This window comes from Clarias gariepinus, chromosome 15 (assembly GCF_024256425.1).
Source record: "Clarias gariepinus isolate MV-2021 ecotype Netherlands chromosome 15, CGAR_prim_01v2, whole genome shotgun sequence".
Taxonomy (NCBI): domain Eukaryota; kingdom Metazoa; phylum Chordata; class Actinopteri; order Siluriformes; family Clariidae; genus Clarias; species Clarias gariepinus.
In genome coordinates this window covers 11,828,064-12,382,508 of record NC_071114.1, presented here as the reverse complement: position 1 = coordinate 12,382,508, position 554,445 = coordinate 11,828,064, and the positions used below count along the sequence as shown (strand labels likewise).

Below are 554,445 nucleotides of genomic sequence, written 5' to 3'. Positions count from 1 at the left end.
CTCCAGTGCTGATGCAGAGTGTGAAGGCTGAGGCATGTCTACCCATTTTTACTGTCTGTGATCTGCCAGTTAGGAAATTGGAGATTAGTGTTAAATGCTGAACTGGAGTGGACAAAAGCCATTTTAACATAATTCCCCCTTCTAATGTCCAGGTGAGTGAGTGAGGGGTGAAGGAGGTGTAATATGGCATCATCTGTTGAACAGTTTGGACAGTAAGCAAACTGTAGTGTGTCGTATAGTGAAGAAATGATGAAGTCTCTGACCTGCCGCTCAAAGTGCTTCATTCAGTTCAATTTTATTTGTATAGCGCTTTTAACAATTGTCATTGTTGCAAAGCAGCTTTACACAATCATTTTTGGTGAAACAGAAAGCAGGAATTTATCTGCATTTATACAGTGTGTTAGGTGGCAGGCAGTTCAGCTATAACAGTTGATGTTAATTGATGTAAATATGGAGTCCAGGTAGTTATTGGAGACAATTGCAATCTTGAACTATCAAGCAACCGCAGCCAAGTCAAGTCCTCAGAGAAATGTATATTCAGTGCAGAGTGCAAGCAGAGACTCCGGCAGGACTAACTATAACAGCATAACTAGAAGGGGAGAGCTGGAAGGAAACACAGACATAAGGGCTCCCTAAGATAAAGCAAACAATCACCTCACTGTCAACAAACCTGAGTGATCAATGAGAGTGGGGAAGACAGCATCTAAACATACCAGTTCACTATAATACTCTAAGTCCATGAGTCCCCTAGATTGGCCCAAATCTATTTATGAAAATGGTTGATTAAATAAATACGTTTTTAGCCTGGACTTAAACACTGAGACTGTGTCTGACTCCCGAACATTATTTGGAAGACTATTCCATAATTTTGGGACTTTGTAAGAAAAAGCTCTGCCCCCAGCTGTAGTTTTCATAATACGCGGTACTGATGAGCAGCCTGCATCCTTTGATTGAAGTAGGATCGGAAGACACTAGCAGTTCGCTCAGATACTGTGGCGCGAGACCATTTAATGCTTTATATGTCAAGAGTAGTATTTTAAAATCAATGTGATTTGATAACCAATGAAGTAAAGATAAGGTAGGTGTGATGTGCTCGTATCTTCTGGTTCTAGTGAGAACTCTGCATTTGCTGCTGCATTCTGGACTAGCTGAAGCTTGTTTATGCATCTAGTTGAACAACCAGACAGTAAGTGATTACAATAGTCCAACCTAGAGGTGATAAAAGCATGAACTAGTTTTTCTGCATCGTTTAGCGACAGTATATTTCTTATCTTGGTGAAAGAATGCTATCCTGGTAATATTATCTACATGTGCTTCAAATGAAAGGCTGGAATCTATAATCACACCGAGGTCTTTAACTGTTGCACTCGATGGAACAGAAAGGCCATCTAAAGTTACAGTGTGATCTAAAATCTTACTTCTAGCTGAATGCGGTCCTATGACTAGAACTTCTGTCTTATCAGGATTAAGCCCTAGGAAGTTAATCTCCTATGTCCTGCACACATTGCTCAATTTGAGTAAGCTGGTTTATCTCATCAGGTTTTGCTGAGACATAACTGTGTGTCGTCAGCATAACAATAAAAACTATCCAAAAAAATACCATGTTTACGGATTATGTTGCCTAGAGGAAGCATGTATAGGGAAAAAAAGCAGTTGGCCTAAAACTGAACCTTGTGGAACACCAAACTCCACTAGAGAGCATGCAAAATAATCACCATTTAAGTCTACATACTGATACCGATCGGTCAAATAGGATCTGAGCCAGGAGAGGGCTGTACCCTTAATTCCTACTACATTTTCTAATCTGTGAAGAAGAATCCCATGATCAATGGTGTCAAACGCTGTACTGAGTTTGAGTAACACAAGCATAGTTACACAACCCTGATCAGAGGCCAATAGAAGGTCATTTACTTCTTTAACGGGTGCTGTTTCTGTGCTGTGATGAGGCCTTAATCCTGACTGATACAGTTCATGTATGCTATTTCTATGTAGATATGAGCATAACTGCTCCGCTACTATCTTTTCGAGAATCTTAGAGATGAACGGGAGGTTTGATATTGGCCTGTAATTGGAAAGCTGACAGGGGTCGAGGTCAGGTTTCTTAATAATCGGTTTAATAACTGCTAATTCAAAAGATTTTGGAACATACCCAATGCTAAGTGAGGAATTAATTATTCTTACCAGGGGTTTTGTTATTGCTTAAAAAAATCTGTTTAAAAAAATGTGTCGGTATAGAATCTAATATACAAGTTGATGAATTTGCAGAAGAGATGAGTAAAATTAGTTCATTCTCTTCAAGGGGAGTAAAGTATTTTAGGTTCTGATCTGACAGTTAGTTTAATATCTGCATCAATTGCATTGTCCGGTTTCAAAGCCTCAACTTTATGCCTGATATTTACAGTTTTATTAATAAAAAAGTTCATAAAGTCCTCACTATTGTACAATGTTGTTATTGAGATTTCTGCAGTGGTCTTATTTCTAGTTAATTTCGCTACAGTATTAAATAAAAATCTAGGATTATTTTTGTTATTTTCTATAAAAGTGGAGAGATATGTTGATCTAGCTACACTAAGCTTTTCTATAGTTCAGGATGCTCTCCTTCCATACTATTTGAAATACTAACAATTTAGTTTGACGCCATTTAAGTTCTAATTCCGAGCTGTCTGTTTTCAAGTACGTGTTTGGTCGTTATACCAGGGAGCGAGTTTCTTATCTCTAATATTTTTACTTTTAACTGGAGCTACATTATCTAAGGTATAACAGAACGTCGACTCTAAATATTCAGTCGCCCGATCGAGTTCTGTGGGGCCAGACGGTAATCTAATTAAAGTTGTTAACTCTGGGAGATGACTGATAAAACTCTGTGTGGTAGTTGATGTGAATATACGTTTAGTACGGTAGCGTGGTGCTGCGCATACATCATCACTATAACACACTTTAATTGAGACAAGATAGTGATCTGATATAACTTCAGACAGTGGAGTTGTAAATAAATTTCTTATGCTTAATCTGAAAAATATTATAAAATCTAAAGTGTGACCCGCTTTATGAGTGGGTTCTACTACACACTGAGTCCAGAATGGACATAAATGCTCTACGCAGAGGGTCTTCTGGATTCTCAAAATGAATATTAAAATCTCCAGCAATTACCGATTGGTCTACAAAAACGACTAGGTTTGAGAGGAAATCTGCAAATTCACACAGAAACTCAGAATACGGCCCTGGAGGTCTGTAAATGATGATTATCGGGGTCGACTGAGCTGACTTCATATTTGTAGCTACACTTGTTATGTTACTATAGAGAACTTCAAATGAGTTTAATTTGTGTCTGTGTTTTTGTACGATAGTCAGATTATCATTGTGACTAATTGCGACGCCTCCTCCTTTACCAGTTAATCGAGACTGGTGTATGTAGCTATATCCAGGAGGACTAGTTTCATTTAAAGCTACATACTCGTCCTGTTTAATCCAGGTTTCAGTTAAACAGAGAATATCAAATTCCTGATCCGTGATAATTTAATCACTACTGAAGTCATGGCTACAGGACGATAGGGATGCAGGATGTGGTTTCTTGGGACAGGAACAATGATGGACACTTTAAAGCATGTGGGCATGCTAGGCTTTGAGGACTCAACTTGAGATGCAGTCTGGTCCTGCTGGTCAATTCTTTATGCTAGCTAATTGGACCATTTTTTCTGATTAGCCTCACTGATTAATTCAAGATGACCACATTTCTTCCTCAAGATGATGGTTCACCACTTCCAGGTTTTAATACAGTAGTTTCAGCAATCTCCTTGGTTGTTTTCTTTACCTGAGGACAGCAATTTGACCTTTCCCCGTTCACAGGATATGTCTTCTGACATGGTTGTTTACGAAATGAAAAGTTACTCACTGCATCAGTTAGGTTTATGGGTTAATGCCATGGCCCATATCAATCACTTTAATTTTTATTCAACGTAAGCCTCTAACCTACCGTATTTGCTTTGTTAAATTCACATGGTGACTTTTTTTGGCAGTGTACTTACTTCTCAAGCATTTTGAAGCAAGGGTGCCCTTTAACTGTAAAATTAATTAAACCGACACCTTCAGTTTAAATTTATTCCATAAACATTGCATACCTTTTTTAAAAAATAATATATTCTGCCTTTAGAGCTTTCCATTTTTGAGTTTTCCACATTAGGTCTGAGTTGACTTTGATGCTTGGCCCCTTAAACATAATTTTGAGAGTGTGGGTTGTAATTTCAACCACTGATAGAATAGAAAATAATAGTCCCCCTGGCTAAGCTTCACAGAACCAATAGTTATAGGCTACTTCGATTCATTAAGAAGCTCTTTTAGAATTAGGATTCCCTTAGGGCTCTGTGTATAACATCCCTCTCTGATGGGTAAGCCCACTGTTTTAGCAATCCAATAGAACCATTAACCTTTAAGTAATTCCCAGAGAGACAAACTAAAAAACTCTAGAGGTTTACACATTTATTTCTTTTGCTCCTAAAATGCTAGCCATATTCCCTTTACCCACCCAGTGTCTCATCAAGGACTACACTTAGATTTAATAGCAGCTTTAGGTAGATGGACAGGGTGACTTGGGCTTGAGAGGAAGCAATCTGAGTAGCAGTTGACAGAGAGCTGCATTTAAGTCCATTATCAGGTTAATTATGATAGTGTTTTTCTTATTGATCGGGCTTTTCATTTCCCTCTTCAAAGCATTATGCATAATTTTTTAGAATTCTCCATAGCTTTGCTTGGCACAATGCTTCCATCTCTCAAAGAGTTCGACACTGAATAGTTTCTTAGATAATGTCTTTGTGTCAAAGCCCAGAGGCAAAGGAACACCAAGGAATACCAAGCAAAAAAAAGAAAAAATCATGAAGGCCAAGTCTTTCATTATTTTTCCTCTCCTAAACTTCAAAGTGAATAAAAAGCCCAGTTGGACCGGCATGACTGCTGCACACTTAGGTCTTTATTCTTTACACTGTTGATAGCAAACAGTATCCAGGGAAGAAAAAGCCAGAGGTCTATAACTTCTAGAAGTTTTTGGATCACAAACTGCACCTATGCTTGACCTTACAAAGAACAGGATTATCGAGTTGTTGCCTGCCCTGAGGTAACCCCATAACAGTTACAAAAACAAATGCAAGCAGTATAGACTAGGCTACAGTAGGTCTTTCTGAATGCCAATATAGGGGAAGAGGGCTTCCTGGTCACAAATTACTCCCTGCTCAGTAAGTACACAGATATTTATATATTTAAACTGTGCTCTTAATGGTACATCAACCCTTCCTGGGAGAGTTTATATGCTGTTCAGGTATTTTTATGACTTAATGCCAGGAGATAGATGTTCTCCTGAAAAGCCAACCACAGGAAATTTATGGATGGCTACTCTTTGCTTTGGCACCAGTTTGAGGATGGTTCTTACACAAATGGGATATTGGTTGTCAAGAATATATAAGTTTACTGCAGATAGTGAATTTCTATAATCAGAAAGCAGAAGGATTGCGACATGATCTTCACCTATTGACCCACCTTCGGTACATGTGTACCCCAAAAGGGATTCTCAGCGCTTCACCTTTTCCACATTTTGCTATGTTGCAGCCTTATTTCAAAATGCATTAAATTCATTATTTTCCTTAGAATTTTGCAAACAATACCATATAATGACAACATGAAAGAAGTTTGTTTGAAATCTTTGCAAATATATACACTCAACAAAAATATAAACGCAACACCTTTGTTTTTGCTTGGATTTTTCATGAGATGGACTTAAAGATCTAAAATTCATTCCAGATACACAATATTACCATTTCTCTTAAACATTGTTCACAACTCAGTCTAAATGTGTGATAGTAAGCACTTCTGCTTTGCTGAGATAATCCATCCCACCTCACAGGTGTGCCACATCAAGATGCTGATCTGAGGGTGACCTTTTAATGTGGGCAGTATAAGGTACACCTGTGCACTACTCATGATGTCAGATCTTGATGTGGCACACCTGTGAGGTGGGATGGATTATCTCAGCAAAGCAGAAGTGCTCTCTATCACACATTTAGACTGATTTGTGAACAATGTTTGAGAGAAATGGTAATATTGTGTATCTGGAATGAATTTTAGATCTTTAAGTCCATCTCATGAAAAATCGGAGCAGAAACAAAGGTGCTGCGTTTATATTTTTGTTGAGTGTATATATATATATATATATATATATATATATAATTTCATGTACATAAGTATTTGCAGCCTGTGCCGTGATACTAAAAATTTAACTCAGATGCATCCTCTTTTCATTGATCATCCTTGAGATGTTTCTACAACTTGACTGGAGTCCATTTGTGGTAAATTTAGTTGATTGGAAATTATTTGGGAAGACTCATCTGTCAGGTCCCACAGTTAACAGTGCATATCAGAGCACAAACAAGCCATAAAGTCCAAGGAATTCTCTGTAGACCGCTCAGACAGGATGGTATCGAAGCATAGGTCTGGGGAAGTGTACAGAAAAATCTCTGCAGAATTAAGGGTCGAGATGAGCACAGTGGCCTCCATCATCCATACTGTAAACAGAAGAAGTTTGGAACCACCAGGACTCTTCCTAGAGCCAGCCGTCTAGCCAAAGTGAGCAACTGGAGGATAAGAGCCTTAGTCAGGGAGGTGACTAAGAACCCGATGGTCACTCTGTAAGAGCTCCAGTGTTTCTCTGTGGAGAGAGGAGAACCTTCCAGTAGAAGAACCATCTCTGCAGCACTCCACCAATCAGGCCTGCATGGTAGAATGGCCAGACGGAAGCCACCCCTCAGTAAAAGGTCTTGTCTCGGAGGTCTACAAACAATTCCTTGGACTTTATGTCTTGGTTTGTGCTCTGACATGCACTGTTAACTGTGGGACCTTATATAGACAGGTGTGTTTCTTTTGAAATAATGTCTAATTAACTGAATTTACCACAGGTGGACTCCAATCGAGTTGTAGAAACATCTCAAGGATGATCAGTGGAAACAGAATGCACCTGAGGTCAATTTTGAATGTAATGGGAAAGCTGTGAATACTATGTAACATAGCATAATGTGAAAAAAAGTGAAGCACTGAAAAATACTTTCTGGATGCACTGTATGTTTAGTGCAATTTCAATTCTCAAATGTTTTTTAAATAAAAATTTGAATCTCAAAATACTTTTTTTATATAGATGAGTAAGAAGATGGATTGCTTGTTTTAGGGGTGGTGTGTGTGTGTGTGTGTGTGTGTGTGTGTGCGCGTGCTCATTCGAATTCTGAGGCGTTCTTTCCACAAAAGCACATTAATGAAATCATTATTGATGATAAAACCCGATAGAAGGCGAAGGCCTGCCATTGATGAGCTCGCTGTACGGTCATTTATCTGAAAGAAGTAATAATAGGGGTTGACTGAAAGATGCAGCGAAGACTTGTCTTAAGATGGGCTGTAAGATAAAATCTGTTTGAAGGAATGCCCTCAATTACAGGATGTACTGTTGATCTTTTGTCCCTTCCTGTTGTCTCAGCCATTCACTGCCTTACTACAGATACTACTCAATAATTGGTCTGTGGGAAAAAAAAAAGCTTGAGGTCAGCTAAAATCTTCTAAAAAGGAATGGTTTTGTGCTGCTGGTGATTTTATTTTATTTATTTTTTCGCCCTGAGAGCTCTGTCAGCACAAGCCTCATTAAGGCTCCCAATCAACGTGATTGTTTTCTCCATGACTATTAAGTGTTATTCAAAATAAGTTCTTAGACAAGCATGACCTCTCTCTACTGAGTTCCTTTTAGAGCTCCTCACTATCACTGGGAGCTAACACATTCATACCTGGTACGTACGTTTAATGATGTTCACTGATGCAATATTAATCCTCAGCTCGTTTCCTAAATTTCTCCGCTAGCTAATTAAGACCAGTGACACCTTTGTGCGGCTGACATTGCCGACATATGCGGTTTGATACCGTTCAGTTCGAACGCCCCCCCGTACTGTATGCCTCCTACCACCTCCTTCTACTCCTTCAAACACACAGAGATACTCTTCCAGCTCAGAACTCGGATCTCCCCTCTTTTGTTTAAAGGAATCATTATAAAGTATAATTACCATGAGCCTCGCTAGGTTGGCATTTCTGAGACTAAAATTGGTTGTCATGTGCACACAGGCTCAATGGCTGGTAGATGGGAAGGGGGAAATGATCTGTAATTTGTTCTTCCATTATGCAAGACAAATGCATTATTCTTAGAATCATACATAGTAGGAAAGCTTTGATTTGAAAGATAACTCTTCATGGCATGCTCAGATTGCAGGGAAGTGGGCCATTGGCTACTTTTGGGGGTGCATCACTAAAAACAACAGTAAGAACACTAAGAATTTCTGTGGCTGTTTTGGATAGTGACATAATTTAATTGGTTTTGCTGTCTAATTCATGTACTGTGTGATTTGTAGAGTGTCATCAACTTGCGGTGTTAAGCTAGATTGGCAGCATGTTGCATAAAGGTAATGTTTTTAGAGCAACATGACACCTGGATAAGCCTTTTATGACAACAAACAAAAACATTTATACATACTATAATTTGTTCTGTCATGAAAACTCTGATGCTTTTGACTCCCGAGTCACTCATATACATATTTGTTGCCAGGTTTGTTATAGTACTTTTCACTCACATACAGTATGAGGAAACAGTCTTGTTTACAAAAAAATGAATTGCAAGGGTCTTTTACCAATTGCGTGTAGTAATTTTTTTTTTTAGTTCAAGCCAATCTTCAAGTTCAAACCCCCTTTAATGAATATACGTTGGGAAGGTAGTAGTGATGCTGTTAATACATTGTATAGCAGTGGCTTGTAAAGGTTATACAATGGGAAACCCCATTTATTGGGGAGGCAGAAAGCCAGTACACTCACTCTTGTTGCATCAGGATGGGCATCTAAAAACCCAAATCAGTATCCAGAACTGCTACGGTGTTGCCAATTGGGGCAGCTAAAATAATATAATTATAAATTACAAGATAGATGTTCAAATTCAAATTTAAATTTTGTCACATACACAGTCATACACAGAACGATATGCAGTGAAATGCTTGTACGACTGCCAGTGACCTTAAAAAGAAAATAACAACTAAATATAAGGAATAAATATTAATAAAAAGAAATACGAAAGAAAATAAATTTAACTAGTCAAATAAACTGTACAAATAAGGGCATTGTTAAGATCATTTGAATTAGTAAGAAGTCTAACTGAGAGTGCAACTTCTGCAATAAGAACACAGTAAATCCATAGAATATTCCTTGTATTATTTTTAAGACTATTTTGAAGATTACTTTAATTTATTTATAATTTAGCAGTATTTCATGAGAGGGAGTGCTGCTGTACTCAAAATAACAGTCTTGCTGATATTCAGTACAGCAGCATGACCTCAAGCGTGATATTGATTTTATACTGTACAACAGTTTTACAAACAACTTTTATTATTGAATTTTATTAAATTTAACAGACTATCTAGTTATGATAATAATAAAATATATTAATAAGGCTATAAACCACTGGAGTGTGTAAGAGACTGTTTCTGGAATCCCAAAGATGTGTTAAAGCTACGTATTGCTTCATATTTAAAAGGGTTTGATATTTTCAAGGGTTTTACTTTGTCATTCTCAGGAGTAACTACATGTTTGGATTGACGTCTTTAATTAACTGAGAATTTATTCAATTCGGTTTTCATACGAATAAGTTAACAGATATAACATTTATAGATTACCATTAGTGACTCTGAAGCCAATCTAGCACAGACTGTTTTATATCTCTTAACTTACCAAGTACTGAAGTGCCGCTACTCCTTAACTGTTAAATACTTTTTTCTCAAACTTACTCTGGACGTTCACAGGGCCGTGTGTGCTGGGGTGAAACAGGACACTGTTGCTGGGAAAAAGTCAGAGCAAAAGTCGGGGGTGGGGGGGGGATGAGTATGTAGACTTAGGGCACAAGGTGGGTTACACCCTGGATGGGGTGCCAATTCATCGCGGGGCATACATACACATATACTTACATGCTCATTAACCACTATGGGCAATTTCGGAACGCTTAATAAAACCACCGAGCACATGAAGAACATGCACACAGACACGAGGTGGGAATCGAACCCTGACCATGGAGTTGCCACTAAACACTGCACTGCCTATTATGATAGAATAATCTTATGGAATTTAAATCTCATTAACAATTGAGTCAAAGTTTAAAAAAAAAAGAATTTTTTTTTCGCCCCGCTAGCACATTATATTCTAATGAACTTGCTTCATACTGATTTAATTTAACTGATTTAATGATTTAAAATTGTACACCACTGTAATAATTTTTACATTGCACCTTTTATGTCAAACAGTGCAAATGGCCAGTGGAACATGGCCTGACTTTTCATCAGCTTTTGGTTTACAGACCTGCCAATGCTGTAAATCGAAATGTGTTATTTCAATTGTTACACACAAAGCACTGCTCGGCACCGAGACCCACAGAGACCTTGTCTTGTTATTTTTGAAGTGCTTCAAAGATCTGCTGACTTTATACAAGGAGCTAGACTGTCTGCTTATCACAGTTCTGTTATCATTGAATGGAAAACCGGCTCAATGCCAGTCACTTCAATGTCAATAATAATCCTGACCGATTCACGGAGGCATATATCTTCTTTGTATAGTTGTAGCGTTTTTAGAAAAAGAGTAGCTAAACATATTTGGCGTATGAAATATTTGATATGAGTATTTCTTATTGTTAAAGTGTCAGAGCCGTAGAATATGATTATTAGAGAGAGAGATGGGATGCTATAGCTTCAAGTATGCCTTTATGCTGCACCTGATACATTGAAACCCTTTCTGTCAGCTCTCGCCTTCTCAATACTTTTTACCTGGATAGCATCAAATTTCTTATTTTCCTCCAGTGCGAAACTTCCAGTTTCACAACACTCTGAAGTTATTTTGAAACACGCCATACACCATGTTTGCATTCAGTGGTCTGATTGTGGGGCAAGCTGAGATCAGACATGCTTAGATCCTGCTGTGGGTTTGTATGCGCATACTCCAGTGACATGTTTTTTGTGTGATTCTGTTTTCAGGTGCTTCTCTGTTCCCTCACCACAGGAGTATTGTGTGTGTGTGTGTGTCTGCCACACTTGATCAGAAGAACTTCTCTACCTTCACACTTCTGGAGAAACATAGCAGGAAGGATGTTTACCAGTGTGTTCTCCAGGGGTTTGAGTAAACTTGCCCTCTCTTAAGATCAACACTCAAACACGTTCCTTGTTTAGTCATTAGGTGTCCAAACTGCAGTGATAGCTGCCTATTAGGGACATCCCTGAGTACGAATACATTATTCAGGTCAAGCGGATACTATTCTGAACCAATGTAGATAGAAATATGAGATGCACAATTATTTTTATTTTGAAAGCATGCCGAAAAAGCTGTAGATGTGTTCATCAAGGCTGGAATCCCGCAGGATGAAACCAAAAAAAAAAAGTGCCAAAAAAAAGAAGGTTTTACTTTCATGTGGCTCTTGAAAAGGTGCACGTTTGAAGCACATGGCCTAGTTGCCAGATTTTTGAAAATAAATAAATAAAGAACGAAATCTACCACAACTACCATTGAAGAACCACACAAAGAACTTAAAATTACCCAAAAGGTTTTTCACTGCCAGCAGCCACATCACAGTTTCAGAGCTGATACAGATAGCACACCCAGTGAAATTTTCAGCACTTTATGGAATGCAATAAATCCCAAAATTGTTCTTGTTGTTGTTCTTTTAGCTGCTCCCCTAAGGTGTTGCCACAGTGGGTTATCCGATATACACATTTAATTTTGGCAAGGTTTTTATGCCTGAGGCTGTACCTGATGCAACTCTCCTCATTTTTTCCCTGGCCTTGAGAATGGCAATAATGGTGCCCTGTCATGCCAGTGCCATGGATGTGAACCTGGACCTTCTGCATGGCAGGTGAGAAACCTACTACTGACTCATCCACACTCTGAATTACTATACTGTATGAGCTCTTGATGTCCATTAAACTACTGTGTAATAACAGTTTTTTAAAAGATCTTGATTAATCCGTCAAGGTTCTATATTTAATTAGATAGAAGAGAGAAAGTTTGTTGTTAATTGTAGTTTGTTGTTACAATATGTAATTTGTTAAAGATTAGTTTCATCATTTTCCAGCAGCTCCTACACCTGTTTCCAGCATAGTAAAAGGACTTTAAACCCAAAGCTAGTCCAACCATTCATTTTAATCTATTAATCTAATCTATTAATTTATTAATTTATTAATTAATTGTAAAAAATCTTTAAAAACATACAGTATTGCTATGCTTGAAGGCCAACAGTGATAGTAGATATGACCTGTTAAGCCGTTTAATCGTTCTTTGCATATACTGTAAGTCCTTGACACATTAACAAGATCTGGACAGATGGTGGATGAATTTAAAATGCTTTATTAGTTATTTAATTGTCTCTATAATGGATTCTGATTGTCAGATTTGGTCATTCATTAACTTGTCTGAGTGGAGAGCCCCCTGTGTCATTAAATAAACATTATACCATTGATGATATTAATGCTGTGCTCTTTTGAAAAAACAAACAAACAAACAAAACAATGAAACGAGCTACAGTGTACATTCTACACTTTTAATACTGTTAGCGCTGTCCTCCGAGTGTGTTACGCCGCCCCCAACGGTGCGTGAGCGAGCAGTTTGAAAAGATGTGGTCGGCTGGCGTCACGTGGTTCGGAGGAAACATGTGATAGTCTTCGGTAGTCTATAGATGATGAGTGAGTGAGTTAGTTCGTACATACGGGTTATGAATTTTTAAAGATTTTTCAAGCGTTTGCACATACTGTATTCAAATGTGGAAGTTAGATCACATGTCTGGCATACATATATATGCAGCTTGTATCCAAGAATGTCTGGAAGCAAGCATAAAAGCAGCAGCGATAAAGCTGGTACTGTTAGGTAGAGCCAAGCAATAATGATGAAGACAAAAGTGAAAATAATTGAGAGAATGGAGCCAGGTGAAAAGATGGCAGACATTGCTTGCTCTTTTAGCATGAATCATTCAACCATCGGCACGATTCTAAAGAACAAGGGGACAAGGTCATGTTAGTTTTATACTGTGTATAGCCAATTGTGTTAGTCTAGTACCTAGACAATGTTTGTTGGAACGGAACTCATTTGTATGTTGGGGGGGCTGAAGCCTATCTCAGGAGACTTAGGGCACAAGGTGGGGTTCTCTCTCGAAGGGGTGCCGATCCATCGCAGGGCACACACAGATCCACACTCAAACGCTTGTTCACTTACTATGAGCAATGAGCCTAATCTGTATGTCTTTGAACTTGGGGAGGAAAACCAGAGCACACTGAGGAAACCCACCATGCAAACTCCATGCACACAGACCAGAGGTGGGAATCGAACCCGAATCCTAGAGGTGCAAGGTGACAGTGTTAACCATTAAGCCACTGTGAAGTCTTTTAAAACATATTTTGAAATTACAGATTTAATTTTATGGGTTTTTATTATTATTATTATTATTTTTTTTTTTTTTATTGTTTGGAATTAAAAAAAAGTTTTTAATTTCAAAAACTAAAAAAAAAGGTGAAGCATTCTGGATTGTGATTAACACTTTAAGAGTAGAAAAACTTTATATTCTGCTTACATAAAACAGCAATTGTATAATTCTAGCATATGTAGCATACTCTAGACTAAGCTAGAATAAACCTCCTGGCTATCATTAGCAGGTAACAGCAAACATGAGATGTTTAATAAGAATCTATTTCCGCATAACGAAAATAGCTTTAGCATCATCTCGCTACTCATGACATCTTTTAATTTAACTATTTCACATTTACATATACACTTCATGAACGTGAGCATAACAAACGACTGTGATTGGCTAAACACTGAGTTTGGCCATTGTACAGTGTATATAATTCAAGTATACAAAATTCATTTAAGCTTTACGTACTTAACTTTAAAGTGACACACAATAGCATTGAAAATGTACACCGACACCCAAAGTGCAAAAACAAGAGAGACAGTTTTAAGTTTTATAGCTTTAAGACGGAAATAGAATAAAGGCAAACAGGTTAATTGCTCCACACCCAAGTAGTCAAAGAGGGGTTATTCTTTTAAACCTAATCTCCAGGTCACACAGGCTTCATATATTGCGTTGATATCCCTGCTAAAATTCGGCACATCTATTCTGCCTTCATGCATTATACATGTAAACCGGGATTATAATGACTGTTTATCAGTTACATAAACGCCACGGGTATAATTAATCTCTACAACATGCCAATACTGTACAATGCAAATGGGTTCCCCCTTCTGGCCACTCGATACGCGCCATTAATTTATTCTGCATCGGAAAGAATAGGCTCGCTTACTGCTGATCGCGAATAGGGCTGAGACCTGTCACTGACTGCCAGCATCTAATTGCCTTTAGGCACAGTTCATCCTACACGAAGAAGATTAAGGATTAAGATGCATATAGGCAAAAAGTGGGTATAATAGGCTTCACTTACCAGAGTGCTAGGATGTCAGAAAGATTAATTTTCGGTCTATGAATTAACAATGATTCGAAGGCATGTATTGTGCTCAGTAGAGCTAACGTTATTAGCATTGGTAAATTGCTGTGATATCAAAAGAATTTGGAGCATAATGTTATTGCAAAATAGCCAACTTCTTGTCATCTATACCGCTCAATCCTGTATGCACTGTTGCGTGGCCTGTAGCCTATGCCAGGAGACTTTGGGTATGAAGCAGGGTACACCCTGGACTGGGTGGCAATCCATTGCAGGGAACACATACACACACGCACTCACATGCTAGGAGCAATTTGGGAATGCTAATTAGCCAAATCTGGATTTTGTTAGACAGTGGGAAGAAACCGGAGTATCCGGAGGAAACCCATCACGCACAGGAAGAGCATGGAAACTCCATGCACACAGAACTGAAGTGGGAATCAAACCCAGACCCTGCAAGACAACAGTGTTAACCTCTAAACCACTGTGACGCCCCATAACCAACTTGTATTGTTTCTAATTTTCCAATATCAAAATATCCTATATAGCCTCCATATAATGCAAAACTAATACATATTACTATGCAATGTTGTTCTGTTTAGCCTTCCTTAGAGCAATCCACAGCAACAAGTGTAACACTCTTATCTCAATCAATGCATTACTATTTTATTTAAACAGGCGGCTATAAACTATCCATTTTCACTCATATCTATATGATCCTTTGATAGACAGTTAAAGTGCTCCACAAAGTTTATTTAAGATGATATAGGAATGCGCCTGCGGATGAAATGTGCATGCAGAAGATGCTGGCATGATAAGGTCGAACATGCTTTCTGTTTCATAAGCTATCGCAATTGCTTCGTGTCCTCTAGAGAGCCGAGCTGGAGACAGTGTCTAACTCGTAAACAAGGGGAGGTTAAAAAAGGAGACCTTAAATCAGAGAGAGAACCAAGCTGCAGAGTCTATTTATTTCTGTCAGTACGGAGTAATGGGGAGTGGAGAACACTCCCTCTAAAGATGAGCGACTGGGTCTCAAGCTGCTTGTGGCTGTATGTGAGGCGCAGGTAGTTCTCACTTGGCCTGTTGCCTAGAGCATGCCGTTTTTGGGAAACGGCTGGAAATGTTGAATTAACCTCTTAGAGCTTGGAGAAAGCCTTCTGTTTCAGAGGATCAGTTTCCTTCAGCACCTGACTCCTGCAGGTTTCTGAGCCTGACTCTTCAAGTAAGAGTTCTCCCACTGATAGATCAAGTCCTCAATCAGTCCCACCTATAGCACAATACAAACAAAACTGCAGGATCTGAACTGCACAAAGCAGGCAAGCTATCAAGATCAACTGCATTTTTTCCCTCATCCCCTTAGAGGCTTAATTACCTCCTGAAGAAGGTAGAATGGGGCTGTGCTTTCTCCCATTCTCCTTCGTTCTGGAGGAGATAGTCAAGCATGGGAATTTTTTTTTTTGTCTGTGCTTTGAGTAAAGAACAGAAGGCGGAGTGAAACATGAAAGTGAATACACAATGAGAAAATGAATGAAAAAGCCTATACAGAGACAGGAGATACTGTGGAAAAAGAAAAGCTTCGAAATTGAAGGGGGCCAGAGAAAAAGAGAACAATGAACAGAGGCAGAGAGAGATAGAGAGAGGGAGAGAGATGAGGAGGAAAAGCTAATGCAGCAGAAAGAGAGTGTGAGTGAGGTTAGACGGCCTGTTTACCAATGCAGCCAGGATTCAGCCTGAGTGACTGTTTTGAGAGCTTCTTTCCCCTGGACACTGACATAAATTTGACACAAGAGTGGACTCAACAGTCAATTCACCTCCTAAATGCACTCCTTCTCCCTCTTCTGAGAGTGGTCTAACACACACACACACACACACACCCACACCCACACACACTGGCTCCAGACTTTAAGGGAACAACCATTAGGTCTTCTATTAATGTGCAGCTCGCATCTCTGCTGTGTGTGTGTGTGTGTGTGTGTGTGTGTTTGAGGGAGCTTGACAGAGAAAAGGGGAAAAGAAAAAGCACCACCAGTAGGGGGCGGGGCTTCACAATGCTCCATCCAAACCTTTTCAGAGCTGGCCCGGAGGCCACATCTCTGATTTGAGAGTTGTCGAAATGCCAATCAAAGCCACCAGCGTCTGTCAGAGCCGGAGCCAAAACACAAGGTCTCTACAGCTCAAGAACACACGCTGTAACAGCTACAAACATAATGCATTATTCACACCTGCTGATGGGACGCCTGCTCTCCAAAACGTCCATCTCGTTTTTTTTTTTTTTTGGAAAGATTTTCTGCATACTCAACTGCTTTGCTTTGGTAGCTCTCTTTTTTTTTTGTGAAGCCTTGATTATTTTTAACTCTGGACTCTATGGGCAGTGCTGCATGAAAGCGCCAACCATGCATCACTTTCACTCTTTTAAGAGACAAGACAGAAAAAAAAATGAAGGTGGCTCATCCCAAGAGTGTGTTACTTTTACACAGTTATTTCTACTGCTCATGAATGCTCAGGGCTAGAGTGTATTTATTTCAGGCTGGGGAACCAGGATCCAATGGCTCACCAAAGCAAACAGACAATTAGATGTAGGCCACAGTATATCAAAACTCCACCTTTGTGTTTGTCAGTTAAAGACCTTTTGATTTAGGTACTCACAAATACAGACCTGGATGAGGAGAAATCAAGCCTCACTCCCGTTTTATTTCTGGCAGGGCAGTGTTTCTAAGCTTCATAAATTTCCCATGCGCTTGGCCTACTGTTCCATAAAGTAGGGGTGGCCACTACTAGGAAAGTATATGAAGCGGTTTGATCGCTGATTAGAAATTTCTATGATGTAGAGATAAATTAATTCATGATCTTTCATGATCCATGAACTTTATGAGGTGGATTGGGCTTTAGCTTTCAAAGGCTCTTTGCTATAGAAAGGTCAAGCTCATAAGAAAGTAGAAGTACGTCAGAGATGATATGCATAAGCTTAGAGCCATGAATTTTGAAATTAAAGGGATTCTCCAGCAAGTTTCAATTAAACTTCTATTCACTATGCCTGTAGCATATATGTGATTACAATAGGCTACAAACTCAGAACAATTTTCTTAAACCAAAAAATGTTTTTCCTAATTAACAATGATGAAAAAAAAAAGAGTTAAGGGGCACTTGCTTGGGTGTTTAATAAGTAGTGTATTTTTGTAAGTTAAGTCTCAAAACTGTATACTGAATAAGGTTTTGTTAAAGTGTTAAGGCAATCAATTTTCACTTTCCATTTTGATACATAATTTTGTTTAGGAACACTAAGTAATTTGGAATTTTTGAAAAACATTGTCATTTTTATTTCATCGTAAGACCTTTATCATGGAAGTGTAATGGTAGTAGTTTTAATTCGCATTGATATTGTCCCGAAGATGTGATGTGCATGGATTAGTATGCAAAATGCTAAAGCGTTCCTATAAAGCTGAAATGATGCAATTGGTTAATGTATGTCATATTTGTAGAAGGAGTCTCCAGTGTCAGCATAATGTGCAGTTTGTTTCTCCTTACACCCCTATTTTCAGGATAAGCCACAATTTGTAATCTTGGACAAGCTGCTGTGATATAAGGAAAATGAAGCACTTTAGGAAATGGTGTTATTTAAAGAAAAAAAAAAACAACTTAGCTTAACTCTTCTTCTTGTTAGACCACATTACACCACCCAGCATTAATTATTTCATATAAGGGGATTTCCTGCAGTGTTTTATTGCTTACATAACTTGTAGCACCTACTTAAAAATAAGCAATAAGTAATTAACTTAGGAAAGAGTCAAAGAAGACCTTTTAGATTCCTCACTTGCTAAATAAGCTGTGTTAAAAAAAATACTGCATTACACTGATTTTGGTTCCATGTTTCGTAAAAGGACTAAAAAAAAAGGAAAGTACATATACAGCATTTAAATGTGGCCTTTTGTGTTGATCTGTTTTTTGCTGTAATGTCAGAAATCCTTATTGTGCACCAAGAAAACCTGTTCATGCCATTGAGTAACAATCATGCAGAGAGAGAGAGAGAAAGAGAGAGAGAGAATGGTTGTGAGCTGAATAGTAAAAAAGACACAGCCCTTTTTCCTAAAATGTGATCACTACCTGCTCATGTGTCCAGTCCCACAATGGTCTTTTCAGTATTTAAACCATGGCTGATCTCTGGTCAGATTTGTCCCTGCCCTTTTAGCTCTTGTAATGCATGATGTATGGGATGTACCTGTAGTAAATGTGCCCTGTATGTAGAAGAGTGTGTGTCTGTATGTGAGTGTGTTGGAGCCTGATGAGGTGATTAATAAAAGCCATCACTAATTCAAGGCTGTGGCTAGGAGCAACTGGCCCAGGGATGCACTGGCTTTGAGTGTGCATGTCTGCCCGCCAGGCACAGCATTATTCATCACCATCATGACCCAGACACCGCAGGGCCCCTGAGAGCCCAGACCTAAGCCGGCATACCCCATCAGCTCTGTACTCTGTCGCAGACCCTAAATGCTGACCACACACTAAATTGTCCGAATCTGTTGGTTCCTGAGCAGATCTTAATTGCTAGGTTGTCAAAACTAATAGTGTCTCACAGCTCTTGTCTGGACCTCCTAACTGCTCCCATAAAACCAATCAGGATTTCATGCTAAACGTAATCACCCCTGTCACAGCATCCTCAAAACCTGCAAACTGCTTCCACATCAATGCTCAACACTTGCACTAAAGACAAACACTAAAGATTAGCACATTTTTACCTCCTCGCTGCTAATCAGCAGTCCCTGACACACCAAGTTGGCTGTCGGACATCAGACTCAGTCGCGAATCAGTGGCTGATTGCCGGCTGTAGATTTTGTGTTAGCACTGTATGAGAATGCTGAAACAGAGTCCTGCGCTGGCAGAAGATGAATCTTTCTGTTCAGCCAAGCAAATCAGTGGTGAGATGGAGATGCTCCAGCAAAATTCCAACTGAAAAGCAGTTTCAGAGACAGGCAGCAATTTTGGTTGTTTGTGAAAATTGCTCCTGGTAAAAAGCAGACGTCCATATTGTGACCAAATTTAAGGGTTGCATCACATGTAACCTTCTCATACATGCAAATCTTATAACTCTGTTTAAAAGACCTCATTCATGCAGTCATCCAATCATAAAATCTTGGAGATATTATTCATGTTGTTCTCAGTGACATTGGCCACGGCATAGCAGAGTCTTTTAAAAACTGCTGAGTTTATACAGAATGGTGCAAAAAAAGGGGGGGGGGGGAGCAACAGTTTTGCAGAAGGAAATGTCTTGTAGATGAGAGAATGGCAAAGCGGATTTAAGCCTAAATAGAAACCCTTAACATAGGTGTTGAGCAGAAAAGCATATCAAAAATACAACACATCAAATGTTGATGCAGATGGATGACAAAAGCAATGAACCCCCTCAGCTTTGTCAGTAAATAACAAGAATCAAAGGCAAAGGTTATAAGCAAAGAGAAAGTCTCTTGATCTTTTTTTTTCTTCCCAATCTCCAGTTGTGCAGTTTTACTGAGTCTGTGCTCACTGTAGCATCAGATTCCTGTTCTCGCCTGACAGGGGTGCAACCCAATGTGGTCTTCTGCAGTGGAAAGGGATAGGCTCAGGATGACATAGTCATATCCTGGTCAGTGCCATAGTGTGACACTGACCAGGATAAAGCAGTTCCCAAATGTACAAATAATTTGTGTTTATAGAATGTAAGAAGCTGCTGTATGGTGAACTTTTAATACAGTATTTCACTATTAAAATAAACAATTATTAAGTTAAATAATTACATGTTAAAATAGCATTCTTCTCTTCTTGCGAGGCCTTAGGGGGGATGGGTAATTTTATTTAGAAAAAACAGGGAGGAAAAAGGGTTAAAGGAGAGGGTAAGGGAAAAAATGCTCAGGATTTTTAACGCAGAGAAAGTCTGAGATCCGTTAACATTAATTATCACCAGCTGGCTTGACCGGGCGGCCTTGTCCCTTCGCTCACCTGCAAAAAGAGGGGGGCGCCTATGTGGTAGTGATGGCAAGTTTGAATAATTTTAGTGACCCGGTTCTTTGAATCTCATTCATCAAAATGAACGAATCTTTTTTTGAGTCATTCAGTTCATTTCGTTTTTTTGATCAGAAATAAAATAAAATGTTGCATTATTAATAAAAAGACCGCCAATACGTCTACATACACAAATTTTGGCTATAGTTCCAGTAATCAAAATATTACAATGCAGCTAAGGACATATTGTAATAAACAGAATGATTAGCTCACCTCTCATATCTTCCAGTCTGAGTCATTCATTCTTTTGAATCTATTGCACCACAAAGCGTCTATGGGAGTCACGTGACAAAAGAACGAACGACTCGGAGTAGAAGAGTCATTAAGAAAGAATCGCTCAATTCTGTTTCCTGTACATAACTCACTCATAACTCATGATTTGGGCATGCGCGCCCTGTAGAAAATGTACGAATCACTCTCCGAGACAACTCGTTTTTCTGAGTCACCCTAAAGATTCGTTCAAAAAGAACGAATCGTTCATTAACGACCCTAACGACGACTACGGAGTGAGCGAGGAGCGACAACAGGATGAGGCGCAGATGTTTTCAAAGTAACTTAAAAGTAAGGTATTTAGTAATCTGATTTCTTTTTATGTAATAAACACTTAAGTAATGTATTGTGATTATTTTGTGTGACAATTCTCCAAAATTTCCAAAATCTATTTTAATAACTTAATTTTCATTTCTGTATATTTGCATTTGCGATAAGGTGATTAGCTCTGTGGCTTCATACCTCTAGGATCGAGCATTTGAGTCCTGCCACGGGTTTGTGTGCATAAACTTGCATGTTCTCTTTTTGATTCGTGGGTTTTCTCTGGGTATGTGCTTGTTTCCTCCCACAGTCCAAAGACATACAGATTAGGCTGATAGACATTTCCAAATTGCCCATATTGTGTGAGCGAGTGTGTAAATGTGTGCATGCTTTTATCCTGCAGTATAACGATTGGCCGGTGTTTATCCTGTGTTTATCCTGTTTAGTGCCCAGAGACCTCTGAAATAGGGACCCAGGACTCCCACGTGCCTGTACAGGATAAGTGAATGAGTGCGAACGAATGTGCATTTGAGGTGTTAAAATGTTGCCATTCCTCTATAATCCAGCAGGTGGCACACTTTATACTTTTCATACATTAGCAAACAGCACAGCATCCTGTGCGGTAGAAGCAAATAATTTCCCAATTTGTTTAAAATTGTATCTAAATCTAAAAAAAAATATTGTATCGAGTGTTTATTGGTGATTCCCATCCCCAATAATTACCATTTTGATATTGTGTATGTGTTTGTACTTCGCTTAATGTTTTTTATAATGCACAACACCGCCACAGGTATAAATAGTTATAAAATTTCATCCAGGCATATGTAGCTGTGGTCTTTACGTTAATTCTTCAACATCAACTTATCTGAGTCACAGATAAACAAATGGCTTTCATAAATTTGCATACTGCATGCAGGACATAAAAGTTAAACTACGAATAAAGAACTCTTCTCCTTAACTTAATTTTAAAATCCAGACAGTATTCCTGGCATGTCAAACATAGTTCTATATCAAAGAAAAAAAAAATTATTTACTCCCGTTCATGCATTTTAAAACAAGCTCCTTCCATCACAACTGATACAATCCATCTTTATCTGATTTTAGCACTCAATATTCTTTAGTAGTCTCTCACTTGAGCTGTAGGGTCAGTGGAAAGCAACCAGGCGTGCTAGCCCAAAAAAAGTAGTTGATTTCCATTCTTTCTAGCAGACAGTTTGAAAGCAATGATGAACAGGAGTTTGTTTTCTTGCTGGGAGGAAATGTTTTATTTCCTGCTCTAAATATCGAGTTCAAATGCCAGAGCTACGTTAATAAGCAGGAGAAAATAATTTGGGCAGAACAAAAATATTAAACAGCCTACAGCTTTATCTGACAGGCCTGCCAGTTAAAGGTTCAGAAGCTTGTTGCAGTTATAACAGGGGTGACAGTCATGCTGAAAGTATCTCCCACCAACACCTCTTCCCCCCACACACCTACAATTTGGCCAAATATGTAAAAAAAAAAAAAAAAGTATGTTTGAGGGCATTCATGGCATTAACACACTTGATGTCATTAAAAAAAAAAAAATCAAATTTTTGCTTTTGTTTACTTTTTCCATTGCATTCCGCACACGTTCCTGATCAGTCCGTTTGCCTTCAAGGGTGTCCGTGGTGTCTGCCATTAGCGCCTCCAGCTGTGGGCCGGAGATAAAGCCTATCAGAGCGCAATTCACACGCCTGCCATAACTTCTCTAAACACAGCGCCTTAAAGGCTAATTAAAAAATCATTTGTCGGCAGCTGATTTTTATAACTCATTCCTCATACATTGAGCACTGCCATGTCGATCCCTTCAGTTGCTGCCAGGGCAGCGGCAGAGAGATGACGGGGAGGGCATTTTTTTCTCACAAGGTTTGAGGGCCAGACAACACGGACAAATTGACAAACACCGCTCGTCCATCACGACGCGCGGGAGGAAGTCATATACATGAGGCCTGCTGAGCTCCATTTGTCTGCCGCGACGGGATGGACAGATTGCAGAGGGAGAGTTAGCGAGGAATGGTGAATAACAGGAAGAGGAAGTTGCTCCTCGGGGCTCAGTTTTTTATTTCGGCTTGCCCTGTGCCACAGTAGATGAAGAAAACCAGCTTCTCTAGCGGCACTCAAAACAAATGCCCTCCGTTCTGAATTATTAAGACTCCAGAGAGGAAAAGGGAGAACATTAAGCTGCTTATTTTGGATTTCAGCTGGTCAGCTATAGATATCCAGAGCGAGCACAGGGTGCTCTGTGTGTCTCTAGCAAGGCTATAAAAGCTAAAAAAAAAATCAGCCCCTGTGTTATTATACTCCGTGTCAGAGTTATTTTCCTTCAGAGTAAAGTGTTTATGGATAATAGGCAACAATATGGCTGTGATTGTATACGCCAAATCTCACTCTGCTCTGTTTAAATGGAGTCTTTTCTAATTTACCAGTACAATTCTTTTGTGTGCTTTGTTCTGTTGAGCCCATATGAGGATCCTAGTAATTGGATGCCCCCATGGCTCCCTATTCATGGCAGATTTAGTTGCAATATCACATACATCACATTGCATTGATCTGGGCTAATCTCACCACGATGTGACACTAATCTAGTAAAGAGGCAATTATAGCACGTCAGCACCGCATACCACAACCAGCTTTATGCCACCTCTGCCTCCTCCTCATTTCTTTCTCTCTCTCTCTCTCTCTCTCTCTCTCTCTCTCTTTTTCCCTGACTCTCATCTTGTCTGTGCAAAACAAAAATATATACCCCTCCATGACTCAGTGAGACGATATCAGTCTGCCTGGTGCGTTGTTGAGGTTCTCCATTCAAAACAATGCCCGGCTTATTGGCATACATAATTTAAAACTTCATTAGAGCTTTAGTGTATGCTAACAGCGAGCGTCTGTTAGACTTGCTCGTCCAGCTCTGTAACAACAGTTACCATTTAATACCAGTCCCTTAGTTAAGGGTGGGAAAGATGAGACTGGAGGCTCTCTGGCCTGATTCCGGACAAGCTTTATAGGGACGACCATATCCTACAATGTACTGTATACGCTATATTGTCAAGTCAAACTGACCCATATATTATTATTTTTTTCATTCTAAAACATGCTATGTCAATTTACTCAAATGACAATTATTAAAAAAAAAACAGGTTTATGTTATTTCAACTCTACTTAACAAGGTACAATTTTACCACTGTCTGGTATTTATACAATTTTAGTGACAGACTACTCAGAGTGATGACCCAAATACAGTACATCTCAATGACCCATCACGTCAAAATGACTCATATACTTTCAGTAGGCCAATGCCTCATTCACTCACTCATCGTCTTTACCCCTTTATCCTGTTATCAGGGTGATCAGGATCGCGGGGGGCCTGAAACATATCTTGAGAGACTTAGGTCACAAGGCGGTGTACACCGTGGATGAGGTGAAGACCCTAAAAGATTCTTTACTACAAATCTAAAATAATCACTGTGGGTTTAAACAAGAACTTTCAGTATATTAGTGAGGGTTAGGGTTACTGTTCCAATCAACTTGGCTATGTAATATAATATAATACAGTGTTTTTAACATTTATACTGTGTTTATAACAAATTGATTATATATGTAGATTTTACACACATCTCATACAGTACACATACATTTCTGTCCCTGTATCCGTATGTGTATGTCAACACTTGCATGCAATTCTACTTGATTTTAAGGTGTTGATTAATTATCTATAATAGCACCGCATACTGGATGTCATATCAAAACACTTATTTCACCTATAACAATTTACACAGCGATTTTGAGGTCAATGCTTCATATAAATAAATAAAATATTGTGTGCAATCATTAATGTGGTAAAACTTTTTCTAATTTTAGACATGAAAATATCTTCAGGGCAAAGGGCTTTATGGTAATCGAACCCGGACCCTGGCGGTGCAAGGTGACAGTGCTGCCCTAAAATTTAATAATATTGCATTGCAAATTATCACAATGTTTGTAAAAAAACAAGCATTTAAAAAAAATAGAGAATGAAGAATTTCTAATAACAGGAATAAAAAAAGAATATGCCGTCTTCCTTAATTACGAAAAATGATAGCATAGACAAACCGCTGTGGTATATAAAGAATAAAACATTCAGAGAAGTACTGTTCTAGGAAAATAATTAGCTTCAGGGTTGTAAGTCCCCTTCATGTCATACTGCATCACACCACCCGTGTGTGTTTTATTCCTTACATAAATTACACCTTGTCATCTTGTTTTATCATCAAAATGATAAAAAGGTATCTTCTGGTTCTTTTCATATACACTACAGCCTAAGTAATACTTTATTATATTTCAAATGATTCTTATGACCAAATGTAAAAATACAGCAGTGCTCCTGACAGAAACTATATGCAAAGATCAGCCATACCAGTAACACTGTTTATCAATTACATACAGTATCAGAGAACTGGTGAAAAGATCATGAGCACCAAAGGCTCATTTCTTCCCATGGGGAGCAACGGTTAGCCTGTCTCGTCTAATCCCACTGAAAAAGATCTCATTATTCATTCATTCATCTTATATAAAGCTTCTTCTACAGGGTCGCGGTGGCCCGAAGCATATCCCAGGAGACTTTGGGCATGAGGCAGGTACACCCTAGACAGGGGGCCAATCCATCGCAGGACACACACACATACGTAGGTGGCTTAGTGGTTAGCAATTGCACCTCCAGGTCCTGGATTCGATTCATGCGTTAGGTCTGTGTGCATAAAGTTTACATGTTCCCCAGATTAGGCTATTATATATATACATACATACATACATATATACACACACAGATGGGCAAAAAAGTATTTAGAGTATTTAGTCATCCACCAACTGTGCAAGTTCTCCCACTTAAAAAGATGAGAGAGAGGCCTGTAATTTTCATCTATCTATCTATCTATACTTATTTTCCATCTATACTCATTGTTCACCATAATTTGCAAATAAATTCTTTAAAAATCCTACAATGTGATTTTCTGGAATTTATTTTTCATTTTGTTTCTCATAGTTAAGATATACCTATGATTATGAAAATTACAGGCCTCTCTCATCTTTTTAAGTGGGGGAACTTGCACAATTTTTGTCTGACTAAATACTTTTTTGCCCCACTGTGTGTGTATGTATGTATGTATGTATGTATATATGTACAGTATGTATGTATGTATGTGTGTGTGTGTGTGTGTGTGTGTGTGTATGTGTGTGTATATATATCTATATATCTATATATATATATATATATATATATATATATACATGTCTGTAAAGTTATAGTTAAAATTATTTATGAAAATGCATTAGACATTATAACTATATTTATTATACATTATTAATGGTTAGCGTGATGCTTTGTAAGTAGTGTTCAGTAATGCATTATACTGTATCATCAATACCAAAGAAACTGTGCTGCACTTTGAATTGTGCAGTTTCATCATGGTACTTGATGGGTTTTGCAAATGCATTTGACAATACTGTTCTTGCAAGAACTGTTCCAGAATGGCTGACCTTCATGTCTTAAAATAACAACTGACTCTTGTTGTTACTTTAATAGATAATGGCATACAGTATAGTTAGGAATTTTTCAGTACTGTTTCAGATTATAGAAAAATAAATCCTAACTTTTGATTAGTATTGTATATACTCTGGGGAATATAGTATAGTAATATAATATAGTATTCCTGGGAAGCAGTAAGGGGGTATTTTAATATTGTTCTTTTTAGCTTACTACTCGTTCATTCACTCACTTATCGTCAATACCGCCTAATTCTGTATACAGAGTGACCAGAGGCCTATCCCAGGAGGCACAAGGTGGGGTACACCCTGGACAGAGTGCCAATATATATGCCAATCCATTGCACAAACATACACACACTCACACACTTATTTACACTCGATGGGTAATTTGGGAACACCAGTTAGCCTAATCTGCATGTTTTTGGACAGTGTGAGGAAACCGGAGCACCCAGAGAAAACCCATCAAGCACGGAGAGAACATGCAAACTCCAGGCCAGGCACACAGAGGTGGGAATCAAACCTAGCCAGAATTCAAACAAAGAACAGTGCTAACCACTAAGCCACTGTGACACTCTTTTTGGCTTTATTTTTGTTAAATAAACAATACCACAGTAAAAAAGTTATATGTTGTTTTTCTGACGATGTATTTGTCTAAGATCAAGACCCACTATGAAAAAAAAAAGGTTGCTGGTCCCAAAGACTCAATGAGAAAGAAAAAAAACATTGACAAATATGTTTACAGGAGGAAAAAAATAATAATAATATATAACTGCAGTGTACTGTGCAAGTCTTGAGGCTCCCCTCATTTTCTTAAATGTTGCAGATTAAATTAAGGAAATGGATTTTATTTTTTACTCTGGCAGGCTGCAAAGAGCCTAAAGAAACAATATTAAAAAAATGGTTGTTTCTGTAACAACCTCAGAAGCAACCTCATTTCCCCTCTCGTCTGTTCTAACTACTCAGCACCACCAATATACTAATAACTGGCCTGATCATCTGTCATCATCTGTATCTGTTTCTCACTGGCTCATGCTTTAAATAAGATAGATTTAAGCTTGAATAAGTCATACAGTAGCTCACTGTGTGGCTTAACAAACAAAAAACATACCTCTGAAACTCCTTGAGGTACAGGGACCGGCATGAAAATGAGATCCAAAAAAGACCTTCAGGAAGCCCGGAGAACTATTTCTCAAGACTACATTAAAAATACAAGAAAGTCTGGCTCTTTGGAAGCAAAATATGAAGAAATTAGTGATGGCTCAAGGCTTTTACACATTACTGTATTTTTAGGGATGGATAAAAAGTAAAACACTAAAACTTGCTGTACTGTACATCATTTTTGCCCCTCCATGCACACTTGGAAGTTATTACATTTAGAATATAATATCATGCATTGTACAACAATAGTAATGACATAATGTGTTTTAAAAAGAGTTTCTAAATGTATTCTAACATTTCCTATATCACTGTATATATATATATATATATATATATATATATATATATATATATATATATATATATATATATATATATAATGAAGTTTTAAAGTAATACATGTATTCTTTAGTCATTGTACCGTTACCCAATGATACCTATTGTTTTATAAAACTGTGTAAAACTACTCTCACTGGACAGTTTATTAGGAACATATTAATAGAAACAGTATTAGGATACTAATACTGCGTACTGCCTCCCTTTTCTCTCAAAACAGTCTCAGTTATTCCTCGCATGGATTTCAGCAAAATTCCTTTGAGATTCTGGTTGATGTTAGCATGATTGCATAATGCAGTTTCTGCAGATTTTTCAAGTGCACTTTCATGCTGTGAGTCTTCTTCTTAACCACATCCCAAAGGTGCTCTTCTGAATTCAGATATGGTAACTGGGAAAACCACTGAAGAACACCGAAGTCATAGAAATGCCCATGAAACCAGTTGCGATGCCTTTTGCTTTGAGACATGGTGCATTACTATGCTGGAAGCAAGGCTGTATTAACCTATTGGGCAACTTGGGCTGTAGCCCAGGGCTCCGACTGCAAGGGGGCCTAGGGAGGAGCAGGCAGGTACAGTGCAGTTTTGCATAAGATTTTTGCTCCTGTTACCAACCTGTGCAAGTTCACTGCTTCAAATGCCAGTAAGATGAGTTTCTCTGTGTGCATGTGTTTGTGTGTGTGTATATGAAATATATATATCTATATAGGTATATATAAAAGATTTATTAAGTGTATGCAAATAATTAGAACAACAACCCAACTATTAAATGGACTTGGTTATTAATGCTAGTCTCATGAGTTCATTAGGGATCTTGATAGCGGAGCTAAAAAGGGAAAACAGCAGCAACAAAAATGAGGTAAATGAATAAAAAAACTTTCTTTACAACTTAAAAAAAAAAAAAGATGAACCGGAGGGTATTTTTCACAATGTGCATAATCCAGTGTTTAAAAACAGACTAAACTCTTTGACTATAATGACTATCAAACATGGTCTCCAGTGCCAAATGGATTTCAGTAATCTAATTCAGGATTTAACCTTCAAGAGAAATTTGAAATGGGCAGTATAGGTAAGTAACATTTATTTTATTTGTATCCTGGAGTAAAAGTAGTTTTAAATTCTTGCAAGTACTATGTAGTGAAAATGTGAGGAGAGTAAACCATAGAGGCGATGGGCAGTCCTGTAAATCTAGTAAATTTTCCTTTTTTGCTTCACGTATTATGCTTTAAAATAGCCGCGACTAACTAGCTGTTTTTTCTTTTTTGGTTGGGGGTGGGGGTGAGAGGGTTGAATCTCAAATAGCATCAAATGCAAAGCTAGTGCTCTAGTGTAACACAGTCTGTTTATTGAAAATGTAACATTTCATTTTATTTCTGATCAAAAGAACGAAATTAACTAAATGACTCAATAAAAGATTTGTTCATTTCAATGAACGAGATTCTAAGAACCTTGTCACTAAAACGATCCAAACTTCCCATCACTACACAGTACCCTACCAGGCCAGCCTACTTTTACCCATGTTTATATCTCCTGTGGCTCATTGGTGTTAGTGATTGAACAATTAGTGTGATGTTTTATTGTTCTGAGGATAGCCATGTGCCAGATTTTAGTGCAGGCTATTTGTTTAATTTGTTATCCTGGCATCATCTAACAAAATTCACACTTGTTTGAACATGAATGTATGATTTGAGAGCACTATCAATGTTCTGCATCTTTTATTGCGTGTGTTAAATTTGTGTTGGCTTTATTGTTGTTGTAGCTCTCTGGTCACATTGGTGGTTTGGTTAAATATCATGGTCCTGGGAGGCATGTTAGCTCAGGGACCTGGGAAAACTCACAGCAAACCTGTTGACCTCTCTCTTCAACGGGGTGTTTCCGTCCAACTGCTGCTCGGTGGATGTTTCTCCTTTATTGCACCATTCAGAGTAAACAGTAGGCATGACTGTGCATGAAAATCGCAGGAGATCAGCAGTTATAGAAATCCTCAAACCAGCCAGAATGGCACCAGCAATCATATCCTGGTCAAAATCACTGCAATCCAATTTTGCCACTGTCTGACGGCTGCATGAAGAAATAGATGTACAGGTGTTCCTTAACAAGTGCTTACGTGCTGAGTGTATATTACATCATCGTCATTAGTATAACCATGACCAAAGTTGCAACCATAGCTCTTAATCAACCAAAAGTATAATGTGACTTATAAGTTGACTATTTATTCTTTTTTTGCTAATTTTAGAGCTGAATGCATGAGATGGCATGGGTCAGCATTGAACAGAACTGACAATCATTCACATACTGAACTCAACATGTTGCATCATCTGGGAGGAAGTCTGTTTTTGTTTTTAATATCTGAGTAAAAGGATTTTTTTCTCTTCACTCAGCTAGAGAATGACTGACTAGCGTAAATTTAGTTCAAGCACCATGTCCCTAAATGAATTAAAGCTGATACTGTGAGCCGTGAACCCGTTCAGTAGTTATGTAAGAGCTGAGAAACCTATGCATGGTGTGACTGTATGACTCACAAGGCTGGTGTCAGATGGGCTGATTTCCTGTAGATAGGGTGCTAATGCTATCAGCACGTACAAGTGCTGGTTTGGTCCATGCTGGTGCGTGCTCCTGCTTTAACCTCAGCTGATACAGGCAAATCTGTACATTGAAGCTTCTCAACCAGCCCTGAGCCTGTCTAACACACACACATATGAACATATAAAGGAAATATTCATGCATATTCTTTTTATATTTATAAAAGAACTAAAAACTACATAAACCTGTACTAACAGTATAGTCACGATTTTCAGCTAATACACCACAGGGCTGTGGAATTCCCAGATCTCAACCTTAAGGTCATGCATACATACATAAATACATACATTTATTTACAGCACTTGGCAGATGCCTTTATCAAAGAAGAATCCCCTGCTCTAAGACCATCATGAGGGAGCTTTCTCTGGTCAAATGGAACCAAACCTAATTTTGTTGGCTGTAATTTATTGAGAGAAAAAGGTGTGGGTTTTAATTTAAAGAACTCAATTCCAGCTGTGAATAAAGCCTCATGTTGTGGGGGGTGTTTGCTAGAAAAAAGACTGGTGCAGAATAATACAAAATAGATGGGACCATGAGGAAACCAGTAAAGTAACACCTCTAGCCAACAACACTCATGATGATCATGGCATAACTTTTGTGAACTTTTGGCACTCTGGTGCACAGTAAGTAGCTGACAGCTCTTTGGCACTGCAGTGGCCCTTGGAGCCAATTCAGCTGACTTGCTAACATGCTGGAAATGCAGCTCTATAGTCGCAATCTGTTCTTCATGTGAAGTCTGTCTTAGCACTTCCTGCTGCATGATTTCTAATAATAATGGACCTCATCCCAGTAAATGCTTAAAATCATGTTGAAATATTGCAATTCACTGTTACCATTCTTGCTTTTTTTTGGTACTTGACCCGCACCTCTTTTATTTCTCGGTATGGGTATTTTTTGTTTATTTATTTTTTGCGTCTGGTGAAGTTAGTTATCTAAACGGCGCTCTGCTTTTGCTCCTGTTTAGTGTGAGCTTGGCCTGCTATTATCCCTGCTGTCATTCATCCTCTTTATGGCCATTTTTATTACGGATACATATCCTCCAGCATGCTTCATTTTCCCCACTGCTGTCTCAGACCTTGGAGCAGGCCAGGTTTATTTATTTATTTATTTATTTATTGCTGTGTGCCTGACATTCTGCATGCTTTACTTTCATAATCCAGGGAGAGAGAGAAGAAAGAGAAAGTTCTACTCTTTTTATTTGTATTTTTTATTTTATTTTATGAATGATCTTTTTTCTTCCATGCAGAATATTTCGTGGGATGTTTTTTTTTTTCTCTCCCTGCCAGAGCTTTGAGATGATGCAGCACTGGGAGGGCTGGAGAGTGGATGATCAGGACTCATAATTGTTTCATAATTGCCACATTATCATTAAGTAAGCATGCCTCAATAAAAAGATAAATCGTTTATGTTTCTTTCCCTCTTTTCTGTCAGCAGATGTTCTCTGTAGCCGGACCATGATGGAATGGAACATACTGAGTTTGCAAATCTCATGAGCTTGCATGGGAATGAACATTTTCTTCCTGTGGTGATCATTTATTCATTGCCATCGACTACTTCAATATTGATATATTTTGGATCATTTGTAATTTTGTGTAATTCAATACTTAACAAAGAACAGGACTGGCTGGAATGAGAAATTTGAGAGCTTGAGCATCTCGGTTGATTTCGGCGAGGCGCATTATTCACGCAATGAATGCGTTGCTCACAATTCAGATAAAATCGATTCTGTTTTTAATAGTGAGGTAATGGAATTTCCTTAGCCTGGCTCTGCCTGAGAATGAGTGACTAATGCAATAAGCATCATGTCTCTGTGGTGCTCATACAGCTTCTGTCACAACGCTAATTCAATCACAACCTTCTAGAATAAACGCCTGGAGAGTTCAGCCAAATGAAATGCAAACTTGATGTATGCAAGTGTTTAGATTCACAGCCTTGTGGAATCTGCATATGGTATTTCTTTCTGATTAGTGGGTTAAACTATAGGGAAATGTTCTTGTAGAAGAACTATAGTGTAAGTGTCTGGATCAGATGGAATCTTATTACAGAATAAACGTCTTACTCCATAAGGAACACAGGTGAAGGGAAACATTAACTCCCACTTTGTCTGTGAAGGGAATATGTTGGAGCTCTATTTGAAACATTCTTGAAATACTTCCTGGAATCCCAGGGAAATCTCCCAAGCTGACTAATATTCTACCTTAGTGTTTTTCCTCTACTACATATGTTCATGGTCTGAGAAGTGAGAAGACTTACAATTCTCCCTGGCTCATGTGTTCCAGAGCCAGGATTGAATAAAAAAATAAAAAAAGCAACAGTATACTCACAAAGAGCTTGGTGCATTTGATAAAATCGAGCACAGGTAGAATCTTCATTCCTAAAGTCTCACACAAAACCCATGAAGGTCCTCATATGTCGGTGGTTTAAAGGGAGATTGTGGCCCTTAAAAAAGCACAAGAACTTTGTTACTATTCTTTGGATTTATGATTTACAAAATTAATTACTCAAGAATATGCATTTTACTGATTACATTTTTATTTAGACCTTCCAAGTACTTGCAAATTTCAAGAATGATGACTCAATTTTTTTTCTTTCTCTTTTACAAGACTACCAAAACAATCAATTGCTGGGAATGTTAAGTTTATTTATACCACATGAATTCTTGTCTCTGATTGATTAGAAGATGTTAATAATTTATATATAACAGCAGCTCTGACTCAAATTTTTGCACCACCGGTTTATATCTTATTGCTATGCGATTACACAAATGCATTGATTTTCCCGAGCACAAGCTCAGCTACAGCCAGAGCTATGCTGATCCCTTCAACCCCATTCGGGTTCATTAAGAATTTTTTAAACGTAATTTTAGTCAATATATTAAAGGGAACCCTGTGATCTCTGGATGGTTGCATGGGAAAGAAAATCTCTGGGTCAGGTTCGGGCGTGTTTTAAGGTAGTGCTTTGATTTTGAGTTATGTGATGACTTGCGTTTAATCAAACAGTTTGTACAGTAATATATATATTTTGTACAGTAATATAAATAAAAGGTATTTTTAGGTTAGTTAAGTATACATTTAAGTCTTTATTTGTCATATATTCCACCATAGCTGTGGTCAGGGTGCAGGGTCGGCCATGATACGTCGCCCCTGGAGCAGATATGATTAAGGGCCTTGCTCAAGCTCAAGCTGGGGCTTGAAACATTGACCCTATGGCATGCACATGGATGCTATACTTCAGCATTATTGGCACCACACAATAATTAGACACACATTCAACAGCACAGCAAAAATAACTGATTTATTATTTTTTTGCCAAAAATGTCTTAAAATTTATTTTTTGATGGTTTCTACATAACATTTTTGTTGAATTGTTAAATCTGTTGTTCAAAATTTACCATTTTCTTGGGGTATGAAATTGCACATGAAATCCTCTTGTTGCCAATTACAAAGACAGAAAGAAAGTCTATAAAATAAACTGAACGCAATAAAAGATACATAAAAGACATATAGTTATTGAATTACACAAATCAGACAATGAGTTGAAATACATTCAATAATTAAATTAAAAAACAATTAACATTCTCACATCCATGATAAAGGTTTCCAGTAAAGTATTTACCAGCAATAATACATTGATTTAATTTGCAGCCTTACAGAAATCCATATATAGCATTTAAATTAAAACCTTTAATTTATCTCCGAAAAGCAAGGACTACTGTTCCCTAATAGAACTTTGGAATTGTAGAGTTTGGCTGATTGTGGCTGAGTCAACGAATAAAAGCCCCTGTCATAACAAACAATAATGACTGTCACAGTTCCTGGGCATCCCTGAAACCCATGGTCTGATTTGAAAAATGTCAAACTTCACATACCCAAAAATAGATTCCACAAATCAAACTGGGGATTTTGATGGAATGTCTCATAAATTAAGGCATTAAACCAATTGACATTTACAGAAGTCTTCAAGAACATTACGCATTACGGTGATAAGACTCTTCGTTGCAGTAAAAACATTTTAATGGTGCAAAAGTTTTAAATAAGTCTGTGAATGATGATCCCAGCTGAGGTGGCTCAGGGCCCATTGCAATCATTTCCATCACAATTTAACAAGTAGAATGCCTTATTATTAAAAATTTATATAATTTTGTTTGGGGCATTAAAGGAGCTCCTGGGAGGCCAGCATTTCAGATGTAAAGCAGGATTGCGTCGGTGTACTTAGAAAACATCCTACTTTGATGGTATCAAAGCACTAGTAAATTGCTGGGATGAATGCATTAGTGAAGCAGAGGTTTATGTAGAGAAATAAAGGTAGTTTTTATTCTCATAACTGTGTTCTGTTTCTGCACACTCATAAGTCCCTGGTTTGACTTGAATGCCTCTTGTACATTGGTTTAACATTGGGGAGTAGGATGTGTATGTATTTTAAAATACCAATATACAATGTCCCTGAATATCTAAGCTCAAAGTTTCATTTATTACATATTTTACCTATTATTATTATTATTATTATTATTATTATTATTATTATTATTATTATTATTATTATTAATTTATGCCAGTTTGAATGAAGGGTGCCAACAATTCTGTAGGGCACTGAGTCTATCCAGAACATGTTGTTCACTGAAACTGAATTTGTATTACACATTCAGGACCTGCAGCGCAAGCACATTCTGCCATATTCTGTAACAGAGGCTGAAACTGTTGACAGAGTTCCTTAATAAATTATTCCTCACAGTGTGATGTCAAAGATGTGCAGTGCACTTGCAGAACTTGCACTTTTAAATGAAACTAGTGAGAGTACGGTCAATCCAACCTGTGAACGTGGGACAGCACCTGTTGAGACATTTGTATAAGATGTTTCCATCCTGTTTCCTGTTGAATCCTGTTGAGTCACGATGATTAAGCCATATCCTAAAAGAGAGAGTGCTGCTATGCTGAATATCAGCACTGCTCTGATTACATCCTTATTGATATTCAACACAACAGTTTGACCTCATGTATGATACTGCTTTTGTACAGTTCAACAAACACCATTTATTAAGAATAGAATATGATTTGTTTTACAGAGCTGGCGACCAGTAGTTACTGAGTGACAGTTAGTGTAACTAAGGTTTAAATTCTTACCGATACTATGCAGCCAAAAGGTGATAATAATAAACCATGGAGGTGATGGATAGCACTGTTAATCTCATAGATTTTTCTTTATAATTCCATTTATTCTGCTTTAGAATATAAGTAGCATTAACTTCCAGGTTCTGGGGGTTGAATCCCAAATAAAGTTCAATGGAAAGTTAGTGCGCTAGGATGTACAATCTCTTGTTCAACCCACTAAGTACTTACCTTAATTGGCAGTTAAAGAGGGATTTGGGATTCTGACTGTTTTAAAAGCTCCACTATATCGACGAAAGTATTTGGCCAAACCTGCAATGACATTGTATCCTAATATGCACACGTCACAATATGAAGTTGATTCCCCTTTTACAGCTATAACAGCTTCTGCTCTTCTTTGAAGGCTGTCCATAATATTTTAGAGTGTTCTGAAGGGAATTCGTGCCTGTTTATTCTGTAGAGCATGTATGAGGCCGGGTATTGATGTTGGACAAGAAGACCATGCTCACAATCTCCATTCAAGTGAGTAAAAGCCAAAGGTGCTGGATGGGGTTGAGGTCAGGGCTCTGCACAGGCCAGTCAGGTTCTTCCACACCAAACTCATCAAGCCATATATTTACAATATAGTCCTTGCTTTGTGTACTGGGGCACAGGATACCCTATTAGCATTGTCCAAGATATCTTGGTACACTGAAGCATTACGATTGTCCTTCATTGGGGAAAAAGGGCATGATTGAAACACGTGAATTTATTAATCAACAGGTTTGGCTGGTCACCTTGAATAGGTAGCTTCACGGCTTACTTTAGGTGTAAATAAACAACACAGATGGTTCACAGGCAATTTGGAACAACTTAGAAGCAATTACTTAGGAGACAAAGTGTTGTTTAAGATGACATCATGTTATCAAATGTGTTTTTCTGCCGTAAATGCTTTTGTAAATGGTTTTGAATGTAGGTTTTGGCAGGCAACTGCTCTTCCCTCTTTCCAGAACTGTGGACCGTGCCAACCTACTTTCACCCATGTGGGCGACCAGCCATTACTGGAATTAACCATTGTTTGAGCACCTGGGACATGAAGTGATACATACAGTATTATTTTAGAGCCAATGCTCTTACTGTCTATTATACCATTAGTGGAACACCTTTCGTCCAATCAAATCACTCGGCTGGAACTAACTTTATAATTAGCTTTAATTTGTGTGTTACCAGTCAAGGTGTTCTCTGTCAAGGTTAAAATAAACAAATTTAAGCTAAAAACGAATAAAAAAATAGTTATTTAGTCTGCTTCGTTGGCATAGCAACAATATCGATCTGTGGTTACTTTTTGTTCTTGAACCAAAATTACACACTATTTAGCCATATTCTGACTAAACTGTCAAGTACTCAAGTTTAAATTCTTTTAAGTTTTAAAAACTATTGTATAAAACCCCATGCTTTTGTAATGTCAGCACAGCTTAATTTAAATGTGGCATCATGACTATGACCAAATCACAGCACTTTTACTCCTAACATATTGATTATTTATGATTTTTTTTTTTTTTTTACATAATAAGAGAATTGTTTTTGTAGGGCCTGGAAAACACTACTAGGGACACCAAGGACATCTTTTCAGACACTGCGAGAATGTTTCAGAAGTACTTTATCTTCATTATATTTTTAAACATGTATAATAAATCTACAGCCCTTAATTTTGTATGATCTCTCAATGTCATCCTTTTTTTTTTTTTTTTTTTTTACAAACTAATCCAGGAGACCCAGTTTAGATGTCCATTTAAATTATAGGGATGACCTTTGTTTACTAGTAAAATGCTACCAGGATAAGGCAGTTAATAATGATTAATAACTGACTACTGTACATGCTTCATATGGCACTATGCAAGCATTCAACATGCTCCCATTCTGTAGCATTTTTTGTTCTGTGAGCTTCCCATGTGTCTGCCCACTTCCTCCTACCTGAAAGTAAAAAATGCCCACATCCACCGCTTTTTTTGTTGTTATTGTTGAGTCCCACAGGATTTTCATGCAGATGCACACCTCTAGTTTACAAAATGCAATATTTTACAGTACAGTAGGATTAGCACTTGCATTGATACACCACATCTTATATAACGAGATATTTGTGGTTAATTTGAACATGTGCATCCTTCAAAAATATTGTTGGAAATGTTAAAGGAGCAAAGCTTGAAAAATATGTTTTGGACCCACATTTCCTTAAGATACTTAAACAACACGCTGAACAGCTTTCACACTGCATCTTTGGGGCTCATTAGGGAGCAAATTTTTCCCTTTTGTTTGTATTTGTTGGAGGCATTTTTCTCTTCCAAGTAAACAGAATTAAGTGACCAAGGGTTCTAGAAGCTATAAGATGAAACCAGACTTCACAGGCAGACAAGGTAGACAGCACACACATGTACAGTATTACATTCCATCCAAACCAAGCTTACCTGTGTAGTAAGAAAATGACATGCAAGTAAATTGGCATGAGGGAAAGTACAGCTTGTATGTAGAGTGCTGAAATAAACATACTGTATGTTCAGCATGGTTGGAAATGTACCCCATATTTGGGATGTTACTGGGTATGGGTATTTTTTTTCTCACACTGAGCAGGCGCTTTAGATAATGTGCTAAAGAAGAGAAAGCAGATAGAAGACACTGTCTCTCCAGGGAACAAGACCGCTGACATGGCAGCCAGTGGGGGAATAGATGCATCCTCCGGGGAGCTTCACTCGCTGAAGTGGATGGAGCAAAAGGGGATATGTGTCATTCCTTTTGGGAAGAAATAATAAGCTACATAAAATGTAGAGGTTTTTTTTATGGTGGCTGAAATTCCATTAATTAAGAAAAATAGTAAAAAAAAATAAACTTTTTTAAAAGCCATTTTGGCTTTTAAAATTAAGCTTTTTTCCCACTCATGTCACAATGATTTGGAAGATCTACTTTAGTCCAATTTAAATACCGCACCAACTCCTGAGGTTCATTCTGCGAAAATGCTTCCTGCTTTGCCAGGAGAGTACTACTCCATGCCTTTCAATAGTTTAATGTCTTTTCAATATATACAATGGTTTCAAAAATCCATTCCCAGACAATATGAACAGTATCCCTGAGTTGCATGTTGGATGCTTTGATCCTAATGCACCAAAGCACAATGTTTGCAAAATGCTGCTTTCTTCAAAATACTAGTACACTGTTTTGTAAGATTAAAAAGTAGCACCATATGCCCATGGCAGCCAATTTTCTTATACTTGTTTACATCCTTTTTTTTAATGAAAAGTGAAAGAGAATAGTGTGAGACTGGTAAATTTGCAAGGAATAAAAGCTTAGCTACATTCTTGTGAGTTTATCACCTGCATATAACATGCATATGGCGGAACAGTCGTCATTTAAGCTCAGTTAAACAATTAGTTAACATGCAGCAACTCCAACCCGCAGCTACCCACAAAGACAAACATGACATGTAGATTGCAGAAGCTTGGCTAATTTGAAAGCAGTCATGCTTAAGGTTAGAGTGGAGGGTTGGAGTGAGGGGGTGGCTGATCTGTGCCGGATTTTAAATTAAAGATTTTTTTTTTTTATGATAGAAAAATGGATGGGTGAAAATGGAGCTAGCTAATTGAAGGAAAAGTGCTTGGTTGAGAGAGCGTTAATTCTTATTACTGCTTGTGCACCAGCCATGCTTTCACTCACAACCTGTTGCTGGGGCAACACCTAAATTGGGATCTAAATCAACAGCATGACGTGCCATCTACTGTTGGTATTTGGGTTGAGATGAGGCAAAAATATGAGGTTATAAAAAGAGGATGTTTTTTTAAATGCTTTCCATGCCAGTTAAGTTATAAGCAATCAAGGTTGGGTGCTTCATCATGAAGGTATGCTCAGCATTTTAAATTACATTTCAGGTGAGGTTTCCCAGAACATAGGGTGTACAAGAAGGAAAAATCCTTTTCTGTGTGAATAGCATCTTCCAAGGGGAAAAGAGATGGAAACAGAGTGTAGATAGATAGAAAGTGGTGAATCCCTAGTCTTAACAAGCTCATTTGATTTCCAAATGATTAAAATCCTAAAATAGTCATGAACGAGCATAATGCATGATGCGATTATATAAGATGTGATTTTATGGCTTGTCTATCCTACTGTGTATTTAATGTGCCAAGCTTTAAGAGTTCACTTAAATTGCTCTGGCAGCAACCACAGAACCATCATTGTGGTGTGAGCCTTTTTTAAGGAAAGAATAGCTTTCTTCTCGGTGCTAAAATAGCACTGATTACATCATGGTGACTGGCATCAGGAAGTGTTCAGAGTCTAATCTGTCTCCTTCTTCCATTCTAATTCACTTGAAGTGAAGAGGGAACACATTATTATGTTTAAGTATTGCCTTAGCCCTGAAATCTCCATAGACTCTTCTATGTCTAGGCACCAAAACACACAGACCATATAAATGAATCAAACACTTCATGTGATAAAGTTTCCTGAGATACTTGATTCATTATGCTTAACATTTCTGTTAACTGAGCAACAGTGTTGTACGCTTAAATATGAAAGGCATTTCTTTCTTAGAAGTCGCACAAAATTTCTCCTTCTAAATGTAAGACATATGACCGAGACTCCACACATGACCTCTGTAGAAAGATCTTCTTTACTGTCATTGATTGAGGCATTGCTCAGACAATACTCATCATGGGAGATTAAAAATGACAGTCAGTCTCTTAAGTTTTGGCAGGCGGACATTTTCATCAACAGATGTTGCAAAGCTCACAGATAGACATGCAAAATTTGATAAAAAATAATAGTAATAATAATAAAATAAAAGATCTGGAACAGGAGTTACTTGCAGCTGTTCGGCACAGTCTGGCTCAAAATGGATATGCATTATGAAAAGGTATTGAATGTCCCAAAAGCCTTAAAGCAACAATTGTACACCACTTTCAGGAGATATAAAATGCTTTCTGACAGCAGCAAGATACTTCGTGTCTTTCTGTTGCACTGGCTGTAAAGGTTCCTTAAGGTTGAAGAGCTTGAAGTTTCGCTATAATTGTTTCGTTAAATGCGTCTACAGACTGATTCACAGGTGGGAGACTACAGTACATGATGGAAAAAGTGTCCTAAACAACAATTTTGTTAATCAGATTGGTTAGAGTCTGTTAATTAATTTTCTCTAACATCATAGCTCTGTGGCTTTGCATTTTTCTTTAAGTAACTGCAAGTGATTTTAAAAAGCAAAAGCTGTTGAGGTAATAAAAGTTTATAGTTTTTAATTGTATGGGACTGTTCCACTACATTAAACTGAACTTTAATGTGTCAAAAGCACAAAGTCTTTGGCAAGTCGCTCTCATATAAGAGGAATAAAGAACTCTGGGACATGCTGTTGTAGGAAATAACTTAATAGTGTTAACAGCAATTCAATTTTCTACAACACCAATCCCCATCAGGTTTCCTTCCTTACTTGAAATTTTTTCCTGTTTTTCTTTGAAAGTATTTTAGAAATAAAGCTAATATTACCCTCTCTATATAAATTCCTTACGGGCTCATCATATACCGTACCTAGCTTCTTATTCAGGCACTAGCGGAACTAAAATTGAACAGGACTGATTCCCAAAAGCTTCACAAAGTTAAGATTGTCTTGCGTTCAATGTAATGCTCTTTTAACGTTGAATACTGATTTTTGTACTGCAGTGCTTTTGGGAAACCCAAAATTACCCAGAAAAGTTTTGTAGTTACAAGAGTTGCAAGTTTACTCAGCAATAGTTCCCGGGAGGATTAAATCTTCTCGTATTCCTGCTTGGTTTATATAGAGAAGTAATAATAGTCATGTTTACTTTGTTTGATTCATAGCTTGAACGTGAGCATGGATGACCTGACCTTGAGTCAGACCAGAGCTTGTAGGCAGCCATAGCATTGGAAAGCATTACTCATTCTTTATTTTTACATTCGCTCTAACCTGCTTGGAGAGGAAGCTATTTATTTATTTATTTGTTTGTTTGCTTATTTATTTATTTAGGCAAAGTACTGAGTATTAAATCTTAGAGGATATGACAGAGGTTGTTGAGGAGGTAGGTCGTACAGGTTGTTAGAGATTAAAAAAAATCACATTAATGAAGGAAAATGCAGTGTCTTGAATGATATATATATATATTTTTTAATATTGCAATCTTACCACTTTTGGCCTTTTTGTGTCCCTGCAGACGTCAATAAATAATAATAGCATGTGATATCTAAAACAAAGATGAAACATCTTTGCACTGTTTTTGATAAGTTGAAATATCTTTCTGTCATCCAAGGTATATTTCAATCTTCTATCCAACCTTTGCCAAATACACCCCTAATTACTATAAAGTGGATGCTAAATAAAGTCGAGCAATTTCTTTATTTTGTCCCACAAATACTGTAGGTAAATGTTTGTGCTCGGCTGTACACATGTTAATGCTATTTAGTGTTTGTCAATAATGTTTGTTTTGAGAATATAATCTTGTGTATTGTAATTACTATGCTATGGTATTGAGTGGTTAAGGATTTGGGATACTCGTCCAAAAATTATATTTTCAAATCTCAGAAAACACCAAGCTGCCTTGAGCACTCTCTCAGTCCTCCAGCTGTTCAGTTTTGTCATGTATAATTTCTAAATCACTTTATATGAAAACGTCAGTCAAATGAATAAATGTAAATAAGAGCATGAGTCATAAGTGGTCTTCGCTTGCTTGTCCAAAAAGCCAAAATCAGAATCATCGTGTGCAGCCTTATGTCTGCCAACTCCAAGAGCACAGTGTTTAGCTTGTGCTCACTGAATTGAATCTATGACTAACAACACTGTCTGAGCCAGTCCATTTCATGTAAGTGGCACTCTCCATGTTATTGTTGATGCACTTGTGTGATGTGTTTATGCCTTATTCTGTTGTTAGAGATGTGCAGCCTGGAATCTTTTGGCTGTGAATGCTTCACCGCTTGTCCTATCCTGTCAAGGGTGATAATATTGTGGATTTGAAAGAGGACAAAATGTTGGCTTTGGCTGCTTTTGCTCTTTTGATGGGTGGAATCTGACCAACTGTGACCTTGTGTATATTGAAGAAGGCAATTATCATCTTATTCAAGAGCATACAACTGCTGTATGATATAATAAGGAAAGCTGAAGTGCTTTCTCTTGTCTTGGATTAGCCTTTACAACCCCCACAGTGAATAGTATGAAACTGTATTACTAAGGGCTGCCCGTTCTGAGACGGTTACGTCCAACGACCCATGTCGCTGTGTGTGAATTAGTAATCAGAATCATTAGAAAACATAGGTTAAGACTCATTAACTTAACTTTAACTAAACAACTTATATATTTTTTAAATATGCATTTGCCTTTTCATTAAATCCAAGTTATGCATATTTATTATGATACATTATAAACTTAAAAGAAAATAAATTACAAAAATAAATAGAAATGTAAAATGTGATAGGGACACGTTTTTTTTGGGGTTTAAGACATTTTTTATTTCACTCCCTCACTCATCATCTATACTGCTTAATCCTGTATACAGAGTCAACAAGTCAAAGAATATGAATGTCACGCAAAATCAAAATTCTGCGAAAAAATCAGATGTATGTAGAACATACAGTGCATTATTATTAGAATAAAACCAGGAAGCAGTGTTAGAATTGTACATACAGTTTCACAAAAATATGTACACCACACCAAATATTTGTCCAAATGTCTTGTGGTAAGTTTCATTATAGCATGCTTTTGCTAGCAATTAACAAGCTGAATTCGGGTTGATATTTGACCACTCGTCTTGGCAGAATGAGTAGTTTAATTAAATTTGGTACTGGTGAGGTTCCAAAAGCTTAACATTAACATGCTTTATCCATTCTACAGCCAGCTTTCATTTCTATTTGGGGTCAGTGTCCTGTAAAAAAACACTGTTTTCTTTACACAATAACCAACTGTTTAGCTGATGATTTGAGGTTATGTTGAATAAACCTCGATTATTCGATTCACCAATTCCACTGGGAGCAGAAACTCATGGAATTATGGAAATACCACAATGTTTAAAAGTTGCTACAATGGTCTTGGTTTGAGTGCATCACCTTTGCTACTATAAGCATATCTCAAAATCTTCAAAAATGTTCTGCCAGAAGGCTTTTGCTTTGCCTGTGTGGTCAGCTGCATATTTTGCTTGAGCTTGAAGATATTGATTTGGGAGCAGGTGAAGGTGACAGTTTGGGTTTTCTTTTAAACATTAATAAAGTGGCTCTACCACCCAATAACCCGGAGTTATGTATAGTTGTTTGAACTGACTTTGGAATCTGCAATTGTTTAGAAGCAGCTCAAGGAGGTATTCCTGACTTTTGTAAATCTACAATCCTCTTTCTCAGATATGCACGGAGTTCCTTGGACTTTCTCATCTAACTGTGCTTTAAAACAGACCTGGTTTATGTTGGCACTGAGAAAAGGTTGAGAGGCTTTGGGCTTAGCAAATAAAAAGACATTTTGGGGTAATTTTTTTTTCTTTGTGCTCAAAATTCTTGGGGATTTCTTTCTATTAAAGAGGGATTGTGCAATCTGACCCAAAAAAAACCCCAGATCGTTAAAAGTCCAATAATGCCACAACATTTACATTCATGATAAGAGTATGTAAACTGTGTTTTTTTTTATATATTTGTTTTTAATTTTAGTTTTAGATTTGGTCGAGTTTGTGTCATAAGTCTTCCCGTTACTACTGAAACAATAATGTATTAGAATGAATCCATTTCTATAAACCTATACTTTAAATCACAGCCAGCACTGCTATTAGAGTTGCCATTATAGAACACGAACCAGGCATGTCTAATCATTCAGATTTAAAAGTCCTGAAATTGGGGGGAAAAAATCTAACACACCTTTTTGGCCAAAACACAATTCAAAATGCATCTGAAGCAACATGTGATGGGTTTTTCCAGACCATCACATTAATGATAAATATTAGGGTCAACCCTGATATTCATTTAATAGATTAAAGAATAATATGTGCTATTAATATATAATTTTTTTATTCTGTAAAGCTGACTATTGTTGCCATTTTATTCTATAAAATGACTATTGTTGAAAGCGCAATATAAATAAAACTGATTTAAGAAATGGACTTAAATGCTGATTATGGTGAAAGCTCAGAATTTACCCTATTCACTGTTACCATGTCCAGAAGAAAGAAAAGTCTCTTAGGCATTAATATTGGTGAGGGCAGTATGGCTCTGTCCCACAGTAATAGTATGAGTGGTGGTAAATGAGCTATTGTACAGCAGGCCTTTCGGGCGATGAAAAATGAAAAGAAAGGGGACATGGAAGGGTTGGGGAGATGAAAAATGCTGCTCCTTATTGAAGGCCATCAGGACAAACACACGTAGATGAAATGAATTCCATGTGAGATGGAAATTAATTTTAAAAATAATAAAAAGGAAAAGTGTTTGATGTACACTGAAAGCTAAGCCGCCCTCATCTTCCTTTAAGTGAATGCAAAATTGTGGCTTGGCTGCAACCTACCCCCTTAGTGGTGTGAGCAAACCTTTCAAAACATTTTAAACCCCCTGGAATTTTGAAATGAAAGAGACAATTTTGAGTAAGTAAATTCTTATTTGCATGCACATTACAAGGGACTACCTAGAAGCTATATTTTGTCCCAGTGCACTGAATAGCAATGGCAGTCCTGGGGACCTCATCTACTGGATTTTTAAAAATATATTTATTTATTTTTGTTGTTTTCCCCCCGTTTGAATGCACCTTATTCAGTTCATGAAAAGTCTGAAAGCTTAGTGGATGAGTTGAATCAGGGTGCATTAGATGAGGGAAAAAAAACGAGATTGGGTTTGGGTGCCGGTGAGTTAGTGCACTATTGCAACGTGCATCATTTTATATTTAAAAGGGTCAGTTTAGGTTGTGTAAAAGGAATAGTGAGAGAGCTAGGCAGGTGTACTAGAAAAAGGTTTAGATAAATAAAAAGCCATGTACTTAAGGAAAGTGGGTAAAAATAAAAGGGGGGCCTAGAATAGTAGTGAAATAGATATCAATATAAATTGATCTTTTTATAATGTGAAAAAGCACAAGATGTTGTATAGAGGATGGTTAACAACATGAAAATGTTATGTTAATCATGAAAATATGAGCGCCGCTGAACACAAGTCAAACTGAACCATTTGATTTGGCAGAATAACAGAACACAGGTAAGAGAGTAAAAACTACCTTTATTTTTCCTACAGTATATAATCCCTGCTACACTAATGCACTTATCCCAGTGTTGGATATGACAATTAACGCCCAGCAGAGTTTCTGTACTGTGTTCCTGTAAAGTGGTCCTGGTGAATGATTGTGTGTACAGTTCCCACAGACAAATGAACTAAAGAAACTAAAGAAATGATGACATTAAAGACTGTAAGATGATTTACTTAAAATTAATTTCTTTAGTTAATAATTTACTTCAAAGTGCCATTTCCATAATATAATTGAAAATGAAGAAAGTAGAATGAGAACAACTTAATTGTACTCTTTGCATTGTCTTTGTATTTTTTTTTTAAGTTGGATTGATGTAATGATGGATCTGTCGACCATGTGACTTAATAAATAAATCTTGTGGAATATTCCAAATATTTTAAAGCGGTAAATGTCTTCAGTTAAGGTTGAATGAATTTTGTGGAAGATTAAAATCTAAATGTTTCATAACTTATAAAGAATGACACATGAAAAATAATGTTTCGCACTTGAGATGTTAAATCTGTTCACACCTGAATGCAAAAATAATGTAATCCTCGAAGCATTCTAATGATTGGTGACACTTTAAGGAACGTATATAAGGGGAAAACACCAATGAGCCAAACAGCACAAAATGTTATGCCCAGTATTATGGATATTTCACCTTGTACCACCTGGACAGCTCTGGGCCTTTGAGCATGACTCCACACGACCTCTGGTGGTGTGCTGTGGTGTCTGGCACCAGGATGTTTACAGCAGATCCTTTGGGTGCGGACTGGTTTGACCAGTGTATCTCGTGGGTGCTTTATTAGATTAGGATCTGGGGAGTTTGAGGCCTGGTCAGTAGCCTTGGGTTCTTTGCCTGGTGAGACCCATGCGTGATAAGTTGTGGTGCACTGGGTGATTTGATGTTCTATCATGACCAGCATTGACTTTTTAGTGATTTGTGCTGCACTGGCTTTTCTGTGGGATCAGACCAGACAGCTGCATTTTGGTCCCCGCAGGCATGGTACAGTAGGAGCCTTGGGTAGCCATGATCCCGACAGGATTTACTGGTACTGTATATAATTAATAATCAAGGTTAATATGTTAATGTTATGTGGTGTTAATATTGTGGATGATTAAGTAGACATCTGTGTTGTAAAAAAAAATAATAATTGCATTATTATCTGTAATTATATTCAATAAACTATATTTTATAAAACCTTGATTACATAAACTATTGAGCATTATTGAATAAATGTTAGAACTGTACATTTTAGATCACATTAAGTAACTGCAGCATTTTATTCCAAAACATTTATAATTCAGTCGTTCATGACTAATACTTAAAATTCAACAATGGTCATTGTCTCAAAGCAGCTTTAAAGATTTAAGAATCAGCTATAGAACAGAATCGGTTTGTCCATGAAGAGCAAGCCAGGGTGACAATGGCCAAGAAAAACTCCCTGAGATGGCAAAAGGAAGAAACTTTAAGAGAAACCAGACTCAACAGGGAACTTATTCTCATTTGGGTAATATCAGATAGTATGGCCATAAATCAGTACCTGGTCCTTTATGTCTTTGGGTGTTTTAGGGTGTTTAAGGTACTATATGTCCACTTTTGTTCCTGGAGATGTTGCTGGTAGTAAAGCAAAATCCTACATCAATGAGTTCCCCTGTTATATAAGATAAACCTATTCACAGAAGGCTTGGCTAAATAAATATGTTTTCAGCTTAGACTTGAACACAGCTACTGTGTCTGGGCCCCGAACATTAACTGGAAGGCTGTTTGGAACATTAATATGGAGCATGTGTTGAATTATTTTGTGAGTTATTCAGGTTTTATTAGCTTATAAAGCAATAAACTGGAATCATGAGAAGTCACTTAGAATCTAAATGTTTAACCTTGAAGTTCAGTTGTTGTTAGTTTTTTTTTTTGCACAATAGTTTGGCTATTTAGATTTTAATAAATAGTTTATTGCACATTATCTGATTTTCAGCTAACATACATTTAGTTATTTAACAGTCCACATCTTTATGAATAAAGATTAACAGATTGTGAATTGTCATTTTAAAGGTGTCCAATTTGTGCAAATAATACAAGAAATTTATTAACGTCTTACTGAAGTGATTATATTTTAATGTAAAGTGTAGTTAGAGTAAATCCGGTTGGGTTAGAGTAATAGTACTGTAGATTTTTTTTAATGAATGTTTTATGCTTTTTATATGAAACATGCCAATGTTCTTATGAAGGACATTTTACTTTTGTTAAAAATGCTTATTACCATTAATTACATAAATATTTATAAATGTAATTTCAGTATAATGTGTAAATGTAAATGTCACCCCAATCATGGAATGACACATCTTGATTTCCAAAAAAACTGCACTCATAAAATAGTATAATCGTCAGAGCACCCGTTACTGTCAGATATATATTACTTTTCTTCAAAGCGTCTCTATAGCATCGGTATATTGTTGCATTAACATTAAGAAGTACATTAAATCCCCAGCTGTAGCATTATAAAACAGGCGACCTCTCTACCTTGTTGTTATAAACTATAAAGTCTTTACTGCTATGCAGGCTTTCTGACTGATTGATATGCACAGAGCAATGTCAGTAGCCAGTCTTTTAAGCAATAATCATTCATTGGGCTTGTGATTGGGTGCAGGGGCTGTGCATGTGTCTGGAGGCCTATCTGTCCTCACCTGCCAATACAGTTTGATGAGCTTGCTTATAGTCTGCTAGCCGTCTCCAGATAGCCAGTACACATAGTCAGCAATCATGGCACTCCTAATGACAAGGACAAAGACACGCAAACAGTATCAGACAACTTTCAATCAAGATGTTACACTTCAGTGAAGGAAGAGGCACAAGAGAGCAGGCACATATTCAATAGGTGGTGAGGGGGAGGAAAGAGGCATATACAATATACTGTACACATGCAACATCCAGGCCTGTTCTACTTGTGCACCCTCGGGAACATTTTTGTGATCATGCCGTAATGGGAATACATTTAATCCTGGCGGTCGGCAGTACTCGATGTTGTATTATACACAATTTAACAACACATCCGCAAGGTAATAGACATGCTGAAGCTTCAGTTAAAATGCATTATTGTAATGTATAAAAAATGTTACATTTTCAATTTTGATTACATTACATTATATTCTGTAATTATATGCAAGGAACTGTATTTTATAAAACTATTGATTACATAAACTATTGGCATGTATTTATGAATAAATGTTAGAACTGTAGGTTTTACATCACTTTGAGTAATTGCAGCATTTTATTCCAAAACATTAATATTTCAGTCTTTAATGACTAATACTTAAAATTCAACTTTTAACAATGTTCATTGCCTCAAAGCAGCTTTGAAGATTAAGAAATCGGCTATAGAACAACACATCAGCAAGGTAATAGACATGCTGGAGCTTCAGTTAAAATGCATTATTGAAATGTATAAAAAATGTTAAATTCTCATTTTAAATCGTCAACACAGTTTTTTTTTTTATTAATGTGCTCTTTTTAGTGCGTTACTCTTTTTATAGTAACGGTTCATTTACAGACATTTGATCAGTAGAAGTTTATTTCTTATGTTTGGAAGGAGCCTCCAGTGTCAGCACTTATAACAATTAGAGCAAAAGCTGATCCCTTCAATTTTCCGACACAAGAGACTCATGAACATGATAGCTTATCGGGATAAACTGTGCCCTGTGATGGACCGGCACCCCTTCAGGCCTTCTGCAACCCTGTACAGGATAAGCGTGTGGAGAATAAGTACAATGTGGTATAAGAGGAATAAAACACTTTGAGGCATTCTATTATAATATATATATATATATATATATATAAGGGTATAAGGGTTAAAAACTGCATCACACCAACATGTTAATTATTTTTCTAGGACAGAACATCACATAGTGTTTTATTCCTTATACAGCAAGCTACAGGGTTTTCTACTCTATCACTATGCTCTCCGGTTCCCAGGTTACAGAACTTTTTTTTTTCATCAAAAGTACAAAAATATAAAAACTGACCCATTTTTAAGTCTGTGCACTGGGTAATATACACCTGCTTTTTGCCTCTTTTTTATTGCAGACTAGAGTAAAGCTCAGCATGGCTTTAGCTCTCCCACCTCCAGCAGCTCAATCTGTGGCTAGCAATGTGTAGCGCCAGCTGCATGCTGTGTGGAGACCACTTGAAGATAATCTCCATAATTAGTCCAGATTTTGTTCTCAGACTCGGTAATGATGGCTGACTGAGGCAGCCAATCGCTCAATAGGTGCTGATTGCTGGGTAACTTGGCCAAGTCATCACCTTTAGATCAATGCCCATCATTGTGAACAAACGAAAATGGCCGGCCCCATGAGTGCAGCTATTGTTTCTGCCAAGGGGACTGTCTAATGACCTTGTCGACGCGACTCAGGGGGTGTGTCACGCAGTCACTTGATGTCAAATCTCTTTCGCAGAAGGAGCTTTGCTTGCAAAAGTAAGCAAATGGGACAGCTTAGGTCTCATCCAGCTCGGGAAGAAAAACAATGCCATCGCGATCTGTTCGAGTGTTCTGCTCAGCTGCGACGTCGGGAGGCCTCGTTCAACGGCTCGCCTGATTAATCCTTGATGAGAATGCGCGAGTGTCCTGCTGAGGTTAACTGTGCAATCCTTGCGGGTGTAAATGCCAATTAAATGTTTACAAATAATTAAGCACGCTACCTACTTTTCCTGTCAGGGATTGAAATGTTGTCAGTAAACATGACATTTACGCAGTGGGAGGTGGATCACCTGGTTAAGTGCATACAAGGACTGATTTAGCTTTGCATTTTGCCTTTGCTTTTCCATTAAGGGAAAGGTGCTCTGGCTCATTCTATCAATATTTAAGATCTTTTGGCCTTGTACTCCTATCTTTACCCTGTTTCTTACTCAACCTTCAAATTACATTTTAATTGCATTAAAAATGAGAGACGGTGAATGTGTTTAAACATGGTTTTGGCCATACGCTCCCCAAATGTGTGTGTTGCATACTATATCCACCGCTTATCTTCCTCAAGCACAGAATACGTCTAAAACCCTTTTAATTCTATTTAACAAAACAGTCACACCATCCGTGAACCTTACTAGAGCTGCACTACAAAAAGCGCTTGCCAATAATGTAAATTGAGCACTTAATCCCCTTTCCATGGTGCCCAAGGTAACATGGGTGATAACAGTCAATAATTCTGTTTCAACACACAGAGTCTCTTTTCTAATGAGTGACGATGGTGCCCGTGTGACAGATTTCTTAAAAATGGTAAAGAGAAAACACATCCCATTGGCTACAGTTCTCAATTTTTTCTTTTCATTAAAGAAAAGAAATTCATCACCAGCTTTTCTGTCATAAATCACTCTCATGCCCATTCACTTTTGAGGTCAGTTCTGCCCTGTGCCCAAGCTGGGAATTGACTTCATTTCAAAGTTCTTGTTCTTTCCCTCGCACTGGCCACATGGCGCACACCTACAATAAAATGTATCTCAGTGGAATGCAAAAAGCAGCAGTACAGGAGTGAAACATAATTGAGCAGGACTGCGCTCTGGTGAAAGATATCAGAACAGGGAACATCAGACTGAGATAATAATGAATCTGACAGTTCAGGCCTTTTGTGGCCACTGCAGCAAAAATTGTGCCATTAGGGATGGCGTGTGGAGACCAGCGAGTGTGAGAGACTATTATGCCTCAGAAAACAAGAAGTGTTTGCACTATGTGTGTGGTGTGTATGTGTGTGAGAGAGAGAAAAGAAACAGCAAAAGTCATGGCTTACTGTACAGTATGTGGCAGCTAGTCCATGCTGCTGCCCCAAACACGTGGTCTTGTATCATTTAAAGTGTCTTCACAGGCACTCCGAGCTTGTGAAAGGCAACATTTTAGCTGGAAGAAGGTGCTAACTTATGCAGAAGAACAATGCCTATGAATAACAAAGCATCTCCTTAATTCAGCGTGGTAAAAAGAGTGAGATTGGCATCTGCTGCTTTGCATTGTTTTCCTCTGGCATCAGCAGTTTGTACATTCTTGGCTCCACAGTCACTGGCACATTTCTTCTACCTTTATATAATAAGAAAAAAACTACAGAAAACATCAGCATAGGTGCAAACCTTGCAAATCAGACATCTGCACTACAATTGACATGAATTTATAATATTATCATATTTAAATTGACAAAAAACTATTTTATTTGATATACAGTATTTCTCCATTTTTTTCTACTGGAATTTCCTACAAGTCTACCGGAGTCTCCAATAACTACCTGGACTTCATATTAACATCAATTAACATCAACTGTTATAGCTGAACTGGCTAACACACCTAACACACAGTATAAATGCAGATCAACTCCTGCTCTCTGTTTCACCCAGATGAGGATGGGTTCCCTGTTGAGTCTGGTTTCTCTCAAGGTTTCTTCCCATTACCATCTCAGGGAGTTTTTCCTTGCCACTGTCGCCCTCGGCTTGCTCACCAGGGACTATCTGACCATTTTGATTCATACACATTTACATTCCATACAAACTTAAATAATTCTTTTGATTGTGTAAAACTGCTTTGCAACAATGACAATTGATAAAAGCGCTATACAAATAAAATTGAATTAAAGTGAATTTTCATAGTGCCGTTATGTAATGCCTGTGTAATGACCCATGGTTTGGGAAATAAACATTAAATAAACATTCAATTTAAATGTCTTTTTATGTCCAGGATTAAATCAAGCTTTGTATTGTGCCTCTTCGTGCATACAGTATTCACCCAAAGTCGCTGTGTTTTAGAACTGAAAACCCTTTGCAATAACCACAACAATTGGTGTGGAAAAACAATATCATGAGTATTGACTTTTTAGAACTCAATTTGCCTAGGTCTTGTAATGAGTGTTTCTTTTAATTGCTGTAAACATGACTGTATGCTCATCCTGCCTGCTTGGTCATTTCAGTTCTCCATCCAATCAGCTGCATTGATCAAAAACAATGGTTTAATAGTTATATCCTACATGTCAGTCGACTGTACTGTAGAAAATGCCTGCCTTAATAACCAAGAGCTGATTCTACCAAATATGGCTGACAAAAGCTGTCACAGCTATTAGATGTACTTTTTCAGACTTTTAAGGTAATAACTTGCTTGCTTTGCTGCAGCTGTACTGTAGATTGACAGGAAATGCACTTGCTGTAAAAACACAGCGCGAGGTTCGATAAGGGCAAAGCCTCCGTTTACAGCAAAATGGAAATTAGGACTCTCTGGCATTTTACACAGCAAACTGTGTGACTCCACCATGGGAACAAATTAACCCTTTAAACTCAAGCAGCACAGATCCATACCGGCAACACAGCACTGGTCAAAACTAAAACTGCTTACGGTATATAGATGTCCCGCCAGTGTGTATTGACAGGGCGAGGCTTCAGACATCAAACTGTGCATTTGGGTCTTTAGAAATGTGAGAACCAAAGTCATCAAAGTTAATGGAAAAATTTTACCTTTAACACTAAACTCACCAAATGCTCATATTATTATTTTTGGTCATAGAAACAAACCGAAGTCAAGCATAAAAATACATGTATCTGTACAGTATATATGTATCTAAGTGATTTCTTGGCCTCTGTGTCCCATTTTTATCTTTTTGCTCAGTCTTGCTTGTATAGTAAAAAAAAATCAATAAAAATTGCTTCCTATGTGCTAAAAAAATATACACATATAGAATGTAATATAATAAATGTGAAATAAAAATAATAAAAAAGGCCAAATGTCTTCATATCTACAATGAGATAATAAACTTATTATAAACTTTAAGTAATTAAAAAACAAAACGAAACAAAAAAAGTCATAGGATTTTGTTGTACTCTTATCAAGATGACAGTCCTTCTTCACTTCTCCATTCAAACTGAATTCTGATGAAATCTTAGGTGCCTCTTTTAAGTGTTAAATGAATGAATGATTATTATTTTTTATGCTATTTACGAATAGAAGCCGATGTTCTACTGATTCGGTCATCTTCTTGTTGTGTAAGCGTGGCGCAGCATGCTCCCATTAACTCCACAGAAATATTATTGCATCTCATGGTAAGAAATGGAAACGCATACTTGCTATATTTTTCAAAAAGGAGGAGCACCAGACATGATGGTTAAGGACTGATGGCAAGGTCAAGGTTATAATGCCAAACTGGGCAAATACAAAAGGACTCTGCAACCACTAAGCTCTTAGCTCTTAGAATTAAATCTAATAAATACCCTTTAACACAAGCAATGTCTAAATGCACACTGGGGATCTGTGATGTTAAGGAACTATTTCTAATTAAAGAGATGCTGTTAGTGATTGGGGAAGAGAAAGGTGTCTTATGTAGTGGGTAATCCTCCAAATCACAAGTATGTCAGCAAACAATGTCTTTTTATTTTCTAATGTGGGATTTCTTTTTTGATTGATTCCCTAACTGCAGTTAAGCTGGAAATTATGTTAAATGTTATTTGTTCGTCTGCTTTATTTAATACAGTTAAAGAAAGCTACTTTTAAAACCACTCAAATGATGACTGTACTGTATGTTGTCGACTCTCAGCTGCTTATTATGGGGATACTTTAAAAATTCACTAGATAGTAGCTGCTGGCATAAGTCAAGTGTGATAGCCACTCAATTTTGTTTGAGGCTATGTCGTTTATTAATGTCATCCTGCCCCTCCAAAATTTATGGTAAGGAGCCTCTGCTGCAGCTAACCATGTCATGATGTAAGTTCAACCTGAGTTTGAGTAGCTAGGAACACTCTTTTTTATCCATCCCTTTTTCCATAAACCTTTATCTTTATATTTTCTCTCTATCCTTTAACTATTTTATTTCTCTTTCTCTAGACACTAAAATTAAATCCATCCCTGTGTAAGCTGACACATGCTTAAGAGAAAATGCTTTGTCTTAACAATTTAATTGACAGAAGGATAATAAGTGGAGTTTGTGTGACATCTGATCGTTTTACAAGACGAAAGATCCATCACACGATTCAAACTCTCAGTTTATCATCTGAATCGACTTCAATTTGATTTCTGCAAAATCTGCTGAATGGAGCTTACAAACTGGTACTGCTGTCTTACAAGGTAGATCATGAAAATGAATAAATAAATGACAAACTATTATTATTTATAACAATTAGAATCAGAGTCATAACCATACCCAATGACAAGTGTAGAATGTGTTGAGCACAACAGAAGAGACAGTCAGATATGTGTACTGTATAATATCCAGCTGTTCCATACTACCAGTAAATATTACATGAAATGACATAAGGAGATAACAAACCACATCAGTGAATGATTTGCAAGAAACTTGGTGTTGTACATGCATGTACAGTACTGTGCAAAAGTCTGGAGCAACCTTTAATTTATTTAAATGAAATGAAATGAAAAAAAAAAAAATGAAAACAACAAGCTGCAAAGTGCTCAAAGATACAGTAAAAAAATTGGCCATATAACAAACTCAGCAGCAACCTCATTTCCCCTCTCGTCTGTTCTAACCACTCAGCATTCAGCATCATCAGTATACTAATTACTGCCTGATCACCTGTAATCATCTGCCCCTGTTTCTCAATGTCGAGAAACATGTATTAAGCTAGAAGGTATTTATGTTTGCATGTTTCATAGGTCACTGTGTGGCATAACAATCATGACCTAAAACTGGTCGGGTACAGAGACTGGACTGAAAATGGGAGCCAGAACTTTGCCCAAAATGAGAGCCTGTAGAACCTCAAATTTGAGTTTTGAGTATTCCTCAAGCTTGAACAAGAAAGTCCGGATCATTGGAAGCAAAATATTAAGAAATGAGGGGAGACTTTTGCAGTACTGTACCTCAACCTGTAAGAACACTTAAAAGTTTTATCATTGAGTAGGACCAGGGCATGTACTGTATGTGGACATAATTATCAGGGCAAACCACCCTGATATTATTGTGTAAAGAACACTACGCTACTCATTGACATCACATTCACAAACTGTAAAATAAAAAAATAAGCACAGAGGACAAGAGCCTGGGACTTGACAACAGCAGATTCTGGAAAGCCAAAATCAAAATAGTGCCAGAAAGGGTAGGTGCACTGCAATCGATTACCGTAAGAAGGGATCTGGAGCAGATCCAAGGGAGAGCAAACGTGTTTGAAGCATGGAAGATCACACTGTGTGGGACTGAACTGATCTAGATTTCTAGATTTTAGAGGACCGCCTGAAGATTAAGTAACAGGGATGTTGAGAATGTATAAATGATAATAATAATAATAATAATAATAATAATAATAATAATAATAATTGACACATAAAGAATCATCTCATTTGTAAATGATGCACAGCTTTTAAACTTGCAGTCAAATGTTGATTGTAATTGAAATTAGAGAAATCTACTTTTTTTTAATAAAATTATAAAAAAAATTGTTATGCTTGTTTTCATATTTTCTGTTTCTGAAATTGTTGTACATTTCTATAATACTTTTCTAAAAACATACTAAATACTAGGAGTGCTTTTAATTTTTTTTTGTATTATTTCACATAAAACAATCCCCCAGTGTAGAGGCCATATTTTTATCTACACATCTGGTGCCAGCCATGTAGGGTAATACAGTGTTCAGTGTAGTGCTTATAGTCTGGGGTCAGTCTCTGTCAGCATATATCAAGTGATATTGCTTTCCTGAATAATTCTCACTTTTTGAGTTCAATATTTGATGTGTCACTCACTCTGGGATGATATGAGCATGTGAGTCGGTCTACACTAGGCACAGTTATTATGTCAATGCCACTGAAGTGAAGTAAAAGCGACTTGTTTAGAGAAATTGCATTTTTGCTATGGAACTCATTTGCTGAGTACTTCCAAATTAAGGATTTGCTAAATTAATATTGGATAATTAATGACAATAAGAATGTAGACTCCTTGCACTTTGGGTAAAGATGTTACAGACCTGTCCAAGTTGCACAAATGTATTTATTTCAATTAATGTTATTTACATTCGTAACATTCCTGGTAATTTTTTTAGCATGACAATTTATCTTATTGCGGTTGGAGCCAGCTACCTCTTCTGATTTATATCTGTCCTCCTCTGAAGTTTATTGTATTCATGGACAAAAAAATATTGCACATATAAATTAAATGTATTTCTGTCAAAGAAATAAGAAAGTTTGATTTCATGCAAAAATCTCTGTGTGCATCAGCAATCAGGAATTTAAAACATCCAGCTCCAGAGATCATGGAAATTTTGAGGTTGACAGCATAAAGTTGGCGTGTTCAACATTATGTTTATAAAGTCAATACCAAGCAAAGACCAAATGAGCCTTTGTTATTCACATACAGTAGTTCGAATTACAGGGAGCTAAGGGGAATGTGGCTGCCATAAAAGGGATACAAGCTCTCATGAAAGCCTCCCAAGGGAGTTCTAAAAAAATGTCCACGTTTATGTTTAGGTTATATTTTATTTTTTGTGAGTTGATGGAATAAAATATATATTTTTTATATAACCAAATACGTTATGGTTTTCAGTGCACTCACCCATTTTATTTTATTTTCTAAAATTCTTAAATCCGTCTCCACTAATTAACACAATCCTGTGTTTATTCCTGTTGTGGCCATCCATGCGTGGTGGCCACAGCAGAAACTACACCAATTTACTTGATTTACTAGCTACCTGAACTCCTCATCAGTGAGTGGACATGGTATTTAAACAGACTTTAAGTCAGTAATGAAAAAAATTAACCACGCTTTTATATAGTTCCTAGTTGGTTTATGGATAGTTGGTATCTCAAATGGAAACAACGCTGTTCAGACAATGACGATTGATAAATGGGTGTGTATGAGAAGGAGAAATATGCTTCCTGTGCTTCTTTGCTTTGTGATTTATTTATTTTTTATTTTATATAGCTCTTTTAACAGTGGTCAATATGGTCTACCACAAATTAGATTAACCAAAAAAAATGGAGAAAATATACATCAATTATAATTATCTTATTATCAAACTGGGGGTTATGGTGACAAAACTCCCTGAGATCACAATGAAACTGCCTGCAACAGTAATAGTAGGAAGTTTGTCGCAGTGACCTTGTTATTGACTGTGCTGCTGTGCACGTGTGTACAGTATGTACACAATGTGTATTTACAGTACATGCATGTGATTTGGGAGGTCAGAGTGCTCACAAGAAAATAGGGCTCCCTGAAGGCCACTGTGTCATTTGAACCCTGGTCATTGATCATATCTAATGCAGGCAGCATCGTACAATTTCTTAAACAATACCATTGTCATTCTTGGCCTTCCAGACCTAGGGTGATCAGCAGTGGAACCAGTTGTTTGGAATCTGTTCCATAGCCGGGAAATGTTACTCTTGGTAATGCCAAATCATCTGGCGATGTCTGCTTGTGATTTACCATGTTGAAGCATTCTGCTGTCCCACTCTCTGCTAGCATGGTCTAAACTGGTCATGATAGTGTGAAAACCTAGTGCACAATCAGAATGTGTCCTTACTATTGGGACCAAGCCATGTTAGCTGGATCTAACTAGTGCAAGTTTCCGTCATTAAAGATTGTGTTAGGTTATACAAATTAAAATAATGCTCTACTGATCATCAAATTCAAATTCAAATTTTATTTGTCATATACACAGTCATACGCAGTACGATATGCAGTGAAATGCATACACGACTGCCAGTGACCTTAAAAAAATAAAAGCTTGTGCCTCCGAGTAGCGCAGTGGTAAAGTGCTCGCCCTATCATCCGGAGATCGCACCCTGGGTGATGCTGTTTTCCTCTTACAGCCGGAGGCACAGAGAGAGCTGATTGGCCGAGCTCTCTCAGGGGGGGAGGGATGAGAGGTACTTGCGCTCCCACATTAATCACGGTTTTAAAGCCAATCAGGGGCGTCTGTAAGCTCGCGCACGCGGAAGAAGCGGCTAGCGCTTTCCTCCGAGTGTATTACTCCGCCCCTAATGGTGCGTGAGCGAGCAGTTCGAAAAGATGCGGTCGGCTGACATCACGCGGTTCGGAGGAAACAAGTGATAATCTTTGGCCCTCCCAGCTGAGTGGTAGTAGTAGCCTTAATGTGGTAGCCCCCCTAGTGACGGGGAGGAATTGGCCACGAATAAATTAGGGGAGAAAATTGGAAAAATCCCAAAAAATAATAATAGAAAAAAATAAAATAAAAGCTTATACATAAGAAAATTTATATGAATAAAAAAAATACGTTAAGAACAAAATTTAACTAGTAAAATATGCTGTACAAAAAAATATACTGTAATAAAAGAAAAATGTTAGAAAATAAGATTAACTAGTGAAATGAAAACAAAATATCAATATAACATATATAGAAATATAAAAATAGAAATTTGTCAAAATAGAAATTTAGAAGTATAGAAGTTTGAAATGGCTCTGGTGTGCAAATATGCATAAAAAGTGACTTTGTAAGTGTCTTATTTAAAGTGATTTGTATAAATATGATAAATATGAAAATATAAATATGATAAATATGATACATTTCTGCAGTGGTCTATAGATGAAAATATGAAAATATAAAATATGAAAATATAAATACGAAAATATGAATGAAAATATATATGAAAATATAAATATTTATCATGACAGGTATAGTTTTAATTTACCTGTCATGATAAATGTTATAATAAATGTTTCATTTATATTTTCGTATTTATATTTTCACATTTTATATTTTCATATTTTCATCTATGGACCACTGCACAAATTTATCATATTTATCATATGTTGCATAAAAGTTTAGGCTAATTAGTGTTCTTTAATTTGCCCATAATGTGTGAATTATCATGTTAGAGTGTGTATGTGTGTGCCCCTGTGATGGATTGGCACCCCATCCAGTGTGCACTCCACCTTGCACTTTAAAACTCATAGGATAGTGTCGTAGGACCCTCATAATCCTGTATACAGGTATAGACGATAAGTAAGCGCAAATGAGTGAAAACGAATTCGCTATGTAGAGTGACCAATCACTTGTTCCACACATCAAGTAGTTAAGTTAAAAAAAAAAAGGATAGTTCAGAGGCAATTCGGAACACTGTAAAAAAATTAAGGATTGATATTACTGAGCAATCAGAATCAAGTCAACTCAATTAAGTATAAGGGTGAGTCAAAAATTATCCGCACCTTGACTGTACAATTTATTTTAATTAACTTTAAGAAAAGTTCTTGTTCTTGTTTTCAAGTTCACTTTGTCCATCTGTTAATGAGATTTTGTAGTGCCCCTCATTAAATGCACTGCTGTCCTTACGTTTTTATTACAAGTGAATCTGTGTTTTCATAGGGCTGTTTTCAGGGAACCAAACAGGTGATAGCCCTACTGCATGGAGCAAGATCGGGACTACAGGGAGGATTCTTTACCACCCCAAAAGTTTTGAAGAGTCCCTTGACATTCTGTTCATTCATACACACTTCTTTACAACAAAACACTTTGTCCATACTGCGCAAAAGGTCTTTCCTAACAAGTGCACCAGGTACACCATCAGACAACAAAAAATTAATCACTGCTGCTGCTCTTCATTTAAAATCTTTATAATATTAATAATTTCTGACTGATCCTTATACAATTTTTTTTTGTCTGGATAAGATGGATGTACCTATATGAACATGTATCATGAATAAAAGTTTATGGAAACCCTTATAGTGATTGTATTTGCATATATACACAATTTGAATATGAATACATATAAGTTTATGTCATGCCTGAAAATGATGGGAAGTACATAAAGGTTTAGGACTAAATCAGGGTGCCAGGCTTTGATGAACAAGATTTTATTGTCTTCTTTGTCAGCAAAAGTTGTTCCGTTTCTTCAAACTTGAACAATTTTAGTGGAGACAAACATGCTGATTGGTCACTTTGGAATGATCATGATGAAATGCAGCTATATATAGCTAGGAGGAATAGACAAGTGACATCTGCACAGCTACTGTAGGCTGTACTGAAATTAAGGGAATCACAGTTGGCTGGTGTGATATACCAAGTACATCTTGTAAATGCACTTATGCAATGTTCCGGCAAATCAGCTCTTTTCCCACTGGGATAGTAATGCTAAATTTGTACGTTGGGAGGCAGAGACGATCTATTTCTGCCTGCAGAAGTTCAAACAGGAATCGCGGGCATGGGTCCGGATTAAAATACTGAAAGCAAATCAGAGATGCAGAGGTTTACATTCAGCTGATACCTGTCCTAATACCTATTCCAGCAGGGTTAAAGTGGCTCAGCAATGACCAAAAAATAATACGGTTTCCTGAAAATAAGTGGTACCCATGCACACTCATTTACTTCAGCATTCAATAATTAATGACATAAAGTGATGGAGGTGTGCATACAGACAATCGATAATCACATAGTTAGAATGCAAAGGGCAGCTTGATAGGACTGACAATGCAGCAAAAGCCTACTTGGTTATGACAGAGATAGAGATGAATGCAGTTCTATTCTAATTTGCTTTTCCACCCCATTTAGAATCCACTGAGCTGTTCGTATTTATGTATTTCCACAAACATATTTTCCCAGAACAGCCTGACAGAATACAGGGAGGTCGGACAACCCACCAAGCGGACACGTGTTCTGTTGGTAAACGACTGGAAGCTTTTCGCCGCAGTGAATCTATCTTCATCTTCACCGGGGAGAGAGAAGTTCCCCGCCCCCTGTTCCCCACCAGCCTCCCATTAATACTAATTCTTACCTCGCTGCCCCGCAGGGGTTGCCCAGCAATCGATACACTATTGCCTGTTGGAGATGGCTCCGGAAATGGATGGGGTTTAGGTGGATGCTCCTGTGAATTAAGACGGATACTTATAAATGTGTTTCCAGGAATCAGCTTTAATCAAAGTTAAAACCGAGCTGCTATATTATTCCATTATAGCAATTAGAGCTCAAATGGAATTAGAAATAAAAGGAAAAACAAATCCTCAGGGTTTATACTGTACCACAACACAGTGGATTCTTTTCCTATAACACCACAACATGAAGTGTGCTATTCCTCTCAAACAATTACACAGCAGTTTGCCAATTAGATTTTTTTTTATGAAGAAATACATTAAAATGTTTATAGTTACAGTTGATGCTGTGAATGCATTTATAATTACAATTATAATTTTTTTCTCACTTTTGATAGAAATAAAGCTTAAACTCCACCTTGTCAGGTAACAGATAAACCAGAAACTGCAAACTGTTCTGCTCTGATGCAAAAGAAAAAAAAATGCTTACTGTTAAAAAATTAACATTTAAAAATGTGAAATTCATGTTCCCATAAATGAAGCTTCAGCACATCATCCTTCCGTCAACGAATCTGTTATGTATATACCCCTTATCTTGTGTAGGGTTGTGTGGTAAGCTGGAGCGTAAAGTCTATCCCAGAGACAAGCCAAGCTACCAACGTTGAACCAACTTACCACAGGGCATAAACAAGCACTGGCAAACCCACTATACACTGGAGGAACACCAATCAGACTACGCCGCATGTCTTTGGACTGTAAGAGGAAACCAGAGCGCCCGGAAATCCACCAAGCAGAAGGAGAACATGCAAACTAACAAGAAAACAAACAAACAAGAAAACAAACCTTGGTTGGAGATGCCATGAAGATACTGTAGAGTAGGTGGTATTGTCTTAACTAATAATGTATTGCAGGTGACTAGGATCTTTTCCATCCTTGTCAAGGGCGCACTAACAACACTTAGCACATTAGCTTAACTTTTTCTTTGTTAAATACTAAGACATTTTTTAAAATTGAAATGTTTATTTAAAGCCCAGAGTTACAACCCACCTTACAAGTTCCTCTGAATGAATTGTTACTATAGAAACAATTACTTTATGTTTTAGAATGAGTGCTTTAATATAACCCTGCCGTTTGATTTACAGCCCAAACCGCTGAAAAATTAATCAACAGCTTCAGGATTTAGCAGCTCTCTGATATAAAAAAAACCCACAACAAACCCTGAACGCAGCGAAGTTATTTCTTTTAATCAATTAAAAGTTCTGAGACATCTGAGACATGAAAGCGGGTGATGGGAAAGAAAATATGTGATGATGAGCAATGATTCATCTCCTGTGCAACTGACCAGATTGGTGCTGAATTTATCTCAGTCTGATCAGCAGTATGATAGAACTCGAGGAGGAAAAAACAGATTTCTCCTTGATCAGGAGTATGAAAGAGAAAAGAGAGTTCTCTTTTTTCACTCATTACTGAGATTTGCCACTGACAGGAACTGCTGGGACTGCCAAAGTAACAGACCATGAGACAGATCATGAAACAAGCAGTGAGACAGGATGGTAAGATGAGCAGTGACAGGGAGAGTGAGACTTGCAAGTTAAACAAACAGTGAGACAGGGAGGTCTTCTGCTCTAGCATCGCGCGCTGCTTTTTCTTCACTCAATCAACACTCGCTAACAGCTTGCCAGCTATCATAGTCTACACGGAGGCTTTGTCGCTAGTTGTTCCACTGTCTTGTGTCTCCGCCGTCTTGTGTTCAAACACACGGGCCACTTTAGCAAGAGAAGCCTCACACACACACACACGCACACACAAAACCTATTAACGCTTGGCTAAATTAACGCTGTGTTTCCACTACTGTGCATATGCTAGTTGTAGAGCATAATTGAATGGCTGACACCTCGCTTTGATGAGCTCGATGAATCACCCCGGTCTTCCAGGTGTTTTAGACAGTGTGTGAAAAACCAGTACGTTTCTCTCGCAAGTTTCACCTTACGATCCTTCTTTCTCCTTACTGCTGCTCTGAATTATTCACAGCTATGAGGAATGAGTGATATTAAAGCAGAGCAACATTATTCTCTTAAAGCATTCATCATGTCTGTGGCATGTGCCAGTCCAAGTATGGCAGAGCTTTTCTCTTTGAGACTGTGTGTGTGTGCACGGTGAGCAGGTGAAATGCCTGCAGGTTGAACTCACTCTATTCTTATGCTAAACCATAAGAGTTAAAGGCTACATGAAATTTAGAGCAGAAAGGAAAAAAAAATCCTTATTTTTTATTTAGTGACCTTTTGCCCTTGAGGGAAAAAAACGACATAAAATACATCTTAAACAACAGCAAAGGTCTCCAGTGGTACAGATTGGTTGCCACGACTTCCTAGCTATATTATTTATATGCTGATCCATATCTCAGCCTAAAAGCCTCTTTATTCTTCTTAGACCTCAACAAGGAAAAAAAAAAGACATGTCATTAATTTACAACTGGGCACCTGAACAACTGAATTTAACCTGCAGAGAATAATGGATGAAGCAATAACTCACTCTCGAGTCGAACAATCAAAGAGCCTGAGTCATGATAGTGTATTAGCCGGAGCTCTACTGTCTTGAACCTCTAACTTAATTGCATCTTCGATGTGCCTGATCATGACTGACAGGCCTGCATATATTGCTATAGCTGACAAAGGAATAGGTCTCTGACTCGCTCAGGCATGCACGTTCGCACACACCTCTGCACACACGCACACACACACACACACACACTGCAGCAGCTCTGAAACCAATATGCTACTCACTCCACCGTATGATGGCACTGTAATTAATTGTGGACTCTAATTTTAATTTAAATCGCAACAATTATCCTTGAGGGGCTGATTATTTAAGTTGATAATTGAATTCATTAATCAGGATTATTGGCTAATAAATAAACCACATAAGTTAGGGATCTAACAAGACCAAGACCATGTAGTGCAAATTTTAGCACAGGCTTTTCTCTACACTTTTATACTTTTATAAAATGATGGCCGTGAAGCAAAATTAGTCTTGACTAGCAATATTTGGTGAATCCTTTATTTCTCCATACAGTTTTTCCCTGTTTGTTTCATCCCCTTCCTTAAAAAAATACCTTCTTGCAGTTTGACAAAGTCATATTTTGTCAGCGTGACAGGCGATAAAACAGCCTTGTTAGAAAACGCCAACAGAAAGACATGACAGAGAAACAGAACAACAGTGAAAGGGAGATACAAAAACAAAACATAGATGAGCATTCAAAAAGAGCGTGTCATTTAAAAAAAAAAAAAACCCTTAAAAGACTCATGCCACTGCAGAATTTCTATCCAAATCGTTTTGCTCAAGGCCGCAGTTTACGAAGCCAATACATACAAAATCGGTTTGATGGGAATCGACAAAGCCGCCTTTGATGAGATGCAACCCCGCTCAAAGCACGTTCCATGTGAGCAGGCCAAAGAGAAGGAACACACACAAGCTTAACAAGCAACTTACTCTGTACTGGGCACCAACTGCCAGCCCGAGAAACGGACAGGCTAAGGAATGTTGCCATGAGAGAGTTTAGGAGTCTGTGAGCATGCGCTTTTTTAGCCGAGGCACCTGAGAAAATGTACAGCTTCACGCTATTCTTTCCACCAAAGCATGAGTCATCTGAGATGGCGACAACCAGAGGAACTATGAATAAGCGAAAGTGCTAGACACGTCAAGAGTGAAAACTCTGCAGCATGTCACATGTGGCTAAGAAGAGAATAAAGCAAGGACTACTAATGAAAAGAAAAAGTAATTCCCTGCTGTGACAATAGCAGAGCTATATATGCTTCTATATTTTTGTACTGCAATTAATATTTTCACACACATATGGATTAATAGCATAGTCCTGTTTAGAGGATCATGGGTAGCTCAGTGGTTAATGCGCTGGACTATTGATAGTAAGGCCCCAGGTTCAGGCCCCAGCAACACCAAACTGCCACTGTGGGTGCTTAAGCAAGGCCCTTAATCCTCAATGGTTCAAATGTAAAGAATGAGATAAAAGTCACTCACTCATCTTCTATACTGCTTTATCCTGTATTCAGGGTCGCAGAGACATGGAGTCTATCCCAGGAGGCTTAGGGCACAAGGCAGGGTACACTCTGGATAGGGTGCCAATTTATCACAGGGCACACACGCTCAACGGACAATTTGGGAACACCCATTAGCCTAACCTGCATATCTTTGGACTGTGGGAGGAAACCGGAGTACGCAGAGAAAACCCACCAAGCACGGGGAGAACATGCAAACTCTGCACACAGAGATGGGAATCGAGCCTGGCCGGGAAACGACCCCGGACCCTGGAGGTGCAAGGCGACAGTGCTAACCACTATACCACCTTGACAGTGCTAACCATTACGCCACCGTCTCTGAGATAAAACTATACAGTAAATTGCTTTGGAAGAGGGCAACTACCAAATGCTCAAATGTAAATGCTGTTGAGAGCTCAGTTCTCATTGTCTGGTTTTACATTTCGGCCACTGAAATTTCAAGTGAAATTTTAAATTAATTACCCTTGACGCATGAATTTCTGATATCGTCTTTTATTTTAACATTACAGGCATGACAATGCGCTGAATTTTCTTTTTAACTTTACACTTTGTACATACATGCTTTTTAAAATAAAACTTTTGAACATGTCCGAAGGAACATGTGAACATGTCCAATGGAAATCATATTAAGTCCTACTTCTCAAAGTCAGACTACCACACCTGGATCCAAGCAAATTCTGCACATACAGTATAACTCAATTGACTTTGACCCTGAAGTCGCACAAAATGTGGAACAGAGAGAAGAAGCCGCTAGTTAATTTTGGACAACACCCTAACCACAAGGGATAGCAGGAATCCTTTTAGTACAAAAAATAAAACGTACAGCATGTAAGAAATGTATAGAGCTGTAAAATGATCCACGTGCTCTCTGCTTGACCTTCTACCCGCTGCTAGCTAACTTGTCTGGCAAGTGTCTGGTGTGTGACATAATAAGACAACTGTGAAAAGGTCCAGTACTAACAATGTGAAAGGGGGCATATCGCCAACTATCGTAGTGGAGTAAGATGTACTTCAGCCAATTAATCGAATCCCTTGCTGTGCTGTTATAATGGGACAAGTACAGTAGTCCAATTAAATGGCCTACTGGAGGTATACAATAAGATAGCTTAAATTAACTTAGTTAAAAGGTACGGCCATCTTGTAACTTAGGAAAATGGGTGACGGTCGCAAAAACAAAATTAGTGCTAAAAAGAAAAGAATGTATGGATGGAAATGCTGACAAGGTAAGATTTATTTTCAAGTTTATTTATGTTGGTTTTGTGTAACTCTTTGTGCATGTTGTTACACTGGGCTTTATTCATTGTGCTCAGAATCAGGTTATGCAGCACTTAAGTTATTAAAAATAAATGTAATAATATTTATTAAATGGAAGCGTCAAAGATGGAAATTTTAATACATTAAATGATTGATATACATTTGAATAGTAGAATAAAACAGTAATATAATGACACTGTATATCAATTAAAGGTACTGTTGAGCAAAGGAAAATTTGGTTTCTTTTAACAACATGGCTTCCACCTCCATTATTCAGCAGCTGAAAATATAGCACTTAATTAATATAATGTTTATATATAATGTTTTTTTACAAAATGCTAGTGTTTTTTTCAGTGAACTGTCCTGTAAATGAAACATGACTGTGCTGAAAATTTAGCAAATATAAAAAATATATAATTTAATTGATACATAATAAAAAAAATACTAATTTAAGTTCCTAAGATGAGCTATATCTCTGATTGAGATGCTGCCTCTACTCATTCCTAAACTTGATTTTTATTATGTTGGTTTTAAGTGTATTTAAAGCACAAATAATACATTTCAGTGTGGTTATATGAAAACTGGGGCAAACTCTGTGCAAGTGTCTAAAGTCTGTAGTTATGTCTGCGGATTGATTTCTGACTTTCATTATTTGTGTGTAACTCAACAGTGAATATGAAGCATGGTGCTTAAAACTAATTTTCAGCCAATCCTTCTTTCTGTTCATGTTCAGAATATCATGAAAACAACAATGGCAGCTGTGTGACAGTGATGAAATTAAAGGACCAGGCCTTTTGCATCATCACACTCTTCTTGACTGACTTTCAGCTTGTTCCTAAGAGTAAGATTCGCAATAGAACTGAATTGAATTTGAGAACACCCATTTGAGCTGGATCCACTGAGTTATGCATAACAAAGCAATATTTTCTTCGAATCGCATCTGCTTCGTTTGAACACAGACTGATAATTACGGCATTTCTTCTGCTTACAAAAGAGCAAAATTACTATCCAAGCTAAATATTGTTTGCAAAGCTTTATATGGGTTCCTTTTTTTTTTATGAGTTCATTCTAAGGCTGATTTAGGTGTCAATTTGGTTCTCAAAAAAACAGATATGAACATTGCATAAATTATGTTCTATGTGATGCATTTTGATGACATTAAATAACAGGGACAGAGTGCGATGTACTGTAGCACTGCCAGTTAATGCATAGACTTTCACAGCCTACATATATAACACATACGTTCTGAGCAAATATACAAAAATGTCTATTGAAACTCTGCAACTAATTACTCTTCCCCCTCAACACTGAGGTCCAGGCAAAGCTATCCTCTCCTTGCAACAGATTTAAAAAATCCTCTTGTTTTTTGCTGTGTAGCCAAGCTAATACATTTTATTCCTTAAATTAAGCAGGTCACTAGATGACAGGATATAGGTCAATATAGCTTGACCATAGGTTTGCCTCTCAGTCCATCATGGCAATGCAATCATGGAGAACCACAGAGAGGTTTGCTTTTTAGTTCTACAGCAGAGGGAACTTTTCAAGGTAGGACACAGTCAAGATGAGTTATAGTTCGAGGGGAAGGTGAACTCTCTAGCTCTCTTTCTCTGTAATGGAGGTGCAGGAGAGATGGGTTCAGGGCCATGACTAACCGGCAGAGCAGGTGCAGATAAGTGAGGTCAGGCGGTGGATATCAGTGGGCACGAATTACTTTGTTTCTCTCCAAGCATGGCCTCCTTATGAAGCCTTAACTGCAATGTTGCCCTTAATAATATAGCACCTGATCACATAATTGCTAGCAAAATGTATTATTTAACACTACAGACCTAAAGAAGTATATTCAGTCCAGAGGCTATTGTGTTTGATGGAACTAAATAGTCTATTTATAATTTTTTTTCTTCCTGGGAATAATACTGTAGTAGACCAAAATTGTACTTGGCATCTGGTGTTTTGTCTTTAGCATGTGTTAGATCTCATCCTTACCTGTGGGAATCTTGCAATGCCAAGCAACGCATCTGCATTCTCATGTAGCAGGCAAAAAGCCTGGACTCAATGAAGCCAACAACCTTGGAAATGTCTTCATCATCAGCACCAAAAGGTTTCTCAAGCGCAGCACCTTTCAGCAGTCCTGAGAGAAAGACAGCAAGCGAGAGAGAGAGAGAGAGAGAGAGAGAGAGAGAGACTTGGATGAGAGTCTACAGTATGTCTAGTATAAGTTGATGTAATTGCTTGCAATAGAAAGCAGACTTGATAGATAAGATTAGCTCAGTCTGAACGGTTATACACACCACTGTATTGAACTTTACACATCACTACAAAATGAAAGTACAAAAATGTATTTCTTCATTTGTAAAGGAAAAAAATAACACATTGTAATACAGTACTTGGTGGATCGTCTTTAGCTTTGATGACAGCATGCGTTCACCATGGCATTGTTTCAAAAAACCTTATACAACGTCTTAACAGTTATATTAGTCCAGTGCCGTATTAATTTTTGCCAAGATCCTATATTAATAACAAGGAGGTCAAACCACTCTATAGTCCTCTCCAGCTCATCCTAAACACTTTTAGTGGAGTAATGGTCAAAAATTTAAGCTGGGAAATGTACAGTATATAAAGAAATGATACAGTACCTCATGGTTCCAGAACCACCCCTACTCAATTTAAGGCTGGTGAATCTTCGCATTGTCATCTTGGAATAGTCCCAAATCATTAGGAAATAACCATCATATTAAAAATATATTTTGTTGCCACATAACATTGCTGAGCCTTGTTCTGACTGTAGAAACCCCAGATTACAACACTGCTTCCAGAGGTTGCTACAGAGGGCACTATGCATGTTGGATGTCCAGAGTTTTTATACTCCCTAGCAAATCAATTATTTTTTCTATTGCCACACAGCTGTTTAATTCAGTCCTGAGCTTTCTTGTTGCATTGTGTGTGTAGAAATGCGCTAACTTTTAGTATTAAAAAGATTTTATTACAGTAGATCTCTGATCTGGGTCGTGATTTAGTTTTTTTTTTTTTTTTTTCGGACCACATTCTCTGAGTAATTAATAGTTCAGCAGTGTCCTGCCAGGTTTTAATAATATGTTGGGTTTGAAAAACATATTAAACACTATTGAGTAATGATTAAATCAAAGGCTCTTAACTATTTGCTTATTCTTTTGACCTCAATAGTTCAATTATTATTGAATGATTAAGTCAAAATGTTTAGAAGGTCTTCTCTCACACTAACTAACTTCATGTCCTCTCTCACCGCATCCATAAATCTCCTCTTTGGTCTTTCTCTAGACCTCCTGTCTGGCAGTTCCAACCTCAGCATCCTTCTACCAATATACTCACAATCTCTCCTCTGAACATGTCCAAACCACCTCAATCTGGCCTCTCTGACTTTATCTCCAAAACATCTAATGTGGGTTTTCCCTCTGATGAACTCATTCTTGATCCTATCCATCCTTGTCACTCCCAAAGAGAACCTCAACATCTTCAGCTCTGCTACCTCCAACTCTGCCTCCTGTCTTTTCTTCAGCGCCACTGTCTCTAAGCCGTAGACCATCGCTGGTCTCACCACTGTCCTGTACACCTTTCCTTTCATTCTCGCTGATACTCTTTTATCGCACAACACACCTGACACTTTTGCACACCTGAAACTTTTGCCTTATATGGAGTCCTGGCTAGAATTTCAGTCACAGGATGGTATTAATGCACTTGCTATCCTTTTTATTTCTGTAATAACAGCTATTACTTTAAGAAATTTTATTTTAAAGCTTGCTTTTTCTTAAACAAAAAAAAAACAGAGAAACTTTATAAACATATTCAGAAGTTTTCTAGACTAATGTTTTCTGAAGACTGAAGTTTTTTCTAGACTGAAGTTTTCTAATTTTTTTTTTTTACATTTTGAGAAAGCTCTGTGGTGTCAGGATATTTTATCCATCCAGGTAAACTTGTACTACTGTTTTGTTAAGTTTGTAGGACATGAGGATGTGGTTTCTTAAAATTAAGATAATTCAGGGAATGTTTATACTGTTATAGCTGCTATAACAAAAGTGAGAACATGGACTACCTTGTTTCATCTATCTTACATAACATAGAATAGCAAAAAAGTTAAATAAATCATTGACAATTTGCTGTCGTGTAAGGTGGGTTATTAACAGTTAGACATCACCAATAGGAACACATCAAGTCCTTTAAACCTAATGTATGATTACCCTGGCAGACAGAGCAACACTAGCCAGTCATTCGTGTATATGGAAGATAGTACGTTTCATTTCCCCATGATGCAGCAGGAGCAGTGAGCTTGATTTATGTGTCCCAGAAGAAGCACATGTTAGGCTTTACTCTCGTTGATTAGTACTATAATAGAGAAATTGACTTGTGGGTAGGGAATCATCAAGACCAGAAGACAGCAAGCAACTCAGGGATTGTTGTCCTGAATATTTTAACAATTAAAATCACAGTTTTATATCTGATCATGACAAAGCACTAGCATTAGAGACTTCTTAAATTATGTGGTGTGTCTTAGATTATATCCATGTTTCTGTGACTGATCAAGCTTAAAGCTCTTTGCAGGAGAAAGCTCTTTGCTGTTAAACTCACACTCCCAACAACCAGTAATGCTGTAATGTGAAATTAATATTGGTGGCCGTTATGAGTCAGGTTGGGAGCATTGTTGCTTGTAAAAGTGTCTCTTTGCCTTTTTCAGTCGCTAACTGTGGCATGTATCCATAGTGTTTTACCCAGAAGGTGGTGCGATTAAAATCAATAAACAATAGTGCTATTTATAAGGGCCAGGGCTCATTGAGATGTAAATATAGTGTGAGGTAAGTACCTGTAGGGCAGCAGTGAAACGACAGCAGCGTATTTCTTTAGCCTGTAGTACCTGTTGGCATCCTGTAAAGCAGCATTGAGTCATTTGTCAATCGAAGGCAGAGAGGCGAGATTAGGTCCACCCGGACGGCCTGCTGTTTTACTGCTGTGACACATTAATTGGGAATAGGTGGTGGCTGGGGACTAGTGGGTAATGGTTTTGTTCGTCACCTACACTAACTCCATCTCAACATCCACCAGGTTTTGTACAGAGATGAACAGGGGATGCTGTTCATTATGCACACAGACAACCTCCTTTACCCATCCGTCTCTTCTTCCAGCAGCAGGTGTCTTTCTCCCCTTTGGCCTGTCACCGTGTCTCTTTTCTCTCCGCGTTGATGTGTGGGACACAGCTGATGTTAGATCCTCGGCGTGCTTTGTGTTTAGGTTGAGACGAGCTGCGTGTGCTTCCCAAGAGCTCTGCGCTTCCATTAGAACTTGCCATAGCAAACCTGAAAGAGATTTCTGATTTGAAGTGGATGATGTGCTTTTTGCAAAACAGCCTTTAAAGGTAATGCAGAAGCCCTTTATGATTCAGAACAAGTCGCCGACAGAAACACAAAGACACAAACAACTTTGGCCTGTTTTTTTTTTCTTTTTTATCTGGTAATGCATTTAACCCTGTGTAGATATTAAAGTTATAATAACATTTTCAGCTATAAAACATGTTAACAATAGACAAATATATAAAACTGCAGACACATCTCGTCAAAAGTATACTTTACATTTTCATAATTTCATTTAAAAACCCACTTTGAACAATTCATACAGAAATTGTGATCAGCACTGAGACATGCCAGAAGGAAAGTGTTCCCTCAAAAGTGTTAAATAATGCAAAGGGAGATGAGGGTGCAGTCTCATTACAGCGTTGAAGATGGTTTGCTGAAAGGTCACTGTGAACTACACCCCATCTATGTGATGATCGTAACAGCATAAGAAAAAATCCACTAAACTGGGCAGACCAATAATCTGATAATTAAAAAAGGTAAGCTGGAATCTTTTTTATGCAATGAAATAAAACACTATAACCCATGCTTTTATAGAACAATAATCAACAAATTGTGTGATGCCAAAATTTTTTTTTTTATCACAGCAAATCTTCATTTCTTTTTCCTTTTAAACAACAGTGGTTTAATATTATTATTTGTTATACATTTTGATGATGACATTTTTTATTCACTTTTACCATTTAAAGGAAGCTCTGTGTAACAGGTCAGTTCCTGTTATTCCATACTGTACAGTATGTTATAGCAACTACTGTATGCACAGGTGGAGCCTCAGGACTGCTGTTACAGAAAATCGATCCACAACTCAGGTCAGTTCCTAAATTTTTAACTTTACAGCATAGGTAGTAGCTCCCTACTGAGGAGTGTTACTGCATGTTTGTCGGTTGGTCATTCTACTATGTATTTCCTCCTACAAATGCAACTCATACATAAGGACTTGCAAAATTGATGCTCAATATTATCTAAGACTAATACCAGGGTCAGTCAAAAATTATCAGCATTCCAGTTATAGTAAAACTTCTTATCAAGTCTACTGTCTTCCCAGTCACATCAGTTAATTTGTAAATGTGGTGCAAGTAAAAATCTATTGTTGTCATGGCCCACTTGTGATTTGCATGAAAGAAGAGCAACGTGCAGTGATTCATTATTTAGATTTTTATTTAGGTCTGCTATTCAGGGGTGTGATGATATTGCATGACAATACACATCCGCTCGTTTCTGCCCATAATTTCGACACTCTGCAAAAACTTTGTGTTGATGTGTTAAAGCAGCATCCTGCCTATAGTCTTGATCTTGCTCCATTGGAATTTTCCGTGTTTGGTCTCCTGAAAGCAGCGCTACAAGAAGAAAGATTCACTTCTGATGAAGAAGTGATGACAGCAGAGTAGTCGAGGCTCGCAATTCAATCTAAAATATTTTTTTATGTGGGATCTAAAAGCTTGTTAACAGATGGACAAGGCAAGGAGATAATATTGAAAAGTTATGAATTTGTATTTTCTAAAAGTTAATTTAAATTAATTCTACAGCTAGGAAATTATTATTATTATTATTATTATTATTATTATTATTTTAATAGTAATGATATCTCTAAAAACTGTTTTACAATAATCTACAAATACTTTAAACCCATTTTAATGTCAATGCTTGTTGAAATATAGTGTAATAAAACTTTGTTCATATTTCTTTAAAAAAATTTGCCTGCAGATGGAACAATTCTCACTCAGTTACAGACTTGAAATACGCAGATATTAGGCCTTACCTATGAACTGCTTATAGTATAGTTAAAAGGCATCAGCATTGCATTCAAACAATTGAATAATAGTTCTAATAATGGTTCTTTGTTTGCTATTCTTAGGTTTTAATATACATTTTGGAAGCAGAACACTTCCATGTTATAGTATTGCAAATTATAAATATATACAGTACATTTAGCAAGTGAAGCTGGTTCTATATATAGCAAAATGTATAAAATATTTTTATTATGAGATAAGTATTTAAGGGAATGTAAGTTAAAATAATTAGAGAAAATGTTGTAAAAAATTTTGAATAAGACAACGAAGCTCAATATAATAAGACAATAAAACAATTTTATTTTTTATGGGGTAAAAAAAAAAAACTTGCAACAATGTTTTATATGGTCTGTGCTTTCTAATGAGTTTTAATTAATTCAAATCATATTTCAATTCCATTCTTCCTTGCTTCCTTGTCTTTGACTCACACACACACTTGGCTTTTGGAAGCTATTCTGGTCATGATTTGTGGAGATCTGCATCCAAACCGTAATTGAAGCAAAATGAACAAGCACTAGCTGAATTATAGCTATTGATGGCATTGTAACTATTCTTAGGCTGCTACTGCATCTGTGTGACACTAAAATCCCTTAGACCCAGTTAAATTATGAAAATGTGTCAATGTCTTAGGATTGCCTGAAGTGCTCTCTCTCTCTCTCTCTCTCTCTCTCTCTCTCTCTCTCTCTCTCTCTCTCTCTGTCTCTCTTGCAGATTTGGAAAAATAAACCACAACTGCACCACATGTGCACACAGATGTGTCAATTATTTCTTTATTTTAACAAACAATTAAGCACAGATTCATTATCAGATCATGTTGCAGCCTGAGGGGAGAAACAATATGCACTACAAGTAGGTAAGGGATAAGACATTAAGTAATGGTTATATTTAGTTTCTTGATAGACCTTTTGCTCATGAAATTCACCTTGGAAACTGTTGAAACCTCAAGCATGCGAATCTCTAAGGATTGATTGTTGTTTACTCCTGCCAACAGAACACATTAACTGGAGGCTTTTTTCTTCATGTTTGTTAAAACAAGAACTTAAATGTTCAGATTGTAATACAGCACTATTTAAAATTTCATGGAATACCATGGGTTGTCTTTGTTGTATTGGCTGGTGTGTTGGACTGCTGGATTACAGTAAAAAAGAAAAAACCCACATAGGGAAAATACACAAACTCCACGCATTTAGAGTCAAATATGGGACTCAAACCACTGATCCTGGAGGTGTGAAGCCACAGTGCTAACCATTACGCGACTATTGCATCACATTGCCTTGATATTTTAAGGTTTCTCAACTTTTTTTTCCCACAGTGTTATCTAGATCAGGGTGATGGTGAATCCAGAGACATCCCTGAAACACTGGGCACAAGAAAGAAATATACCCCAGGTGACATGCCAATGAATCACTGGGCAATATAAACACACTTCAGGCTTTAGAAGTTGCCAAATGCTGTGAACCCAGTGCCAAAGATTGCTTAAATACTCAGAGCAGCCAGTTGGCTGAGACTCATCTATCTATCTATCTATCTATCTATCTATCTATCTATCTATCTATCTATCTATCTATCTATCTATCTATCTATCTATCTGTCTGTCTGTCTGTCTGTCTGTCTGTCTGTCTGTCTGTCTGTCTGTCCATCTATCTATCTCTTTTTTCACTCAGTGGAGTGCTCAGCTTTTGATCATAAGGTTACAAGTCTGAGCCTCAGCCTGGGCACCAGGTAACAACCTTGGGCAAGTTGTTAACACACAGTTGCCTCTGTCACCAAGGAGTATAATTTGGTACCGACTCAAGGCTGTATTATCAGATACAGCGCGTGATAAACTAGCCCCGTGTTCACAACCTTGTGGAGTAAACCAGTGTCTGGCTGAGACCCATTTAAACAGAGATCTGCGCTGCCCTGTGGCCAGGAAAGGCCTATTTTTAATTTTTAATAGTGTTATCCATATTTTTTTTGCCTTATTTTGTCTTTACTAACAGCAAATTCATAAAAGCTTTCATCATTTGCAATCTTCATAAAAGATATTTCTTATATGAAATATCTAGCTGCAACTTTGCCTTTTGGGTAGTGAGTTTTTCTTTTATTATTTCTTTGCACTTAATATAGAATCAAGGACTTGAACAACTTGTTCAGCTCAAGTACTGGTAGTCCATTTACATTCAAAGCACCATTCTTACACAACTTCAGTTAATTATGAGGTCTATGTACCAGACAAATTCATGTCCTCAAACTAAAGTGGTGATCAAATCTAGATTTATCACATCGTTTTTCACCACCATCACAGTGTACCCTCAACAACATGCTCAAAGGGTTATTCTTTAAGTCATTTAAACTATGAAATGACACATGGAGTTATGCAGTAAGCAGAAAAAGTGTAAACAAAGCTTTATGTTTTATATTGTAGATTCTTCAAACAAGCCATTTTCTGCTTTCATGACAGCTTTGTACACACTCTGCATTCTCTCAACCAGCTTTACGAGGTTGGCATCAGAAACTATTTTCCAACAGTCTTGAAGGAATTCACATACTGTATATCAGTGGCCCCCTACACTGATCCTGGAGGACCCCTTGCCCTGCACATTTTATTGTTTTCCCTACTCTGTCACACTCACTTCTATTTAGAAAACCCTGTAAGTTAGTACGACTAGTTAAATCAGGTAGGTTCATAGCAGTAAAAACACTAAAATGTGCAGGGGTCCTCCAGGACCAAGGTTGGGAACCACTGCCATAAACATTGTGCACTTGTTGGCTGTCATCAGTGTCAAAGGGGTGAAGACTTTAAAGCATCTAATATATAACCCATACTGTATATGATTAGCTAAAGCAGTATTGGAGGAGGCTAATGAGGACAATACTGATAAAATGTTCTATACTCAACATTTTTGTTTATCATTTTTTAAATGTTTCTCCTGAACAGTTCTTAATTAATATTGTAGCGTTTTTACCCGGAAAAGCCCGGAAGAATGCTGGAGAGACAAGTGAGCTTATTTGCTGCCCAATGCAATGGCTGGGAGTACTTTATTAGGCACACAGCAGGTATGGCATGAGCAGCACCTTCACTCAGGAGCCTACATCCAATTCAGCATCAGCCTGAACTGGAGCACATTTCACACGTCACACACCTCAACACACACAAACAGGGCCGAAGTCACTAACCCAAACACCTTTCCCCATCATGGTGAACACACTGACATCCCCGCAAGGCATGCTGGTCGTCAGCCGCCGCCCCGCCCACGCCACACTGCCCCCACCCGCGCTGTGACCGTCCCCGGTCACCACGACGAACTTTGTTTCGGAGGCGTGGGGGCGGTCGGCGCTGGCGGTGGGAACGCCGGCGTCCTTTGGCAGGTGAGGGATAAACGCGAACATAGTCCTGAGGCGGTCCAGCCTCCACAGAGTTCGATGGTTTATCGGCGTGTGGCTGGTAAGGCGCAAGACGGGCCCGGTGGAGCAAAACTCGTACGCGCCCCGCCAACCGCACCCGGCAGATGACATCGGAGAGCCGAGCTATTACCGCACAGGGGCCCACCCAGTGAGACACATGCCCGGCCGAGAGCCCCCTCCTCCTCCTTCCGGAGGAACACACCCACACCTGCTCGCCAGCAGCAAAATCTCGCCCCTGGCTGTGAGTGTCCACGCCCATTCGCCCCATAGGTGCCCCCACCCGAAAGTCTTGCAGCGGTGCCCTCGAGCGCTGGGTGGGGCCCTTCTGCCTGGCGATGAGCGGTTCACGGTTCAGCTGTGAGACTGGCGAGACCGGCGGAGCGACTGCGGGTGACGCTCTGGGAGATGCGATAAGACGGCTGCACGCTGCGACACGCCCGTACATTGACGCAGCCCCCAGCAACGGTGCAAATGCTGAAGGCAGGATCAGGCCGTAGGCGAACACGCTTGCTTTGCCCCAGTACTCCAGAGCGCAGCAGCGAAACAGTGGAGCCGGTGTCCACGAGCGCCCGCAGTAAGACGCCATCCAGCACACAGTCAATGTAAAGCCCAGCGCGGCTTACCAAGCGTCCTCCCGGCGATAGTTTAGCGGCTGCTGGTGTACGCTGTCCCTCAGGCCTGAAAACGTTGCAGCGGTAGTCCGGCGGTCCCTGGCCTCGGCGGCGTCGCGAAATCTCGGAAGCGGTGTCGAGGCCTAGCCGCGACGGGTAGCCCTGTCCCCGGCTAGGTTCAACTACCGAGCGCCACTGAGCTGCGGGCGGTCGCTCGGCTCTTTCGCCGTGATGTGCCGCCATTATGGGCTCAGCGCGCTTGGCCTCGCGCAGCGCCTCCTTACGGTCCCCCGCGCCGTCGCCTCGCCGGCTGACGGTGCACGGAGCTGTAGCTGGCGCTTGCGCAGCGCCAGCCTCCGCCCCGAGATCCAGCGCCGGGATTTTCTTCTTCCCGCTCCGCGTTGGTTGACGTGGTGTGCTCGCGCTAGCACAATATTGATTAAGTATTTTTTTTTTTTTTGTGTGTGTGTGTGTGTGTACATGATATGGTCAAATGTTCTGTTTATTTTTGCTCCACTAGCAGAACTACATCCTGAAGAAGCCACATTCATGTTAACGTACATTAGCTAACTGGCTAGCTAGCTCACATTGATTTGTACCCTTGCCTTAAAGGTGCTTTGGGTAAAATTGGTTTAACTTCTATTTTTTTTTCAATTTAAAAAATAATCTTTTATTCATATTTTAAGTCAAAAATATACTCCTGAAATGTAATGTTTGCTAATTATATCACTGACTGTACTCTAGAAACTGTTTGTTGTAAAACTAGGATAAGGAATTTTATGTGGCAAATGAGTGGCCCTATACACAAAGTTATCAAATATATGTTTTGTATTATATAGAGTATATAGTACTGTGCAAGTCTTAGGCATGTGCAATGAAATGTTGTGAAAAAATAATAAACCAAATTAGGTTAATTTTTGGTGTGAAAACTGTCTCAGTTACCGTTTTTGCGGTGGCATAAGGAAATTGGTTGGTAAGTTTTAATGAGCATTTTGGAGAATCTGTCACAGTTCTTTCGAAAGACTGTTGAACTTGTTTTTTTTTTCCCCACATGCAAAACCCAGCAGCCTTCATCATGCTTTTTTTTTTTTTTTTTTTCTTTTCGTGTTTGCAATAGAGGTCTTTTATGTTTTTTTTTTTTTACAGACATACAAACATTTTTTCCATAACAATTAAATTTTTCTAGGGAAAGTAATATTTTTTATGAATAAGTTGTTTTTCCCATGAAGTAAATAATTTTTAATTAAATTGAAATGCCTGCCAAAATATTAGTAACTTTTTTAGTGCTTTATAAAACCGTACATCTATTCTAAAGCAATGCTAGGGATCAATTTATGAGGCAACATTAGGTGTTAGATGTTTATGGATGCTGTCACTAAATGTTATATATATAAAAATTTTATTTAGTGACAGTGTCCATAAACATAACGTTTTTCTAAGAATAGATGTACAGTAGTTAATAGTTATTAATGTGTTAAAAAGCCCTAAAAAGTTACTAATATTTCGACATGAAAACTGTGAGAGATTGCTCGCTTGGAAGCAATTGTGATGCATTGTCATCCATCATAGAGCACTCCCCCAACACACACACACACATACACACGCACACACACAAGGCAGTACCCTTCAGTTTTTTGTTTACTCATGCAACTTGGCCCTGATTTGCTTTTGCGCTGCTGACGAACAGCGCCTGTGCGAGTGGACCCGGACAATTCCGGCAGAACAGCAAACACAGCTATTCTGTGTTGCATATTGTTTCCTTCTGATGCATACAAATAGCTGTTTATTTTACCTTTCACTTATCACTCCTTTTGCTGCCAGATACTGCTGTCATTCTGCACTATTGACAAAGTGAAATCTACAAAGACCAAGACCCCGAGTCTGCTATTACAGCCTACTTTCACTCTAAACACTTTTAAGATCACTACTATTAGATATATTCATGTGAAATACTCTCACTGCTGGATTAATCCCTCTCTATCTTCATGTTTGTCTCCATGCACTGCATGCTTATGCGTTTCTTGGGAAAGCTGCTAAGAACTAAGTTTTAAACTAACATATATCATGCTTTAAAGAAGTGCATGGTTGTGCTTTTTTTCCTTATAAGCCTGCCTTAATGTCTCCGTCTATCTTTTGGTGTTAATGAGACAGCTCATCCATATTCGTCCCAATTAAGCAGGACCTTGAGAGTCTGTTTACTCTCGGCCAGTTCAAAGTGAAAACGGAATAAGCAATAGACCTGATGCAAAAATATGAATAAACATCTACCATGCTTTGCTGTGTGTTCAATTTTTAGTAGAAAAAAGGCTCTGAGGAAATTATCAGCACATTCATGTACTTTATATATATATATATATATATATATATATATATATATATATATATATATATATATATACTTTTTTATTATTTATTATTATAAAATTTAGTTGTACAGTGGCAGTTGTGGCTCAGACAAAGGATTCTTTGGGTTTCTGGTTAAAGGGTTTGGGGTTCAAGCCCTGCCACAAAGGGGGCACTACTTGGCCCTTAGGCTAGGCCCTTAGCCAGATGAAATGGGTAAGTGGTGACAGGAAGAGCATCCAGCATATAAACTGTGCCAATAACCTTAATGAAATCATCCAATGTGGCAACTCTGAGAAAGGGGGAAATATATATATTTCCAGTGACCCTGAAGCAGTAATGAGTCTTTTTGTGTAATGTTTTCACTTTCTTTTCACTCTATTTGCTGTATCCGAATTTAGGATTATTAATAATAAAATTCTAGCAAATATTTAGATTGGTAGGATCGGAATATCCCAAATGGTTTGGGTTCAGTAGCTAGTGTGTAGGCATTTAAACTAGACATCTTTCCAATGACTGGTGTGTGCCAGATCAACGACACTACTTTCAGGTTTTTCATTAATAGATATCTACTGGTATCTTGTTTATTAATATACTAAACTCTATACTTTAAATATGGGTGTTTAGGTTTTAGTCCTCCACCATGCTTGATTGTTAAAAAAGAGAGTTTTCCTGTCCAAAATATTCCACATACAGTACTAATTTAAAGTTTGGACACAAGTTTGGATTTATTTTCTACATTCCATAACAATACCAAATCTTTAAAAAATATTAAATAACATATTCTGAATTAGGTAATTAAGTAATTACAACAGTCAGTTGTTATTTCAAGACATGAAGGTCAGCTGTTTTGGAACCGTTCTTGCAAGAACATTATTGTGAATTGCATTTGCCCATTACCCATCAAGCACCATGATGAAACTGGCGCTCATGAAGACCATCCAAAGAAAGCAAGACCAAAACTTACCTCTGCTGCAGAGAAGAAGTTCTTTTAGAGTCACCAGCCTCAGAAATCACCAATTAACAAACAGCACCTCATATTAAAGCCGTTATGAAGACTTTACAGAGCAGAAGTAGCAGACATATCTCAAAATCATCTGTTTGAAGAAGATTATTGCATATTTTGGGTGCCTTCATAACTGATTTACAAGTAAAAAATGTGAACAGATCATGGAATTAGGAGGTGTGTCTAAACTTTTTTTTGTGGCTACTTTTTTCTTTATATCATGACATTTGGCTTGTTTTAATATTGGTCCCAATTTATTTTATATTGGTCCCTTATCATATTAGCCTAATTCTTTTCCACTGAGCTCAATTTCTTGAATAAGGTTAGATATGATATCCAATCATATGAAAATCTCAAATGATATGTAGTCAATAGTAGCTATTAACTTTTTTTTTTTTTTTTTTAAAGGAGCCTACGTTGTTAGTGCTTTGTGATAGTCTGAGGTAATGGAGTAACTTCTATGTTTTCCAACATGAGATTTCAGAATAGAGGAATTTTTTTAAATAAGAGCATGATAAAGGACTGACTGTTTATTGCTGTTATACATATAACAGGATAAGAGGAACTAGCTCTTTTCACTGATGCTCCATGGCATTAACATAACTGTAAATTGGGTAAACGAATGAGATAATAAGTAACCCTTCAATACTGTAAGAATTTTTTTGTGCTTACTTGTGTGATATAAGATGTATATATATAATATGATATGCTGTTATTCCCCAAAATTAAATTAAATACTATGTTTTTGAATTTGTGAAACATATTTCCAGGAATTGACTTAATTTTAAACAACAGCCTCTACAGTATTTAACAAAAACTATTTAGGCTGATCATGAATCAGACATACAGTAAGGGAGCTATTGTGCAATAGTGTTCTTTTTTACCCTTGAGTCTCTCCTACCTCCGTGTCTTGTTCTTCATCCTTCCCGTCTGTGACGTCTCTCTATCAGCTCCGGTACCATACCAGATAAGACTCTCCTTATCCACATCTCAATATCAATAAAAGCCACCGTTCGGGTTTTCTGCATCTTTGTCTGTGGAGTCTGGTATTCTGTGACAGTAATCAGGTTTTGTTTTATTTTTTTCATTGAGGCTGAGGTTGACAGATGTTGTAGTTTCTAACTCACCTCAGTCTCTGCTCTATACACTTTGCCTGCCAACCCTTTCCTTCCTGCTGTGTCCCGTCATTGCATTCCGACTCTCCTAAATGAATAAAGAGGAGCAGAAACAGAACAGAGAGAAAGAAATTGAGGATTTTTCCTTAACGCTTCTGTTCATCCCAGACTAAAGAAATGCATGCATATTGCAGATTATATAGGATACACTACATGACCTGATCAAAATGTAAATATGAAATGGCCTATCACTGCAAAGACACTTTCCCTCTTTGCCATTGCTCTGTGATCCTCATATCTGAGAGTCTGTCTGCAGAAGTTGTCTTTTAGGGAAAAAAATGCTCATCTTTTTTCCTTGTTCCCTACTCATAATAAAAAGATATGATAGGCTGTGTATACTAACTTACTTGCAAACATATACTGTAGCTTGCATACACACAGATATACTGTACATACATACATTTATACAGTACATACATACATACATACATACTGAACATACGTACAATGAAATGTTGGACAATGAAACTGAAACGTCTGGTTTTAGACTACAATAATTTATTAGTATGATGTAGGGCCTCCTTTTGCAGCCAATACAGCATCAATTTGTCCTGGGAATGACAGATAGAAGTCCTGCACAGTGGCCACAGGGATTTTGAGCCATTCTTTTTGCAGAATAGTGGCCAGGTCACTACTTGATGCTGGTGGAGGAAAATGTTTCCTGACTCGCTCCTCCAAAGTGGCTCAATAATATTTAGACCTGATGACTGTGCTGGCCATGGAAGATGTTCAACTTCATTTTCATGTACATCAAACCACTCTGTCACCAGTCTTGCTGTGTGTATTGGTGCATTATCATCCTGATACACGGCACCACCTTCAGGATACAATGTTTGCACCACTGCGTGCACATGGTCCTCCAGAATAGTTCGGTAGTCCTTGGCAGTGACCCGCCCACCTAGCACAAGTATTGGGCCTGGGAAATGCCATGATATTGCAGCCCAAACCATCACTAATCCACCCCCATAGTTTACTATAGGCATGCAACAGTCTATAGTAAACAGTTACTACAGGTAGTTTGTCCTTCTTGGTGGTATGCTGGCATTACCCTGGATACTGTGGCTCTTGATACATCTCAAAGACTTTTTGTCTTGGTCACAGATGTGCCAGGGAGACGTGCACCGACAATTTGTCTAATTATCAATAATGCTGTGTGCATTGCAATATTTTAAGCCAAACTGTGCTATTACTCTGGTAATTAAACCTTCACACTCTGGTCCTACTGTTGGAATGTGCAATCAATGAAGAAGTACTGTGGAAAAGTTCTGAGCCCCCCAATTTGAAATTGGAACAAATGTTTTATTGCAGCCTGCAATGTGCCTAAAGATACAATAAAAAAAGGTTGTTTATGTAACAACCTCAGCAGCAACCTCATTTCCCCCCCTCATCTATTCCAACCACTCAACATTCGGCATCACCAGTAAACTACCCCCGGCTTGATCATTTGTCATCATCTACACCTGTTTCTCACTTGTTCATGCCTTAGGTTTAGATGTTATTTATGCTTGAATGATTCCCTGTGTGGCTTTACGAAAAAGACTGCTGCATACGTAGGCTAGACTGAAAACGAGAGCCAAAAACTCCTTCAGGATGCCTGGAGGACTATTCCTCAAGACTACAGAAAAAAATACAAAAAGGTCTATCAAAATAAGAAAAAAATAGGGGTGCCTTAAGATTTTTGCAATATACAGTACTATACATGCATACATAACTGGTAAACACTGTGACATGGATACCAGTACAGGAACTAAAGTTTGCCAAGATCTGCAAACTTTTTTTCAGCTCCCCTGGAGGTACACTCAAAGGTTGTGATAAATGAATATTATTGAACATGCAATAGCCAGCAAATATTTTTATGTTAGGGCTGTTTGTGCTATACGTTGTTCCATAAAACACACAGCAAACCCGCTGATAGTATTTTCTTTCATAGACTTACACATACACTTGGATGCACAAAAAAATATGTCCTTGCCTCTTGTTCGTTTTCCGCTGCTGCTATATCGCCTCCACCAGCCAAGTGTAATAATACCCAAGAGGACAGTACATGTGAGAGGGCTGTTTCATAAGCATGGTGCCTTGGTTGATGGATGTCTGTTTATTGGGAGGGTCCCCCATGTCCCCCTGACAATTGTACCACTGTGTCCTAGAAAGCTGGATATACAATAAGATTCTTTGGTTCACCATGCAGGGACCCCTTTTAAGATTCTATGTGGAATGCTACAATAGAGTTTCACCACCAGAAACCAATACAAGTGGAAGTCACAAACATTTAACTATCTAAAAAGGCCCTTGATGAATTTTTTGCTAAGGGAGTAACACACCTCTGAAGTTCCCTCTTCACCTCCGATGTTTCTAGGAAAGTGTTCCATTTTGGTCATGCCATTCTTTGATTAATAGGCTTTGCTTAATCCACCTCAGGAAAAAAAAAAAATAGTGGCAACAAGATGCGGCACAAAGAAATACACCACTAGTATTTGCATTAATTAAGGCTACAAAGGTAGTAAGGCCTATGTTATGCTAAAAAGAGATAAATAGAAAGACAGGGTGAGAAAGATAAAAAGAGATGTGTGCACAGTTGCATCCGTTGCTGCGTCTGATTTTAAGCGTTAATAAAAGAAATGCCAACCCTCACAGAAGCACATATAGTCACAAACATGAAGGCATATTGAAACTAAAGAAAGACTTTTATCTAAGAAACTATGGTGTCAGAACAGGGTATATAAATTATTATATAAATTCATGTAGCTGGATTGATGTTTTTCCTTTTACAATACACAATGGCCTTGTACAAAGGTGGCCCCGATGTAGGCTACTTGCATTAACAAAGATCAAAGATTATGTTGAAGTTTTCTATTGATGCATGCACAGCTCTAGGGAAATGGAGGCTAAATGAATCCAGGCGTAGGCAGAATTAAATTAATTAAAATCATCAGGCCATGGCTGATTAACAATACAAACAAGTCACTCTGGGTATGACATTCAGACTTTATAAGAAAATGCATAGCAAAAGAGACATGCAATTGCTATTCCTCTTGAAATTAATCCAGGAAGAGCTCTATCCAGATCCATGCAATCATGCCATGATCCTCTGTCCACAACCTCATCACATGACCTCAAGTCAAGCACCTATCCTTAATTACGTCTAATGGAACTCAATCGTTTCTAATCATACTGTTCATTACTATTAAATAACATGGACTATTTAATGTTACTTGGCAAACTGCCGCTCCAGCATTGTGTTAGCACTTCATAGGTAATTGTTCTCAACAAGTGGCCAGGAGTACTCAGTGTCAAGGCCAGGTCAAGGGTGATTTAGAGATCTTAGGGGTTCAAGGAGACCAGAGATTGCAGAGCTACACGGGGACGTTGCACAAGCCGACTAAAAAGCAGTTGAAATTGGAAATATTAGGTGTTGGTAAGTGATATACATATGGGCTGCAAATTAGGCTTCTTGGAGAGCGGTGATGGTTATTTATTCATTTGTCTTCTTCAAGCAGTTTATCCTGTCACGGTTGCAGTACACGCCACACATTTCAGGAATCACACAAGCCATTCAGCATTTCAGAATAGCTTTCTACTAGATGGAGGAAAATGTTCTATGAGAACATTTGATGCTCCACACAGACAGTATAGTAAATTCAGATTAGAACTCTCGAGCTGAGAAACGAACACCACCTGCTGCTGCACTATGTCTTCCTATTTGAGAGAAGCAACATGAACTTTCATTACTGAATCCATGCTTATTTCCCTAAATCACCAATTTAAAGAAAAAAAACAACAACAACATCCTAAACTGCCAAGACAGTTATCATGTGTCTTGATGTATATTTTGCAAGTCTCTGGAACTTTACAGAAGATATGAACACCATTCTTCTAAAACATATTCTCTCCATTGGTGTTTTGATAATGGTGGTGTAAAATGAGTTTGCGATGAGATCTGGTGACTTTGAAAGCCATATTCCTGTATATGATTTACATTCCTTTCACTCTCAGCAAAAACATTCAGTGAATCTTAATGCCCTGTTAATGGTGATGTTGTCATCCTGGAACAGACTACCCTTATCAGGACAGAAACGTTTCATTACAGGTTAAAGGGATCAGTCAGAAGAACTGTGTATCGATTTCCAGTTAGCATTCCCTCTAAGGGGACAAGTGGACCCAAACCAAGCCAGAAAAATGTGTCCCTCAGCACAACAGAGCTTCTAGTTTTCCCTCTTTAATTTGCCTTCTCTGGGTGAGATGAGGTAGAAGCTGAAATATTTTGAGACACTTTTTACATTTGGCCTCTAATCATAAATTCAGATGATTTGGACTGGGTGTTACATCACTGGCCTGTCATTACATCTCCCGAGGCCTGGCTCAAATAATAAACCTTAACTATAAACCTTACATCGTGCCCATGCTTAATCCAATCCATATGTCAGCTCATTTATATGGGGATAAATCAGCATGAGGATAAGTATTTACTTCTTAGATGAATAGACCTTGGTGGGGAATAAAAGTTGATTAGAAAATGCTTTAAAGCCTACAGTTTTCCCTACTATTTATTTTCTCAAGCAATGACCCAGTTAAACATTGAAGAGAAAGTAAGGAAAATACCCCACACTTTGGATGGCTCTTACTTCTGTTTGATACTGTATATCTAACCGAGGATGTAATGAGTGAATAAATTAATCCTTATTACCGACTTGTGATTTATGCTTAATAAATAATGAATATTTTGGTGATGATTTTTATAACTGTGTAAATTTATGTTGTGGCGCTTTTACAGGAGTTGTTTTTTGTTGACACTTGTGAACAGATGAGTCCTGGTCTGTCAGTTCACGCAGGATGTATGCAGGGATTATAACCCTCCAGATGACTGAATTAACATTACAGACCAATTAATATGCAAATACACTTGGAAAACTTTTGCACAACCTCACAGGACTGGGAGTAAACAGACTTTGAGGTACAGATGGACATCAAACTCAGATGTCATGGATGACAGATGGAGGACGTTTTTTTTTTTTTCCAGCAGGGAAATGGACAGCACTGTCATTATTTTGGACTAGGGGTGTAACGGTAATGAACTAATATCTGTTTCTCTATTAATATTTTGTTGTGCTCTAAATATCTAGATACATATCTGCATTTTGAAAATGTACCTGGAAGGCTTGCTTTTTCTGTTTTCCGTCTTTCGTTCTTTCTTACCATCACACTGAGCCACATTCCCACTGGGTCCTGGAAAAATTGGGTGAAAACAGTAAGAACTTGTACAATTTGGCAGAAATGCACTAAAACCTGCTAAGGAGAGCAATGTTGTCTCCCTTGATGTGGAGCTGCCATGTCATGTGACATTTCTTGGACATGTTCACCTAAACCCTGCCAAAGATTTGGTAGAGGCAAAATGTAGGAAGAACTTTATAAGGAGGTAGTAACAATGGCATTGAACAATGAACAGCATAACTACCACTTCTTAGGGACATCAATGACGTATGATGACCGTGGCAAAGAGGGAAATGATTAAATGGTGTTCTGACTGAGTTTTCATTGAAACGTCAGTGCTTTGTTGCTACAGTACGTCAATGCGCTCTCACAATGACCTCTTTAGGCTTGTGCTATGAACATGGTAGTTCCATTGTAGGAGAGCGCATTAGGTTCATATTATGTTCCCACTAGTGCCCATCACATTCAAGACTGCATGCAGGAGGTTATCTATCAGCCTATTTGTCTTGTTCAGATAATTTAGTATTGAATACTGGATCTAATTCTTTGTGATAAAAAGCACTACCCATGTTGCAATATTGATATCTATCCATCGGATGTAATGACAATGTAGTAAGCAGGTGATAAGCCCCTGTTAAGAGTGTGGTGCAATCTGATTGCGGATCTGGTGAGTGTGTGATCAGGTGCAAGATATGAAATTAGTAACAACATGATAGATGCAGACAGTATCATGGCTAGGAAGCAGTATAAAAGCACATGTTTTCATTTTGAACCCATTCTTGTTGGGTTTGTCAATATTCTTAGGAACCAGTGGGAACATCGTGATCTTCATTAGAGTATGACAAGGCCCTTATTATTATTATTATTGTTATTAATCTTACCATTGTTTCCCTGGAAACACTTGACAAAACCCCAGCAGCATCTGCAGAGTCTTGAAATTGGAATTGGAGGTGTAATAGATTCTCAACCTCAACTACATCAATCAAATTTATAATTTATCCAACAAGAGATGGACTGTCTTTTTAATTCTGCTTGCAAAGTCATTACTTTTGTTTGTACATGCTCGTGCACTGGAAGCACCAGCCTTGCACTTTTTATTGTTTTCTCAGCTCCCAGCATACCTGTTTTACCTAATAAGCTAATTAACAGGCTTCTCTGAAATAAAGTAGGTGTGATAGAGCAGGGAACACAGTGAAATGTAAAGGCACAGGGGTTCCAGAGAAACAGAGTTAAAAACTACTGAGTTAAACAGACTGATTTAAACTTGATCCTGACCAGGCCGTAAGTAAATATACTATGTATACTGTAAATGTAGAATGCAGCATCACACGTTCATGTTAAAGAGGATGCTCAGTGTTAGTTCTGCTAACTTTGTACTGTATCTGACCTCTTGCTCTTGCCCACATGAAAGTGAAAACCTCCCACAACCTTTTGTTGCATTTCACAGAATCCCATTCCCAATACACTTTCAGTTTCAGCTAGACTGTTCTGTGAAGCTTCTGACAAAAGCCAGAAAAAAAAAAACCAAAAATGATATTAAATAATGCACCCTGTATTTTCATCTGTATTTGGATCTCTATAAAGCAGCTCTGGCTTTTATGGCTTTCTGAACACAAAATGTTTTTTTGCTGACGTTTTTTTCAGACCTTGGTCCCATTCACATGTGGTCCTAGATTGTCTACATATCTGAAACACGGTCATGTGACCTGAATAAGAATGGGCATATTGGAATTCATCGGACTTCTCGCCTCTGCGTATGCATGGGGTATTTGCCGACGTCAGCCAGCACTGGCACCGTGGGGATTTCATAGCAGTGCTAGCAGAAGCTGCTAAACCAGCTAAAGCAAGGCATCTGGGTTTTATCCTTTTTCTGGACCTCAACAAATACGATCAACAAACTGTGCTTGAGCAAGATCCCAAGCTTATTTTTGCTTCAATCCCATCCATTGTTTGAATGAGTCGTTGCACAAACTCCTGATAAGGTTTGACTAAGGTTGTCAATATTAAAGTGTTAATGCATGTAATCAATCTAGAAATTTTAACGCATTATGATTTTTTTTTTAAACACAAATAAATAACATGACCAAGTTTGACAACATGACATTGTTTTGCTTCCCATAACAATGTGTAATAATACTTAATAATGGCACATTTAACCTGGATTCCTAGTTTTCCAGAACTATTACTCCAGAACACATGAGAAAAGATGTATCGATGTGCCCATGCCTGCTGTTTTAAGGGACTGACGTGTCCACTGTGGAGTCAGATAATTTTCAATGTAAACAGTCATGACATGTAAATCCAATTTGAATTAAAAAAATCTGAATTGATCAATGTGGATTGTAACGTAAATATATTAGTAGTATACTTGCTGTTATGTCAGGAGATTTCAAATTTGATTTTGCAGCAAGATGTCAAGTCAGCAAAATTATCCATGCTCTCTTGTTGGCATACCCTCTGTCCACCGTCTAACATAGCAGCAATCCGCTAGTCATCTTTAAACCCATTTATGCAAAAGAGGGCAGAAAGTGCTTTCCTACGGTACCTGTATTTCACGGTACACTGTGATTCAGCATCACCAATAGTTTAAAAAAATAATGTGCAGGCTAGCTTCAAGTATCTCAGAGGATGCACATATTAACCTCGCAGTGGCTAAGGGTGGGAAGAAAATTGGGAAAATCTTCTTAGTTCTTTGTATTTACATTCCAGTATTTATTTAGGAATGATCTGTGTTATTAGAGATACAAAGTAGAGAAATCAATAATGTAAGTTGTACCTGTGAGAATATTAAAGTTCCAGCTGAATAAATGAGGGGATATTCAAGCATGCAAACATCCAAGCCTGGTTTCTTACTCAACCATCAAATTAAATGCTAATTGCATGTATCTCCATGTGATGTAGTGCTATACTGAAGTGTGGCTAAACGAGATTGGGCTCTGAGTGTGAATTTGTGTGTGTGTGTGTTTTCCTTTTTATATACACTGTAATAAGAATATTGAGCATGTGCCAAGACCATGAGCCATGCCTTCAGTGGTGTTCTTTTCCACAGTGAATGGCATACTTAAAAAAAAAAAAGTGTGCGTATTTCCCAGCATGAGGTTGGCTACACTATGCCAACTGTGCTGCATCCATCTTCGAAAGGTCATGATGGGTGGAATTGATTTATATAAGCTGGAGCAAATGCTTTTTTTCACTCTGCAAAATTACACAATGGCTAGACGTCATGTTGAATTTGAACGATAACACATCCCAATAAATGCATGTTCATTTAAACTGATTGTTTCTAGTTTTCCAATCAGTTTGCGGACATTTGAAACAGTGTGTGCTTAAAAAAAGAACCCACCATGGTAGAGTGATAAACAACAGAGTAAATTCAAGTGGTCCATCATGGGCAGTGGAAGTAGGAAGGAGCAACAGAATGACAGAAATGCAATCAGTAAGAGAAAGAGAAGGAGAGATGAGTGCAGAGAGAGTGAGAGATGAGCAAATTTATAGCATAAAAGTAGAAAGAAAGAGAGATGGGCAGTCAAAAGGGGGGAAAGGAAGAGAGTGCAAAGTGTGTTGGGATTGTTGTGTCAGAGCAGGGAGTGCATTTATCATCCTCTCTGTGGATTTCAAAGGGTGACTCTGAAGGAGTGACAGCGTGGAGAGTTCTGTCAGGGTTATGGATCGCTCAGAGGGCCAGGGAGCACCATTCTAGAATGTGAGCACAGCTCCTATTAGGTCCCAGGAGAGACGGTAATTACTGCCATGTTAAATGACTTCATAGCCTAGATTCATGGGCTCTACAGAGACCTGTGGGAATGTGTTACTGAAGTGTTTTAAATATGCCTGCTCTACATCCGCCCTATTGTCAGGAAGTTTCAAACTTAACGATATGCCATAGCCATCGGTGGCTGGAAAGAGAGCAAAATTGACCCTACTCTCTGGGGGGGTTGGATGGCCTTGTCTCTCCCCGTCAATCACAATGATACTAGACGGACTGACCAGCAGCTCAGAAAGATGCAAAGGAAGGAGGGAAGGTTGTGTTTGCCTTCACCCACCTGCTTAGTAGCTCTAATACTGTATAATAGGGGATAGTCTACTAGTGGGTGGGAAATGGTTAAACCAAACTGGTAAAAAAATAAAGTGTGTATGTGTTGAGGGCAGGGGGATAATATGCCTGGATATAGACAATGTAGTGATCTGTTTGTAATAGGTGAGTCATTCAACATCAAACATCACGGCTTTAACCTTTCAAGGGTTGTTCAAGGGTTGTTCAGATAGTTAATGGTTTACAGCAGGGCTGTGCAGAGACCTTTAGAGGGACAGGTGAAGTTAAAAAGGGGCACATGGAATAAGATTTTAAAACCATTTACTGCATAACCTGCTGAATTAAAGCAGCCCACAACAGAAGGTAACCTTTTTGCTCCCCTCTCTGTCTCCTGGGTTGCTGTTCCCTGTCTCTGTACTGTCCCTGTTTCACTCAAACCCCTGTCTCCATCTCCTCCTCTGGACTAACACTTTCCGCAACATCTAGAAATGAGGCGCCATTTTCTTTTCTAATTTATTATTGTTGTTATTATTATTATTATTATTATTATTATTATTATTATTATTATTATTACTTATAATAATTAGTTCTCTTGCACCTAATTAGTAATAAACTCAACCTGGGTAAGGTTGGAAAATGTTAACGATTTAATATATTGCAATAAAGTGTGTGTTTTAGCTACTGTCCATAACAAAAAAGAAGACATGTAAACACCTGGTACTGTACATGCTAAGTATTGTGCACGTTCTAATTCACCTGGTCAGGTCAGCAAATTCACAGATCCTGTTTTTTTGTGTTCCCCATGCTTTATTTTCTTCAATTAGTATATTAATCATTTCTTTCAGGAATATCATAATTAATAAAAGAGTACACATGAAACAATAGAAGATATACCCAGTTAAAACCGTGTAAACTTTCACCATGATCTATTAATGACACATGACCCAAGAAAGAGAAAAAAGATACCTATTAACTTCTATTAATGTGTTTAAAGTATAAAAGCACTTAAAATACACCAAACAATGCGCTTATAATATGCTGCATACCACAATTATAGCCAGCGAATGTTCCTGCATATTATATTTTCAGAGAATTAATATGGGAAATGTTCTCTTGCTGAGCATCTGCCTGAGTCTCATCAACTACAACTCTGTTAGACAGGGCATGTCACAAAAAGCTTAAAGGTGATGTTAACTGGCTGAAGGTGGCCAGGTGATTAAATTATTTTTAGCCATTTTGAAAAAAGGAAAAAAAAAAAACACTTATGACAAAAGGACATTTTTGACATCAAGGGCCAAGTGGGCCAGGTGCTTGAGCTCCCTTAGCACCCCCTCTGCATACAGTATGCATGATTTACGCTTCTTAAAAGGCTTTTACTTGACTAGACTTTTGTAGAGACGCCAACACTGCTAACAAGGAATCCCAGCAGTCTAAAAGCAAAACTTTGCCACAAATGTCCTAGTCCAGTGCTTCTCACGCATAGTCCTGAAGGACCTCTTGCCCTAAACATTTTTTGTGTTTTTCCTGCTCTGCCACATCCTCTTCTATTTAGGAAAGATTCTTAAATAGCTAATTAGTTAAATCAGGTGTGCTGGGAGCCGCGAAACTGCTAAATTGTGCAGTGCAATGGTTCCCCCAGGAACACGGTTCGGGAAGCACTGTCCTAAGGCATGTTGATAATTCTAGTCGATAACTCCATGCAAATAATAAACAGCACCAACAATAAACAGCACAATCTACTCTGCACTTTTTCCAACTAGAAATCATTCTCCCATGGGTTCCCAGAGCTGTTTTTACTTGCTCACCAAATGAGTATTTTTCACATTTCATGTCTCTTCTCGTTTAGCTAATTAGCTTCTGCAAATGTTATTTTTTGTTTAGTCTGACCATTGCTTTTCCATTGTGTGGGAAAACATAACCCATAATTTCACCATAGTGAGGGATCATCATCATTAGTGCTACAGTGTAGGTTTTTTTTATTTTAAAGTAAAAAAGTAAAACAAAATAGACCAATAGTGTTGTAGCATTAATAATTAATAAAATTGCAAAAATACTTAAAATTATAATCACATTTTTTATTAGTTCTTTTTTCCTAATTTAATCAAGCCCCATAGAACCCATTCACATTACAATTCTGACAGCAATTTCCTTTTTGATGAGTAATTACTTTCATTTTACACCAAACCGGGGCGCATAGCGAGGATGAAGGCCAAAGTATTTAAAATACTCATTTCACCAAAAAGTTTATTTTTAAAATCTTCTGTGAAAGGTGCTGCTGGATCATTTACTCACTTTTAGTAACTGCTTTATCCTGGTCAGGATCATGATGGATATGGAGCCTATCCAAGGAAGACTGGGAGTGATACACTGCTGCTAGGCAAAAAAGTGACATATGAAAAAAGTGGTAGGAAAAAACTGTCCCTGTCGGAACTGAGGAGCTATATTACCTGTTCTATTTTTTTTTAAACCACAGCCTATGGAAGACGCCCCATATAGACCCAGTGCTAAAATCAGGACGCATGGTCAACTTTAAGGGCTACAGAAACAATGCATTTATTTTTAATTAATTAATATATATATATATATATATATATATATATATATATATATATATATATATATATATATTAATTATTATTAATTATATTTCATTGTTTCTGATCTAAATCATTTCTACTCATATCTGGACAAAGTCTTCCATTGCTCTTTAACTTCTCTATTCCCTTTATATTTTACTGCCTGTTTAACTGGTCAACAAACCCACACTTGGTGCCCTTTTGGTTTCTGGGATCATGGACTTTCATCATACTATCAGGTTAATATGTGTGAGGCTCCACTATGATTTTGATGGTTATGATGAGGAACACCCCACCTCCCAACTACCCAAGGAACTGTCCTTTCTTTTTCATAATCTATATCAACATTTACTATCTCTGACAAAAAAGACTGATTACTTCTACACTCTAGGGTGCATTCACAGTTGAGATGATTAAGAGAAGTGCTGTCTTGTGATCATGGGAAAATTATCCACTCCTTAGCGTCATTTAGTCAAAGGATCTCTAGGTGGCTCTGAGACCAGTCACTGTTCAGTCAATCAGGGGGTGTAAGAAAATGTAGTGTTTACATCAGGTTACTGGAGTATAAGAATAAGCTGATTAGGATCATCAACTTCATCACTGGAGGTTACTGGATTCTACACGAGAGTGAATAAAGAATGCCGGCAACATCTTAAACAAATCAGTATCCAGGAACTACAGAAACAAATAACAAATGAATCTCAAAGGTCTCTTCTTATCAGCTACTTCTACAGTTTCTTCATTATACTTTACAGTAGTATACAGGACAGCGAGCATGATTTATAAAGCAATTGTAACTATATTTAATTTTAACATACTTAAAAGTTATAGATATCATAGGTAAAATATTACTTTAGTAAAAGTACAAGTCATCCATTTACATTTGTAGTTGATAAAAAGTCCAAAATACTTACCTTTAAATTGACCTAAGTATCAAAAGTACATACTAAGCATGTGTTAGCTCATAGTAGCATTTAAATCATAGTACAGCCCTTTCTCTCTATTAGAAGGTAGAAAGTGCAAATATTTGTTGTAGCATGTAGTGAAGATAAAGTTAAAAAATATATATCTTGCAATAGAACCACTCAAGTAAAGTGCAGGCATATGAAAACTGTCCTTAGGTACAGTGATAAGGTAAATGTGTTCAGTTACCTTGCGATGCTGTGTATGGCAGTAAATGTTGGCATGAAGTCATTGGTCATTGCAGTCAACCACTTTTCAGCAGTAAATGAATGAATAAAACATTTAATCAATGAATTAATTATTTTACTAATATGTAATGTTTATTATGTTTTTTTAATCATTGTTAATAAATGCTCTATGATTATGCTCCGGTGATTAGTATTTATAAAGATTCCGCAGTAAACAACATGGTATAGCATTGAACAGTAACACTGACATAACTACATGATTAGAATTTATAAAATAATTATTTATGGCAAATTATTAGAGTCCTTGAGTATTTATTATTTTAATGTTACCACATTTTTTCCTCAAAATACAGTATTTTAGATAGATGATGATTTAATTAATTACACATTCAATATCAAAAGCTGCATTTTTATCCACACATAATGTCTGAACAGAACCTCCTTTTATTGATATTTATTGGATTAGACAGAAGCTCATTAGCTCATTTAGACCCTATTAAAAGAGATAATTATCACAGAAATCAAATGATTTTCCTGCATTCTAAACGGTGTTCTTGTTAATATTACAGTCAGAGTATAAATATGCTAGATAATGCTATTGAATTTTTGTACATTATGTAGTGTACAAGAACTGGCTGGTTACATTAATAGATTATTGAATAAATTTAGCTCTAAAACTGCTGGTCAATGATATGCTGTCTAGCGCAAGGGTTGCTTTGATTTACCCCCTTAAAATCTTCTGGTAATGAAACCTGGCATCATGGTAGGAGAGAATAATAACAGAGGAACAGGTTAGGGTGCAATACAATGTCACTATCTGCATCACTTGATAGCTGTATCAAGTGGATGTTGCTGAAACTGAATGTTTTCAAAATTAAACATGAGCTCTTTAACTATAAAGAAATACAAAAAAAAAAAAAAAAACTCAGCTATATCACTCAGATGATAATTGGTATCATGAAGAAATATGTGATAAGTGGAGTCATTATCTTTGCCTGATTGATATTTTCTAACAAATTATGTCATTTAAAATATAAACTAAACAAACCTGTTGCCTAATTTCGACCAGGCAGTTGTTAAGGAGGTATAAATGGAAACCATACTGTAAATGCATTGCAGGATATTTCTTTGCCGAACAAGCTTCATGTCTGAGCCTTGTACACATCTACATGACAGTAACAACCATTCAGTCATTTTGCACACCTACTGTCTTAACCTGATACTCTGTAAGTGTTTCTGATAAACTAACACCAGAATGTTATTCTATTTGTTTCTGTATTTGCACCTGTTTAGAACATATTGTCTATTCAATACAGATGATGTACTCATGATCAGTTATGTTAGTAATAGTAATAGGACTATTGATTGTGCAGAATAACAGAGTGCAGGTATTAGAGTAAAACTACTTTTATTTTTCTATATAATCCCTTCTACACCAATGCACTTATCCCAGTGTTTCACTAGCGCTTAGATACCATCAAGGTAGAAAGTTTCTCGGTATGCTGGAGCCATACTTAAACTGCCTGCTTCACCGCTGGAATGCTGGCCTTCAAGGAACTCCAAACATGTGGATATGGCTTGGAGTGCGGTCAGGACTATACAGGGGATGTGGCACTCCCAGCTGAGTTTCTGTAATGTGCAAGTGGTGTTTGTGATTGATGGTCCCATAGACAGGTGTGTCTCTTGCACAAGTTGGCGACAAGTTATTAATCGATTCTTACAGCGTTCCACTCATTGAATGTTCATGGGAAGGACTGCAGTAGGCTCTGTGCCACCTTGAATGAAGTCATCATTTATGGATGTATGACCTTCTTTAAAATGTTTGCACCATTCTGATGATTTACTGCAGCTAAGAGTCTTATGACCATACTCTACCTGAAGTCTTCTGTAAATGTCAATCGGTTTTACACCTTTATTCAGGAGAAATCTAATCACAAATCCTGCTTTTACCTAAAGGCCCCTGTATAATGTACACTATATTTCCGAAAGTTTTCAGTCACCTGATCATACCACTCATACTGTATGTGCTTTATGAACAGCTTTGTTTAGTCCCCGTTTAGGAGGGAGACTGTAAGTATGTTTGTTCAGCCACATGGCCAGACACTGATGCTGGGAGAGAAGATCCGGGGTGCAGTTGATGTTCCAGTTCATGTCAAAGATGTTCAGTGGGGTTGAGGACTCTGTGGACTGCCAGAACGCTCAAGATCTTCCACTGCAACATTGGCAAACCGCTCATGGAGCCTTATTTGTGCATAGGGAAATTGCCATACATCATACTGGAACATGGTTAGGCCTCTTATAATGCTGCAATATAAAGGTACTATTGTGTACTTCTAATTTTGAGTCGGGAGTCTCCTTACTTTTAGCCATATACACACATAAACATTTATATATATGTATATATATAGTAGTTACAGTATGCAGATTTTCTCTGGCGATAAATATCAGTATCCATCACTCAATCTATATGCCACTAGTAGCTAGTACACAGTTTGAGATGCAACTCTGATGATGTCTTATGCTCGGCTTTCATCTTAATGAATATTTCACAGCTGTGCCACCTTTTCTGTGCAGCCACAAGCATGGGGCTGTCATATTTCACTCTGACTCTGAGCACCTTGTTTGTTCACATTTCACTTATTTTCCACTGCTTTACACCAGCCATGAGCATATGCATAAATTGCCACACGCTGTGGTTATAAATACCAATAACAATAACTGTTGCTGTAAAAATGAAAAACAATCATAATCTGACAGAACATTCACTTGGAAAACCGAATTGTGCCTGTAAAAAAGTCAGTGATTTTGATTTAATTATGGCATAAATGTAAAGTAATCTAAGTCCAAGTGTCCAAGGGCCCTGTTCTGGAAATCTGTATCAAGAATGTGATGATATTTATGTGATCTGATATTTTATCCATTTTATGTGATCTGATATTTTATCCAACCATGACAGATTTGGTGGGGAAAAAACAACAGTTTTTTTCTCTCTCATGTCAGCTGAAATGCTTAGAAAATCATTTTCTTTGAGTAGAATGTCCTTAGATAAGGATACCGCTCACTCAGGTCATACAATCTACAGCTGGGAGTCGAGTTCAAGTCCCAGTTGTGCAGTGTTGAATCTTCTTGAAGTTCAAAAATGAGACAAAGCATAGAGCCTGTCTCACTCACTATGTGACATAACAGCCAGTTGGCGTCTACATGGTGGGATGGCAGGGTCAAGCACTCAGTGTTCCTCTCCAACTGCAATGACGGGTTTGACAATGATGCATGACAAGTGTTTCAAAAAGATGCATGTTGGGGGCTTCAGAATCCCAACTGTTATTCCTGCAGGGAGATAGTTGTGACTGAAGAGGCATCCTTTACTGTACAGGGAATAACAAAGCATGTTATTTCTGCCTGATTAAGCTGTTTCTTTACTCAGCATGTTATTCTTCCTCACTTTCGCGAGTTCTTCAGGAGGAGAAAAGTTCCCTGCTGCTACTTTCAGGCAGCCATATAAGATTAGAATATTTGGACTCCATGGCTGATTGATTCCCCAGCATCCTTTCTCTGGCATGTATAAAGCCAGAGAGAAAGATTGGAAGAGCTCTCCACCCTGAGGCTCTCTGGGCAAAATTGTGGTTTTCTGCACACAGCAATACCTTTATACTATGTTACAGTAGAACCCTTTTTTATTTAAATGTAAATAGAGAGCTTCCATCCATGGTGCTTTCCTGCTGATACTCAGCATTAGGGATTTAGCTTGTCCCTGATAAGGATATGAGAATGAATGGATGAATGAATGAATGAATGAATGAATGAATGAACAAAAACAGTTTTTTTTTAATGATTTAAAAAGTTGAACTCTTGCACCTTAAATTCGATGGTTCATTCCTCATTCTAAGGACAGTTAAACATTATTATTGGCTCTAATAATATTCATTAATAATAAGAATAATATTTTAATAATAATTTAAGTTTAGGGGGCTTCTACCACTCACAAGATATTGAGACCTGCTTTTTCTACCTAAAATCATACTGATGATTTTCATTACAGGATCATATTAAGTAAAGCCTTATGTTTCTCAACAGCAAAATAACTGATATGGTCATACATTATTATCACTGTTAAGTTGTACTTTAGAGGCAACTTCTTGTGACTTTAGCCGCAGATTCATGCACAAAAATGTTTACTAAACTGTACCTCTGCTTGATACTGGAAGAGGACCTCTAAGTAAACATTTACCTGTATATGCATAAAGTATTCAATTGTGTAAAGGCTCCCAAAGCAGGGTCCCTGAAGCATAGTCAGGGGGCCCAGGATTTTTGTTGTTATTGTACTGGAAATATATTAATTATTAAAGTCATGTGTATTTTAAACTTTTTATACATACAGTATTAACCTTTTGAAATGGTAACTTGAATTAAGTTGGTTTGCTCAAAACCTCTGTAACTCACAAATACTTTAGGTCTGTTAATTAATGTCTAAGCACAGTTTAACATTATTATTGTTGTTACTAATAATGGTCATTAATAATGAGAATAATATTTTTATAATATTTTAAGAAGGAGGGAGTCTTTTTTACAGTTTAATGGGCTTCAAGCTGCAAAAAGTTTAAGATCCATGCTAAAGACCCCTTTAAAGGTTTACTATATTAATGTTTCCTAGAGGAAGATATTAAAGACACAAAAAATGTAGACTTGTAAGTACCACCTCAAAATCATGGAAATCCAAATGTACTGTTACTGTATAGTTTTATTTTATACGAGTTTTTCCTTTTTAACTCTCTTCTTTCATGCACTTTTTCTGCACAGGGTCATGGGAAGCCTGCATTCTTCCCCAGGGGACTCAGGGAAATAGAGCTGGGGCACCAATCCATTTCTAGGCACACAATCACACACACTCATACACTCACTTAAACACTATGGAGAATTTGGAAACGGCAGTTAGACTGAAAACATGTAGAACATGCAAAAAAGCTAAGTAAGACTGTGTGCCCTTTATCACAATCCACCATAGGGCATGCAATCACACACTCACACCCTATGGGTAAATTGGAAACACCAATAGGCTGGTTTGCATATCTTTCACTGTGGGACTGTGGGAGGAAGAGTAACTGCAGGAACCTACCAAGCATGGGGAGAACATGCAAACTACACACGCGCGCAGACCTGAGACAGAAATCAGACCATGGAGGTGCAAATGCACAGTGCTAACACGCCACCATGCTTCTTCTTTCCTTTTTCACCTGATCCATATTTTTGGAGGCCTCCACAAAGGCTCACTTCATCTGAATTTTTGACATGCCATAAGGAAACATAGCTGCTAGCCACTAGTTCACCAGAAAAGTTTTTGATATTATGGAATTAGCATGATTTAAATCATGTAAGATAATAACTATCATACATTTTACCCCAAAATGCATCAAATGGAAAAATTACAAGATTTTTGGTTATTTTTCTTTTTTTCTTTTATAATGTATTCAATGTTTAAAAGGCATCTAAATAAAAGTTGCAAATACTGTATATAAGCATATTTGTCCATATCCTTTACAGATATTTGTAATTGAATAAAGCAGTTTCAAGCTGTCCCAAATGACCAAACATGCTTCCTCATGGTACAGGTTAATCAAGACAGTCTTACAATATAGTGGAAAGAGGAAGCTGAGGGAATATAATGGATGTATGAGAGAATGCATTAAGCAACCAATTATGCATTGATGGTTAAATGATACACTGATGGATTATACGTGCATTATATTATGTTTGTAAAAGACATCTTGAAAAGCACAAGAATACATTAAAAAAGTAGAACATTACTTAAGCCAAATACTTAATATCCAAACTTTTTAGTGTAATGTGTGCATATAATGTAGAGCATCATATGTTTTTACATTCTTTTTAAGGCTTTTTTTCACCCTATTGGTGGAAGTTGGTGTGCATCCCAACAGTGCCAGCCATTCATAGCTGGGAGTAATAGAGAAAAAAAGCCATGCTCTTAATAGTGCTCATGAGTTTATTCAGAGTGACAGTACACAATTGTTGGTGTTCGTGTGTGCAGAAGAGGGCAGATATTTTTCCTCTACTGTATGTGTCTAATGCTGTCCTGTAGCACAGCAAAAACAGGAGTTAAAAAGACTTGGTTGGCCGTCTTCATGTGTCTCAGAGGAAACACATGCTTACCTTTACCCTTCCCTGGCTGGTAGCTGTGGTGTGACGGAGAGAGCTGGCTGGTTCTGTAGGTGTGTATTGGGAGAATAAATGGTAAGAAAATGTGGTAGAAAATGTAAAAAGATGAATTAGGCTATAAAGCGCTGATCATGCCAACATGTTAGCACAGCATAAAGTATGTATGTATTATATTTTTATCTGTTTGTACAAGACTGTAAAAAAGTATTTGTATTTTTTCTTTTTTAAAATATTTGTCACATTTATCACACTAAAATAATTACAAGTAAATACAAAATGCAGTTTTATTTATTAAGAGGAAAAACTGTTCAAACCTACCTGACCCTATGTGAAAAAGTAATTCCCCCTTTCCCCTTTCTAAATCATGAATGAACTGTGATTAAGCACATTTTTTGGAACACTCAATTTCAATTAAAGTTCAATTTCACTTGCCACGCCCAGGCCTGAGATGGTAATAGTGATGAGAGCCATTACTCCCAGAGCACGACGACGACTCATTAAGGAGCACATAAAAGAACCCAGAACAACATCCAAAGAGCTGCAGGCCTCACTTGCTTCAGTTAAGGTCTGTTCTCATAATTCAACAATAAGAAAGAGACTGGGACATCAAAATGACATCAATGCAAGAGTTCCAAGGCAAAAGCCACTGCTGACCAAAAAGAACACAAAGGCTCATCTCACATTTGCCAAAAAACATCTTGATTGTCTCCAGACTTTTGGGCAAATATTCTGTGGGCTGATAAAATAAAAGTTAAACTTTTTGGAAGGTATGCACCCAGTGACATCTGGTGTAAAATGAACACAACCATAAAAAGTACATCATATCAATATTTAAACATGGTGGTCATAGTGTAGTGGTCTGGGGCTGCTTTGCAGCTTCAGAACCTGGACAGTTTACCATAACTGATGGAACCATGTATTCTGCACTCTACCAGAAAAACGATAAGGACGATGACCACCCATCAGTTCAGAATCTCAACCTTAAGCACACTTAGGGTATGCAGCAGGATAATGATCCAAAACACACCAGCTAGTCCTCCTCTGAATATCTCAAATAAATAAAGAAATTAATAGACAAAATATTTTTGGAATAGCCAAGTCAAAGACTTCCGAAATCTAATTGAGATGCTGTGGCATGACCTTAAACCGGTCATTCATGCTCCTATTGAAATAAAATGATTCTGCAAAAATTCCTTCACAGCGATGTGAAAGACTCATTGGCAGTTCTAGAAGATGCTTCATTGCAGTTGTTGCCACCAATGGCAGAGTAAATACAAAATGTAGTTTTTAAATTTTTTCATGTATTATGGGAAAACAAACTGTGCAAACATACCTGCCCGTATGTGAAAAGTAATTGCTAAATTATGAATGAACTGTGTAAAACCATTTTCACTTGCCATATCCATCCTGATTACTGCCAGACCTGTTGAATCAAGTAATCATTTAATACATGTCTAAAAAAGTAAAGCATGCTAAAATATCTAAAAGGCAACATATAATGTCATGATTTAAGAACAGATGAAAAACAAAGTAATTGACATAATAAAATAAATAATACAGTATTACAGAAGTTTTAAGTCAAATACCTAAATCAATCGAGTGAGACATGCTGTCCTTAATGTTTTTTCATCACTTTACTATGGTGTAAGCCATGCTTTTTTAGAATATTGTATTAATCTATTCTAATTCCTGTTTAATTTTTTTTGTAATACCCAGTATGCACATTTTAAAAATTAGTTAGATTAAGGCGGCATGGTGGCTGTGTACATGGAGTCTTCGTGTTTTCTAGGTGGGTTTCCTCCTAGGCCCCCAGCAACCCTGTGTTGTGTGATGAGTGTGTTGATGACTACTTTCAAGAAATCTCAGACAATTGTTTAGCTAAACCCCAAATTAAAACCTACTATTCTTTATTGCAGGAAGTGGAGCTGCGTGCGCTGTGCAGTGTAACACTACTATTTGTTCACAGATCTACACTTAAAGGCAGCGGATACTGAATCCGAGTTAAAGCGGAGGAGCAGAGAGTCAGTCCCACAGCCAAGCCTCCAACAGCGCTGCTAAGTTTGGCACGTGCACTGAGCCGCAACACGGCTGCCTCTTCCAAAGCGCCGTCTGCGTCACTGTTGCGCGCGCGCGCGGAGCTCCCTCACCAGTCTCGCGCCACTTTGGAGCTCGAGCGTGACTGTAACGTCGGGAGGCAGGAGGGGGGGAAACGAGCCGCCGTGTTTCCTTATACAGTAAACTTCCCCGGCCGCGCGCGCGCGCTGATCAAAAGGCACACGTCTTCCTCCAGCTGTTCCTCTTCGGGTTTTTACCCTGGAGTCTGACTCCGACTGGACGTCGAAGCTGCGCCTGGACATTTCCAATCTCACACCGGTCCAGCAAAGTGCTCTGATTTAAATGGAACTGGATTTTGCAAGGGTAATTGTGTGTGTGTGTGTGTGTGTGTGTGTGCACCAGCGTGTCGTGCATAAGACCATGTAGACTCTGATGCTGCTCCTGCTGCTGCTTTTCGGGGATCTGTAGGCTTAAAAGCTCCATCACTTCTCTCCTCTGAGTCACCGCAACACACTACACGAGTGCACAAAATAAGCAAGATCATACGCCTTAAATGTACTCTGGGCGATTCCTTTTTTTTTTTTTTTATATATAATATTTATATTTTTTGGAATTTTGATGTACCGTTTTAACATAGTTCCACCACACTGAGGATTTTGAGTCTGATTCTCGACGAGAAAAAGGTAGGTGGCAATAATTGATCGCAGCTTTAAAAGGGTTTCCAATGCATTGTTGGTTTGCATAGGGAACTCACTCAAATGTGTTTTTTAAAATTATTATTATTTAATTATTGTTTGATATTTTTGGAGTCACTTAATTACAGCTATAAAAAAGGAACTTAAAATGAGAAATGTTTAAATTTTTAACAAAATTTACATACAGTGTGAATGTGTGTGTGTGTGTGAGCTCATTTTATCTTGGTCATGTCTTAGTTTAAAGAAAGTGGCATTTCTGAGTGCTCCATTGAACAATGCTTATGCATGCATAAATGACAATATAGATTGTTTCATTTGTTTTAAATTCTCTTTAGGATAATAGGATGCAATGTGTGTAATGCTTTGTGTGTGTGTATGTGTGCGTGCGTTTGTGTGTGCGTGCGTGTGTGTGAGAGAGAGAGAGAGAGAGAGAGAGAGAGAGAGAGAGAATCTTGCGATGGTCCCCAGCAGCAGAAACTGTGCAGCTGTCCGTGGTGCTGATTTAATTGCTCTTTATCAACTTGTCAAGAAGTCAGCAGGCCTGCATTTGATTTTAGCTCATGGTCATTTTAGCTACAGCAATTACTGCAATGGCTGCCAACTTTTCTCTTGAAGATCTACATTCCTATCGCGTTCACCGCAAAGTCATACCACATATGTAAAGCCTAAAAGACTGATTAGTTCAAAGATGTCCATAAATACTTGCTTCTTCGGTTATTTTTCATCAAATCAGAAGTGACCGAATGTGTGAGTGTACAGTATAAGTCTGGGTAAAAAGTTTTGAACTGTTATATTAGCCTACTGTCAACACTGTAGCTCTCCTTTACACTGCAACCATTTAAAAAAGTGAATATCTTCTTGAACCCTGAATGTTCTTATACAGTGTAAGGACATGCAAATAGCTACCATCTACACTAGAAACATAAATCCTTGTCCAATGCTCATATGAGGACTGTGAATATAATTCTTTTACCAAACTTCATCCTGTTTCGAGATATTGATTAAGTTCATAGTTATAGGTACTAGTAAATATAAAAGTACTGTACACATCAGCAGAGTCAGCTAAGACAACTTTAGCTAAAAATGTAAAGATTCCTACCAAGATCCAAAGGAAAAAAAAAAAAATGTGCTGCATGCATGAACAGCTTACAATAGAATGCATTTTATTTTAGTGACAGTTTCAATCCCTTATTTGGGCACCAACCTCTTGAACTTTTCCTGTAGATGGCAGTGTACCTCTAATGTTTACATCCAATTTCATTACTCCTCATGATAAGTTGCTGCCAGGTCCCTTGTAAGTGCAGCATCATTGCAAAGTAATAGGGTATTACTCATTTTGGCATGGTGACGTCTGCAATCATGTAATTGTCCTCTCTAATAGCAAATAGAGCCAAGGAGCATTTTAGGACATTCATGATTAAATTAATGAAGATGTCTTTTTCCTCCATTCGCTTCCACAAGTAACTTACCCCAATATTTGTGCATATTATATGTTTTTCTAAATTAGATTTTAATAGATAATTAAGAGTAAATCATCCTTCTTGCATGTAAAATTTTGTGTTATGTCTCCCTCTGGACATCATCCAGGAAGTAAGATGTTGCATCTGCTTTAGCTTTTTTTTCCCTCCCAGATGTTGCCTTTACCAACGTCACTGCGCAATGCATGAGTATCCTGACACAGTAAATTTATTGTTCTAAGGCTTTGCTAATGTAACCATTTACATGACCTTTTTGCCCCTATCTCTTAAAGTTTATTCAGAGTAATATGATCTGTCATATGAATTATTCCCCAGTGAACACTTGTGGTAGCTGAATATATTTTACCACCAGACACTGGGTCAAATATCCTGGCCACAAATGTGTCCACAAACTGTCGAGTTCTTTTAAAATGTCAACTACATTCTAATTTACTACTATATTTACAGGAAACAACTTACAATATCGAAATTAAATTAAATGGCTTTAAATTTAATATGCTTGCTGATAACATGGTATGTATAGTAGATCATAGATCTCGCTGAAAAGGTTTTTAAATGAAAGTCAATGAATGGATCCTGATTTCTTTATATTATTCCACATAAATATAAATAAAATGAATATATTAAATTGAAAAAATTAAAGGCTAGTTGCAGGTAACATAATGGAAACACAACAATAACCAAATTGAACTGAAAATGTTTAGCTCACTACAGGTGGCGAATAAAAATACTTTAGTTGCCTGCAATTATTTTCATTATTGAGGAAGACACATACTTATAACTAGTAACTTGCCTTAGGTACAGAGTGTTATGTTGTTTGTCTCTGGAAAGGGTCAATGCGTCACGTTGCCACTTAACAGCAATCATGGTTTTAGCCCACTGCACAATAAGTTAATTAAAACACAGCTGTCTCTAATATAGACATGCTCACTCGCTTGATTAATGAAGTGTCTTTCATTTTGATGGAACGTCTCGGGCTATATGGAGACAGGACTTGTATAAGGGACATGCTGGAAGCTGTTTAGTTTTGCATTGGATCACAGCGAGACCTCTTTTCACTGCCCTGTCTCTCTGGATGACTAGCACAGGACCCCTGCCGCTCAATTATCACGGCTGTGCTCAGTCACCAGCGCGATTAATAATGCCTCATAACCCACTGGTTGTCGCTCACCCACCTTGCACATTGCTAGGACCTCATTTTAGTGCTCACCGTGTTTAACACTATCCAAAATGGAAACAAACAACAGGGGCCGATGACGATTATTAGCCCTCATTAGAATGCAGCATGATGTGCTCTGTTTTGGTGCTGTCACTCAGGAGCTGGAGTTATGCACTTCTCGGTCTGATTCAATAAGCTCAATGCTATTGAGCAGTGTCATTGCTGCTGACTTTCATTGCCTGGTGTAGCATTAGTTGAGCTTAGCATGGGGTCCAATCACCGGAGTCTCATGAGTAGGCTATTAGTGGGACCTGTTCCCTGACATTTTAATAAATGTTAATGGTGGATTCCCTCTTTATACTCCTGACTATCTATCAGAATAAAGATATGGAAACTTTTAATCAGCTGTTATGTGCATCATGCTGAGTATCTTTATTTCCTCCACTACACCCACCCAAAATAAGTTATTCTGTATCACAAGAAAACATATCTACATGGTGTGTCAGTGTTGAGTGAGTATTATTAATATCGAACAGACGTTGGATATTACCTAACACTTTTTTTTGCTAAGGATGGACAGCCATGTAATTTCCCAACATTGATCCCTTGTCTCTCAGAGGGGGGTCTGGGGACCTATAGAGGTCTTTAAAGCATTACCAGGGGGTCTGTAATACTTTAAATTTAGCTGCAGTTGTGAAAATCACAACCCGTTATTATCAAAGGTATTCATTTTGTTTTAAGTTTTTATAGCTGTAAGCCTATTTCACTGGTTCCTTTATAGTGAATGGGGTTTAATTCAAACTTCAATAAATCAAAACCCAGTCAGCCTATAAATAAAATCAACCTGGACTTAATGTGTTTTGTTGGTGGAATGTTTAGGAATTAAAAGCTCTAGCGCTCTAAAAAATAAAGAAGATGCTATTTCTGATTTTGTTCACGAAATTCTTGATAACCCCTGTCTAAGCCTATATTTGTATGTATGAATATTTGGAATTTTTTTTATTTTTGGGGGGGCATTTTATAGAAGCCTTGAAAAGAAAGATAACTCAACTTTGTAGTATGTAATTATTGTTTTATGTGGATGCTAATAAAGTTGCTGTCATTGCATTGTACAGTATTCATACAGTATAATGTTTTGAATGGTGATATATTAACTACTGATTAAATATAAACTATAGTCTACAGTCTAGATATAGTTTAATATTAAAATTAATTTAATAATAGTTAATTTAAATAGGTAAATACTTGATAAATATGTAATACAATTTACTTCTTATGTTATTATTAATGGTAATTGTCATGATAACCTACATTATACATTTATATTAAAAACAAATGAAAGTTGCAAATGTTTTATTACGTTTGTTGTGATATATACTTCAGTTTAAAAGACAACTCATCTAACTGACTGGAAGATATCTGTTATCTCATATACTAAGAAACATGTTTTTAAATTATTGTTTTCACGACATTGAGCATAATAATTAAGCTGAACTGAGTAAAGACTTTGGTAAGGTCTACTGTATAGTCATGCAAAACTACAGTGCACTAAATAAAGCTTTAATTAAATGCGTGGCGTAGTGTTTGGGTTAGGAGGTTAGCTAAATGAAAGGGCTGCTATTTTAGTTGTTATGAGAAACGAAAACATACAAAATGTCTCTTCTTTAAATTATAACTCTGGTGTAATTAAGAAATATCACACTTGAGTTCGAGTAGATTGTTGATGGTGTTTGCGGAACTGTTGTATAAAAGGGATATCACACTGACGGTTGTGCTGTTGTGCTGGATATCAGCGCGGTGGTGATATCTTCAGCTGCGTCAAAACCATGCTGATATCCAGCACAACAGCACAACCGTCAGTGTGATATCTCTTTTATACAAAAGTTCCACAAAGAACATTAACAGATAAACAGAATTTGCAAACGCAATTAACAGATTATGGTTCGTTATGAACCTGTTGTTTTGCTTATCCAACACATATCCTTTAACAAATGATAGGATTAACTAACCGTGACTGGTGAAAATGTAATTAACAGGCGTGAAAAAAGTAGTTTTAGATTCTTACTGGTACCATGTAGGTGCGGATAATGTACCATGGAGATAGTGGACAGTTCTGTAAATCTTGCACATTTTCAAAACCAGTTGCACTTTCAGGAAGCAAACACATCTTATAACGTTATATCATCTTAAACAGTACTTTGTCTCTTTAGTAAATAAGTCATTCGAAATTGGCTCTTGTTTTGTTTATGGCTAAGACAAGCTTTAAAGCTCACTAGGCTGAAACCCAAATCCCTTTCTAACCCCTGTTTTAGGGCACTATTTGGTGGGATTGTACACCCTTGATAGCACACTAGCTTTCCCTTTTTACGCTATATGGGATCCAACCCCAGAAACACTGAAGTTAGCTAATATTTTAAAATGGAATAAAAGGAAATACAGAGAGAAACGTCTTAGATTTACAGTATTTTCCTTGCTGCGTAGGTCCATTAGGAATTTTAAATTACTTTCAACCTTATTAATTACACTAACAGTTGGTTGCCAACTTCACCAGTCGCAGTTAGTAACAAACAAGCTATAATCTGTTGATAATAAATGGTGTTGTAGAACTGTTTTATAAATGCAATTACACTCAAGGTTATGGTATCAAATATCAGCACTCATGGCTATGACTGCCTCAAAGCCTTTCTGATATTCAGTACAAAAGTACGCTTCCCATGTATATACTGTATATATAGTATGTACATCATTAGATACACTTCGCTAGTCCTGGGTTGGACCCCATTTTGTCATCAAAACTTCCTTATTTCTTTGTGGAGTTTTTAACAAGGAAAAATTCTTTAGAGATTTTGGTCCATATTGACATGGTAGCATCACGCAGTTAGCATCCATAATGCGAATCCCCTGTTCCACCACATCTCACAAGTGCTTTACTGGATTGAGATCTGGTGACTGTGAAGGTCATTTAAATACAGTAAGCTCATTGTTATGTTCAAGAAACCAGTCTGAGATCATTTTTAGATGATTTTTGACATGGCATGTTGTCTTGTGGTCATGAGGACATGGTAATCAACAGTACTTTGATGGGTGGGGTGTTTAAATCATTTAAATGATGCTTAATTGGTAGTAAAGGGGCCACAAAGTGTGTCAAGTGTACCAAGAAAATATACACACTGTTACATAACCATCAGACCGAACTATTGATACAAGGTAGGATGTCTTATTTCTTCTGTGTTGTTTACACCAAATTCTGACTCCATGTTAAACCAGGCAAAGGTACAATTTGCTATTGTCTATTGGTGAGCCAATGCGACCTGTAGGCTGAATTTCCTGTTCTTAGCTGACAGGAATGGCACCAAGTGGGGACTTCTAATTGGTATATGTAGTAAGTTATTTCATGAAATGTTACTAGTCTTCAGTTTTTTATCATGTGGCAGTTGGTCCATCATATTAAGATGGTGGGTAATATCATCCCCAGTGGGTAATGTTCAGCAATACTCGCTTCATGTCACTTTCTTTTGAAATAAAAGGTATTTACATTTCTGGCAAACAGAATGAAAAAAAGCAAGCAAAAAAAAAAAAAGCAGGAAAGAGGAAGCAGGACTATGGTAAGTGGAGATAATTTAATGCTGTAACAATTAAAGATGACAACTGTAGGCTAAGCCGTAAGTAAGGAATAACACATATTACAAAAATAACACACGCCGGAGGGTGTTATGTGGCATGAGGTGTATAACAGCATAACGGTGCAGTTTGGAGTGTGTTGTTCCACTAATACCGTAGCGATTTGCAAATGATTATGTTTAATTTATTAACAGATGACAAGTCTGCATTTTAATGGTTTGTAGTTAGACTTAATGATGCGGCACGTCTGAGAGACAAGTTAGTTCTTTTTTTCACCTGCATTACAGCTGTCATTCCTTCAATAAGTTTCCTTCCTAAACTGTCATTCCTTCACTAGTTTCTCTCTTTCTCTCTCTCTCTATCACATACACACACACACACACACACACACACACACATGGGCACAACCTGTCATTTCACCCTGAAAATATAGAAAATGAAAAGCATAACTCGAGACTGACAGTGCTTACAAACGAGACTCCTTCCATAAATGTTAAATATATCTCTTCTAAAAAAAAAAAAAAAAAACTTCACCACATCAACAATAATAAGAATGACTTGGTTGAACAACGACCAGTTTAAAATCGATCTATTTTTAGTGTTTGATTATTTGAAGCATCTGCCATATAAGTCCCTGTGTGCATGTTGTTGCTATAGTAACAATATCATACCAGAGTGAGTGCATTGGTATTACATTTTTCTTTTACATTACAGCCAGAACCTCCTGTTCTTATATACTGTATAATAAATTCGTCCACACCTCCAGACCAATCAGATGTGAGCATTTAACCACATCGTGCTCTATAGTAATATAAGACAAGCACAGCATCATTTTTCAGCCTGAGACTCTGACATCCTTAGAGTTTTCTTTGAGCTTAGGAAATACAGTAAGCCACATATGGTACACATGATTTTATTAGGTTTGAGGTTGTAAAGTATAAACACTAATCTTAACCTATGAAGGACGTTCACGTTGAAATAGGACTTGTGATGAAATTTCAATGTTTAACATTTGAATGGTGCAAATGGCAGAGTTGGCCTAGAGCCCACTGCAGTTCAGTGAGTGTAACGCCTGATCCTTGAAAATCGACAGCTAACTTGTCGCCAACTTGCAGAAAAGATGCATCTGTCTGTGGGAACTTTACACACAATCATCCACACACACCACTTGCACATTAAAAGAATTCGGCTGGGAGGTATTGCCACATCTCCCCATACAGTCATGACCTCACTCCATGAGATTTCCACATGTTTGCACCATCAGAAGTGTTCCTGGAAGGCTAGAGATTCAGAAGTGAAGCAGACAGTCTTGAGAAAAGTTTCTACCTTGATGGTATTAAAGCACTAGTGAAACACTGGGAGATGTGCATTAGCGTAGCTGGGGATTATATTTAGAGAAATAAATGAAGTTTTTTTTTTAACATACATCTTTTCATACAACGTTAGCTGAGTAAGTTGTAATGAATTATCCAATGTATGTATCTCATGCTGATCTTTTATTAAGAACTGGGAATCTAAGGATGTACAGTACTGTAAGCTACCATAGTTAATTTAAACAACGCCACGGAGTTAGTAATCAACAACTTTCTAAGACACTGTGCTTACATGATTGCCAGACACTTGGCTAAAGTGCTTGAGAATCATTACTAAGAGAAAGACATGCCTGTCATATTGATTTGCACCACCAGTGCTGACATCACACATTTGTCTAGAAACTGACGTGTTTTGAACAAGCTTTTTTTTAATTCAGGAGAATTTTCTCACTTCAACATTTGCTGACTCTAGACAGCTTGGACGCAAATAATGCTGTCAACTCTAATTTTGCATTTGGCTGGATGTGGATCAGCAAAAAAAAAAAAAAAAGGGAAATGGGGTTCATGCCAATTGATGGAAATGCTGATTATTTAGGATGTATAATTGCAGCCAATGTTTATGTTACAATATATTGCAACGATAAAAAAGAATATATGCAATATTCAATGTTTCACAGTCATGAAAATGTTGGATTAATTGATTTCATATTATGTTCAAGAAACATGTTTGTTTTGATTCGTGAACAACATCGGTTGCCTATGCAATTTTTAAGACCGAAATTAAAAGCTGAAGAATGTCAAGTGGAATTTAATGCCCTGGAAAGTCCTTTTCATGATTAGCATAACGGAATTAATCAAGATCATTTTAACATCAACAAACAATAACGTTTCTCGTGTGAATATAACAGGTCATATTCGGGATATGAATACGCGACTGGAATAGTTATGTGAATTTCCTGTCCGCGGAGACATGATTCTGCTTGTATATGTAACAAATGTTATGGTCTGAATGTTATTTAAGCCAGATTGCATTGATTTGTGTGTGTGGAGAGACACGGCAGTGTGATTCCTCATATTGGACAATGAGAAACGTGACCCTTCTGCCTCGAATCTTTACGTTCCATTATGGCTGACTGGCTTTTAAAGGCATCCTCGGCCACTCCAGTAGATTAAAGGCATGGCCGGAGGAGTAATATGCCACCATGTGCTTGTCCATGGGTCGTAGATCTTTTCACGGGTCCGTCGCCAAGGTTACTCATATTGACGTTCCACGTCCCCGTTGATGATGCACCACTGCAGACTTCTCGTCCACTGTGCTCTGTCTTCTGGCTGCACAGTGATGAGGAACTTCTCTGCTGAGCAATACCTGCAGAGTCCAATATACTGAGTACATTTAAGTGTGTGCCAAAGCTGACCGGGGTACATAAGTTGCCATGTTTTAGATCATTATCAAAATTGACATTGTTTATAATGTTGAAAAATCCTTTTGTGGATTTTATTCTTATTTATCCTTATTTGTTTTTGTTTAAAAGGTAAGATTAATTGAAGAATTATTTGTGGTGGGGTATAATTTGTGCTTAAGAAGTGAAGAAGCTGAGTTTTCCTTTGATCCCCTGGTAACATGGACATGCTGTTGGCCCTCTTCAGCATACATGAGCCTACAGATTCCCATGATTGGTTACAGTAGTGTCTCTGTTCACCCCAGAGAGCATCGCTGATTCTGCTGTCTTGACTGACTTTGGCACAGTCAGCATTCATACTGTGGCTGGCTTTAAATCAGTATTCTCCTGGTTATACAGTACTGTCTTGTTGTCTCTCATTGTAAGTTAATGGAACTAAATGGAACCTCTTACAGGTATTAAATGGGTAATAAATACAACACCATGCACCTTAGCTACTTATCCTTTTCTAATAAGTGACCACTAATAAGCTTACTCAGAGAGCTTAGAGCAATCTAGTTAAGAAATGAGCACAGATCGGGAAATGTAATTATTCTAATTGTTTACTTGCTCTCATCCTGTACTAAGCAAAAACCCAAGGCAGTACACATTAATCTGTTGCCTGTATGCCAACCTCTCTTTAACTCTCTCCTTTGTTTTGCAAGATGGGCCAGACTCCAGTGTACAGATGTTGCTTATGGGGCCCTATTTTGTCTGCTTAAGGCACTCGAAACAGAGTTTGTTTATACTAGTTCCATTGTGTTTATGAAAAATATGTCTAACACTGATGGGATTCTAAAGTACAGTGGCGGCACGGTGGCTTAGGAGTTAGCACTGTTGCTGGGTTCGATTCCTGTCTGTGTGCCTGGAGTTTGCATGTTCTCCTTATGTTTGATGGGTTTCCCTCTGAGTATTTCAGTTTTCTCCCACAGTCTAAAGACATGTAGTGTCTTTGACGTTCCCAAATTACCCGTTTGGTAAATGGCCGTGAGAGTGTGGGTGCACTGAGATGGATTGGCTCTCCGTCCAGGGTGTACCTTGCCTCATGCCCCAGGTCTTCTGCTGGTCCTGAGATCATGTTCTTCATTTCCTGGATTTCTGTCTTATGTACAGTAACTTTCAGCATGGTTAAAGTCAGTAGTGGCCAGGAATACTTAGGGAATTCAAATATTTTATAATTTAACATATTAAGAATCCATTACATAAAAAACCCTTAAGAGAAAAAGAGAAAAATATTTTTCTAAATTCACAAATCACTGGATCTAACAAACCAAAGCCTACAATTAAAGGATTTATATATAAAGAGTTCTGGAAATGCAGGATTTATACAAGTTACTCTCCTGAAACTACCTTGACACAACCCTTAGTCCCACAAAAAAATACAGACAGACATCAAATTTCATTCGGCTAAAATTTTGTGGACAGAATTTTACTATTGCGGTTAATGCATAATCAAAAATGCTGAATTTTGAATATTAACCATCACTATCATTTCAGCTGCTCACTGTTAATAAAGGTGGAATTACGGATTTTAAATCAGAGCATTACATGTCATATATGATTGATACTGTACCATCTGCAGCACTTGACTGTTTATCATCTGTCTCTAAGGATGTGTAGACCCTCGCAGTGCATCGCCAAGCTATTTTTAAGTAATCTTCATTATCTGTGGCCTTACCATAACAAATTATCAGCTTTTCCATGCATTTCACCTAGTGCCAGTATATTTTGCCTAAGCTTTGCCTTTAGCACTTTGTTGCTAAGCCGTAGCTAATGACGTCAGAGCGTGTAGGAGCCACAGCGAGCTGCAAATTTTGAAACCGTAGCGATTCACAGTGAAAATCATGAAAAGGTGAACGGTGCTTAAATGAGAAACATTTTGAATCTTATAAAAAACAGTTTACGGTAAAGAATTCTGTGTTTTCACTTGAAGGCCTTAAGTCAATTATTTCTCAAAATAAATCTCAAGCACTGTGCAGTCATATACTTTTGAATGTACAACATTCATGTACTGTTAAATGTGATAGTAGTTTCGACTGTTAAGAACAATTATATCCAATAACACTGTACTACGTATAGCTATACAGTAAGCAGCTCTTTAAGCTTTTCGTGCTTGGTTTGCTTTACTGATTTTGCACAGAGTACCAGCAAAGCACCACTAACAATAAATATCCAATTCCATGCCCTGAACCCTAACTCAACCCTAAACCTTTTTGTGCAAACTTAATTAAAGGGTTGGAATAAATGTGATGTGCCATTAAATAAAAACACAAAGAGTGGGGCCAGAGGGCTTGATAGTTAATTACAGGCCATACATAGCAAAATGACTATTTCCCTTGGATTTTTTTTACTGTTCTCTCCTAAAACATCCTGCCTTAATTCACTCTGCTTTTTTTATGAAGAAAATTGCTGCTTTCTTTAGTGAAACGATAAAAAAAAAGTCGTCTGATTATATGTGTTCGACTTTTATAGTCAGTCATTACTTGTGCTGTGTTATTCATTAATTTCCTGTTTCCCAGGCAGTGGTAAAAGCGTCAAAAGCGTGCTGGTTATTTAAGAGGAAACGTTTATTTTTCAGCTCTCCTCATTTTTGCCTCACAGCCAAACAACCCAGAAATGTTTGACTTTATGACCTGTTCATAACTGTTAGTATGCAGCACTGTCCTGTTGGGATATTAGAACCAGTGAGCCCATAGATTTAGATAAGAACAGTATTTATGGATCCTTTTTCCTTTCGTTTTTTTTTTTCTTTCTGTACTTTAAATGTCAAGAGCAGAAACACTCTTAAAAATGGCTAAAGGAACCCTTGAGAATGCTGGAAGTTGCCCGACTAGACGACTGCGAGTTTGCTTTATGGGTGCATTAGTATTCGGGGCATGCAGTGAGGGCTCATGCTTGCAGGAATATCGTCTTGGATGCTCTGTCTAGTGCTGCCCCATAGTTTACTTGTCCTTATGAAAATTACCCTGGAGTTAGGCCAAATGCACTGAGAACATGGCCGTGCGGTGCCAGGCCTTGATCCATGCCTACAGGAGCACTGCTTCAATTTGCTGACAAGACTTCTTAGGCAGCTGGCCCTGTCGAATATTGGATTAGGGAACACAAAGATGGCTTGTCAAACAGGTAGCCCATTCTTGTCAGATCTGACAATAGGACTGGCCTTTCACCTGAGATAGCTAGCTAACTGCAGTAGCTGCATTACTCTGTAAGATTTGCTTCTGTCCTGGTTTTCAGCATGGCTGGTTAATCATCTGCTACAAGCAAGACTGCTTATATACCCTTCTTTTTTGCACTTCTTCCCTAACGACTCGAAAGGTTTTTATGGAATCAGACTTTTGTATTGATCAACCTTAACTTTCTTTGAGTGTATTAGTAAAATCAATTAGGACAATCGATTTTCATTCATTCATTTTCTATACCGCTTATCCTGGTCGTAGGAAGCCTAGAGACTCTGGGCACAAGGCAGGGTACATCCTGGACAGGGTGCCATTTCATTGCAAGACACTCACACACCCACACACTCATTCACACACTATGAGCAATTTGAGTCAATTTGCCTAATCTGCATGCCTGTGGGAGAAAACCAGATCATTTTCCTATTGTCCAATCAGCCAATCATGTGGAAGCAATGCAGTGAATAGAATCATGCAGATACAGGAGCTTCAATTATGGTACATACAGTATCAAACAACAAAAAGACAAAAAATGTAATCTCAGTGATCACACAACATGACCGTTGTTTGCATACAACTAAAACTTGCTTTGTGTTTCCAAAACTGGGATTTTCACTCACAAAAGTCTGTGGAATTTAGAGAGATTAAATCCAAACATCCAGCAAGCAGCAGTTCTATAGGCAGAAATGCTTTGTTGATGAAGGAAAAGTTAAGTTTGCTTTTCAATGCCTTTTCAATGCCTCATAGCTCCTGTTCAATCCTGAGCTCTGGTTCCTGCCTTTGCGTCCCTGTGTGAGCATTGGTTTCCTCTGGGTGCTCCGGTTTCCTCCCACCATCCAAAACTGCGTAGATAAAACTGCCTAGGTTGGCTGTGTTAAATTCTCTTGCTTTGCTCCCAGTACTTGTGGGATTGGCTCTGGATTCACACTAAACCTGACCAGAATAAAGCAATTACTGAAGATGAATGCATGATGAAAGTTTGCTTTCTAATTTATTTTGAGCGCACTTTGGTAACTGGAAGAGGAAGGACTAGGAGCGGCAAATGCTGAGCAAAGAATTTGCGGTACTGGAAAGTCACATTAAGGCACTAACTTCGGGAGAGAAAAACTTCGATAATTGCCTAGAAACAGCCCTAAATGTAATCAGATTTGAAAAAGAAAAATAACAGATTTAAAAATTGAGATTGGTTTCAGGCATAATCATCATGTCAGGCGGTTTTTTTCTGTTTAAAGAGAAGGACCTTATAGCACATAGCACAGCTTTTGCATTGAACTCTCTGGGAACAACCGCAAGGTTTATACTCATGACTGAGACATGTAAGAAAGATTTGCTTTTTAATTACAGAGAAAAAAATTAAGTGTAATTTTCTTTATTATTTAGAACTGCGCATATTTTAATGATAGTCTCAAAGCAGCTTTAAAGTCTTTAGTGACCTAACCTCCAGTGAGCAAGTAAAGGGAAATCCCTCTAGGATAAAGCTAAGGAAGAAGAAATCTTGGGAGTGAACCAATTCCCACCAGAGGATAGACTAATCCTCAGGCCCCGTATAGTCTAGCACCCAAGTTGCCAAGGCGTACTGATTTTATTAGAGAACTTGAAAAACTTATTAAACCATGTATGACTTGAAAGTGGAGTGATAAACAGGCTCACCGGCCAGTAATGGAACCAGTGTATATTACCTCCTTGTTCCTGCTCCGGGTTTGTAACTGTAAAGTTTTTATTTTTAGTCACATATCAGCATTCTCTGCCAGTTTTATATTTTCTCAACATACCCATATTATTGATAAGGGATTTAAGATTTATTTAAAGTAAGGCAACCTTTAAAAAGAAGTCACATTCAGAAACTATGACAATATAAAAACTATATGTTCACATAGTTCTCAAGCAGCACTGTGGCATAGTTGTTAACACGGTGGCCTCGTACCTGCAGGTCGGGGGTTGGTGGGTTTCCTCCCACATTCCAAATACATGAAGATTAGGTTAATTGGTGTTCTCAAATTGCCTGTAGTGTGTGTGTGTGTGTGTGTGTGTGCACCTTGTCCAGAGTGTACCCTGCCTCATTCCCAATATTCTCCTGAGGAACAAGTGACGAATGAATTAATGAAAAATCACATATTCCATAATATCATGAAACTTAAAGATTATACCATATGTCATATGCAAAAATCTGGGTTTGCTCAATAACAAACCTGCTGGAAACATTCTTGTTTTGCCTTAATTCATAGCCATCTGGTTAAAAGTTCTTTGTCACAGGGGAGACATGCAAATATTTCATTACAGACTCACACTGAGAAACTACTACTGCTTGAATAAAGCTTCTGTCTATAAATTACAAAACTACAACTGTTAAACTAAAGCTAAAATGGTTTAAAGGAAAACAAAATCTAACGCAATATCATCGTCATCTATACACCCTGTACTGTATGGGGTGTCAATCCATCACATGGCACACACTCAATCTGGGGAAAGCCAGTTAGTCTAAACTGCATGTCAAACTACAGGCACACATACTGTAGGTGAAAATTAAATAGGTTAAATAAGTCTATTAAAAAAATCTCCTGTTGGGCCGGGGATTCACTATATCACAATTCCAGTGGGTCAGAAGTTTACAAGTACTCCCTTTACTGTACCTTTAAACAGCTTGAATGTAATGTTATGGTTTTAGAAGCTTCTAATCGGCTCATCGACATCACTCAAGTCAACAGGGGGGTTGTACAGTACATGTGGATGTTTTTTAGGCTTAAATGGCCTTAATGGGAAAATCAAAAGCTTATCTGCCAAGATCTTAGAAAAAAAAGATGTGGAACTCCACAAGTCTTCAATATTTAATATTGAGAACAATTTCCAAATTGTTAAAGGTAATGCATTCATCTGTACAAACAATATTATGCAAGTGTAAACACCATCGGACCATGCAAGCATCATATCACTTAGGAAGGTGACAAGTACATTGGTACAAATCACATGCATAACGTATAAGTACAAATCAAACTCAGAACAGCATCGAAGGCACTCTTGAAGACTCAGAACCCTGTAAAGACACCTGAGGAAACAGAAGGTACAGGTACAGAAGCATTTATATGTTGTCTGGTCTGATGGAACACTAATTGAACTGTTTGGTCGTAATGCTCATTGGTATCTGAAGCAAAAAGGGGTGAGGTTTGCAAGCTTAAGATCGCGATTCCAACTGTAAAACATGGGACTGGTGGCATCATGTTGGGTGAATTGCTACAAAAGGGACTGGTGCATTTAACACAATAGATGGCATCATGAAGGAAGGAAGATTATTTGGATATATTATAACAAAAGATCTCAAAAACATCAGCCAGGGAGTTAAAGCTTGGTTGCAAAAGTACCTTTCAAATGGAAAATGAGTTGCAGCTAAATGCTGTACACAGCATAAAGCCGAGGTATTGGAGCATTCTTGACCTGAAGCCAATAGAAAATTTGTGGGCAGAACTAAAAAGGGTGTGCGAGCAAAGAGGCCCACAAACCTGACGCAGTTATGCCAGGTCTGTTTGACTCACAGAATTAAACGCGAATATTACCGAATACTAATTAAGTGTAGGCAAACTTCTTACCCTATAGGAATTTGTTTACATAGAAAATATACAGTATATTATTATTCTATTATTCTGACATTTCACATTTCATCTTAATATAGACTAGTGATCCTAACTGACCTAAGGGAATGCTAACCAGGATTAAATGTCAGTTATTGTGAACTAACTATACAGTACGTGCTCCTAAATGTTTTTATTTATTTTTTGCTTATACTTTCCCCTTTTATATGTTTTATATTTTAATTAAATAGACACCCTTCATTATTTTTTACTGTACATATACTCGTTTTCCTTACAATGGTTTCTTTTCTTACACACACTAATCTCTGCCTTTTTTTATGAATTAAAGGGGCTACAGAATTGACTCTGAATGCTTGCTATTCCTAAGGAGTTCCTAAGGCGTTGTGCATTCAGGGAGAAAATATATCCTCGTAAAGCTACTTTTATCTGGCATACAATACTGTTTCTCAAACAAAAGGAAGTCTGCACTATTGATATCTAACTTGAATCCAGGCACGATTCGCTCTGCAATAAAAGCAGCCAAAAAACGGCAACGCTATTACTGGATGACGGAAGAGCAAATTGTGAGATATTTTTCCTAAGAAATATATATACACAATAGATTATCTTATCTCAGGTCAGAAATCTTTTCTCAAACAGAAATCTCTCCTCAAAAGAAAATATATGCATGAGGTATGGCAAAAAGCGTTTGCACAATTATTCTGCAACAGTATAACAATATGTGCCTTCTGAGAATAGCAGTTTATAGCAGGATATTGGAGTGTATTTGTGTCTTTGTGCTAGCTGTCTGTCTGATTCTCTTAGCAATAGTCTTGGAGCAGATATGGCACCTCTTAAATACTTACTCACCGCCGTGAGAACTGAACCCTCCATCGTTCCCCAGCTATTTTCTTCAGGGCTGCTGATGTTTGTTTGCTCTCCTCATGTCCAGCAAGACCGAGTGGGTGCTGCTAAAGCCCCAAGGGTATGTAATGATTCACACTCAGTTTTCTGCTGTGCCCAGACTTCACAGTTCTCTGTCCATGGCCAGTTGAATACCAATATCCACTGCCTCTCATATACTGTAGTGCTTCATACAGTTACAAAGCATTGCTTCTCCTGTCTCATGCCTCACTGTAGTTAAAACTCAGTGAGACATTAATTTTGCTGCTGTTAGATAATTAGTATATCTATAAAAACTGGGTTTTGCTGTTGAGTACATTCATACTTGTCAATTTAGAAAAGCATGTATTTTGAAAGAGTGACTCACTTTGGTGTCACTGAAAACTTGAGACAGTGAGAAATAAAATAATAATAATAAAAACGTTGGAATATTTCTTTTGTTCTAGCACTAGTTCTTTTAGTTACTATTTGAAGGACAAATCCATGCAGCTGTTTAGTGTTTAGTGCCAGTATTCAATGTAAGGTATGAATTTTTAAGCATAAAAATAGAAACAATTTAGGACCGAGAAAGTAAACAGTTTGATGAAGCTATAGAAATGATAGCAATTAAACATACTGTATATTTACTCTATATAAGACTTTATTGTTCTACAATCTACAACAATACTGAAGATTTCAAACCAGTGAAATAAAACATATGTAATTAGATAATTAAGTAACAACAACAACAACATTCAGTTGTTATTTTAGGATACAAAGGTTAGCTGTTTTGAAATAGATCTTGCAAGAACATTATTGTCAAGTACATTTGCAAAACCAATCAAGCACCATTATGAGACTGGCTGTCCTGACGACCAGCCTCAAACATTAATACTATTCAAAACCTCAGATTGGAGCCATTATGAAGGCTACAGTATGTAGCAGACACATCTCAATGATTAAGATTATTGCATATTTTGGATGCCTTCGGCATTTGTTTTACAATGCAGAAATAAATAAAAATTAGGAAAGACCATGGAATTACAGGTTTATCTACAGGTGTATATTTACAGTCATGTTCGAAGGTAACTACCCCCTCTTTTAATTATATGATTTCTTTGTTTAAAATCATAATAAAAATCATCTGATCATACCGAACGCCAGTATTAGGCAAATACAACCTCAGATATTTATTATTTAACATAAATGAAGGCAAAAAAACTACGACCATGGTTGAAATACTACAATAACTTAAAGTAATAGTTTCCTGTATAACTTTATCAATCTTTCACATTGTTGTGAGGGAATTCTGGGCCATTTATCTGTACAGCATTTCTTTTTTAATTCATGAAGGTTTTTAGTTATTCTTTGTGCACAGCTCTCTTAAGGACCTGACACAGCATTTCAATTGGATTATGTTCTGACTTTGACTAATTGTTCTGGCATGGACTTTAACATTTAATATGCTCAGAGATGCCTGTAGGCTCTTTGCTGTAGCTTTTTGTTGTTGTTTTTCATGACTCTTAGCACGGACTGACCTAAGGGTCAATGTGCTGAGACGCTCACTCCAAGGGAGATTGGCAACTGTCTTATACGCTTTCCACACTAATCTTTCTCAGTGTAAAATGTTGAACTCCAAATTGTTTGGAAATGGTTGCATTAGACTTTGCAGATTGATGTGCAGCAACCCTTTTACACTTTTGTGGAAGCAATAAGAGGTACTTAGTCTTGTGACATTTTCTTTCTTTTTTTGCTAATTTTTTTTCTTAAATAAATAATGAGATGGTTACAAAAAATGCTGTTGTTTGACTGAGGATGTATTTGTAAGGCCCACTTTGATCAGTGTTTTTACGCAAACTTTTGAACATGACTATATACACACACTAACACATTCTTTATATACATACTTTAAATTGAAAAAGACACACGCTTTTTGTTCTCTGCACTTTGCCACTGCACAGCATCAAAGCATCATTCTTACAGAATCACTTCCATACCAAAACATAATCTCATTACCCATGCATATGAATTACTTTCCTTTTGTCACCCTTTGTGCATAGACGTGAGAGGGTTTATTATTTTTTTCTCTCTGCTTCTTTCTGATCATTTACAAGGTAGGTTACTTCAAAAGTGGTGTATATACACAACAGCACAATTATTTTGTGCTGCTTATAGACTCCTGTTTCACGCAAAGTTCAGACATATTGTAACAGGTTTCATCATTTGTACACAAGGGTTTTAGCAGATGATAGCAGCAGAAGGATTTAAATTATTAAGCATCGTCCTGGATTGGCAGGTCACTTGTGTAAGTAGACACACATTTGGTAAGCAAATAAAAAAGAAAAGTAAGTTTTTTTTTTTTTTATCTTTTAATCAAAACAGATTAGCAGAGCCTCAGCAGTTTTATTTGAATTTGGTTTTGACTACCAAAGGTATGGACACATTGTCCGTTCAGTGATCTGCTGAGCTAAACAATGGCAGGCATTCCAGTGCTGTTATGGGTAAATAATTACTAACTGGGTGATGCAATGTAGCCTGGCAAAAGGCCTTTATCACCCTTCAGTTTATAATTTTCCCATAACAGCAACTCTGTTTATTTCTCTATTTAAATTAATAAGTAAATGCCTTTGATGTGACTGACAAACTAATCGACCAATATATTGCCAGACATTCTTTAAGTCCGGTAATTTGCAAGGTACAGTAGGGCCCCCATGAATCAGGCAGTAAAATGAATAAAGTACAGCACATGCCATAGATTTTGGATCTGGGTAATTTTAAAATTAAATTAAGTATTAATTATATATTAAGTATACTTGAACATCTTTTCATGTTTCTTGAACCATAAACAATTTTGCAGTGCGGCAGGACAAAGTCTCCTGCTGAAAGTAGCCCCTGCCATTAGGGGATACCATAATGCCGTAAAGAGGTATATTTCGCATACTTGGTCCGCAGCTCTCCTCTGCGGGATTGGACCAGACAGGCTAGGCTTCGCACATCATATGTTTCACTGAGTTGTGGATATGGCCTTGTCACCAGGTCACTGGTTACCCTTCCTTAAACCACTTTTGGTAAGTTCTAACCACTGCATACCAGAAACAACCCCCAAAGACATTTTGGAGATGCTCTGACCCAGTCATCAAGCCATCACAATTTGGCTAATTTCAAAGTTGATCAGGTCCTTACACTTGCCCATGTTCCCCTATTTCAAAAATATCGACTACAAGAATAAGACTGTTTACTTGCTGCATATCCCACTACTTGACAAGTGTCATTTTGTTGAAACTAAAAAAATCAATCTTAGTGTGATTTTTACAAACGTTAGTTAAACGTTAATATCAAAATGTTGCCCATTATCGTTAATTAGGGTAAGGCATCATTTGTTAGAATGTAGTCCTGAAGAGCATCAGTGGTGCAAAGATTTTAGTGTTTTCACTCTGTTTTTTTACATACTTGATTTAAATAATTAGTGACAGTAATTATCATGTTCAATCAGCAAGATAATGTAAAGTATTCTTCTAATGATTGAGACTGATTGCTGAAATGTATAGCCATTAAACGCAAAACATAAAGGACTGCAGGGTTTGCATTATGAAGTGTTTAATATGAGAAGCACAGATAATTTGTTATTACGGTGTTAGCAAAAAGACCTATTGTTTTGATTAACTAATGTATGTAGTGTGACAAATGCATTGGTATGAACTTCAGTACACAGCTAACTGGTACTTCCCTGATGTTTCCCTTGTTGTTAAATGGTTTTCATCCAATTTTACTGTATGAAATGTTAAATGCAAGCTTGGTGTGGTGATTATGTACACATACAGAGTTTCTGGTAAATTAACTTTCTGGTTAATTTAATATTTTATTTAGATTTCAATGTATAAAATATACTCTCCCTCTCTCTCTCTCTCTCTCTCTCTCTCTCTCTATATATATATATATATATATATATATATATATATATATATATATATATATATATAAAATAACGGAGCAAATTTTATTCATGAGTTCAACCGATTTAATTTGCACAAGGTTACGAAAAACAGTTCTATAATTTATTTGTCTTCAACAAAACTTCAGGTTGTCTCACAAACAGACAAACAGAAATATAAACTATCTGAACAAAGACAGCCATCATTATTGAAATTTACTGTATTAGTTCAAACCTGGTGTGTGTTGTGTATGTAATTAATTTCAAACTACCTAACAAAAAACATTAAATATGACTTATGCAAATAAAAATAGAATAATAATGATAAGAACTAACGTACTGTACGCACTGATGCAACTTCCAGGCGTAAGTTTAAACTAAAAGCAAAGAATAGCGGAGACAATCCAAAAACAGAGAACGTGCCCGGCTCTAGTTTCTGATTGGCTGGTATTTTTCTATAAGATATAATATAATTATTTTGAAGTATGTTTAAAGATTAATCCCAAAATTGGTAACAGCATGATATTAGTATACTTTTTATATATTAACTGATGGTACACTTTTTTGTCATTATTTGTGCACTGTCCTATAGAAGATTGAAATATATTTGTAATACATGAAAGTGTACTTTTTTTTTTTTTACTAAGGGGAAGTAACAAAAGACTGTCAGAAAGCTGCTTTACAGAAAACCAAAAGTAGATTTAGTTCACTGATAAGCAAGTAAGAGACGTGACTGGCAGAGAAACACTTCTTAACATTAAGAAGAAATCTTGAGAGGCTTTAAAAGAAGCCTATCCTGTTTTCCTGTTAGTGGGATTATAAATCAATCATTTCCTCTGAGCTGTATTTGCATAACCCAGTGAGATATTGTAATAAACTCTGATACAAGGAAATGCGTATTGATATTCATCTCTACCTCCAACAGGACCTAGATGATAGCTGATAGCTGCATGCTCTAACACATTGTCAATTGTTTGTAGTATTTACACACAAGACTTACTAATGGTAAGATAGTGGCAGTCAAACTGCAATAGAATTTTTTTAGTAATGGTAATAAAAAAAGGCTTTTAACGCCTAGAAGAAAAAAATATCATCCTTTAAGGAAAAATGCCTCAGGACTATTGAGTAGTTTTGGGTCTGAAAGTAGTTTTCAATTGTTGCTGGTACCATGTAGCTAAAAGTTGAGCAGAATAAATCATGGAGGTGGTCAAGATTTGTGTAAGTTTCTCTTTATGTCTACGCTTTAGAATAGCCTCAGCTAACTAACTGTTCCAAGGATTTTATCCCAAATAGCATAAAATAGAAATTTAGTGCACCATGTAGGATGTAGTATTCTTATTAGAGTCCTTATTTATGGCTTAAAGATGAATTTGCAGTTCAACTTTGTGTTAGAAGCGACTTACTGTAGCTTAAATTAGCCTTGACAAAATGGTGAGGAAACTCATGCTCATGTTAACTTGTATACTAAAAGATCAAAAACACAACATGAGCTCTTCAGATGCAATTTTGAACATCTTAAAAGTTGTTAATAAGTAAGGAAAAGTATTGTTTAAAATAATAATGTTAGAAAATGCTAACATTTGCTAACAGTTGCTACAATGACTGTTTTTAAATGTGGATTTTGGCAGGCAGCTGCTCTTCCCTCTTTCCAGTACTGTGTACCACCATTGAATCTTTAAGTACGGGACCACACCAGTATACTTTCATCCAACATCATCTGATAATACTACCTTTATTTTTTAAGTTACTAGAAATGAAACTTTTGGAATTAGATTTGAATGTTGTGTAATTATGGACTGAATACATAATGCAATGTCAATACATAATGACATCATTTGACTTTAGGAATTTTGTTAGACACCTGAACATTGCAGAAGCACAGAAAGATCTGAACAAGGAAACCTAAGCATTTGCCACTCTCCACAGATAGAAAATATACAGTAGCTTGATACATGCACTTTAAAAATCCTCACAATAAATTATTGGGCAGTTGTTTCTTTACAGTTCTCAGTTTGGTTTGGTTCCTTCCAGTTTACCTAGAAATATCAAGTAAATCATCCATTTCTTTAACCTTCCCCTAAATATAGCGACTGCTGTTGTTATCTTCTTGTTGTTTCGCTGTGCTGTTGACACTGGATGATGGCGATGACTGTGATATGCACATACTTGTTGGGGAAAGCTACATGAATTCCAATCTAACTCTAAATCAGATAGAGAACCGTATGATATAGAAAGTGACTCAGGTCTGAATCCAGGATCAGATGTTTGTGTCTCCACAGTTCTAAAAAAAAAAAAAAAAAAAAAAAAAGGAAGAAGAAAAACAGATTTGTATCACATAGGGCAAAAAAAATATATATATGTTTATGTCACAACAACCTTGTAATATGAGCGCAGGCTTAGACTCAGGTCTATTTTAGACTAATAAATGTTATAAATCTAGTCATTTATGAGCTTTCTAAATGCAGCGTTGCTGTAGTCAATAAGTGTATGTGTAGAATATATAAACTTTGGCAGAGACAGCTCTCATTTCTCCCCTAGTATTTCTACTGCTACAAGGCTTCTGATTAAAAAGCCTAGCTTCATGTTTTACCATTAAACATAAACACCATGTTTGCTGCTCAAAGATACACTAAGGATTTTATTAGCTACATCTCCCGTTTCCGTGATTACTCAGTCGGTAACTGCACCACAGAGAATGCTACATGCTTCAGGGTTGAGAGTGTACAGTTCAGCCAGAGGAAATATACTTATTTATTTAAGAAGTGTCAAGTTCATTTCTTTCTTTGCCAACATCTCACATTATCTATAAGAATGGCAGAGGGTAATGGAACTCTGGTCTTACACAAAGATGTGTTGTTATTTGCATTTGATTGTATGCCAGCCATTAGGAAACTCTTACCAAATTAAAAATACTGAAATATTTGTCTGAAATATCTGAAATATAGTCGACATTTCAATAATATCATGGAAGGATTTGTGATTTTTTGATTATATTTAATTTGAATCATTTGCACATAAAATACATTGTGTTTTAAGTAAAATTATACGCTTTGCTTGATGTCCTGGCATGGCAGACTCAAGAGCCATGCTGAATATGATATCATATTTTAGAAATAGCTAAAAGGATTTTTAAATGGTATGTTTTTTTTAACAATACAATACCATTTTAGCATATTTTAGCATATTTGAGCAGTATTTCGGCAGAACCCTATATGTGTGTGGGTATATGGAGATGTGGAAGGTGTGTGAGCATTTATTTATTTATTTTTATACATCCACAAGCCACATATCTTTGAGTTACATCTGCACAACTGCTCAGTCATAAGATGGTATGCGGAGGTCAGCTGTGGAGCTTGTGGGACAAAAGAAGGAAACAGTCTATAACATGAATGTGAATGATGCAATTACAGTGTTTATTCATTTATTCTTGTCAGGGTCATGGTAGTAATCGGTAGTAGAAGTTATGCTTCCAGTTTGTTTACATTTCGGATAATAGAATCAACTGAATTTCTTTGAAAATATAAAATATAGAATAGAAAGTATCACAGGCATTAAAATAACAGCATGAGCATCTTTCTGAGGCCACATCCATTTCGTCTTAAATCTGAAAACAGGTACACATACAGATACTGTATTTGGACACTAAATAGATACAGATTGTGGTAATTCACTACACCCCACAAGTTTGTGTGTGTGTGTGATTGTGTCCATGGCAGACAAGCAAGCTTTATTTGCTGCAGCCACAACAGCCATAATACCATCAAACTAATACTCATATCACAATAGCGTGGGAGTTAAATAAATAACTGAAGTGAACCTAATGACTAGGGTGCACAGTGAAAATAATGGCCAACACCAAAACGTATTCTGCTCCCAGGATAGACAAGTTAGATTTCTTTCGCTCTGCATGGGTGCAGAAAAAGAAATAAATATATTTATAGAAACTGAATTTGTATGCCACGGATATGGTTTTGCAGCATTCGTAAGGATTGCTTAAGCATTACTCACAACAGCTTTTTAAAGGCAGCTGTTTAGGTATGACACAGAGGGAAAGAATGCTTATTGATCCGAAGTATTTCATAAGCATTCAAAAATCTTTCGCGGACTTGTTGGTAATGAACATGAGTCATCAGAATATCGGGAAAAACTAAAGTAAGAATTGAACTTTTTTTTCCCACACAAAGACTTTTCTACATAGATACAGGCGTTCAATACCAATCACATTGTAAAGAGCTGTGGATGAGCATGAAAACATTTCGGTGTGATGATCTCTAGGACTTCTTTGCAATTACTTTTGTTAGAGATTACATACTATGTGGAAGGAGTTAAGACATTGTTTTAAATCCATATATGCTGATAGACAGATATAGATTGCTCATATTTTACAGAAAGTATAGGGCATTGCTGCCTCAGGACTCAAGGGTTCATGGTTCATGGTTCGATCATAATCTTGGATGGCTGCCTCGCAGGCTTGTAAGCTACTGATACCAATAAAAGATAAGAGTGTGTATACAAAAAGAAGGGCGAAAAAAGAAAGGGTTTTAAAGAAAAAGAAGAAAAAAAAAAAAAAAAAACACAAATAACAAAATTTGATTTAGATCAAGAATTTATATCAGACCACTTTCAACAGATGGAGAGAGTTAAGAGAGAAGAGGAATTTCCAAATGGATGCCAATTTGGCATTATTTCTGCTTGACTGGTAAGTTGTAAATTTAATCTTGACAGAATGTTCACTTGCACTCTAAGTATAAGCGTTTGGTTATGAAGTCTCCATCTCCAAACTCTCATTATGTAAACTTCAATAGATGAATGAAATTGTAATTCATTACTCTTCTACTTCAGGGTTTCCACAGGTATCAGTAAATCTAATTCAATGCTTTTTAATGCTTTTTAATATACTTTTTATCATTTTTAATGCCATACATGACTAACTACAGATACTATACTGTATATACATTATATTGCCGAGTATTCGCTCGCCTGCCTTCACATGCATATGAATTTGAGTAACATCCAATACTTAATCCATAGGGGTTATTATGATGTTGGCCCACCCTTTGCAGCTATAACAGCTTCAGCTCTTTTTTAGGAGTGTAGAATTCTGTTTTTTGTTTCGTTTTTACCAATCTTCCAGAATTTTCAATACACTTTTGCTAGAGGTTTGTGACTTTAAAAAAGTACTTTCTCTGCTTTAATTTTAACTCCTGTACACTGTACAAACATCCAGCATTATGTTAATTTCTAAGTTATTAATTGTATATGCTGCTTAAACAATTATGGTAATATGGTTAAACTTGAATACCACTTGTATGTGTTTGTGTATGGTTCAAGTCAAACCAGGATTAAGTGTTTTAAACAGTATATATACTCAAAATAAACTTGTAATATTATTTTTTTCTTCAAAATTATCCAAAACTTTTGAATGTAATTTTTTTCATGTATTTTTTCTATTAAGTACTTTTTAATGCCCTGCACGTACCTGCTAAATATGAAAAGGACTGCCCATTTAGTATCCTTACAGAGCGCCTTCATCTTACCATTTAATGTGAACTGCATATACAATATTGCACTAAATGTAACAGCTACAGTACATCATAATGTACACTGCTTCCAGACAGAAGAAGAAAGCAGGAATGTTACATCATGTGTAAGGGTTCACGAGCTAGGAGAATCCCTGGGTAGAGCTTAGAGGAAGAAGGGCTGGGCGGAGTAAAGTCCATTGATTTTTGGCTCAAGCTTGATTTTTAAAACTTGCAAATTGTAGCTTAAAGGACTATTTTGGAAGATTTGTACTTATTTAAAGCATTATTACATTTAAATATTTGTTCTTTAAAATAAGTCTTTTCCTTCCATTTTGGAAGATTTGTACTTTACTAAAGCATTATTAAAATAAATATTTATTCTCTAAAACAAGTTCATTTCTTCCATTTTGAAAGATTTGTACTTTACTAAACCATTATAAAATGTAAATACTTGTTCTCTAAAATAGGTTAATTTCTTTCGTTTTTAGTGTGATTTTGATTTTTTTGTTGGAGTTTGTTGACTGATTCATAAAGAATAAAAGAATATAAAAGAATTTAAATTGAATTTTAAACGTACTATAGCTAAATGGGTTTTCCATTTCAGCTGGTTACATTTTTTTTTACATCAGTTTTTACAAGTTTTACACGTTTTTTATTTTTTTTTACTTCAATGTGCCTATTTATTTAAAGTTGGTTATTAAATATTAAACAAGCCTTTTCATAATTTAAAATAAATACTTTTTATACTTAAATTCAGTATAAACTTTAACACTTTCATTTGAGTACATTTTTTTTTTTACCTTTTTTTTTTACCCTCGAATAAAATTAATGGAATTTGCTTGTTATGGGTTATGCTTTTATAAATGTTAGCTTTTAGTAATGTCCTGGCTCTAGAATAACGTGCTACCACATTTTTTGGTACTAGTTAAACAAATTATTTGTATAAAGAGTGGACAGGTGATGTAGTGTAGTTATGTGGATGTTTTTGGAGTTATAGCAGTACATTAATTTTACAACTATTCCAAAATGTTAAATAGACATAAAAAACTAGGAATGGTAACATTTAAATTTAAATAGAGACAAAGAAAGTGCAACACCAAATACAAACAAATTTTCATATGAGTTTGCAGTTTTGTGGACTTACACCACATAGTGTCTAAAAGCTTAAATAACTTAGGCATTCAAACCACTTTACTTTGTTGCCAACAAGGATTTTGTTAAAGGAGGCAGAAGACCAGTAATGCAGGCTGTGTGGGTCTGAGGTGGGTCTCAGAGTGCACTTTGAGGATTATAACTGAGTAATGAGAGCATGACTCAATCCCAACGCATTAATAGCGGGTAATACTTTTTCAATTGTCGGCACTATGGACAACAAATTGCTGACCGAAAAAAAGCTTCCAATCTCATTTAAACAAGAGTGTTGACACTGCCATTGATCAATATTCCCCAATCAAGGACTGAGCTCTGTCTGAGCCGAGTTCATCTAGACTGCAGGTAGGCAATGGATGGTACAAATAAAGCGAACGTACCAAGCTCTTGATGACATATTCAGTCTCAAAATGTGGCACCAACTTAAAAAGTAGAACTTTATTAGCAGTTGTTTTGGAAGTGCCACCTGCCTGACCTGGAAATGGATAATGTGTTGCTTCAGGAGCGGGGATTCTAATAAAATGTGGAGGTGTTCACAGGGAGGAGCAGAATGAAAAAGGCAGGCAGAGGCAGGATCTGGTTCACTGCTCATTGGCACCTTGAGATTTATTTGAAGTGAATCTCAAGAGGTTAGAGGTGGATGCTGAGTTTCTTCAGAAGGAAGCAGGAAAGAATTCTTAAGTCTCGATGCTGATTCTGTTTCATGAAGAAACATGCAGGGAGGAAGTATACCCAAAGGATATGAGCTGGACATGTCTGAGGTTGCCTGCAGACCTCATCATTTGGGCACCAGGTGCTTTTCTTCTTCTTATTTAAGTTGTAATATAAAACAAGTAGGAGTGTGTTGGAAAGAGGCTTGGTATATATTTCTTCGACCCCTTCCTAGCAGTGACTGGGGCTGATTTCTGTTCTGTTGGGTCGGAGGATTTATGTTACGCTCCCACCCAAGTTGGAATGGTGCTGGTTTTTATGTGATGTCCTGCCTCTTTGCTCCCTTCTGAGCAGTCCAGGCTTCCTTGTCGCTAATGGAGCCACAGCACTCAGACATCAAGTAGAACTGGCGAGCAAACGGCATGAATAAATCATGCATCCCACGCCACAAAGCTCCTGTTAAAAATGCATGCTTCAGAATATGGACTTCTCTGGCCACACACAGAGAGAATGAGGGGTTGCGTTGAGTAAAAGGAAAATAGAGGGGTTGCTCTCTTTCTAACCAGTGTCATTGCTGTGGTTGATGAATTAATGTCTTGTCATGCTGAAGTAGTGGCTTAAAAGGCTGCTGGGGTGCATAAATAGCACTGATGTTGTCATTCATTCCCACTCTGACAGTAATTGATGCCTCACCATATCAGCAGTGTGTTATTATGCTTCATGCCTGAACAGTTTGAGTCATTTCGACTTTTGCTTTTTCCAACAAGTGCAGCTACAGTCCCTCCGTCAACCATTATGAGCCCTGCACAACAATTGCAAATGGCAGCAGAGCACAAGATTGGGGGTGTGAAGTTGGATCCATGGCCAGAAGTCACTATCGATTTTGTCTTTGCTGATGGTAAAACAGTCAGACACCGATCAAGCAGTAATGTTGAGAGACACAGAAAGGGGAGTTCTCTCAGATAGAGGTCGCCTCAGTATATTAATTTCTTCAAACAGCACGTCACGCTGCAGTATAGCAGAATTGACCTTAGTAACTATTAACCCAATAAGATGTCTCTCCATTATATAAAAAGAAAAACCTGTCTACAATCCTGCCCTGTGATTAACCCACAGCCATTTAGGTATGAGGCGCCGTATAGGGCTTAAATCAAACTTTACTCATGCACACACATATGAAACACTTGCATACACATATATGAAACACTCACACATACATATATACTACTAACTGCTCAAACAACTACATATGAAATGCGCGCGCACATACATACATACTTTCCGCACACACACATACATACTTTCCGCGCACATACATACATACTTTCCGCGCACATACATACATACTTTTCGCGCACATACATACATACTTTCCGCGCACACGCACGCACACACACACACACATACTTTCTGTGCACGCGCACAAAGCCAACTGTAGCGGTGTAGGGAACGAGTGAACAACGGATCTTTAGTTTAGCGGAAAAGGGAATGGATAATTTCCTATAAGTCATTACATATCGCTGGAGTGTGAAAAAATTTTACTCGAAAAATAATTTATATTTTTATTATAATTATTATTGAGGCGAGGACATCATATAAATAGGACACAATAATTTACATTTTGATTTAATAAAGAAACCATTCGTATTATATAGGCTAGTAATCTGTAAAAATAAATAAATAAATAATACGTTCTATATTTTTTTATGGTATCAGTTTTTGTTTCAATAAATAATCTATATTTAATGTCCGTAGCGTGAAATTTCCACAGCAGCAGCGACAGGTATCCGAGGTGCTTGTGTTACCATGGTAACGCAAGGAGGAAGTGACGTTGCATGGTGTTCTGAATGGTGGAATTTTGTAGAGTGAAGTTCCCTTTTCAGACATTTCCTGCGCAGGGAGTAGGGTGTAGGGTGTAGGGAGTAGTCATTTCAATGTATATGAACTTCATTCTCCCTGATTAGTAGTACGTTTCTTAAATAGACCGTTAATGGACAGTTTAGAAGACAATGAGTGATTTATTTATCACCACAAAAGTGGGTGATATGGGGGGTCGGAACAATGTTTGTCCCGTGGGATTCCGATGAGTTATTGTTCATATTAGCGAAGGCGAGGAAACACATTTCACAAAACAGTACTTCTTTTTGTTGTAGGATCCGACATATTAGCCACAGATTCCGTGCTTCAATTTTCTTTTTGCAAATCATCACCTGCGTTTTCTGCCGCTGAAATATTCAGACATTATGTGGATAGTTCTGAATACGCCATGTGATTGAGCAGTGATGATACAAACCAGTACTACCATTCAGGGAGAATGAAGCGACAAGTCCGTCTACACTGAAATGCCTTCCGGTTACACTGAAATGCCTTCCGGTTACACTGAAATGCCTTCCGGTTACACTGAAATGCCTTCCTTTTACACTGAAATGCCTTCCGGTTACACTAAAATGCCTTCCGGTTACACTGAAATGCCTTCCTTTTACACTAAAATGCCTTCCGGTTACACTGAAATGCCTTCCGGTTACACTGAAATGCCTTCCGGTTACACTGAGAATCTCATAGGTGAATGTGCGAGAAGAGTTTGTATGTATGTGCGCGGAAAGTATGTATGTATGTGCGCGGAAAGTATGTATGTGTGTGCGCGGAAAGTATGTATGTATGTGCGCGGAAAGTATGTATGTATGTGCGCGAAAAGTATGTATGTATGTGCGCGGAAAGTATGTATGTGTGTGCGCGGAAAGTATGTATGTATGTGCGCGGAAAGTATGTATGTGTGTTTGCGGAAAGTATGTATGTATGTGCGCGCGCATTTCATATGTAGTTGTTTGAGCAGTTAGTAGTATATATGTATGTGTGAGTGTTTCATATATGTGTATGCAAGTGTTTCATATGTGTGTGCATGAGTAAAGTTTGATTTAAGCCCTATACGGCGCCTCATATTTAGGGCCAGTGCCTTTGGTTGGTTTTGTTAGGGAACAAACCAACTCCCAGTGCTCATTTTAACAGCAAATTTGGATTTAGCTTTAGTCAAAGTATTTTTGTCCGAAATGCAGAATAATTTATTTAAAGCATATTCAAGTCTTAAATTATTTACAAAAATTCTAAGTAACTAGTTATTGCAGCAATAATACAACCTAATTTCGAAAGCTTAGACTCATTTTTTGTCCTATACCCCAAGTAACAAATATTTAAGTTTTCATAAATGTAAATAAAAAATTAATTAAATTACATTTAAATCATTTTATATGAAATGTCAGTTCGCTTCATAAATGCTCATTGCATTTATGGGATGACCAAGCAAAGTCTTTACCTGGTGGACCATGGTTTGGCTGCAGACTCAGCAAAATATTTAGATTGTAGTACATAAGATACATTTGTTTAAAAAGAAAAAAAAAAGCTCTATTTAAATGACCAATGTTTTCATTTTGTAACAGATCCTCTTGTTGTGGCCAGTCACATGCATTTATGTAAATGCTTAGGTTTAGCTAACGGTAGCTCACTCAGAAAGGAAAACAGTTTTATAGAGTATCATCAACATTTTTATTTTTCATTCACCCTCTCTTGTCAGATCCGTGTAGTAATAGCATGCCTCACTAAAATAAAGTCCATGATAAAGACCATATGAGAGACAAGTAGGCTTTTACTGTTGCTTCACATTTGAGTTTGTTAAGAGTCCGTGGGGTAGTGGTTGTAGTCAAAGTTTGTACCATAGGATTCCAATCTTAAAACATTTACCAATCGAGTTGAAAAGTTGGAATCCCGAAAATGCTACAGCTGCCCTTTTTTTTAAACCATAACAGTCAAACTTATTGTGTTCTCTGGGTGGAAAGTTGGCACAGTTTCTGTTCCGTGCCAGTCACAGCGACACTGGCCTGATAATGCTTTCCTCTAAGTGTGTGATACAACATAAGCAAAAAGATTTATTTCTTTAGTTCTTGTTGGCTAGTTTCATATTTCTTGAAGAAAGCACATTCTATCCTCGATCCTCTCTGGTTAGTAGCTGTCGTAGGATGTGAGACGAGGTGGCTGGTGGGTGGGCGTAACATTACTCTAGTGCATTTATGTATAAAGTAGGTCTTCACCAGTGTTGAGGGACGTTACTTTTTAAAGTAACTAATAATATTACAAAATTACTGTCTTCAAAAAGTAATCAGTTACATTACGGCATTACTTTCTCATAAAAGTCATTAATTAGAGTACTTTTCCATTGCAGAAAATGAAAACTCCTTTGTGATTCCTCATGCACGTTGTTTTAGTCAAGACCTTCATAACCATTCTACCATCATCACTCAATCTGTTAACTATTATACTAATCTCACCTATGCGGTTTCGTGTGGTACATCATGATTCACAGTTAGTTTTGGCGCTGTGATTAGGTTTCCATCTTTCCGCATGTCGGTCCTTGCATAGTCAAACGGCATAGGTGATATAGGGGTATAACAGCAGGAATAATAGAGGGGGGCGGGTCATCGGGGGCGTGGCTTGTAGGACGACTTTCACACACACAAACACGCACACACACACTAAGGATTGGAAAGGCCTGCTGTCTGGCTCACGGATTACATAAATTGTCTGAATAACGGATTACATTTAAAAAAAAAAAAAAACTAAATAACTGTGTACTTAAATGGCGGCCCTAATGCGTTAGATTACTTGTTACATCAAAAAAGTAATCCAAGTACTCTAACGCATTACACCCAACACTGGTCTTCACTTACTTTCAGTAATTTGGTGGGATGTTATCAGATGTGTTCCAGCTAGTTTATTTTATTTAAACTTCGACTTGATATAGCTTTTTCTAAAAAAAAAAACACAAAAAAACAGTGATCACAACCCAATTTAAATGCAGCCCACAGTACGTTTTGGTTATCCATTCTGCAACACCGTGGACAGCATCAGTAACATTTTCCTTTAAAATTTCAGTGCTAAGAATTTAGGTGAACAATCTGACCTAATTCTAGTGCCTTTTGTTTGTGGTTCATGATATGGAAGAAGATAGAGGTATAAAAGGGGAAAAAGTGCGAAGATAAAAGTAAGAAACAGTAAATAGTCTCTCTAAGCTTCTTTTGTTGCCTGCGCATAATTGGATCTAAGCTCAGCTGGACTGAAAACAAAGTATTGGCAGATACTATTTTGCTGCTATGAACCAAGTCTCAATGGAGCAATTGCTGTTTGTTTGTTCCTTTCAAATGAAAAGACTGGAATTTGCTATATCAATACAATTTTTTGGGGTAAAATAGTTTTTCAATCCTATTGACAAATCGACGGAGGCAAAAGGAAAGTACTCTGGAATTAGTTAAATTAAGGCAAAGGATTTCAATTTGTTGCCTCTGCAGCCAGCACATGTACTGTATGTTGGCACAGTATGCACAATTTATACCACAATGACCTTGTTTGCATGACATTTTTTAATTGATCTGCTACTTTAAGCCAACCTATAGTGTAATGTGTGATTTTAAGCCATCAGTGTTGCGAGACCGCATCGTCCTTCAGTTGATTTATTTAATTTCCACACTCTAACTATAATTATCATAGTGTACTTTTGACCCTCTTTTACCTAGGCAGCATGACTATCTAAATGAATAAATATATGGCAAAACTTAAAGCAGGTTATGCTTTATATATAAATAGAATTTTAAGATCATGTCTTAACATTTACAGTATTTGATTTGTGTAGGGCTGTAGCTATCGAATACTTTATTAATCGAGTATCCTACCAAAAATTTAATTGATTAATCGGGTAATCGGATAAAATGTACTTTTGCTTAATTAAACAGCAATGAAAAATATATAAGAGAAACAAAGATTAATTGGTTTTCTTTTTAGAAAAATCTACTTTTATTTTTTTGAAAATTTTAATAAACATTAAGTTGTATATTTTTAAAACCTAACATTTTATCAAAAATAAACATTGTCAATATTCACAATACAAGGGATAGCTTAAACTTAACTGAGATGAATTAAGTGCATTACAGTGCCATACATTCTTATTTTAAAGCCTTTTCTCAGATGCAAAAACTATAAAAAAAAAAAAAAAAAGGATTTTAAATGACTTTAAGTATCAAAAAAACTAAGGCACACATTAGAATAAATAATTATACAAAAACACTAAGTTGTGCAACTTAACTTTCAGAACTTAAAGTTTCAAAATCTACAGTTCAGGCATAACATAAGCCTTTACTGAGGCTTTCTTCATCTCTTGGCTCGCTCCCTTCCATTTTACAGCCCGCAACAGAACGCTCCCTCAAATCAATACACAGCTAACTGTTTGCGGCTCCTTCCGTTTTGTGGGTGACGTACTGTAAGCGCTTATTCGTCTGCGTTTAGTGGCGGCTTGTATCCGAAGCGCGCTGTGTCATGCTAAACAAATAATTGCGCAAAAACATAATGCTAGCTTTTAAAAATTAATTAAAAGAACTTTCGAGGCGGAATATTTTGCCTCGATCATTTTTTGTAATCGAATTACTTGAGTTACTCGAGGAATCATTTTAGCCCTAAATTTGTGCCAAACCAAGGTTAACAACCAAGCTTCATCAGATGTACCTGTAGTTGAGATGAAAATCTTCACATAGTGTTGTATTATCATTTATATGAGGGGTGTTCAAGTCAAACTGGGACACATGAAGCCATAAAAATGATTGACATTTCTAGAAGATTTCACTCACAGTAGGGTGATGAGATTCTAAACCGCAGTAAAACATTTAAACGGTGAAAGATAATCTTGGCCCGAGGTGGCTCAGTGCCCACTTCAGTTGTTTCTGTGAACATTCAGCAAATGGAATCCCGATCCTTGAAAATTGAAGGATAACATGTCGCCAACTTGTAGAAAAGACAGATCTGCCTGTGGAAACTGTTTACACGATCACAATAATCACTTGCACACTACAGGAACTCAACTCTGAGTTATTGCCACATCTTCGTACAGTGCTGAATTTACTCCAGGCGATTTTCACATATTTGGGCCATTACAGGAGTTCCTGGGAGGCTAGTGTTTCAGATGTGACCAGGCTAAGTTAAAGAGACTTAGCCTGGACTAAGTTAAAGTCTTCAACATAGTGCAATATTAAGAACAGTGCCATTGTCTGACAGTTGGAAGTCATACTAAAATTAATGTTTTGAGTTCAATCAAAAACCTATAATGCTATTTGAGGTCAATATTAAATACATAAAATGACGTTGTTAATAGAATCATCCTATTCAAATGGATGAAAGTGGTTCTTGATCTTGCTGCATCTTAAAGAGAGACATTGCTTATTTTAAGGATCGAATGAGGAAGCTTCTTTTTCAAGCTTCTCATTCTGTCAGCATGTGTTAGTTATAGAAGAGTAAATCAAATTAACTTAATGTTTTCAAGCTGAAAAGCAAGTGCTTGTGTTTTAAGGCAGTGGTGCGGATGCTATTTAAAATCAGGGGAAACCTAGAAACTTTAGAGGGATTATTTTAATAGTGTATACAGAAAATTAAGTTAAGTACATCAGTAACCTGCCTTCAAACAGGTTTCTCATGTAAATATTGATGTAAAATGTGGACATAAGTGCCAACTATGAATATAGTCTGTAGTCCTGATGTTGGATGCCTTTTGCAAGCATGTGCAAAACAGAAAAATATTATTGAGCAATGATTGGATTTACAGTTTCAGCCAATTCGTGAACAATGTGTATTACATTTGTGTATTACATTAAGTGTCATAAAATAAAAACTAAATGTTATTATTTATAACTTTTATCTATCTATCTATCTATCTATCTATCTATCTATCTATCTATCTATCTATCTATCTATCCATCCATCCATCCATCCATCCATCCATCCATCTCAATGCATCATTGTAACCAAGGGTGAGCTGAAGTGACCTTTGACATACTAGCAGCTATTTCTGTAAAGGAAGATATACTTTGCGGGAGGACCCCAACCTTCTCCTGAGGCTTGTACAGTGAGCACTATTTATGAATGGAGCATCGTTTCACTCATTTACCTTTTTAGCTTGATGCACCATCGTTCTGGAATAGGGCCAGTTTGAACCCATCAGACCACATGCCAATTTTCAGGTGCTCCAAAGTTCAATACATTGCTCCAAATGTCTCACTAACAAATGATTTTCTTATAGTCTCACAGCTGTTTAGTCCCAATCCCGTAAGTTCATGTGATAGTGTACTTAATTTCACTATTAAACATAAAGTAGCTGTGATTTCTACTATTGACTTGTTTATTATGCAACTTGACCAAGTATTTAAGTGATCTCCATTCATCACTTTTTGTGACCACATTTCTTCTGCAAAGTTGATGGTTCAGCACCATTCTTTAAGGTTTCAATAATGTGCAACCCAAATGCAGTCATTTAAAATCTCCATAATTGTTTTCTTTGTTTAATGTATGCCAGTAATTTGAAGCAAAAACTTTTTTCAACCAGTGTAGATTAGGTAGGAGATAAAGAGATACTACTTATTACTTCACAGTGGTGTGGCTGCTTTTCTTCGTAAGCGCTACGTACGTCTGGCTAATATTGAATAAAAAAAAAATGCTAAGATACATCCTGCTCTCAGGACATTTAAATTCTAATCCTTTTAACAGAGATATGCATTATTTAGTAGAGAAGGGTTATTTAATAAGGGTGTGTTTTTCTTCAGGTTCTACTGGCTGACATAGAAAAATATCTCACAGAGCTGTGAAGTGCATGACGCAGAGCAAGTCACTGGGAGTCAAAAGAAAAAAAACTGCATCTAAAATCTTTCACAGGATAGAGGTGGCTTTGAATAGAATATTTTTAATCTTTTAAAAAATAGAAGAAAATGTAATAAATGTCAGAAAGTTGAAAGGTGATAGTCATTTTTGAGCAAACAGCTTGAAACAGCTTTTCATCATGAGGTTTGAAGCATTTTGAGAAAGCAAATACTTTTGGTTGTTTAAATGGAAGCATATCCCAAAATCAGTCAGAATTCTTTCTTACATGGAAATCAAAGCCACAAATAAAGAGGTAAATTAATAATAAGAAAATTTCCTATGCTTAATGAGAAGTGTCTTGGTTGTCAAAAATATAACTACGTTTTTAATTATAGTTCCTTTGTTGATGCTTTTCAGCTGCTGAGCAGTAAAGAGAATTGAAAAAGAATGTATGATTTATTGTGTGTAACTGTGGTTTCTGAATAGCTTCGATTTGTTCCGTGTCTTTGTGGCTTTCTGGCACTCCTATTGCAGTTAAATGACTTTAGGGTAATTGCAATTTACTGTGGTCATCATTCTGTTGCACAGCATGGTGTATATAATTTGGGTGTTTTATTTTGGTTATTTATTTAGTAGATTTTAAGTCAGGACTTTACCTTTTAGATATTTTCCATTTTTACAGCATCACTGACACCTGAGCTACTGCTGCTTATACACTCTGGGCACTTTATTAGGTACAACCTGCTAGTAATGGGTTGGACCCTCTTTTGCCTTCAGAATCGACAGGGTGCTGGAAACATTCCCTACATCATAACATCAAGGAGGTGCTACAGATTTTTCGCTGAACATCCATGATGCGAATCTCCACATCCCAACCATGCTCTATTAGATTGAGATTTGGAGACTGAGTACAGTAAACAAAAACCAGTTTAAGACTATTTTAGCTTTGCAACATGGGGCGTTATCCTGAGGTCATAATTAGATGGACATGTTTAACAGTACTCAGGTAGGCTGAGGCTCATTTAAATGACCCTCAATTGATACTAGGGGGCCCAAAGTGTGCCAGGAAAATATCCCCCACACCATTAAATCACCTCCACCTCCATGAGCCTGAAACATTGATACAAGGCAGAATGGGTTCATGTTTCCATGTTGTTTCATGCCAAATTCTCACTCTAGCATCTAAATGTCACAGCAGAAATTGAGACTACTTATCAGACCAGGCAGCATTTTTTCAATCTTCTATTGTCCAATTTTGGTAAAGCTCATGCAAATTGTAGCCTTAGTTTCATGTTCTTAGTTGACAGGCGTGGCACCCAGTGTGGTCTTCTCCTGCTGTAGCCCATCTGCTTCAAGGGTCAACGTGCTGTGCATTCAGAGATGCTCATCTGCATACCTCATAGTTGCTGCTCACTGGATATTTTCTCTTTTTTAGACCAAGTAAACCATACTGGTTTTTCTGTAAACCATAGAGATGGTTTTATATGAAATATAATAATTCAGAAATATTCAGACCATTCTTTAAATCACCTCACATTCTCATGCTCAGTTTGAAGTTCAGCAGCTGGTCTTGACCATGTCTACATGCCTAAATGCACTGAGTTACTGCAATGAAATTGGGTAATTAGATTTGTGTTAAAGACCAGTTGAACAGGTGTATCTAATGAAGTGGCTAGTAAGTGTACTTCACTGAGATGCACTATGTTTATTAAGCATGGGATCATCAATCAAATGTGAGTGCAAATAATGCAAGGAAGTTTCACATACTGTATACTATCTGTGCAGTAAAATGCATATATATGCATATATATGTATACTGTACGTACAAAGCCATTGCTGTCATACAGTGGTTGACTTTCTTTCCATAATACAAAAGTTAAAAAGGAACTTAGAGGTTAAGGAACTTAATAATAATAATAATAATAATAATAATAATAAATAATAAATAATAATGTGACCCTTAATAATCATAAAAAGAAACAAACAAGCAAAAAAATAAATAAACTAAATAAATTCTAATATATACAATGCATTCAGTAGCCACTTTAATAGGAACACATGTACTGTACTGTACCATGTGTCGCAAATCGCGAGCCAATCATGTGGCAGCAGTGCATAAAATGTATGCAGGTACAGGTCAAGAGTTTTAGTAAATTTTCACATCAAGCACCAGAATGTGGAAAAATGTCATCTCAGTGACTCTAAGCTTGGCATGGTTGGGGGAGCCAGATGGGCTGGCTTGAGTGTTTCAGAAACTGCTGATCCGCTGGGACACAGAACAGTCTCTAGAGTTTACACAGAATGAAGCAACAAAAAAAACTAAGTGAAAAACAGTTCTGCAGGCAAAATGCCTCGTTGATGTTAGAGGTCAGTGGAGAATAACCAGACTGGCACTAGTTGACAAGAAGTCTACTACAGGCAAAACTCATATACCCACTTTTTACAGCCGTGTTGATCAGAAAAGGATTTTCAACACTAGTAGGCATCATCAGATTCCACTCCTTTCAGCCAAGATCAGGAATCCAAACTATAGAGGGGACAGGCTCACTTAATCTCAACAGATAACATAACCAGGCCATTTCCTCAAGATTTGACGTGTTGAGTGTTCGGAAAGGCTTTTCTGCTTACCGCAGTGGTTAGGAGTGGCTCCTTTCCTGTCAGCAAGAGAAAAAAAAACACCCAGAAGCACTCAACAAATGATAACTTTTATAAGCTATTACTATAAAAAGCCTCTTCTGAGTGATTAGTGATATAATAATCCTTTAGCTCCACTGCTTTTTAATTATTTATTATTGTGAACTGCAACAGGCAACATGTTAGAGGACCACTGGGGTACGGATAACGCTGCCCCATACGAACTCAGTGAACATTTTTCATAAAGGTGAAGCAGCACATACACAAGATCTAAAAACAGGGTTGAGGTATTTTACACCACTGGTCTAAAAAGACCTGGCTGCCTCCAAATTCTTGTTTTATAGCAAATCAACTGAATTCAATTGAATTGATTTTTTTTTCAAACGAAGTGCAGGCATCATCCACAGGGGGATTGTGGATTATGGACAACAAAATTTGTATTTAATGTGCACTTCAATTTGGCAAAACTGTATTTGGCTCATTAGATTTTGGTCTAGTTACCTTATGGACAAGCTTAATAAGCCTTCCATACTCATAAAGGATTATTTATTAACAAACCAAATACTTCATCTCATTTTACAGCAATTTGGATTATTTGATTTTATTGTTGTGTTTTGCTCTGGGACTGGAGTTCTGCCCAAATGAAAAAAATTACTGAAGCCTCACTCACAGGCAAATGGCCTGATCAGATTTCTGCAAAAGCAATGAAAAAAAAAAAAGTGGCAGCTCGGATTTTGGCTAAAACAATAAAATGAAATAAATGAATAAATAAATCACTAGCTTTATATTTTACTAACTTCACTTCACTAATGACCATAACTTTATATATTGATATTATTTCCCGCAGTATTATCAGTGGAACAGATATCATTTTATAGATCAGAATGTCTAGACTAAGAAATCTAATAAAAAAAAAATGCAAAACTGCACTAAAAATATAAAAGGATGTGAGCTTTTGATCAACGTCAGGGATTCTTAAACTATGGGGATATTCGGGATTAGGAATGTTTCTCTTCTCCAAGCTTAAACCATCCTACATTTCTAGTCTACTATAGCTTTACAATTTATAACTTTTAACAACTGAACATTAACTCATATGTTAATAACAAACAGTGCAGGAGTATTGAGCCATCACCCTGCCTTAGCCATCTTTGTATGTAAAATACGAATTGTATATTTATTAGCATTTTTTTATTGTGGTTTTGACGAATAGTTCTTTAGGCTTCCTGAAGGAATTCTTTTGGTCCTCATTTTTCTCCAGTCCCTGTGCCTTATAAGATGTAGATGTTTTCTTTCTTTTTTTTTTTTTAAGTTACACACTGGCCTATAAATTATACAAGCAAAAATGTAATTTAAGGTATGAACCAGTGAGAAACAGGTCCAGATGATGATAGATGATCAGGCCTGTGATTAGTATACTGGTGATGCTGAATGCTGAGTGGTTGGAACAGACAAGAGGGAAAATGAGGTTGCTGATAAGATTGTTACATAAACAACCAATTTTTAAATGATATCTTTAGGCACTTTGCAGTCTGTCAAAATAAACCTATAAATTTGTTATATTTTTTTTTTATCTACATCATTTAATTTAATTTCATATAAGGGAATGAAAGATAATTCAAAACATTTGCACAATACTGTATGTTAAACAACAAAAACAACAAATATATTTATAGTAGACACTGAGTATACTAAAATCACTTACACTAAATCCATCTAGGAACCTCTGTAGTCCATCCAGGGACCATGGAGACCAGTGGTGACAACTGTATTTATTCCCATTTGTATGACCGTGGTAGGACCTCCAGTCAATTCACACCCTACGGGCAATCTGGAAATGCCAGTAAGCCTAATCTGCATGTCTTTGGACTGTGGGAAGAAAGCAGAGATCCCGGAGAAAAGCCACCAAGCAAAAAGGTGCTAACCACTAAGTCACAGTTATATATTATCAATATTATGCACATATAAACTTAATAAAGGGATCATCATCTTCGATGTGCATTTAGCTACTCTAATTTTACACTGAACCAAAACTCTACATGGTATTTACAATTATGCTTGTTAATTTATATTTAAAAAATATTTGGTGTATTTTTGTATCTTTGTTGATGTCTGATGTTCCACTCAGTCAGAGTCCTTTATTAACTTTAAGGAACTTAAGAACGGTGAAATGCACACATTTTGTACACTCCTAGCACTGCCTGTCTGAACATAACATTTTAAAATAGTAACACATATATTCTGTTTTCAAAGTATTACCAATATTTAAAAATATTAATTTTAAAATAACTGAAAAAAAGAGTAAAAACCCCACTTATAAGTCAATTCCCAGGTTTATGAACCCCTGATCCAGGTGATCAGACCCTAGTCCTTTTCCCCACAGTTCCTTTCCATTCCCTGTTAATTGCCTGTGGGTTTGCAGCAAGAAATAGCTGCAGTGTCCTATCAGAATTTTCACTCCCCCTCACACATGGCAGCTACCAGGACATTCAACAAATCCTTTCACACCACATGCACGACAAATGTTGTATTCAGACGTCATTATTAGAACTGTGACTTTTCCGTGAAACTGAAAAGCATGATTCATGGCTTTTCTGGACATGTTACTGATCAGTCTGCATACATTTAAAAGCATATAGTGTGTCGGAACAACAATAGATTTACTTCATCACTCAAATATATTCATTACCTGAAAACTCTATAGCAGTTTGTCTCATTATGTTCAGTCTTTTTCTTTTTTTTTTTTCTTTCATGCTTCTGTATATTTAAATCTTTCACTCTGTGGATGAAGGGATTGGTTCTCCACAGGCAGCAAAATGGTCTTGTATGAATAATGCCACCATTTTCAAAAAGGTTCTAATGAAACCTAGTGAAATGAAAAGGAAGTGAAGTGAGACCTCAACGAAGCTAAAGCGTGCTAACAGTCACTTCATTGTTTAAAATGTTTTCCCCAGCTCTTGGCTTGCTTTTAAAGTGAATTCCAAGTGTTATACAGGCGCCTGTCTAATAAGTCCTAAAATTGGCAAAATGGAGCACCATGCAAAGTAGATTACTAATAATTTACTGTGGCATAATCAAGGCTGATTACAGTGTGCCGGGGTGCCATGATGTTTTGTTTTGGTCCCTTCTCAATCCAGTTATTATTTTGCATGTTCTCGCCATGTCCAGATGGGTTCTCCGAATCTCTCCCCAAAAACATGGCAGTGGACCTGCTACTCCAAACATCCCTGCATGTACCACAATCAGCGGCAGCTTGTCCGTAGGGGCAGCTGGAAAAGAAATGAGCCGTTCAACGAAAGATAATCTTCATAATGTCTTCATTCACAGTCCCTTTCTTTAAAAAAGATATTGCTATTTGACAGATGGAAGCTGATGCTCCATCGATTTTGCTCACCCTTGTAGACATTGTGCAAATGTACGGTAACATGTTCACTGCTCAATTTGTTGCCATATTACCGCTCCTGGTAGTCAAAAACTACAAGATGTGCTAACAAGAAGCCAGTTTAGACGCCTGCTAGAGGGGGCAGCTTAAGCTGAGTAGGTTAAGGATCTGGGTTACTGATCGGAAGGTCAACGATTCAAGCCCCAGCTCCGCCAGGCTGTGACAAATGTGGTCAAATAAAGGTTTAGCTTAACTAAGTAGAGGCCCACTAGATGAAGCCGTGTTATGTGCTGAGGAGTGACGGAGATCAATTATATCGACAGGATCTGTTACACCCCCCCTCCTGTGGTTCCCCAAAGCTTTTACATCAGGCATCATTAAACTGTAGTCTAATAGACGTTAATGTGAAACGCTATGCTAAAGCAAATGACTTATTTAAACGTCATTTGAAACCATCAATTAATCAAAGATGCATCAAGATCAGTAATCAATATCTATATCAATGGTTTAAACCTCTCTAAGGCATATGTTAGAAGCTTCTCAAAAGAAGCTGTTAGCCTTTCAAATCCAGTGCTGGAGAGCCTGACTCAAGTACAGTTTGCTGATTTTTTAACTAATCAGTTTATTGCCAGTGTTGGTGGGTGTGTTTAAGTGTTGGTGAATTACAAGTTGGCCCCTTCATACCAACCCCGCACTAAATGGGTAACTCTAGCTTGAAGTAACGTTTTAAAAATGTAATACATTACATATATGACAGTATACAGCACAACACCTACCTCTGATAGTCGTTTACCTTCTCTGGCATTGCTAGGTAATTTATGGCACTTTAGCTGACATTTCTTTATACATTTTCTATCATTCTTTAATTTTCCGGCTTCCACCAGGGTTGTGCTGCTGCAGTGTATTTTACAGTACCATGTTGCATTTAGACATATAATCAACGCACATACTGGGTCTTTAATGAAGGCCGTCTGGGAGTGAGTTTATATTAATTACCTTTAGAATTGAATGCATTCAGTTCTTCCTCCTTGAGTTCCTGATTTAATCAGTGGGTAGACCTATGGGTACTGCTTATGTATATTTATGCAGAGGCTGCAAAAGCAATAAAAAAAGAAAAGAAGAAAAGAAAATAAGGAAGCAATATGTATTATATACCAGTATAATAATAGCCAGTGGAGGAAATACATGTATGTGTACATACTGTGTATATATATATATATATATATATATATATATATATATATATATATACTGTATATATATATATATATATATATATATATATATATATATAGTTTTTCTTTCTATCTTTTTGCTTTTGTTTTGATGGAAACCAAATTAGAAGTAACAGAAAAGTAAACTTTAGTATGCCCCTTCTTTGCAGGTTCCCTTTCTTTTATTACTATCCCTCTCCTAAATCTGATTCTTTTTCTTTACTCCATTGATTTCCTTCTGATTTGACCTGTCACAGGGGGTTGGGACAACGTGTCGCATCAGCAGCATTCTCCAAACAGAAAAAAAGGCCTTGGAGTATCTATGGCAACGGTCGACCGAACGCTTCGTAACAGGGGAACAATTTTCATAGTCGTACTTTCACCCGCGGCTGTCTCCTTTTCCTCTCGCGTCCCGTATAATAATGTCTGTGCTTTGTCAGGCAGCTCTGTTGTTGCCATCTCTCACTGCCAAATGATTCACGGCTTTGTGCTACTTAATGGGCTCATTACATGGCAGACTGCTTGTTGCACTGGAAGACTGAGATCTACCACTATCATTAAGATCAATGCCCAGCATTTACGGAGGTAAAAAAGATTCTTTGAAGAGAAAGACAGCCCCACTCTTCTCTGCATCGCCTGGACATGATGTAAGGTAGGCTGGTGGCTAAAGCCTAATTGGTCTGTAAGTGAAGGTAGAGAGTCCATAAAATGCAGTAATAAGATCTTGCTGTCCTCTAGAGAGATGGACAGGATGAGCCAAGATCAAGCCTTTGACAATCCACGTGTACCTCTTCCCGATTATGGGCAAATTTTATAAGATACCCTTCCATTACAGGCCCAAGTTTACCTCTAAATTACACAACAGGAAAGGGCCAAGGCTCTTATGCATTTTAGCAGCTGCACATTTTTCCTTTTTAGTAACCAGTTACATCAATATAAAGTTTGGAAATCTAATTGAGAAACATGCTGCACTTGTTCTTCCTGGCTCCTTACCTCATTATAACAAATGGAGGATGTTAGATCTTTATCAGATTTCCAAACAGAGCAAAGGATCTTTCACTAAAAGGCATCGTTCTCAAGGCAAAATCCATTTAGATCTCATGTACTCAGGTTATTATATGTGTGCCATTTGGATTTTTCACCGGCTTTAGTCTGCTACACGAGGGGTGCTCGTAGCAAAAAGGGGCTTAACAAATCCAACCAAGCTTTTCTCCGCGTTTCACAAAGTTGCTGACTGGGCAATTTTTCCACTCTCTTGTCAAAACATAGTAAGCGATTCTTTCTTTTCACACATCACAAAAGATATAAAGCTCCCAGCCTTATAACTCTGGTAGATCAAAGCTGGGGTGTTTAGGAATACAGATTAGCGGCTACACTGTGAAAAGACGTTACAGCTCCGGACTGCAAGGACACTTCATGTGATTTCAATGTCGTTGACTTCGTTTTTTTTTTTTCTTTGCGGAAAGAGGGCCTGTTTAGAATTCAAAAGTGCCTGCATATGCTTGACCTTGCATCAACTGAGAATAACAGCAGCATGCTTCCTGTCCCACATTTTGTCCCACACTTTATTTATCCACTAACTTGCTCAACCTGCTAGGTATTTACCCTCGCCATGGCCTCATATTAAACCAGCCTGATCAGGGACCTCTCCTACTATCGCAAACACACCACACACATCATTCAGTCATAAGACAAGGTCAGGGAGTTAATATGCTTCCACTTTGTCCCCGACGCAAATATTGCTGTGTCACTAAAAACCCACGTTTATTTATATTGTTTATAAATAACACAGCAGGGATCTGGTTTATATCACAAAGGTCATGAAGGCTTCATAACAATGATGACAATACACAAGAGCACCCGCTGTCATAGACAGTAGCTGCTGGTTTGCATCAAATTTGTGAGAAACATGGTAAATACTTCTCTGGAGCACAGAAAGATGTTTGTGAATTGGAACACTGAGCTGAAAGCATTTGGGCAGATTTGGATGAACTCAAGTCATGCAAATACTTTGCATTGGAGACAGCTTGTGATTGGAAGCAACTTTAATTCAGTTTGAATGTCATCTCACCTTAAAAAAAAAACTAAGTAGAAAGACATCGATGTGACTCTTAAACTCTGATTCATCTTCACTATCTGCTTTACCCTCTTAAGGGTCTCAGTGGATCCCATGGGTGCTGGGTGGGAATACAGTCTGGATGGAGTGCTAGTTTATTACAAGACACCAAGCATACAAACAGGCACAGCCAGGTTCACCTAGGTTCATTTACTGCTACCGACATGTTATTGGAAGGTGAATAAGAAACTGAAGAACCTGGAGGAAACCCATATGAAATCATATATGGTGGAATTTATGGATTTTTTTAATTGTCATTTAACAGAAAAAATAACATATGTTTCTAAAGAGAAAATGCCAATTGCCATGTGGACCCTTGATCATTTTGGAAGATTATTATTCTCTCACACAAGGTTGCCTATAACAAAGCATTTTATTTGAAAACAGCTATAAAACCTTATTTGAGGAGCTTTTTACATTTTGAGCACAGCAGGACACATATACACCTGACTTGACATGATCAATGCTCAGTTAAGCAAAAATACGTCCTTAATGGTTTGAATGTGTTTAAAAGGTTTTTGGAGAATGTTTAAGCCAAGAAGATGCCGCTTACACACTTTTTTAAGTTAAGTAAAACTCCTGCCACATGTTTGTTCCATCCATTAAATAAACCAGCTTATTAATTAGCACAAATCTTCAGACAGATAGGCTGGAACTAATTAATGAAATCACCTTCTGTGCACAGGGTAAACTATAATTCATGGAATATATAATACTTTTGGACATCACTGTAAGTGTAAGATAATGAAAAGTTCATGAGAAACCATGCCAATATACATTAAGAAGCCAAAGTCTTTGTTCCATGTACCTTGGCAGTTTTTATACATACAGTAAATAACCTATTAAATAATTTGCTGAACACTTAATTATAGGGCAAAAGTGGATCTAAGGTGGATTCTCACATGACATGATAGAGGATAGAAGATACATTGTGCAGGAACACCTGGTACAGTCTGTACAGTGGTGGGCAAAAGTATTTAAACATACTGTATTCCATATTCCATACCATCTCTTTGTGCATAAAGCAGGTGATTTCACTAATTAGTTCGAGCCTATCTGGCTGAAGAGTGTTGCTAATTAGAAAGCTGATTTAATTAATGGATGGAACAAGCATGTGGCAGGACTTTTATTTCTGAAGGATAAGGTGCATGTTATATACTCAACATGGTGATGCTGTTTCTTACTGCCAAGATGTCTACCCACCAGTATGTTTTTGCAAGGTAGAATAAAACCAGAGAACCTACTGAACATTCATGTGGACATACTGACAACATGCCAAACCAGTAATCTAAGTTCAGCATTGAAACTTGGACCCTGAGGCATCACCACTACTAATCGTGCTACCATGCGACCTACGGTATATTTAATATCACCAGAATATCTTATTTATACTTGCTATTTACTCCTGCAACACTGAAGCTGCTTTACCAGTCTGAGTCATACAGTAGGTATACAGTTACTATACTGGTATTTTCAGACCTTGGAATTATATGGTTCTGAATTTTTATTTTGGTATAATAAAATTGCACTGGAGCGAAATCCTATTATGTACTGTGGAGTCAAAAGCTTGTGAAAACCTGACCATCACACCCATACGTAGGCCCTTTTTAAACTTTCGCCATGAATTTGGAAGCACAAAATTGTCCAGAATGTCTTTCTATTCTGTAGCATGAATATTTCCACTCACTGGAACTAAGAAGCCCAAACTTATTCCACCATGACTACTACAGTTTGTCATGGTTTATGTGGAGGAATTTACATGTCTTGCTCAGAGCCCTGACCTCAACCCCACTGAACACCTTTGGGATGAAGTGAAACACTGACTGTGCCCTAGGCCATCTTGTCCAACATCAGTGCCTAACTTCTCTTGTGGCTGAATGAACACAAATCCCTCCAGCCATGCTCGGAAATGCTGGCAAGAACCTTCCCAGAATAGTGGAGGTTATTATAAAAGCAAAGAGGGACTAAATCTAGACTATGTTCATATGTTGTGATAATGCATACTGTAGGACTTGATTTGCTTATCATATAAAGCTTATCTGCCTTAAATTAGCAGAAAGGGTTTGCAACAACTTAACAACGAGCTAATAGATTATCTTATATTTGAGATGTAAATTCCTTTATTGCTTTGTATGATCAAACCAATATAGGTTTATTATTATTATATTATAATAATAAAAAAGTAAAACAAACAAACAAACAAAAAAGCATGTTAATAATATACCAGAAACTTATGTGCATATTGTTTAACTAGTGATTGTCATTGACCAAAAAGAGTTGATTACTTTTTAAACAACAGCTCTGCTAGAAAAAACATCTGGAAGATAACTGCAGGTTTATTACACCATCTGGTCAAAAGTATGTGGACACCTGGGCATCAAACCCCAAATGCTGGTACTATGTTGAAATTACACAATTGCATTTTCAATCATCAGGGCTACCTGTGCCTTATTTAGGCTAAATAACGTTAAGAAATCAGTATTTGGTAAATGAAGCATACGCACAGGCTTCAACTAAGGCGTTTCAGAACCATGGTGACGTTTAGCGAACTTTTCATTTATCGCAGAGCTAGCGTTAAGCATATTTTGCCTTCATCCATCTTGGCTAGTGTGTAGCACAAGAACCTCCCTTTAGGTTTGCGCGATGTTTCAGATGGTATGGCAAGTGTAAACACTTGAATCGGATATGGGTCAAATAAATCAGATAGAGGCAACAAAATTGGGCATCAAGACCTGAAGTGTAAACATAGCTAAAGTGAACTCCATGAAGCCCTGGTTTGCCAAGGTTGCAGTGGACGATGTCAAGTGTCCTACAAAAACTTCCTGATCTCAACTTCACTTAACATCTTTGGGATAAACTGGAGGGTTGACTGCACCCTGGTCCATGTCTCCTTGCCCACCATCAATGCCTGACTAATTGTAGTTTTGAGCCTGAATAAGTGTTCCTTAATGAAATTCCCCGTAGCCATGTACCGAAAATCTAAACCTGAACTAGGATGTTTAACCAGCACAAGGGTGTAATGGTAAAGTGTTACCAAAACCATATAGTGCATTTACACGCTTGCTTTAATATTGTAGCGTTTTTACGCCGAGAAGAATGCTGGAGAGACGAGTGAGCTTATTTGCTACCCAATGCAATGGCTGGGAGTACTTTATTTAGCACACAGCCGGTAATGGCATGAGCAGCACCTTCACTCAGGAGCCTACCTCTAATTCAGCGTCAGCCTGAACTAGAGCACATTTCACACGTCACACACCTCAACACACACACAACAGGGCCGAAGTCACTAACCCAAACACCTTTCCCCATCATGGTGAACACACCGACATTCCCGCAAAGCATGCTGGTCGTCAGCCGCCGCCCCGCCCACGCCACACTGCCCCCACCCGAGCTGTGACCGTCCCTGGTCACCATGAAGAACTTTGTTTCGGAAGCGTGGAGGCGGTCGGCGCTGGCGGTGGGAACGCCGGCGTCCTTTGGCAGGTGAGGGATGAACGCAAACGTAGTCCTGAGGCAGTCCGGCCTCCACAGAGTTCAATGTTTCCCCGGCGTGCGGCTGGCAAGGCGCAAGACGGTCCCGGTGGAGCAAAACTCGTGCCCGCCCCGCCAACCGCACCCGGTAGATGACATCGGAGAGCCGAGCTATTACCGTACAGGGGCCCACCCAGTGAGACACACGCCCGGCTGAGAGCCCCCTCCTTCTCCTTCCGAAGGAACACACCCACACCTGCTCGCCAGCAGCAAAATCTCGCCCCTGGCTGTGAGTGTCCACACCCATTCGCTCCATGGGCGCTGGGTGGGGCCCTTCTGCCTGGCGATGAGCGGTTCACAGTTCAGCTGTGAGACCGGCGGAGCGACTGCGGGTGACGCTGTAAGACGGCTGCATGCTGGCTCGGACGGCTGATCACCGCTGGAGAGCCTGGAGGACTGCACGGGGGAAATGTTCGGCGTCGAGGGTTCTACGTCGTCACGGCGCTCCACTCGCTCGCAGCACCGAGGGTTTCCCGCTCGGTCTGCTACCGGAAGTTCCGCCCCCCGGGTGTGTGCTGCTAACCTGTCCGACTGTGGCTTGGGTCCGAGCAACCTGGCTACCCCGAAGTTACCACGCAGAGTCCCGCCAGACAAGTTCAGCACCGCACCCCATCTCTCTAAAATGTCCAACCCTAAAACGCAGTCCTCCTCGACATTCCCCACTAAGAACTGGTGTGTAAAAGTTCGACCACCCACCTGGACTCGCGCTGTGCGACACGCCCGTACCTTGACGCAGCCCCCAGCAACGGTGCGGATGGTGAAGGCAGGATCAGGCCTCGGCGAACACGCTTGCTTTGCCCCAGTACTCCAGAGCGCAGCAGCGAAACAGTGGAGCCGGTGTCCACGAGCGCCCGCAGTAAGACGCCATCCAGCACACAGTCAATGTAGAGCCCAGCGCGGCTTACCACGCGTCCTCCCGGCGCTAGTCTAGCGGCTGCTGGTGTACGCTGTCCCGTGCCTCGGCCTCGCCGCGAAACGTCGAAGCGCTGCTCGTTGCCTAGCCGCGACGGGTAGCCCTGTCCCCGGCTAGGTTCACGAACCGAGCGCCACTGAGCTGCGGGCGGTCGCTCGGCTCTTCCGCCGTGATGTACCGCCGATATGGGCTCAGCGCAATCGGCCTCGCGCAGCGGCAGGACGCTTTGCCGGCTAACAGCGCACGGAGCTGTAGCTTGCTCCGGCGCTTGTGCCGCGCCAGCCTCCGCCCCGAGATCTAGCGCCGGGATTTTATTCTTCCCGCTCCGCGTTGGCTGACGTGGTGTGCTCGCGCTAGCTCCGTCAGGAAAGCGCTTCTTCCGTGCGAGTAGTCGCTCCGCTACTCGGCGGCCCGCTTGGATTTTCTGAAGGTCCTCCGTTGTGCGCTCAAACCCGTGACTCTCCATCCCACTTCTGACACCAATGTAGCGTTTTTACGCCGAGAAGAATGCTGGAGAGACGAGTTATATGTTATCTTTTTATAGTAACAGCTGATTGTATGGTGGATGCTCCAAACGAATGACACAAAAATGTGTTATTCCCAAAAAGCAAAACATATGGCATGTGTTTTATGGAAGGAGTCTCAAGTGTCAGTGCTTTGTAACTGATTTTGTCTTACTAACTCCAACACTTAATGTACAGGATTAAAATAACTATATATTATATTATAACTATAAATGAGTAGGAAATGGTTGGTATAAGGAAGAATAAACCAGAATAACTATGACAGCACAGCTAGCAGAGTTTTATTTCTTTCTAAATGAATGTGCAGGTTTTTTATTTTGTGTTTTGACTCTTTAGTTTTTGAGGAAGGATTTATTTTATTGCCATACAATTTTTGTATTACCTACCTGGGAAAGATGATGACTGTTGGAAACACCCCAATAAAATTAACTCACACTTGAATTCACACACCACTGTGGGGTAGACAGGCTTCATAGCAATGTTTCAAACTGCAGTTTAGCTCCATTCAGAGCAATGAACAGCTCCCCTGTGCTGCGTCTTTGCCACTGGTGAGTTTCTACCACTGCTGTCACAGCTGTTGACCCCATGGCAGGGTATAAACAAGATTTACTGAGAGGTCAATATGTGCTGGGAAGCCTCAGCCATTTTGCTGGCTTGATGTAATTGGAAAAGGCTGAGCATTAGTAGAATATCCAGGCAGTAGTCACTATTAAGGTCTTGTGACTCTTGTGACTCTTTTTTGGCCAATACTAAATAAGGATATCGATGAATTGTTTGTGTCAAAGTTTCCATCATCATCATAATCCGCTCAGAATAAAAATTAGAGGGAGGAAAAGTCTATAAAACTTCGATCCTGTGTGCTTTAGTTAGTTAGTTTTTGTTAATTTATGTTGTAATTTATGTTAGATCTCTCTGTCCTGTCTCTGCTAGCCAGTTAACTAGGCCTCTTGGTTAGCTAGTTTAGTGTCTCTGTTAATTTATGTTGTAAGTTTATGTTGCATGTAGCACCTTGGTCCTGGAGGAACGTTGTTTCGTTTCACTGTGTACTAACTGTATATGGTTGTAATGACAATAAAGCCTACTTGAACTTGAACTTGAACTTTGATATATTGGGCCTATTGCATTAATATGTGTGCATTGCTTCGATGTGAATATTGCTTCCCTTCGTATTGCTTTTACCCAACGGGTTTCAGGTTTAAGAGTGAGGTGCTGTGAGTTTTCCAAATATCCCCCATGCATTTGTCACCAATTTAGGATCAGAGTTTAGCCCCGGGGCAGTAGGGTGGGGACGGGGATCTGCTATATGCTGCTGGAGGAGGCTTTTAATTTCAGCTGCAGCTCTTTCCTCTCGCAGATTCATTACAGTTTGATGATATCAAATGATTGCCCCTCGTTGAGGAAACAATGGGCTGCTGCCTCTCCTGGCATCTTATCTGAATTTGACGTCTTACTCCTCAAGACATCAGTATGAGTCACTTTGCCAGAACAAGTCTGCCTCTAACCATATTCTTTATGGAAGGCAGCGAGGCATTGCTCCCTGAATGAAAAATGAACATGAAGGGAACTGGTTGGAAAGTTCACTGCAGTTGCATCCAAGCTGCATAAAGGTTTGAGTTGGTGGAAAAAGTACATGTTGATTGGATTTATCTTCACTTTTTTTTATACTTGACATCCTACAAGCAATCCAAAATCTCATGTATATAAACATTAATGATTTAGTGCTATTATGCATATTATTCCCTTGCTGCTGATGAAGATGAAGGTGACTATTATTATTATTAGTAGTAGTAGTAGGAGTAGTAGTAGTAATGTTATTAACAACAACAAAAGTAATAATAATAATTATAATAATAAGACAAATGAAAGAACATAACATAAGAATCCTAAAATAACATTGTATATGATCGGTTCAGTATATTGACCCCTAAGTGAGATGTATCACCCTGACATTAGCCATATCTCCTAGGAACAAAATGCAGAAAAAGAAAAATAGTTTTTTTTTTTTTACTTTTTGTTTACTTTTTGTAAACTTTTAAGTACCAAATTCTCTAAAATTTACTTTTGAGTGTATGGGCAGCAAGTGCATTAATGCCATCTATAAGACATAAGTGTGGAGGACGTTACAGCAGAATTTCAATGCATACTCTTACTGTAGTTTTTAAAATAACATCAAATTTAGCTGTATAAGACAAATCAGAAAATAAACGTTAGTGCTGTTGAATTCAAAATCACAATGCCAAAAAGCTGAATGGAATTGACAGCTTTAGTTGTTTTTTTTTCTTTTCTTTCCAAAAAAAGACAGCTGTTTTTTTTTATAGGAAATTTCGAGAAATAAAAATTCCTAAGAGCTCTGCCTTTTCAGTTCCAATTTTATCTCAGTAAAATAGCTATCCATAGCAGTGAAGTTGTCTTCTTAGCTAAAACACTTACTGTACAGACTTACAGAATTGTAGCTTGCTAGCTGACATGGGTCATTTTTTTCATCAACCTCCATAGACTCCCTACTACCTACATCATAATTATTTAGCTAACTATACATAACTAGGTCATATTATTACTGAGAAGTTGCTTTAAATGGGCATGTTTTGCTAGCTTAGTTTGCTAAACTGCTAAATATGTTTATGGCATCTGGCTAGGCAGCACCTCCGGTTTTAGTGTCCTGTATGTTTTAATTGTTTAACATTTAGAAGTATCAGTTGACTTTTATGAACTATATGACACTTTCTTTATAAATTCCCTTTTAAATAGATTTACTTAAAATATTATCCAGCTCAATAGCAACTCCTGACAAATCTTTCAGGGGGCAACTGTTGCATGAACACCAAGATGGCCCATTCATTGACAAGACATTGTCACTTTGCATTGAGTGATATACTATATAATACAACCAGAGTAACCCTAGTACAAGATTGAAAACTTAAATAAAAATCTCTCACAGTATTTGTACAGGTATACTATATAATCTAAACTGTTATTTTTTGGTTATTTTATGTAAGTAAAAATATCCTACTATTCAACAATAAAATATTGCAATTATTGAGACGTGATAAAAGTCGGAATCCTTTGACATTTCATTAAGCACAGAAGTTTACTCACTTCTGTTATATACACAACGGTTCCTGCTCACCTCCATCCTTGTGACAGCACACATCTAGCCTGTAGCGCTCAATCAACTGTGTGGCAATGTTGATCTGCCCAAAAGCTAAAAGTTAACGGCAACTGTCTATCTTAAAAGTTTCACATTTTTTTACCTTCACCAAAAGATGATGCTTGTCAGTGATACCTTTAGTTGTCTATGTGGTGTCCATCCCAATGCCTACATCAGGATAGAACACAACGCAGGGGTAACAAAATAAAGCATTAGCGATTATACTTCATAGCTTCACTGTAAACCCAAATGCTCAAAGTAATTAAACATATTGAGTACCGTTAACTTAAATAATTACAATTAGTTCAAATTAATAGACCTTTATGAGTATTTAGAACTTGTTGGTATTTATGTGTTTGTAGAAATGACACTTTTCAAGTAAGCTGAACAAGTTTGATATTTTTAGTATCCGTACTGTACAGTAAGTACTTAAGTGACAGTAACTGTCACCTTAAAGTTCCACCAACTTAAAATCTTTCAGACTAGTGATTTTGTGTCTGATGTCATCAGAGCAATAGGGCACTAGTGGCTCAGTGCTAGGTGTTTCGCCTGCCATACGAAAGGCCAGGGTTCGATTCCCAACAACTGGATGAAGTACCTGTCCCAAGTGCAGGTAAAATGGGAGGGATGTGTCAGGAAGGGCATCTGGTGTAAAAACCTGTGCCAAGCTTGTGTGCAGGACGGATTGTCTGCTGTGGCGACCCATTGCCAGGAGCAGCCGAAAGACCAACAATTTATGTGATTTGCAACTAAAAGAAATGAGTTAGGCTACTCAATAATGCAAGTAAAAAGGAATTAATATGAATGAGTACAACAAACTCAAAAACTTTTTGAGTTTTGTTAACTTATTTGGGTTTACAGTGCTGCTAGCCACATTTTCCGCTAATACCAGCTCTGTAAACATATTGATTATATGATTTCCCCCTTTGTAGATAGTTGTTTTATACTTAAATTTGGGTGGTTCCACTGTAATTCTTCAGTTGCCAATTTATCTTAATAACTATGATGACTGAAAGCTTTTTCTTGTAAAGAAATGATCAAGTTGCTCTAAGATAAGGTACTGTTATCATGTTGACTCTGCTCGATTCTTACTCCAGTGAATTATAGCACCATGTTAGTATGATGAAAACAAGCTAGTGCAAGCCCTCATGGAACCCTTGCAGAATGCATTGCATCTGATATGACATTCTGTCAGAACTGTCTGGGAGATTTTTAACCAGACTGAAATGGCCACAAAAGGTGCAGGTGCAGTACTCCATGGAACAAAACTTGACGCTGATTGGACCATATTCAGAGGCAGGTAGGAGTAACTGCATAAAGAAGTGACAGCTAATGTGATTTAAATGTTAATGTGATTTAAAACCACTTTTTAACTGTTTGGTGGTGCATCGCCCAAATGACCTAAAGAACAAGTCGCCCACAAGCCAGTCATTGCAAGTTAGACTATTAAATAGTATTGTTTATAAACAGGATGATTCAGATCATAAAGATAGACAATTAGAAAATTGTTTGTTTATTTATTTATTTGATGGGACTTTTGCTAGTCTGAATTTTAAACTAGTGATACAGTAGTTGATTATTGTTATTTAAGTTATTTCTTTTTCGGATTACAGCCAAGAAGAAGTTGCTAGGATGCTCAGGTCTCTTTTGCAACCAGGTTACACACACACACACACACACACACACACACACATTCTCTTTTTTCTTACAAACACTATAGGGGGCTATAGCAGACAGTTATATAGAGCAAAGAGATGCACATAAAAATGCAGTCCCTGAGTCACCATAGAAACCAAGCATAAAAATCATACTTTGGGTTTTGATGGAATTTACATTTAAACAATGGCGTTTACATTTAGACACAGGCATATTAATACATATTGTTTTATAATGCCACTTGTCCAATTAAAATACAACTAAGACAAATAATAAATATATTTCATTTAACTTTCCTGGAATAGTCCATGAAATAAAACTCTTATCCGTACATTTTGTAAAAACTATACAATTGTTAGTTAAAGTAAAGTCCTGTGTCTCATGGTGTGACAGATACTGAATACTCTGTGATATTTTTTTTCTACTGAATGTATGTATAGTGATTTTGCATATAACGAAGAGTGTTTACAGTGTTTAATTTCATCACTTTGAAAATGCATGCTCAGTCAAGGACTAAGGAATACAAGCAAACAAAAAAAGCGCAACAACAGGCCTGTCTGTTTAATGTTAATGTTAATATTACATGTTACATAGAATAGAGTACATAGTATAATGTATTAATAGATCATTATAGATATAAGATGACTTTATTTAGCTTTAGAGTAGTTTTTTATCAGTAGCATAAAGCTAACATGACTTGTACCTAATAAATCAGCACCAACATACCTTTTCATTTGTCAAACCTTTCAGTCTTAACCAAAAGCTATTTAGGAATCTAGACATCTGTTTCTGACTTTTAATGAATTTGCCATGTGAACAGGTCTCATGTTTATGGAAGTGTAATTAGTTGTGATAAAGCGCTGATTTCAAAACGATAACGCTCCTCTTCTGGCTCACCTGAGCTTTCCAGAGCCCTCCTAACAAATGAGGCCAGCTAAGAGTAGCTCTGTGTGCTGGAGGCGAGTGTAATCACAAATGGAGGCATTTTCATTTTGATTAATGCAGTTATGGATTATAAGCTGACCCATTTACTAATCACCCTGGCTGTGCGTTTGCAGTGTCTTTGCCCCAGGGTTGCTTTCTACGGCAGCTATTATCTAGCATCATGTTTCTCCGTGATGGGCTCAAACTTGATGTTTTATATATACAGTATATATACACTATATATTCACACAGTGACCTATCATTCTATCAGGAAGGAAATAGCTTACTTTAAGCATGAACTAGTAAAAAAAACAGGTGCAGATAAGAGCAGATCATTATTAATATTCTGGTGATGCTGAATGCTGAAAGGTTGGAACCGATGAGATGGGAAATGAGGTTGCTGCTAAGGTTATTACATAAATAACAAGTTTTTAAATTGTATCTTTAGGCACTTTGCAGCCTGTCACAGTAAAACATTTGTTCCCATTTTTAAATAGAATCTATCTAATTAAATTAAATCAATTGTAAATTAATATAAAGAAATTAGGGGTGGCTCGAGACATTTGGAGATTAACTAAGGGGATTGCTGAAATCTGGAATTACTGGAAATAGGTTAATAAGTGTGTATTGCATTATAAAATCTGGAAGGATAGTGCTGAACTTCGTGAAAGACATGTGATGATCAGAGATCACCTTAAAAAGGTGAAAAAATCAACAGTACAAACTTGATGTGTTAAACAGTGAAAGTATATATATATATATGCTGGTGAAAACTTCACAGAATAATTCTTCTGTCACCAATTCAAGATAAATGTTGCGAAGTTGCATAAAGTTGTCGAAACAATGCCATGGTTAATGCACACCGTAATTAATGTTAAAAGCATTCCAGGAAAATATTAGAGTGTGCATCTTTTTTTTGTTGGCTGGCCAGTGTATTTAACAATGAGGCTCATTTATCAACCTTTTAGTAAAGTTGTGAGTAAGCCAACTGAGATAAAATATTCCACTGGGTTTAAAAACCTTTGGTAAGGTTTTTTTTTTAATACTCATGCACATCATTTTTTTCGAAAGTAACATGCACAGTTCATTATCATGTATTGACCTCCATAAACCTGTATAAAAGTTCCTGTGCACAAACATTTTGAGCAGGAAATTAATGACGGGGGTAAAAAGTGTAATTGTTTTGACTCAATACAATGCTGTTACTTTTAAAAAATAGACAGAGAAATAGACAGAGAACGAATTAGTGTTAATATAAATCAATAAATGACTAAATAAATCAATAAAAATTAAGGTGGATTAACATTAAGGTGCATTACCGAGGTAAAACTTTGTAAAAATGTAAAGAATATACTGTTCCTATGTACTGTACAGTACATGTACAGTATATGATGATTGTACATCCAGGTGGGAATTTAAGTGACTACAAAAATGCACCAGAAAATTTTATTATTAATAAAAAGAGAGAATAAACAAACATTATCATATCAGTGCAATCAGATGGAAAACAGAATGTATAACAATATTTATAGTAATGTTAGAAAAGGAGATCCCTCCCCTGACACAGATCATAGTTACTGCATAGTCTATTTGCAGTCTGCAGGAAAGACTTCCTGTAGCATTCTTTATCACAACAGAGCTAAAGGATTCTCTTTGCTGAAAGTGCTTCACTATTTATCCAGGAGGTTGTGGAGGGGATGTGAGGTGTTCTCCATGATGGTTAACAGTTTGTGTTGCAAGCTACTCTCCACCACCAAATCCAAGCACTTCAGTGGAGTCCCAATTATTGTGCTAGCCTTCTTGGCGAGCTTTGTTATTTTTCTGATGCCACAGCTTCTGATGCTGATGCTATAGTAGATAGGAGCATAGAATATTGCACTTGCAACAACATGATAAAACACTGATAAAAGATCTGCAACATTTTTCTATAGACATTAAAGGACCTCAGTTTCCTTTAGAAGTACTGTAGAACCTGTAGACAGACTCTGTGTGTGCTTTTTCAGTCCAATCTGTTGTCAATGTGAATTTCACCACCTACACATCTTCACTCAGCATGTAGACAGTGTTTGGTGTAGTCCTGATCCTCCTGAGGTCCAGAACCATCTCCTTGGTCATGGCCATATTCAGGCCAAAATGGTTTCACTTGCAGCAAACCACAAAACTGTCCACTAGGCTTCTGTACTCTGCTTCCTGACCACCATTATCTGAAATTATCAGAAAATTTAAACCCCTTTATATTTTTTGAATCAACAGGATTTTCAAGAATACCAAGTTTTTTTTTGTGTAAACATTCCAACAAATGACTTATATCAAGCTTCATAACTGATGCCCAGTGTTTGTATTGGTTTTGATACTCTTATATTGGCCACTGTAAGATCATACTATTCTTAGATTATAGGTGTTATTTAAAGGTGAAAAGGAATGCCTAGTTATGTTATATTGTGATAATTTCTGAATTTATTATTAGGAAATCCCTTCCTGTCGTCACTTCTTTAAGCTACAAATGTCCTTATTTCTAAATAACGTATAATTATTTTTATAAGCTAGTCTGTAACAGTGACAGAGGGGGAAAACAGAAAGCCAGTGAGTTTTTTGGAGAAATTATTTGGTTATATATTTGATTTCTAGTGAAAAATGATTGGTGTTGCTACAAGATATTCATTCTCATTTCTCCAGTGATGGTATGAAATTTTTTTACACAATAAACCATGTTAGGAAGTTAACCAACACTAAAAAATGGCATTATATGACACAGGATACTGGGCACCCAAACCTTATTTTTATCTATGGGGACTGTCTGGTCTGATCACAAAGAAATGCCACGAACACCCAATGTACCACAGCAGATAAAGAGCCAAGGGCCACTGACCTGCCTCCAAACCTCCCAGATTCCAATCCAATCGAGAATCCATGGGATGCGAGCGACGAACAAGCCCGAGCCACTGGGACCCCAACTTGCAACACCCCCGCCCTGCCATGGGCTTTTGATTGCTATCCTACTTTAAGTAGCAAAAAATATGTTAAAGGATGTTTTTTTTTTTTTTTTGTCTCTGTGGTTTGCAGCAGATGAAGATGATTTGAATGCAAAGTGTGAGGTTTAATATTTGTAGATGATAGTATAGTATTTAAAGAAGAATACACGAGCAGTGATTGAGGAGGTAGAGTAAAAAGTGAGGGGAATGGAGAAGAAAGAGAAAGACGATTAAGAAGGGAGCTGTGACCCCTGGGAAGCCAGCACGAGGATCCTAAGAGCCTGCTGGAGGGCGAAGCGCTTATTACACCAGCGCCTTTGGCGTGCCGCTTTCAGCTTGAGGCCATGGCGGCATGTGTTGTAGCCTTTCATCCAAAGCCTCTGTGCGGATCCCCAAACATCTGGCTGTGTGTTTGCCCTACATTGCGCCTGGAAAAATGAACAATTTGCGTAATGGCACAACGCCTATGAGTGACAGCAGAGGCAACATATGGGAGACTGGCTGGCAAGGCAACAGGTTCTCAGATGCTTCCCTTCAGTGCTTGCAATTACACACAATTGCCCTTTTGGGCTCTCAGCTGGTGTTTCAAAGCAATGATCATGGTCAATAAAGTGTGTAGAGAGGTGTGGATTGAAGGCATACATCTCTCAAAGAAGAGTGAATAAGTGATGTAATTGACATTGTTTGTAGCTCTTAACAGATATTACAGGCCTCAGCGTTTGGCTGAATGTTTGGCTTTCATCTGCAGATCAATTGACAAAATACAGCTTTAAAATTCAGTAGGAGGAATGAATCAAAGGCAAGGTCAGTGCTGCGTTTCACTCTTAATGACTAAAGTGCATTAGTGTGAAAGGTGCATTAAAAACTTTCGACAGCTCATCCTGCAACATCCACAAAGAGACAAAATAGAGCATGTACTGTAACAGTAAGTGTCAGTTAAACTGCCTAACATGTAGGGAATCAAATACGTATAGTAACACATAATACTTCCTAAAAATGATATAACGACGGTATAAAGTAATAGAGAGATTGACAGGCTGTAACATGATGGTGTGATAGACTAGTGTCGAATCTAGGGTGTATCTCATTCTCAATTTTTATTCTAGGAGGATCACTGAAAGTTAGAAAAAAAATAATAAAAGTGGTTATTAAAAGTTGTGAGTGTGTAATAGGAGACTTTAGTGTTACCTTGTTGTAACAGCAAAGTTCCCCACCATGGCAAAGTCTTAATAACTTTACTTACTCATTTTCCATGGAACCTGGAGGCAATGCCAGGGAACTTAAGGCACGAGCAAGGGATTACAGTACGCCCCACTCACCAACTCCCTCACCCATTTAAACACTATTTGCAAGTCTGCACTACATGTTATGGGATCGTTGGGCAGAGACTAGAGTACTCAGAGGAAATCCACCAAACTACTTTTTTTCTTTAAAAGAAAATTCACAAATCTTTTTGTAGCATCATTAGGGCATACTCAATTGTGCTATTGTTAATAGACATTGTGCATGTTATTGTGAAATCGAACCAAATGTAATTATAAGAAATATAATTTATTTTTAAAAAAGTACATGATTTCTGTGTGTTTTGACCAATATCTCATGATGGTATGTTCTCCCTTTATCTTTTTTTTCTATACTCGATATTTGAAGCCTTGAGCAAAGCCACACAACATACAGAATTATTCATGGAACTGTGATTTCTGAACAGCATAGCCTAAAAAAAATCACTCAGATGATACTGTCAAAAGAACCAGACAGCCACACACTTAATGTTGTTGGTCTTTCGGCTGGTCCCGGCAAGGGGTCCCCACAGCGGAATATCCAGCCTGCACAACAACTTGCCACAGGTTTTATGCTGGATGCCCTTCCTGACACAACCCTCCTATTTTATCCAGGCTTGGGACCGGGTTTTGGGCACTGGCTGGGATTTAAACCCGGGCCTTCCGCATGGCGAAACACCTATCACTGAGCCATAACAATTCAGGGTAGAAAATATAGTATATACAATGAGACCCTGAACATTTTTATTTGTGCATATAAGCATACCTTCATATGCAGAGCATGATTCTCCATCACAGTTACGATTAATATTTTGAGCTAATGGTCAGGTCTGGTGCACCAGCAGGAAATTCATTAACTGTTCTATGTTGGGTGATGGGGAATCACAAAGGTAATTAATGATTGGGTTTCACTAGGTATTGTATATGTAATGGTATGACATCACAGCTTGTTGCCCCAGGAAGCGGTTTAACTCCATTTTGTTTACACTGGTATCAACCACTGGTTTCTCACTCTAGCCAGATGTTCTGTTTGTCCTAAATAGAAGCTTTTATCCTGTATAAAAATCAGACCCTCTAAACCAGTTAAAGTTTTCAATAATGTAGATCAAGGACATCAAATATGCTCCCAGTTTTAGAATTCTGTAACACAGTGGGTAGTTTTGCCACCTCAGTGCTTTAAGATCCCTTGTTCAATACTGACCTTGACTTACCGTCTGTCTGGAGTATGTCCACATGGGTTTCTCCTGTGTTCTCCGGGTTCCACTCCATTCAAATGCTGGTGGGTGGATTTGCTTCATTTAATAATCCATATCAGCAAGAAGCATGTGGGAAATCACCTGAAATTTCAGAGAATAACTCTTAAGAAAACTAGGAATGCCATGGAGAGGAGTTAAACAGTATTGTCAAAAATTTATCAAAAAAAAAAAAAAAAACACCAAAAAGTTGGGATGATTTCCAGGAAAGGGGCAAATCCTGAAGAAATGCAAAAAAAAAAAAAAAAAGTATGACTATACTATATTTCTGTATTAGTACTCTTGTGGAATACTTTTGTATAATCTTTAATGATACCTACTGTACTGTAGATTTGTACTTAGTCCTTTTAGAGAGTTTGTGGTTGTGTCATCAGCATGACTGTATGTTTGATGTGCATAAATGATTCTGACATTTTCTTAGTATAGGTAAATATGTTCCTTGTCAGTGGAAACTATAAAGCAGGAAATTATAGCAATTTCTAAGCACACTTTGCTAAGCCTTATAGAAAGCACTGCCTTAAGATTGTTTAAGATAACTGCGAAGCTAACTTGAGCCTTTATTTTATTTTTATTACACCTAGTTGTTAAAGGTTTAAGATTTGCTCCATTTAACATTTAAATGATAGTCCATTTGTTAGTGTTAAAACTAACATATTGACAGTTTATACACACACAATGACTCCTCTATTGACTTTACCAGTGTGATCTATTCTGAAGTGATTACAGTTATGTAAATAAATTCAAAGTGGGAACACCCATAACAGTCATCTGTCACAGTGAATTGATTTAAAAATGTTTATCCTAGGCGGCACAGGGGTGTAGTGGTTAGCACTGTCGCCTTGCACCTCCAGGGTCTGGGTTTGATTCTCTGTGTGCATGGAGTTTGCATGTTCTCCCTGTGCTTGGTTGGTTTCCTCCGGGTACTCTGGTTTCCTCCCACAGTTCAAAGATATTCAGGTTAGGCTTATTCCTGTTCCCGTTTTGTCCGTGGTCGCAGGGTGTACCCTGCCTCGTGCCCTAAGTCTCCTGGGATAGGCTCCAGGCCCCTGCAACCTTAAATACAGTATACAGTATAGCGCTATAAAAGATGAGATTAGATATTTATCCTAAGTCACAGGGCCGATCCAAACACTTATCTTCAAGATAATAACTGATTGTCATTAACAACAATTATTGTATAAACACCTGGCAACCAAAAACCTGGTGCCAAATAAGATCTCTGTTTTATATCTATGGATTAGTTACTTGCGGCTTTGCCCGCATGCAGATCCTGACCCCAGTTGGTGTCGATGCTGCCTACTGTTGTGCTCGTTTGTGACATATCTTATGGCTTATCGATGGCAGGTGTCATTACCACCTCACAGCTTTAGGTTGTGATCCGGGTTGCTATCAGTGTGGAGTCTCGCAAGCCGTTTGCACCTTCGTGTGGAGTTCCTCAGGGTTCCTGCCACCTCAAACATGCCAATTGGCTGTCTTTGCGAAAATGCTCATGATGTGAATGTGTGTGAATGCGTATGAGTGATGCCTGATGATAAACCATCCAGGGTGTGTCCTGTTTTCTGCCTCATCCTCTGTGGTCTGGGGATAGGCACCAGAGCCACCTCAGGCCGGACAAGAATATAAAGTGTGTTACTGAAGATGAACGAATAAATGAATGAACGAATGAACGAATGAAAAACCCATAAAGCCACTAAATATAGCTGGATCAGATTGCCTTAGGCTGCAGAGGAGCTAAATTTTGCAGGAAGGTAGCTATCCAAGAGAAGATCCGTCATGTAAATTGCAACTCGAGCTCGGTGTCTCTTTAAAAGCGTCTCTGCTGTAGTTCCTCTCAGCACCACTAGGCGAATCTTTGCTCCATTTTCTCTCTAAAAGCTCTCACGAGCTGCTTCATCCTTTGCCTTGCTGGGGACAAATCGGCGTGTTATCAAAGCTGTGCACTCTGAAAACGCAAGGAGAGGATTATAAAAAGGGGGGGAAACCTCAGAATATAAACCGGTTCGGTTTGTTAGCTTAGTTTAGCATCACTGCAGGGAGAAATTCAGACTAGGGACGTAAAAAGAGAAAGAGGGAGAGAGAGAGAGTGAGAGAGAGAGAAGGAGAGAGAGAGGCGCTTCTGCATCCCGCTGGTGTAGAAATGAGGAGATTCGCTGTGGATTAAAACGCACACGGGAAAATAATTTTTTACTCTGTGAAATAAATTGGACGGAATAATGCTGCCCGTCTGAGTGAAGTCTGTTTTGTAGCTTTTTTCCCTCCTCCTTTTTATCTTGGCTGGATTTTGCTCCATTCGGATTCTTTTCTTTTTTTTTTAATATAACAGAAGAAGAAACTGGAAAAGGCGAAGAGGAAAACTGTCAGAGGTGATTATGTGATAAAACGAACAAACATTTATTTGTATTTAATACACCATGTGGTCTTTGACTTGGGAAAGAGGCTGTCGTGTCTTAACGTTACTCCTAATCTCAGGGTACAATTGAAGGGAAAGTAAGCAGAGCCGAGCACTAACATTGGTAACTTAAATGTTATATAAATGTTATATATATATATATATATATATATATATATATATATATATATATAAAGCGGCATTGGTGAAAAATTTAACGCACACTTGAGATTTAATATTTTGTTTTATTCTCTTAGAGCATTTTTTTTCCTTTACGAAGCCCCCAAACTGTAAACTCGCATCGAGTCTGTTTTATTGTGGTAAAGGTGGTCAGTTTGCTACTTCGCTTGTGATGTGCGTTAATTTGTTTCCTTTCAGACGATGGATAAAAACACCTGCAGTCACTCACATGCTCTCTCTCTCTCTCTCACACACACCGACAGACAAACAGCTAAGTGTATTTAAAACGTAGGCAAATTGTATTAGGATAGTCCGTCCTCGTTTGATTAAAGTGAATCCCGTTTTAGCAGCCTTAATTGGAATTAATGTGACAAATTACTTGAGCTAATGTTCTCTAACTGATAATGAAGCCTCGCGACTCGCGCGCGCCTCAGATTGCGCTGCGCTTTTCTCTCTCTCTCTCGCGCTCTCTCTCTCTCTCTCGTTTAATAAATGGGGCGCGAGCATAACGAAAATCAGTAAATGTTTAGGGAAATTGGTGAGCAGAATGCAGAAAGAGTAAATATTTAAAAGTAATCTTCATTACCACCCATGCAGGCACAAAGTTGACTAATACTGGCTTGTTATAGTCTACAGACTTGTAGCTTCATGGTAGTGACTGTATTGTGTGTCACACAAACCATTTTGGAATGATGCTAATGAATTCTAGTTTTGAATATTATTAAATTATTATATTATTATTTTAAATATTGTGTTGTTTTAATGTAGTTCAGTGTTTAACTCGGGCATCCAACTCCTACAGTAAAAATGGCCCAGGAACAGTAAGTTTGACAGAATGGTTCACTATCTTACTCAGGCCTCATGGTGGTGTTTCGTCCAGAGATTGTTTTTCTACAGTATTTGTTAAATGTTGTGTAAAACAGTGCACGAGCACTGTTATGCAGACATGCAAAATAATAACAGAGCTTAATGGTCCAATTCGCATTAATATTAGCAATTTACTGGAAATCTTTTATTGTTTATCCCTGTTTCATAAACTTGAGCGGTTCTCAAAGTCGTGTCCATGACGCATAGCCAAGGAGTCAGTGGTCGGTGTAACTTACCACCATTATTAGAGTTGTTTTATTGATTGAGTTTTTATAGTTATAAGCCTATTCGGCTGGTCAGTTAAATTGACATCAGTTGTTCAAAAGCAATTACTAACATTAAATTGTAACTAATAACTTTTTTTTTTTGTAAAAAAAAAAAAAAAGCTATATGTTTTCTTACTGTACACATTTGAATATCTGGCCTTATATTGACATATGGGGTAGATTGGGAGTGTTTCAGTGGAATTTATTTTACAGGTAGCAGGGGTAATATAAGAACTCCTGATCACGAAGATTTGCCACGAGATAAATAGAATGTGACCACTACAGGGCACTATAAACTATAAATGTCTAAATAACTAGATAATGTGAGATAGCATCCCTGTAAATGTCTCCAGCCTCAATCAGATGACTCAAATGAAATTAGACATGCCTTTCTAGAACACAAGCCTGAACAGATCCAAAAATACCAGCTGGACTGATCAACACACATGCCTGTCAACAGCCAATCAAATTTCACCAGCCAGGAATGACCCTGGTGAAGGGTCTAGCATGATGATATTTGCAGTGTAGATACTGAGGGAATTATTACGTACCTGTCCAACATAGGTGGAATGTTTACTCATTGACATTTCTCAACATATCATGAGTCAACATCTGGGCTAGGTGTCAGATCAGTCATTAAACATGGTTATCAAAAAAAAAAGGCAAACATTAAGATTTTGTTAATTGCATGTATCTGCATGGAGCTGTTTATTGGCTATGCTATGTTTAATTTAATTTACTCATTATACATGAACACACTTTTCTTTTGAGGTAGGCTTTATATTTTGAGGTACGTTTATAATTTAATTTAACATTTTTTATTACAAATGTTGAATTGAATATTGAACATTAAGTCTTTTTCACAGTAGTGTTCTCAGGGGACAAAGTCACAATTTACTGTGTTTTAAGACGAAGAGCCTACAATATTTAAAGGTTTATATGGTCCAGCTACTGAGTCTGTACAGGGGAGGGAGCTAGTTCATAAGTAATGGGCTTGACTGCATTGGTTTACCCTGGTCATACACCTACATTTTCCTCCTCCAATTCTCCTGTTTGACATCATGCAATAGGTTTTTCTGAGCCAGTGTTTTTTAATCTAATGCCCGAAGCTCATGGAAAAAACAGGGATAAACCATTTCAAATATATTTGTCATTCTTTTCTAAATACCAAATGCTAGGTCATGCGCTTAATCTGTGTCCACCATATTCTTGTGTCTCCATCATGTATTCCCGGGTCTGCTGCTTTTTCTGTGTAAAAAAAAAAAATCCTCTTTTATTATTCATCTTCAAATCTCACCTGAGGGACATGTCTGTTGAGCGATGATTAATTCCACTCTCTCAGCACTCAAACAGGATAAAGTATGAGTCCTGTGTGCCATGTCATAAAATGTAAAGCAAACATGATTAGAAATTGAAGGAATGGGTCTCCTGAGTGGTAAAACAGAAAAGCGATCCTTTATTCCAGAAATTGCGCGTTAAAATCTTGATCATGCCAAGACCAGCAGTGGCCAGGGGTCCGAAAGAGCATTAAACTTGCTATCAGGCGGGGGGGTGGGGGGCTGGGGTAGCATATTCAGTTTAATTATAGATATGCCAGTCAAGTATGGACATTAGTGAGGCATCAGGTGGAAGTGGGAGGATAACACTTTTCTGAGTGTGTCTCCATTGACTGATTGGGAGAGCTGTTTGAGCTGTTTTGATGTCCTGTCATCCTGTCTGTCTAGAGCCTTTATTGACTAGAGATGTGTGATTTAATAGATTTTGCAATTTAATCAATCGCTTCATTTAATTGAACGATGGGACAGTTTGTGACTTAGAATCAATTTAAATGATTTTAGTGAAATGGTCTAAAATTGACAAAACCCTTAAATTTTGGTTGCCTTTTTCACAAAGATGTGAGATATTTTTTTGCATTTACCAGCGGCTTGCGCAATACTGCTACATACTCGACTGGAGTTAGCCAGGAAAAAAGGTAATCATTGGATAAGAACATCATATTTAAAATCACTGTCTGGATGCTTTTTTTAAAGAAAGAACGCAAGTTGTACAACATTTCAAGTAATTATTAAATTGATTTGGTTGTTTTTAATACTTTGAAACCAGTAAGAAATATAGCTGCCTGAGACAAATCAGCCTGTAAACTTAAGTGCTATTGAATTGAACTGAATTGAAAATCACAATGAAAAAAAATTTGACGGTCTACTCATGACTCAACTTTATTATAAACACATTCCTTAGCATGTCTTTTGATATTTTTAACTGCAAGGCGACAGGAGACCTGTATGACAGTTTTCAACAGTTTCAACCTTCTTTCTTTTATCAGTCTTTTCAAAATCCATGCACATTCATCAGTCAGACTGTCAGACATACACTCGCTGGTCATTTTCTAAGAAATGCTAGTACACTATTGCCTTGAATTCTTCTTCTTGGCTAAAGAAGGACTTTGACGTAACATCTGTTATAACATCTGACATTTTCTGTGTTCTGAGATGCCTTTCTGCTCACCATGGTCTTAAAAAGGGGCTACTTGAGATTCTTGGTCTTCCTGCTAGCTTAAACCAGTCTGGCCATTCACCTTTGACTGTCCTCATGAGCAAGCAGTTTTTGCACTCAGAAATGACACTGTTTAGATGCTTTTCACTTTTCACACTACAACATTTGTACTGGTGTGCATGAAAATCCCAGCAGTTCAGCAATTCCTAAAATACCCTAACTAGCCCCTCTGGCATCTATAACCATGCTATGATCAATGTCGCAGAGGTCACAATTTCCCCCCCATTTCATTGTTTGATGTAAATTAAAGCAGTTCCCTGCATCCGCTTGGATTTATGCATTGTGCTGGTAAAACATGATTGGCTGTCTGGATATGTACATTAAAGAACATTTGTTCCTTATAAAATGGCTGGTCAATGCGTATATCAAATGAAACTTTTGTTTTTCTAAAGTCAGTCGGAAGTAAATTTTGTTCCCCCATCTCTTGGGTTAATGGAGAATAGAAAAATGTTGCTGGTGAGCACTATATCAGCAGCCCATTGAACCTACTTATCCGCCGGGCAACTAGGAATATAAAAGTAATAGCCTGGACATGGAATGTGCCTGGGCTACTGATTTGTCCTACCCTGTTTTCATATCATGTGACCTGCTTTACAATTATGTTGTAGTTCAGGCCAGCCGTTTCAGCATGTCCTGAAGATATCAGCTCAGTATGTTTCCAGGATATCGATTGCAATCTCTACCTGCGTGTTATTTTGCTTGCTGATTTGTGGCTTTAAAAGATCCTCACATGGTTTCAAACAAGAATAGTAAGGGATCATGTATGAGCTTGTTGTAACAGTCTGCCAGCATTTTCCATCTGGTAGGAACCCATTGGGTTCATCCAAAATGCTTTAAGTACATGATGCCTAACGACCTTCTTGTATATGCATCCAACTTCAAGCACCCTACAAATCATCATTATGATGCTCCATGTTTGTTTCTGCTAGTGTTAAAATGCTGCTGTTGATTCTTCATAATTGTGATTTTTTTTTGGGGGGGCGTAAATTTCCTGCTTTTTAGGTGTGCTGTGGAGATCCATGGCCGGCGTCCTTTAGTGCAGGCTCTACAAATCCAGTCCTGGAGGCCAGTGTCTAGAACAGTTTTGTGTTTCTTCTTCTTAAACACTGCTGCTTTTAATTAACAGGTTCAGTGGGTGTGTTTAGTTGTTGGTGAAATACAAACTGTGCTGGACACTTGCCCTCTAGGACTGGACTTGTAGAACCCTGCCTTAGTGCTTCAGTTTAACACAATGCATTGCTTCTTTCTGTACATGGGGCTTAGTGATAGAACAGTATAAAAATATGGCATGTTAAATGTACATTTGTTAAATGTACAGTTGCAAATTTTCAGATCATAATGTCACTCCATAAGCGTATGCTATCATAAATGACCTCCAGCATTGCAGCAACCAAATAACACTACCGTTGAGTCATCAGGCTAAATAATTGAGATTATTTGGTCACCAGCCAATTCCCATCCACCAGTCAGGTGTCCTCCTACAGTATATGACAGCTACCAAGAGAGAAAGATGAAAGCTAACACATGTCTACTGTACTGTACTTTGAGAACATGCTGGAAGTAGAAGTGATATTTGCCCTCTTTTGCATACACGAGTCACTGGAGCCTATGATTTGCAAGTGCTGCTATTATTGACTAGGAGAAATAGTATTGCCATTCCTTTCCATTCTGAGAGCAATTCTGTTTCCAATTTTATTCAGGGTTGAAGGTGCTCTGCAACCCAAGTGACTGACTAGGCCTTCCACATCAAAGACTAGAAACCTACAACTCAGCCACCTATTCCCCAAAATACTAATAGTAATATCCATATCATTGTACTACATATATATTAATTCATAGCTTTATGCACAGGGTGTCCCAAAATGCCTAGCCTTATACTTCAATGGCCTAATGGAACATAGGGATAAGGTATCTTTACATTTATTTACATATTTGCAACTTTAATTTAAACTACATCTGTGGTGACCTTCATGAGATAGAGTAAACACTTCAGAATCCATGATGTTCTAGATAGACGTTTAGATACTGCGCTGCTTACTCATGTGCGTAAATTCATAGCTTTATGCACAGGGTGTCCCAAAATGGGAAGTAAACACTTGTGACAGCTTTCCTATCCAGCCATAAGAATAATTCCAATATGTTCTTCCCTTGTGGGAGGTATTCTCTAAGGTTATTGTGGGGTGGGAGTGGAGAATTTATATTATGATTCAAGTGTGAAAAATTTCTGAAAACATTTACCTAAATCCTGCTTATTTTCTCTCTATATGGAGACGTCTGGAACACCTTGTACATCACGTCATTACTGAATAACTCAAATCAGTACTGATTTCTTGTAGCTTTCATCTTTACGCATTTTTCCTCCACACCTTCCCTTCCAAGCTAAATTAAATCAGCTTCCGAACAGTTAACTCATCCGCACTGATTCTCTGTAGATCGCCCAGCATCTAATGCTGGATGAATCTAAAACAGGCATTTCATCTTTTTGCATAAGAATGTGACCTTCAGAGAGCTGAAATTGCATTTGCTAAGCAAAAAAAAAAAAAAAAAAAAAAAAACACTGGAAACTAGCCTTATACTTCAATGGCCTAATGGAACATAGGGATAAGGTATCTTTACATTTATTTACATATTTGCAACTTCAATTTAAACTACATCTGTGGTGACCTTCATGAGATAGAGTAAACACTTCAGAATCCATGATGTTCTAGATAGACGTTTAGATACTGCGCTGCTTACTCATGTGCGTCTAATATGCTAAATCTATACTGCTTTTTACCGCCTCTTCAATTTACTTGAAGTAACTCATAATGTACATCCCTGAAAGACTTGCCAGGCGAAGGAATCGATAAGGTGACAAGGTTTCCCAGATAAGGAATATTCTTATGCTGTCGTCATGTGTCTGAGTAATTTGTATCAGCAAGTATTACTGTTTGTTATGTAGACTAAATAAGTTTTGAACTGTTCAGGCGGTTTGGTGTCTTTTCAAGCTATTGCATACAGAAACCATGTTGGGAACGCTGTGGCTTAGTGGTTAGCGTGGTTGCCTCAAAGCCCCAAGGTTGGGGGTTTAAATCTCACTTCTGGTCTGTGTGCACGGAGTTTGCGTGTTCTGCCTGTGATTCTTGTGTTTGTGTTCTGCAGTGGTTTGGTGTCCCATTCTGGGTATCACCTCTCACACCTAACAGGTGTCCCTACACAGAATAAGCAGTTTGGAAAATAAATAAGTACCTAAAAGAAAATGTTGTCAAACCTGTAGGCATTGATGATGCCTACTGACTTTTGCAGATATTTTTTTTCCAGTCTGATCTAATGCAACAGCACTATGCAGCAATGTATACCAGCATATTGTGTCAAATATACACAATCTATTTGCCAAAAAGGTCAGCATTTCAGAAGTGCCAAAGTATTGGGCTGCATTAAGCAAAGTAAACCATTAAGGAAATTTGAAATTACTGGAACTGTGTTAGAACCCTTCAACACATTATTAAAACCTGGAAGGACAGTGCTGAACCAACAATTTGGGGGGGAAAAAATTGACTGGGGTGGGAGCGGGGGGATATTAATTAAGAAAATAACATTAAAACCATAGCTATGTATAATAGTAAAAGTTGGGCATTTCTACTGTATATGCAGACAGTGTGATGAGATCCCACAGGATTGGGACTAAACAGTTGTGTGTTCATAAAAAAGTCACTTGTTATTAAGACTAATCAGAAAATTCTAGGGAGCATAAAGATTGGACTTTAGAGCAAAAGAAGAGCTCATGTGGTCTAATGAGTTCAGACTGATCCTTTTCCAAAGTAATGTTTGTGTCAGAGTAAGAAGGGAAGCACATGAAGCAATGCGACGTGGCCACTGTATAAACCTCGGGATGGCAGATGTTATGATTGGGGGTTGCTTCAGTTGTTCAGGTCTAGGCTCGGCAACATTATGGGGCAATGTATAAATATTTATTATTATTATTATTACTATTATTATTATTATTATGTATAACCTTACCACAATTGCTCCAGAAAAATAAAATAAAATATGAGAGTTTGCATGTAGTGCTTGTGTGTTCATTCTGGCTCTGTCAGATCCCCAACCTCAGATACATCCTGCGTGTTTGTAATTGGTCTCAACTAATTTGCTGTGCAAGATTTTTTTTTTCTTTCAGAATGTTATTGTTTTGTTTCTGCTTGCCCACAATATTTTCTAACAACTGTAATTGCTTCTGTTTCTCGACAGAAAAAAATGTAGCCTATTTTAAATCACTACAACACTGACCTGGCAGTTAGTAAGGATGTTAGAAATTCATTGTACAGCCCTGTATGTTCATATCTGATGACTCATACACCTATATCCAGGCTCTAAAAGTAACTTTTTGACTCACTAGCAAAATTGGCGGACAGAAGAATAAAGCCACTGGCGAAATGTTTTTTTCCCCCACCAGCCAAAATAATAAGCTAAATTGCATTTTTGTGTCACATACACATTCCTTTCAGTATGTTTTATTGGTATAATAAGGTATTATATTGAATTCAAACTGAAAAGCAAAATTTGAAGCAGAATTTGTTTTATTGATCAATTAGAGCTGCCACAAAAAGGGAGAGGCTCTGACTGAGCCCAGGACACAGACACACAGGCGGTCTGGCACTCGCTGTGTGCATGGTCACGAATGCTCTCCAGCTTTAGAGTTTTATTTCTGACGGCAAATGAGTTGTTTCTTTTTTTTGTCTCTGGCATACTGGCGACACATGGAACAGCTCGTCACCACCGCCTAAGCATCATACTGCAGTCGGCCTCTTGAGACACCGTCCTCTCCATATTGCCATTTCCCACAAAACTTTCCTTTGGTTGACTCCATGTTAATATCTCCACATACTAGGTATCTGGTTAGTTACCCTGAGAATGGCTAGGTGACTTCTCCGTAGAGCAAGCAGTAGTGGCGTAGTGGTTGGAGTGTGCTTGTGTCAGTGCTTGTGTGTTGGACCGTCCCTGCGATCCACTGAGATTGATAGTCTGACTTTGTAAAGTGTTGTATGGATCACCATGATGGCTTAGTGGTTAGCAGTGTCACCTTACACCTAAAGGGGTTGGGGGGCTTAAATCTCACTGTTTGTGTGAGTGTGTGCATGTGTGGTTTGTGGTGGGGTTCCTCTGGGTACTCCAGTTTCTTTCTACAGTCCATAGTGTTTCCCTGTGATAGGTTGACACCTAATCCAGTATGTGCCTTTCCTTGTGCCCAAAGTTTCCAGGGATAATGCCCAATCCCTCATGACCCTCCAGAGATCAAGTGGTATAGATAATTAATGCATAGCTAAAGAAAGAAATTAATGAATGAATAAATACATAAAATTGTGTTCACAGGATGTCTGTATTAGTAACGTCATTTGGGCTTTCTCATTTGATCCTCTTTGCAAGTTTAGGGTGCAAGGTGGAAGATTCACAATTTGTCACACGAAACATATACAGTAGAATTGACATATTTGCCCTTTTTGGAACTCTCTCAGCATGGCGATGTTTTACTCGCTGACTCGACAGGTTCTTCGTTCACTGAGCAGACAAGAAACTCTCTTTAAACTCCTCCTGCACAGTTCGTCTTTTTCTCACCAAAAAAAAAAAAAAGTGATTATTTTGTTATAATCGTTTGCGCGTAGTTGACGTGGATGTGCATAGCCGGCTGAGGAAGAAGAGCAGCAGTTCCTTCGAAAAATTCCCCGTTACTTATGTCTGTCGTGCTTAAGCGTCTCTGCGCACACTTGGCTGGAGGGCTAAGTAGGTACTCTACCTGTTGCCCCGTTTATTGCGCACCTGTCCTTTAGGGCTTTTAAACAGTCCTATTGCAGCATAAACATTAAAGCGTAGAGTGGTCTCATCAAATGGACTGTAATGTGTATGGGATTAGCTTAATAAATGGAGCAGGAGAAATGATTCGAAAGGACAGATCTTAGATCCGACTTGGCCTTGGCAGATGAGTGGAGGTAATGGTGCGGAAGGGAAGGAAAATGAAGTAGGGGCATGCCATCGAAGCACTGCATTTAGTAAAATATGAGGCCAGCTGTTATAACGAAGAGTAAGATGTCATGCTCACATGTCCTGCAGTAACTTTACTAGTCGTAAAAAAATAGATCGGCTTTAGTCCAACAGCTCCTCGTGGAACTCTGTTTTGTGTGTTTTTTTTTGTTGCTAAATTGATTACGTCTAATCTCAGACAAGCTTTTATCATAAATGGAAAAATAGTCCATGCGAACTGACTGCGGATTTCTCTGAACTGACCATGGTTGTCCCTCCTACTAACATTCAACAGTACTTTTTATTTTAACATGTTATTTTCTTACCTTTCAAGGCAAAAAAAAACAAAACAAAAAAACAACAGCATTGGACACAAGTTGTCCTGGGGTCTGAGAATGCCAAGCAAAGCTAAACTCACTAAATAGACAAGCTTTTTTTTTTTTTGTTCCTCTCGCCATGGTCAGCACAGTCAGAATCCCACTTTCCACCTCTCAATCGGTGTGAGCGTGTAGGGGCTGGATGGATCGATGGCCATCCTGCAGCTTGTTAAAGTGAGAGAGGCTGAAGTGTTTCCTCGACTCACTTTATCTCTTCTTTTATATTAACAGTACTTGTTTCACCTGCTACCTGTCCACCCTCAAACCTGGTACTTAAAAATGCTTTTAATTAGGTTTTTCTTTTTTTTTTCCTGCTGTACATCTACGCTGGCACTGTGTGTATCCCCAGATTTAAATCTTAAGTGTGTGTGGCTTAAAACTGAAAAGTTTTTTTTTTATTTCCTTCCTTCATTTCATTTTTAAATATTGTATGTATGGATGTGGGTCTGGTTGCCACGCTAGAAAAGGCAGAGACAGATATTCTGGCATGGACAATTGATCAAACTCAGCTACACATCACTTAAAGTCTCAACTAAGGATTAATTGGAAGGTTTCAAATAATGTGGCAGAAATTCTGCAGTATTAACCTAAAACTAAGGGGGAATGAACAAAATGCTCTAAATGCAGTCAGAGGACTTGTTAAGCCTGGTCAAGCCTCATACCTGCCACATATTTTTCTTATAAAACAAATACAAACAAAGCATTTAGTTCTTGTCCCCTCCAAAAAAACACAAAAAAATGAATGCGGTTTATAAGCATATGTGTAGATTGTGAATATCATTTGTCACATTTTATTATTTAAGGAATCATGTCATATAAGGTAGGATGCAGGCAAGGCATATTGGCAGGTGTTAAGACTTTACTGAAAGTTAAACAAACAAAATCGAAACAGGAACTAGACCAGGGTGCTGAATTAAAATGTAAGAAGGTCTGGTCAATAAAATATTCTTTAAGCCAAGGTCCGAATTTCATATTAATGTTAGGATTCAGATCGCAGATACGCAGTTATAAACATAAGCAGTTTAAAATTTCCATAGCATTTAAATCATATTTGTCAATTTTCAGTAACCCTGTTAAAACATTTGGATAGTTTGAACTTTGATGGGCTTTTATATTTCCTTGTTTTTGTATGGAATTCAAGCAATCTTGAATCAATCTTTAGTGAATCTTTATTTGCACCCTACTGGGCAAATAAATGCAAAAGGTTGCTTTGTCGTACTGGGCTCTCAGTTTGGTTATTATCCAGACTGCTGCATACAGTATATGCCCAAATGAGCCGTTTCTCTCTCTCTCTTTCTCTCTCTCTCTCTCTCGTAGTGGCACTTAACATCATTGCTTTTTATTATCACCATGCTCTTAGAACATATGACGCAAACTGTTTTTAAACTTCCAGCAAGAAGAATAAACATAAATTGGTCTTTTTATTTATCTTTGAAATTTTGGTTTTCATAGTTTGCTTTCCTTTTTTTCTGGTGTGGGCCATGCTGTGTCACTCTTACATTTGTTTCATCTGCATAGTGCGTTGATACAACTTTCACGTTCATTAGCTTTGTTGAATGACGTGTATTGGCACGCCCACCATGAGGGGAAAAAGCACTAGACTACTGGTTAATTAGTAGTAGCCAGGGGTAGCTCAGTGGTTAAGGCATTGAACTACGGTTCAGAAGATCCCAGGTTCAAACCTCACAACGACCAAGTTGCCACTGTTGGGCCCTTGAGCAAGGCCCTTAACCCTCAACTGCTCGGAGGTGTATAGAGAAAAAAATGTAAGTTGCTCTGGATAAGAGTGTCTGCTAAATGTAAATTATTCTCATTTATCAGAAAAATTGTGTGTGTGTGTGTATCGGGGGGTTGCGGTTTCTATGGTTGAAAGCACGCATTATCATGATGTGTTTTTTAAGACCCTCCCAATGCTTGTACTCTATGCTCCAAATAAAGAACTATAACAATAATGTACTCGTTTCTCTCTTCCCTAGGTTACATTTCTAACCCCGTAGGCCATTTAAAGCATTCCGGGAACTCGCTAATTAAGACTTTGATGTCAAATAATTTAATTGGCCCTCATGGCTACTTAACTGGCTGATGTTGATGGCTTGAGAGGAGACATTAGTATGCTGAATCAAACTTTCGGAGAGTTCCATCCGCTGACTGCGGCTTGTAGAAATACTTAAAACAAAAGTGCTAAAAGTCTAATCGTGCAGCTTACTGTTTTCTGGACACATGATAATGACGTTCCCACGCACGGTCGGACTTAAAACTCCACAGAGAGTGAGTGGGAAGCTCAGTTCTCTCTCAGGTACCTTCTATTGGTCGAGAGCGCCGATTGTCGGTTTCCACGCCAACATGGTGCTTCGTCGATGACCTAATGGAGCAGATGTCGCAAGATGGCAGCCAGGTGGGAAAAAAAAAGAAAAACAAAACGTGTGACGTCCCACACGTACAAACAAGTTGCTCTTACTTACTACATGCACACCCTACAGGGCCTTAGGGGTGGTCAGCGATGAGTGTGTAAGAGGGAGTGTAGGAGAGAGAGTGCGCGTGTGTTTGAGAGCGAGAAGGATGGTGAGAGTGAGAGAAAGTACTTTTACACTAACAAAGTGGTAGCACAGAGTCTGCGTGGGCTGCCTGCTAGCTGTCATTTGAGATGGAGCGGAGCTGCAGATAGATGCTGAGCTGCAAGATCGTGTTTGCTTCACCATGTTACTGCAGGCAGACACTAAATCAGCAGCTCTGAATTAACTTATAGATCTTTTTCACATTTGTGTGTGCAGAGCTTCGAGGGAGAGTTTTTAGATCACATGCCCATTAGGATCCTGGGAGTTTTATCTTTTATTTTTATCATATCCTGTAAAATTTCACATACAAAAGTGAAGTATAGTTTGTAAAACATTTTTATTTTTAAACATGTATGTTGTGTAATTAACACATTCAAGGAGACATTGGAGTTCTTCCATTTTTAACAGTCAAAGCAAACTATTGCATACGACCAGCTTTATCAGTAAAGTTCGATGTTGTACCCAGGTGCTTACTAAAGACTGTAGCTCTTGTCCGTAGAGCGCATGGGTCACTAGTGGGTCTGTACTTCCTCAGACACAGAGCACATCCGATCTGACAAATTTTAGAACCGCTTCAAACCGAAGTCAAAGAAGTGCAGACTTGTTTAAAATCCCAGAACCGCTTCAATCTAATAGACCCTGATTCTAGATTCGTTCCTACAGCTGTTTTGTGCATCACGTTTTTCTTGAATTTGTCCAGTCAGATGCATCTAAGGAAGTTTGAAGGCTTTGAATTTATTTGGGTTAAATAATTTTAACACTTTAAGAATTTTAAATTAATCACAAATGTTAGCCCATTAATGCTAATAGCCATAGTTTGTAGACTGTTTACTGTACGGTTGCCCTTCTCATTGGTGCTTTTTGTCACCCAGCATGACCAAGAACTGCCTAGAAAGAAAGAAATCCCCCCAAAAAACAGAAAAGTGCAGACCAAGGGCAACCTCCAAATAAGCACAACTTGCAGTTCCATAAATGACCACTAGGTTATTGGCTCCAAAAGTATATATATATATATATATATATATAAATATAATTATGCAGTCTATGGTGCAGAAAAAGGAATCAAACACCTTTCCCAATCATCCATCAGGACGACATTTAAGGGTATCTCATAATCGATACCTGGTTATGAAAACAAGATGCTAATCTTTAAAATGGCAGGGTTTGGAAATTTTCTTTCAGGAGCCGGCTCATATGTGGAAACATAGACAAACAAACAATTTTTTTTAGGATTCTAAAGCTTATCGTCAGAAAGTCTGTGCAGAATATGCAGATAGACACAAGGTGGATTTGCAAATTGTGTACTTCAAGTACAAAGTAATCTACAGTATATCGCAGGTATACATCATTAAGTGAACAGTGAGCATAGACACAAAGTAGTTACCAGCTGTTTCACTGATATCAATGTTCTCACTTGTCCTCCAGGTCGTTGTTCCAGCTAATGGAGTTGCGTATATATCAGTCAAATAACACACTGTGTGCAGCACCGAGCTGGAGAAACATTTCCACCTATCATGTTTATGATGCATTCCCATGCTTTCCGTTATGGTGTAGGTGCGTTTCACACTTGCCCTATAAGAATAACTCCCCCAAGTAACTCACTTTTTTTATTTTTTCTATTTAAAAATCCATCATCCAGTGTCATCATGTCTCATTACCCCGTCCCCCAAAGATCAAGTGACAGCTTTTACAAAGAACTGACAATACGCTGAATATATATCAGACTATAGTGTGGGTTTTTATTGAGGCTGTGGGAGGAAGCTTTCTGAAACCACAAAACGTGGTCCTTAAGCTCCCACCACTGAGAAAAATATTCCATTCCTCCTCCAGTGGCGGCTGGGCAGTCCTGCAAGCTAAGCACATCAGTGAAAATAGGCATATAAGCCACTGCCTATAAATTTCCCCAAAGCCTGATTGGAGGTGGAATGAGATCATTAAGGTCAGCGTGAGGCTTGCATGGACCTAAAGCACATGGTGGTGGACTGTTCGGGCTGTTGACTGACTGCGGCAATAAGTCGCCTTTTGCACCCTACGTCCCGCGCTTCTGACAGCTCGCGCTAAAATAATAGGTCATTTGTTTTCCACGCTGCACTAGCATCTAATCAAAACCCATCTTCCAGCTCTTGCGGAGCGAATATTCAGAACTTCATTAAAAGTTCTTTGATTTGAATTCTCACCTCGACAATGCTCCCTACTTCAGTGCTTAGGCTCCAGGCGAATTTAGTATGCTGCAGATTTTATTTATTTATTTATATATTTAAGTGTGGTTCATGTTCTTTTGTGCTAGTGTCCAAAATGCACTCCTGTTCCGGTAATCACCAACAAAAAAGTCCTTGTAATGTGCTAAAATAGCACAGAGAAGAGGAAAAGTGAGAAATGTTTGTGTTCTTTTGAATTCGCTTTGAAATTTATGGGGCTAAAAGGGTCAGAAATGCAGACAGACTGCTGGGGGGAAAAAGGCTTCCTGTGAAATTACTGTACCTACAAAGAAGTGATTTTGGGCACATTTTCAGGAGGCTACCTGGCTGTTATATTCTTTAGAAAACTTTTGAAACTTAATCTGCTGAGATTTAAAAAGAGAAGCTTCACAGTATGTTCTCAGAGGATCAATTCAGAGCACTGTCACATATAGAATGTAGTATTCAGAGGCTGCATTCACACTATGGTTTTTGGTCAGACTGGATTTGCATGTCATGATGGTTTACTGTATATTCATAATTACAAGCGACTCTAATGTGCATCCGTCTGTTCTCTGAAACGGCATGCATGCGTGCAGACACACATCTTTCCTCATCTTATCTGTGTTTAAAACAATAGATGTGATTTTAGCTAAAACTATACTTGGGATTTTGCTCTGAAGGATGGCAAGCGGTTATCCAATTGTATTTGTTGAAGTCCAGAAAAAAAAACAGATGCCTTGCTTTAGCGGTTTTAGCACTTCATGCTAGCACTGCTATAAAATCCCTGTGCTGACTGACTAACATAGATAAGTGCCCTAAAGTATGTACGCAAAGAGAAAAAAAGTCACATGATTTCTGATCTGAAATACACATACAAAACCGACTCAGAGCTGATCTGAAAAACATAAGGTTTGTGCATTTAGACAGTCCAAAAAAAAAAAAAAAAAAAATCTCTGTCACAGGAGGGTAAAATAAAAAAAAATTAAAAATCTGATTTGAGTTACTTCAGGCTGGTAATATAAACATTATCAAAGCCTTGTGTTTTTTCCTGAGGTTTTTTAATAATCCTGCTAGACCCAAAAGTGTCTGGGTGACATGGTTTGGTTCCATTTCATGTGAACTTTGATTGCAGGGAGAACATGATTTCGACCCTGAGGGTAATTTCACACTAGAGACAATTGGCTGGTTTTGTGGTAATCCTCCCTCACCCCTCTTCCCTGCTATACTGAACACACTTACTGTACTTACACTTACTCCAAGTTTTCAACATACTGTAGAAGGTGGCAGTATGGACTTTGTTGGTTTGCAATCCACCAATAAATACAAAGATAAGAGTACAAGGAATTTAACCTTTACACCATGCTAATTAGAATTGAGTGAAAAGCACGACCCTCTCACCCGCCCCCCTTACTTTATCGGCTATGGCCTTGCAGTTTGGTGGATACGACCGCCACGCGCTGCTAGCATACGCAGCTTTTAGGAGAGACAAACTGCATTGTTGACATAGCATTCTAAACACTACCGTATTTAGGTGCAGTTGGCTTCCTGATTCAAACCGTGCCCGAGTATACGGGGACCTTGTCGTGGAAAAGGTGGCCTCAAGTGCAGCATGCACAGTATGATTCCTGCCCAGGCCTGGGGTGTTCACATTAAATTAAAATTTACATACAGTAAACAACTTTACACAGTATGGTATGCAGTGAAATGCTTATACTAATGTCTGTGACCTAAATAAATAATAATAATAATAATAATAATAAAACTAGGTTGGAATATACAAATTTACAATAGAAATATTGTGTATATACAAATATATAAATTACACAGGATTTATGGAACATGCTAAATGTAATTGTAAACTGAGGGATATATAAAGTATAGAAGGATAAAAATATGGTGCGTTGGTATGACAGCAGCAGTATGATTTAAACGTTATGAAGTATGAAATAAAATGATGTGTGTGTCAGCAGCAGTGTGACTGAACTGAACCAAACAACAGTGCTGCTATGTGCTTAGCCAAAGGACAAAGACTTAGCAGTGCACAAATGAACTTGGATATTTGGAATGATAAATAAAACTAAAAAATTAATGCTGAATTTTTCACACACAGTACTTCAAACTGATTATTATTTTAATTAATAATTAGTTTATTTATCATTGGCTCTCTAATCAGGTCAATGTACTAGTGTAGTGGTGTAATGTCAAGCCAAACCAAATATCTATCTATCTATCTATCTATCTATCTATCTATCTATCTATCTATCTATCTATCTATCTATCTATCTATCTATCTATCTATTTATCTCGAAAGCATATATCGAAAGGACTGTACAGTATATATGTTCTTGAACCCTCTTGATTCTTCTAAAAATAGTCATGTTGAAAAATGTGCCATTATTAGTCTTCAGTGTCCATGTTTCATAGAACAAGGTTAAATGAGTTGATTGCTTTTTGCTTTCTTATTCCGCTCCCATTTATTCCACTGTACATGAAGCAGAGCGGAACAGAGAGGACGGAAAACCACTTTCCGCATGTGCTTTTTCAGTTAAAAGGTACTCGCGTAATGCAAGCTCAACTCTCTCTCTGTCGTACTCCAAACCACCTCTATATCATTTCTGACACACTCTTTCTCATTACACAGACAGTGTTTTATCGTTTACCAGCCAAACCATGTGTCTGGCTTTCCATTTCTCCCTCCATAATCTAAATATTTGGCTCTCCTTCGCCCCGGCTTACAGCGAAGCCCTGGCTGCAGTTTTTCATCCTGCCCCATTGTAGAAAAGCTCACAGCATTTTTATTGTCTCATTAACAACACAGCACCCAATCAATGCAGCGGATTTTTCATTTCAGGCTTCTTGTTTATTCGTGCGCCTAATTATTTCAGCACGCCGTGTGCATTTGTAGGGATGCACAGAATTTGTCTGCCGCTGCCAATAAATAGCAGTTTGTTTTGAAATATGGCGAGCAAAAGGACAGAAATGAGGACTAGGCCAAGATAAGACAGAGAGAAAGATAAATAAAAGAACAACATATAAATCAGGTGTTAATTTCGAAAGTGCCTTCACTAATTACCTGACAGCTCAGTAAGACAAAGAGAGCGCGCTTTCTACGGATAAATGATTATGCCATAAAGTGATGTTACATGTTTTGCATTTGCTGGTCAATAATCATTTGAACTTAAGCAGAACTACGATTGTACAATATGATGCATCCAATAGCAATAATAATACCTTTGCCTCATTATTAAAAAAAAAAGGAAAAAAAAAAAAGATTACAAAACAAGCATGGTTCTTCAATGTAAGATGATGTATGATGTATGTTGTCCTGTTTCCCCCAGTCCAAGCTAAATATTAACTGCAGGTCATTTTGCAATAGTAATAGAGAGAGGGAAATTGATTTTGTTATCAGTAGTCTTTGTCATACATCACCGAAATCATTTACAGCCAAAAAATGTATACATACTTCTGGAAAAGGAAAAAAAATAGTCTGATGTAAATTATATTAATATAATATTAATAATATATTCTTATAATATTATCATGTAAATATCAATATATAATGTATAGCAATACATTTAGTATTCAAATACTTGACTGTATTTTTTTTGACTGTATATATTCGCATGCATGTGAGGTGGTGAAATGCCGCTAAACTGCTACAGGTGGTGTATACACACATTGGCAAGCAACACAGCATCATGTGTGGTAGGAGATAACAACTACGGTGGGTGACACCAGAAATATGGGCTGTGCTTTGTTAAGTTTAAACAAGCATATGGAGAAACATCGTAATTTAAATATTAAAAGTGGATATAAACCATGCTGCATGCAAACGTCGGCTAGTCCAAGTTAAGTACGGTGTTACATGACCAATCTCTGGAGTTTAACAAGCTTCCTAGCAATTTAGATAAAGCAAAGCTTTAATTTAAATAAAGCTTTCATGTGTATAAAGCTTTAGGGGGTACAACTCAAGTTTTGTCCACATTATTCATGGTTTTAAAATTGCAATATCTGATTAAGAAGTTTATAAAATCACAATACTTGTATAATTACAATTCAGATCAAATCGTCACATAAGCATCATGATATCGTACCTGGTGTTCCATAACACAGCCAAAGCAAAATGATGTAAATGTGAAACTTGCTAGCTCAATACCAAGTTGTTTGGATCAGATTCCTTATTTTCTGGGGAAAAATAAACCAACAACAACAAAAAAGAAGACATTGTTTGACCATGAGTCTGACCATCAGTTTGAACGTGCCTTGGCATTTGGCTGTATCATGATAGCACAATTTAGATCAAACCTTTGAAAGGTCTTTACAGTTTTGAGGGCAGAGAGCAGGTCACTCTAAATTGGTTCTCATTCAGCCTTTCTGTTCGGACATAGCCTCTGCTTTAGTTCGCTCCGGAAATTCTGAATCCTTCATGTCGGCGACTGAATGATCTGCTTGTTAGAAAGCTCGGAGCAGAGCGGTCTCCGATCTGTGTGTGGCTCTACAGTAATGTTCAGCACAAGTGTCCTGTTGTCTGTGAACATAAACCCTATTTTGTTGCTGTGGGAGTAGCGGCGGCCCGTCCGTTTAGCGTACTAAATGAAGGGCAGATCCGAGCACGGCTGTCCCTGTGTCTGCTGAAGCGGTTATAAATGTACTTGTCTTGCTCATTAAGGCAAGTTTCCTGTGAAGGATCTAAAAATAGTTTTTATATGTATGCAAGGCTGAAATATGTCCTTGTACTTGAGTAAGAAGTTAAAATGTACTGGGAGTTTATTTATCTTTGACTACTTTAGATGTTGTTTGTCTATGGTCTCATCCTAATTAACGTCAGCCTCTGTAGACCGCGTTTGTCTTTGGCCTTGTATCAGCTGAGCCCACATTAATCTTCTGTGAAGCCTTTATTTACAGTTCTCCATGATGCTTCTATTTTAATACCTTAAACCATGCCACAGTTATATAGCCCTATTATAGCGTCTCTCCTCCAATTGACCCTCTTCTGAAGCTGCATTAGTGTCAGTGAGTTCAGAGCTTCTCTTAAACTAACCGGGTCTCAGCGGTCAGCGTGATAGATGCAGCGTCATATAGCTGAGCTCTGATTCTGGAACATTCCGCTTGATTGCAACCGTGCAGGACCGTAACGCTCAATAAAGCTGCACTCCCCATCTGCCTCTATCCAGGCACTAATGAATTCTTTTTTATTTCCTGCAGGATATAGAGACCTGGGGCCTCAGCAGGTTTGATTTATCTGTCCACGACCCTTCGTGAACGGCTAGCATGGAGAGTGGCCGCGTGGATAGGACGTGACCTGACGGAGAGTGTGCGGTGGAGATGTTGTCTTGCCACGCATAGCGCTTGAGGAGGGGAACCCTTGCCATGCAAAGAACCGCTGGACGTTTGGAGAGTCCTACGTTTCGAAAGTGCGACCCTTTGGCTTCGACTGAGAACTGTCAAAGGATATAGCGGATATAAAACCAGCGTTGGAGTTTGCATCACTGTGGGGAGGGAAGGGGAATTGGTGAACTATGCTCGGCCAGCTCGGTCGGCCCTGGAGTGCCATTCGGTCACGGCTGGATATGGGTGCCGGCTTGGAGCTGCACTGCCTGCTGTGGGTACTGGCGTTGGCACTTCAGACTTGGGTGGGTGCCGCGGAGAAGCTGGACGAGCTAGACCCTGTGGTGACCACGGCATATGGCAAGCTCAGGGGTTTCAAGAAAGAACTGAACAACGAGATCCTGGGGCCTGTAATCCAGTTCCTGGGCGTGCCCTACGCAGCACCTCCTACAGGGGAGCGGCGGTTTCAGCCTCCCGAGCCGCCTACACCCTGGCACGACATCCGCAACGCCACACACTTTGCGCCTGTGTGCCCACAGAGTGTTGTGGAGGGCAGGCTGCCTGATGTCATGTTGCCGGTATGGTTCACCAACGGCCTGGAGGTGGTTTCGACCTATGTGCAGGAGCAGAGCGAAGACTGCCTTTTCTTAAACATTTACGTGCCCACAGAGGATGGTGAGTGTGTACTTGTGCCGCGGTGTGGATCAGCGAATCTGTTTGTCTCGTCTCTGTCTCTCCTTTGTGCGAGTGAACCTAGAAAAGCATGACCGCTGCATGTCAACATGCATGCCACTGCTTTTATGTGTCTCCTTGTGTGTGTGAGTGCGCGCGTGTTTGTGTGTGTGTGTGTGTGAGAGCGAGTGCCTGTAAATAAGTAAGTAAGTGTGGATGACGTGCGAGAGTGAGGAAGAGTGGCTGTACATGTCTCCTAACCTCCCTCACCATCCCTTCACGCAAACGCGCCCCCCTGTGCCGTAGCACGTCCATTTTTTTAGGTGAAGCTGGTTCCTTCTCAACTCCTGCCTCTCTCACTCTCACTTTTTCTGCCAGCAGTTCATAATGTGTCCATTGTGTGTGCTGGCACAATGAGCTAGGTTCATAGAGTGAGAAGCTCATTTAGAGTAATAATGATCATCATGATGATGAAGATGATGATGATGATGATGGATTGGAAGACAGTGAGAGCAGCTCTCCATGTTAACCTCTTTTCCCTCCTCGTCTCAGTGCTGTTTGCATGCTCCTGCTGTCTGTAACGGAGCTCCATGTTATTCTTTAGTCTTTTATTCATTTTTGCAGTAAAAAGAATATCCAAGGAATGTGCCAGGAAACCGGGCAAGAAAATATGTAGAAAAGGAGGTATGTATGCACTGACATGATAAATAAAAATAAAAAAATAAATAAAAAAGACAAGACAAAAGATCTCCCCTCCATCCCACAGTACGTCTAGGAAACAAAAGTAAGCTTTAAGATCTTGGCTCATTGATTGGCTCACTGACGATTCCATCTATGAGGAGTTAAACAGGACCATGCCGACTCTTAAATTGGATGAGCGTACGTTGAACTCGCAAAATGTAATCTCAATTAAAAGAGACGTTATCTGAATTCCATTGGCTTACACTAGCTAAATCGATAATGGCTTCATCAAGATAATGCCCGACACACACTCCATTCCCTCTATCCCCTCCCACACGGCATGGCCTGCGCCGTGTCTACTGACCTCCCTCTTGATATAGCCTCTGTGATTAATGCAGTCATTTACGATTCTACTTTGACCTTTTTTAGCAGTGGCATGCCAAAAAAAAAAAGAAATTAGAAAGGGAAAAAAAAAGAACATGGCTGAGACTCCGACATGTAAACGGAGATGGCAGATGGAGCGGAGATGGCTGTGGCCCAACTTCCTGTTCTGTCTGTTTTCTCTTAACCTCTTACCCTTCGTCCAATCCCCCCCTGCCACCAAGGTTAACATTTCCTTCTTGTCTTTTGACCTATTCTGTCCTTTGGCTTCTCTAATCCACACTAATCAAATATTTTCTCCTTCAACACACTCAGCAGTCATTACAACACAAGCCTTTTAAAATCCACCGCCTTCTTTCACCCATTAAAACACTGCGTGTTTATCAGAGCTATCTGTTTGCAGTGCTGTGGCAGCTGGCAAAATTAGCCCGTGAGCCACAAAGGATTAACATTTCACATAATCAGATCATTTGAAATGAAAAATAGAAATGAAAGAACGAGAGCGGAGACCGATGGGGAAAATAACGGGGAGGATTGTCTTGTTTGTGTCCAGCGTGTTTTGCATACACTGTGAAAATGCTGTGATGTATCATTTGTAATGTGACTAAAGTTATGCGTAAAATGTTTGCAGTGCTTCAGCTGTGCTTCATTTCAGCCGTACAGCAAGCCATTCACGGATCACTGCGTCATCGTTATCGCAAATCAGACCTGAACTCGGGTCAGAAATCTGAAGCACATGAATATAATGAATTTATTAGTATTTATAGTTTTTGTTTTGCATTTTGTAAATGTTTTGCCAGCTGTCTGTTTTCCCTGCTGTACTAACAGGTTTTTATTCCATTCATTTGAAAATATCCTGAAAAAATCACATAGACTTGATGTAATGTTTAAACGAGTGTAAATGTGATTAGTGCTAATTGGTAGTGGTTGATGTTAAATCTAGCCCCTAGGCATCCAAAGAAGCACACGCTGATGATTTTAAACACGTTAGATTCCAGGAAATTGTTTTAAAAGTCAGGTTTAGAATTTTTTTACCTTTCTTTCATTTTTTTTTTTTTTTTACAAGTTGAAGAGGAGTGAATTTATTTTGTGACAATACTCAGGGCTTTTTCCTCTTCTTGGTTTAATCACATACAGTGAATTATAGGAATTATTTTCCCTACATTGAAAATAAATAAGTAAGTGCAGCCTTCATGTAGTCTAAATAATGACGCATGTGCTAATCATCCTTCGGAGGAGAAACTCTACATAACAAGGTTAATAGCACAGCTTGGGAAGAGCTTTACATGACTACGTTTATAAGGTAACGTTCTGCCAGTTTAACATTCCGAAATGCCCGAAGGTGAAACGAGAGAAGTTTTTATTTAAAGATTTAATTCCAATTGCATTGAAAGTCACACAAGCTTACCTCTACATTCATATTTTGTAATTTTATAATGAAAAGGAAAACAACAATAAGACATTATAAGGAGCCCTCATTTGGATTATAAACAGCATCAACATCACTCTGAACTTTATAACCTGACCTGAAAGTCACAGGATGCACTTAAAAATGTCGCCATTGTCACTTCTACTATCTCAGTCCAGCCTAACATACAGTATTTCCTTCTGCTCTGTTGGCTAAATTTATTATTAATATCTGTTAATAGTTCATTTGAATTTGCCATATTTCGCTTATTTCGTTTAAGTTATCACAGACCTTAAAGTGACCCCAAAACTGTTAATGCTTCAGCTGGAATACCCCTTAGATAATGCATTTTATAATGCAGAAAAAAAACATTTGTGTATTTTGCTCCTCTTCTGCTAAACAATGCCTCTCTGGATATATATATATATATATATATATATATATATATATATATATATATATATATATATATATATATATAATAAGCTTGTTTCTCATATGTGCTGTTATCTGGAGAGGCATGGTTGTTTTTTAACGACCCGAGAATAAAATTACACTGAGATAACGTTGAATGACCCGAACACAGGGTTTAAATGCAACCTTAAAACAAAATTTCAATCTTTATTTAAAGCATTGATCCCTTAAGTTTCTAACATGGTACAGAATTTCAATTGTCTGAGATTAAGACGGACGCAATAGCTTCTCGCACACAGCGCATGCATCTCGTGTCGGGCATCTCTTAGCATTGTAGTGCTACAGTACCTCTCTGTTTCATTTTCTTTGCTAAATACTGTAGTACTGTGAGGTGCATCTTAGCTGCCAAATTACTGTGCTGTAATATAGTGTTTGTACTGTGTCCAAACTGTAACACATCTGGTTATACAGAACAGATCTCAGACACTAAGCAGGTTTTTATGCATTTCTGGCTACTTTTCAACTTAATATTGCTAAATTGCTGTTGTGTGGTATTTTTCTGGTTCTTGTTGTTACGTATACACATTGAATTTACTACCTTTGAAATCATGTTCCCTCATGGTCCAGCTGTAGGCACACAGCATCACCAAACAAAAGCATCACCTGTCAACATTTATACAAATTACGGCATTTAAAAAAAAAAGTTTATTATTTTACTTATATTATTTGGAGTATACAAGTTCCTGTGTACGTGCTGTTACTATAAAAACAACAACATCCAGGACCACACTACTTGTATAGAGCAGGAACATGAAAATAATGAGATTATTTTCAGGGAGATCAGAGATGTAATTAAATAAATATTCATATATGATTTTTCTCAGACCAAATTTACAAAAGGTATACCGCTTTTAAGCACTGTTCTCTGTTTATATCCACTCTTAAAGAATAAAGCTCATCTGTGGGTCTACCTTTTGTACATTTGATCATATATGAATATTTATTTATTTTTTAATCGGTAGTGTTTGTATGTTCCTAAACACAAACAAAGCATTAGCAATACATCAGCAGTTTTGACACAGCTAGTGTACAGTAGTTTGAGGGTATAAATGTTCAGAATTTCACAAAAAGGCCAGAAGGGGACAACATAGGGACATTGTCTGGCTGAGCTAATGAGGCTTGCGCCTGATTTATTTTCTAATATTGGTAACATGTGATCAAATTTGACAGTATGTACTGAGTGATATGTACTGTGTTCTATAAGTAGTCTCTCTCTCTCTCTCTCTCTCTCTCTCACACACACCTCTCTCTCTCTCACACACACAAACACACACACCTCTTTCTCTCTCTCTCTCTCTCTCTCTCTCACACACACACACACACACCTCTTCCTCTCTCTGTGTGTCACACTCTTCTCTGTCCTAGTTTTGCGATGGTTGACAGGAGTCCTGTGGGAGGTGGGCTGTGATGTAGGCTTCCAACTGAGAACTGAGGCAGAAGTGGGTTCTTACAGCCACATTCTCTCCACGTTTCCCCCTCTCTCAGTCCTCCTGCACCTGTTTCCTTCTTTTTCTATTGTTAGTCCTTCTCAATCACCTTGTCCTAAGCCCCATCTTATTTTTGTCTTGGGGCAGCTCAAATACAAAGGTTACAATAATGTTTACACAGAAAATGTTAAGAGAAGGTTTTTTATTTGTTCAGATCATTTAGATCGCCTACATGTAGTTCATGACCACGAGGTTGCCAGATCTTTTTCGTCAAATCGTATAAGGTGAGATTTTTCAACAGTGTCTAGAATATGGCCTTTAAATACAAGCAGTTGTCTTCCAGCATAATAAAAATGCCCCCTAAAGCAGTGTGCCAACTCATCACAGGGCAGGAGTGCACTCATGCACATGCCTGGTTTTTAATTATTACATTAATACCCCTAAATCTAATTTAATTTGGCAGTATTTCTTCCCCCTTATTATTCTGTAGCTTGTTCTACACTTAATCCAGCACATTTTACTATTCTTTGTGGATTATTATTTTTGTAATATTTTGGCAGTACTGTGTAAGTGTCTTAAGCCATCCGGCATATTTTCATAATATTTTGCTTCCAAAAAGCCAGACATTCTTGAGCAATAGTTCTTCAGGCTTTTTGACAAACTTTTTTGGCTCTCCTTTTTTGCCATATGTTTTTTAAAGCATGAACCAGTGAGAAACAGGTGCAGATGTGACAGATGATCAGGCCGGTGATTTGTATCTGACTGGTGATGCTGAATACTGAGTGGTTAAAAACAGAAGAAAAGATGAATGTGGTTGCCCCCGAGGTTGTTACATAAACAGTGCATCTTTAAAGTACATCTTTGTGCCCTTTTCAGTCTTTAATATGAAGAAATAATGAGTGGCTCAAGACTTTTGCACAGTACTCTTTATTGTAGAGTGACAATCACTCATGCACACAACTTGATAAAGCCACACAATACTAAATCAGGATCACACATTGTAACACGGTTTATCAAAAGATTTTTGCTTAGCTGACATCAGTTGTCAAGCAAAGTGCTGAGTGTAGGATAGCTGACCTACCGCTCATCTGCTCCACTTACAGCTCATTTAGAAATTTCTCTATAAAAAATTCACTCTGATAAAGATGCTGTCTCATACAACATTCTTCATGCAGTGCAGAAAAAAAACCTTTTGTAGACTTCAAAGCAGGATGTCCAAACTTTTCTTTAAAAGGAAGCCAGATTAAATCTCATCCAAATACCTGAGGGCCGGCCATTGATACTCTATAAATAATGAATGCGAGTTCAAAATGCAAACTTTCAGCATTAATTTAAGGGGACATCTTAATCAGATGAAGGTTATGAAAGTAACAGCACTTTTTATGTTATTCTCTTTATTCAGAGACCAAAATGAAACTCTTCGTTTATAAACTCTTAGTACCAATTATTTTTTTTTAATAATTCAAGAAATTTCCTTTAAAAGGATTTTCTACGCTACCCCATCCCCAGCTCACTCCTTCTTCCTGTTAACTTTGCTCTTGTTGTCTGTAGCCATGATTGAATATTATTCTATAAATTAGTTCATAGGTGGGGTCAGATACAGTAGAGAAAGAGCGGGGGAGAAAACACTTATGAAGTTTGGCTAACCGTTATAACACGGTCTGCTACCATGTAATTATATCATTGTAACACAAAAGCCACAGGAAGTGGACTTTGGTTATCCCTGTTTTAAAGAGAAAGTATAAATAATTAATAAAGTTGTATTTATGAGGGGCATTTAAGTCAAACTGGAACTTTTAATTGTGCAGAATAACAGAACACAGTTAGGAGAGTAAAAGCTAACTTTATTTCTCTATATAATAAAGGGACTCCTCCACCCAGGGACTCCTTTAATGGCCCAAACATGTGGAAATGACATGGAGTGAGGTCAGGACTGAACGGTGAATGTGGTGATAACTTCAAGCTGAGTTGCTGTAATGTACAAGTGTCATTGATGAAAGATTGTTTGTACAATTCCCACCAATGTCTCTTCCTTAAGTTGCAGACAAGTTATCCATAAATTTTAAAGGATTAGGCATTCCACTCTAAGTCACCCCAAACAGGATGTATATAATCTTCTTTAAAACATTTGTACCATTCAGGTGTTTTACATCACTGTAATGTGCATTTCGGTAAATGTCAATCGAGTTTACACCTTCATTCACAAAATATTTATCAAGTCCTGGTTTAACTTGAACATCCTTTTTAGGTATTGAATGCATTTACAGCCCAACACATGACTTTGCTGCTATGTAAGACTCTGAACATAAGACACTTGTGAGTCACCTGCAACTGAGATATGCCTCTGTTTCACTCAAACTCTGCCACGTACAGTATGCATAAATCTTACATAACTTTTAACATCTAAATAGCACTTTAGTGCTGAGTTACATCTGTCTTCTGAGTCCTGGTGTGCACAATTTCTGCAAATCCTTACTGTGTTCGGTTAACTCATCTCGAAATACAACTTTTAGCCTGCACCTCAGTCTGCCTATTGAGGTATAAAGAGGCCATTATGATAGTATATGTGAGTTTATTGTTTAGGAGGCATCCAGCAGGTAGGTGAATGTGGGTGGAGACAGAACAGAATATTGAAAGTGCAGCATGATGCTGTTTGTCTCTTCGTGCTACTCTGCTGTCTGACTCACCCAGAAAATCAAACATGAATTATTCCTGGAGCGATCAAAATGACCCGTTTCCCTAAGTCGATTTGACTTACATTATAAATCCCTGCGGAGGATGCAGCATTGTGAAAGGATGTCTCACCAAACCATCTGTCTAAGTTATGAATCGGCAATCTAAGGAATCGCTATTACGGTATTTATTTCTGAAATACAGGTGGATAAGTTAAGGGAAGAAAGGGAAAAACAAGCTGAATTATGATTAATATGAAAGTAGGATATACAGCAGGATCTGAATAAATGTAGCTAATGCAACATGCATGCTTTTTTGCAGATAAACCGCACAAAATGTTCCGAGCTTTGTACTCGTTTTTTGGTAATAAAAATAAGAAAATAACATTGAGGTTAAGCGTAAGATGGAAAGTCGTGGCTTCTGGCTGATTTCTTTTAGAAATGATTAGAAAGAAAGGAATTAGTTCCTTTTTTCTTCAGTCTTTATTCTTGCTTTTTTATATTCTTTAAGGTTTGTTTTGCATTTATCAGCTAGCACTTTTTTAGAAATCTTTACTAGTCTTTCGCAGATGCTTGCGGATTCTGTTGAGGATTCCTCAACACTGAGCTAAAAGACGCAATCGTGAGATTTAATTCGAGTAGAATACAAATTGTAGTTCTCACTCTTGTGAGCAGTTTTGACAAATCGAATGGAATTTTTAGACGATACTAAAAGTAGTTTTGCTGATAATAATGGCAGGCATTTAAATAAGCAATTATTTTTTGCCCCTCGTTTGAGATTTGAAATACTCGCTATTCTAAACACTCGTTTGCCACTTAATTAAGTAATGCCAAAGAAAGAAGAGTTTTGCATGGTTCCACTTCAATATTGCTACTTTTCAAATCTCAGATAAGAACTCCAATATGTACCACAGCTGCAAGTTTTTTGAAAGATAATCCTCCTGGATTAGTTTGGCAGTTGCTTAAAAAAAAAATACATTAGCAAAGCAGAGCAGGACTGAAGTTCAGCAAGAGGAAAGAGAATATCTGACTAAACATATACTCCGTCTTGAAGTTTAAGCACATTTTAAGTTTCATTGTTGAGGGGAGAAAAGCAGATCTAAAGTTTACTTTGTGTTTTGCTAACATAAGCAGAATGCACAGATTTGTTTAGAAGTGATGTGGTTAGATTAGACTATGGCACTCTTCTTTATATTATTGTGAAACTGCGTTCCAGATGCTTAAACAGTTATAAGATGCTTTATGTCACCTCATGCTTAAAACCACTTGTTCTTCAGACATAAAATAAAACAATTGGTTTATCCTAAACAATATTAGAAGAGTAAGTTAAATTCAGCTTAATTTAGTTCTTTTTTTAAAGGTAGTGCAGCACCTTTGGATGGTTACATGCTTAAATGAATATTCATTTACCATCGCTTTACATAAACTGTAATTATTATTATTGAAAATGTAGTCTACTAATTGTCTTTTTAGGACATCATTACTTTTTAGGCTTTTTGTGTTAGAGCAGCTACTGGAAGTGCTAATGAACAACTGCAAAGAATACACTGACCTACAATTTAAAAATTGTAATTAAAATTATATTTGTCACATACACAATCATACACAGTGTGATATGCAGTGAAATGCTAATGCAACGGTCCGTGAACTTAAATGTTCAATAAAAAGAAATTACAATAGAATCTACAATTAATCTTTAATTGTATTTAATAAAATATAAAATAAAAACATTCGGCTAAATATAAATATATAATTAAAAAATTAAATCGTAATTAATTCAAACATTTCTGGTAGATTTTTGCCCTGCTGATAGTTAAATTACATTTTATTTGTATAACATTTGGATATTAGCACTAAGCAGAGTTATAGAAATATCCCAGCTGGACCTCTAGGAACTTTTACATTGGATGACTTTGTCCTGTATTGCCATGTAGTTGTAATGACGACATGACATTATTTATCCAAAACACAACATTTGGAAAGTGTTGCTTTTGGAAAGTTAGAATGATTTTGTTAATATCATGTTTAGATAAGGTGTGTTAATGACCCCAAACCAATTTTACAAATATAACTTTAAAACAACAGCAATTCAACCTCTAGTTATATAATTAATTCTATTTAACATTCATTTGCATAATGTTCAACCCCATCCATGGTCCCATAAGTTTCTAACAGACTTTATAAAGAAATTCAGAGAGATTGGCACAGACACAACAACTTCCCACACACAGTGTGTGTAGCTAATGTCTTACATTTCTTAAAGTATGTGGTGCAATGTTGTCTCTTGGTTCAATTTCCTTTTAGAAAAATTATAAAGAAGCTCATCATACTGTAGCTCCCAAATAATTGTACATAAATATGGTGTTTTTACTGAATCCAAACAGCACCATGTCACATTTTACATAACAGATCTCATAAACAGTATACAGTGCATCCGGAAAGTATTCACAGTGCATCACTTTTTCCACATTTTGTTATGTCACAGCCTTATTCTAAAATGGATTAAATTCATTTTTTCCTCAAACTTCTACACACAACACCCATAATGCCAACATGAAAAAGTTTACTTGAGATTTTTGCAAATTTATAAAAAAAATAATTGAGAAAGCACATGTACATAAGTATTCACAGCCTTTGCAAAATTGAGCTCAGGCGCACCTGTTTCCCCTGATCATCCTTGAGATGTTTCTGCAGCTTAACTGGAGTCCACCTGTGATAAATTCAGTTGATTGGACATGATTTGGAAAGGCACACACCTGTCTATATAAGGTCCCACAGTTGACAGTTCATGTCAGAGCACAAACCAAGCATAAAGTCAAAGGCATTGTCTGGGGAAAGTTAAAAAATAAATTCTGCCGCTTTGGAGGTCCCAATGAGCACAGTGGCCTCCATCATCCGTAAGTGGAAGAAGTTCGAAATCACCAGGACTCTTCCTAGAGCTGGCCGGCCATCTAAACTAAGCGATCGGGTAAGAAGTGCTTTAGTCAGGGAGGTGACCAAGAACCTGATGGTCACTCTGTCAGAGGTCCAAAGGTCCTAATAAATTTGCGAAAAACTCAAGTATTTTCATGTTGTCATTATGGGGTGTTGTGTGTAGAATTCTGAGATTTTTATTTTTTTTAATCCATTTTAGAATAAGGCTATGACATAACAATGTGAAAAAAGTGATGCACTGTATATATATCTGTATCTACTAGCATCACTATCAGACTTCTTCATGTAGCATTGGTTAGCGTTTAGCACTTGTGCCATTGAGACTGGGGCTAGCATCCTAATTACTGCATCGTCCTGCTTCCGAAAAGAAAGACAAAATTAATAATAACTGCACTCTGTTTAACCCTGGTTTCAGTAGCATCCAAAAACTTATCTGGATATATCCTGCACCACAGATCAAAATCCAACCCAGGTAAGTAACGTAAGATAAACCTGTTGCTCAGCATAGGATGGCCAAAATGGAAGTCACTTCACTGCACTGCAAAAGGTCTTAATTACATTTATTTATCTTTAAAATAACTTTTAGGCTTTTAATTAAAGCTTTAGATTAAAGTTCAGAGCTTTTAATTAAATTGTAATGAGTTTGGACCCTTTTCTAATAACAGCTTTCAAGACAACAAAAATAACTGCAAGAGGAATTCCTCTGGGAGTGTGCAAAAGTGGGATGAAAAAAACTTGCATTATATTCACCTTTCTGTGACATACGTAAATAGGACTCACTTTAACTAGTCTGAAATATATTCAGAAAAACTAAGCACTTTATTCTGTTTTCTTTACCATCCGCCTCCATTTGTTTACCATCTGTCTGACTACCCGACTACTTATTTCTATTATCTATTTACATTTACAGTATTCGTCTCCCAGAGCAATGACTAGCGAATGTATTATTCGACGAGTCAATTTAACTGCTCGTTTGTACAAGCTGAACAAAAGCTAGTGTAAGGCTGCTTTGACACTAAGCATGATTGCTTTGTACCATGCTCAGGTTCGATTGCTCTCCCTCCTCTCTCCTCCACTGGCCAGCTTTCACATTAGTAAAGTTTTTTTTGTAGCAAGGCACATTTGCATTTTCCAGCTGCACAATAAGTGCAGTAAGTAGCGGTCTACTACTAGATGTTTTGCGAGGTGCTTATACGCACAAATAAGAGTAGGAAGGAAGTCAACCCATGTGCTATTTTTTCTTGGCCCTTTTCCCTTTTATCCTAGGGGTTGCCACATTGTATAATTTGCTCTGCAAGATCTGGCACAGGTTTTATGCTGATGCCTTTCCTGTCACAACCCTTTCATTTTTTTCTCTAACCAGGCAGGGAACTAGCACTGCATGCAGTGGCTGGGTTGTATGGTGCGTATGGTTAAGCCTTACAATCACCCAACAGCGGAGACCTCGTGGTAGCAAGAATTGATCCCAACCCTCCAAACAGCCACCCAGAGCCTTAACTGCCTGAGCCACCACTGTCCTATGCACTATTTCTAATATTATTGACATTTCGTTATAAATATCAAGCATAGCTCTCTTGTTTGCCTTCGTAGTAGATCGGAAGAAAGTGTGGATTTTGTTTTGTTATAAATATCTGTCCACTTTTATGTTTATGTACCATTGGCTTTCATATTTGCACCATGCCCATGTAATTTTAACAATACATAAATGTACTCAAGTGTACTCGGATCCGTGCTTGAAGGTCTGTTCTACATGAAATGCCATGTACAAGGCTACTTTCCAGGTCAGAGTAGATGCTTGGTTTTTTAGATCGGTTTTGGATGGACAGGTACAGTTTAAGCTTATATAGTGTAATTTAAACCAACACACATCTAAAGCACATTTACTCCATATACATGTAACACCAATATGTCGTCGTAAGAAGATAAGTTCAGGAGGTAATTCTATACTAAATGTATTATGCTTTGATCGTGTGAAAGGTGCTGAATACAACAGAGAGACGGTATAGATGAGATAATGCACTCACTAGTTTCATGGCAGTGATAAATTCAGACAGCCTGTTGCCCAACTCTAAGGAGAAAGAACAGACAGTCTGCATTCCCAGACTGCTAGTGCACTGCACAAAAGAACAAATGACCTTTTATTGCATTTCTAAATGAGAAGATGCTCTTCTATTGCAACAGAACACAAGCAATAGGGCGAGTATTAGTACTGGTAAGAATAAAGGACTAACGATTGAAGCTTTGTGGTATTAATTCTGCATCGAGTTGCTGTTCTTCTGAGCAGACTTGTGTAATTGTGCTGTCAGTCCGACACAAGAGCGCTGAATTTCGAAGTGGCTATTGGAGCGCTTCTGTCAACAACCTTCCATTCATTCAACTGAACTATAGGAAACGGGTGCTAACGACAGCGCCAAGTCACCTTAATTACAGTTTAAGCTAAAATGGAGAGCGTCGGAAGACACAGACGGGCATGCTGCACTTGGCCCTGTTCCCGGCTGAGCTCCAAGCGATTTCTCATAAAGCAAATGACAACTATTGAACCTGGAGGAGAGAGAGAAAAGGGAAAGGAATTGAAGCGACAAGCTGTTGCAGATGGTGAGCGTGCAGTGGAGTCTAACTAAATGCGTAGTTCACCTTGAGCTGGCAGTGAAAGGACAGCAATTGACCCAGTGCCTGCTTCAGGTTGGCCGTGTTCACTTTACACACACCCACATCCACAAGGCAACAGAATGATGAAGTATTAGAGCCCAGAATCTGATACGTCTACTATATCATATGTGGACACAATAGCTTTTAAATAGGAAATTTAACAGACTTTAATGCACCATATATTCACATAATGGGATGCACTGTAAATAAGTACATAATAAAACACAACAGGGCATACTCCTTTGCAAAAATGATTAAAAGATGATTAAAAATTATAAAATACCAGCACATCACAAAATGTTTTCCCCTTTGTACCAAAGCAATTTGCCAGTGTTTATTTTTATTTTTTAAACAAGGACATATAATACTTTTTGTTCGCTATTATGTTTAATATTTTTGGAACATTCAAACAAGATAGCTTCGTACACTGATAACATCAAAACCACCTGCCTAATATTGTGTAGGACTCCCTTGTGCTGTCAAAACAGACCTGACCCATTGAGACATGGTTCCACACGACCACTGTATGTGTGTATTGTGGTATCTGGCACCAAGATGTTAGCAGCAGATCAATTAACTTCTGTTTAGGTTTTAAGGTGAGGCCTAATTGGATCTGATTTATTTGTCCAACACAATTGAGGACATTATCCAGCTGAAAGAAGCCAACGTCATCAGGGACTATCACAAAAAGGTGTGCTTGGTCTGCAACACTTTTTAGGTAGGTGATACTGTACATGTTAAAGTGACATGCATACAGTATGAATGCCAAGTTTTCCAGCATAACATCCCCAAAGCATCACACTGCCTCTCCCAGCTCACTTTCTTCCCATAGTCCATCCTGGTTTTATCTTTTCTCTTAAGTCATGTGGACACAATCTTTATAATGTTTTAAAAAAATAAAAACTGGCCATCATCTTTCATTGCTCATTGATCCAGTTCTCGTACTCACATGAGCACTGTGTCACCTTTTGAAGTGGACACAGGACAACAGTCTGTGCGCTACCAAACCTCATACACAGCAAGCTGCAGTGCACTGTGTGTTCTGACACCTTTCTATCAAAAAAGCAATTGCATTTTCCAGCTTTTTGTTCTACAGTGGCTCTTGTAGGATTGGCACAGATAGTTCAGTTCAGTCTTTCCATCCCCACTCGCATCACTGATGCTTGGGTGCTCTGTCGCCGGTTCTGCGGTTGTCCTTCCTTGGACGCCTTTTGATAGGTAATAACCACTGCATCCCAGGAACACCCCGCAAGACCCGTCAATTTGGAGATGCTCCGACTTAGTCATCTAGTATTACTATTTGTCCCTTTTAAAAGTCGTTCAGATCGTAATGCTTGTTCAACATCGAGAACTGACTGTTCCCCTGCTGCCTGATATATCCCACCTCTTAGATCTGCCATTGTACAAAGATAATCAGTGTTGTTAACTTCACCTGTCAGTGGTTTTAATCTTATGCTTAATCATTGTATACCTGTTGTAAAAATAAGGGTTCCTTTACTAAACGGAGACCAGCAAAAAATGTTAAACATCCTCTTAAGAAACTTTTCAATAACATATCATCAATAATATATATCATCTTTTGAGTTGCACATTTGTGTAGAGAGTCTGAACTGCTCTAATGGAAAATGGATAATCACCTTCTAAACAATTGAAATCAAGATTTCAGCAGCACTAAAACAACACATTTTACTGTAAGAAACTCTGTCCTTCTTAGCAGTTGTGGTTAAAAGTTAAAATTGTTTCAGTTTGGTTTACTTTTAACCCAAATACAGCTGGGGTTTACTACTTACTGCCTTAAAAAAGCTTATTAACAGGTAGAACAGTTTTTGTCTCGACTTAAGGACAAAGTAATAAGTGCAACTGCAACAGTGAACACTGATTTAAGAATAGGTTTTTGGAGCTGACTCAAAAGCCTAAATGAGGCATTCTTGTCTACCTTTGTGTTTTTACTTTTATTCTTTTTTATGTTTTTCTTCTTTTTATCCTGGGTGCTCTGACAACCAGAATAAAACAGCCAAAACCTTCCCCAAGTGAGCATAGCAATATAATAAGGATGAAAATAAAGTGAATGCAGTTCCTCAAATCTTCAAACAAGATAGGGAAGTAACCAATGCAAACAACTACTGAAGTATGGTACAGTACTTTAATTCTTTACAAGGTTTGGTGCTTTTATGAATTTGGATATTATTTGTCCAACATGTTGCATGCTATCTGCTAATACAGATAAAACAAGCAGGAAGCAACATCATCATTAAACATCATTAATTCATTGAGAATCCCCCAGCCATGAGTTAAACCCCCCTCCCCCCCAACCCGAGTTAAAAATGTCAAAAATAAAATGTAACGCAATAGTAAAAAAAATTTCCCCTTTAGCTCCAAGCACAGGTTAAAACTGTGAAAAATACTACAATTATCATGTGTTCCACTTGTCTCCACTTCTTGCTCTCTGTCTTTTATGGAGGTCTATGAAGGTGTATACTGTACTTGTTGAGAGTTCATCTTTTAATTAGTTTTTACTTTATTTATATACCTTCATGTTTCTTTAAGTTGTCACAAACTCTCACTCATTACATTTGTCATCCTAAATCAATCATGAACCTCTACATCACATTCCCTTGTTCTAATTTTACCTAATTCTTTTCCTGGGATCATTATTCCTGGAGCCACATCCCATAATCACTTCATCAGGTACAGTATATTTCAGCACCACAAAACTAATTAGCTTCTTTAGGCCAACCATTCACCAAAAACTGCATCATTAATAGTTCGTATTGCCAAATAAACAATAGTAGTATATCCCATTTTTCATATGGCAGATTTCCAGCCAAGCTTCGAGCCTACTTATATATTTTTAGTTCGTAGTGGATTTGTCCTCTCTGGTAGTGTATTTGACTATAAAGAAATACATAAATCAATTACAATTTTTACTCATTATGAATCATGCCAAAACATTTGGAGTTAACTACCTTTAAATCTGCACCAGAGAGACCATACTAAGAGCAGTGCTTACCATGGAAAGGCTGATCTAGCCCTTTGCATTCCAGTGCAACCAAAATAAATGATATCGGATACTAAAATGCATCAACAGAGAATCAGTGTTCATTTATAGTGGATGAAATGTGAAGAAGGATTGCAGAACGAAAAGCAAAACGAGTGAGAAAAGTGATCCAGGATGGGTTGGTGAAAGGGAAGCGTGTGGGAGAGCAATAGAGAGCTGTGAGAGTTGTGATCATGTGGGCAGGGTCGGCGTAAGACTCGGAGGGACTTCACCTTGAATATTAATGGCAGTAGGATGCTATCAATCCTCAAGGGAGGCAGTGTTTGGAGAGCTCAGAATGCTGCAGTTGCTCGATTCAGAGAGCTTTGCAATTATTTTAACGTGACAAGGAGGCAGGTTGTTTACTGCAGAATCAGAGAACATCGATACAAAAAGTATTAAGAGTAAAAAGACCACTGATCTGATTAAGAACACTCAGTTTCCAAAGGCTGATTGTGGTGTCCGGGGTACAGCACTTCAGTAATTTAATAATCCTACCAATGATTTGCTGTTTTTTGTTTTGTTTGGGTTTTTAAAAAAAAAAAAAAAAACACACAAAGTAGAGGACACTAATGCATGTGGTATAGGAGTGTATCTGTATCAGCAACTGCTCCAAATATTCACATCTGTATCTCTATTTGTATTTAAACCTAAAGTGGATAAACATACACACTGTATGTATGTATGTATGTATATAAATGTCATGTATGTGTTGCATTGCATAGGACCTCAATTACGCTTTGGTTAAAGATACAACTTTTTTTGCCACAAAAAAAAAAATTAAAGAATAAAATATCTATTCAGCCAAATTATTATTGCTTAACTACCAGGCCAATAAAAAAAAAACCCATTTAAAACCGCTGCATCAATCAAAACAACTAAAATATGCTAGAATTACTGGAATTGGTTTGAGGACCATCTAACTCATTAAGTCATTTAGCAATAGTGCTGAATTGTCAACTTTACAAAAGAAATTTACTTAGAAAATAAATAATGAATAAAAAATTGCAATAAGGGTCATGTGCAAAAAGGTCATGTGGTCTGATAAGTTTAGATTGACCCTATTCCAGAGGGCTGGGTGTGTCAGGCGATGGAACATAAGGCAATGCGCCCCATCAGGCATAATGCCGACTGTGCAAGCCTCTGGATGCCAGTGTTATGATCTGGCGGGTGCTTCAGTTGGTCACGTCTGGGCTCAGCAATGTTATGATATCAAACTCTGCAAAAAGTGGTTTTGGGAGCATGAGGAACCCTTTTCTCACATGAATTGATCACCACATTACCCAGTATAACCAAATCTAAAGGCAGGCAGACAAAATATTAGAGGGGGGATGCAATATATGAAATTCATACCTGCCTGTAATGCCTGCGTTGCTAAAGTGCCTTTGTAAATGCAGCAGTTGTGAATTATATAGAGATTAATTCAGATTCTAAGTGAAGGGTCAAGATCAAAATTACGGGATAGTATGTCATGTTGTGAGAAAAGTGATAGCATCTTGTCATACTGTTACGGACGCATAATTAGCCGAAAATGAGAGGAGTACATCCTGCCAGGAAATATAATATACTCGTTGTGTGAAATTTCCTTCAAATTACTGATAATAACCATACAGTCGATGCATACTCAGCTAATCTAACAAAGTAGAGACTTTAGCAAGTGCCTAATGAAATTGGAAATACTATTGATCCCATTATGCTGCTCGGAGTGAATACAAGAAACCCAATAAGTAAAAGCAGCCAGGGTATTGCAAATTGAAGACATGTTTCTGCTGTGAGTGTTAAGTTGTATGAGATGCATTACATTTTAATGAACTTTTTTTTCACAAGTAAAATCTTTTAAAATTCATACAACATTGGTAACAAATCCCTGAATGCCTGAGATGAATGTGTGCCGCTTGTGCATACATTTCTACCAGTGCTGTGTTTCTTTAGACAGAAGGCTTTGGGTTTTTGAGTGTTCTTGGTAGAAGTAAATTTTCATAGTGATGATAATAAGGCAGATGGCTCTTATTTTGTCCCACTAGCATGGTGCAGTATAATTCATTTATTGAGCTTAATATCTGAATCTTAAGCAGTGTTATGTTGTGCTCCCTTGATATATATTTTTTTTCCTCTAGAAATTTGCAACGTTTCACTTCATTTTTCTCAGTAGATTCAGTCTGGCATTAGACAAATAGGGAACAGTTTCTTCATCCATGTTTTTTAGCTGCACCAATTAGTGTATTTTGAGCCGAGGGGTTCCTCTGTTAGTTGTGATATTCAAAGGAATCAGGCGGAAGTTAAGGAAAAAGCCAAAAGAATGTGCAAATCTCTTAGGATTTGCAGAATGAGAAGACATAACTGAATAAAATAAAAATCTGAGGTAAACGCTTTTCTTAATACAGATGGCTTTGCTTCGCTCCCCCCCAAAGTTTCACAAGCACTTGATTTATCAGCTTCATTGGTGACATGTGAATGCACTAAAGTTCACTCCTTCATCAATTTCAGAGCAAGGCTTAGAAGCGGAATGAAAGCAAACCTCATGAGATTCAGGATGCCATTTTTTTTTTTTCAGGCTTCGTGTCTCATATTGAATTTGTGAAATGATAATGAGTCAGATATGAGTGCCTTGCTGCAGGAAGCACAGCACAAATGAGGACAAAAACTGAAGGAGCGAGCCAAGAGGAGAATACAGAGCTGCATTCGTGTCCCCTCTGTCCCGAGAGTCACGCATGACAAACTCTGTGTGGCCTACGCACTCTCAGGGAGCATCAAAATGTCCCATGTGAAGTGTCTTATAGTTCCAGGTCCTGTCATTTAACTGTTAGTGTGCGAGAACAGGGTGCAGTTACTGTATAAGAGTTTAAAAGACACACTGACGTTCTTAATTTTTCTTGTATCTGTGGGGAGGAGAAACCACTGGCTGCTTGAATGTCAATGTAACACTGTGATCATTTGACCAGAGAAAGCATTAACACCAGTCCTAGTTTGACTGGAGAAAAAGTTGCCTGCGTAGTAAATTAATGATCAGTGTATGGTAGGAAATCAGTTCTTTTCACTGCACTCCCCAGAGCTCTGACTTTTGGAATTTACTAGAAAGCTTTGTGGGCTGCTTGGCCTTTTCAAATCATTTTTATTTCCCACCGCACTCCTGAATGCACTTTTTCATGTTCTGTGCTTGTCAGCTGGTTGAGAGAAAGCAGAGATGCCTGTGAATATTATAGAAAGCCAGTTGTTCCATAGGCCTTGTACAGACTGCCAGCTCAGACCTGATTTTGGCATATCCAGATTGGAATCCGTTTGGAATCAGATTATTTTTTTATGTAGTCACACATTTAATCTGATTATTACAACTCCGATTTGAACAACATCCAGAGGTGGTTTGAAATCAGATTCAAATTGGATTCATAAAGATGTTTCTCAGTCTGGATGCTCTACCCGCTCAAATCGGATTTCAAAATGTCAACTGCATCACTTGGAAGCTCAAGTCTAATTAGTTCACGTGGCATGGACATGGATCCATGCTTGAAAAATGAGTGGGAGAACATGGGAAGAAATACAGCAGTTTTGAAATTAAGTTAAATTTTTCCGCACAGAAAATTCAAGGCTGTGATTTTTACATACTTAATGGTAACGGGGCCCTTCACAACCTCCTAAAGCTTAGAAACTTAACTTTCTACAAACCAGCTGGTTTAAGTGCAGTATGGAAAAGGAGAACAATCGTCCCTGAACTGCTGACATAGTGAAATGTCTGCGAGCACTTTGGGGGATACATCAGTACAGGCAAAGCTAGAGGGAATGAACAGGAACATGGTGATATATAAGGAAATAGCATGCTGCATGCGAGGCATTGTTGTCATTACCACAGCAATTGAAGCAGATGGGTCAACAATGTGTCAGATTTGGACTGGCAGTCTGAACAATCAGAGTCCAATCTGATCTGATCATTTTCAAATAACAGTGGTGGGAGTCAGCCCTAAAGATTAGATTTGTGAAACAAATAAGATGTGCCTGCAGTCTGAAGAAAGCCACGGTAACCTCAAATAAGTCCTCCTATTATTGTTGTACTTTTTGGCCCAAAGGCTTTAACAATGAATGTGGGAATGGCTTACTTGAAAGTTTCCCCCAAATTCTTGTTTTTATAATTTGTACTAGATGGACAAATCTCCCTTAACTTTGCATGCACCCCCATGAAACTATAAGGAATAGTTCAGTACCATGGTTCTTTATATTTTTCTGCTCTGTACACCAACGCTTGTTCTGGTTTTCTATATAGGTTAAAGGGAAAAGAGTTTAATTTGTACAAAATAAACTGAAACCTTGAAAGATACCAACTTGATTTTGCTCAGTGGGAGAGCAGAAGCTTTACATGAGTCTCAGCTTTGGAATGCATTTTTGCACAGAACGAGGGTTGTGGAATTTTTGCCAGTTACTTATATTGTAACTATTTTCTGAGTGATAAACTTTACTGTCGGTGTGCAGAACAAGAAAGCTTATATCAACCAAGACCTACTGTATGTACTTAGACGCATCTCAATTTTTATTTGAGACAAACTTAAAAAATCTCCCAGGTCGCCTAAGCACTATGAAAAAGATTTGGCCTTGGAAGAAAATGCACAGTTTTTTTTTTTTTTTTTAAGTTTGTCTGGTACCTGCACCAAACCCCTTTGCTCCAGCAGACCTAGCTTGCTTGTTTTTGGCCGAATTGGAAAGTGAGACACATTATGTCTAACAGCCTAAAAATCTCATAAATAAGGTCTCCCCATCAAAACCAATCCCATACTCCTTCCTGAATATGAATAGGGATTCAGAGACAGTCTAAAAAAAAAAACATCTCTACTTCTAAACTGCTGATTCACACTCCATTTCGTATAAACTCTCACAAAACAAAGATCCAGTCAGGTCTCCTCTCTTAAACAACCCTAAACGCAATGCACGATAGCTCCAGCAGTTCCAGATATACTTTATCCATCTGAGAAACAGAGGACTTGTTCAGGTAAATGCTAGAGATCATGTTACATTGTCTGTGTGTGAGTGAGCCGTGCAGAGAGCCCTGTTGTGATAGCAACAAGTCTAAGCCATCTTTTGGTACAGCACGTAGCCGGCTGTACTTGTACTGTACGTGTGCAAAACATCCGATTTACCAGAGAAACATGGTTTGAAAATATTTGAAAGATGTGCTTGGTTAACTTTTCTGTGAGAAGTCTCCAGTGTCAGGACTTTGTAAAACATAAATGAATGCATTTTGTATTTAGCATGTCAAGTAGCATATGGTACTGTATATTACACCATTAAAGTGTTCCATCTGTGGATTTCTGGTTGAAGTCTTAATATTTTGTTATATGTAGTTTAAAAAAATAGCCTCTGGATGTAACAATAATTGGATTAGTAAGGTGTGCACAGATGTTATTTATATTTTAACTACATCACTTGTAGAATTAGAATTCTCTAATCTGATTAGACAGAAGGGGTTGAGTAGTTTTCAAGAGCAGCAGCTTTGACAGTGAGCAAATCACAGGTTTATATCAGTGTTAGATATAATCAATTAAACAGGTATGGAAGGAGTTTAATGTGTCAGAACTTTGTGTGGGTCAGAAAATTTTTGCCAGTAAAGAAAGTCTTGAGGATAGAGGACTTGGGTTCTCTGTGTGTGGGTACGTCTACTATAATGGTAACAACAGAGGGGAATCTTTCTCTACAACATGAATTTCAATCAAAAACATATAAAATGTATGGCGTCATTATTTCATAAAATTAATTTTTCCTCGGTTGCTGTGGTATATGAAGATTTATCAAAATAATCAAATTTAAAGGTTGTTACAGGCACCATTAATCTATCCTGTTGTTGACTGTTTCCACAGTTGACTTTTATTCCTTACTAATTATTAGATAAACTGACACGTCTCAATAACCTCAGTGTCTCATTAAGGTAGCTGGGCCAAGCTATAGGTTCCCTTTTCCTTCACAGGTCCAGGTGCACATTGGGTAATTTGACTGCTTTGGGCAGTGTAGTGTGATTTATTTGAGGGAACACACCTGATCCCTTGTCAGTAGGGCACAGCTCCTGTCTTCAGAACAGCACGGTTGGGATGATCAGCGGAGCTCTGTATGTCCCGTAGTGTCTTTCCAGAGAAGAATTACAGCACGGGAATGATGGTCAGTCCACTCAAATGTGATTCTGTTGTGGTTGTCAATGGAGCTTTGAATGTTAACTGGAAATTTGGAGCGTGAAATGAATAAATAGCATTCTCAGGTCTATCTCAGAACAAAATGGGCATATCGGAGAAAAAAAAACACGCTTCTTGTATTGAAATAAAGAACAGTTAGTTCCTTCACAAATTTACCAACGCATGTATTATTCATACATAATTCTCTTCATTTTCTGTATTTTATTAAAAGAAGACAATATTGTGACTATGTTTATTTCCAAAGGATTTGTGCTTGGGTGATGTAAAGCAGCATTTGGCATTAGATTAGCTTGGTGTCATTTCCCCACTTAAGCTGTCAGCTCGTTTAACTGCTAGGCTCTGATTAACCAGGGTGCTGGCATTTAGGAAGCCTCATACCAAGCTTGGCTGCTTCTTCAGTTCCTTTCTTGTTTAATGCCTTTGAAACCCAACGTCATTTTCGCCCTTGGTTCGGTTTTGCAACACAATCGTGTAATTGTGTACAGTGTCTGGAGATGTCGACTGGCCTACAATTGCGTATATGCACACTTTATCTGGCGAAAGTCACAGAGGTGGACGTGTAATTGCCCTGCATACGTTTTGTTTTGAATTTTGCGAGAAGTGGCTTTATGCAGAAAAGGTCAGTTAATTGGTCGTCGTGCTGATAAACCGAAGGCCTTAAAGAGCTCAGACAGAGGCTGACTGCGACTCTTTATAGTGTGCATGGAGTCTGGGAGAAGCTCACATCCAGGGAGAAGTTTCTTAATGACAGTTCTGTCACATTAGCCCTTTGTTATTGTCCCAACCTCTGTAGTAGTATTGATTTTTGGCTAAGTGGAAATTGTCAGGTTTGCCAACCACAAAAGTGCTTCACCTCTCTCACATCAGTCAGGATAAATGTGATACAAGGCTGTGGTGGGCGAACAGTTCTAGACTCCCCACATCAATTGATGTCTGACTCAAGACATTATTTAGCCAACCGAACATCATCTTATAGCTTGTGCAAACATGACAAGCTTGGTATATGATGTTCTGTTTATTAGGTGACATATTTTCATGTTGTCATTAGGTTTCACATGTGTCACAATGTGTTATTCTTTAGCCGTAAATGTAATTCATGGCACTTCATAAACATCACATTTCCCACAATGCTGGATATCAAGGCAAATGAACCCGAGAGTGGCTTGTTATAACCATTGCAAGCCATGTGAAGGGCATGCCATGAGAATGAAAGGTGCTTCGATAAATCAACTAAAATACATTTGAAAATTGCTAATATTTATTGTTCAATATGAATCCATTCGAAACTCGGGAGAAAACAAGATTTCAATTTCCTGAGGTAAATACACAGTGCTCGTATGGTGCTGGAAGAAATTAGGACGATGAAATAAATGAAGGAAAAAGGGAAAATATGCGGAGAAAAAAAAAAAGCATGGATGGAAAGAGGGAGGAAAAAGGAAACAGCCGCATGATGTTACAGTATCCCAATCAGACTGCTCCAATCACAACTGTTTAAAGCCCCTATAAAAGAGCTGTGTAGGAGTGTCATAAGCTGATCAAAATATTTCAAAAAGAAAGCAAAACTAGAGGGAGAATGAGAGCATTTTGTTTGCCGCGGGGGGAGTAAAATGTAAAAAAAAAATCTGCCGTACGTACCCCCGAGGAGTATGAAACACGGGGGTACGAAGTGTTAATAAAATGATGGATTGCTGCTTATGATTAAGAATCTAAAAAAACGATTGTGTACACTCAAATAATTTAGTATAAGTACATAAAATGTATATATAAATATATTTATTTTAATGTGTGTGCAATAGATGATGCCCACAACTGAATGAATGAATGCAGCTTGTTACTGTCAGCTGTGTCACTGTTTCAAAGCTGCATCTTCACTGTTACTATTTTTTCGTCCAAACGTATCTTTTATGTGTTTTCTCAGAGTTATCTCAGGGTTACTAAAATGCACGCATCTATGCCTGAACGCTTACTACTCCTAACCAGTTAGGGCACCTCCAGAGCTTTCCTACATATTGGTGGAGATGGAGGGAGTGATCTATTTTAGGAATCTTGATAAATAGCTCCTATTCCTGCTCCTAAAAGTACAGTAAGATCAAAATGGCCTCATTTTGAGAATTTTTGGCCACTTAGGAGCGATATCCTACTTTGAGACGCTTAGTAAACATGGGCCCTGAGCTTTCTTAACTATAGTTCTTTCTTCTTTCTTTACCCTCAATATTAATGATTTAACAATGAGCTAATCAGCTGGATAAGGTGTGCATATGGGGGGAAGAGAATCACCAGGATTTGAGATACGAATCCATGTGACAATTTCCATCAACGGACATAAATTGGAAAAATATAAATGTTGGAGACTGTATAATGCTAATAAAAATGCTGGAGAAAATGTTATCCGCCCCTTACAATCATGACGTTACAGATGACTATGATTGGCTAATGTTTATGATTTGAGAGGGGGTGTGTTTCTTCCTCCCCTTCGAAAGAGCGCAGACAATCTGCTGTCTAGTGTCCCAGCTGTGAATGGCTGTAATCATATATTATATGTATACCAATATTTTAACTTAAATATTTTAAAAAGTTAAAACTTGATTAAAACCAAAATTCTGTAACTGAATCAGTTTAAATAATTTAAATGGAGTGGGTGATTTAAAAAAATTGAACCAGAATTCATTCTCAACAGTGTTATAATAATAATAATAATAATAATAATAATAAAAGACTGTAATAAAAAAAACTAAGAGAAATTTAATATATTACAATCTCACTTAATTACTTGTATAATATCTGCTATAGACAAGCCATTGGCTGGTAGATTGGCCCATTGGCCTTCCTCTCGGCTCCTCATGCCAGCCCTTTTTCTGGAACTCTGCTTGGCACAGCAACATATCACTCTGAAACCTAATGATGTTTTGACAGACTTAATAACGGACGAGGGCGGCCCTGTGCCATTAAGAGGAAATATGTTTTTGACACAATGAAAGATGGTCTAATCAATCATTTGCATTTGCCTAATTACAGGGTGAGGATGAGTAATAAGCATCAGACATCTTTTGAAGGACAAGATGGTTGGGGGGAGGGACGAGAGAAGAGAAATGAAGAGATGGAGAGATAGATATTTATTTATTATGAATGGAGTTTTTATTTTCCAGGGGTAGTGTGTACTTGATACTGTAGCTACCACAAATACTTGGTGTACCCCCGAAGACCTGCATAGACCCTGCTCTGGTTCAGAAACATTGTTGTATTTTGCTGCCTGCGTAGTTAAATGAATAGATTCAGTAATAGGTTTGCTTTAGTCTCATAAAATGTATTCAGTGTATTTTCTCTGCGTTTTAACAGTTTGTATAATTTTGGCGATGGATGTTATAGACATTATAGACCAAATAGACAGGACTTAAAGCATGCAGTTTTAAAATAAACTACTTTTCCATTATGCAATGAAGGATTTCGACAAGCTAAAAGCTTGTATAACCATATCTTCTCTTTTTAAGAAACCCTTTTAAATCTGTGTTCCTTTCAGTCTGAGAAGCTGAGGATTTTTTAGCAATGATTTCTGAAGTTTTCTTCTCTCCTTATCAACAACATCTTCGCTGACCTGGACGTTAACCTTAAACCATTATAAGGTGAACTTCAGAGCTGATCTCCAGCCAGTACAGAGGGCAGTTTCTCCCACTGCTGACCTGGCGAGAGAGTAGCAAAGCGTAACAGCACTCTCTGGCCATGTCTGGTATTTAAGAGTGGAGAGGAGTATAAAGGGAGATTGATGTTTTGATGGATAGTCATTGACTTTCTAACCTTTCCCCCGCGTTCCAGTGTGGCAAGCCGTTGTGAAATGGCAGAGGGAATTTGCAAAGCTATTACCAGAGTGTCTTTCTAAATCATATGCCTCCGAGTGGAGATGACTCCTATAATACCTGCCATTTACTGGCCAAATTATCTATTATATTCTCGCCTGGTGTGTGGATGTAGTCACTTTTGCAGGGGAGGGAGTGGGGTGGTCGGGTATGTGGGGGAGATGGTGGGGATTTGGGGGTATAAGAAGATGGGTCTGTGCAGTGAGCAACTGGAAAGAGGCCATACATTTATTATCATCACATCATCATTCATTATCTTTAATAGTAGATACTACTACTACTACTAATAATAATAATGTTAATAATAATAATTAATGGTTTAGTCTGGTACTTTAAAAACATTTTTTGAACTTATCCTCTATTTCAGGCATCACTAAATGTCGGACAGCGGTCCGGATCTGGACTGGGGGAAAGTTTTATCTGGACCCTGATATTTTTTAAATAAATAAAAATAATAAATATATTAATAATACATTAATTCTATCAAAGAAACGTTAGGTAGACGATGAAAACTGAGCCTTCAAAGGTGATGTAAACCTTTGACGCTAATAAAAAAAACACAACACAGGTCACTAGAAAAAAAACATATCGACAGTGGTCCAAAGTGAGGGCACATAAATACCGGAACTGAGACCCAGCAGCATGCAAATGAAGATTCGGCAAAGATTGATTAAAGATTGTCTGCATCTTACTCATCGTCTATACCGCTTTATCCTGTATACAGGGTCGTGCGCGGCCAGGAGCCTATCCCTATCCATCGCAGGGCACACACAAATGCGCCAACTATAGGCAGTTCGAAAAACGGCAGTTAGCCGAACCTGCATGTCTTTGAAATTTGTAAGGAAACCCACCAAGCATGGGGAGAACATGCAAACTCCATGCACATAGCCCCCTGAGGCAACAATCAAACCCCTGGAGGTCCAAGGTGACAGTGCTAACCACCAAGCCACAGTGCCGCCTAAGATTGTTGTTTGTATACCATAAAATTGCGAACAAATATACAAGGCCATCAAAGTTCAAGTTGTCCACATGTTTAACGTAGTTACTGGAAATTGACAGCAAATATTATTAATATGCGATGGAAAGTTTAAATTGCTTTTTTTATAGACTGCGAATATAGTGATCTGAATGCTAGCTCAAACATGAAATTCTGACCTCTGTTTAAAGAAAATTTTATTGACTGGACCTTCTTAAATTTTAATTCATGACCCCTGCTCTAGGGGAAACTTTAAAAGGTCTTTTATATACCATTATGCTTCAATGGTTTGGAGCCAAGGGTTTTGTCTACAGTGGTAAATGTTAGACTTCTTTTGAAAAACAGAACCAATATCCAAAGAGCGCTTGAAGCAAAATGTATAGCTCTAAAAGAGTTTTTTTTGTTTCCCTCTTAAATGCTGTATGTAAAACCAAGTAGAACCTAAGACACTGAGAGGTTTTAATTTTGTAATTTGCCCCAGATGTTTGGTGTATAATTAGACAGGCCAGGATACTTTAACACCACACATCTGTCTTTTGGTCCTTGTTGGTAGGTTATGCAAGTTTTAATGGATTATCAATATGCATACATTAAAAGATCATTAGCTGATCTCCAGTGATCATTTCAGTCAAGAGCTGATTAGAGGAGTGTTTTGTTAATGCAACAAAGATTTCAGTGTAAGCTCAAAAGTGTTGACACTTATTAATTACCACAGTCTGATAACTAAACATCATGGGGTAAGTCAGCAGATGTGCATGCTGTCGCTAATACCCATGCACAAATGTGACTCCCAACCTCAAGGTAATCTTGTGCATCAGGCACAGAGGGCATGTCTGATACATCCACACTCACTCACATTGAAGATAAATTAATTCCCTCACATGTTCAACAGAATCAAGTGTTCATGTAATAATAATAATAATAATAATTACTCAAAAAATGAGGTGCTTACATGTACTGCTGTTACAAAACTGAACCTTTTAGCTCCAGGATCAGTTTTAAAACCAATATAATGGAAACAAATTAAACTGATATCTGACGATGTATAGGCTAAGCTTGGTAATCAGTTCAGTGAAAGTTTTGCGCCTGAATTGTAGATGTTTTATTTCCTTTTTAAACCTTTTGTGGAAGAACACACATGGGCTTCTACCAGAAAATGAGAAGTTATAATTATATGATTGTACTTTGTGTAAGCAACATTTACTACGTTTATCATATATTTTTTGTGTTGGTTAGGCATGCTTTACTACTTACTACTGTAAACCATTCTGTGTTACCACATGTAAAGGAAGTTTATTCTTGACAAGACACATGACAGGACAAATTATTCTGAAGGAACCAAGTTGTTTCTATTCAGCAACATTTAGAAAAAAATCCATTAAAGCTTCACAACTTGACAAAGGCTATAATTGGTTCTCTAAAATGATTGTAAAATTCTTAGTTATTTAAAAATTAGGATGACTTTTTATGTTTTTGCTCTTTGGTAGAGGGTGTGACATGAATGTAAAAAAAAAGAAAATAATAAAACAAAATGACAGGATAAAGCGGTATAGAAGTGAGTGAGTAAGTGAGTGAGTGACTGAGTGGGTAAAACAAAACAGGGTGTGCTGTCTAAGGCAAGCAATCAATGACTTAACTGATTACTTTCCTGGTAAAGCATAACCTAAAGTATTTTTCCCTGTTACAAATTTTTTTTCTATTGTTATAATTTTTTATGCATTAATAAAAAATCAGACTTTTATTTTTTTATAGTTAAGTTTTTACATACCACCCATTACAAAGACTGGACTTTATTTTTATAAATATGAAAAAAGACAAAGAAAAGCATTGACAAAGAAAACGTTTTATATAAAGTTTCCCTATTACTCGGTTCTCACTATGTGTAATGTACGGTGGCCCTGGGGTCCGTTCTTCGTACATCGCTAACTCCGTTAGCTGGATTTGATTATTGTGGATTTGTCCTGATCTTGGATTGTTTCGTTCTTCGATGCGCTTCTAGCATTTGTTGTCATAGCAACATATCCGTAAGCTTGAACCTGCTCTGGAGCAGGTTTATTTCATGTAAACAGGATTTGGCCTGCGCTCCTGGCGGGTTATGATTGGTTGAAATGGCGAGGTCACATCTGATTGGTTAAAGAGCATGACCGACTCACGTGGAAAAAGAAAAGTATATGCCCCCTGCCATGGACTCCCCCACCCACACACACACACACATAATCGCTATCAAATATTATATATGAACATAAATTCATAGGTTTATTATTATCAAATATGATATTACTATTATAATAAACCCTAGGCACGAGACAGCCGTCAAGACCATTAATACAAATTCTTGTATAATGTTTATTTTGTAACATTTATTTTTCAGGGGTTTGTCATAAAAATATGCGAATAAATATTTATATATATATTAAAAATTAATATTTTATAATGATAAATTGGACGAAACTAATTTTATTATAAAATAAACAATATAAAACTATACATAATATTTCTATTTTTTCATATACAACATATTTATTTTCATATTGCTTATTTTATTTTATTGTCTCATGTAATTTGTAATTTGTAAACCATTAACCTATAAATTTATGTTCTAATATAATATTTGATAGCGATTATGTGGGGGGGCAATCCATGGCAGGGGGGCATTTCAGCGCATAACACGTGTTACAAAAAAAAGTTGAGCCGGTCTTTTTCCATTTCGTCAACCAATCGGAGGGCTTGTGATCAGTGTTTCTACTGTCGATGCATATCGCCTTTTAAACCAACGCACGAGCGCGCAATAATCCTAGACAACTCAATCCAGCTACACTAATCATCAACAACAGGTGAGCTCGAAGAACCAACTTAGCCGGATCGTAATTAGCACGATGATCTCATCTTAGATGTGTCAATTCATCTCGGATGTGTCAAGCGACGTACGAAGAACGGACCTCTGAAGTGCAAAACAAATTAACAAAACTGAAAACAAAATAACAAAACCCAAAACAAAATAACAAATTCGAAACCAAATTAACAAAACGGAAAACAAAATAACTAATATCTGACTGGCTGAGAAGTGCAATACAAATTAACAAAACAGAAAACAAATTAAAAACTAAATAACAAAACCCAAAAAAATTTTTTTGAAGGAGGGGAGTTTTGTTGTTTTGTTTTTGTTTTTGTTATTTTGTTTTGGGATTTGTTAATTTGTATTGCACTTCTCGGCCAGTCAGATACAAACCGGAAAAGGTAGGTATAGTTAGCGAATGAAATGCTTACCGCTGATTGGACAAGACATCTGTCACTCAAGATATACAGGAAGTACTGTAGTAGCGTTAGATTTGTGTGTGTATGAATGTGCAAACATTATTGTGGTTTTAAATATGGCGTTCTTACGGTGGCCCTGAAGTCAGTTTTGTTAATTTTTTTTGCACTTCACAGCCATCATAGTTTAAAGTGAAGCAAAACACACAAGAAACAAAGATAAAGAAACAAGTTCCTACTTCCTGTATATCTTGAGTGACAGATGTCTCGTCCAATCAGCGGTAAGCATTTTATTCGCTAACTATACCTACCTTTTCCGGTTTGTATCGGCCTGGCCGAGAAGTGCAATACAAATTAACAAAACGGAAAACAAATTAACAAATTCAAAACCAAATTAACAAATCCGAAAACAAAATAACAAAAACAAAACAACAAAACTCCCCCCCTCCCAAAAAAAAAATAGTTTGGGTTTTGTTATTTGGTTTTTAATTTGTTTTCCGTTATGTTAATTTGTATTGCACTTCTCAGCCAGTCAGATATTAGTTATTTTGTTTTCCGTTTTGTTAATTTGGTTTTAAATTTGTTATTTTGTTTTCAGTTTTGTTAACTTGTTTTGCACTTCACGGCCACCGTAGTAATGTCTATGCAGCTGTTGCTAATAAAACAGGAATGTTCATTACACATTTTCAAACCACCTTTTATTAGTATAATGTCATGTTTTATCAAAACTACAGAAAAGTAGTCAGCACCTTCTGACCAATCAGATTCAAAAATTTAAAGCCCTGTCGAATAACTGTAAATAAAAAACTCTGCTCCAGTCTTACCAATCAAATGACTGCCATAGCTATTTCGTCAACATTTACTCAATCGTTTTGTCTCGTTCAAGACATTATATAACAAATAAAAATTGTCTAGTCTCATTGGCACAGGTGCTGTTGCGACTCTGCATCATGCTGATGGAAATTTCCTGTTGGTACGCTTCAATAATGAAATGTGGAAGATGCCACTGAAGGCAATATGTGGAGTACAAAATTTATTTTTGATTAGTTCTTATTGTGTGAGTTCACTGCTTTAGAAGTGGTTCTCAATAGAAAAAGAAATACAAATAAAACGAGGGAAAAAAGGTGTTAAAAGCATTGCACCTGCCATTTCTAATTGAATAAGAGTGAGCTGGACTTCTATAGCCATACGTCTACTAACAGTATACTATATACTGTACAGTATTAAATGTGTCCTAGTCATACTAGTATAAATCAGTCATATGAACAGAATAAATTTTTGCAAAGAAAAAGGTTTGTTGGACAGTTTTAGCTTCTGAGAAACAGTACTAGACACCATATATTCTAATATCCTGAAACAAAAACTCTACGTTCTAATGACAGGAGGCACAAGTGTCAGGAGCAGAATGGTGTATTCATGACAGGAGTGTGAGACAAGTTGAACCGTGAGACACTGAGCCTCTTCATTCCCACCTCCTGTGTCCACCACTTCAACTCCCCTGAAACCTGTCTTCAGAAAGCAGATCTCTTACACCTTGCCGTGCTCAGGGAAGGGGAAAATGGGAGCAAATGGGAGGCTCAGCATGGAAACGATAGGGATTCAATCCAAAGCCTGGCCATTTATTCCATATGGACGGCCACATCTGACCAGAAGGGGCGGTGTACGTCTCTCTGCCAGACACTAATGCAACATCCTCGCCCTTGCATGCAATAAATCGAGTGAAAACACCCTGAAGAGGTTGGCTGCTAAATAGAAGTTTGCGAGACAATCTGACCATGGCACTTTGTGCCAAATGAGAATGGCCCCTTGTTTTATTGCGAGTATGCGCGTGTGTCCGTGTGGGAGAAAACAGCATATGAAAGTTTCTGCCTTATGTGCACTGCTCTACCTGGTCCATTGGTGTGTTTTTTTATGACTGTGTTGATTTCTGTAATACTTAAATAACTGATACCCCTAAATTTACTTGACCTCATTCCAACCCAAAATACTTAACAAAACAAACACAAAACAATTTATTTTTACCATAGAACAGGTAATATGATGCCATCTTCTATTTATCAGATATTATTAGCCATTTTCTGGTTTCAAGGTATCAAGTGTAATTTCATAGTTCGTAATTCGTAGTTTGTAATTAATAAATAACCTAGAGTCCGCACTAATACTGCAAAGCAATGAGTTTGCCTTGGACATCTTTAAGCACTGAATAAACATCTTTAGGGGAATTAATATAAATCAGTTCTTTGGGAGCAAGCCTAATAGGTATAAATTTAAGACCTTTGTACCTTTGGGTAGCAAGCGTGATATACAGATGGGCAACTAATTCAAGGTTGTTATGTTGGTGGAGGCATTTTGCTGGCGTGCTTTGGATCTCCATTACTACAAATCAATGCAAAGGTATCCTAAGGGATCGTCTTTATCCTATGAAGTAACTTTCCTATCCAGAGGGGAGTGGTCTCTTGCAGGATGATCCTGCCTCATCCAATGGGCATAAAGAAACACTTAATGAGTTCAATGAGGAGGAAAATGATGCCGATCATAAGATCTTCCGTCTTCACAGTCTCCAGATCTTAGCCTGATGAGAAATTTTGGGGCCATATGTTAGATAGTGCTCTTTATCACAAACATCAAAATCCTAATTGAGGGAGGAATGGGATTCATCTGTCTAATACAGATTTAGTGACATGTAGAATACTATATTGCTGAATGCTTTATTGAAGCTAATAGACTATCTTGGATTTTCCTCCAATTTGTCGTTCTGTGTTATATTAAAGGGATTGATGCATCCTCAGTTTAATTTTGCAGTGCATACTTTTGAGTGCATACAGTGTTGGCCAAAAGTATTAAGACAACGTATGCCATTATTGGTGCCAGTATTCACTCAAAACAGGTGATTTCACTAAATATTTCTAACATTTCTGGCGAGTAAAAAGTTGTGGCAATTAGAATTCGAAGTTTAGATAGTTAATCGAACAGCTATATGAAAGGACTTTTACTTTCTGAAGCCAGGGTCATGTCCAGACCTAACCACAGAGGTGGTGGTTAGGATTGTTACATTCAAGATACCATTTTCTTTTTACAAAATCTACCATGTTTTAGAAAAATAAAGGACTCATAGTAAATATCGATTTTTGTATAACATTTTTCCATAAAATAACAAATTATACTTCTTGCCATAATCATATTGTCATTTTCAATTGCTTGAACCAAAACTCACTTTTTCGTCCAGACTTCTAAATATTCAAAGACAATTTTAGCCTTTTTTTAGCCTGCTGCCATTAGCCAAAGTTTAATTAAAGATGCTTTCACCAATTTATAATCATCCCTCTAGAATGGATTGTATAAACATGCTGGGTTTCTTTTTAACCCTTAGACAATTTCTTTTAGGCCATTTGTAACCTCCTCCCCATTCAAACCAAAGGAGTTTATTACCATTAAGCCAGCAAACAAATTTAGCCCCTCGATCTCCCATTTAGCGACAGATCCCGAGTCATGCCTGGGTACTCGGGTAGATGTCATTAGTGGAGCGTATTGAACTTCACACAAAACCTACTGTTTAAATTTAGAACCTGTTTTTATCTCCTCTGTCTAATTAGGTGCGGTGGTGACTAATTGTTAATGGCGTAGCTGTTATTGCTCTGGGTTTCTTTGTTCTAAATGGACCAGGCTGCTTTTGTGAGACATAATTAGGGTTTATAGCTCAAACTCAAACCCGGCCCTTTCTGTGGCATCACTTCGTAGTTTTTAAGGCTGCAGCTTCAAAAAAGCAATTATCACTCCACTGAAATTTACTTCTCGAATCACAGAGTGAGTTCCTCTTCCCTATTAGTTGCAATTATAAGCCTTTTGTAGTTCCGCACTTATCTCAGATGAATGGAAGTAACTGGAATCAGATTTGTTCAGACACTTTTAAGTGTTAAGTTGCTAAGTGATCAAGGATTACTATATTACTTAGTTAATCAGTTTTTTACCTAAACCTTGTTCAGATTAGGATTAGGTTCTTCCTTTTTTTTTTTAACTGAAAGCTTATAGTGTATTATTACAAAAACATTATTCGTTTCTTGAGCCATTTAAATTATTCATCTGCCAGAGGCTCAGTTTTCTCCATTTATTTCACTCTGTTCTCTTTCCAACATATTAACACCCCCACCACAAGAACTCAGTGTTTTTGCTTTGGGGTTTTTTTTTTTTTTTGGTTGTTGGGTGTAGTGAGAGAATCTCACAACTGAACCGGAAACACGCCTCTGCACTGTGCACTGTGTCAGTAGAATAGTTTATCAGCTTGTGCGAATGTGACAAACTCATTAGGGCTTAGATAAGGCTTATCACTTTAACCAGGGCATCAGTTAAGCACGTAATTATTTCTAAGTCAGAAAAATACAGCATAGGCTAAAGGCTATGCAATATTTCAGAATGTTTCTTGAGGACGTTTTTCTGAAATTTGCCCTTTGCAGTGGCGCCTATTAAAATTACATTGTATACAATCCCTAACTAAATTAAAGTACACCTCCCCTTGGAAACTGAATAAAGAAAAAACAAAAAAACGCCATATTTGTTTTGGCACCCAGGTACCCCGCAACCCTGGACAAGATGAGCAGTAGAAAGGATGAATGTGTCTTATTTATTGACATAGTAATCAATAATAGTCAAACCTTTATAGACATTTATTCTCTTGCTAGCTGTTTATTCAGGCTCATCTTACCTTTAATTCACTCACTCACTCAATCACAGTCTATATCGCTTTATCCTGCTTACAGGGTCACAGGAGGCCTGGAGTCTATGATACACCTTGGACCGGGTGCCAATCTATCGCAGGGCATACCCATGCACACATTTACATATTCATTCACACAATATGGGCAATTTGGAAACGCCAGTTAGCCTGCATAACCTGCATGTCATTGGGCTGTGGAAGGAAACTGGAGTACCCAGAGGAAACCCACCAAGCACAAGAACATCAAGGTGACAGTGCTAACCCGTGCTGCCCATCGTTAATTCAGTCTTTACAAATTTAAGGTGAAAAGCACTGGTGTAGACAAGATTTTGCGGTATTATTAGGGTAGGCTGAGGGTAGCTGAAACAACAGGATTTCATGCCATGAATTACAACCACTACTGTGGCCATACACAAACATGGAACCATCACAAGCAGCTGCATAAAACCGCCACAATTTCTTACTTCCCAGGTTTCTTTTGATTTATTCTGAGGGATATATCTGCATGTCAAAATAGACTTTGATGTCCTAATACTCAAAGTTCCCACTTGTCATTTTTTTCTTTTCAAAAGAAGCTAGAATACATTTACATACAGCACACTTTTACAGGCAGAGAAAGCCCACATAGTTTACAGTGTAACATTTGCCTTCTGGGATTATTTATGTGTTGTAAAATACTAATATGTTTTTTTAAAAAAATGCTTTGCCAAAAAAAAAAAGTCATGCACAATAGTATTATTTAGGATAGTTGTTATCTTTCATTATTGCACACATTCCCCATGTCATTGTTTCAAGAACCTTATAAAACATTTAAGGTGTTTTTTCTGATTCTGATTGGATAATAATGGCCACGCAGCTTTTTAGATTCAGTCCTGTTCTTGTCACATTATATGTGTGTCGAAATGATCTTACTTTCGCTGTTAATCATAGCTGTGATTTCTGCTGCCAACCTTTTACAATGCAACTGTACTGTACCAAGTCTTTAAGCGATCTCCAGAAATGTTCATGATTTTTTTCCAATCACATTTCTGTTTGTGAGTTAAGTTGTCAGGTCAGCACTATTCTCCCAGGTTTCAGTAACGCACTGGAAAGTTCTTGACCCAATCATAGTAATTTAAGCAATATCCCTTGTTGTTTTCCTCGCTTGACAGAGTCAAATAATTTGACTTAGCTGAAACACAGCAACATCTTTTTTTCAGGACATTAAAAAAAAAGCTGCTCACTGCATCAGACAGGGTTAAAAATGGCACCTGAAACCTATTGATCACTGCGATAATTGTCCAGTCAGTTTTTTTCACGTCTTTGCTTTTTTTTTTCCTTAAAATCCAAATGGCAACTATTTTTTGAATAAAAAGGGAGCAATATAATTGTCGAGATCTAGACCTGTTTGGAGGAGGCACTGTGTGTCATCTGGCAGAGGTAGAACAGATATGTCAAGAAAATTGGACAAAGATTGGCCAAGCAATCTGGCGGTGTTAGAATAGACATGTCAGAGCAATGTGAGGGATGGTGGGTTATGGGGGGCTAATATTAAAGCCAAGCGGATCTTACATCTACTCAGATGATAAAAGATTTGAGGTTAGCTATGAGACAATATGATAGGAAATGCTAGCGTCATTTTTAAATAACCATATACTTGATAATAAATGAAATGTAAAACCTGCTGTAATACACTAAAGGTCTTTCAATTAAATTTAAATACAATTAAGAGTCTCTTAAATACATTCAAAGTCTGTACCATTTTTTTTTAAAACAATGCCATGATCTTATGTTAAACCTACTATTTGTAAGGAATAACTTTGATTAGGTTTGTCTGTAAAACATACACAATGACATGACGCTCATGCATTTAAAGACTGATGTAGACAAAATATTGTTTAACCAAATATGACATTTTGTCCTTGAGTTATCTGAAGATGTGTTTCGTTCATTCAATGCATTACCGATATTCCTAAGTTAAATTGATCACATATTAATCATTCTAACCCTCCACCTACCTCGGGATGAAGTCTCTTCATCATCATTTTTCGCATATTAGTCTTTTTAATTGGCGTAATTAATTTACTTATTGATAGACTTCCTTGCCTTGAGGGTTTCGAAGCAAACATTTCAGTTGTTTTAATGAAGTAATTGTGGGGATGATTGTTTATACTTGGCGAGTAGTTTGTGTGAAACTAATGGCTTTTTGCCCTAATTAACTGATTGTACGTAACCTACTTGAATAAGCGAGCTTTTAATTAAATGTGACAAGGGAAACGAGTTTCTCTCAGGGGCAGTTTACAGTAGAAGCAAATCACTTAAATGAGTAACAGACTTTGTCAGATAGAAAGGAAAATGCTCTTTTCAAAACGGACCTGTGCAAATATTCATCAGCTTGTTAGAGTTTTCATTTCGCTCAGTGCTTGAATAACGGACTCTTGATTGTGGAATAGAGGTGTTCTAAAATCCCAGGATCTTAATCTGTTGGGTGCTCTAAATATTCATATCTGTATTGGTATTGGGGCAAAGCATAAATGAGAAGGGTTTATTTATTTATAAAATAATAACACTAGAAATTCTAGCTTTTTTTTTTTTTTACCTTTAATCCTGTTGCTTTTTTTATATATATACCCAAAACAAACATGCATTATTTTTTTTTTTTTGCATTCTACAAAATCCCAGTCCCAGTGTATACTCTCAGGGCTAACCAAATGCTGAACTCCTATTTTAGATTAGAAGGTTTTTAATAATGTATTAAAATTTGCTATTATGTGAAGTGATCATCACTGTACAGTACAGTACTGTGGTTAAAATGAATGGAGTACTTCATATAGGCTACATTTTGCTTCCAGAATCTACTGTCCATAAAGATCTTAGTCTGTAGAAATGTCTAAATTAAGTTATATACAGTATAAGTAAGATTGCGATATTTCATGCATTAAAACAAATGAGGGAAAGTATTTCAATGGCGAGTTTGAAAGTCCTTGGCTGCTAATGGACGGACTCATGCTGTGATCTTTGTCAAGTTTGATTATAACACTAAGTTTCAAATCAAAGCCTTAAGTGAAAGTGAGAATATATATTAGCGAAACCATGGCTCCTTGCAAGCCATGGTTACAGTTAAAGCAAAAAGATTGAAGCCCAGTTACCCTTGCCAAAGCATTCAACTGGTGAGTGGGCTTAGGATTGACGTGAGCATTGTACAGATGCTAGAAGTTAGCACACCGATCTACTGGATTTGAATAAAAAGTCGAACTTTTCGTTTTAGTTTATTCCCCCCCCATTTCAAAGCTTAAACATTCGTTGTCTGTGTTTGTTCATTTTGTATGTCAGCATTTTAATTGTGTTAAGCTTCGAAGAAATGAGTTCACTCGAGAAGTTTAAAAAAATCTTGCAAGTTTACTTTGTAATTCTAATTGTTGCTTTGGGCCATAGTATTAAAGCATCATCAAAGCTATTACTGCTCATGATGCTCTATGCATCAGTGAATCCAAAGATCCCCTAGTGTTTGAATATGATATTTTTGACCATGCTGGTATTTAATTTGTGTTGCTGTGGCTATGACCCAACTCAGGGAAATGATTCAGCCGATGTACAAAGCTGAGTGGGAGCAATGTGTTAAAGCTCAGCATGGTCATTAAACTGGGTTTGCTAATGCTTAGATAAATCATAACATTAGCATTGAATATTTATGCTGCCAAAGATAGCTGATTACTTCATTTCGATTAAGTTTTAAATTTATGCTGAATGATGAGTAACAAGAAGGCGGTATTCCCACGGCACCAACCTGAACTTCAGTGATATTCATTAAGAGCAAAGGATTCTAAAAAAGGTTGCATTGAAAGTGATGATGTAAGGGCCGAGAAAAGAAACATCTACTCAGTGGTGGAAATGGAACCTTTGCGAGAATTTTTTACTTCATTGCCAGAGAGTGAAGTATCAAAAAGTCTGAAATCCTGTAAAAGCTCTCCTTTCATAGCATACACTCTAGGACTAGGAAAGCTTGCCAAAATGGGCAGCTGGTAGAGACTTGAGGTTTTGCTTAGGGACTGAGATCCTGTAGATGCAAAAAAAGGAAGGGATGCAATGATACAGTATAATGTGGAAAATATGACCAACTACATTTGCTAAAATAAAAAAAAAAATGAAAAAAAGTCTTATACAATTATTTGCTTTGTTAAATCCAAGTGGTAGCTTGTATATCCTACAATAACTACTATATTGGATAGTAGCATAAGTCACCAACTGGATTTAACTAAACAAATAGGAAAGAGCCTTCCATTAGATCATTATTACATGGCTCAGCTGCCAACAAGTTATTTAAACCTACCTTGGGTTAGGGTTAGAAATATGGTAAAAAAAAAAAAAAAAAGATCCAGAATGAGTGTGTTGCAAGATCACTAAAGGACTTGGTGAAATTAGATAATAAAAAACAAAACTAAGATTCATATGTTTAATGCCTATGTTTAATAGTGAAAGTAAGAGCATTTCCACAATCGCAATGTGAAGAGAACTCAAAACGATTGGCACTAAACTGTTGTGTAGGAAACCTTAAGAAACCTTAAGCTTGAGACAATCTCAAAAGACCTAAATTTGCTGGGGAGCATAAAGAAAGACCTGTGAAGCATTGGAAAACCATAGTGTGGTCTGATAAGTCCAGATTCACCCTGTACCAGAGTGATGGGTGCATCGGGGTGAGAAGAGAGGTGGATGAAGTGATGCACCCATTATTCCTAGCCTGTTGGGGACTGTGTTGTGATCTGGGGTTACTTCTATTGGTCAGGTCTAGGTTCAGCAATGTTATGTGCCCCAAAAATGAGAGCTGGCTACCTGAATATAGTGAATGACCAGGTTTTTCCATCATTTCCATCAATAGATTTTTTTTCTTCCCTGATGGCACGGTTATATTCCAAGCTGATTATGCCAGGATTCATCAGGCTCAAATGGCGAAAGAGTGGTTCCGGGAGCATGGGACATCATTTTCACACATGGATTGGCCACTACAGAGTCCAGACCTTAACCCCTTTGAGAATCTTTGGGATGTGATGGTGAAGGCTTTATGCAGCTGTCTGAATCTCTCATCATCAAATAATGCAATTCTGGATGAAAATAAATGTTGTGACATTGCATAAGCTTAGTGAAACTATGCCAGGGATATAAAGAATATGTGGCTTTTTTGGCGGTTTAGTGTGTGTGTGTGTGTGTGTGTGTGTGTGTGACTGAAATTAAGTATTGTAGGTAAATTCAAGGCTGAGTGCTGGGATTTTTACATGTAATAGGGTTAATATTTTATAAGAAATTAAAAAGTCTTCTGGTTTAGGCCACACCAACCAGACCATACAGATTCTTCTGAAGGGTTAAGACCAAATTTGTTACCCAGACTTCAGACAGGCATGAGGCATTCCTAACATCTAACTAACGACCCCATTTTACATACTCAACCATTATTCTCAACCACCATTCTGTCCCTGCAGCTTATCAAAGTCAGAGGCCTAGATTGCTACTTTGATTCGATGCACACAAGGGCAGTGAGCCTTGTGTCTCATAAATAAGCGCAAGCAAATAGTTGGGTTTCTCGGTTCAGTCGGCTTACCGTATTGCATTTCACCTCAAATTTTCATGGGCTTAGAGTTTATTTCACTGGTAGCCCTGAGCTCTGCCAGTGCCATATGTAAATCCCATTTCGATTGACATGACAGGATTTTGGAAATATCGTCACGGCAGTCTTGTGTGAAATGCTTAAACGGCACTCCAAATTAAATGAAGGCCAATATATTTAAATCAATAATATGACAGTTTTACTATTTTACACTATACAAGTCAAGTACAGTATATTGCATTCGTTTAGAACTACGTTATAAATAGCGTTTTTTAAAATGCACTGTGATGCCATTCACATCCGTGGGTCACGACCTCAAGGTCGATAACCTATGCAATAAAATCTTTATTAGACTTTATTATGAAGTATTACAAATTCTTATGCAGTGGACGTCACTCTAACTCTATAAAACTTACTGAGTGTCCAGGACAAAGTGTTGCCTGCAAGCCTAAACATGTCTACACATAACTGGCTTTATAAATTTACTTATTTATTTTCTGTATTGTTTTCTTCACATATCTGAAAAATCCCTATTTCCCATATTAAGGCTGGTTAGCAGTATTGCATTTCAGTGATTGTCTGATTAAATGACATATTAGCATAATGCCTCTTTGGAATATTAGTAACACTTGTAATAATAAGTAAAAATTAAACAGAAAAATCAACAGTCTTATAGTCACTCAAAATGAAAGAAAGGGCTAAAAACACAACATCACAACAAAACGTGACAAATTTCATTCCCTTTATTTGTAATAAGTGTGTGGAATTGTGCCGTGGATTCATTTAATAATTCCATGGTAGTAATTCCAAGGCTGCTGGTGTTTTATTCAGTCAGTTGTCTAAATTTGTCGTATCTGATTTAACACGGATTTAACTAACATCCAGAATGTGTGGAAATTGTTTTATGGTTCTAAAATACAAGACACTTTTTCTTTTTGTGTGCTTTGCTTTTTGTTTTGAAAGTATGTTAAAGCCAAAGTGTCTGTTTCATACATACAGTATCAGGCCTTGCTTTAACTGTTTCATCCAAAACCACAACATTAATCCACATTATCCTGGAGTTACCCTAAAAGTCCCAGAGAATAAATAGTAATCATCTCTTTTTAAAACCTCAGCCTGTACTATTTCACGTTTTTTTTTTTTTTTTTTTTTTTGTGTACTTGGCTTAATATTGGTGTCTGTTAAATTGGTGTCTTGCTTGAGTGTGTTGTCTAGATAGTGTCTGAGAGCTTTCAGTTTTTCAAGGAAATACTAAAAAGTCAAGATTGCTGTGGTCACCCTTGGTCATTCTCTCGCCCTTGCTTTCTTGCCAAGCCATTGACGTGTAAGGTTTTATATGGATGCAGTAAATGGCCTCACTGGTCCCGGTGTCAGACAGCACCTCTCTGTCTTAGATTATGATAATTTTTTTTTCTTCTTCTATTTTCTGGACCTGTGGTTAGAAGATGTAGGAAGGGTGGGGGTAGTGGACATGCAACCCTCATTTTCATGCGCTGCACGTCCTGCTTCAGTGGCACGACGCCTTAGCCTGATCTCTGTTGCTATGGTAGCAATGGTTCGGGTCAGGCTTTGGGCCCTCATTATGAAGTTTGAAGTGTGCTCGCGGCTCCCCAGAGTGACAATGGAACACCTAATAGGAGAGAGAGCATAGGAGCCTTCATGGACAAATCTCTCCAACTCTCCTTTCATCGCTTCATCACCAGTTCTTGATAGTTTCCCCACTCTCTTTGAGATACAGTAGTGCTCAGGCACATCCTTTTCTCAAGTTGCCTCAAAATATACGATCAAAGGATTTTGTTAATGTTTTCATCAACTTGTCCATCCAGTGATGTCCTTGCCAATGGGAGAGCAAGTCCAAATAGGAGCTTTCTGATTATCATCTATCTGGTTCCCAAACTGCAAAGTTCCTTTACAGTACATCAGTTATAGCAACTGTTGTACATTGGGATTGTTTTGGAATTGCCTTAACCGTGTTACAATTTTCATAATTTGTTTTATTGGCCACTTTTAATTCTGCTGTGTGAGACACAAAGGGAATGGCATTAGGCAGTCACTTATAATGTTTAATAGTGTAGGTGAGGAGGTAATATACTTCTTATTAAACTCTGAATTGCTCTTGGTGTGTGCTGCAATTTATTCTTAGAGCAAGTCTTGCCTTCTTCAGAGTCGTGGAGCTGTGAGGTGCACAGGCTGGAAGAGATTAACATTTAATAGGAGTCTCAGGCTCGTTTTAAGCTGATATCTCTTGTCTTCCGTCCTGCTCGTGAGGGGATTGCATTAATCAGGAACTGCGGCAGAAAAGGTGATGGAAATCTTCAGATTTGGATGCAGAAACGGGAAATGTGCACTCTTGTATTCTGTTTTATTCTCTGCTTCTTTTCTGCGTTTATCCACGCTTAATCAGGAGTCATGTAATTGCCATTTCCAGAGACTTTTGGTAGCGGGCTTCATGTTTTGCTGAGCGGCCCTGATATTCTTTGATGGTGACACCAGCGTTTATTGAGGAAGAAAGCAACAGATGGTGACAGATTGATCATTTTCCTTTCAATTCTACAATTTCTTTAAGGAAATGGCAGTGTTTAGCAATTCATTGCTTCAAGAACAAGGCTTGTGTCTGGTGCAGCAGAAATAAGTAGGTATTCTTCTCTTGAGCTTGCGATAGTAGCCCTTGACTCAGCACTCTGGGCCAGCAGGAGGCTTCTCATAAGAAGCCTGGGGGAATGCAGATAGTAGCACGTTTAACATTGCCCTTCAAGTCCAATGGGATGCAGCATAAATTTCGTTATGCAAGATTTTTAGACAGTTCAACCCAAGGCTAGGTCATGCAACAGGATCAAGCTGGGCCTCCAGTGAATCCTTTTCTCCAACTTGACTTGGAATTGGGAAATTTATAAAAAAAAAAAAAAACTTATCTTTTCTTTTTTTTTCTTCTCCATTTTAAAAAAACATTCTGGAGGGAATGAGAAAAGCGTACTGTTGTTTTTGCACCAGAGCATGGGAGGTTCATATACTGTACAGAGTTGCTTGTGTGTTGCATGAACATTCCTTGTGCTTATGCTTGATGGAAAATGAGGTAAACTAATCATATAAATTATTTCATATGGTTCCACAAACTTGGACTGACCCATCAATTCTGTTGCACAGTCCATGAGCCCACGTCTATCCTGTCCGTTAAGGAAAAGTTGTGGTCATTGGACTACTTAAAAGAACCGTCACTATAACATATTCAGAAGTGATACTGACAAGGTAGTGGGAAGGTAGTAGGTGTAACACATGTATGAATGTGTTAGGCACAGCGGTGTTGCTGGCTGCTGGCTTGAGAATCAGACGACAACTAAAAATATCCAGCCACTAGCAGTTCTGTGATAAACTGACACTGCTGAATTTGTAGGAGAGCTCTGGCATAAAAACGTACACTTACAAGACGGAGCAACAAGGTACTGTAGGTGTGCCAGGGAGGCCCATAAGCGTACACTACTACTTGTACTAGTATATCACTATTGATCCACCACTCGTATAATACATGGTCATTTGCTGTAGCTCCTTTGGTGGCCACAATCAATGAATTTGGGATACACCTTTAATATAGCAAAAAGAAGGACTACAATCAGTAACCGAATACTTACAGACGGAGTCTTTATGGTACATATGGTCTTTATGGTACCTGATAAAATTGTGAATGAGAAACTTTATTGGTTGGATGTTCCTGATAAACCAGCTGATATGACAACCAGCTTGTATGTTATATATAGAAATGTAGCAGTATACACCGGATGGTCAAAAGTGTGTAGACCTGAATGTTACCCCCATTTTAACATCCTGTTCCATATTTAGTTTCCTTCTGAATATATTAATCTCCGCTCTTTTAGAAAGGATTTTCACTAAAAATTGAAATATGTCTATGATCATTCAGCCCCAAGCCTCAAGTCAGGCACTGACATTGGGTAAGGGGGCCCAGGGTGCAGTCGGCATTGCAGTTTAGTGAGCTCCTTGGGCTCTTCCATACCATCCTTGGATAATCTTGGCATCATGGACCTTGATGCAAAGGCTGGGACAGGGTTGGACACTGTAGTTCTACTGAAATGAAAATGCAATGCTACAGCATACAATGACATTTAATGGACATCTAATAGTAGCATCTAATTGTGTCTATGGTAACAGTTTGGGGATGGCCCAAAAATATGTAAGCTGGTCAGTGTCCATATACTGTATGTGAAGAAGCTTGCAGTTCTGTAATATTGTTGCATTGAGTCTGTTCTCAGCTTGCTTTTGGTCATGCTGCTTGAGTGCTCTGTTAGGCCAAGTGGGAGCTGTACCTCGGGATGTAGAGAGATACTGACCGCCTCAGGCCTTGCGGTTCCACCGCACACCTTTCATCTAGCATACACACACAATTTTCATACTTTTTTAGCTAATTGTATGAGCAATGTCTAAGATTAAGTAAAGGGTTTATAATGAGAATTAGACAACTAGTAAAAAAAAAAAAGTGAAAATAAACATAAGTAACCAAAATTGTAGATTTTTTTTTTTTTTTTTTTGCTTGATTTTCAGTCGACAGTTTTAAGGTCAGCTTTTTTTGTTTTTGTTGTTATTTGGTTTGGGTTTTGTTTCACACTGAACACCATGAAATAAAGGGAACCTTCCCAAAACAATTGCAGGTTAAGGTTTATGTTGGGCAAAAACCACATCATAAACCCTTTCATTCATTCATTCATTCATTCATTCATTCATACAAATCTTTCATAAGAAAGAAAGAAAGAAAGAAAGAAAGAAACCTGCAAAAATTTTGATATCTTTCCCTTATCTGAGCTGATCTATTTACAGAAGCTATGTAGAGCCAAATACAATTGACAAAAACATAATAAGGCAACCAATAGCGTAAAATAGTGCCTTCAGGGCAGGCATCACTAAATGGCAGACCACGATCTGGATCCGGACCAAGTGACAGTTCTATCCGGACTCCGATGATTTTCTGATGAACGAGACTAATTAATATACCAGTAATCAGCTATTTTTCCTTGAGGCCCAACAGAGACAATCAATGCGATAGTTTACCATGCAGGAACAGAGTGTAAGGAAGGAACATAAGTGAAAGCGAGACACAACAGGGCTTACTCCAAGAAAAGGAATTTAGACTATGAAAACCGAATCTTCGAAGATGAATGGACAAATATGTTTATTCTTCCTGCGGAAAGATTAAAACCAGTTGGTCACTAAAAATCAGTAACATTAAGCACCACTAAGAACCGAGTCGTTTGTGCAAACGGATCCCCAGCAGTCCGAGGTAAGGGAGAGTAAAATACCCGAGCTGAGAGCCAAGTATGACAGAGCAGTCCTTTCAGATTCATTTACATACCAGCAGTGGGCAAGGAATATTCAGTGAGGACTGATTAAAGATTGTTGTGTGTTGCTAAAAACTGGCAATAAATATTATTGATATGCTATTGAAATTTGAATAAGCTCATTTTTATAGACTTATAATAATTGCATTGTACAATATATACAGTACGTAAAGATCTGAATTCTAGCAAAAACATGTTTTGGACATTTGGACCGACTTGAAGAAAATTTTTATTAAAGAGAACCTAAATTAAAATTTTAATTCAGGACTCCTGCTCTATGGTATTATCCTTGATTTTATGTGTAGCAAACAATTTTTTTTTTTTTTTCATGTTTTAAATTCCAGAAAAGCACAAATTAAAACAGCAGGAAAGGCATGAGGGTGAAGAGCATGGACGGAGGGGAAGGGGGTTCTTACTTTAGCTTCACACACATACACAAAATGGTTCAATAAAGTATTACAGGGTGATGCAAATATTTAAACCAACTTTTTGTGTGTACAATTAGGGTTTTTTTAGTCAGTTTGTGTTCTTATTCACACAAACACATTCAGGTTCGATATATGTATATTAAAGCACAGTTAAAATTTTCAGGATTTGTTTTATTGTAAATATTTGAATAGTGAAATATAATCCTGATTACCGGCAGTGAATAAAACTTTTGCAGAAGGGATACTTCCCTATCTGTCTTACTGCTTCTCAGCTCTTCCCTGCCCCCCCCCCCCACTCTTAATTTGTCGTCCCTTTACCTCTCCTTTTTCCGCTGCTTAAGTCTGTTTCCACTTCCTGCCTGTTTTGACACAATCAAGTGCATTTGCATAAAGATGCCTTGAGTTTGTCTAACAGAGTTGGATGGTTGCACAGGCTACTGTGATTTTGTATGTGTGCACGCATGCACACACGCATGCACACACACACACAAACACACACACACACAGTTACACAATTTATATGCCCTGATTTTAGAAAAAAAAGGCAAAAGAGTTGGATTGAGTGGGCCAATGCAGTACGCTGCCATGGCAACTCGGCACTCACCTACTCCTCTGCCGGTGCTGTGTAAAGTAATAAGTGTTTAATATCTGTTGAGGATGGAATATGTCTGTCAGCCTGGCAGCGGACATCTCATCTTTTCCACCACCTCTTTGTCTCACTTTCCAACCCTGCCACTCCGAATAGGTTGAGATGAGTCAAACTTCATCAAGAGTCCCTAGTATCTACCAATCATGTGTGGATAAGCAGAAACACTGTGAGTCACCACGGCATATGCTGTGCTACACGTTTATTTACTCAGGTTAGCTTGCTAATGCTAGCCCACAGCAACATTTATGACTCAGCTTTACCGGTGAGTTGTGTGCTCCATAAATAACCCTGCGAGCTGGCTTTCAGCGTTGATTGACAAGTTCTGATGGTCTAAAAAGTTCTTAGTCATCTACATGTAGCTGCAGGAGGCACGTATAGTATTGAGTAGATTCACTTGATTATGACTTTTTTTTTTTACATGATTACTCATTGATTTTGGAAACACGACACATTTTTTTAACAGGTGATTCTCATGAACTTTAAAAAATGCAACTAACAACAAAAACAACAAAAAAGTTAAATGCCACAGCCTCAGCCTGGCTGAGAGTGAGTTTTAGGCTTTAAGTGAGGTACGAACTAAAGTAAATGCATTGACTGGATTTATAACACATAAAAGAACAACTGTACAAAACAGAGCGTGCAATAATTATTTAATTCCCATTATCTTGTTTTTATAATCATTGAAATCCTGAATCTTAATTGAAATTGAAGTGTGATTTATTCCTCAGCCTTACTATTTAGGATTGCAACTTTTAACTGTCTAATAAACTACTTTAAAATAGGTTTTAAAAAAAGTTTCACTGTATTAACCATTTAGGCTAACAAAAACAAAAAAAAGACAAAATGTTAATTTCAATGAAAAAAAGGTAGTGATTTAAGTCCTTTGCAGACAAGACTCTTTGGACTTTCTTAAATACAGTTGAACCTTGGATTATGAGGATTATTCATTCAGGAAGCAAGCTCATATTTAAAACACTTGTAAACCAAATCAAATTTTCCCATAAGAAATAATGGAAACTTAAATTATTCGTTCCACAGCTCACAAAATGAATACATAAAAATAATTAATACAAAATATAAAGTAAAAATATAACAAATTAATCTACACTTTATATTTTAAAAAAGAAAAAATCCTGACAGATAGGTGTTTCCGTTTGTGCGCGCTGGCACTGTGTATGTGTGTGAAGCTAAAGTAAGAACCCCCTTCCCCTCCTCCTTTTCTCATCTTACACAGTTACCCTTCCTTCACTCTTTTCACACACATGCGCGCACACAACAGAAACATTTTTTTGTTGTTTTTATTGGAAAAATAAACAAGAAATCTCTCTAATGACTCGATTAAGCGAGACACTAACGGAATCACTGCTGTAAAGTAAAAATAAAACAAATTAATCTGCACAAAAAGAACAAAAAAATCGCGACAGAGCAGTGTTTCTGTGTAGAGTAGAGAGAAAGAGTGTGTGTGTCTGTGAAGGTGAAAGTAGAAAGTGTCTTTGTGTGTGTACTGTATGTGTGTGGGGGTGGGGGATGAATGGGTCACGGTGTCCAATGACGCGCACTCACAGACACAAAAAGCAGGCTGATACAGAGAGAGAAATTTTTAACCTTTCTAATGAGACTTGCTTTTGCTTTACACACGCGTGCACAAAATTTTTTTTAAATCTTTGCTTGTCTTGCGGAGCACTCGCTAACCTATATACACACACACACATATAATCTAGTCTAAAAGGCTCCAGGTCTTGGAACTTTGACTTTCAATATTCAATCTTTCTATTTGTTTTTTGGGTTTGGAATTTTCATACTTAAGTTATCTTCATCCCTTTATTGTACGTTTTTAACCAATCTTTATTTTGGTTTTGCTTTTTCATAATTGCTCAGTTCTTATGTTCATGTTAAACTCATCAGTTCTTGCTTCTAAGGATCCACAACCACACCTTTTTTTAACTAATAGCCACAACAGAGCTTTGAGTATTACCCAATGCCCTCTGGCATACTGACAACCCCTTTGCCAACCGATTCATTTGTTAAGCAAACACCTGTTCCTAGTTTATGCCAAGGCATACTACAGCGATGTTGTATTGTATACTGGAATTTGATTAGTCTAGAAAAAAATTTTTTTTATTAAGTATCCTGTTTGGGTTTGTTTAAATCTTTTTATTTAAACTGCAATCCCACGAGTAGAGCAAATACTTGTGGATTTATTCGTATGGTGATGTTTACCGTAAGTAGATGTTTATTTTTATGATCAGAAAACATGTTAATCTGAGCATTTCAATGCAGAACCCCTAATACTGATAGCGCATCAGGTCATTACATCCCTCCTTGCTTTTGATCAATTCACACAGCTGACTTAGGTACAAAATATATAGTTCCATCTCTAATTAAATTATAATGATGGCATTGAAACTTCAATGCAACAGCAATATGCAAATGCTGCATCTATAATATGCTTTTTATTAGCTCTCTTGTGCATGGCTGCATAATACAACAGCACAACTGGCCAAGAAGCAGCATGTAGGAACCAATATACCTTCATATCCAACTTCCTAGACATAAAAAAAAAAATGGCAAAAAAAAAAAAACAGAATGTTAATGGGCATGGTGGTTGTGTTGCTTGATATGGAGCTCTTTGGTGTTTGTTAGGTGAATGAGCTGAGGAAAGTAATGCGTAATTCACACCGGGTCATTGTGGATAGGTACTTTTACAGCCTCCGGGTGCTCTATTGTAGCTTGAGAAGCGGCGCAGCAGCCGCAAACGCGGCGAGAAGTGATGATCAATTGGTCGAGGTCCTCCACAAAATCTATAAGTGACCGTATGCTTAACGATTTCCTGCCAGCTTTTTAATGTATCTATAGGCCAGATCGATTCCTCTGTGGGAAGAATTCTATATTTTTGCGTGATGAACTACTTAATCATCCTCATCGGCCACTTGTGCGAGAAAATCCATATCCATTTTCCTTTTGTCTTTTATTGGTCTGTACTTTTAAGTCATCAGAAAGAAATGGGTAAGTTGAACAGATAAATGGGTAGACTTTGGTTTAGCATACTATGATACTAATTAAAGCTTTCTGAGACTAATTTACTCCTTCATTACGTTTCCCTTGGCTAGCAGTATGTGCGGTTTGTCCAAGCCAAAACAGGCCACAGTGCCTGCAAACGGATGGCTGTTGCAGACCTTGTTGCAGACCTGGCATTCTCTGTATTTTTATTCTTTTTGTTTTTGTTAGTTACTACCCTCTACCCTGTGCCATGTTCTTTGTTTTCTGTATTTATTTATTTCGGTAGACATTTTGTTTTGGTTACATCATCTTTTTTTCTTTTAGTACTTTTAGCAGCTCTCCAACATAAGGTGCCCCTCCAGTTTACTTCAATACCTTTTTTTTTTATTATTATTCATTAATATTTTTTCCCTTTGTCTGGCTCTGTGTGTACTTTTATTTCTGGCACACAGTAATTTTTTTTTCACTGTAGGCACTGCCCTAGTGCATGTTTGACGCAAACACCACATGGCTTTAAAATGAATTTGGACCCGGTGGACAAGGTTGACGCCATTACGATGTCAGTGCCAATTTTGAGTGTGCGTGTGTAATGACTACAGTATCGGATAAGACTGAAACACTGTGTCTGCTAGAACTGTGTGATTTAGGCGATTATGCAAGTTAATCAATGTTTTGTTGTTTATTTAGTTACATTTTTAACTATTTAGGTAAATTTTTAATTGTTAAATGGGCTTACTTTTTTTTATGAATAAAAACATGTTCATCTTTAAAGTATTGTTGCTTCTTCCACTGTTTTTAAAATTGTTGTTACTTTGCGCACACAGCTGGACAACGTTGTTTTATTTATCGATTGTCCATCAGATATTCTGATGCCAGTTTTGGCATGATCCAGCTTACTTGTAATTTCTGTCACCTTGCATGTTAACAGTGTCAGCAAATGAGCAGAGCTGTCCAGTGTGTGCAGCTTACAGAGCTTCTCATTAACGCAGCAAAAAAGGAAAGATCAATTAGCAAGGCTTGCGTGCTGATTTAATTGAATGATTTGAAGACATGCTTATTGATCTTTTTTTTCTTATTATTTTCTTTCTTGCTTACAGGGGCTGTAGTCAATGTATTTTTGTTGAACCGTGTAAAGTCTATAGGTGATAAAAATGTGTAGTGTTCATTTTGGTTTAATGTTCCTGAACCAAAATAGCCACGTGAGCTGATGAGTGGATGGAATAGCATTTAAAATGTTATACAGTATGTTGAAGCATGGGTGTATGCAAACGCAGGGTATAAACGGTGTGATATGATTTCAAATGCAGAATTTGGATTTTAATCAAACATAGAAGGTCAGAACTATTGATAATACCTAGGGTAGATGTAGTTCATTATTAGTTCTGGCTGGAAAAAAGGGTTTGAGTCAGAGAAAGATTTAAAAAGCCCTGAAGTTGAATGTTCTAAAAAAAAAAAATGGCAAGTGCTATCTTGTTATTTTAATGTAATTGTAAGTTGCCATTTCTGGATATTATGACATTATTAACTTAGGGCAAATGTATTTAATAATACTTTATAGGAATTCTAACTCCATGTTCAGTTTTTTTCTAAAAAGCAAGTACACCAGACAAGTATGGAAATGTTAATAGTCAAATTTCCTGCTGAAAGAGTCTTAAATGGATATATATATTTTTTTTACTTTATTTTAAATCAAAATTTAGGTGCATGACCATAGCTTTCAGTTGTTATAAAGTCTTCTGCTTTGCACACCGACTGTGAAGTTTGTAATGTTAGTACAGTGTACATAAGGGGCCCGATTACACAACCCGCAAGTCCATTCCAAAGTTGGGCTGAGACTTGTATGAAGCTTCTGCAGTCCCGTATGGCATCCATGAAAAGTGTTAAATATGTACTAAAAACAAAAGAAAAAAATTAGGAAAAAAAAAAACCTTAACTATCTCTTAGAGTTAAAATCACATACTATAGCAAAGTATGTTAAGCTGAAATGAATGACAGTAGCACCTCAGTGCACAATTCACAGCTAAGAATACTGTACAGGGCTTTCAAAAACAACATAAAATAAAATAAAAAATGTTTTATTTATTTAATTGGAATGGTTTCTTTACACTGTAAATCCTTAGAACCAGAAGAGATTTAAATAGAACACACCATACAGTAGATGTTTTTGCATTAGTATGATAATGCATTTGTTTATTTGGCATAAAGAGGGAAAAAAAACTCACTTTTAACCTTAGCTCTTTTTTTTTATCCTGGCTTCCTAGAAAATGTGCCTCTCTTTAAAGTTTAGACAGGGGCATTAAAAGATTTTTTTTTTTTTTAAGAAAAAAAAAAAAGCATAGACCGGGACAAAACCAAATGCAAACACATATACAATGGTCTTCCTATGATAATGTAATAATTACATTAGTAATTGATATTTCCACTGGACCTAGCGAGTGTAGACTTTAAAATTCTTGGTTGTTCCTGTAAAGCAAACAAATACTGTAGGTGGATTTACTTATGAGATCAAAACATGTAGTGTTTTCCCAGTAAACATAGCTAGTGACTGAACCTTTCCTTGTGCAATGAAAACAGCTGCAAAGCTTGAAAGATCAGATGAAATATTAAGGCATGAAATATTGATTAAAAAACAAAATGTAGTAGTTTGTTGCACCATATCAAAGGCATTCCAGGGTTTACACATGAGGGAAAATCAGGCAGGGTTTGAAATTGTTTTATGGTGAGAAGCAGCATATTTTGCCTACGAGTGGCCCAAGTTTAAAGGATGTCTGTTGATGATGGGGATCGGCACTGACGCCCCTCCTTTCTTTTCTTCCACCCCTTTCATCCCTGCGGTTTGGTAATGCAGACCACTTTGAAATTGAAATGATGAGGAAATATAATATGGTGGCAAATTAGAGTTGTTGCCATCCTGCTGGTCCTAGAGTCGTTTTGAACGCATCTCTTTTCCTCCTCCACCCAGGAAGCCATGTTAGAAGCTCAGCACAAACTGGATCCAAGCGTCTGCATAAATCAAATATGGTTTTAATTAGTAGATCCTGGATTTTACCCTTGGCCTGGAGGCTCTGATAAGCATAGAGGTCTTAAATATGGGTCAGTGGTATGTCCAGATTAATTATAAAGGTGGCACCCAAATGTGATGTGTACAGTATTTACAGTAGGTAATGCCTGTTAAAATTCGACTTTCACACTGATTAGGTTACATAACAATGTTAATATCCTACTTTTAATTTTCTGTCATAACTCACATCGTACGCAATTTCCATTTTGTTACAAAACAATTAATTAATGACAGAGTAGCATAATACAGTATATAAAAAAAGACTCTTAAATAAAATAAGTATATATAAAGTTTACAGTAAATGACTGGTACCACTAGAAATTCTTAGAATGTTCCCTTTCACGTTGTTCATTTGAAAAACTTCATTCATTTAGAAAAAAAAAAAGCAAAAACCTGACTTCTTGCTTTGCCGGAGTGTAACTATAAAGTGAGACAGAAATCATATGCCCCAAGTTATTCATCAAAATGAAAATGAAAGAATATGCAAATGAAATGAGACAACAATGGTTTGAAATGTATAAACCATCGACACCTTCACACCTTTAAGGCCTTCAGTGAGGCATTATATTTCTCAAAAAAAAAATCCGATATTATTTACAAACAGTACAGTTCCTACAAACCTTTTACTCGTGCATAGTCTGTGTTTTGCCACCCAGGGGAGCGAGGGGATTTTTTCTCTGCTGTTGTTACAGTATGTGGTCACTTAACACTAGAGGCTTTCTCTGAGGCATCCTGAATTTAAACCTATAGTATGAAGGCACGATTTTAGATTTATTAACTGAATACTTTTTCCTTAATAGAAAAAAACAATGCGAGGATTCATTCACAAGATCGGTATGTCACTATGTGTCAAAAATAGACTTTTTTTTAAATTTATTTAAAATAAGATTATTAAGCCCCTTAACTTAGTTTAAATGATATTGCAGTGACAACAAGGATGTTTTGTTATTGGTAAGCTGACACTTTTTTTCTTAAATAGTTTGCTAGTTGAGGATGATTAGAAGAGGAAAATCTGTGAATCCCAAATTCCCAAAGATCAGCAATTTGTAAATAAAATGGCATGCTGTCGGATTTATTAAAACCAAAGATCACCTTTACTCAAATGAAAGAAAAGGATGCATTTTGTTTTTAAATAAACATTGTGAGGACATTACAGTATATTTAAAGTGTTGTTGATTGTTTAATTAAACTTGTGTCTAACTGTTCTGCCATTGGGCTCTGTGAGGTGCGCTGTCATGGTTTAGTACAGTAGGTCATGTTTTGCTTGTCCTCTAAATCTGAGCGTTTTTGCCTTTTCGTTCTTGTATTCTTTTAAGTAAATTATTTTGCTGTATGTTAAAGTGGCAGAGGCGACCTACAGTATGCCAGGCACGTGTGTGTGTGCACATACACAGTTATCTTAGGACTCGTAACACCTACCCTGTTTTTTAATTGCTGTTACCTTTTTAGCGGTTCCAAAAAGCAAACGATAGTTTTTCTGTTTTCTTTTTTTTTTTATTAGTTAATGTTATATAGGAACACAGCTTGTTCTCCGTGCTGCTAAGAAGTAAGCAGTAACTTTAAGGTGGAAAATTTTGTTGCCACTTGATGGTGTGACTCAACCAACACCTGACATTCTTCTACACCAGCTTAGACTATTCTCTTTGTTGTTGTTGTTGTTGTTGTTGTTTTTGCGCAGAGAGTTGTCCTGCATGACATTCAAGTACAGACATTGTTTTTCTCACTTGGTGAAAATAAGGGGTCATTTCAGTGTGCTCGGAAAGCACTACACCAACGAGTATAATGCTTATTCGAGAATAATATATAGGCGACACAGAGGCGTAGTGGTTAGCACTGTGGACCTGCACCTTCAAGGTTGGGGTTTAATTCCCGCATGGAGGTTTCATGTTCTTCCTGTGCTTGGTGGGTTTCCTCTAAGTACTCCAGTTTCCTCCCACAGTCCAAAGACATGCAGATAAGGCTGACTAGTGTTTCCAAATTGCCCGAATTGTGTGAGGTGTGCGTTTTGTGCCACCGTCCAAGGTGTACCCTGCTTCATGCCCCGAATCCAAGACAAACGGGTTCTAATGGACACAATCTATAGGAAGTATTAACATATATCATAATATAATTACCAATTACTATATAATTCAGGGGGTGCAACAAGGGGGATGTTTTATGGACATATGGCATAGAACAAAGAGAGATGTGAGAAATAAGGGCATCCTAAAGTTACACAATATTAAAAATCCTTACAATTTCTGACCACAAAGTTGGTCAAAACTGGAATAAAGGTAATACAGCCAACCAAACTGGCATCTCCCTGGTGTTGTACCTCTAAATTAGGCTTTCAGTGCCACAAAAATAGACCTCTCTCTCTCTTATCTCTTTGTACTCTATTTCTTTCCCATTCTATCCCATTCTGTCTCGATCTTTTTCATGCTATTTCTCTATCAGCTTTATGCTGCTTGCTTTGAGGCCAGTATCAGCCCCTGCAGAGCTGGGCTACAGCCAGTCACTGTGAAGATACTCCGTCAGGAAGAGAAGAGAAGAGTGGGCGTGAAAATTCCAGTAGGAAAGGAAATCACAAGATGACCATCTCTGATACCGCTGTCACATACTAATATTAGCTTACATCGTTGGGTTAACACGTAAAAAAAGGTGCCTTGTTTAATCTGTATAGCTATCACATGCCAGAAAAGCAGTTCTGCAGTACCGGCACTTGCAGGCAATCTTTTTATGAGATTACTATGCAAGCTACGTTTCCTGACTGTAGGATTGTTTCTCGGGCATGTTTTTTTTTGTTTTTTTTGTCAACATTAATGTCAGCAGAGCCTCAAAAGCCATCCATTATGGATCATGCTGATCGCTAACAGTGGGACAATGTGGCCTTTTACAATGACGTTTCACATAACAACCCATAATTTGTCTACAAAGACTACGATAATCACTGGAAAGTCAAAGCTGTTCCTGAGAGCCAAATTTGATACAGGGCTTTAAAAAAGCGGGTCGCATGTGAAAATCTGTCCTTCCACATAGCGATCACAGAATTAAAATTAAGCACAGGTTTTGTGTCTTTCACAGCAGCATAAAGGAAGAGCCTTTGTGTGCATTTTAATTAAAATTTCGAGTTAGTATCAAGAGCCCGTGTTGGAAGGCTAAGAACCTGACTAGCGTATGTATGATTCATTTTTATCAGTTTTCATAGGTCATATAATTAGAATTAATGGCAGTGACGTAATTTAAATTGCAACCAAAAGGACAACAGTTCCATGTAGGTATGGATGATATTCTGCTTTCTAATTCTGCCTCATCCACATCCATAACAATGGATAAAGAAGAAAACCTCCTGTCTAAAGCGTTTTTCAAAAATATCTCGTTCCTTACATACTGTAACCACTCAAGCACTACTCGGAAGCAGTACAGTCCGCATCATATTCTGACACCTCCATGAGGATAAAAAATAAATAAATAAATAAATAAATAAATAAATAAAAATAAAAAATGAAATTAGATTGCACACTTTATAAAATACATACTGTACCGGATTACAAAGCATCATCGTACAAACCTAGTTAGCGACTGTTAAAAAATGCAATCTTAGCACATTTATAACACACACACACAGGTCTTGTAGGAAAATGTTCAATATAGGAAGAATATGCGTTGCTATTTGATCTTGTTTTAGTAAAGCTTGAGAAACCGATTGACTCAGGGTCTGGAAATAAAATGATTACATAAGAGTTCCTGTTCAGTTGAGACAAATTAATATCTAGAACACAAGGAAGATGAAAGTCTATAAAGATGAGGCGTTGAGTGATTCTTTCATGTCACCTCCAGACTTTCGTTCTCCTGTCTTTTTTTTTTTCCCTCCCCCTGAAAGCACACTCATTATGAGCTTTGTCATCTCTCCATGTCGGTGGTTATGTGGTTATAGCTGACAGCTCTTAATGAAATCCCCCCTCCTTCTCAAATCTTACCTGACTTTAAGCCCTGTCACACTCTCCCTCTAATGAGCAGTGCACAATCTGAAGCTGCCGTGACATTTTGGTCACTGCGCTTTTCCATTCCGTTCTCCGCAGGGGCTCTTCAGGAAAATAACCTGATGCTGGTGGCTCCAGCTATTGATACTTCAAACAGCGGGTTTAGATCTTACATTGCCGGCTCTGGCTACCCTTTTCTTCCCATCGCTGCTGAATGTCAGCCATTTGGGGGAGGATCAAATATTTATGAGGGGTTGATCCACAGGCCTTACTTGCCTTCCACGTCTCTAGAGCGTGATTCTTTCCTGGACCGTTTGCAGACGATCTCCGGGGCTTGGCGAAACCTTGATTCCGCTAGAGGAAGGAGCAACCTTTTTATGGCGGATTTCCACCAGATGCAGAAGTGAAAAGATTGTCAACATGATTTTGTCATGTAAAACATTCGTGTTTGGAAAACACAGCTGATGCCTTCTCGACACGGCTGCCTCAAAGCTGAGCGTTTTGAGGGCTTTTTTTTCTTTTTTCCCTTTTTTTTTTTTTTTGCCTGCAGGAAATAACGTTTAATTCCTCAAGGAGGATCCAATTTCTTTACCAATGACTGATTCAACGGAGGCTGTCAAAATGAATGGTAGAAAAAAGTGAAGAACAAAAACATTACATAGTAAATGCTGCATTCATATTGGAAATACAACCACACACACTGCCTGATCTCCTTCTCTTTCTCTCTCTCACTCTCTCTCTGCATTTGCGCTGCCACTTGTATATCTCCCTCACGGCATCACATACACAGCATCACAGCTCCACCCTATTTGCGTGCTTGCCTAGGGCTCTTTTTGCACTGCGTGTGTAAGAATATGTGCAAAGACTCAGCCCAGGCAGGAATCGGAGAACACGCCATCCGTATGTTCATGCACTCATTTAGACGTGTGGCTCGAGGGAGGCTCTGTCCTCTTTCTGCTCCTCCTCTGCATTTTTTAAAGAAAGTGGATGGATGGTAACTTCACGGCTGTCCATGTGTACGGATGATTATTTAGCATGCATCTGAGCAGGGGAGTCTCTTTCTAAGCTTGAATTCGACTCTGTAGCAACTAAACCATAAGAAGCAAACCAACAACGCAGTGTATTTCGGGCTGTGGGTAATATTTTATTTTTAGGCGCAAACTGGCAAACTGGCCCGCGAGGCTCGAACTGAGACAAATGGCAGAGATGTAGTACTGCAGAAATGTGATGCATGAGTGTGATATTTAGAACAATGAACAAAAGGAGAAAATACAGATGGCTGTGGCATCATAGTCATTCAAATTTACGGTTTCTTGATATTGCACCACAGAATGTTTTTAAGTAGTTATTTATAAAAAAAAAAAAAAGTGTGTGTGTGTGTGTGTGTACATGTCGTTATGTGCAAAAGTCCTGTGTTCATTTAACACAAACTATTTTTTAGTGCAAGACTCTTTGATTGAGTTAGTACAGAAATGTTTCATATTTTCAAAACATCAGTATTAAAAGTTCAAGAAGGCAGAAAAAAAAGTATGACATTATATAAGCGACCATGCTTCGGACAGAAAAACAAAATGGAAGCTGCTGGGTTTTGCATGCAAAAAAGAAGCAGGTGCAAATCCTTAAACGAACTTTGGGTGGTCCTGCAGGCTGCTGAGTAAAACTCAGTAGCTAATTCTCTCATACTATCAAAATGCTGACGTTTATGTACTGTATACGCAATACTGACTTATAAGCAATATAAACTGTTAATCTGCACTGTAAAAATCGACCAAACCAAACAGCAAAATAGCTACATGTCAGTGTTGGGAGACGTTACTCTTAAAGTAAGTAATTACATTACAAAATTACTATCTTTAAAAAGTAATCAGTTACATTAAAGCATTTCTTTCTGATAAAATTAACTAGTTAGAGTACTTTTCCATTGCAGAAAATGAAAACTCCTTTTGAATCCTCATGCATGTTGTTTTAGTCAAGTCCTTTATAATAAATCTACCATCATCATTTAGCGAAGTTTGTCCCATAGTCTGTTAACTACTAATACCCCTTAATTACGGTTTGTAATGATTCATGATAAATGTACATATTTTGCTTTAGCTTGCTTTATCAAAACAGATTGAGAGCTGTGAATATCCTTAAATCCTTAAATTTGTTGCAACAAGGAAAAAAATCCACCTTTCTTAATACCATATCTGTGCGTCTGCTTACACTCATTAAGGAGCTGTGTTTTTTTTTTTTTTCCCGGGAAGCTCGTCATTGGTTAAAACTGATGAGTCACAGCTTTCTCCAGAAAGCTTCCTCTTGCTCTGCGCGCTCATTAGACTCCATCGAAGCTGCAGCAGGACCATAATGGCATCGCCTGTGTGCAATGTTGTGTGCTTGAAGAAATATTGACTCTCGTCCAGGTGTTACCTGCTGTTTCGAAGATGGACTGCTCTTTTGTGCAATAGATTAGCTCATGGATTTTAGCGTGTTGTGAGGAAAACACATATATTGTGTCTGAGCTCAGGTCGGGTACCTGATTGGTGTTTATTGAACTCCGTGTTTAAGCTGATTAAGCCAACAAGGAGCGCACAAAGACTACCATCCCATGCTTATCTTATTGCTTGGCAAACTTCATCCATCATTCATCTATTTACAGTCTATTAATCGTGGTCATAAGGGTTGCAGTGGTTGTTGAGCTACGCTTGAATAGCAGGTGCACCTAAGAACATTTTTTTTGCTAATAGTTGAAAATCCTGAGACAGTAACCTGAGGTCATCATTCATCCCCAAATGTCATTAATAGCTACAGTAAATGTGCTAATTTGCATTAAGTCCCCTTCCTTAAGATACTACTCATTACCTCAAATTTGTTGCTACTCTTTCCCAGCATTTCACACTGTGATTTGCTCTGCTGATGTTCAGCATGCTGGAACTTGAGCTCTCTGATGAATGGCCAGGGATGTCAATAGGCTCTATCTGAAATCGATCTGCCTCGAAACATTAATTGCCCCATCTGGCTTTGGCTGCAGGTTTCACGCAGGTGCAGCGCAGCGGACTTCACCTGCATGCTGCATTAAAGACGCATCAGGCATGAAGTAGCCATTTATCAGCCAGAGGTAAATTCCGATCGATGGTGGCACAAGGAGGAATATTCCAGTGCCACTGAGGAGCACAAATGATAAATCAATCTGGCGCTCTGTGACACCTCAAAAGAGATGAGGTGTATAGTGCTGTCTTTCTGTGACTTTAAAATAAAGTGTGTGGTGCGTCTGGATAAAGCAAGAGTTGGTGAACCCAATCTCTGAGGTCATGGAGGACTAAGCCTAGGGGGCGTTAATGATGTGGTGGAAAGAGAAAGTGGACAGGTGGCTAGGTAGTGTCCCTTTCCTCTGGGATTAATGCCCTTCACATTCCTTAACCCCTGGGCCACTTGGACAGGGTGATGGAGGGCTCTTCTCTAGTGACTGCCACCTAGACTCATCCATCTGATCTGTTTGAAATGAGGCACTTGTCTCTGACTCTTTAATACACTGGCCATGATGCAGTAACCTGCTTATATTGAGGAACAGCAGACCAGGGTGAGTAGTAACTCTGAGGCAGGGATTAATCCACAAGATAAAATTGGGCTTAAATTTTTTTTTTATTACTGGTGATATAAAACATTATTTTGGATAGAGATTGACTTAGTTTAATAATAGAGTTGAATGCAGAAATTTGTACACCCTTAACAATTACTAATCAACCTGTGGGTAAGTAAACATGTCTGTGCTTCACTTAGTCCCATGTTTTAGTTGCCTGGTAACTTACTTTGGCAAATGTGACTAATGTAATGAAATAAGTTGAGTTAATGTATAATAATACAGATTATGGAATGAAAAAGTTCTCTGATGCGGTTCATCCTAAATAAAAGTCGTCAGTGTCATGATCTGCCTTTGCATTGCTTGGCTTGTAAAAGATATTGTCCCAGCCAGGCTTTGCATTTTTATGTAATCATAAAAGTATATTCAGAGTCAATTCTTATACCTTAAATCCAGCATAACTGGACTCGGTTCCAGATCGACAATGACCATGACCAGAATAAAAAGCTGTTAGGAAAGATGAATCTTGATGAATTTCCCAACCCTAGTCCACTGTCTTAAAATGGACCAGTGTTCCTTGCAAGGCCTGTTCCAGCCTTATGCCCAGTTATCCCGGGAATGACGAATGAAGATGCTTTCTTTAATTGAATGTACACACATTTGACTTTATTTCATATTGTATTGTCAAAAATTGCCACATTTTTGTTGCAAAAACCTGCCAGATAACATATTAGCTGCACCTGCTCATTACTTACAGTACAGACAGTTGGAATTTCACACAATGCTGTCTGAAGAATTTTCACACACTACTGTGAGTTACACTTGGTAAAAGCAGCATGCAATTAGAGGTCAGAAGAAAGAATAGTTTGACACAGTGGCTTCAACAAATTGTGTAACAGCTCTTTGGAACAGTGTTGTGCACGAATGTACAGGTACTGTAGGTGCTGAACCTTAAAGCAGCTTATTCTATAAGCAAAAGGAGACTTAACTGAGTTTTTCTTTTTTTCCAGAAGTACGAGGACTATACAGTATGTGTTTGTGCATCAAAAGCAGGTGGCTTTCACTTGCAAAACATGACTTTGTTTGACCAACCCCAACATTGTAGGTCACAATTTGTCATAATCAGTGTAAATCCTCATAAAAATCCCGTGTAAATGCTCATGATGGTAATATACAGTAATGGAGTGAACATTGGGCCTCCTTATTATCCAATCTTTGTCCATATCATACAGTACATATGAGGGGTTGCTGAACAAATGACTTTATCTTAATGAACGGAATAAAACATTGGGCTGAGAAAATTACATAGATGATATTTGCTTGTGATGACCTTGAGGACTTTAGACACACATTCATGATTCTCTCATTCTACTCTCATTATGGTCTTGACAAACATGTCTGATAATAAACACAACCGAAAGAGAAGCTACTGTAGCAATAGCTGATTTCAGCCCTCCCCCAGTTTTGTCTTATCCTCCCCTTTAAATCAACTGGCATGAATAAGGCCTTGGCATGATTTCTGAACCCAAGATAATGAAGCCAGCTCTCAAACCAATTAGGCACAGATAAAAATCTTTTTTTTGTCCTATGCTACAGAGCCGTGGAGGTTAGCAAGCAGGAATATTGAGGTCATTTTCATTACAATTGATGGTATTGTCTGGGCTTCCTTATTCTCCTCCTACCTGTTTTATCAGAGTGATCTTGGGAAGATTTGCTATTTATTTAAATTGTCCACGTTCCGGCTTCTATTCTCAGCTACATTAGGGGAAGGAAACTTCTGTCTTAATGCATTATGGCTGACAGAGATAATTGATGAATATGCCCTGATCTGTTTAATTCCAATGTAGGGAGCCAAGCTAGTATAGCCACAACTGTGATGGACCTGAACACTAATCATGTGTGAAACTTAGATACAGTTTGCATTGTATTTATGAATTGCCTTTTGGAACATGGGTTGCACAGCAGAGGATAGAGGGTATCTAACACCTTCAGAGTCCCAGTTGGATCCCAGTTCGGCTTGCTTTCACAGTGTACCGGTTTCCGCTCACGTACCAAAACATGCCTGTAAGAGAATCGAATATGTTAAACCACTCCTATGTCTGAATGTATGTGACATCACATCCGTCTTACAACCAGTGTTCCTGAGATAGGCTTGAGCTTAACATGGAACCTGAGAAGAATAATAATAAGGGTGAAAAAAAATAACGATACCGTTTCAAGTAGATGCTCATTAGAAATTTAGAACAGTTGAATACCCAGAGAGTCCTTGGGAAACCCTTGGAACGTGTATACAACCAGTTTTAATTCTCTTGTTAAATCTACAACACATAACTATAGTCATTTTTTCTCTATGTACATTCCCAACACGGAGACACTTTTACAACAATAGATGAACAGCAAACACTTGTGCAACCTAGGTTTAATGTTTCATCTAACATTAAGCCTGTAATGTAATGTTAATTCCAACTAAATACATTTTAAAGAAACGGGATGTGTATAAATAACAGCCCAGGCCATTTGTACAACAGTAGCAGTCACGACATTAAGGCGGGCAGATTTAAAATCTGAAATGAAAACCAGACCTTCGTTTTATTTGGCAGGCATATAATTTAACATCTAACCTTTATGTTACAGATTGTCAAAAAGTGGAGGTTGAGGGTTTAAGGGTTAATGGGTATAAATCACAACATAGCATATTATGGTACATAATTTTAACACTAACCTACTGTAATCTGCATAGTTCTGGGAAAAAAGTACAGATCAAAAAAAAAAAGAGTGAGATGAACTAAATGAGAAGAATATTAATTGACTGTCTACATAAACCTGATACATTCAATATCTAAAAATGGTTAATCTATTCTGCGACTATGGCATTTTCTTCTTCGAGACCCAGGATGATTACGGTTACCTGACCATTTTGCAGTAATAATAGTTCATGTCGGGTATTGCACAGTCTTTAGCCAGTGAAGTGCTCTAGCTTCGGCAACCTTACCAAAATTTATATATTTCATAACCTTATTTAGCAGCTGCACTAACTTATAACAGAATAAGGCCATTATGTAGTAGGAATTTTTTTTTCTTTGACTAAGTGGTAGAGTAAAATCAATGTGATAAAATAATAAAATTGCTATAAAAAGCAGCCCCCTGTGTTAGTCAGAGAAGTAATGACATGGTAAATGCATGTTAAAAGGAAGCCTCTACTGTTCTGTTCTTTTCTTTACTTATAAATGTTTGTTCACATTATAGGCATTTTTGAATGCATTCAAAAATCTGGGATATTTATTAATAAAAAAAATAATAATTTAACTGTCCCAATCATGAGGGACATCTGGACATTATTGGTGCAAGGTCTAACCATACAGTACAATTCCCTAGGACCCTGCAAGTGTTTTCTTACTAGAAAAGAATTATAGTTGCAGGACGAAGACATGCAGAAACCCACATGTAGACTGATTGATGCAATATCGATGCTTTTGTCAGAGTACATTTTTTGTACGTCATCTAAAACAGCCTGAGCTCACACGTTCATGCTTATACTTTTATGTTTCAGGGTGATGTGTTTACCAGGCTGTGGAAGACCAGACTTATGTCATTAACATTGATTTTCTCCTTCTTCATAACACCTTCTGTTTCTCCACAGTCTCGAGAAGGTACAGAGGCTTAGTCTACTGAAAAGAATAAAAATAAAATGAAGGCATCTGAGAGACTGTGCTTCATCCAGAAAATGGGCGTAAACGGTGCATGGCACTGTTGTTTCCCTCTCGTCCTCTTGTCTATAAGAGCGTATGGATCCTCAGCGCTGCTTCTGCGTAATAAACACGTTATCATTTCCTTAAGCTTCATTCTTTACCATGTCACATGAACAGCTGCTTGCATGTCCTTAGCCCATGCATGATTTTTTTGTTTTTGTTTAATTTGTTGTTCCACATGTCTCGGAAGTGTTCTTGAAGGCGCTTAAGCATGCCCGTGTGTGTGTGTGTGTGTGTGTGTATGTGTGTGAGTAGAGCTGTCATGATGGCAGGTGTGTAAATCATAAACTGAAGTCCTGAGCAATGAATGTTAGCGTGCCTTTGAAAGCTCATCGTGTGACCGTGTCGCAGAAAAGTGAATGCTGAGTCCATTCTCAGTTCTGACTGTTTCCTAAGCTGTTTAAGGCACTTTGATGAAATTGAAACCTTTTTAAAAATATTACAGGCTTCTCTTGTTTACAAATAATGAAGTAAAAATAATGCAAGCTAATATTAAATAACGTCATCCATAAGATCAATCCAGTACCGACTAACTAATTAATTCACTTAATATATTTTTCCCCTCAGCTTTTGCTTTTCTGAGAAAAGTAATCATAGGGGTATTATTACTACCCTATTGCTATCTCATGTTGCAAGTGTATTTATGATTTTTTTTTTTTTAGATAAAAACAATGTTTATTTGTTTCCTATGACAGTATTTTTGTACCTAAAATCCAAAGTAAAAAGAAATGAAATGACTAACTAATCTATAAAGACACATGTTTTTGAAACTTTTTGCATTGGATTCTCAGAACCGATAGTTTTCCTTTTGAAAATTATTTACTTTATTGACTGTTTGACTCTTTTCTGCAGAAATGTTTGAACATTTGCTTAGATCTTCAATACAATTTTTTCTTGCTCAGTAATGTATCAGACATATCAATGCAAGCTCGTTGTATCTCTGAGAAGCCTTTTTAAGGCTTGTGTTGTTCTTGTATTCTCTGTTTCCTCCAACTTCTTCATTTTTGATCCTAGGTCCTCTTACAAAGAAACAGAATGATGATTTAGGTGATAATGACGGTGCAGAGGATGAAGGTATTTTTTTCGAAGCCAAACTGATATGCATGACAAGGATACCCTCCAATTTTTTCTTCTTTTTCCTTAAATTTCTTGTCCTTTTTTCACGAGTGGAGATTTTTTTTTTTTTTACTTCCTAGTGTTTTTGCTGGATGTGTTTTGTCTTTTTTGCTTGATGTTCTCCGCGTATGTCACATGTCTTTCGTCATTCCAGACATGTAATTGTTAACCTTTCATAGGTTTTGCCTTGAATTTCCTTTTTTTCTTTAATTTTCTTTAATTTTTTTCCATGTTGCATCCCACTGAAAGAAAAAAAAAAGAAAACTAATAATCATACTGCAAAATCTTGATTCTTTTTTTGCATGAATTTTTTTAACCTTCTTGTGTTTTGAGATCCAATCAACCGTTAGTAAATACAGCATCAATGGAGTTGCTGAAAACTCTTTACTTTTCCTATGCAACATGTTCCTGGATTTATAATCAGACCGAATTAACAGACATTTAAAGCATACAGTAATAGAGCTTTTGTCTAGTATAAACCACTACTTTTAGTTTATATGTATATAAACAGCATTTTAAAATTTGTACAGTTTTGTGCCATAAAAAAAAATCTATTATAGGATGTCGTGATACACAAAAATCCTGAATCATGTTTTATTCCTTTTATAGTACAGCAGTTTGCATCCAATGACAATTATTTCATAAAGATCATAGATATTCATTGTTTTTAATAAAATCAGTTTTTTTAACTCAGTCATTAAACAGTCATTACCTCACCAACAACCAGAAAGCATAAACTCCCCTGTTTCATGGGACACATACTGACCAATACAAATCCTTGAAACTCAAGACATTTATAAGGATGTTACATAAACATCTTCTTTCAAAAAATCAATTATCGTAAGCGTTTCCAAATTAAACGACACAACATTTTCAAAAGTACACCTAATTAGATTTAGATTATGAAGCACGGCTGGTATACAAGTCCATATAAGTAAGCTGGAGCTATTGTCAGATCTACAGTTTAAACAACTCTATGTGATTTAAAAAATTTTGTGAGTTGTGCTATGAAAAAGTCCTTGTTAATGCTGGAACGCAAAGTTAACCAAGGCCATATTTTGTAAAATCAAGTGAAATAAGCACCAATTAGCACTAACCAAAACCAGGGAAGTGCTGTCTTTGATCCACACATCATAAGATTAGAGTTGCACAAATACACAGCGAGAATCCCGCCAAGCACCTTCTATTAACTCCATCAAAAATTCCAAGCTTACAAAATAATCCTCTTAAGTCTGGTAGACAATATGCTGGGCCAAGTGCAGTTACAGGATACATTTACAATACGTCTCCTGGGCCTGCGGTTGAAAACAACAAAGGCTACACTCTCTACAATTACTCTGCTCTCTGGTTTCTCATCTTCTGTAAAGGCAGAAGAGTAGATCTGATATCAGGCATCATCTGCTGAACTTGACTAGACTTGTTCGCGAGTGTGAATAATATAAATTCGCTTTTTTTTTTACACCCCTCTGTGGAACACTTCCTCCTCCTGAACCTTTCTAACCCGGCGTCCTAAAGGCAGCAACGTTCTGAGAGAATTGGGATGGCCTAAATCACTCACTTAAAGGAATTATACTGAAGTGAAAGCAAGCTTTTGATCATAATGCATCACTTCCAAATTAAGTCACTTTTAATAGGCAAAGCAAAAACATCAAATGATCCTTTTAATATTAAAGCACTGTGTATTAATGTCATAGGGAGCAACTGCCATAGTTATAGTACAAAGAAGGAGCATTCCCCATGGTCAGTGGAGTAATGTTACACTTTGAAGTGGGGATTCTTGTCTTCAGTACTTTGTGGGGATTCTTTCGCACACACACACACACACACACACACACACACACACACACACACACACACACACACACAAACCCCATAAATTCTCCTTTTATTATTGCTGTAAAATCCAGGCAGAAGATATGAAAAACTATTATTTTATTGTTTTTATTATCACAATATTTCCCTCTATGTAAATTAAAAAAATGAAAAGTAAAAGAAGATTGTCACTGACTAACAAAAAGCCTATAAATTGTTCTTTTATCTAGCTTTAGATATGACCTAAGAGTTTTCAACAATTATTATATTCATTTCGATTCAAATTTATTTACAGTATATAGCACTTTTAATAATATATAGCACCAATGTAATAATGGACAATTTCACAAAGCACCTTGCAGAAATAAAAAAAAAATGGATTGAAAAATGCACACATTTATACTGTAGCTTTAAAAACATTCTCTAATAAGCAATCTGAACATGACCGTAGAAAGAAAAAGTCCCTGAGATGAGGCAAGATAAAGAAAGCTTGAGAAAACCCAGATGTTAAAAGGGAACCCGTCCTTATTTGGGTGATACCAGAAAGCAGAAACATGAATAAACCTCTTCTATGACTGTATGCCATAAGAACAAATGTGAAGTTGTATAATAGGAAGCTTTAACATTAAGTCAATTTAGTTGAGGTTACCAACTGTTCACTTATGGAGATTTGGGTACAAAAATGTTTTTGTCCTAAAAGAACACACTACTGTATAGACATGGTAAGAAGTGGGAAAAAACCTTTCAAGTACCCCACACTGTAAAGTAACTGAACCAACTCTTCCTACATGGGCATTGAACTTCCAAATAGCTCTATCTGCCAGAATGTTGGTTCTGCAACAAGGAACATCTTAATATATATAGTGTAAAACAATTTGTGTTATAATTGCAGCAGAACACCTTTGCTTTAATGCCCTAGTGAGCAGCAGAAAGGCCATTCCTCAAGATTTATTGATTTTGTGATTAAAAATGACCAAAAGCTTACATATTATACTCAATTTGAAATAAGTTCGTTTAAGTCTTAGAGGTCTACAAAATGTGTCGATTAATTACCAGCTGCAATACAACTCAGATCATCCATATCAGTCTCTTTTTAAATTTTATATCGCTAAACAGGTTAAAAATCATCACAAAAGAACTTGCTTGTATCCAAACACAATTAAAGGGAAATTGGCTTAAAAAGTTTCACACCAATTTTCTGGTACATATTAGTTTTGCCTCACAATTACCATCCTGAAGTTTTGTCTTGCTTTAAAATGCAATACAAACTACCGATAGCATCATTAACCTCACACTGTGCCTAAATTTAACAAACTAGATTTAACAGACAGAAACTTTAAAACAGTAACACTTACAGCTCGAGGATCTGAAGCTGAGCTGTAGTCGTCTCACACAGCCAGCTCAGAATTGTCCCTGGTTGATTATGTTGATGTAATACAAAACACATACTGTATCACTGCTGTCTCTTTTGTGTCTCTTTTGAGCAAATAAAATGATTACTTCCTGGGTGGAGCTGAACCCCAACCCAAAGGAGGGTCTTGTTACCTTTTTTTCCCTCCCATAAGAATATTGTAAATGTCTCAAATAACAGAATGCAAAAGGCATGTTTATAAAGAAAAAAAAAGCAAATTTACAGAAGATAAAAGCGAGAGGATGTGATTTTCAAATTCAATTCAATTTTATTTATATGGCACTTTTAACAATAGTCATCGTCACAAAAGAGCTTTAAAGGAAATTTATTTTTTTATTATTATTATTTATCTATTTATTTATTGGCATGTTAAATAGATGTCTGCTTTGAATTGACCCTGCAATGTGCATTACATCATCAGAGACAACTGCAGGTTTTACAAAAAAAAGGTCTTTTTTCTGTTCTATTTAATTTCTGATATCATTTATAGATTAATTAAGAAGAAAAAGAAACAAGTTGTTACTATTTTCAATAGAATCATAATAGAATGTGGATTTTAAACCAATAATTAAAGAACCATTTCTATGTGTGTTTGTGTGTGTGGGGACATACACCACCGATCAAAAGTTTGGGGTCACTTTCTAACTCCATGATCGTTCCTGATTTTTATTTCTTTCTACATTGTAAAGGAATGCTGAAGGCATTCAAAAAATGCATTAATCTTTGAACAGTTAATATTGAGATGTGTCTGCTACTTATGCTTTGTAAAGACTTCATAATGCCTCTAATCTGAGGCGCTGTTAATTGGTCATTTTTCAGGCTGATAACCCTAAATGAACTTCTCGTCTGCGGCAGAGGTAGGTTTTGGTCTCGCCCTCCTGGGAAGGTCTTCATGAGAGCAAGTTTCATTATGGTGCTTGACAATACTGTTCTTGCAAGAACTACACTATTACAGAAAGGCTGACCTTTGTGTCTTAAAATAACAACAAATTGTTGTTTTTGTTGTTGTTATGTAATTACCTAATTCCATATGTGTTATTTTATAGTTTTGAAATCCCCAGTATTGTTGTAGAATGTAGAAAATAAATCACTAAACAAAACCAAAGAAATTTGCAAGTGACCCCAAACTTTTAAACAGTAGTGTGTGTGTGTGTGTGTGCATCAAGTATAGAATGACTATGAAAAATACACAATCCTTTCTAGATGTTGTGTTCAAAGCTGTACATTTAAAATTGAAAATAGGAAAACAAAAACATTTATTATTATTATTATTATTATTATTATTATTATCATTATTATTATTATTATTATTGTTGTTGTTGTTGTAGTTGTTTTTTGGCACAAGCTAAAACTAGAAATTAATATGTTTTTCCCTTGATTATTATTCTTAAAAAAAAAAAATCATATTCTCCTTACCTGTCGCCCTCTTGCTATTTTAAAAAAAGCAGAGTGATTCATATTAGCAGGACATTAGGCACTATCTGACATCCGTGATCTACTTTCTTCTTGCTACGAGCTACCCAGTAATTGCTGCTTCACATCCAGGCCATTCAGGATCCTTTATTAACTTTAGCCCAAAAATGAATCGGAAATGAGGAAGCCAAAAATCAAAGCCGCAATTCAGGAGCTTTTTGTAATATGTAGTGTTTTAAAGACAAGAACTGTTTGCAGACAGGTTTGTTTTTCATCAAAAAATGTAAAAAAAAAAAAAATTATGTCCACAACACTGTTGTATGTTTTTTTGTTTTTTTTTTTAGACCAATTTTATAGCTTGTATCTTTTTCACAAAAGCCCATTTTAGCAAGAAAACACTCTAATTGGTGCAATTTGAAGTAAGCATAAGGATTTTTTAAACATTTTTTTTTATTTTGACACATCACTATCTCCCATAATTTCTGATTCAGCTCTTGTGAACTTGCTTTACTTTTCTTTATTTACTTCTCTGGATCCAACTACTTTGAGTGATTCAATTAATTTATCAAAGTAAGTAGGACATGCGAGGACACATATATTGGGCAAAAAAGGCACCAAAATTTGTCAGGGAGCTTAGTCATAAAATGTATGTACTGTAGCTGCTATTGCATTTGTTAAAAAAAAAAATAAATAAATATACACTCAACATAATTACATCAAGTGCTACAAATATAACTCCTATATACAGTATATTGTATATATAATACTATATATATAAATAAATATGAAGAAAAGAAAAAGAAAGGAAAATGAGAAATATCCGACTGAAAGAAAGAAAATTGTGAACTGGGACTACCTGAAAGCCCCTTGTCTCTCTAGGCCTAGAGAAAACATTTTTGGGGAAAATAATTGCTTTTTTCATTTGTTCTCGACTTTGTTATGGGACCTCCCGGAGAAGCATCCCTGAACGCCCAACTTCAATCAATTATTAGAGATTTATGTGGATACATTGCGCCGGTGGTGTAATAGCTGTCTCTTCCTTACAGGATGAAAGCTATTGCAAACATTGTTCTCATTTTGTAATTACTTCCCACGTGGATGGAAACCATTCACCTAAAGCAGATCACTGGGCACAAGCACCAAGCGATGCGTAATAATTAAATAAAAACAAAAGGTGGGAAAAAAGCAACAAAATGGATAAAAGTAGGTTGAACAACGTTAGAAATTTAGTATAGAGCAAGGCTTTATTTTATATGATTCAGGAATGTGTCTCATATCAGCAGTCACTCATTGAACTCAATCCTTTAATTAAAATGATTTTTTTTAAGGTAGTAGAGTTACAGAAGTGGTTCCTTATTAAAGAAATTATAGCAAGTAAGGGTCAAAATACCCCCAAAAAATCTATCGTTTTCTCCTTATTATTATTTTCTTTTTTTGCGAAAGACATGACATGTTGCTTAGGAAATGAAGATTCTAATATATAAAACTGAATATATCATAGGACATCAAATAGTAAGGCAAATTTGACTTAAAGACAAGGCAGCCTTAATTTTGATTGCATCTTTTAAAAAATTGAATTTGACATTGACTTTTTTCCTCCTTCGCTCTTCTTCTAGACATCCGCGAGAGTGGAAGTCCAAAGCCGGTGATGGTTTTCATCCATGGCGGATCGTACATGGAAGGCACAGGAAATATGTTCGATGGCAGCATCTTGGCCAGTTATGGCAATGTCATTGTCATAACCCTGAACTACCGGCTTGGTGTGCTAGGTAAGTCTTTTAACCCTTTAATCTTTGCTATGTCCCTGAAAAACACAAACTTAAAGTCCTTTCGCGAAATGATTTTGTCTTTTTTTTAACACCAGTGTATCGCATTCTCTCATGAAAGCAAATTCAGCCTCCTGTAGGAAGTAGTGCACTCTCTAGCATAAAATCATCTATTCGACAGCACACATGAACAGCAGGATGCATCTGTAAATTCAACTCAGGGAGCAGTTATACAAATGAAACTGATAGTCATAATGAACAGTGCTTTATGAGCGCTACTTCAGGCTAGGCCATAAACTGTCTAATGCAAGAGAGCTCTACCTGGATAGTTTGGTCATTAACGGTGGAGGGAAAACAGAACAGCCTCGAGCAAATCATGTTCATTTATGAGGCTTGGGTCGGCTCCCAATAAAACAGAAACACCGATGCTGATCTAGAAACGTGCTAGGATTCTACACCTCCTAAAACAAGTTGTGAGGTTGCCAGGTAAGTATACCTTATACACAATATTCTGCTGCCTTATTTCCATTTAAAAGAGCTAGTAGGTAGGTAAATTTTTTAAAAAGTTAGGTAGGTAAAAAATTCAGATTTTTTCCTCCTCATAGTTCTGGATGTAATCTCAGATTTTTTTATTTACAAGATACAAGTTAGAATTCTGAGGAAAAAAGTTTCTATTTTGGTTATTATTACTATTATTATTATAATTATTATTGTTGTTGTTGTTATTTTCAGTCTTTTTTATGCTGGCTCTTCCATACTTCTTTTGCATTTTCCAAATTTTATTATCTGATTAACCGAAAACGTAAAAATAAACACTAGATAAAAGACTTTATCACCTTTATCAACTTATTGAGAAACAATATTTAAATTGAGCCGTTTAGTTACAGTACCAGACTCGTTCACCTCAGTATCTTCCGGGATAACTCGCTCGCGGCATTTAAACACGATGCATGCCAGGTAAATTACCCTAAGCCAATTCAATCAGTTCCTTTCCAATGGCTTAATTTCTTCTTATAAATGTCTTTCATTAGGTCATATGAACATTTGAATGCTGAGTGTTTAGGTGCTCTTCTTTGTTTGGCTGGTGATGTTACAGCTCCCGAGCATTGCTGACATTTTAACAGCCAGAGACTGATTACAAACGGAATTGAACGAGTTGATGTCTGTTTCACTTTGGGAAGAAACTAAACAACTTGATTACATTTTTACATCCGCCCTATGAGGTAATCACACTTAGCTAGCAAGGTTAACTTTGCTAGCAAAGCAAACTGAAGGTTTTTTAACGGTTACATTTGATAAGCTGGCTCCTTTACACAACATGATCTTTGAGAAAACTGAGGCAAGGTTAGAAATAGATAAAATATTCATTTTACAAAAAATATTTGCTAAAATGATGGCAAAGTATATTACTGGCCAAAAAATAATCCACTGATATACAGCCCTTACAGTATACTGTATGTGTATGTGAAGTGCTATGATTTATTAATAGAACCCTTAACATACTGTAGCACAGTGTGTACAGTACAATTTTCTGTATTGTTTTGATTTGTAGAGCAAATCACTGTCATGCCATTCTATACAAACTTTATTCCTTTTTTAGGCATTAGCTCTGCTTGGACTCCCTTTTTTAGTGAAATTGATTATCCATATTCTTTTAGTCACATATCTTCCTGACACAATCTTTAAATCAAAGTGCTTTGATTTAGAGGCTGGACGATGAACACAGCAATGCTCAGCCCTGGAGAACAGAATTTTTTATGCAGAATTACTGATCCTTTTGGACCAGTGTCCAAGATTAGCCTTATATTAGTGTGAAAAATATACATGCTGGAACAGCTGCTCTTGAGACTTTCATAACACTTCATGGTAGTAGATAGAGAACAATAGCTTTTTGTGCAAAGAAGACAAATGTGGTTATAGGCAAGGTGCTAACACTACGTAAACAGTGGCAGTTTGACTGCTTACATTTAGCAAAGGACCATGTGCCCCGTCAGTGCGTCAGCATGAGTCCTACATTGTAAATGTAGCCAAAGTGGCTTTAATTGTGTCTACAGTGTGTTTACTTGCAGGCACGGTAGCCCCTTTGTTTACTGGCTTTTCAAATCTTCACCAGTGGCTTTTGTTCTCTCAGAAGTAATTGGTTTCAGTGTTTTCATTCTTTGAAATGCCCTGCATTATGAATTATTTTCATGCTTATTAATTTCTTCTTCATCAAAACAAATACACCGGATACTTGGTTTCATTAGTCTTGTTTTCCTGTTCTATTTTTCTCTTTCAGGCTCTATACACACACATTTTTCTTAAATTAAGTTTGGGCTTCCTCTCAAGTCTTAAAAGAACTATACTAACTGTCTGGCTGCAACACGTGGTATTTATTAGAAACAATTGCAAAATCATAGTAAATCCTTATAGGAAAGGTCAAAGCACAGGTAAAAAAAAGTCTATCAAGTAAACAACAACAAAAATGTGAAACAATGGGATGTTACTAGACAGATTAATTAAGCACTGAACACAGAAAAGATGTCGGGAGAGGGTATCTTCTTACTGGTCTCAATAGGTGAAAAAAAATAATTGGCTTGTTTGAGACCCAGCCAATACAAAGGAATAATAAAAAAAAGGGAATATGGACAATAAGCATAAAATTTTTTTTTTTTTTTTTCTCCTGAAGGTTTTTTTTTAGGACAAGCTTTTGAATCTGAATGGTTAAAATGATAAAAAGAGAATTTTGCACAATACATCCCCTTTAAGACACAGTCACACTGGTGGACATGTTGCATGTTAGGAGTTCAAATTCATGAACTTGACATTCTGAGGTTATTGTTTTTGGGAGATGCTTTGTTTGTGTGTTTTTTTTATCTTTTGACTCCATCTCAGACATCCTAATTTTCTTTGTGTTGGATGTTTCAAGGTTACATATCTTATAATAGTCAAATAACATTGCATGGATGACAAGCTGTGCTTTGTTGATAAGATTTGCGGATGTAATGTAAACTGTGTCCTTACTATTACTGCTTCCCAGAATGCTTTAATTGCCTGTATATAGCACCCTAGATAAGGCGTGGCTGACTTTATCTGAAATGGCATTTTGATGTCATGTCTACTGGCCCTTTTTGGTAGAGGGCAAAAGAGACGAGCTCTGGAGACAAGGCCATGTGCCTGCAGAGAGCCAGTGTCTTGTGTGTCCATCTGGGCCTACAATTCCTTTTCTTCAGCACTTACTCTCTATTAAAAATCTTATCAATCTGGATGTCGCTCCTTTAGATTGTTACAAATACTCCTTTATGGCCAAGATCAGGCAGCATACGTTGATTTCAAGCTTGCCATGAGGAGGTAAACCTGGCAGGCAAGTCGAAGTGTCTGAGTAAGCACCTTTTAAACATCAAGCATGAACATTGGCATCTCAAGGACTTGCTCATCTCTGAGGAGTCAGACGATCATGGCCGTCTTTCCATGACATTATTTAGAAGATGTGGTTTTATTTACTATAGCAGGACCCTGGCTGGGAAATTGCAGCCAAAGCTGTGTTTCACATGTAGCTTTTGTAATTTACAGCCCAAAGCCTGCAGGAGTTATCTCAGAGCTTGGGGCTTCCTGTCACGCTGGCCACCCTTATTCCTGGCCCCAAAGCTGCATCCATTTTGCTTGCTGACAGCAGCTGCTGTGAGGGGACAGGTAGGGGGTATCAACAGATGGATGAAGCCACATTGAGGCATTTGTCTCTGCCGTGAATTTCGGCATTAGTCCTGCCCCTCTCCTGGGCAACTCAGTGGTGACCAACAGCCATTGTGGACAATCTAGGTGCTTACCAGGATTCACACGGCGATGTTGCTTCTGCCTAGAGAAAACAGATGGATATGTTTAACGGTTAAGAGATGAGATTGATCACCAGAGTTCCAAGTAAGTGTGGGGCAAGAGGAACTTGTTGGAAAAGGTGTGAGGAGCATCTCTACAACTATATCTTGATTTTTATTGACGGCAAATCCCATGAAATTTGAACCAGCTGTATTTCTTGACTGGAATCGTTTAACATGAGCCCTGAATATGAGAATTTCCTTTGATGTGAATGAAATGAGCAGATGTTTTTGAAACCGATAGAAATACAGGTATGAATTAATACCTCACAAGGCTTCAGGCTAGGACTCCATCAGGGGATGTTTCCATTTCCGTTTGGGCCTGAACGAGTCCAGTATACATCAGAGATAAAGCTTGTGGGATGAGAAAATACCTTGTTTAATTACTGTACATATGTTGCATTGTAACCAGTTATGAACTTGGGTGATATTGGTAAGTTTGAGGAACTGTGCTGTACAATACTATTTAAAAAAACATAATAATAAATAAATTAATTAATTTAAAAAAAGCCTACCTCCTTTAGACATGCGCATTTTAGCTTTAAATCTAAATATTAATACAAATGAGGTACACCCCTAACAGATGTTGCAAATCCAAAATTATTGTCATCTCCTGTGGCCCGACGCACAGCAGTTGCCCTTACTGACGTATCACTGCATGCCAGTATGTTGTTCCTTTAATTCCTGCAACATTTTAGAGGTCAAAGACACCTCCCACTGGGAACAAGATGCTCACTGCCATGGTCGGTCAGCACTTTTAGCCCCATGCCCTCTTTTGGCAGATGGCAATGTGGATGAAGGAGCTATGACATTTAATTTGCTGTAATCACACCCTGATATTCTCATCATACGAAATGGACATAGGCAGAGATATTGCTCTGGTAGCATGAGGTCGAAAGCATAAGCCTTAAACAAGGTTCCTCGGGCTTGTGTCATTTCGTATCCTGTTCTCTCTGTGGGAAAAATCTAACTAAAATTAACATTTGTTACAGCGAGGGGATTACACTTTGTTTAGAGTCCATGGTTTTGTGCCTATAGCTAGAACATATCTCCTCTCATTATAATGAACTATAGATAGAAAGATCAGACTGTAGTGGGAGTAACTCTCCTGAAGTTTAAAGCTTTAGCCCTACCAAGAATCATAAGAGTTGATGATCAGTTGCTTAGACTACCAGTCTCAAAATTTGTAACTTTCTGACAAGTAAATTAAGGTAGGTTTAGAAAAAGCAACTTACTTGAGGCCATTACTGTATTGCATCTATCTTTTTGTTTCTATATAGATTATCTTATGAAAAAGAATCTATATAAAATATAGTCTAACTTAACAATATTTTTTTAACCAGTGGTGAAAGAAGCAAGAACAGGCAAAATTGTCCCTAGTAAAGTAAGACTACGCCACTGATCTTTTTGATTTAATTTAAAGTACTTGCTTTTAAAGTATAAAAGTATAAAATACTTGCCGCCCTGGTGCATCAGCATTAATATATATATATATATGTATTAAATATTAAAGAAATGCAGGTTGCATCATTTTAGTTTAGAATGATGAAGATTATGTTGCTGATATCACAAGCAAACCATCTTATCGGATTGTATCATCACATTGGATCAGTTTTTTTTATTATTATTATTGTTTTCAGCATCAGCAAAAAAGGTAGACAAATGCCTTTGCTTTAAATGTAATATTTTGTGGAACTTAAAAACACTTTGCTCACAATAATATTATTTGGCTTGCATTGGATGCGTTTGATTATCTGGCAATGCTATCACACAAAAGAGAGTTTGGGAATGCCTAAAAGTCCAGGCTTATAATTTAGTTATTAATATTACCACTTATGATTTAAAGATTACTATGTGTTATTGAAAATAATAAGACAGTCTTATCAGATATTAAATTACCAGTGTGAAAAGCCTCTCAGTCTAAAAGTCAACTAAGTTCAGTGTGGATAAAAACAAAAACTAAAATACAGAGAACACATCTAGTGAACCTTGTGATTGAATATTAATGCAGATTTACAATGCCAAGATTTACCAATGTAAACATTTGGTGTTTTTTATTTACTTTTTTATTAATATTGTATGCTCATGCTTATTGAGATATACACCCATTCAGCCACTTTTACAGACCCTCCTGTACCCCTGCTCATTCATGCAGCTGCAGGTTCATAACGTCAGTTAATGTTCACGTCAAACATCAGAATGAGGAAAAACATGTGATCTTAGTGGCATCTTTTTTGGTGCCAGACTGGCTGGTTTGGAAGGAATTTAAGCCAGCAGTCGGCACAGGTTCATTAAAAGTGGACAATTGAAGATTGGGAAAAAAAAACTAAACATTTATCTCATCTTTTTCCAATTTTCAAATGTCCAGTGTTGAATGCAACCTCAGACTTCTGTTCTTGGCTGACGGGAGAGGAACCTGATGTGATGTTCTCTTGTTTGGCATGCTGTGTTTTCTGAGATGCTTTTCTGCTCATCCTAGCTGAAAATATGGGGCCAGGGGTAGCTCAGTGGTTAAGGCATTGGACTACGGTTCGGAAGATCCCAGGTTCAAACCCCACAACCACCAAGTTGCCACTGTTGGGCCCTCGAGTAAGGCCCTTAACCCTCAATTGCTCAGATGTATAATGAGATAAAAATGTAAGTCGCTCTGGATAAGAGCGTCTGCCAAATGCCTAAATGTAAATGTAAAATAGTTATTCAAGTTATTTAACATAGCCTTTCTGCCATCCCAAACCAGTCTGGCCATTATCATTTTCCTGACTTCTCTCATCAAGGCATTGATTTCTGTTTGTTGGTTTGTTTAAAAGAGACAGTTACTCTTCATTGTAGAGTATTGTACCAGCCGTTCGGACAGTGTCGACGTATGTTTGAGTGCCATGCCGTGAATGTGCTGCGGAGGACACAGGTTAATTTGCATCTTGAAATTACAACCCTATCATATTGCATCCCAGTGAATTCAATTACATGAATCATCATTAATAGGAACATTTAATCATTGATATTAATCACTCCAATTATAAATAATTTTCTCTCTCTCAAATGGCATGGTGAAGTGCCGCTATGGAGGAGGGATATCATCGTCTGTCATCATTCTTTATTTCCTATTTCTTTTCTCCTCCTCCTACTTCCTTTCTCTATCTGTCAGTCACAGAGACTCCTGGACCATGGTAAAGTTTTTTTTTTTTTTTTAATTTAATAAAATTACTTTGAAACGATAATTGTTGGTTGCGTCTGTCCATGCAACACAATGGCAACCGATTTGCGTCCCGCAGTGATGGGTGGCATATACTGTACAACCACCATTATGGCAGCTTTAGTTTACCAAATGAGAAGCTGGAAAGATTTACAGCCTTTTTAGTGTAGGTCAGACAGTATTCCGTTCATAATGCTGAATATACTGTACAGTACATCCTTGACATCAACATGGCAAGGACTGTTACCGAAGAATATCAGGATCTCTCATCTTGTGCACTGATATGTGTAGGGTCTGTCTGGGGAATGAAAGGGATGCATGGTGTGTTTTGAATAAAATGGTAGCGTGGGGTTTTGAATAAAATGCTAGCATGATGAAGATGTTTCTTTGTAGAACTGCAATAGGCAGGCTCCTACACTTGGTCATGAGATGAGGATTTCAAACTTAATAATAAAGCAAAAGTTTCTTGAAAAAAAACAATCACATACTGTAGGAATATATCTAGACCACACCATCAGGTATGATATCAGGAACATCGTCAGTGTTGCTTATGGATTGCAGTATATCTGATCTTTATTTTCACTTATTTAAATTTCACCACCATATATTCACCAGGTAAGGAACAAGACAAGAGTATGTTTTATTTTGTAGGAAAATATTCGAAAGGATGGAGCTTCAGATGGAGCAGGGTTACAGCTACTGTTCTGAAGTTCATTATTTTTCTGTGACTGGACATCCTGAAATTGGTCTATAAATACATTTAATGTTTTTGGAATGGCTGTGCTACAAGTTAGTCCCTGTTATCACTTTCTAGCTGTAAAAAGTCTTACTCTCAATATCCTCTCTCCTTTTTTTTCTCTCAATGTTAATAAATCATAAGCTACAGCTTGCCATATTACCGAGGAACCAAAAAGCACAAGCTGCTACAGGGGGAAAATGAACAGATCTCTTTCCAAAACGTTAAGTAGAAGTCGTTGTACAAAACTCCTCCATTTCCTCAGTTATTTATTCATTTTATTGTACTGTGAAATGTATATTTCGTAAAGAGTTTGCAGGTAAAATAATAATAATAATAATAATAATAATAATAATAATAATAAATATGAGTATGATGCTTCAGTTTTGCCATGATGGACAGATTGTCTGGAGTGCCATTTGGTGGAAGTGTCACTGCTCATTCTAGTATCGATGCCATAATGAGATGCCTTTCCAAACAGACCTCTTAGCAGAAGGTAAAGTAGTCTAAGGTTTAAAAAGGAGGACAGTCTGTTAGGAGAATATCACAACTAAGAGCTTGGAGACCATGCTGTCCTGATGCAATGGTCTGTGGCAGAAATGAGTGAAGGGGCACAGAAGCTCTTGGCTGGGACGACATCATCCCCCGCCAGTGGACAGATGTTAAGATCCTCTGCAGATTTCCATAAAATCCTCTTCGGCATGCGTCCAACGCTCATTGGACAAGGTGGCTGATCTGCTTCCACCCCACAACCCTGGAAATTGAAGCTCTACACAGAAGAAAGACTGTCTTTTTTATGGTTTACTGGTTTGCTTTGCCAGTCTTTTATAAACGCTTAATTGCACCAGATGAAAAGCATTAACTCAGAGAATGTTGTTTGTGTTTTGCAAGGTTGAACTGCATAAAGAGATTAATGGAACGGATTGAGCGTTAAGAATTGGAAATCAGGCCTTGAGATGTGAGGCGCTGGTTGAAGGTCTGGGTTTATGGTGTCATAAAATTGCTGAAATGGGTTGTTATTGGGAACACAAGCTTGCTTTATTTCCGGGTTCTTGGAAGTGCTGCAGCTGGCCGCTTTATTGTAGGATATTGTTTAAAATTGTGTTAGGTAATATTAATTTACTTTCCTTTACTCACTTTCTCATTAATCATCCATGGGATGATTTTCAAAAAGGCTTAGGAGGATTTAATAGATTCGGATTTGTATGGAGTGTTTTTTAAGGTGTCACGTCCCGTCATAACATGATTTGCTTGGACAAAAAGCTCAAACTATGGATGTTCATTATAATTCTGTACAAGGGAATGGTCTCTGCTTCTTTTCACCGTTTTACTCTGCTTACTTAATGCACATTGTTCTTTATCTAACATCCTCTTAATGCATGTCACAGCCACAGTACAGTGATGGAAATTCATTAATAAATTTGCTTTTAGTTACTGTTTTATCCTAATGGGGTAATAAGAGCTTATGCAGACAGTGAGCTGAGAATAAACCATAGGCTGGACACAAGTCTCCACCCTCATCCACGCCTAGAGGCACTATTTTAGCTAAATATCTATATCTGTATTCTAATATGCATCAGATTTTCCTTCTTTTTCTTTTTTTCCCCTTCCTCATCCTTTTTTCACCATTTATCTTCTCTCTCTCTCCTACTTATTTGCATTCTTCCCTTTTAACTTCTTTCTATCTTCCATTTGTTCCTCTTCTTCCTATCTATCCGTCCACCCATCCGTCCATCCTCTTTCCATAGTGGGAATTCTGGCAGAAATTTAATTGGTTCTGTTCCCCAATATATTATGTGTGTGCATGTGTTTGCAGTCATACCGTTCAGTACAGGACATTTTGTTCAGTGCACACAGTCTTTCTTTAACTAGTGCTGATGATTTTATCCAGTAATTTGATTAATTTGAATTAATGGAACAAGCAGCACGATGCTGAGGACCCTGAGGATAAGCAAACTACTCAAATAGCACTTAAGAAATATCGAATACAGTATATACGTGTTCAAAAAGTCATATGAACAAATTTATTTCAAAGGTAATTTATATATTTAAAATATAGTTAGGTTATAATTTGGTGGTCATATTTCTATGATTTATGACTTTTAAAAGGAAATGTTCGGTGGAAAAAGGTGGAAAACTAATGCAACTGATGCAAGAAATGTTTAAAAATATCCTTTTAATAGCCCTTATTTGTAAGACCTAGTGTTCTTTAGATAGTGCTGTTACTCTTCATAAATAGTAACATAAAGATGAATGCATCAGAATCATGGTAATCAACGGTGTTTGCTTTTGTTGCATTCTGTGGGATCGTACTACTCTAATCTCAGGCTCTAAACCTTTCAGGGGCAAACGGGGGTTAGTTAATCCCCTATTCATATCCATATTTATTTCTTTTTAGAACACACACAGGTACATCATTAATATACTAGATTAACCTCAGCTGGAGTTCAAACAGGGCACCCTGGAGCTGTGACTCATCAATGCTACCTGCTGCCTTTTCAATATGATGAATTCGTATCGCATGTTTGTACTAACAATACAGTTCAACTACTCAGTTCGATCAGCTGATATATGTGGAAATCGCAGCAGTACAATCTAGTAAAAATTATCTCGCTGTCCGAACCTGCAAACATTGAGATCGCATTTAATGCCTTTTTACAGTTCCATCACCTGATACATCATTATGCATATTGATCGAAACGATTCTGACACTGTTTGCCATATATTTTATGTCAGTTTTTATTATGCAGTTGCTCCAAATGGCTACATTTTGTTCCATTTCTCCACATGCTCAAACAGCACAGGAAATAATGGTTGTCACCCACATTGTCCATTTAGTCATTGAGAAATGAGTTGTATTGAAAAACCTGACTCATTTTATAGAGCACTGGCACTAAATGTGCACTCAATGTGAACTCTGTCCCTGCCCCCTGGAGTGGTGGAGTGGAAAAGTGTGGCATCCATGATTGATACGTTTTATACATTCCAATCGGTTTTAATCACAGTAATTCTATTACGTGCAGTTTTACAATACTGTAGGTGTACGCTTAATGTCATGAGAATTCACCACTGAAAATGCTGGCCAATAAATTGGCTTTCATCTGGATATGGCTTGGTAATGACATGATTTAGTCACCAGATTGACTCCACTCATCTGTATGTTTCAGTGCACCATGCTGTCTGTCAGGTTAAGTCTTCCTTTCAGTAGGAAATAAAATTGACAGGCTAGATGGGAGCTCTTTAATGGCTACCACTGGCGCGGTTCTATTTTCAGAGACCACACTTTTCACGGTGTGAAAATGGTGACAGGGACAGCTGTCCGAACATAGAGCTAGCTAGCTCACACCTGCTTGGCATGTCAAGCGTGCAGGGCATCTCAAAGATGAACAGCCATTTCATATATACACTATATGGTCAAAAGCTCGTAGACACATGACCCCCGCACCCATATGTGCTTTTCGAGCATCACATTCGAGATTTTGTTCTCCATTTGCTGTTGTAACAATCTCTCCTCTTCTGGGAGGACTTAGACTGTGGATCATGGTTGTGGGAATTGGTGCTCATTTAGCCACAAGAATTATCGCCCACTGGTGGATGACTGGATGGACGACTGGGAGGAAGTCAGCATTCCAGCTCATCCCAAAGGTGTTCAGTGGGGTTGAAGTCAGAGGTCTGTGTAGGCCACAAGGGTTCCTCAAAATTACCCTTGGCACACGATGTCTGAATGGACTTTGTGCGCTTGGGGCACTGGAACAGGGTTGGCCTCATAGTTGGGCTTTTTAATAAGGGGAAATTGTAAAGCAACAATATAAAAATACATTGTTGTATTTTATACAATTATGCGCTTTCAATTTTGTCGCAACAGTTTGTGACACATATGGGTGTCCATGGATAAATGTTAACCATATTTAAAATACTTACAGTGTATACTTGGGCAATAATGACCATGCACTTTTAATTGTTTTTTGAATACTACAGGTAAAAGATACAAAACACATTTACTGCCACTGTCGATTGAAGAACCAGAACTTGTAATACAGTTTTATTTTGGTGACTTTGTAATGTAAAGGTGCCATCCTTTCCCAGCTTAAATATATCTCAAGGACTGATCATGTAATTAACAAACCCATTGACTTTAGAAATATTGAAGCTTTACTGTAATTCATTGTCATTAGGTTAATTCATCAGAGAGAAAGCAAGCAGAACGCAGCGAGACGACTTTCTATTGTTCATTTCTTTTTTTTTTCAATGAGCAGAAATCATACTTCCAGATGAAGAGGCAGTGTGGTATCAGTCAGGGAACGTGGTGTAGCCGTGCAATCATCGTCCTCCTCCCATTTCATCAGTCAGCCTCTCTTGGTTTATGTGTTTTTTTATGTAATTTTCCCTATTCAGATTTAACACTGAAAAATTGTTTTCATTAGGATGTGACAATAACAGGGATATTTAAACAGATGACTGGGTTTAAATTTCATCTCCTTGTCACAGAATGAGCATTTTAGGCCTGTGCCTAAGAGAGGAGCAGCGTGATGAAGAATGCATTGCTTTTTCTTTGGAGATTTATGGGAAAGCCAGAGCATTGCTAGTGCTTATAATGGGAATAAGGATTATTTTGTTCTGTATATAGTATAACCATCCTGATTGCTTTATTATGTAAAATAACATATACATTTCTGTGTATTTTCAAAAAAATTTAAAGTCAACAAAATATGTTTTTAATGCAAGCTGTTGCAATATAATACTGTAGAATTTTATTGTGGAAAGTTTGAACGAAACCCATGTTGCTACAACATTGCCTACAACTGAAAAGAATTAGCAACCAGGCAACAAAGTAATGTGACCAGTAAACTAATTATTTTCAGTTGTAATTGTAATAATTATTTGTATTTATTAGTGTGTAAAAGAAATCAGCTTTTTAAACCAAAACAGCTTAACAGTATGATTTGCCACATTTACCTCATCATTATTTACTTTGTAAAAATTCTGAACAAAGTTGGCCACATATCGAATATAGGCTACTCAAGTAAATATTATTGTAGCAGATGCAGTGGTTATGTTAAATTATGTCTTGGCAGTTAGCACTGTCGCCTTGCATCTTCAGGGTCAAGGTTCGATTCACGCCTTGAATCTGCACACTTATACACTTATAGCATGCATGAATCTGGATTTTTGTCTAGAAAGAAATCAGTCCTTCATACTATTGTGTAAAAAAACTACTATACAGTAGGTGCTATTGCACGTTATTTCCAAGAGGCAACCTCTGGTTCTGAAAAATAAATCCAACACACAAGTGCCACTATGTGTAGTTCCTAAAATGACCACTAGGAGCTCACTCCAAACTTGAGTGAAATCACATAGAACCCCATGTTAAAATGTCTAACTTTATGACAGAAATAAACATGCTAACAGCCTGGTACAATAACAGTTTGGTCTCTATAGCTTTTCCATTAATTAATCTGTACAGGGGTAATTTTTTTTTTTTTATGTACCTCATGAGTTAAAATTACCTAAAGCCATAAAATTATCCTTAATTAGTGCCATGGCTGATTTGCGTGACAGACTGCTAGCAGTCTGCTAACAATTTTGCTAACCAGCTAATTGGAATCGTTGTAGTTTAACTTGCCACAAGAATTGTAGAAAAGAAAATAGGACTCCATGTACAGTGTTACTGACTGAGTAAAATTTCATTTAAAGTAGTGATAGAAGATAAATTAATGTTAGCCACCTCAGCATTTTAGCTAAGCCAAAGCTAAGCTAGCTAGATTAACCAACTTTAATGAAATGTAAAGTAATGATACTGTAGAATATAAATTAACGTTAGCCACCTTAGCATTTTGGCTAAGCTTAAGCTAGTCTAGTTAGCTTCTGGAAACTGAGCAACAGGCAGGCTCTATTCTTTTGCCCATATGCTCATTTATGGATTAACGGGGGTTTAGGCAGTTATGTCCTTCCAAGATGTCCACCAGAGTTGCCACAGTTGAGCGTCAGAAAACCTACAGTATGGGTGACATCATGGAGGATTTGTCTAGTCCCTATACAGTCAATGTTTCTATAACAAAACTCTTAAACAATGCATCCTAAATTGGACTCTTATGCAAATTTCACTTTTTACTTATTTTTCAGACATTTTAATTAGTTTTTTTTGTGTGTATGTGTGCAACCAAAAAAAATTCTTAAAGGTATAAAAATCTATTTACCTGAGGTGTATTACAGTTATAGCATTAACACACACAAATACACTTTGGGGGAGCTCTGAGATCTGTGTTAACTTGTTTAAAAAACAAGTTAAGTTATTTGTTGAAAGAAAATAGTCTGATGTGGTTGGCCAAAATAAAACATAGTCTGATTCTACTATCCCCTACATCACATGTCAATAGGTATTCGTATTGGGACACATACTCATACTACGTTGCATTGTGTTTTATTTCCAGTGGTGTGAATGTGTTTGTTTGCCCTGATAAGAGAATCGAAAGGAAACAGCAGCAGCGGACTGTCACATACAGACGAGATGTGGCAAGTGTCTTAATCAGCTCCCTAAATCTAATGTGATTGTTGATCACATTAAGCATGGAGGATGAGGAAATGATGAATGAACAGTGAATTAGAGGCATGGCCTCACTGTCATACTGCAGAGAAGCTAATCAGTACCATTCTCTTTCTGCCCTCCTCATTCGAACTGTAAGAAAGCAATCTGAGGATAGCTGTGCCTCAATTATATCCAAATAGATCACATTTCACACCCATTCATTTGTGGGCAACATGGTGCATGATAAACATTGTATTTCCTCATTAATAACCAGACGTCACCCTCATTAGTCCCCTTTTGTGCATGACTAACGCAAGGGATCATTAGTCAAAACCAATATTAACAGGTACATCCAATTTTCATACCTCCCACTATATTAACAGAATGCCAACACCAAGTGGTCATTTATCACGAGTTGGTGAGTCACACACACACAAAAGCACACGCACACACATAAATACTAGCACATTTCCTGTTAAAGAAAAATTCCAATCTAAAACACATTAAATATTTGTGATGTTCTTAGCGACTCTGGTGCTAATTTGTCTCTGGTAATGTATTTTCGTAATTCCTGTTAGACGTTAGCAATTGTCTCCCACGCTGATGTCACAGTGGGACATTACTAGCGTAATTACAATGGTCAGGTTTCACTGTTAGCTCACTATTCAGTGTCATATTAATGAGGAATCCAATATACAATTCAGCAACTATTGGACTTAAACCACCTAAATGGAATGCGGCTCTTTGATGTAGTTGTGGTGAAAGCCCTGTAGCAATGTACAAAACAGCAAGGTGAATCTTATTAGTAGTGGTATTAGTATGAAAGCTGAAGAGTTTGAAGCTGATTTATTTAAGCAGAGTTTACAGATGAATACAGAATTAGGAACTAGACAGATTTATGGAGTAAACCACCAGTGCATCAGTCTCGTTATGAAGATATAAAGCAAGAGCAGCTAAATCCAGCTCCCTTTGCTAGGAGCATGTAGTCGAATTGCAGTGTGGGTAATGTAGGAGACCAATAACAATTGTGACAAAAGACAAAGTGTCTCATTACACGATAGATATTGGACACCACTGAAACTATAGAAACATAAAGACTAAAATGTACCGTATTAAGCAACAGTAAAAACATAAAAAATTCCTTTGATCTCATGGTCCTGAGGAGAGTGCTAGTTATTCCCGTCTCACCATCAGCAGCATTTTAGTCGGCCAAAGTGAGGGGCTGGATGAGTGACAGGTGAGCAGCTTGGCTTAATTCCGGAGGAATATCTCCAAAGCCTGGGCAAACAGAGTGCTGTATTAGATCCCCCAGTGGGTGGGAGCCACCGAGACAGTGCCACCCATAATCTCCTCCAAGTACAGCTCGTGGCACACTTTTAATTTAGTTTTTGCCCTAGCAGCTAAGCTGTCTGCCTGCACCAAGTGGACCCTTATATTTACAGGCGGGATGCAGTGGCCTCTTTCCCGGGTGCTGAGGTTTATTTGACCTCTCTCTATTTTTGTATTGCTCAGTAGACAGGGGTGTGGGGTGTGTGTGTGTGGGGGGGTTGGGCGTGGGGGAGGGGTGACACATTCACCACACATACTGTACAGTGTGCGTGTGTTTGTATATATAAAGTGTGTGTGTCTGTTTATATATATATATATATATATATATATATATATATATATATATATATATAGTGGCCAGTAATATATGACATAAGATGTGGTTCACTGGATGTTTTAGAGGCTTGTTATTGTGGCCAGTAATATATAATAGGAGATGTGATGCACTAGATGATTTACAGGCTTTCGGTTGTGGCCAGTACTTACTTTTATCGATGAATTGGGTTGCATTGGCTATTCTGTAGGATGGCCTTGGATTCTTTTGATCCTGTCACCAGTTTGTTGGTGTATAGTTTTTGGTAATCAGTGGTGTTCACTTCACATGGTGCTTGGCATTAAGGCCAATTAAATTGGTCACATTGTTCCAGGATCCTTTTGGTTTGTTCAGATGCAGTTTTGTAAACCTTAGACATGCGTCCAAGTTCTTTTTAGACAGAAGCAACACAATACTTCCACACGAACTGTACTTGTTGAGTCTTCTAGTAATTGTACTGTAATGGACTTTAGCATTTAACATGCTACATGAAGCCTGTGGGATCTGCAATGTAGCTCTTGTTTTCTTGTTCTTTACTTTAGACTGTTAATTCCAAATTATTAAGGTTTCATAACCCTTTCCATATACTGTATAAACATGCAGCAATATAGCAGTTGAACCACAAGCCTGGCTCATGTGATCACAATCAGACAGATCTCATTGGCTTCATCTCATTACTTGGGAATAGTAATAGTGTAATGCAATTCGAGTCAACCATTTGATTATTTAAAATGCAATTTCAATCTAAGCTTTTCTATGAGCAACAGATTACGTTCTCAGATGTTTTTGTCCACACTTTTTTTTTCTTTACCATGACTAGCCTGTCTTTACATTAAGAGTGACAAGCCTTGTTTAATATTAGCTCTTAACTTCGAGTAGGACCTTGGGATATTCTGATTGAACAGATACTAAAATAGATTCCAGTAAGAGGCTGCCTGTAATTTTTTTCCCCCTCCGCTTTGAAAGCTTGCCAAAGAGGTTCACGGGCATGTCGTTGATACTAGAGGTGTGCATCCGGGCCGGGAAGCAACAAAACATTTTACACGACTATGTTAACATCTTTGTGAAATGTGAATACAGATACAGATCCAAAACATTTGGAGTACTAAACGGATGCAGATCCCACAGTGCCTTTCCTGTACTTGATGAACTCATACAAATGTAACAGTCCCAGATTGTTAGCACAAAACTGGTGCTGCAAGTCTGCTGCACTTTTCAAAATCTGATTTTAGCTGAGCAAAATCTGGAGCGTAGATCATTCTCGTCAGAAAGAGCACAACGTCCTTGTCATCTCCACGAATGGGCATTTCCAATTTGTCACGGAATGTTTTATGAGGAAACAGATGGTTGTCACAGGCAAATAAAAACCCTTGGCTTCGCCAGCTTTCTGTGGGTTTAAAAGATGAGTTATCGCTTTGGAAAAAGCTTTGAAATTTCCTAATGAGATTGGTCAGTAGATTGGTAAACAAGCATACTTTTTTGGCACCTTTCTGTGCATGTTGATTGATAGGTATGTTTATAAATAAATGAGCAGTTATTACCGTTTATATATTAAGCATTTGTCACAATTAATGTCTAGTTGATAGGGTTCTTTTGACAATTGACATTGTCTCTCTACTTTATAATTTAACTAGCCTTGTTTTTAGATCTGAACTTACTGTAAGTACCAAATTAGCTGATAATGTCCAAACACCTCTCACCTCAAATCACGGCTTTTGTCCTGTATTAGCAGTAATTATTCATCCTAAATTAGCTTTTTTTTTTTTTTTCATTTTACTGTTAAATTCCCAAAACTAAACAGACGGTGTTGATTCATTTTCTGTAGCAGCATGGCTTGAGTAGTGGCAGAGAGATATCTTATGGTAATACATCAATAAGCTCATTCTTACAGTATGTCTTATCATTTCTATATTAAATTATAACGACAGTGAATTGTGCAGTACACACTTCACACGAGGTAAAAAAAAAAGACTTCATCAGCTCATGAGTTTACTGCTAACTGTTTTCTGGCACTTCAGTCACTCGCTTTAATATTGATGTAAGTGTTGTGGGATACAGAGTCTGTCCCTCTGAGATCAGCACAGCAAGTGAGCTGTTTCCATGCATATTGATATGCATAGTGCTTTAATAGTTCCTGCTCACTTTTCAGGTAATGTAGTGTTCAGGTGAAAAGATCTGCTTTCCTTATGATATCATCACTCACACATTTACATTTTTACAGGTTCACTGGAGGTGATGGTATATTTTGTAGTCAAACATGTGAACATAGTGATGCTGAGGTCAGGAATAGATAAAGTGCATCAATGAGGATAAGGCTTGTTCATTTCCGTTATAAGCAAAAAACATAGATAATTTAAAAAAAAACAAAAAAAATTAATCCTGAATCCAAAGAATGGGCTGATCAATTGACGTTTAAAGTGCAGTGTGAGCAGTTAGGCCCTTCCGATACAATATCATTACTATACATAGGTGATAATATGATTCGGATTGCAATTCTTTAAGTATTACTATTTTGTCAATGTCTTAATTCCATGAATCCCCCCCCCAGATTTTGTTAAAATTCTAAACAAACAGCAAATAATTTGCTCCTTCCACATATGATGCTTTGCTGAGTGAATAGCTGGCCATGCACTGTGGAATGATATGGGAATGGCAATGGTTTTCCACTTCAAATGCAAACTTGTAGACATTTAAAAAAAAACAGTGTCTAGTATGCTGGGTCTTGGTGTCTAATTAATCCCCTAAATAACCAGTGACCTGGCTGATCAGATTAATTTTAAGCATTTTAGAATAAGAATAAACTGTGGAGAGCAGCGAGAGCAGGTCTGATGTCTGTTTCCCCCCAATTCCGCATGAAGTCACATCAACACACAACAGTACCTGTGCACATACTGTACGCCCAATTTACAGCGGAAAACAGACAGACCATGCTTCCTGTGTCAGTAATTTTTAGGTCTATAATTGGTTTTGCCGTTTATTTTTTATTTTTTTCAAACAACTTAAAATTCCTACAGTAACTCTGCTTTTCTGGGTTTTTTTGGACACAAAGAATTGCCTTTGAGGCTTGTTTATTGGAACTGTCAGTGAGCAATCTGACTTGGGGGAACTGTTTAAACATACAGTATAAGCACTTTGTGATCTGGTATCTACTGTAGTATGAATTTTTCTACTGTGAAAAAGGGTTTCCGTCTAAAGACTTAAAGACTTTCAGATTCAGGGTCAGTGCAGGCAGCTGAGGCTCTTTTTATCACTATATCACTTTTTATCACTGGGTTGCTCAGGGGTTTAGAGACCCACTTCCACTTTTTTTGTTACTTTTGGGTCCTTGGGAAAGAGCCTTAGTCCTACACCCCATACAACCTTTCCATTGCCTTAGATGCAGTGCTGGTACCAAGGTCGAAAACGGAAGGGGCGCAACAATAAGTGTATCCGCCGTAAAACTTATCCAGATCTTGCGGACGAAATGAGCGGATGTAGCAACCCAATACAATAGGATACAATACCTAAGAAAAAAAAGAATATACCGATTTTCCCAATAAAGGATTCTAAATATCTTTTGTTTCCCTGCACAGAAATCAAAGCCATATATTTTAATCCGTAATATAGTGTCATGAGAAGAGCAATGAGCTGACTATTACTAATCTTAGATAAGAGGAAAGGACAGGGCTTCAAGTGGTGTCAGCTAATTTTAAAAATTTTGCACTTGTCAATTATTCAAGCATACAAGTTCTGGAATTAAAACAGGAACCTGTTTATGATTACAGCAGCAGCTCTAAGGAAGACGTCTACCTTTTTTTCGGGTGAGATTACGTTGCTTGTTAATTCAGAGCCAGCACGCTAGCAGAAGGCTTTAATCAAATGCCACAAAAGATTAGCTATATTTTACATTTTGTTCCTTAGCTGTTGAGCGTATGAGCAAAATGCTTGCCAGATGTTAAACGATTTCTTTGTACGTCTCCAGCAGCATTGTCATGGTTCTTACTGGAAAATTCGGCACATAGCAGGTTATATTAGAAGTCTGAGCTGCATTGTTAGTAGTCACAGTGTTCGCACCACCCTGTTGAGACCTCTATTTTCAGATTCTTTATGGAACATATGTGAGCATTCAGACAAAGGAGTGATTTATTAGAATTTCCGAACGCACAGGCCCATAGAATACAAATGGGGCTTGATGGCTGCACCAAGTGCTGACCTTAGCATTCATGTCTCATGCCTGCATTCCCGCCATCCGCAAATGAACCACATTACATATGGGATTTAGGGGACGGAAGAGTAGCCACCTCAGCTTATTCATTAGATGGTTCTGGGAGGTTCTTTTAGTTACCCTTTCAGCTACAGGTCTGCTCAAAAGCACATAAGACTTAATTGTTTATTTGTTTAGCATGCACAGCCCAACCCTTACTCTCTACATAGACGACATGATGCTAAAAACCCCATTACGTTGCCTTTAAGCTAACTTTAAGTGCAAGGGTTATTCCCACACAATGCCTTCTACCAAGACCAAGCACTAAATAAACCAGTGCTGGGGAAAAAGAAAGCCTTAGTTAGATTTAGATATTTTGCCCTAAAGCAGCTGGTTGCAGCATTTAAAAGATCTACGTGGGAGTCTGTTGCTCTCAAATGCAGCACTTTTCCCCTGTGTGTTTCCATTTGTTTACAATATAGACAGCGTATGATGTTTTTCTTGGCAGAGAGTGCATAGTCAGCTGTAGAGGTCAGTGGCAGGAGTCAAGGCAGGGTTCCCAGACTGATGCGTGTGTGGTGTTGTGGGCGGCAAGTGAACATGTTTTGCCAAATGGTTGAGGAGTTTAAGCACCCACACAGAACATTTCATGACTCGGCGACTAAATGGCTTGTACCATGTACTGTATGTTGCAGCTTATAAACAGAATTCCATGTCCCCCTGCTCGGTTGGGTAACAATGATCTGGTAATAGACTATATAATGAGCTATGGTGATGCCCATGCTCACATATGAGCTTGTAAATGAACAAACAATCAGTATAATGATAATAGCATCATTAGACGCATGCAGGTACATATTATACAGAAGTGGAATTCAGTAATCTGAGAAATGATGTTGCACTGGTTGCTCTTCCACTGAACTATCTCTGCTTGTATGAGCTACAAGGTGTTTGCGTAGGATGTTCATTTTAATTCGAGTCTCCTCGCATCATATTCTACACTGTGGCTATATTCTGTATACCTCAACATTTACGGTGGCATAATACTTTTAAATAGTTTAATTGATTATTGATATTCTTGCAAACATATATTTTTTTTATTGTTGTTGCACTGAATTGTTTTTATGCATTGCTGACGTCATGGATTATGCCTATTGTCTACAATATAAATGTTTTATTATTAAGGCCAAAAAAGTCAGCTACAGTACATATTGTTCTGAAATTTAAAGCCCTAAACATCAAATGCTTAAACTCAACATATACTGTAAATGCCGTGTCATTTTAGGGTCGATAAAACTGTCGACACATTTTGAAAGTCTCATTGTTTTATAAATATATTTAAACTAGCTTTTAATGCTCTGATATAACATTATTAAGCATAGCACTCTTTTATTAAGTTTTATCCATATTTATTATAAGAGAAAATATTATAATTATATGAATTAAATTAAATTTAACCTTTGAATATTAGAATTAAATAGTTTTACTGTGAAAACAAAGAAAAGTTGCAAAACAATATATGTTTATAACACTACAATATACGCATCTTATAAACAGTGGTGCCCAAAAATTAGTAAAACAACATATGTTATGTTTGTTCCTTCGCAAACCTGATAAAAAAAAGGTATGGTAAAAATAGGAGGTATGAAAAAAAAGGGAAAAAAAGAGGTATGAAAACCTAACTGTGACAATTGGCCCCCATGCATAAAGGCCTAATATCCACTATTTTTGGTGAATTAATGGGTTTAAATCACACCACTTGAACTATTAAGAACTATTAAGCCAGATCCACCATTTTTTTTTTGAAGAATAAAGCACTTCATAATAAATACTCAATTATTCGTATCATTTTGATTGTCATTATTTTAAAAAATTGAGAACAACATTATATACAGCCTCAAAAAATTCACTTTAGATATTATTTTAAACCTAAACAATTATGCATATAACTAAAAAAATATATATTTTTTTCTGACCTGATTTTTTTTTTCTTATGTTAACAAGTACGGCTTAGGGAGAAACATACGTGGCATTACATACCTGACATACAGTACATGGTAATGCTATCTGAATTCTGTTGGGGGAAATAAGCTTCCCAGAAATATTTAATGTGATGTGCTCTTCCTAAATGGGGCATAATTAAAGCCTTAAGACAGAGGAGAATGTAAAGACTAAACAAACAAAACACTGAATTAAACATTGCTGTTGAGATTTAACATTTTATATTAGCACAATTAGAGAAGAACTGCAATTAATAGAAACTTGGGAAAAAAAAGAAGTAAAAACCTGACCAGTTGTGTTTTCTGCTGTTACTGACATTAAAACAGGAATCTGTAGAGGACATATGCTCAGTAACAAGAACATTGCAATAACCAGCAAAGGGTTTAAAGTCCTATATCGGGTGGTTGGAAGGAGCAGTAAATACTAAGACTGTTATTGTGTCCTTCATTGCACTTGTCTTCCTTTCATATGCTTTTGCCTGTGCATCTTTTGCCTGAGGAGGAAAATCTATAAAAAAGTGACCATCATTCATTGTTTTCCACCTGCTTGCCCTTCGCAAGTTTGGGATTTGTTACTGTACATCTTCACCCATATCAGTTAACAGGTGGAGCAGTAAAAATGAAGGGGAAACGATATTCATTTCCTTTACGATTTTTTGCCATAGGGAAGCCTCCTTACTAGTTTAGCACAGGTGGGAGAGAGAGAAGCAGATTGGGGCTGCTTTAACAGCTCCAGTGGTCCTGCAATGGAAGACATTGACTGCAATGCGCCTGGAGGTCAATCGAAATTCACGAGCCGAGACGATATTTATGACAATCTATAAAAACACAGGCCTTAAAAGTACAGTGGAGCTCGTGAGCTCCTGGAATTTGGTGTCAGATTGATTGCCTCTGTTTGCAGGCAATGCTTTTTTTCATCTTCTTACAGCTTCCATTTGTTTTATTTCTGTTTATTTACTTCCTTTTTCATCAGTCTCCCCTTTCCTTTTTGAGATTGACCTGCGAACCTGTGCACTTTACCCCAAAAGGACATCAAACAGAGTTCAGGAACTGGATTAACCCTGTTCTGCTTTACTTAAAGATCAGACTTATTGAATTTTTCTGGCTTCTTTACACAAGTGTTAGATGTATAGGATTCATAAGGCAAGGTTACCGAGGTCAGGATAACAGAATTTTTTTTTCATTTAGTTCAGTTTATATAGTGTTTACAGAATTGTAGTTACAGAGTTTAAAAAAAGCTCTTAATGAGGCAGTATATCTCATTCACTCTATTATCTCCCACCCTTACTGGACCAGTACTGCTGCACAAGTCTTTTAAGATAGAGGCTGCATGTGTAATTAAAGATATACCGACTGTTAATGGTGATCTTTATACAAATGCTTAGTTTTCTGAAATACATAGTAATAAAGAGCAACAGATAAGTTTGATTGCAGTTTAGCATCTGGGTTATGCTTTAAACATGTCGAGTGGATGTAAATTAATGGTCATTGTTCAATAAAGTGAGGCGAAATATTCCACACATGGACATAAAGACCGAGAGAAAGGGGGACTGGGGAATGGTTAGTTCTACCAGCATATTTGTGCCTGCGGCCTTATCGCAAATGATGAACTCCAGAAAGACATTGATGAGTGCAGTTTCTCCAGTGTGTTCAGTGGGCTTGAAAATAAAAAGACCAAAGCTGTCACAGTGAGCATGTCAAGGTGATTACGAGTGGTAATTCACAGTATTGGCTTTCTCTCTCTCTCTCTCTTTTTGGGGATGAGTATGAAGACATATCTGACTCCCATGTAATCCCCAATCACTTGGCTCATTTGAAACCCCCAGCGTACTGAATGAGATGAAAGTGCTTCCTCTTTAGCGCTGGAGGCTGGACTGAGGGGCCAAAGGCTGCTCTTGTATAATAAACCAGCTCTTGGCTCATGAGATGTCTGCAGCGACCAGGAGCTCTACACCTGATGCCATCAAATCACCTCCAGCCTGCTAAGACACGCAGCCATTAACTGTGACCGAGTTCATACGTCTCAAACAATGTGCTTGTGTATGCATAATGAGGGAGACTGAGCAGGTTGAGTAAATGATTATTTGGTCTCATTTATCCCCATGGCTCAGCAGCTCACCCTCCCCTTTCTGTTCTTCTCCTTCTTTTCCCTTTTGGCAAAGTCATGGCTATGTTCTGACTGTGGTCCCTGTAGGCAGCCAGTCTAGGAGAAATCAGCAATAAGATCATATAGCTGTGTGTTTTTAGGAGTGATTGTCTAGATGTATGCCATGAAGCCACTGTGGGTCTGACCCTTAACTGCATATTCTTACCCAGCTGCAATGGACACGTACTAAAAATACTGTTTCTCCCTTCTAGGCTTACAGAGCAAACTTTGTAGAATTGGCTCACTCTGAGCTGGACGTTCTTTATCAAGCACCATTCTGTCATGCAGCAAGACATTCAGAAGGTATAGAGACAAAATTATTTCCGCCCCTTTACAACACCTTCGCCGTAATAAGGGCCTGCTTGGTGTACTAAGGTGAAATTGAAGGACCTCTATTAATGAACAATCGAGGTCAAAGGTTGGACAAAGAGCAATTCTAATGACCTCTTTGCAAGATCTGGATTAGAGTTACCACCAACCATCCCCCAGACCTGGGGGAGGTGTTCGCAGGCTAGCATCTAGTCATCATGTCAACAACCTAACCTGTTTGGTCTTATCTTGTACAACCTGGAGGGTGAGGATCAGATGCAATGCCGACTCAGGCAGCAGGCATACAATGGACCGTCTAGACTAGCTTTTCTATCCTCTGCTGAGATTGTCGCACTGCAGTCCCTTTTTGACAAAACTATTTGTATCTGATTGTAAGGTCTAAGTAGGAGTGCACTGTCCATGTTCCGCTAAGATCAATACCTACACTATTTTGCTTTCCTGTCATGTAACCTCTTGTGCCTGACACATTGACATCAATTCTCTGTGACAGATGACAAAATTCTGCTATGCACCATCCATCTCTCACCAAAGCCCCGAGAAGGGACCTTTCAGGGTAATAGGCACTAATAGTCTCTTTTCTTGAACGGTGAATTTCTCTTGCCAAAGACACTCCAGCAAAGGTGTCTTCTGCTAGTAGTCACCAGGGGACGATTTGTATAGAAGCTCAGCAAGGCAGCATGAGGAATAGCTACAGAGGCTTCAGCAGTATCTGTCTGCAGCTTTGGCAACAAATCCCGCATCTTCTGGTGGCATAAAAGGAGGAATTATTTTCCGCCATGCAACTTAGCCAGGCATTGTAAGAGAAAGTTATTATCATGTGTACAGAATATGGATGCCGTGACATTTTCCTTTTTTTTTCCGACCGTGAAGAGGGCAGCCTTTTTTTTTTTATCCAGACGAGACACGTCATTATATTCAGACTCTGGAAGTGCAGCAAAATCCGTGAGAAATGCTGCTGGAGACTTTATTCCTCTTACCAGCACCCGCATGTAATATAAAGTGTTGAATCAGATATGGTAGGCACAGAAAGGCTGTAGCGATAGAGTTCATTTTATGTCTGGATTATGATATTAGGCCATGCTCTAAAATGTTCCTTACTTCCTTCAGTGTGACTAGCTTGCCTGTTGATGTCAAGATGCTCTTTAGGCAGAAATGGTACTGTACCATGTATCAAACCACATCTCTTTGTTGGAGTTGTTTTATGGTCTCAGAGGTTATATCTAATAATTATGTGACTTGTGGTGTTCAATTAAGTTCAGTGGGATTAATGCATATCATACAGTGCATCCAGAAAGTATTCACAGTGCATCACATTTTTAAAAAATTTATGTCACGGCCTTATTCTAAAATGGATTGCTAATTTGCAAATAAAAAAAATTAGGAACGCACATGTACATAAGTATTAACAGCCTTTGCCATGAAGCTCAAAATTGAGCTCAGATGCATCCTGGTTCCACTGATCATCTTTGAGATGTTTCCGCAGCTTAATTAAAGTCCACCTGTGGTCAATTCAGTTGATTGGACATGATTTGGAAAGGCACACACCTGTCTATATAAGGTCCCACAGTTGACAGGTCATGTCAGAGCACAAACCAAGCATGAAGTCAAAGGAATTGTCTGTAGACCTCTAAGACAGGATTGTCTCGAGGCACAAAACTGGGGAAAGTTACAGAAAAATTTCTGCTGCTTTGAAGGTCCCAATGAGCACAGTGGCCTCCATCATCCATAAGTGGAAAAAAACACCAGGACTCTTTCTAGAGCTGGCCGGCCATCTAAACTGAGCGATTGGTGGAGAAGGGCCTTAGTCAGGGAGGTGACCAAGAACCTGATGGTCACTCTGTCAGAGCTCCAGAGGTCCTCTGTGGAGAGAGGAAAACCTTTCAGAAGGACAACCATCTCTGCAGGCCTATATGGTAGAGTGGCCAGAGAGTCTCATCAGACCTGAGAATTTTGTTTCTTATGGTCTGAGAGTCCTTCAGGTGCCTTTTGGCAAACTCTAGACGGGCTGCCAAGTGCCTTTTACTAAGGATTGGCTTCCGTCTGGCCACTCTACCCATTTTACTGTAACCTTCCCCAGATTTGTGCCTGGAGTCTCGGAGGGCTACAGACAATTCCTTTAAGTTGATTTATGGTCTCAGAGGTTATATCTGATAATTATGTGATTTGTAGTTCAATTAGTTCAGTGGGATTAATGCATATTATACTGTATGTCATACAGATACCTTAAAAAAAAAAGTAGTTAACTAGTTGTCAGTTAACCTGTGTCCAAAGCCAGGTCAAATTTATTTGTCTTTTCATGCTTGACAGAAGTGAAACCTGATGCGTTCTTTGGGTGATGTAGCTCATTTGGCTCAGGGGTTTCACATGTTCTGTTACTGTTCACCATGATTGTAGGAAGTTGCTTTTGAAAATACTATAGATACTCTGTCAGCTTAAACCAGTCTGGCCAGTCTCCTTTGACATCTGTTAGGGATGTTCTCCCACCTACTTACAGTACATTCTGCATGGTTTATGCACTTTGCTGCTGCAACATGATTGGCTATACTTTATATAGATCACTTTATCAATCGTGTAGGGAAATTCACAAAAATATATGCATCTTGCCTAACTTTTTATGTCCAATTATCCTGAACAAAGTGCTTTTCCGAAAACCTTTATTTTCTTCCCTGTTAACAAACACCGTTTCCTGTTTCATGGCCATTTTACTGTGACATATTTACAGCCGCAAATTTCTGTACAGAACTAATAAAAAAAAAGAAATCCCTTTCCGAGGTATTGTTTCAATTATTCATCCCTGCTTTGTAAAATGATGTTAATGGCTTCTTTATTAGTGCTCGCTAACACATTAGTACAGCACAGCATTTCAAATCAATAATAATTACAGGATGAAAGTTATTTCCTTTTTTTTTTTTTTTAAACGATTCCTTTGTGAATAGTTTCATTAAAGAGCTGCCATTGTCAGGAGGGCTTTTGTAAGGAGGCTTTATGTGTGAATTGTCTTCGAAGCAAGTGGAGTTTAGATTTTTATCTGATTTTGGTCATTATTGAAGACGGGAGCTGAATGTTGTTAGACCTTACACATGGTAATGATGTTATTGAACATTTTTAACGCTGTAATATATTTACAGTAGGGTCAAGAAGTCTGAGAGCACTATGAATTTTGGTTAGATTTTGCTTTATTCTCTGATTTTATACAACACTTTTAATTATTGGCAGCAACTGGCAGCATTGAGTAAAAAAAAGTAGAATCTTTAAAATACTCAAACTGTTTTTTTTTGTACGACAAATGTAATAATTTTTCGACTGCATGACTTCACAATTTTGAGCAATACAGCAATCCATTTTAGATCAAATCCATCAGTGTCATCTGAGCAGGTGCTTCAGTAAAAATTGGTCAACATTACAGACTTACAGTACTTACATGTACACAAGGACCTAAAAAGGTGCAAAATCTTAATATATATGAGCTTACTTTACATATGAACTCATAGTTCTGGCTTGAACTTCTTTTGGAAAGAAAAAAGAAGATCTCAGTGCATTAGGAAAGGTATCACTCCATTCAGCTGAGAGGGTGATTTCATTTTTTTTTCTTGAGTGAGGAACCTGAGTGCCACTTAACTGTCATCTCCTGAGCACCACGTAAAGCACAGTTAGCATGTTTTCGATTCCCTCGCAGACCGATCCACTCAGAGTCCTCAGCAGCCTTCCGAACGCTTTGAGTAAGGTGTAAGACGAGTGTGGGCGCTAACGCTAACTGACAGCGCGGGAGATTATATATTTAGTCAAGGCCCGTTTTTCTCTGCCTCATCTGTTTGCACACAAGAGCTTGATGATAGTTTAGAGATGTCAATATTAGAGATTTGTTTAAGAATGATATTGAAATGATACAGGAGTGAAGTATTTATTGCTCCTGCATCCACTTTAAGTGCATATGAAAAAAATTATACTTCCGGGAAAATATTGATTATGTGTTAAAATGTTGAAGTAAAAACTACAGTATTCAGGTAAAAAAAAATTACATTTACTAACTCGGGTATCAAAACTACTAGCTGATAGAGAACCAACTGATAAAATTCAGTTAATATCATGTTTTATGTCTGGTATGCATGCTAAAATGTTAAAACATTTAAAAAAACATTGAAACATCTTTAAAGGCTATTACTTTGCGGGTGATATGCACGACCAATGATACATCAGTCATGTTAATAACCAGTTTTTTACCACAGTATCAAATTCAACGTACTACTGGTGTCAGTGCTTGTCTTTTTTACAAAATTAACAAAAGTTACAAATTAAATCCTACCAATTTGTTTCCACAAATTAACAACCCTTATCTCAAGATGTTTTTTCAAATTAGAAAGGAGATGCATCATGTTATAAGTCTTTACTTACTAAAATATACGAGACCTTTCAAAAAGGTTTAAATTTCAAAAAGACTCAAGTAAATAATAAAGCGGCAAACTATCGCTCGACAAAGAACAATTACTCCAGCTCTGTGTATATACCATAATTACAAGACATGCAAAGGTCCAAACAGCATTTTTTTTAAGCATAATTGGAAATCAATATCATGCCTGTTGTTGATGTTTTCATGAAAGCGCTTCCTCTATCCCTTTGTGCTCGCTGCTGTTCATATTGATTTCATTGTTGGCCTAGCCATGTAACATCGTTATCTTCTGCTTGTCACTTTATCTTTGTCTTTATCCATTGATTATGGCTTTATGAAGAAGGTTTTACAGTGTGTGAAAACATATTTGCTTACCTTCTATTCCCTTTTAAGCAAACTGTCTCATCTCAAGCGAAAAGGAAAAAGAAAGAAAGAAAGAAAAAACTCAGTTAAAGCAAGTACTGCAGTTAAGATTGTGCCTTATACTTAGACAAGCAGTGAAATTCATGTCTGTAAGCCTCCCTCAGCAATCACCGAGGAGTACAAGGGCTTCTGCAGAAACATTGTGTTTTCAGGCCCTTGCTTCTAATCAACCAGACATCTCTGAGCAATTGTAATTATCTCCTGTAAGCCTGCATTTGCCCTTCATTGCTTCCTGGCTGTAGTTTGGGTATTTAATTAAAAGGCAGAGTTTTTTTTTTTTTTTTTTTTAATGCCAAGTACACTTCAACTTAATCAGTCCAAATTTTACAAAGGCTTTTCCACCAGGTATGCAAATTGCCCTTCTGTGGTCGATGTCCTGGTGGGAAATTTAACCCCAGAGAATTGAGCCACCATCTGGCTCAAGGATAGATCACTAGCTGTATACTTCAGTCGACTGGGATTGATCCAGACCTTAATTGTATACGTTAACTCCTAAGGTATATTATTATTACGGATTAGTCATTCCATAGCATATTAGAGCACTGGACTTCATGTACAGTAGGTTGAGGTCGATGCTGGCTCTCCGTTCTTGTCAACTACTTCATTGCAGTTTGCTCATATCTGGCCAGTGGCCAACGGAAATCAAGCAAACCCTGGCAATGCAAACCCTGAGTCTGCATCTGAAGCATGCACATTTATGAAAAATATGTACTAATTACCTACATTTAATGAGCTTTTGCTTTACATGTTTGTATATTTTTTTTTGCTTACATCTGCGTCTTTTTTGTCTCATTGGTGCTGCCTATTAGGGTTATTAACAGCCAGAAGTAAAGCAGTATGCACAAATACTGGAAGTTATGCTAAATGTAAAGTTATTGTGGGAGTAAAATATACACACCTGCTTATTTTATTTACGTATTAGGACAAAAAGCTATTAACCTTAGTTTTGCACTTTTTACAAAGTTTTTTTTTTTTAAATATTTAAATATATAAAATATTTAAATTTAGTCGTTAATTCAGTAAATTTCCTGGCACTCACTTTTCACTTTGTTAAACATACTGTACCTCCTGCTCCTTGGGCTTAACCTGAAATATCATATTAATCTCGAAATTTACTTAATGCATTTTTCCCGCCATATTTGTCATAAGGGTGCAAAAGACAAAAAAATATCAGCAACTCCATATGGTTTTTCCAAGGCAGAAAAACAAACTTGAGCTGTTTACGGTTTCCAGGCTTGAACTTTCTGCTAGAGAAACAGAACCGAATACCTTCCCTGCCCATTACTGTAGTTCCAGAGAAACTTTCTTATTTTTTTACACACACACACACACACACACACGCACGCTTACTCTCACGCCAAATGCCCTGCAATGTGATCATTTTGCCTGGAGCTTCTCTCGTATTATTTCGTGGCAGAAAAGCAGAACAAGGGGAACCACTGAAAGAGGAAAGCAACAGATTCACGGTTTACGACCTGCTGCCTGTTTCACCGACACACATGATGGTTCTTTAGCAGCAATTATTGTTATCATCTGTTTCGCAAACTCGCACTGAATGCAACATTAAATAAGATTAATTTTGAGTAACTGCCTGAGGAAAGAAAGCTGCGGGGAAAAAAAAATCTAATCTCAACTGTGAAATATTAATATTGTTGAGGATTTAGATCTGATAATGTGCTTCAGTTGCTTTAAATTTAGTATAATTTATTGAAAAAAATAAAGCGTTGCTATTAAATATAATTAAACAGGTTTATTAATTAATTTCTAAAGCAGCTGTGTAAAATAATCTTAAAAGCAAGTGATATAAATTAATTACAGAACTTATTCGAACTCGCTACTGAATATTGCTTTTTTCGCCTCTACTAACATACTAATTAAAGCCTCAGTTTGAGGGGTTTTATGTATTTATTAAAGCTTGCATACGTTAATTACCTCACTTAACCCTAATGTAAAGTTTTGCTTAAAAAAAAGAAGAAAAATTACCCTGCAATTTTGCAGCTTCTCACAAGACACCCAGGCAATCCCAAAAAAAAAAAAAAAAAACCCTCATTTTTTTATTTGAAGCTGTGTAATTACAGCGGTTACAGCGGTATTTGGAGATTATTACCTGTCATGAGCATGAGACGATTCCAATAGGAATTTCTATAACAGGTTGTGCGATATCCTATTCCCCGTCTTAAATTGCATGATTGTAAGATCCTCTAAAAATAGAGCCTTGATTAAACGATGACATTCTGCTTACATCATTAATCAGCATGATCTGGATCTGAATGTAGAAAATGGACTTGGTCTAATAGTGGCAATTAGAGCTGGGAATCAAAGGTAGACAGTCAATTCAAATAGATTTTTGTGCATTTTTTTTATTCAATAACTCATATTAATTTTCTAATTTGTCTCAGGCAGGTACATTTCTTAAAGGTTTTAAAGTGTAAAAAAATACTATAAGTTTTTCTCTTTTCTTTTTATAAACAGTGAAATGCTGTATAATTTGGGTTGTTGGTTGTTTTAATGTCATGTCTTATACGTACAAAGCAATAATCTTTTTTTCACACAGTCCAGCCTTTGCGCCTGCACCAACCACCTATAAACTGAAAAGAAAAAAAAAAAAAGGACAATAATTTTTCAGTATTAATACTAATTAAAAACAACTGAAAATGTTGGGACCCTTAACCTAATATTTTGCTGCATACTTTTTTGAGAAATCCCAGCAATCAAGCGATTTCCGTAGCTTTCTCAGACTTCTGCACCCCTCAGCAAGTAGTTTGAAACGTTTGTTGTGAGCAGACTGCTCTCTCTGTCTCAGGTTTGCAGGTTACTTTCTCTAGACTGCATGTTTCCACAGATGTTCAATAGGATTTCGATCAAGGCTCATAAAAGACCTCTTCAGAATAGTCCAATGTTTTGTTCTTAGCTATTCTTGGTTGTTTTTAGCCATGAATTTTGGTCCAATTTATGCTGTTGGAGCACCCATGACCTGAGACTGAGAGCGAGCTTTTTGAAGTTTTGCTCCAGAATGCCATGATAGTCTTGAGATTTCTTTGAACCCGGCACAGTTTGGGGACACCCTGTGACAGACAGAGCCAGACAGCCTCAGAGCATACCCCAGCCTCCTCCATGTTTTACAGTAGGTACATGGTTGTTTTCTTTAAAAATGTAATTTTGCATCAGCGAACATACAGCTCGCAACAACGTTTGTCTCATTTTGTCTCTTCTTTAACAAAGAACATTCGTGCAGAAGCATCGTGGCTTGTCAATATGCATTTTGGCAAATTCCAGTTAGGCTTTTTATGATTTGACAGATGGTCCGATCTGACCCTGATATACAGTACCTCAACCATGAAAGTCATCTTAAATCTCTTTGGTTACCATTAGTATTCTCCTTCTTTTCAAATTGTCCTTCTTTTCAATTTTCAAAATGTCAAATTTGCTTTTGCAGTGGCATCCAGCGACATTGGCTACAGCCCCATTGACCCTAAATTTCCTAATAATATTTGCAACTGTAGTCACAAGAATATTAAGCTGCTTGGAGGTGTTTTTATAGCCTTCGTCGTTAATGTGCGGTGGGCTGCACACCATGATACCAAACAGCAGAATGACTACTTTTCACCCTTTAAATAGGCTGAGTAACTGATTGCAAAATTGAAGGTAATACTAATTACAGGACACACTTTAGTGTACGGTAATATGTCACTATAGACAACTTGCCATCCGAGACAGATTAACACATAGTGGACAGTTTCCTCTGGCGCTGTGGCTCCTGTATCTGTTTATTCTGCTACCACGAGTTCGGTGTACTGAGCGCCAGTAAATGTAGTGGATGCCAACTGCCATAAAAAGAATAAAAACAGCGTACTGACGGTCACACATGCTGTGCAGAGAAAAACAGTTGTGATCAGGCTCTTCTAATAAAAATCCCAGGAGGGTTAAACCTTAAAGCAGCCACTCAGAACTGGAAAAAACACTCAGAAAGTTTTACCAGTGTGTGTAGACAACATATTATGATTTGGGTTTTTGGATATGTCTTGTAGAACTAAAATTATCGCTTCCCTTTAAAACATGCAAATTGTACTCATGCAAAATTCACAACTCACAAAATGCACATATTATTATTATTATTATTATTATTATTATTTGGTCATAAAAAAAAAAAACTAAAACAACCACAAAAGCATGTTATCTTATGCATCTGTTCTTTCCTTGCCTGTGTGTTTCTACTGTATGTGCCGGCCTGTTCGTCTGCTAACACCGCAAGTATATTTCAGACCCATTGGAAAATACTATCAATCAGTCAATTCCATTTTTTTTATCATTCAAATCACAATTCAATAACAATCTTTGATTTTCATTAGTCCATGCTCAGTAAATTATTAATTATTATGGTTTTTGGTCAGTTTCATGTTCTTTAAGTAACCAGTGTGGGTTTTTTCTTTATTTAATGAAAGGATACAAACGCATTCATTGACGTGTTATTTTGGACTGTAATAAAAAAAAAAAATCGGCCTGGAAATCTTGAAATGTACAGCCAGCTTCAAAGAAGAAAAAAAATAATAAAGAGAGGAATAGAATTTTTAAAAATATCCTTCTACAGAGCGTGCACTCACAGATCCACAGCAGGACCTCCTCCGCCGTCTCTCTCTCTCTCTCTCTCTCTCTCCTTCAGCTCCCTGTTCATTCCCACTCTTGCTCTCTGACGCCTTTCCTGTCTCTTTTTCTTTCTCGCATCTCCTTGCTCATAAGTGAATATTTATGCGATGACTAACCCTTAGATACTCGCTCCGCTATAAAGAAATCCTTTCTAAAAATTGGGATTCAGGCAAGGAGAAAGTTTAAGGATGTAACTAGTGAGATTGGCATGTCATCTCATTGTGTCACTGGCGTCATTAGACCAACAGACCAAAGGTTGAATTGACTAAGAATTAAACAGAGAGGAGCAGGAGGAGCTCCTCTCAGCGGATTGAATCTCATCAGGCATATCTACTGAGAGAGAGAAAGATGGTAGTGTGATGTGTTTGTGGGTGTGTGTGTGTGTGTGTGTGTGTGTATGTGTATAAACATTTCCCTCCCCGAGGCAAAGTGGGAGAGAACAGGCATAAAAACATGCGGGCTCGCTATCAGTGGTGGCTCACTAGGGGTGTGTAAGCAGGAGTGCAATGAGCCCTGTAATTCAGTGGGCACGGTTCAGGCCCTGCAGACTCGGATTTAGTGTGTTGGAATGGGCAGAAATAGAGGACAGGACAACTGGCAAGTCTTTTACCTATGGAGAAGCAGACTTGACCCTGTAGAGTGCTGCAGACAGTCCGCTATGGCATACTGCTGGTGAAGTGGACGTAGGAGGGGTTAAGGCAGAATATCCAGCGTCTCCGATGTATATAAGAGGAGGTGTGCATTGTAAGACATGCCACATAATCTCTATAAAATGATCTATTTCATATCCAAAGGTAGTGTTAGCACAGACCTAGAAAAAAATTTATATTAAGAGTATAAATCAATTTAAATGTGTGCATCTGTATCCATACAGTAGAACGTCAAATATTGTTTTGTATGTCCCCGCCTACAATAAATCCGACTGCCCACTTTAAAGCACCATGACCCAGGCAGTAACTAAGGGTGAAGGAACACTGATGACTGTGCAGTATACTTCTAAGCTACAGTACAGATTATAAGAAAATAGCTGAACTATCAATAGCGTCTTTGACCGGGAAAGAGTTTGTAGAAATAGTTATAAGCTGATCAGCTTTAATGCGATCAGTGATATTATTATTTCAGGTTGAAACCCATATACATGTCTGCAACAACGATGAACCCCTTAATGTTTTTTAACTGTAATTTTAACCAAATATTGTTTGGTGTGACATTATATTCTATTGGTTCCCACTGGATTGGTGGCTATATCAGTGTCACATATTTATTCTTTTTTTTTTTTTTTGTCATTGGCTGGTGAGTGGGTCACAATTAAAAACAGGAAGTAATATATTCTCTATGAGGCACGGTAATGTAGTGGATAGCACTGTAGACTCCCACCTCCAGGATCAAGGGTTCAAGTCCCACATTTGCACCTTTGTGCATGGAGTTGGCATGTTCTCCTGTGCTTGGAGTTTCCTTTGGGCACTCTGGTTACATCCCACAGTGCAAAGACATAGTCACCTGTGATAAGCTCCAGGCCTCAGTCACGCCTGTACAGGAAAGGCAGTATAGAGATTGAGTGAATGACTGATGTTTGGATGATCAACAGCATGGAATGTAATAATAAATGGATGAAAATGTGTGTCATTCTATAAGAAATAAATATACAAAATAAAACACTTCAGGATGTACAGTACAGAAAGTAATTAACTTTGCATCGTTGCATCATAGTTTCATAAGATGAGATAAGATATACCTTTATTCGTCTCACAGTGGGGAAATTTATATGTTGCAGCAGCAGAGAAAAATGTGCAAATCAAAAAGTTATCCTGAACTGTTTTATTCCTTAAGCGTTAGCATCACAACCAATAACAGCTCCTGAATGTTTTAGTCCCAACCATTCAGTTTTCAGGTTTGAGAAATATTGCATAGAATATGTAGTCCATATTTTGTGTGTGTTTTATTTATTTATTTATTTTTTATTGTTGAAGATATATTTTACGAATGATTACACACATGATGACTGAAGAACCTTTGGTCTAATAATTGTTAGCTTTTTTCAATCCTAATGACTGCAGCGCTCTTACAGCCGTGACGTGGATTGCAAGCGTGAATTTGAATGTTTTACAGGAACATAAATAATCCCTACATAAACAAGCTCCGGGTACAGTTGCATCTGCTACAGCACTTAATACATATAAAAATGGATCCACTTACACTTTTAACTCTGTGACACCTGTTTATAGCTAGATAAACTGTATAAAGCCATCCTATTGAATATACACCATCGGTGGTTGACATTTAAGTTGGCTACGCAGGTTTCGCATAAAGATATGTGTTTCGTGAAACAGCTCCAGATGGCCATATGGTTCGAACCCTTTGCACCAGTGCCATTTTGGCTCCACATCATTTGACAGAAATGAGGATGAGGAAAGTGGCCAAGCTGAGGGAACATTAGTTTATCAGTAACAGCATAGCAGCACCTCAGTCATGTTTAACAAGCCATTAAGTATAAAGCCACAGAACAGGTGTCTCCTTTTTTTTTCTACTTCTTTTTTTAACTGCAGTTAATTTTCTTGCTTAATAAAATGGCAACTGAATATAAATTCTAAAAATAAAAGGAAAAACATGTCTTTGTCTTTGTAGAAGTACGTAAACCCCCTTAAAACCCAGAGCATTTTAGCAGTTTTTTTAAAAGCAATGATTACTTTTTTTTTAATGTTTTGTTTCTGGCATGGATGTGCACCACCCAAGACTTAAGGGTTAAATAATCTGGCTTATGAAGTGTACTTCATTTTCTCAGAAGTAAATAAGAAACAGCTGAAAAAAAAAAAACATGCAAAGGAGCCTAATATTTGTCTCCTACAGGCTAATTTATCATAACCCTGTTGCCAGGGCAACCCCGGTTCCGCCATGTGATTGTTGGCCATTTTATGCTGAGTTGTTTGTCAGCGACTTATAAAAAGACAGGATTTAAAATATAGGGCTCCTACGGGGAAAGGAGCGTCTCCTAATCGCAGGCCGATGAGACCCAGCTGTGGAGGCGAACAAAACTATGCACTCGCTCTAGGGATCATTATGAAATTCACACGAATCACTTATGCTTCTTCTTAATTGTGCTTATCAAAAGTGGCTTGTGTCTTGCGTGTGTTTGCGTGAGCACGTGTGCTTTTGCCTGTCGGCTGCGGATGAATTTAAATGGCGCTGAAGCGAGCTGTGCCGCCGAGTAACACTTTCTCTTTGTGACAGGCTGGCTGGCTGCCGTGCAAATGCTCGGGGGTGGATGGAAGGGTTAGCAAAAGCACACACACACACACATACATACTCATATATATACACACACTGTGCCACAGAGCTGTCATCTTGAGTTCATTTGATACAAACTCATAGGGTTTACATAAGTGAATGATTCCAGATTGGCACATCAGTGATAGGAGACCGGGTCTTATAGAAGATGCATAGCTACACGTCTGTCTTAGTCTGACCCACCCATACAGTATGTCTGTCTGTGCGTCTTCGTACCTGTACTGTATGTCCCTGATCACGATTGTAAACGTAATCCGTATGGATATTGAACTTTCTCGTATTTCTTGCACTTGTGAGTCATGGTGGCTGTGTTTGGGACCAAGTTTTAGGAGAAAAGGCATGGTCTGTGGAGGACAAGTCATGTTTTTCTCAAAGTATCTAAAAAAAAACTTCCTTGTGAGTTTACAAAAAAAAAAAAAAAAAACTTTTCCCAAGTGGCATTACGCAACAAATTTCATAGCACACTTGTAAAAGAAATGCAGAGGGGCAACAAGGAGGCTTTAAAGAGAATTTTTTATTTCTGTTTGTATACCAACTCAGACCAAAACAGGAATGGTGCACAAGCCTTGGGTGAAGGCAATGCAAATACCCGGTTCAGTTTCGGTATAATAAGTGGGTGCTCATGTTAAGGTGAGGGATCGTGCAGTAATTCACCAATTTTGTGAAATGCAATACATTAGGGTACAGTCCAAGATGCAGATACCACAGACAAATCTGATTAAAACAAAAGCCATAGCCTAAGAGTTAAACTAACCTGTATCAAGCGAAGAAAACATTAAAATGACTATCATTTGGTGAAGAACTGTCGAACACATTAATACAACCAGGAAGGATCGTGCTGAACCATCGACTTTGCAGAAGAAATGTGGTTGGGAGAAAAAAAAAAAAAAATGCACCTGTGATCACTGATCTAAACACTTTGTGAAGTTGCCTCATCTACTGTATATCAATAAATATATGATTTACAGTACATGATATACATATCTTTACATTTCATACATTGAAGGACCCAGAACCAGTCTCAGAACTTTCTGTCTGTATGCCTGTATGTATATGATGTATACTACTACTCAAAAGTTTGGGATCACTTACAGATTTCTTTGTTTTTGTTTAGTGATTTTTTTTTATTATTCTGCAAAAATACTGTGGATTTCAAAACTTTGAAATAACACATATGGAATTATTTAATTATGTAAGAACAACAAGGAGTGATTTGTTAGTTTTTTTTTATAATTTTTTTTGCACGGATGTCAGCCTTTCTGTAATAGTTCCTGCAAGAACATTATTGTCAAGTGCATTTGCAAAACCCATCAAGCGCCACGATGAAGCTGGCTCTCATGAAGACCTTTCTGGGAAGGCAAGACCATAAATTACCTCTGCTGCAGAGGAGAAGTTCATTTAGAGTTACCAGCAGCAGATATCACCAATTAACAAACAGCACCTCGGATCAGAGCCGTTATAAAGGGTTTACAGATCACAAGTAGCAGATACATCTTAACTTTAACTGTTCAAAGGAGATTATGGCATATTTTGGACGCCTTCGGCATTGCTTTACAATGAAGAAAGAAATAAAAATCAGGAAGGACTATAACGTAAGAAAGTCTAGCCATCATACAAGGTACTTGGATATTCGCCTGAAGTTTATCCTGCATCATAAATAAAATCAAAATTTCAAGTAGAAGTGACGTTATAGGCAGTTACGGTATACTGTATGTCAGATTTTGTCACAACATCAGGCAAAACTGGCCAGACAGAAAGTAATGAAACTTTTGCACTACTTAGATAGCTGCCCGAAGTTTAACCTGCACCGTAAGTGACATTAAATTAAGTAAAAGCAATTTTTTAAACAGTTATCTATGTGCCAGATTTAATAATCTACTTTACAATAAGCTACTTGCTTAATGTCAACAGACACCAGCACCAATAGATTTTAATTAGAAAAGATAAACTGAATACAGTTAATATTGACACCATTGAAATAACAGCACTGAAGTGGTATAAAAAAAATGTAATAAGATGAAACTGTTTTAAGACAAAACTTAATATTTATTCGATCAACTTTCTTGATTTCTCATCTGTAATTCACTCTCCAATTACTGTACAGAACGTGTATTCGGCTGACGACGTGTATTTTGTATTAATATGTTAGACAGAGAGTTTTGCTGTACAGAAAGACAAAAAGACATGTACATGAAATAATAATATCACTAATTCCATTAAAGCTGATCAGCCAATTTTTCACTTTACCTTTATAACTCTTTCTAAAAACTTTATGTATGTTGAATAATAAGAAAGAAAATAATAAAAAGGATTTCCACACCGAATTGGAACTAAACTGCTGTGTGGCCATAAGAAAACCAATTTACTATAAAGCATAAAGATTGGACTTTGGAGCAATGGGAAAAGGTCATGTGGTCTCATGAGTCCAGATTGACCCTATTAGAGAGCGGTAGATGTGTCAGGGTAAGAAGGGAAACGCGTGAATGACTGCCCCCATCATGCATAGTGCCCATTGTAGAAGCCACTGGAGGCAGTGTTATAATCTGGGGTTGCTTCAGTTGGTCAGGTTTAGGCTCAGCAACATTATGTGGCAATAAAATAAAGTCAGTTGATAACCTGAATGTATAGAGTATACCATCTATATGGAGTTTTTCTTCCCTGAAGGCATGGGCATAGTGCAAGACTCAAGTTGTGCAAGATTGGTTTGGGGAACATGAGGAATCATCCTCACAATTGAATTGGTCGTCACATTGTGTAAAGCGCAAGTAAAGCTGTAGGTAATCAAGGGAAAAAAAAAAAAAAAATATATATATATATATATATATATATATATATATATATATATAGAGAGAGAGAGAGAGAGAGAGAGAGAGTACATCAGGTTGCCTGCAGTATTAATGTTTACCAGTATTTGAAAAACATTTTTTTATCGTTACACCAAAAACTAATTTAAAACCATAATTCAAGATTATTTAAGGATGTACCACTTCTTAAACCATGGCCAAACTGAAACCGCGCAGCATGGAAACTCATGTCTGTCAACTGAGCTGGTCTAATTGCTCAATGAGGCGCATTTCTTACATGGAGGATGCTGTGACTACAGCAGCATCTGGGAGATGCCTTTTTTTTTTTCTTTTTCGGCTGGATAATGACTCAGGAGTTGAACATAGCTCAGTTAGGTCTGTAAGCAAGTCTGAGTGGGATTGAATAATGATGTAGAACCTGCATTCAGACCTGGTCTCAACAGAATTCACAATGCTAAGGATTTGTATTATTATTTTTTGGAAATACATTGCTGTATTTAACTTAAAATGACAAACAATAAGGACTAAAGATGTCCTTAACATATATAAAATCAAAAGAAAAAGACTTACGCTTATATATTGTGCAGCTGACTGTAGAACTGACTTTTCCTAGTCAGAATAGTTTCCAGACTATCAAAGTACATATAGCCTGTTTAATCTGTTTTCTTTACTGCCTGCTTCCACTGACTGTGTGTTTGATGCTTCCCCACAGTTTCGAGCCGGCTAGTACATACAACCCCTAGGTTTGCTGCCGTTGCTCTCCTTCAGAGCAGGATGTAATAGGATCTTTTAATTGGGTTATGCTGTGTGACAGGCATTCTAGGATGAAAGTGTAATCTGGGGTTACTCTGTGCTAACATAAATCAGTTTTGCATGGATATCCTTGAAGACACTGCTTGTATGCGCCTCTCAACATGGTGTCACCCTGGTTAGCATTGATCTGAATTTAAGCGTGTGACGACACACACACTTATAGAAAAAAAGGTGCCCGTACTTTTTCTTGTGCATCATTTCTGGTGCATCATTTGTACAATTATTGGACATTCGATTCTTTAAAGCTAAAGAAGCACCACATTTAACTTCCTTGGAAAATAAGGCATTTCAAAGGTACAGATGATGTCTTTAGTGAAAAAAAAAAAAAAAAAAAAAAAATATATATATATATATATATATATATATAGCTTATTACCTTATTTTTCATGTCAGAATCAAACAAAACTGCTAATAAAAGAGATATGGGTGAAGAAAAAAAAAGCTGCATTTCATTGAATTTTCAATTAGCAAAACCTTCATGAAGCAGCTTTCTGCTGCACAATAAATGGAGCTGGTGAAGTGTTTTTGACAAGGTTGCACATTTCCCGTTTCTGGCTCATTCATCACCTTTCAAGACCTTTTAGCTTGCAAAAAACACTTAGTGATGGCTGTAGACATTTAGAGGTGCTGTGATGCTCATTGGTGGCATTGCAAGCTAAAAGCTTTGCCACTTTTGCCATTTGAGTGACAGAGCTTTATCGGTTGTGGAGCTGAATTAGGAAATTGGTTGAGTACATCCCTGCTGTAGCTCTAGTATTGTTGACCTTTGAGCAGCATGTCCCATTTATCATCACATGGTATAAAGGAAATCACTGTTTTACTAAGTTTAAGGCCCACCTGCTTTATCAAGAAGCCTAATTAGAAGGCAGTGGGTGGTCTGTGTGTAGACGGCACCACAAGCTTGTGACATTTCAATTCAGCTTGGTGAAATGAAGGAAGAAGAAAAAAAATTCCAACGAGACAGAAATTAAAAATGAATTCGTTCATCACACACTCTTATCAAAGACACACCAAATATCAGGCATGATAAATTGGTTCCTCAGTATCTTTGTGCATGTGATTGACAGAAGGAATAATCATATTAAATGGAAATGAGGTCCAGAAGAGATCGCATTCGATGCTTTCCCCAGTCCTGCCAGTAACAACATGCTAGAAAGAAATCTGTTTGCAAATAAAGCTTAATACCTAAACTATATTAAGCTTGAATCTGGTTTGGTTGAATTGAGTCACTTGGGCTCAGGGTTGATTCTTTTTACTTTGGCTTAATTAAAAGCAAGAAAAGGTTGTGAAAGGAACTTGGCACTTTAGGGTAAAGAAAGTTGAACAAGATGAAGGCTGATATATAGCCTCTTCAATTTCATGCAACACAAATAGCTTTGGGGGAGCCATAATCATTTTTGGTTGTGTCCATTAAGATTTCAGATGAAGTACTAATATGATGCTATTATGCAGAAAGAATGAGAAATGCTTCCTTTCCTCAAAAAAAAAAAGAAGGAAAAATCTGATCAGAGTGCAGGAGCATCCCACGGGTCTTCATCCTTGGATGGAACTCAGGTGTGTGCCGCAAAACAAAATTAATTGGAGTAATATGTTGTGTATCGCAAAATAAGTTACACAGATCTGATAGTGACCTCCCCAGACTTAAAGCCACGTTGAATCAATACAGACGAAGGAGTGCAATTTTCATTTTCATTAAGCAGCACTTTTGGAGGCACTGAGCCAACTGCCATGGGAATAGACAGCGCATTTCTGGAATAGTGGCAATAATGAAGCTACCTCGTATGCCCCCACTTACTCATTCAGACTAACGGGTTTGGAGATTCATGTTCAGTCCACTTACTCTGAGTTCCGTTTATAAATGAATGCAGTTCGTTTATAAAGATTTGTTTGTTTGATTGTCACAATATGTTTTCTGTTCATCAAATAATACTAAGTACTATTGCAATGTCTACATAACAACTTCACATATATTCATAGCCACCTAGCAAGAAGATTTCTTTAGACAGCAGCTTTAGGCCTGACTCTCCAGGATCCCAATCAGGTGGCTTCTAGCCAAGGATCCTAATCGAGTTGGTGGTGGACCTGGAGCCGTTTCTGTGAGATCTGGGCATTAACTGTGACTGCATCATGGACGGAAAAACAGTCTGTTGCATGACACATATTCACACGAAGGGGCAGTTTAACTTAGCTAGCTGGGAATCCAGAAAACGTGTAGGAAATCCATACAGATTAAGCAACAACATGGAAAATTCGGGATTGAACTGAGAATCCTGGAGAGGTACAAAGGCAATGCTACTTCTTAAGCCATCATCCCACCATGTCACCACACCTTTAACCTCAAACAAAATTACAACTACGAAAAGTCTTGCAATAACATGTGCACAAGGAGTACCAAGGGTGGACTGGCTATCCATCTGCCAACTGCTTATCAAGCGTAATTAACTTTATCTTGGATTCGCTCGTATCCATTTGCCTAACTCAATGCCAGTTGTTTATTTCGTACTATAGTCAACCATTTTCACATCATGCAACGTGTAGTGAAAAGGGGTATGGTGACATTAAAAGCACCTCACAACCGAAATACCAATTACCGAGACCTCGGGTGGTACTACTAAAATTGGGAATCACTGCTGTCAAAGGATCCTGGAAAGACACTTTGAAAGGATTCACATTAGTGGAATGACAAGAACTGGCGAGCTAGACATGTAAGTGGAGCAGAATCTCCAAAGAAGGCATTTCCATCTCTTCTGAAGAATAGCGTTAGATTGTGGAACTCTAATGCTCATGTACTGGTCTTACTGGATAGCGAAGAACTCTTTGGTATTACATAGATACAAGATCAATCTTGCTATTAATTCTACTATACTTCACTATACCATACTATACTATACTGTTTATTTTTAACCAGTTAACAGATAATACGAAATGGGTCATCTGTATCTTTTATACACTGATAACTCTGTGCCTAAAGAAAATTGTCCTACTACTTGTAAAGTTAATACCTAATAGGTAAGGAATAGAACATGATTTGGTGTGCTAAAAAAAAGCATTGTAGCAGTAATTGGGACATGTTGTACTCAGTTCCATTGTAGCTTTAAGTTGCAGCTCAAGTTGCAGTCTTCAATGAAGACTTTCATTCCACTGTCTAAAATAACAAGATGTCCATGATGCTTTTGGTGGTATTACCTTGAAGGTTAAAGCTATCGAACTTGGTCTGTTTAAGGAAGCGTGCAATTGTATTTTTTGTAAGTAATGTAGGCATCCATTAACCGAAGTGAAACAACAAATATACTTATTAAAGGAATGCTTAAATGTTTAAAAGTATCAAAACGTCAGAATAATGAAACAAAAACCTTTCTTAAAGGAAATAAATTGGAAAGACTGTGTTTATGTGGAGGCTCGGCCTGTTCAGGAGATTTTTTCTCTTTCCTTCTCTTCTCCGTTCTCTGCTTGTTGTTAATATATAGCAGTGGACAGATAGCAGAGTGATGAATTAAAACACAAGGAGTGGTGCATCCATCAACATGAAGGATCCGGTGGCCATAACAAACGATCGTCATGGTCGTGATCAACCGCACACTGACAAGGGGTCCTATTCAGCAATATCAGCCACAGTGAGTCAGGCAACGCCGTGCATATATGCTAATGATGAGCCTTCTCTGTCTGTATCTCTCCAAGGTGGATGAGTATTGACAGAATGCTTTGCTGCGGGGAGAATGAGATCGACCATCATAATTATTCTGCACGCCCTTTGCAGAGTCTGACTGCAAAAGAGACTGAATTATCGGAATATGCATTTTTATGATGGACGTAATAGACAATCTCATTTTTGTTTAGAAGATGACATATAAAATGGCTAGCACATTGACCCAGGTTTGCCATGAACATCAAGAACAACCAACAAACAAGAGCGGAGCTCAATGGAGTGTATTGGAAAAATGCTAACTTTGTGTTTGGCTCTATCAAGACCATAGTGTTTTTTTTTTTGTTTGTTTTTTTTTGCTTCAGGGGAAAGTCTTATTACTTTCTTTAAGGGCAGTAATAATAAGGTGTTCCAGTTGTCATATCAGATTTTTCCCCCACCTTCATACAATTTCATTTTTCCCCTCCAATACAGTATATTATAAAAGGTCACATTCAAATGAGAGATTCCCAAGTTAAAGATTTTCTACTTTTGTTTTTAATGATCTAAGAGAAAGAGTACATTGGATTTATTTTTTTAAATAGTCTGCTGTGATTTGACATTGGCGGTCCTTTTCTTAGTCAAAGGTCTTAATTTTATTAACCTCTTCTCATGCTTTCAAATTTGGGCGCACAGGTTAATATGAATAAACTATCAAATTTAAATGATATTACACACTGGTTAGGGCTATGAGGTTTTTTTTTATGTGTGTGCCTGTCTGTGAATAGACTGATTATGCTTTGTAGGATGTTAAAGAATTTAAATCAGCAAACGAGGAAGACTACACTAACTCAAATATCCAGTCTTTAGAATCCAGAGCTGAAAGCATCTTAGGATACACACCATTGCAGCTGTTCATGTGGCCTATAACAAGAGAAGACCACATTAGATCTACTCCTGTATATTATATATACTGTATACCTAAATAGCCCATCCAAAGCACCATTGTTTGACTTGAAGGAATCCAGTGCTTTAAAGAGGAATCTGGTGGCTGCTTTCAGCTCACTGCTCTCAACTGACATTAAAAGTAAAAAGTTTGATTTTCATCCCAAATTCACACATCCATCATGATACATCTCGCCGAAGAAACCCAAGAAAAAATTAGCAGGTATTTTCAAAAAGGAGCCTAAAGATATAGTTAGCTAGTAAATGAAATGTGCTATAGTACAGTATATGCTGAATCCAAATAGACACATGAACATATTATCCGAACTGTTTCTGGTTTAATTCTGGTCAGTGGTGGGCCAAAGTACACAATAAAAGTAAAGATATCCCAGGTCAAATATTATTTAAATAAAAGTCCATCATTTATATGTCAACTTGAGTAAACGTACAGAAATACTCACATGCATTTTTACTCAAGGCTCAAATGTACTGAGAAAGTATTTGATCACAGTAGTGTTTTTTTTTTTCAAAATAATTCTCTCTTTCTCTCCCTTTCGCTCCTGCTCTCTCTCTTTTCCCTGACATTTGTAGCTGTATGCAACCATCTCCGTTCCTGATTTTAAACACCTTTAACGTTATCAAGTGTCACAAAGGATTACACTACCTGTGCAAGCATACGACTCCTACACATCTCAAGCTCCAAGAAACCATCTAGAAAGCTTGTCTTAAGCAATATAGTTGAGCGTTATGGCTTTATTTTGAAGATGTTCCCCCATATACAGTACAATTGGTCCAAATATCACTTCCGCTTCAAATACTACACACAGATGTTTCAGTATGTAACCAAATACCATACAGAAATGTAAAAGTAAGATACTGTTTTTAGTATGTATTGGAGTAAAAGTGAAAATAACCTGCTAATAAAACCACTCAAGTAAAGCAGAGAACCATGAAATTTGTATTGATGTACAGAAACTGAGTAAATTTATTTAGTTACCTTCCACCTCTATTTCTCTGGCAAAGACAGAGCAGACACCAAAATAGATAAGATTTAATTTAGATGAAGATCAACCCTTAATTTCAATCTGTTATCAGTTGTCACTTTTACGAATATTCATACGACTGAATATCAGTTAATTCTTTTATATCTTGGATGAGTTTAATATTTTTTCCTTGTCCAAAGGCTTAGAAATTGGCATCTTTTTTGGGAGCAATTGGAAGCAATAGAGCTGCATACAGACTTTGTGTTGGCAACCCATTTAAAGAAATGTTGGGTTTCAGGGCCAGCATCCAGTGGCCCATAGCATAAGGGTTATCCATATTTTTATAAAGACCTTGTTTTCTGCATACATCTTGTGAGCCAACGAGCAAAAAAAATAAATGACACCACAGATAAATATGCCCATTTATTTAAACCGACTTTTCATTTCCATGTGTGGGGCAACAACCATCACCTGAGTGCTGATGATCAGCAATAGCCATGCCCAGTTCATCCTCCAATCTGCGACCTACAAAATGGAGGGCAGAACCTAAGAGATTTTGTTCCTCTCTCCTTGTCCAGTTGGGGTGGTGTGAAATGATGAATGCAGTGATACCTCTCTCAGAGGAATTCCATTCTTACTGAAACTGTCAAGCTGCTGTTTGGTGCCTTTGTTAATGCTGCAACATGAGTTTAACCCCACAGCATCTGACCGCCATACCTCCTGACCCTAAAAGAACAATCTGGAGATGTAGCATAATTCTCTATTTTCCTCATTTTTCTCGGCCAGTTTCCAGCCTACTGTATAAAACCATATCCTGTGCAAGCATAAGACTCCTACACATCTCAAGGTCCTAGAAACCCTCTAGAAAACTAGTCTTAAGTAATATAGTTAAACATTATAGCTTTATTTTGAGGACATTTCCTCATATACAATTGGTCCAAATATCACTTTTCTTACCTCACGTCAAGGCACAGATTCATGTTGTCGGCCTACAAGAGATGAAGCTGATGTCGAGTCTACTGCTGTTGTACTCCATTCACTTCAAAAGTGGTTATTTGGTTACTAAATTTTATGGTTATATTGTTTGGTCCTTTCCAGCCCATTGAACAATGATGACCATGCCATGTCAAACATGCTGTTTGATGTTTAATTTGAGCATTTCCTGAAACTTTTTACTTGTATTGTGCTGCCAGATAATTGGCTGATTGAATAATCACATTTTTCTGTCTTATGTATTGCTTAATTAAGAGCATTGCCACCTTACAGCTCCTAAGCGTGGGTTACTATGTGTTCTCTGATTCCTCCCATGTCCTAAGGAGCCTCTGGGTGTTAACGAGTGTATGCATAAGGCCCTGCAATAGACTAGTGCCACATCACATCACAAGTCCATCCATGGAGGTCCCACCCTAGAACCCACAGCACCCAATGGATCCAGTGTCAACCCTTTGGTGCCAGACACCACAGCACACCCCAGGGGTCCCACGGAGCCAAGACTCAAGACTCAAGGGTCTTAGCTACCCTGGCAGCACAAGTGGAACCCAAACCCTAGGGGTTTTTAATGTTAATAGTTTTAAAATAATGGCTGATTAGAAATGTACTAATACAGACAGACAGCAGATACTTTCTGAGTATACTGACGTGTTCACCAGTGGTTCTTTTGTCGCTCAGTTCTTTAGTTGCTTGAAGTAGACAGCCACTATCACTCTCTTACACACACACACCGTGCTCCTTGTCCTTCTGTACAAGCTCATCTTAATCATTCTCTTTTGTTTGAGAGGCATTTCTAATGCTGTAACCTTGGTTTAACCCAGGGCCGTTCATCTCTTTTTAAGTAGTGAGCCATATTACGTCTAGTCCAATTTCAAGTTAGCCGGACTAAAAAAATCTGATCAGTGTCAAGTATTACCTCACAAATTCTGTGTATTTAACTATTGCTATATAAAATGAGCATTTTGAATGTACAGTATATCGGTACATGACCTAATAAACAGATAAAAAGACTGCAGTTCATTACCAAATTATTTATTCCTTTGCATAAGTATTCACCCCCTTGATTTTTTTTTATTTTACATCTCATACAGTAGCCTTACATGAAAAACATGAAAACATTTGTTTCTATGTTCAGTTCCTCTGTTTGGTGGGTCAGATTATAATGTTTATGATGCTGGTCCTCACCCATGAGCTTTTTAACCCCTTGGATTAGACCGCCACAAGTCCTCGATCATCTCATACAGTACGTGCAGGAATTGTCAAACAGTGTCTGCAAGGGTTAATTTGCAGGACAGTCCTGTTTCTTTATCCATCTCATCTGATAATAAAGGCTTGATTAAAGTCATTTGTTCTGTTCCTGATTTGAAAAACACATTTACTCTTCTGCATAATGCCTCAACCTAAAACACGACAGATGTTGTTTTCTTTCTTTTTTTCCTTTTTTTTTCTTTCGACCTTTTCAATTTCCTTTCAATCACTTTCACCTGCCATTTACGCTGACCTAAATCTAAAACATTGCACACATTTTCTCAGAATGGATTTATTGCCATGGAGATATGATGGTCGAGTTGACGGAAACATCAGGAGCTTTCGATGTAACTATAAGATGGGCAGACTCAAGTGCGTGATAGGGACAAAGTGTGTTGTGTGTGAAGTTCAACTCACATTTTATGGCTTCCAAGCGCTGAGGATTGACTGAGGAGACTGAGGAGGGTTTGTGTGTGAGAGTGTGTTTGAGTGGATGATGGCAGCTGGAGCGGTTGAGCTGCGCCAGGAGAATGGACCTCTGTTTGTGTGTTTGGCTACTCGGGAGGGCCAGCAGTATAATGGCAGGCATCTGCAGGGCTTCCATTACCGCGGCCTCTCGCTTGGTCCCGATCCGCCTATTTTCAAAGCAAATTAGCCGCCGGCTCCACACACCACCGATTGCCCTTACCGCCCACCAGCACAGCCTTAAATGTCAGCGTGTTTAAAAGATTGGCAATAAGCTTTGTCTGTTTAGCCTGCCAGTCAAAAGGATTCTCATGTTGTTTGAGTAAATATGGCAAGCACCAGTTCAAGTGCTTATATACAGTACGTACTAGCTTATATAACACCACCGCATTCACCGTCATAATTCATACTGAGGCTTTTCTTTAATCGCTCATCATTGTCCAAGGCTGAGTTTGCATATAAATGCAAGGTTGTGTGTAAAAACCAGTGTGTGTGGGTGTCTATGGCGATCATGCTGTCAGTTCATGTGCATGGCCAGCAGAGGGAGTGAAACTCAGACAGTGAAGCCTTCAACAACTTCAGGCTCAGCTCAAACACTCCTAACTACAGATCACACACTGATATTGTGGATGAAAAGTATGTCAGGCCTGCATTAAGCAATCTATTATTAAACCACAGCACAACCTCTGTTTTATTCTTGAATCTGATTGGTCAGAGGGGGTTTAACTGTTTGCTGTTCTAGCAGAGAATGAGCCTTATATACCTACACATTATCATTTCTAATAGCAGCTGATTCACAAGGATTTGTATAATAGATGACTGATATGATAAGCCATGAATAGTAATAATGATAAAAACAGAGAGGATAAAGAGTTTTAGTTTCTGTGTTCTCTGAAACTTGATCTCAAGGGTGAAAAAAGAGTAGCTTATGGAGGAATGCTGTTCTTATGATATTAAATGTAATTATAAATGGGTTAAAGTGCAATGTGTCATTCGTGAATAAATAAAAAAATATAGAAAATTGTTGGCAGATCACTTTAGCACAAGAGAAATAAACCTTCTGTACCATCTTCTCTATAGGCAAATAATCGGCTTCGCCATGGTAACAGTGTACTTGTACTTGGACCAACGCCATTATGAATTAACTCCTTACTTAACACAACCGTATTAACAGTTTCCTCTGTGCAGTCAGTGATCAACATTTGCATGTTTTGAAAAAAATGTGGAGGAATCCATAGGGAGATTTTTTTTTTATGGTGCAATTATTATTGCTTTGAAGTGCATGCATAATTCATATAATTTTTTTTCTTCTCTGCGAAACCTTTGTGATCAGGGTGTGAGAGGGGATAACTAAGAATGGCTGCTCTTATATTAGAACTGCACACTTCCTCAGTTCAACACATTAGAGCTTTCAGAAATAATGCAGTTACTTAGCTCTAATGCTCCTATCTTTAGCCTGAGCTGCCCAGAATCGCATAGTTTAACTGATTTCTTTGATTGAAATGGACAGGGGGAAAAAAAGTGACTCCATCGTAGAGCTGTGTGGTTTTTTTTCCCTATCGCTTTTATCTAAAAAGCCTGCAAACATCTCCTAACCGAGTGTCATCATTTATGTAATCCTTTCATAGCTGTGAGGTTTGAGATTGCGAAAGCAGTTTGGTGATGGAGGCTGAGTGAAGTTTTGAGAAAGCAGAAGAAAGAAAAGATCAGGAGACACACTGCATAAAGAAGAAGTCAGGTTTTGTTTTTCTTGTCCTAAGCGTTTATGTGTAGCTTTTGTTTTCTTTATTCATTTTTTAAGGAATAAACCTTGACCAGATATGCTGTTGCAGAAAGACAGTCAACTACATGGTGGTGTGATCCTAAACTTATACATATATTTATATTGGATTATAGTTACAGTTACAGGTTAGTTATCATTTATGTTGAGATTTTTTAATAAGAATTTCATCCTAAAGACTTTTAACCCAATCGCAGAAAATGTACTGTTTCTGATTTATATCTGACTGACCCAAAGCACAGAAAGTAAAGACTCTTTTTTATAAACATTAATAAAAAACATCTCCATGCAGAATGTTTCCTAAATGCAGCTATTATTAGCCTTACTAGGCCACTTGAATCCGGCACTGTTAGAGAATAAATAAATGAATATACAGTACATCGATGAGCCATAACATTAACCCCACAAACCATTAACACATTAATTATACAGCAATATCTAGTGACTGGATCATGGGCACCCAGGGCTAACCCATGCCCACAGGGACCAAGGACAGCTGTCTGGTCTGATCCAAGAAAAAAGTCAATGCAACACAAATCACTGAAAAAAGTTTATGCTGGCCGAGATGTACAGAAAAAAGTTTGGAGTCATTTCTATATCTAAAGACATAGTTTTTGTTTTTTTTTCAAATCTATGAAATAGCACATATGGCATTAGGTAATTAGGTAAGTAACAACAACAGTCTGTCCTTATTTTAAGATACGAAGATAAGATATTTTGGATTAGTTCTTGTAAGAACAGTATTGTCAAGTGCATTTGCAAAACCAATCAAGCATCATGATGAAACTGACTCTCATCAAGATCTTCCCAGTACAGAAAGACCACAACTTACCTCATTTAGAGTTACCAGTCACCAGCGTTACCACTCACCAGTCACCACCCACCAGTCACCACCCACCAGTCAAAGAATCTGCTGCCAATCATTGTGAATGAATGTGTCAGTCAAACATTCCCAAAGGAGTCAGATCAGATCCAGCAGCACAAGGGGAACCTATGTAATACTGGGCAAAACATTTCGCTTTGTAATGCCAATGCATGATCTGTGTATAATTTATAATTAATAACTGAGCTGGGTTGTGAGGACGTTTAGCACACTACCATCAGAGCGGTCGGTGCTGGTGTAGAATTCAGACAAGTCCGAACATCAAAAGTCATTCAGAAGTGCTGTGATATAAATGGACAGGAGATGATGATCCAATCTGGTTTCGCAGTCAAACTATTAAACAAAAAAAGAGCAAAGCGCCTAATTCTGTGTTCGTTATTTGATTCACTGGAAATCGTTTTGATGGAAAATCCCAGAAGGATGCTGGTGCAGCTGGAGTTTTTAGTTTTTTCTTTTTGAATTCTGCTTATGTTCCACATCTCTCTCTCTTTCTCTCTCTCTCTCTCTATCTCTCTCTTTTTCATTTCCTTCCTCCCCCTTTCCTGCACTCCGCTCCAGTTCTACAGCAACATGTCAGCTTAATTATTTGTAGTTTTGGCTGGCTAATAGAATCCCGTGCCCAATTTCTGAGGAAGCAATGAGGCTGAACTAATCTGGATTTGATCAAATATGTGGCTGTGCAGTCCACTCGAGTGACACAGTTTACATATCTGAAGCCTTACTCTTTTCCAGCCGTCTCCAGTCAAGGTAGAAGGGAAGAGAGCCATCGTCTAGTGCGGAGCAGCCCGGCTTTCAGCGCAGCTATTTCTTTGTGGCTACTTTTATTAACCTATATAATATATATACGTAATTTGCAAGATGTTTAGAGATGTTTTATATTTTTAATCAATAGCCAGGTTTAATTACTTCCATACCTAATTGCGTCTCATTTAGAGGAGCAGGCCTTTCAGTATGTACGGTTCATTATCTCGCTCACTTCAAGAGCAGGAACTTTTTGGAAATGGAGAGCCTTTAGAGAAAAAGCATGGTTTTATTTGTTACATTTCTGAAGCTGAATGGGATGGGCAAAGGAGCTTGATAGGTTTTTTTTTTTCCTTCTTTCATTCTCACTTGTAGAAAGGATGCTAAAAAGCGTCACGTCTCTATAGGGACTGATTGCTAGCTTTTATTTAAGCTCTTCTTTGTATAAGTGACTCTTGTGCTGATTTTCTACACCACGGATTAGAGTACTTTTCCAACGAATATAAAGTGATGGGTTTAGGGATGTGGCTTTTTAAAGGATGTGGCTTTTATTTATTTATTTATTTGGAATTGTTTTAATGTATTTTTTATTTTATTTTGTACAATACCACTTGGATTCCTTATTGTTACCACATATTGTGTTAGCTTCCTGACGGAACACAAAGCTTTTTGTGTGAGATTAAGATCGAGTAGACTGGTGGCGTAGGGTGGGTCATGTTATCGAATATCATGTTGAAAGATTTATGTGGTTCTACATGATCTGGCACTACCGCTATACGAAGTGACCTTTTTCCTATTATATTCTATTATAAAACAGTTAGTTCTGGTTTACTACTTTGATTGGTTGAATGCTTCTATTTCCCATAACTGCGGTGGAATATTTCACACTGCGCATCACTCCACTTGTTTGTGTTTGCCAAATTCCACTTTTTGAAATTGAAATGATTAATACAGTAGTGTTAGTGCCATCATTAGCAGATGAGGGATACTCAATTACGACTTGACAGAAGCTGGTCAGATGAAGATAAAGAATGAAGCCGTCCTATGTTAACAGGAATCATCTTTAACAGGAACATACAGATTAATGTGAGCTGGCTAACAAGATAGAGTTGTGTCTAAACTACTGTATCAGTTACAGTACTCAAAATAAATTTAATGCCAGAGTAAAAGTCCAGTGTACTGTAACACCACCAAACATTAACACATTAACATTGTTTATCAATTATACTCTAGTAAACTGCCATTATGATATTGGGGACCAAAGGCCAGCCCGGCTAGCCCGATCCCACTCAAAAGCCAACTATACAACTTCTTTGAAAAATGGAATGGTTGGCCATGATAAAAAAGCACCAGATCACTCAGTGCACCACAGCCTGATGCACACAGGGCACAACAGGCAAAAAAAAAAAAAAAAAACATTTTAACCCACTTCATCACCTTCATCTCATCTTCTATATCGCTTTGTCCTGTATTCAGGGCCATGGGGACCTGGAGCCTATCCCAGGAGGCTTAGAGCATGAGGAGGGGTACACCCTGGACAAGGTGCCTATCCATCGCAGGGCACATGCACACACTATGGGCAATTTCTTTTTTGGGGGGAACGCCAATTAGCCTAATCTGCATGTCTTTGGACTGTGGGAGGAAACCGGAGTACCCAGAGGAAACCCACCAAGCACAGGGAGAACATGCAAACTCCATGCACACAGAGTTGGAAATCGATCCTGGCCGGGAATCGAACCCAGACCCTCGAAGTGCAAGGCGACAGTGCTAACTACTACACCACCGTGGCGGCTATTTTAACTCACTTGGCCACCTAATTCCACAGATATTAATCTGATCAAACACTCATCAAACAAACAAGTTCGATACACAGAGGCCCCAATCTGCAGCCCACAGCACCCAAAGCATCGGGTGCACGGCCGCTCTATAAAATAACTAGTATAAGTACTATGTACTATTTTTTGCCAAACCATGGTAAGCCTATCCCCTTGTACGTTTTAAAAGCATGTTTTTTTTTTATCACACTACACAGAAATAGTGCCAAATGCTTAAAAATGAAGGAAAAAAAACTGAAAGGAAAATGCTGAACATTGTGTAATAGACAACATGTCATCCTCCAATCTGTCATATTTTTATTCATTCATTTATTTACTATTCAGTTTTACATTCAAATCAAATAAATAAGTTCAAGCACTTAATCTGAATGAGGTGACGTGCAAACCTGTAACAATCAAGCACATGCTGGCCTTCACGCTTTCCAGTTGGTAGCTGTCGTATGATGGAATGAGAAGGCTAGTAAAGAAGACATTGGAAGGTCACCATATTGAAAAGAAAAATATGAAAGACAGAAAACAAACAGATGAAAAACAAGATCTTCCACAGGATTGCCGGCTTTACTGCTTGTAACACCGACGCGGTTATGTCCGAGTCGTATACATGCAAGCTAATGACACGGAAAGCAGAACTCCATTGCTTTAGGTTTTATTTTTGCTGTGTTATTTTTTTAATCTGTTCTGGATGATTAAATCGTTTTAATGGTAAATCACTATCAGGGAAAATCGAAACCGCACAGACAGTGCCCAGTGTACCCAGTCAGTAGGTTGTAGTTATGTCACTAAAACCTTATACAGTAGCATGCGGTCTCACCGTAAGAATGCAAATGTACTGGGAAAAATACTACATCGGCACGATCCACACACACTGAAAAGCAGAGGGGGAACTGCATTTAGATTTCTTATTTTATTTTAAGTCAAGTGTCCTCTAAATAATCAAGTAATATAAGCAGAAAACAGTCCATTCTTAGCTACATTTGTTAGACTGCTTTTTCAGTCAGACGGCGAAACAGAAAAATTACAGTGCATTCGTCTGTTTACATAATTTCTACTCTAATGCGTGCTTACTATTGAGAAAAATGGATGGGTGTGTAAGTAATACGCTGCGTTCATCGGCGAGCTTCCACAACATTGCTGATCTTGAATTGTATGTCACGTGTTCCTGAACACTGCTAATGGTGTGTTGTGGATATGTCAGAAGAAGAAGGCAAAAAGGCTTTAAAATCTTGGAGAGATTTTATCCCATACTGTATAATTATTTACACAAATCTTGGTAAATCTAAATTCTTAGGTCGGAAGAATCAGCACAGAATAATACAGTCAAACGTGTTCACTACACATGATATTGTGTCATTTTCCTCTGCCCATTAGTAGCGCCATTATTCTTGGATCTACAAAGTAATAATCATTTCCACAGCATTTGTTCAAAAGCAGATAAGCCAATGTGCATGCCAGTTATCCTATTAATCCTGTTTGGGCTCCTTTTTCCATGATAGAGATGGCCACGTTAATCCATTTACACTATGTAGCCGTGTGAAATAATCCATTTTTAATCTCCTAGTCATGTGAGCTGATGGAGAAGGCCACTGAGTGTATAGGTCAGTAAGCAGAAGGCTTCTCCGAAAGAGGATAATCCAAAACAAGTACCCTTAATAACCCAATTAGTCAGAGACTGAATCATTGACCGGTGAACAGCTTAGGGGGCAGACCATTAAAACTAAACTATAAACTGAAACCAAGTCACATGGAGCGAATATACAGTAACGTTCGACACTTTGGGAAACATGCCAGACACAGAGGGGGGGATTTGTGACATGCGTATTGTCATGCCAAGTCTCATTTGGTTCCTTGTGCTTTCAGATCTGTGTCTTTGTCAATAGCATTGATGCTTTTCTAGGGAATGAAATCATTGTTGATTCTCACAGTTGAACTATTGTGGGTTGAGTGCTGTCTTTTCATGGTCCACAGTATGACATAATGCCAGCCTAAATCAATATGCCAAACTTTACCGGTAATTTAAACTCAAGAAGGGTTTACACTCCAGAGGTAGTTGCTAAGAAACCCTCGGAATGAGCTTTTCTTCTCCTTTCCTTTCAATATTTAGCTTTTTTTTTTATGATTTTTTACAATATATTAGTCTTATTTTAAGCTGAGCGTGTGTATGGGGGAGCAGGGTGTCTTTGGAGGATGGTTAGTGGGTGGTTGCCCGGTTTACAGGGATTTACAAAAATCTATGTTTATATTTGCGACTTGTATTTTTAATGTGAAAAACAACAGTAAAAAAAAAAAATCATAAATTACTAGCTATTCCATCAGGCAAATATGTGCTATCCAGTCCCATTATTCGCTCACCTGGAAATGTAAATCAATCCGTTGACTAAAATGTAATAGCCAACAATCCAATAACATAACAGGCTGTTTGCTAAATTAAGTGCATTAATACAGACTGAGGGAAATGAAGAAGACGTCCATTATCCTGTTCTAATATTTTAAAGAAGCAAAACTCAGCAAGTCGATGAGACGCGGTGTTCCGTCCACATTGCACATAAAAAAATTAAAAAAAACATTGCGTTGGCTTCCTGCCTTTATTTTCTCTCAATATGTTTAAAACTTAGTTGAATGCTTGTAAAAAGCTGGAGAGTTATACGGCTGTTTTCTCTGCAATTAAGTTCGGTTGGGTTTATCTGCCATCTGAGCAAACTAATTAATCTGCCCAGATCATGTCTCGTTCAATATGTGTAGAGCATCGGGTGGTGGGATTCAGAATGCATGTGCCGTAATTACAGCGCTGACGTGAGTTTCATCACAGCGAAGTGCATTTTAGGTTAAAAATAGCGACATACTAAGTGATTTTTTTTCCTGATTACTGAAAAAAAAAATAAAAAAACATACCACCACCCAGACAAAATCTGTTTGCTACACTTGAAAAGTCCCAGCATGTTATATAGTTATTCATCTTGTGTTTAGTGTATTATTTAATAAGCATAAAGAATTATTATAACCACATGGTTATGAGTGTGAGGAATCTGTACCTTCTGGGAGTTTTATGGCTTTATATGCGGGCCTCATTTATCAGGCTGGGTATGAATGGGTACAATCATAAATCGTTTGTAGGAGCATTTACACAAGAAATTTGGTATTCATGACATCCCATCATTTTTTTAGGGAAAAAAAAAAATTTTTGTCTCCTACTTGTGTTGCTGCTGGTGTGTAATTGGTTTAATTCTGTAAAGCTGCTTCTGCGACAATGACCATTGTTAAATGTGCTATACAAATAAAATTTATGAATTCGATTGAATCTATTTCCAAAAGACTAACTAAGATAAACCTCTATTATTCAAATTTAAATAATAAGTAATGCATGGATGACAAGTTTATATCCAGAATAATCTGTCAAGTTCGAATGACTTGCGAATGGCCTTATGCAGAGATGTGTACTGTAGACTCTGTTAAAAATCCATCCTCGAAGAATGCACTCAAGAAAATGTTGTGAAATGTAGTCTTTTAGCTTGTAGGGCGTTGCTAGCTCAGCGGTAGGCTTCTTGTCTGACATGCAGGAATGCCTGGGTTTGATGCCCAAACCTAGCCACTGGCCGCAGGGAGGGTTGCATCATGAAAAGCATCCAGCCAAGTCGTATGTGGATCGGATGGTCTGCTGTGGTGACCCCTTGATGGAAGCAGCTGAAAGAACAACAGTGATAATAATAGTATCACAGTTTTGTGCACTTTATAGATGTGATCAGCATAGACGGATAGGAGGATAATCAGCATTACTGAAACGTTGTAAATCTGTCAGTTTCAATTTGGAATATCTGGGCCACCAGATATTCATCATGGTGATTTAAATGTCATAAGCATTGTTTGTTCAATACAGAAAAAGTGCAGAAATTAGTCAGATAGATAGAGAGAGAGTATGTATAGTGGGTGGCAGTTCTTTTTTGCTTGCAGTCAGAGCAAGAAGAATAAACAGTCAGGACACAGCAAGCTTCCTTATAGCACCAGAGTGTCACAGTTAGAGTTGGAGTTTACTGCGCCGAATGAGGCCGTCAGCCCAGGAGGAGTGTGTGCCGATGAAATGAAGGTCTGTCGCCTGGCGTTCTTTTTCTCCTCTCCATGTCAGTCTCAATCTTGCCTGAGAGTAAAGCAGGTCAGGCTGAAATCACCTCATGATTTGTCTCGAGAAGTCACGCTGCTCCTTTTGCAGTTATTTGGGTCATATTGTGTGTGTTCATGGGAGGAATTGATTGATTAGTTTTCACAGCGAATTGTTGCACAGGCTATTTTCATAGAGCATTGTGTGTGATAAAGAGACAGAGTGACTTGATTAGATGTTTTTGAGCTACACCTGTCTAGCTCCGTGTCTTGTGCTTCTAAAATTACCCAGACTGACATTTGGAATAGGGCACACTTCGAAACCTCGAACAATAGAAACGGTCAAATCGACAGACTGCAGGGAGCCGCGAGTGAACACAGTACTGCTCTGGCAGCCCATTAGATGGGTGTGTGTCCCGGTTTGGGTGGTAAGTTTGTGAGTGCAACTGTCTGGATGTTAAACTGAATTATGGGTTTGTAGTTTAAAGTAGTTTGTCCTCAAAATGTTATCATGAAGAGGGTGGATTCATCACTGTGAAAGTGTTTTCATGATTGCTTGCATTGAGCACCACCATCTTTGTGAAAAATTGCTACAGTTCTAATAATTTAGGGTTCTTTGAACTTATCACATCTTTAGTGACCAATGTGTGAGCAACATATGAGTAACATTATGAAGCCAACCCTATTGTAACATATGTTATTAAAATGTTGCCAGAATGTTACACTTGCAACATTCATTTCATCCTAACATCTGCAGGAATGTTCTAATAAAGTTCTGATGTGAGCAGTCATAAGATGAGAAATGAGGTGATGAGGTGTTTGTACATTGCTAAACAACATTTTTACATCCTTCGTCTGTTGTAAATTATTCATTAAGTAATTTACCTTTAAAGACTGATTCATCCTGGTCAGGGTCACCATGGGTCAAGTTACTATGCAAGTCTATACTGAACTCTATATGTTCACATCTACTCCAGAATTGATAAGAAATTGCTGGATAATATCCGTATTAATTTCCTAATAATGTTGCATTAGTTACAGTGAATGGTTGAGTGAAAATATACGCAGCTGTTTAGTCCCAATCCCGTGAGTTCTCATCACATTTAGGAAAATGAAGAAGTACACTGAGAGGGTGTTCAAAAACATTTTTTTCCCCTTTTTGCTCAGTTCCCTTGGTTCCAAATAAAGCATAAAATGGTATAGTACATTAGTTTTGGTTCTCAAGTATAAAGTCCTGGTTCACTTATCATACAAGCTGGCATTTTCAACATTGGACTAAAAGAACCAACAGAAGGCATGTGGATTATATATGGTAATAAATAACTTATTAAAAGTTTACAAAATGTATTGTTATACGCCAGATATCAAGAATGAAACACGCCAATGCGCCCAAACTTCTTAGTTTGCGACTAGCTTTTATCCAATTATGGTCATCCCCAACATAGGATTTTTTTATTCATTCACTGGCTGTTCAATCCCTGCCTCTACATCTGATGTCACATGGATGCAAAATCGAACAGTGAATGCTCACACATAAAGTCATTATCAGATAATGCTAGCAAAGCATTGGTTTATTTACATACTCTCGATCCATGGAGCGTTCACATTTCAATCAAACCGCATCAGAGTTCGTTTGGAAGTGGGCCAAGACAAAACTTTTCAAGCAGTCTCAGTTTACTGGCTTGGCACGCACCGAGGTTCGAATGGTACTGTAGCGGTCACATTCATTCAAGGGAACCGAACTAACAGAGCAACTGCACCAATCAAACCAAACAAGTCAAGTGTGAACACAGCCCTGAGTATATGTGGGAAGTCAAGCTTGTCTACAGAAGGCAAAGTTTGTAAACCAAATCTAGGATGGCGTTAAACTCTTCATTGCAATGTAATTATATATCCAAATATAATCCCATGTAGAAGCGGTTGCCATACTGTAGGTTTCAGTCATGCCACCAACATGCAGAACGACTTACTGTATAATAATGCATTGATACATGGGATCATAGCAGACAGCATCCTGTCTCCATTGGTGAAAAAACAGATTTGCTTTTTGCACATCTGGAATGAGGGTGAGAGAAGAGGAGGGTAGAGGAGGTGGCTTGGTTGGATAGAGGAAGGCATGTTTACGTAGCAAGCAATTTGATTAATCCTCCTCGAAGCCAGCGAGCCCAAATATGTGTATTGGTGTCACTGCGATTTAAAATGGAAATTACAGAAACAACTTCCAGCTGTTAAACTGTGAAATGGGTTTATCTAGTAACTTATTCATGCACATTTGCATTTCCTCTCCTCCAAATTAATTTATTGCAGCAAATAAGGGCAATTAAAATAAGTGCAAAAATATTTCAATGCTTTTTTTTTAATACCCTATCAGCAAGTGCATCCAAGTCAAACAGTTCTTTTTCTTTCCCCTCGCTTGCCAAGGTGCATAAAAAAAATGTGGTGTATAATTTTTATTCTTTTACCTCGAGGCTGTGCTGCAGTAGCACACATGCGACATGGTCAAACACACGCATATACACCCAGGCGCAGAGTGATTTGTGGTGCGTGGGCTCGGCTGCAGGAGTGTGCCGAGGGCCAGGCTAGCTGATTCAACACGGTGTCACTTCCTGTGAATGATGTGGCCCGGTGGCAGATGTCTGGCTCGGCAGAAGTGTGTGAGCACACTGTCGTTAACACGTGCCGTGCTAAAATTTCATCATCAAAATGGCATTTTATATGGGGAAGAAATTCTCCGGAGTATCTGCGCGGCATCTTAAGCAGAAAAGTGAACTCCTGGGAATAATTATAGCTCTGTTTTAATCCTACATCCATATACCGTGAGAGAGGGAGATATCAACATCGAGATTTGTTTGTGTTTTCAGCAGGAACATGTCAAGGCTACGAGTAATGTTTGTTCGATTACTTGTCTACTTTTTTTTTCTTCTTTTTTTTTTATAAAATCGATGTTTACAGTTGTAGCACTATGTGGAGCAGCCTTCTACATTTCCATGTACCTCATACTGCATTCCATAACAGTGTCTTTTTTTCTTTAACATCTCCAGCTTTTTCAATGATAATATTTTTTCCCCTATTTATTTAATTTTTGTCTGCATGATCTTCAAATAACTTAAAATCTTCACTCGTCCTTATGTTCTTCCACACCCGTTCTGTCTCTCTCAAGGACCTGCAGCTCCACTTCCCCTCCTTGTTTCCAAGGGAACTGTTTCTAAGGTTACAAGTTTACATATTTTCTTCTTCCTTCTTTCAGAAGTTGAAGGTGATCCCACTGCCAGCAAAATAAAAAAAAAGGGGGGGAGATTTACACCGGCATGTCCTGTATACACAGAGAAAGGTCTTTTGATATTTTTGGCTTTATTTTGGTTGAAGGGCCTTAGAGGACACTTGAGCATCATCTTTTAATATCAACACTGTGCAAAGGATCCTACAAATAGCATCATTCATGTGCTTAATAAAATCTCTCCAGACGAAAAACAATAATATTCTGCCTCGTCCCAAACTTTTTGGTCATTTTAGGTTTCTTTTTAAAAATATGTTTTTTAATATCTTTCTACCTAATTTGATCAGCTGTAACACTAACACTGAAAATCAATTATACACCAGTAATCTTTTGACAGGCTCATGGGCACCCAAGACTCACCCACGACCACAGGGACCAAAGGCTAGTCTATCTGCTCGGATCCCATTTAAAAAAGTCAGTGCTGGCCTGGGGCTTATCACCCAAAGACCCAAGGCCGCTAACCCGGCCTAAATACTCCCTAGATCCCAGTCCAATGGTGCACCCAGGTGATGCACCAGTCCACAGCACCCAAAGCATCTGCTAACAATGTCCTGGTGCCGGACACCACAGCACACGCCTAGAGGTCTTGTGGAGTCATGTCTCAACTGGCCAAATCTGCCCCAGTGGCACAGTGGTTTTATATTGTAATGCTCTAGCTGATCTTGTATTGCTGATCACCCAGTGTGCTTTTTCTATTTCTGGATTGACCTACTCAGCAGCACGAGCTGTTCATACCATTACGCTATAAAAAATAGAACCTCTCCAAGGATGTTGTACAAATAACCCCTCTTTTTTTTTCCCTTTTTTTTTTATTCATGACTAAGTGATCAGGGCCTTAACCGAAGCACCTCACGCAAGCAGATTTGTCATTGATTGGATTTTGCCTTGCTTTTTAAAGAGTGTGGTGAACTGTAAACAAAGGGAAAGGGAAAACGCTTGTCCTGGAGGTTGATTAATTGCACATGGAGTTAATTTCAGTCTCCTGTCAGCTCAGACAAATGGTTTGCTTGTGCATCCTCAAAGTATGGAAGTATGCACCCTGTAAATATTTACCCACATAGACATAGGTAAAAAAAAAAGAAGTTAATGAATAAAAGAAAAATAAAAAAAATGTTTTTTTAGACAAAAATATTTTAAAAAAAGTTTTTTTTAAGGTTTTACCTGAGACATCAGTCCAAATGTCCGTGAGCACTATTAAAAATGCTTCTCTTTTCTAAATGAATACAACACGTTTTATTACAAATTATTAGTACAGAAACTTAAGTGGAAAATAGCATGTTTAAAATATGGAGATGAATTTCAGTGTTTTGTTGTATTTGGTATTTGCTTTGACAACAACGTGCACTCGAGCTGGCCTGCACTCCACAGGTTCGTGCAAAACCTTATAATTCGTTTTAGTCTGGATCCATCAGCGTGTCATCTGAACAGCAGAGATTCCTCATGAGCAAATAATCAGCTTTTGTACAAAGTAGTTATCCGTTCTTTGTACGAAGCATGATTACTTTTCTTGTTTTAAAATTTTCAACATTTTAAAATATTCTTTCAATGAGAGTGTTCAAATCAAAACAGGACTTTGTAATGAAATTCCTTGCTATTAAAGCTGTAAAACTGATTGACATTTGCAGAAGATTTCAAGCACAGTACGATGATGAGTCACTTTTAGCCTCAGTAAAACATGTGAATGGTGCAAACATTTAAAAGAAGGCCATCTGTGAATAAAGATCCTGGCTGAGGTGGCTTGGAGTCCACTGCAGTTACTATCCAGACGCCATCATTCTCCTTCTTGGACAAGTACAGGTAGCTCTTGCATAACCTAGAGGTGTGTTTAGGGTTAAACATCTTGTTGGAACAAATGATTGACTCAAAGTACAAACCAGTTGGGATGGCAACTACAAAATGCTATGGTAGATATGCTAGTTAAGTATTCCTTCAATTTTGACTAAGTCACCAACAGTGTCTTCAGCAAAGCACCCGCAACCCATCACACTTCCTGCTAAATGCTTTGCAGTGGGAACCACACAATCAGGAAGCAGACATTCACCCAGGCGTGGCAGTTAGCCCCAAATATCTCAAGTTTTGGACCGATCTATCCATTCCTTGTTTTTCTTAGCCCAAGCAAGTCTCTTCTTCTTCTTTTTCTTGTTCTAAAGTACAGTAATGTTTTCTTTGCTGCAGTGCAACCAGAAAAACCTGACTCTTCTCTGAACAGTGGATGTTAAAATATGTCTGCCCCTTGAACTCTAAAGAGCATTTATGTGGTCTCTAATCTGTTTGGTAAATCAGAACTTAAAAAATCTGACAAAAGAGGTCAAATTTCTGATGCATTCAGATTTAGCCTATTCCAGAGTAAGAGGAAGACCAAAGAGGAGATTTATGGATGCAGTGAGAGAGGACATGAAGTTAGTTGGTGTGAGAGAAGAGGATGCAGAGGATAGAGTTAGATGGAGGCAGATGATTCGCTGTGGCGACCCCTGAAAGGGAACAGCCGAAAGACAAAGAAGAAGGTGCATCAGAGCAGGAAGTGAGGGAAATGTAGTGATGCACCCCTCATGGATAGTGTTTCTGGAGGCAGTGATCTGGGCTTGCTTCACCAGCTTCTGGGTATGTAACACCACATAGCATAAACACTTTAACTCTGATTATTTATTATGTACCAGTAAACTGGTGACAGGATCATGCCACCCAAGGCTCGCCCATGCCTGCGGGGACCAAAGGCCAGCTCATATAAGTACAAATTGTAGATCTTTTCTGACCACTCTGTCTCAGGAATCATAATCAAGTATTTAGTGTTGACCTGTAGTACATGAGCTTCCCTGGAAATCGTTCTGTCATGCTGTTCTCTCTAATGCTGGTTTCTATTACCTTGGAAAAATGATCGGAGCTTCAAAAAAACCATCCTTTTGTTAACGCTTGGCTCTCGCACATTTTTTCCCCTTTTATAACCATGGCCAGTTTTTATTACACATCAGGAATGTAATTGAGGGGTCTTTTCATGCTCAAATGGTTGTTTGCGGAGCTGTCCTCGCTTTGGAAAATGAAGATTTTCATTTGTAATTGTTGAGCTTTTCATAGTCAAAAGGAACCACTATTCCAGCCATTGCTGCAGAAAGCCATTGCTCCTCTCTTTATCCATGCATACATTTGTATTTAAGAGACAAAAGAACACTGCAAAAGTAAAACTTGATAATTTGACAAGCGAGAGTAGAAGAAAAAAGTTTTTTTTTTTTTTTTTTTTTTATCAAAGGATATGGTGCCCACCTTTAGAAATTCAAGGAATGGTGCCTTTGTTACCCCTTGCTAAGTTTTTTTTCTTTTTACAGTTAAAAAAAAAAAACGCCTATTAAACTTTGATGAGATTAGAGTTTGCTTTAACGTTTCAGACATCTTATACCATCTCTTTCTCTTTCTCTCTCTCTCTCTCTCTCTCTCTTTTATCAATAGTAATATAGCAGGTGGTAATTCAGATTTAGCTTTTTTACACTGCAACATTGGATTGGACATGGTTTGGGGCTTCTACTGACCTTTTAGAAACTTAAGTAGATAACTTTATAACTCACTATAGAACAGATTTTTTGTTATGTTTTACTTTTTTACTGCATCCGATAGCGGTCACTAATGCTCCAAGGAGTCCATTTCATCTCCAACCAACATATCAGACAGGACGTGTTAATGAAGCCTGCTGCACTTTTTTTTATTAACTGTGAAAAGACACTGGGAACAACACAAAATCATGATATTTTACTGTGCGCAAGGTCATAGATTATGCATCGTCAGTGTTGCAGGGTGAGATTTTGTTGTTTAGGTTTTGTTGACCCCAATTTACACTTTTTTTTTTTTTTTCGAGTCAATACAGACTGCTGTATTCTTCTTATCTTGTTGTGACCATTTTATTTTAGAACAGAATGGCTGGCAGTGCCGTCCTAATCATATTTTCCCTCGCATGTGTCATGTTTAGACAGCTTCTTTGACTGGCCACACCACTTCAAAATACTCTGCCGCCAGACCAATTTTTATTTATCCATTCCCAAAGTCAACATTTGCGTTTTTCTATCTCATCCAGATTTGTAAAGGGTTTTGCAATTTGGCAGCCAGATCCATTTTGAGGGTGCGCAAAATACTAACTTTAATGGTTCCACCACTTTTACATGTCTGTCAGTGTGATCGGGTACAATGGATTTCCTCTAATCGTAGTCACTCACTGCCATCTCTTCTTCATGTCTGTTTTTTTCTCAGCCTTGCTGCAAGCTCAAGCTAGGCGAACTTCAAACGAAAAACAAAAGAGGTCCATACACACCATGTATAATGGCTCTGTCTAATGTGAAAATTCCTTTCTTTTTTGTTCTCTGTTCATTTGAATTAACTGGTGTTGCCAGAAATTCTATTAGGCCTTAGAAGAAGAAAAAGTCTATTGAAAGACACGCAGTGGACTGGGGGATCTGCGGATTCTCAGATCGGATCTGTAGAAGACTAATTTCATTAACATTGTCAGTGCATGATGATTCTGTGGCTGGATAGAGTGCAGAGACAGACGTCTTCTGCTAATCAGGCTTTGAAATAATAAGCAGGTGATGAGGGCAATTGGACAAGATGACAAGGATTTAAAAATGGCCTCAAGCCGAAGGACACTAAACGTCTTTACTTATACGACATCTATTCAATCAGATCCAACTTAACTGTTTACATGAAAGCTTATCTGATAAAATGTGCATTTACACGCTGAAAGCATTTAATCAGAATATACCTTTTTAGAGAAAGAGGTGTTTTTCTTCAGGTTTAAAGTTAGGTGTAGGTTAGACTTACTATCTTACCTGACAAATCCCACCTTCTGTTTTATGATTGGTTGCACGCATTCTGTCTCATCTCTGATTGGTTACATACATGGGTTTTCCCTCTGATGAACTAATTCTTCATCCTATCTATCCTTTTTACTCCCAAAGAGAACCTCAACATCTTCATCGCTGCTACCTCAACAACTTTGCCTCCTGTCTTTTCCTCAGTGCCACTGTCTTTAAGTCTCACCACCATCCTGTACTGTACACCTTTCCTTTCATTCTCGCTGATACTTTTTTGTCACATACAGTAACACACCTGACCCTCCACCCATTCCAACCTCCCTGTACCTGCCTCTTCACCTCCTTTTCACACTCTTCGTTGCTATGGACTGTTGACCCTACAGTAAGTACTTAAAGAACTGCAGTACACTTAGAAACTGGTCAAGCCACCTAATAATAATCCCCATTGCCGGCAAACATGCAAAGTAGAATATGTTGATTTCAAAAAGAGAGAAACGATCAGATCAAGTGTTAACATGGCTACTATGTACTCCTTAAATGGATTATCGGAGGTTAACAAAACTCCGCTCATCCCAGCTGAAACTTCATTCCAATCAGGTTGGGTCAGACTGTTCTGATTAAAGTGTCCACACGATGCAGTTGTATTACGATTGGGCTATTATTCCGAACACAAGTGCCATATTATGGTCCGTCTAAATGCACCAAGTGTCTCATAGAGTCACCCGGACACGAACACGTGTATTTCTACTTCTGATATCGCTCAAAAGCTTGTTTTTCGTGCTTTTCAGTTTTCAGCCGTTAGTGATTGCTGCCCGGCTGTGTCTGGATTATGTCGTGTCTCTAGCTCTGAAAAAAGAGAGCGAATGAAATAAAGGCTTGAGTGATGGTGGGAAAATGAAATGAAAGGAGCAGAGTGGATCAGCACTGGCTGAATTGCATTCTCACCTCTCTCGTCTCTCAAGGTGCCATTAACTAACTCACCAATTACTTCTAATAATTATGTAATCAACCATGCTTGACGTGCAAGAGGCAATAATTAAGTTATTAATTAGTTCAATAATGCATTTTTTTTCCTCTGGTACAGATGCCTAAGTCACCCTTTCAACTAACAAAATGGAGGTGTAATTAGGCTGTTAGCTGGGGAGCTGCTTTTTATGGGCCAGTGAAAGAGATCAGATGCTGCTGTTCTGAAGCCATGACAGGTTGAAACGCAGTGTGTTAGGGTACAGTGAAATCTAGTTTAAAAATGATATCTGGAGATAGTTTCAAATCTTTAGAGTATACTATATTACAGTATAATACGATATCACTGGTTGTTGTTGATCATCAGCATCATGAGCATTTATTTTCATCACCTGCGGAAAAAACCTCGCCTTACGGCTTTTAAACTCTCTGTCTCTCGCTTGACAGATTTCTGTTTCACACTAACATTGATGGCTAAATAATAACTGTTTATTCATTCAGTTCTTAAAAGCATTTCATAAGGTCAGTAAACATTTCAATTTGAGTATAAAACATTCACGTTTGTATATTTACGGTTTGTTTAGAAATGGACTGATTATATGTCTGTTGATTCTCTTTAGATTTTTTTATTGTCAAAGTATATAAAGTCAAAATTGTTAATTTTCCCATAATTTATGGCTGTTTTCTGAAAGTAAGTGACATCCAACAGATTTTGACATATGGATCAAATGGTTCGGTGTGGCGGCCTATTGACAAGGACGGCCGAAAGACCAACAACAATAACAACAACACTGAACATTTATTGATGGATATCATTGTTTTATACAAGAAGCAATTTACTGAGAAATACAGAGTCCCAATATCCCGAAAGATGTCTCGTTTAATCTTGCTCACACAAGTTATTTATCTTGTGCACTCAAGTTATTATCTTGTGTGTGCACAGCTCATCTTCTAACTACAAAGCAAAATTGAGTGTTCAAGTAAAGCACTGAAGGCCTTCATGGTTAAAAATCAGTAAAATGTCAACGTAATTGCTAATAACCCAGCTGTTTTTATGTATGAGCCTAGCATACCTTTAAAAATATACTGTAAAAACTATAATATATACTATAATACTATATACTATAATATAATACTATAAATAACTCAGTCACACAAAAATAACTTGTGTACACAGGACAATAACTTGTTCCTCTGAGATAACCTATTCGGACGTGATAATAACTTGTTTCGACTTAATAATAATATGTTTGTGCCACTTAATAACTTGAGTACACAAGATATTTCGGGTACCCAATATTATTATTTGGTCATACAAAATAACCTGCATGCCCAAGATAAAAGTGTGTTCCTCTTCCCCCAAGACAAGAACATATTCCACAAGATGATAACTAGTTTTCCTAAGATACTAACTAGTTCCCCCAAGATACTAACTAGGTCCCCCAAGATACTAACTAGTTCCCCCAAGATACTAACTAGTTCCTACAGGATAATAACTACTTTCCACAAGATAACAAATTGTTCATACCAGATAATTATTTTTGATATTCGATATGCAACTTGATCTCACAAAATATTAAATCTTGTACATATAATACAAAACAAAAAGTATGCCTTTTGAGTCTTTAGGGTCTTTAATGATAATTAGAAAATGTTATAATTTGAAGAAATTTTTGAACACTACACAATAAAAAATTATGTTTAATTATTATTATTATTTTTTTTACAGGGTTCTTGTTGAATATCTTTCAAAAAAACAAGCTAAATATCATTGTAACATTGCCAGTTAATCAGATTCCCTATAGAAGGAAATTACATAAGCATAGGGCGGGATGGTGGTGTAGTGGTTAGCACTGTCACCTTGCACCTCCAGGGTCCGGGTTCGACTCCCGTCTCTGTGTGCATGGAGTTTGCATGTTCTCCCCGTGCTTGGTGGGTTTCCTACAGTGGCCGAGAAGTACAAAACTGAAAACAATATAGCAAGTCAGAAAACACACAACGACAATTCAGTCAAACCGGAAAAGGTAGGTATAGTTTTGCGAATGAAATTCTCATCGCTGATTGGATGAGACATCTGTCATTTAAGACATGCAAGAAGTACTAACAAGTGGAGTCAGAATAATTTTTAAAGCACATTTAACACAACTTAGTTGACCAAAGTAATATATAATCCTAAAATACTGAAATGAATCCTTAAATGAAAATACATCTAAATGTCCATGTGACTGCAGTACTTCCTGTGTATTTTGAGTAAGTGAATGTCTTGTCCAATCAGCGGTAAGAATCAACAGGTTTATTCTTATTGCTGATCTTAAGTGACAGATGTCTTGTCCAATCAGCAATAAGGATGTAATTTAAAAACCACACCTATCTTTTTTGGCTTGTTGATTTTTACCGCTGATTGGACGAGACATCTGTCACTCAAAATATTGTTGCGTTAAATGTGCTTTAAAAGTGATTTTGACTTCACATAATAGTACTTCTTGTACTGTAGGTCCTGATTGACAGATGTCTAATCCAATCAGCGATAAGAATTTCATTTGCGAACTATACCTACCTTTTCCAGTTTAAGTGAATTGTTGTTTTGCTTTTCCATTTGGTATTTTGCTTCTGAATGTGTCATTGAGTTTTCCGATTTGTTATAATGTATTCGGTTTTGTTAGTTTGTTTTTGGTTTTGTTGTTTTGTTTTCATTTTGTTCGTTTGTTTTTGAATTTGTTATTTGGTTTTCAGTTTTTGTTGTTTTGTTTTTTCGAATTTGTATTTTGTTTTTGTTTTTGTACTTTATTTATAATTTTTTGTAGTACTTTTTTGATTCCTATAGTTAAAGGTAAAGTTAGTTTACCCATCAATTTCCACTTAGCCATTCAAATGCATATTTTTCAACCCTCTTTTGCGTACATAAGCTCACAGATGCCCACAATGGCAAGCGACAGTGTCTCATTGTACAAGGTTTCTTTGCTGATGATTGCTGCACTCTTGTCTACTGTCTACTCTTAATTAATTAATAGGATAAAAAGTAGGAATAGTTTTAAGCACTGAATTAGTGAATAAATAGATGTTGTTAACTATCATCCTTCTTAACTGCACGAATGTTCCAATAATTCATCAAATATCATTTAAATCATTGAATCATACAGCTCGTTTTCAGTGCACTTTCGGCTAATAAAGGAGGATAATAATAATCAGGCTTATTTGCTCATCCTGTTTTTGCCATTTAAATATCTGTTTTAGAATGTCGGTGTTAAAATATTGCATGTGGTCGGGGAACACATTGAAATGACCCGTGTTTCCACAGGCAAATGGCTTCATGCCGAGCATGTATTTTGGTCTGTGGCACCGGCTGTGTCCGGCGTGTCATTAAGGAGAGGTAATGAAGCTGAGAGTATGACTTTAAAGGTCAAACTACAGATTGCAAAGCACAGAAGGTCAGGTGAAGCAGGCTTAGAGAGTCATTATAGTTCCCAGACTTGCCTCATTTGACAGATTTCTTTTTATGTATCTAAGTGCAATCAGTAGGTAGGCTGCATTGCTGTATTTTAGCCATTTTTCTCATCTATTTGTCTGCAATCGTTGAAATTACATCTAAGTTTTTTTTTTTCCCAACATTATTGTCGTTAAGTGTGGAGGTACCACTGTGCGATCCGCTAAACTCTGCATGAAAGAAATCCACATTGCATATTTACACAGGGACAAACAGCACCGATTAATCTCGTTTCGGCTTTATTAGCGCCACTCTGTGTCAACGAGTGGATGATCATTTGCATTTTCTAGACCAAACTAAACATTTTGTAAGCTCCTGGGCTCTTGGCAGGGATTGGCTTTATTGTGCTTGGGCTCAGTAGTGAGGATTTCACTAGGCTCTTTAACAATAGGGTTCCTGTCAGACTGTTTGAGCTTGGTTGCAGCGACAGTGCCATGTTGTGGGCTTTGGTTTGGAGGCAGACTTATGAAGTCTGTGTTTACGTAGCAAGAGCCACTTTTGGCCCTCGATGCTTAGTTTCAAGACCCAGAGGGCCGTGGGAAATGGGCTGTGCTTAGTGTCTGTATACTTCTGGAGTTCTTTTACAATTATTACCAAATCTAAAGCAGTTGATTGTCTAAGTATCATGTAAATGTACTGTAACATTTGAAAATGTATAATCTAGTTTACATGTTAAAACAGAAGTATAAGCATTTCTGTACATTTTTATGTTGATTCTTTTGGATCCATTGTGTCAGGCAAAGTATTATTTATGACAGGATAAATATATGATTTTTAAGATGATTTTATGTTCAGAATTGCAGCTGACTACAGTATGCCTGTGCTGTGCTTTATTACCAGCACTAAATTCCTCCATGTGATTATTGTTATATTATTATTATTATTATTATTATTATTATTATTATTATTATTATTATGTAAAACAATAGACATCATAATTCATCTCACTAATTGATTGCTGATTGCTATTACCATGAAAATACCATGTATAAAATCTAACTTCCAACAATAGTTAATATGTTGATAAATTACTCTGTAATACATTTTTAATTGGGAGTGGAAATGATCTTGCATGACAAATTTTTAGATTTTAAATGTAAAAGGAGATATTTTAAAGAAAATGTTTTTTAAAAGAAAATACAGATGAATATATTTACACTATATATATTATTTACATGAATATATTTAGTTGATTTTGTATGACTTTAATTGAAAATGCAACTAAATAAATGTTACAGGATACCGTTTGTATGGTTGTAAAAGAAACATGTTACACAAAATGCCACTTTTTAGACAAAAATCTTTTTAAAGACGAAGTCCCTGGAAGAAAACTTACCGGATCATTTCCTTTAAACATTGCACAGAGTGTAAATGCGCGTACTGATGCATTTATAAACAGCAGCATATTATTACATTTAATATTGACTATTCTTAATTGTATAATGTCTATTACCTTAAATAGTGGTTTTTGTACTCACAACTGTTTTTTTAATTTTTTATTTATAAGGTTTAGCCTTTTTAGCATTTCATTACACTTTACTTTTGCACGGTACTATAAATTGTGAAACAAGTTTCACTGCTCTTAGTACTTGTATCTGGTGGCCTTAGCGTATGCCTTCTTTAATGTTGTCAAGTTTTAGATAATTTGGTGGCTGCAAGTGGATGAAATAAACATTTGGATAAATACAAACACAAACTAGCATTTTTTTATGTTGTATCTTCAGTGGTTTGTCTTCTATGCTGAATTCCCCTTCTTTAAACTTCTTCATCCATCTGCGTGCATTGATCTTGTCAGTGGTGTTATCTCTGTAAACATTCTGTAGCACAGTAGGAGACCAGCAACTGCGACAAAGAGGATTTTCAAAGATGATTTGAGAGCTGGGTTCGACAATGGTGCGAGCGCATCACTTGCATGATGGAGACGATGTTGAGTAAAAGTGTTGTAGAGAGGAAGACATTACATTACAGTATTACATCCATCACAAATCTGAAAATTTCAAACGCCAGCACTTTGCAGTTAAACCTCTGCGTACTGATGCAGGCCATGTTTCCTCTCCAGACCCAGATCCCAGCATGCCTTGCTCTGCTACAGGAGAGGCTAATGTGATGGTAGCTCTTGTGGCTCAGAGAGCATGTGCTGATGTTCAAGATGCCGAGACCAGAGCTGTGCAGGGAGTAAACTTGAAGATTATGGGCGAAACAAGATTAGGAACCGCTTTCACTACACTTATAAATATATTTTCGCAGTCGTGTGGTTGGTCACTGAGCTGAAGCCCTACCTGTAGAGGTGAATCACCATGGACCACTGCCCGCTGTCAGGCAAGACGAGCTTAACACTGGATTACACAGCTGTTTTTGAAGCTTTTGCTGCTACTGTTTTATTAGTGATGTGCTTGTAGGTTAAAGATTTTGCATTAGAGGCCCTCTTTAAACGTTGAAAAAAAAAACATAGAAAATATGAAATAAGCCTAAGCAATTTAGTTTGTAACATGATCCCACCTGTCACACTGTCTGCGGCACCGTTGCAAGCAAACGTTCCAGTGCATGAAATCATGCAATTTTCAGAACTTTCAGAGAATTTTCAGAGTGTATTATATCATTTTTTATTTATCTTACCATTAATTATCAGGAATGTTCTGATACGTTTAGATGTATTGTTGCAATATTGCTTTAATACATTTAGGCATTTGGTTCAATAATATTTATATTAATATAAATATAAGGTAATAATAATAGTTCAAGCAAGCATAAAATGTAAAACTAATCACACTCACCCATCTTCTATACTGTCTTATCCTGTATTCAGGGTCGCAGGGACCTGGAGCCTATCCCAGGAGGGTTAGGGCACGAGGCGGGGTACACCCTGGACAGGGTGCCAATCCATCACAGGGCACACACACACACTTACTCACACACGCACTACGGGCAATTTGGGAACACCAATTAGCCTAATCTGCATGTATTTGGACTGTGGGAGGAACACAGAGGAAACCCACAAAACACGAGGAGAACGTGAGACGGGAATCGAACCCGGACCAAAGTGAAAAACAATAAAAGTTTTACATTTGCAGTGATGATTATCAGGACAGCAGCAATGGCATGATTGTGAATAGAAATCCGAGATGATGTTAGTTTGGAAGTTATTTCTTTTTTTCCTCCTTATTTCTACTTACAGATCAGGTGTTGCGTGAGAAACCTTATTCTTAATATAGAATTGTAATCTATTAACACAAGAGTGGGGTGATTATACAGCCTCTGCTTCTTCCTTCAGACAGATGGTTGGAGGCTTCTTTTTTTTTTTCCTGTTGTCTTACTTGATGGCAGGCGAGAGCACAAATGCAGAGCCAGAGACAGGTAATTGCAGAGCTTCCTACTGTTTGAAAATTGTGTGGTAGCGAAGTGGAAGTGATGTACTGTCCTGAAAACTGAAAGGTGGGGTATGCACTTGGCTACAGAGGACATCACAAGAGCACCCTCTGTCTTCCATCAGAGAGAGAAGGAGAGTGAGTGAGAGAGAGAGAGAGAGAGAGTAAAGCCATCCAAGCAATCGAGTTTGTAGTATAAATAAATGGAGATCATGATCAAATTGTTTTCTTTTAAAATAGGAACGGATGTGGAGAAAACTTTATTCCGTCCATTCAGGCTTTTCGCACTCAGGCTGTGGTTTTTACGTCATTTTCCGTTTCCTGAATCTTCCTATTTATCAGAGAGGAAGTAATGCCATTTGTCTGAAAGCATTTCATGACGGTAAGGCCTTGTTATACCACAGGACCATCCATTTTGCACCACGTGTGCTGTGCAGTCTAAGCCAATCTTCTGCATTATTTATGCATTGGCATTTCTAAGATGCAGCACTTTGTCTGTGATTCATTATCCCAAGATAGGCGGAATATTGACACAGTTTGTGTCATGCTAGCGAGGTAATAAAAAATATCATATCCCCTTCCAAATGGATTTCCATATTCATCCCTCTCCAAATTCAATAGCAAAGAGCTTCTGTTATTGAGATGAAGCATCTGTTTCAGTGAATATGATGTGCACAGCCAGGTCTTCCTCCGTGATGGATGGCTGCATGGTCACGGAGTGCTGGTGAATTATATTGTGATCTTTAAACACATTGCCTTCACATCAAGGGGAAGAAAAGAGGAAAATGAGATTTACCATTTACCTGGAGCAGTAATGAAGCTTTTCCTGTGTTTTAGGAACAGGAGAGAGATGTAAAGGAGGCACACGGGCACTGGTTTCATGGAATTTTAGTGCATGCGAGTTCTAGCCGTAGTCGCTTTTTCGCTTTAGTTTTTATAGTGGCAGCTAATTCAGATGAAGTCTTATAGCTGATGTAATCAAAGACGGATAATAAGATTTTATTATGATGATATGATTATATTAGATGGATTTAAAAACGTGAATATTCGATTTAACATTTTTGATAACATACTGGAACAAAAATGTTAAAGGAGCTAAAGACATATTCTTCAACGGGTCGTTCTCATGATAGATGACTTTGTGATTTCCAGTTTCTTCGTAGAATGACAAACATTTATTATTATAATAATAATCATTATTATTATTTCCAGGTGATGCCTCTTCTCACAGATGCTGTTCACAAAATAACTGTAACTGGCTAAAAAGTGTAACTTGTCATTTACTATAAATTTTTATTTTTTTTTGCAAATTGCTGAGGTTTTAAAAGAATACGCCATTTAAGTATGTGCTGGTATTAAAATTAATCAACTACAGGTTGAAATATTACCTTTGCTTGCAAGTTCGACCACATTACAACACCATGTCTTTAATTATTAAACCTTTAACAGCATGTTTTTTTTAACCTTTTTTGATAGATTAAAGAAACGTCATTAATAAACCGCTACCTTGCAGTACATAGAATATTAGTGCACAATTCTGTAAACTAGACTTATCGACGGAATGGGAATTGCAAATTTTGGACTAATTTAATGATTACGTTAAGAGCATCAGGCATTAAAAATGTTCTACTGCCTGGAGAGTTTTATCATATAATATAAATGCTCTTTTTAAATACCACAAATTAGATTATTAAGTTGTGTATGCATCAGTAGTTTTCAGATCTCTCAAATCTCCCAGCAATAATCCTCAACAAAATGACACTGGAATCGCAAATTAATAAAGAATAATAATAATCATTTATGATTATGATTATGATTATTATGATTATTATTATTATTATTATAAATATTATAAATATTATTATTATTACTGTTATTATTATTATTATTATTATTATGAATATGATTATTATTATTGTTATTAATATGATTATTATTATTATTATTGTTGTTGTATAGACCCGTCCTGAGCTTAATCAGTGCCCAGTGAACCAGCCCACAGGGACAGATTTATGTCAGTCGATCAGTGTGTGTGGTGCACTTGCTCTTGCCCTCTGTATTAAAGTGTATGCCTCAGCAAACAGCTCTCCCAAACACATGCATGTAAAAGTTCCCATCCCCGCAGGGAAGTGGCGTTAAATGCCAGAGTGCCCTTGCATCAGAGAGCGGGAGAGTGAGAGCTCCTGAACATTTACAGCTGTCCTGCAAATCTCATTGCTCTGGCCCCATTGCTGTGCTATGATTTTATTGTGTCCCTCGCCAGCGTGGAGATGGAGGTGATAACCCCATCTCTCCAGCCCAGGAGCTGAGCTGCGAATGTTCTGATTCCCGCTATAAATTGCATTTGGAACCCGTGTGTGAGAGAGCTCAGGAGGGGACCTGGAGGAAACACAGAGAGTTTCTAGCTCTTTTGCCTTAGACAGATGAGCCCAGAATCATGTTTGGTTACGTTGTGTAATGATCAGCTTTCCATGCAATCCAAGTGGTAAATCCATTGCATGCAGCCTGTGTATGTTTTTTTTTCTTTCTTTTTTTATGTTTTTGTTTGTGTCTGATCAATGGACATTAAAGAAAGAATGCTTTGCCAACTCTTTTCAGAGAAAGGTAGTTTATGCATAATGTGAAAGTCAGTAGAAGTCGCCAGATCGTAGACAAATTTCTATGTAATCATTTGCATATCAAAACGTTCTACAAGAGGAAGTTTTATTGTAATTGGAAATAATAGATTCTAACATATTTCTTAAGAAAGAAGACATCTTTGTTTGTTTCAACACAAAATGCCTGTATTTTTGCATAATACAATACTTGTATCAACAATGCAAAGAAAATGAAGAAGTGGTATTGAGTCCTCGGGATGTACACTACACTTGTAATTGTATTGTAAATTTCCTAAAAAGTAAAACCAGGAACAAAGAGGAATTGTGCAGATGGTGACACTGATTGGCAAGGGAAAATAGTGAGAACAGTGATCTGTCATTTAGACAAACTGGTGAGATTTGTGTAATTGTTGATTGGGAACAAAGGTGAGAACAGTGCTCGAACGCCTAATCAATGGTTTTCCCATTGTTCTCATTTTTCCACAAACCAATCTATGATGGCGAGTTTGGGATTGGTCACTGGGAACAATGGTAATCACTGATCCTACAGTACCAATGTTCCCGATTACCAATCAGTAATCTCACCATTGGTTTCAATGTTCAATCACTGACCTCAAACTCACCATTATTTGTGATTGGGCATTTGGGAATAAAACGTAATAGTGGTGGTATTCGTCATTTGTCCATTGGAAACCAAGGAGAGTTCACAAAAACAATGATCTGTGGAAATTATAGTGTGATCAGAAGATCAGTTGTCATTGGGAACAATAGTGAGATTAGTGGGAACAGTGGTAAGATCTGTGAACAAGTGCTTAAAGAGTTCTGAAAAGCTGCCAAGTCTAGTGACAAAGTCATTACCTTGAAAGCACTGATGTGGAAACACTCGTCACGTGCAAACTAAGCAATTTTCGATTCTGCAAACCCAGGAATTTGTCTTTGTCCAGGCAATATAGGTTTTTGTTTTACAATATACTGTAGGTGCGCTTCACCTTTGCTAATGCCCCAACCTGAATCTGCAGCTTCTAAACTGATTGTTTACTTCTTTACTGAAACAGCTCATCTCGTCTCTTCTCTTACCCAGACATACTCACTTTGTTTCTAAGACAGACAGAGGGAGTCCAATCCATTACAGCTTACATTAGGTAATTGATATAATTGTAACTGAATGCCAAGTACTATCACGGAACACTAAACGGACAATCCGATAATTATGATTTATACATATCTCATCACACTTTCAACAATCATTTGAACTCATTTCTGTACTTGAAATTAAATGAATTGAATGGAAGTGTTACATGTGATTAAGTATCAAAAGAAGATTTTACAGTGTGATAGCTATCACTACAGTAGATGGACTGTGTTTACTTAGTTTTTCTATTATCACTTTATACTGTATATTAATAATACAAAATGTTGTTATTAATTTAGGGTTCCACTGAACGGATGGTTTATGGCATTTGCCTTCACTTTTTACTTGTTCAGGAATAACAAATAGTACTTATCCTTGTGTGCACTAGTTCACATGTAGATCAAGGATTATTAATTTAAAAGTAAGATACCTTGATAATGTATGTACTAAAATGTATTAAGTGCTTAACAATCTGTTTTTACAATGCCAGATATATAAAGAGATTTAATCATAAAAAAAATTAAAATGAGCCAAAACATTTGACATGCATGCTTTATTCCTTTTAAGAGAAGTATCTGATAATAGGAAGTTATAGAGGGACGCTTCCTAGTTTCTGGTGGGATCTTTTTTTAACCTGAAAAACTGTGTAGCATTAAAATGTATGTGATATAAATGATGATGAAAAAGATTATTGAATCTACAATTAAACAGACAGCACATTTAAAACAGATTTAATCCTTGATCCACATTTGAGAGGTAACAAAAAAAAAAACTTCTTTTAATGCATTGTGGTGTAAGGGACAATTAAACATCGGTGCTTTTATGGTACTTAAATACAAAATCACTGTCTTGTGGCTTGTAGAATAGCTGGAAAGTTCATGTGGAAGGCACTTTAAAATGAAGCCAAAAGACAATTAAAATTTTAAAAACGTTCCACCTAGGAAAGGGTGACCATATGGATTAGCACGTCGGTAGAAGGCAGGTAAGCCTTTCCAACAGTTTGTTAGTGTTTAGGCACAAGAAAGCAGTTTGCTTGCCAATTACATTTTGTCCTTCCATGCCTTTTTAGCTGGTTGCCACCTGCCACCTCTCTGTCACCTTCTGCTGTTTTGGGCTGGTTAAAGTGGGATATAATAGCCTTAGCTGGAGCAGGAGGCTTGTATCCACTTCCCAGTTAGTGCTGTCCCTTGGCCGCTCTCTTTACCGCTGCCTCCCAGCGCAGGTATGGGTTTGGGACAGATTGCATTTTTTTTTTTCAGGACCGTCTCCAGGGTCCTGCTTTTCATCTGTATTCCAGGAAGCCATGCTGAGATCATGCTCTGAATTTCTGCTGGTTTCCTTTTCATGCTGGCCGCTTTATGGCTGCTAATTAGGCTTGGCTTGCAATGGCACGCTGTGTGTGTTTCTCTAGAATCGCTGCACCTCACCTTCATAGTGTAGGTTCCAGTAATAGAGCAGTACAGGATCTCTAAAATATGATGATGCTTCTGAACAGGGAAGAAACTATAGCTTTTTTTTCTTTTTCTTTGGCAGGGTTGTCAGGGCAGCTCTCTATGGACATATAATTTAACTAGGCATGACTTTTGCATGAAGTATCCAGTTTCCTTCATCATATTGAAAAAACAAAACAAGCTGCATTCCATTCCCAAGACCCTAAACTGTATGGATCTGTTTTGGCTGATCTGATTAAAAGATTACTGTGAATATAAGGTAAATACTAGACATTATTCAAACTGTGGAAACGTCCTAAGGAAAGGGATGGATTTCTGACCTGGAGATGAAAAAAAGAGCATAAATATAAAAACACACTAATTGGGTCAATTAAATTCTGATAAAAAAAGGGAAGCCTGAAAACGTTCGGTTTTCTCCAGTCGGTTTCGATCAGAAGTTAGTTTAAAAACTGGCTGAAGAACAATCACATACGATTACTGCTGGCAGCTGAGTAAGTGCTTGTTAAGAGGCTGGACTTTGACAGTTTATCTCCTTCGAATGATCAAATTCAATTTGACTTTTTTGTCTCTAACTAATTAAATTATTTTAATTTTCTTATTCTGCACCGACATATAAACGTAAGGTGTTTTTTTTTTTCAGTGATATGCAATTTTGGAGTATTTATTATGAAAATAAAAAGTTTTTAAACAGTAAAAAAATAAAACAGTTTTGCTTTCTGGAGTGCAAAAACTTTGAAGCTCAATATCTCAAAACCACTCAGAATGCAGATCTAACTTTATAAGGGGGTGGATTTGGTGGATGTGATTGTGACTAGATAAGCAAAAAAGACAGTATATGGCTAAATGAGACAATAGTAAGGTGCAGAAAATATTAATATCGTTCATAAAGTGTAAAAAAAAGAAAAAAGGAATTGCTTATGGGAAATAACTCCTGAACTGCAGTCTCATGCTAATATAGCATTTACTAGACATCAGAAAAGAGAGAGAGAAAACTTTCTGTTTAGCTGCATTAGAGTCTCCCATATCCCCCAATCCCCCCCACCCCCCACCCCCCACTCTTATTAGGCTGTTGAGAATTCCTGACGTTGATCCGTTAATTGCTTAATCCTCCAGCATATTTTCCTGCTGCTAAATTGTGTTGCACAGAGTATGCAGAAAACAGTATGAGTGTTAGTCCCATGCTGACAGCAGGTCTGTTTTGTATTCCCCAGCCCACCACTAGCTTAAGCTTAAGCCAATGCTTGGAGGAGCAGTCACATAGAGGCTATGCTTTACGCCACCGACGCCTCGGTGGAGCTCAAACCCCCAGCACAGTCAGAGCCAAGCCAAGGAAAATCAGTAGCTAGTACATTTGCTCAGGTCTGTGGAGATCATGTTGGGAACAAGGTCAGAGATGTTATCGTAGCAGGGAGTAAGAGTGCAGTGGATTTGACAAACTGTCTCGGTTCCAGTACAAAAATAAATGTAGCTTATAGAATATACTGCTTTCGGGTATAGATACACTATAAAGGTACTTTAATATATTTGGATATACTCTTAGTATAGTTCAAATTTCATGGATGATTTTTCCTACAGAATGTTTGAACATACAGAATGAAAAATACTGCATTTATTAAACAAGAGAACCCCAGGGTGCAGTATTTGCACTGCTACTGTACCTCAAAACACTATCCTTTTGCATTTTTTGCATCATGTTTGGTGTTCCTTCATGTTCTCCCACCTCCCAAAAACATGTTCATGTGTGGTCCATGGTAATGTACTGGACTCCCATCCCGGGTGTATTCCCACCTCTGTCTTAGTATGACTGATACAGGCGTTGAATGCCGTGCAGCCCAGACCAGGATAGCACTGCTTACTGCAAGAACAACTGAATGGATAAATTCCTAGCCAGTGGCTTGGCGTGTGTATATTTATTTTCTTCCAAGAGCTGAGTTTTCCAAGTGATTTGGTAAATCCTGCCCTAATCCAGTGATTTTATTTGCACAAGTCTCTCATGGTACATTGAAACAGATTTCACAAACAGGTTTTGGAGTAGAAGGTGCTCATCTGAATCACATTACACACCCCCAGTGCCCCCTGACAGCTTTGTTTTGCCACCGAGGTTGCTCCGGAAACCACCATTACTTTGGATATCTTCCCCATCTGGATAAAATCCAAACAATACTTTAAAATTCCCTTCTATTGTATTGCAGAAAAATGTGTTGTGCAAATCTAAGGCCAGGGTGCATGGCTGAGAAAGACAAGAACGATTTTGCACAAGTGCTGCTGATGGTTATTGCTGGGAAGAGAATGCCCTTCTTCATTACAGGTCTGTTAGCAATCAGTAAGGTCCATTGGCACTTCATGGGCTTAGCCTTCACTAGACCCTGACTTGCTGCTCCTGAAAAGTCCAACACACACACACACACACACACACACGCACGCACTGAATGGCATCAATGCAATGAAATTGGCGAGGCGAAGTTTTAAAATTTTTAAGAGTGTAGTTAAAATTACATGCTGACATGCAATTATTGCTCTTCATCACTTTGTCAGTACTTAGATGGTAGTGGAGTGTTTTTTTTTCGTTTTTTTTTGGGACCAAGTTCTTCCCATATTAGAGATGTATATATGCTGTCATATCTGACCTTTTCCGAGAAGGATGACGCATAAATTGTAGTAATCCGTGCAGTCTATTCCTTGCAGGTGCCTGATTAAAATTCATTACAATTTTATTTACCAGTTTTTATTGTCACGAAGCAGCACAGCCCACATTATCCAGATGATCATATTTATTTTTAAGATCTTAAAGTTTATTTGGCTGGTTGTTTGTATGGAATGGGTTTAACCCTATAAACTTCAGTAAGCAGAATTTACTAATTAAATGATGGGTGGAAAAATCAGGAATGCAAAGCTCTGTATAATGAAGAATATTAAAGTACACAATTATATAATTGGACTAAAAAAGATAACCTGCCTTAAGACTTTTACTGCAGCGGTATCCTGTCAGCAAAGCTTCTGGGTAGAACCATTTTTTTTTAACACTAAGAAGCCCTAATTGACTAATTAAGTCTTGAAGAAGCCTCGAAGGACCATGGTGCTGCAAAATAACTTTTTTTTCGAAAGCCAGATCTCCACCCTGCTTGATGATATTTTTCAAACGTACAAAGCCTTACCTCTGCCCAGTGCCCAGTGCGGCTCGTCGCTATGGCTCGGCAGTGATATGACAGCTTGATGAAAGTGCCGATGTGTTGCTTTGCGCTGAACCGGTCTCAAGCCTAATCAGTTGATTGGGACATATGCTTGTGGAGGGCAGCGCCAGCATGCTGAAAGCTGTTAGGATAGAGGAGCCCTTGGTTAATAGACAGAGAATATCATGAGTGAATGGTAAAAGTGGAGTCTGATCCTACAACAGATAGAAAATCAATAGTCTATTAGAGTCGACAGGGCAAGGAAAGCAGAGAAAGGGGAAGAGGAGGAATGCCGCTCGGGGCAGACCCAGCCAAACTCTCTCACTTTTTAGCATTTTCTCTGTCTTTTTCACCCCTTATTCTCCTTACACTCGTGAAATAGCTGCCTGGAGAGCAGTGCAGTCTGCAGAACTAGACAGATATAATAAGAAAAAGATAGGGAGTAAAAGTGAAGGCCAGCCATGCATGATGCAGCCACACCACAGGGCATACTGACATACAATTATGAGCCTTTATCATGGCATGACCCGCTCAAGATCAAGTGGAAGGAAAACTGAAAGAAACTACGAAATTGGAAGTATTACATAACACTTTCTTTTATTATTTGTTTTGTCTACTGCATATTTGTTGGCACCACCTGGATGGAGCTGCAGATGTGCTATTCAGTAGAAATGTCTTCTCAAGGCAAAATACGAGCACAGTATTATGTATGAAGATGTTGTGTATGGATCGGGGACTGCTACGATGGCTGCCTTGGGGCAGAGTTGTGAGAATTTATTAGCTGATATGCATTTAGAATCTTTTAGCTTCCACACATTTGGGAGCCAGGGAGGTATTAGCTCAGACTACAAGACTCTAATGATAGAACATCTGCCATGTGTTCAGGCTGAAATGTTGTCACTCAGTGGGAGACGTGTTGAAATCAGAGAGGTTATGCAGTCCGTATTATTCGGGACCATCTGGGAGACATAAGGACCTTGGCCCTAAGGAATACAAATAAAGGAAGAAGCAGTGTTGGAGTATTTGGCTTGGGGAAATCGATTCCACAGATTTACTCAGTCTTTTGGTGGCTGATTCGATTCATTGAATTCATGGGGTAAGTTTTAAATTCCGAATTCATTTAGACCTTTAAGGATTTTATGTAAATTTGCAAATATTAAACAACCTAAATGGACTATTTTCTAAAAATAAGCTTTTGTGGAAATGGCATAAAGATAGATAGATAGATAGATAGATAGATAGATAGATAGATAGATAGAAAAGCATATAATCCACAAGCAATTTAAAAAAAGGGAAAAAAGCAAAACAGGCATAAATGAATAATACTAATAAGTAAAATGCAGTGCAATCTTCATGTGCAATTTATTGTATAAATTTTGTATTGTATAAATTGTATTTATGACAAGTTGGCAACAGTAAAAAGATAATAATTGTGCAAATAACAGCCTAAAAGTGATGTCATGGCATCATACTGTATTAATCCTGAGAGTAGTGAGCATACCCCTGAAGCTAAGATTTACAGGCAATAAAGATTATCACATTGTATTAGACATGGCATTAAAAAAACAAATTATCCAGTTAAGTATTTTATTATAATTATCCCAATAAATATTACAGCGATATCTCTATTGAATTGCTTAAAAATATCACAATCGCCAACAATGTAATCAAATCAACAGCCTGGTTCATCAACTAATGAGCATTATGTTTTTTGCCATATTACAGGAGTGCAAAAAGCACTAATAATTCCACAATAATGTCAATCTGGAATAAATAACGGTTGCATTACGAGGCAATACTGAACTCTTTGATATTGGCTTGTCCTGGAAGCTCCACCCCTCCCTGCACTGTAATGATGTAGCCAGTGCTCTTACCTTAACAGGATTTTTCTACGTGAAAATAAATAAAAAGTGATTTTAAAACGGGGTTGTTTCATTCACATTCCAGTAGTTTAACGAGTGAAACAGAAGGAACCATTATGCAGTTTGTATAAAATACATAAGACAAAAGGACTAGTCCAATTCTCTTAAAAATGTCTTTTTTTAAATAAATATCTTTCTTTCTTTTTTTTTTTTAATAAACTGAAACAATCATCACAGTTGCTGGCCTCTTATATCACTCTGTCGAAGCCTTATAAATCATCTTAAAAGGCTTGACCAGCCCATATGTATGAATCTATATTGGACACATTTTTGTCAGTGCTGGTCCCTGTGACTGTGTTGCTTTCAAAAGAATTTTTCTCTGTGCAAAAACAATGGCAACTCAATCTCATTTAGATTCTGTTGAAAGCCTGCACTGCTCCTGCTTCTGCATCCACACACACACACACACACACACACACACACACACACACGATCATAGACTTTAAAGCTACGTGCTTTAGTTGGCTTTTTACTTTGTCTGGTGTCCAACATTGTAAATGGACCTCAGGCAGTGTAATCACAGTTGATCATTAAGAATCTCTGAAGAAGAAAAAAAAAAAAGAATTATGCAACACATGACGCTACAGTCAGTCAGGAGTTTAACATGTGATAAAAAAATAAAAAATAAATAAAATAAATATATATATAAGCTTTTGACCTAATGTAAAATCTAGTAAATTTTTTACAGTCATGGCTGTTAATGGTACACAAAAGCATTTGTGACTCACAAGTGTCTGCGTTATGCAACCGTGGCTTTCAGGGCTCAACGTAAGCTCTTCATTATGTGGTAAGGGAAAAATGCCACACACTTACTTAATAATTGAACCATAAACAGTAGATGCAATTTGTCCATGTTTAATAAAATGTTGTGTTAAAACTCTAAATTAAAAATAGGAAATGTAAAGATTTTTTAATATAAAATAAAAGATGAATAAATAAATAAATAAATAAATAAAGTTAAAAAACAAAATGGTATGTAAATAAATATTTGGTGTGACCTTTATTGCCTTTGAGAAACATATGGAAAACTTCTGTACATTTCTATCAGGATCATAGAGAACTCTGGCCATTTCATCAGCAGAAAAAGAGTAATACCCCTAAATATAATACCAGATCGATTTAGAAAATAATATAAACATAGTTGACATTCTAATGATGAGGGTTTGATTTGGTACAGGTTTTACACTGTAAGCCCTTCCTGTTGCAACCCTCACATTTATCCAGGCATGGATCCAGCACTGTGATTGCACTAACTTGTGCACCCCTGGTGGCTTCTTGTGTGGTGCATTGGCCAGGACCCAAACCTCATATGTAGCAAGCAAAGAGACCACTACTGAACTGCCAATGCCTCGAAAAGCCTCCAAAAATCCTCTGTAGCAAATATATTTTTTTAGGGGAGAAATAATTCCTTCTCAACACGCCGAATAAAACACCAGGAGCACAGTACTGTGTTTGATCTGGGCTGCAGAAGATCAGTGTACGGTACAGGTACTGTTTATGGCAAGTACATTGCATATACTGGAGATACATTAAATGCAAAATGAAGTATAATTGCGACTTAAAGCCTGTAAAAGCTAGATCAGCTTATTTTTCTAAATATTTGTTTGAATGAATTTATCTTGCGCCTGGTCTTTGAAATGCCATGCATGCATGCTTGTTTGTCCTTTCTTTCAAACATCCAGGAACTGTCCCTGACCTTGATGATAAATTGGTTATAAAGCAACCGTGCATTTTTAAATGCTTCTCTCTCACGATCCTCTCGAGTCTGCAGCCAGTCTAAAGACAGGTTGATATTTGCAATATGAATGCTTTCTGTTCCCAGGAGAGAGGCCTCATTTTTAACAAATACCAGGAGCTGCAAAAGGTGACATTTATGCTATGAAATGCATGTCAGTTTTCCCTAGGTGGTGTCCCTCTCTTAATACATGTTTAATAGCTGCGGTAAAAGCTCATAGCAGTCTGCCCACTCTCCATCCACCATCATTATTAAATGAGGACATATTCAGACTATTCTTTATTCTTTTTTTTTTTATCTGAGAAGACTCCTCTCTCTGTCTCTATCTCTCTCATGCTCTCAGTCTCTGCATATTTTCAATGCCTGTGTCTGGCTTGAACGTGGCTGTGTCGAGCTTCATTTTGTGTGTGTGTGTGTGTGTGTGTGTGTGTGTGAGAAAGAGAGAAAGAGAGAGAAAGCTCTTCTGGCAATGCCGCCAACACCTGCTCCTCTACCTGTCAGGCCAGCACACTAAGGCTCATGTTGAAATATTTAAAGCTGCCCCCTGGCTCCAGCAAGTGTCTCTGGATTTCTTTCTGAGGCAAGGCTGTGCAAATATTTGAGACAGCGATACACAGCATGCCGTTCCGAACAGAATCGCGATCGATCAAACAAGTGACAGACTGAAGTGAAAGTGAATCATGTTTAATCACACTTGCATGATGTGAAACTAAATTGGTACTCACTTTGGCTAGCATGGTTAATTTTACATCTCATTTTACTAAAGTTATATATTTTTTTCTCAGCTACTCTCTTAGAGCCTTGAACTAGGAGAGTAATACAGGCTGTATCTCTATTTATTTAGTGCTCTAGATGTCTATATCGGATCAAATACTGGGGTGGGCGTGGCCTAAACTGGACTTTTATATTTTTTATTTTGTCGCATATCTATGGCAATCAAAGAAAAAAAAAAGGTCTGTACATTGACCATCACTTTCAAAATCGTCACGTTTCATACAGAAACCATGCAGTCTCAGAAATAATTCTGTCTTTACATTATGTCAGTATATCTGTCCAGCCGATTTGTTTCCTTGAGGTGGGTGTGGCCATATGCATCACTCAGCAGAGCCAATCAACATGATAGGTTACCGTGTATACACAGAGTACATAAAGACACAGAAACGACAGCAATGTTCAAACTTGCACAATCCTCACGCAACACAAACGTGACACAGCGTGGCTTACTCCAAAAAATGGGACGTACACTATGAAAAAAAAATAAATAAATGAATTAATTAAATAAAATCAAATAAATTGAATAAATTAAATATAAATCAATTAAATCAAAATATTGAGTGGAAGGAACGTTATGAGCAGTTATTTGTCAGGTGTTGATCAGCTTATTTTTAGCGTTAACTTTTTAACTATTTCTGAAAACCCCTATTTCACCTATGTGGTTTGACTCGCGGTGAGACATGGTGCTAGCCACCGCAAGCTTCTGCAAAACCACCCAAAATGATAAAAAAAAAAAAAAAATTCTATGGAAAGATTGGAACTGTATTCACTACGACAAAACTTGCGGTTAAACGCGATCGGCCCCTTACGGCCGCCGCGAAACACGATGACCCTCGTAGGTGAGATAGAGGTGCTATGAATGAAAAGAAAATATCTTTAATTATCTAATATATGAGAAAGGTTTGTAATTGTTCTCAATTCTTGATTCATTATTGACTTTGATTAATTACTGCACTTTTTTTTATTTAGCTTTATTAAAGCCTACCTGTATTATTGTATTCTGTGTTTTTTGTACTTGCACCTGTTTTTAACTCATTAAAGTAACAAATTCCTATTTAGTTACATCACTTCCAAAATCTTATATCAGGATATTTAAGTAGATCAGAGCTGGAATTGTGCTCATTTTCCCAGAGAAAAAAATTATCACTGCACCTCATTGAGCATCACTGTTTTATACAGTAAAAGCAGGTTTGTTCTTCATCCCGATGACACATTGATGTTCAGATGACTGACTTTTAGGTCAAGTAGACACTGATCACTCACCTACTGTATTAGTCCCAGATGCAGCTAACAATCTAATCTAATTTTCTCCTTTTATCTATGACGTAGGGTTAGCTGTTTTTCCCTTCATTACACAGCAGAAAGAAAAAAAAAAACTCAAAATGGGGGGAGGCTGCTCTGTTTATAGTCAATTTTGCAGTCTGTTAGATCAGCCTTATTGGGTTCAAACACACCATACTTGCTGTTTTCTCCCCCCTAGGCTAGTAAACATGGCATGGACCATCACTTGGCAGCAGTATGAAGCCCATCTCACAAAGCGAAAAACTCATTTTAGCCTAAAAACTGTGCTTAACATTTTAACAGTAAGGGTCAAAAATAATCTAAAGGTCTGTTAGAGTGCAGTATATCACTTTAAACAATACATAATGTTTATGTGAGTTGTATAATACAGTATTGTATAACTGTTGTATAATAAACTGTAATACATCTTGTATAGTTCATGGGACATACTGTAGGTCTAACAGAAGATAGCATATAGAGTAGAGATTCTATAAGCCTTACTTTAGGAAGGAATCAGCCAAAGCTAATGCCTGTGTCACAGTCCAAGATGTATTCAATCCTAACAGATGTTAAAAATGTGAAAGATCTAATCTCTGAGATATTGTGACAAATCTCACAGATTTTCCTCTCTTGAATCTTTAGTCTGTAAGATAAACAGTTTAAGATCTTTCCAGTTTCCTCATATGTAGGCTGGGAAAAGCGAATAAATTAATGAATAGTGAATTTTCCATAATAAGGCATTATGTAGTTTGTACGTATTCAGTGTAAATTTCAGCCTAAATTATAATGGTTATATCAATGTTTCGGACAGTACTTACAGTACTGTAACACATATGGATTTCCCAGCAAGAACCTTAATGTTTGATGACCGTTGTAATGAATGATAATGAGATGTACCAATGTTGTCCCAACATCCATAACGATGCCAAATAAACATCACCACAAAACTACAACAGCTCAACGTAAATGTCTCTATTTTTATGCACTAATTGTATTTTCACCAGTGATATCTGATAAGAGGGGTTAAGATAGAATTGTCACACTTCACATCATGATACTGTATACTGTAATCTGTGCTATGATAGAGAAGCGTAAAATCAGGACGCCTTTCAATTATGTCACGTTTTACTAAAACCCTTTCAGTACCATACTACACATCGCAGAGGCAAAAAACAAACAAACAGGAAAAACAGATGTGATCAAAGAAAATGCACGTTTGTTTTTCGACTCATCGTGCCTTTAACGAAATCTCACAAGACTGCCTGAGCCTTAGTGAAGGAAATGTCATTTGGATTATTAATTCAACACGCATCTTGTTCAAAGAACCGTAGCTTTTAGAGAAAAACAGAAAATAAAGCCTTTGAGCACTGAATTCCTGGCAACACTTGATTTAAAGAATGCAGAGATAAGAGGAGAAAAATGTGAAGGGAAAAGAAGTGGCTTATGTGGTGTCTGCACCTTTTTATGCTCGCTCTCTTTCCAAAAAAAAATAAAAAAGCAGTGTAACGACCACTTGTTTGTTGCTCTCTTTTAAATCCTTGTTGCTTGACTGCTGTTGCTTCGTGCTTTGAGAAGACGTACATGCTGAGCTCCAACAGATAAAAATAAGGAATTTGTTGTTTTTACTTAAACAGCCCCAAGTAGCTTCTAGTTTTAAAGTAGTTTAGTTGCTTCTCCTGGTGTTTATTATTTATTTATATATTTATTTCCTTTTTTTTTTTTTGCCTGAGTACTTATCAGTTTGTTTCAGATCAATACGTACAGCCGCGTGTCATTGCTTTTGTATGTATTCGTCATCGTGCTTTGCAAATCAGATGTAATACAATACTGCTGTGTTCCTGTGTTCTGTTAATGCTGCTTGAGTTGATAACTGCAATACGCATGGATTCTGACAGTCAATCAGTTTTGGTTGTTGTTTTTTTCTCCAGCTACATAGCACACATCACCATTTTCATTGTTGAATTAACACCCCAGTGTTAAATTAAAACTATAGAGTGTTTGTATTGGTCCAGCCATCCATCCAGCCATCCATCTAGGAACCTCTGTAGTCCAGCTAGGGACCATACTGTAGATGCCAATGGCGGCTTGTATTGTATTTATTCCCATTTTTTGCAACTATGGTAGGACCTCATGGTCAACATTCACATATACAAAAGCCAGTTAGCCTAATCTGCATGTCTTTGGACTGTGGGAGGAAACCAGAGTACCTAGAGGAAACCCATCAAGGAGGACATGCACAGACCTGAGGCGGGAATCGAACCCGCATCCTGCAGGTACAAGGCTACAGTGCTAACCACTAAGCCATCATGCTGCCTTTATATGAGTCCAGTTGGACTTAAATATACACTGAATGTGTTAAATCAGCAGTGGAGATTTTACTGTGCATACAATTAAAAAAAAAAGACGGGAGGGCAGGACTTCACTCGCTCCAATTCACATAGGATATTTTCTGACCTTAATCCATTGATATAGTTTTAAAAGCTCCTGCTAAGAGGTATCTCAAATGTTGCAGAGTGAAAGTGAATATTGTTAAAAGATTGGGAGATCTAATTTGGACATAACTGTTGGACATAAAGGCCAATAATTAGGATAGCATCTTTCTCTACATACTTAATTATTGTGTAGAAAAGATAAAAAAAAATGGGGTAAAACCACTTTAAAAACTCCTGCTTGGAGATACTTATTGTCTAGATGGCTTTGTTCTGTATACAGGGTCGGGGGGGCATAGAGCCTATCCTAGGGCAGGGTACATCCTGGACAGGGTGCCAATCCATTGTAGGACGCATATACAGTACACAGACTCACATACTCATTCTCGCACTACGGGGAAATATGGGAACGCCCGTTAGTGTAATCTGCATGTTTTTGGGGCTGTGGAAGGAAACCGGATTACCCAGAAGAAAGCCTGCAAGCATGGGGAAAAGATGCAAACTCCATTCACACAGACCGAAGGCAGGATTCGAACCTGGACCCTGGATGTGCAAGGCCACAGCTAAGCACTACGCCTGCTTAGAGATACATCTTTGGCTAAATAGGAGCAGGGACATCTAGTGTTGGGTTAACAAACAAGTTTTGACTTTTTTTGATTGAGTTCTGGAACACCAAAAATATTCCCTCGTAAAATCGTATTAAATATTTAAAATCTTATTAGAATCCAATAGCCATCAAATGAGGTTGAAATCTGGTGACTGATCATTTCATCCCTTGTGTATGGTGGCTTGGGACAGGGTCGTTGTGCAAGAGATTTCATTAGTATAGAAATGTTTTATCACAAAGGTTATAATAACATAACAACCCCATACCATTATAGAGCATCCAGTTCTCCTTTAATCTGTCATTCATTTGTACATTTAGGTTCAGTCACAGTAAAGCCTATGCTGTATATTTTTTGTCTCTGATTTGCCACCATTATTCAACTTCACTCTAACCATCCCACTTACAGCCAGGCTGTTATAAATGCAGTTTGTACTTTTTCCTCTTAATTTTTAATAAAGATTTGCTCCTACTCTGTCCTCTGGTCTACATCACAGTGATTAGAGGAGAAGAAAAGTCATTAAAACGAGAGCGAGAGCGGAAAGAAAGGGAGGTCTGTACGGTCATGATGTGAAGCTGTTAAAATGGAGTCTGGTAGACCCATAGCTTGTGTGTGTGCGTATGTGTGTGTGCTTGAGCAGTTGCCTGGGAAAGCTAGGTTTGAATCCGTGGCTGGTGCCAGTGCAGCACTGCGGAGACGAAATTGCATTGGCCTTTCTGGATTCTGAGTTAATTGGCTGATTGTGGAGATCTCCCTTTGCCCATAATTTATAACTCGCCCTGCATGCAAGTTGGACGGAGAAGCTGCACTTGACCTTCCAGACTAAAAGGCGGCTGATGTTTGGTTGGGTGGAGGTGGAAGCTGGAATGGGAGGGGCTTGTTTTCCTGCTGTGGGGAGAGTAGAATCGAATTGAAGGGTAGAAAAAGTTCTGGATGATAAAGTTGCCAAGTTTCATTGGCTCATACAAATCCACTTCTAACTAATCTTCAATTGTTTAAACATTTTTTTTGAATTATTATTTATTTATTCTTAATGATTCAGTTCTGAGATGATCTCTCAGATCTCTCATTTATATTAACACTGGTCTATTTTTGTACATTACTCGGGAATGCTGATGCCAGTGGCGCCATTGGGAATTCATCTCTAGCTAAAAAGAAAAATGTTTCGATCTTTTAGTCCTCTGATCAAACAGTGATGGACAGGGAAGGCTTTGACTTTCATGCTAATATCGCTGTCAATACTATCATCAACATTTAAAATTACCATAAAACACATTTGTTTAATTAGTTAATCATTGTTGAGTGAGTCCTCAATAGGATTTTTAAAAACCGTGAACTCAATATAAGGCCAACCAATGATACTTTGGCAGCAAAAAAAAGAAAGATCACAGGTGCTTGTCATATCTGTTTAATGCCTATAAGTCTGTCAATGTGGTCATTATTTTGATACATCTAAAAGGACATGCTAATTCTAAAGGGAATGCAAATGCTGCACACTGCTCATGAGTGAGGGGAAAAGAAGACTGAGGATGTATTGTAGTACAAGCGGAAGCCAACCAGACAGAGGCATGAGATGAAATATGAGCCATGATAGTGGACCGTGTCCATGCTGTCCAAATTAATGCCACTCACAGTTCACAGGAATACTGGTGGAAGCGATTTCACTGTGGCTCATAAATGAAGCCGTAAGAATCATGGCGAACTCTGTTTCTGACATGTGAATGCGTATTAATTTGCAGCCACGGCACCATGTTGTCCTGTTTGTTCCAAAACCAGCATCTTCCCTTCCTCCTGCAGTGGAGATGCAGTCCTTCACAGTTTGCCAGGCCTAATCACAGCACTCAGGGATGGAGATCAGACATCACTGGCCCCCGAGCAGCTGCCAGCACTTCTCCCCTGCTTTGCCATTCTTTCCCCTCCTCTCCATCTCACACACACACACACCCACCCCTCCCTTCTTCAACCGTACCATGTATTTTCCCCATCTCTTTCTCAGATGGAATGTATTCTGGAAAAAAAAAATAATGGTTTGTTTTTCTCTCCTGGTCTTTTTCTTTCTTCCCCCACACCATCCTGATGTCTTAGGGCTCCGTTCGAAAACGACACAAATGTCACTTCTATTTGAAATCATCCGTAATGCGTGAGTCACAGCGACTCTTCCCTTTCCAATTAACCTTTCCGAGAAGGAAATATCAAGATTGCAGTGAATCTGGCAAAGATTAGTTACTAATTTGTTAGCATTCTCTGCCAAAATCATTTATAAGGACGAGATGACCATTACAATTTTTTTCATGGGTCTGTGTGTGTGTGGGTTTGTTTTGGGTTGTCAGATTTTATTATGAAATTAATTATGATAAATTATGATGATTTTCAGGGTCATTAGTGTTTTATGAGAAATAAATATACATAAGTGTGCTTTCCTCTGTTGCTGGGCTGCTCATGTAAGTGTAGTATGTAAATTTTATTTGTAGCTTTAATTGGCTTTTAGATTAAACTTTAGAGTAAGGTCCTTAAGGCCCTACAATGTACGTTAAATTATTTGTAAAAGTAAACTGCTTTCCCTTTCTGCGCATGAATATTTTTTCCAGCAGAAAAATCAGTGCTCTGATTTGTTTTGAAAAAAAAAAAAAATGTTGATTTTTTCCCCCCTTGTAAATCCCTTAATTACTTTTGTCCATGTTGTTTCTGTTCCTTGCTGCGAAGTCTTACCGTGCATTCATGTCACCAAGTCCAAACCTTGTTTCCATAGTGCCTTTTTTTTTTTACTCTTGCTCATCTTTAGAAGTGTGATGATGGATCGTCATCCATTCCCCAAATCAAATGTACACCTGCATCTTGCCTTTACTTAATGCACAACTAAATCACAGCTATAGTCCCATTTGCACATTAAGGATACATACTGTACAGTACAAATGATATAACTTTTATAGTACAAGGTCACAAGAGAGTAGAGTCTGGAACCTTTATCTGTCAGTGTATGGTAAAATAAAAAATGCTTCATATAGCCTTAAACAGGAAAGTCTTATTTACTCAAGGGCTTAAAGCTGCTATAAGCAACATAAGCTGACTAAGTCAGTAAAAGAGTCTGTGCTGTCCCCCCGCCTCTTTTTTTTAAAGTTATTATTTCTAGCTTTTGGCAAGTATAATAAGTGTGTACATGCCAGTTTAAAACATCATAGCTAAGATTAGTATGCTGTGTATGTAACACAATTGTACAGTAGCAAAACTTATTGTTTTAAATCACATAATTGGCTCTAAAACATAAACAAAGGTATTCTTGTAGTAGTTTCCAAGCCTTACAGCTCTATCATGCTTAAAAGGGCTTCCTGGTTTCGTTTTTTTTTTTTTTTTTTTTTTTTAGACTGCCATGTTGTGTAATTTGTCATTTTTAATAGTAAAGATTGAACTTTAAGTCAAATGGCAGCCTTCCTTATCACTGCTTTGATAAGCTACATCAACTCTGCTGTAATAATTGCCTTATTTCATACTTCTTTCAAGGTCATGCTATTCCATTTCAGCAAATTCAAGGTCTACCCTGGCCAAGACTGCCCATGTACGTTTGAAAATAATTGATGAAAAGAAAAGACCTCTTCCTCGGTGGGAAGTTTTAAAAATTGCATTATTCCCTAGCACCATAATGACTGTTTTAGTTTCTATTTTAGACACTGAGACGCCTACATACTGATTTTTTTATTCTATGCTTAAAGCATATCAAGATTAGTTGGTGTTCTAGAAAAAGTATGCTTACCACATCTTTAATCTGAGTGCTTAAGCCCACAAAGCAGCAGTGCAGTGGGTTAAAATACAGCATAAACAAAGTATCGCAGAATGGTTTTTAATAAATTGTCACAATGAGCCTTTCCAGAACACCCCTGTTCCCCTGTCATCTAATTTTATCGCTCATAATTATTATATAATTTAGAAGTTGATACTGTAGGTGGGCAGTGGTGACAAAGTGGTAAAGATATTGGAACGGAAGGCTGTGAGTTCAAATCCCAGCACTACCAAGCTGTCATTGCTGGGCCTATGGGCAACGCTCTTAACACTTAACTTCAACTTCTCCGTTGTATAAATGAAAAAAGGGCATCTGACAAATGTCATGAATGTAAAAAAAAAAAAGAATGTAGAACATACAGTACACAAAAACAACAACCTGAAAAGCTGAACAAACCCATGGTATCTTGTTTTGGGCTTGGGTGGGATGGAGGCCAAGGAAACTGGGGAAGACATTCTGAATGGGATCTCAATTGATCACAGGCAGTCTGAAAAAAAGGAAAGAGAAAGCGTTGTACAGCAATCATGCTAGCAGCCAGTGATACGTACTTTTTAAAATTATAATACATACTATATATTTTTTTTACTATATACATTTTCTCCTATTTCCTAAAAAAAATTAACAAACTTTTCCTGTTTCATGTATGCTTTTTTTTCCCCAGAAAGTAAGTAGCTGATGCGCGGTGTCGATTGGTTGTCGGAGTGTTTGAGTTGCTGGCGTTCTGACTTCATTTCTGTTATTGCTTTGTTGTTTGTCTCAGTAGACAAAGCTCTCGCGTTTGCATGGCAAAAAACCCTGTTTAAACAGTTGGGGCCCCCTAGCTGAGAATATCCCCAGAGCATGCTGAGGAGCCAAAACTTCCTGTTCAAACTTGCAGCAATAGCAAACCCTGTCTTGTTGCCAATAAATGCAAATTTATGGAGAACATTGCAAGGTAGGACTCCAGCATTTTCGGCTGTGCCATGAGAAAGACTGAGGCCAAGGGAGGAGCTGAGTATAGAGAGCACTTATCTCTTGCCAACACGCTTGCTACCCTTGTTAAAGCCGAGTGCTTTGTTGCTTGCTTCCCTATCACTGATGCCCAGCACTGATTTCACAAGTTTTTAAATGTTGTGATTATTTGTTGAGCTTGGAATCCTTTCTATAAAAAGTATTTATCTAACCTATCACGTATAAGTGCAACAAGGTTAGTGTTAAGTCTAGTCACGCATGCATAAGTGGCATGCCACTTCCATCAGCCAAGCCTTGTTCGAACCTGACTCGCTCATATCATAAGAGCCCTGAGAGTCAATCAGGTATAATGGCGATAGCAGTCCTGACTCAGCATGTCTCTTGGCATGCTTTATGTCTCTGTTTTGTTTATTGCGATTGAAGGGAAGGGACCAGATAGACTCGCCATAGACAAAAGCTGACTGCTCCACACACGAGGCCTGAGAATAGATTGTCTTGCAGCCAGCGATATGGCTTTCCAGGGAATGATGCTAATATGCTAATGCTACCTGAGCTGGGGAAATTGCTTAATTCAAATGCAATGCAAACTGTGCAGGCAGAGATTTTATGTCTTTAAATGATGGCACGCCAGATTAAGGTTTTCTTTTCATGGCCATCATTCTTTTCAGCCTGTGCATAATGTACAGTGTACTTTTTTCTTCTTTTTTTTTTTTGGTCCTCTGCAGTAAAATATTTATATTCAATTACTATTGTATCCAGGTCAGGGTTGCATTTAAGCTTTACAGTCAGAGAATTTATGATTTTATATCACTTCGAAGGAATACCAAATATTATAGCCCATACAAAACAGTGCGATTTCTAGACATAATTGTAGAACTGGTACACTGGTGGCACTTTGTCCAAATTGAGTCATGTTCAGATTGAGTGCTGATCCTCACATCCTTACGAATGCTCAGCAGGACACTGACAAGAGCTGCTTTCTGCATTGTTAAATGTGGACATGTTAGAAGATTGAAAACACATGGATGAAAAAGTGCCTTAGCATAGAGGGTGGGATGTAGGCTCATACTGGGCTGCCTTGACAGCTTATATCCTGATGTGAAAGTAAAGACTTTGTGCCAAAGGATTATTAAGACGAGGGATGCATCGATGGGTGTTTCTAAATGGAACCCACTTCAGGAAACTAGAAATCTTTTCAGAACCCTAAAGTAAGTCTTTTGTCTTATTTCTCCAGGACTTTATAAAATACAGGCTATATTGAGTCATGTTAGGGCATTAAATCAGTAATGTAAATTTGCTAATGACTAGCTGCAAATTATATTCAGGGTTCTAAGTAGGCTTGTAATCTTGGCAAATCTACTTTTTTTTTTTTTTGCATTTTATGATGAGGCCACTTGTTGGACATAGTGCTCCAACTTTCATGTTTAATAAAGACGTGCTGTCACAGACACCACGGAGACCATGAACGCTCTCAAAAGACCAGCTCGTTCTGTAATTATCCTTACAGTTTCCATCTCGTATTTTAAAACCTCTGTACAGGAACGTCATTTAACCTTGACAATCCCGCAGATAATGAAATGAAAATATTCTCTTGATTCGTTTTTAAATTCTCACAATCATTAACAATCCATTGCTACCAAGAGGATTAAAGGCGGAACTCCTGTAGCCAAACATCATCATTTAATTTTTTATTTTCATTTTATTTTTCTCAACAATGCCGTGACAATGCCATAGAGAGTCTGTTAAGGAGGGAGTTTATCTTGGCACTGTTTCTTACAGAGTACCGCTGGTTTACTGTTAAAGGAAGCTATTCTCTATAGTTCGGTCAGGGTGATAATTGGAGGTTGTTCGGGTTTCTTCCCAGGCAAGCATAGTTACCCACTGCAGGGGGCACACTTGGCCTGTTCCCTGGCTGGCTTGAACCCAGCGTCTGTTCTTACTGGGAATATCAACAGCCCAGAAAGTGTCAGCTTGTGTCAGTTTGTTCCCAGCATCCCCAGATTGAGAAAGAGACTGGCTTATCCAACTGCTTTTGTGGCTGCGGGGAATTATTGCTCAGTCGGTTCTTCATAGATCACTGTTCAACCAGAGAAGGCCAAGTTAGGGCTCAGATCTGTTGGCTCTGTAGCGTCCTGTCCATGCTCATTGGCATGCTGTTTACTTTCTGTGTGAGAACATTAAGCAGTCGTTGTCTGTGAGCCATTTTGGAGGAAACAGCCATGAGGACAATGCACCTCCTGTGCAGCAAGTCATTTGGGTGTTTGTTAGGTGGTGGTGGATGAGGGCTGGGGTATATGTAAGGGGTATCCCTCATGTCTTGCTTTGTGCTTGTTCTCTGGTCTGACATTGATCTTGAAATTTCAGCAGCCTGGACTGTGCAATCATTATGATATAGGCGCATGGCCAAAGAGGATTCTCCAGTGATAGGGTGGTGAAGAGCCTCCCATGAGCACTTGAATCAAGTGCACTGGTGAAAAATGCCAGGCCGTGAGCCACACACGCTGGATTGGCATGCTGTGTCTCCATGCTCATGCTCAGTGAAAGCCATGAGGTGTGAAAGCCAATGGGTCCCTCATGAGTTTCCCAAGCTCTTTCCACACACACACACACACACACACGCACACACACACAGTTTTCCTATCCATTTGAGGACCTTTCTTTGGCATAAAGATTACTGGAGTTCATTGGTTCTTAAATTGAGGTCCCGAAGGGTCCCTGAAGCATATCCTGGAAGTCTGTGTTTCTTGTTTTAATTATTTATAGCACTAAAAATCATACTTAGTAGTCTGTTTAACTGAATTCAATGGTTTCTTAGACATTATTATCAATTCAGGTAACCACAGTCTAATATTCGCAGGAGACTAAACTTTAAATATATTTCTGTACGTTTTGGGGATATTTTGTACTTTCACAGAGAAACATATAAGCGCAAAAAATATCTAAAGGCTGTATTTTTGATATCCAGCTCAACTCTGTTAGCTCTATTAGGGTTCAAAAGAATCTATGAGGAACCAAAAGTCAAAACCGACCTCCCCCACATCCTGAACTGCACCAGAAACACCCCTGTCCCCTGGCCTGTATATCTATTCTACAAATCTAAAAGATCGTAAAGCACTGTGACTAATGCTGAGCAATTTTCTTGATTCATTTTTGTACATGTTCATATATATGAATATTTATTTTTGCTGTTTAAACCAAGACAAAGATAAACACAGCATTTTACATGAATAAACATCACCTCCTGTCCATACTTCCCACAACCGCTTCACCCTTAATTTAAAAACGATGGCAAGATAAACAAACTGCATGTTGCTAAGGGCAGTTTTGTTATTGTTGTTGGTCTTTTCCCGTTGAGGGGATGCCACAGCGGACCATTCGATCCACACAACAACTTGGCACAAGTTTTATGCCGGATACCCTTCCTGAGGCAACCCCTTCCGTTTTATCCCGGCTTGGGACCGGTGCTTTATCTAGTGGCTGGGGTTTGGGCACTGGCTGGGAATCGAACATGGGCCTTTTGCATTGCAGGCGAGAGATCTACTACTGAGCCACCAATGCACTTTGCTGAGGGCAATGCTCATAGCAAAATGTTTACATATATCTTTAGAGATTTGTCAGATGACCATGTTAGAAAATGTCAGATGACCATGCTTACTTAAAATATAATCCCAAGCCATGCTGGTCAGGATTTATGTCATGTTTATGTTTATTTTATTTTATTTTATTTTTTTTTATGCTTGAAAGTAAACTAGTTGGGTACAGGGACTGGACTTAAAGCGAGTAACCAAGAAAAATCCTTCAGGGACCGTGGAGAAATGATGGTTTTCTATCAGTTCTCTTCTTCTTTTTTTTCTTTTAATTCTCAGTTGTCAGATATTATCCTACCCTTATTAACATTATTAACACTAATAGCATTGTTACTAACAATAATAAATAATATACAATTATTATTATTATTATTATTATTATTATTAATAATAATAATAATAATAATAATAATAATAATAATAACAATAAATAAAATAATAATAATAATTATTATTATTATTATAATAACTTACAGCATCCAGCCTTAGCTTATGGTAATTTTCTTATAGAAATCAACATGTTCTTCCTCTTCCCTACAGTTCTCCTCTGGTTTCCTGCCACGTCTCATAAAACATATCTGTAACATGTCTTTCAGATCCACTACAGCCCTGATGGACCCGGTTCAAATATTTGCTAAATATGAAGGAATGATGAGTGAATAATGTTACCTGGTCATATCTTTTAAGCCGGACCTGATAATGTCATGACATAAAATTTAGTTTTTTATATATCAGACATCTAAGCGCTGAAAATGTCAGAAGTCAAGATTATACCTGACATATAATTCAGAAGCTGTAAAGCAGCCTTAAAAGCATTCTGTTTGGATTTCGACACCCTCAAAGAGAAGTATGTGAAGTGAAAATATCGTCCTCCGACTTAAGTCTTTTTTTTTCTTTTCTTTTTCGGTAGAGACAGTAAATTCTGTGTGTGCATATTTACTTCAAGAAGAGTAATAAAGCAGGGGCCTGCTGTTCTCTGGCTTTGAGAGCCAAGTCTCCACCATGTGCCGCAGTACTGGCTGTTTGTGCATATCATATATTAAGACAGGTTTGACAGCAAGTCCCAAAAGAAGGTCTCCGTCTCTGTTTAAATTTTCAACAGCCTGTTAGATGTGAGCGTTTCCAAGCTTACCTCGAGTCTTTCAGATAGGCTCTTTGATGGAGCAAAATCTATCAGGATTTTTCGCAATACTAATACTGTCAAACAGGACCGGCTGACTTATGAGTCATTCATAATGCAAGAGCACCACAAATATGAATAAATGATACACTCCTAAAAGGCAAGCAAGAAGAAACATGCCTAATTAATTTGAGTTTACAATGCCGGGTTATTCTTTCAGATGTGAGTTTGTTAAATGTTTGATCGGAAACGCATTTGATGTACCTTCAAAACAACCGTCTCTGGTGACCTCGATCTTTTGCAACGCTCGTCCACTGACTTGTCACATTTCTCTTAGTAAAACGCGATAATGCAAACTTTAAGAAGGCGACTACTTAGACATTTCAGTATGGAATCATCTGTAGGACCTTAAAGCACCGATGCCAGACTGTGAATTAGTCTGTTTCTGTTTTTATAGTTAATACATTTACATTTAGTTTTTTTTTATTGCATTTGGCAGATGTCCTTATCCAGAAAAGTGCTTTGTCATCTCTATCAAAACCCCATCTTCATGCTAGTACACATAGTTTATGGGTTATGCATACTAACACCACTTAAATGTCGCTACGGTGGTGTTAGGGCTATAACTCAAGAGTTTTGCTGTTTTAGTGTGCATGTAAATGCTTGCTTGCCCTGCGATGGATTGGATGGATGTATCCAGGGTGTACCCCGCCTCAAGCCCCAAGTCTACTGGGATAAGCTCCATGCTACCTGCGACCAAGTACACTGAGTGAGCAGTATAGGAAATTAATGAATGATTGGTGAAGAACTACAGTAGGTCATTTATCCCATCACCTGAATGCTAGGTGGGTCTTTGGGGAGATGGTGAGAGGTTGAGCACCCTTACGCAAATCAAATATAATTCTCTATATATTAACTGTCAATATATTAAATGATTTAGTGTTCTGATCTAATGGTAAATTTACTACACTAACTGATACTAACTAATAATTAAAAAAAATAAAATAAAATAAAATAAAAAAAAAAAAAAAAATATATATATATATATATATATTCAAAAATATATTCCCAATATACAGAATAGTATTCTGTATATTTGTATTAAAGGGGTCATACGGTCCTACATGCACACGGCCATTGTTTTTCAATGCTGGAGCAAAATGTCGCCTAAGCGAGTGTGGTGTACAGTTGTTGGGTGTAATAGCGAACACACATCTGATCGCACGTGCATCTGATCGCACGTCTAATCGCACGTTTATAATAAACAATGCATTAAGGTGATTGTCTAGTTGCAAACTGTACGTAGTCGGAAAACTATATTATGCTTACCTTTGTAACGCTAGATGGGTTATAACGGTGTCTGTCAATGATTAAGAAGTCATGTAAACACATCGCGTTCGTATCTCTCTCAGTAAGCTTCTCCGCTTTTTTTTTTGTTGCTTGCGGCAGCGTAACAGCCCGTTAATTCATGCCCATGCAGTGATGAGAAAGACAAACGGGTTGATGCATGTCCATTCTTTTAATTTCTGCGTTGTCAGGTGATATTACAAACTTCCGAGTGGGTTCCGTACGTAAATTAAACCAAAAACTACTTAAGAAAACAGGCTCAGGCTCTGTATTCCATCTTATCTCACATTTTCATGTTTTCGCACTTTGGACTGCATTACCCAGAAAGCATTGCCCGCACTGGACTTCACTCCCGTGGCTATACCCCACGTGTGTTGTGAAGACACGCCCCACAGAACTGGGGGGCGGGCTCAGCAGAGATCATAAGAATTTAAAGGAGCATGTACTGAAATAGGTTGCTGAGAACAGAGCTAGTTTTTACCAGTTAAAAGTAGTGTTTTTTTTACACAACCATTGAGAATTTTTAATTAAAGTATATTACAAACTTTTCATTAGATATAAGAATCATATTAACATTTAATGAAAAATGGGACTGGATGACCCCTTTAATATATTACAATATATATATAAAAAATTCTGCTTTTCATATATTAAGAAATATATAAAAATATATTCAAATGTATATCTTAATGTATGTCATTTTATATTTACTAATTAACTTCATAATATATTATGTAGACATATATATATATATATATATATAGTATAATGTTTATTTATATTTTCTTATTTATTTATTTTAAATTATGGTAGAATGTTAGTTTACAGTAATTCGAACTAAATGGACTTTATAGGCATTATTTAGAACACACCGACAAAATAAAAGTTTGTGTATAATTCTTAAACATGCATATAGTTTTAAGAATGTATAAATACAATGTTTTTTTTTGTCTTCATTGCGCTATTTATATCCATACATGGTCCATTTATATATATTGCAATATATTACTAAATATAAGCACTACTGTATTTTCCCATATTTGGAAAATATGTAATATTTAATATATTGCATTATATTTTACAAAATATTGCCTTTTTCCGTAAGGGCACTAGTCCTAAATCCTTTTTCAGACATGGTCAATAAAAATACAACACAATAGATTATGTAAGCATCAAATAGGATAACTGCTTGGTAACTGCACTACAATAACCTCCACAAAAGAGGAATTACAAATCATCATGTCTAACCACCCAAAATGGCAAATAAGCATGTTTTTTTATGTTGTTTTATCACAATTTATCTCATTAGTGAGTCACTAATTAGAAACTGTATTAACCCCCTTTTCCCCCTATTTGGTAAGATGTAAGCCTAGTTTATGCTGTCATTTTGCCATGTTTAATTTGAGTCATTTTCAGTGGAACGGTCAATGTATGTTATTTCCTACACCTATCAATGTTATTAATATGACAAGATTGGTTGATGGTAGTTCATGTTTCTAAAACTGGAATTTACCCAAAATCCATGAGTATATCTCTCCTATCCCAATTAAAATTTTACAGATCAGACAGAGATTTTATTTATTTTAATGCCTGAACCCATGGCCCCATTATATTTAACAAGAGCTTTTTTTGTTAAAAATAGTATGGATTTTTTTTCGTAAACACGACTGATCCCTTTTAAACAGTATTTTAAATGAATACAACTGGGCTTTTTTTTAAACAAGATGGTCATTGTTGACTTGAGCTGTAATTTTAAATACCCAGCAATCTTTAAATGTTTCATTTACAGATTAGTTTTGCAAAATATAAAATGGACATTGATTTTCTGCTCGTACGCCCAGGTGAGAAGCAGCACAGATGTATACACAGACCCCTGTAAAACATACTACTGCGAGTCTCAGAATGCCCCAGGCATAGAGGCACTGAATAATGGTGATAATTATGAGCTAGCCTTAGGACTGTGAGAATGGATCGATGGCCGTGTCTAACCCCTGCACCAGGGCAGGGGACTGGTGTGAGCAACCCGTGACATTTCATTTGGGTGGCTGTCAGAGTGGACTAACAGGGAATCTTTGGCGCTTCATCGACTGCCGGTTTGAAACCCGGTGCTCCATTGGGCACAAGCAGCTCTAGTGACGGCTGCTGCAACCGTGGCTGTCAAACACGTTTAACCACCTCGACCCCAGAGATACCATTCAGTACTGTTCCATCAGCATCCTCCATGCCTTGCATCATGTTTCATCTCTTGTTTTTCCACTAAATACCTCGCACTTCTTTCTCACTTCGGTAATTTCTTTTGCAGATAACCAAAACACAATTTTTTTTTGCAACGCTTAGACTATATTATATTGCTAATCTACATTCACAGCTCTTTCTAAGGTATATTAAAGCAAGCAGCTTTCATTAAAGCATCAGTCAAAAGTGATATCCTTCCTACATAACCTTCCTATGAAGTCTTATTGGCTTGATAAATTGCCTGAATTTCATATTGAAACTCACTGGAGAGAAAAAAAGACCTTGGTTGTAGCTGGTCTGGCGGCAGATCAGCGGGACTTGTGACTTGTGGAGATGAGGACAGACGGTTCCCTCTTTCCTTGTCTCGACTGTCCTGTTGTCACCATCAGTCTGGCAGCAGCTGGAGATAAAAAAGCATTGCATAAGTTTGGCAAAAAAAAAGGGGGCTAAGGAAAAACATTTATTGTCTAATAGCAGAGAAGATGTACATACAAATGCACAATTTCGACTGAACCTCGTAATGTGTTTTAAACAGATTATTTAGTTTTTTTTTGTTATTGTTTTAAAGGTATGCATCAGGGGGAAAAGCAGCAATCGTGTATACATGGAGGAGCAGACCGGCAGTCAGATTGCAGGCTTACAGATTCTAAAGCTTGTGATCAGAAAAGTGTATAACAGATATGAGGTGCTCTGTGGCTCATGATCAGAGCGTCTGAGGCTGACTTTAGTAGACCACCTGCTGTTATTTTGTAGCATTTTTGAATTGCTAAAATGCTTCAGAAGGGATTAATCTAGTTCTAAAAACAAAACAAAAAAAACCTACAAATGCAGATCAGCCCCCTGGAATGCACAAGCAGAAGAACACAGCATTCACCTCACATTTTGGGGAGCTGTTGTATGAGGTGGAGAGCTGCCTAGTGGGTGGCAATTGGCAGGTGACCAAATTAGGGTTGAAAAGGGAGTCACTGTCATGTACTGGATGTTTGAGGTTTTGTCCTGCCTACTCTAAGTCTGTTTTGTTACTGGAGGGAGAGCAGCCGACGGGGTCTCGTCTCACCATTCCTTGTTTTGTCTGGGCCTATTAATGACACCTTCCCTACAGGTTCCTTGCAGGTTTCTGGAGTCATTTTAGCCTGGTGCTAAGGGAAGGCCTGAGCACTTCTTGTTCCCTGGATAGGCCTTGGATCATTATCAGCACCATGTCTGTAATATGTGGGTGTCCTCCATTAGCTGAGGTTAGTTTTTCAGGTCAGTGTTCCTGCGGCTTTCGGGCCAACGGGAACGACACACTGCAGTCTCTCCCTCTCTCTCTCTCTCTCTCTCTCTCTCTCTCCCGTATGCACCATGAAGATGGGGGGACTATTTTTAGACATTCACTTCTTATGAAATGTGTTTTCTCCTCCAGAATTTTTCTTTTCCTGTATATTCCTTTTACCTTGTTGCTCGGTGCTTCTTTTATTAGCTGCGTTAGGATGGCTTAAGTATATATGTACATATAATGTTTGTGTTGTTATATAATTTATTGTATGTGTAAGAGAACGAGAGAATGTATTCAGTAAAAACAGTATCTATGCAAATGGAGCTTTTTTTTCTAAGGATAGTGAGCTAGTTAACCATTCAGAGCCGGTTTTCAAAGCAGTGTAGCTACAAAGGATTTTACCTTGAAAAGAGCAGCTGCACAGTTTCAGTTAAATATACGGTTCAAGCTGTTCTTCTAAGAAGAATCATGTTGTCAGTGCTTGACACTATAGCCATTTTCCAATTTTACCCTACACACTGACTTATTTTAATATTTTTACACACAAAATCGTTTTTTTTGTAACTTGTCAAACTAGCTGTAGAATGCTGCCTGGAGTTGATCTGTGTACCAGTGCAATTTTTGTATCATTCCAAAGCTGTCTTAAAAATCTGTTGATTACACCTATGTTTAATCCACTGTTTTTTTTCCCATAGTAATATTTTGACCTAAATAAACTGGTTATGATCTAATTAGATAATTGAGTGAATTCTGACATGTAACACCACCTCATGACGTGTAATGCTGTTAGAACTAGTTTACGCCTGCGGCCTCTCCATGGGCTGACTAGAGGACCTCTGTTTCTTGTCGTGTCATTAGATACAGTGCATCAATTAAGCTAACGCACCCAAGCGGAAGAAATGCTGCGCAAGTGTTTGCATTAGCCTTCATTAATCCCCTTGGTGTAGTTCAGCTGGGGGCAAAGGGTAATTAACGCCTTACCATTTTGCAGACCTCAACTCAAGAAAGCGAACATACTCCTCAGCTAGAACATAAACATGCATGCTGTAGGTTTTTGACCAAAAGAATTAATAAATAAAATAGACACTGAAAATATCAACATGGTATTTCCAAAATATTTAGTTGATAATATTTATTTCGCATAATGTTTTATTATTATTATTATTATTATTATTATTATTATAAAGCCAGCCAAGACAGTGTGGGGTCATGTGATTGTATATTTTGGATTTTTGTCAGTTTATGTTTTACCTTATATTTTCAAAGAGCACTTTAAAACCCTAGGTAATACTGAAAAGATGTTTGCTGCTTTTTCTTCGGTATGAAGACACTCCAGGAAGCATTCATTCTTTTATTTTGTCTATCAAAAAAATGCAGAACAAAAATAGACACGGTGTTTAAAAGGATTTGTCAGAGAAGTGACACTTCTGGGGGTTTTAGATGAGTAACTGAGTTCCTAGAACATGTACAGCCTACATACAAGTTATGGGCATGCAACCCACTAATGATCAACCCAAAGTGCCTAGCTGGATGCCCTACAACAAGAGGTTATTGTAAAGGTCTGAAACATGTAGCGTATGCAGTTGTTAGTGAAATAACATGAGCACACTTCCAGACTACCACATATCCTCTGCGAGTCAATCATAAATTGGAAAATTACATAACGGACATATGTTCGAAAAGTACTTTCAACAAAAAAAAAAAGGATCTGGAAGATTTATCAGAGTTAGCAAATTGTAGGCATAACAGGAAATGCAATGAGCAATGAGAACGGTTTTAGCGAGATATGCATCTGACAAGGCTAATATATGCAAAATGTTGCAGCATTCTGACTGTTATGATCTGTTTCATCACTGACATGTACGTTGAGCTTTCATCAGCCGTATTTACCTAGGGAAAGATAACGCTTTTAGTATATGCATTTGTTACTCTAACATTATGAGGTCTGTTTATATTGCTGTTTATTTTCCCCAAGGTTTCATTGGTGTTTGACCTGTTCCATGGTCTGTTTAGGGAAATCAAGCATTTCATTTAGGTTCATTTATGGCAACGTGTGGTGTTGTTTTAATGAAGTCTACTTTGGAGGGTAGAAGTAGAACAGAGAGATGGTTGTGAAAAAAATTATGTATATTTTGCCCAAGGCGATACAGTATGTTTCAGGTTCAGATTTCTGCACTATTTAAATGATAAAAAAAAATGTAAGTCTGGTTCGCAAAAGGCTTACATTTTCAACTTCTACCAACCACAATCTATCCAGAAAAGATGCTCAGCTCTAAATCCCTAGGATCTTTTCACCTTGATCCACCCCATTGCAGCATTATTTTCCTTCAGAAGCATCTGTATTATGTCACCAGACTAACTGGTGGGAACAGATGCTTCCTGCCTCACTCATGAGGTCTGTGGGGATGGATGATGCTTGTGTGATGGCAGTGGGGGAAAAAAAAAAAAAAACATATGAAGGTGTTGCCACACTAAATATTTTTGGGGGCACAAAACACAGCTAGTTCTATTTGCTTCTCCCAGTGTACGAGAACAGGAAAAATGAACAAATAAAGCCCTACCACAGTGACGGCTGCTGCGCCGGGCTTTGTGAAGTGAGAAGTGGCAAGCATTACAATAGAACGACTCATCTGGCTTCTAGTGCTCTGTTCTGTCTGCTAACCTTGAAAAGAAGAGAGAATAATACTTCTCACATTACGTTAAGCGGGATCCCAATTAGATTTTCTGCTATGTTGCTCCATTTTTCTCTCAATGTCCCTCTCCTCCTTCAGCTGAAATGGGTGGTAATTCAACATGTCAGACGTATTGGCACTCTGCAGGAAAATGATTAAAGAACATGACTCATGGAGCCAAATCCCATCCGAAATGTATTTTAGTTTCATTGTATGTTGCAGGCATTGACTCACAGATGTCTATTGAACTACTTTAGTCATGTCCTTGTGGATATTATTATATTGGAATTTAAAGATTCTTTGAGTGTTTATGATGACCAAAAATTATGCTATAGAAGATCCTTGAGATCATGTAAAGATAATAATAAATAGATTAAACAAAAAGGCGGCACAGTGGCTCAGTGGATCGCCTCGCACCTTCAGGATCCGGGTTCGATTCCCAGGTTTGATTTCCGCCTCCCATACCTGGAGTTTAGGGGTTTCCTCTGAGTACTCTGGTCTTTTCCCACATGCAGATTACAGTAGGCTAATTGTTGTATCCAAGAGAGCAATATATAGAGTTAGCAAGGAAAATAATATATAATTATGGTTTTATTAGGGAACAGTTACATAGTATTTATGGAAGGAATCCCAAATGTCAGTGATGAGTACCAGTCATGGTGCTTTGTAAAGCACGCCATTCCAGCCGCGATTTTAAAACTAATCATTAGCAAACTGACATGGTAAAGGAACGTTTAAGTTATATGAAAATGGCAATATTTGGCGGTTTGCCCTGGGCAAACATGACTCTCAAGGACGCGATGTAGTGCATTACACAGCAAACAGAATTTAACAGTTCTTCTTATGAGTCTTCTACTCTTTTTATGAGTCTTCTTTTAAATCTATTGCACTGCATATCATCTGCATAGAGTCACGTGACAAAAGAATGAACGACTTGGTCTAGGAGACTCATGAGAAGAACCACTCAGTTCTGTTTCCTGTGTAAAGCATTGCACAGCGTCGATGGGAGTCATGTGACAAAAGAACGAATGATTCGGACTAGAAGACTCAAAGGTAACTACTCATTTCTGTTTACTGTACATAACCTATAGAGGTTTTGTGATGCTTTGTGTATGCGCGCCCAATTGAAAATTAACAAATCACGCTCCAAGGTTATTCGTTCTTCTGAGTCATGTTAAAGACTCGTTCAAAAGGAAGGAATCGTTCATAAACAATCCATCACTAGTGGAGATGACTCAGAATTATGGGATAGGAAGAGATCCTAGACCACGCAAACAACCAGATAAAACCAATGTGCTCTTTAGTGATCAGATGTTGTTAATTTTTTTTCTAGTTAAAAAGGAAGCGCATGAAGTGATGCACCATTATGCATAGTGCGCTCTGGGAGTAGTGTTATGATTTAGGTGTTAAAGTCAGCTCAGTACCTAAATGTACAAAATGAGCAAGGTACTGTATCACACCAATGGGGTTTTTCTTCTCTGATAGCACAGGTATACTCCAGAACTCAAATTGTGAAAGAGAGGTTCTGGGAGCATGAGGAATCATTTTCACACATGAAGTGGCCACTAAATTGTGTGCTATAATCAAAGCTGAAGGTGATTTAATGAAAACTTTGAGTGTGCTCTTTTTTTTTTTTTTTTTTTTTGGCCAGGCAGTGTATTTTTGCAAGTAGTCAGCGTTTTTTAATAAAGGTAAAGCTACAAGTTACATTACAGAAAGGTTGCAGGTTCTTAGTTACTGTACATGACAGGGTGCATGTTTCTGTATTCTTACCATATAAAGAGAGAGATAGAGAAAAGGAAGGCTGGTAAAGAAAAGACTATTTCTAGCTGCTATACGTAAGTGAAAGAAACAAGCCCATGTGTCATGGATGCTCTACCCTAATAAACACTGCTTCAAGTTATCTAAAAAGAACATTTTACTGTGGTATAGGAGGGATAAAAGCATTTCAGTATGTGCTGTTTTTTGGAAAATCCTCACACTCCGCAGTCACTGAGTACTTTCCTATAATCAAAGCCCTTGCCGAATGCTCTGATCCTGTGCAAATAATTCTCAGAATGATTTTAGTGCCAGACTTATTAGTACACTGTGTTGTATCAGATCTCACCTGCTCAACCCTTCAGTTGGATTGTCGGGAATGAGAATACTTTCCAGCTGAAACTCTCTCCTGATGAAATGAGCCAGGAAAAATTTATATATATACACAAGCCCAACTATACACCATCCAAATATTACCATGGCAACAGTATTTTGTGCGCTTACTATCAGGCGCATTTTGAGAGTCACTCTGAATGTGGCGTTTGTGAATTCGAAAAACGCTGTTCTGTGACTGTGCTCTAGTGTAACGTTCTTGGCTATTTCAAATGTTCTTTCAGATGGCATCAGCAGCTAACAACATGCCTGCTTGCCAGCTAATCATTTTCAAGCCCGCGGCTGGCCCTCTTGATTTGTGCTACAGGCGGCTTTGGCTAAATGGAATCAATTAAACGCATGATTGTAGATGACGGACGCTTCCAGGACATCAGCCCTTTGATGTAGCAACAAAACTAGATTAATTGAATTGAATAGAGGACTTGATTTAAAATACGCTCCGGATCTCGAATAACCAATGCTCTAAAAGGAAATCTCTCTTTCTTTCTCTCTCTCTCTCTTTCTGTGCGTACATATCCAGCTTCTATTATCTTCATTTTATGCCTTTATTGTTTTCCAGAATCCCCGTATCCCTTTAACAGCATTGCTTTATTGCTTTTAAATTAGTGCACCTGTTAAGATTAGCTCTAAAGCATTTATTCCTGCTCTTGGTTGAAAGAGGGTATTTAAGCATAGACAGGTTAAGTGGAAGTGGAAACGTGATTTTGCGCAATATTAGGGTCAAGAATACAACATCATTTAACTTTAATGATTTGCGAACTGGTAATAAATGCAATCCATGGTTTTCTGTTTTCTAACATTGATTTCCTTGTAAATAGTGCTACTTCTCTTACCCCTATTTGCACTACCGATCGTGAACATGTATTGACAATGTCAGTTATATTAGGGATGATATTTGATTCCTGTTACTCATGTCTATGTGTATATTCTCACCTATGTTATGTTTTTTTAAAGACGTTCATGCAAATGGTAAAATGTTTTGTTGTAAAAGTGTAAAGCGCTCTCTCAGCACTTTACACTGTAGTGTTTTTGAAGTGTTGAATGTTAATATTTATATATAGTGGATGATTTATATAATCTAAAACTAAAGACACTTGAGACGTATGTAGCAAAGACAACTGTGTAAAAGTTTAGATGTAAATGGCCATAGAAAAATTTACAAGAGAGAAAACTTTTAAATTCACAATAGATTAGGATGCTTTTTAGTTATTAATGTTAAAACAATGTTAAAACTTTAATTAAACATTCTAGCTGCCGTAGTGTAAGTGATAACATGAAGTCGCACAGTTACATTATTCTATTAACATTAATTGTTACTATAAATATTTAAAATTCATTTTAATTCCATGTTACATTAAAATATAATACATGCTACAGTACATTAAACTGAACAGTCATGGACAGATGTGCGTGAAAATATGTTTCAGGAAGTGGAAAATAACTTTTCGCTAGGTTGTATCTCAATTCAAGTCAAGTCAAGTGGGCTTTTATTGTCATTTTAACCATATACTGTACAGTTCAGTATACAGTGAAAAGAAACGGCATTCCTCCTGGACCAAGGTGCTACATACATGTAACATAAATTAAAAGAAACTTACTAGCTAGCTAGGACACCTAATTAGCTAACTATCTAAGACCATCTAAAACCAAATTTACACCATAAAAGATCAAAAACTATTCTAAAGTACTATGCAAAAGACATTATTATACAAGACAACATAATATGCACATGCAAATGTGCAAACAGGGGGAGCAACACGACAACATGACACAAAACAACATACTGTAATACTGTATACTGTACTACAGTATAATAGTGGGTTGAGGTAGTGCAAATTAATGGCATGATACAGTGGATAAAAAACAGTACAAATTTCGTAGCAGCAGAGACGAGAAAGAGTCCTTACGCAAATAGCAGCTAATAATATTAATACAAAAAAACTATTTCAAGTATTTGAAAAGGAAATATATATGTATTTCCTTTTTTTTTCCAGAGCATGGGCCAGTTGTACAGTTATCCAGTTAATTCAAAACTTAATTCAAATGGTGTATTATTAAATAAAAATCTATTGGATACTTTTGGTCTTCAATTCAAATGCCTGATATGCCGATATAATCATGCAGATTAACGATTTTAGTAACATCAGTTTTATCCTAATGATAGTCCTATATATTGTACAAAAAGAACTACAGGCATCTTTACACTGAATTATTTCCAAACAGAAGTTGTTGACCTTTTCAGCTATCATGAGGGCTTACTTTCATAATCCTAGGGATATTAGCATAGCCCTTCCTATGGTCTAGGGTATCTAAGTTTATAGCAGAAATCTGCTATTTAAAAATTTCTATGCTCGCCACAGCTTAAGGCCTGTTTAGTGCTGCTTTTCATGTTTAAAGAATATTTAAACAGTCTGACACAACCTGTCCTTTCACACAAGAAAAAAAAGGTTTTATGGGCTGATGATTGCATTGCAATTGTACTTTACTTAAACCTTTCTTTCATCTTTTTCTCTTCACTATCACAACATTTTAAAAGAAATATCTCAATGTTCTTTTTTTTTAGCTATGCCAACAAAATTCCTAACATCCAAATTTAAAGCATAATCCAAACTTAACATGTGATAGAAAGAATAAAACCTAATGTATACACACTGTACTTTATAGGCAGTGTGTTTTAATAGTAGAGAGTTATTATCATAGATTTAAATGGGACACCCACCCACCCACATTTTCTCTCACACACAAATTATTCTCATACAATATACAACAAGTCCAGCATAAACAAACCCATCTCCTGGTTAATAACGGTTAATGATCTATTTTTTTTCTGTCAGGGGAGGTCAGGCAATCATGAGCTCTATGAAATAAACAACCATTAAGAGATAGTTACTTAAGCTCTCCAGAGGTGGCCAACTGTCATAACAACAATTAATGGATGTTAAGACGGGGCAAGGCCGCGTCTCATCATCTCGCTTTCCTACACAAGCCCAAACAGTGTAGTGCAAAAAGGCAGAAGGATGAATACCAGAATCTTTTAACTTCCCTCTGATGTTGTTAGCACCTGGGTTATTTGCATTAAAGCTTTAAATTTGTGTTACATAAACATTAAACCATACTGTTTGTTTCTTTGCTCTCTTCTTGTTTAACAGGTTTTCTAAGCACAGGAGACCAGGCAGCCAAAGGCAACTACGGCCTCTTAGATTTAATCCAGGCCTTGCGCTGGACTAGTGAAAACATCGCCTCCTTTGGTGGTGACCCTTTACGCATTACAGTTTTTGGATCTGGGGCCGGGGCATCCTGTGTGAACCTCCTCACACTGTCCCATTATTCTGAAGGTAACCGCTGGAGCAATTCGACCAAAGGTACAATGCAGAGGTTGCAACTTTTGTCCCTTTTTGGTGTTTGCATGCTGTGTTTGTTGCCCCTATTTACAAGCCTGAGATTTACATGTGCTTTCTGCATGGATGCTTGTGCCTTTTTCCTTTTCTTTTTTTTTGCACTAACACAACTCATTCGCATGTGCATACACTTTGAAGCCTCCCAAAGCAAATCCCCACAGGGCATTTCATTCGTCTCGCCCTTTTTGTCCAAATAACCTGCTGGGTAGAGACGGGTTTTAATTCGGTTGCAGAATCCACTACAGTCCTTAATGACTATGTCTGGCAACAGCACCCATCCATACTTTCTGTTGTTTTGTATCCAGCAGCAGCACTGCATATTGAGGCATATGTTTGTGTGTGTGTGTGTGTGTGTGTGTCTTTTTACCCTGCACAGTGCATATATGCTTTTGCTGTTTCTACAGTAATACATCCATTCATCATCTGCCACTACTACTTTAATAACAAAATACTTACAGCTTATGCAGTCCGGAATTATTTGCACCCTCTACAAAGTAATGCTCAGGATTTGGAGTTTGCAAATAAAGATATACTGTAGGGATATGATTTTAAAATCATTTGTATTATTTTCATTTTCAAGCTGTTTATCTTTTCTTGCAAAACCCTTTTTTTACTTCCACATTAATACATATCTAATGAACCATATCATGTTCATGGTCACAAAGTTACATTTCAGTCATTTTATAAGAATCTAGCTGTATTTCCAACTTTTTTTTAACAGTTTCAGGCATATTTTGACCTACTGTATTTTTAAACCTTTTTTTAAATACATTCTCTGACTTGTCTATGTCAGCATTCATTTTAACCCCAGGCAATTGATTGTTAAAGGAACGTCAAACATCTTTCCCTGTTCTATGAATTGGTGCCAATGAATGTGGATTTGACTCTGTAGATAGTTCTTGTACTGCCCGATGGATCCAAAATTGTCAAGCTTTCAAGGTCATAGCCTCCTTGATGCCGCTGCATTAAATCAGATTATTCATCATTTCTCTTTCTCCTGGCACGCTTTAAATCTGTCTGACCTAAAAGCAGTTACTTATAAAAAATGTATGTACATCTTCATTCAAAGGACTCAAAAGCGGCCATCATAATTTTTACAATTTCTGCTCTAGGATTTATCTGGAGAATAAACCAATTGACCTGAAAAAGTCTCTTCCTCACATTCTCCTGAGCTCAGCATTACACTACACTAAGCTACTCAGCGCTGGATATTCCTCTATTTTTCTTTGTCACCTTAATTATACATTATTATCTGTCAATTAGCCATAACATTATGACGAATATTGAGTGGGTCCTTCTTTTGCCACCAAAGCAGCAATGCGCTATGGGATCCAGAATTAACCATTTCAGGGATTAAAGCTACAATAAATCTCCTACAGTATTCAATAGGACTAGACAGGCCAGCCTTCACTCCCCATGTGCATCCATGAGCCTTGGCTGCCCAAGACCCTGTTGCCGGTTCACCAGGTTTCCTCCTTGGGCTCATTTTGATTTGAGGTTCTGACCACTGCAGACCGGGATCATCCCACAAGAGCTGCAGTTTTGAAGTTGCTCTGACCCAGTCATCTAGACATCCCAATTTGTCCCTTCTCACAAAATAACTACAGTTACAATATCTCATTACATTGGCACCTGGAAGTGGGTGGGATATATTAGGCAGCAAGTGGACATTTTGTCTCTGAAGTTGATGTGTTGGAAGCAGAAAAAAATAGCAACTGTAATGATGATCAACTTGGAAAAAGCCAAAATTGTGATAAAAAAAAAAAAAAAATTGAATGTACTGTATATATTTCCTTGGCCCACCTTTTCCTTTAATTATGGCCATGACATTGTTTCCATAAGCTTATCAAGTGTTACAACATTTATTTCGGTTCAGAGTCACACTCATTTTCTTCCAAGATCGTGTGTTGATGATACTGTAGTACAGTCAGACTACTGTTTAAAGCCTTTTCCAGCACATTCAAAATAGTCTCAATGGGGTTAAGGGTCTGTAGAATCTATGGTGTCCAATCCATGTGTGTAAATTATGTATTGGACGACTTTTTCACAATTTGAGCCTGATGAATTCTGGGATTATTATCTCGGAATACGCCCAGGCCATCAGGGATTTTTTACACCCATTGATGAAAAAACCTTCGGTATATTCATTCAGTATATTCAAGTTGTCAGGTGACGCCTGATAAACTATCCCATCTCAACAGGCTTATAGGGTAGGCACTGGTCAGGATAGGCACATCTTCCTCGAACATGTTGGGTCACCACTATCCTTCCAGGGTTTTATAATGCATTTAACAGTGCTTAACCTCATTTTAATAGTTTTAGCAACCTCCTTACTTGTTTCTTTTCTGGATGCATGCTGATACTTTGACCTTTCTGAAACAGCTGAACCATCTCACCTTGTGAAGTCATGCCTCAAGGGGTTAGAACTGTTTTGGTGGCACAACGGGAACCCACACAATAATGTTTTACGGTTTTGATATGATGACTAAGGGATGTCTATATATTCCCCCATCCTAATGTCTTGACCAGCCCCACCTACTGTACCAGCCAGCTCTCCCTTGACATTCATCAATTTAAAAGATGCACTGGCGTTCTTGTGTCATTCAGATTTACACACACAGAACCCAATGAGTGTTAAAAGACCCTATATAAATTGAATGCATTAACATATTTAGTTTTATTTAAACTTAAATCATATCTTGTCCTATCACTTTTTCCTTTTTTTATTTTTGGTGTGCTAGTATAGCAGCCATGAGTCTTAAAAATATTATAAGGATTGTTTTGTGGCCATGGGAAGGTTCGCATAGAATGGAAAACCTTACAGTAGATGTATATAAGAAGAGCGTACCAGTATACATATCATTATGATAAATTATTTACTTCATATTGTTATATAAGAGCATTCTGCCCTTTGATACTTAATGCATGAGAAATACTACCCAAAAGCTCCTGCTTCTATGCCCCTCCTTATAAAACATGAAACACAGTCATCAAATATAGACATTCAGTGTTTGAGAGCTAAATCACAGGAGCTGAAAAATGGGCATGGGAAAAAAAAATGGGTTTGGAGAAACCAGGTTTAAACTCGGGAAAATGTGTGTTCAAATATGCACACTCTAATTGTAATGTCATGCCATGCATAATTGGTGATATTTTACATTTTTTCACTTAATTATTTGCCAAAAGTGCCTGGCAGATGCCAACCAAGTAACTTACTATGTAGCACACACACACACACACACACACACACTCACACACACACACACACACTCTCACGCACGCACGCACACGCGCACACACACACACACACACACACACTAGAAATTAATCGATTTGCATGAAGTTGCCATGACAGCCACTGATTATGTTTATGCCTCTTCATTTGTACTAAAAGCTATAATTTACATTAACACAGTCATAACAAAAATGATGTGTTCACAATTATTTACAATTATATTGCATGGAATGTGCTTGATTAGGAGTTCTGTTTAAGCTCTGTCTGTCTGTGTAACATTCTCTGTTTGTTATCGGTGGCATCAATGGTATTAATTTTAAGTCATTTTCTACCAGGCTTGTTTCAGAGAGCCATTGCTCAGAGTGGCACAGCTCTGTCCAGCTGGGCAGTGAGTTTCCAACCAGCTAAATATGCACGTATGCTGGCCAGAAAGGTAGGATGCGACTATCAAGACACAGTAGAACTGGTGGAGTGCCTGCAGAGGAAGGACTACAAGGAGCTGGTGGAGCAGGACATTCAGCCAGCACGCTATCACATTGCTTTCGGCCCGGTCATCGATGGTGACGTGATCCCAGACGACCCGCAGATTTTAATGGAGCAGGGCGAGTTCCTCAACTATGACATTATGCTTGGTGTAAACCAAGGTGAGGGTCTCAAGTTTGTTGAACTGGTGGTGGATGGAGATAGTGGTGTGCAGGCCAATGATTTTGACTACGCAGTATCCAGCTTTGTGGACGACCTATACGGCTACCCAGAGGGCAAGGATGTGTTGCGTGAGACCATCAAGTTCATGTACACAGACTGGGCTGACCGGCACAACCCAGAGACCCGAAGAAAAACGTTGCTGGCGCTCTTCACTGACCACCAATGGGTAGCACCTGCTGTGGCTACAGCTGACCTGCACTCTAGCTTTGGCTCGCCCACTTACTTTTACGCTTTCTACCACCACTGCCAGACGGAGCAGGTGCCAGCGTGGGCAGATGCAGCTCACGGAGACGAGATCCCTTATGTCTTCGGCCTGCCTATGATCGGCCCCACCGAGCTCTTTCCCTGCAACTTCTCCAAGAACGACGTGATGCTCAGTGCTGTGGTCATGACATACTGGACCAACTTTGCTAAGACTGGGTAAATAAGAAGTTGTTTAAAAAGTTGATTCTTTAAATGGTACTTCGAAGCAGACTATTAGGCTACATTTACACTGCAGGTCTCGATGCCCAATTCTGATTTGTTGCTTATATCTGATTTTTTTTGATCGTCTGTTTACACGTTCTTTCAACTGTGACTCATATCTGATACTCGTGTTTACACTTGCCATGCCATCTGAAACATCGCGCATACTTTAAGGAAGGTTCTTGCGCTACACACTAGCCGAGATAGAGGAAGGTGAAGTATGCTTGACGCTCTGCGATATATGCAAAGTTCGCGCAACGTCACCATGGTTTTAAAAAGGAGAAGAAAAAAAACGGCATAATTTCAGCCTGCGCATATACTTCATTCACCAAATACTGATTTCTTAATTTTATTTAGCCCTAATAAGCATTAAAAAGGGGGGTGGGGCGCTGGGTGCTTTTCCTTTTTAATGTCACCTGCAATGTTATAACTCCACACGCGCTTCCACCGGAAAGTAACATTACTCATTAAACCGCGAAGAAGTCGCAGTTTTAATGACGTACAGAACGCAATGCCTCAGGAAATCCGATCTGTCTGTTTATACGACAATCACATTAGCACATATCTGATTTATATCTGATTTATTTCAACATATGAAGGAGGCCTGAAACCGATCGGAATGCATGCGTTTTTTTCCTGTTTACACGGACATAGAACATATCCGATATGTGTCACATATGAGCAAAAAATTGGAATTGGGTCACATTTACCTGACAGTGTAAACGTAATTTACTTATACTCCAGACTTATAATTAGCCTTATTTACTCATAATTAAATACAGTATCAAATGAAAGAGAGTTTCAACTTTTATATAATAATGTTAAAGTAAGACAAAATGAACTTAGCATTTGTTTGACTTAATAGTACAAGCTGTCATCACAAGTGAGGGTTAAAAAAATGTGCTGTTGGCAAGTATACAATTTCTGTTCTTTACCTCCTTCCTGTTAATTAAAACACAGGGGGAGATGTCAGGAGACACTCTTCCTTATTGCCGTGAAGCATGCCTCCATGTCACTGAGTATTTCTTCAAACAATAAAGGGGTGGAATAGCCTTTTCCCAGCCAGACCGCACAAGCCCATGGGGAGTATATGACCGCTGATGGCTTTCATATAGAACAGAACACTGCACTGTCATGTCGCAATAAATTAGTGTCATATTTCCTAGTGCAGGCAGTTGACAGTGTGCCTTGACTTGCTCCGTATGTCTTTTTCAGGGTTAGTTAAAATGATATTTAATCTAATGTGCTGTATGTAATTGTTAAGCCTTACTTACTTATGGTTCATGGTCTCTCACTTTGCAGTGACCCCAACCAACCAGTGCCACAGGACACCAAGTTCATCCACACCAAACCCAACCGCTTTGAGGAGGTGGCGTGGACGAGGTACAACCAGAAGGAACAGCTGTATCTGCACATTGGCCTAAAACCACGTGTCAAGGAGCACTACCGGGCCAACAAGGTCAACCTGTGGCTCGAGCTGGTCCCGCATTTACACACTCTTAATGAGGCCACACAGGTCGTCTCATCCACCAGCACTACCACCAAGGTGCCTGCTCCAGATGAGACACCACGGACTCCCAAGAAGATGCCAGCTAACACCAAAAGGCCCTTTCCCACCCCTTTCCCCACTGACACACAGGATGGAAACCAAAATCAGAATCATAACCAGCCGTTCCTGGTAGAACAACGCGACTACTCTACCGAGCTGAGTGTCACCATTGCTGTTGGAGCTTCTTTGCTATTTCTTAACATCTTGGCTTTCGCTGCTCTGTACTATAAGAAGGACAAGCGGCGACATGATGGGCATCGTCGTGGAAGCCCTCAACGCGCGAACGCCACCAGTCAACTGGCTCCCGTACCAGACGAGGAGCTCATGTCGCTGCAGATGAAGCGTGGTGAGCTGGAGCGTGAGTGCCCGCTTGTCTTGAGGAGTGGCTGTCCTCCTGACTACACCTTAGCCATGCGTCGCTCACCTGACGACGTACCGCTTATGAGCGCCAACACCATCACTGTCTTGCCCAGCACCATGCCCAGCGCCCTCGGACCATTGCATCCGTTTAACAGCTACGCAGGAGTGCAGCACAACAACACACTGCCCCACCCACATCCCCATTCGCACTCCACAACCAGAGTATAGCCACACACGTGCACATATATACTCAAAGGATTTGGGATTTGGTGAAGCATATCTCTGCTACCACTGTTTTGCAGAACATGGAATATCCTATGGGGTTTCTTTTGTCTCCCTTGGAGGAAAACTACCATTTTATATGAAAAATGCAAAATGAGGAGAAAATTGCAAAACAATTTCAGATTTAATAATAAATAACAAACAGAGATGGATTTTTTTTATCCTGGTTTGACAGACAAAGCCAGACCTATTTCCTGACATAGAAATATCACTACAAGTTGGCTTGAAAGAATGGCTTGATTCAGTTACCGAGTTACAGAGGCTGTGGCTGAGAGGGCGCGTGGGAGGCCCTGTGTAAATGAAAGAAAATATATTGTTTTCCAGAGGCACTCAATTGTTGAGTACTCTCTCTGGAGCAGACAGGAGATGCTGCTTACGTAATTTAGGCATGTTTTCTCCTTTAGAGGGGGCATTGTAACATACGGAATATAACTTTACTGGAAAAAGGGGGTAGTCAAGAACTTCTTAAGAATATGCACAATGTTTTTTTTTTTTTTTTGGTCAATTTATTTTTGCGAACAATTTTATTGTATAGAATCTATTTACATATCTAGATATGTACGCAAAGCTGTTTAAGCTCTGACTTTGGGGCGTCAGTACTGGAGAATCTGCCAGCAGTTCATATAGGGGTGGGAACGTCATTGGTTTTCTGGCAGATATAGCTTCATCACACAAGTGCTGTCTGTATGGAGAACCCGGAGGACAAAAAAGGGAAGCTGGATATTTTTTAGCACGAAGCGCATGACAATTTATCTGCTTGGTGGCTGTTCTGCTGATTAAGTCTTAATTAAAAAGAAAAATATTCCCCATTGGATCCGTTTTGAGGAAACACTGCTCCGATTGGCAACCAAAATTCTACCAAAATGAGAATATGTTGGCGCGGACAAAGGCAACATTTCCCAAAAGGAGGTGGGAAACTGGTAATGGGGTGGGGAGGGGTGTCAGGGACATGCTACATAGAGTGCATTCACAAATAGCTTGAGTGAACGTGGTTCTAAGGACTAGTTTTGTACAATGTGTCTTGGTAAAACTTTTTAATAGTGGTGAGTCACTTGCTGTGTGAGATCCCATTTGTGGGATAATCATGTTTCTTTTTTTCTTTCTTTTTAATTTGCTTGTTCGGGCTTGCTGTATTACATTCATTTGTTTTTACCCTGTTTTACTTTTGTTATTTACTTACTTTCTTTGCCATATTTATCAGAATGTCCCCTGAATAACAGAGGTCCCAAGAAGTGAAGTGTCCGGGAACCATTCTGCATAACCTTAGTTCTTGGGAATGTGTTTGGTTGCATTGATTTTCTTTGCTTGTGTCCCTTTATTGAGTCCCCCACTGTACCCCTACTTAAAGATGAATGCTTATAAATTTTTTCCTGATGCAGCGAAGCTCTGCTGACAGTGTAGATTTGAAGGCCCTCTTATCTTCTTTTTGCCGGCGTCTGATCACAGCAGGTGCTGGGTTGGCGGTGGAAAAAAAAAATGCAAATAAAAATATATATATATTAACTGGGTTGTACTAGTAGATAATTGGTTTCCATGGTATATTACGCAATCACTGGAAACATATTTTAAATCATTTCCCATGTTGATCAGCATGTCTATCACATTCCTTTTGGCCCTAATTCAGCCATCGCTGTTGTTCTTAAATAGGCATTCATTAATTTTTCCTTTTTTTCCCCCCACAATACCACCTGTTCTTCGCTGAATGTAATTCTGTCTACACAGGCAAGTTTATCCCTTATTCAGCTTCTCCACTTGAACATGTTATTGCATTGGGTGACGTAACCTGTCAAATACAGATAAAATTTGGCTTTGCTAGCGTCTCTTTTGTCTCTCTAAAACTCCTCCATGCGTGTGTATGAGTAAAAAAGGCTGCTGCAGAACCGGTTGACTCTTTGCATCCTTCCTACTTCTCGTTTGCTAATAGTGAGCGATATGACAGCTGATCCCATAAATCAACTGTAGTTCTAATGAAAATACATATGTGGAGCCCTTGTACAAATCAACACATTGTATTAACTATCATTCACAATGGCTAGCAACAAGGCAACAAGCAACAGTTCATTCTATATAAGTGTTGTGACCAGGTGTTAAAGATTTGGCAAATTACATTTGCATTAAAATTTTCTGAAATGCTCTCTAATTATAAACAATGTGGTAAAGTGACTTACCTCTCCTGGACCAAGCCTATGGCACAGGTGGTCTCTCAAATCTACAGTTATCTTCTCACAACTTTAGTCCCTACCACCAATTAGCCTCTATTTACAGCTTGACCCTCAAATAATGGAAGAAAAAACTTCCACGGGGTAACTGTGAATATATGTTTGAAATATATAACCTCTCATATATCGAGAGAGAGATTATAGAGAAGAAATTTGTTTCTTGTAGCAAAGATCATATATTTATTGCACAAAACTAAGATGAAGCCTGACGTTGGTTATTTAGTGATCAAATTCTTCATATGTTGTAGCAACTAAAGCACTGTTAAATTGTTTTCATATTGATAAAAAAATCTAATAACTATACAGTCTTGCACGATGGTTGCACCAAAGGTTAATGGCAGTAAGATTGTTAGATTAAATAACACTTTTATAATTTTAACAGGCTTCAATAAAATATTTTATTTTAAGATTGATACCAGTTGTGTTTTAAGTGGCTGTTGTGCCTTTTGTAAGCATCTCAAAATCTTACCAAATGTAACCAATAACAATGAAGCATTTATTCAGATTTTTAAACAAATGTCAAATTCAACATCAAATTCGATTTAAAGGCCAGAACCCATAAGAAATTTTAAAGGTATTTTTGTAGGTATTTTTGACACTACCATGGTACTTCTTTGATGATATAGTACTACCAGTCTATAACACGTAGTACAACAGTACATGTACTATAGTATGGTACTATGGAACACATACCAGGATACAGTCAAAAATATTTTCTACATTATTATGTACAATAATTATAATATTCATATAGTATGCTAATAATTTTTTTCTTAATACCATAGTGTATGTTTTGAAATTCTTAATATTAAAGACAATAATACAGAACTGCCTGTAGTATACCATACCAGTAGTACAGTATGTACAAATAGATCTATTATGGTAAGTATGTACAAACCCAAATACCATATTACATACCTACTGATGTTTGGTAGCCACCGTGGTACCCAATAAGTTCCATGGATTTCACCAAAGTATGCTGGTACATACCATTGTACTTCTACGGTACCCATTATGTGCCACAGTACCTAGCATGGTACTCTATAAAGTTCTGTGGTGCCACCCCTGGTAATGTCTGAAGTACCCTATTATATACTGTATGATGGTATGCACTATAGTCTGTCATAGTACACTATAGTACATACCCTAGTAAAAATTTTTGAGTTTAAATGGCCTTGATAAAGTTCAGTTTTATTTTAAAGTTAGCTCACGGGGAAGCCAAAGAATACTAAAAATATTGGTTAATTGCATTACTGACTTATATCTTGATAGATATTAATATCAATTATATACACTAGTCCTGGATATACTTTTTTTACTCATACATACCCCCTAATCCTCCCCATTACACACTTTCCCAACTGACCTCAGCGTATTCGGAATCTCAGAGCCCTATAACTAATGCAGTGCCATTGAGGAGTGATTAATTAAAGCGCTTGTGGGTTTAGAGAGATATGGGTTATTCAGAAAAGTCACCGTGACACACAGGCACACTGCCAGTGTGCAAAAAGAGAGAAAATAAGACAGGAGACTTTGAAAAAAAGAATAAAAAAAAGAAAAAATTATGCAGTTGTCCCAGAGCCCGGGTGACCTGTGACACAGAGCACATCCCAAACAAGATGTTCCCATCTAGAATATGCCCTCCACTGGGCTGCTGCATTCCTGTCCACACTGTTCTCACTGAGCAGCACAGTAAATACAGTGCAGGAGAGACTAGAGCATTAACTAAAGCCCGCTGCACAGCCTCACTCACGCAATCAATACAGGTATGTATATGCAAAGCAGCCCTGCCCCGAGTTCCCTTCCAAACGAGACTCCTTTTGAGCAGCTTTTAAATTTAATGAGGCGTTCATACGAGGGCTCCTTCGAGCATTTGTCCCATATATTTGCATGTAGGACCAAGGTGAGAGCTGGGAAACATCAGTTACCAAGGAGAGCTGCAGGGCTCAATCTCACACACCATCAACAGGATGAGCCTCATGACTGAATGTATTACAACATCGAGTGGCATTTACATTTTTTTTCCATTTTCTTTTTTCTTTTTGTTCTATCTAAGCTTCAAAGGGATGATCAGAATGCTTGTTCATGGGAACCATATCAGAGGGCAGTTGTAATGTAGATTATTTGTCATTATGTCTTTATTTCTGGTTAAATAGGACTTACTCTTCTGGAGCACAATAAATGATTTTATTAAGCTGAATGTATATCACTCTTTTATTTTTAAAATTTGACTTGTAAGAATAAGGTTTACACTCATCAGCCATAACACCAGCACCAAATTTAATAACATTGATTATCAATTATTTACCAATAAACTGGTGACAGCCCATCTGCGCCCATGGGGAGCCTAAAGCCCAGTCTGCCCAATTTATTTGCACAGAAAGGTTAATGCAGCACAAACTGTTAAAAAAGTTGCGATGACAGAAAGGCACCAGCGCATCACAGCCTGGCACACACAGGGCATGGCAAAAAAAGAGTTTAAGGCCATCGACCCGGACAACAAATTTCCCAGATCCCATTCTGATCAGGCACCCATGATCTGCCGGACAAATGGCTGCAACCCACAGCACCCAAAGGATCTGCCACTAACATCCAGATACCCGACACCAAATCACTGAGCGAGCTGCCCTGGTGGCACAAGGGGAACCCAAAACCTATTTTTGAAGTTTTAAAGATATGGCTGATCAGTGTACATTTTTGTCTTCTCTGCTTCTCTCTCTCTCTCTCTCTCTCTTTTATGCACACACATCCATACAAATACATACACACCTTGCAAAACTTGACATGGAAGCCTGGAACAAGTACCATTCTGTTAGGAGTTCTGAGGAATGAAATGATCCTTTTTTTATTTTTATTAAATGCAGTAGCTAATCACTCTGTATCACTTACATCATATATTTTACAGTATATGAACCACAGGCACTACTTATGCACTAAGGGAATTGCCACTTGCACATGCTGTCAACAAAGGTGAGTCAAATGGATACAATGGTATGAGAATAGGAATTGATCTGATTGGGTTAAAAAAATTCTCCCCTGGAGCCATACATACATACATACATACATACATACATACATACAGTAAAGACACTTATAAAGCACTGGAATACTTGCATTAAATTGAGTAAAGATAATAAAAAAAATCCACTTCTGAGACACCTATTTTGCACTGCCGATAGGTCAAAATCTGTTTTTGACCTTGATGTGACATTAAGCCTGTTTGGATCAATTCCAAAATCGAATTAATTTATCTGCTGGTTTCAAGGATGAATCTGTATCAATCCTACTAAAACATTCAACCACCCGATCCACAAATAAACCACTAATTAGAGTAATCTTGGATGGATGAATGGATGAATGGACGGACAAAATATTAAAAGTCTACCACCTAGTGGTGGAGGCAGAAAAGCAAGGTTATCGTTTGATTGCGTTAGACTGCACTTCTGATGGCCAGCCAATGAATGACTCCTTAACTGATTATTGAGCAGCTGTTTAATCTGCCTTCAATGAATACTCATATGTAAGCCATGTTTTGCTTTGTGTATATCCATAATAACTATTGCCTAATTATAATCTACAGTATAATGACAAAAAGCAATGCTTAACCCAGGGGACAAAGTTCAGCCGTTCCACAATTGTTCTTTATTTTAGCAGCATCTGGAAAACTGGAACTATCCTACAATCTCCACCTGTCTACTTTGGCTCTGACTCTTATGACCCACTTTTTTTTTCTTTTTTTTTTTTACCAGGGCATATATACACTATAACTATAAAAGACACACCCCACAGCTTGCAATTCTACATAGAGTATGTGTTACATCTTTAATGAATTCACTTCGATGGCTTCCCATGGTTATTATTATAGTTTAAAATAGAATATCGTATTTGGCTAATTTTCCATGATGTTTCATGCAACACATATTTCTAAAAGTAAGCAGGCCTAGAATGTGCCAGATATGTAAAAGCCCACTTATGGTTGCCTAGTGGGTAGATTAATTTGCTTTTACAGTTTACAGTGTATTAATGAAATACTAAATAATGGCTTAAAATCCCATTGTTAAACAAAAACAGCTTATTTCTTTCCAGTTATTATATATTTTAGGTTTTTGGGTTACTTAAAAACTTTAAATAAAAAAGCATCTTTAATATGTAAAATCCAGACATTAATCTACATACAGTAGATTGTTGCTTTGCTTACAGTAATAATGCTTTTCAATGCCCAGTGCTTAGATGTTTTCAGGAGCTATCTATAAGCAATGTAAATAAACCCAGCAAGAACCCTGTTGTTGGTTGATGACCCCCCCCCCCCCCTCTTAAGTAAGCCTAAATAAGCTTTATTTGGAGCATTTATGCCAATTAACAGCCATGGTCTCTTAAGTTTCTAATTCTGATCAGAGATTGGCACAGATATATAACAACTTCCAGTACATGACGTGTATATCTCATGTCATGGGTTGCTTAGTGTTGTAGTGTTACCTCTCTGTTTTATTTTCTTTTGTCTGGAATATTACTGTGCCGTGCACCTTGGCTTACTTGTTGTCCGATAAATGCATTTGGGACAATCAACAGCGCAAGTGGTACACTAGAGTTCAAGTCTTGCTCAGGTCATCGGACTCATATTAAAATTGCTAAATAAAACTTTTTGCAGCATTGTGTTAGAAGCATTTATTACCTCTTTATCATGTAGTCAACTTTGTCCCAACATCATTTCATCAAACAAATTCTAACTTTCAAAAACATCTGTAATGTTACAATGTTGAACATGTAATGGAAGATGATGAATATTTTTCCATGATAATGCTGGGTACATAGTCTTCATTTTTTTAATCACTTCAAATCTGATTTATTGTAAAAATATTATTATAACTGTAGCATTGTTTGCAACAATTAGATATTAATTTCTTATTTGTGTTTTGTTTATTTCTATTACACAGGCCTCAAATGGCATTACATAGTTTTTCGGGGTACCTACAGTTTGAAACACTGGTACTCACAAGCTAATATTGTTTAAGGTTAAAATCTAACATGCACTTTCAAACCACCCTTTGTTTGCAGTTATTTCGCTCGTATGCATAGACTTATCTCACACTTAAGTCCCAACTAGAAATTATATAATCATATAGTTCCCTCTATAATCTTACAATCAAAATTGTACAATTTCTTCAAATTTTTATTAAAATAAAGATGTATTGAATTCGTACATGTGCAAATTAACACAAGAATACAGTCTATTGAAAGCATGTATAATTCTATATAAAGCACAATATGTTTGCAGCCCATGTAGTTCTTCAAGGCATAAAAAAAAAATTGGGGTGGTGCTGATTGAAGTGACATTCTTCTATATATTTGTTTTGACACACAGATCAACACAAGTGCATCCTGATGTTTGCATAGTAATTTCTTTATAGTACCTCCATGCATCCATATGTAAAGCCTCATTATTATTGTATAGCTGTTGGCCAGATGGCATTCTCCATTATATGCCTAGACCTCAAATGCCATCTAATGTGGATTAATACAGGTTCTGCCAGAGGCACTGTCTGGTCAGGATGGAGCCTAGCTGTCAGGTCTTAATACTATATTACAATCTGTCAAACTGCCTGCTCATTTCAGGTTTGTGTATCCAATGAGTTTCTCATATCCGCCCCCGAGGAGAGTCAAATTAAAAAGATGAACCATTACCAATCAGTTGGGATTTTGTCAATCTCATCATGTCTCTCTAACCTTCTTTGCCGTCTCTCTGGCTCTCCTGTGAGACGAATAGATGCTTGGATGCCCCATCAGTTATTTAGCTAATGAATGTCTGCTTGTCATGTTGAAAAAGAACAAAACCGGGACTGTGTGTCCCCCTGGTTGTCAGGTAGAATCCACACTTGCAGTATTCTTTCCGACTGTGAGGACTATTGTGTTTGTTCCACACTTCACCTTGTGATGGATGGCCACTGTCAAGGGATGTGTCCTAATATGTTTGTCTCCTTTCTACTCTTTTCAATCTTATGTTCTCTTTTAGTCCCAGTGCCCCATCACTTTTACCCCCTTACCCCCTTACCCCCACCCCCCTCCCCCGCCCCATTGCTTAAAGTGTCCTACACTATTTAATTTAATAGGTATGTTAGTAAACAGAATTGTAGCTATTATTTAAAGTTCGGCGTTATGCATTGATATGAAAGCTTGACAAGAGTAACTTTTGTGGACAGTCTGTTAACACAGAAAGGCCTTCCAGGTCTTGTTTTATTTCTTTTTCTCAGAAACTAGCATTTATTGATGGCTAGGTAGTGGAAGAGCCTGCACTCGAGAAAATAAAGGATAGAGTGGAACTGTCCAAGCCAATGCATCAGCCTGGAGACTCTACAGTAGAAGACTCATTGTTTTCCATTATACAAGGTAACAAGGCAAACCCCATCCTCCACTAGAAATTTAATACAAAAAGCCATACATTACAACAAAAGCCTGAGCCCTGGCCATGGAGTACCTGCCATTCATTTTGGTTGAATACGGGAAAATCTGGGATCAGCTAGGAGATGAAGGGGAGTTTATACAGTACCTGATCAGAACACTAAATTTGGATCTCAGAAAAAAGCCATCCCAATTAAAAACGCTTATTGATTATAAGCCGTCACACACACAAACACACACACACAGCATTTTCTTTCTTTTTGTTTGTTTGTTTTTGTTGTTAAAATAAAATTTACAAAACCAGACACTAAAAAAGGATTAGTTCACATTTCATGAAGGGAAAGGTACTAAATTATCCCAAGAATGACGAGTAAATACAAAAATAAATTAAAATAAAAAAAATAAAAAAATAAAAATAAACTAAATTTCTCATCTCTTATTAGTTTTTATTTATTTATTTTTAAACTAAAAAAGTTTTTTTTGTTTTGTTTCTGTGCTCATACAGTCCTGAGACCTAATTGTAATAATTATATTAATTCACACACACACACACACACACACACACACACACACACCATTATTTCACCTATCCTAGAAGATCTGCAGGACTTGATAATTTACCAGTGGGCTTTCAAACCTCTTTGTCACTGTTAATACTATAATACCACTGAGCTGATCAGGGATTACCAACAATACACTTGGGCTGATGATGTGAAAAAGGTATTTGAGGACGAGCTAAAAGCTAAAATCAAAATTGTCTAATGGATCTGGTGGATTGTTCTAGATTCTGAACTCACCCTACACAAACCAAAACCCCATACCCCAAAATAATTATCTACATCATTGTCAATGACATATTTTTTTTTCTTTTTCCTTAAGTTGATTTAAGATGATCATCATGAGCTACAGGAAGAAACATTTAAACATTATTCTACAGTAAAATGTTTCAAAAGCTTATTGGAATTGTGTGTACAATTAAAATGAAAATTGTGCCAGAATTATTTTTCCAGTATTAATCATTCTAGTCCAAAGCAATCCCCCCCAAAAAAAACCATACATCAAGACACATAAGACTAGCCAAATAGACTTGCACTTAGAACAAAAGTATGGTGGCCGAGAAATGCGAAACAAATTAACAAAATGCATCCAAAAACAAAATAACAAAACTAAAAAATTTAAATTAAAACTAAAAAACTAAAAATAAATAAATAAATAACAAATTCAAAATCAAAATAACAAGACAATAAACCAAGGTATTTTGTTTTTGAATTTGTTATTTATTTATTTATTTTTAGTTTTTTAGTTTTAATTTAATTTTTTATTTTTGTTATTTTGTTTGGGTTTTTTTTTGTTTGTTTGTTTGTTTTGGGTTTTGTTCATTTGTTTTGGGTTTTGTTAATTTGCTCTACACTTCTCGGCCACCGATCAAAAGAAACAGCACCCTATAAAAAAAAAGGAATTGTGGCTGTTTGCGTGAAGTGGTGGGGAAATTGCTGGAAAATATAGCACACAACCACTTTGTGTTTGAGCAATTAGTTGTCATTTTGTGGTTTCTTTAAGTCTTTTTTATAGATTTGGTGAGCATTATTAAACATAAATTTGCTGAGCTATAAACGATAATAATAATTTACATACAACTGTATTACAATCTAAATATTGAAATAAATAATATAATGCTGTTTGGCTTGGTGTTTACTACTGTTGAACGGTATCTTTAAATCTATGAGCATCATATAATGTTATTAATATTTTCTTTATACATCACTTTAAAAAAATGTGCAAGCAACCTAGAACTCTTGGCTGTATTCTGTTAATCTGCATTTAAAGATTAATTTACCTCATAAACGGCTCTTGTTAGAAACTACTGAAATATTAGGACTTTTTCTTGCTTGAGAACTTTTAATGAGCAGGTACTGTAGCTTCTGCTAAACTAATTGCACCACTATGCTTTGAGTCCGCTGGGTGTCTTTTTTTCTTTACTGTTTCTGAGGTCGCACATGAGGTAGACTTGAAAGAGCTGGAATGACTCTAATGCTAACTCTGGACCCTCAGCTCTCTGCTATTTGTACTCTGATCTATAATCTCTACAGACTGGTAATTTTCAGGCATTTTGTCATCACAGCTGGTACCGAACAAACCCAAAAATCCTATCAAAGCCACGGGCTCAAAGATTGTGCTCTCAAGTGGTTGTCAAATCCTGGACTGTATAAAAAGCAGCTCATGACTGATTAATAGTTGTCTTGCTAAACTCAACATTTTATTTGGGGTCATTTTTCAAAATTCTTTAGTGCTTGATCTAAAACACAAAAACAAGGGTAAATATTTAAGCAACACTACTCCATTAATGTACCTAAGTAGTATTTAAATGCTATGGAAAAAAAACAACAACCATATATATATATATTTTTTTTTTTAGATTTAAGTCTCTGCTTCTTTCATCTATGTGTATATCTGAAGACGGCTAAGACAAACCTGCCCCTGCCCCTACCTCAGTAAATTATATAGCCCACTGAAATACACCAAAACTTATAAAAAGACTCCATTTTAACATTTAACATTATGCTTTATCAACCCCAGTGACTTAATGTAATTGGCTGGATTAAATCAAAATTTTTATTAAAATATATTAAGTCAAATTCTGAGGGCACTCTTTGGGCACTCATGGCAGTGGCCATTCTTTGGGCACTCATCCTGCGGCCTTGTGTCTACGAACGCATCACAGCCGTGCTGATATTCGGGACAACAGCAAGCCTTCAAGTGTGATGTTGCTTTTATACAACAACTCAACACACACGATTTATTATACATAGTTTTTGATTTCTTTGTTTATTTAACCAGTTATTTGCAGTAACATGGAAAGCTACGTCACTATGTTGGGTGGGAAATCCCTGATTTCATACAGCAAGTAGTGCCCATGTTCAGGGGTTAAAGAGGGATTTAGGATTCAGCTTTGTGTTAGAACCTAGTTTGCTCTGTAGATTGCATTATATGTGAGCAGAACAACAATCACTTACATTTGCAGCATTTGGCAGAATCCCCTTTTCAGAGCATTTTACATTTCTATCTCATTATACATCTAAGGAGTTGAGGGTTAAAAGTCTTGCTGAAGGGCCCAACAGTGGCAGCTTGATGGTGCTGAGGTTTGAACATGGAACCTTTCAGTCAATAGTTCAATTTATTATCCACTGAGCTACTCCTACCTGAGGAACTTACAGTACTGACTTGCTTTCACCCATGCTGGCGACCGACAGTTAGTGTAATTATTGATTGTTAAAACACCTGTGACATGGAGTGACAGATGTAGTTTAATGTCCCAGTGCAGTTATCGTTTATTGTCACCACTACTGAAATTCTTCTTGTCCAAACAGGTTTCTTGGTCAGAACTACAGTAACTGGTATAGAAATATAATTAAGTAGTTAAATTGTCCACCTTCTCTCCATTGTTTAAAAGTAATATATACTTTCCTTTTCGTGAACTAATTAGTCATTTTTTTATATGCTTATCCTAAGTAGGGTAGTGGGGGCTCTTAGCGAACAAAGCAGGAGTCACCCTGAAACCATGTCTTTGGTCTTTGGGGAAAAACGTAGTATCCGAAGGAAGACCAAAAAACACATCGGAAGGTGTGGGCCAACTGAGCTGCCCTCATATGCGCCATGACAGTTGATTTTAACAGATAAAACATTCATTTACTGTACTTTTACTTACATTAGAATAAAGTCGAAGTATTTTTTCCAATCCAACTCATGACTGATTCGGCACGATACATCATAGTCAGAAATAAACATCTAAAGATAGATCTGCATTTCACCCCTTAATAAAACTATGATCAAATGAAATTCAGTTTTTTTAGTTACATTTTATTTCCACTTATCTGCTTTCAGAGGATTAACAAATAATTATCCTTTAAAATCACTACATACCTTTCCGTTGTGGGAATTATGTCTTGTTGCATAGCAAATGCAATCATAATTTACTGCACTCTTTCTTTCTCAGTGTACCTTAATCAGCAGCTCAAATGAGACCTCCCCCTCCCCCCACCCCAAGTTGCCCATAAATCACCTGCAACACATAACCTTAATTCCACACCAAGCAGGAGCAGTTGCTGTGACCTCTCCCAGACTTATAAAAGATCCAATGTCAGCCAATCTCCCTGTGTGAGAGGAAATAAGTTTGGTTGCAGTAATTTCTGGAAAGCTGACAAGTTTATTGTGTTGGGATCTCTAGGGCTCAAAGTGATGAAATGACACAGAGGCTGTAAAGCGTTGATCTGAAGACACTCTCTTTACCTTGTTAAGACGGTGCTGCAGCAGGCCAGTCTGGCACTGTACTGTCACCACTCAGAGGTGCAAGGACTTAAGGTGACCTTTTGGGATTTCGATACGCTTTGACAAGATGGTTATAAGACACCGAACAGTGGTGGTTGACTGAGTCTTTCCTGATTTTTATTTATTTTTACATTGTACAGAAATATTGTACTCCTTTGAACATTTGATGCTGAGATGTGTCTGCTACTTACTGTATGCTCTGTAAGCCTTTACTGTATATCTGCTCTAATCTGAGGCTGGTTACGGTAAATGAACATTGAAAATGCTCTGCAGCAGAGGTAAGTTTTGGTCTTGCTTACCTGAGATGGTGTTCATTAAAGCCATGTTTCATCATGGTGGTTGATGGGTTTAGCAAATTCACTTGACAATACTGTTCTTGAACAGCTGACCGTCATGTCTTAAAATAACAACAGACTGTTTTTTTTTTTTTTTTACTTAATTATCCAATTCCATTTGCTTCATTTAAAAGTTTGGAAATTTCCAGTATAGTTATAGAATGCAGAGAATAAACCACAAAATAAACAAAAAAGAAAAACAGTGAATTAGAAGGTGCGTCCAAACTTATACTTAGACAGCTACATATACATACAGTATACATAAACATATACACTGCCTGGTTCCATCTCAGAAGGGTCAAATTATTGGGCTGCATCAAGCAAAGAAAACAACTCAGGAGATTTAAAATTACTGGAGCTGGGTTGAAAACCTTTCAACACATTATAAAATCCTGGAAGGATAGTGCTGAACTGTCAACTTTGTGGAAAAATCATAAACAGATATCACTTGGTGAAGTTCAACATTAAAAACCATAGTTATTTTTAATAGTGAAAGTAAGAGCAGTATATGGACGCAGCATAATAAGAACCCAAAGAATTGGGACTAAACAGCTGTGTGGTCATAAAAACATAAGATTTTACTTGGGCTCAATAGAAAAGGGTAATGTGGAGTTCAAATTAACCATATTTCAGAATGATGTGTGTGTCAGGGTAAGGATGGAAGCACTTAAAGCGATGCGACCATCATGCATAGTGTCCACCGTACAGGCCTCTGGAGGCAGTGTTATGATCTAGGCTTATTTCAGTGGCTCAGGTCTCTCGGCAACACTATGTGATAAAAAATAAAAATAACGTCAGCTGACGACCTGAATGTACTGAATGACCAGGTTATCACATCTAATGAGACTGAATGGAATCACAGCGTGTGAAACTTTTTTTTTTTCTTTTCTTTTTTCTTTTGGTCAGGCAGCGCATGAGTAAGAGAGAGAGAGAGAGAGAGAGCATACTAGACAATGTGTGCAAGGTAAAATAAATTATTAAAGACATTCTGTCATTATATTATTCCCCCCATGATAGATGGAGACTATCTGGAGGAACTTATAGCCTTAACGCAAATGGGCGAAAGCATTTTACACAATAAAATGTGTTATTTTAAAAAGCAGCGTTCTTAAAAATAAGCGGGGGCTAGCCTTACAGATTTTCCAAAGTATTATCTGTTATGATTTACCGCATTCCCAAACAAAGAACACATTCAGAGACATAAGGCAATGCTACTCTTCACAGTAACTGCAGGAAATTGCCTGTTAACTTTAAACGAGCAATATAAAAGGTTTAAAAAGGAGAAATACAAACCTTTTTTTTAAAACATTGTTTAAAGCACCAAAAGAGATTGCCTCATAAGAAGAATTTATTTCTTCAGGAACAAGAAGTTCTTAAGCTTATACCCATAAAGGTTTAATTTTTACTATAGTTAATTAAAATGTTAAACATTTTATACAATGCTTTATGCAATACAATTATTATGTACTTGTAGTACTTTTAGAGAATATTGTAGTTAACTTGAGAAGGCTGTGAGCAAATCAAAAAGGTGTGGAATGTTTAAACTTAACACGTTCCTAGAGAGCAGTGACAGTGTCTAAAAAAGTAAAAACAAAAGTGCATCCCTAGCCTTATTTATTACCTATCTTAAGTTTTAATGGGTGATACCAATCTTTAAATCAGGTTAGACAAAAACCCATAGTATTTGGGTATCTCATAGCATTGCCCAGCTGATGTCCAACCTGGCTACTGTAGCTGCTACAGATCATTCACAATAAGATGTAGAAAGCTCTGTATTAGAAAAAACAGGTCAAGGCAGTTTTTGGTATTGATTGAATGTTGTCTTAATTATATCTAAGTGCAGGATTTGGGCAATGCTTGGACACATCCTCAAACGAGTCACCTGACTTATTCATACCACCCTTTCTAAAACAAACTAACACTAAAACTGTTGCACATTTAATGTGTGTTTTACTCTGTGAGAATTTAATAGGAAATTAGAATAGACATTTTGATAGATTGTTTATTCTAATGTACATGGCGCTCAAAAAAAATCTCTCATGAAAACAAGAGTAATGTAATTTACTGTGGATGTAACAGACCAAATGAATGAAGTGTGTGGAAAATGCTGGGCTTAAATCGGAACCCTGTGCATACATAATTGACATGGAAGAGTCAGTGTCATCATTTTGCAAGTTTGACACAGAAGAGAGTTGTCAGTTGTGTCATTGTGGCAAAAAAACTGAGACAGAGCCATATACCCCTGATGGATGACAGTGAGACTGACATAGAAGAGAAGAAACAGAGACAAAAACAAAAAAAATGTTTGTAGTTGCAGGAAGAGCTATAAACTTAACCATACTGATATGTACACAGTCTACACTTCCTAGCATCGGCCAACAGGTGACCCATCATTTCAAGTCTATTAGTTTTGCGCTATGGCCAATAGGATGCAGTGGGTGAAATGTATTACATTTTTTAATTTTGGCAAACATTGGTTGATAAATACCTTATCTTCCTGTGCATTTAACAAAATTAAGAACATTTTAATCCCAAACATTTTTTTAAAGCATTGTTTTCTAAGCTGGTTACTACATTTATGATAGAAAAACAAATTATTTTAGGGGTAGCAAGGAAATACACATGTTGCATGCATTTGTTTTTGTTTTTGTAAACTTTTTGTCACTGGCCAGTACATGTGTTGATGTTAATTTGCTTCTATTTCGTGATGATCCCACAGTTAGAAAAACAGACGGCTTTGAAACTGTCTTTAACAATGTAAATTATGCAACAGCATGCAGCAAATTGCCTCGCTTAAGTTGTGAAGCAAATACTACAGACAATTTTAGCAAATGATAAGTCTTAAGCATCTCAGTGTGCCACAGAGACATGGGGAGTAACTAAGCTACCAGTCAGTCACAACACGAGTCCTACTGAAATAAAATACTCATGCCACAGGAAGAAACGGAAGAACTGGCTTTGATTTCATTTCGCTTCCATTGGGACCTACATAGAAAGCCGCAACATTTAGTATAATGCATACACACACTGTAAGGGTCCTCCACTAGAGGTCACTGTTTTTATTTTGTAGTTTTTGTTGGCCGACTCAGTTTCCCAGCAGGCACCTCGGTCAGGTGATGCACCTGAACCGAGGTAGCCATCAATCAATCTATAAATAGCTGTTTAGACTGGGAAACTGGGTCGAGCATTTTTGGTAGCACCGCTGTCATTTGTGTGGGCTTTTTGTTTTGATTTGTTATATGTTTAGTTTGTACCTTGATATTAGTTGTGTTGACTTGGGCTCTCTTATTGGCAATGTCTCTGTGTATGTTTTGTGTGTCTGGGTTTGTGGAGCTGATTCAGTCCTGTCCTCCTGTGTTCTTGTGGTTAGCTAGAGCAGGTAAGTAGTTAGGTGTGTGTGTGGCTAGGAGCATGATTAGCTAAATTCTATGTTGAGTTATAGTACAGTTACAGTACTAGCATGCTTCTAGCCATAGCCCCTCTGTGTCTCTAGCTATCCTGTGTTTCCTCTCCCCCTAGTGTCCCAGTGTGCCTAGGTTTAGAGTGCTGTCCCTCCTGGCTTTGGAGTAACGACTAGCTTGTGAGTGCCGCCTCGCTTAGTCATGGAGGGCTGCCTCGCCTAGCCACTGGGTCTCCTTTGTCTGTGTTTCTGTGCCCCTATTCCCTAGTGTGTTTAAGCTATTAGGTAAGTGTAGCTTAGTGCATGTTGGGGCTAAAGACATGCTTAGCTAGGTGTATGTGTAGCTGACTGCCATGGTTAAGCTTAGCTTAACCATGTTTAGCTAAAAGCCATGCCTAGCTGATTGCCATGTCTTTAGCCCTCGTCCCGTCCCTCTCTTGGTCTCTCGTCTCTATTCTTTAGTGTGTCCCGTTCCTCTCTAGTGTGTCCCGTTCCTCTCTAGTGTGTCCCGTTCCTCTCTAGTGTGTCCCGTTCCTCTCTAGTGTGTCCCGTTCCTCTCTAGTGTCCAGTTTCAGCTCCACGCCTCGTTTGTGTCCTGTTAGGTGTTTGTCCCCCTGCCTGTGTCTCGCCACAGGGCGTGTTACGTGTCTCCCCCTGCCTGTGTCTTGCCAGAGAGCCCCTGTTAGCACAAAATTAAGCATTGTTTGAGTTTGTTCCTTTGTTTGTATCTTTATTTATACTTTGTTTAACCTTTATTAAAAGACTCTTTTTTGGTTAACACCACCCCTCTGCCTCTATGCCTGCTCCTTCCGCCCACGGCGTTCAACACCTGCCACAACACCCCGATCATGACAGAATGCTCGACCTACCAAGGCATAGCAGAGGGGGCTGGGACTTAAAAGCTGCAGCACGCTTCGAGCCTCACGGGGAGGCCACCGCTGCAGCACGCTTCGAGCCTCACGGGGAGGTCCCAGCAGCAGCAGCACGCTTCGAGCCTCACGGGGAGGTCCCAGCAGCAGCAGCACGCTTCGAGCCTCACGGGGAGGTCCCAGCAGCAGCAGCACGCTTCGAGCCTCACGGGGAGGTCCCAGCAGCAGCAGCATGCTTCGAGCCTCACGGGGAGGCCCCAGCAGCAGCAGCACGCTTCGAGCCTCACGGGGAGGCCACCGCTGCAGCACGCTTCGAGCCTCACGGAAGGGCCACCGCTGCAGCACGCTTCGAGCCTCACGGGGAGGCCACCGCTGCAGCACGCTTCGAGCCTCACGGGGAGGCCACCGCTGCAGCACGCTTCGAGCCTCACGGGGAGGCCACCGCTGCAGCACGCTTCGAGCCTCACGGGGAGGCCACCGCTGCAGCACGCTTCGAGCCTCACGGGGAGGCCTCCGCTGCAGCACGCTTCGAGCCTCACGGGGAGGCCTCCGCTGCAGCACGCTTCGAGCCTCACGGGGAGGCCACCGCTGCAGCACGCGTCGAGCCTCACGGGGAGGCCACCGCTGCAGCACGCGTCGAGCCTCACGGGGAGGCCACCGCTGCAGCACGCGTCGAGCCTCACGGGGAGGCCACCGCTGCAGCACGCCTCGAGCCTCACGGGGAGGCCACCGCTGCAGCACGCCTCGAGCCTCACGGGGAGGCCACCGCTGCAGCACGCCTCGAGCCTCACGGGGAGGCCACCGCTGCAGCACGCGTCGAGCCTCACGGGGAGGCCACCGCTGCAGCACGCGTCGAGCCTCACGGGGAGGCCACCGCTGCAGCACGCTTCGAGCCTCACGGGGAGGCCACCGCTGCAGCACGCTTCGAGCCTCACGGGGAGGCCACCGCTGCAGCACGCTTCGAGCCTCACGGGGAGGCCCCAGCTGCAGCACGCTTCGAGCCTCACGGGGAGGCCCCAGCTGCAGCACGCTTCGAGCCTCACGGGGAGGCCCCAGCTGCAGCACGCTTCGAGCCTCACGGGGAGGCCCCAGCTGCAGCACGCTTCGAGCCTCACGGGGAGGCCCCAGCTGCAGCACGCTTCGAGCCTCACGGGGAGGCCCCAGCTGCAGCACGCTTCGAGCCTCACGGGGAGGCCCCAGCTGCAGCACGCTTCGAGCCTCACGGGGAGGCCCCAGCTGCAGCACGCTTCGAGCCTCACGGGGAGGCCCCAGCTGCAGCACGCTTCGAGCCTCACGGGGAGGCCCCAGCTGCAGCACGCTTCGAGCCTCACGGGGAGGCCCCAGCTGCAGCACGCTTCGAGCCTCACGGGGAGGCCCCAGCTGCAGCACGCTTCGAGCCTCACGGGGAGGCCCCAGCTGCAGCACGCTTCGAGCCTCACGGGGAGGCCCCAGCTGCAGCACGCTTCGAGCCTCACGGGGAGGCCCCAGCTGCAGCACGCTTCGAGCCTCACGGGGAGGCCCCAGCTGCAGCACGCTTCGAGCCTCACGGGGAGGCCCCAGCTGCAGCACGCTTCGAGCCTCACGGGGAGGCCCCAGCTGCAGCACGCTTCGAGCCTCACGGGGAGGCCCCAGCTGCAGCACGCTTCGAGCCTCACGGGGAGGCCCCAGCTGCAGCACGCTTCGAGCCTCACGGGGAGGTCCCAGCAACACCAGCAAGCCTCATGTGGAGGCCCCCACCTTCGTCCAGTAGCCCTTATTCAAGGCTCACCGCCTTCGGAGCGACACCCCAGCACAGCGTCCAGCACCCGGCTTCGATGTCGGGCACCCACCGCTGCACGGCGGAGGAAAAGCCAGTACTGCATCGGCCGCCCGGATTGGGGGACAACACAGCACTGTCTTCAGGGGCTCTACTTCTCAGAGCAATACAGTGCTGCCCCCTCCGCCCGGCCTACAACAGCGATCCGGTGCTGCCTCCGCCACACAGTTGACTACGGGAGCTAGCCCGTCGGGTGAAGGGACACCAGGGAAGTGCCTTGGGACCACCAATACCGCTCCGGAGGAGCGGTTTAAGGGGGGGGGGGTACTGTAAGGGTCCTCCACTAGAGGTCACTGTTTTTATTTTGTAGTTTTTGTTGGCCGACTCAGTTTCCCAGCAGGCACCTCGGTCAGGTGATGCAGTGCACACCTGAACCGAGGTAGCCATCAATCAATCTATAAATAGCTGTTTAGACTGGGAAACTGGGTCGAGCATTTTTGGTAGCACCGCTGTCATTTGTGTGGGCTTTTTGTTTTGATTTGTTATATGTTTAGTTTGTACCTTGATATTAGTTGTGTTGACTTGGGCTCTCTTATTGGCAATGTCTCTGTGTATGTTTTGTGTGTCTGGGTTTGTGGAGCTGATTCAGTCCTGTCCTCCTGTGTTCTTGTGGTTAGCTAGAGCAGGTAAGTAGTTAGGTGTGTGTGTGGCTAGGAGCATGATTAGCTAAATTCTATGTTGAGTTATAGTACAGTTACAGTACTAGCATGCTTCTAGCCATAGCCCCTCTGTGTCTCTAGCTATCCTGTGTTTCCTCTCCCCCTAGTGTCCCAGTGTGCCTAGGTTTAGAGTGCTGTCCCTCCTGGCTTTGGAGTAACGACTAGCTTGTGAGTGCCGCCTCGCTTAGTCATGGAGGGCTGCCTCGCCTAGCCACTGGGTCTCCTTTGTCTGTGTTTCTGTGCCCCTATTCCCTAGTGTGTTTAAGCTATTAGGTAAGTGTAGCTTAGTGCATGTTGGGGCTAAAGACATGCTTAGCTAGGTGTATGTGTAGCTGACTGCCATGGTTAAGCTTAGCTTAACCATGTTTAGCTAAAAGCCATGCCTAGCTGATTGCCATGTCTTTAGCCCTCGTCCCGTCCCTCTCTTGGTCTCTCGTCTCTAGTCTTTAGTGTCTCCCGTTCCTCTCTAGTGTCTCCCGTTCTTCTCTAGTGTCCAGTTTCAGCTCCACGCCTCGTTTGTGTCCTGTTAGGTGTTTGTCCCCCTGCCTGTGTCTCGCCACAGGGCGTGTTACGTGTCTCCCCCTGCCTGTGTCTCGCCACAGGGCGTGTGTTTGTTCCCCTGTCTGTGTCTTGCCAGAGAGCCCCTGTTAGCACAAAGTTAAGCATTGTTTGAGTTTGTTCCTTTGTTTGTATCTTTATTTATACTTTGTTTAACCTTTATTAAAAGACTCTTTTTTGGTTAACACCACCCCTCTGCCTCTATGCCTGCTCCTTCCGCCCACGGCGTTCAACACCTGCCACAACACCCCGTTCATGACACACACAGACAGATATACTGTGTATATATATTTGTTTATATATGTTGTGTATATACAGTATATATTTATTACAACATATAATATAGCTATTATGTATCTATTAATATAGATAGCTTTTTGAATAAAAGAGCACTGCTTACAATATTAAATATGACAAACTAAAAAAACATGTTGTTGACCAACAAGGACAACACAGAAAGAAAATTCAGTTTGAGAAACCATTCTGTTTATAAAAGCATACTGTATACAGTACATCATTCGCTAACTTGCAGGATGCCTTATGAGCATTCTCATGTGCAGAATTACTTTATTTTAACTTCAGCTCGATTCTGAGTTATAGATTTGACCTCAGGACAATAAAAGTCACCAATAACCTCTTATATTGGTGATTACACCTACTGTTTCAAAATATGCAGCAGAGCAGGCAAGTGGTAGCAGTTCAAAGGTTAAAGTAGTCACCCTGGAAACACCAGAGGCTATAGTACGTGTTCCAAACCAAGGTATAAGACTGCCTCACTGCACAGAATATTTCATATAATTGTGATGACTGGCACATATATTTATTGAGCTATAGGGAGTTAGATTAGAAATTAGAAGTGTGGGTAGTTGTACTGGTGATGTACAGTAGCGAATCAAATTAACTCCTCTTCTTTTCTTTAGAAAGTCTGCACAGTTCTGTGTTATTTTTACCACTACACATGCTATAAGAGTTTTCTGACAGATTTGACATGAAATTTATTGGGGATAAAAAATGTCCTGAAAAACTTGCAGGAAATACAGTATATGTAAAAGTTTACTCACAGGCATGTTAAATCCTGCCAATGAGCTAACTCACACATCAGAGAGGCAAGAATTAACCATCACTCAGAATCCATCATGGGAAATTTGTATTTATTCATTTATTTTAAATAATAAGAAAGTTTGAAATTCTTCTATATACTGTAAGCTGATAACATTGTATGTAATCTTTTTTTGATTGACAGATGCTTAACAGATGTATATGATCACTTTCTGTCCAAAATACATAAGATGCAGTGGTTGCCAAAAGTGTTAAGACAATATAGTATAGTAACAAAGCAAACAAGATAATATCAATAATTTATTTTATGCAGTAAAATTGCTATACAACAATCAACAGTATAGTATATTTAGTATGAAGGCCTTTATTCTTGAAAACTTACGGTGTCTGTCTGGGCATAAAGTCAAAAAGATGTCTTCAGTACTGCTTGATTGCATCCTGAAGATTATGTACACAGATTTAGTAGAAGTTAGTAAATACCTCGGGAATTCCTTGGTTTTAGCCATTCCTGTGCACTCATAAAGATCAGAAATAATGAGTGACATCATCTATTTTGTGCACAAGGAGAACTAATACTTTACATGGAATACCATATGCTGTCTTAATAATTTTGTCTACCACTATATATAAATCTTGCAAGGTAATGTATCTAATTCGCTTTGTCTCATTATCTTTGCTACATCCTTTTCTTAAGTTAGAATTTCTAAACAATATTGAAATCTTATGGGACCACAAATGTATGAGCAGTAGGACAACGTTCGAATTGATGTTATATAGTACGGTGCATACTGTACATAGGTAAGGTGCTGTTGTACTATTTACTGTAAGTGAAACTCACTCGGGTAGAGGAGGAGGCTGATGGTGCTGTAAACTAAAGTTTTTGTATGGTTATTATTGAATCATGAATGATTTTTGTAATTCAAATTGGTTTGTGTGCAGCAAAACATTTCTTTGTGTTAATTTGGGGCCAGTGACTCAAAGCATGATTTTTTTTAACCAAATTGCAAAATGACACTGGTGGAAATATTGCAAGCAAATTTGTCCACTGAGTCAAAACTGTGGCAGGTGGAGTTTTGCAAAATCATACAAAAAATCACACTTTTATGTCCAACACACTTTTGGCACAATTGTTTTTTCAATACTTCTTGGTTCTTTTTCTCAAAACTGCCAGAATAGAGATATCTCATTTTGCAAACTGTACATACAATATATTGTTCAACTTCACATTTGGAGATTGAACAGTTTAATACCGATATAGACATTTATATAGGACTCTCACATCATGTAGCTTTTTCATCTTTTCTTTAAGATATTTGAATTAGTTGATGTCTATAATTAACAACTTGTACATTAATGTCAAAATACAATAAATCAGTAAAAAAAATAAGGAGTTACAAAGAAAACAAAAATATATTCAAAGTGAAATGCCATTACAAAAAGCTGTGTGATACAAGTCCCTTTAGAAAAGAAAAACTATACATGTACTGTATAATCTGTATGTGGTTATTCTAATGCAACCCTGCCCATTATTTACACGTGCACCACACTGCCAATAATTATAAAGTTGCCAAAAATTTACTATGTGTTAGGGTTATGGTAAAAATCAGAGCCATTTAAATATTACCTTACAGGAGAGTTCTTAAACAGTCTTAGTTCTGCTTCACAGCACGATAGGTACATTGAGTGTGATGCTTTAAAAATGATGGAAGAAATATTTGATGTGTCCGCTGCGCCTTGATACGCTTACCAGCCGGCTCTGACACACTTCTCGGCAGGGAGAGAGACACGCACACAGATACACACAGCATGCATAATGCTGCCCGATGATCTCTCTGTGTTTACTGTCAGCAAATAACAGAGTTTTATATGTTTGGCCAAATGACTGGTGTCATGTACATTTGTTTTATCAAAGAACATAAGCCATTTTTACATGTCCTGGTAAAATCAGGGAGAACAAAGAACAGGAAGTGTAGGCTCAAGGGAGAGAGAGAGAGAGAGAGCATGGGAGATTTAACACATTTATATCAGAAGCAAGGGGAAGAGATGTAAGAGATGATATGATAAATGTCAAAAAAACTTACATTTATATTTTAATATTTATTGTGTTTATCTTCCACGATACAGAGGTTTATTTAACAACAACAATAACAACAACAACAAAAAATTAAAATCATTATCAAAATGAACTTTACCTAAGTTATCTTAAGCAAAAAGAAAATGATAACTGTAAATACACACCATTATTAATTCACACACTTTAAAGGAAGGGTTATTTTTAGGGCTGTCAGTATTAATGAGTTTTATTCAAGTGATTAGTCTAGAAACTGTAACACATTACTATTTTTTAACGCAATTTAATCATATGACCAAGTTTCACCCTTATGGCTTTCCATAATCGCAGCGCGGTTATCCCGCCTGCGTGTGATAATGGCACATTTAATGCGTACTGTATAATAAGTTGACTGAGGAGACATTATCAGGTGTACTAAATGGCAAGTTTAAATATAAAAACTTCTAGATGAAAGTTTGAATAAAACCAAAGGTGTATGTTCATGGAACCTTCAAGGGGAACTAGTTTTATAAAGATGAATTAAATGTAATGCATTAGAGTTGTGGCTCAGGTGGCTAAGGTGTTACAGTAGGTTGTAGATTTTTGGATGTGTAGATCCGGATTTGAGCCCTGCTGTAGGTTGCTACACTTATACTACCCAGACACAACCGCAAGCAGTGCAAGTCCTATTTAAGAGATTTCCATTTCATGTTTGAGATATTACAAAACTGCGTAATCTGTTTCCTCTATCCAATTTGTCATGCATTTCTTTATTCCAACATTGCACATTTATAATAAAAGTAAATCCTAGTATTTAAAATTGTAATGAATTATAATTAATTGCAGACTATGACTCTTCTGTTTATTTTGTTTAATGTAGTGTTTTATGTTGTTTTAAAATTCAGATCTATCTGTTTATTTTAACCTATTATTTGGACTTTCATCCATACTGTCAATAGAAAAAAAGTCTTCAAGGTTTGTTCAGATTTTTTACTTATAGTATCATTTCAGTATTATAGTCAGGTGCAAGATCGAGAGTGAAGGGTGTGCTCCTATCCAAAAGGGAAGGTGTAAGATGAGTTGCCCAAATGCAGTATCTCATTAAAGCAGCTGTCAGGATTCTTCTATGTTACCATTGCTGTGCTTATTTCGTAAGAGTTAACCTGTCGTTTTGAGTGAGTCTGCTGCCGAAGATGCATTTACAAATAAATAAAAAATGTCACAATGGATTGTGCTTGTCTGAGGCTACAGCGTGTCAGCTTTGTCAGTAATTGTCTTTGTTGTTCTCGCCTCTGCAGGTCCTGCTCCCAACACATCCTCGGATATGGTTGTGACCAGCTCAGGCCATTCCTGTATCACCAATGAAAAGCCAGCAGACAACAACCTGTTGTTTACATTGCTATTATGCCTTTATATGGAGGATTCAGTCGACCTGCTGGGAATGCCTTCAATATTGGGGGTAAATTGAAGCAGGACTGTGGGGTGGTATTGGGGGGGAGGGGGTTGGGGGTGGGGGGGATTTTAATGTGTCTTGCTGACAGTAATGTAGGTGTAGTAAAAACTTTGACCCTTTCACTGAGGTATTAATGCGCTTTGTTTGTAGTCAATAGAAACTAATAAATAACACTGTTCACTTTTCCCTCTCCGTCTTTTCATTACATTTTGGCAGTACTTGATTTAATTCCAAAATGGTAATGGGGTGTACGGATTTTATTTTGGAGCGTGAGATTTTTAAATAGCTGTCTTGATACCTGCTGGATGGAGGAGAACACATTGCATGAGTCAATGCTACCATTTAAACTGGGTAATTAAAAGGAACTCATTGTTATCTCACTCATCAATTTCACACCCACTGGTTTGTACTGGATCCTTGGCTCAGGTGGCGTTTATTTCAAAGGTATGGACATATTTGCTGACATTTAAATAGTAAAATATAGGCATTAACCTAGTCTCCTCTGCCTTCCATGATCTAATCTCAGTTCTAACACAAAAGCTTTTCACATGTTCATTAATTACAGTAAGGACATTTTTGCCAGTTAAAATAAGCAGATGAATAAAAAGCATACCATATCACAAAATTCTGACTAGTAGTGTTTTGACACATCACACAATTGTGACTTATACAAGCATAACACTTTACGTCACATGTTAAGATTTAACTGTCAAATGTTTCTTTCATGTGTCTGAAGAATAATTAGACATTTTCAAATAATAAATCTGATTTTAATTAGAATATAGGTTTAGAATTTTAAGATAATTTAAAATGCTGAGATGCTATTTAATAATCTGAGATAAGCCAAAATGCATAAATAGTTGGGTTGGGTTAGGTAACGTAAGACAATTTGAGAAAATCTCTCAAGCATTCTGCGAAAAGTCAGAATTTGAAAAATTTAAGTCAGAATTCTAAAATAACGTCAGAAAATTTAATAAACAATTAGAAAAGTCGTAATACTTGAATAAAGACTAAGATAGACATATAGCAATAAATAAATAAATACTATTTTAAAAAATGTATTAAAAGTATAAAAATAATATATTTTGTTTTATTTTCCAACATAGACAGAATATGAAGGAATCGATACTGAAAAAAGTTTCACTTCCATTTTCTTAAAATATATATAACGTGTTTAGTTCTTGCAAACAAAACTTTAAAGCAAGATGGTGACCCACATAAAAAGAGACGCATTTTAAAGCTGCCAAAGACAGCAGAGGTTGCTGGGAGGTGACACGAAGCTGTGAAAATGGGCACTAATGTGAGTTCCAAAACGATCTGCAGGGGTGTTTGTACATTTGGAGAGTGGAAATGGTGCATGACATTCACCATGGGAACCATGGAGGATAGCCAAGTGCTTTTGAAAAGAGATGGCGTGGGACACCTGTTGTGACCTTTCCTGTCTGATGGGCTGCAACTGAAAGCTGAACAGAGTACAGTGAATGTAACGCTACTTCCCTTCTCTCTGAACGAGAACGGTGAACAGGTTTTCCATACAGGCTGGTTCCCATGCTGTTAGCCAATCCTGAATCGTTTCAGAGCTGAGATGTACAAAGACCTGAAAGAAAACTTAAGTTTAGTAACAGGCTGTTTCAAGTGTTTAAAAAAAAAAAGAAGAAAAAAACACCCTGCTGATCTTCTGCCATTTTCATGGACAATGGTCTCTAATATTTATATGGAATGGTGCAAAAACAAACAAACAAAAATATGAAGTGAACAGAAGTTCTGTGGGTTGGTGAGAGATTGGTCAGAGTAAAAGTGTTCACAATTGGTTCGGTTCAAAGTCAGTGAAGAACAAGAATCTCAGAGTACAGCACGCACAGGCACACTGAAACCAAAGAGCCGTCTGGTCTTTTTTCCAATATTTGACTGTCTAGTTGACCCCATGTCCTCAACCTGCTTAATTCCATGCAATGTGCTTCTGTCATCTGCCTGGATAATTGCATTAATGAACAGGTGTTTCTGATAAAGTGGTCAGTAAGTGTGTCATGTATGAAGGCTTACCCTGTGGCCATAAATCTATCAATAGGGAAGAAGCACATTAGAATGCATGGACGTTGTGTGCCTTGACTGATATGACAGCAACCCTAGAGGTAATGTGAGTTCCTTTAAACTTCAAATGTTGTCATTCGCTTTTAGATAGCTTAAAGGTCAGTCAGGGGACCCTTTTAAGCGTGCATTGACATTCATGCAGCACATTCTGTAATGTTACATCAGCTCTGCTCCTTGAGTTTCCAATATTTCTTTAGCAGTTCAAGGTCAAGTTTATTAAAAAACTGTCATCATTTACTTTTGATTTACTGAATAAATCAACGTAAGAGCATATAATTGCTAATATGATTAAAAAGGGCGCTAATGCTAGTTAGGTGTAACTAAGTGTATTTTCCTGTGCTGAATTTCAATGTGTGTTACTTTGATATAATCTTATTTTTATAGATTTTTTTTCATCATTTTTTAAATAACACTAAATGAATGCATCTGGATAATTATTCTGTGTAGTAAGAATCACCTGGACATCTTCTTGTGTTTTATGCATAGGTATGCTGAGACCTTTCATCTCAATTCTGTGCTTACTGCTGGCATAAAGGAATCTTGTCCCTGAACATTCTTCTAGTGGTAAGTTCTGGTAAGTGACCATTATCATGTTTTTTATTAATTTATTTATTATTTTGCATATGAATAGAAATGTTAAACATCTTGAAACTTAAACATTTTCTAAAATGTTCAGGGCACACACACAAACTGCGGCCAATTTGGGAACGCCAATTAACCTAATCTGCATGTCTTTGGACTGTGGAAGGAAACCGGGGTACGCAGAGGAAACCCACTAAACACGAGGAGAACACACAAACTCCACACACACACAGATCTGAAATGGGAATCAAACCCTTAAACCTGGACGGGCAAGGCCACAGTGCTAGCTGCAAAATGCAAAAGTATACTCTTGTTCATTTTTTATTTTAACTTAAATTCTAAATAAAGTCACTGAAACCCATGTTTTAGGTACAACCTATATTATTACAGAACCATTTAGACTTTCAGTAAACTCCTCCTATCACAAGCAAAACCAAGAAAATATGCCTACAATTCATCTCTATGGGTGGCACATTGGCTCAGTGGGTAGCATTCACGCCTCATAGCTCTAGGGACCCTGGTTCAATTTTGAGTTACTGTCTCTGTAGAGTTTCTGTGCATGCTCTCCCTGTGTCTCCTCCGGTTTTCTAACAACTCCCAAAACATGCTAAATTGCTTATGTTTAATTGCTCCTTGTGTGTGTGTGTGTGTGTGTGTGTGTGTGTGTGTGTGTGTGTGTGTGTGTGTGTGAGTGTGGAGCCCTGTAATGGACTGGCATCCCATCATGCCAAGGCTGGACTGGCTCTGGATTCACCATGCCCCAGACCATGATAAAGAGCTTACTAAAAGAGAATGAGTGAGTTCTTGTTCGTACTTTATCAACAGATGATGCATGAAAATGGAATAGAATATCAAAAAGGTATAATATCTTTATTATCATTGTACATCTTTAGTCTGTCATAAAAATTTTATATTGAATAGTTTTGTATACAATCTGATGTGCACTATTTCTGCCTAAATTATATGGCTATTATATTGACAAAATGGCATAGTTCATGCTCTCTTATACATATCAAAGTATCATACCAAGCTTATTTTTCTGTAAAAAAAAGAAAATAAAAAATTCATAAAAAATTTCATAGTTGAAAAGAACAAATTTATAGTTTCTTGCATACATTTCTTATACACATAATTGCCTGATTTTTTTTAAGAACAGGAACTATTCATTGAAATGCCATGGTTTACAACATAGATGCTTTCAGACTTTTATTATTATTATTATTATTATTATTATTATTATTATAATATAAACTTCACAGCACAGTGAAATTATTTTTCACGTAACCCAGTTACGAAGGGTCAGCCAGCTTACAGCACCCATGGGGCAGATAGGGTTAAGGGCCTTGCTTAAGGGCTCAACAGTGGCAACTTGGCGGTACTGGGGCTGGACCCCCCCGACCTTCCGATCAGTAACCCAGTAACCCACAGCCTTAACCTTGTTAGGGATGCTCAAGCAAACCCAAATTTAATGAAAGCACCCCTAAAGATAATTATTTTCTATTTTCTAAATCATTATTAGAAGATCTGCTGAAAGACATAAACAACAATTACAGGTTTAGCTGAAGGTTTAAATGCTTGTTGGCATGACGTTACACTCTGATATACATTAGTGCATGGCAGCATAGTTTACATAACATTAGTCTACACGACAGTGAGAAAAAAATGGAGAAGAAGAGACAGTTATTGAATGTTTCAAGTTAAACTGTTTTTTTTTTTTTACAGATCTGATTCACGTAAATGATGTTCAAGAGACAGAAAGTAAAGTGAGCAAGTGATAGCTGACGTATGCATAGTTTACTAAAGACCAAATCTGTAATCTGTGCTGGTGCACTCTAACCCGAATTTAAAGTGCCAATAAAATAGTTGAATACTTTGGTAGAAAGCAGATTAATTTTTTCCTTTTCTCAAATAAAAAAAGAAAAAAAAAAGTGTTACTCATTCGTGTTAATTAAAATGTATTTTTAAAATATTTAAAAAAATAATGATAATAATAAAGCAGTTACCATTAACAACAAAAATATTAATAGTAAAAGACTATGTTACATTCTCATTAGGGCCCAAGCCCCCTAAAGGTCTGATCCTAGAATCAGTGAGCAAAAATGACTTTAGTCTGTTAAAGAACCAAACACCCCAGGAGATGATGAACTGATTTCAGATGATAATTCTCCGTCTAGCTCATTAACTGAGCTAGTCATTACTCAAGCTTTCAGAATTCCCAAGTATACACTTTCAGCTTAGTTAAACTCAGCATTTTTTCAGCTATTTTTAGCATTGTCTAACTAACTAGAACATAACATACATTACTTAAATACTGTAGTTACACCAGGCATGTACTAATCAGTGACAAACAGTAACATAACGGTAGAACTTTACTGTAGAAACTTACTGTAGAAACACAAAAACTTTTATAAAACTCTCAAAGCATCTACTTTTTGCTTAATTTAAATTATATGAGTAATTTCTATATAATGATTTTAATATATTAAATTCTGAGCAACACCATGATGTGTATCTGAGTCAAATGCATGAAACTCAGATTGAAATAACTTTGCCAGCTTACAATTTTTTGAACAACTTGGTTCTCCCAAATTAGGTTAAACTACACAGATGGCTCCTGCATTTATTGTTACAATATTAAAAACAAGTGTGGATATTGTAGAAGACGTCTAGGAATTTACAACGTTAAAGGACTTGACAGGTGCAGGTAGATTTTCTTCTTTGTAAGTGGAGATATGGCTAAGGACTGAATACAAAAGCTAAACATTGTGGTGGACAAGAGAATGTGAGACATAAATCCGCGAGCATTCTACACACCCTGCGGTGCTCCCTCTGTCAAATTGGTAGTTAATGATGCAGCACCAGGTCTGTACTCAGTCGACTTCTTTTCAGCAGTATAGCTGGTTTATAACTTTTTCCCTTTTTTTTTTTTTTTACCTCTTGCTGGGAACTGATAAAACAACTTATAGGTGAGTGTGGCCTTCCAAACAAAAAGGACACCAGATTGGAAAATGGTGTAGACTCACTTTAAAGATTCCCTGCTGTCAGTGGCAGAAGATGACAGTCTGTTGCTGGTGAAGGTAAAAAATAAGCAAAAGGCGCTACAACTGAGTTCAAACCCAATCCATTTGATTGTGCCTTTCGTACACGGTGTAAAGAGTTACATGCAGGAACATAGTCGGTCACATCAAACCAATTTCCCCAAGAGCGCCCAACATGCCGCAGTTTTATTTTTAAGTGTTTTTCAGAAGCGGTTGAAAAATTTCAGGGAAAGATTTTTTTCTCACTACTGTATAACACATGGCATGATCATGAAAAACAATGAAGAGAATGTTTGGCTACAGACACGACCATGACTGTGATGGACCCAAAACAGCACTCAGTTCCTCAACTGCAGGATCATGAGGACGTTTACAAAGTTTTGTTTATGAGCGAGAGGAAAGAAGCAGCAAGTCTGCAAAATAACATTCAAAAGTGTCTGATACTCATGGCTCAAATGAGAATGATAAGACCTAAATTATGCAGAATTGCTGTGGCCTAATGACTGTTGAAACTCACCAGCACTGGATGCAGCTACATTCATCTGTTGGATGAATTCCAATGAATTTATTTCATTTTAAATAATCCACACTTCCCATCTTCAAAGCTGAATCTGTGCATAAGCAGGAAAAGGACACACACACATACTGTAATTGGCTAGCTCGAATTTCAGCATGAAATAGAAACCATTTTTGAAAAAGACAATTTATTAATGGAATCATTCTACTGTGCCAAAGTTGTTTAAGTGTGTTATCCCTGTTGTTTGTGAAGATTTTTTTTCTTTTTTTTTAACCATAGTAAATACTGAGAGATTTGAAAAGTTTGGTGCTCCACTTTGGGTTTTTGATGCTGATACTTGGACCCATTTGAATCTAGTATGCAGGCTTATGACATATGACATATGCTTTTTTTTTTTTTTTTTTTTTTTTTTAGCACAGAATAGCCAATACAATGAACTCAATTATATTACATTTTTACCAACTACCCAACCATGACTGAGACAAAAAAACAAAACAAAACAAGGTGTCACATAGGCACATGATGACTTGTTTTAATTCATGTTTTTGGTTGTTTCTTTGACCAAAAATAATACTGTAATATTAAAATTTTGAGAGTTCTTCATTTTTGCAATTTTATTCAAATATTCCGGTAGTGGTAAAATTGACCCTTAATAAAAGTAATGATAACTTTTTTTCTGGTTGACATATTTGAAAACCCAAATACACAGTTAGATGTCTGAAGCCTATCTGTTAACAAACAATAACAAGGCTTCCATACAAGCACTTTTCCAAAAAAAATCATCATTGACCTACAGTATGCTGTGTTGCCAGCACGTATTTGTGCTATTTGAGTTTTAGGATTAAAATGGCTTTTTCTGTTGGTTTATGGATCAGAAATTTGGTAAACTTCCCACAATGTGTAAACAGTAAACCAGGAACACAACTTCTGAATATTTTGCTGTGAAAACAAATACAGTACTATACTTATCAAGAGATTTGGTAGTCTTTCTTAAAATAAAGCATGTGAATAAATACAGTAATACAGTAATGTATACTTAGAACTTTATATACTTTATAACCATAACTAGAAAAATAATAATAGTGAAAATTATAATAATGCACAGCACAAGAATTTTATTGAAAATGAATTATGAAGAACTCTTATTTAAATATTAATATTTTACGTAAATTTCCATAGATTTTGAAATTTAAAAGTAGTTAAGACTCGCAAACAGTTATTTAACACAAGGTACTCACTTGTAACTTGACATTATTTCTGAAATGATTTTTTACTAAACCATAAAGTATGCACAAAGTTACAGATTATGTACAGATCCAAGTCAGAACTATTAATATAAACATGTAAAACCCATCACTGCTTTAAGTTAATTTTAGGTAACAATAGATATTCTGTTTGGTTGCAAATTCATTAATATCACATGAGAGGGAGTGCTGTTGTCCTGAATATTAGCATGGCTAGGATGCAGTTGTGGTGATATTCACTACAACATCATGAGTGTGACACAACAGCATAAGCATGAGTTTGACATTGCTCTTATATAATATATAATATAAATAACTTTATTTCCCTAGAAACACTGATGAAAATAACCTGGTGACTGATGGAGCTGATGACAGTTAGTGTAATTAACATGGGTAGAAAAAAAGTTTTAAACTCTTACTGGTACTATGTGGCTAAAGGGTAAGGAGAATAAACCATGAAGATGGTGGACATTCCTGAGTAGCATTGAATCCCTTGTTCAACATTCTTCCTCCTGTCAGTACTGCAGACTGTAGTGACCTACTATCACTTATGCTGGAGACTGATAGTTGGTGTAATGAAATTTATTTAAAAAAATTACATAAATCTTATACATAAATACTGGCTAATAAACTTCACAAATAAACTTAATTAATGAATTAATTAATTCATTCATTCATTCATTCATTCATTCATTTATTACATAAAATAGGGTACCCTATATGCAATATTAAAAAGTTTTTTTTTCAATACTAAATATTACTATATATTAACACATTGTGCTAAGAAATAGAAATCTGCTATGAACCACAATTTAAATTGTATATATTTACACTGTATATATTAAAAAGAAAAAAAAAACATACATAATAAAATATCTAACTCAAATAACGTGCATCTACGGGAAATTTCATTTCAAGTCATTTGTGGACCCTAAATCTCATGTTTTGTGTACTATATTTTATGTACATACATATTTTAATATCAGCTTGCCAGAACTACTTACTATTAAAAATGTATCTGATAATACCCTGTTTATTATGTAAGACAACGAATACAACATGCACCATGACATGGGTAACATTTATACATTAAAAGAATGTAACTTAACTTCATTTTAAGGTAACTTAAAATCATTTTATTGTTATACATTTAAAATCTTTACATTTTTAAAGAAAATATTTGACACTAAAAATGAGAATATGTTAAGATTATATTTACAGTTTTAAAGCTTAAGTACAAACTTTTTAAACTTAACCCTGATGATTTTAGTCAGTTTCTATTTGTGTAATGTTTTTAGAATAAAAATAATTAGAATCGGTCAAAAATCACTGTGAAAAGATAAACACCACGCCCGCAATATCTCAGAAAAAAATATGACACAATCTCTTATAAAATGAATATTACAGTATATTGTCAGTATATTGTTGAATCAGCCACACTCATTAAAACAGGGCATATAAATGTAATATTTTATTGGAACTGCTTTCAATCCTCGCAAATGTATTTATTGTTGCTTGCACATTTTGCATTGTCATCAGGGAATGATCACATCTGCTAATAATTGCACCATTAAATCCATTTGTCAGACATCGGGACATTTGTCAGACATCAGGACATTATGAGAGTAGAGTCTGACATAGCCTTGATTGATTTTCAAAAGGAATTCCACCATAACCCTGAAGAACAAGAGTATGCGCAATTTAACATACAGGATGATAGAGGATGAAAGATTGTCAGGGAGGTTTTCTTTTTTTTTCACTAACTGTATGACAGGCTAAGGTATCAGCACAACAATCTTTGTGACAAAGGTTAGCTTTGCATTATAATTCATCTGACATTTGAAGTGAAGTGTAGGCAGTGCCAAGTCATACAGGTGGAACCACCAGCTACCACTCATGCAGGTCTTTATCAAGTCACAGCATGACAAATAATTCAGCCAGGCCTGTCATCAATGACAGGCCAGAATTCTTTCTTGTAGCATGATACTTTGATGTCGCACTCATATTAAAATGTGACGCCAGACGCTCCATTAAGTCATTGTAAAATGAGCTGTCCTCGGCTGGCCATTTTAGTTCTTAGATTCACAAGGTGAGCAAGAAAAAGCAGTGGGAATGGAGATCATTTCATGCACAAGTCTGCTGCTAGACAAGCTTGTTCTTCTGTAGGTGAGGAGTTGTCGGAACAGAGACATGGGTGTAACGGACAGCTCCATATGCTTTCCCACTCGAGCTTGTCTGTGCTTACAAACTGAACAGATCTTTTCCAATCAAAAAATAAAGTAATGATGAAACGTAGGAGAGATGCCTTCTATTTTGTAGTTCATTCAAGCAGTATTAAAATGACTAGCTATTTAATTCTAGTGTTGTTTGTTTTTTATTTATAATGCAGTTTTATAAATATGCTTTAAATAAACAAGGCATAGTATTTGATCTTGTTTTTTTATGATTTATGCAAAAAAAGATTTAACACTTGATTTCAGTTTTGGTTGAATTAGGGTTTGTGTAAAATCAATTGAATTTCATAGAAGACAACAAGTCTTTTTGTGTCAGTATAATATTGGAACAGTGCAACTGTTAGAAAGAAGTCTGTACATCTGTGAATGTTAAATTTCGACTGAGGTGGCTTGGAGTCCACTGAAGTCATTCCCATAAACATTCAGCAAGTGGAATGCATGATCATTGAAAAACAACTGATAACTTCTTGCCAATTTGCGGAGGAACCTCATCTGCGGGACCAAAATCATTTACAAGTTCTACTTGCACATTAAGGAACTTAGCTAGGAGTTATTGCCACATCCTGAAGTTCCTAGAAGGCCAGTGAAGGCAGTCTGATCATGGTTTTGGTGAACTTAGAGAACGTTTTACCTTGATAGTTTCCAAGCACTAGTGAGATGCTGGTCATAATGTAGCAGGGGATTATAATAACTGTGTTGTATTATTTTGCACAATCAACAGTTGACGGTTTGGCGTGATCACTTACTTTGAGAGGATTGTTACTTCTTCCATAAAAGATCTTGAAACAATACATAATTTCTGTCATGGACTGGAATTTGCAGACTTTTAATATTAACCTTAAAACAAAGTCAATACACTGAACAGAACTGTACTGAAAGGTTTCATTCCATAGCAAATTAAGTCAACAATTAGACAAATAGATAGTTTGTAAAACTGTCACACTTGACAACATCTAACACGCATTTTTTTGCAATATTAAAACCCTAGTAAGAAGTAGTGTAAAGTTCAAATTGCAGTAATAATATTACAGTAACTCCAGGCAAAAACAGTTTGCTACAATATTACTTTGCTGTAATCATGGCAAAAATTAATTTGAAATCTTTGACATTTAACAGTCATCACACATGCACATGTCACTATTAGCAGCGCAATAGGCATTAAGCTAGCTTTGGACATGGAATTGCCTACATTCAGCTGCTGAAAATATTCCTATTACTATGATTTGATCAGAAAACAACCCTGCTAGTTTAAAACCTTGGTTGCACTTACCAGTGATTACTCTGACATTCTCACAGCTAAGAGTCACATTTTAAGAAAAAAGGACACAATTATCAATCTGTGGGGTGTAACATACAAGTAATAGAATAAGTAGAGGAACGAGTTTCTTTTGACATGGAGTAATAAGTAAAAAAATAATATTAAATATGAAGAGTGTTATCTGCAATGATTAATAAGTGTCAAAAAAACCAACATTTTTTGAGTAACGAGTCAAACACTGAACATTATGTATGGACGTTTCTTGAAGTGGAAAAAAAAATTCAACCATGTTGTCCTCACTTGCTCAAATTTGCATGAGTTTCTCATTAAAAGGCAACTGATACTTATTTATATTCCTAAAGTATCAGTGCTTTTTTTGTGAGCCATCCAACTGCCGAGAATTTATTCCTTGGAGCACATCCCAGATGGGTTCTTAAACACCCATAATAGTGGTATTCATTCATTAATGCTCAGTAACTGCTTTATCCTGCCCAGGGTAGTGGTGAATCTCCAGCCTGGAACATTGGTGCGAGGTGAGAATTCACCTTGGATGAGACACATATTTACACATACATGCGTACAAAATGATTTAGCATAGGCAGTTTATAACCAGGTTTGTTTTTTGAGGTTGTAAGAAACCAGAGAACCTTTAGAAAATTCTACAAATTCAGTATTGCGAACTTAGGATCAAACTACTATGATACTGTACCTGCTGTGCTGCCATCATACCCAATGACATTTTTCTAAAAACAATTACGATGTTGACACTGAGTGTGTAGCACTGGATGAAAAAAAGTTTTTGTTTTTAAATAAGGTAGCTATAAATATGAACCTTTAGAATTTGTTTGACTACTTAAACGTTGTTGCCTGATGCCTTATTATGGTAAGTTTCTATCTTTGCCAGAATATTTCCACATGTTAGAACAACCATAATTCAAGTGAAGTAGGGGAGGGTAAAGAAGTGTAGAGGTTAAATAAAGGTATCATCTGCTAATTGTTATTTATTATATCTTGTATATAAATACAACAGGACTGTTTTATGAGCACTAAACAGATACAGAACATCAAGTTGCATGACAACCATCATGCACCACTGCAATCAGGTAGAACTCTCCACTGGCATGAATGCAATTACATTGCAAGTGGACATGCAGCATTGGAGTGAACCACTCTTATCTTGATATACCGCTCTTGTTTTAATGCAAGGGTTTCTTTTACTTTTTTGCTTATTTGTGTAAGATAGCTTAATGCATTTCTGTAATGCAACATCAAGGCTTCTAAGTTACAGGTATTGATTAGAGGAAATCCAAGGCTGGAGAGCTTCTGCTTCGATGTTCTCTTAGGGCATTTTAATAGAAATGCATTACCATGAATCACTAGCTCCTTCTTCATGATTGATTGTGTTGCTCGCTATTTACAAGTCACTGGCCACGGATAGCAGCCAATATTAATGAGGTATTGTGCATCTCCTCCTCTAAAGGAAAATGGTGGCTGCTGGTTTATAGGCCTCTAATTTTGTCAAAAGTATATATACAAAAGTGTTAGATATTTGAAACTTTAAAAGTGATAATCACAAAACGTGATCAGGATATTTAACAGGCTAAATCCTTGCGAAAGGCAGGTGCCATATATCCACATCTGGAATAAAGCATTTCTTCTTCTTCTTATTATTATTATTATTAATAATAATAAACCACATGGATTCTTGATCTTAAGTAATCGTAAATAAAAAAAATAATAAAAATTTAAAAGCTTTAAAAATTTCCAGTGATTATGTTATATGTAAAAAAAATGACTATACAGTGAAACCTCGGATTGCGAGTAACGCGGTTTGTAAGTGTTTCGGAGGACGAATAAAGATTTTTAAACAAATTTTGACTTGAAAAATTAACAAGTCTTGGTTTACGAGTACCAAGTATCATATATCACGCCCGCACATCTTGTTTTGATGGCGAGCGTCACATGATCACAACTAAACCAACGGTTTTTCTCTCTCTTGCGCCGCGGAATTGTGGGTATTCGTCTCACCTGTTGGGTCTTGGTGCACATTTCTTACTGGTATAATCAACATCCCTGAGCATGTGTACTGTTTACTATAACACTGTGACACGTGTGTGCGCGTGAAATATATTTTATTTTGTGTCTGTATGCGTGTGTGTACAGCGCGCGTCTAAAGCAAAACAAGTCTCATTAGAGAGGTTAAAAATCCATTTTCTCTCTTTGTAACAGCCTGCTCTTATCACACCTTATCACACACACACACATACACACAGACCCCTCCTACTTTTGCCTTCACTGACACACTCTTTCTCTCCGCTCTAGGCATGGCAAGGCAAGTTTATTCGTATAGCACATTACATACACAATGCTAATTCAAAGTTCTTTACATAAAAGAGAAGAAAATAATTATAAAAAGTAATAGAAAATAATAGCACTAAAACTTTTTAAATTATTTAAATTTAATTTAAAATAAAAATAAAAGCACTAAACTACTTAAAATTTGATTTACAGTAGAAGCAGTTAGGAATATAAAATAAACATAAAATACAATGCAGTCATTTCGGACGTAGCACAATGCTCATTTAGTAAATGCACAGCTAAACAGATGAGTTTTAAGTCTAGATTTAAATGTGACTAATGTTTTAGCACATCTGATCTCTTCTGGAAGCTGGTTCCAACTGCGGGCAGCATAATGGCTAAAGGCGGACTTCCATTGTTTTGTGTAAACCCTTGGTATTTCTAACTGACTCGATCCTAACAATCTAAGTGGTCTGTTAGGTTTATATTTAGTGAGCATATGTATTTAGGTCCTAGGCCATTGAGTGATTTATAATGTTACAGGAAGCCAGTGTAAGGACCTGAGGACTGGTGTGATGTGCTCAGATTTTCTGGTTCTAGTCAGAATCCTGGCAGCAGCATTCTGGATGAGCTGCAGCTGTTTAATGGTCTTCTTGGGAAGGCCGGTGAGAAGACCATTACAATAATCCACCCTTCTGGTAATAAAGACATGGACAGATTTCTCCAAGTCTTGATACAAAAAATCTAATTCTTCAATGTTTTTAAGATGATAGTATGCTGATTTAGTTACTGCTTTGACATGACTACTGAAACTAAGGTCTGTCTCCAGAATCACCCCAAGATTCTTGACTTAATTTTTAGTTGTTTGACCCCTAGAGTGAAGGTATGCATTCACCTTCAGAGCTTCATCTTTGTTTCCAACTGCAATGACCTCAGTTTTCTCCTTGTTTAAGTTAGGAAAATTTTAGCACATCCAACTGTTAATTTCATCAATGCATTTGCAGAGGGAGTCAACAGGGCTGTAGTCATTTAGAGATAAGGCTAGGTAAAGCTGGGTATCATCAGCATAGCTGTGATCGGCAATTTGGTTCTTTCTCATCATCTGACTTTGTGGGAGCATATACAGGCTAAACAGGAGGGGAGCAAGAATTGAGCAGTTCAGAGAGTGTTTTCAGAGAGTTCGAAAAAGTGCCAGATACTGTAGAAGTGAGGTGTTCACCACTTCTAAAAAATCTGCTTTAAAACAGTTAAACACACTTTTGAGAAAAGATGTGGGAAGTGTGTCAAGGTCGCAGGTTGACAATTTGTGGTGCTGTACTATGTCTCCCAATATTTTGCTATCAATTGCTTAAAAGACAGACATAGTAACTGTTTTGTGAGGTTGTGTTTGAGTTTTTCTGACCTCTGCATGACCTGATGTGTTAATAGCCCTTCTAATATTACTGATTTTCTCAAAAAAGAAAGCAAACTCATTGCATTTGCTGTCGGAGAGCATTTCAATGTGAATCTGACTTGGTGGGTTTATCAGTCTCTCAACAGTAGCTAAAAGAGTGTGTGTGTTGTTTAGGTTACTGTTTATAATGTTTGAAAAGAAGGTCTGTCTAGCTGTGGCTAGTTCCACATTGAAAGCATGAAGGCTGTCTTTATAAACATGGTGAATTTCAGGTTTCGTCTTCCACCACCTCCGCTTAGCTTTTCGGCATTGTCTTTTCCTGCTCTAAACTGCTAATGATTTTCTCCAAGGTGATTTCTGTCTGACCATCTTTTGGACCTTTTCCAGGGAAATATCATCTTAACATTTTTAACTTTTGAGTTAAATTAATCAAGAAGAAGATCAACAGAAACACTGTTCTGTCACAATTCTTTTCAAAGGTAAAGTGCAGGTTAATTTGTTTTATTTTTACTTTTTGGTTCTTGTGATTCCGTGATCCGTTTCTTGTTTATTTTTCCGATAAAACAGTGTTTCCTTTGTGTGTGTGCGTGTGTGTGAAAAGAATGGAGGAAGGGTAACTGTGTAAGACGAGAAGGGGGATAGGGAGAGTGCACCTTACTTTAGCTTCACACACACACACACACGCACGCACGCACGCACACACACACACACACACACACGCACACACACACACACACACACACACACACACACAGAAACAGTGCCTGCATGCACAATCAGAAACACTTATCTGTTGAGATTTATTTCTACTTTTTTTTAAAGATAAAGTGCAGGTTAATTTGTTTTATTTTTACTTGATATTTTGTGTCAATTATTTTTATGTATTTATTTTTGTGGGCTGTGAAACAAGTTTCCTTTATTTCTTATGGGACAATTCGATTTGGTTTACGAGTGTTTTGGAATGTTTCAAGGAGTGAGTTGTTGGCAACAAAGATTCTAATTAAAAGTTTATTTCAGACAGTTGCTGCACTTTTTAAATTTCATAGAGATAATGAGCCAATAGACATACAGTAGAGCGTATGCTTAGTATGGCAGTGGAAATGTACAGACAAGTAATTCTGTATTATATATACATTTAAAAGCTGTGTCTTCATTAATTACTTGCTTGATGACTGTTTTTCCTATTATCTCACAATTGGTCAATACAATGTCAACTGCCTGACATATCACAATAAAACCTTTTCATAGGCAATGTTCTATTTCTTTCTTATTACTTCCTTATTGGTTCCTAAATGCAAAGCAAAAATAAATACCAGAGCTACTTATGTAAAAGGTGTCATCATCTGATCAAACATGATCATCAAAGTAACACAGTAACTAGCTTAAAGATAATGTACATCCGCCTACATGGACACTTAAACTAGCTGCAATGTCAATATCATTATTATCACAAGCATGAAGAATTGAAATGCTGCCAAACCTAGTCATGTGCTAAAATCATGCTATAAAAAAAAAAAAAAAAAACTTTGGAAATACATTCTGGTACCATCACCCTATTTGGTATATATTAAATTGTGACAAAGCCTTTAGTACTAAGAAGGTTTAAGTTTTATATATATAAAAATAAGTAAATAAACTGCTGTGCTAATAGAACATTGGTGAAAATTGACCTATAGTAATAAAATGATTGACAGCCTCCTCAAAAACCATTTTAATAAACCTTGAATTTTGGCTCAGTTCACATTTTCAATTGATTTGGCTCCAGCCCATAAAAACACGTGGGAGGCTAGAAAATGTACAGTTTATGGTAATTAGAATTTTCAGGCTTGTAGCTTACATACATTTGGTGCTAATTTTGTAGTGTGTAATTCATTATAAAACAGCTTTGCTGTTATTAGACACTCTAAATGAATGATTCTAGGGAAATCTTCCAAATTTTTAAATATGGTTTAATTAAGTTCAAACTTTGAATTCATATTCAGAGATGGTGCCGCTAGGATTTGCTATGGAATGGGTTATTAGAATGTCTCAGCAACTTTTCTATGGTTTTATTAGCCAGAACACATATACAGTATAATATACAGTACTGTATATCCCAGATATAAAGTGTGTCCATTCTGCACCTTTTACCTTGTTAAGGCATTTCTGCTGCCTTTAAGAAAAAAAGGAATAATAATAAATAATACATTGATAATGCTCATTAGTTCTCCTCATTTCAACATTTTTTTCTTCTCTGCTTGCTGTGAGCATTGTGGTGGAATGATGTGGATAATTTTGTTTTTATTTCTTTTGCACCTTTTCTCTACTCTCAACTGGTTCTTAAATATAATTGTCAGGGTATGATTCATTGTGTTATTATACTCTAAGTTTATTGACAATGTTGGAAGTGGCTCGTCTTTCATCCTTTACTGATTGCTTTTCCATCACTGTGTGTTACAGGAGTTAGAAGTTGGCAGACAGTATTTTCAGGTTCGTTGGAACCTTACTTTATGTGAGTCTGTTCCAAAACCTCATTACTCACATTGCCCTGGAAATAACTGTGAAGATATGAGAATGTAGATGTGCAAAGCCATTAGAAATGTCCCAAATGTGGCCCTAACAAATACTGACCCATGTGAAAGGACAGTCATGCTCTGTAAAAAAAATTAAATAATTAATTGCTTTCTTGCGTTTAGTTTTTTAAGATATTAGACATTTTGCGTAAATTTTTGTTTTAAGATATAACAGTATAAAATGTGAAAACACTGAGTAGGGTATACGTATGAAATTCATGTAATTATTGTAAAAAGAGTGTTTTGCCCAAATATGCAGTCTGACTTGGGAGCTCAGGCTAAATTTTTATTGTTGTTATTTATTTATGTATTTTGGTTGAACACTAATCAGCTTCACACACACACACACACACACACACACACACACACACACGCACACACACACACACACAGTTTTGCAGTTATCTTTGTGGTGATGGCCTTTGCTCCGAAACATTTTTTATTCATGATTTATTTGAAGTCACAGACATTAAAGATTTATGTAAGGACTGAGCTCTGTGAGTTAAATGATAACATTTGGATGAACTGCAGTACCATAATGATCAATAACCGTAGGAAGGCAGACAGTTTGTGGTGTGCATGAACAACTACAAGCACTAAAGTTTATAATCCTTAGGCATTTGTGGTATAAAAAATCACCACATTCCTGAGAACGCAGCATGTAATAGCATTTCTGGTTCCTGTGTCCAGGATATGAGAATTTACTCCAAAGCAATCTGTTTCGTGGTGCAGTTTTGTTTTTATGTAATTGTGTTCTGTTTTAAACATTTGGCAAGCTTGCTGGCCAAATGTTACATATTCCTACTTGTTAATAAAAAAAATAGTGGTTTATACATTATTTTACAAATTAAACATATGAAATTCTTTGATCATAATAATAATAATAATAATAATAATAATAATAATAATAATATTGTTGTTGTTGTTGTTGTTAACTTTAAAGTGGAGGGCGATCGTTATACCCTGTATTCACCTAGTTAAATTTTAGCATGGTTTTTGAAAGTTGAATGGAATATTATTTCTAATATAAGATTGATCTAATATGCATCTAATATGCATCAGTTATGGTATGAGGTAGCCTTCAAGCACTTATAAAAACTTGAGCAAAACTATTTTTTTATTATTAAAAACAAAAACAAAACTAAGCACATAACATCTAAATCAATAGCAAAATAGTATCTATAGCATCTAAATCAAATCAGCAAAATAAAAAACCCGGAGAAGCAGCCAATTAAAGACATAAAGAAAAAACACATGAACAAACCAAAACTACAACAAAAATACACCATGAAGCAAATAAAAAACATAACAAAAAATTTGTAAAACAAAATTAAATTAAAGAACACCATGCAAATGAAAAACACTGTGGCAAAACTAGAACACAATGCCACCCATAAAAGCGACAAATAAAGCACATTAGAGCAAAATAAAATAAAAAAAAAAAAAAAAAAAATAGATGCAAAAAGGTAAAAACCTGCAAATGTAGTAAGTCAAAATGGAAGGCACTTTTTAATATTTTAAACAAACAAACAAACAAACAAACAAAAAAACAAACAAAACACATCTTCAAGAAATCATCACAGCCTATTAACATTTAACTAGATATCTACTAGCGTAGACCTTCTTGTGTTGTTTGTGCCTGGCCTGACTTTTTGACATTGACCTTTGCTACAGTACTTATATTTTTGACTTTTTGCCAGATTTATTTAAATCCTTTGACACTGGAGTTGCAACCTCTAGTTTTAACTCAACCACTTACGATTGGTGAATTTTATTTGTAGATATTTTAGTTTATTTATTTATTTATTTGGTAGTAACAGTTGTACTAAGCCTATTCTGTCCATTTTTTACTTTAAAGAATAATTTGATTGCATGTATATTTTGTTCCAATTAGAAAAAAGACAGAGAAATAGCTTAATAACACAAATGAGTATTTATTAATTAGTTATTTTAACATTTATCCATTAATAAATAAGTAATTGCATTATTTTATGGATTGGGACTTTTATATATATATATATATATATATATATAAGGTTATTATATGAAGTATGTTCAAGTCAAACTGGGACTTTTGATGAAATTTCTTGTAAATGAAGGCATAAAACTTATTGTCATTTACATGAGAAGACTTAAAGCACAGTACAGTGATCTGACAATAAGCTGCAGTAAAACATTTTAATTGTGCAAACATTTAAAAAAAAATGTACATCTGTGTAAAACGATACCGGACGAAGTGGCTCGTTGCCATTCTCATGAACCTTAAGCGAGCGGAACACCTAATCCATGAAAATCCATGGATAACTATTTACCAACTTGCACAAGAGACGCCGGTGTCTGCGGGAACTGTTCACACAATCATTTACGAACCTCAATGCACATTACAGGAACTCAGCTGGCAGTTATGGCCACGGCCCTGAACAAGGCATTTCCACATGTTTGGGCCATTAAAAGAGTTCCTAGAAGGCCAACATTTCAGATGTGAAGAAGGCGCTTTAATCATGGATCCATGACTCTTAATGGTACCCAAGCACTAGTGAAACACTGAGATACTGTAAATGCATAAGTGTAACAGGGGATTATATGGAGAAATATACTAAGTATATCTGTGACTAGTTTAAGTTTAACTAGATTATTTTACCACCTTTTTTAAAGTTAAACCAACGAAATTAATACATTAAGGCAATTCCTCAATTGGTTAAAATGGTAAATATTAATAATAATTAGTTTGATAATAAAATATCTTAATATTTTGAAAGATAATATCAAGATATCTTTTAATATCCTAATATTATCTTTAATATTATTTATAATTAGTTTAATAATTCTGAATCTTCTCATGCATCATCTTGTTCGCTGTTTTTTAAACGTAAACATTTTATATTTAATATTTTTCCATTGCAATCATGCTGAAACATGGCGAAACATGATTCTGTTTACACTGTTTTTCAAAAATAATGTGCTTTCAAATTTGATGTGCTGTTTTGGAATTTGCAATTGGATTTTCTAAATTCGTTGCCAGTTTGACAGTGTCCTTGCTGCTTACGAGCTAAGCATAACATCATATCTTCTTACAAGATAAGCTCTAGCTTCCCTGGAGGGTCAGAGACACTCTCACATATTGTGGCATTTTGTGCAAAAATATGTTTTTGCAAGTATCATTTGTCTCAAGCACAGAACAACGAAGAGAATATAGGACACAGGGAAAAAAATGGGCTTATCCAATGTGACATTGGATAGGGTTTTTTTTTTTTTAACTACATGGCTTTTAGCTCTTGGTGCATTATTTTGCAACTGGTGTGTCTGGTTTCAACAGGTGCATGCAGACAAGTAGCGGGGAGGAGGAAGTCGTGTCGATCAAATGCAGAACAGGTTAGATGAGTTCAGGTGAGTCAGGAAGCAGTTCAGGGTAATTTCTTGACTTCAGAGAAACAGAGAAGTAAATGTGCTCTACATGGAAAGCTGTTAGCTAGCCTATTCTCCTGTCAAAAACACTGAACGGGACGGAGGACATCACACGCAAGGATCTCACCTCAACTCAGCTTTTTGAAGGTAAACGTTTCAGAATCTTTCTTTCCTGCAGTGACATGTTTAAAAAGGAAGCTGTGCAAGGTGCAACAGGCTTTTATTTCCGGGCAGATATATGTCCCAGGCTCATGCAGAGTACCAGGTGTTTTAAGCGGTTTTAGAAATGCAGCCTCCTGTGAGGTCCTAAATAACATTCATTAGGTTAGTCACAGGATGACACTAGCTGGGGAACAGCTGTTATTTCACTTTCACTATTTGAAAGTGCGTTGACTCAGAAGACACCGGTTTAAACCTATTGGCTGTTCGGAGCTTATATTTCAACAAAGTCTTGACATTTACTGATGTTTGCAAGTGCCTCACAGATGCCACTGTGTTCTGTCAGTGCAACGCATGTGCTTGCAGAGCATATTTCTGCAAGCAACATGTGGCGGCAGGCACCACCCGATAACACGGGCTATGCTAAGGAATGTGGAAGCCAGCACACAATTAAAATTTAAATTGTAAACTATGAATTTATCAGTTGGAAGGGGACTTTACAGTATTTGTGGGCATCGATAAACTGGCGACTGTTTGCATGCCAGCCTGGTGTTGACTGTTGTTAGCCCCAGGATGAATAATAAAATAATTTAGTGTTTAGCTTTCAGACGCATGTGTGTACAAAAAGCTTGCTTCACTCGGTTGGATTGCCATTCCGTTTGAATGACTCATTAAAGGAAGCACCCACCCTTTACACTGCAATATCTGTGATGCTCACGTTTCCTGTGAGTTACAGTAAGCAGGTATCGTCTATCCATTGTCTGACATCACAGCAGATTTTGATTTAATTGCTAGCATAATCAAAGTTTAGGAGAAAAAAAAGACAAATGAGATGACAGGTTTTGTAGTTAGCTCCTGAAAACAAACAAAAAACAAAAGCCTTATTTTTCATTCACCCTTTGCCTGTGATGTTCAATGTCATTTACGTGAGAAAAGCAGCTCAGACTTAGTGGAGAAATTTCTTGTTCTACGACACAGCTGTGCTGAGTTATGCCCAGCTACATAGTTGGTGATCTACAAGATGAAAGGCGCGGTGACATTTATGATTCTATTAGCATAAAAGATTTGGGAACTGAACTGTTCTAGCAGAGTGGATGGATGAGGTGAGAGAGGTAGACCGACTAGGATTAAAGATGCTGCTGCATAGCTCCGAAATGAAAGAAGGCCTAAATCCTATTAATGGTGCTATCAATAGGTAGTCGATGGGCATTGCAGGTAACATAAGAAAGTAGGAATGAAACTGCGGGTAGACCAACATGTCAATTAAATGAGGTTAAAATCAGCTCAAGAATCGGATTGTACAACAAATCTTGAAGATCACATGTGACATGATGAGAGGTCAGTGCATGTGTGAACATGGGTTTCCTGCGTTTGATGTTCAAGACTCTGGGCATAAATGACAGATAAATGACATGAAATAATGTTTGTGCCTTACAGTTTAAACATTTGACACCTGAATGTTTTTTCCAAACTACACACAGATCAGCCATAACATTGAAAACATTAACATTTAACCCACCCAAGTTGTGGGCTTGGCTTTTGGTTCCATGCTTCCTGTCTAGTTATCAGTGTTGCTCAGTTCATCTAGTGATGGTGTTAATGTCATGGCTTTGTGCACTCCACATATAAGGACTGTTACAGTAGGTATTATTGTTTTGCCAAACCAACTTTTTTTTTAAGATATTGATTATGTTATTATTGTTATTAGGTGCTAATGAATGAAAACAATAAGGAGAAATGTATGCAACAGAAAATCCAGGTCTCAGGAGGTTTTAAGTGCAAGCCTAATCAGTTTCAAAAACCATCGTACTCTCTTCCATTATTTGACACTTACAATACCCAAGGCTCATTTCATACCTTTCCTTATATACGGTTCTTTCCTAACAATTGTGTTTGATGTTTAATGTTAAATCAAAAAAATATGTAAAAAATTGAACTACTAAGTTTCCATAAATCGACCAACTTTGGTGCCATTGTTAGTTACCTGCCAAATGATCCAAAACTACGGACCTGTCAATAATGAGACGGGGGGTGGGGTATTCCTCTCATGGTCTGAACAGACTTACATGGTTGAACCAGCCATGGAGAACTAATATCTCCTTGTCTTTTTTTTTTCATTTCCTGACTCTCATGACACACTGCTCAGTATCACCGCTCTCACTCTCGCTCGCTCGTACTTGTTCACCTTTTCTTTTGAAACATGAGTGTTTGAATTACAATGGGAAGCGAGGCCCATCGCTGTTGTCTGGTATCACAGCCCTGGTGGGCCACCCTTTATTATCTGCCCTTGGAGCATTGTTCGTTATCACTGACCATTGATAAGCTTAGCTTTTCGTGCCTCTGGACCATAAAGGCAAGTGAATACCTTGGCATGAGACATTTCATGCGAATCTGTTTCACTTTGTCAGTCAGAAACCACAGATTGGGCTTTAATGTGTTATGTTAATATAAACAGTTCTGTTTTGGCTTATGGCTAATACTAGAGCGGGTTGCCTTTAACCTTCTGCAAGCCTAAACCTGTACCATTTTCACCGTGTTCTGTACACAATTCACTATGATATCTGTGGTGCTGCTGCCTTGTTCTTGCTGACATGCTGATCTCTATTTAAGATCACATTTCCATTTTGCATACATCATATCAGTCTCTTGCCAGATCCTTGCAGGAGGCAGTTCACATTGTCTCTCCGTGCACTGATAACAAGATGATCACTATTTAGATAGCGGTTTCTAAACCAAGTACTAAAACATTTCTGCAGCAAATTCAATAAACAATGTAATTCTGCACTCTCTATTCTTTTAAATAATACCCTGCCAAATATATACAGTACTAAAACTGTACTAAAATAAAGAAAGCATATTTGTGCTTGTCAGTGAGGCATAGCTCCAGACACAATTTTTCCCAGTATGGAAAAGACAGTTCTGTTGTGCATTTGTTGTTGGAAATGGGCCTCTGCATGGAGGACAAAGTGTTCATAGTTGAGTGTTGTTTCCGCTCATACGAAAGTGGTCGTGAATGGGGAACGAGTTTAAAAAAGGTTTCAGAACGATCTCCTTCCCTTAGCCATCCAATTTCACACATCTTACACCACCTGATGTCTACTTAAGGCAGTTGTTGTCTATGCCCTTTTTTAAATCACAAATTAATGACCCCCTAACATTAATGATGGATTGAATTATCCATCATTAATGTTATCATGGGATTTTTAGAAAAGAGGCGTGTGTATGAATGTTTTTGGCTGACTTTATATAATATACATACTGTGCATATCCATGTTTTTTTTATACCAGACCTTGTATTTCAGCCCGTTACAAGCATTTACAGTCTGTACATTCATTTAAAAAGTAGCTCAGACTAGCTTTATGGCTAAAATTATTTGCTTATAGTAGGAATTTTCATATAGATTTTTCATATAGGCTGTTATTGATTTTTTGTTTTTACGGAACACTCTGGACAGTGCCAATCCATCACAGGGCACACACATACACACTCTACGGGCCATTTGGGAACACCAATTAGCCTAATCTGCATGCCTTTGGACTGTGGGAGGAAATCCACCAAGCACGGGGAGAACATGAAAACTCCATGCATACAGAAATGGTAATTGAACCCGGACCCTGGAGGTGCAAGGAGAGTGCTAACCACTACACCTCCGTGCCACGTAGCTACGTTTATTAAAATACAAAAACCACTGTCTCATTGTACTAATTAAAAGTGGTCAAAAATGTGTATTAAATAAATCCAAAATTTAAAGCCATAATTAATTATTTAATGTTTAATGATTAAAAGGTAACTTGCCGCTATTCAGTTTGGCAACATCAGGTGCTTGTCTGAAAAATCATAAACAAGCATGCAACATTTTTTGTTCGCATTCTTTGTGACCAAATGCCTAAGCTAAGTGCCTGGTGTATGTATCATTTTTGCCTGACAGGTGGAGGGGAGAAAATGTTCTTGGTTTTTCTTTCCATGGTTTTTGAAAAGGTAAAGGTCTCTCCCTTGGTGCGTAATGGATTTGTCATGCTTGTAATGGAGTTTCTCGACAGGTATGAAAAAAGTATTTTAAAAAAGTGTAACACTAGAGAGCAAATTAATATTTGAGCAGCATGGTTATGGTTATGAAAGTTTAAAGGCATCACGATCGTTCGTTTTTTCAGTGCATCATGCTAATTGTACAAATTTGTCAAAATAAACAAGCGAGATAGTTGATGAGTTATTAATTAGCTTCTGTTTAAAATATATACGTGCATTTACTTTCAGCATTCTGTGTAATCAAGCTGCAAACTGTTTACACTGAAAGTGCTAGGCTGAATGTACTGTACACATGAGCTTCATGTTGGCTTGATGTATAATAATTCAGATGCAGGTCCTTCTAAGTGAAGTGCAGTTTACTCATTTCCCATGTCTAAAAATCGTGAAACTTGATGACATTGGGCTATATAATTATTTTATTATTGATTAAACCCCTTCACTGTTTCCTTTCTTCTTCAACGACTTGTTACATTAAATGTAATCACTTTTCTCCTTCAAGCAGAAGCATTCTTCACCAGCACTTTATTTAATTTACCTTTACAGTACCAGTGACCTGTTAATCAGGTGCCTTCAACCATGTCCACATCCCTCACTTATAACATACTCAGCGTCAATTGACTCACAAATGTTTGCTGGACATTTCAATTGCATACATCACCCATGCATAATGTACTGTATACCTGATTTATATTTCTCACCTATGCATATGTTAAACAAAAAAAGACATTGTATGTGGACCAATAATATTTGTCTGGCTGTTAATATACCGGCGATGAAAGTAAAGTAGCGGTCTCCATCTGCTGCAGCTCTCCAGTAGATTTACGAGTGTGTGAGGTCGGATAGCAGTACCTGCTATGACATGCTTGATTGCTAATAGGACTGGGATAGAGTGGAAGGGTTGGGTTGTCAGAGTGAGGTCCAAGGATCTTGGCTGAAGAAGCAGTCTCTTGTGGAGAGGAATATAAATGGGAAGCCTGAACTTCGAACTAATTATTGGAGAACTTGTTCTTTCAGTGAGCTATGAAGGGAAATTACAATAGAAAGTAATTATCATCATGATGTTGCCATTCATGGTAATATTCCAAGATCCAGCGCTGAAATAATTATTCGATATTTTAGGAAGATACGTAGAATTGTTCGAGTAAATTGACTTTTTCTGCTGACTCAGAAAGCATTGATTAGAGATTCCCTCTAACAAGATGCCCCTATAGATTCCCCCTAACAAGATGCTTGGATATAAATAACTTCGATAAGATTCCTAGTTTTGAATGTGTACTGTGTCAGCCTATAGAACTATTGATTTAATGGGAAAAGAAAAGATGCCACATTTTGTGTTCCTAAGATGCCTGCACATCAGGATTGTTCTTCCTTTGGATGTTTTTATCACAGCCAATTTGGTCAACCCTACTATATGAATTTTTCATGGTTCATCATATGTCTCAGAGAAAAGTAGAGAATGTCAGCTATTGTATGCATAATACAAGATGATTTTACTTAATTTACCCAATAGCCAGAGGGAAAGAGGTCCAACATTTCCAAGACTCCCATGAGCTTGTTAAAGTATGATATAATAAAACTGAATCTGACACCTAGGGGCTTGAAGTCTCAGTTGTGATCCTAAACACATAATTACATGAGAACACCTGAGGGGAAAAGATACATTTTAACTTGTATCACATGTCACAAAAAGAACAGAGACTATGCTTTTATTATAATTTTGGCTTGCAGACATCATCTTTATTATTCTTCCTTTAAGGATCCCGTTTGGCCTTAATCACTTACTAAACTCTGCTCATATGCAGTAAGGGAAAAGGTAATAAAATAAAATGCCATGTTAACCTCGCCAACAGGGTTTGTGGGTTAATGCTATTCTTAGTCCTTTACCTAATGAATTGGCATTAGCATATGTTTTTGATAGAGATTAAGCACTTCTGTAAGTCGTTCTGTGAAAGGGCTCCTGCTGAATTCTGTTAATGTAAAATCATTGTTTAATACCATGAGTGAGCAGGATTTACAGTGGAAATCAGTGAAATATAAGTCTGGGGCCAGTAATGGGTTCTTAACACACATTAAGCTCAGGTGAAACAGTAACAAGTATAATATGGCTCACAAGCTTGACTTTAAATTTATGTCAATTAAAATATTAAACATATTTTAACAATTCATGGGTAGCTGAGTGGTTAAGAAGGTCCCAGGTTCAAACTGCACGACCTCCAAGTTGCCATTGTTGGGCCCTTGAGCAAGGCCCTTAACCCTTAAAGTCACTTTGGGTAAGGGCATCTGTCAAATGCCTAAATGTAAAGGTAAACCAGATTGTGAAGTATTTAAAACTGACGGTAATATTCTGCTCACAAGGCTTGGCATAAACCAAACAAACATGGTAATATCTAACTTTAAGATTCTTCCTCCAGAATATACCGGGGTGGCAAAAAGCATTAAGACAACTTACAGTATGCCATGTATTCTAGTTCTCTCTGTGCACAAAACAGGTGATTTCACTAATTAGTTCTAACATATCTGACTGGAGAGTTGTGGTAATTACAATCAGCTGGTGTAGTTCACCTTCTGAAGCCAAAGTGTCCACCGCTGCATAAAAATGGCTAAAATTCATAAATTCTCATTTAAATTGTGAACATCTGTGGCAAATTTCTGCATATGATCTTCAGGAACTAATGAAGAAGGTATGGATTGAGCGCGTGACACCAGAGTACTGCAGACATCTTTCTGACTCCATGTCCAGCTGAAATCAATTTTGATTCAGTAAACAACCAAGCACTTTATACGTATACAAGTACTGATTGCTGTAAAGCAATTTGTTGCATGCAAGACAAACAAACAAACTAAATTATTTAACAAATTTAAGAATACCATTAAAACATTAAATTTGTCTCATTAACATTTGTCATTAAAACATTAAAGTATCGTCTCAATACTTTTGGCCACCACTGTATACTCATCTCCATCTAAAGCACTTTTTTAAATATATTATATAATATCTAATTAAATTTAATTACATTTGTTCTCAATGATTATTACATGACATTATTACTTAATTAAATAAAGTAGATACTACCTTTATTTAATAAAGAACTTTTCTATTAATTACTTACACTTAATAACTTCAAGAACAAAATTGTAATTAATTAAGCTGCATCAAAATGCATTTATTTTTTGTTGCTAGCAAAAACTAAAAAAAAAAAAAAACTTGAATACAATTGTTAAAATGCACTGAGATCTCCCATAATTAATTATTAAAAAGACACTTTCACGGGCTAAAGTGTCTACTTAATTAGCTATAACCACATTTTATTTTCACTATTATTATTATTATTATTATTATTATTATTATTATTATTATTATTATTATTATTAAAATTTGCTATACAGTATTTTACCATAGTGTGTGTTTTATTTTTTTGCTCTCTTTTTTATGTTATCCAGCACTTCAGTCAACTTTTTTAGTTTTGAAATGAATTTGACTTGACATGATAAAAGGTAATTATTTTTAATACATCCTGGTAAATTATGGAACTTTTGTTCAAAACATTTAAACGAGCCTGCTTTTTACATAAAACATGTGATATGAAATATAAAAGACCTGTCCATTGTATAACAGATCTACCCATTATTTCCTAAGATTAAGCATTATGTGCAAGGGTACAAGGTCAAGCTTTACAGCACCAAGAACTGATTGAGTCTAAAAGCTGATGTTAATAATTCAAATGTGAATTCATGGATCTTGTCCGTTTGTGCCATGAAATATCATGCTAGGGTGATTTCCTTTTTCTTTTTTTTTTTTTACCAAAATGAGGTTGATATGGAAGAGGTCAATGAGAGGCAATGCTTTTTGATGGCTTCTAGCTTGTGTTCTTCAGAAATGAAACAGAATCATGAAATCAGTGAGGAGAAGGTACTGGCCTTGGCATCAATAAATGAAGGTGACTATTTTAGTTATTCCACCGTTTTCTCTAGATTGAGCCTACTTAATAAAAATGTGGATTGCTCAATTTTCTCTTCATACTGTCTGCTCTGTAATGTATTGGTATCCATCATCCTTGAAGGACGTTAAGAGGAAAGTTATGTCATGCCTAAATTGAACACGTCTGTGTTCTTCTCAGGGGGATGTTGTTGCATAGGAGACTTTTTCATGCTGTTTAGAACAAGGAGATGATGCCCTCTAGTCCATATTGTCCCCATACAAATGTTTTTAATTATGGAAAAAAATAGTGTGTATGTTGTAGTTTAAAAATGTCTCAAACGTGGCTTTTTTTGTTTCTACAGGTTTTACAGGTTAAAAGATGATAATATGTACTGTTGTTCATCAATTTAGCTAATCTTAACAGTTTTTCCTAGTTGAGATTATGCTGTGAAGGTAAAGCTTCTGCTTCTCAGTAAAGCTTTCTTTCTTTCTCTCTTTCTTATTTGCAGGTGTATATTTGATGTCTTTGCCGTGTATTTTTAGCATTTTCATGATTTAAATTGTTTAATATTCCTGGTAGACTTAAGTTTGCAAGCTTTCATTGAGCAGTGTGTGGATAGTTGCAGTGTATGCCACTTTATTTATTAATGCCAATCTGAATTAAACGCTGAAAAGTGGCTCTCAGTTTTAAAAACAGGTGGGATGTGGATTAATAAATTATAAAGAGGAAATAACCCAATAACCCAGTAAGGACCCATTCAAATCAACTCCCCAGTGTGTTGACATTTTAATATCTGTAATAAATTCAAGATCGTCCTGCTCTGAGATCACATAAGACAGAGGTTTAAACTTTTAGAATGTATTCATGTGTATTTGTCATTTTTGAACTTGAGGGGAAAAATGAGAATCATTCAGTAGCACTGTACCCCCTCACTGTGAACAATGAACTGTTTCATCATTATCTCTCTGCTATTTGGTAAGTAACCTAGTAACCCAGTGTAAGGATATGTTCTATAATGGAAACTCCAAAGCACTTTTGTGAGTTGCTCTGGATAAGAGCATCTGCCAAACGCCTAAATGTACTGTAAATGTAAATCTCTGGTTGCTTGCAGTTCGGTCAAGGTGTCCCTGAGTGAAGGTGGACACCCAATTCCCTTCGTCCAACATCAGTTGAACACAGCCATTCCAAGTTAAATCAATACATGCCAGCATGGCTTTTGTCATAGCTAGAATGTTCAGATTTTATTTGGGACTTTGTCCCACCCACTAGGTTTCAGCAGTTAACTGATCTTGGATATTAAGGCCCAGTCACACATGGAGCACCACATGCCGTATCAAGGCCATAACTGGGAACATTTCTACGTATACCTTGGCAACATTCTTTGAGTACCTTTCAGGGATGAGAGAATTTATTGGAGTTGTCACAGCAGATGACAAGGTGGTTATGAAGCTCTTTAGAAGGGTTTTTGGAAATCGATTAGAACCTGATGTTGCTGATCCCGCAGGTTTACCACTAGATGATGTGAGCCAGAAGTCTATCCCCATTACGTCATTCTATGAAAAGCTCGCGGGTTTTGTTGCCAATCAAACACATTTGAGAGCACAACATTCAGAGGATGCCAAATACCTCAGGACTTTTTTTTCTTAGTTCACACATCTTCTAACCGTGAATACAGAATAGGACAAACAAAATAAAAACATTTTACACATACACATAGACTTTCGAAAGAGAGAGAGAGGGAGAAAGAGAGAGGGAGAGAGAGAGAGAGCATAAATATAGCATTGGGAGTAATTGGCATGTGTGTCCTTCACTCCTTTACCTTTTTTGGCTTCTCAACCACATCACACCTTTCCTACGGACTGCTAAATCCTATTTACTTACAACATTAGGCATATGAGAATTGAGAGTGAGATCATAACAGGTAGAAATACCCAGCTGGATACAAACTGTAGTCACAACAAACAGTATTTCTGTCATTTTGTTGTTTTTTGTGTGAGATTTTAGGGAATAATATTTATACAGCCTAATTCCTTTCTTTACGAAATATAATCAGCATCCTTGGTATTTATTAATTTATTTTTTAGCTTGAACCCCCCCCCCCCCCCCTTTAATTATAAAATGTTTCACACAAATTTACTCTTCAACTGAGAAGTTTGATACAACTAATATTAATAGTTAGTATATTAGTTAGTAATATAAGTTATTACTTTACTAATAAGTTGTTGTATTTAATTATTTATCGTATTATGGATCCAGAGTCTTCTCAGTGTGTTATGCTAAGAATTAAACAATTTACAATTATAGAAACTTATTCTACATTTGCCTTTGCTGTAACCACGCTGATGTTGATTGCTTTCCAATAACAGCAAAAAGTAATTCATTTCTCTTACACCACAGAATTTTGCCCAGGCTTGCAGTATTATTTTAATTAATTCCTGTTGTCACATACAGTATATTATATTAGCTATTGTGGAAATTCCTTTACTAGCCTGTCTTTGTTCTCTCCATGTAACTTAAAAACTGCATTTAAAAAAGCAGACAATTCTTCCATTTGGACATAAAGACATTTCAGTGGAGACTCCTTCGATAATGGATGTTCATTTTGCATAAACATCTCCTAACAGAAGGCTTTGGATTATAAAATTTTCATTGATTTTTTAACTATCGCTAGTTATGGAAAATTAATCATCATGTTTCTGACTAAACTAAAGTTATGAGACTGGACCCATGTCCTGACATCAGGTACTGACATTTTGCTGGCAGTGACTGACTTGTTATTTATTCCACTTTGGTGATGTGTATAGTGAAAGCAAGGCGTGGGTTGTTTTAATAAGGCGAGGATGTACGTACAAATATATTTGGTTTGAGTGACATAATTGAAAGGCTTTTTGCTTTTTTGCTCTGGAGCCACTAAAAACATTGTGGTTGGACGAGAGCATTCACATGACACACCAGAAAGACCAATTCATTTACCAAGAATTAGACGACATGGATTGATTTTGACAGCTTTGAAGATTTACAAGTCTGCTGTAATCGGTTCCAGTGATTGTGTTTAACCCCACAATATGCTGTTGTGTCATATCTCATTGGCAGTCATGACTAATTTTATGCTCTGCAAGACATATACCGGGCCGATGATTGTGGTACATGTCATCCCATTCATTAAAAACAGTCTTTTTTTCTACAAAGAGTTTCTTTAAGGCTGCTTGGAGAACTTCATATCCTCCTCATCTATGGAGAAGATGATGGGTTTAACAGGTCCCAGGTGAGTCTTATAACCCCTGACCCAAATATTTAGGTGGCTGGCAGGGAATCTTCTATTTAAACCATTGTGCATACAGGACAGCATACTTCTAAGTTACCAAAAAAAAAAAAAAAGAAGAAGAAGAAAAAAAAAGATCCTGCTTCCCAGAATGGTCCCATCCATTCAAAATGATTGACAACCCTGGATAGTAAAATATGTATCACACCCCTCCACCCATATCCTGTTTTGGAAAAGGAAACCTAGGAAAGCACAGGTCTTATCTTCCCTGAACACCTGTGCATGGCCTACTTTGGTATTCAAGAGTTCACACATAAATATGTGAAAATGCTTTTTTTGTTGTGCTCTTAGGGCCATTGCAGACTTTAGATACAAACCGCTTGTGACATTGTACTGGACTTTTTACCATTCTCCTCTTTTCTGCTCAAAGATGACTTCTTATCTGCCACACATTTGCTTATATTTTATGCAGCGCTTGACCCTCATCTGGCTTGTAAATGGTTTGGAGCTAGCACACCGGGGTTCTGGTGCATCACATCCAAATAAACACTGGATCATAAATGGTTCATTGAGGTCTCTGATAAAGAGTTATGAAACAAACTGGAATTTTTGCATTAAATTGGACCATTTATTTACTGCTTTATTAAGCCATTCATTTTCCTAAATGTCCTTTAGTAATTTGTTTTTAAATGTCAGAATTGTCTGGGCAATCATTAAAAAATTTCTTTTTTTTGCAAAATGTCTTAACTGTACGAAGGTCACAATTTTGGGTGGACTGTAGCGTGATTCTCATTTTAAGGCAATGTGATTGTTCCAAGTTATCAAGTTACTTCCTGCTTCATGTTTAGTGCTGTTTTTTATGTTCAGTGGGTGAGATCAAAGGCTTTATTTATAATGTATATAAAACCCAACTTTTATATTACTGAAACACTATAAATAGTTCACCTTTGTGGTATGAGCACTTGCCCTGACAGAATATAAAGAAAAATGATTGCGTATAAAAATGGATAAAAGTCCTCCTGAGAGAATCTCTCCTTGTTTGCAAATATTTCTGCCTGATGACATGTTATGCATCTTAAAAGCACTTCTCCTCTTTGCTTGAGTGCTGGAATCATTTTGCAAAACTAGGATTAGTTTTAGAAAAACTAATTCATGGTTTAGAAGGAAACCTTTGACTATGAACCCTGCAAAAAAAAAAAAAAAAAAAAAAAAAAACAGAATCAGTCACATCTGTAGACTCAAACATTCAGGATAATTGTAAAAATATCTGAAAACTACATACATATAGTACATGTGCAGTCTATGCCCCAGACTCTAATATTAATTACCAACACTTATTAGATAAACCCACTCTCTTTTGACAAATGTGTGATTGTTGGTTAATTGGCTTTTGTGGGTCTTATTCCTTTATTCTTTTTCTATTTTGTTCGTTGTACCATTTAATTCGATCTCTAGCACTTTGGCCAGTGTGAGGTGTTTAACCGTGCTTTATTATATATATAAACCTTGCTTTATTATTTGTGTTCACTTTTCCTGGTGGGTATTTCAGTGACAGTTCAATTATTGCATGCACAAAAGTTGGGCCACTAGAAAGTAGTAGATGCTGGTTTGGGTTTTGTTTCAGTTTGTAACAAAAAGGCCATGTTAAATGATGTTCCCTTCCATTGGATCAACACGTTCAATACGGTAAGCTAAATCAATACCGTGGTGCATGTGGTGTTTTCAGTGTTATTTCTAATCAGTGCTAAATAAATTATTTGTGGAAAAACCATAGCAAGTTACAAAAGTCTGTTAAAGTCAATTTCCTCCAACCTGTTTAATGAATGTATATTACCCAAGTGTGTTGAGTGACATTTAAAGATGTGAAAACATGGAATTTTGAAATATATATATACAGTACAGTGGGGCAAGAAAGTATTTAGTCAGCCAACAATTGTGCAATTTCCTTCACTTAGAAAGATGAGAGAAGCCTGTAATTTTCATCATAGGTATACCTCAACTATGAGAGACAAAATATGATTTTTTTTTTTAATCCCTTTGTATGATTTTTAAATAATTTATTTGCAAATTATGGTGGAAAATAAGTATTTGGTCACTTACAAACAAGCAAGATTTCTGGCTCTCACAGACCTGTAACTTCTTCTTTAAGAGGCCCTTGTGTCCTCCACTCGTTACCCGTATTAATGGCATCTGTTATTAGTATAAAAGACACCCGTCCACAACCTCAAAGAGTCACACTCCAAACTCCACTATGGCCAAGACCAAAGAGCTGTCAAAAGACACCAAAAACAAAATTGTAGACCTGCACCAGGCTGGGAAGACTGAATCTGCAATAGGTAAGCAGCTTGGTGTTAAGAAATCAACTGTGGGAGCAATCTTTAGAAAATGGACATACAAGACATACAAGACCACTGATAATCTCCCTCGATCTGGGGCTCTATGCAAGATCTCACCATGTGGGGTCTAAAAGATCACAAGAACTGTGGGCAAAAATCCCAGAACCACACGGGGGACCTAGTGAATGACCTGCAAAGAGCTGGGACTAAAGTAACTAAGGCTACCATCAGGGACTCAAATCCTGCAGACGTGTCCCCCTGCTTAAGCCAGTATATGTCCAGGCCCGTCTGAAGTTTGCTAGAAAGCATTTAAATGATCCAGAAGAGGATTGGGAGAATCTCATATGGTCAGATTAAACCAAAATGTGCTTGGAGGAGAAAAAATGCTGAGTTGCATCCAAAGAACATCATACCTACTGTAAAGCATGGGGGTGGAAACATTATGCTTTGGTGCTGTTTTTCTGCAAAAGGACCAAGACAACTGATCCGTGTAAAGGAAAGAATGAATGGGGTCCTGTATCGTGAGATTGTGAGTGAAAACCTCTCTCCATCAGCAAAGGCATTAAAGATGAAACATGGCTGGGTCTTTCAGCATAACAATGATCCCAAACACACCACCTGGGCAACAAAGGAGGGCTTCGTAAGAAGCATTTCAAGGTCCTGGAGTGGCCTAGCCAGTCTCCAGATCCCAACCCCATAGAAAATCTTTGTAGGGAGTTAAAACTTCTTGTTGCCCAGCAACAGCCCCAAAACATCACTGCTCTAGAGGAGATCTGCATGGAGGAATGGGCCAAAATACCAGCAACAGTGTGTGAAAACCTTGTGAAGACATACAGAAAACGTTTGACCTCTGTCATTCCCAACAAATGGTATATAACACAGAATTGAGATGAAATTTTGTTATTGACCAAATATTTATTTTCCACCATAATTTGCAAATAAATTCTTTAAAAATCCTACAATGTGATTTTCTAAACTTTTTTTTTCTTCTTATTTTGTCTCTTACAGTTAAGGTATACCTATATATACCTATACTCATCTTTTTAAGTGGGAGAACTTGCACAGTTGGTGGCTGACTAAATACTTTTTTGCCCCACTATATGGGGCAAAAAAGTATTTAGTATATTATATATATATATATATATATATATATATATATATAGTGGGGCAAAAAAGTATTTAGTATATTATATATATATCCTTTTTCAGGACTGTGTATTTCAACAATAAAGTTGTAAAAATCCAAATAACTTAATAATACAGATCTTCATTGTAAAGGGTTTAAACAATGTTTTTCATGCATGTTCAATTAGCCATAATCAATTAATTAACATGCACCTGTGGAATGGTCGTTAAGACCTTAACAGATTACAGAAAGTAGGCATTTAAAGTCACAGTTCTAAAGGCAGAACACTAAAGAGACTTGTCGACTGTGAAAAACACCCAAAGAAAGACGCCCAGGGTCCCTGCTCATCTGCATTAACGTGCATTAGGCATGCTGCAGGGAGGCATGAGGACTGCTGATGTGGCTAGGGCAATAAATTGCCATGTCCGCACTGTGAGACGCCTAAGACGGCGCTACAGGAAGACAGGAAGGACAGCTGATCATCCTCGCAGTGGAAGACCACGTGTAACAACACCTGCACAGGATCGGTACATCCGAATATCCCACCTGCGTGACAGATACATATATATACACACTCACCTAAAGAATTATTAGGAACATCATACTAATATGGTGTTTGATCCCCTTTCGCCTTCAGAACTGCCTTAATTCTACGTGGCATTGATTTAACAAGGTGCTGAAAGCATTCTTTAGAAATGTTGGTCCATATTGATAGGATAGCATCTTGCAGTTGATGGAGATTTGTGGGATGGACATCCAGGGCACGAAGCTTCCGTTCCACCACATCCTAAAGATGCTTTATTGGGTTGAGATCTGGTGACTGTGAGGGCCATTTTAGTGCAGTGAACTCATTGTCATGTTCAAGAAACCAATTTGAAATGATTCGAGCTTTGTGACATGGTGCATTATCCTGCTGGAAGTAGCCATCAGAGGATGGGTACATGGTGGTCATAAAGGGATGGACATGGTCAGAAACAATGCTCAGGTAGCCCGTGGCATTTAAACGATGCCCAATTGGCACTAAGGGGCCTAAAGTATGCCAATTACACCACACCTTTACACCACCCCCACCAGCCTGCACAGCGGTAACAAGCCATGATGGATCCATGGTCTCATTTTGTTTACGCCAAATTCTGACTCAACCATTTGAATGTCTCAACAGAAATCGAGACTCATCAGACCAGGCAACGTTTTTTCAGTCTTCAACTGTCCAATTTTGGTGAGCTTGTGCAAGTTGTAGCCTCTTCTTCCTATTTGTAGTGGAGATGAGTGGTACCCAGTGGGGTCTTATGCTGTTGTAGCCCATCTGCCTCAAGGTTGTGCGTGTTGTGGCTTCACAAATGCTTTGCTGCATACCTCGGTTGTAACGAGTGGTTATTTCAGTCAAAGTTGCTCTTCTATCAGCTCGAATCAGTCGGCCCATTCTCCTCTGACCTCTAGCATCAACAAGGCATTTTCGCCCACAGGACTGCCGCATACTGGATGTTTTTCCCTTCTCACACCATTCTTTGTAAACCCTAGAAATGGTTGTGTGTGAAAATCTGTAAGGGTCCTCCACTAGAGGTCACTGTTTTTATTTTGTAGTTTTTGTTGGCCGACTCAGTTTCCCAGCAGGCACCTCGGTCAGGTGATGCAGTGCACACCTGAACCGAGGTAGCCATCAATTAATCTATAAATAGCTGTTTAGACTGGGAAACTGGGTCGAGCATTTTTGGGAATACCACTGTCAGTTATGTGGGCATTTTGGTTTGTTTTTGTGATCTGTTTAATTTGTACTTTGATTTTAGTTGTGTTGACTTGGGCTCTCTTATTGGCAATGTCTCTGTGTATGTTTTGTGTGTCTGTGTTAGTGGAGCTGATTCCGTCCTGTCCTCCTGTGTTCGTATGGTTAGCTAGAGCAGGTAAGCAGTTAGGTGTATGTGTGGCTAGGAGCATGATTAGCTAAATGCTATGTTGAGTTTATAGTACAGTTACAGTACTAGTATGCTTCTAGCCATAGCCCCTCTGTGTCTCTAGCTATCCTGTGTTTCCACCCCCTCCTAGTTGCCCAGTGTGCCTAGCCTTTGATGTGTCCTGAGCCTAGCCTTTGAGGTGTCCTGAGCCTAGCCTATGATGGTGTCCTGAGCCTAGCCTATGATGGTGTCCTGAGCCTAGCCTATGATGGTGTCCTGAGCCTAGCCTATGATGGTGTCCTGAGCCTAGCCTATGATGGTGTCCTGAGCCTAGCCTATGATGGTGTCCTGAGCCTAGCCTATGATGGTGTCCTGAGCCTAGCCTATGATGGTGTCCTGAGCCTAGCCTATGATGGTGTCCTGAGCCTAGCCTATGATGGTGTCCTGAGCCTAGCCTATGATGGTGTCCTGAGCCTAGCCTATGATGGTGTCCTGAGCCTAGCCTATGATGGTGTCCTGAGCCTAGCCACTGGGTATCCCTTGTCCTGTGTTTCCTCTCCCCCTATTGTCCCAGTGCGCCTAGGGTTAGAGTGCTGTCCCTCCTGACTGGGGAGTAACGACTAGCTTGTGAGTGCCGCCTCGCTTAGTCTAGGAGGGCTGCCTCGCCTAGCCACTGGGTATCCTTTGTCTGTGTTTCTGTGCCCCTATTCCCTAGTGTGTTTAAGCTATTAGGTAAGTATAGCTTAGTGCATGTTGGGGCTAAAGACATGCTTAGCTAGGTGTATGTGTAGCTAACTGCCATGGTTAAGCAATGCTTAGCCATGTTTAGCTAAAAGCCATGCCTAGCTGATTGCCATGTCTTTAGCCCTTGTCCTGTCCCTCTCTTGGTCTCTCGTCTAGTCTCTAGTGTCTCCCGTTCCTCTCTAGTGTCTCCCGTTCCTCTCTAGTGTCTCCCGTTCCTCTCTAGTGTGTCCAGTTTCAGCTCCACGCCTCATTAGTGTATTGTTACGTTTGTCCCCTGCCTGTGTCTCGCCACAGGACGTGTTTTGTGTCTCCTCCTGCCTGTGTCTCGCCACAGGACGTGTTTTGTGTCTCCTCCTGCCTGTGTCTCGCCACAGGACGTGTTTCGTGTGACCCCCTGCCTGTGTCTCGCCACAGGACGTGTTTTGTGTCTCCTCCTGCCTGTGTCTCGCCACAGGACGTGTTTTGTGTCTCCTCCTGCCTGTGTCTCGCCACAGGACGTGTTTTGTGTCTCCTCCTGCCTGTGTCTCGCCACAGGACGTGTTTCGTGTCTCCTCCTGCCTGTGTCTCGCCACAGGACGTGTTTCGTGTCTCCTCCTGCCTGTGTCTCGCCACAGGACGTGTTTCGTGTCTCCTCCTGCCTGTGTCTCGCCACAGGACGTGTTTTGTGTTTCCTCCTGCCTGTGTCTCGTCACAGGACGTGTGTTTGTTCCCCTGTCTGTGTCTTGCCAGAGAGCCCCTGTTAGCACGAAGTTAAGTATGGTTTAAGTTTGTTTGTTCCTTTGTTTGTATCTTTATTTATACTTTGTGTTTACTTATTATTAAAGACTCTTTTTTGGTTACACCACCCCTCTGCCTCTATGCCTGCTCCTTCCGCCCACGGCGTTCAACACCTGCCACAACACCCCGTTCATGACAGAATGCTCGACCAATCAAGGCATAGCAGAGGGGGCTGGGACTTTAGACCCCTCAGCCTCACGTGGAGGCCACAGCTGCAGCACCCTTCAGCCTCACGTGGAGGCCACAGCTGCAGCACCCTTCAGCCTCACGTGGAGGCCACGGCTGCAGCACCCTTCGGCCTCACGTGGAGGTCCCGGCTGCAGCACCCTTCGGCCTCACGTGGAGGTCCCGGCTGCAGCACCCTTCGGCCTCACGTGGAGGTCCCGGCTGCAGCACCCTTCGGCCTCACGTGGAGGTCCCGGCTGCAGCACCCTTCGGCCTCACGTGGAGGTCCCGGCTGCAGCACCCTTCGGCCTCACGTGGAGGTCCCGGCTGCAGCACCCTTCGGCCTCACGGGGAGGTCCCGGCTGCAGCGTCGTCGTGCGCCTCACGGGGAGGTCCCGGCTGCAGCGTCGTCGTGCGCCTCACGGGGAGGTCCCGGCTGCAGCGTCGTCGAGCGCCTCACGGGGAGGTCCCGGCTGCAGCGTCGTCGAGCGCCTCACGGGGAGGTCCCGGCTGCAGCGTCGTCGAGCGCCTCACGGGGAGGTCCCGGCTGCAGCGTCGTCGAGCGCCTCACGGGGAGGTCCCGGCTGCAGCGTCGTCGAGCGCCTCACGGGGAGGTCCCGGCTGCAGCGTCGTCGAGCGCCTCACGGGGAGGTCCCGGCTGCAGCGTCGTCGAGCGCCTCACGGGGAGGTCCCGGCTGCAGCGTCGTCGAGCGCCTCACGGGGAGGTCCCGGCTGCAGCGTCGTCGAGCGCCTCACGGGGAGGTCCCGGCTGCAGCGTCGTCGAGCGCCTCACGGGGAGGTCCCGGCTGCAGCGTCGTCGAGCGCCTCACGGGGAGGTCCCGGCTGCAGCGTCGTCGAGCGCCTCACGGGGAGGTCCCGGCTGCAGCGTCGTCGAGCGCCTCACGGGGAGGTCCCGGCTGCAGCGTCGTCGAGCGCCTCACGGGGAGGTCCCGGCTGCAGCGTCGTCGAGCGCCTCACGGGGAGGTCCCGGCTGCAGCGTCGTCGAGCGCCTCACGGGGAGGTCCCGGCTGCAGCGTCGTCGAGCGCCTCACGGGGAGGTCCCGGCTGCAGCGTCGTCGAGCGCCTCACGGGGAGGTCCCAGCAACACCAGCAGGCCTCATGTGGAGGTCCCCACCTTCGTCCAGTAGCCCTTCTTCAAGGCTCGCCGCCTTCGGAGCGACACCCCAGCACAGCGTCCAGCACCCGGCTTCGATGTCGGGCACCCACCACTGCACGGCAGAGGAAAAGCCAGTACTGCATCGGCCGCCCGGATGGGGGGACAACACAGCACTGTCTTCAGGGGCTCTACTTCTCAGAGCAATACAGTGCTGCCCCCTCCGCCCGGCCTACAACAGCGATCCGGTGCTGCCTCCGCCACACGGTTGACTACGGGAGCTAGCCTGTCGGGTGAAGGGACACCAGGGAAGTGCCTTGGGACCACCAATAGCGCTCCGGAGGAGCGGTTTAAGGGGGGGGGGGGGGTACTGTAAGGGTCCTCCACTAGAGGTCACTGTTTTTATTTTGTAGTTTTTGTTGGCCGACTCAGTTTCCCAGCAGGCACCTCGGTCAGGTGATGCAGTGCACACCTGAACCGAGATAGCCATCAATTAATCTATAAATAGCTGTTTAGACTGGGAAACTGGGTCGAGCATTTTTGGGAATACCACTGTCAGTTATGTGGGCATTTTGGTTTGTTTTTGTGATCTGTTTAATTTGTACTTTGATTTTAGTTGTGTTGACTTGGGCTCTCTTATTGGCAATGTCTCTGTGTATGTTTTGTGTGTCTGTGTTAGTGGAGCTGATTCCGTCCTGTCCCCCTGTGTTCGTATGGTTAGCTAGAGCAGGTAAGCAGTTAGGTGTATGTGTGGCTAGGAGCATGATTAGCTAAATGCTATGTTGAGTTTATAGTACAGTTACAGTACTAGCATGCTTCTAGCCATAGCCCCTCTGTGTCTCTAGCTATCCTGTGTTTCCACCCCCTCCTAGTTGCCCAGTGTGCCTAGCCTTTGATGTGTCCTGAGCCTAGCCTTTGATGTGTCCTGAGCCTAGCCTTTGATTGTGTCCTCAGCCTAGCCTTTGATTGTGTCCTCAGCCTAGCCTTTGATTGTGTCCTCAGCCTAGCCTTTGATGGTGTCCTCAGCCTAGCCTTTGATGGTGTCCTCAGCCTAGCCTTTGATGGTGTCCTCAGCCTAGCCACTGGGTATCCCTTGTCCTGTGTTTCCTCTCCCCCTATTGTCCCAGTGCGCCTAGGGTTAGAGTGCTGTCCCTCCTGACTGGGGAGTAACGACTAGCTTGTGAGTGCCGCCTCGCTTAGTCTAGGAGGGCTGCCTCGCCTAGCCACTGGGTATCCTTTGTCTGTGTTTCTGTGCCCCTATTCCCTAGTGTGTTTAAGCTATTAGGTAAGTATAGCTTAGTGCATGTTGGGGCTAAAGACATGCTTAGCTAGGTGTATGTGTAGCTAACTGCCATGGTTAAGCAATGCTTAGCCATGTTTAGCTAAAAGCCATGCCTAGCTGATTGCCATGTCTTTAGCCCTTGTCCTGTCCCTCTCTTGATCTCTCGTCTAGTCTCTAGTGTCTCCCGTTCCTCTCTAGTGTCTCCCGTTCCTCTCTAGTGTCTCCCGTTCCTCTCTAGTGTCTCCCGTTCCTCTCTAGTGTCTCCCGTTCCTCTCTAGTGTCTCCCGTTCCTCTCTAGTGTCTCCCGTTTCTCTCTAGTGTCTCCCGTTCCTCTCTAGTGTGTCCAGTTTCAGCTCCACGCCTCGTTAGTGTATTGTTACGTTTGTCCCCTGCCTGTGTCTCGCCACAGGACGTGTTTTGTGTCTCCTCCTGCCTGTGTCTCGCCACAGGACGTGTTTCGTGTGACCCCCTGCCTGTGTCTCGCCACAGGACGTGTTTCGTGTCTCCTCCTGCCTGTGTCTCGCCACAGGACGTGTTTCGTGTAACCCCCTGCCTGTGTCTCGCCACAGGACGTGTTTTGTGTTTCCTCCTGCCTGTGTCTCGTCACAGGACGTGTGTTTGTTCCCCTGTCTGTGTCTTGCCAGAGAGCCCCTGTTAGCACAAAGTTAAGTATGGTTTGAGTTTGTTTGTTCCTTTGTTTGTATCTTTATTTATACTTTGTGTTTACTTATTATTAAAGACTCTTTTTTGGTTACACCACCCCTCTGCCTCTATGCCTGCTCCTTCCGCCCACGGCGTTCAACACCTGCCACAACACCCCGTTCATGACAAAATCCCAGTAACTGAGCAGATTGTGAAATACTCAGACCTGCCCATCTGGCACCAACAACCATGCCACGCTCAACATTGCCTAAATCACCTTTATTTTCCATTCTGACATTCAGTTTGGAGTTCAGGAGATTGTCTTGACCAGGACCACACCTCTAAATGCATTGAAGCAACTGCCATGTGTTTTGTTGATTAGATAATTGCATTAATGAAAATTAAACAGGTATTCCTAATAATCCTTTAGGTAAGTGTACACACACACACACACACACACACACACATTGTGACACCCAGGAAAGCCAATGCAGCACAAAAAAAGTCAGTGAACCAGGCTTAGAACCCCAAACTGAGTGCCTATTGGACAAACAACAAAGAAGTCTGATCCAAGGCCCAACCAACAGCATCCAAAAGAGTTGCTTCCAACATCCTGGTGCCAGACACCAAATCACCGCCCTAGAGGTACTGTGGACATGAGAACCTACACAAAACTATGTCAGACAATGTCTGACATCTGGCTGACATACAAATATACAGTATGCAGAGTATATATTAAAACATTAAATTTCACTTTTAATACTTTTGGCTAAACCCCTTCTTTATCCAGCTGTAAACTAAGCCATCACAATGTATTTTCATTGCATACTACTATAAGTAACAGGAATAAACATAAAGTCTAACCTGAATTTTATTCCTTTGATCATTTGTGGGGTTAAGCCCCCTCTGCTTCGTGCTCTTCTCCCCCATCCTATTTCATTCTGTCAGTTTTTTTTTTTTTTTTTTTTTTTGATAAGCACTGTGTCCACCCACAGTTCTGCAAAGAGTGATAAGTGTGCACTATGGCCTTTCTGAGGTTGAGGGCATTTTTTAAAATAGTTTTGTGCCCTGACCCTTTTTGCCCCTTTGCTTTTGGCAAAGTAGTAGGGTTACAAATCTGAACCTAGTTTGTCAGGTCTGTTTCATGGGCTTTTAACTTCTCAAATGTCTCATGTTAAAACATGATTGCATTACTTTCATAAGGAAAAGTGGCATTAAACTCTATCTGCAGGAAAACACATACAGGTTTGATCAAAAAAATTCCTTAACAGGTTAAATATCTACTGTAGCTCTAGTTCAGTTAGCAAAAAAAAAAAAAAAATAGTGTAATCATGGTTGTGCTTTTAAAAACAACATTAATAGGAAGACCTATGCCTTTGTCCATTTATCTACTGTATTTATCCAATCAAACAATCATGCTGCATCAGCAAATAACCTAATAGAGATACAGAACAAGAGCTACCAGAATGGGGGAAAAAAAGTGAACTCAGCACCTTTGACCATAACATGATTGATGGTGCCACGCAGGCTGGCTCCTTCAATTATTAAAAAAAAAAATCCTGATATTCTGGGATTTTCCCACAGTAAGCCTTTAGTAAGTCTTTACAGTTTACACAGAATCAAGAATTGAGTCAGTAGTAAAGATCAGAACATGCTTAATATAGGGCAATCCATAATTAAAAATAAAAAATGGGTCCCAGGAAGTACAATGGATTATAGGAACCAAATATCAAACAATGACTCAGGAAAGCTATAAAGTAAATAGACAAACTACCCTAGAGTACAAAACAGGTGACCACAATATGCCAACAAACCAGGAGGACGGAATTGGAAACAGGACTAGAGCAAAAGCCAAAACAAACATGAGCACATGATGTTCGTCACCATAGGAACTGCAATGTGCGATGAGGAATGGTGACAGACACTATTTTTCATGCTACATATTTAAAAAACGTATTTAACATGTGCCATGGAAACAGAGAATTAGCCTGTTTGTTTGCTGTGGCTTGGCAGGAAAACACTGCCTCTTCCTTTGAGACGCTTTCTTGACATCAGAAAATAAGCATATCAGGTTCTAATAAGCCTGGTTTATGACAGTGCCTGTTATGAGTGGGGTTATTTTATGATAATGCTGCTGTTTTGGTGATTTTCAAGAGATGAGATATGTGCTGCTTACTGATGCATTCGCCTCCTTTCCTCACTCTCTGATGCTACATATCTTCTTGAAAATAAATATTCATTTGTTAAAGTGATAAATCTGTTCCTGGAGGAAAAGGACGGCCGAAGAACCAAATGACGGCTTCCACTAACTCCTTGTGTTTTTTGTGCTGAATGGTTGAATCGCTTAACCAGTTTTTTGGTTTTGTTTGTCACCAGTTTTGGTCAATTATAAAATAAAACTAGATAAAAAAAAATTATCAGAAGCTCAGAAAATATTATTTATTCCAGGGATCGTTTGTCAGTGCCTTGTGAGGAGCTGACGCACCAGCTGCATTGTGTCCTGAGCCGCCTGGGATTGCCTTTAGAGCACTGTGACCCCACACAGGATAAGCAGTATGGAAAATGAGTGAATGAGTGTTTTCCACAAACACGATATAAATTGGTGTCCGTGAAATTAGTTTTTCCTTGACTTGCCTAGTAGCTACCTAAAGCCATTTAGCTGCACGCATAAAGGTGATTCATTTATCAAGGTACCTCGAACTCTTCATCGTTTTATGTCCTCATAGTAAACATAAATGACATTGACCAAGACAAATAAAACAGCCTGATAGACCAGGTACTCAATTCCTCTTTCATGCCTCTTTCATCAGATCTGAAACTACCCTGCAGATCCATGTTGCAGGTGTGACACCAGCCACAGTTGCACTTGTAAGCAGCTCACCACACGTTCTGCATCTACAATAAGTGACTGTAAGTGATTAAAGTTGTTGGCAATGGGCTGCGATATGCCCCAGGAAAGCATTAATCTTGCAGGTTCCTGGCCTCTCCCTAAAGAGGCATGATCAAAGTGCAATGCTGGGGCTCAAGGACAGTGGAGGACTTCAGGGGAAAACAGGCTGAAAGAAGGCAGCTTAGGAGCAGATGGAAAGTTCAGACCCTGGCTTGTTTCAGCAAAATGTCAGAACTGTAAAAAAGATTTCATAACCCATCAATCATGAGTGGCCGCCACTCCTGAAATAGTCAGGGGGTGACGGAAATTAGACCTCTCTGTTGAACTGTGGAGGTAATTACTGGAGATTGGCTTGGGTGACTTCATTTTTAGGAAACCAGAGAGCCAGGAAAGTTACATCAAGCCAAGTCTCAACATGTCAGGTGTGTACAGAGTGCAAATCAAGAAAACCTAACTTCATTATGTGACACCTGACATGTGTTCGTACAGTATGTGTTTTTTTTCTGGTTTTCTGTTGCGAGGGTGTCTGGATTTCGTGCACATATTGGCTGTGAGTCTCTTGGAAGAATATTCTTAAATCTTCATGGTGCTTATTCTACCAAGTATACAGTGGCTGGCAAATTACCATTCAGTCAATCTGGAGAAGTTATTGAGAACAAGGTTTACCTTTGTGACTAAACGAATCACTTTATTGGTTAAGCTATGTTTTTATTTCATCGTGATGTGAAATTTTATTTGACGTGCAAAGTGTTCTCTGGGCTTGCCTTACTGAAATAATATTTTACCTTGACTTGAAAACTGTAATGCTATCATCTTTTATTAGCGGTTTGTGCTTAGGTTGATTAAGAAGGAGATCATCACAAGTGATTTATAGCTGCTGGATTACATGCTGGTACTGTAGCTTTTGATTTAACTTTCATGGGAGCTTCTTGCTGCTTGTAAATGTGAAATATTTTCACTCCCTCTTATGAAGTTTATCATGATTGTTCACAGTTTATTGAGCCCCACATAACCCACTTTTATCAACCCTACTTTTTCCTTCATTTGGTCATATGTCAAGTTATTTATAGTAATCTCATTTACATGCTTTCCTTTCGTACATATATAAGTGGCTCAAACGGTTAAGGCTGTGGGTTACTGGGTTGCTGATCTGAAGGTTGCGGGTTCAAGTCCTGGCACCACCAAGTAGCCACTGTTGAGCCCTTAAGCAAATCCTATTTGCTCCAGTGTATTGTATTTTGGCTGCTTCTGCGGTCCAGCTTCCTAACTGAGAGATACACATTTTTTTTTTCACTGTGCTGTATGGTACAGTACGTTTGAAAAGTAGTTTATTATTATTATTATTATTATTATTATGGCAAAACCAAAAATCTGTTAAACTGGTATATGCAGGGTGCCTTTACATTTGGCCACTAATATTATTATAATATTTAATAATTACATTTTATACCTTTGAATTTTTGAGTCACATGTTTGCTATGTGTACATATGCTAAGTGCCCTTCATGGTGTAATTGCTTCATTAAACACTCAAGTGCATGGTCAACTCTCCCATGTTACAACTCTACTTTAGCTTAAAATATCATGCAGTCAGCGTAACACGTTTGAACAATGTGTTAAAAGAAACTGATTTGATGAAAATATTAAAAGAGTGAGGTCAGTGTGGTTGGATATTTTTTATTTATTATTTTAGATTTCACACTCTGTCACTAGCTTTAACCAGTGAAGGCTTTTATATAAACAGCGTATTAATTACTGCAAATTATTAATTAAAAAAATGGTCATAAATAGTCATTTTGAAACCGAAAGAGAACAAAAAGTAGAAGACGTGACTGTTGTGGAACAGGAAGTAGCAAATATTACATTTAGGCATACACTCTTATCCAGAACGACTTACATTTTTATCTCATTATACATCTGAGCAGGATGAGGGCTAAGGGCGTTGCTCACGGGCCCAACAGTGCCAACTTATTGGTTGTGGGGTTTGAACCTGGGATCTTCCGAACCGTAGGCCAATGCCTTAACCACTGAGCTACCCCTGGCCCCATTAGTAAAAGTGAGGTGAGAAGGGTGTTAAAGAGGATGAAGAGTGGAAAGGCTGTTGGTCCTGATGACATACTGTACTTGTGGAGGCATGGAAGTGCTTAGGAGAGGTGGCAGTAAAGTTTCTGACTAGTTTGTTTGACAAGATCTTGGAGAGTGAGAGGATTCCAGAGGAATGGGGGAGAAGTGTATTGGTGACGATTTTTAAGAACAAGGGAGATGTGCAGAGCTGTGGCAATTACAGAGGCATAAAGCTAATGAGCCATACAATAAAGCTGTGGGAACGAGTAGTGGAAGCTAGGTTAAGGTCAGAGGTGAGCATTTGTGAGCAGCAAAATGGTTTCATGCCTAGAAAGAGTACATCAGATGCAGTATTTGCTTTGAGGATGCTGGTGGAGAAGTACAGAGAAGGTAATAAAGAGTTGCATTGTGTCTTTGTAGATTTAGAGAAAGCGTACGACAGGGTGCCAAGAGAGGAGCTGTGGTGTTGTATGAGGAAGTCTGGAGTGGCAGAGAAGTATGTTAGAGTGGTGCAGGACATGTATGAGAGCTGTAAGACAGTGGTGAGATGTGCTATACTGTAGGTGTGACAGAAGAGTTCAAGGTGGAGGTGGGTCTGCATCAAGGATCGGCTCTGAGCCCCTTTTTGTTTGCTCTGGTAATGGACAGGATGACAGATGAGGTAAGACAGGAGTCTCTTTGGACTATGATGTTTGCAGATGACATTGTGCTTTGTAGCGAGAGCAGGGAACAGGTGGAGGAAAATTTGGAGAGGTGGGGGTATGCTCTGCAAAACAGAGGAATGAAGGTTAGCCGCAGCAAGACGGAATACATGTGTGTGAATGAGAGGAACCCAAAAGGGACGGTGAGGCTTCAGGGAGCAGAGGTAAAGAAGGTGCAGGATTTTAAGTACTTAGGGTCAACTGTCCAGAGCAACGGAGAGTGTGAAAAGGAGGTGAAGAGGTCGGTACAGGCAGGTTGGAATGGGTGAAGAAAAGTGTCAGGTGTGTTGTGCGATAGAGTATCAGCTAGAATGTAAGGAAAGGTGTACAGGACAGTGGTGAGACCAGCGATGCTCTACAGCTTAGAGACAGTGGCACTGAAGAAAAGACAGGAGGCAGAGCTAGAGGTAGCAGAGATGAAGATGTTGAGGTTCTCCTTGGGAGTGACAAGGATGGATAGGATCAAGAATGAGTTTATCAGAGGGACAACCCATGTTACATGTTTTGGAGATAAAGTCAGAGAGGCCAAATTGAGGGGGTTTGGACATGTTTAGAGGAGAGATTGTGAATATATTGGTAGAAGGATGCTGAGGTTGGAACTGCCAGGCAGAAGGTCCAGAGGAAGACCAAAGAGGAGATTTATGGATGCAGTGAGAGAGGACATAAAGTTAGTTGGTGTGAGAGAAGAGGATGCAGGGGATAGGGTTAGATGGAGGCAGATGATTCGCTGTGGCGACCCCTGAAAGGGAACAGTCAAAGGACAAAGAAAGTCGTAAATAGTCATTTGACGCTTACTTGAAAACTCATTTGGACAAAAGCCTCTGTTACAATCAAACATATAAACAAACTAGCAAAGTGGTTATGGCTTGTGGAATTACTGGACAGTGGGCCGGATATACTTGAGGAGGATATTTGTCATTAAAGTCCCCCACTGCAAGGTTCTCTGTAGACAGAAAACAACAACTGCAGCCAATCCTGTAAATAGTGGATTGGTACAAGTTCTAGAAAGATTTACATCAGATGAGATGCAACTCCATAGTGGGACGCCATACACACGCACATTTACACCTAGTGACAATTTAGAATAGCAATTTAATTTCTGGGGCAGTGGGAGGAAACCAAAGAAGCCCAACAAGCCTTGTAAGATCATAGTAAACTCCAAATACCGTACAGTAAGTCAGGGATGAGTCAGGATGAGGCCATGGAGCTGTGGGGCAACAGTACTACCCATTCCCTGCATTGTGCATGTTTGTAAAAATTTTTTCCATGAAAATGTTAAAACTCATTTACTTAAAATGCATATGCATTTCCACTGTAAACACATTTAGCATAAACTCTAAGCATTTGCTTATCATGAACTCTAACTCACATGAAAACCAACTTGGACAAAATAATTAACAACAATAGCATACACATTAGCTCAGACGGTCTGAGTTAATGGTAGGCTGCTGGTAGCGGGTTTGAGTCCTGCCACTGCCAGGTTGCCACTTTTGGGTCCCTGGACAGGACACTTAATCCTATAACCTTTGCAACCAAGCCAGTGCATGCAGTGCGGAGGCCAGCTTGAAATGGGAGGGTTGTGACAGGGAGGGAGGGAACTTGCGGATCAAATGATCCAATGAAGGAGGGGTCCTGAGAATAAAAGAGATAATAACACCCCCCAAACAAACAAAAAAAAAAAAAAATCAAACAAACTAATAATTAAATGGGTAGGAAGGAGGTAAAAGCATTATTTAATCAATTAATCGATCTAAATTAATCAACCAATTATATCTTAAGATTCTGTAAGCAGTACAGATCTTAGTAAATTAATTATTCAAGCATTTGTACAAGCTTAAAAATATCCTTCACTTTTTGTCAGACATTTACAGAAGAGTGATGTGAGCTTCACATAAAAAGGCATGATTCAGATGCGAAATTCACACATTATTACACATGATCGGTCGACCAATTGATTTTTTTTTTATCACATGCAGCCTAGGAGAATTCAGATATGGTTTTTCAGGTCATCACATCACACTGTTCCCATGTCATATGCACTTGACTGAGATCGAATGCAGCTGCAGGGCACATGATTGCATATGTATTGCATGAGAAAGACATATAGAGTGCATTATGACTTTTCTTCTTTTTCTCCTTTTTTTTTTTTGCTTGAATGGCACTTGCGTAATCCAACAGATGTTAATTTTTAAGCTGTTAAGTCATGCCATAAAGTAAAACAGAACAGACCATTCTTTTTGTTTCACTCTTTTAGGAGGAAGTACCGTGAGTGTTTCATGAATAAAGCATAAAGAGTATCAGCACTCAACCAGAGTTTATGCTTTTCTTCTCTTTGAAGAGGTTTTGTCTTTGTTGCATGAGTAACTACTCCTTATTTTATCCAATTTAAGTGGGCTTTTTTTCTAGCATAGGACGAGTTGAAATTGATTGTTTCATTTTGTGAATAATAGGACAGTCTGCACGTGTGTGTGTGTGTGTGTGTGTGTGTGTGTGTGAGGGTGTGTGTGTGTGTGTGTGTGTGCATGTCAGCCAAGTTGTTACTGGTGTAAGCAACAGATAAGAGATATCAATATTTGATGGCAATCCATTTTGCTCTGCTAGAGTGGAGGTACAATTTTAGATTGAGGTGTGTGGGAGGGTGACACTGAGTGGTGTGTGTGTGTTTGTGTGTGTGTGGGAATAAGACAGCGAGACATATTATCAAAAGCAGAGAGACAAGGGAGAGAGAAAGCGAGAGAGGGAGATGCGAGTGTGTCTTTGTGGGTTTGTAGACACGCACGACTACACGGAGACACTGTCTCTCTCCATGGGAGAGGATTAGGCCATGCTTTAGCACAAAGAGCTACTTACCTGATGAGCAGAGGAAACTTGACCCTGTCTCTAAACCTCCATAGTAATACTTACAGGAATCAGAAACGATTGTTGTCCCTCATTACCCATAATCTCCTTCTTCGGTTTCATTATGCCATCCTATGCTGCTTTCTGTAATTTTTCCCATCACACAGTGACTTCTAAGTTCTACCTTTTACTACACTTCATTAATTCTGTATAATAGGGTTACTTTTAACCCTAACTTCCATAAAGGTTTGATACACATTTAACAGGATCTGCTCAACTATTGACATATATTGACATAAACTGTATTGACATACATATATATATACACACACACACACACACACACTACCGTTCAAAAGTTTGGGGTCACTTGCAAATTTCTTTGTTTTTGTTTAGTGATTTATTTTCTACATTCTACAACAATACTGGGGATTTTAAAACTATAAAATAACACATATGGAAATAGGTAAATACGTAACAAAAACAACAGTAAGTTGTTATTTTAAGACACAGAGGTCAGCCTTTCTGTAATAGTTCTTGCAAGATCAGTATTGTCCAATGCAAAATCCGACAAGCACCATAATGAAACTGGCTCTCATGAAGGCCATCCCAGGAGGGCGAGACCAAAACCTACCTTTGCCGCAGACGAGAAGTTCATTTAGAGTTATCAGCCTGAAAAATGACCAATTAACAGCACCTCAGATTAGAGGCGTTATGAAGTCTTTACAGAGCAGAAGTAGCAGACACATCTCACTATCAACTGTTCAAAGGAGATTAATGCATTGTTTGGACGCCTTTAGCATTTCTTTACAATGTAGAAAGAAATAAAAATCAGGAACGATCATGGAGTTAGAAAGTGACCCCAAACTTTTGAACGGTAGTGTATGTCAATATATGTTAACATATGTCAACAGTTAAGCAGTTCCTATTAAATGTGAATCAAACCTTTATGGAAGTTACGGTTAAAGGTAACCCTATTTTTTATATATACATATACCCTGTATGTACTTTTTTTTTTACGTCATTATAAGGTTATTTAAGGTATCAGTACTTGCCTGTCCGTTTAAATCAGTCATTTTCCCTTCTCATCAACAAACCTTTTTTACCTTGTTAAATTTTTTCTTTTGTCCTGCTTTGGTTTCGATTCATTTTTTGCTTTTTCACACCACTCCATGCAAACTCAGTTGTGTGTGAAATACCATAAAATCAGCAGAAATACTCGAAAACATCTGGCACCAACAAACATGTCATGGTAAAAGTCACTGATATCGCATTTTTTCCACATTTAGATGTTTGATCTGAGCGCTAACTGAAGCTCTTGACCTGTATCTGCATGTTCTTCTGCACTGTGCTGTTGCTACATAATTGGTTAATTTGAGTGCATAATTACAGTACACGAATAAGCACATGTACAGTACTGTTGTTCCTAATAAAAAGGAAAATCAGGAAAATAACATGCAAGGCAAACCCAATTTTATTTCAGGAAAGGTTTTATTTTGTACCTTGTGATGATTTTTATATGGAAGTTAGAGAAATTACAGTCACTCAGGTATAAAAAATAATGACAACCTTGCTGTAAAGGGCTGAAATGGATCATACTCTAAAGCATGTGCTGCCAAAACAAGCTAGTCATTAACCATGGTTAATATGCGTACATCTGTATTCCATAATAACGTACTGTATAATCCTTTTATTCAGCACGATCACGAAGAGGTTCCTTTTTAAGATTAGTTCCTCTCTAGGTTTCTTCCTCATGTAATTTCAGGGATGTTTGTTTGGCTACTGAAGCTCATTAATTATCTAATTCTATGTCTGGATTTCTGTAAAGCTGTGACATGGTATTTTCTTTAAAGCACTATATTGTGGCGTGGGTGGGGTTTGAGTAATAACAATCATGCTTTGCGGGAGGGACTGTTATGTGTTCACCGTGTTGGGGAAATGTGTCTGGGGTAGTGGCTTCGGCCAGGGTGTGTGTGTGAATCAGAAGTGTGTCTTGTTGATTGTTTGTGTGACTTTCGTGCTATGGAAAATAAAGTACTCCCAGCCATTTGCATTGGGCAGCAAGGAAGCTCACTCGTCTCTCCACGCTCATTGGTAGCTGTGAAAAACGCTACAATATAAATAAACATTATTTCTAGTTTAATGTGGATAGAGCTGAATGATTAAGTGAAAGTAACAATAAGCATATTGAGTAAATTGGTAAAAAATTTTATTGATTATTGCAACATGCTTCAGTTACGCCATGATCAAAAGTAGAACATGCTAGAGGCTGATTGAACAAATTTTAGCTATTAGAAGGACAAGAATATGCTTTTAATTTTATTACATATATTATTACATCCTAGTTTAATTAGGAAGCTGGAGTTGGATACTATATGATACAGCAGCCCTAGAGTAGAGAGGGCTAAGGGCTTTGCAGATTACAGGTCCTTTTCAAAAAATTTGCATATTGTGATAAAGTTCATTATTTTCTGTAATGTACTGATAAACATTAGACTTTCATATATTTCAGATTTATTACACACAACTGAAGTAGTTCAAGCCTTTAAATTGTTTTAATATTGATGATTTTGGCATACAGCTCATGAAAACCCAAAATTCCTATCTCAAAAAATTTACATATTTCATCCAACCAATAAAAGAAAAGTGTTTTTAATACAAAAAAAAGTCAACCTTCAAATAATTATGTTCAGTTATGCACTCAATACTTGGTTGGGAATCCTTTTGCAGAAATGACTGCTTCAATGCGGCGTGGCATGGAGGCAATCAGCCTGTGGCACTGCTGAGGTGTTATGGAGGCCCAGGATGCTTCGATAGCGGCCTTAAGATCATCCAGAGTGTTGGGTCTTGCGTCTCTCAACTTTCTCTTCACAATATCCCACAGATTCTCTATGGGGTTCAGGTCAGGAGAGTTGGCAGGCCAATTGAGCACAGTAATACCATGGTCAGTAAATCATTTACCAGTGGTTTTGGCACTGTGAGCAGGTGGCAGGTCGTGCTGAAAAATGAAATCTTCATCTCCATAAAGCTTTTCAGCAGATGGAAGCATGAAGTGCTCCAAAATCTGCTGATAGCTAGCTGCATTGACCCTGCCCTTGATGAAACACAGTGGACCAACACCAGCAGCTGACATGGCACCCCAGACCATCACTGACTGTGGGTACTTTCAAGACTGGACTACTGCAACTCACTCCTGGCAGGCCTGCCTTTGTCCACGATTCGTCCTCTGCAACTGATCCAAAATGCAGCAGCACGACTCGTTTTTAACCTTCCCAAGTTCTCCCACACCACCCCACTCCTCCGCTCCCTGCACTGGCTTCCTGTAGCTGCCCGCATCAAATTCAAAACACTGATGCTTGCCTACAAAGCTAAAAATGGCCCAGCACCCACTTACCTCTCTGCGCTAATTACACCACGCACTGCACCACGTTCCCTCCGATCCTCCAGCACTGCTCGCCTCATCCCACCATCTCTCAGGGATCGAGGGCGGCATACATCCAGGCTCTTTTCTGTTCTGGCAGCTAGGTGGTGGAATGAACTTCCTCTAGATATCTGTACATCAGATACTTTGACTATCTTTAAACGACGACTCAAGACGCATCTGTTTCTCCAGTACTTGGACTAACCGATTTCCGAATGACATGCAAAATTTGCTTTCATCCGAAAAAAGTACTTTGGACCACTGAGCAAAAGTCCAGTGCTGCTGCTCTGTAGCCCAGGTCAGGCGCTTCTGCCGCTGTTTCTGGTTCAAAAGTGGCTTGACCTGGGGAATGCGGCACCTGTAGCCCATTTCCTGCAGGCGCCTGTACACGGTGGCTCTGGATGTTTCTACTCCAGACTCAGTCCACTGCTTCCGCAGGTCTCCCAAGGTCTGGAATCGGTCCTTCTCCACAATCTTCCTCAGGGTCCGGTCACCTCTTCTCGTTGTGTGGCGTTTTCTGCCACACTTTTTTCTTCCCACAGACTTCCCACTAAGGTGCCTTGATACAGCACTCTGGGAACAGCCTATTCATTCAGAAATGTCTTTCTGTGTCTTACCCTCTTGCTTGAGGGTGTCAATGATGGCCTTCTGGACAGCAGTCAGGTCTGCAGTCTTACCCATGATTGCGGTTTTGAGTAATGAACTCAATTTTTTGAGAAGGACTTGTACAGTATGTGCACATTTGCACTTACAGTAAGGGCATTAAAGCAAACCCCAGTGATGGAGTTTAACACAAAATGACAGAAGAAAAGAAAAAAGGTCAATATTAATATCAAGGGCTTTGTGTGCCATTAAGAAGGTGATTAGCTTCATCTGATTAAGTTTACAAGCAATTTTTGCGAGGAGGGTTATCCTTTTCCAAATCTGTTATTCTGTTTTTTTTTTTTTTTTTTTACTGCTTTTTTAGCCGCTTTAAAGTAAAAAGAAAAACTTATATTTAATAAATTAGTAACAAGTTGCACAGCTTTTTAAATTTTATTTAACTTTTAGAGAAATTTGCTAGGCAAACTAAATATGTCACACTGCTGTTTAGTTGAATGTACCCAATACAAATTCTTAAGTTGACTTAACTTGTAATTCAGATATTAAAGTCAGTTCAAGCAGTATTGCTTGTGGGCAAAGTTAAAACAGTGATCTGCATAAAACAGGAGAATACAGATTCTATTTTGCTTAAAGGTCAATAAAATACCTGGATAACACCAGATGCTTACTGATTCTTTTATATTACAACATCATTACTATTTTTAATTAGTTTGACTTTTCCCCCCAATGTGTCAGATACAAAAAAGAGTCTGTGGCAAAACTTGTTTACTTCTTAACATGTGAATATTAGGGGAGCGTGTTTCTCCAAGTCCAAAAATAATTGTTTGGATGGCTTTATACAGTTGGTGTCCTCCAGCGCTTTAGAAATCCAATGTTTAGAGCAACGACCTGACCAAACATTACTCTTAAAGCTGCTGCATTGTCACCCAAGCCCTCAAGGACTACAATCCCCTCCAACACCACAGCAACTTCATCAGATTGTTCACACTTCTCCAGTAGCCCAAAATGGCCAGCCATTACCCCTCTGACCCCAATCCTCCACAGCAGAGCTCTGGTTAAAGAAACAAGAAGAGTCTTGTAAAGACAAAGATGATACATTTTACTGAGTTATCCAGTTAAGATAAAAAAAAAATATTACATTAATAAGACTATAAACCACCAGAGTATGTAAAAGACTGTTTCTGGAATTCTAATAATGGGTTAAAGCTTTGTTCCATATTCAAAAGGGTTTGATATTTTAAAGGGTTTTACTTTGTCATTCTCAGAAGTAATTACGGACATGTTTGGAGTGATGTTGTAAAACAACCAGGAATTTACTCAATTTGGTAACACTCGGAGATAAACTTTAGCGACTCTGAAGCCAAACTAACAGGGGTATTTTTTATATCCTTTAACTTACTGCAGCGCCACTACTCCTTAATTGTCAAACACTGTAGGGTTTTTCCTCAAACTTTTGTTAGCTGAGCGCTCACGCGGCCATGTGTGCTAGGGTGGAGCAGGATGACTGTCAAAATGACTTCAGGTCAATTATGGTGATGTGCGGCTTCTAACAATGTCTGTGATTATGTTCTGCTAGCTGTTAGCAAGTAATATATGTATTTTAGAAATCATGGAAAATATTTAGTGAATAAACTGCTTTAGATTTGGATTACATAGACAGAAACAAGGTAATATTACAGTGGTTATAAATAAAATTATATATGTGTGTGTGTATATATATATATATATATATATATATATATATATATATATATATATATATATATTTATTTATTTATTATAGAACTGACATGTAAAAAGTAATTTTCTTTTCCGTCTACACTGTGCTACACAAAAAATGTCAAACCTTGCTTGACTAGCATGCACGAGTTCCCCATTTGGTTGCTATTCAAAGAAATGTCAGTGCCTGCCAGTAAACAGCACCTTTCGTCCCTGACTTCCAGTCACAGGTCAATCATGAGCAGATAGAGTATGCCTGTGGCAGGTATGTTGTAGTTACTATAGCATCTAAGCTGTGCACGCTTCAGTGCATCAGTAACCTAAGAGCAGAATGTAAGCGCTCACATCAGCTGAGTTACTGGGCTGTACACTGTGTGCTGCTCCCATGATTTATGGTTTCCCAATACAGTCAATAACGGCCTACACAAAGACGCAAAGCTCTCTGAGATTGGATTACAAGGCTGGGCCGTGCATTTAGGCTTCTTCATTAAGAAATGTCAGCACCTTACACGAGAGCTGTGTGCTCTTTCATTTTCACGGTTAGCTACGACCTCTTCTCTCCTTAGATCCTTTGTACTGTACCTACCGTTTAACAGAAAAGCTATTATATGTCTAAATTTTTTTACTGAATACACATACACTCAGTAGAAACTTTATTAGGTCCCTGTACAACCATATATTTAAACAACTATATCAGCAATCAAAAGTTTGGACACACCCTCTAATTCAGTGACCTTTCTTAGTTTTTCTTACTTTTTACGTTGTAAAACAATGCTGAAAGCATCCACACTATGCAATAATCTCATTTGAACAGTTAAAACATTCATAACAGCTCTAATTTATGGTGCTGATAATTGGTAATTTTTGGTGGTAACTCTAAATTAACAACTTCTCTGTAGAAGAAGTAAGTCTTGTTTCTTTTCTGGGATGATCTTCGTGAGATTCAGTTTTATCATGGTGCTTAATGGGTTTTGTGAATACAGTTGACAATACTGTTCTTGCAATAACTATTCAAGGACATCTAATGTTTGTGTCTTAAAATAACAACTGACTGTTTTTGTTACTTAATGACGTTATTCCATATGTAAATTAAAAGGTGTGTAATGGAACAGTGCCTTAATGGTTAGCACTGTCACCTCCAGGGTCCAGGTTCGATTCCCACCTTGGGCCTGTGTGCATGGAGATTGCATGTTCTCCCTGTGCTTGGTGGGTTTCCTCTAGGCACTGATTGGTGTTCTCAAAGTGTGTGTGTGCCCTGTGATGGACTGGCATCCTGTCCAGGGTGTACCCCGCCTTGTACCCTAAGTCTCTTAGGATAGGCTCCAGGCCCACTTACTACACACCAATGTTACAAACAGTATGTTACAAAAGTGATACCAATTGTGTAAAGACACCGTTTTTGGGACACCGAAGTATTTAAGACGATTTAATTATGAGCTGTTTTTACTGTTATCTCCCCCATATTACAGAAGTGCTATGAGAATAAAAACTTTAATTACAGTCTTAGTTACTGAATAGATTTATGCTGAATTTTGCTTTTATGCAAGCTAATGGTCTAGTAAAGAGATGTAGTGTCTGATAAGCAAACTGATGATATACCTTTTAAAAAGCATTCTGTGTGCCAGTTCTCTCTATCAGAAGGATACTGGTGTACTCTCATATTCATTTTAGTTTCTTACCACATGCATCCATGAGGGTACTATATATACATGAGAAAAATTTTCTGTTAAATCTGACCTGAAAAAACGCCTAGCAGTTAAAGATGACCACGTCTTAAAATATTATTTTCTCCACAGACTCAAACATTCTTTTCTTTATTAAAGTGTTGAAGCCTGAATTCAAAATGGCAGGCCATTTATCCCGATCAATGACCCACACAGTGGATTAATACAGCAATACAATGACTTCCCCATTTCACATTAAAAATGTAATTGTAACTGGTTTGTAGCTCTCATGTTAATCTCTACAACATAATGTGCGTTACTGTAATAGCCCTCAAATAGTCTTTTGTCTCGGTGTAGCCTCATTTTGTGCAGCGCTGAAAGCTGGCAGGATGCTTCTTGTTCAGTATGGCTTGTTTAGCTTCCACTGGCATGGCAGATGCTCGGGGGGTTGTGATAAGGGCCGCTGTACCGTGGTTATTGCAGGCATTAGCTTGATGGTTTGATTGGTAGTGGCTGACATGCAGAGGCATTAGCTACTCTCTCCTCATGCAATAGTTAACATGCTGGGCAATTAGATTACTGCCAAATTGTTGACCCTGTCTATAACATTTACAGATAAGCAGGGCCAGGATAAAATAGACTAAAAAATACAGGATGTGACCCAAAGTGGACCAATAGGAAACGTGTTCCTGCTGTGCTAGATGGCTGTCTCAACTCGGATTGTGTTGCACTTATTTCCAAAGATTGGCATTTATAAATTATATATTTTTCCCAGTCGCCAGGTGCTGTTTCATCTGCAATATATGTGCTGCTATAACATATTTAGTTTTTATGTATTTTTATCTGGTATTGTGACCAATGGAAAGGCTGAAATTCAGTTTGAGCCATTTTTTTTGTAATTGCAATACAAGTGCCATCATACAGTATGATGAGACATTCTCTGTATTTCCCTGCCAGCTGCAGAACCTACAACTAGTACAATAGGTTTGCACCAGGGGATCCAAAAGAGAGAATTAGTCAAAGAAGCAACCAAGAGGACAGCTCAACATCATACCAGATGTTTCTGATGCCATGATGTTTCTGCCAAATATACAACTTTGGGCATTTGCTGAGTCTTTCAAACCTTGTTAGAGTTTATTTCATAAGTCAGTTTAGTGAAGTGTCTGGCCTATAAATGAACAGCTTCTCCAGTATCTCTACTGTGACCTTCTAACAGTTTTTTAAATTGGAGTCACTGGCTTTTGGTGGACATTACATTTATCTCATAAAACGTAATGTAATGTTTGGTGGACATTATATTTATCTCATAAAACTGTACAGTGGTGGACAATGTATTAAGACATCATATTTCATATATTATACTTCTCCTTGTGCACAAAACAGGTGGTGTCACTAATTATTTCTGGCCAAACTGGCTGAAAAGTTTTCAGCCAGATAATTAATTAACTGAATAACTAGTAAAAAAAAACTGGCTGTGATGACAGTGGTATTCAGCTTCCGGAGCTATGGCCTGGGTCACCTCCAGACCTAAACCTAATAGAAAACTGTTAGATAATTGTAAGGGAAGCAGCAGTCAGGAAGTTTAGAATCTTTTTTTCTTTTCCTACCTTTCTTATTTAGGTCAGAACCAGGCATATATGTCATACTAAATATTGATATTGATCAAATTTCAACACAGATGGACTCCAACTAATTATTCAACTTCTGATGGCAACTAGTTGCACCAGAACTAATGCTGGCTTTGACTAGAGGTAATACTGTAGCTTACTGTATAACTCCTGACCACCAAGGAAAGTGCCCCTTAAACTGAACTTCCTCCCTGAGGATTCAGAGCAGTCTTCTCAATTGCAGCATGGGAGCAATGCTCAGTTGTAGCATTAGAAGTTCTAATATATTTGCCTATGATTGTACAGTTTGTTGTTTTAAATCGATTACTAACCACAATTAGCTCACTAGATTGTTGTCAACAAAAGACAAACAGGAAGACATCCATGTTTTTTCTGTCCTCTTTGTACCTTAAATACACGCATGTTAAAAAGGACAATGATCTAATTTTTGACATCCCAGTTTAGAGGTAAGTCAAATCCAGGATGATTTAATTTCACAACGGCTTCCCTACAACATGGGTCAAATACCTTAGTTACAGCTTTTACTTTTGTATTTGTAAATAAGTTTTTTCTATATTGTTATAAAATCTGGAATATTGCTGATTATGTATTCTTCTGGATGGCAGTAGTGGTTAGCACTGTGGCCTCACCCCTCCCAGGTTGAGCGGTTGATTTCTGTGTTTGGGTGTTCTCCTGTGATAGGTTGGTTTCCTCCAGGTACTTGTTTTCCTCCCACAGTCCAAAGACATGCAGGTTAGGATAATTTTGTTAACAACAAAAAAAGTGTTCAGACTTGTCCCCCAAGTCTCCTGGGATAAGCCCCCTGTGACCTACAGGGTACCTTTACAAGTTTTACCTTTACAGGGTAAAGCAGTATGGATGATGAATAAATAAATGTACAGTATTTATCTGGAGGTAGATGTACTGGGTTGAGCTTACGGATAAGTAAAGTAATTGTGTTGCATTTTACAGTGTAAATTGATCGAACGAGTTATGGCAAAGAGACAATTCTTTTAAATGTAATGTTTATTATAATACAGTACATAGGTAAATAGTTATGTAAATAACTAATTGCACAACATTTTGCAGGTTGTTCCCAGATTTGATGTTCGCTTTTGGTTTATCTATATAACCAGAACACACTGCATTTCTGTCAGCACTGCCCTTTGGCTCAGTTGTCTCACAATTCAGTTTAATAGTTTGTATCTGCAGATGAGTGCTGTGTTCTAACTTGAATAATCTAATTGTGTCACGTCAGAAAAATCAAATGAAATAAACACTGCATATGTACTGTAAAAAACACCCTTATAAAGAAAAGAAAAGCAGGCAACGAAAAGTGTCTCCTTAAATATACTCAATTTAATTAAACAAACTACCCAAGCTACTGTACATAAAACATGTAAAGATTCTGATCTAGTCCTAAAACTCAGAATCCACTCTATATCGTTTTCTTGTGATGATAATGGCTACTTTTTATCTTCTTTTCACTTCTCATTTTGTTAATTATCTGTCAGAGCTGACATTTTAATCAGGATTTGTGTACACAGTGAATAGTAAGCCTATCAGTAACATTTTTAATTTGACAGCTTATGTTAAAATATGGAAATGTACAGGTACTCCAGCAGGTTCTGTCAGTATTTGATTACCCATGTGCTTTCTGTTATGCAGCCCAATGCTACACCTTTTATCTGACTTGCTGACCATCTTGCTGTCACTTTCTCTCATTAATATGCAGTTTCTTATCCGTCCCTTACTGATGGGAGGACAGACTTCAACAGACTTATTTCTCAGCTTTGAAGCCACTATGTCAAGTGCTAGAAGTTTTTTTAGGCAAGGGAAAAGAGTAGAGAAGGAAAAAAAAGATTCAGATATTCAATGCTGATTTTGATGTTTTCTTGTTTTGTAAAAGTGGCCTCATTGCCAAAGATTTTGATCATGCCCTATCAACATACAGTAGATGTTGTTTTTGTTGAATATGAATAATTCTTGCCCTTTTCCTTATGGGATTTTGTGCCCTTTAGCAAGATGATTACAGAATGCTGTGTATTTCAGCTTAATTATATGTGCTGAACTGGTTTACATTGTTATCTAATAGAATACATATGTTAGTGTTTTCTGTGCTATGAAGATTTGTATTGATGCATATTTAAGTCCAATATATTTCTTCAGTCACAAACAAGCCTCCAAATTAATTATTTTTCCACTTACAAAGAAATGAAGGGTCTATAATGTTTTATTATATGTTTATTTTAAAGGATAGAGACAGAATATTAATCAAAAATCCAGAAAAAGCACACAATACAAATGTTATAAACTGAGTTGCATTTCATTAAGGAACATAAGTGCTTGATCTCCTACCAACCAACAATAATTCTGGCTCCCAAAGACTGGTTATGTGCTCATGTGATGCTAACATGGTGTTCCTAACAACAACTTGTTATGTGCATAAAAGCCACCTGTCCACAAAATCTACAGTATATCTGACATTCAAAACATACCACCATGGGCAAGACCAAAGAGCTGTCAAAGGACGTCAGGGACAAGATTGTAGACCTATCTTTAGCTAGGTGGGACCACAGTCAACCAAACAAACCATTGGTAACACAATATGCCTCCATGGATTGAGATCCTACAGCGGTGCAAGAAGGCACATGTACTGTACAGGCCCAAGTTCGGCAATGAACAGAGAAGGATTGGGAATAAGTGCTGTGGTCAGATGAGACCAAAATTGAGCTCTTTGACATCAACTTGACTTTTCTAGAGGAAGAAAACTATGACCCTAACAACATCCCTATAGTCAAGCATAGAGGTAAAAACATCATGTATTGGGGCTGTTTCTCTGCTAAAGGTACAGGCCAACTTTGTTGCATCGAGGGGCCAATGAATGGGGCGATGTATTGTGTCATCTTGGAAAATCTTGGATGAAAACCTCCTGACCATGGGTCGTAAATGAATTTTCCAACATGACAGTGACCCAAAACATACAACAAAAGAGTGGTTCAAGAAGAAGCACATTAAGGCCATGGACTGGCCTAGCCAGTGTCCAGACCTTAATCCTATAGAACATTTTTGGAGGGAGCTCAAATTGCTTCTCCCTACAAATCTTTGCAATCATCATTTTTTCCCCCTCTGGAGCTGATGCTTCTCTACTCTTCGGTTGTAAGCCCCTGTTTGACAGGCAGCCAAAAGGATGACATCAGCCTTACATCTTTTTGAGGCATTATCTCTAATCCTGTCATATGACTTGAGTGGTGTCTGTCCTGTTGACAGCAACTAGGGCTGGAGGCATGTAGCACGTTAGCCAAGCATGCTGTTGTGCAACAGCACACACAATAATTTGATGCACCTATAAGTGGTTGAAGACAGGAGCACCGAAAAAAGAAGTCCTGTAATAGAGTTATTAAATATTGGGGCTTACAGTATGAACACCTTGTGTTTATAGCTGTTTAAGTCCCACATTTTATCCCACTAGTATTTTTAAAATGCCCTTTACAACAACCTTTGTGCATGTTTTTGTGTCCCCACAACATACATTCACACCTGAGTTGACTGGAGAATTTTTTTTTTATTATATTAATATACACTTGATTATAAAAATACATGCCTAATTATTGATCTTAGGTAAAACTTTTAACCTTGCAAAACACAATACTGCAGCATAAAATGGTTTAAGATAAATAAAGTCTATAATTTCTTCACATAGGAAATAGACTTCAACGTCATTGTATGTTCCAATGTTCTGTATTTTCTGGATACATTCAAAAGCCTATTGAATAAGGGTGTTGATGGCTAGATCTCTGGAAAAGCCTAAAACCATGTAATGGAGGCCTGCCAAAAGCTCGATGTAAGGCTCATCATTAGGTTAATTCAGAAGGGGCATGGCTGTCATGCAGAGCTAATTTTCATACAGTAGGACTCTGCATGCACATTAAGCACAGTAATTTGAACCCCAAACCCATCCTTATTCAGGTATCCTGACTGACAAGTGTTTATGTCACAGTTTTTCTACCTTACACAGCAGATTTCCCTTAGCAACAAACCCTATTTGCTTCTGTTTGTCCTGTCTCCACCACTGTAATAAAATTAGTTTGTTGTTAGCATGTTTGCATGGTCTTTGTTTAGATTTAATTAGTTTTTCTTTCTATACCTTGCTGTATCGTGGTCACCCTGCAATGTCTTCGTTTACATTATTGTTACTTTAGGTCTTGATTTCCATGCATCAAATTGTATTTTATTTTATTAAATTTTACTCATTAATTTAGGGCCTTGTCTGGTTTCTTTTGCTTTTCTTTTTATTTCTTATTTTTATGGATTACCTTTGGTGGGTGATATAATGTCACAGTCCTGTGCTTAGATTACTGTCTGTGTAAGGATTCTGTGGATATTCTTTCTTTTTCAAAAAAAAAAAAAAAAAACAGTAAGTGCATTAGCTACTGTACATTCATTTAATCCTAGGAAAAATTGTGTGCTTGTGAATGTGTCCTGTGATGTCCTAGCATCTCATTCAGGGTGTATTCCTGCCTCACATCCAGTGTAGGTGCTCAGTCCACCACAATGCTGACCCCATTTGTAAACTATGAGTAGGCGTGTGTATATTTACAGTATGTTTTTAGATTTGTCCACTATGGTGTATAAAGGGGTGTTTAACCCAACATGACAATACCTAAATAAATAAATAAAATATTTAGATGGTGGTTGTTTAAACCTGCATCTTTCATTTAATTAGCATTTTGCATAATTGCATTATCTCCTGATGCATGGAGTGTGTCAGGAAAAAAGAAATATGAATAAATTGTGTTTCGCAGATTAGAATACCAATAGGTCAGTGTGGAGAAGTCTGAAACAGACAAAGTGTGTCTGTGTTGTCTTATATACTGCCTTAGGGCTGCAAATCAGGAAGCAACACCGTGTTGATGACCTAGAATCAATTCCCTGGTTGGTGCATAAAGGAGACCTGCAATATACTGTATATTCTAAGAAGAAGAAGAAAAAAGGTTACTCAGCAGGCAGTAGCCATAAGAATAAACAATACAATTGTTGCCCAGATCATGTTTAGTTACGCTGTTAATGTGGTGGAAAAATATTATTTCTGCTAAATTTCCTTAAATCAATTGCAAGTCACTTTTGTGATAAAGATAACTAATGTACAGGCCCTGTACACGCAGGGGTAATGGAATTGAAACAAATAGATTGTTTTTATTTTTACCTTTACCAACCAAATAATGCATCCGAATGATTAATGCAAGTAATTTACTGTGTGTCATGAGGAGACTGCTTCAGTGCCCTGCCTACGCAGATGTTAGGCCAAGTACTCAAAGTAATTAACCGATCCTGCAGCATACGGACCGTTGGACTAAACATTTCTGGGTGCACATGCATATTAGCTCAGATTACATTTTGCTGTTCCAGAAGCTTGTTGGAAGCTTTAACTGTGTTCAAGATTCATGCTAGCTTTATTGGCAGTGGGAAGTGAGTGCATTGGGATTCTTGTTTCCGCATAACCAGTTACACAGGCAGGGCTAAACATGGCACACAACGCGGCGACATGTAATACAAATAAGCAATGTCAAGGTTAAAAAACACTGTGGAAGATCTATATATATATTAGTATAGCCAAATGTTAAATTGTGTGTAGTATCATATTAAGCAGCAACATGATAAACAGTTTGCAATATTAAGTGTAACTAAATAATGAATTTCAAACTACAACAATATGACAACAGCAAACACACTCATTGACCACCTTTATAGGAATATACTGTATGTATACCTGTACATTCCTATTATTATGCAGCACAATGCATAAAATCTTGCATATGCCATATACTGTACTATCTTGTGGTGGATTGGCTGCAAAAGCAGAAGTTTCTCCCACCTACCCTGTGTTGAGGGTCCTGCTGCTGGTGGTGTAACAACAGAAAAGTAAATGTCTGACAAAATGTTCTCCAGAATCCCTTTCTGTCCTGTGCTGTGGTTCCCCTGTACCAGCCAGTGATCCAACTTCTATGTATATTTTCCACTATGAAATAGCTAAAGATGGTGAGAATGTTGGTGCTTATGCCCCAGTTGTTCAGTCTGGGTAGAAAGAAAAACTCATGATGTGCATTTTTTAGGATTTTTTTTGTGTTAACCTGTTCAAGCCTTTTCTTACTGTAGATTTAATCTCTTGATGTTTTCTTCGACTGTTGTTTTTACCCAGAAATGAAATGACATTCTGATGAAGACTTACACTTGAGCAGTATAGAGTTGCTTCCGGTGTGATGTCTCGTGGATTGAAATAGACACTGTGTTTGACGAACATGTTGTCTTTTTTGCTTTATGTCAGGGAAGAAAAATTCAGGCTGAGTAGAAGAATCGCAGCTGTTGTAGGGTCTTGTGGGCTTTCCACCTGGATGCATCCAGGCTATAGCAGATGAGCTGATGAAAAATGCACGAGTTTGCAAAAAAAAAAAAAAAAAAAAAAAATTGGGAACGGATGTGTGTGTCTGGGGACCTTCTAAGGAAAGAGTGTTTTCAGTATACCTTGTCCCATTTACTGTTTAAATTGGACACTGTTTCTTCATTCAAATGTCCTTTTTGGGTGGGGTTGAGATAAAAAAAAATGTGATTATGAAAAAGAATACATACAAATCTGAACTAGATTGCGCAGGCATTGCAACTCTTGTCAAATAAACAATAATCATAAGAAAGTGGAATGCTGTACTTATTTAAATGAAAAAAAAAATTAATTCTTTCTTTTCACTTTTTCTTACCCCATCTTTCATCTCTCTTCATGCGCTTGGCCTTCTGGCTGAACTGAGTTAATAGCATTACGTGATGCACAATCTTGCCCTGGTTTGTGAAGGTTAAGTTTTACAGGAGGAGCCGTTGTTGAAAGGAAGGCGTCTGCCGTTCCCAGCAGAGGTCTGGCTCCTGTGATGAGAGGATGATTCATGATTGACTGGCAGAGAAGGAAAAGAGGTATTTGTCAAGTGCCAGGAACACAGTGCTGCCAAAATGCAAATGGACTGTTAATTGAGTGCTGGATGGCTTTGAGTAATGGAGGGAGGTTTTCAGCCATCAATGCACATACATCATCACAATGAGTAGAATGACCGTAAGAATGGACCGACACAGTGCTTGATGCAGATAAAAAACAGATATCAAAGGTTTGTAATTTAAAGTTGCGGTATAACACAATGACACTCTCTGAACCAGTATTTGTTTAGTGCTCCAAATATCTGATTCGGATTCTAACCAAAAGTTTTTTTTAATGTGAATCCTTACAAAATGCCCCAAATAATGTTGAAAAACATTAACCAAGGGCTGTTAAAAAAAAAGAAAAAACAATGTTACTGTATTTACAGTATATACAGTATATACAGTGAGGTCAATAAGTATTTCAATTCAATTTTATTTGTATAGTGCTTTTAACAATTAACATTGTCCCAAAGCAGCTTTACACAATCAAAAGAATTTTCTAAGTTTGTATGGAATTTAAATGTGTATAAATCAAAATGGTCAGATAGTCCCTGGTGAGCAAGCCGAGGGCGACAGTGGCAAGGAAAAACTCCCTGAGATGGTAGTAGGAAGAAACCTTGAGAGGAACCAGACTCAACAGGGAACCCATCCTTATCTGGGTGAAACAGAGAGCAGGAATTGATCTGCATTCATACTGTGTGTTAGTTGGCAGGCGGTTCAGCATAACAGTTGATGTTAATTGATGTTAATATGGAGTCCAGTTAGTTATTGAAAACTCAGATAGACTTGTATAAAGTTCCAGTCCTGAACTATCGAACAGTCAAGTACTCAGAGAAACAGCTACCAACACCAGTCAAGGCCAGAACCGTCTTCTAGGTAGAGAGAATCCTCCCAGACACGAGACGCATCCCAAAGAGACACACGGGGCATCCATGTGACGAGATCTCCAACCAGAAGCGGGGCACCAGGATGGGTCAGACAGGTCCGGAGGGCAGAGGGAGTCTGGATCACTGGCAGCTCAGGAACGACATGTGTAGCTCCACAGAGAGAGGGAAGGAGAGAGAGGTGGAGAGAGGGAAGAGAAAGAGCAGAAGGGAGAGCAGAAGAGGAGAGATAACAGTTAGGTCTGGTCACAGTCATATAATGTATAATGCAAATGTATATTTACTGTAGAGTGCAAGCAGAGACTCCGGCAGGACTAACTATGACAGCATACCTAAAAGGGAGAGGCAGAAGGAAACACAGACATGAGGGCTCCCTGAGATGTAAAGCAACCAATCACCTCACCGTCAGCAAACCTGAGTGATCAATGAGAGTGGGGAGGACAGCATCTAAACATACCAGTTCACCATAATACTCTACGTCCATGAGTCCCCCAGATCTGCTCCTGTGTCCCAGAGTCCTGAACACTAATTGGAAGACTATTCTATAATTTTGGGGCTTTGTAAGAAAAAGCTCTGCTCCCAGCTGTAGTTTTCATAATACGCGGTACTGACAAGCAGCCTGACCATTGTTTCCAAGGCTACTATCAGTAATACACTAAGGCGTCATGTTTTAAAATCTTGCATTGCACGGAAGGTTCCCCTGCTTAAGTCAGCCCATATCCAGGCCCGTCTGAAGTTTGCCAGGGACCATCTGGATGATCCAGAGAAGTCATGGAAGAAAGTCCTGTGGTCAGATGAGACCAAAGTAAAACTTTTTGCTCCTAACTCCATTCGCCGTGTTTGGAGGAAGAAGAATGATGAGTATCATTACAATAATACCATACCTGCAGTGAAGACCCCCTCCATGATTTCTGCGTAAAAGAACTTGCAAAATCACAGGGTGATCAAATACTTATTGACCTCACTGTATATATATATATATATATATATATATATATATATATATATATATATATATATATATATATACACTGTATATTGAAGATAACTATGAATTTGTTCTCTATGACTTTTTTTTCAACCTCTGACCTCCTGGCCTACCTTACTTGAGTATATAATTGGTCTCCACCAGAAACCCTAGGAAACTTTTTTGCCTAGTATATATAAACCCCTTATATTTAGCAACAGTAGCTCCCTAATCACAAGCTTAAATAAATATCAGATTTATTTATGCTTGTAATTCTTACATTTCAGAAAAAAATCTAATATTTTTCTGGACACACTACCAGTATTCATAAAGATAGGATAAGGTGAAGTTACTTCATAAAACATTTTCCTTATTATAATGCCCAAAAAGATTTTCCTGGATGATTTTCTTGTACAAAAAATGTTTATTGAAGACCATCAAAAATTATTAAAATTATTATTTTTGGAAGCCCCAGCTCAGATATTTACTATTTTCTGTATATAAACTGTATGAGCTAGGTATGTTGGAGTAGCTTTATGAATACTGTAAAAGCCTTTTGAGCCACATTGTAGTAAAATATATTGGAAATACTGCTTTATTTCAGTTTGTTTAGCTTGAAACAAAGCAAGCCACTGACTACAGAAAAATCTAATAAACTAAAAAAATAATAATAATAATAAATAATAATAATAATAATTTGCCTCCAAATTATATCTGTATTTCTATCAGTTTATTCCAGTATTGAATTTAAGATAATGAAAACAATCTTTGTGGTAAAAATAAGAATGTCATGTGGAATGAGCTATGTCTTTATTTGTAAGCATGTTACATGTAATCTAATACTAAATTATTCACATCTATTGAGCAATAGTCCTTGGACATACAAAAAGGAGATCATGTCAGCTTGTCTAGCTTTTTATTTATTTATTTATGTTATTTATTTATTTTTTTAATTGATATTTCTTCAAAACAATTATGCGGACGCATTGCTCAGAATGTCTTGTTTGCCTGACATTTGGTGACATGACATAAAATAGAAGCCTAAATTAGTTTATTCCAAGTGAAGTGTATACATGAACGTACTTCTTCAAACTGAGCTACCACTCTCATGATTGACAGAGTATTAGACTATAAGTAAATGACATATGTCATTGTCCAACAAGCAATTGTAATACGTTTTATTTCCACAGATATCTACAGTACTTGTGCATGCTGCAAAACATATAGTTTAAATATAGTAAACATAAACTGACATGATTTGCTTCGGTGTATTGTTGTAGTAGTTGTAGCCATCATTCTTTGTTGACCCTGACCTTGACCAGTACTGTAAGTGTTTTGTATTTCGCTGCAGCTGTAAGCGACTGGGTTTTTGATAGTGGAATCAGATGGAGGACTCCTTTGTCCATTGTCCATGTTTCCTTTTGCCACAGCAATGTCACCTCTCAATTTTTCTCCAAATAAAGGTATCACAAAGTGATTCTTGTTGAAGCGGCTGGTCCACAAGGACTGCTTCACTAGAGGCATAATCAATACATTGCACTGAGCAATTGTCTCCAAAGGCAACCGGGTAAGGAGTCCTTGAGCAGCTGTTTTTTAGAAAACATACTGTATGACAAAGAGCCTTTTTAGAATATAGAACTATATGTTTGTATGACTAGCTGCAAGCTTTTATATGTTCTTATCTTTGCATCAGGCCACTCTTGTATAGTGAAATGGAAAGAGCAAGTTTTTCTTATAATTCCATCTGCCACCCAAGTGCAACTGATCTCTGTGTCTCTGCAACTGTGACCTTTTTAAAGAGCCCCAGAGACTTAAGATGTGCTCTCATGCCGTTTCTTTATTATTGTTATTTTTAGGTTTATATATATATATTTTTTGTGTGTGTGAAAGGCTTCATTACGAAGCAGTCCAACTACAACTGGAGTCACTGAGCTTAAAGGCAGAACAGATGCTATTTAGTTATGTGTCAAAGAACATCTGGCATGTACTCTACATGTCCCTCATAGGAGACTAATTATGTCATTAGGACTGTATCATTAGAAGATGGACCGGAAAATATTAGGAAAAGTCGTGCTAACCTGAATGTTTCCTTAATTAGCCGCCGTCATTCTGTTAAATGATCTCTCTCATTGGCCCATGGGGAGACATGAAATGAGATCTCCTAATACTGTTAATGTTTTACTTTTTCAAGCTTGTCACAGTTTTGACTTGGATACAAAAAAAAAAACCTTCAAGACAACAAGAAGCATTCACAACCACACGCCTACACACAAGAAGTGTCACATCCCTACCATGGAATTATGATGACAGTGATAAAGTATAAAGATACAGTATACTTTATGTGCACACACATGAAGTCCATCACAAAGGACTGTAAAGAAGGCACAGTGTGGCTGTAAATAACAAAATTTTCACTTGTTTGCATGAATGTGGAAGTCCGAATGATGCCACTGCTTAGTAATCACTATACATGCCCCTGTTTGTAGTAACATATAATAAAAAAATATATATAAATACAAAACATCTAAGGTTAAGGTTAAGTTCGATCACTACCTAGACGTGTCCCAACAGCCTGTTCCATGCTCGCTACCTTGTCTTATCCTGTTTCACAGGATGTCCTGTTAATTGTAATGTTAAAATGTGCATTAAGCAGAATAATAATAATAATAATAATAATACACTCTAAAAAAAAAGCTTGGTCAAATGAGATGTAGTGGGTCATCTACAAATGAACACCTGGTTGGATTATTTTTACCCAACAACTGGTTTATTCTTTATTCTCTGGTTTTCAAACGGCAGTCTGCAAAATGTTTGAAATATTATTGTTATTGTGTCACAAAGTATAGTTTTAAGAGTTGTTTAAGCGAGAATGTACTGTATGTGTGTACATCTCAAAACATCAATCAGTTATTAAAAACATTGTCTATTAAAAAATTTGCCATAACGATTTTGGAGATTTGAGCTCCAGACAGGCAATACAGGTGCCCTGCGCTCATGTAGCCTCCCAACGCTGCCTCACCTCGGAACGAACTTCTGAAAACTACCGCTGACTGTGATGTCTCTGCAATTTATTCCATTTTGTGTATTTCTAAAAGGCAATCTTGGGTATAAAACGGTTATGGTATGAAAAATTTGCGGCTGTGTGACGCATCATGTACGTCGGTTCCATTTGCAATATATCCGATGTCCTCAGTCCCTCGAGTGTGCACTTCCAAGTCAAGTCTGTTCTTTCGGTTCTTGGAATTAAGACACGGCATGACGAACTGTGGGGAGTTCATGTTTTTATATTCTGTGCCAATAGTCGGCTGTGCTGTATTTTCTGAGAAAAGTGCGTTTGTAGCACACACAAATACTAATAAAAAAACTAAATTTACTAAATGTAATCTTAAATGTAATTTCGGGTAAATTACTAGTAATCTTCACTAAAGCTGTGTGTGGAAAGTCTGTTGGCAAATTTTATGATAGTGTAGCGTTTTTCACTGCTACGAAGGGACTAGGAGAGACGAGTGAGCTTCCTTGCTGCCCAATGCAAATGGCTGGGAGTATTTTATTCATCACAGCACAAACCACAGTCACTAAACCAGTGGTTCTCAAAGTGTGGGGCGCGCCCCACTAGTGGGGAATAGAGACATGACAGGTGGGGCGCAATGAACGGGAGGGAATTAGTGGAAAATAATAGGAAAGTACCTATTATAATTCATGCTTTTCTTTATTGATTTATTTAATCTTTATTTTCTTTATCAGATACTCGAAACTAAATAATGACACACAAAGAATTGGATCATTAATACAAGTAAATTAAAATAACATCAGAGAAAAAGTGAAATCATAGTGCAACAATAACGGTTTAACGTCGGCATGTTAATTGCAGAGGAACAATATATAAGGAAACATTCGGTATTATATATGTAATTTCATTTAATCCAATGTGTATGCTGATGTTTCTGTATTTTTGTTAAAAATTAATATTTTATCAGGCAGTACTAGTCTGGCATTTCTAGTTTCCAGTGTGGTAACAAAGTTGCTTTTTGATCCTTCAGGCGCTGAACAGAAGGGAAGATCCATATCGTTCTACGCTTTTTGTTGCTGTGCGGCATTTTGCGATGATCCCTAAATCATTCGTTGCGCCGTAGAGAATAATGGTGTTTATGCTTTTAAACTTGTATAATTAAAGGCGGATGTAGCTTAAAGACACTGTAGAGAGGAAATATATGTGGGTATCTTATTCGCGGGTTTATTTACGCAGCTATTGAATTCGGAGATGCGAATATCAAACTAACTTTACCGCGGACACAAACAGGTGTTATGCGCTAAAATGCCCCCCCTGCCACGGATTGCCCCCCTACATAATCTCTATCAAATATTATATTAGGACATGCATTCAAAGGTTTATTATTATCAAATATATTATTACTATTATAATTAACACTAGGCACGTGACCCTCGTCGAGACGATTAATACAAATCTCCCAAAATGATTATTTTATGGCAAATTTATTTTGCAGGGGTTTGTCGATGTAGAAATAACAAATTATTTATCACAAATGACACTAAATATTGTTTGTGGTAAAAAATTACAGGAAACGATTTTTATTATAAAATAAGCAATATAAAAATATAAATTTGGTATATTAAAAAATATATAATTTATATATTTTGCCCCCTATACAACCTTTTTTTTAAATATTGCTTACTTTATAATTAAATTCATTTGTTATAATTTGTAAACCATAAACCTATGAATTTAGATGGGCAATCTGTGTGTGTGTGTGGGGGGGGGGGCATTTTAGACAACAACACAGTAGCGTACTGTATGTAGTGAGCATAGTAACATCAATGGATACATTTGTTACATGGACCACAAATAAGCAGGTGATTCAGCACTATCAGCCTAATCAACCAAAAATCCAGCCGAAAGGAAAACATGATGAAGCCTACTGTATGTTGCGATTGGATTTATGGTGGGGATGGTGGGGCAGAGAAGAGACCCATGTGTGTTTTGTGTCTTAAACCGCTGGCAGCAGACAGCATGAGACAAAGTAGGAAGACACTTAGAGACAACACACCCCAGTCACGTTAATAAGCCACCTAACTTTTTGGAAATAAAGCTCTAGATAAGTGATGAAGTAAGTCTGTTATAACAATAGCACGTGTATTTTATCTGTTTTGAACTTGGTGTTATTTGATCTTACTGGTTTAAAAATTGATATTTCAATAAATAGTAAACTTGGCCGTTTTCGTTATCATTTTGTTGACAAGTGGGGCTTGAAAATTCGCCCACCCCCTTAAGTGGGGAATGACAGAAAATGTTTGAGAACCACTGCACTAAACACAGATCAACAGGACATACTTTCTAACTCACACACACACCCTGGTTGAAGCCACTAACCCAAACACCTTTCCTTGACAGGGTGAACACCTAACAACCCCTCCCGCAAAGCATGATGGTTACTAGTCCAAACCCCGCCCACGCCACACTGCCCCCACCCGAGCTGTGACCGTCCCCGGTCACAATGGCGAACTCAGTCCTGGAAGCGTGACGGTGGTCGGCGCTGGCGTTGTAAACGCAGGGGTCTTTTTGCGGGGGAAGGAGACCCGCTACCCTCTCCCTGAGGCGGCCCGGCCTCCACAGAGTTCGAGGTCTCGCTGGCGTTGGGCTGGTAGGGCGCGAGACGATCCCGGTGGAGCACGACCACTCGCGACCGCCCCGTCAACCTCACCCGGTGGACTACATCAGAGAGCTGGGCGATTACCGTACAGGGGCCCACCCAGTGAGACATGAGCTTAGGCGAGAGCCCCCTTTTCCTTCCGGGGGAATACACCCAAACCTGCTCCCCAGTAGCAAAGTCTCCCCCTCGGCTGTGAGTGTCATACACGCGATGCTGTTTAACACCGGCGTCCGCCAAGTGTCTACGCGCCAACGCATGGACACGGAACAGTTTGTCTTTTAAGGAACAAAAATAATCCAACCCAGGCTTCATGGGTAAATCAGATTGGGGAGGTGGCCCGAACACAAGGTCCACAGGCGTGCGCAACTCGCGCCTGAACATTAGCGCAGCTGGCGTCAGCTGAGGGGACTCCTGCACTGCTGTGCGATATGCCCACAGCATGAGAGGCAAATGTTTGTCCCAATCCTTCTGCCGGTCGCTGGTTAGCACGGTGAGTTGGGTGGTGAGCGTCCGATTGAACCGCTCCACGAGGCCGTCACTTTGATGAAGAGGCTTGGTGCGGGTCTTTTTCACCCCGAGGCGCTCACACACAGCCGCAAACACCTCCAAATCGGCTGAACACCTCATCCACCAGCACTCGGGCGGTGGTGGAAGCGCTCTGGTCAGGCACAGCAAATGCCTCCGGCCACTTGGTGAAGTAGTCCATGGCCACTAGCACATACCGGTTCCCGCGATCGGAAATGGAAAACGGCACGAGAACGTCCACGCCCATACGCTCCATAGGTGCCCCCACCTGAAAGTCTTGCAGGGGTGCTCGCGAGCGCTGGGTAGGGCCCTTCTTTGGCGTGCAGACGTCGCATCTGTGAACAAAGAGTTCACTATCCGTGTGGCAGCCCGGCCAGTAGAAACGAGCGCGCAAACGCCGCAGCGTTTTAGTGACTCCAAAGTGTCCCGCGCCCGCGTGCCCATGGACCATCCCTAACACACGTGCCCGCAGAGCCCGCGGCACCAGCAGCTGAAAAGATTCGCCAGCGCTGCACGGCCGTTCCCAGTGGCGGTAGAGTAAGCCCCCCCGCAACGTGAGTCAATTAAACTGCGAATGGAGGGCTTTTTCCTCTTGTCCCAGGTGAGCAACCGCGGCATAATCCGGTCTCTGGCCCGCATTAACCCAACCTAGTACCCGCTGCAGCGGCGTATCCTTCTCCTGCTCGGCAATGAGCTAATCACAGTCCATCTGCGGCACAGGTGGAACGACTACAGGTGATGATTTAGGCGACGCAGTCACTCGGCTGCACGCCAGCTCGGTCGGCTGATTACCGACGGGGGCTCCGGAGGACTGCGCAGGGAGGATGTTCTCATTCACGGGGGTCGGAGAGTGTTCGATGTCGCGACCACCCACGCGCTCTTCAACCCGCTCGCAGTGCTGACAACGCTCTTTGCTACACGGCCGGCGGGATAAAGCATCCGCGTTAGCATGCAGTTTTCCCGCTCGGTGCTGAACGGTAAAATTATAATCCTGCAACCGCTCAAGCCAGCGCGCTAAAATGTTTAAGGCCCGCGACGACCGCTAACAGCTCGCGCCGCGTGACGCAGTAATTTTTCTCCGGTCCAGACAACGCGCGGCTGAAGTAGGCGATAGCACGCTCTTTACCCTCAGAAACCTGAGACAGTACAGCCCCTAGCCCTACATCGCTTGCGTCCGTGTCGAGGATAAACGTACGAGACGCGTCAGGATATCCGAGAACGGGCGACGTGACCAGAGCTTCCCGTAACCGAGTAAAAGCGTGCGCGTGCACCCTGTCCCAGCGAAACGGCTGATTCTTTTTCGTGAGCCCGTGCAGCGGACTAGCGATCGTGGCAAAATCCTTCACGAACCGATGATAGTATGAGGCTAACCCAAGGAAGGTGCGTAGCTGCGACACGTTTAACGGTTCAGGCCAATTCTTTACTGCAGCAATTTTGGCTGGATCGGTGGCAATCCCTTGAGCGCTAATCACGTGTCCCAGAAACTCTGTCTCTTACCGCAACAGCTGGCACTTTGAGTCGCAAATTCGCCCGCCGTATAGCCAAAAATACCTCCCGTAGGTTAGCTAGCGCGACCTCAAACTCCTTGCCGTGCACCAGTAAATCGTCCAGGTAGACGACACAACGATTGCGAGGAATGTCGGCCAACACTTTCTCCATCAACCGTTCGAACATAGCTGGAGCGTTACATAGGTCGAACGGCATGCGCCGGAATTGCCATAGCCCTTGCCCGATTGAGAATGCGGTTTTATGTCGTGCTTTCGGGGCGAGCTCTACTTGCCAGTACCCGCTACGCAGATCTAACGAGCTAAACCATGCCGAGCCCGCAACGTGTTCCAGCGCATCATCTATTCGCGGCAACGGATAAGAATCTTTGCGTGTTACCTCGTTCAACCGCCGGTAATCAACACAAAACCGCCACGATTCGTCCTTTTTACGCACCAACACAACCGGTGAAGACCACGGTCCGGACGCTGGCTCTATGACGCCCGAGTCGGCCATCTCACGCAGCTTCTGCTTGGCAATAGCTCGTTTAGCTAAGGGAAGGCGTCTCGGATGTAATTGAACAGGAGCTGCGTTACCCGTATCAATCGTGTGCTGCACCAAATTAGTGTGTGTGCACTCGCGCTCATCTACCGCGAAAATGTTTGCGAATTCATGTAAAAGGGACTTCACTGTGTCGGTCTGTGTTGGACTTAGCCCCATGCTGCTACGCTGCATAAGCTCGGCCATTATTCTCGCTCGGTCTGCTACCGGATGTTTACATGACGAAGTTACCACGTAACGTTCCGTCAGCGAGATTCAGTACCGCACCCCACCTTTCTAAAATGTCCAACCCCAAGATACAATCATCCTCAATGTCTGCCACAAAGAATGGATGAGAAAGACTGATTGCACCTACTTGTATTCGCACAGTGCGACAGGCCCGTATCTGTAAATAGCCTGTCCCCCCCCGGGTAGCCCTGTCCCCGGCTAGGTTCACCTACCGAGCGGCCCCGAGCCACGGGAAAACGCTCGGCTCTTTCGCCGCGGTGTTCTGCCATGATGGGCTCGCCACGCTCGGCTTCGCGTAGCGCCTCAGACAGGGAAGACGGTGCCGCTAACCGGATGTGGAGCGACTCCCGCAGCTTCACCCAGTCCTTCCTCTCATCCGCCCGGAGGTCTTCCAACGACCGGAGCGCCTCGCCCTCTAGCGAGAGGGCCACCCGGACGGCTGTTTCCGCCAGGGTCCAGCCTGCACAACTCAGGTGTCCAGACACTTACAGTGCGGCGACGTTGGTACTTTCGTTCCCATAGCATTTTCACGCAGCATCGAGTGTAGCCTTTGAAAGGGTTGTCTCGGGTTACTTTGCTGTAACCCTGTTCCCTGAAAAGGTGGGAACTAGATGCTGCGTCCCAATGCCACACTGCCTCGTGACCGGACGTCCGTTCAGACAAATTCAATTCAATTCAATTCAATTTTATTTATATAGCGCTTTTAACAATGGTCATTGTCCCAAAGCAGCTTCACAAAAAAAAAATTAAAGATTTTTTTTTTTTTTTTTAAGAAAAGAAAATATTTGAAAGTGTGTATGTGTGAGAAAAATGTGTCTAGATAATAATTAAATGAATGAATGATGAATGAAATGTCTCTGATGAGCAAGCCAAGGGTGACGGCGACAGTGGCAAGGAAAAACTCCCTGAGATGGCAATAGGAAGAAACCTTGAGAGGAACCAGACTCAACAGGGAACCCATCCTCATCTGGGTGATAACAGACAGAAATAACATCAAGTGTGTTGTGCAGGTGAAAGTTCAATATATCAGAAGTTGTGTAGATTCAGTTCAGCAGTAGGTGCAGAGGGCAGATGGGGTCAGATCACTGGAAGCACAGGAGCAGGATGTGTAGCTCCAGCCATCATAAAGCAGAATCTAGCTGGAGCAGGTCCTTCTCAAGATGCCTTAGAAACCTTGCAGGGTTGGCCTTTGTCTACTGAAGCTGGCACAATCTCCAGATGTCTCAGGATGGGTAAAAAAATACAGAAAAGATGGAGAGAATTAGCGTAGTTGCCATTCAGGATAGGTGTACTGGAGTATGAGGTTATGGGATGAGTTACGCGTATGCCAGATTAAAGAGATGCGTCTTGAGTCTACTTTTGAATTGGGAAACCGTGTCTGCTCCCCGAACAGTGTCTGGAAGGCTATTCCAAAGCTTTGGAGCCAAATATGAAAATGCCCTGCCCCCTTTTGTAGATTTTAAAATTCTGGGAATTACCAGAAGTCCGGAGTTTTGTGATCTTAAGGGACGTGGTGGATTATAGCGTATCAAAAGACTGGTTAGGTATGAGGGAGCTAAACCATTTAAAGCCTTGTATGTAAGTAGTACTATTTTGTAATTAATTCTAAATTGAACAGGTAGCCAGTGCAGGGATGATAATATAGGTGTTATATGATCATATTTTCTGGATCTAGTGAGAACCCTGGCGGCTGCATTTTGGACTAACTGTAGCTTGTTTATTGAGGATGCAGGACAACCACCTAGTAATGCATTACAATAGTCCAGTCTGGAGGTCATGAATGCATAATCAATCTCAGAAATGTTTCCGGTTCACCTGTATTTATAACCTGCATGTGCGTCTAATCAGATGACGGCATAATAGCCGTCATAACGTAAAATTATAACATAACATTATATAGGCCAAAATTTGGCGTGTTTGATACACACATGCTTCACAACTGGCATCATGAAAAATGTTCCCATAGCGTTTTCACGCAGCATCTCGTTCCCGCCTTTTCAGGGAACATGGTTACAGCAAAGTAACCCAAGACGTTTTTACAGCATACTGTAGATCAGATTGATGGACACAGGTACTCATTTGTTAAATTTTCTAGGACAACGTTTTTTTTTCACCCCACATTTAATTAATGATATTTTTTTTAAGTTTTATTGTTTTTGTTTTTAATATCATTTTGAAAGAAATAAAATATTAATAGTTAACTAATAGTTAAAATATTAAGATGGGGAATGTTTGATGTTATGTGGGCATTATAAGATTTGTATTGAAAACATCTACTGTATATACAGTAAAAAGTGATGAAACATTGTATCAAATGCAAAAATGCAACAGATTTACAGGGGCCTCTTGTTCTTATTGTTTTACAGAATATGTTACATTTATTTTATATTTAACAGATATTCACCTTGGGATTATATGGTTTTGTCTAACATTTTTGTCAAAATTGAGTTATTTACATTTTCTTATTCTGTGACAATCTATTTACATTAAGTTGTGTACATTTTGCACAAAAAAAAAAAATCTAATGGATGGTGTCAACCCAGCAAGAGTGTATTTCCACCAACAATGTCATGTGCCTAAATAGGTTAAGCAAGATGAAGTGATTTGGAGTTTGACCCCAGATATTTTACCTAAGTGCTTATTTTTTGCTACTGTAGCTATGCTGAAACATATGACAGGGATCACTAGCTGAACTTAAATGTTAATAAAAATTATGGTCATAATAAAGTATCCAAAATAGGGGTCATTGCTACTGTAACAGGTTATGTGAGGGCACATAAAGTGTTTTCTTTTTTATGTAAAATTATTGTTTGGTGTTTGTTCTTCTGTCACACTTTTCCGCTGTGTGCGATCTTTGTCTGTATCACAGCAGCGTTAGCGCACTTCACTTAGAGTCCAGAAAAAATGAAAGTACTTTGTAATCAATATAGCATTTTGCTGTACACAGATCTGCAGCTAGGAAGTTTTTCATGTCTATTTTCTTTTTCCTACTTTCTAGTACAGTATTCTACTGTATTTCTAGTCCTTAGTACTCATAAAAAAATTGGCCTGGGATAATTTGATGATTAATATCATGGTAAACCATCTCACAATACAGTTTTTGGACAAATATTTTTCCCCCATTTTTGTACTTTATAACAGTTTAAATCTTTTGTACATCTCAATTTAGCATCTCAGTCTATCTGCAGACATAGTAGAAGGATCACTGCCTGTCTTGTGAAAGCCTGGGCTTTTGAACCACAGGCACATGGGGCAAAAATCAGTGCAAACACAGTGTTATCTCAAGCCTGGATAAAATTCGAAATGATTTTTAAAAAGTGCATCTGACATAAATAAATAAATAAAAATCTATGTCAAATCACATGTACAGATTTAAAAAGCCACTGATGTGACTGCTAGTGGGAAAAGCAGAAGAACAACACACACAGTCTAACTACCGTTTTAGGGAGGTGGCACTTAAGTGGAATACATTAAAACCCACATGAGAACTGAGAAATATATATTGACTGAGAACATTCTGACAGACAATAAATGGAACTCAAGTGATGCATATCCCCAAATCACAGGACTGTCCTCAAGCTTTGCAGTGCAATTTTTGTCATTTCACCTACACATCCTAAGTGCTGAGTTTGGTAGGAGAAGGCTTATCTATAGCTACAGCTGGAAAGGGCCATTATTCTCTGTGGACTGGAAAGCCTTGTCCTCCCGAGAAAAAGCAGTTTTGAACTGTGAACTCATTAACCAGGTTGGAGAAATAAAGAAGAAAACTCATAATTGGAAGAAGCTCGTCTGAGCAAGATCCAGACACCCCAGAGGACAAAACCAGTCAGCAGAGGGAATTGACCTAGGCCGTGACTTTAGGTTGCGCTCCTAGGCATTTTAAAGTTTTAATACTACTAAAAGTGCTTGATGTGCTATGCTTTTTCTTCTTAGCCTGCTTTTGCTCAGTAGCATGTAAAACTAAGATAGGAAACTGGGCCCAGTTTCTCGATAACGCACACCCTTAGCTCACTAAGGAGACTCTTAAGATATACAGTATTATAAAGTGATTACTTTTCTAAGTGTGTTTCTCGAACTTTCTTCTTAAGTACCTGCCTCTAACGTTCGACGTTACCAGGCGCTGTCTACAGTGAAGGTACTAAATTAGCTGACATCGGTTGCTCAGAAATCCATTTTTTACTTCTTTTGCTTGACGGCGTTAAGAAAGACAGCACTTTCTATGCAAATTAAACATTGCACAAAATTCTTTAAATAACGTTTATTTCTACATGGGTTAACTTATCAATAGCATGCCATAATAGACAAATATATAAATTTAATTACCAAACTGTTGCTAATATTTTTATGTAACCTGTAGTGATGATGAAACGAACCAGGTATACATTCATAGTTGATTGACAAACAGCTGACAACACTCTTCACCAGCTTCAGAAACAATGTGAAGCATGTCAGTGGTTGGGGTTGTATAGCGCCCTTATGGAATAAATATGATTAGATGCCAGAGTAGAGGTTCAATACCCTATCTCTCTTGGTGCCGTGATTACGTTTCCATCTTTCCACCCGATAAATTAAACATGTTTAACATGCGGAAGCTCGAGGGCCTTGCAGTTCCCTTTCAAAAGCTACACTCGATGCTGCGCGAAAGCACTATGGAAAATGTTCCTCGTGACCAGTTGTGAACATGTGTGTCAAACACCCCAAAAGGTTTTGCCCGTGCTATTGGCCGCTCTATAGCTGCCATGGTGGCTACAGAGAGACACCTGTGGCTTAATCTTACAGGCATCAAGGACAGGGACCGTGCTTTTCTTCTTTATGCCCCTACAGTATTCCGCCTTCCGGACTGTTCGGTGACGCTGTCACGACCGTCATGAACAAGTTTTGGAATGCAAGGCTCCATGAGGAAGCCTTTGTTAGGTTCCTTTCCCGCTGTGCTACTGTATGTCTCTTTAAGCACAAAGCACTGTGGAAGACCACCACCCTCAAGGTTTCCGAAGTGTTAGGTGCTTGGTTCCCTCCTGTCGTGTTTCAGGACACCTAACACCTAACAGCCACCACTCCTCTACCTAGCTAAGCGACAAAGCTACCACCCCTTCGGAGAAGCTGGCAGCGTGTCAGCTACTGCCAAGCATGTCTCCTCCAAAAGCGTTTTCCTTTCAACATGAGGTATGATGTTAAGTGTCATGCGGAATACGAGCGCAATGCAGGCACAGCTGTCTCCTGCGCACGCCAAATTCATTATAGCACTTTAAAGGAGTAAAAGCTAGGCCAGGTGGTAACGTCACTTCTCCTCGAGTGGTTTCAGTGGTGGCAAGTGCCAGGGGATTTTATCCAAGAGCCAATGCCCAGAGGCAATAAGGGTTACGTGCCAGGAGCTTCATACCCTTTCTATGTGGTTTAGACCCTCGTCCTTGACTCTAGGTTTGTGTTGTCGCCACAAGTTGCTGACGACAGACGTTTTTCCCTTATGGGCCAGAGCACGGCCTTAGATGGTCGTCCAGCCCAAGGGATCTGAAGAGGTCATCTTCTCGTGTGGCACATCAATTGCCTCGAAACGATAACTCTATTTCTGGCCCTTAAATACTGCCTCCAGCAGTCAAGAGATTAACATGTTCTAGCACGGATGGACAACACTTCGGCAGTCTTGTAAATATTGCCTGGGCAGACTAAGCTAGCGCCGCTAAGAAGACTAGAGCACTAGGTTCTGCTTTGAGGACAGGACAAATTCTGACCCTCAGGATCATTTACATTCCAGGACATGGTGAAACATGCAGACTCAGTCCACTGCCGAATCGTTTCGTTGCTGGAGTTTCTGCAAGAAAGTTGACCTTGGGCTTATGCCCTAGTACACTCAGAACATACGTAGCCATTTCCGGCCTACTTCCTGACTGATGGGGCTTGTGGAAAGCACCCCTTAGTTGCCAGCTTATTCGCGGGCCTCATCAGCCTTTCTATGGTGCTAGCCTTTCTAAGGCTTGGTTAGCCTGAGCTATTCTGCATTCTCACCCAACTATCTTCCGCAGTTGTTCTCAAAGCCTCTGTCCTCCGCCGTTACAGCTACGGAGCAGTAAGACTTCATTCACTGTGTCTAGTTCATGCTCTTTAAATTTACAACACACCACCGCACTAGCCAGTGACGTAAATTAGAGCAGGTTTCATATGTCATAGGTTTAGACAAAATTTACCTAAGGATGTTACCAGTTCATGCCTATTTATAACCTCCAGGTGCACCTAATCGAGTGACATCACCTGACCGACGTTATACATGCCAAAATTTTGGGCGTGTTTGACACACGTGCTTTACAACTGGTCACGAGAAACGTTTCCCATAGCGCTTTTCAGGGAACAGGGTTACAGCAAGTAACCCGAGACAATTTTTGTGGAACGTTGGCCTTCCCTCGAAGCGGCTCACGGGGACTAATACCCTTATCTCACCTATGCGGTTTGACTCATGGTGAGCTGCCGCGATTGCCCGCCGATGTTCCGCTAACCTGCCGCAACGTTCTGCATGGTTCGCAAGCTTCCGCAAAAAAATTAAACATGTTTGAAAACTTAATCACAGTGCAAAAACTCATGAGTAAATCATGATGAACCCTACTTACGGCCATCGCGCGAAACCGCGTATGTGGAATAGGGGTATAACACCGTCTCTCACAGCGAGTCAAACCGCATAGGTGATATAGCGGTATAAAGCATTACAATCACTCAGAAAAATAAATGGATGCGGGGTTCGAAACTTCCAAGTTTATTTTCTCATTTAACTAAATTAAATTTTAGCATAAAATAAAACATGTAAAAAAAAAAGTCCATCCAGTCATGAATGATGGCTAATGATCAATTAAACATTTTTTAAACAAAAAGCAGCAAGCAGCTGGACATTGGAATGTGGAGTGTAAGTCCGACACGTTGGCCTGGCAGGCGCAGGTCTGATACGGTCAAGAAGCTCCATAATATGTTGCCTTGGAAAGCGAAACTTTTTTTTAATAGCCACCTCAGGCAAAATATGAAAAGGGCTAAAGTTTTGCCTAAAGGAAAAATTTACATAAGTGGAATTGGACACTAGTAAATTAGGGGAGAAAATCGGAAAATTTGGAAAAAGATAAATAAATAAAAAAATAATGGCAGTGACTAGCATCTTGAGCTGAAACTATGCTAAGAGTAAGTTAAGGTTTGTCCAGACCAACCTTACGAACGTGTAACTTACCTAAGAAATACTTAGCGTCTGAACGTTTTGGGAAATGTGCCATAACGTTAAGAGAGAGGTTAAGGTACAACTTAAGAACTACTTAGTGATAAAAAGCTTTCAAGAAACTGTGCCCTGGACAGTTATTTAAATGGTCTTCTCTGGTATACTGTATGAGCCAGATCAAACATTTTAATGCTATTTGACAAAAAACTACCAAACAAAAAAAAAACACACACATTCTGAATAAAGGCTAAAAAGTAAACACACAGAAATATAATTTCTTTAAAATGTCTATATGTAAAAAAAGATTTAAGGCCCAGTTTACCTGGTACTTTCGAAGAGCTAGTAATGATATAACTATATAATATTATTTTGTTATTCAGCTTTTGTTTTAATATAGTTTATATTAAAAAATGTTATACGTATGTGGTGTGGCAATGTAGTGGTCCAGGGCTGAGGGTTCGATTTATGTCTCGTGGAGCTGGTATGTTCTCCCCATGCTTTGTGTGTTTTCTCTGGGAACTCCAGTTTCCTCACACAGTCCAAAGACTTGATTAAGCTAATTGGTGTTCCCCCACTTTTCCAAGAGTGTATGAATGAGAGTGTTACTATGTGTACTGTATGTGTTCTCTGATGGATTGGCACTCTTTGATGGAGTGTTTCCACCCCTCGTGCCTGCAATCTCCTGGAATAGGCTCTAGGCCTTCTACAACCCTGTACAGGATAAGTGGAATGAATATTTGTGATGTGTGAAGTAATTCTGGTGCTAAATTCTCTCTTTCCGTTATTCCTATGATAAGTTATTGGTTGTTTGCTGTTCTGATGTAACTGAGGGAACATTGCTAGTGCAGTTACAAAATGGTTGCAGGGAGTGTACAAACATAAGCATGGATCCCAATCATAAACATCAACTCACACAGGTTGTGCTTATAGCTCCCAAAAACAGAAGAACAAATGCTCCTTTTCTCATCTAACAATATTTAAAGCAGAAGTTTCAGACTGCAGTGCATCCTTACATCGAGTTACGTCATAAACTCAGCTTAATAAGTTCTATGTTCTATCTATAGTAGTATTTATGAGAAGACAAACATGAAAGCATTGGTGATATTAACATGATAGATGAACTTTTTGAATTGTATCTGTACAGTGTATAGATGGGGAGGTGAGAGATCTGGGTAATTTAAAACACTGTTGTATTGACACTTCACTTTTCCTACTTGCACAATTATTAGTTTGTACTGTAGTCTGTAATTTATCAATGTGTTTAACAAATAAAAAATTGGCCAACATGCTAATAAAAGAAATTAAAGAAAAAAAATATCAAAAATACTGTAAATCTTAGATGTTGTTTAATTTGTATGTATTCTACAATACAACTTGTAATGAAGAGTGAAATGTAGGCTCAATCTTTTCCTTTTTTACTGCTTCCCCTAATAGCCTCACGTATTTATTGCAATCTCAGGCCATAGATTTAGACAATATTTGAGAAACGTGCGCTTACACTACAGTCTTTCTTCATTGTCATGGCAACAACTGCTGGCAGGCAGGAAGTGAGCAATGACACCCTCCTTATACGTGGACTAAAATATTTAAGCTCACAAAGATCAGATCCTCCTCCGCCTGATACTTTTTTCCTGGGAGATTTCATTAAACTTATTTATTTCCTTACTTTGTGGATGTCTTTTTCCCGAACACTTTGGAGTTTTGCTGCTTTTCACCTGAATGCATTTCACAACTCTACATCACATTGTCTGGTGTCTGTCAAAATCAAAATCTAACAGATCTTTAGAGGAATTAATTTTGCACTCATGCTTAAATGTGGGGGGCGGGGGGAATGTGTGTGTGGGTTCAGGGGTGGCTTTGTGGTAAGGTTGTTGGACTGCTGACCAGAAGGTCTCCGTTTCGAGCCCCCGTAACGCTGGGCCTCCACTGTTGGACCCTTGAGCAGGTCCTTTACCCAAGTGGTTCTTTATAATAACTGCCACAGAAATGGCGGATGTATATCCCTGTCAAGTTACAGATTACAGAACATTGTATAATGAGGTCTCTGTCCTATTATATACAGTATTAAATTGCCTTTAATATTATGTTATAATGTATCAAATTGCCTTTAAGAAGTTATACAGGATTACATTAGATCCTTGTGGTAAAAAGGAAAGAATGGTATTACACAACGAATGCATATTACTTATAAGGTATGTTGTCAGTGGACAATAACCAAGGACGGATTCGTTTTACCTCGTTTGACATGAATTGGGGTTATACTGTAGTTACCCTCACAAAGTTAATTATTTAAGCAATGTAACATTCGAGGTTATGCTGGTGTACTTAATATCAGTCAGTACACCAGCATAACCTCGAATGTTACATTGCTTTTATACAAAAGTTTCATAAAACATTTATCATTAACAGATAATAAAACAGATTTATTTGTTTATTTAACCAGTTAGTGTAAATAACAGTTAAAAGAACCAGAGGTGTCATGCCATCTTTTTGATAGGGCCCAATACCATTGCATTGCCTTCTAAAATTTTGACAAATAAAATAATTGATAACAAAAGACAACAAGCTAACATTAATTCTTTATGGATTTAATAAAGTCATACTGTTGCCCTGTCAAGAGCTAAGATTAGTTGAATATGCTATGATGGCTTCCAAGGGATCTATGTCGAATTTGGGAGCAAAAATAAAAACAATTTTTTGTCATATTGTGTTGAAAATATCACTTTCTAGATATTTTTTTTTCTTAATATCACACTTGCAGTATACGGTTGTAGTGATTTCTGGCATAGCGGTGATAAGCAAAGGCTCAATCTAGCTCATGTGGTGTTGATTAAATAAGTTTTAAAGAGTTTCATTTTTCTCATACTACATTTGTTTGTCAGCTCTAACATTTTGACTTTGATTTGTTTTTAGAATATTATGTTCATACAGTATGCATGGGCTGACTTTAACATTAATGATCAGCAATAACATTATAGTACAAAATATGATTTTTGTACTGTATTGTGTGGGTTTCCTTTGTGCCTCCAGGGCAGTGCTGACCACTCAGGGCATGACTTCAGGTCTGGCCTAGGACGTTCTTTGCATAATGTGGGTTGCGGGAAGGGACCTCCATGGATTGGACTTTTTGTCCGAGGCAGGCTATGGGTGCCTGATTAGATTGGTCTTCGGAGGTCAGCTTGATGACCTTTGGCTCTCTGTCTACTAGGCTCAGTGCTTGGCAGGCAACCTTGACTTTTTTCTGTAATTTGTGCTGCATAGACATTTTGGTGGGATCGGGCGGGTTGGCCTTGATCCTTGTATTTGTGGACATTGGGTGCCCATGATCCTGTCACCAGTTTACTAGTAACTAATTGATGATTCAAGTTAAGGTGTGAATGGTATACTGTATGATGGTAATATTATGGTTGATTAGTATAATTTATTATAAATATGGTATTCTTAAAAAGCATTCATACTAAATATGTAAAATAGGATGAATAATCAAACAAGGATTACTACTTCAAACTCCCTAAAGATGCACAGGAAATGGAAATTGCTGGTAGCTTTAAAATGTATGATTTTTATAAATGCACCATTCATTAAAGTCTTGAATTGGTAACCTTTACAGAATTAATGATCCTTTCATTTTCCTTCCTCTCCTTTGCTATATTTACTGGATCCACTCCTTTGTCTCATGATGATTTACTGATTGCCTCTAATATATGAAGCTAATGGACGAAAATGATGACTGACATCTACTCCCTGTTTAACAATGCCCTTTCAAAAATGCACTGTCAAATGATTTAGTGCCAAAATGTTGTAATATTAGAGCTGGGCACGTAGAAATTGGATGTGTATCAGTTGCTAGCCCAGGAGGGCCACGTCACTGCAGTGTTTAGTATTCGACCTCATTTAGCACACCTGATTCAAGTTATGAGCTAATTACCCAGGCCTTGCAGAGCTGAATTTGGTGGATTAAAAGAGGAATAACACTGATCTGTGCAGGGACCTGGCCACACAAGACCAGAAATTGGCACCCCATTTCTAAAGAGGCATTTATCTTGTACACATTATTATGAATTGGCTTTTTAAAATGATTATTAATTATTTTTTTGTCGTGTGCTTAAGAGTGGATTGTATTTAGTTATTACTATGAGCTATTCATACAATTAATATAACAGTAAATATTTGTAGCAGAAGAAGGAAAGTATGGATAGACCCAGAAATATGATGGAAAAACATTTTGGTTACAATTCACTTAATGATGCTGATGGTATTAATCGGTTGGTTGGCGCTGTACTTCTGTTAGTTTTATAATTTAGCACTTGTCTGCCATGACACTGTCTCAAAGAGCAATTGGTAGTGCAATTGCAATGACATTTAGAATGAGGTATACATATGTGATTTCAAACATACTGTAAGGGATACATTTTACATATTGTTGTTAGCTATTCAACAAAAAGAGTAAGATTTTTTTTTCTCTCACTTTTTTCATCTAATATTAATGAGAAATCCAAGGTTGACTTGACCAAGAAAGCAAACAATGGACACCAGGGTCCAAATGCAATGCAACTATACAGTATGACATACAGTAGTTGTACAGATGCACAAGTGGTGGCACCATTTTAAAAAGGCAGTGTTTGCTCAAGCTTGGATATTAGGGTTCATGTCTGTATTGATATTGATAAGCGATTTAAAATACCTAAACTTATTGGCCTTGGTGAGTGCCTGGCTGTCGATTCAGATTCTGCCCTTATTTTTCCTTGCTGGTTTCCAAGTATTGGAATATTGGAATGTCTCCTTACCTTTAATTAAAATTCCATTTACCTTCAGCCACCTCCTCCAGTGTTAATCAGGAAGCTTGAGAGCCTTTCTTAGATTAGGAAAATGTCATGTGCAAATACTGTAGTAGCATTCATGGAATTTTCCACTATCACAGAGGCCATACACAGGATGAAAGGAAGAGGTGAGAAAGTCAATTCTAAACGCTCTCTAACTGAGAAAGATGGAAAGGTTTCAAACAGGCAGTGCAAGACACTAGTGTTGTTTGCATAAAGTGGTTAAATCCACCACGCATAAACTCCTTGCATCCGGTACAGTTGAAGGACACTGTGTAAGGGCATGTGTACTGTATATGAGGGCATATATTCTTCCTGTATTTTCCTTAATCTATCAGCTAGAGGGTGGCATGGACAGCATCCATTGTTCCACATCTCTGGTCAAAGCTGTATAGATTAAGTGTGAGACTAAAGATTTGAGGAAGGTGGTGATCGATTACCTGTTTGAGGACCTTCATGGTGGCTTAGAAGGCAGATGGTAATGATAATTGATAAATGGTAATCCTTATACGTCTTCCCTGCCATGATATATTTCATACGTGTTTTTGCTGTTCCCACATGGTTATTCCATCAAGCAGCCATTGTTTCTGAGGGGCAATTAATAGCATTTATATGCACATCAACCCTTTCCCAAAAAAATTTTGTGCCTGTCTATGGTACACAGCATAAATTCTTGGGACCACCATACCAGTTACTTGATGGACGTTACCTGACTCGAGAGTTACTTATACACTTCAACCATCTTGTTTCATAGTTTCTTAATGCAACCCCACTCTGTTTTAACATTTCACCAATATAAAAAAGCTTGCAGTTATTACAAGTTTCTTTTCCCTCTTTTTGTTTTGTCATTTATTGTATTCATACTATGCCAATGTTCCAGTCCTTTAGGGTACTGGTGAATTTTTGGCAGTGGGCAGTAAGCATCCTGATGTTAATTGTGGCTAATTGAAAGCGTTGGTGTTGGCCCAGTTTCAGAGTTTGTCATTGATGTTCAAGGTGACCTTAATTGTAGTGGACTATTCTCTTTTGCCCACTTCATCCATGAGCGGGTAGCCTTAGTGTTTTCAGATGATTGGCGGCAGAATGTTGCTAAAGGTTTTTTGGATATACTGTAAACATATTGACATATAACGGTGCCAAATTTCCTTAAAGCAATAGAGCATGTTGAATTCCATGAACCGAATGAAAATGTTCAAATCTTTCCCATTTTTATTGTGGCTATATATTTTAAAATGTAAAAATTTAGTGCAAAAATATTGACCTTACAAAATAGTTTGAAAAATATGTTCACTTGTTCAAAATACCTTCTTCATTATTTTTCAACCACACAAACCCAAATTAAAAAAAGATTAAAAATGAATCTAACATAAAACAACGTTATATTAGTATAGTATAGTAGTAGCCAGAAATATTTTGACAAAAGTAAAATTGTAATATCTTAATAACAGCTCAATCACATTTTTTTAAATGACAAATGTGATAAGAATATTTTTTTGTTTTATGCATTGACATTGCTATACAACAATCTGAGTTTACATGACAGTTTCTGTATAGCAGGAATGCTCAATTTTGCACAAGTATGGACTAAGAGCTGCAAATGACCAGGTTTAAGTACAGTATGTCCTGTGGGAAAAAGGGACTTGATTTCTGTTCTCTCCATCCTAGCTTAAAATAATTTCAGCGTTTTCCAGACCAGTGTTAGCATGGTCGGTGGCTTCTTCTTTCCAGCCAGCATTAGGTAGTTACTTTTGATTATTGTGGTGTTTGGTTTAATGTTGTATCATTTCCAGGTTAGATGGTGTTGAGTTTAGAGTGCATTTTTTTTCTGTGATGGGAGTATGAAGGTTGTACAGTATGTTGCAATGGACGTCAGAAAAGTAGCCTAAACATTAAGCAGTATAACTTCAGCAAGATGTCAACAGCAGGTTTGTTGCTGCTGCTGTTAAAGGAAATGAATCCCATCATGTTACTGGACACAACTGTGCTTGCTTTACCGAGCATAGGGCTATGAAAACCATCGCTACTGCATTGGAATGAAAGAATATGCCGGCTTTTTATCAAAGACAGCAATAACGTTGGGGGGCTGGAGTAGTGCCCCAAAAAATAGACTGCACAGGGAGCAGGGAGAGGGGAGCACACTTTAAAGTACACTGCAGAATGGACAGCAGCAATTGGCAATCCGTTGCTCTTCCTGTGATAATCTGGATGTGAAGACCGAATTTTGTTGACCTGAAATTTAATACGAGAATTTTGGCAGCCTGAATTTGTATGGTTGAAAAGTTATGTTCGTAACAATTAGTAGGGTTATTACTGTTGTGTTTAATTTACTACATTTTTATTTGAAATACACAACCACTATCAATTAAGTACCATAAATTCTGTACAGATGTTTTCTATCCAGATCCAATGCGAAATTGCAAAAAAAAATATATATATATATTTTGTGTGCCAAAAGTCCTATGTAAATCGGGAGCTGTGCAAGTGGTGCTATTCCGACCACATGCGTTACCACATCTGCTATTTCACCATGTACATTGACACATTAGAACAAAGTGCAAGTGTAAAGTTCTCTGTGAAACTGGGCAAATCTGACAAAATTATGGAGATTGTTTGAGGTGCTTTGAGAGGCGCTTCAAAAGTGGAAGAACATAGCTGGTTGACAATGAGGGATCAGGAAGACCTTTAACAAACTCAACCCCCAAAAATGTCAAAACCATTCAACCAAAACCAGTCAGGTCCGAATTCTACTACCAGGTTTTAAGCTGTCTGAGGGAGAATACGATTCATATTTATTCATATTTTGCGTTAATATAGCTGGACATTTTTAAATATCTAGAAGAATAAGGTTTCTGCTGTGGTTGTTTCATAAACAATCAATAGAATGTGCCGTTAACTAGTTGCCACCCCTTAAGCTGCTCCAGTGTTTTGGCAGATACTGTATATTATTACCTCACAGTGTTACATAAACGGCGATAACACTGTCTACTGTTTTATTTTGTGACACTGCCTACTGATACATGGTGAAGGGTGCTTGCTACACCAGCCAAACAGAATTTTTGTTTATATATATATATATACACAATATACACAATATAACAAACAGGTGCCCAACTTAGGAATATTTGAGTTACGAATTTCTGTAGATACGAACAGACCGCGGTTATGAAAGCAAATCACAGAAGTAGCTATGTTTTTTATTAATTATTTTTGTATGAATATTTTGGGGCTGTGAAAAGAATTATTGTAGTTTCCATTATTTCTTTTGGGGAAATTCTCTCTAAGACAAAATGGTGTCCAGGATTCCCTGCGTGATTTAAAGGCAAAGAGACAACATTTCAATGCGAGGAATATTTCCTCAGGTTTTTGGCCACATGATGCCAGTGTTGGGAAGGGGGACAGATTAAATCAAGCGGTTTGGGATGCTTTATACATAATATTTCTTTAAGATGTATAATAATATAGGGTGTCCCTGCCTTATGAACAAATCCAACTTATAAGCTTGTTCTTAAGTAGGGGACAACCTGTGTGTGTGCGCGTGTAATATATATATATATATATATATATATATATATATTACATATAACACGCGCGCACACACACAGGTTATATATATATATATATATATATATATATATATATATATATATATATATATATATATATACAGTAATCTGGGGGCTCAAGTATATTCCTAATTCTACCACAAAAAATAGAGTAAAATTCTAAAGGCCTAGTGTTGCTCTTATGGCTGAGTCACCGGATGAATTTTTTTGCTCATTATATGGTTGTTAACATTTGACATTTGGGTCACTGAACATACTGTGAATGCTAAGTATGTAACGAAATATGAATGTATTATATGAAATGAATATATTGTAGCGTTTTACCGCCGGAAAGGAGTGAGCTTAATTGCTGCCCAATGCAATGGCTGGGAGTACTTTATTCACACAGCACTGTATAGCATGAGCAACACTTTTACACGAGACCTACAACCAATTCAGCCTAAGCATGAACCGGAGCACATTCAACAGGTCACACACACTTAACACACACAACATGGCCGAAGCCACCAGCCCAAACAACCTTCCCCAACTGTTCTTTATGAACACATAAAGAACCCCCGCAGCCGCCGCAGTGCCCACGCCATATGCCCCCACCCGAGCTGTGACCGTCCCCGGTTACCATGACTCTCTCAGTCTTGGAGGCGTGAAGGCGGTCGGTGTTGGCGCTGTGAACGCCAGGGTCCTTTTGTGGGGAAGGTAGAAGCGCAAACATTGTCCTGAGGCGGTCCGGCCTCCACAGAGGTCAACGTTTCGCCGGCGTGTATCCACGTACATACGCTCCATAGGTGCCCCCCACTCGAAAGTCCTGCAGCGGTGCTCGCGAGCGCTGGGTGAGGCCCTTCTTTGCCATGCTGAGGTCGTATCAGTGAACAAAGCGTTTACTGTCGGTATTACAGCCCGGCCAGTAGAAATGAGCGTGCAACCGCCTCAGAGTTTTATTCACCCCAAAGTGTCCCAAACCGGAATGTCCATGCACCAAACCCAGTACACATGTCCGCAAAGCCCTTAGTACCAGCAGCTGAAAGCATTCGCCCGTGCCACACGGCCGTTCCCAGCGGCGGTAGAGTAACCCTTCATGCAATGCTAGGTGAGTAAACTGGGAGCGAAGAGATTTTACCTCTCGCCCTAGACCCAGAGTTCCGTCATTTAAGTCTTGCACCGCACCCCATCTTTCTAAAATGTCCAACCCCAAAATGCAATCCTCCTCGATATTAATGTACCCACAAAGAATTCAGGTGAATGAATCCGCTCACCTATTTTTACTCGGACCGTGCGACAAGCCCGTACCTTCACATAGCTCTCAGAAACTGTCCGAATACTGAAGGCTGGATCAGGCAGTCTGCAAACACCCTCGCTTTGTCCCAGTAATCCACTGCGCAACAGTGAAACCGTAGAACCCATGTCCACGAGCGCCTGTAGTAAGACGTCGTCCAGGACGCAGTTCACATAGACTCCAGCGCGATTTCCTAAACGCCCGAACAGCAGTTGAATCCACAAGTTGGGGGAACAAGGACGGCTGTGGAAGGCGGCTTCCCCTTAGCGCCCCCCCAGAGCTAGTTTAACGGCCTCTGGGGTACGCTGTCCCTCAGGCTTGAGAACGTTGCAACGGTAGTCCCGAGGTCCCGTGCCTCGGCATCCCGCAAAACCTCAGAGACGTGTTCGTTGTCTAACCGTGACGGGTAGCCCTGTCCCCGGTTAGATTCACCTACCGAGCGCCCCTCACCTGCGGGAGGTCGCTCGGCTCTTTCGCCGTGATGTTCCACCATTTTGGGTTCAACGTGCTCCGCCTCGCGTAGCGCTTCAGAAAGGGAAGCTGGTGCCACTAACCTGATGCGCTCGCGGAACCGCAGCGGTCAGACTCCTCTGAGAAATGCGCGTCGAGCTAGCTCTTCCTGCTTATCGGGCTCAACTCTGGATAGCCCCGGTGCGAAGGCCCCTTTACGGTCACCCGCACTGAACCGGAGGTGGAGCGACTCTCGTAGTTTTGACCGGCCCGTTCGGAGCACATTCAAACTAGACGGTCATTGGAGAAACGCTGCGATTATGTGGCGGGCCAGGACGCTGGGCTGCTGCATGATGATTGGAGAAGCTGTTTAAAGGGCGGAACCCCTTTTTTGATTGACAGCATGTCTTAGGTATACATCAGCGCTACAGAGATTCAAGTTCAGTCCCATTGTCAGGTTATAGTACAAACTTTCGGGTGGCTCCCGCACTTAAATCCAACTAAAAAGTACTGAAAAGAAAACAAAACTCAGGCTTTATATCCCAGCTTACATCTCGCATTCGCGTTCAACTTCACACACTGGACTACATTACCCACAATGCATTTCCCACACTGGCCTACACTCCCGTAAACAGCTGTCGTAAATCAACCTCTCTCTCGTGCAACAACACGCTCTTTGTCGGCGGCGCCCGTGCGATCGACGCACTCATTCATATGAGTAGGAAAAAGATGCAATATCGTGGTTTCCATCATTTTTTATATATTTGCGTACTGACTGGGCCGGCCCACACTGGCCAGTGGCCCACCGGGAAACCTCCCGGTACTCCAGATGGCCAGTCCACCACTGCCCATGCGGATTTGCAGGTAAAGTGCTACGATGAACTGCTGCACTCTGTATTGTTTGCTGGTGATATAAACCATTTTTGTTTGTACAAATCATTCTTTAAATAATAAAAAAAAAACATATTATAGCCTTCTTGACTTTGCTCAGTGTTTCAGCATTGTAAAGTTAGTTCGTACATATAATTAAAGTAGCTCGTGGAAGGGGAAATTAGCCAGAATTTACGTACAAATAACATAATGAATTTTATGATGAAGTCCTAATATGAGCTTCCCCTGTTTCCGAAGCTACGTAGCAGCCGCCACTGTCGACAGGTCACACACACTTAACACACACAACATGGCCAAAGCCATGAATATGAATAGGAAGCTTACTTTTGAAAACCAGAAAACTGGCAACTGTTTAAAACTAGTGGTGTCCAATGGGACTGTTATGCAGACACAAAAAAAGCCAATAAACCACTGATCATCTTTAGCACTTCTTATTACCAGGTGGTCAGTGTTGCAGAGGTTTAAATTGGGCTGCATACAGTATTTGTTCATATTTTGAAAATGAAAACCAACTTAATCTGTTAGAAAATATCACAGACATGTAAACAGAACAATAATAACTGCAATAACAAGCATGAAAAAAAGATATTTAAGGAACATTAAACAAAGGCGAATTGGAATAATAGCATTGTATTACACTAAAATTACTTGCGATTTTCTAAGCTCTAGCATGTTTATTATCATTAACAATATCACACTATTTTATATCATTTTATTTAGAAATAATGTAGCTGAATTTTGTATTTTTACTGATCTTTGAAACAATCTCTTCTAATTTGCTTCTCTTGTTTTTGTTCAGTTTTATTAACTAACTAGTGACCATAAGAAATTATATCAAAACCTTATTAGACAAGCATTCTTTTGTCCGAATAGTACAAAATATTTAGATTCTCATCAAAGGCATAATAAGATATCTGATAATAATCATACATCAAGAAATGGTAATGTGTGTGTGCTTAACTATTTTTGTTTGATGGTACCAATTTAAGAGCAGGTGAACTGCAATAAACTATAAACTTTTTTCTTTCTTTTTTTTCGTCTCCATAAGAGTGTAATGCTGGGCTTATAAATTCTAAATGTCATGTACATGTCTTTGTTCACCCTGGGAAATGAGATAGTGGATTTTGAGATTTTATCTACTTTAGCAGAGGGATGATAGCTGTACACTCTTTTAGATGTGTGTAAAATCTTTCTGACAGAATTCTACGTACATACAGTACCAGACTAGATAATGAGACTTTAATCACCGAACATGTTATATTCCCTTTATTTTCTTAGCAAGCCATGAAATTAAAAAATAAAGCTCACAATGTATTATTAACCTAACTTTTTTTTTTTTTTTTTTTTAGATTTTAGCTGCTTTATCTAGCCATTGTGTCCCACTTTCTCCATTTATAATGTACAGATTGCTATCCACATTAGGATACAGCCGAACAGTACTGTGTATATAGCCCTATCTAACCGTTGCTTCATCTCTGAGAGCATGTTTCACTGACCTATTTGAAGTTGTGTAGAATTTGCAGTCTGGTGATATGAATCCAGTCTATTTATCCCTCCTCTCTTGACATGGGCCCTTTGAGGAATGCAGATTACCTTCAAGAGTACATTTTTCAGCTGTAGCAGCATGGACTAATATAGCTTTCCCTTCCATTTTAAATATGATTTGGTGAGCCCAGTATATTTCTGTAATGTGTGAAATAGGATTTGTAGAATATCTGACTATGTACAGGAAAAAAGGGATGGTCTACTATCAGCGAGTTCATGTAGATGTCATTGAAGGTGGATAATATCTGTGGAGGACACGGCCAATGACAAAAAAATTCTGTATCAAAAAAAAAAGGAAAATTGCAATAAGTGACATTTTTAGAATATTAAGATTAAAATATTGGTTTTAAATGTGATTATACTCTTATAGTTTATATTTTCTGTCTCTTGACCTGGAGAAAATTGCAGCACTTTATTTATTTATTTATTTTATGAATATGAACTGAATATGAAACTTTCCTCTTCAATCAGATTTAAACCACAGGCTTTTATTTCCAATCCAGAGACTGAGAAAGTCATTGCAGAACTTATTTTGTGTTATGTATTCGTTTCTTTGTTCATTTGAAAGTATGATTGGCTAGCTGAAAGCTCCTTCTTTCATCTTTTTTTTTAAAGCTCTTTCTCTGGTCAAGTCTGAACCTCCTTGTGAAGAGGTTTTGGACTAAAATATGCTGGTACTTGGTTTCACATGAGTCTCTGAACCACCAGCAAAACAGGCCTAAGGCATCAAAAATCCTTTACAAGATTTGTTGTATGCAGTTCTCTTTTATTTCCAGGAATGAGCAAATAGTTAGATTTTGCTTATATTTAAAATCTTGGTTTTTATAAAAGAAGTGTAAAGAAAGTGTGAAAAGGCACCATTCGTAATACAAGGAATTCATCAATTACATCACAAAGGGAAACATAAAAGAAGAGGCCAGAAATGTTCGGCCAGCAGGTGGATCAATCACAGTTACTCTAGTCTGCGTAGCCATGATAAGTAGTTACATTTCAGGGGAGGTGCATGTCAGGCTTTGCCGTATGTATGCAGCTATGCAAGACCTCTGGCATAGATTTGACACAATAGCATAAATCAGACTACAGACTAGAGTTTCTAGAATAACAACATGCATGATGATTCTAAAAATTAAGATTCGTCTAAGAATAAAAAAAAGCAGCTCTAAAAATAATTGCTTTTGCAACCAAATAAAAAAACAAAAATTAAATTCTTACCTGTTTTTAAAAGGTAATGTTTAAATACTGTAGTATCTGCTTTATAAAATAATGTTTGCTTACTTTAATGAAGGATGCCACAATATTGAACGAGATAAAAATATAAAGATCAATTATTTTCCTTTTTTTTTTGACAGGAAAAAAACCCTTTTTGAATGGCCTTTTTAAAATGCATACTGTAAACTGCTCCAGGTTTTTAGTTCAGCAGAATTTGTTAACTTAAGTTTTCCTTTTTGTCAATTTTAAAGTTAATGCAGTCAAGAGCGCTATGGGCTTTAGAATTTATTGACAACTGCTCAAACAATAGACATGATTTTAGAGAAATATTAATAGGCTTTTTTTTCCCAAGTATGCTTTCATAACTCAGCCTTGCATTATATTGGAATTGCAGGATGTCTTAAATATACACTAGGTGTGTGAGTCTCCCATTATTGCATTTTCTCTTCAATTCACACTTTTTATTGGCCCATATCCTCCTTTCTGGCCTCTGAGAGTTTATTTGTTCCTCTATAAAAAGCTCTGGGTGTTTGGGGCTTCATTATTCGTGGCCTGTAAAAGTGTACTTTGCCATTGAGCCTTTTGTTTTGTTTGCATTGAAATAATCACAAATAGATTAAGCAATCTGGAGGGAATTTTTAAGTCCACTGAAGGATGAAAGTGGTCACTGCATTAAACACAAAACACAGACTAAAATCCCAAACTGCAAACATCTGCCCGGAATTTAAATAGACCATATTTTTTCTGCCTCCTTCATGGCTGTTAAGTTTTACTTCTTTCTTTTTATGCATTTAATAAGAGTGGCTTCTAAATAACTGTCATTCTTTTGAGAATTTTCTTTTCTCACATGAAGGTATTTTCTTTTCTCACATAAAGGTATTGTCTTTTAAATGCATTATGCATCCACATTTCAGCATTCTTGTGCGCTTCAGTAGATTTACTTGTTGACTTTATCTTCCACTATCCTGAACCTCCCATAATTTTTTGAGAAATTGCACACAATAGGTGGGAATATGGTGAGGCACAAGTAAAATTAACTGTATGAAAGTTAAGGAGCCATGAAATTAAAGAGTATGGTTCCTTCTCAGTGTGCACACTTCATTGATAGAGGAGTACTGTGTTTGCAAATACAATGGGTCTGGATCAGAAACGGTGGTATAATGGTACTTATGCAAACAATTATTCTTGCGGATGGTCCAGGTCATATAGGGGCCATAAATTACACTTTCATAAAGTATGAGATATATTTTTATGTCCCTAGCAAGTACTGTAAATCATATTATTGGAAAGGATTTAAAAGAGCATCTCTTTGCGAGTGAGCCAACTTCAGAACAAACTGATAGCGACCCACCACTTAAAGTAGCATGTGGGGAGGTGACGTTTGTGTGTGTGTTGAGGGGTTGGGGTGGGGGTGAGGGGAATCTGTTCATTTTCTTAAATTATTAAGCATGACATTTGTCAGAGTGTTTTCCCAAAAGAATATGCAATTGGCTTTTTTTTTCACTCATTTGATTACTGTGATATATTTTGTTGTGACAGTTCAATGCACCCTTGAACACAGTGAAGATTAATTGGGTAGAGAGGATGAAATCTATCACAAACACAGGGAGGTGATTGTTTCATTATAAACCTCTAAATAAAGGCATGGTCATTGGAGCTCTATTTGATGATTTGTATTTTCACTGTCATTTTTCATTTGTCCAACATGGGCTCTTAAACCACTTCTTTTACACCTGGGAAATTAAGAAAAGGATAGAGATTAAGGATTTTTTTTACAATTAACAAATGTTAAGAAAAGTGTTACAGCCACTTTCTTTTTAAATGGGGCTCTTTCCAACACATTATCAAGTTTTTGTTAAACTGCAGAAGTCCAAAGTTGTATCAATTTTTGGCAAAGGTCCGGTATTAATCAGTCAAACCATGAAGTGAAGTCTTCTCCAGCACATTCCAAAGACTTTCAGTTAATCAGTCAAACCATGAAGTGAAGTCTTCTCCAGCACATTCCAAAGACTTTCAGTGGTAGATAATTATTATGTGAAAATGATTCTCATGATCCCAGAACCACTCTTTTACACTTTCAGCCTGGTGAATCTTGGTGTTACAGTATATTCCTAGACTACGCCTGTGCTATAAGTAAAGAAAAAAAAATATTGATTAAAAATCTGGTCAGTCAGTACATTTAGGACATTAGCTGACTTCATTTTATTACCACATAACATTGCTAGAGTCTAGACCTGTCCAACTGAAGCAATCCCAGATCATAACACTGCCTTCAGAAGCTTTTAGGTGACCACTATGCATGATGGGGTCATCGCTTCATGAGGTTTTCTTCTTACTTGTACCTTATGTCACATCATTGGACTTATCACATTATATTACTTTGTTCCTTGCTCCAAAGCCAGTGTTTATGCTATATATATATATATATATATATATATATATATATATATATATATATATATATATATATATATTAGCCTCACTAACAAGTGATTCTCGTATGGAGACACAGCTGTTTAGTCCCGAACTTGTGTGTTCGTGTTACTTTGTGTGTGTGTGTAAATGCTCTTACATTCACTATTAAACATTATTTCTTCTGTCGATTTAAAAAAAATGCAATTTCACCAAGCATTTAAGTGATCTCTTTCTGACCACATTTGTTCTTTCAGGTTCTATTATTACGTTGGACAGTTATTAACCCAATTGCAGTAATTTCAGCAATCACATTTGTTTTTTGCTTCACCTTGTTCTTTAAATGGTTGTTTAATAAGTACGAAGGTAATCACTGCATTAGTTTGGGGGTAGGTAAGGTGAAAATGTACATTCGTGCACTATAAAGAACTTTACTGGATGGAAATTCAACAGCATAAGACAGAAAATGACTGACTGATTTTATGACTTACTGAAATTATCCAAAAGCAAAAAGTGCTTCTCTGTCTCTTGACTTGATATGAAGACATGTAATGACATATGGTGGAGATTATTTATGCCAAGATTTTTTGCAAATTGTCCAAGCAATCTGGAAGCATTACTACGAATTCAGTATGTTAAAATTTTTGTTTATATAAATATTGCATCTGAGATGATCCAAAACTTGTTCAGAGAAAACAAAAAGATTGGATTAAGTTATACAGGTAAATGCATGTATATTATAAAAGATCATAAAAAGATCTCTCTCTCTCTCTCTCTCTCTATATATATATATATATATATATATATATATATATATATTGTGGCGTGGGCGGGGCGGCGGCTGACGACCAGCATGCCTTGCGGGGATGTCGGTGTGTGTTCACCATGTTGGGGAAAGGTGTTTGGGTTGGTGGCTTCGGCCCTGTTTGTGTGAGGGGTGTGTGACGTGTGAAATGTGCTCCAGTTCAAGCTAGTGCTGAATTGGATGTAGGCTCCTGAGTGAAGGTGCTGCTCATGCCTTACATGCTGTGTGCTTAATAAAGTACTCCCAGCCATTGCATTGGGTAGCAAATAAGCTTACTCGTCTCTCCAGCATTCTTCCCGGCGTAAAAACGCTACATTGGTGTCAGAAGTGGGATGGAGAATAACGGGTTCGAGCGCACAAAGGAGGACCTTCTAAAAATCCAAGCGGGCCGCCGAGTAGTGGAGCGACTACTCGCGCAGAAGAAGTGTTTTCCTGGCAGAGCTAGCGCGAGCACACCACGTCAACCAACGCGGAGCGGGAAGCAGAAAATCCCGGCGCTGGATCTCGGGGCGGAGGCTGGCGCTGCGCAAGAGCAGGAGCAAGATACAGCTCCGTGCGCTGTTAGCCGGCTGCGCGAGGCCGAGCGCGCTGAGCCCATATTGGCGGCACATCGCGGCGGAAGAGCCGAGCGACCGCCCGCAGCTCAGTGGCGCTCGGTTCGTGAACCTAGCCGGGGACAGGGCTACCCGTCGCGGCTAGGCAACGAGCAGCTCTCCGATGTTTCGCGGCGAGGCGACGGCGCGGGTGATCGTAAGGAGGCGCTGCGCGAGGTCGAGCGCGCTGAGCCCATAATGGCGGCACATTATGGCAAAAGAGCCGAGCGACCGCCCACAGCTCAGTGGCGCTTGGTAGGTGAACCTAGCCGAGGCCAGGGACCGCCGGACTACCGCTTCAACGTTCTCAGGCCTGAGGGACAGCGTGCACCAGCAGCCGCTAAACTAGCGCCGGGTGGACGGTTGGGGAGCCCCGCGGGGCTTTACATTGACTGTGTGCTGGACGGCGTCTTACTGCGGGCGCTCGTGGACACCGGCTCCACTGTTTCCCACGGGTTGTGGAACTGTGAACCACTCATCGCCAGGCAGAAGGGCCCCACCCAGCGCTCGCGGGCACCGCTGCAAGACTTTTGGGTGGGGGCACCTATGGGGCGAATGGGCGTGGACACTCACAGTCAGCTCGGCTCTCCGATGTCATCTACCGGGTGCGGTTGGCAGGGCGTGCACGAGTTTTGCCCCACCGGGACCGTCTTGCGCCTCACCAGCCGCACGCTGTGGAACCATCGAACTCTGGAGGCCGGACCACCTCAGGACTACATTCGCCTTCACCCCTCACCTGCCAAAGGACGCCGGCGTTCCCACCGCCAGCGCCGACCGCCTCCACGCCTCCGAAACGGAGTTCGTCATGGTGACCAGGGACGGTCACAGCTCGGGTGGGGGCAGTGTGGCGTGGGCGGGGCGGCGGCTGACGACCAGCATGCCTTGCGGGGATGTCGGTGTGTGTTCACCATGTTGGGGAAAGGTGTTTGGGTTGGTGGCTTCGGCCCTGTTTGTGTGAGGGGTGTGTGACGTGTGAAATGTGCTCCAGTTCAAGCTAGTGCTGAATTGGATGTAGGCTCCTGAGTGAAGGTGCTGCTTATGCCTTTCATGCTGTGTGCTTAATAAAGTACTCCCAGCCATTGCATTGGGTAGCAAATAAGCTCACTCGTCTCTCCAGCATTCTTCCCGGCGTAAAAACGCTACAATATATATATATATATATAATTACTGTATATAGCTGTGCTAATAAACCAGAGAGGTATGATACTGTGGCGTGGGCGGGGCGGCGGCTGACGACCAGCATGCCTTGCAGGGATGTCGGTGTGTGTTCACCATGTTGGGGAAAGGTGTTTGGGTTGGTGGCTTCGGCCCTGTTTGTGTGAGGGGTGTGACGTGTGAAATGTGCTCCAGTTCAAGCTAGTGCTGAATTGGATGTAGGCTCCTGAGTGAAGGTGCTGCTCATGCCATACCTGCTGTGTGCTAAATAAAGTACTCCCAGCCATTGCATTGGGCAGCAAATAAGCTTACTCGTTTCTCCAGCATTCTTCCCGGCGTAAAAACGCTACATTGGTGTCAGAAGTGGGATGGAGAATAACGGGTTCGAGCACACAAAGGAGGACCTTCTAAAAATCCAAGCGGGCCGCCGAGTAGCGGAGCGACTACTCGCGCAGAAGAAGCGCTTTTCTGGCGGAGCTAGCGCGAGCACACCACGTCAACCAACGCGGAGCGGGAAGCAGAAAATCCCGGCGCTGGATCTCGGGGCGGAGGCTGGCACTGCGCAAGCGCCGGAGCTAGATACAGCTCCGTGCGCTGTTAGCCGGCAAAGCAAACTGCCGCTGCGCGAGGCCGAGCGCGCTGAGCCCATATTGGCGGCACATCGCGGCGGAAGAGCCGAGCGACCGCCCGCAGCTCAGTGGCGCTCGGTTCGTGAACCTAGCCGGGGACAGGGCTACCCGTCGCGGCTAGGCAACGAGCAGCTCTCCGATGTTTCGCGGCGAGGCGACGGCGCGGGTGACCGCCGGACTACCACTGCAACGTTCTCAGGCCGGAGGGACAGCCGGACTACCGCTTCAACGTCCTCAGGCCTGAGGGACAGCGTACACCAGCAGCCACTAAACTAGCGCCGGGTGGATGGTTGGGGAGCCCCGCGGGGCTTTACATCGACTGTGTGCCGGACGGCGTCTTACTGCGGGCGCTCGTGGACACCGGCTCCACTGTTTCCCACGGGTTGTGGAACTGTGAACCGCTCATCGCCAGGCAGAAGGGCCCCGCCCAGCGCTCGCGGGCACCGCAGCAAGACTTGGGTGGGGGCACCTATGGGGCGAATGGGCGTGGACACTCACAGCCAGCTCGGCTCTCCGATGTCATCTACCGGGTGCGGTTGGCAGGGCGGGCACGAGTTTTGCCCCACCGGGACCGTCTTGCGCCTCCACAGCCGCATGCCGGGGAACCATCGAACTCTGGAGGCCGGACCGCCTCAGGACTACATTCACGTTCACCCCTCACCTGCCAAAGGACGCCGGCGTTCCCACCGCCAGCGCCGACCGCCTCCACGCCTCCGAAACGAAGTTCGTCATGGTGACCAGGGACGGTCACAGCTCGGGTGGGGGCAGTGTGGCGTGGGCGGGGCGGCGGCTGACGACCAGCATGCCTTGCAGGGATGTCGGTGTGTGTTCACCATGTTGGGGAAAGGTGTTTGGGTTGGTGGCTTCGGCCCTGTTTGTGTGAGGGGTGTGTGACGTGTGAAATGTGCTCCAGTTCAAGCTAGTGCTGAATTGGATGTAGGCTCCTGAGTGAAGGTGCTGCTCATGCCATACCTGCTGTGTGCTAAATAAAGTACTCCCAGCCATTGCATTGGGCAGCAAATAAGCTTACTCGTTTCTCCAGCATTCTTCCCGGCGTAAAAACGCTACAATACTGTATATACTTTATATTTCCACTTATTCTGTTTTAGAATATCAGCAAACTTACAGGTTCTGAAATTGAGATAGACATAAATAGAAAGCTAAGGTGGTACAATCACCAAATTCTGCACTTGGGTTTGGGATTCAATTAAATTTAATACAATTTTATTTGTACAGCATTTTTAACAACTGTGATTGTCACAAACTGGCACAGTGTAAAGAACGTATGGAAGGTATAAAGTGTGAATGTGTATAAATCAAAATGATTAGATTGTCCCTAAGCTAAGGGTGATGGTGGCAAGGAAAAACTTCCTGAGATGGCAGTAGGAGAAAACCTTGAGAGAAACCAGACTCAACAGGGAACCCATCCTCATTTGGGTGATAACAGATAGCAGGGATTGATCTGCATTTATACTGTGTGTTAGGCAGCTAGATGTTCAGCTAGACAGTTTATGTCATTAAGTTAATATGGAGTTCAGTTTGTTATTGGATGATCAGGTAGACTGTAGGAAATTCCAGTCCTGAACTATCTAGCGACTGCAGTCACAAGTCCTCAATGAACAGCTGTCTGTATCAGCCGAGGCCAGGACCATCTTTGTGGTAAAGTGGAACCGTCCCCAGTCACCACACACATCCCAAACAGACCACACGGGGCATCCATGCGACGAGTCTTCCAACCAGAAATACTGTAGAGCACCAGGACAAGTCAGACAGGTCCAGAGGACAGAGGGGGTCTGACCCACTGGCAGCTCAGGATAGAAAGACATAAAGGACAGGGAGAAGGAAAGAGAGAGAGGGAAAGAAGAAAAAAGGGGAAAGCAGAAGAGAGATACTGTAACAGTTAGGTATGGTCACAGTCACTTAGGGCATAATGTGAATGTATATTTAGTGCAGAGTGCAAGCAGGGACTCCGGCAGGACTAACTATAACAGCATAACTAAAAGGAAGAGCCAAAAGGAAACATTAGGGCTTCCTGAGATGTAAAGAAACCAATTACTTCACTGTCAAGAAACCTGAGTGATCAATGAGAGTGGGGAGGACAGCATCTAAACATACCAGTTCACCATAATACTCTAGTACCCCAGATCTGCTCCTTTTCCTAAGGCAAATCTTTACAAAAGTGCTTGGCTAAATAAATAACTGGGTTTGTAGCCTGGACTTAAACACTGAGACTGTTACTGAGTCCTAAACATTAACTGAAAGCTATTGTATATTTTTGTGGATTCAACCTTGTGTAAGAATCTAGTAGCTTGCGTTAGCCATAAACAGAAACAGCATGAATGGTTCAAGGGCAACTGAGAACAACTTACAAGCAACAACTAATGAGACAGTATTGTTTAAGATAACATAACGTTATCAGATGTGTTTTCATGCTGAACGTGCTTCTATGATTGGTATTAAATATGCATTTTGGCAGGCTGCTGCTCTCCTCTCTTTCCAGTACTGCAGAGTGTACCAGCCTACATTCTCCCACCCTGCGACCGGCAGTTAGTTTAATTTATTTAAAAATAATTTTATAATAATTAATTTAAAAATAAACTATTGTTTGAACACCTTTAACGGGGCATTATATATACAGTATAGTTATACGTCCCAGTGCGGTTATGCTATATATAACCACTCGAGGGATGCTTCTCGTTCGATTAGATTAGATAGATGGTTAAAACTAACTATTGTTTGCATATATTTGTAAGTTTAAAGTGATCGTTTTTATGCAAAGCAAGTGATACAAATTATCAAATAAATTAAATTCTCTTATCCATTTTTCTGCAAGGGTTATGCTATCATTGTTACAGTACATTCATGTTGCTTTCTGTTTTTGCTCCTCCATTTTTTAAATCTGACATGGACTTGAAAGAGCCTGTGCATGAAGGAAGGCCTGCTATAGTCACCGTAATATGTTTAATTTCAGCAACAAAATGAATGAACATGAAATATAGATTTTTTCTAAATGATTAGACCCTCTAACCCTGCATGCAGCTGTCAGCTCTTGCTGCCTCTGACACCAGAGCTTCAAATTATGGCTCCCAGGATAGAGGGACTCTCACTGAAGATTAAAGACAAGTTTCAGCAGTGAGAAATATGGCTAGTATCATGGCTGCTTTTAGATAGTTCCAGAGGCTGGAAACGAGTGACAATGAAAAAGTATGGAAGTATGGTTCCTACAATGTTGTAGCAATCTGTCGCTGTTTGGTAATGTTGACTCATTATGCTATCAAAACTTATTGATGCAGAGAGGTACAAGTGGCCACCTTTATCTATCTAAAGTGTCAGGTCCCTGCATGTGGGCTCCTAAGTGAGATATCATAAGGCTATCCTGATGTGTTCTGATGAAACAGCACGGGAGTGGCGCTAAGCTGGTCATTGAGGCTTTAAGTGGCAGATAGGTCCAGCAGAGGGCCTGCTTTGTTAGTGTAATGGTTGTCAGGTGCTGTTGATTAGACCATTGTGCCTGAACTTGAGACTGGCCTGCTATGCTCAAAGCATTGCCTACCATATTCATTCCTTTTAATGATCTTCAAAAGATTTTAATTCAAGTTATCATTTCGTCAAAGGTTTCAATTATGATTGCTAATTCATCCTTGTTTGAATGCTCAGCGGAACCTTCACACACTAGGCAGATAAATTCGAACCATTAGCCTTTATTTTCACCCGATTTTCCCCCCTTTTCCCATCTTTGGATAAGCCCATGCCTGTGGCGTAGGCGTATGTTGACATGGTGCCATTTCCCCTCCCGGTAGGACTGATCACTTTGTCTGCATGGCATAATCAATTTAAGAGTTTGTCTTGGGTCATTATTACCTGCTGCAGAGCCATCTGTTGATGAGGCTTGAAGGAGGCAGCTGCCAACATGCTGGAGCAACGGAGTGGATTGAAATGCAGAGGTTTGGAGCACAGCATAGAGAAGGAAGGAAGAAGAGGAAAGGAAGCCAGCCAGATGGCTAAAAAGACCAGCCTCTTCGTATTCCTGAATGAGCATGAACGTATTTAAGAGTAGCATGACTAAATGTGACTAAAGCACCCCATTATCTCTCTTCAGAGAAAATCTGGTTAAAAGCTTTTGCCTACTTCAGGCTAACCATAATTAGCTCTTCTGATAAGTTTTCTAGTTTTGTGACTTATATTCACTTTCTCTCAGAAACTACTTTATCCTGCTCAGGGTCATGGTGAGTCCACAGCCTGTTCCAGGATCAGAGGGCAAAAGGCAGGAACAAAACCTGGATGGCAGGGCCAAACACTAGGCATAAGGAAAACATGCACAGAGAGTAACCTCAGCCCAGATTCTAACCTTGATCTGTGAAACAAAGGTGCACCACCCACTGCACCACGCTGCTGCTCCCTCTTATGTACTTCTTAACAAAATATTCTATGAGTAAATACAGTTTAACCTTAGATTGCGAGCATAATTCCTTTCAGAAGCATGCTTGTATGTCAAAGCACTCATATATCAAAGCAAATTTTCCACATAAGAAATAATAGAAACTCATTAAAAACACAAAAATATATTCATATAAAAATAATGAGAACAGAATATAAAGTAAAAATAAAGCAAATTAACCAGCACTTTAACCTGAAACATGGTCACAATTTTTTAATGAACAGTACACGCATGCACAGATGTTGACTATACGAGTAAACATCTCGTATAGCTCATGAGACTGAGCATGGAAGACAATTACCCACAATCCTGCAGCACGCAAGAGAGAAGAACTTTGAGGGAGGTGAAGACTGTACAAAGGATTTTGCTATACTCTACCTCCCAGCCAAGTTCCTGTAATGTGCAAATAGTGTGAATTTTTACAGGAACGACTGCAGTGGATCTATGCCACCTTGGCTGAAATCATTATTTACAGATGTATGGCCGCCATAAAAATGTTTGCATAATTCAGATGCTTTCCTGCAACTAAAGGTCTTATCATCATACCGTGCCTAAATTCTCAATTGATTTTATGTTTTTATTCAGGAGGGATTTCATGATAGGTCTGGGTTTACCAGGATAACAATAATGGAGGTGAAAGGTTTAGTAAGTTCAGGTATAATTGCACTAAGCATTACTTTTGAAGAACAAAGAAACAAGAGGACTAATAGGTAGACTGGTCATGGGACAAACTCAAAACAGCTTAAATAAATAATGACATACTAGAAAGACAACCAATGACATCCACATGAAAGGGGACACAACATCAATCAAAACTAAAAGTAGATGGAAAAGTAAATTTGGCAGTGCAAATGTGCCCACAAAAGCACTTCTAAGTGAACATGTTCTGAGAGCCACACAATGCAGTGGTCAGTGGAAGGGGGAAATCCATGTTGTACAGTAGTTGGCCTTTTGGCTGCTCCCGGCAAGGGTACCCAGTCCACACATACAAGCTTGGCACAGGTTTTATGCCGGATGCCCTTCCTGATGCAACCATCTCATTTAATCTGGGCTTGGGACCGGCACCGCACGCAGTGGCTGAGGTTTGGGCACTGGCTGGGAATTGAACCCGGACCTTCAGCATGAGAGGCAAAATATCTACCAGTGACCCACCAATGCCCTGGAAGGGGGAAATCCATGATATAGATATATTTATATATATGTTTATAAATATTTCATGTATAGAAAAATATTTTTAGATGTAATAATTTTAGTGTGTTTTATCCCCCTTCCCCCAAGATGTTGTTTTTAGTTTCTAATTCATACAGTATACCTTGCCAGCACCTCTTCCATAATTTAATTAATTTTTACACACAGCAAATATGACTACAGCACCTGCAAAAATGATGCAGGATGGCTCAGCTCTGTACCAGCTTACAGGTACAAAGGTGCAGTTCATTATTTCTGGTTCTGCTGGTGGCGAGTTTGACTGACACTGTGGCTATCTATCACTGTGTCACAGATGTGGAAGACCTCATTTACACCTGAAGGTGACATTCTGTTTGTGACAGCGTTAGGTGATAATGACTGATCTGTGTAAAGCAGAACACTAGCAAACCTTGCTATAATTAGACTGGCTCTTCTTTTTCTGAGTGACTTTCACCAAAAAGGTACTTGGTCAAATATAAATATGCAGGGGAATTTTGGACACTGTTCTTCAATTTAAAAAATGATCATAATTTTGTTGATGGGATCTACTGATATGGTGCACACTCTGGCCAATTTTAAATCTTTATTTATAGCAATGCATCAACTGGCCTGATGCAATAAATGCATTAATAACTCTTTGACATATTTGGGTTCTCATCCTCTTATTACTTACTACAATATAAAATTGTTAGTTAAATGCTGATGGCGAGATCAACAGAGTTGAGGTAATTCTGCAAGGTTTATGCATTTGGGAAAACTCACCCCAGGGCAACTTTTAATGAATACTTTAAGTAAGAAGTTAAGTACTAACTATAAAGTCAAGTGACTAGCATATGGCCTTCTCATGGGCATATTGCTTAATGCTTTATTCTTTAATGGTTGCCTGCAAATTGGGTTTGTGTTAGCACCTCATTTAAAAATCCACCATGTGGATTATGTATGAATGACAAAATTTGACACTGGCAGGGGTTTATTTTATATCTACAGCATAAGACTGATATAAAAATATTGTCATTGAAAATTGTCATTGAATGTCATAAGAGTTTACATCCATCAGTGTCATCTGACCCAGTGAGTAAAATAGGTACTTATAAATAGATAATTTATTGTGCTTTGTTGTGTATTATAATAATGCTATGGTGGTTTGTGATATTCATATTAGATAGTGAATTTGGCTCAGCACTCCCATTATTAAAAATGGTAAAATGCATTACTTTTTTCCCTGCAGTTGTCCATTTTTTCTATCATGTGATCAGTGATATCATCATGTAATACTGTATGTGACCATACAACCATGTCTGGGCTAGTAAATAACAAATGAGGCTATTTATGAGTGTGCGACATATTCAGAATTGGCAACTAAAGTGCAAATGTTGCCTCAATATTATGCAGATAAAGTTATATTTATTCTGAGTTGGTTTATGCAGCTGTTTAAGTCAGCTTTCTTGGTGCAACATTAAAATAATGGAAATGAACTATATGTAGTATTTCCCCCTCTATTATTTATTCGTATAAATCACATAGTAAATGTCTTTACAAAACTCATATTAGTACGCCACTAAGCATATATCCATCTAATATCTATACCATTTATCCAGTGGTGTAGGTTCACATGGGGCCTGGAGTCTATGCCAGGGAACTTTGCCAGTAAATTGCAGAGCATAAGCTACAGTAACACTCACTAATTCAGTCATACACTACAGATAATTTGGAAATGCCAGTTGGGCTGCACTACTGTACATGTCTTTGGCTTGTGAGTGGAAACTGAAACACCCATAGGGAGAGCAAACAAAACATATTATATACATTATGTCAAATAACATGAAACCACATTATCAGGCTAGCATAAACATGCCATGAAAGCAAGAACATCATTAAAATTCTTTTGTTATATAATAATGTGCCTGTTAATACATAAACCTATCTACAGTATAAGCTAAAATTTTAGGTATTATAATGTTTGACAATGTACATACATGTGTTATTTAACAAACATAATTTCAAGGAGGCATTATATAAGTAGGCATTTATTGTAGTTTTCCTATCAGATTGCCATTATACAGTGGGAGAGCCTTTCTGACTAAGAATATTGTGCTTTTTGCTTATTAACTTTGCAAAAGAAAAAAAAAAGGCTGGTGAGAGAATACCCACTTATAACAGCTTTAATGTAAGTAACAACAGACTATAACTTTTCCTATAGACATCTCTCTAAACCCTAAATGTTATTATCAGTGTTAAAAACTGCAACAGGATTTGCTCTTTTTGGAAAATATGCAACTTCAGTGATAATAGAAACTCTTGGTTTCATGGCCAGATCACCAGCCATCATGGCTTATTTTCCTTCAACAACAAGCACTGTTATTATTCCTTACTTATTAAAAAAGGAAGAAGAAGGAAGGAAAAAAGTAGGAAAAAACAATGAAAGTGCCTCCATTATCATACATTAGCTTTATTAGTAATGAATAATTGTTTTGGCTTGTAACATGACACGATGCAATTATTCTTTTCGTAGCTGTTTGGCAACTTTATGAAAAAACTGTGTATTCCTAGCAATAAGCACGACAGCACAACAATATCTGCTGATTGCTTTGTAAGCATACTGACGTCTCCGATGTTCCCTCTGAGTGGTCTGTAAGTTGACCGATGAGTCTCCAGACTTCACTTAAATCAGTTAAGGAATGACTGATGGCAGGCAAGCTCTCCTCCTTCTGTCCATCCTGATGATGGAGTCCACAAAGCATGTTATGTTTAATTATAATTTAATGTAACACATGCACACACAGTCTTAATAAAACTCTTTATTGGCACCAATGGAGCAAAATACACAGTTATGTATTTTTCCCCAGACAGCTATTTAGTGGTTTATTTACTCTCCAATGAGCAAAAGCACTGGAAAAAGAAATTGAGCCACCATACTGTAGTTATGATGTTTACTTTTACTAATCACTTCCACACTTATTCATAGTGAATTTATAAGAGACAAATTTTAGTCTAATCCCAGGTTCAATCATATGAAGGCCTTGATCTCTTTGCTGATCCAAGCTGTGACATCTGTCTTTTTATCTAACGTGTCAGATCCTGTGTTTTAGAGAGTACAAATGGACGCAATATCTCTTATTGCAGTTTAGGTTGAAAAATGGACCCAATAACTCCGATTGCACTTTCAAGCCATTAAAAACAAACGTTTGCTCTGACTTTTTGTTTTGTTCTTTCCTTTTTAACTGAACATAATGGATGCAGGTCATCGATTGGTTGTGCCGCCTGGTCTGTGTCAGCACCAGGTGATTTGTCTTTTGAATCAGATTTATCCTGATTATGCTGATAGCTGTAACTTTTACCTTTACATATTAAGCATAAAGCTTAAATTAAGCCTGTTTGCAAAACCTCACATATACTGTAAATACTACAGTAAACATGCATTTCTTGTATTTGTTCCAAAAAAAAAAAAAAATTTACTATATGCAAATTTTAATGAAAGGTATGGCTTTACAGGAATGCTTATTTTTGATGTCTGGCTCAGCTGCTGTGTGCTTTTGATTTATAAAGAATCAAAAATATAAATTAAATATTCATATTTTATTTCGCATGTAAGAGAAATGTACTGTATTCTGTATGGATTCACTTTACAGTGAATATTTTAAAAAATGCACCTTATTATTATCACCTTATTCGTCTATGCTACACCAAACAGTATTTTCCTTTTTTTTTTCCTACACATACTGGACATGATACATATGCATTAATTGGTCGTTCTAGTATCTACTGTATATTATGTAAATTGGATTTAATACACAGTGGCACAGTAGCTTGCTTAGTGGTTAGCACTGTTGCCTAGCATTTCCAGGATTGGTGTTTAAATCTGTGTGTGGATTTAGCATTTCTCCCAGTGCATAGTAGGTTTTCTCCAGGTACTCCAGTTTCCTCCACAGACCAAAGATATGTAATATACCCTCTATATTCTGTTATTTCCAAATTTCCTGAAGTCTATAATTGAAAAGTGCACGTGTGAGTGTGTGTTTGTGCCCTGTCATGACTTGGCACCCCATACAGGATGTGCCATGCCTTGTGCCTCCAGCTCCTCCACCTACACAGGGTATGCTGTATATTTAAAAAAAAAAAATGGCTAAATTAAACACACATCGTACCATTTTCTTTGCCCTGATAGAACATTTTTAAAAAATACATCTAAGAAAAAGTTTTCTGATTGTTCTTTTCCTGTGGGCTACACAAGGGCATAGGCAAGTTTCGTTAACAGTGTTCCCCATTCTACCCTGCAATATACTGTTTGTCTCCAATAACTGCTATTTTTTTTATTGAGACATCTGGGTCATGGCCTTTTGATGTTGTGACAGCCGTGTAGTGTGTGCAATTTATTGAGCTGCAGCGTAGTGATGAGTTAAGTTTAGTGTTGTCTGATACCTGTTTGGGTTGGGCTTGGATTTATTTTCTGATAGTTGTAGTTTGTAATGTTATAGTAGCAACACTAGCATTCCCTTGCTCAAAGTGACACTGGAAACTGCCTGTCTTTACCAATTTCAAATACACTTATACAAAGAAAATTTTCTAACTTTCTTAATTAAGGTTAACATAAGATAAATTTGCATATATACAGTAATATATAAATACTATATATATATATATATATATATATATATATATATATATATATATATATATATACACTTTTCTGAATTCTAACATAATGTACCCCCAGTAGAACCCACTGTATGAATAAATTGCTCTTCAAATCTGTCCTTTGGATGGTTTGGAAAATTGATTTAGCCCAGCTTGAATGTGCGAAGTGTGTGCACTCCAGCAGCATTCCATTTTAGTGTCACTGTCAAATCAATCTCAGGGGAAAAGTCAAAGATGGTACATTCCATTGGCCTTTAATTGATGGCTCTGTTGTGGAGCTGAGAAGCGTTAAATTGCTGACATTTCTGGTGATTGAATGTCAGCTGTCATTCCGCGAAGAAGAGAGCAGTGCTCCATCGCCACCTGAGCGAATGATAGAAGAGAAGAAGACAGGAAGAGAGTGGATAGAAGAGGAAAGCAGGGAGGAGATGAGAAGAGGTGGGTCAATTCTGCCCCAGAAGTTTGACAACCTGCTTCATAGCGCAAGTCAAGGGGTGAATGAGGATCTCTTCTTTGCATTCGTAAAATTGAAGAAATGTCTGTGAGCAATAAAAAAAAATGTTTAGTAATTCATCCCTAATTGCTTGTCTTTTAGATTCTCTAAAACTGTGCTAGTCTATTAACGAATGTTTGCTTTTTAAACAAATGAGTAAATTATTATTATACAGTACATACCCTGTCTGTGGGGGAAACTCACCTGCAGAAATCCTTGAGAAATCACTACCACCACCATCAAGGGTACCTCAGTGATACATACAGAATATTTGAGTACCATATGGTTAGATTGCTGAACCAAAACCATAAAAGTTATCATTAACTTGATCCCTTCTTTGCTGCTTTAACATTCTCCATTCTTAAGGGAAGTTATTTCCCTACATTTTGTAATGTGGCCCAGGAGATTTATGCTCATTTAGCAACAGAAGCATTACAGTACATTTTTGCCTGACATCAGAGAAGGTGCTAACGTCAGGTTAGAAGGTGATGTGTAAAGTTACATTTCATAAAAAAAATATATATATTAAGAACTAACATATCACATGCATAAATGTTAATTATACCAGTGAGCGCGTAATACATGATACTTGGTACTCGTTAACCAAGACTTGCTCGTTTTCCAAGTCAAAATCTTTGCTTGTCTTGCGAAACACTCGCAAACCACATTCCTTGCAATACGAGGTTTCATTGTAGAAAGCTTCTCTCATGGTAGAAGCTTCTCCTCAGGCTTTTTGTGTTAGTCTTAGCAAGTGGGGTCCCTTTCCTGACTGCAACAGAGAGAACATTAAAGCATTCAGAACATTCAGAGCTTCCAAGGTGCAAAGTTGAGCTGAGATCAGGAATCATTGCAGGTCACTCATGATCTGGCACATCAACTTTGGAGAACCAGGCCTTGATGGAGTTTGCTTTGTGCACAGGGGCAATGCCCCCCGCCCAACCCTTAGTTCCCATACAAATGAATAAATTCAAAGAAGGCTATTCAAATAAAAATATATTCAATTGTACATTATTCAGCAGTTTAAATAATGTAGTTGGCTGGCTACACATATCAGGAAGCACATGAAGGAAAAAATTACTTGAAATCATGCAATTTGTTTGTTGATTATGTGCTTTGTGGACTTTTCCGAATATTTCATAGTGGTGAATATATGCAGATAATAGTGACGATTGTTATGGAAGACTAAAGTGTATTGTTTAAAAAATATTGTAAAAGATGAAAATAATATAATAATATTATAATAATAATATATTTTAAGTTTTTTAATTATAAGCGGGATGGTGGCATAGTGTTTAGCGCTGTGGTCGTACACCTCCAGGGTTGAAGGTCCCGTCTTTGCATCTTTGTGGAGTTTGAATGTTTTCCCCATGCTTGGTAGATTTTATCTGGGTGCTTCAGTTTTCTCCCACAATCCCAAAACATGCAAAAAGGGTGAAACAGTGGTGTAAGGATTATCACTATGGCCTCGTACCTCCAGGGTTAAGGATTTGAGTCTTGCTTGCCTTTGGGATGTGTGCATGGAGTGCATGTTCTTCCCTTGCTTCTCCAGGTACTCTGGTTTCTTCCCATTTTATATATAGCAAACATTATGGAAAGACATTATATATGATATGAATCATTTTATGTGAATGTGTTTGTGTGCAATAGTGATGTATTTCACTTCATTATATCAAGTCATATTTCACTCCTCATACAAAATGAATGTTTACTTTAAGTGTTGCAATTTGATCATAATCATTCCTTAGATCTTTTTTATTTTAAATGATACAGAGCTTTTCAAGCAAAATTTTTATTCACTGGTCTCCTTTGTAGTTGAATTTAAATTGGCTTTTGTCCACTGTGAAACTTCTGGGCACTTCTGCAAATTTGTTATTATTGATTGGGCTAGTTTAGGTTTGATAATGATCTTTTTAACAGGGATTGTTAAATTTAATAGACTACTTTGACACATGTCTCCTTTTTTATGAATTTGATCCCAGGAAGTCATCACCCTTAATGATCTTTTTATCGGCAGCAGTGAACCACTGTGCCCATCCAGGCTCCCCTAAAAATGTTCAGTGTAGTCAGTACACTAAGAGACAAGCTAGATATCTAAAATGATGACTGTTTAATTGTTATTTCTCATAAGTTCTTTTGTTTATGTCTCATTTGTTGTATTTTAACGTCATATTAATGTTTGTGTGTAGGTGGGAACATGGCATACAGGCATGGCGGTCATGGTAGCTCAGTGCATCCTCTAGACCTGGAATGTGAGGATCAGCTAGCCACTCTTGATCTAGAGTGGGAGATGGAAAAGGAGTTGGAAGAACTTGGACAGGACTTCCGACTAGAGTGCACAGACTCTCAGACCTTGGGCAATTCAATCAGTGGGGAAATAAATCCAGACCATGAGATAATGCACGCCTCTGTGTCCCCCCATGGACGATTTGAGAGACTACAGGAGGACCCCAACTACATCTTGGAGTACAACAGGGCTGTTCCTAAGGTGCAAATGTTAAGTGTTACCTGCATAATCAAGTACCTGCTGTTTGGGGCAGGAGTCTTTTCCCTGGGACTGGTTATTGGTCTACATGCTAAGCAAACCAAAGAGCAGCCAGTTACGCCCACCACAAGCAAAGATATGCTGGAAAAGGTTATACAAGACATCACTGCTGAGAAGATCCAGGCAATTAAAAGGTCAGAAAAAAAATCACATGATTTTATAGAGAGATTTGGCCATTGTCTAATTTTTATGCAGTACATACTGTTTACTGGCAACATTTTTCCTCTAAAGCTGGGAATCATATGTAGGCTGTCAATTTAATTAGATTTTTGGGCATTGCAATTTTAATTTCGATTCAATAGCACTAAAATTTTATGTTTGCTTTATTACGAGCAGCTATATTTCTTACAGGTTTTGAAGTATTATAAAGTGTTTTAAGAAGCATTGAAATGTTTTGCAACTTTTGATGTTAATTGATTAAATGTTGTGTCTCCTACAGAGACATAACATTTCTGCCAATCTTCTGTTCCACACTTAAGCAACAATATACGTTCATTCATTCGTAACTCTTAAAGCATAAAGCTGCTCCTATAAGGGGGTCGCCACAGCGGGTTTGGGACTAGTACTGCATGCAGTGGCTAGGGTTTGGCACTGGCTGAAAATTGAACCTGGACTTTCCGAAAAACCACCACTGAGCCACCAAGGCCTTTTTTATATGGGATATATATATATATATATATATATATATATATATATATATATATATATATATATATATATATATATATATGGGCATTGGTGGCTATTAATAAAATATTATTTTAAATTGTGATATATCTAATCAATCTTTTTTTTTTTCATAAATGTGTGGTATCTCACATTCCAACTACTGTGCTGACTCAGAGAGTGAATCATTGAAATTCATAATGTATTGGAGCAAAAATTGTGCTATGATGACCACACAATTCAGACTTGCGTAATGCAGCTGCTTGGGTTGATTTTCTGAGTTTCCCATTTAGATTATGGAAATCACCTACATGGTGTTTTATGTAATTCTCAATTTCAAAATGATAATCGAAACAGACTAATATGATGAAATAAAGGAGACCATTACTTTAAACACAGCAAACTGGATGTGATCTATCGTCTTATACCCTCATTAATTGACAGATTTAAATATACAGCTGTGGCTAAAAGTTGACACAAATATTCATTTTCATAAGTCTACTGCTTCAGTATTTTCAAAGCTTTTTGTCAGATGTTACTATGGTATATTAAAGTATAATTACAAGTATTTCATCATTAAAGACTTCAAGTGTCAAAGGCTTTTATTGACAGTTACATTACATTTAGGGAAAGAGTCAATATTTGCAATGTTCACTCTTCTTTTTGGAGACCTCTGCAATTTACCCTGGCATGCTGTCAACCACATCCTGACTGAAGGTAGCCCATTCATGCATAATTATGCTTTTATGCTTGCTTGGTGTTGAAAAATGGTTAATAACTTTCCGTGTAACATTACCTTGAGTGATAATGAATTGAGTGACATCATAGTTTTTGTTTGTTTGTTTTTTTTTCCCCAGCATTTGGGGCTTTTTGGAGTTCTTAACATAAAATTCCCCCTTTTTAAAAATTAGGTTATAATGGTACAGTATTGGTATGTCCCCATTGGTATGTCCCCACTGTGCACACTGTCTTTCTGGTACACCCGGCAAGACAATAGCGCAGGGTGCGTGGGCCCGCTTATTGTTGCTTGCAACTACATTAAAATGCTTGTAATTATACTATATACAGTATACTATAGTAACATCTGGCGAAAAAAGATCTAAAAACATTGAAGCAGCAGAACTTTTGGAAATATTTTATCAATATTTTATCATTCTCAAAACTTTTGGCCATGCTATATGTGTGACCCTTGACTTAGCTCAAGCTAATATCGAGTAACTAAAAGTAACACATTGTTCCAAGATCAGAATTGCAAGTAATTAAGGCATGCCAATATTTAATGCAAACTCTGTGTGACTCAAATCTAAACTTATTATTTATCAATATTTCCTATGTTCATATCTGTTTTTAAATTAAGAAAATCAAATGCAAAATTAAATGGTGCATAAATCACGACCAAAAATTTGATGTTTGGGGTTAAATAAAAGAAGCACAGTGGCAGTAGCTTCAAGGGCATTATGGCCTGCCAATGGAAGTCATTCATCCCTATGAAACAGATGCAGCTTTTGTCTGATGACAGGCTCTATGGGACCTTCTGGTTTCTGACAAAGAAGGTCCTGAAGCCAAAGTACATCACAGCATATGCACAACAGTGCAGATGCTTGCTACTAGGTACTACAGTTAAATACAGACAAGCCTCAAGTGGCTTGACATTGTTTTAGAGCCAGGGATTATGAAAAGCATGTGTATTTGTGTCAAAAAAACTAACCATTCAATTTCAACTCAACTGAGATGATGTTATTCCTGTGAAAAGCTTTTTGGAAATGCTGAGTCGTTATTTAGTTTGGCACTTGTCAAGCAGCAGTGCCCACAGCAACGCTTAGTCACTTTAGAAAAAACAGGGATAGAAAAAAAAACCTTGTGAAGGCAAAATGTTTTGAACACCTTCAGTGACCTGGTATTCCCAATATAGCTTCGGTAAATAGAAATATTTACAAAGATAATTGCATTACTTACTTCGTGAACCAAGCAGACAGATCAGTACAATCTATTGGCGGAAATGGTACAATCTATTGTGGGCACTTGTGGGAATAAGTCACAATATAGCATGAAGGAGGGCTCTAGAGAAAATGAGAGTGTTGGTGGAACGAGACCCTGTGTCTCGGGATGGAGCTAAATCTCATCTCGCACATTAAGCTGAGACCTCTCCAGCCTGTCTGAGATGCTTGGATGGAGATTGGAAAAGGCTTTGAAGATCTTCCCCTAACTGGTTCAATGCACATGCTAATAACCTCATTAGAACTAATTCAGGACACTTCAGCTCTACTTCAGCATTTCTCACCTCGTTTTCTCAACAGATCTTCAGTTAGTAAACAAAAATTCTCAAAGTTCGGAGTAAACATGTAATCTGACATGGCTCAGTGTAATGAAAGTCTACAAATATGTTAGATTTATATATTACCAGTATTTGTCTTGACTGAATGGTGAAGCTTGGGAAATTAGTATAGAACCATAAAAACACTTGAATACTACAATTTAATTGACTAATTTACAGAAAAACAAATCTTATTTTTATTTCCTATTGCCTGTTCTATTGTTTCTTTACAAACAGCCTCTTCTGCAGGGGTTTCTTTGACACACATATTTATTTCTTAGCATTTACACTTCAAAGAATACATGGGTGGAAAACAGTTCCAGCAAAATGGGATTAGTCCAAATCCCTAGAAGAAAAAAAGCTTATTTCCCACTGTTTTTGCTCCTCTAATGGTATTCTTTATCTCCTGCAGACACTCACTCTTAATTAGGGGGTTGTAATTGATACAGTGTGGGCCTGGTGAGCATTCTTCATCCTGTGCCGTTTAAATGCTGGATCTCAAGGTCAGACTGGGGAGTTCACAGTGGGAGGATGCTATGAAGCAGCCAATACAGATCTGAGCCCAATGGAATGATCTGTTTGACGCAGCCATGTTGAGGTCTCTGAGCCATGAGCCTGTTCCATTGAGAAGACAGTTATAGGGCCCTTGTTGCGCAGTTCATCCGGTCTAATGACCAGCCCTGCTGTTAAAACTAATGGCTGAATGATGAGACAGACTGTTGTTCCAGATATAGGGCAAGACTCAGCTCCTGTGATGTCACAGAAACACAATGATTAATTCTGCATGACGAAGGATTGTTTTTGTTCAGTGGGCAAAGTAGAATAATTAAAGTCGCAGGTGGAGGAATTCAATGTTTAGGAAGACATAAGTGGATGTAATAGATCTGCTGTAAATGATTACTTGCAAGTCAGGCATTGGCATTTAGCATCATAGCTCATACTGTTTGTTTCACAAATACTGTACACTTTAAAGACTTTGCATACAGAATAAAACTAAGTTAATTCCACTGCATCAATTGGCCAATAATAACATTCATTCATTCCTTAACATATGAACAACTGCCATTCTAAGAGCTTGTTAGTAAGTCCAACAAACATTTCTGGGATGCACACTGCACACATGTGACCATGTACGCCTGACATGTGATCTAACTTCTGCGATTAAACATGCGTAAAAATAAAAACAACGCTTGTTTGTATTTTTGAAAATTCTTAACCCATGTTTGTATGTAAGGGGGGATGTTTTATATACACTGAATATATATCCATTCTATCACCTACTGTACCTAGCGTTCTCTCTTTTGACATAAATACAGTATGACACTAAAAGCACAGCTTTTTATATTACGGGGAAACCAATACGAGAAAGTCCTGAGAACTCCCCTATGGCCGGAAAGTTACTGATTGTTACAAAACACTAAAACTAAAGTGTCCTTTATCATTTCTTCTTGCAAAATGAACCCACTCGGATAATGATTATACATGTTTCATTTCTATACATGAGTCGTTTCTATAAAAACAACATATCAGAACATCTGTCAGAGATGCTGTTACAAAACCTTTATTATTAAATCATTTACACCATCTGACCAACCAGATTTAAGGACAGAGCAGAATGCAACATTTCTGTTTGTACCTGATAGGGATCCCTATCTGTAAACATCCCGGATATTGAATTGAGAGGCTTAACTTCTGTTGCACAATAGCTCTATCTGTTGTGTGCAACAACCATAAAATAGACTGCGCAGGCTAATAGTGTGTAGCACAGAGCTTCACGTAAACATATTAGCAACTCTGCATGCGGTGGACAGTCCCATCCTTTAAGTGTGCAACTTAAAGATTAGTACTAGTGTTAACATAACACGTCAGAGCTCCCTGATCGAAGTTTCATTTTATATTTGTATGTTGAGGCAAGCACAGGGTAATAAGTCCAAACATTTAATATATTTATTAAAATATAAAACATTGTGAACGATATAACCTTAAAACAAAACATGCATGAACAAACATCATTTATGTTCTAGTCTTTAGTATTCAGATTGTTGCTGCTATGGAAAATGAAGTAACACCTTCTGATCTTAGAATTTATGACATGTTGCATGTCACAAGTATGCCCCTTAATTTTTCAGTACTCTAATGTAAAAGAAAATCCACGCACGTCATAGTGGGATGCTGTGACTCATTTTATTTAAGTGTCTCTTGAGAGAAGATTGTCTAATCCTGGTAAGACCGGTAATGTGTTCTGAGCCTGTGCCAAATTAAATTTATATAGATACTTTCCAACCAATCATCACCTCAAGGCATATTAACCTTGCTGGTAGGGTGCCAATCAGAGTCGCAATGAGAGAGCTGATTGGCTAAATACAGCATTTAAGAACAATTATCTCAGGGTAGCAAGTGTTCCAAACCCCTCATTTAATGTTGTGAGCTAAAATAGTTCATGTGTAACATTAACGGTGTTGGTGGGCTTTATAAACAGGATTCTAAAGTAATTGATTGTGACTTTTACCAAGTATTGATCATCCGAAGACAAAGTAAAGGGCACTGCAATTTGCCATCTCATTACTCATAATTCCATTAGTGTGGATCACAAATGCATGGTGATAGGCACATAGCACAGTGCCATCATCTCTATCTGTTCAGTGTGCCAAATAGTCATGTGTGGGTTTGCATATGTAATCAGATTTAAACCTAAAGGGGCAAAAAAATATATACTGTATATGCAACACTAGAACAGCACGGTCTGGGAATTCTGCCTTCGACAGTTCCCCCTCAGCTACATAATCCTACTCACTAGTCACGAAGTAGTTGCTTAATTTAAACCAAGAAGAAGTTAATAAGAACCACTGCACAATCATATTAATGAAAATAGTCTTCGCTTGAGATTCATATCTGACAGCTTGCTTGTTTCTGCATGAATATGATCCTTATGGAAGCTTGTTTCTGCCATGTATAAAAATATATTGCATATGTAAATCAACGTTTTGCAATAAATGATGCTTTTCAATCTGTTAATTTTCTAATTCTAATTTCTAATATATTGCACAATTGAGCCTTTGTATATTGTAACTGCTAATTACTAGATAATTTATTCATTAATTTCACAAGTTGTAAAATAAGTTTTTACTTGCAATTATCTATTAATAGCACCTGCTTCCAGGTTCCAATAATCCATCACAGATTAATCTTTGAAAAGATTAACAGGAAATCTTTATAGAGACTGGACATTCCAAGCAAATATCTTAGGGTAAACTATCAACAACTCAAATTCTGGAAAAGTTGGAACATTTATTAATGTGAATTAAAATTTAAAACTCAAATTTTTTTTAAATCACATGAGCCAATATTGTATTCACAATAGAACATAAAGAGAAAATAACAAATGTTTAAACTGAGAAATTATAAAAAATAATTTTATTTACAAATAAGCTCATTTCAAATTTGATGCCTGCTACAGGTCCCAAAAAAGTTGGGACTGGGGCATGTTTACCAATGTGTAGTATCTCCTCTTCTTTTCAAAACAGTTTGAAGATGTCTGAGCATTGAGGTTATGAGTTTCTGCAGTTTTGGTGTTGGAATTTGGTCCCATTCGTGCCTGTTATAGGTTTGCAGCTGCTGAAGCATTTGTGGTCATCTTTGATTAATATTATTTTTTGTTTAATGATGCTTTTAATTATCTATTAAATGATCTCTATAGGTAAAAGACCTGGACTGCAGGCAAATTAAGCACCCAGACTATTCTACTATGAAGCTATGCTGTTGTAATAGTTGCGGTATGTAGTTTTGCGTTGTCCTGCTGAAATATACAAGTCCTTCCCTGGAGCATATGTTGCTCTAAAACCTTTATTTACCTTTTATTATTCATCGTGCCCTCCAAAACATGCAAGATGCCCATACAACATGCACTTATGTCTCCCATACTATTGTATATGCTGGCTTTTGAACTGAATGCTGATAACGGACTGGTAGTTCTCCGCTCTCTTTAACCAGGAGGACACGGTGTCCGTGATTTCCAACAAGACTGTCAAATTTGGACCTGTCTGACCATACAGTAGAATACTTCTCCATTTTAAATGAGCTTTGGCCAACAATGTGCTTCTGGATCATTTTCACATATAGCTTCCTTTTTTGCATGATAGAGCTTTAGTTGGCACCTGCAGATGGCACAGTAGATTGTGTTAGACAGTGGTTTCTGGAAGTATTCCCTGGCCCTTTAGTGATGTCAATGACAGAATCATGCCTATGAGTGATGCAATGTTGTTTGAGGGCCTGAAGACCACGGGGTGTTCGGCCGTGTCCCTTATGCACAGAGATTTCTTTAGTTTCTGTGAATCTTTTGGTGATGTTATGCACTGTGGATGATGAGACTTGCAAAGCCTTTGCAATTTGACGTTGAGGACTGTTCTTTTTAAAGTATTCCACAATCTTTTTATGCACTCTTTCACAGATTGGCGACCCTCTGCCCATCTTTACTTCTGAGAGACTCTGCCTCTTTAACACGTCCCTTTTATAGCAAATCATGTTATAAACCTGATGTCAATTATGTTGGCTGAATCTTGCTTTTCCAGCTCTTTGTTGCCCCCATCCCAAATTTTTGAGACCTGTAGCAGGCATTACATTTAAAATGAGCTCAGCTAGTGGATAAAAGTGTAAAATTTCCCTGTTCAAACTATTATAAATGTTATCTATGTTCTATTGTGAATGGAATATTGGCTCATGTGATTTGAATGTCTTTTAGTTTTCATTTTATTCAAATTTAAACTTTTTCGTAATTCAGGTTGTATTGTGTTAGTATGGCTTTTTTAGTGGCGGAAGATACATTTACTTTTGAGCTTTTGGAAGATGTGCTTGCCCAAAGCGACTTGCAAAAGTGCTTAAAGATACTGTATGCAGGAACATAACATTACATATTAACATTTGACTAAAAGACTGCACATGTAAGATAATGCTTTGTAAGTTTTTTAAATAATTGGGAAAAACAAATTTTCAAATCTTCTGATTCACACTGCTAGTCTCAGCCTGATGCCCTGACAAATTTTGACAACAAACACATACATACAAACCTACATACGTACATACAAACATACATAGTGTGCCTTCTATTAATAACTGTATTGCACAGTAATATCTGTGCAGTATACAGTACTGTGCAAAAGTCATGTAATACCTGTCTCCACGTGGATTTAACAAAGCAAATTGGTGAGAGGCTTCCATTGGATAATTCTTGCAGTTATTAATATGTTTTGAGCTGGCAACAAGTTATGGAACCCTGATCCCTATCAGAAGACATATCCGGTGGTCATGGCAGAAATTATACTCTGTTTCAGAAAGGTCAAATTATTGCCCTGTATTGTGGAGACTTAAAGATTAGATTAACTACTGCTCTCAGAAAGAAAGGACTATAGTACTGTACCTTTCCTTGTTGCAGCATGATCCTCTAATGGTACATTAAATATGTATGTTTCTTTTACCAAGTGTAGATATAGTGATTTAAGGCTACAGACATACTATAGGCCATAAAGGGTTTTAAAGGCAATCTTCAAAGGTACAGCTCATGCATATTACGGGCTGTACCTCTTCAGCAACATGAAAAGGCTCAGTGATGTATATTTTTCTTCTGAGAATAATGTATATGTGAAGATTTAATAGATAGCACATCCTTTTAATATTTACTGGAACAGTAGTTTCTTACCTATGTTACTTAATAGATGACATGCTCCATTCAGTGTGACTTTCTACATAGTAAGATAAAAAAACCTTCTTTTAGATGTAAAACTTTGATTTTTTTCCCCCCTTGCGCTTCCATGTGGAAAGCATAGTTTGTGAAATTGTATTCCATAAACTCCATGACATTATGATCGAATGCTTTTGAGTAAATAGGTTTGCCTTTAGATGGAATATTGCATCCGCCTTTAAGATATTCTGCAGCCTGCACCCTTTCAACAAGGGAACTTCATGGGAATTGAATAACGACACAACACGGGTGTCAACATGTCCCATTCTCAAGACAGAACAAAGCTATTACTGTATGACACTCATTTCAATAATGGCACATTCATGACAGCCAACAGTGGCAGCTATGGGAGAAATGTGCACAGTGAAAGAAAGAGCATGCAGGAAGAACTGTCCTGTGTGCCTCCCATTGCAGTGCTCTTTTGTTTCAAATCATGAGAGTATTTCACATTGTCACAGCTCTATTCCCTACAGCAGGCTGCTGAGTTTGCTTTTAGCTACTCTTTCAAGGCTGTGCTCCGGCATTAGGATATGTATGCTACAGTCAATAGCACTGGAACAAAATCAATATTTCTTGCCTGGAAATCAATATTAATAACCGTGTTCTGGTGACCATCTAATAAGTAGACATGTACTTTTAGCTTAGTGTTTCTACCAGAAGTAAAAGGCAAAACTATCTCAGTTTGTACTCTTGTACTTTAAATTTAAACACGCTAATGAAATCTTATTTGTGTCACCTTGCCGTTTTTATATAAAAACTTGTCAATCTAGAAATTTTTTCATGACTTGCTGGTTTTAAAATAAAGATTTTTGTCTTTAATGTCAAATGTCAAAGCTGTGGAGAAGCTTTGTTAATGACAAAAAAAATCTCTGCTCACTCATGATGACATCTGGTGGTATGGCCCTCTGCCCTTTGCAGAGTCAAAGCCTGCATTCAGAAAAGGACAGGAGTTATCTATGAAGGAACTCTTCCTGCAATATCGATTAATGGAGATAAACCATACAATTTCCTTTTAGTGAACTGGCTTGGGACTAAATGGACATGTAGCCTTAAGAAAACCGTCTACCAGTAACATTAATCAGTAGGTATTTGTAAAAGTATTTTAGGTTATTTACATTTAGGCATTTGGCAGACGCTCTTATCCAGAGCGACTTACATTTTTTTTTTTTTTTTATCTCATTATACATCTGAGCAGTTAAGGGTTAAGGGCCTTGCTCAAGGGCCCAACAGTGGCAACTTGTTGGTTGTGGGGTTTGAACCTGGGATCTTCCGAACCGTAGTCCAATGCCCTAACCACTGAGCTACACCTGGCCATTATCACTGACCATTGTACTCCAGGGATTGAGACTGAACAACCAACATAGTTTACACTTGCAAAATGTCATGTTCCAAATACTGAACTTATGAAACCATCAATATATTTTCTTAGCCTCACACTAAGCTACGTTCCCACTACATCCTAAAAAAATTGGGCCAATGCAGTAACAACTTGTACAACTTCATAGGATTGCAGTAGAAACCAGTACGGATGTAGTACTGCCCCCCCTTGTCTCCTTTTCTGCATTTTTTGGATGTTAGGACATGGTCGAAGCAAGGAAGAATTTAATAATGATAATGTATTAATGATGACATTGACTAGTTAACAGTATAACGAGGGACTCTTAGGGACTTCAATAGGACGATACAATACAAGCATAGCATGGACTTAATTGATTGTTTGGCATTCTGTGTTGCCATTGGGATGGAATTTGTACAATAACCCTTTCAAGCTTGGGCTATGACCATGGTAGGTCCATTCATATTAAGTTCATATTACACTCTTGTAGTGCTTACCATGGCAGCATAGTGGTTAGCACTGCTGCTTTGCACCTCCAGGGCCTGAGTTCGATTCCTGCATCGGGTCTGTGTTCATGGAGTTTGCATGTTCTTTCTGTGCTTGGTGGGTTTCCTCCAGGTACTGCGGTTTCCTCCCACAGTCCAAAGACATGCATATTAGGCTAATTGGCGTTCCCAAATTGGCTGTAGTGTGTAAATGTGTGTGCGAATGTTGACCAGAGGTCCTACCATCGTCATAAAAAATGGGACAAAAATACAGTGGTCACCATTGGTCTCTGTGGTCCCAGATGATTGAATGAAATTCTTACCACATTTATGAATGCAGGCAGATTATCAGTCCGTCACATTAAGAGAATTTAATATGAATAATGGATTTACTTCTTTACAACATGGACGAGGTTCCATTGCAAAATTCTTGATATAATGATTTTTAAATGGAATAAGTCACATGACTTTCCCCATGATAAATTTGTACATCGCCTAACAGATTTATGATACATTAACATCCCAGATTTGCTAATCAAGATAATTCCAAACAAACCATTTAGGGTCTCCAGAGATACCTCAGAATTTGATGAGTGCAGTGTTTCTTTTCACCCTGAAAGGCTAGCTATGTTGAGACTTCAAACCATAATTAGTGTGTGTTTGTCAAATCGTAGAGATGCCTGGGGACACCTATTATTATTATTATTATTATTATTATTATTATAAGAATTGTTGTGTGCAGTTTTTGCATTAAAACCAAAAGCATAATAATTCTTTCTAAAGCAATGTAAAAGAAATGCACAGGTAAATCTAGTTCAGTTTATCATGCCACAGGTTGATCACAGAAAGTAACAAAGCACTGGTCATTCCCCTATGTATGGAAATATTATTAAATAAATAATTTTCTTAGCATTTATTATCAGTTGTCTAGTTACATTAGTATAGAATATAAATATGTTTTAAGTGCTTTTTTTACTCCTCTTAAGCTGTGAATTAGTGGCTCACACTGAACACTAACATAAAATACAAAACACAGGCATCTTTTCTCCTTATCCACCTAGCTGTAAGCCCTACAGGCCAAGAGCTATTTTAAGCAATGAGCCTCTTCAAATCTTAATCAACCTTTGTAATCAATCATTGCCATTAAGGATGGGGTATGACACGCAGGCAATTCCTCTCCAAAGTAACTATTCAGTGAATGGCTAGGTCTCTCTCTATATACAGTACTAGTAACATGTTTGCACATCTTCTTATTAAATGATTCTTTTTTTCCAACATTGTACATCAATACAGAAGACACTAAAATGACGACAAAACAAATGTGGAATTATGTAGTTAAACTTGACTTTTGACTTGATGACAGCTTTGCACACTCTTGGCATTCTTTAATTTAGCATCATGAGGTAGTCCCCTGGAACGGTTTTCCAACAATGTTGAAGGAGTTTCCAGGGGTGTTGAATACTTGTATTTATTCTAATAAACTTATCCTCTGAAGCAGAGGTAGCTCTTGGTCTTCCTTTCCTGGGACAGATCCAGTTTCATCATAGCATTGGCTTGTTTAGTTGGCTTCACATTTAAAGTTCTTTAAAAATTTTAGGATTGACTGACCTTCATTTTTGAAAGAAATTATGAATTGTCTTGTCTCTTTACTTATGAGTGTTTCTTGCCATAATGTTTACAGTAATTGTAGTAGCACTAATAGGGCTATTGACTCTGTACCCACACTTCCTCTTTATCACATTAAGAAGGCAACATTACTCTAGACAAGACACATCTGTGAATTGAAAACCATTAATACCTTGTAATATTCTCTGATAAGAGAAGGTCAATAGTGTGCTCAGCTGCCATCAAACCTAAATGTAGCTACTTTGGACAAACTTAAATGTAAAACATATTCTGGATTGTTTAACATTTTTATTTGTTTACTACCTTCTTTAACACATGTTCTTTCATAGTTTGAATGTCTCCAGTATTTATGTACAACATTGAAAATAATACAAATCAAGAAAAAGTTCTGAAGCAGATGGAGTACTTTTGATTTGTAGTGTATATACTGTAAGTATGTATATATACTTTCTAATATTTTTGACTGCCTTTAGCTTTGATTACAATGTGCTGCTCCCAAAATTACTGTCACAATTTAGGTCATGGAAAATGCCATCAGTGAAAAAAAATAATAAGAGCAGGAATGTGATGATTTTGATGTTCATGCACTTCATATAATGCTCCAAAGTTAATTCTTTATGCTTTCTAAAAATTAGATTTAGGGCTTTTTTCTTTACTTTCACTATTAAACACAGGTGCAATTTCTACTGTTGATTGATTAATTAATTTTACAATGGAACTTAATTTTTTTTTACCACTTTTTTTCTTTTTCTTTTTTTTTGCAATGTTGACAGTTTAGTATTATTCTTCTAGGTCAAAATAATGTAGTGGGCAGTGCTTGATCCAATTGCAGTGACTTCAACAATCTCATTAGTTGTTTCCTTGATTTAGGGCAATACTTTCACTATTCTGACTTTGACATCTTTTTCATGGTCACAGGATCAGTCTTCTGATATGATTGTTTAAAAAATGAGATGCTATTCATCATTTTTTTTCATTAATTTTTTTTTATTCATCACTGCTATTGATCAGTTATGGTTAAAAGGATGGTAGTCAGCTAAAAAATGTTAGTCACTGCAGTAAGTATCCAATCATAGACTTTTAAGGATTTGTTTATTTAAATCTAACTGCCAACTTTTGTCTGGCCAGTCGGTGTACTGTATTTATGATGCTGAGAGAAATTGTTGGCATTATTACTTAGCCTACATAGATTACATGATAGTATATAAATGTATTTTTATACAAATAGCTGTATTTTTAAGAACCTTTTTTTGAATGTGGGTGGTAAAAGGCACGTCTCATCCTGTATGAATCACTGGTAAATACAGCAAAACATGGCAGGAAAAAACAAAGAAACAAACAAAAAAAATACATTTAAAGTTTGGCAAGTTTGAAGATCAAAATAATGGCATGGCACACAAAAATGTTGTTTATTTACCCAGTTTAACCAATTCTAACTACATTCACAAAGAACAGTTACACAATAATTTCCCACCACTATACAGTAATTTATGTTTTTTCACAATATTTATTTTATGTGTTTTTGTGTAAAAACATATAAATTGTCTGCTCATGATGTGTCTTATTGTTGGGCAAAGACGACCTAAACATACATCACACACACAGTGTTATTTCAGCATGCAATTCCATTGCAATTGAATCTTCTGACCACTTTTGCTGTATTTCACTGGTTAACACCTACCGTATTTCTGAATAGTCTTCATAGAGCCTCAGACACTAATGTAAAACACCTTTATATAAAAGACACTAAAGTGTGTATTTAAAACCCCACGAAATTAATGAATATCATCAATACCCTTCCTAGTTGCACTTTCCTCTGTTCACAGCTTGTCTGCGTTTTTGTAATTTTTTTCCGCTGCCCAACAATACAAAAATCAGATATGCTTTGTGCAGATAAGAATTGTCTACCGAGCTAAGCCCAGAGGCAATGTCATCAGGAAACTTACCACTTTATTTAACCGTGTTCTCAGATGCAAGATAATGGGGAGGGAAGAGAATACAGCATGGAGATAACAATATAATGTTTTCAACATCATGAAGTTATCTTTTCCCCCCTCTTGACCTTCACATTAAATTAGTGTTGATTTCCTCGCCACTCTTATTCTTCTTCCTCTCTTCTGTTTCTGCATCTTTAAACCATGGACTTCTAACTTCCCAAAGTTTTGTACTGTACTGTCACCATTATTACGAGAACTATTGACCTTTTTGACTTTGTATTGTATATGTGAAAAGTCACACACCATGAGGTGCTTTTATTTGATGTAAAACTCCATAATCCAGTTTTCTTGTACATTTTTAATTGTCCATAACAGTGTCCGTTAGCTTTACACGTGGTCTTTTCTTAAGAATTAGAAAAGGGAAAAATATGCATGAATGTGTTTGAATGTTTCATTTAAGCACCGAACCAGTAGAATGACTCTAATTATATAGAACATTTGGAATACATTTTCCTTTTTAGGTACATCAATTAAATTACAAAAGCATTCAAAAAGATTAGCAAAAGATTAAGCTAACTTAATGTGTTGGAACTCATGTAATGCACTATTTAATTTCTTTCTTTTGGGAAACTTGTTTTTTTATATTAATATTTAAAAGAAATATGATTCCTATGTAAGTGCTGTTAAATATAAAATACATAAAAATGATTGACCCATTATTCTTCAGACATACATTTCTTATTCTTAAAACTACACTATTGAATGCGCATTTGAATGTTAACCAGAGGTTCTACCATGGTCATACCAATAGGAATAAATACAATGGTCACCATTGGCTTCCATGGTTCCTATTTGGACTACAGAAGTTTCAAGTTCCTGGATGGATGCATACTGTAACTACACTATAGTTCTATGTATTTACTGGACTAATTGTAGATGCTGAAAGAGAGATTTTAGATAAATATCCGAACAGTAAATAAGCAGTTGGTTAAGATTTACTATGTACACTAGGTTGAATTTGTCTCACTGTGGCTTTTGTGACCCAAACATATAAAGGTAATTTCAAAAATGAGGAACTGTATGGTCCCTCTCAAATGCTTAAATTACCTATTCATACCGCTAGCCCTATCATGTCATATCAATCACCATAGCCATTGTGTACAGAAAAGCATCTCACAATGCCTAACATACAGTACTAAACCTCAAGGTGAACATCAAAAGACAGGGTTCCATTTCAATAAGCCAAGAACAAAAGGAATAATTAGAAAATTTTTACTGGACAGATGAACATCTGGAACTGTGACGTAATTGGCTGATTTGGTAGCTGTATAAATTTGCTTGTGTCAGTAAAGATTCTCAGTCACCTAGGTAAGGTTATCTGGGAGTTGAGTTATGTCAACAGGAAGACTGTTTTGTTACATAGAAACTACTCATCAAAGTCGCATTTCTGTGTGAGGAAATGAGTCGCATTTCTGTTCTCTGTTCCTTCATGGTCAAAGGATCCCCCTCTGAAGAAATTCAGTTGACATTACTAAACTACCAGATAAATGCGCTGGTGTTTAAAATTGTGCATTCGTCTCTGTAAGATGTATGTAGTCTTAAATTACCCATATTACCATGTACAGGTTCCGAAAGCAGCTTGGATGCAGTTAAAATGTCCAAATGTGGATTTTATTACAGACAATTTAGACACTATTTAGAAAGTATAGACATTTTTGCATTCTCTAACATGTGTGAGGTCAAGCTCCATGTAGTCAACTTCTTTTAACACATCCTTGACATGACAAGACGGATAGGTGTCAAGCAAAGGTCACGGCTGATAGCCAGAAAACAGCTGAGTGCAGGAACAGTTTCTGATGTGGAGCTTACACATAACACTGTTGAAACGGCTGCAAAATTGCTCATAATCTGTATGTGGCACATTGTTTACAATACATCGAGCACACAAGCAAACAAGCTATACAAGAGTCCTTAAAAAAAAATCAACCAGTTCCAATACCAGTTCTTTGGTCCATTTACAATATTGTGTTCTTCTATCTATTCATTACGTTGCACATGCTTTTTATGTTGTCTTCATGTGATAAGTTTGAAGGTATAAATTAAAAACAATAGGTTTAAAATGTGCAGACATGATACTTAAATCGAATTGGATTCTTTTCCACTATGCAAAATATTTGGCACCAAATATTTTAGAATTGAGGTTTTTAATGTATGGCCAATATTTATGAGATGCACTGCTAGCTCACTGTTAGCTAGTATATAGTAGTTCTACACAGAAAGACAGGAAAATGGATCACATCTCTGAGTTGCAGGGGATAAGTAATCTCTAATTATTATGTTAGAAGTGTATAAATTGTTTAAGTTATTATAAATCTAGAAGAAAGTGTTTATTTTTTTTGGCCAAATTTACGAGGCATACCATATTCCCTCAAAATATATTTTAAACATGGCCTCCGAGTGGCGCAATGGTAAAGTGCTTGCCTTAATATGGTTCGGTTCCTGGGTGAAGCTGTAACCTCTCGCAGCCAAAGGTCTGGAGAAGTCTGGAGAGGGCTGATTGGCCGAGCTCTCTCAGAGGGGAAGGATGAGAGGTACTTGCGCTCCCACATTAATCACGACTCTACAGCCAATCAGGGGCGTCTGTAAGCTTGCGCTAGCGGAAGGAACAGATGGTGCTGTCCTCCAAGTGTGTTACGACACCCCCAATGGTGCGTGAGCAAGCAGTTCGAAAGAGATGCAGTCTGCTGGCTTCACGTGGTTCAGAGGAAACACGGGATAGTCTTCGGCCCTCTCAATTAAGTGGTAGTAGAAACCTTACTGTGGGAGTCCCCTAGTGACAGGGAGGAATTGGACACGACTAAATTAGAGAAAAAATCTGGGAAAAAAAAAAATGCATGTTGAGCTTGATCAATAACATGCTGCATGGGCTAAATTTGTATTGTATGTACTATAGACTAGGCTTATGCTTAGACTACAATAAAATTACATTAAGCCAATAAAAGTATTATTACTCGAATAATTCTCATAACAGATGTTCACAAAGACTTATTAAAGTCAAACTGGGATGAAATTTCTAATGAAAGTGTGAATATTATAACTAAATGCCATTTACAGACGACTTCCAGTATTGTGATATGACTATAAGCCAGAAAATTGGAATAGTGCAAACACTTTGTACATCTTTGAATGACGATCCCATCCAAGGTGGCTTCAAGCCAACTGCAGTCGTTTCCAGAAACAGTCGGTGATTAGAACACCTGATACTTGGAAAGTCACTGATCAAACACAGACACCACTTCCATATTACAGGAACTCGGTTGGGAATTATTGCCACATCCTCCATAAAGTACTGTCCTTGCTCCAAGCAATTACAAAATTCTTGGAACAATAAAGGAATTCCTGGGAAGCCAGTGTTTCAGCGTTAAGCAGGGAGTCCAAACATGGATGTGGCATACTGAGAAAGCTTTCTACCTTGATAGTATCCAGGCACTAGTGAACGAATGGATAAGTGCTTTATTGTAGCAGGGTAATATTTACAGTAGAAAAATGAAAGCATTCAGAACTGTGTTCCGTTATTCTTCACAATAAAAAAATCCTGGTTTGGCTGAAACACCTCTTATATATTTTGAAATTGGCAATAATTGTTTGACTTTACATTGAACAAATAGTGTCATTGGCTATAATGGAAACAACATTTATTCACTATATGGCAAGAAACATGTGGTTACCTGATGTGCTTGTTGAAAACCCTATTCCAAAATAATGGCCATTAATGTTTATTTGGCGTAAATTTAGGGCTCCGCGTAGCCACTTGAACTCCTTGACAAGCCATGTATTTATGAAGCTCTTGTTAAACCTTATGCGAAGTGCAGTTTGCATCGGGGCATTGTCATGCTGGAATAGGTTTAGTAGATCCCCTTGGTGCTAGTTAAGGGTGCTTTTTTAAGCACTGCACTCAAATTCAGCATCCACATAGGTCTTCTTGCTTCTCCCACCAATATTTGACACAAAAGAAGATGGCTTGATTGCAGTTATTTTCTGTGACAGTCACAGCTGTTGGTAGTCAAATTGGATTGTAATTATTATGTTACAAGTGTTTAGCGCATCAAAAGTAAATATAACAATAGTGGTTTTACTCATCCATTTCAATTATGTCGAGTTCCCTGTTTTTCAGTGATTTTGTATAGTTAAAATGTGGAAAATAATGCAGAGCATTAGTGGAAATCATTTTATAATGTTTATTGATTTACATTGTTATCACAAAGAAGTGGGAAGAATGCAAGATGTTCTCGGTTGCAAAAACAGTTATATATGAATATACTGTACGCTGCTGTGCTGGTCCACCACCCACATGTTGGTTCATTTCTTTTGATCAACTGTAGGTCAGTTACCCATCCATTTAAATGTCTGTTATCTTTTTTGTACCTTAAATATAATCAATATTACAGCTACAAGAATCAAAAAGGCTCTTAAACGATTCCTTAAAACTTTATAGGCAGTTTTATAGGCCTCACAAGCTCTGTCTGTCTAATATCTATCTATCTATCTATCTATCTATCTATCTATCTATCTATCTATCTATCATTTATTATCTAAATAGGGTGGTAATAAAACAACATCTGTAAAACATAACCCCCAAATGTTTCATTTTGAGGGAACAATTAGTAAATAAAAATTTATATTGCATTAAATTGTTATTAATTATTACATTAAATCCAATATTTCCATAATAATTATAATAATTGAAAGCAGGGAGGTTTAATGATACTTTTCAGCCATAATAACCACGGTTGCTACAGCATGGTTTAACCATTGCTCTATCATTCTGTTTGGGCCTTGTATCAATTCTAGTTCAATCATATATTTCTGTCTGCCATCAGTAATGCCACCTTTAATCTAAGGATAAAATGGGATGCTACCTGAAGCACCCATGCTATGTCTAAAGCTTTGTGTAAAAAACTACACACAAGTGTTACAAAAAGTGTTAGTGTCCTAAATATACACTAATACAGTACATGATCGCACTGTCCATTTATAGTTCTTTACATTTATTTACATACCATAAAATACTCTAATGTAAAAGGTCAAAAGCACTTAATAAGATAACCATTACAGTACATGAACCCAAAAGGTGGGTGTACCTAAGATATCGGCTCTAAGTATGACTAACGTGTGAGTTTCGAGAGTGCCAAATACTCCTGAAATCTCTGCTATAAAGCAAACCCTGCTCAATTTACCATAGGATAACCGGCCTATAGGAGGGTGCTTCTCCTAGTTCTTCTTATTAAAGTTCTTTCTCCAAACAGCATGACTCAGCTAATTAAGCCGCGCTATAAGAGAGACTTGATTTGGTGTTTTGTTTGCATGTGAAAGGGACATAATGAGGGTTTGCTGAGATGACGGGTGAGGGTACAGCAACATTTCTAATTAATGACACCCTGTGGTATTAGATATGTTAAATATTTAGTCTTTTAGCCTTGGCGTTTGAATGCTAAAATTGGCCTTTAACCAGTTAAGCAGGTTCTAAAGTCCACTGTACCTCATTTAACTTTGTTTCTCACGTCTGTCAGGCTCCAGGTAGATGAACATAATGTAGGCCCCGCCATTCTTCCCTAAATCCTTGAAATTACATCAGCAGTGAATTATTTAGATGACTTACCGGCTGAGTGAAATAATATTTCACTAGAGGGCACTGTCCTAAATGCATGAATGGATTCTAGAAAGATGTTTCATTTTTTTTTCAATAACATATTTATTTAAATCAGGAAATAACAGATATTTTATAGTGATTGCATAGTTTAACCCCGCTGAGCGTGTGGGTGTTTTGTGGAGCGGGATTGGGTCTCTTCCTCTCCCTAGCGTTTCTGCTGGGATAAACAGTGAGATGTAGTAGTAGGAGTAATAGCTCCCCCCTAGTGTTCTCACTGTATTCAATGATTTAGAAGGCTGATTACATACTGAAGATGAGAAGGAAAAGAAAGTACTATTCTTGGGAGTTAGTTTGATATCATACACCTAGTTGGCTATAATATCTCACTTTGCCTTTGTCCCACAAACATGTACATACTGTATATAGTGAATATTGAATAGTGACTGGCAATCTTGGATTGCTTTTAAAGGACCTATTTTGCATTGGCTTCAAGACCTTTTTGAGCCTGATATAACTTTTACAAATCCTCCAAGTATATTTATTACATTTAAATTAATATTTTAGCTATTTTCAAGTGATTGGGCTTAATAATTCTGAGCCGGGACTAATATTTGCATAAATTTACTGCCAGAAACAGCATTAACCTTTTCAGCAATTTGAGCTTCAGAAGCTCTTCCATTGGATTGGATTACATGGGCCAGACTTTGCACACCATGTGAGCCATGGCTTCCCATGACCCTGTTGCCAGTTTACTGATTTTCTTTTCTTTGGACCACATTTGTTAGGTCGTGACCACTGCCGCCCTGGAACATCTCACAGGAGCTGCAGTTTTGGAGTTTTTCTAACTCTAACACCTAACATCAGTAATGATTTTAGTCATGAGTTCAGTTGACTTCATTTAACTGCACAAGGTTACAAAAAACAAACAAACAAAAAACGATGAACGTGCCAAAGCACCTGTGCCACCTGGGCGCACCACACAACCTGTGTGTTTTTTGAGCATGTGAGGACCTTTAAAAAGCCACAGATGGTGGAAAATTCAGTGTGATGTCACTCAATGCGGAATATAGTGCATTAGTTCAAACCTGGTGTATTCAGTCTAGCTGTCTAGAGACTCCAAAAAGTATATTTAGCAATAAGACATTAGACAATCCGTTGATAGTTTACACTATGTTTTTAATTTTACACTGCTTAAAATTATTTTCATTATGCTGATGACACGTGCAATTATTACGTTTTCAGCAGCTAAATTTAAAACCAGAAGCAAAGGACAATAGAGCCAATCAGAAACTGTAATTCAGAATGTGCCCTTCTCCAGTTTCTGATTGGCTAATATTGACTATAGTCTAGTCTATGGTTGTGTGGAATGGTGGCAGAGTTTTTCATGTTGAATGCATGCAAAAGAAAGAGAGGTCAAGCACATTTAAAAGAGCTGCAGCGCAATCAATATTTAAGCGCATATAGGAGAGAGAAATGCGCTGAAATATAATCGTGATTAAGTACATTCAAATTTAACTGAAAATATACTGATTTAGTAAAAGCATGATGTTAGTATATATTGTTATATATTAACTGATGATACAACTTTTGTTAATATATTTGCAATGTACTATAGAGAAATATATATTTAAATATATTTGTAATGCATGAATGTGTGTTTTTTTTTTACTAGGGGATAAAGCACACTTTATATATAGTAAAAGTTTAAAGAAGACAAAGAAGAGGGGTTTAATGCCATTTGGTGCAAGCTTTCCTATTACACACAGCGCCAAATGGAATTAAACCCCTCTTCTTTGTCTTTGAAAGCATCATGAATGTAAGCAAAACATAACCACTATTATCCAGATCTTGTTTCTGTTTATGCAACCACATTGTCTGCCCATGCCTGGATCAGGCTGGTTGATGAGCTAGTAATTTTCTTTAATCGCATTGAGATAATCTCATGCAGTGTGACACAATAATCTGTAAAGTCTGCAATCACATTGTAGAAAACTTCCTTTAATTATATTCCATTAGAAAAGTATATGATCAATTGTATAGATAGATATATCAATAAATAGATATATAAATATTTATTATTGGTAATTTGAAGGTTACTTTAATACAAATGAAAAATAAAGCTTTTTTCAACATCTTTTTCATCAGATATTTTTTTTTTTTAACTTTCAATTACAAAATATTTGGTTCTAAACAAGTAATTAGATTAGATGAGAGACTTTACATATACTGTAGAGCACTGGGATGTTCATCTTTACAGTATGTATTACTCTCTGTAACAGTTGTTCTTTAATTACACTAACTGTCACTCGCCAGCATGGGTAAAAGTAGGCCAGGATTATTATTTTACACACAAAAAAACAAAAAACAAACATAAATTATATATATATATATATATATATATATATATATATATATATATATATATATATATATATATATATACAGTATATATATATATATATATATATATCAGTGGCGGCTGCTAGCTTTTGAAACAAGGGAAGCTCATATTAGGCCTTCATTTCATTATGTTCTTTGCACTTTTCATGTCAAAGTTATCCAGATCCCCAAAACCCACGTTCGACCAAACACATCCCATTCCCTGAGAAGGTTCCGTCAACACGCATGGCTAACGGTACATTTTCTTTGTCACAGCACTTCCAGTCAGCCAGTTCACCTTGTCATACCAGGAGAGCTGAAAAGACCTGTTATTTTTTTCCTGATTTTTGCACCAGATCAATCTTGGCCATTGGTTTGACCTGCCATTTAATTTTAAGTCTCTCCTCATAAGGAAGACTACTAAATGGTTTTGCCAAAAGCAGGTCAACAATATTAGCACCGTCTGCGTCTGCCTTTATGTACAGCTTGCTAGCTGGCTAGTTTCCCCTTCCACGAGCTACTTTAATTATATGAACGAACTAACTTTACAATGCTGAAACAAGGAGCAAAGGCAAGAATGCTATTAAATGTTTTTTTATTTTTTATTATTATTTAAAGAATGATTTGTACAAACAAAATGGGTTTATATCACCAGCAAACAATACAAAGTGCAGCAGTTCGTCGTACCACTTCACCTGCAAATCCGCATGGGACAGAACTCGGATCTCTGTGGCGCTGATGTATGCTTAAGACATGCTATCAATCAAAAAAGGGGTTCCACCCTTTAAACAGCTCCTCCAATCATCATGCTGCAGCCCAGCGTCCTGGCCCGCCCACTGCTTCATTCACTCCCAGAGAAGCTGAGCTTCCCTGGAAGTGACGATTTTGGTGCATTTATCCAATAAAGGAAGCGGATCTTCCCTTGTAGTCGTATATATATACACACACACACAGTACACACACTTTATATATAATTCCCTTTCAAAAATTTTGGGTGAATGCTACAAGGTGGCACCTCTGTTTTCTTATGTAACCTACAGTTGAAGAAGTCCCTAATTAACATTGTTTGGCATTCCTGTATATCCTTATTACAAAGCTTTTTTATCAACAAATTTTGTATGGAAAACACAAGAACCGTAAAAAAAAAAAAAAGATCTGACATAGTATCAGCACAGTGGTGGCTTAAATTTTTATGGCTCTGTGTTACTGATCAGAAGATCAGGGGTTTAGACCCCAACAATGCCTCTATTAAGCAAGGCACTGAACACTGTATCCTAGCTAATCCTGCACTCTAACCCCAGTGTCCTAACTGGGATAGGCAAAAAGTAATTTCAAGGTGCTGTAAGGTAGATGTGACAAATAACTGAATCTTAGTCTACAATATAAATAGGGGATATTTTTAACCATACAGTATCTGTCTTTGTTGTCATTGCTGTTGTCATTGCTAATATACTGTCCTTATGTTGTAGTTTAAATAGTTTAACCAAGGCTTACAACCTACAGTATACAGTATGTAAAATTATAGCAATATGTTAGTTTTTTTTTAAACAGTGAAATTTCAGTTGCTGTGATGTTCTGTATTGAGAAACATTTCCAATTATTTATGCTGTCTAAATCTCGTGGCAGTGCAGATAAAAATTATATTTTTTTCAGACAGTGGAGTGGTTTTGATTATTGACATGAAAGAAAATAACAGTGCTGAAACTGCTGACATCCTTGAGTCCTTTTTTGTCATATTTTGTTTTTCAGGCGCGTTGCCTAAGAACAATTTTGTTCTACTTGAGCTAAAAAGAGTTCTTTTGTGTAGCATGTAGCATATGTTGTGTCCACTTGATACACTTATTTTTTTTCACATCAGAGTGTAATTTAATTAGTGCTCAGCATTTGAATTGAACATGCCATGACCCCTCTATTAGTGCATTATAGTGTTATACTGTACACTAAGAAAATGCTGTTTACTGGCTTCATCCATGTAAGAACTAAAATACTTGAGGCAGACAAAAACTTTTGCCTCGAAACTTTTTATCAAGCAATACTCAATCCATAATAGACTGCAAATATGTACATTTTTGGATTTACATTTTCATCAGCTGAAAACAGATGGTTAAATGCTTTAGCTAATGTGGTAAACCTTTAGCACATATGGCCACACAGTATTTAAAATGAAGCACCACAAATGTTGCCTCAGACTTAAATTCGATTCAAAAATAGGACAGGAGTTAAACTTACAGGGTCATATCTCATTTACATGAAATATGTGGAAAAAAAAGGTCAACACCTCAAATGTATTCAGAAGAAAACTTAAAAAATGAAAATGCTGTTTACAAAATGTGAAAAGATGTATTATTATTATTTTTATTATTATTAGTAGTAGTAGTAGTATGTAATATTATACCGTTAAAGTTCCTTTGGATGCCAGAATTACATACTTAAATAATATTCTGTTAGTTAATTTTTTTTCTTTACATAAAAGGATCAAATTGAAATTATTGCATAATCAGAATGTACAGTCCAAAAAGGTTTATGTTGGCCAAGTTGTTTATGTATTTTTTTTTTTGGAATTCGTATATAATGTAAGCCTATAAGTGTTACAGATGACATATATAAAACAAAGTACTAAATTTATTATTTTCATTGTAGGTTTAGTGGCATTTAGACTTTAAAAAAAAAACATTTTGCATGCATATTTTTCACAAACTCCTGGTTTCTGCTTTTCTAAATAACTAGACCAAATATGAATATTTAGTTCAAAATAGACAGTATACTGCAGTAGGTTTATACAACACAAACAGACACGTTAATGGGCATAAATAACTTTATGTCTCTTTTCACCTGATGGCCTGATGGGACAGATTTCTGAGCACTAGGGCAGTTAAGGAGCAGCATGCTCTGTCGGGAAACTTTTTTAACAAGGAATTTCTCTAATGACACTCGCGTGCGCACACATACACACACTAATGGAATCACTGCTTTCTGACAGAGAGAGAATCTAGTATGAGTATGATACATGCAGAGACTGAGGATGAGAGACAATTACCCACAATCCCACAGCATACGAGGGAGAAGAATCATTAGCTCAGTTGTGATCATGTGACACTCGGCAGACAAAGCGTATACGTGCTACCCGTATGTCAAGGTATTTATCAAGTTCCAAAATTTTGCTCGTCTTGCAAAATGCTTGCAGACCAAGTTACTCGCAATCCAAGGTTCCACTGTATTTTGTCAGTTTACAAGAATTTTAGAGGTGTTATTTAAAATCCATATTAAAAGCATAAGCTTAATTTTAGTGTGTTTGTAAGCCTTTTTACCCTCCCAGTTTCTCCTTAGTTTTTTTTTTTTAAACCGCTACATCACAGAGCAGTGTAACACACTTGACCAAAAATACTGTCTGCACTTCTCCATGTACATGAACTCTCAGATTTGCTTGTAGCACTGTAATTGGCAAGGTATACAGAGCATATGCCATTCCTCCAAGCCAAAGAGAATGACCAATTTTACTTCCTTAGTTCCGGACCACAGATAGGGATCCAAACCTGCAATCTCCTGATGATACAGTAAACACTCGTAAATAGTGTACAGTATGTACTGTAAGATAAATAGATAGATACATACAGTAGATAGATAGCTAGATAGATAGCTAGATAGCTAGATAGATAGATAGATAGATAGATAGATAGATAGATTTTGTATTTACTCCTCTTACCTGCCTCCCTAACATTTGTTACCCCCTTATTTTATACCATATCATCTTCTGCAGTATCCTCTGCTTTGAAATGCTAATAGTCTCATGAAAGCTCCAATCCCCTTTTTTATTCACATTAATCCTTAATGCACTCTCTATTGCTCTCAACACACACACACACACACACACACACACACACACACACCACATACATCCAGGTACCTTTTCCCCTCTTCATTCTGTCATGCTGGTGGAAGTGTCTATCAAAGGCACATATTGGCAAGGCTTAACAGTGCCACATTGTATGGCACGTGGGCCCCTGGCAAACGGAGATGGAGGGATGAGAGTGAAGGAGGGTGGGAGCTTGGGAGGAAGGGATGTCAGAGACACATTGCTAGGCTGAGGTTGTGTGTTTACAGCCTGTTCCCTAGGGCATCACACACTAGGCTGCTGCTCGGAGGCTATCAATCAGGCCCCTTTCACCACCTCCTGCCTCCAGCCTGCAAATCCACATCAACGAAACTACAGTGTTTCACACAACTGAACCTCTTCTTTGGAAAGGCTATTATTGCATGCTTTCATAATAGTTTCCCTTTAGTCCTGTGGATATTTGCAGTCTTGACCTAATGATTAAACAAGGACTTGAACTTTGTGTTCTCTTAGGGGTTTATCAAAAAATATTTGGAAAGCTTTGCTGGATTGTGGGCAAATGCTGCAGTAGGAAGACAGATCTTTATTTCTTTTAGTAAGTAAGGTTATACATCACTGATGACATAGAAGAAAGGAAATAGAGGGTTTGGTGCCAAGCCTTAAAATCCATCTCCCTGCAGATTTTTATTCTAAGCCTAATTGAACTTACATGGACAACATACTCAAGGCCAAAAAGGGCATCTAAATATTGTATATGGGTGTATTAGATAAGAAGTGGAACTCTATCAGATTCCCTCTACAGACACAGGGTTGGATTAAGTGCAGCCATCAGTGATTAAGCAACTACAGTGGTATCTCGGCATATGAAAATTATCCATTCCGGAGGCGAGTTCTTAAGGCGAAATTTCATATTGCGAAACGCTTTTTCCCTTATAAAATAATGTAAACGCAAATAATCCTTTCCAGCTACTCTAAAAAATTCCCCAATTTTACTAATTTCCAACACTATCATTTTATTTTTGCATATAAAAACAATCAAAATATTTAAATGTAAATTAAGTAAAATATAAAATAAATAGACATTAAACCTCACTTAACCCTAATTGATGGTTCTTCTTGGCACCGGATGCTTTAAAAACGAAACTGAAAGTGGCTCCCTTTCTTTTTCTTGATGTGCTTAATCACATTCTTGGGACCCATGGTGCTGGTTTTTCACTAAATCTTGCACAAAATGCAAGAAGAAAAATGTAAACTTTCTTCACATGACTTTCCTGACGCTTTTAAGACTTATGCTAAATGACGCACATGCAACCAGAAGTACATGGGACCGGCTTGGTTGCTCGTATGACAAAAATACTTTACATGCTTAGTCAAATTTCTTGCAAGCTACCACGTATGCCAAGGTACCACTGTATTTCAAAAGAAAACCAATTAATCACCGCTGTTTTATTTGGAATTCTAGCACCAGTTTCCATGTACTCTGTACTACAGTTTCTTCCTTGATGACTGGTAACTTAACTGAACTGAAAATGCATGCATTGTGTTTATGTATGTTCCAGTAGAAGTGTTAAAGTAAGTGTTAAGTAGAAATACGTTAGAGTGGAGTTACTTTGGGACTACAGGTGCTAAATTTGTACTAAATAAGGAAAATGTATTAGCTACTATATTGGTAAAATTTTTTGAGAGAAATTTACACAAGATCAAGAAGAGCACTGACTTACTGCAGGTCTACAGAAAGGCCTCAGACCCCTAATTAAATCAATGTTGTAGTAATACTCAGTTGTAGATACAGTATCCTACTCTCAGTGAGATTTATTATTAGACTACAGGAGTCTGAAATAGTTTATAGAGAGTTTATAGGCAAGTTAACTGACATACTTCTGGAAATTTCTTGAAACCTCTGGGCTTCTGTAGGGCTCTCTTCAATCTTGGCAATGTCTAAATTCTCTCCAAAATCAGTACAGCGCCGGCGAGATTGACAAGTGACTGAGGAGATCGAAGTGTAATTGGGGAGAAGTCCTTCAAGTTCAACAAGGATTTTTTTTTTTTACCCGGTGGAAGTTCTCGAAATGAGGAGAGCATCAGTGAGTGATCTACATAATGCAAGAGACATACAGTTGGCGAGTTCGAGAAAAGCATTGATGAGAACTCCGTCTAGGGGCCGCAGGACACATGCAACGCTAGTGTTGATCTCTCATGCCTCACTGGCCTTCTTACTCTTGCCAAGCTCTCCTCTTCGTCTTGGGCTTCTAGTCAAGCAGTCCTTACCTCTCCTCGTTTCCATATTGCGCTTCTCATTCAAAAATATAAGGTTGGTTTATGGTGAGATTAAATGTACTCACTGTACCGAGAACTTAGTTATTATCAAAGTTCTCCTCAAATCTGCACCCCATGTTGCAATACATTTTTTATGTCACAGTTTCTACAAGATTTTCTGCCAGACTTTTCTTACTGTCAACTGTTATAGTTTAGATTTCTTAGGAATCTAGATCCTTAAAGGTGTTTCATCATAAAATGTCCAAACTCAGGTAAAAGCACAGATACATGATAAACAGACTCAAAATGGTATGTCTCATCTGAAAAACATTTCTTAATCCTTTGCAGTCTGTACGGGATATGCTTCTTTCTGTAAAGTAAATTCTGTACCCACTGAAGAACAACATTTCTACAAAGTATTTATGTATTTAATATGCCGTTCAAATTCACACAACAGTAGTGTGAGTTAAAGTTTAAAAGTAGTCTAGAAATGTGATCCTTTTAAACTAAAATTGTAAATAATAATAATAATACTTACTCAATCGTTCTCTATATTGCTTATCACATACAAGGTCTTGGGAAGCTTATCCCGGGGCCTCAGGAGCACTAGGCAGGATACACCCTGAATCCATCGCAGGGCACAAGCTCACACACATTTACTTACAAACTACAGGCAGTTTGGAAATGCCATTTAGCCTAATCTGCGTGTTTTGGTCAGTGGGAGGAAACTGGACAAACTATAGGAAGCCCACCAAACATGGGAAGAACATATAAACTTTACACACAGACCAAAAGGCTGAATCTAAACCCTGCAAGGGGTGCAAGGCCACGGTTAATAATAATAATAATAATAATAATAATAATAATAATAATAATAATCCCCCTGATTTAATGCCTTTAACATAATTTACAATGTGAAAACTAAAGTGGATTGTGTTTACTGTGTTTGTACTCTGCATTTACAACCTAGAAATGGATTTAAACTGACTTTTAGATTCTACATTTAATTTACCTTTGCAAATTTAATACATAATAAAAACCGCTTACAAACCCTCTGAAAATGTTGAAGTCAAGAAGTTAAACATTCAATATAAGCACTGATGATGTGCAAAGCATCTAGGCTAGAATTTAAATCTAATGAAGTATATTTTCGCTTTCAGATCATCAATGTCTGAACGTGTGTATCAGATTTTGTTTTAGTGTGTGTGAGTGAAAGGTGCAGGACGCAAATGCAGGGCAACAGCACTTTTTAAAACTCATCAAATAAATCAGATGCAGAGTCAGAAATACTACACTGGCAGTGCTTAGGTGATCATCAAACAACATAAACAGGACAAATCAAGAATCAGAATCGAAAAAAAGCAAAGTTCAGAAACATACAGAGAAACTATGATTACATAACAAGGATCAGAGACAAGAGTTCATTTCTGTATAGAACAAAAGAACATGAGGACTTTTCATGGGTTAAACTGGAAACAGTTGAAAGTGATCATAATACAGTAGGGAGACAACCAGTGATGAGACATAGGTAGAGACAAGACATAAACCAAAACAAAAGCACATGGCAATGTAAACAAACACTAGACAATGGCGAAGTAGGCACCATGGGGTTTACTGTGCTGAGCCACTTCATGCTGTGCACGACATCAGGTAAAATACATTACACAATGAACCACTCAACACACTGTTTTCTCCTGTGCATTCATTGTGACTGAGGTGAGAAATAAAGCTGAGAAGGGAGAACTTGTCAAAACTCGGTATTTAGGAAAACCTGATATGTTCCTCTATAAATGGGGCAATCACAGTGTTTGTGCACCTCCTAGTTGGCTAGTCACAGTATATTGAATAAAGGTTGTGAAATTAATTTGCAGGCTCACCGTCTTTGAGAATGTAGAAGGAGCTAGAAACTACAAAGTTATTCCAATCCAAATCCCTTAATTTAAAAAAGCCCCAACTGAAAAATAACAATACCAAATTTTGTACACAGCAGCTTTAACTCGACTTCATTGTAACTAAATAACGAACAAGCAACTGTTTTTGTACTGTGGTTATCCTAATTTAGTCTTTGTAATTTGCCATCTACCAGCCAGCTTACTTTATTACATGAAAGCGAACAACCTAAAAGGGGGGGGTAACACATGATTTCTCCTAGATATAATACCGCCAACTTTTTTCTCCAGACTGCATCATGGGGCAGCACACACACAGGATAACATTATTCACCCACTTCCCAGTACATGAGCTCACCGATGCCCATGGTTGAGTAATGTCACTGTGA

At 38.1% G+C, this 554,445-nt stretch overlaps 2 protein-coding genes across 5 annotated transcripts in view; both read left to right on the top strand.

The window, feature by feature from the left end:
- The first annotated feature begins 104,551 nt into the window (after positions 1-104,551).
- nlgn1 (neuroligin 1) lies at positions 104,552-386,528 on the top strand. 4 transcript variants are annotated; one of them, XM_053513370.1, is made up of 8 exons: positions 104,552-104,602; positions 189,270-190,067; positions 190,689-190,748; positions 255,027-255,086; positions 261,381-261,533; positions 375,298-375,510; positions 379,117-379,906; positions 381,254-386,528. In XM_053513370.1, the coding sequence occupies exons 2-8, from the start codon at positions 189,584-189,586 to the stop codon at positions 382,086-382,088; spliced, it is 2,595 nt and encodes an 864-aa protein (XP_053369345.1). In that variant the 5' UTR covers positions 104,552-104,602; positions 189,270-189,583; the 3' UTR covers positions 382,089-386,528. The 4 variants fall into 4 exon arrangements, with proteins under 4 accessions (XP_053369345.1, XP_053369344.1, XP_053369346.1 ...); XM_053513369.1 differs by lacking the exon at positions 104,552-104,602 and adding an exon at positions 168,615-169,066; XM_053513371.1 differs by lacking the exons at positions 104,552-104,602; positions 190,689-190,748 and adding an exon at positions 168,615-169,066.
- A 41,425-nt stretch (positions 386,529-427,953) lies between these two features.
- LOC128543257 (inactive N-acetylated-alpha-linked acidic dipeptidase-like protein 2) overlaps positions 427,954-554,445 on the top strand; it is a 318,759-nt gene continuing 192,267 nt past the window's right edge. Inside the window, exons 1-2 of the mRNA XM_053513625.1 lie at positions 427,954-428,041; positions 523,597-524,086. Of these exons, the coding sequence (XP_053369600.1) occupies positions 523,605-524,086 (482 nt within the window). The 5' untranslated portion in view covers positions 427,954-428,041; positions 523,597-523,604. The remainder of the gene's footprint in view (positions 428,042-523,596; positions 524,087-554,445) is intronic.

What these genes read in the sequence shown, in the direction of transcription:
- nlgn1 (XM_053513370.1), top strand. Translation starts at nt 189,584, where the DNA reads ATGCTCGGCCAGCTCGGTCGGCCCTGGAGTGCCATTCGGTCACGGCTG. An exon ending in GAAAATATGTAGAAAAGGAG is followed by an intron (nt 190,749 to 255,026) that starts GTATGTATGCAC and finishes TTTTGATCCTAG; the next exon opens with GTCCTCTTACAAAGAAACAG. An exon ending in TGACGGTGCAGAGGATGAAG is followed by an intron (nt 255,087 to 261,380) that starts GTATTTTTTTCG and finishes CTCTTCTTCTAG; the next exon opens with ACATCCGCGAGAGTGGAAGT.